At 42.9% G+C, this 576,716-nt stretch overlaps 3 protein-coding genes, 1 long non-coding RNA gene and 1 other non-coding gene across 9 annotated transcripts; 3 read left to right on the top strand and 2 right to left on the bottom strand.

Annotated features, from left to right (window-relative positions):
• Nucleotides 1–157,824: 157,824 nt before the first annotated feature.
• Nucleotides 157,825–310,430, bottom strand: COL4A1 (collagen type IV alpha 1 chain). Of its 3 annotated transcripts, none has more exons than XM_037038351.1 (53): nt 310,206–310,429; nt 250,337–250,399; nt 226,184–226,273; nt 226,046–226,090; nt 225,011–225,055; nt 224,550–224,612; nt 223,992–224,045; nt 223,806–223,832; nt 221,238–221,321; nt 221,090–221,152; nt 219,748–219,783; nt 219,107–219,148; nt 215,420–215,506; nt 214,910–214,936; nt 214,697–214,747; nt 213,948–213,992; nt 213,810–213,863; nt 209,326–209,367; nt 207,711–207,795; nt 207,316–207,351; nt 206,673–206,837; nt 203,248–203,343; nt 200,092–200,175; nt 199,445–199,515; nt 194,770–194,961; nt 193,998–194,166; nt 191,493–191,585; nt 191,300–191,404; nt 189,333–189,430; nt 187,438–187,502; nt 187,051–187,136; nt 186,706–186,819; nt 185,858–186,025; nt 185,665–185,754; nt 184,682–184,834; nt 184,430–184,528; nt 184,224–184,313; nt 182,910–183,049; nt 182,314–182,440; nt 182,136–182,216; nt 181,517–181,615; nt 180,349–180,399; nt 174,841–175,026; nt 174,052–174,185; nt 172,524–172,596; nt 171,696–171,767; nt 169,624–169,752; nt 168,520–168,618; nt 167,403–167,615; nt 166,067–166,244; nt 162,430–162,544; nt 161,062–161,234; nt 157,825–159,233 (listed from the first exon to the last, which is right to left on the bottom strand). In XM_037038351.1, the coding sequence occupies exons 1-53, from the start codon at nt 310,287–310,289 to the stop codon at nt 159,152–159,154; spliced, it is 5,013 nt and encodes a 1,670-aa protein (XP_036894246.1). In that variant the 5' UTR covers nt 310,290–310,429; the 3' UTR covers nt 157,825–159,151. The 3 variants fall into 3 exon arrangements, with proteins under 3 accessions (XP_036894246.1, XP_036894248.1, XP_036894247.1); XM_037038352.1 differs by having other exon boundaries at nt 159,095–159,233; nt 187,051–187,123; nt 187,425–187,502; nt 310,206–310,430; XM_037038353.1 differs by lacking the exon at nt 187,051–187,136 and having other exon boundaries at nt 187,352–187,502; nt 310,206–310,430.
• On the top strand, nt 210,698–210,830 carry LOC118981575 (small nucleolar RNA SNORA66). Its single transcript, XR_005065370.1, has one exon. It is a non-coding gene; the product is annotated as a small nucleolar RNA SNORA66 (small nucleolar RNA).
• Nucleotides 309,151–498,449, top strand: COL4A2 (collagen type IV alpha 2 chain). 3 transcript variants are annotated; one of them, XM_037038350.1, is made up of 48 exons: nt 309,151–309,236; nt 311,060–311,142; nt 311,263–311,317; nt 356,854–356,934; nt 421,367–421,501; nt 421,587–421,631; nt 424,605–424,721; nt 426,194–426,265; nt 426,648–426,683; nt 426,790–426,852; nt 428,771–428,806; nt 432,015–432,056; nt 433,791–433,889; nt 435,587–435,622; nt 436,235–436,285; nt 437,210–437,254; nt 440,998–441,051; nt 441,884–441,950; nt 445,525–445,635; nt 446,135–446,284; nt 450,035–450,127; nt 451,408–451,568; nt 454,289–454,361; nt 454,453–454,559; nt 457,282–457,483; nt 457,818–457,877; nt 459,334–459,390; nt 463,089–463,196; nt 466,614–466,835; nt 471,264–471,425; nt 473,152–473,322; nt 474,132–474,275; nt 476,396–476,518; nt 476,830–477,011; nt 481,220–481,283; nt 481,488–481,562; nt 484,607–484,714; nt 485,480–485,587; nt 486,562–486,633; nt 487,542–487,667; nt 490,579–490,695; nt 491,191–491,352; nt 491,466–491,564; nt 491,949–492,095; nt 492,214–492,330; nt 493,733–493,924; nt 494,991–495,277; nt 497,313–498,449. In XM_037038350.1, the coding sequence occupies exons 2-48, from the start codon at nt 311,099–311,101 to the stop codon at nt 497,568–497,570; spliced, it is 5,136 nt and encodes a 1,711-aa protein (XP_036894245.1). In that variant the 5' UTR covers nt 309,151–309,236; nt 311,060–311,098; the 3' UTR covers nt 497,571–498,449. The 3 variants fall into 3 exon arrangements, with proteins under 3 accessions (XP_036894245.1, XP_036894244.1, XP_036894243.1); XM_037038349.1 differs by lacking the exon at nt 309,151–309,236 and adding an exon at nt 310,449–310,535 and having other exon boundaries at nt 497,313–498,447; XM_037038348.1 differs by lacking the exon at nt 309,151–309,236 and adding an exon at nt 310,587–310,774 and having other exon boundaries at nt 497,313–498,447.
• LOC118981564 (uncharacterized) lies at nt 459,403–462,550 on the top strand. The gene is made up of 3 exons (XR_005065369.1): nt 459,403–459,740; nt 462,290–462,292; nt 462,535–462,550. It is a non-coding gene; the product is annotated as an uncharacterized LOC118981564 (long non-coding RNA).
• Nucleotides 498,450–504,559: 6,110 nt separating the features above from the next.
• RAB20 (RAB20, member RAS oncogene family) lies at nt 504,560–540,020 on the bottom strand. Its single transcript, XM_037038354.1, has 2 exons — nt 539,598–540,020; nt 504,560–505,338 (listed from the first exon to the last, which is right to left on the bottom strand). Exons 1-2 carry the CDS (start codon nt 539,767–539,769, stop codon nt 504,803–504,805), a joined length of 708 nt encoding a protein of 235 aa, XP_036894249.1. The 5' UTR covers nt 539,770–540,020; the 3' UTR covers nt 504,560–504,802.
• Between the last annotated feature and the right edge of the window lie 36,696 nt (nt 540,021–576,716).

Raw genomic sequence — 576,716 nt, 5'->3', positions numbered from 1 at the left:
TCCATTGAAATGTCAGGTATGAGGATGGGGTTCCATTTTAAAAGATTTCTAAGTGTATCTTTGAGACAGAAGCAGAGTTTTGTAGTATAATTAATAATGTTCTAGTTAGGTTCTTGGTGATGCCTATGAAATTTAGATCTCATAACAATGACTTGTGTGGCTTCTGTGAAATTTATCAGAAGACCCAGGCTTAGTGAATTATGGACAGAAAGAAATCTTGTTACAGCAAATATTTGGGAGCAGACTGAAAGAAGTCTAAAACACCACAGCTTAAGATCTTTGATTTTGTTTGGTTAAATCATAATATATGTGCTATTAACAAAACACTGTGGGTTCTTGTTTGATGTTCAAACAATCCCTGTGAGGCTGGTCAGACACAAAAGGCCTTATTTTGCAATATGGAAAATGAGCCTCTGATTTTCTAAGTTTTTTGATGAGTAGAAAACAGAACTCAGGTATCTTGTTCCAGATATTGCCTAGATATGGCAAATAGGCAGTTGGAAAACCAGCTCTTCAATGGTCATTGTTATTTTAAGTATAAAAAAACTCAAGGACATACTATTTTAAAGAGTTTGAATTGACAATTTTTTTGTTCTTGTACTTTTTAAAAATTTAATTGTTGTTCAAGTACAGTTTTCTGTCTTTTACTCCCATCTAGCCCACTCCTCCAGTGCTCCCCACCTCCCTCCCATTTCCACCCCCATTAGTTGTTGTCCATGTGTTCTTTATACTAGTTCCTGTAAATCCTTCCCCTTGTCCCCTGAAGTTCCCTCCCCTCTCCCCTCTGGTCACTGTCAGCCTGTTCTGTATTTCAGTGTCTTTGGTTATATTTTGCTTGCTTTTTTGTTATGTTGTTCAGGTTCCTGTTAAAGGTGAGATCATATGGTATTTGTCTTTCAACACCTGCCTTATTTCACTCAGCATAATGCTTTCCAGTTCCATCCATGTTGTTGCAAAGGGTAGGAGCTCGTTCTTTCTTTCTGCAGCATAGAATTCCATTGTGTAAATGTACCATTGTTTTTGATTCATTCATTTACTGCTGGGCACCTAGTTTGCTTCCAACTCTTGGCTATTATAAATTGTGCTGCTATGAACATTGGGGTGCATATGTTCTTTGGGATTGGTGTTTTAGGGTTCTTAGGATACAATCCCAGTAGTGGAATTGCTGGGTCAAAAGGCAGGTCCAATTTTAGTTTTCTGAGAAAATTCCATACTGTTTTCCATAGTGGTTATATCAGTCTGCAATCCCACCAACAGTGAACTAGGGTCCCCTTTTCCCAACAACCTCTCCAGCATTTGTTGTTTGTTGCTTTGTTTATGATAGCCATTCTGACTGATGTAAAGTGGTATCTCACTGTGGTTTTAATGTGCATCTCTCTGATAGCTAGCAATATTGAGCATCTTTTCATGTGTCTCTGGATCTTCTGTAAGTTCTCCTTGGAGAAGAGTCTCTTCAAGTCCTTTGCCTACTTTTTAATTGGGTTGCTTGTCTTCTTAGAGTGGAGTTGTGTGAGTTCTTTGTATATTTTGGAGATTAAACCCTTTCAGAGGTATCATTGGCAAATATGTTTTCCCGTATAGTTGGTTCTCTTTTTCTTTAATACTGTTTTCTTTAGCCATGCAAAAGCTTTTAATTTTGATGAGATCCCACTTGTTTATTCTTTTCTTTATGTCCCTTGCTCTAGGGGACATATGAGTAAAAACGTTGCTGCGTGAAATATCTGAGATTTTCCTGCCTATGTTCTCCTCTAGGACTTTAATGGTGTCACGGCTTATATTTAAGTTTTTTATCCACCTTGAATTTATTTTGGTGTATAGTGTAAGTTGGTGCTCGAGTTTCATTTTTTCTGCACATAGCTGTCCAGTTCTCCCAACTCCATTTGTTGAAGAAGCTATCTTTACCCCATTTTATGTTCCTGCCCCCTTTGTCAAATATTAATTGACCATAGAGACTTGGGTTTATTTCTGGGTTCTCTATTCTGTTCCATTGGTCTATGTGCCTGTTTTTATGCCAGTACCAGGCTGTTTTCATTACAGTGGCCTTGTAATACAGTTTGGTATCAGGTATTGTGATCCCTCCTACTTTGTTTTTCTTTCTCAAAATTGCAGCTGCTATTCAGGGTGTTTTATGGTTGCATACAGGTCTTTTACCTTCTTGGTTAGGTATTCCTAGGTATTCAATCAACCACTTTTATGACTATGTGTCACATTATCTCATCCTCACACTTGTCCCCAGATAAATGTTATTTTTGCTATTTTGCAATCATTCAGGCTACTTTTGACAATAATATTTTTTCTGTATCACAACCCCCTTTTATTGATGTTAATCCATGGAATTCCCAGTAGAGTTGACCTCAACCCCAGATCCTTAGTGTGAAGTAGCTTGTAACTCATTTCTGCCCAATGAGTCCATTGAATTCTCCTGGCTATATTGCCTGATTCATAGAAGGCCATGACCCACAGAGAGCAAATGAGGTTTTTACTGGGACCATTAAGAGAGAGGCACACTCTTTCCTCTGTGAGATTTAAATGCTGGTGGCGCTGGTGGAAATCATATGAAGTCTGAAAATGAAGCAAACATTGGGGACAACAGAGCCAAGAGATGTCAAGAAATTGTATCCCATTGACATGATTTGGGCCCTGAATCTAACCATGTATGAAGTTGACTTTACCCATAAACTTGTTTGCTATAGGAGGCAATAATTTCCCTTCCCTTTAATGCATATCATTTTGTACTTTTAGTCTCCTGCAAGCTTTGATGGAGATGTTTTGAAAGGAAGAAAAATAATAACTAAAGACATTCATGATAATTAACCAAAGATGCTCCCGGATTACAATGACAGTGTCCTGGACCACCACAATGAACACAGCCACCACCTCAGCAAATTCCCAACCCCAGTCACCTGAAACTGGTCTTCCAAGAGAGGGCCCATGCAAAGCTCCCTATAAGATTCTCAATGCCCCTGTAACATACAACTTTATTAAATCATGACTCACACAATCCTATTTCATTTTTGGTTCTGAAAGTACATATAATCATCCAAAGATTGAATTCCCAAAAATATTTATTTGCAGAAAACCAAAAGTAGAATTAAAATACAATCAAATAAAATAAAATAAAGAGAATAAAGATAACTACTAAAGATCCCTAAAGTTGTCCCCCCATAAAAAATATCAAAGTCAATCAAATTTTTGTAAAAAGCTATGAAGTTATTTTACTGGACTTATTTTTATGATTTTATCACTTGAGTTACTGTTTATTTATTTTACAGCTTAGTCCTCATTTCAAATGCATAGCAATAAAAGCAGTTGATATATATTAAATATGTGTGGATTTCTTATAAGGTAACCCCGATTGAGGCTAAAGCAGGGGTGTCAAATTCATTTTCACCAGGGGCCACATCAGCCTTGCAGTTGCCTCCAAAGGGCTGAATGTAATTTTAGAACTGTATAAATGTAACTACTTTTTAACTAGGGGCAAGGAGCTTGGCACTACTGCTGGGTAGGAATAAGGTACAGGGCTGAATGAAACAAGGCAGAGGGTTGGATTCGTCCCACAGGCCTTGTGTTTGCCACCTGTGGGCTAATCTTTAGTTATATAAACAATTACCTTTAAACATGATTGAACATGAATATTTACACAAAATGAAAGTAAGTTAAATAATTTAGATAATTATTTGCTACTGTGAACATTAGCCTCCCTGAGCTTTAAACAGCACCAGAGGTATTATGCAGTGCAGTTAAAGAGTGAGTGGGGAAATGGCAGGGTCAGGATGGAGCTCCAGCAGTGGGGGGAGGCCCATGCTTCATTACTCCTAATTAGAGGAGGCTCAGCCTGTAAGTCAGCACCCTCATAGCCATCCATCCCTCATCCACATCAACGACATCTAACATCCAACCTGCAGGCTGACCTGCCTCCGGTCCTGCAGGCTTTGACTACTTCTATTTCCAGAAAAACCTTAATTTGAGGAACTGGCACTGGTGTTCGACTCATCATGATCCACGTTTCAAAGTTTGATACCTGTTAATACAAAATCATGAAAATCTAAGAAGAATGAATTTTTTTCTGGATCTCTAATTTTTAAGTGAAACTTGCTGGAGGCCTTAGGACATAACATGACTTCCTATTCTATCTTTTATGCATTAGAGTTAAACGTTACAGTGAACTTACAAATGGAGTGTATGGGTACTATGTTTACAATGCAGATATTTTCTTCCTTGACCTCACCCAGTGAACTAGTACTAGTTTTGCATATTTCCATGACAGGTCACTCAAGCTTCGTTAGTCCCTGTTTTTCTCATTTGAATCCTGGGATTTCTGCCATTAAGTAGGTAGACACACTGTGCCTCCTTGCACAACCAAAAGAAGGACAACAACAATTTAAAAACAAAAAACAACCAGAACTGACAAAAAATTCAAACTGTATGGAATTCTGACAACCAAGGAGTTAAACAAGACACATTCACCCAGACTGGTAGGAGGGGCGGAGATGGGCAGCAGGAGGAGAGGACTCCTGGCAAGGTGGCAGCTGGCCAGCAAGGCAGTGGCTGGTAGAGCGGGTGGTCCCATATTCACTGCAGATAAAGCAAGAGGAACAACTAGGGAGTGAAACACACCCCAAAACCCAGGGTCCCAGCACAGGGAAATAAAGCTTCAAAGCCTCTTACTGAAAAAACCTGTGCAGGTTGAGGCAGCAGTGGGAGAAACTCCCAAGCTCACAGGAGGCTTTGTTGGAGAGATCCACAGGGTCCTAAAACATATGGAAGCCCACCCACCTGGGAATCAGCACCAGAAGAACCGACTTTGCTTGTGGGTAGACAGGGAAGTGACTGAAATCCAGAAGAGAGTAGAGCAAGCACCATTGTTCCCTCTCAGACCCCTTCCCAACAGACAGCATCAAAACACAGCAACCTGGGGTCCCAAGAAGGTTGGCTACTGACTTCTCAATGGAAACACTCCAAGCAAGAAGAGAATGGCAGGAAATATTCCAAGTAATGAGAAACAGAGGCCTACAACCAAGGCTACGTTAGCCAGCAAGGCTCTCAACCAAGATAGAAGGCCAAATAAAGAGCTTCCAAGACAAAAGAAGTCTAAAAGAATACGCCTCCACCAAACCAACTCTACAAGAATTACTAAAAGGGCTGCTTTAAGGAAAGGAAGGAAAAGAAAGAGACGGAGAGGAACACAGGTACACAAATGGCAATGAATAACTACCTTTCAATAATAACCTTAAATGTAAATGGATTAAATGCACCAATTAAAAGACATAGAATAGCTGAATGAATAAGAAAGCATGACCCACACATATGCTGCCTACAAGAGACCCCCACCTCAGGTCAAAAGACCACCACAGACTAAAAGTGAAAGGATGGAAACAAATTTTCCAAATAAATGGACAAGAAAGAAAAGCCGGGGTAGCAATCCTCATATCAGACAAAATAGACTTCAAAAAAAGGGCTATAAAGAGAGACCCAGAAGTTCACTTCATAATACTCAAGGGAAGAATCCACCAAGACAGTAACATCATAAATATATATCCACCCAACATAGGAGCACCCAAATAAAAAAAGAAAATCCTAGAGGACCTCAAGAAAGATATTGACAGCAACGCCATTATAGTAGGGGATTTTAACACCCCACTGTCAAAAATGGACAGATCTTCCAAACAAAATATCAACAAGGATGTAGCACATTAAATGACATTCTAGTTGAAATGGACCTAATTGATATATAGAGAGCCATCCATCTCAAAGAAGCTAAATACACATTCTTTTCAAGTGCACATGGAACATTTTCAAAGATAGACCACATGATAGGACACAAAATGAATCTCAACAAATTCAGGAAAATAGAAATCATACCAAGCATTTTCTCTGATCAAAAGGGACTGAAATTGGAAACCAACCCCACAGGAAAAAACCCAAAACACCCGAAAGCATGGAGACTGAATGGAATGCTATTAAACAAAGAATGGATCAAGATTGAAATTAGGAAAGAAATCAAAAAGTTTCTGGAAACAAGTGAAAATGAACTCACAACAACCCAAAACTTATGGGACACAGTGAAGGCAGTCCTGAGAGGGAAGTTCATAGCAATACAGGCTTACCTAAAGAAAATAGAAACATTTCAAACAAACAACCTAACCCTATGCTTACAAGAACTCGAAGAACAGCAACAAAGACAGCCCAGAGCAAGTAGAAGGAAGGAAATAACCAAGATCACAGCAGAATTAAATGACATAGAGACTAAAAGCACAATTCTAAGGATCAATGAATCCAAGAGTTGGTTTTTTGAAAAAATAAACAAAATAGACGAACCTTTAAGTAGGCTCATTAAGAAAAGAAGAGAGAGGACCCAAATAAACACAATCAGAAATGAAAGAGAAGAGATTACAACTGACACCACAGAAATAGAAGAGATTGTAAGAAATTACTATGAAGAACTGTATGCCAAGAAATTTGAAAACCTAGGTGAAATGGACACATCTCTAGAAAAATATAATCTTCCAAAACTCAATGAAAAAAGAAACAGAAAACCTGAATAGGCCAATAAGAGCAGATGAAATTGAAGCAGTAATCAAAAAACTCCTATCACACAAAAGCCCTGGACCAGACGGTTTCACAGGAGAATTCTATAAAGCTTTTAAACAAAAGCTAACCCCTATTCTTCACAGACTATTCCAAAATATCCAAAAGGAAAGAAAACTCCCCAACTCTTTTTATGAAGCCAGCATTATCCTAATTCCAAAACCAGATAGAGACACAACAAAGAAAGAAAACTTCAGGCCAATATCTCTGATGAACATAGACACTAAAATCCTCAATAAAATATTGGCAAATCACATCCAACAATACATCAAAAAGATCATACACCACGACAAAGTGCGATTCATCCCAGGGATACAAGGATGGTTCAATATTGGTAAATAAGTAAATGTAATACATCACATAAACAAAACCAAAGACAAAAACCACATGATCATATCAGTTGATGCGGAAAAAGCTTTTGATAAGGTACAACACCCGTTTATGATAAAGGTACTCAGAAAAATGGGAATAGAGAGAACATTCCTCAATATAATAAAGGCCATATACAAAAGACCTACAGCCAACATCATACTCAACAGGCAAACACTAAAAGCTTTTCCACTAAGATCAGGAACAAGACAAGGCTGCCCACTTTCACCACTTCTATTCAATATAGTATTAGAAGTTCTAGCCACAGGGATCAGAGAAGAAAAGGAAATAAAAGGCATTCAAATTGGAAAGGAGGATACAAAACTGGCATTGTTTGCAGATGACATGATAGTGTACATGGAAAAGCCTATAGCCTCTACCAAAAAACTGCTCGAACTAATAAATGAATTTGGCAAAACAGCGGGATACAAAGTCAATATCCAGAAATCAAAGGCATTTTTGTATACCAACAATGAAACAGCAGAAGCAGAAATCAGGGGAAAAATCCCATTTGATATAGCAAAAACAAAAATAAAATATCTGGGAATATACCTAATCAAGGAGGTTAAAGACCTGTATGCAGAAAACTACACAACACTGAAGAAAGAAATCAAGGAAGACACAAACAAATAGAAACATATACCTTGTTCATGGATTGGAAGAATTAACATCATCAAAATGTCCATACTGCCCAAAGCAATTTACAGATTCAGTGCAATTTCTATTAAAGTTCCAATGGCATATTTCACAGACATAGAACAAACACTTCAAAAATTGATATGGAACCATAAAAGACCCCGAAGAGCAGCTGCAATGTTGAGAAAGAAGAACAAAATAGGAGGGATCACAATACCTGATATCAAACTGTATTACAAGGCCACTGTAATCAAAACAGCCTGGTACTGGTATAAAAACAGGCACATAGACCAATGGAATAGAACAGAGAGCCCAGAAATAAACCCAACTGTCTACAGTCAATTAATATTCGACAAAGGGGACAATAACATAAAATGGAGTAAAGATAGCCTCTTCAACAAATGGTGTTGGGAGAACTGGACAGCCACATGCAAAAAAATGAAATTCGAGCACCAATTTACATCATACACCAAAATAAATTCAAGGTGGATAAAAGACTTAAATATAAGCTGTGAAACCATTAAATCCCTAGAGGAGAACATTGGCAGGAAAATCTCAGATATTCCACACAGCAATATTTTTACTGATACGTCCCCTAGAGCAAGGGACATAAAGGAAAGAATAAACAAATGGGATCTCATCAAAATGAAAAGCTTCTGCATGGCAAAGGAAAACAGTATCAACATTAAAAGGGAAGCAACTGTTTGGGAAAACATATTTGCCAATGATACTTCAGACAAAGGTTTAATCTCCAAAATACACAAAGAACTCACTCGACTCGACTCAAAGAAGATGAGCAACCCAATTAAAAAATGGGCAAAGGACTTGAACAGACATTTCTCCAAGGAGGACAGAGGATTCAGAGACACATGAAAAGATGCTCGATATCGCTAGTTATCAGAGAGATGCAAATTAAAACCATAATGAGATACCACTTTACACCAGTCAGAATGGCTATGATAAACAAAGAAACAAACAACAAGTGCTGGAGAGGTTGTGGGGAAAGGAGGACCCTAGTTCACTGTTGGTGGAATTGCAGACTTATACAACCACTATGGAAAACAGTATGGAACTTTCTAAGAAAACTAAAAATGAATGTGCCTTCTGACCCAGCAATTCCACTATTAGGAGTATATCCTAAGAACCCTGAAACACCAACCCAAAAGAACCTATGCACCCCGATGTTCATGGCAGCACAATTCACGATAGCCATGAGTTGGAAGCAACCTAGATGCCCATCGGTAAATGACTGGATCAAAAAGCTATGGTACATTTACACAGTGGAATTCTATGCTGCAGAAAGGAAGAAGGAGCTCCTACCTTTTGCAACATCATGGATGGAACTGGAGAACATTATGTTGAGTGAAATAAGCCAGGCAGTGGAAGACAAATACCTATATGATCTCACCTTTAACAGGAATCTAAACAACAAAACAAACAAGCAAGCAAACTATGACCAAAGACACTCAAATACAGAACAGGCTGACAGGGTCCAGAGAGGAGAGGGGAGAGAATCATAGGGGAAAAGGGGAGGGACTCACACGAATAAATATAAAGGACACATGGACAATAATTAAGGTGGGGGGCGGAAATGGGAGGGAGGGGGGAGCACTGGCGGGGGTCAGGGCAGGGAATATAAAACAGAAAACTGTACTTGAATAAGAATTAAATAAAAAATTAAAAAAAAAACACAGCAACCTGGATTGCCCCGCCCTGGCAAACACCTAAGGCTCTGTCCCTTACTATGTACCCCACACACCGAGACAAAAAAAGGCCTAAATGCAAGAACAGATCAAAACCCCAGAAAAACCATTAAAGAATTGCAGTTTTGTTACATGCAGGGAAATGAAGATATTAGGTTCTGGGTATTAAGGAGAATTAGGTCTATTAGAAATAAGATACAACTGAAAGCTATATTGAGTAGGGTGGGGCAAAACTGGTATGTAAAAAAAAAACAGAAAAAATATAACTAAGTGATGAAGAGATAGCCAACCTATCAGATGCACAGTTCAGAACACTGGTAATCAGGATGCTCACAGAAGTGGTTGAATTTGGTTGCAAATTGAATGAAAAAATGAAGGCTGTGCTAAGTGAAATAAAGGAAAATGTACAGGGAACCAATAGTGACGGCAAGGAAACTGGGACTCATATCAGTGGTCTAGACCAGAAAGAATAAAGCACCATTCAACCAGAAAAGAATGGAGAAACAAGAATTTTAAAAAATGAGGAGAGCCTGAGAATCCTCCAGGACATCTTTAAACATTTTAACATCCCAATTATAGGGGTGACAGAAGGCAAAGAGAAAGAGCAACAAATTAAAAACTTATTTGAACAAATAATGAAGGAGAACTTCCCCAATCTGGCAAAGGAAATGGACTTCCAGGAAGTTCAGGAAGCTCGGAGAGTCCCAAAGAAGTTGGACCCAAGAAGGAACACACCAAGGCACAGCATAATTACATGAGCCAAGATGAAAATGAAGGAGAGAATCCAAGAAGCAACAAGAGATAAGGGGACAGTCACCTACAAAGGAGTTAACATCAGACTGTCAGCTGATTTCTCAAAAGACACCTTGCAGGCAAGAAGGGGCTGGAAAGAAGTATTCCAAGTCATGAAATCCAAAGACCTACATCCAAGATTGCTCTATCCAGCAAAGCATTCATTTAGAATGGAAGGGCAGATAAAGTGCTTCTCAGATAAGGTCAAATCCAAGGAGTTCATCATCACCAAGCCCTTATTATATGAAATGTTAAAGGGACTTATCTAAGAAAAAGAAGATAAAAAATAGGAACAATGGAAGGACATCAAACTCACAGTTATTAACAACCATGCCTAAAACAAAAACAAAAACAACTAAGCAAACAACTAGAATAGGAACAAAACCACAGAAATGGAGATCACATGGAGGGTTATCAATAAAGAGTGGTTCGGGGAGAGAGGGGAAAAGGTACAAAGAATAAATAGCATAAGTGGTAGGTAAAAATAGACAGGGGGAGGATAAGAATAGTATAGGAAATGTAGAACCCAAAGAACTTACATGCATGACCCATGGACATGAATTATGGGAGGGAACATGGGTAGGAGAGGGTGTGCAAGGTGGAGGGGAATAAAGGGAGGAAAATGGGACAACTGTAATACAATAATCAATGAAATATATTTCTTAAAAAATTAAAAAGCAAATAATATAAAATAAAAATCACAGTAAACTTATATTCCATTACTTTATTTTTTAATTTATTGATTTTAGTTGTTGTTCAAGTACAGTGTTCTGTCTTTTACTCCCATTTCAGCCCACCCCCTCCCAGTGCTCCCCAACTCCCTCCCATTTCCACCCGCCTTGGTTTTTGTCCATGTGTCCTTTACACTTATTCCTGTAAACCCTTTCCCTTTTCCCCTGAAATTCCCTCCCCTCTTCCCTCTGGTCACTGTCTGCCTGTTCTCTATTCAGTGTCTTTGGTTATATTTTGCTTGCTTGTTTGTTTTGTTGTTTAGGTTCCTGTTAAAGGTGAGGTCATATGGTATTTGTCTTTCAACACCTGGCTTATTTCAATCAGCATAACGCTTTCCAGTTCCATCCATGCTGTGGTAAACCTTGTAATACAGTTTGCTATCAGGTATTGTGATCCCTCCTACTTTGTTCTTTCTCAAAATTGCAGCTGCTATTCTGTGTCTTTTATGGTTCCATATAAATTTTTGAAGTGTTTGTTGTTCAAATATGAAAGAACATATGAAATATGCCATTGGTACTTTAATAGATATTGAATTGAATCTATAAATTGCTCTAGGTAGTATGGACATTGTGGCAATGTTAATTCTTCCAATCCAGGAACAAGGTATATGTTTCCATTTGTTTGTGTCTTCCTTGGTTTCTTTTTCAGTGATGTGTAGTTTTCTGCATACAGGTCTTTTACCTCCTTAGTTAGATCTATTCCTAGGTATTTTATTTTTCTTTTTGCTAAATTGAATGGGATTTTTTTTCTTGATTTCTGCTTCTGCTGTTTCATTGTTGGTATACAAAAATGCCTTTGATTTCTGGATATTGACTTTGTATCTCACTGCTTTGCCAAATTCATTTATTAGGTTGAGAAGTTTTTGGATAGAGTCTATAGGATTTTCCATGTACACTATCATGTCATCTGCAAACAGTGACAGTTTTATTGCCTCCTTTCTGTTTTGGATGACTTTTATTTCCTCATCTTGTCTGATTGCTGTGGCTAAAACTTTCAATACTATATTGAATAGAAGTGGTGAAAGTAGACAATTTTGTCTTGTTCCTGATCTTAATGGAAAAGCTTTTAGTTTTTTCCCACTGAGTACGATGTTTACTGTAGGTCTCTCATACACGGCCTTTATTATATTGAGGAATGCTCCCTCTATTCCCACTTTGCTGAGTGTTTTTATCATAAATGGGTGTTGTACCTTATCAAAAGCTTTTTCCGCATCTACTGATATGATCATGTGGTTTTTGTCTTTGGTTTTGTTTATGTGATGTATTACATTTACGGATTTGTAAATATCATACCATCCTTGCATCCCTGGGAGGAATCCCACTTGGTCATGTTGTATGATCTTTTTAATGTATCGTTGGATGCAGTTTGCCAATATTTCGTTGAGGATTTTAGCATCTATCTTCATCAGCCATATTGGCCTGAAGTTTTCTTTCTTTGTTGTGTCTTTATCTGGTTTTGGAATTAGGATGATGCTGGCTTTGTAAAAAGAGTTCAGGAGTCTTCCATCCTTGTAGATTTTTTAGAACAGTGAAGAATAGGGGTTAGCTCTTCCTTAACTTCTCTGTAGAATTATCCAGTGAAACCATCTGGTCCAGGGCTTTTGTGTGTCCGGAATTTTTTTGATTACTGCTTCAATTTCATCTGCTGTTATTGGTCTGTTCAGGCTTTCTACTTCTTCTTCATTGAGTTGGAAGGTTATATTTTTCTAGAGATTTGTCCATTTTACCTAGGTTTTCAAATTTCTTGGCATACAGTTCTTCATAGTAATTTCTTACAATCCTTCATATTTCTGTGGTGTCAGTTGTAATCTCTTCTCTTTCATTTCTGATTGTGTTTATTTGGGTCCTCTCTCTTCTTTTCTTGATGAGCCTTCTTAATGGCTTGTCAGTTTTGTTTATCTTTTTAAAGAACCAACTCCTGGAATCCTTGATCCTTAGAATTGTGCTTTTAGTCTCTGTGTCATTTAATTCTGCTGTGTTCTTGGTTATTTCTTTTTTTCTACTTGCTCCATGCTGTCTTTGTTGTTGTTCCTCAAGTTCTTGTAGGCATAGGGTTAGGTGGTTTGTTTGAAATGTTTCTACCTTTTTTAGGTAGGCCTGTATTGCTATGAACTTCCCTCTCAGGACTGCCTTCGCTGTGTCCCATAAGTTTTGAATTATTGTGAGTTCATTTTTGGTTGTTTCCAGAAATTTTTTTATTTCTTCTCTAATTTCATTCTTGACCCATTCCTTGTTTAATAGCATGCTCTTCAATCTCCATGATTTAGAGTGTTTTGGGTCTTTTCTTTGGGGGTTGGTTTCCAGTTTCAGTTCCTTGTGCTTGGAGAACACGCTTGGTATAATTTCAATTTTCTTGAATTTGTTGAGGCTTGTTTTGTGTCCTAACATGTGATCTATCTTTGAAAGTGTTCCATGTGCATTTGAAAAGAATGTGTATTTAGCTTCATTGGGATAAAGGGCTCTATATAATCAATTAAGTCCATTTCATCTAGGGCATTTTTCAATGCCACAATATCCTTTTTGATATTTTGTTTGGAAGACTGGTCCACTTTTGACAGTGGAGTGTTAAAATACCCTACTATAATTGTGTGCTGTCTATATCTTTCTTGAAGTCCTCTAAGATCTTCTTTATATATTTGGGCACTCCTATTTGGGGTATATATATATATATATATATATATATATATACACATATATATGTGTATATATATATATATGTATATGTATATATGTATATGTATATATATGTATATATATGTATATGTATATGTATATATATGTGTATATATATATATATATAATGTTAATGTCTTCTTGGTGGATTCTTCCCTTGAGTATTATGAAGTGACCTTAAGGGTCTCTCTTTATGGCCCTTTTTTTCTGAAATCTATTTTGTCTGATATGAGTATTGCTACTTCAGCTTGTTTTTTTTTCCTATCCGTTTGCTTAGAAAATTTGTTTCCAACACTTTACTTTTAGTCTGTGTAGGTCTTTTGACCTGAGCTGGGTCTCTTGTAGGCAGCATATGTGTGGGTCATGCTTTCTTATCCATTCATCTATTCTTTGTCTTTTGATTGGAGCATTTAATCCATTTACATTTAAGGTTATTATTGATAGGTACTTATTCATTGCCATTTTTGTACCTGTATTCCTCTCTGTCTCTCTCTTTTTCTTCCTTTCCTTAAAGCAGCCCTTTTAGAAATTCCTGTAGAGCTGGTTTGGTGGAGGCATATTCTTTTAGACTTCTTTTGTCTTGGAATATCTTTATTTGGCCTTCTATCTTGATTGAGAGCCTTGCTGGATAAAGTAGCCTTGGTTGCATGCCTCCGGTTCTCATTACTTGGAATATTTCCTGCCATTCTCTTCTTGCTTGGAGCGTTTTCATTGAGAAGTCAGCAGCTAACCTTATTTGGGGCTCCCTTGTATGTTACTTCCTGTTTCTCCCTTGCTGCCTTTAAGATTCTCTCTTTGTCTTGGAATTTTGCCATTTTAATGATGATGTGTCTTGAAGTGGGCCTGTTTGGGTTCCTCTTGATTGGGACTCTCTGTGATTCCTGGATTTGTGTGGCCTTTTTTCTCATCAAATTAGGGAATTTTTTTCATCATTACTTTTTTAAATAGGTTTTCTATCCCTTGCTCCTCTTCTTCTCCTTCTGGTATCTTTACTAATCGGATATTATTATGTTTCATATTGTCTTGCATTTCATTTAATCCCTCTTCATTCTCTCGGAGCCTCTTTTCCTTTTCTTGTTCTTTCTTGGTGTTTTTTTCTGCTTTGTCCTACAACTCACTGATCCAATCTTCTGCTTCATTAATCCTGCTTTTAATTTTTTCCACTGTGTTCTTCAGTTCAGAAATTGTATTCTTCACTTCCTCTTGGCCCTTGTTGATAGTTTCTGTTGTCTTTTCCATGTTGATATAGTTTGCAGTGAGTTCATTGTAGTTTCTTTGTAATTTCTTTTAGCTCATTGTGAGCTCATTGAACTTTCTGATAATCATTGCTTTGAAGTCCATATCTGATAGTTGACTTGCCTCTATTTCATTTAGCATTCTTTCTGAGGCTTCCTCCTTTCCTTTTGTTTGGGGGTTCTTGCTTTGTCTTCCCATTGTTTGTGAGACTCATCTTTTTAGTTTCAGCTTCTTCAAGTAATCTGTTTTGGCTCCCTGGGTTTATAGTGTGAACTTCTGTGGCAGAATACCTGTGATATTTTGTGGTGTAGTCTCCCTGATCTCCCAAGCTCACTGGTCTTGGGCTGTCCTTTAAATTTGTTCTGTGTTTGTCCTTGGGTTTTTATTGTTGTTGGGTCTTTTTTTTTTGGTTGGTCCTTCCCACCAGCTGGTTAACTAGGGTCACTCTGTCTACCACCTCTTGCATTTTGTTGCGACGGTGAGGGCAGGTTGTTTTGAAGCTGGTTCTTCCATATGTGCAAGGTTTTGAGGATTCTCTTTTGTTCTTGTTCAGTTGTTTGTACTGGGTAGTTTCTCCACTATTTAGTTGTATTTCCAGATAGGTTCTGGACTAAGTTTTGTGTGGTTTCCACTTCCTTCTTCACCTCTTTCTGTTGTTATCTGTTGGTGGTTCCTTTGTTGTTGGGTTTTCTCTTCCAGTGGGTATCCTGGTGTTCACTGCTTCCAATTACTCTTTTTTGTGTGTTCAGGTGGAGGGGAAGGCAAAATGGTTTAAGAGAGAAAGAGGGTATTCTATGATGTTTACAGTAGCAGCCAGTAGAGAAGAGATAGGATATCCTTCAGCTATGTATAGTGTTAACAATGATCTTTCACCCAACTAGCCACTTTTTAGATAGGATAGAAAGAAGATAAGATTCTTGTTGAGGAGGGAAGGATTGTGTGTTGGATCTATAAAGCAGTGAGCTTTTTCATTAAGAATAATGAAAAATAATAATACAAATATGCAGTAACTTGCAGGTTCTCTGTAATAGCAAAATCAAATTTGTCTCACTGTCTCAACTGTTGGGATGTCCCCTCTTTGGGTCCAACTCTGGTCCTTTCACAGTTCCAAGTTTTTTGTCTCACTTGTGGGGGTGGGGGAGAAGGAAGGAGAAGAGAGGAAGAAGAGATAAGATTGGAAAGAAAGTAAGAAGGAATAAAACAAGGAAGAAGGGCAAAGAGGAAAAAGGTATTGAAAGATAAAATAATAGTAAAATTTTAAAAATAAAAGATTACTTTTAAAAAAAACACCTCTTGTTGGTTTTAAACTGGCCAAACCGGTTTTTCTGGTCTAGCTAGCTGCTGCAGGCTGAGGGGCCATTGGTGTGGCCTTTCTGCCTTCCCCATGTATGCTCAGCTAGTCTTGTGAGCACTCTCCCAGTAGCCAGTCTGTTGCCTCTCCCCAGCACCCCACACAGGGGATTCAGGTCTTCTTCAGAGCACTCTTTCCCCCTGGGGGTTCGCCTTGGTCTGGGGTGAGGGCACACAGGCCTACCCAGGCTGCCTGGGTCCCACGGGTTTAGGCAAGAACCCTTCCCAGTGCTGTGGGGGAACGCAGGGCCTTTCACCTGGCTGGGTGGGGAATAGGCCGAGCAGCTGTCGCAGGAGGATCCCCCAAACAGTTTTACTCTTTGAGAAATTCCTCCTATTCAAGCCTGCCACTCAATATAGCCCAATTCTCTAGCCAGCCAGGTGACTATCAGGGTCAGTGCCTAACACTGCGACTCTCAACTCTCCCAAGCTGGCGCCCACAGACTCTGTGGGTGATCATGGCCCTTGTGTGTTTGCCTCTTTGTCCTTATTCCCCTCTCTGTAACTTCAAGCAACCAGGTCTCTGCCAATGCTGCTCAGACCTTGCTGGGCCAGGGAAGGAGGGAATAGTTGACCCGGCTCTCTCCCAGAGACTCTGTGGCAGGCCCACCACTCCCAAAGAGTCTATGGTAGACCCTGCACCGGCCACTTGTGGTAGGGCCAAAGCTGCTGCCGCCCCTGTCCCTGTGCTAGTCCCTGGGACATTATTGTCCTCCAGCAGTCTCCTCACCATCTGGTTTTTCAGTGTCCGCTGCGATTTCTGGTGTCTTATTTTCATATATGCTAGGTTATGTTGGCTGGGGTACTGTTGGCTGGGGTACTCTGTTCCTCCATAGATCGGCCATATTTTTTCCCCATGTGTAGGGGCTAGTGAAATCTGCTCCATCCTACTCTGTCGCCATCTTCCCAATCCAATCCCATTATCTTTTTTTCCTTTAATTCTTGTTCAAGTACAGTTTTCTGTCTTATATTTCAAGCCCTGCCCCCCCCAGTGTTCCCCACCTCCCTCCCATTTCCGCCCCCCACCTTAGTTATTGTTCATGTGTCCTTTGTACTTGTTCATGTGAGTTCTTCCCCTTTTCCCCTGTGATTCTCTCTCTCTCCAATCCCATTATCTTATTCAAGTAGAACTCATGGTGGGTAAGTCTTAAATACCCTTTAGGTTACTATAAGACAGAGGATCTTGCCATTCTTTTTCAAACTTTATTTTTCTATTATTTCCTAAAACATAGGCAGTAAATATGATAATTTATGAATGTCATCCTATGACATACTTAATAGGCTTTCAAGCATTCATTTTTATATGAAGAATGGTAAATGTCCACCAAAATCTCCCACATAAGAAAACATCAGCAATAGTTGCCTCTGGGGGTAAAAGAGACCAGGGTGAACTTGGTAGAAGCGTGAAGAAACTTTCTGATATAAAAGGGGAAATGCTCTGTGCCTTGATAAACGTTAGGTGACAAAAATGTACTCACATATCAAAATATATTAAAATTTGTGTATTTCATTGACTGTAAATTTTCCATTATAAAAATGAGTGAACAAATATTAAACTCCAGTTAATGATAGTACATTGAAGTATGTAGGGAAAGGTATACTAAAATCTAGGTTGATTTAATAAAGAGAGATAGATAACAAAGCAAGTATAGTCTAATGTTATTGGCATAATCTACATGTTGTCTCTATAGGTATGGACTAAAACTTTTTCAATTTCTATGTGTTTCAAAATTTTATAGTAAAATGTTGGAAGTAGTTATCCCACTTTATTACACCAGGTTTGAAATTCAGTATGAGCTTCTTCTTAACACAAAGTGTCTGCCCATCATACCCAAAACAATGTATTTGTTGTCTAAGACATAATATGAAGTAAGTTTACAGAGCATAGGAATATGTTAGTCTACAGGAATCTTATGGCTGAGTGGAGACAAGATTTAAATCTGTGCTTCTCTCTTTAAAAACAAATAGTAAAGTTTGTGTTTACAATCTCCTCCTGGAGTCGAAAGTTTCCAACAATCTTTTTTGCCCTGAATGCAGAGATACCCTCAGTGGAGAAAGCATGCAAGGTTTATTTAACTTAGAGAAAAGTCCACTTGGTGGAATAACTGGCCCTGGGTTTTATCAAACACATATTATTCTCACTCTGCTTGACTCACTCCAAGATATTTGTTCAAGGCATCACCCTGAGTAATACAATTGACCACATCACACACTTCAGTAATTTTTCTGCCCTGCATCATTTTTTGTACAACAGCCTACTGAGAATTTCTTCCCAAGAAGTCACCTACAAGATCATACCCTCCCCACCTTCCTTCTACCCCATCTCATCTCATCAATGACCCTGTCACCCAGAAGATGTGTTCAATGAGTAATTCCAATACAGATGTGTATTGATGGCTTCCTTCTCCAAAATTTTAACTGCTTTGTAAAATGGATTCTCTGTTAATTTAAGATGAAATAGTTTTATCCAGCTATTTGGGAAACAGGGAGTGTATCCAAAGGTGACAGCAGGAAGGGAATGTGTTTGGCCTATGCTCTTCCTTTTCTGATATTATCTGTGGAAAATAATAAATTGCAATCTCTTCTTAAACACTAAGAAATGTAGACATTCTTGATCTGTAATAAGTAAGTACTAACTCAAGGTATTTTGGAGCAAAACTTGATAAGTGTCCTGAACTTTTTCAATGCAACTCAAATGTCACTTATATTTGTTCTCTTTCTCTCCCTCAAATATATTTTAAAAGAAATTTTGGTGTGCTCACCAAAATTTGCAATGGAAAACAGATGCAAAGTTTGCAAATATTTGAGTTCAATTATACTAATTCCTGGTGACTAGGTAAGAAGAGAATCAACACCACTTTGTGAAAGGATGTCAAAAGAGCTTAGACTAGTTGGGTGCTGTCACTTTCACAGCTTGTTACATTACTCTCCATTGTTAATCTGTGCATCTCTGTCTGCTATCTCCTGAAGGCCATGAATGAGTAAGTGGGCATGTTTGCAATAAATTGCTGTGGCATACAACACAAAGCCATGTAAACTGGCTTTGCATGCCCTGGCTTTGCAGCAATTAGCTTCAGTGTAGTTTTGATATGAAATTGATAGTCAGGGGCAAGGGTGAAGAGCTGTGATTTCCCCAAGATTTCTCCAGTGGGTGCAGAGGTTGCACAGCAGGAAGGAACATGAGCCAAAGTGTCCCATATTGTGCTGCAGGAGGTGAGCAAAAAACAGGGCAAATCAACCTGGAACATCCCAGTGACTTTGGAGAAAGTTGAGTTGAGTCATTTGACACCAGGCTGTTGGACTATCATATCATTCTGTGTCTGGAAACAGTGTGAAGCAGGGACACATGCACACATTGGCACATATCCTAAATGTTGTCCCTGAAGGAGGAAAGGAGCTGGAGGAGCTGGGTGGAAATGCCTTTTCAGAAAAGGCTATTTTAGACGAGGACTTGCAGAAGAAACGCCAAGGAGTTTTAAAAAGTCAACACGTCTCACGGCTGCCTCCAGGCACTCATTTCCAAAGAGCATGGGGCCCAGTGTTCTCTCCAGCCTGGCACCCAGTTAGCTTTTCACCTGAGATAAAGGTCAGGGTCACATCAGGCCATCTACGCAACGGCTAACAAGCCGCCACTCTGCTACATTTTAATCGTGTGTGCCCCACCAGACCTCCTGTGCTGTAGTGGGCAGTGAGTAGCAGGGGAGCATCCAGGACTCTGGAGGAGTTATGCAATAGCACCAGGACTCAATGACAGAAAATGAAGGGACACAAACTCAGAGTGAACTAGGAGTGCAGACACAGGAAACCCAATGCAGGAGGCACAGGATGAAGTAAATTAAAATCAATTTATTTTAATCAAAAAGTTCAATAGAACTTTACTTGCTTAAAACAATCATCCCAACTAAATGCCCAATTAAATGCCCTGCTGTTTTCCTCTCAAATGCATGTCCTACAGAAATGTCAGGCACTTATTTCAGTACATGCATCCTAATGCCATAGCACATGGAAGGGACAATTGTAGAATAGCTGTTTTAAACTTTGTTTCAGTATAGATACATCACATTCCTGTTGCAGGATAGCTTAGCTGAAATGTAATTATTTGACAGACAAAGGGCTGGGGTATGTGAACTGAATGACTCGTCAAGTTCACTGTCAGTGACAGCATGAAAATCACCACCTTGATCAACTGGTTTGAGTGCTTTCTGAATCAGTTCAGAACCAGAGTGCATGAAACACCTCTGAGTTACCCCATGAGACACCTCTGAGTTATCCCATCCTAAGAAGTGGAGGTATTAATACTGCAGCTCCTGACAATCAGTGGTTTAGGGCTGAACCAGGGTGAGCAGTGCCCTAGTATTTCTAACCTATTGTGGACAGAGCAAGCTCTTGAAGCCAGAAAAAGCCACATGGCAAAGAGATGCAGGTGTAAGCTGTTGGAAATTAAAACTTCATGTACTAGACTAAGAGGAGCCAAAGCAATCCAAGCAGGTATAACCCCTAACTCCAGTCTATTCCATTTTAATTAGTTAGAAATGTGTTATGGCTCAAGAAAAAAAGCCTACCTTCTTTCTTTGTTCATAGGGACTCAGAAAAGGGAAAAACATATATTCCTCCAATCTACAGTTCACCTCCCTTTTCCCCAACCTTAGCTCTGACTCCCAGGATCTCAGAAATATCTGTTTCTCCTCAAGAAAGGATATTGACTAACAGCATCCATTGAAAACACCCAAATAATTAAAGAAAGGACAACTAAGAAGGGAAAATAAAAATGACTTTGTTTTCAGTGTTGTTATAAAATATTCTATTTCCAAACTCCCCAAATATGAGCTGGCCTATGTGTGTACCATGAAATGCTATAAGAGAACACACATCGATGCCCTTTTGCAGAACATTCCATGAGAATTGAATCAGATAAGTTCCCAAGGGATCTGAGCCCTGGGTTCTGTTGTTGTTGTTGTTGGATATGGGAGAAGAAAGAGAAAATGTTCTGTGGATGCCAACGTTGTAAGGGGCCTGAGTCCTTTCCAATCAATCAGGTCCTGGAGTAAAATCTGTCAACATTTTCACACTGTCAAGTTCCACAATCCTTCATAGAAACAAAGAGGTGGCCATTGGGACCTAAATAGTATAAATTTTAAAGTGAAGAAGATGGTCCAGAATGATAGAAGATTGAGGGTTTTGTTTAGGTCTTGCAAGCAAAGGAGATTGTAAAATGAAGATTTGAGAAGCTTCCAGGAGAAGTTCTAGAAAAACTACTGAGAAGAGGGAATATGCCTGTGAACATGAAGCATAATAACTTGCAGTTGCCATTTCTGACAGAATTGTGTATGGTCTTGACCATAAACTGTGACCTCCAGGTGCTGAAAGTAAGAATGTAAGAGGGCAGACCCAGTGTCTGGGGCCAAGAGCCTATAGGAAAACAACATGCAGGTTGTTCTATACAAAAAAAAGGGGGGCCTTCACAGAGTCTCAGGTCTCATTCAGCAAAGTTGCAATCTGTTTACGTTCTCCTTTCTCTTGGCCCTGACAGACAACATTTGACTTCAGAGCTTAAGGTTTGCACTTACAGCAAGCTCTGACTCCCACATCCACATTCTTTCAAAATAGCTGCAAGGCCCACAAGGGGAAAGAGTAAGTACTTAGAAATGATAACAAGTAGGTTCAGACTATTCAGTTCCCTGCACACTCAGATCTTCCAGCCTCTGTACAACTTTTACTACCTGTTTGATATAAAAAATAATGTTTGTCCCTGCATTTCATTCCTATAAAAGTACAACAGCACCATTTCCCAAACAATTACAATTTGTACTGCATGTACAAAATGAAGTATTAAAGCATCATATTTTTGTCCCTTCCAGCATCCATAAAATCTCTGAAGCAAATCATAACCAACAAACTGTTCTCTCCTATTATCATAATTCATTATGTTACTAATAGTCTGTAAATGTGCAGCAAAATGTCCATCTCCTACATAACACAATCTTCTGAGTTTCCTTAGTCAAAGAACTGATAACAAAAAAACCCTGTCTTTTCTTTATATATCTGTCACAATGAAGTGGGGCCCCATTGTTATAACTTAAAATTTCCATTTATTTCTCATCCAGGACAAAGTTTTTCAATCAGAAACTTCAGTTCAAACATCAAAAGCATCATGTGTGTGTGTGTGCGTGTGTGAGAGAGAGAGAGAGAGAGAGATTCTATTATTGATAAGAGTCATGGAACTCATCCCCTGTCTGGAAGATATTCTACAAAGATAAGTTCATCATTTTCATGACATATAATCTCTCCCTTTGAAAAGCCCTATGGTCATCCCAAAGGAGATACTTTCTTAATTGCCATGACAACTTAAGCCTGGAAAGAGTGATTTGGGCCTAAAATAACTCATATCAGAAATGTGAGGGCACAAGGGTCCCAGGTAAAGAATTAAAGTATGTGTGACCTCCAGTTCATCTCAAAGGCCTACTGTTAATTTTACATGTCAACTTAGCTAGGCCGTGGCACCCAGATATTTGGTAAGAGATACTTGGATGTTTTTGTGAAAATAGCTTTTACATGAGATTTACACATAAAATTAAGTAGACTCTGGCTAAAGCAGATTACCTTTAAACTCATTCAATGAGTTTAAGATCTGGATAAAACAAAAAGCTGACCCTTTCCTGTCACAATATTCTCTTGGACTGTGCATTTCAGCACATCAGCCAGCTTCTAGTGAAGACAGCCTATCCACTGAGTCAAGGCAGGGCCCAGCTCCTTGCAATGACTTAAAGAGATTAGGAGAGGCCCAGGAAAAAGTCTAACTATAGATGTTCAGAGAAATATGGTCCTGAGGATGATCCTGCAGACAGGAGGTTCCTACAGCTGCCATCACAGAAATACGGTTTTTAAGAAGAAGGCAAATGACAGACATTAGAAGGTATCATAATAATTGCTGACATTGACTGAGTGCTGCCCATGGGTCAGGCACTGTTCTAAGGAATTTATAAATCATGCCTCACTGAATCCTTTTGGCAGTCTTCAAGACACATATTTATTGGGATTTCCACTTTACACACAAGAAAAGTGAAGCACAGAGCAGTTAGATAATTTCCTCAGGTCAAAGGCAATTAAATGGTGAAACCAGGAGTCCAGAGACCCCACTCTCAAGCACCAGACCAAGAGTAGGTGATATTGGGGACATAAGCATGTAGTTGAGAACAGGACAACTTGTCAAGGAGTAAGGATCAGACCCAATGAACTAACAAATGGTGTATAGGAGGACAGAACTCCAGTCCTAGGAGCGGGCATGATAATAGAGAGACAGGAAAAAGCCCTTTCCCTGAGAGCTAGCCATCAGAATCAGAAACAAGAGATGGCTGGATCTCATGCTAAATTTAAGTCCTGGGTTCCTCACTATTAGCCTTAAGATTTAGAGCAACTTTCAAAACCCCTCTGAGCTTCATCTGAATATCAAAGATAATAATAGCCACTACACGTGGCTACTGTGAAGATTAAGTATGGAAATGGGATGGTTCCAGGGAAAGTGGGTGCCAGGAATAAAATATAATCCAGGTTATGATGAATGTGACATCTAATCACAGCCAGACACACAGTGAATGTCTCTTGGCTGGGTCTCACAACCACACTGAGTTCTTAGAGCATTTGAGGTCCAGTTGGCCTTGGACTTGGAATAGGGCTGGGACTGGGTGAGGTAAGGGAGCTGCCTGGATGGGCAAGAATAAGGTCAGCACCAAAGAGTGAGCACCTCCTCAAGTCTCACCTTCTATATATGTCACTCGGCCTCTCCCTAGTCTGGGTCTTGGACAGTGTAGGCCTGGATTGAAGTTGTGTTGGATAGAGAGGGAGATGCCTATAGAAAGGAACAATATGTAGAGAAAAAAACACTGAAGGGACTGAGTCTCAGGCTTATCCAAGGATTCCAACAACTTCCCTCCAAGTTTAGCCAATATATATAGTCAAAACAATCCCACCATGCCTCAGAGTAGAATTTTTTAGTTTAGTCATTTGGGTGGTTATCTTTACTGCCCTAATAAATCAGCCAACAATTTGGATTTATGCTATAACATTAATAGGGTTACTTAACTTATGAGTTGATCTACTGATACTATAAAGCATGGTATCTTAAAGAGAACATGAAAACAGCTTTTGAGATTTGGATTTCCATATTATATGTTGGTCCATTGGGTAACTTCCTGACACAAATAAATCTTACACACTACATGCTCACACAAAACCATCTTAAAATCCACTGGTGAGTACAAAACAAACTGTAACTAGCATGCACAGTAAATATTTGTAACTACACATCAATTAAATGTCACTAAGAAATCCTGTGCTTAAGAACAAACACGTCATACCACATTCTAAATTATTTCCACTCAACTTCCATAGCATTAAATCACTTTAAAACATAAGGAAGTTTTTACTACCAGGAAAAATTTACCATGCTTTAGTTAAAAAGGAGTTGAAATGTCTGAGGTAAATTGGGTTGTATAATGGAACAACTAATAGATCCTAAAATGAGATAGCACTGCCAATCCCAGCCATAATGGTTTCTATTGTAATCGTCCTAGACATGCTCTATAACACCTAATGACTCAACAGCTCCATGTTGGCAGCACCCGAAGGAGACTTTCCTTCTGCCAGAAAGGCTGTGTATTAAGCATTATGTCTGGTCTAGCCAAGGAGATGGCATGTCTTTTCTCATTTTTAAGCAAATCCATTTCTTAGTGTCAGTGTCACACACACAGTTCAGAGGAGCACAGTGTCGGCCCTCTCCAAAGCATTGCTGTATGTGCCCTCAGCTTTTTGTCTCTAGTTTCTACCTCCTCCCACCCAGTACTCAACCCTAAGCTTATAATACAGAACTAATATCCCATTCACACCCCGGTGTCCACTCTTCTCAACTCACTGAAGACCCCCATCCACAAAGTGTCACTTAGATTCAATGGGTCCATGAGGTATATAGATTTGATGAAACTCAAATCAAAATAAGTATTTCCAACGTATTTATTCCACAGACAAATTGGTGCATGTAAGCTCCAAGGGCTCTTAAATGTCTTATTCAGGCAACAATTTTACTTTTAAGTCATGCATAACTATTATGCCTATTAAATTTAAAATTTTAACATACATGGACCAAATAATTGTAATGAAATAAAGACTGATTACACACAAACTGTATCTAGCATAACAAGATCAAATCATATGACAAATGATTTACAAAAGATTGCCACACGTGTTGGATTCACAAAACAAGAACTTTTCGAAAATTGGAGACTTACTGGGATGCCCATTGAGTAGTTTCCCCAAGTTTATATAAGTGTTTGAGAGAAGAGATGAGAAAGAGTCTAATGGGAATATGGCTCCATGATTAGATCAATGGTTAGCATTACTTTCAGAAAAACTGTTAATTCTATTTGTGCTTTTTCTAAAATTTACTCTAAATATAATGGTGATGAAATCATACCCAGTGTGGTTCTCAATGCCTTGTCGTTTCACTCAATAAATATTATTAGAGTATAGTGGTAATAAATATGGGTCCTTCAAATGAATATACCAAATAAGGTAAATATAGCCTAATCATTAGGAATTCTTTCAATGGCATTCTAAACCTCTAATAAAAACTCTAATAATTCAAAACAGATAATATCAACTCCTACCACATTAATTTAAACTATTTTATTATATTAATAATTACTTAAGAAATCATCTCAATTAGATGTGGTAAAGTAATTGAGAGTTGAATTATTCTGGTTAATCTTTAAATGTCTTTTTAGACACACTCACAAAAATAATTTAATTTCTTTTTAGTTTTATTTCTTATGAGAAGTATGGTTAGTTACAATAACTGCATTTTCCACTTTATAACTAATAAAGAATGCCACTTCATGGAATAAAAAATGAATAATGAAGGCATACTGAGAAGTCCCAGAACATCCTACTCAACAGTTAATATGCCAGCTACTATTAAGGAAAGAGTAAATGCATAATGGGTAGCACAAGACTTGAGAGTACTTTTTCCTTTTAGAAGTAGTGGGTGGAAAGTTCCAAGTGAAAAAAAATACCAGGGTTACATTATACTGTAACATTTTGTTCTTCTAAACAGTCTTTTAAAAACATATTCTTATTCCAGGGCTCATTGCTCATGGAATTTCAGACTGATTTGCTGCTCTTTATGCCTGAAATACATGTGATATTTTGAATTTTTAAAACGCAATTCATTCCTGCATTCTGAGAGAAGGCATTGTATCAGAATCTTTTGGACACTCAGTTAATGATCCATAGTAAAATCTCATTATTTTTCAGGTTTATCCATAGTCAACCTTATAAACAACTGATAGAAATCTTTGTTAGTTAAAATCTAGTACTGGGCTTAGACACTTACAATCCCTGATAAAGGAAGAAATAACCAGTCCCAGGTCTCAAATAAAAAAAAAGAAAGCTCTAGAAATCTTGAGAAGGTATGTATTCAATCTAATATAACCTGTTCATTGACATGGGCTAATTGGGAATTTCTTGATGGCCTCACAAGAATTTGTATTTCAGCCTCTTCTTAAGTGCCATAGATCAAAAAGCTACTTGCCAGTTATTTCCATTGTTAAGTTATTTTGTTTTATCTCCACTTTATTATTTTTATGCCATAGTAGACTCTGAGGACTTCTGAAATTGGAATATTGCTCAGAATGGTAGAGCTTGAGATAAAATGAAGATAGAGCTACATTTTAATTATGGGTGCCTTTGATTATCACTCATTTCCTACTACTGCCACCCGTTCAGTTCTACACCATGGCTAAAGAGTGTCCTAAAGATCAAGAGAATATGCTTTGTTTTCAATTAGAAGTCTTTACTCTTTTAATATTCTGGGACCTTATTTGAACAGATCATCATCCATGGAAAAATCAATTTAATGCAGAAAGAAAAGAGTGAATATATTTAGAAATAAGGAATGGATATAAATTCAGACGAATCTTAAACATGGTAGCACTTTACCAGTCATTTTAAAGACAGAGCTATGAAAATCAGCTTATGAATTACTGGAGAGCTGATAGGTTCTTTCATTTTAAAACCTTGAAGTTGTCCAGTCAAGATGGAGGTATAGGTAGAAAAACTTCACTCCCTCACACAACCAAAAGAAGGATAACAACCAATTTAAAAACAAAAAACAATCAGAACTGCCCCGAAATCAAGCTGCATGGAAGTCCGACAACCAAGGAGTTAAAGAAACATTCATCCAGACTGGTAGGAGGGGCATAGACAGGGACAGGCCTGACAAGGCAGGCAGCAGGCCATGCAGGGGAGACAAGGGCTGGCTGACTGGACAGGCCCACATAACACTTGGATAAGCCAGGAAGAACAATTGGGGAGCAAGATATGAAGAAACCCAGGGTTTCAGTGTGGGGAAACTAAAGACTCAAAACCTCTGGCTATAAAAATTTGTGCAGGTTGCGGCAGTAGGTGGAAGCAGAGAACATCAAGACACCTGCAGGAGACTGCACCACTGAATTTCACAGGTATTCTACCACAGAAGTTCACACATAAACCTAGGGAGTCAGAAAAGATCAATTTAAGAAGCTGAAGCTAACAAGAAGAGTCTCATAAGCAAATGGGAAGACAAAGAAACAATGCCCAAATGAAAGAAAAGGTGGAAGTCTCAGAAATAATGTCAGATGAAAGAGAGGCAAGTCAGGTATCAGATATTGAATTCAAAGCACTAGTTATCAGGAAATTCAAAGAGCTCACATTGAGCTACCAAAAACTAGAGGGGAGCTACCAGAAACTAAAGGGGAGCTACAATGAGCTCTCCCCAAACTATATCAACATGAAAAAGGAAATAGAAACTATCAGCAAAGGACAACAGGAAATGAAGAATACAATTTCAGAACTGAAGAACAGTAGAAGGAATGAAAAGCAGGATCGATGAGGCAGAAGATCAGATCAGCGAGTTGGAGGACACAGTAGAAAGAATCTCCCAGAAAGAGAAAGAAAGGGAAAAGAGGATCAAAAAGAATGAAGAGGGACTAAGAGAAATGCAAGATAATATGAAACGTAATAATATTCGAATAATAGGAATACCAGAAGGAGAAGAAGAAGAATAAGGGATAGAAAACCTATTTGAAAGACTAATGATGGAAAATTTTCCTAATTTGATGAGAGAAAAAGTTATACAAATCCAGGAATCACAGAGAGTCCCATTCAAGAAGAACCCAAAGAGGCCCACTTCAAGATACATCATCATTAAAATGCCAAAATTCCAAGACAAAGAGAGAATCTCAAAGGCAGCGAGGGGAAAAGAGGAAGTAACATACAAGGGAGCCCCAATAAGGTTAGCTCCTGACTTCTCAATGGAAAAACTCCAAGCAAGAAGAGAATGGCAAGAAATATTTCAAGTAATGAGAACCAGAGGCCTACAACCAAGGCTACTTTAGCCAGCAAGGCTCTCAATCAAGATAGAAGGCCAAATAAAGATATTCCAAGACAAAAGAAGTCTAAAAGAATATGTCTCCACCAAACCAGCTCTACAAGAAATACTAAAAGGACTTCTTTAAGGAAAGGAAGGAAAAGAAAGAGAAAGAGAGGAACTGTGGTATAAAATTGACAATGAATAAGTACCTATCAATAATAACCTTAAATGTAAATGGATTAAATGCTCCAATGAAAAGACATAGAATACCTGAATGGATAAGAAAGCATGACCCACACATATGCTGCCTACAGGAGACCCACCTCAGGACAAAAGACCATCACAGACTAAAAGTGAAAGGCTGGAAACAAATTTTCCAAGCAAATGGACAAGAAAAAAAAGCCGGGGTAGCAATTCTAATATCAGACAAAATAGACTTCAAAAAAAGGGCCATAAAGAGAGACCCAGAAGGTCACTTCATATTGCTCAAGGGAAGAATCCAGCACGAAGACATTAACATCATAAATATATATGCACCCAACATAGGAGCACCCAAATATATAAGAAAAATCCTAGAAGACTTCAAGAAAGATATTGACAGCAACACAATTATAGTAGGGGATTTTAACACCCCACTGTCAAAAATGGACAGATCTTCCAAACAAAATATCAACAAAGATATAGCAGCATTAAATGAAACTCTAGAAGAAATGGACTTGACTGATATATATAGAGCGCTTCATCCCAAAGAAGCTAAATACACATTCTTTTCAAATGCACATGGAACATTTTCAAAGATAGACCACATGATAGGACACAAAATGAGCCTCAACAAATTCAAGAAAATTGAAATCATACCAAGCATTTTCTCTGACCACAAGGGACTGAAATTAGAAACCAACCCCAAAGGAAAAAACCCAAAACACCCAAAATCATGGAGACTGAATGGTATGCTATTAAACAACGAATGGGTCAAGATTGAAATTAGGGAAGAAATCAAAAAGTTTCTGGAAACAAATGAAAATGAACTCACAACAACCCAAAACTTATGGGACACGGCCAAGGCAGTCCTGAGAGGGAAGTTCATAGCAATACAGGCTTACCTAAAGAAAATAGAAACATTTCAAACAAACAACCTAACCCGACGCCTGCAAGAACTCGAAGAACAACAACAAAGACAGCCCAGAGCAAGTACAAGGAAGGAAATAACCAAGATCAGAGCAGAATTAAATGACATAGAGACCAAAAGCACAATTATAAGGATCAATGAATCCAAGAGTTGGTTTTTTGAAAAGATAAACAAAATAGACAAGCCTTTAAGTAGGCTCATTAAGAAAAGAAGAGAGAGGACACAAATAAACACAATCAGAAATGAAAGAGGAGAGATTACAACTGATACCACAGAAATAGAAGGGATTGTAAGGAATTACTATGAAGAACTGTATGCCAAGAAATTTGAAAACCTAGGTGAAATGGACAAATTTCTAGAAAAATATAATCTTCCAAAACTCAATGAAGAAGAAGTAGAAAGCCTGAACAGACCAATAACAGCAAATGAAATTGAAGCAGTAATCAAAAAACTCCCATCACACAAAAGCCCCGGACCAGATGGTTTCACAGGAGAATTCTACAAAGCGTTTAAGGAAGAGCTAACCCCTATTCTTCACAGACTATTCCAAAAAATCCAAAATGATGGGAAACTCCCAAACTCTTTTTATGAAGCGAGCATTATCCTAATTCCAAAACCAGAGAGAGACACAACAAAGAAAGAAAATTACAGGCCAATATCACTGATGAACATAGATGCTAAAATCCTCAACAAAATATTGGCAAATCGCATCCAACAATACATCAAAAAGATCATACACCATGACCAAGTGGGATTCATCCCAGGGATGCAAGGATGGTTCAATATCCGCAAATCAGTAAATGTAATACACCACATAAACAAAAGCAAGGACAAAAACCACATGGTCATATCAATAGACGCGGAAAAAGCTTTTGATAAGGTACAACACCCATTTATGATAAAGGTACTCAGCAAAGTGGGAATAGAGGGAGCATTCCTCAATATAATAAAGGCCATATATGAAAGACCTACAGCCAACATCATACTGAATGGGCAAAAACTGAAAGCTTTTCCACTAAGATCAGGAACAAGACAAGGTTGTCCACTTTCACCACTTCTATTTAATATAGTATTGGAAGTTCTAGCCACAGCGATCAGACAAGAAAAGGAAATAAAAGGCATCCAAATCGGAAAGGAGGAAACAAAACTGTCACTGTTTGCAGATGACATGATAGTGTACATGGAAAATCCTATAGACTCTACCAAAAAATTGCTGGAACTAATAAATGAATTTGGCAAAACAGCGGGATACAAAGTCAATATCCAGAAATCAAAGGCATTTCTGTATACTAACAATGAATCAGCAGAAGCAGAAATCAAGAAAAAAATCCCATTTGATATAGCAAAAAGAAAAATAAAATATCTGGGAATAAATCTAACCAAGGAGGTTAAAGACCTGTATGCAGAAAATTACACAACACTGAAGACAGAAATCAAGGAAGACACAAACAAATGGAGACGTATACCGTGTTCATGGATTGGAAGAATTAACATCATCAAAATGTCCATACTACCCAAAGCAATTTACAGATTCAATGCAATACCTATTAAAGTACCAATGGCATATTTCACAGACATAGAACAAACACTTCAAAAATTTATCTGGAACCATAAAAGACCCCGAATAGCAGCTGCAATGTTAAGAAAGAAGAACAAAGTAGGAGGGATCACAATACCTGATATCAAACTGTATTACAAGGCCACTGTAATCAAAACAGCCTGGTACTGGCATAAAAACAGGCACATAGACCAATGGAACAGAATAGAGAGCCCAGAAATAAACCCAAATCTCTACAGTCAATTAATATTCGACAAAGGGGGCAGTATCATAAAATGGGGTAAAGATAGCCTCTTCAACAAATGGTGTTGGGAGAACTGGACAGCTACATGCAAAAAAATGAAACTCGAGCACCAACTTACATCATACACCAAAATAAATTCAAGGTGGATAAAAGACTTAAATATAAGCCATGACACCATTAAAGTCCTAGAGGAGAACATTGGCAGGAAAATCTCAGATATTTCACGCAGCAACATTTTTACTGATATGTCCCCTAGAGCAAGGACTATAAAGGAAAGAATAAACAAATGGGATCTCATCAAAATAAAAAGCTTCTGCGCAGCTAAAGAAAACAGCATTAAAATAAAAAGACAACCAACTGTATGGGAAAACATATTTGCCAATGATACCTCAGACAAAGGTTTAATCTCCAAAATATACAAAGAACTCACACGACTTCACTCTAAGAAGACAACTAACCCAATTAAAAAATGGGGAAAGGACTTGAACAGACACTTCTGCAAGGAGGACATACAGAGGATCCAGAGACACATGAAAAGATGCTCAATATCACTAGCTATCAGAGAGATGCAAATTAAAACTACAATGAGATACCACTTTACACCGGTGAGAATGGCTATCATAAACAAAGCAATAAACAACAAATGTTGGAGAGGGTGTGGGGAAAAGGGGACTCTGGTCCACTGTTGGTGGGATTGCAGACTGGTACAACCATTATGGAAAACAGTATGGAATTTTCTCAGAAAACTAAAATTGGACTTGCCTTTTGACCCAGCAATTCCACTGCTGGGATTGTATCCTAAGAACCCTAAAACACCAATCCCAAAGAACCTATGCACCCCAATGTTCATAGCAGCACAATTTACAATAGCCAAGAGTTGGAAGCAACCTAGGTGCCCATCATTAAATGAATGGATCAAAAAACTATGGTACATATACAGAATGGAATTTTATGCTGCAGAAAGAAAGAAGGAGCTCCTACCTTTTGCAACATCATGGATGGAATTGGAAAGCATTATGCTGAGTGAAATAAGCCAGGTGTTGAAGGACAAATACCATATGATCTTACCTTCAACAGGAAGCTGAACAACAAAACAAACAAGCAAGCAAAATATAACCAAAGACACTGAAATAGAGAACAGACTGACAGTGACCAGTGGGAAGAGGGGAGGGAATTTCAGGGGAAATAGGGGAGGGATTTAGAGGAGCATACATTAAGGATACATGGACAGCAATTGAGAAGGGTGAAAATAGGAGGGAGGGGGAGCATGGGGATGGGATGAGATGGGAGTAGAGAGAAATAGAGAGAAATAGAGAGAGAGAGAGAGAAAACTGTACTTGAAAAATAATTCAATTAAAAAATTGGGGGGGGAAAGCAGCAAGAGAAAAGGAAACAATTATCTACAAAGGAATTCCCATAAGGTAATTAGCTGACTTCTCAAAAGAAACCTTTCAGGTAAGATGGGGCTGAAAAGAAGTATTCAAATCATGAAAGGTAAGGACCTACATCCAAGGTTACTCTATCCAGCAAAGCTATCATTGAGAAGGGGAGAGCAGATAAAGTCCTTCCCAGATAAGGCCAAGTTAAAGGAGTTCATCATCACCAAGCCCATATTATATGAAATATTAAAGGGACTTATCTAAGAAATAGAAAAAGCTCAAAAACTATGAACAGCAAAATTACAACAAACCCACAACTATCAACAACTGAACCTAAAAACAAAAACTAAGCAAACAACTACAACAGGAACAGAATCACAGAAATGGAGATCGCATGGAGGATTATCAGTAGGAAGTGGGAGAAGGAGAACGAGGGGAAAAGTTACAGGAAATAAGAAGCATAACAGGTAGCCACAAAACAGACAGGGGGAGGTTAAGAATAGAATGGAAAACGGAAAAGCCAAAGAACTTATATGTACAACCCATGGACATAAAGTAAGAGGGGGGAGTGCTGTGAAGTGGTGGGTGCAGGGCAGAGAGGAATAAATGGTAGAAATAAAAACCGGACACCTGTAATGCATAATCAACAAAATACAGTGTAAAAATAAATAAATACAGATCTGTAGCATCATAAAAAAATAAGACCTTGAAGCTACATCATCATGTGAACTTAGAACATTTTTAAGCTATATTTGGTGGTCTTGGTGGAGCCTACCTGGTGATAGTCGCTGGTCTTCATCATGTAGCTGACAATGGGAAGCTGTTTAAGAAGTAAATTCAATGATGCTTTCAGAGTATTCAGTTCTATTCACCACCCTGTGCTACAAGGAACTTACACCCCCTTCGGTTGTGGAAATTAAAGACAAAATACATATGAGCTGTCCACAAAAACCAACACTGGCCTAGCAGAGGACATCCCATATAGAAAAGGGCTAGGTTCACTAAGGGATTTGAAAAAGTTTTCCTGATGTGATTTCTTGTATGTCCAGAGCTATTAATCTCTTGCCTTTGAAAAACAGTCATTTGTTTCCATGTTTTCCTAAATTTTTTTTACTGTTGTCCCTTAAGATTGCTGACACTGGACTCCCAGCCAAGATGCAGGCATAGGAGAAAACACTGTGCCTCCTCACACAACCAAAATTAAGGACAATGAAGATTTAGAAACAAAAACACAACCAGGACAGAAAATTGAACAGTACAGAAGTCCGACCACCAACCACTCATCCAGACTGGTAAAAAGGGTGGAGTCGGCGGCCAGCAGAGAGGGGTTGCAGCAGGAAAAGGTGGTGGCTGCCAGACCTGGGAGCACAGGCAGTTTGGGGCTGACCATGGTCACACATTCACGGGCAGATAGACTAGGCAAAAATGGGCAGCAAGAAAGACTTCGCAACCCAGGGTCCCAGCAATGGGAAATAAAGCCTAAAAAAGCACAGATTGAAAAGGTGCTGGCATGTGGGAACTGGCAGAGGGGACTGAATTCTGAGAGAGAGTATGGAACAGCGCCATTGTTCTCTCTCTGACCCCACCCCCACATACAGCATCACAACCCAGCAACTGGGGTGCCTCACCCTGGTGAACGCCTAAGGCTCTGCCACTAATATGTAACAGGCACGACCTGACCAAAAATGGCTCAATCAGAAGAACAAATCAAAGCCCCGAGCCAATACTCAAGAGACCTTACAGGCAAGAAGGAGCTGGAAAGAAGTATTCCAAGTCATGAAAGGCAAGGACCTACATCCAAGATTCCTCTATCCAGCAAAACTTTCATTTAGAGTGGAAGGGCAGATAAAACAGTTCTCAGATAAGGTCAAGTTGAAGGAGTTCATCATCACCAAGCCCTTATTATATGAAATGTTAAAGGGACCTATCTAAGAAAGAGAAGATAGAAAATATAAACAGTGAAAGGACAGCAAACTCAGTTATTAACAACCACACCTAAAACAAAAGCAAACTAAGGGGACACCTAAAACACCAAAGCCACAGAAATGGAGATCACATGGAAGGTAATGGAGATCACAAGGGAGTGAGAGGAGGAGATGTGGGGAGAAGGTACAGAGAATAAGTAGCATAAATGGCGCTATTCCGATCTGGGGAGGGCAAGAGTAGTGTGGGAAATGTAGAAGCTAAGAAACTTATGACGACATGGACATGAACTAAAGAATGTGGGTGGCAGGGGGCATGTAGGTTGGAGGGGTATGAAAGGGGAAGAATGGGACAATGGTGATGGCATAATCAATAAAATATTTTTTCAATAAAATATATTTTTTAAAAAAGAAAAAGAAACGATCAAGTCTCTATGAGACTTAACCCCACCTGACATAAACCTATATGGGGGTTTAAACAGCAACAGGAAGTGGTGTAATGACACCATTGTGGGTCTGGGAACTAGCTTTTAACCTTGATGAACTGATTATTAACTAGGTGACTTTGAGAAACTTTCTGAATGTCTGCTTTTCCTCATATTTTCCTTTGTGTTTCTCACAGATTGCTATGATAGGCCAAGGAAATAGATTATGTAAAAACATTTTGTAAAAAGTAAAATGATACACAGATGTCAAAAAGAGATTGCTGAAACTACCTTGATTTATCACATTCATCCATCAAAAGAATAATAACAACATACTTGTTCAGCTATTGCTTTGAGGCCATGGATGTCAAGTCATGAGTTCTCCTAATAAGGAGAATACCTGTTTAACAGGCATCATTTAAAAGACTTTGCCACATACAGACACCAAAGCCCTCACAGAAGCAATTTTAGCAGTCTCAGGGTAGGTTTTCTTTAAGTGAAAAAGAAATATGCTCAACTCTCACAACACACTGAAGGCACATGCCTTTAAAATCACCCAATAATTGTTTTCAACAATGGCAACAACATAACTGCTTAGTAAGACAGCAGGCAGGTGGTAAGAAGGCATTATGAAGTCAATTCATGGGGAATCCACGGAGGACAGTTCAAAAGGAGAGTTTGGTCCAACCTTTTAAGTAAAAAAAAAAGGGGGGGTACTTCCTCTCTCCTCACAATGGATGAGTATTTTACATACTTGATGCTGTTTTGCAAAGGTTTCCAAGGCTTAAATTAGTGTACTCTTCCTCCTTACCAGTACCCTTGCTTAAATGAATGGAAATGTAATTGATCTAAAATGGTTTATTCTTTTCAAAAGCTTGTATTTATTTTGAATTGCTTTGGACCAGAAAATACTGTTGAGGACAGACTGTCCCAATTTCATTCTTCGTGTTCAGGAAACAAACCATTAGAAGGAACAGTTTTTTCCCCCTAAGTAATAAAATATCAACACACTAAAGGAAGTAGTGAAACAAATGTGCTTAAAACTCCTTGACTATTACGGGTATAACTTGGAGAGTAATCTTCATGAGGTGTATTTGCTTTTTAAAATGAAATGCTCAGTTCCCAGTCAGGGAACATGCCTGGGTTGTAGGCCAGTTCCCATCAGGGGATGCATAAGAGGCAACCATACATTGATATTTCTCTCCTTCTTTCCTTTCCTTCCCCTCTAAAGATAAATAAATAAAAATCTTTTAAAAAAATGAAATGCTGGTATTTTTATGAAAATTAGTAATGAAAGGAAAACCAAATAAATATGTTACAATGCCAACTGAAAAAAAAACTATGTGCTATAGAAGTGATTTGGAGGGAGTGTACTTGCCTTCAGTAAACTCTGGAAACTCAGGAACACAATGATGCCATGACATAAAAGGTATTTATCACCAAGAAAGCCATGAAGAAGAACTAAAACATATCAAAATGTCATAGTGAAATTGTATGCAACAGGTTTATTTAGATGGCAAAGAGTCACTCCTCCAAGACTAATAGCCAATTGATTAAAACAGTGTAATCCTTGGAAATGGCTGAGATTGGAATTCTCAAGGAAATCTCAGTTTAATAGATCATCTCTTGCTCTCTCAGAATGTGGGTCCTCCAATTGACAACATTTTTCCCAGGCATATCCAAGAAGCACATTCAGAGGTTCTGACAACCTGTGCATATGACATAACTTCCCACTCCACCAGCAGTTCTCACTCTGTAGCTGGTCTATCCTGGGCCACAGAAGCAAGGAGTGATAAAGAAAAGAGAATTGTTAATCCATAATATAGGTCACTAAATGATGACAGTGTAAGAATTTTTTAAAATCCTTCCTGTGGTTGAAGTGATTGGGCAAGTCACAAACAAGTTGTCCATATGTGTTCTTTTCCTCTTCTTCCTGAGTTTGTAGTCACAACAGGAAACATTTGGTTAGCCTCTTCATTCTTAATGCAGATAATGAATTCTGATGTTTGAAGCCCATGAAACCCCCTCCCTCTAATTCATATTTTTGGTGCAAAATGATCACACCCAGTAGAATCCATGACAAATATGACCCCATAATAAGAGCTTAAGGGCACACTTATAAGAGATTAAATGTAGCTTTATTTACAATATAGGGCATTTCATCAGTGAAAAGAAGAGAGTTTTAAAGAGAAAAAAACCCAACCTCATAACAACTTTTCTTTCCCTCATCAGAACTCATTGGCTCCTTTCCCAAGTGTCTTTGGGAGTTATCCCCTTTCCCTAAGTGTCTTCTTAAGGATTTTCTTTCCCATAAATAAGTTTCTACAGGGCTCAACACTAAGAGTACTTCTCTCTCCTTTTAAAAAGGATTAAAATTAAGCTTTATCATCATTTTCATCACTGTATTCAAAAAACAGAATTGGGTTGATTGTTTTTGTTTTCTACTTTGATGTTCAGGAGAGCTGAATTGAAGATGACAATTATGTACACATGAATAGCGCCTGAGAAATAATCCATTTCTTAATTTCTGATGGAGCAACAACCAGCCTTCATCATAGCTCCCATCATTTGGTCCATTTTTGGCCTACACTTGGTAGTGCTCTCTTTTCAGGAGGTTATTGAACAACAAATTGAATATGCATTGTTTCCCATCAGGAGCATACTCCAGTGGAGAATCTGCAATGTTCTGGAAATACTACACTATCTTCATTCACTCAGTTCCATAATCTTATGGAGGATTAAAGAGGATAATAATAAGCATAGGTGGCCCCGCCAATTACCTCATTTATCTTCACAACAAACTTATGAGCTAAATCTAAAACGCCTGGAAAAAATTAAAAGGCAGTTCTTCACATCCACTATCAGGAGAATAGGCTTTGAAAACTCCAAGAGTAGTAACTGTTGAAAACTCTAACTGGTTGGGATAAGCACATGTCTGTGAAACAATAGCCTGGGAAGGGCACCTCTAATGTGTGATCATACATCTGACTGTAATGGGAACCTGCTTCATGGTCTTAGAAAATTTAACCCAACAAAATAAAATAACACTTTTAGACTACTAGATGAATGAATGTTAGAGTTTAAATTAATTTAGTAAAATAACATATGTAGAAGCACTCTGTAAACTTCTTAAATAACTAGCTGATAAATTATACTTATTTTTATAATAGCTAATTTGTGGAATATTTCAATGTACTTTTATTCTACAAATTACCAAAGACACACTGAACTGGGATCTTCCTCAGCAGGGCTGTAATAAGAACATCCACCATCTCTTCCAGTACCCTTTCTCCATGCTGATATTTTAGGGTCTCTTTTTATTATTTCCTCTGGATCTCTTTTTCCCTTGTTGCCAAAAGGACCCTACAAATTATCTCACAATCTCTTAGTCCTCCCGGCACGTTGTTCTTTTTCTCCCAGTGAACCTTCACCACACTCTTTCCTCTGCCCGAAGGGCTCCTCCTCCAAATCTTCCCATGTCTGGCCATGTACTGTTGAAACTCAGCTTCAGTGCAACTTTCTCATGAGGACTGTCTCTGCTCAATCCTGCCTAAAGTCACCACACCCCCACACTCTTCCAGAACTGCTCTTCTCTACCCCAGTGCTTTCCTCTTCTTGGTCACACTTGTTAGAACTTCAACAAGTTCATTTTTTTTCTGTTTTTTTCCCCTGTTATATCTTAGTTCCACAAGTATGGTGTTGGCTTTATTTGGTTTGTATCCCCAAATCCTAGAATTATGCTTGGTGCACTGAAAGTGCTCAATAATCATTTATTGGATGAATAAATACATCTTGAACTCCAAAATTAGTCATCTATCCCCTGCCACACCTAAAATGAGATTTTTCTGACTCTACTTTGTGGCTCTCTCAGCTAATAAAAGGCTGCCTACACACAATGGGTTGTGTCCTTTTGGGCCTCAGCTAACACTCTTGTCCCTCCATATGTCATGTGGTATTTTCTCTTTTCTCTCCCAAGAATATGATGGAAAATATATGCCATAACTGAAAAATAAATGAATATGAAAAATAGTCCAATATGGCTTGCAGGCATAGTACCGGAAAAGCTTTACCCTTGTATTTTTTTCTCCTAACCTACAAAAGAGACAAATTTCATACAGAAAAAAATAAGGCCAAGAACTGGGGTTCCCTGGGGTGAGTTTCCAACCTGCTAGCCTATTTACTGGGATAAGCTGGCCAGGCTGTAAGGACCCCTTGTTTTGGCTCACAGGGCTACTTGCTCCGTGGGAGGGCTGTGTCTGACAGTGAGTGAGCACAGACCCAGCAGCACCTGTTAGACCAGTGTGAGGGGGTCCCTTTCAAAGTGACGTCAGTAGCACTTTACACGATTTCAAGAGAAGGGTTCCAGCTGGTCATGGAGCTATAAGATGCCCTTATTAGGAGGTGAGTCATATAAATATAGACCTGTACATAGCATAAATATAGATCCCCTTACAGAACACTCAAGCTGTATTCTCTGCACAGGGATCGAGAACTCGCTCATTTTAATAGAGAAGATTTTACCCCAGGAAATGCAACTTTTTCTGCTGTTTCAATTACAGTTGGAAAGGAAAATAAAAAGTCTTTTTTAAAAAAAACCATCATTATTTCATAGGGAACAATGAAATTTAAGAGTAATGCAGGTAGCATTCTATGTTTTTAGTCCTGTATTTCTATTTATTTTGTATCATTCTCTTGTTTTTACTGTTTTAAAAGGTAAAATATTAAACTTTAAATGAAATATTAAAAACCACTAAATAAAAAACATATCAGAGCACATTAGTTTTCATCTGTTTACCTGTCCTAAAAGTGAACACAGGTGGTTGAAAATATCTGGGAGGGAGCCAAGTGATTGCTAACCACAAGTAAGTCCTAAACTTCTTGAATATAAATTATCCAAACACAGAAACCAGTTTTCTATTGCATTGGCCCAATTCCACAACACGACTCATTTCCTTGGGACTCCATCAGAACAAGTTAAACTCAGACCTTTATTTTTTTCACAGCTTTCTATTTTTAGACTACAAAAGCAGTATCTGTTTATCGCAGAAAGCTTGGAAAACTCAGAAAAAAACACAAAGATATATTTATGATTATCTGATACTCATAATTCCACTCCCCAACATTATAATTACCATTGACATTTTGGTACAGCTTTCTGGTGATTTTTCTGTGTTTATTGTACACATCAATTTTTCTCTTCCTAATGGTATCTTTCCATACACACTATGTGAAGTAAAGTTTTACTTAACAACACTTTCTCAAGTTTTGCCAAGTTTGAAATATCCTTGTCTGGCCTGATGTTTACTGATTACATACTATTCCTTTGTTTGCATTATTGTCATTTCTCCAAACTCTTAATTTTGGAATCCTTTGGTTGTTTCCCATTTCATCTATTTAACTATCTATCTATGATATATTCTATATACATTACAGTCATATTCATTGTGTTGCACTTTGCTTTATTGTGCTTTACAGATATTCCATTTTTCACAACCTAAAGGCAAAACTCTCTACCAGCAAAAAGACTGTAACTTCCTTTATCATGACACCCACTTTATTGCAGTGGCCTGGAACTAATCCTGCAATATTTCTGAGGTCTGCTTGCATAAATAATGTATACATCAAATTTATGTGCAATTGTCAAAGATACTATTGTTTACCTAAATAACATCTATTTTCTCTCCTTTCTTGCTAATATTACTTGATTTTGTTCAATGTGGAAATATCCCTGGCAAATATGACAAGGTCCGATTCGTACAGTGTAAGCAGAGAGTTCTGAATGGTACTTCTGAGACAGCCTTTTGAATGGGAGAAGATGTGGTACCCATCACTTCCATGATCTTATGCATTTGCTTTGTCCACTCCCATTTTTTTGCCTGGGAAACAGACACAGTGATTGGAGACAGACAGCCTTGAGACCATGACCTGAAAAATCACCCACTAAACAGAGTGTCAGGGAAAGCAGGAAGAAGACTGGATCTCAATGGCATCGTGGGGCCATCAACAAAGCCCTTAGCTCTTTACTCCAAATTTTATGTTATATAACAAAAATAATCTTTTACTGGATAGAAACATTGCTTTTTCCAACCTGCCATTTTTCAAAAGAGAACATAATTAGCTAATGAATTTGTTTAGTGTGAAATCTTCAAAATGGAATGGTGAAGTGTAGGGGTGTAAATGTTTTATAGACACTAGATTCTTTTCTTTTTTTAAAATATATTTTATTGATTATACCATTACAGTTGTTGTTCTATTCCCCCCTTCATTCTCCGCCACCCTGCACACCCCTCCCTCACCATTCCCTCCCTTTAGTTTATGACAACATGTCTCAAATTCATTAGATTCTATATTTCTCCTACTATTCTTGCCATCCCCCCTGTCTATTTTCTACCTACTGTCTATGCTATTTTCTGTACCTTCTCCCCCCTTCTCCTCCTCCCACTCCCCTGTTGCTAACCCTCCATGTGTTCTTCATTTCTATGGTTCCACTCCTGATCTAGCTGTCCTCTTGGTTTGCTTCTGTTTTAGGTGTGGTTGTTAATAACTGTGAGTTTGCTCTCCTTTCACTGTTCATATTTTTCATCTTCTTTTTCTTAGATAAGTCCCTTTAACATTTCATATAATAAGGGCTTGGTGATGATGAACTCCTTGAATTTGATCTTATCTGAGAAGCACTTTATCTGTCCTTTCCTTCTAAATGAAAACTTTGCTGGACAAAGCAATCTTGGATGTAGGTTTTTGGATTTCATGACTTGGACTACTTCTTTCCAGCCCCTTCTTGCCTGTAAGGTCTCTTTTGAGACCTCCGCTGACAGTCTGATGGGAACTCCTTTGTAGGTGATTATCCCCTTATCTCTTGCTGCTTCTAGGATTCTCTCCTTCCTTTTCATCTAGGCTAATGTAATTATGATGTGCCTTGGTGTGTTCCTTCTTGGGTCCAACTTCTTTGGGACTCTCTGAGCTTCCTGGATTTCCTGGAAGTCTATTTCCTTTGCCAGACTGGGGAAGTTCTCCTTTATTATTTGTTCAAATATGTTTTCCACTCGTGGCTGTTTCTTTTCCCCTTCTGGTACCCCTATAATTTGGATGTTGAAACATTTTAGAATGTCCTGGAGGTTCCTAAGCCTCTCCTCATTTTTTTGAATTCTTTATTCTTTTCTGATTGGATGTTTCGTTCTTCCTTCTGGTCCACTCCATTGATTTGAGGCCCAGTTTTCTTTCCATCACTATTGGTTTTCTGTGCATTTCCCTTCATTTCAATTAGTTTAGCCTTCATATGTTCCTCTAATTTGTGACTGTAATCAACCAGTTCTGTGAGCATCCTGATCATCAGTATTTTGAACTGTGCGTTTGAGAGGTTCGCTATTTCTTGGTCGCTTAAAGTTATCATCTCTGGGGCTTTGAGTTCTTCTTGAGCGATACTTTGGACTGTTCGTGCCTGTTATGTATGAGGAGCGGAGCCCTAGGTGTTCACCAGGGCCGGGCACCCCAGCTGCTGGGTTGTGACACTGTACGTGGGGGCGGGGTCAAAGGAAATCAATGGCGGTCCCCTCTGCCTCCTCCGGCTGCCAGGTCTGTTCGGTTCATCTCACTGCTCACACCTCTGCTGGTTTATCTGTGCACAAATGTGTGACCGTGCTCAGCCTGCCCTGCACTCTCACTGGGTCTGAGATGTTACCCCAGCTGCTTGCGCGCCTGGGTGGCCAGGGTCACCTGGGTCAGGGGATTCTTCCTGCCTGACCCTGTTCCGCTGCCGGCTCTGTCCCTCTTATCAGTCCCCGTTGAACGGTTCGTTGTAGTCAGACTTCTGTATAGTTCAGTTTTCTGTTCTTTGGCTGCGTCTTTGTTTACTAAACCTTTGTTGTATTCAAACTTGGTTGTGGGAGAAGGCACAGTGTTTCCACCTATGCCTCCATCTTGGTGAAAGTCTATAGACACTGGATTCTTAAAATCAATATGCTTCCCAGAAAGTTTTTGTCAATATTAACTCTGACCAGCTATATATGAGAGTGACCATTAGCCACAACTACCATGTATTCCATAAGAATAAATCTGTTGTTGCTTTCATTTTAATTTCTTTGCTTACTGATGAATTCAACATGTTTTGGTTCTAAGTGTTTTCTTGGCCTATCATTTCTTCCGTGAATTTGTCACTTTGTACTCTATTCACTTTCCCTTCTATTATTTTAAAATTTATGATCAATCTGCTTTGGCCAGGGAGTTCAGTTGGTTAGAGGATTGTACCAATATGCCAAGGTTGTGGTCAGGTCACATACAAGAATCAGCCAATGAATGCATTAATAGGATGCATTAACAAATCTCTCTCTCTTACTCTCTCTCCCTCACCTTCTCTCTCTCTAAGATCAATAAAATAGATAAATAAATACAATTTAAGATCAATCTATGACTCTTCTTATTTTTTTCCTTTAAATATATTCATTACCCATTTTTTAAAGATTTTATTTATTTATTTTTAGAGAAAAGAAAAGGGAGAAAGAAAGAGAAAGAGAGAAACATCAATGTGTGGTTGCTTCTCATGTGGCCCTCACTGGGAACTTGGCCTGTAGACCACGCATATGCCCTAACTGGAAATTGAACTAGCAACCCTTTGGTTCCCAGCCCATGCTCAATCCACTGAGCTACACCAGCCAGGTCTATGGTTTCTCAATTACAAGAATTATTAAAAGAAATACTTTCTGCCAAGATGGAGGCATAGGTGGATGCACTTTGCCTCCTCACACAACCAAAAGAAGGACAACAACAAATTTAAAAACAAAAAACAGCCAGAACTGCAAGAAAATAAAACTGCATGGAAGTCTGATAGCCAAGGAGGTAAAGAAGAAACATACATCCAGACTGATAGGAGGGGTCCCACATTTGCATGACATAAACCAGGAGGAACAATGGGGGAACAAGACAGATCACATAACCATTTATTTCCAGCGATGGGAAATAAAGCCTCAAAACCTCTGACTGAAAAACCTGTAGGGTTTGTGACAGTAGTAGGAATTCCCAGCCTCATGGGGGAGGGGGGGCTTCACTGGAGATACCCACAGGGTTCTAGAATGTATACAAACTTACCCACTTGAAAATCAGAACCAGAAGGGCCCAAACTGCTTAGGGGTAGCTAAGGAAGTGACTGCAAGCTGGCAGGGAGCTGAACAAGTGGCATTGTTCCCTTTCAGATTCCTCCCCCACATACAATGCCACAGCTTGTGTTACCCTGCCCTGGTGAATACTAAAGGCTCTGCCCCTTACTATGTAACAGGTGCACCAAGACAAAAAATATATAACCCAAATGAAAGAACAGATCAAAACTCCAGACAAAAATACAACTAAGCGATGAAGAGGTAGCCAACCTGAAGAGAGGCAGAGTTCAAAACACTAGTGATCAGAATGCTCACAAAATTGGTTGAGTATGGTCACAAAATTAAGGAAAAAGTGAAGGCTATGAAAAGTGAAATAAAGGAAATGCAGGGAGCCAACGGTAATGGGAAAGAAACTGGGATTCAAATCAACAGTTTGGAACAAAAGGAAGAAATAAGCATTCAACCAGAACGGAATGAAGAAACAAGAATTCAAAAAAAAATGAGGAGAGTCTTAGGAACTTCTGGGACAGCTTTAAATATTCCAACATCTGAATCATAGAGGTGCCAGAAGGAGGAGAGGAAGAGCAAGAAATTGAAAATATATTTGAAAAAGTAATTAAGGAGAACTTCCCCAATCTGGCAAAGGAAATAGACTTCCAGAAAGTCCAGGATGCTCAGAGAGTCCTAAAGAAGTTGGACCCAAAGAAGCACACACCAAAGGCACATCATAATTACATTCTCCAAGATTAAAGATAAGAAGAGAATCTTAAAAGCAGCAAGAGAAAAGGAGACAGTTACTTACAAAGGAGTTCCCATAAGACTATCATCCAATTTCTCAAAAAAAAAAACTTACAGACAAGAAAGGGCTGGAAATAAGTATTCAAAATCATGAAAGGCAAGGACCTATATCCAAGATTACTCTATCCAGTAAAGCTACCATTTAGAATGGAAAGGCAGATGAAGTGCCTCCCAGATAAGGTCAAGTTCAAGGAGTTCATCACCAGACCTTTATTATATGAAATGTTAAAGGGACTTATCTAAGAAAAAGAAGATCAAAAGTCTGAACAGTAAAATGACAACAAACTCACAACTATCAACAACCAAACCTAAAAAAAAAACCAAAAATGAACTAAGCAAACAACTACAACAGGAACAGAATAAAAGAAATGGAGATCACATTGAGTGATATCAGCACAGAGATGGAGGGGCAATGAAAGAAAAGGTACAGAGAATAATAAGCATAAATGGTAGATACAAAACAGACAGGGGGAGTTTAAGAATAATGTGGGAAATGAAGAAGCCAAAGAACTTAAATGTGTGCCCCATAGACATGAACTAAATTAGGAGAATGTTGCAGGGAGGGGAGGTGGTGCAGGGAAGAGGGGAATAAGGGGGAGAAAAATATGGGACTACTGTAATAGCATTATCAATAAAATATATTAAATAAAAATAAATTTATTTACACAGAGAAAAAGAATTATTAGAAGAAAATATGTAGACAGTCACTAAGTTTACATATAGATGCTTGCGACTGCTGGTAATCTCTGTACTGAGTGAAAGCATCCAGGCTAAAAACAAGTGGTAGGTAACTGAAGTTGGTGACTCATCCTAAGTAAATTCAGCCACCCTAACTGGATATGCTCAATGCTTGCCAGAGAGGGAAAACTCTCACAACTGCTGGTCAAGCCTATGCTGCTCATAGTCATGTGCTACTTATGATCCTGCTTTAGGTAAATGGAGATGTTTCCCCAAAGATCTAGAGACAAGAATCATCGTATTTTTTACTGTCTCATTCCTGATGTTCCAGGTCTTTTGCTCACCTCACATTCCTATTATGAAATGTTTGTATCATCTAGCACATAACTGGGACCTTTTTTTCTTCAGAAAAATTGAAATAACTGTGGCTTTCTCCCTTACCTTTTCAATGTTCAGAGCAGCTTAATTAGCCAACATTAGCAAAAGATCTCTTGTATTGAAGATTAAAGAGTGATCATTCTTCAAAGCTTTAGTTTAGTATTGTCAATGTATTTTTGTGGCAAATTATAGGGAAAGAATAACGGATCATTTGTATTATGTGGATGGAGACAAAATGCCTGCTGCATAACTCAGCTCACAGAGTCAAATTAAATTTTTTCTCTACTTTTTTCAATAGTGCCTAAGTAAGGTGATTTAGGCAAGCATTCCAAACAAAAGAGACCCAAGCACTTGGGTATTTCATCAATCATGGAGGAAATCTGGAAATACCTGGGGAACAAAGATTGCCATTACTCTGAGGGCCAGGTGTGGTGGTACCTGTGTTGATGCCACTCTGTTATTTATATGGCAATATCACACCAGCCACCAAGCACTTTCTCAGCATCAGTTATTTATTACTCTAGTGTGCAACAAAAGGGGCCGAAAGCTCTATAACTTCTTAACATCACCAGCTTCAACTGAACACTTACTCTGTGCCCACCATCAACCACACACTGACTGACTACAGTATGATCAAGTGGCTTCTGACACAGATGCAACAACCTGTGGCTCTTGGGGCTGCTTCTTTCTCCTCCTTCTCTCCCCCAGGCTCTTGCCATCTCCTATATGAATTATTGCAGCGATCCCCCATTCCCAGTCTCAGTGAAAACCAATTTCTTCTTTATTTTTTTTAGTTTTATTTCTATAGTACTGTACCATCCTCATTGGAGACAGTACCCCAGAAACAAAAAGACAAGCAAAAATGTAAGTAAATAAGTTCCTAATTCAGACATGTAAGGCCATCAGTTTTGTTTCATTTCTTTATCATTTCACCAACCAATCCTCCTCCTCTCTTCTTTCCAAATTCATCTCCAAGGAAGATCCATTTCCAAGGAACCTTTGGAAGTAAAGCTAGCCTAAAGTCTCTCACTTCAGTACTCTTTATTGGATTTCCTAAAACTGCATTGCTTTTGAATAATTACATATTGGACCTTTACAGAGGTCCTCTGCTTCTGTCACAGCTCATCTCCACCTTCTCATTCACTCAAGTTCAGTATATCCAAATCACCATTGATTCTTCCTTTACCTTTGTCCTCAACATTTACCTCTAGAATCACAAAAATATACACTTCTGGATTTGGAAGATCCATAGGTACTGCTAAGGCTGTAGTGCAGTACCCCACTGTTACAGATTACAAACCAAAGCCTGAAGAAGTTACAGGCCTTGTTCACTGTCTCACTGTTAGAGGGAGGAGAGTTGTCACTGCAAAGAAGCTCATAGATTTCATGCCTGGTGTTCTTATTGTATCCCCTAGATTCTGATTCACACTTGCTGACACCATCACTGTGCTTGTCCCCAAAATGTCTTCCATCCCAGGGGAGCCTATTGGTTAATACCAATTCTTTAAAAATATAACTTTAGTTATGTCACCTTTAATAGCTATTGAAACAGGGTAGAATTTAAATCTAAATTTAGAATTTTAGATTATATATTATCTGCTCATAATATGTATCCCAGTCCTTTGATCCAGACAAATTAGTGCACTCATCTTATGATTTCTCCCCACCTTGCTTTCTTCAAGTCTAGAATGCTTCCCCAGTTCTCTCTATAACCCCAATCTTCCAAACCTCCAAAGGGTAGCTCAAAGCTTTGCATACTTCACAAGGACCAACCTCTTCTCCATTTAATGCTCAGAGTGCATCTCACTAGATACTGGTTGCACACACTGATTGATTATAACCGAATTATAAGTTCTTGACCATCAAGGGCAACCTTTTGTTTCCTCTCACACCATCTTGTAAAGAGTAGACACACGGTGACAGTGACTATTGCTGAATGATGGCATTGGTCTTAACATAACCCTGGATACTCCATCATTTTCTTCTTTTGCATTTTTTAGAATGCTTTGTATACAGTAGACAGATAGCTTTCTCTCTGAGCACTTCATCTGGAGATTTCTCTTGAGTCATACTTTCATCTGTCATTAGAGATTTGAATGAATATAGTACTGAACTGACAAAGCAACTCAGAGTATTAACCCCATTGATGATGATGATGGTGAGAAATAATAACTACTATTTGCGAACAAGAACTGAGTGGCATAATAGCTCTAGAGCTCGTAGTCCATATGACCTAATGCTCAAGGTTTCCCAGTTCATATTATTTTCAACTTTTTCAAGACAGCTTCTTTTCTCACTGTCATTTCAATCTCCCACTAGAGTCATAGATTAAAAAATATTATTCTTTCCTGGTGACTGTATTCATTGAAGAAATAAAAACACAATTTTCCTTCAAGAAGTAATCATGGGATAAAAAAAGATGGTCTCATTATTTTTTTCTCTTCCATTTTTTAAAATATATTTTATTGATTATGCTATTACACTTGTCCAATTTTTCTCCCCTTTATTCCCCTTGTCACTGTACTCACTCACACCATCATTTCCTGATTTTAATTCATGTCCATGGGTCATAAATATAAGTTCTCTGGCTTCTCCATTGCTCATACTATTCTTAACCTCCCCCTGTCTATTTTGTGCCTACCATTTATGCTTCTGATTCCTTGTACAGTTCCCCTCACTCTCCCCACCTACTCCTTCCTACTGATAACCCTCCATGTGATCTTTATTTTTCTGAATCTGGTCCTGTTCTAGTTGTTTGCTTAGTTCATTTTTGTTTTTTTAGATTCAGTTGTTGACAGTTGTGAGTTTGTTGTCATTTTACTGTTCGTAGTTGTTGATCTTCTTCTTTTTCTTAGATAGGTCCCTTTAACATTTCATATAATAAGGGCTTGGTGATGATGAACTCCTTGAACTTGACCTTATCTGGGAAGCACTTTGTCTGCCTTTCTATTCTAAATGACAGCTTTGCTGGATAGAGTAATCTTAGATATAGGTCCTTGACTTTCATGACTTTGAATACTTCTTTCCAGCACCTTCTTACCTGCAAAATTTCTTTTGAGAAATCAGCTAATACCCTTATGGGAACTCCTTTGTAGGTAACTGTCTCCTTTTCTCTTGCCACTTTTGAGATTCTCTCCTTCTCTTTAATCTTGGAAAATGTAATTATGATGTGCCTTGGTGTGTGCTTCTTTGGGTCCAACTTCTTTAGGACTCTCTGAGCATCCTGGACTTTCTGGAAGTCTATTTCCTTTGCCAGATTGGGGAAGTTCTCCTTAATTACGTTTTCAAATATATTTTCAATGTCTTGCTCTTCTTTTCCTCCTTCTGGCACCTCTGTGATTCAGATGTTGGAATGTTTAAAGCTGTCCCAGAAGTTCCTAAGACTCTCCTCATTTTTCTGTTATCTTGTTTCTTCACTCTGTTCTGGTTGAATGCTTATTTCTTCCTTCTGCTCCAAATGTTGATTTGAGTCCCAGTTTCTTTCCCATCACTGTTGGTTCCCTGTGCATTTTCCTTTATTTCACTTTTCATAGCCTTGACTTTTTTCTCTATTTTGTGACCATATTCAACCAATTCTGTGAGCATCCTGATTACTAGTGTTTTGAACTCTGCCTCTCTTCAGGTTGGTTATCTCTTCATCCCTTAGTTGCATTTTTTCTGGAGTTTTGATCTGTTCTTTCATTTGGGCCATAATATTTTGCCTCAGTGAGCTTTTTACATAGTAAGGTGTGGACTCTTTGATATTCACCAGTGCAGGGCAACCCATGTTGCTGCATGTGGCACTGTATTTGAGAGAGGGGTCTGAGAGGGAACAGTGCCAGTTACTCACCTTTCTACTGGCATGTTGTCACTTCCTTGGCTACCCCTAGGCAAGTTGGGTCTTTCTGGTGCTGATTCCCAGGTTGATGAGTTTGTGCACATTCTAGGACCCTGTGGGTCTCTCCAACAAAGTGTCCCATGAGGCTGAGAGTTCCTCCTACTGCCACAACCCTCATAGGTTTTTACAGTCAGAGATCTTGTGGCTATATTTCCCCACACAGGAACCCTGGGTTATGGAGTCTGTCTTGCTCCGCAGTTGTTCTTCCCAGTTTATCTGCATGCAAATGTAAGACTGCCTGCACTGCCAGCTGCTGACTCACCCACCCTGGTCCTCCAACCACTGCCTTGCTGTGAGTCCTCTCCACTGTGGCTGCCCATCTTGGCCCCTCCTACTGGTCTGGATGAATGTTTCTTTTTTAACTCCTTGGTTTTCAGACTTCCATACAGTTCGATTTTTTGGCAGTTCTGGTTACTTTTTGTTTTTAAATTTGTTGTTGCCCTTTCGGTTGTTCAAGTAGGCAAAGTCCATCTACTTACCCCTCCATATTAGCCAGAAGTCCTCCTCTTCCATTTTTTAAAAAAAGTTTTGTATTGTTGTTGAAGTGCAGTTATCTCCATTTCCTCCCACTTGTCCCTCCACCCCACCCATCCCCATCCCCATCTCCCACCCTGGATCCTACCCCCTTTGGCTTATTCTTTCTATCTTTTCTTGGGATGAAAGAGATGGTCCCTTCTCTCTCATTCTTTCTGTTTGTTCAGCTCTAGGCAGAATGGCCCTGACCCTCCCCCCTCCCCAGCCCTCTTATTCAGGGAGCCACAACTCATTCAACACACAATTTATGAAGAATTTAGGTGTTTACAGACTTGTGCCAAACACCAAAGAAATAATAAATATGAATGAGCAAGTGATTTATGTCCTCAAATAATTCACACTAATAGAAACAGAGTGTATACACATTATGCAATACAGCATAGTAAATATCATGAGAAATATTAGTCCAAATTTCAGCATGTCCACAAAATAGGAAAAATAAACTTCCTCTGAGAAAGTAAGGAAATGCTTCTTGGAGGAATTGAGGCTCAACTGGGTTTTGAAGACTGAGGAAGTATTCACTTGTGGAACATAAATGAGAAATACACAAAGGAAGGGCTTTTGTAAAGACACAAAATTATAATGAGGGACTCTAAGGAGAACATCATATACAAATCAGAGTAGTGGGGACCTTTAGTGGGCCAGAGTGTCAGTGTCCAAAGAGCAGACAAAGGAATCTAGATTGATCCTGTAGACAAGGAGGAGACACTGAAATCTTTTAAGTGGAAGTAAAGGGATCATATTTGCATTATTTAAAAGCTTCCCCAACCACCTAATGAAAGATGATTTGAGGAAGTAGAACAGCAGGCTGGAAGATCATTGTGTGGTCAGAGCAAATAGAGACAGGAGGCAATGCAAACACACATAGACACACTTATAAGTGGTATAAGGCTATAGCTTAATCTGATATATTCTTCTGGGTTGATGGAAAACTCAGATGTAGTGCAAACATTTGTGACAAGGAAATCAAATGAGATACTAATTTACATTTGTTTTTCCCTGTTATGGATATATATTTAAGGTGCTTTCCCCTCCCCTTCAAGTCTGACCTTCTTGGTCTGAGGTGTATCAATAACATTGTACTTCTAAGACAATTGGGAAACATATGAAAGACCCTCACCCTTCAAGTATGCATTGCTTGAAGAAAGCTGAGAATAAAGCAGCATTTGCCCCAACTCTTGGTGATAGAAGGAGGAAGTAGTGGTAGAAGGTTCCAGAGCGCTTGAGGTCTGCATTCTGTTCCCACTCAGCAGCCTGAGAAGGAGAAGACCTTCTAATAAGGTATCATGTATAGATGTGGGTAGAAGCAGATGGAAAGATTGACAGAGCCCGAAAACTATGGCTTAGGGAACCCCAAGGAGCAATCCCCACACCCACATATGATGCTAAGAAAACAGAACCTCCTGCTTCAACTGCATCATGTGGGCATGGCTGGGAGCAACTCAATGGCAACCATAAGGAACTAAGATAGAGACCTTTCTGCTGTTACAAGGCAGCCCCTTTAAATGTGTAATCTTAGTGTTAGAGAAGGTTCCTGAGCCTAATCAATGTGCGTGTTTGTCAATCAGAGTCCTATCTTCTCTATTTCATCAATTTTTGTTTTTCTAACCCCTCAGCAGCATTCCAACCCTTGGGTGGGTTAGACGGAGACATTCTGAGAACAGAAACACCTTAGGTATATTCACAAATGACTTTTCAATCAGTGTTTCTTTCTCTATTCTGAATTCTCAGCTTTTCATACTTTTCTAAGAGATGGTGCTTTCATTTTGTTCTACATTTTGGAAACTGCTGAGAACCTTTATACTTCTCTAGAGATCTTACCACAGACTTTTTAATTCCTGGCTTTTCCCAGTGTCCCTTTGGAGAAGGTCAGACTTGAGGATGATAAATGAAAGGTGACCTTGTGTGGCAATGTCACCAATTTACATGGACTGTAAATTATCTATGTTTGAAACCTGGCTATGCCACTTACTAGTGTTTGACCTTAGATTAGTCACTTAATCTCTCTCTCAATTTCTTTATGTGTAAAATACAAGTTCTTCCTTCTTGGGGTTGTTGCCAGGACAAAGGTCACAATGCATGACAAGATCTTATCCCAACGCTTGGCCCATGATTGTAGGAAATGTGAGTAAGTAATTAACAGTAATGAGAGTGCTCTGCCCCACACTGGTGGTGGTCCATGCCCACTGTGGTCCCTGGCACATCGCTCCCCATAATGGAATACATTTCAATTCCATTCAGAGAACAGTATCCATGCAAAACCTTCTGAGAAAAAAAGAGAAAACCCCATGATATTTTTAGTTCCCAAATCCTGGGGACACACAAAGGCAGTATCTACAACTGAGACTCTGAGACTCCAAGGGATAAAACTAATCTAGGGAGCCAAGAAGGTGTGTTGCAAGATAGTTCCAGAATCGATCAGAAAGCACCCAGAACTCTCAGAGGCATCCATCACTGATGCAGGGGACTGCTTCCTAACATTACTGCATTCATTTCTCATTTTGTTTCTCAGGAAAGCTGTGTGTTTCCTTTGCAGTTTCCTTCTTCCGTGGGCCAGGAGCTTTGCCATCGATTTTCTGAGAAGCTAAGTGAATGCTCTTTCTGTCAGTTTGAAATTGTTTGGTGGGTGGGTTATTTTTCCCCTTTGCTCTTTTTTTTTTCTTTATGAAAGCTGACAAATGGGGAAGAAAATGAAAAAGAAAAGAATAAACCCAGTATCATAGGATGCTGGGAAAATAGCTTCTATTTATAGCCTGGTACATTTTCAGACATGTAAACACCTCAGTTAATAGCTGCCCCTGCAGCAAGACCCTGGGGATTATTGAACTGCCCTGGAAAGCTGGCAACCATATACGGCAGAGGAGTGAAAGGTTTGACAAGGCTAATTGTGCTCCAAGTTGTTTTCAGAAACAGTGGGAATGAGGTCGGTGTCCCGCCTGAACTCGCTGAACAGCAGAGGGCCACAGAGCCCTCAGTCCCCTCTCACAGAGAGCAGAATCTTGGCACAGAGAAAGTTTGGCAGGGTGTAACCAAGAATGGCCTGGCCAAGACACCTCTAATTGAGCAAATCTAGCTGACAATATAATAGCAGAAATTCTCACTTTGAGTGGCAGCTTCAGCACACATTAGCTGTGTAATATTGGGCAGCTCCTTTTTCAAGCTGAGGCTCAGTTTGTTCATCTGTAAGTTGGAACAATTACAGTGGCCTCAAGAGGTGAACATGAGAATTAGATTAAAAAATAACAGAAGTATAAAGCATCATCCAGGCTCCCTGCAATTATGTTACTAGCTACAATTTCTGCCATCTGATGTTAAGTTTCTAGACCTGAAAAGAAGCAGTAAAATCTCTCTTCAAATAAAGAAAACAGTACAGACAGACCCCTGAAATGACTCAGAAAGAAAGACTTTAAAGAGCTTGTATAAGGGACCCATGGACAAAGCCAAAGAGGGGTAAGATTGAGGGTGAGAGAAAGTGGGGGCAGGAAAATGGAGACAACTTGTACAACAGTAAAAAGAGAAAAAAAATAAACCTGGTATAAGGATGCTCAAATCTTTTTTTCTTAATCTAAAACTATGACATTTATTATTTGTGGAACATTTTAGAAACTACAGTCATGTTCTCTTCCCATGTGTTTCTTAAGCTGGAATTCCTTGTGATCACTGTCATTTTTATACAGTTCCCAAACTGTTCCATTGGTTGCATTTGACAACGTAGGTATTTATTTATTTTTTCTGGTTTTCTAAGTGGTCCCTTAAAAATCCATAATGACCCAACAACTTACTTCTTTGTGGGTGCCACTTTTTTATTCATTTTTAAAATTTAGTTAATTACTTTTCAAGTACAGTTTTCTGTCTATTACTCCCATCCCATCCCACCCCCCCGTGCTCCTCCCTCCCTCCCATTTCCACCCTTCTTATTTGTTGTCCATGTATCCCTTATATTCCTTCCTCTAAATCCCTCCCCTATTTCCCCTGAAATTCCCTCCCCTCTCCCCTCTGGTCGCTGTTCCCCTGTTCTCTATTTCAGTGTCTTTGGTTATATTTTGCTTGCTTGTTTGTTTTGTTGTTTAGCTTCCTGTTAAAGGTGAGATCATATGGTATTTGTCCTTCAACACCTGACTTATTTCATTCAGCATAATGCTTTCCAGTTCCATCCATGCTGTTGCAAGGGGATGCTCAAATCTTAGAGGACAATGTTACTACAGTAAGCAAACAGTTGGAAATTCTCAATAGAGAAATGGAAACTATAAAAGTGCAAATTCTAGAACTGAAAAAGGCAAACTTTTTCACTGATGAGCTACACAACAGATCAGATGCTACAAAAGAAAAGTAAACTTGAAGACAAATCAATACAAATTATTTATTCTGAAAATAAAAGGAAAACATTTTTAGAGTCTTATAGCCTATGGGACAAAATCATGCAGTTTATCATATATACAGTCTCATATACATGGAGCAGTGCTGAAGATATGAGGACAATCTTTAAACCAACAAGGGAACAGAGACCCATTGCTGACAAAGGAACAATAATATGATTGGTAGCAGAATTATCATTAGAAAAAGCCAGAAGCCAGAAGTAAATGGACAGTAACATAAAGTGTAGGAGAAAAAAATGTCAACGTGGAATTCTATGTCCAGTGAAAATAGTTTTCAAAAATAAAAGTTTTCAAAACAAGATATTTCAGACCAAAAGTAGCTGATAGAATTCACCATCAGATTGGCTCTAGAAGGAAAGAGCTCAGGCAGAAGTTAGACCCCTAGAAACAAAGATCCACAATGAGGCATGAGCCCAGAGATATCTCTATGGTTTTTTCATTTTAGGAGGTCTACTCTGATCAACATGTCCTTACTTTTCTGAAATAAGTTTTCCACAAAAAGTAAAGACAATCGAGACTCTACCCTTAAATAAATTAATTGATAATCAAACAAAAAATCTTTACTGGAATGTTCTCTAGCATGGTTATGAGATAGCCTTCCACCTCTACTTCTAAGGCAAGGCCAGTGGATTTGTCATCTTTCAACATTTTCCAGGGAGAAAGACTGACTTCATTTTTACAGTCTTCATGGTCTCCAAGTGAGAAAGAGAAAAATTCACCACTGCATCATAGGCCAAATGCATATTCTTTGGATATTGATTTCCCCTGTCCCCTCACATCATTAATCAGAAAAAGAAATAATTTGCATACCCCTACTATCCAAAAGCTAGCTGTTCGATATTACTCAGAAATAACAGAAAAATCTTTGTAGTCACTGAGGAGTCAGAAAGAATATGGCTTGAACAATGAGGAAAAATAACGAGTTGTACATTTACATTATCAGCTTAAAATTCACAATTGGAAATCTTGCTTAATCACCACAAAGACACTGCAAGCATCACTACAAATATGCCAGCTTTTACCTAGAAGAGTGGTTTTGATGCTGTTACATGGATCTTTAAAGAGTAAACATGGATCTCTTCAAAGTAGGGAGAAGTCCTGTAAAAAGGCAAGAATGATGGTGTATCCCAAAAGAACAACAGCACCTGACACACACTCTGATGAACATGTGGTGTGGAGTAAGGCAAATGGACTTCGAGTTCTTCCCATGCCATGCTTTTTGTGACCTACTCTAGAATTTGACTTTCTAGACAAAAACAAAAACAAAAAAATATTCCTCTACTAAAATACAGAGTTTTTAATATATCCATTGGAAAGAGGCAATCTTCTAATGTCCACTGCCAGGTTCCCCCAGAGACAGCAGGACATGTTCTTGGTGAAAAAGATGACAAGGAGGACACCATCAGAGAGTGAACTGTGGCCCAATAGCCCAGGAAAGTCTAGCTTATGGGCTTTGTCCCTAGCCAAGCTGAGTAGGGTTTTGCCTTGGATTCTAGTCCCTGCAGCTATATATCAACGCTGGCGAGGAAGGTGGCCTTTACACACTGATTCACTGATGAAATATTTATTTTGTCCCCTGTGTGTGCCAAGAAAACTCAGAACTCTAGGGATATGTGGTGAAGAACACACAGCCCCTGAGACAGTGAGAAGAAAGCACACAGGAAGATGGACAAGTGAACCCCGAACCAGAACAATATGTTTCCTGCAGTGGCCATCCAGACAGCCAAGTGTTGGGTGATGCCTGGGGAGGCTGTAACCTACCTTGGCAGTCAAGGGCCTGGCACTGCAAATAAAGTGACACCTTTTGCAGACTTGAAGAAATTTAGAGAAAAACCAAAGACATTGTTCTTTCCATCATTTTACTTCAAGAGTTAAATCAAAGTAGGTAGAAATGTCATCTTTTTAGGCATCATACATAACATATATCTGCTATTCCTTTCAACTGGTGAAATAAATTCATCCATTCTACTTTCTGGGTGCACCAGGGGAAAAATACGTGGGCAGTTTCCAATGCTGACACCTAAATGCAATAATAAATGAACCATAAAATTTCGTAAATCCAGAGCTAAAATCACAGTTTTCAAAATGTCCCTATTTATCTGGAAAAAACACATTTTGTTTAATTTGTTTTTAGTCAAAAAAATAGAGACATAATTTAGGCATACATAAATCTGGTTAAAACATATTATTTCTCCAGGTATTTAGTATGACAAACAGTAGCATGAATGGGTTGATATTTACAGTTTCAATGTAGAGAACTATGCTTTTGTTCTCAGGACATTATTCCTGACTTGGCTCCAACCATTCTCTTCGAAAACCACTTTAAAATGCGACAAGGCTGAATAGTTGACTCAAGGGCAGTAGGACAATCTCAAAATCCTGCTTCAGTTTCTGGCTGCTGCCTAAAGTTCACATTGTGTTTCTACCATTTATCTTAAGGATTTGACTCTATTAACATGCAACATCTCCACAAAAGAATAATGCTTTAAAATTCCACATCTTAGGGAAAATGCATTTTCAAAGAACACACTCCCAGAGTGGGAAGTGAGAGAACAGAGCATGAGAACCCCCGAGGGTTAAGATTAAGTTGGATGCAGGAATGTGAAACTGGAGGATTTAAAAGTGGCTTCTGTTCTGTTCAACATGTTCCCTCAGATTATCCTGGCTTCCAGTATGGGTTTGGATAACATTATATGTATTCCTACCCCCTAAGTCCAGTATTTTGGGCTTCAAATCATATTTCACCTTCATTGCACTGTATTTTTATCTCAATATGAAAATACAGCAGTAATAAGAATGGGAATTAAGCATTACAAAAAAAATGAATGCCCCAGAATGTCTCACATATTAAACTACTACAAAGTACTGAAGCTTTCCATTAAAAAAATAGCTTTATATTCATGACAAGTAACATTAGCATGGCATGATTTGGTTCCTGTCCCAATAAATAGACAAAGTATGTAAGCAAGTGATTCACAAAAGAGAAATTACAAATGACTAACAAACATATAAGAAAATATTTGACCTTGCTGCACATTAAAGTAATGAGATAAGTACCGACTTTTACCTAAAACATCATAAAAGTTGAGAGAGGAGAGAGATTATTCACTGCTGTGAATCTATGCAGTTGTGTATATATCATAACTGTACAATCACATTTTGAATGTTATAAAACTGTTTATAAGCATTGCTTAGAAATTTTGAAATACTTGTATGTAAATATATATTTGAACAGAGCAAAATACTGGTGGAACTATTATAAAATGTTAACCATGTTGTCTCTGAGTTGTGGAGGGTTTTTTCCCCTTCTTTGTGCCTTATTCTATTTTCCCAAATTTCTATAAATAGCATTATGTTTATAATCAGAGAAAAAATAAAATGGTCTCAGTGGCATAGTTGTAAATGTTCAAGTATCTTCACTGCTGGTCCCAGTACTTCCATGCATACCATCTTTCAGCCTAACCAGAGTGTGCTAATCAATTTTTATGCCTATCTGTGGAACAGTCTGAGAAATATTATCCATGGTTAAAATAATCAAGAGCACTATTTTCACTTTTGTGTTTTATCAGATGACAGTTTCCTCCATAGCTTGGCTAACATTTAGAGATTTGGAATGTATATTTAGGAGATAAGACTAACTTTTTTAATCAAAATTTTAATGACATAACTGCAGATACATATGCAGTTGTAAGAAATAACAAGGAGAGGGTCCAAGTAACCCTTTACCTGATTTCCCTCAATAATAACATTTTTAAGACCATAATACAATATCAGCACCTGGGTATTAACATTTATGCAATCCACCTCTTTTATCCAGATTTCCCCAGCTTTACTTGTATATATGTGTACTTAGTTCCATGCAATTTAATCCACGTGTACCTTTGTATGTCCACTGCCACAGTCAAGACACAGAGCCCTTCCATCACCACAAGAATCCCTGCTGTGGCCCTTTGGCTAACATGTTTCTAACTCTCAAATTGCAGGTTATATAACCTATTACTAGCCAACTTCTGCATTCACCTGTGTGGTTCTTGTTTTTACATTATGCACGTAAGTTTTATAGTCAAAGTTTGCCAAATGAACAAGATGTGTCCAATATCCTAAAACATTGTGCTGAATTTAAATCACTCTTAAAGGAAAAATCATTCAGAGCAGAGGAGGTGGGAAGGAGGATATATAGGGGGGGGTAGGTAGGTTCCTTCCATGGCTGCAAACTACACACAGTGGGATAGACCCTGATTTTATGAAGACATTTCTCTATATACCAGCTGGTTGGACTAAAAAATGATGCTGTAGCTTAGAACAGCCTTCCTATCAAAAAAGAAAAGAAAAAAAGAAAGAGAGAGAGAGAGAGAAAGAAAAAAGGAAGGAAGGAAGGAAGGAAGGAAGGAAGGAAGGAAGGAAGGAAGGAAGGAAGGAAGGAAGGAAGAGAGAGAGAGAGAGAGAGAGAGAGAGAGAGAGAGAGAAAGAAAGAAAGAAAGAAAGAAAGAAAGAAAGAAAGAAAGAAAGAAAGAAAGAAAGAGGAAAAAAAAGAAAAAAAAGAAACTGGAAGGATTTTTTTTAAATCCCCATTTTACCAGGCTTAGTTTTATAAAATTATCTAAGCAGAATAAATAGCTTCTGCTATGCTCTGAATGAGTTCAACTAGGTTTCCATTTGTTCACATTACAGCCTTAGTACTTCCTGATATGAAAATAATGGTCTTTAGAAAGAAAGATGAACTAAATGCTCAAGCTTTGTATAAAGTTTCTAACCACTTTGTAACAGAAGCATGCTGGCCATGGCTAGTGGTGATAAGCAGAAAAGTCAGCAACTGGACATAACTCATTACTCAGAATTTCCTGAGCTACCAATACGTGACAGGTGGGCAGTGCCAGGATGAAAAGCCCAATGGAAGATCCAAGACAAGTGCAAACCTTTCCCAGGAACTGGGCCAGACATGTCCCCTGCTATGGAATGCGTTAAGAGAGACACGTGTCACTAGAAGGCATCTTCATTATCCAAGGACAGTCAGGCCTGAAAATTCTAGAGTTTCTCACTTATCTAAAAACCTAGAAGCTACTATCTATGGATCAGAGGAGACTCACTTAATTGACTGGTGTTGACCATGAAGGTTGTAATGAACACATGCAGTTGTAGGGAAATGCAGAAAGGGGCAACTTCAAGAAACAGTTGCACAAACAAAATGTGGCAGGCTAACAGTCTTTTATATAGAGATATATAATTATTATGATAATTATAAAGTAATTAACAAAGAAAATAAAAATAATTGCTAGGAATATGAGTAGAGGATCTAAAACTCAAGAAGGGGTTATCTCCCACAGAGCAGCCCCAAACTCTTGAAAAATACCCAGTATGAGAAGCTTAGGGTATCCCTCTGTCCACATCTATGCTAGAGAGCGTAATGGTGGTCTGCTTGTGGGGGTGGTGGGGAGGAGGTATATTAATTAGTGAGGGTTGCCATAACAGGACGGCTTAAACAACAGAAATTTATTTTCTCACAGTTCCAAGGTCAGTGTGCTAGCAACACTGGTTTTTAGTGAGAACCTTCTCATTAGCTTAGAAACAGCCATTTTCTTGCTGTGCCTGCTTCCCACTTTCCCATCTGTTTCTCCTTAAGGATGCTACACAGATTTTCATCACATCATCCACCCCTGCTCCACAAAGCCCATGGTCTCTGGGAGAGGCTGACTCTATCTACCCCGTGTCAGAGGGTTACCGTGTCAGCACCTTTCCTTCCCTGACCATGGCATTACTTGACACAGCAGTTAATTGGAATTACTATCAAGAATCTTGTTTGAAGTTATGGGATAGGAAACAAGGGAACCATCTTTTAGATGAAGCACAACCTCAAAAGGCACAGCTCCACCAAAGAGTGTCTAGATGTCATCTGGCCTCTGAATCAACCAACTCTGAAATTTAGCCTACTCTGCACTTTCAGCTGCATGGAATCAACCAGTTTGATTTGGCTTATCTATTGTTTGTCAATCTAAAGAGTCCTAATTGATATGCACATATAAGAGGAAAGTCTCAAGAGATTTAAGTCATTGTGTTTCTTTTGAAAACCCAACCTCTTCTTAAGAACCGTGATGTTGAGAAACCTCAACTGGAAGCTTCTATGTCAGTGAAGAATGAAAAGGATCTGACATCTGAAGAACTTTATGGTCTGATATTGTTGTTTGGAAATTTAATCTTAGGAAATTGCTTATTCATTTTGAGCCTCAGATTCATCAGCTGCAAAACTGGAGGGATGATATATGCCAGGAGTTCTCATGCAGTGTCAGCCGGAAAATGAATGTGATTGACTTAATTAAAGTATAAGGTAAAAAGTGAATGTTAAACACTTGGGCTAGTATTCATTTAAGTAAGTGGAATAATGGAAGATAAAACCCATTTACCCCTTCACATAAAATGTTTTGCAATATTTGGCAGAGAATCAATAACTTTGCAAAACTTCCCATATAAACTACAGATGAGGTCAGTGGCACAAGTTTGCTTCTCACACCTCTGAGACTGTCATGACAACCAAGGGTGGCTGAACAACCTCAGCCTCCACTGTTCCCCCTCTGTGTTTTTTTAAATTTCAAATAAATCAAAAACTCATGTATTTTTTAATCGCAAATATAATCAAATAAATCAAGGTTACAACTGCATTATTCATTCTGACATCTAAGTAAGGTAGGAAGTTATGAAAACTTGGAATTCTCCTTTTATGGAGGTGTGTTTCCACTTGGTAAACATTTTCAGACATAGTAACCATAGAGTTCATGGAGAAGAATGTAAAACACGTGAGATGCCTCGACTGTGTGTTTTCTGCATTCCTGGCATTCAACATCTCTTATCCTGACTGTTTGATTTTATTTTGTCACTAATACCCAATGTTCAGCTCAGAAAGATAAGATTCAAGAAGACGATGAGAGCTGCTTTGTTCCCTTACACATGTTCATTTCTTTTTGTTCCGAAGGGGATCACAATATATACATTAAGGGGAAAATGCACTCCCTGGTGTCCCAAGTAAGATTATATACAACTAAATCACAAAGGCATTAAAGCAATAAGTCTTCCTTTGTGTGGAAACCAAACCATCGCACAGTAATAATCCCACGGGAAGGCAGGGTGGATAGCGGGGAAGAAAGGAGGGAAGGAGGAAAGGGCAGTTGATGGAGGGCATCAATTTTTTTTCTTACCAAAAAGCACATAAACCTGCTGTTTCTTCCATTGCTCATTCATTGCTGACCATTAAATTCTAGTGCAAAAATGTGTCCCTTGGGTGAATTTCCCTTAAAATGAAAAATTGCATGGATAAGATAATGCAAATTCATGCTTGAAAGATGAAACTTCTAAAATGAGATATGAAAAATATTGCTGGAAGTCTCCCACAAAAGTGAAAATAAAGTGAGATTAAATAATTTTACTCACTCTTCACACGGTGCTCTAACCTTTTTAAAGTCAAATGTTTGCCTTTAGGTATTGTCATAGAGAAAGGAAAAAGTCCTTCTTATACGAGAAATCTACCTACTTTATATCCTTTGCCCAGAAAGTGACAGACAATAAATAAAGGTAGAAAATTTCAATAACCTGGTGCTGAATACTAATCCCCAATGGAACCATGCCAACATTAAAATATAACATGCCACTTTAAAACTATCAGTGCTGGAATGAATGGTATCCTCTCTCCTAATGTATTTAAAACATTTTTCAACAGATACAAGCAGGAGGGAACAGGGTTATATGCCCCTGGATGCCAGCACCAGCCTACCCAGGGACCTTGCCAGACATAAGCTTCACAAAGCATGTTATCAGAGTGTCCCCAAGACAGGGATTCTACAACTCCACACGAAAGTTTAGTCAGAGGAATCGTCACCTAACATTCACCATATTCAATGTTCCAGTAAAACTGCAGACCCCTTATGCTGGCAGATAGGACTCCTCCACTATTTTCCCCATCTACAATGTATTCATGCACTGTTCATTGTTGTAAACACACTTTGATATTAAATAAAATAAAACACAAATACAAAACCACTTTATCGCTGCCCCCAAGGACATTCTAAAGCCAAAAATGTCCTCTTAAATGCTTACTCACATTCTTTACTCTTTATTTTTATTCTTGATACACAGTTAAAGATAAATTAACTTTTTAAGTACCATGTGAAGAGTTAAAAAACAAAAGGAGTGAAAGAGAAATAAACAGCTGGAGTTTGAGAACTTGCTGGTGTTCAAGATTAAAAGATGTTAGAACCTTGTTTAAAAATAGTGAGATACTCTCATTTCGTTATTTCAAGTCAAATAATTTGACATTGCCTCTTTGAGTATATTAGCATTCACAACATACCAAAATATTTGCTATGTGGTGTTCCTTGACAGCTCTTAAAGGAACAGGTTTTTTTCATATTCATATATATATACATATATATATTCACATGTAAGCTATCTGTGTATTTAAGACTACAATAAATTTAACTCAGTGCCTTGATACATGAACCAGATTTATCTAAGGTTTCTAGGAATTGAAGTTAAATCAAATAGTGCATAAAAAGTGCCAGAATTCCACTTCAATCCCTTCCCTTATCAACCTTTATTTTTACAAAGTCAAGTGAAAATAGTTATCATGTTTTATAAAGTTCAAATAATCTTGAGCAGAGATCAGATAAGCAGCTTTATTTACCTCATTCAGTTTCATTATAAAATTCTGATTCTCTTCAGGGGATATTCATATTAATCAATTAATTGTTTTTTCATTGCTTTTCATTTAAAAGATAATTTACAATGCTCCAATGACAATATACCCATACATCTCAGGTCGTGTGGTTTTCCTGGCCTCCACTGTGTTCAGCATTTTAGCACTCTCGAAAGTGTACGGATTTGTAATATAAACATACATGGTTACTCTAGAACATCCACTCAGTGAAACACAGTGAAAACAAAGAGTTGATCAGATGCAAAAGCTCAAAGAATTACCAGAGCAAGACTTGCCAAATGCCTGGAGTCTGTCCACTGAAGGAGGTATTCACGTGAGCACAAGAGAAAGAAATCACAGAAAGGCACCAGCTATAGAACAAAGACCGTGAGAGATGTAGTTTAGTTTTACACACTTAAACAACAGACAAAAGGAATTCGTGGTTCATTTCAATCTAAATAGTGCTGTGAATTGAAGTCATGCCAAACCAAGATGTTATTATCTGTAGTATTCCCACCCATTGGTCCACATAAAAGATTCCAAGACCCTCTGAGAACTTAAGGCCACCAATAGCTCTGGTCTCTGGGTCCTGATCACATCGCATCCCTGGCCTCTGTTTCCTGGATTTGGTAAGCCATAGAGGGGTTCCAGGCACACGGAGTATGTGGGTAATCAAGTAAAAATTATAATATTCTGGTCAGAGTGATCTGGAGAGTATTAGATGAGAATAGTTTTCTAAGGGGATCCAAAATGTCTACATTAAGCTTTTTTCAAGTGTAGACTCAGAATTGTTTTTCTAAATAAAATTAATGTTTGAGTATTTAAATCACATTTATCTTCATGTGCACATACATTATTTTAAAGGAGGCTAGGGTGAGTCTTACTTAAAGTGAATTTAAAATAATTGAAGGGAGAGCTTACCAAAGGGACACATGATACATGAGAACATCAAATTCTTCTCCTGAAATACATTCCCCTAGTGAAAATGACCAGTTGGCAAGAAGTATCTCCTTTGATTAGAAAGGGAAATGGAACTAACTAACCTAAATAATGGATCCAACCAGATTAACTCCTAACACATATGTGCAAGCATGTAACACCCATACACCCCTCCTAGGTATTAAGACTCCAGGCTCATTTTGGCTCAAAAGTGCATTTGCTCCTCATTAGATACAGGAATCCTTGATGACCCACAGGAAATGGAGGCTATCCATGGGCAAAAACGTTAGGTAGATTTAAATTAGAGAAATAACACCTCCATGATTGACCCACCAATATGCTCCTTCCTTGAGTCATTGGGTGAGTCATGTGCCGTGTCAGTTTTCAAGTGGAGTTAAAAATAAGCTGGTCCATCTTCTGTTAACAAACGAGCTGCAAATTTCTCCTTATAGCATAAAGCACAGGGGGCAAACACAAGGCCCATAGGCGGAATCCAGCCCTCCAGCTTTTTTTTATCCGGCCCAGCACCTTGTTTCTACTGGGTGGCAGCGCTGAGCTCCTTGCCCCTAATTAAGGAGTAGTTACATTTATACAGCCCTAAAATTACATTCGGCCCTTTGAAGGCAACTGCAAGGCTGATGTGGCCCCCAGTGAAACTGAGTTTGACACCCCTGCAGTACAGCTGGGTGAACCATGTGTCTTCTGTGGACCTACGGCTTTATTTGTAAGTTTGAAAAAAGAAAAACTAGTGAGCCCCCAGGTCCTCTTCAGTTCTAAAGTGTTTTAAGAATTTAGATTTTCTTATAATTCTAAGTCTACATAATAGGCAGCTACTTATGTATGTAAAGACAAATACATGTGTAGCTGTCATGATCTTTACCTATTTTATTAGAAAAAACTATTTAAAAGTATAAAAATCTCAATAGGATGGTATAGCGAGCAGTCCTGAGAACCAGAATGCTTACCTTTCTTATTCTTATTTATAGACTCATGGAAAGTCAGTGCTTTCTAAGATACTTGTGTCCCACTACCTCCACCTTGCTAATTAAAAATAAAAGAAGATGAGGATGCTGAGGGCCAGTGACTTGCCCAAAGTTGCACATGTGTCAATGCAAATGCAGGACTCCTATAGAGGACCTGTTATCATCACTGCATCCAGCATCTGTGAAGTGCTCATTGTGTATCAAGCACAGTGCTCAACAGTTTTACTGAAATATCTTGTTGAATCTTCATGATTAATCCAGTTAGGCATTTTATTATCCACGCTTTACATACAAGGAGAAGGAGGATGAGAATGTTTAGGGTCCTCACAGCTGCTAAGTTCCAGAAACAAAAGCTGAGCATAAACAGTTTGACTCTGTCACCCAAACTTGAGTCATTTCTCGGGTTTCTTCTGTCTGAACACCCAGAATGGTGTTCCTTTCCCTCCTTAAATGGAATAGCCCAAAGATCAAGGAGTTAACCTTTTCTGGGTGCTCTCAAGGCCAAGAGCAGAGATGCTGTGATTTTAAAGCCCCCCTCCTCACTGGAGAAATTTTTTGTTTGTCTGCCCAACTCATACTGGAAAAGAATACCTTAGCCTCTGCCTCCCAAACAGGCAAATACAGTTCCCTCCTGGGAACAAGCTACTCCTTGTGAGTCAGCTACTCCCTTGAGTCCCTCATTTAAGTAAGTACCCCTGAGGGATTGGTTGTGTCCTTCACATCTGTTCTTGTAAAGAAAGAAAGAGTGCTCCACTGAAAGAGCTTAGAGGGCTGGGCAGAAGGGAGATTTAGCATGGCTCCGCTGACTCTGCAGCTCTGGAACACCCACCCCACCCTCACTCCCTCTATGCCCTGGAGGACACACAAGCTCTCCACATGGGCAGGAGATGCAGGTCCATTCTCTACTCAGGCCGGGTGACCCAGGGCCTCTATAGTAGATCAGTCCTGTCAGGGCTGCTGGCTGGAGGACTGAATCCAGTCCCACATCCTCAGCAACATCTTCAAAAAACATTTCTCCTGAGTGTGAGCAGGCTACTTCTTAAAGAACAAGAGGTGCTTCTCATTTCCAGCCTCCTCAGCGGAGGGCGGCAACCATTGTAAACCTTCCAAACACTGTATTTGGGACTGATGGCCCCTTAAGGGCCCTGTTACCCCAATTTTAGTTAAAGCCCACCTTCTTTTCCCACTGGCTCAGCTCCTCAGAAATGTGCTCAGAATAGCCAGTTTATTTACACTTATACACATGCACAATTTGACCTTCTTAAAAGGTAAGCAAGTCACGTTAGGTAGAGGAGGAAATAAACTACTGTAAACATATTATATGAGTTGTAAATGTTTCCAAAACCCAAGGAAAAGTAAATCTGATTTTAAAACTTGACTGTCAATTTGATTTACATATTTTTTAGAAAAATCATTCTGGGTTTATCCTTGAAAAAGTCTTAGTATAGATATTTCAGGTCTCCTTAGATGATAGTTTACATCTAATACTCTCCAGGTTACTCCAACCAGAACATTAATATGTTCACTCAATTACCTGAGAGTCTGTGTGATAAGTAGTAGAAAAAAAATGTGCATTAAAAGTAAATCTTCCCTGTACCCCTTGGCCCCTCTGTGTTTGCCCCAGGCCACAGCAGAGTGGGAGCTAAAATTTAAGACTCTTCAATTGAGCAGCATTGGAAAATGGATTCCAGGAAAGGAAAAACACCTCAGGACTCTTTGAAAAAAAATAAATAAACAAATAGAGCCATCTCATTAATTCTTACCTTTTTAATAGGATTCTTTTAAAGAGATCTATCTCTAAGCATAGTGATCACACACTTTTCATTTTGTATATTTAGGAAAACTAAAAATAAAGCTCTGTGCCCTCTGTCCAAATCCCTCCTGTTGACCATTGTTGTTAGGTCTAATGGTGGTTCCTCTAGAGGTGGTTACTCTTTCATTGTACATGCAATTACAGATGTGAGAGTTATGGACTTCTTAGAAATAGATCACATATCACCCTGTGATACTTTATTTCTCACCACCTAAACAAGAAGGACCATCCAACATAGACTAGTGTAGGGTTCTGAAATCCAGGTTTTCATTCAACTAGCCCCACCTTTCCTGATCCCCCACTTTCACCCCTCCTAGTAAAAAATTTCCAACAGGATCCATTAGCATTGGGGAATTTAACTCACAAGCAAACGCCACTTTGATTAAGCATTTAACTTCCCTTAAGAACCAAATAGAACTGTTTATGTTGGATGAAATCTAAGCCAAAACAGATTCACTTAAAATTCTCTGCTAAACCTCTACTATTTGTGGGGGACTTCAGGACAAATTGGCTTCTAAAACCTATGACAGTCTCCTCCATCACTTTGCAAACTAATGGGATGTTGAAAATATGCAACATTTGAGACTTACACTAAGTTATGTATCTAGATAGCAACTGTGCACCTAATTACCCCCAGGTTACTATTTCCTCAGTCTCTTGAGCTGAGTAATAGTCATTTCCAGTCTCATTTCATTGCCTGTGATAAGCAGTAATTAAAGATGCAATATGTTCATCACTCATACCAAATCCCACACTTGTTTTTTCTGAGAGTTTGTGGGCCCTAAAGGAGAAAGTACAAACAAAAGTCTAAAATCTGACCTGCTCTGCAAGAACACTCTTTGAATATTCCTATGGGATTCTAGCCTGCTTCCCTCAACCTGAAAATATGATTGTAGGATGAAGTAATGCCCTTGGTTTTCTTAATAAGAGAATGATTTCATGATCATTAGTTTTAGGATTAGGGAGCTTTGTTAACACTTTTAGGCCATATTACTGTGCTGGCACACAGCAGGAGAACCGGTGCTCTGTAACTGCAAACACAGGCAGAGCAGAGCCAACCCAGCCTGAGAGAGCCGGCCAGTGAAAACACAGCTATCCTGTGCTGTCCTTCGGCTCATCTCCATGCACTATTCCCAAATGTATCTCCCTTTGTTCAAAATGAACCTGTCTTACTTTTGTTTTTCTCTGGTATCCTCTCATGCTTTCGTTCTGTACACTACTTTCTAGGAATCCATTTAATGGTTCTTTGGAATGCCTCTATAGTAATGCAGGATGCACTTTATTTATAGCACATTTTAAAGAGTATATTAATTTAAGCACAAGAAATTATTTAAACAAGTTTGCAGCTCTGGCAGCTGCACAGATGGGAGGAGAAACCCAGTAGACCTGTCTCCCCTTCGCCTGAGCTAACTGGCTCCTCACAGAACTGCTGAAACAAATACAAAATAATATTGAATGTAAACTGTAATTGAAAAATAAAATTTAAAAAACTGCTGAAGATGTGTAGGGAAGAAAATGAAGGTTAACCATGTCTCTGAAAAATGATCACTCAAAATTTAATGTGAACTTCATAAAAATGGATTAGAGGCCCACAAGATTGAAAACACAGGGGGAAATAGTGAAAACTGTTGGATTTTTTCTCAGGTCTTCCCATCTTCTCTTTTCTTACATCTTCTTTCACTGCCATTCTTCCCAGAGGCAACAAATCCCCTCTCAGCCCCCAAATCTGTCTGGCTGGGTGATCCACTGAACTCCAGAGGGAAAAGCTTTGATGTCTCAGTACAAAACTTACTTTTGTTTTTTCGATGGAAAAGTTCTGAGAATGTCTCTCACTCTAGGTCATTGATGACAGATAAATATCGTTGCAATTTCGCAAGATTTACCCAATGCAAAAGACATTTACTGATCATCTATTACTTTTCAGGGACAGTCTTAGGATTCAAGGATTGACTCTGAGAGTGAAATGTCGAGTATCTGTCCTGTGCAGAGGAAGTTGGAGGAGGCAGTACAGTTAAACAATGTTTAGGAAGGAGACAGCCTTCCTCCAACATTCGGGGCCCACCCACTCAGAGGCAAACTCAATGTTAGGCTCCAAAGTCATCAGTCTTCAAGGCTTAGTCTTGGTTTTTAATGGCGATATACAAACAGATCTTTATCTTTTAAATAACTATATTGATTCGAGACACCACTTGGCCAACTCCCTCCAACAACACTATATATATACATACATGTATATATATATAATGTATATAATATATAATGTATACACACACACACACACACACACACACACACACCAAGATGCAACAGAGTTTGTCAATAAGAGTGACATGGAAGAATATCTCCTATTTTATATGTGTGATTAAACAACATATAACCAGAGACACTGAAATTAAGAACAATCTAACAATAGCCAGAGGGGAGGGGGGAGGGGACAGTGGGGAGAAGGGTTTTCAGGAACTACTATAAAGGACACATGAACAAAACCAAGGGGGAGAGTAGAAGCAAGGGAGGGAGGTGTTTTTGGCTGGGGTGGGGGGGAGTGGTACAAAGAAAATGCAGACAACTGTAATTGAACAACAATAAAGTAATTTTTAAAAGCTTATCTTAGAGAAACTCACACTTTGAATAAAATGGCTCACTTAGTAAGCTGCCTCCATTTCAGCATTCTATTTTCCCCATACTGACCTATGACACAAACATGTAGCACATTGCTACTCATAATGACATTTTAGTCAAACATTCATTTCTTTCAAAATATGTGTACATATCTAGAACTATTTTTGAGTAATGTGATATATCATGGTCCCTACAATTTTTTTCAAAAAAGAATAAAATAGTTTCTACTCCCTAGGCAGGTAAACTCTGTTTTACCCCCCAAAGAAATAAATATTCAAACAGTCCTTCCAAGAATTCTTGGTCTAACTGAGACCCCTCAAAATATTGAAATGCTTTTGCACATGTAGATTGAAAGTATTTAGAGGAACACTTTCCCATCTTAATGCTGGCCTTGGAAAACTCTTGTTACAAACTGACAGCCTAGATTCTGCCTGGTATCTGTAAACTTTATTAAAGTGGCAATGCTTTCAAAAAATAACTTCTGATGAGATCCTATTTATTTATTCTTTCCTTTATGTCCCTTGCTCCATTTATCAGTAAAAATATTGCTGCATGAAATATCTGAGATTTTCCTGCCTATGTTCTCCTCTAGGACTTTAATGGTGTCGTGGCTTATATTTAAGTCTTTTATCCACCTTGAATTTATTTTGTTGTATGGTGTAAGTTGGTGCTCGAGTTTCATTTTTTTTTGCACATAGCTGTCCAGTTCTCCCAACACCATTTGTTAAAGAGGCTATCTTTCCTCCATTTTACGTTACTGCCCCCTTTGTCGAGTATTAATTGACTGTAGAGACTTGAGTTTATTTCTGGGCTGTCTGTTCTGTTCCATTGGTCTACGTGTCTGCTTTTATGCCAGTACCAGACTGTTTTGATTACAGTGGCCTTGTAACGCAGTTTGATGTCAGGTATTGTGATCCCTCCTACTTTGTTCTTCTTTCTCAAAATTGCGGCTGCTATTCGGGGACATTTGTGGTTCCATATAAATTTTTGAAATGTTTGTTCTATGTGAAATATGTCATTGGTACTTTAATAGGTATTGCATTGAATCTGTAAATTGCTTTGGGTAGTATGGACATTTTGATGATGTTAATTCTTCCAATCCATGAACATGTTTATGTTTCCATCTGTGTCTTTCTTGATTTCTTTTTTCAGTGTTGTGTAGTTTTCTGAGTACAGGTCTTTTACCTCTTTGGTTAGGTTTATTCCTAGGTATTTTATTTTTCTTTTTGCTAAATTGAATGGGGTTTTTTTTATTGATTTCTGCTTCTGCTGTTTCATTGTTGGTATACAAAAATGCCTTTGATTTCTGGATATTGACTTTGTATCCCACTGCTTTGCCAAATTCATTTATTAGTTGGAGAAGTTTTGGGGTGGAGTCTATAGGGTTTTCTATGTACACTATCATGTCATCTGCAAACAATGACAGTTTTGTCAGAAAACTAAAAATGGATTTGCCTTTTGACCCAGCAATTCCACTGCTAGGATTATATCTTAAGAACCCTGAAACGCCAATCCAAAAGAACCTATGCACCCCAATGTTCATAGCAGCACAATTTACAATAGCCAAGTGTTGGAAGCAACCTAGGTGCCCATCAGTAAATGAATGTATCAAAAACTGTGGTGCATTTACACAATGGCATTCTGTGCAGCAGAAAGAAAGAAGGAGCTCCTACCCTTTGCAACATCATGGATGGAACTGAAAAGCATGATGATGAGTGAAATAAGCTAGATGGTAAAAGACAAATACTACATGATCTCACCCTTACCGGGAACCTAAACAACAAAACAATCAAACAAGCAAAATNTGTCAGAAAACTAAAAATGGATTTGCCTTTTGACCCAGCAATTCCACTGCTAGGATTATATCTTAAGAACCCTGAAACGCCAATCCAAAAGAACCTATGCACCCCAATGTTCATAGCAGCACAATTTACAATAGCCAAGTGTTGGAAGCAACCTAGGTGCCCATCAGTAAATGAATGTATCAAAAACTGTGGTGCATTTACACAATGGCATTCTGTGCTGCAGAAAGAAAGAAGGAGCTCCTACCCTTTGCAACATCATGGATGGAACTGAAAAGCATTATGATGAGTGAAATAAGCTAGATGGTAAAAGACAAATACTACATGATCTCACCTTTACCAGGAACCTAAACAACAAAACAATCAAACAAGTAAAATATAACAAAAGACACTGAAATAAAGAACAGACTGACAGTGTCCCGAGAGGAGAGAGGAGGGAATTTCAGGAGGAAAGGGGAAGAGTTTACAGGAACAAGTGTAAAAGACACATGGAAAAAAACTAGTGGGGGAGGGTGAAAATGACAGGGATGGGGGAGGGCTGGGTGGGTGGGCTAGGATGGGATAAAAGACAGAAAACTATACTTGAACAACAACTAAAATTTAAAAAATTTAAAAATACCTTCTGAATAACTACAAGTGATAATACTCACTGATCAAATTTGACAAATCAATTATAATTATCCAAAACTCAATCCCATATGTCTCCCAAGGCACAGTCATCATCATTATAAATAATCTTGTTCATATCATAGTTATTTACAAGATAGCAAATGAACAAAATATGACTTTTCAAGCCTAGTTTCAAAAAAAAATTTGTCTTACTATCATTTCCGACTTTAGCAATGAAGGAAGACATGTAGGTGGGGTAATTAGTACACAGACCACCGTGCCCACTGTGCACACATGTCCTAGAGAGTTGTTTCTGCAGGCTCTCTGCACCCACCATGAAAAGTAGTTTAATTTAATAGATTCCTGGAGTGATTGTGATCTTGTAAGAGATTTAAAAATAATACTCACACACACAGTCAGGAAAACAAGCTTTAGAAACAACCATGTAGAGAGAAATACACAAGACCACAAGAGATTAAACATCAGGTCTTCACAAAGATCTACTGGAAACAGTTATCACTATGAATTTGTTTCCACACCTCCCCTATGCAATCTGGTCCCTTGCTCTCGACTTGAATTGAGCTGGTAGCTCTTCCCTCCTTCTTGATATCTGTGATCAGCTTCATACTAAAACCCAATCAATGGCTCCTAAGTGTCCTGACTGTAACTTCCCTTTGGTTGCTCTCCTCCACTTTCAACAAACCCATTGTGCACCAGTAACCGTGGTCTTGCCAACTGAACCATTGATTCTCTCCCTCTGTGAAGCTGTTTTATAAGAACTTACCTTAAAATGATAAAGAGGAATTCCTAAAGGACTGCCCACAAAGTGCCAACAAACTGCAGAGCTTCAATCTCATTTATTCAACATTTATTAAGCACCTTGAATGTGATATACTAGACTTGTCACTGTGAGGAAGGCATGCCCTGCATCCTCAAAGGAGTCACTGTCCAGTCAGGAGTAGACAGAAATGTGAGTGTTCCTGTGGCCCCACATCTTCACTGATATATATTGTTGGGGACATTTTTTAAAATTAACTACCTTAGTGGATTTGTAGTGGTATCTCAATGGTCTTTTTAACATATATACCTCATTACATTGAGCACTTTTTCTTCTACTTACTGGCCATTTATATTTCCTTCTCCATAAATTATGTGTTCAAGACTTTTTGTTGATTTGTGTTAGTTTGATTGTTTGTCTTTTTATTATTGAGCTGTAGATATTTTTAATTTAAAATTTATTTTTCAATTAAAGTTTAATTTAAATTATTTTGTATTAGTATCAGATGTACAGCATAGTAGTTAGACAATCATATACTTTACAAAGTGATCCTCCAATATCGTCATTACCCACTGGCACCATACACAGTTATTACAATATTATTGACTACATTCCCTATGTACTTTACAAGCCCATTGTAAATGACCATTTTGAAACTACCAATTTGTTCATCTTAATCCCTTCACCTTTTTCACCAAACCCTGCAATACCTCTCCCCACTGGCAACCATCAATCCATCCCCTATATCTCAGTTTGTCTCTATTTTGTTTACTGAAATCATATGGTATTCTCTATATATTTATTCTAGATACAAATCTTTTATCATACATATGTATTACCAATATTTGCTCCTAATAAGTCACTTGCCTATTTTCTTAATAGTGTGTTTGATAAATAGAAGTTTTTGATTTTGATGAAGTTTAATTTATCTNAATCCCTTCACCTTTTTCACCAAACCCTGCAATACCTCTCCCCACTGGCAACCATCAATCCATCCCCTATATCTCAGTTTGTCTCTATTTTGTTTACTGAAATCATATGGTATTCTCTATATATTTATTCTAGATACAAATCTTTTATCATACATATGTATTACCAATATTTGCTCCTAATAAGTCACTTGCCTATTTTCTTAATAGTGTGTTTGATAAATAGAAGTTTTTGATTTTGATGAAGTTTAATTTATTATCTTCATTTATGGTTGGTGCTTTCTCATCCTAAGAAATGCTTTGCTTACCCTCAAGATGTTCTCTTATTTTTATGGGAACTTTATAGTTTTGATTTTACATTCAGGTATGTGACATATCTCAAATTATTTATATGCATGACCCCATATTATTTCTAGGTCTTCCATAATGGATTAGGACAAGCTGGGTGGCTATAAACAATATAATCTTACTCTCTCACAGCTCTGAAGTCCAGAAGTCTGAAATCAAGGTGTTGGCAGGGCCATACTCCCTTCAAAGGTTCTGGTCCTTCCTGCTCTTCCATTCTGGTCTTGGTGTCTTTTGGTTTGTGGCTGCATCACTCCCATCGCTGCTCTGTCTTCATGTGCCTTTCTTCCCTGTATGTGTCTCTTCCTGAAGTCTTCCTTTGATTTCTCTCATATGGACACCAGTTACTAGATTGGGGGTCCACTCTAACTCCAGGATGATCTATTTTCAAGATTTTTAATTGTATGTGCGATCACCCCCTTTCCAATTAAGGTCACATTCTGAGCTACCTAGTAGATGTGCATTTTTAGAAGACACTATCCAACCCACTACAGGTATGAGGTAGAAGTTCAGGTTTACTTTTCTCCATATGGATACTTAGTTCCAATATAATTTGTGAAAATGACTTTCTTTCTCTTATAGACTTGTTTTAGAAACCATATATTGTCTGATAATGATGTTCAAATAGTCCATATTCTTACTGAATTTTTACTTTTCTGATTGTAACAATCACTGGGAGAAAAGTGTTGAAATCACTGAAATACATTTGTGGATTTGCCTACTTCTCCCTTTAAGTATGTAATTTTGCTTCATGTATTTTAAGTTTTGTCATTTAATGCATACACATCCAGAATTATTGTGTTCCTGATTAAAGCAACCTGTTATAACTATAAAATGTCTCTATCTCTGATCTTACTTTGCTTTGAAGTCTGTTCGGTCCAATGTTAATATAGTCCCTATAGCTAGCTTTTCCCAGGCTACCAGGAAGCTCACAAGTGAATCAGTAATTAAACGTAACACAATCTGCTTCTCTGCTTGTCTGTTTTCCATTACCCTAGTTTTATTTTAATTATGAAGTGTGTGGGCAATGCATATAAAAACCTGTGAATCCACAGAAGCCAATTAATAGAATCAATTCCTTTCATTTGATTACTATTGTCATAATTAAACTTCCTATCCTTGTCTTGTCTTAACTGGTCTCACTGTGACTATCAAATCCTCCTTACCTACACTCTGATTAAATCCAACTGAATGCACGCTCTCCAATATTTCCACAGAAAGCACTTCACTCATGTTTCTAACAAAATGAAAATTCCATTACACTTTCCATGTGCCTTATTTACATTGTATCTTCTGCAGGGCCAGGCACAATGTCCTCTATGTAGGCAGACAGTCAATATTTATTCAATGCACTGTTGTGACAGGGCAGACTTTAGATTAAAACCCTCACTCAGTGAGGAAACCACAGTCTCACCAAAATGGCATTTAGTAAGCTTGTTCCATTTCAACACAGCCCTTCACCTCTGCACAAGGATAGGAAACAGATAAATCAGTGACCCTCTCTCCTCTCATGAAACGCAGCCAATGGTTTGCAGCAGGGGACTGACCACAGAGTAAATTATCATTTATTTGGCAGATGTAGAGTCAAGTGGCTCATGCAAATGTCTCTCCTGCTGAAATTCTGGGCTGGAAATGGAGACCCTGGATCATCGGTATTTGGCACAGAAAAAATTTGTTAGAATTGTGAACTATTGTACTTGCCCCTCCTGTATATCCAGGCCATTTTTCTCTTCCAGTGACAGTCTTTAATTTAGATTCGGGAGTGGCTAAGATACTGGCAACCCTTTGTTCTCTGAGCTAAGTAATCATGGTAGAGTACTTCTGAACAAGGGAGTCTGCTGGTTGATAGAAAAGATAAGCGCAAGAAAAAGCAGGTATGTTTTAGCATCATCATTAAAAGATATTCCAAAACCCTCATGCCTTTGCCAGACTTGAGGTGCCATAGAGCTGTTAACCCTTGTCCATAATTGTGTCAGTCAACTTCTCAGAAAAACAGAATCAATAGATAGATAGATAGATAGATAGATAGACAGAATTTAAGGAAATTGCTCACATCATTGTGGGGGGTTGGTAAATCTGAAATTCATAGAACATATCAACAGACTGGAAACCGAGGCAGGAACTAATACTGCATTGTTGCAGGGCAAAGTTTCTTCCTCTGGAGAAACATCAGTTTTTGCTCTAAAGGCCTTCACCTGATTGGATGAGGCCCACCCATCCAACAGAGGGCAATCTTCTTTCTTAAAGCCAACTGATTGTAGATGTGAAGCATATCTACAAAAATACCTTCACAGCAACACATAGGTTAGTGTTTCATTAAATAACTTGGAGCTATAACCTAGCCTAGTTGATACATAAAATAAGCCACTGTAGTAATCTTACAACCTACAGAAGTAGCAAACAGGGGTAGCACATAATAAAGTGAATCCTAGAATCATTCTATTAAGAAATACCAATAATTGATATTCAGTTTTTATGTAGTCAGCAGCATTTACTAAAATGTGAGGCCTATAAGCTAAGAGAATTCAAAAAGAAATGTCTGTTTAAGAAGATTCTTCCTGGCCATGGGGTAGCCTCACACTTCATTTTGAACAAACCCTGAGAATCAGAGTAAAGCTATAAGACTCTTACTTTAGGCAAGCTGGAGTCTAGAATCAGCATGGTAGTTTAGAACAGAAATAAAGGCTTAGGCCCTGGCTGGTGTAGCTCAGTGGATTGAGCGCGGGCCTGTGAACCAGATGATCATGGTTCAATTCCCAGTCAGGGTACATGCCTGGGTTTCAGGCCAGTTCCCAGCAGGGGCCAGTTCCCAGCAGGGGATGCACGAGACACAACCATACATTGATGTTTCTCTTCCTCTCTCCTTCCCTTCCCCTCTAAAGATAAATAAATAAAATATTTTTTTAAGAAAGAAATAAAGGCTTAGATTTTGAGTTTATAAAAAAAGAAAAGACTTTTGTAAAGGATATTGCCTGTTCAACATAATCATTATTCTGAACAAGGGGAAACGGGTCATGTTTTCTGATAATGACTTTTTATAGCATCTATATGGACTTTGTAAGTTCATCAGTACTTCCAAGTCTGTGATTGCTTTTGTTCCTCAACAAAAGCTTGTGATAGCATAGGGTATATGTCAGGATGGCCATTATGTACATGAAGATGTTCCCAACATCACACAGACGGCGGTTAGTGCAGTAGGGACCTCGACTCTGGCCTCTGAGTCTGTGTACAGCACTTTGTCTCCTGTGCCTGCACAAGGCGCTATGTGACACCAAAGTGGTATTGAGTAAAGAATTGCCAAAGCAAGTGTCTATAAAAACAAGTTTTAAAGGGATTGGTTTTCGGTGTCACGGCAAGAAATACAAAAGGCCAAAAACATGTCTAAGAAAAAAGAGACTTAACCTTGCCAATCATTGAAGAAATGCAAATTAAAACAAGATCTCACTTTTCAAATTGATGAAATGTTGCTCTTTGGTATTTGTAGGCTTGGTTACTGCCTCAAACATCAACTTACATGGACCATTGCTTTTTCCATAACAACATTTCATTTAAAGCTTCTTAAATGTGTCTTCATATGGTATCAGGCAAGCTTATTTTTGCCTCTAAATTTATTTTAAGTAGCCAAAGAAAGAGGGAAGGATTTCAGTCATCTAAAGGAACAAGGAAGCAAATAACACGGATGCAGTTGACCCCTCTCGAGTCAGCTGGGAAACATCATCAAAAAACGGCAGTAATTGCTGTTTTGGTGCATTCTGAGGACAGGGAGACTAGGACCCCAGGATGGAAAGAATGAGATTCTTTCCTTCACCCTAATTATTTTTAAGGTTGCTACAGTATGACTATTCACCTAGAAAAAAATACATGAAAATGTTAAATTATATGTGAGCTGCAAACATAAAAGCCAGCCTGAAATTTAGGAATCTTGCTGGGTCTCTGAGTTGCATTCCTCCTCTGACCCCTAATTATGCTGCCCAGCCTCTCTGGTCTGTGATAATATTAATTTGAGGATCCCAAAAAGGTAATTACATTCTTAGCAAATGAAAAGCCCACATGAACAGCACTCCACTGCACACAACAGGACTATTGTACTTCTTAAAATTGCTCTCGGGGGATGAAGAGTAAAAAAGGAAAAATGGGCAATAAGGTTGAGAATTTTGTCTTTAGCAAATAACAAAAAATTCAATTTAGCAGGAGAAAAGGATGGAAAAGCAGAATTAAATCAGTGTTAAAAGTATATTATCTACTCTGGCTGTTGTGGCTCAGTTGGTTGGAGCATTATTCCATAACTGAAAGGTTGCAAATTCAATTCCTGGTCAGGAATTGTGGGTTCGATCCTCAGTCTGGGTGCATATGGGAAGCAATGAATTCATGTCTCTCTCTCTCAATAAAATTTCTTTCTTTTCTTCTTTCCCTCCCTCTCTCTAAAAAGCAATGAGAAAAATGTCCTCAGGTGGGGAAAAATAAATTAAATAATCTATCTCCCAGAAGTCAGGAAAGAAATAATTGTGATATATGATTACACAAAAGTAGAAAATTTTAAATTAATGCATGATATAAAAATACCACACATAATTTTTTAAATATTTTGGAAAAATATTGCAACATAGGAAGCATATCAAGGCCTAATTTCCTTCCTACCAAATGCTCCTCATGAATCAGCAAAGACAAAACTTAACCTTGTATAAAAATAGATACAATTTGAAATATAAACATAAAATATCGAGAGATATTCAACATCATAATCATTAATGGAATTTAAATAGCAATGAGATGAGCTTTTATGTACCACATTAAAAAATAAAGAGCTTGATAAACTTAACTTTCAGTCAGACTGGGAAAAATTAGGTACAGCCTCCCTGGAGGGCAATTTAATGGCAGCAATGGACCATTGGAAATGCACATTCCTTTTGTCTTAGCAATTCCACTTCCAAAAATGTATCACTGCTTGAACATGTATGCACATCTGTGTTCCACAATATTTACTTCAAGATTCTTTGAAGATGGGGAAATGACTGGAAGCAAGCCCATGAGTAGATGTCTCTTAGGTTTGTTGCAGACCATCCTCCCAGCGAATGCCATGCTAGCTTTCAAAATATCGAGACAAGGGAGGAAGAGTCTAGTACTAAGTGGAGAGAGTCTGATACCAAATGGAGGGAAAAGCAAATTGCAAAAGAGAAAGCATAGGGCAATAGTGTCTTAGTAAAAATTTCTGGAAGGAGGAACATATAAAAAGTGTTTGTAGGGATTGCCAAAAAGAGAAATTTTACTTTTTTTACTTTGTGTCATTCAGTATTACTACATTTTATCTTTTGCCCATTTGAAGCATGCATACATTACTTTTATGATAAGAAAATAACTGAAAAATTAGAAAAATTAAATTAAAACAATAACATAATCCTTGTATATTGATATATTTTACCAGATCTGAATTTAAAGAAATATCTTAGCTTCGAAAAGATATAGGGCAAAAGAGCCCCTTTAATGTGATATTTTACCAGAGTGCCTTGTTAAATGGGATAAATTAATTAGGATATAAAGCTAATCTATAATCTCAATTAAGATACAAAGCTAAAGTATGATCTTCCTCTAACATACTGAGTTACATCACATCACATCACAGTTACATCACATTATCACATCACATCACTGAGTTACATCACATCAGTGAGATTAGTTTCACAGCTCACATTAGAGCATACACTTCACTACAGAAGGATGATATCTGTTGTAGTGGTGTATTGACAATAAATCACCAAGAATTTATTTTATCACGTTACCTTAAATTGCACACTAATGAAAGGCCAAATGCAAACCTTCATTCAAAGTGGGGTTAGGAACGAAGTTCAGTTTTGTGCAAAGCACGTTGAGATGCTCTGGGCAGCTGTCCTATAGATTTCTGTGATGAGAAACTACATCACTGCTCCTGGACATGAATGTCTGCTCCTGAGCTAGCTAGTCCATGGCGTTGTGCTTAATAAATAAAAGTTTTCTGGTGCTAACTGCAGTTCTTTAAGGAATATAAGAAGAAAATCTCTTTCAGATTGTTATCTTCTCTTGTATTTCCTGCTCGCAGCCAAAGTTCAATCTGCAGTACACCCCACAAGTTCCAAATTTGGATTCATTAATTTCTTTCCTCAGTCAATCACTTTTTTATTTCTTCTACTCCAGATTCTCCAAAAAGAATTTGAAGTGAAGTAAATGGAAAATAGGAAAAACATCCCTGTGACCCAATTCACCTTTTAAAAGAAATCAATTGTAAAATGTTTTAGGCCATTATATCCGTCAGCTATGACTGGTTTGCCAAAAGTCATCCTGTTCTGAGGGAGAAGCAAATTCTCTGGAAATGGGGCTCTGAAGGGACCAATGACCTACCCACTCCTGCCTCAGGCTGAGAACTTCAGTAATAAGCAGTGGAACATAAGAGTAACATTTATTTTAAAGGTGCAGATCTCTCATAAAATACTTTTAATTATAGACTTAAAAAGGATTTTTGGACTTAACATTTTCTCCAGTGATTTGGGAATAAATGAAAATAAAAGTTTTCTTTTTTTGACAGACTTGTCCTAGAAAAGCCCATAGTATAAAATAAGGTGTAAATGCTTTAATATTTGAGACTCTTTTTGCTTAGGAAAACATAGATGAGAAAGAAAAGCTCTGACCATGCACCCTACATCAAAGCAAGCAGGTTCAGCTAATCCTAAACACACACCAGGCTGACTCAGGAAGAGTTTGTGGGGTGTTACCATGACTTTCTATTGGTCTGACGCCCGAGAGAGACAAGGTCGGACACATCCTTTCACAATTCCCCACGGCATAGAATAAGTTATTTATTGTTTATGATAATAAAAGATGACTCAACCTACATTAAATTGGTGATCTTTTCACAACATTAAAAAAATACTGATGAAGCCATGAGCACTTTTGTTGTAACTCAGTGACACTGACTGCACAGACAAGCTTATCTACTTACGTCAACAGTTTACTATTGAAGCATTAATTACACATTAATTTGTTACTCTTTTTTAATCCTTCTGGCTTTTTAAAATATTTTATTGATTACACTATTACAGTTATTCTATTCCCCCTTCATTCCCCTCCTCCCTGCACACCCCCCACCATCCCCCCTTTAGTTTATGACCATGTGTCTCAAGTTCTTTGGATTCTATATTTCCCCTACTATTCTTGCCCTTCCCCCATCTGTTTTCTACCTACCGTCTGTGCTATTTTCTGTACCTTCTCCCCCTTCTCCTCCTCCCACCCGCCCTGTTTCTAACCCCCCATGTGTTCTTCATTTCTATGGTCCCACTCCTGATCTAGCTGTCCTCTTGGTTTGCTTTTGTTTTAGGTGTGGTTGTGAATAACTGTGTGTTTGCTGTCCTTTCACTGTTCATATTTTTCATCTTCTTTTTCCTATATAAGTCCCTTTAACATTTCATATAATAAGGGCTTGGTGATGAGGAACTCCTTGAATTTGTTCTTATCTGAGAAGCACTTTATCTGTCCTTCCATTCTAAATGAAAGCTTTGCTGGATAAAGCAATCTTGGCTGTAGGTCTTTGGATTTCATGACTTGGAATACTTCTTTCCAGCCCCTTCTTGCCTGTAAGGTCTCTTTTGAGAAATCTGCTGACAATCTGATGGGAACTCCTCTGTAGGTGACTGTCCCCTTATCTCTTACTGCTTCTAGGATTCTCTCCTTCATTTTCATCTAGGCTAATGTAATTATGATGTGCCTTGGTGTGTTCCTTCTTGGGTCCAACTTCTTTGGGACTCTCTGAGCTTCCTGGATTTCCTGGAAATCTATTTTCTTTGCCAGACTGGGGAAGTTCTCCTTTATTATTTGTTCAAATATGTTTTCCACTCATGGCTATTTGTTTTCCCCTTCTGGTACCCCTATAATTTGGATGTTGGAACATTTAAAAATGTCCTAGAGGTTCCTAAGCCTCTCCTCATTTTTTTGAATTCTTGTTTCTTTATTCTTTTCTGATTGGATGTTTCGTTCTTCCTTCTGGTCCACTCCATTGATTTGAGGCCCAGTTTTCTTTCCATCACTATTGGTTTTCTGTGCATTTCCCTTCATTTCAATTAGTTTAGCCTTCATATGTTCCTCTAATTCGTGACTATAATCAACCAGTTCTGTGAGCATCCTGATAGACAGTGTCTTGAACTGTGCATCTGAGAGGCTGGCAATCTCTTGGTCACTTAGAGTTATGGGCTCTGGGGCTTTGAGTTCTTCTTGAGCCATACTTTGGACTGTTCATGCCTGTTATGTATGAGGAGCGGAGCCCTAGGTGTTCACCAGGGCCAGGCACCCCAGCTGCTGGGTTGTGACACTGTATGTGGGGGTGGGGTCAAAGGAAATCAATGGCGGTCCCCTCTGCCTCCTCCCGCTGCCAGGGCTGTTGGGTTCATTTCACTGCTCACACCTCTGCTGGTTTATCTGCGCTCGAATGTGTGACTGCCCGCAGCCTGCCCCGCACTTTCACTGGGTCTGCGGTGCTACCCCGGCTGCCTGCGTGCCTGGGTCGCCAGGGTCGCCTGGGTCCGGGGATCCTTCCTGCCTGACCCTGCTCCACTGCTGGCTCTGCCTCTCTTATCAGTCCTGGTTGAACGGTTCGTTGTCGTCGAACTTCCGTATAGTTCAATTTTCTGTTCTTTGCTTGCGTCTTTGTTTACCAAACCTTTGTTGTATTCAAACTTGGTTGTGGGAGAAGGCACAATGTTTCCACCTACGCCTCCATCTTGGCAGAAGTCCTCCTTCTGGCTTTTAATTAAGGACCATGGTAATTGCTCTCCTGGTAACTAAAATTTTTTGGAAACAATGGTGAAAGGGCAATCTACTTCTCTCCTTCTGGCAACCTCACAGGGCTCTGCCTCTCCCGTTGGCTTGTCCTCCCCCAGTCCTTCCCCAGTCCTTCCATTCTCTTCCAGAACCGCCTTTTCCCTTCCATAGTTCACAATCCCTGAGTCTATGGAAGACTTTAGTGTCCCCATTTTATACGAACCAGCCCTATATAGCCCATAGTGATGCTTCAAGGCCATTATCAATCACTTACATGTCTATGGAGCCCCTTCGAAAGCCACCCCACAACACACACACCACTTTCTGCTCTCAAGCCTATACCAACGAAGTCATGTTTCTGAGTTGTGGCCCCCACAGAACCCCAAATCTTGAGATGCTCCCCAACAACAAGTACATAGAGATCAAACATTGTATGTTACATCCACCACATTTATACATAAAAGTTCTGAGAAGTAAGTTACTTGACTTCAGGGGTCTCTCTTTCTCATCCCCTCTCTCTTTCTCCCTCACTCATAGTTGTGAGTATGGAAAATAGAGTTTATTCTTACATTATTATTTACTAGTTATTGTATTATTTTCCATCTGAACAACTATAAACCTACTTTTGCCCACCTCTGTATTACCTAGTAACATTCCCAGAACTAAAGTTTCAGAATATACACTTAGGAATAATGCTCTGTAAATTCCATCAAAGTGAAGCTATCTGCTGCTTGCTCCACTGGGCTGAACAGGAGAGCAAACAGACAGAAAACAGGAGAAGCAGACTGTGAGTATTTTAATAACTCACATGCCCTCCACATGGACAAAATGTCAAAAGACACTCTCTCCAAAACACTGCCATTGCCAGTTTAAACTCCTAAACCTGCAACAGAATCCATGGTTAAAAAAAAAAAAAAAAAAGCTATGTGAAATCAAAATGGCAGCCAAGGAATGCGGTATTACTGTAACAACTAAGCACTGACATCCCAGGACAGCAGCTCCTTAAAGCTGCTGATTCACCTTAGTGATTTGGGGATGCCTTCATTAGAGAGGTTGGGGGAAAAGGAGAAGGCTCTAGGTCAGCCGGCAACAGAACCTCACAGAAGCAGCACCAGAGGGTGTGGCCCCAACGCTATGCTGGGGCAGAAGCAATGACAACGTTTTAATATGGAGAAATACCACAGAGCCGAAAACAATAGGTAATTTTTAGTACATATTCTACACTTGGCCCTGTTTAGAAGGTTTCTCATTTATTAATTTATTCATTACTCACAATAATCTGACATGGTAAGAAAAATTACCTCCATTTAACAGGTGAAAAAAATGAGGCCTGTAGAGGTTGAGAACCTGCACATCAAGTGAGTGGTGATGTTGTGGTCCAAAGCTGGGCAGTCCCATTCCAGAATCTGTGCCCTTTGCCCACAGTCCATGCAGGCTCTTTCTTGTGGACTGTCTCTTCCCAGGAGAAACTCAGGGATAGATGCCAAGGAGCCAGCATCTTGGAAAAGATGGTAATGAAGAGCAAATGGAACCACTTGTTTTCTCCCTTCCTTTCTGCTAAGGTTATGAGCCTATAAAAACAAGTTCTCACTGTCATCCAGCCAAGTGTAGATGGGAGCATGTCCTAGAGATGGTAGAAAAGTTAGAGGTTCCCAAATCTGAATCTCGTGTGTGTTTCATACACAAGAGACCCCGGAGCTGAGAGCAGGCCCAGACTGCCCAGGAGCTGGGCTTCCCAGATCGCGCAGGCCTTGCAGAGGTGCCCAAGTGAGGGCACCCAAGGAAGTCCTCCGCTCCCCCACAGCAGTGGCTCCAATGGGAGCAGCACTGACTCCAAGAGGCTGCGACAGGGGTGCTCTGCCTCGAATAGGCATCAGAACCCCCTGGGGCCTTGTTAACACTCGGATTATCGGGCTTCCTGAGTGTCTGTTCCAGGAGGTTGGGGTGAGACCTGAGGATTTGCATTTCTTACAAGTTCCCAGGATACTGATGCTGCTAGTCTGAAGACCTTACTTTGGGTGCCACTGCTGAGTACCCACGGTGACTCACTAGAAACTCATGTCCTTCCACTTGCCGCGCTCCCTCTCCTCTAAGCCTGGAATTTACCCCGCTCCATTCTGTCCTTTTACTTGATTTGCTCTCACCACCCCTTTCTCAGGACACAGGCTCTTTTCTGGAAAGCCTTTCCTGACACCATAAGTCTGGAATAAGGGCCACTTTTCTGTGTTGCCAAAAAAAATATACTACCTCTCCTCCCAGACTTGTCACATTGGTGAGTCCACTTCCCTACTTGGTGATTAGACCACACCTAGTCCACACGCTGCAGTGCCCCTGATTTTGGCAGTGTCTGCCTGATAGGACAGATTTAATAACTATTGGTTGAATTAATGAACAGATTCCCCTATCTTGATGGTATCCCTTAGAAGAAGCTATTTGTGGCTTCCTACTGGGTGGTTTTGGCTCTCTCTAGGGTTCCTTGACTTTTCCAGTCTTGCCACTAGTGTTCCTTCCAAGCCTGACCACCCTGTGCTGCCCCTCAAGCCTCACAATTCAGCCAAATGCTGAGCAAGAATGGGACTGAACTGGACCACTTATGCATGCAAAAAGCAGTACTCTTAATAGTTCACTCAAGCTAAGAAGACATATATTTAGGCATTCCTGGGAAAGCAGCATATAGAGTCAGCCCAAGGGTAGAACAATCTTCTGGGACTGCTTGTGCTTCTTGTCCAGTCAACTGAGGACCTCTTCGACATAGCTTCCCATCCTTCATCCAGCCAGTTATTGTCAGGTTGACAGAGCCACAGAAAATAAAACACAGAAGCCCATGATTGGGTGAGTGTATTGCCAAGACTCCAGGGACCCTCAGTGTCACTGGCAGGAATCTGGCAATGCTGACCCATACAAAACATGGTAGGCTTGCAAACAAGGAGACCCAGGAATCCACACTGGCTTTCTCCAGCAAAACTCCTTAAAATGTTGGTGTCTTAGTCTGTTTGGGCTCCCACAACAAAATACCACAGACTGAGTGGCTTCTAAACAACATAAATTTATTTCTCACAGCTCTGGAGGCTAGAAGTCCAAGATCATGGTGCCAGTCTGGTTGGGTTCTGGTGAGGGCCTATTTCCACTTGCAGACGACCACCTTCTCAGGCCCTCACATGGTGGAAATAGCAAGGGAGCTCTCTGGGGTCTTATAGAAAAGGGGCACTAATCCCAGCAGGAGGGCTCTGCCTTCACAACCTAATTACCTCCCAATGGCCTCTGCTCCAAATACCATCACCTTGGGCCTTAGATTTTCAACATATGAATTTGAGGGGAACACAAGCATTCACACCATAGCAGTTGGAAGATGAGGGAGAAATTAGCAAAGATACAGTACTGAGAAACTCGTTCCAGAAGTGCCACTGATTTGAAGAGTATCATGTTAAGGTGCCACTGGAAATCAGGTGTTGGAAGACCTGGGTCCTATGTCACAATGCAGAGCTAAAAAAGGCTTGAGAGTCTGGATTTCCTGTGGGGGCAAAGCAGTGGCAGAGACCTGGCCAGAGAAAGAAAATGAAGCCCACCTATTTCAGTACGTTTTCTAGGTACCTGCAGAGAAGTAGGAAAGATAAACTCTTCCCCTATTGCTCTCTCCTACATAGAATAGCTTCTATTCCCAGATCCTAGCACTTATATTGGGACCATTCAAATACATGTTTAAAAGCAGCCTAGGAATGAAATCATCTTTTATTACCTTGTTTATCTGGGGAAATCCGTTCCAAATTCCAAACAGCAGACTTGCACGAGAACTATGGGACATAACCCATTTGTAAGGTGGAGCAGTCTGGGAAATAGAGTACCAATCTGACCCCAATGAAGAAAACAACCGAATATAGTTCTTTGCCCACAAGTGATGGGAATTGTTAGCATTTTAAATAGACAGGAACAAGATGACTACATTCAAGGCTTTGGAGGAAAAAATTGTTTTCTTTTCAAGTTAAAAAACAACCACATCTGCAGTGATAAGCAGCCCTTAGTGATCATTCAATGGGAAAAAATAAAGACTAAGAACATTAGTCCAGAGTTCCCAAGCAAAACTAATAATAAATGTTTCAAGCAGATGAACTCAAGATCAAAGCCCAGATTCCTCTGATAAGATCGTGTACTCATTAATAGAACACAGTGTCATCAACTTATTTTTAGCTCAGGAACAGGAATACTCTCAGCATCACATAATTGTGGTGTCACACAGGTGGCCTGAAATTAGGGCAGGTTTTGTTTTTCTCTTCCTGGGAGCAAAGTGCTAGGTTTTTGTTGTTGTTGTGTTGTTATTATTTTGAGAAAAATAAGGACTCCTCCTGTTTAGCAATGATTTCTTTTTTTTTCCAGCTCTAATGCTATAATTTTTACTGACGGTTGCATGTGATTAAACAGGACCCTTCTAAGCTTAAGAATAGATACAATTCTTCCACATATGTATTCACATATAAACTTTAAGATACAAATGTCACCACACTATGTTTATCTTTTAAAAAGTCACTTAGTTTTTTGTTGCTGTTGTAACAAATAACCACAAACTTGGTGATAGGCTAAACAATACAAATTTGTTATGTTATAGTTCTGGAGATCAGAAGTTCAAAGTGAACCTCCCGGGGCTCAAATCGCGGTGTTGGCAGGACTTCATTCCTTCTAAAGGCTCTAGGGGAGAATTTGCTTCCTTGCCTTTCTAGAAAGGCAAGGAAGCACCTCGTTTTCTAAAAAGTACCCCATTCCTGGGCTTGCAGGCCCCTTCCTCCATGCTGACAGTGGCTGAGCATCAGTGGGCCAAGTCCTTCTCCCTCTGCCAGCTCTCTGGTTTTCTGCCAGTGGGAAAAGGTCTCAGATCTTAACAACTCTCGGGCCCATCCAGATAATCCAGCAAGGTCTCCTCATCTTAATCTTAATCATACCTGTAAAGTCCCTTTGGTACTTAAGATAGTATACTCACAGGTTCCAAGTCTTAGCATGTGGACATCTTGGGAGGAGGGCATTATTCTGCCTACTGCAGCCACTATGAAAGTTATACTAACTTCCCCTCCCCACTCTAAAATTAGCATATATTTTCTTTCATATTACAGAAATGGTTAAGTTGTCTGTGATCTACACTGTGGGAGAAAAAAACATGCATCTAATGCCTCTATTGCTCTATTTTTATCAGGAAAGATTAGGAATAATGTTTGCTCAGAGAACCTTAGAATTGACAGGATCTGAGAAAGAATCCAATGGCCCCTAATTACAGAATTCAAAAACCTACTTTAGTTTTAGTTCCGACTGAACTACTTCACACTGGCCATCCCTGTCAGCAACAACCAAGTACATTCCCACTTCTTGAAATTTTAACTTTGTAACTTCCATGACACAATACCTTCTTCTATTCCTTCCATACTAGGCTTCTCTTCCTCTCTCTTCTGGTTCTTTAGCCAATGCCTAACCTAATGGTTACTGGAAAACAGTATTTAGTCCTACCCAGTCTTGGCCATTTATTTCCCTTAGTGATTCCATTCATTCTGATGTCAGCTACCATTGACATAGTGATGGCACTGCTAGCTTGATCTTCAACTCATGTTCTCCCTGCATCTCCACAGTGAGCCTGAAAGCATCCATTAGCCATGTGTGCACCCTGATATCCTTCAGGGATGCAGTACAAGTACGACAGTGTCGTAAAAGTGTTGCTTGCTATATGATTTACACCATCAAGCAGCTAATGACTTGGGATTTGGGGTGAATATTTTGGTTTTGGTTTTGTTTTTGTGAAAATATTTACCCATAAGGCATTTGAAACTACTCAGTGAACCTGTCTTTCTGCTCGTATATCCAACCAACATTCAGATTTTGGTCACTAAATCTTTTGCTTCAGATACTCTGAACATGACATTGTACACACAAAGCTTTAGTTCTCCCCCCTTACGTTGTACTACACCTCCATTGAAATTTCCATTTTAGCATGAACCTAGAGTCATCTTTGATCTGGAAACCTATTTTATTGACATTGACTTGAATTTGCTACAGATACATTTTTATAACTTGATGTAAATTGTCCACAGTTGCCTTCTCAACATTGAAAAACACCTAAGAATGTCTCATTAATTAAGACAGATTTTGACATTTTCTGTATGTAGTTCACAGAAGTTGACAGTTGCTCTTTCACCAAATGGTTTATCTTATTTCATTCATTTCAGCATACTGAATAATCTAAGAAAGTGTGAATTTCACTGTGAGGTCTTGCGATATTTCATTCTTTGTATCATATTAATTTCATTTTGAATTGGCACATTTTTGTAGAAAAATGGCACATATTATGGCACATATTATTGGCACATATTATTTTGAAATATCTTACAATATAACTCCCAAATTTTTCAAAAATAGGGATTATTTGCTGATGAAATCGATTCCTCCTGTCCAATACATGAAAAACTTCTGCCCTGACCAGTGTGGCTCAATTGTTTGGGCATCCTCCCACAAAGCAAAAGGTCACTGGTTCAATTCTCTCTCAGGGCAAATGGCTGGGTTGCATGTTTGGCCCCTGGTTGAGGTGTGTTCAAGGGGCAACTGACCATTGCTTCTCTCTCACATTGATATTTTCTTTTTCTCCTTCCTTTCTTCTCTCTCTAAAAATAAGTAAATAAAATTTAAATTTTTTTTCAACTATTAATTTTTTCTATTGTTTTCTATTTTTCTATTCTTTTTTCTTTTCTATTATTCTGCAGTTTATCAGCAACTCTTTTTCACAAAATATTTCAATGCTAAAGTGGTTTCAAATGCATTTTATTTTATTTTTCAGAAGTCAGAGCTTTCTTTACAATCAGAAATGCCTTGTATTTTAAAGTAAACTTTTCCACTATAAAAAATTCAAAATTTAATTCATTTTATTTAATCATAAAAATAATGTATTCATATGGTTTTTTAAAGTACCCATTTTTATCTTTCATTTCTCTTGTGTTTTCCATTAGAATCTTTTAAACAACACATTTAACTCTATTGCTTCAGGCAATGTCATTTGTATCACCCATTGGATATTAAATTAGTGTATAACAATTATATTCTACTCTGTAACACTAGGTAAGTCATACGCACTTTATCTAAAGGACTGTCTTAAAGCTAAAATACTATAAATAGCCTTTACAATGCTAATATTATAAAAGTATTGCCACTGAGAAAATGAACCATGTGATCAGACTCCTGGAGCAGGAAATGCCACCACACATCACTGAACCAATGCCACTTGCAAGAATGACCCATTCGTCAAACTTTGAGGGGAACCATCGTTTAAATTAATTTATGTTCTTGTTTATTTTTTTGGTTTCATTTATGTATTTATCTTGTTTCTTTTCAGACACTCTCAGCTACCACCATTTCTCATCTTTCAGATCATGTTGTCCCCTGGATTTCCGTTTCTCATTGCTCCGGTAGATCCCTGTGTATGTATTTACATATATATGGGAGGGTGGAAAACTTCCTAAATGTGGGCATGTGTAAAATCACATTCTTACTTTGCCGTAACACTGTACTGGCTATTGGCTCTGCATAGAATTCTAGGTTCAAAACCATTTTCCTCAGAATTCAGATAGACCAGCTCTTGCTTCAGGGCCTCCATGCTGGCTGCAATCTCTGACAGAAGTGTCCTCTTTCCAGAAGCTGCATGTGCTCCTCCTTACACCTTTGGCATATGTATTCAAGTTAACTTCTGGGGCGAGCTCTGCCTGATACCTACCTGCACTACCACCTTCTTCCCCGTCAACATTTCAGAGCTCCTTTACCTTCTTCCTATCTTCTCTCTTAAGCTTGAACACCATCTAACATTGAATATATTTTATACCCATTCATCTGTGCATTGTCAGTCACCCCCCACCTAGAGTGTAAGCTTCATGAAGGCAGGGATGTGTCTAGAGCAGTGCTTGGAACACAGAAAATGCTAAATAAATATTTTTAAATGAATGAATAAACTGCGAAGCCACAGTCCTGCTGTCTCCTAGCTCCTCTGGAAGAACGACGTCGATCCGGTGCTCATGTTATCTGTGTCTCTTTCTGAGTAACCTGCTATGTGCTTGTGCTTTCCTCACTCTGTAAGCCTTAAGGGTCATCTCCTCACCCTCGCTTTTCCAAAATTGCATGTTGTGTTTCCAAGAATAGCATTTTATTAGTAAATCCTTCTTTTTCTTTTCCATCTGGAAAATTAAGTCTTTTTCAGCTCAAGGACATTTTTTGCTATTATTTTGTTAATCTACTCTTCTTTTTTATGAACTCTGCTCTCCTCTCTGAAAGTCCTGAATCTATTTCCCATGTCTCTAAACATATCTCTTAATTTCTCTACTTTTATTTTATGACCTAAAATTTTCTCAACGTTCTTGTCCAGATCACAGTTGGCTCATCAATTGAAACCATTCTATTATTTAGCCTATCCAGAAATCTTTGATTCCAATAATCCTATTTAATAACACTTTTTTGTTCTTTTACTTCTTAAATTTCTTAAAGAAATTTATGCATGTTTTATTAAGGAATTACATTCTCATTGCTCACTAAACACTAATTAGAAATTTTTACATTCTTTTCTGTCTTATGAAGTATCTCTGCTTCCTCGAGGATTAGCTATTTTATTTGATGTTCTTAACTTTTTTGTTGTAGTTTTTTTCATGCTCTTGAACTTCTTCAAGTATCTGATCTTTGTTTTTGTTCTTCATGTTCTTCATAAGGGTTGTGGCATATAGCACAGGTAGTTTGCACGTGTTTCTCTGGTAGCTGCGGGGTTTACATTCTTCATAGTTCTTCCCCATGGCTGCTAGGCCCTTCTGTAAATCTTGGCAGGCAAGCTCCTCTGAAGGGTGGTGGGCAGGTAACTACCAGGGAATCCACAATGGCCACCTAGAACACAGGTTTAGTCTATTTCTGTCTTTGAAGAAGCTGCTTGTGTTTGTTTGTTTGTTTGTTTGTTTGTTTTTAATATCCTCTCTTCTCTGTCTTCTGCAGAGAACTGGGCTTACTGTAAGTTCTATTCTACCTCCCAGGGGCTTTATAAGGCATGGGGTCTGCTTTAGACAGCAGTTTTCAGACTCTGGTTAAAGATTTTGAAAAGAGAGCCCTGGCTGGTGTGGCTCAGTGTATTGAGTGCCAGCCTGCAAAACAAAGGGTTGCTGGTTCTATTTTCAGTCAGAATGTGTGCCTGGGTTGTGGGCCAGGTCTCCAGTAGGGGCACATGAGAGGAAACCACGCAATGATATTTCTCTCCTTCTCTTCCTCCCTCCCTTCCTCTCTGTCTAAAAATAAATAAATAAAATCTTTTTGAATTTATTTATTTTAATTGTTGTTCAAGTACAGTTTTCTGTCTTGTGCTCCCTACCTCCCTCCCATTTCCACCCACCTTAGTAAAAAAAAAAATGGGGGGAAGAGAAAACCTCAAAGACCGGATGTGCAAATTATTTTAAATTAATTCAGTTCCCACCTTGAAACTTCTCCAAGGAACTTGTGGGAGAAACTGCCATCCTCAGTCATCTTGATGTGTAGCTTTCTCTGATCTAGTTTGTCCATCCCTCTGATGCCAAATGCTTTCTTTTCTACAGAAATTCCTCAACATTTCTTGCCTTCTAAAGATCTTCTGTCTTATTTCTTAGAAAACTGTTAGGCTTTAATTCATTCTTAAGAGTAATTTTTTTCTGTCATTTGAATGGGATATTTATAAAGAAAGATGGCACCCAAATACCTCCTTAGTTAACATTTGTTTATTCAGTAACAAAACAGCCTGAGAAACAAATGTCATAGTCTTCATATTCTATCCATCAAAAACTTATAAAAACGGACTCTAAAACTTAATAATCATCCTTGAAATTACTTAAATTTTATTTTGACAAGTTTTTCAGATCTCCAGAGCCATATAGAGGATTCTAGACTATAAGCACATTATTTTTTATACATATCCTAGCCACAGATGCTCAGTGATTAATGAGAAATAACAATGAATTATTCACATTATACAGTCACAACCTACAATATTGCTTGACTTTTAAGTAAAAACTTAGTATTTTTGTTTAAAAAAGAAAACACAAAATTTATTTTAACTTTATTTTTGTTATTTATTTTACTTTTTGTTTTGACTTTATTTGTAAATAATAGTATATATCAGAAAGAAACTATAACAATTGCAACAGAAATATCAAAAGACAAAAGAAGAATGGGAATTGTGCCTCCACATGATATCAAGAACTGAGTCAACAAATAAATTGGGGGAAGGACATCAGCCAAACAGAAGGGATGCCACTGCCAAACAAGTTATATCAAGGTGCTTTTAAAAGAATGAAAATGTATGATGTGGAGTTGGCTGGGGTTGGAGGGGGGTGGGGGGTGGGGGGATGGAGTGGAAGGAGAATGGAGACAACTGTACTTGAACGACCATAAAATAACATTTAAAGAAATAAAAACACAATTTCTATTTCTCAACTTAAATATCTGATTTCATGTATTTTCTGTAAAGCATGTTTACAAGAGTTATTTTTAACATATTTCATTGATTATGCTATTACAGCTGTCCCATTTTCCCCCTTCATTCCCCTCCTCCCTGCACACCCCCTCCCACCCACATTCCACCCCCCTTTAGTTCATGTCTATGTGTCATAAGTTCTTTAGCTTCTACATTTCCCATACTATTCTTGCCTTCCCCCTGTCTATTTTCTCCCTACAATCTATGCTACTTATTCTCTGTACATTTTCTCCCTTTCATTCCCCTCTCACTCCTGTGCACTTTTTCCCTCCTTCCAATCCCCTGTTGCTAACCCTCCATATTATCTCCATTTCTGTGGTTCTGTTTTTGTTCTAGTTGTTTGCTTAATTTGCGCTTGTTTTAGGTGTGGTTGTTAATAACTGTGAGTTTGCTGTCTTTTTACTGTTTATATTATATATCTTCTTTTTCTTAGATAAGTCCCGTTAACATTTCACATAATAAGGGCTTGGTGATGATGAATTCCTTTAACTTGACCTTATCTGAGAAGGACTTCATCTGCTCTTCCATTCTAGAGAGCAGAGCAATCTTGGACAGAGCAATCTTGGATGTAGGTCCTTGCCTTTCATGACTTGAAATACTTCTTTCCAGCTCCTTCTTGCCTGTAAGGTCTCTTTTGAGAAATCATCTGACAGTCTGATGTAAACTCCTTTGTAGATGACTGTCTCCTTATCTCTTGTTGCTTCTAGAATTGTCTTCTTCATATTAATCTTAGCTAATGTAATTATGATGTGCCTTGGTGCGTTCCTCCTTGGGTCCACCTTCTTTGGGACTCTCTGAGCTTCCTAGACTTCCTGGAAGTCTATTTCCTTTGCCAGATTGGGGAATAAGTTTTCCACTTGTTGCTCTTCCTCTTCCCCTTCTGGTACCCCTATAATTTGGATGTTGGAATGTTTAAAGATGTCCTGGAGGTTCCTAAGCCTCTCCGCGGTTTTTGAATTTTTGTTTCTTCATTCTTTTCTGTTTGGTTGTTTCTTTATTCCTTCTGGTCCACTCTATTGATTTGAGTCCCAGTTTTCTTCATCACTATTGGCTCCCTGTGCATTTTTCTTCATTTCATTTAATGTAGCCTTCATTTTTTCATCTAATTTGTGACTAAAATCAAACAGTTGTGTGAGCATCCTGATCACCAGTGCTTTGAACTATGCATCTGATAGGTTGGCTATCTCTTGGTCACTTAAAAGTATTGGCTCTGGGGCTTTGATCTGTTCTTCCATTTGAGCCAATTTTTTTTTTTGCAGGGGTCGGTCTGGTTGAGCCTGTTATGTAGTGAGGGACAGAGCCTTAGGTGTTCACCAGGGCAGGGCAACCTAGTTGCTGGTTTGTGAGGCTGTATGTGGGGGTGGGGTCAGAGAGGGAGAAATGGCATTTGTTCTGCTTTCTCTCGGATTTCAGTCCCCTCTGCCACTTCCCACAAGCAAAGTGGGCCCTTCTGGTTCTGATTCCCCAGTGGGTGGGCTTGTGTATGTTCTCGGACCCTGTGGGTCTCTCCAATGAATTCCCCTGTGAGGCTGGGAGTCTCTCCTGGCACCTCAACCCCCACAAGTGTTTTCAATTGGTGCTTTTAGGCTTCATTTCCCGGTGCTAGGGCCCTGGGTTGCGTGGTCTGTCTCGCTGCCCATTTTCACCTGGTTTATCTATGCACAAATGTGCGACCACAGTCAGCTGGCCACTTTGTGTGCCTCACTGGGTCTGCTCTTTGCCACCCTGCATCTGGAATCTGCCAACTGCCACCTGCATGCCTGGGTCTGCAAGCCACCACTTTTTTCCTGTTGCAACCCCTTTCTGCCCCTCTTACTGGTCTGGATGAATGGTTGTGGAAATTCCATACAGTTCAATTTTCTGTCTGCTCTGGTTGTTTTTTGTTTCTAAATATTTGTTGTCCTTAATTTTCACTGTGCAAAGACCCATAGTGTGTCCACCTATGCCTCCATCTTGGCTGGAAGTCCTACAAGAGTTATTTCATTGCTCTAAAAAGTTGCTTTCTCTCCCCAAATCTTTCCTCAACCCCCAAATTGCTAATTACTTACTTCACTTTCTCCTATGAAGACAGCTAACAGTCTTTTTTCTATACTAATACATTTGTGTATTTTATTTGAACTAAGAAATTCTATTTTATTTTTAATAGTTCATTTCTATTGTGTTTTTATTACCATTTATATTCCTTATACCCTCTTCTACCACCACCTTTCCCCACAATCATCACACTATTGTCCCTGTCCATGAGGTTGTTTTTTTTGCTCAGTTCCTCCATTCCTCAGTCACCCCCTGCCCTGCCCAGTACTGTCAGCCTGCTCTTTATTTATGAATCTGTCTCTAATAGTTGTCCCTTAGACTAGTTTAAAAACATTCATTTGATCTACTTTGAATGTTTTTTAATTAAAGAAATATTTAGAAATGCATATGCCTCTTTTACTGCCCTAACAACATCATGAGGTGTTTATGCCTTGAGAATAAATTTTAGGAATCTCAGATGGGGATTTCCTACTTGAATCAGAGATCCATATTTTCTTTTGTGCTCATTTTAAGTTTGAGANCCCTGCCCAGTACTGTCAGCCTGCTCTTTATTTATGAATCTGTCTCTAATAGTTGTCCCTTAGACTAGTTTAAAAACATTCATTTGATCTACTTTGAATGTTTTTTAATTAAAGAAATATTTAGAAATGCATATGCCTCTTTTACTGCCCTAACAACATCATGAGGTGTTTATTCCTTGAGAATAAATTTTAGGAATCTCAGATGGGGATTTCCTACTTGAATCATAGATCCATATTTTCTTTTGTGCTCATTTTAAGTTTGAGATACAAGAGGTAAGTCACTTTCCCCTCATCTTCTAGGCAATTTCCCTCAGAAGGTTTTAATCTTAACCCAGTAAAAAATACCATGTTTCAGTCTTACCCTTCTTGCTTCTAAAAAGGTGATAAGACTCAAAGTCCATAAAATTAGTTAAAACAAAGGAAAAGAAAGACGCCAAGGAATTGTCACCAAGATCGGGAAACTGTCCAGGTTGTTGTAGAAGAGAAGAAAATCTCTAACAGACATTTTAAGTAAAATTTCTCGGTTTTACTAACCGAAAACATTTGTTTATTTTTTAGAAATTCAATAATTAAGTATCGTTTTGAAAATAAAGCAAAATTTAAAATATCTGAGGTTTCTAGTTTATTTGGGCTATAAATCTCTAATTACTTAAAAACAAGTAAAGTTCTAGGATCTTTAGATTACTCCACAAAAAAAATACTGCCTTAAAACATTATAGACTTCATAGTCTTTCATAGAAACTCAATTTTGCGAAATCTTTATTCAGAGGTGATAAAGGTACAAAGGTGGGTAGGGGTAGAATGTACCTTTGGTCCCCTGCTACCTGCTTAAAATACTACAGAAAACCTAGCACTCCCTTCATTCTGTGCCTCCTCAGGCATGCGAATCATTATGGCTCCAGCCTTTGTCTTCACCCCTGACAACTCAATTCTAAAATGCCCATTCAGACCCTGAAATTACTGTGGGGAAGAATAAACCATACAGAAACACCAAGACACATCACATCACAATCCTCTGTGCTGAAGAGCTACAAGATCAGTGTCTAATCCTTACATGAACTCAGGTAGGGTTTACATCCATCTGACAGGACAAACTTACTTTGGTAACTTTCAGCCATTTTTCATTCTGTTATTCCTAGGGTTTTTTGTGCTTTAAAAGAAATTATTATTATCTTTCAAAGACAGCAAGAGATGAATCCTAAAGGACTAGCTCTCTGTAAACCTTAGAGGTTTGAGGCAAACTTTTGGAAAGCACCAGCAGTCTTTAAGGCACTGGGCTCAAGATTCAAGCCCCAAATTCCCTGATGATAATCGGGTTGTGAAGAAAGCAGCTTCCCCAGGGTCCTCCAGATCCCCCAGGTTTTCTTGTTCAACGCTGACACTCCATAAAACACTATCCCATCACACCTTTCAAGGGCCCTTTACACCTGCCCAGTGAAGAGAGGAAGTGATGCAGGCCCACCCGACTTGTTACCAGGGGTACTCCAGCAAGCCCTGCCTCACAGATGGCAAGAGAGATCAGAACACCTTTTGAATGGGGCCAACGATTCTTAAAAAATAAAAATACCACTAATGCATTTTTTAAAACAGGACGTAGAAATTTTACATGATTTGCAGATAGAAGGTAGCCAACAAATAGGCACTATCAGTGCATGTTGTACAAGAATCTCAAATGCTGGAACAAAATAGGTTTGACTGAAAAGGTCAAGGGTTCAAAGACACTGACATGTATGGATACCAATTGGTAAGTATAGAAACATTAGAAAGAATGAAAAGATAGTGATTTTGTTTAATTAAAAAGAAAATATATAGTCTCTTTTCTTCTGATAGCTAATAAGGCTTCCATAGTAGAATTTCCATTGAAACCACCAGACAAATTAGAATCGTAACAGGCCCAGCTAAATCACCTCTAAATGAGATCATAGGACCCTTTACCAAAATTGTTTCAATTCCTTTTGTCCCTATTCACCATGATCTGTAGAGCCCCAACCCTGTGCCTTTCTCCTGACACAAAGAAAGAAACACGTGTCAAAGCAACCACAATATCTACTTCTGGGCTTGCAGAGAAATCAGCAAAGGGTAGGTCCAACTTAGTCTATGCTGAGGGAGATCAGTGTTTTCTATTTTATTCTTCTAAGGATGACCAGTGACTACATTTTTATACTTCACAGTTTAATTGTAGACATCCTAAAGAATGTTTTCTTTTTAAAATTTCTTGTATTAACAGGTGGAGATATAATTTTTAGAGATTTTGCCTTTTCTATTTTTATTTTTGTTAAAATGTTAACTTTGGTAGAAAATAATAATTAAAAACATAGAGATGAGCACAGAAAAAAAAAGGAATAAAAAATAAACTCTCATTACTAGAGAGAACCACCATTATCATTTCATGTACAGCCTTGTGTATATGTGTTTAGGGCCTGTGTGCATGTGTATAATTTATTGAATACATGCTTACACACATGTATATATATATATATACATTGTGTTAAGGATTTTACATACATTAAATTATTCACTGCTTACAAAAGTCCTGAGGATGAGAATTACCATTTATCTACACAGGTGAGGAACCTGGGTCTCAGGCAGGTAATAATGGAAAAACTTCAGGACCCTGCATGGTCTCACAAGCTCCATGGTCCCCGGACTGCTGCTCTATGACTTTGCCACACTTCTTCTATACCTCTGAGGAAGAGCCAGGACTACTTTTCTAGGATCTCCTTCCCCATTTTGTTCCAAGCTAGAGTCAACCAAAGAGAAGTTTTGAGTGAATAGACAAGAAGCCACATTCTCTAGGGGCATTGCAGGCAGACACATTTGCTATTAGCCAGCTGTTCCCAGCACTGTCTGTTTAGTGAACCCTCCTCCTTATTACCCCTTCCAAAGGGAGATGTGCCTTGATAATATTTGTAGCTGGAACACTCCACCATGCATATAAACAAGGCCTAGTAAGAAAGTGATAGGGGACAGTGGATTAAGGGAAGAAAGAAGTGTGCCAGACCAGATACCAAGTCAGGTCCTCTATTGGGGGGTGAGCAGTATGCATGAGGAAAGCTTTTTGCCAAAAACAACATAAAGGAAAGAATTGAAGCCTGCATAGAAGGCATTCTTTGGTGAGAGGTATTCCCAAAGAGCGTCTAAAGCCAGGGACCAAGTTAGATGGGCTCTGACATGGAGAACTCCAACACCAGCCAAAAAGGCCCGAAGTTTCTGCAGGTTTCCCTTAACCTGATACTCTCTGAGTTAGAAGAACTCCAATGTTTGGGACCTACAATTCAGAAGTAGCAGCATTCTAGTTCAGCACCCTGGTAGATACAACCAAGCCCGACATGCTGTTAACCTTACTGTTTCCTAAGAATGGCACCCTTAAATTTGAATGTCCATGTACCTCCACCAGTATTTTTTCTCCCTTCACTTCTAGTTCTATAATAATTTGAATCTTGCTATAAAACTAGCTTCTAAGTTACTTTTTACACTGACCAGATGCCTCACCATTTAATATTTCCTAGCTATGAAACATTTCTGCTAATTCTGCCCCCTAAGACTATATGACAACAATAGGAAATGTATGCTAATGGATTGAATCAGTCTTCCAAAAGATGGACCAGATACCAACAGGAACTTGAGCTCTCTAATTGTGAAAAGGCAATCTGACTGTAAAAGTATTGCCAGTGTCCCAGAAGACACAAAATGGAGTGACATGCCATTACGTATTATGTTGATTGGGTGTACCCCATGTATCTGGGTCAACATTAAGTATCTCTATGTCTGTTTGCTTTGAAGTTTCTTTGCCTCTGCTTGTCCCTTTGTTTGTGCTTCTGTATATTTGTTTGCCTTCGTTTCTCTTTTTTAACTCTTCTTTTCCTTTTATACTCCTAGTTAGTATATAACTACAGTATATTTTTATTAATTTTTGCTTGATCATTGTTCCCTATTCTTAATTTAAATGCATAATGACTAGGACATTTAATTTGCTTTTTAAAAAGCAAACAAAGGGAAGTAGCTTTTTATTATAAGCATTAACTGATTTTTCCTGCAGTGTGTTCAGTAGACAAGAAGCTGCCCATCCCTGATGTGTGCCTGTGATGAAGACAACCTGGTTCCAGTGTCACTTCTGTCTCTGCATTACCTGAGGGAAGGGTGCCACACCAGGGCATCAGGTCTAGCAAATAAGAGAACTATACCATCATCCACATAAGTGTAGGAACACATATGATCTATATTTCTAAAGAAAATGGAGGAAGACCCAGGTACCCGTGGCCTCTGATGTTGTGATCTTCTGAAAGAGAGTTCAGAGTTCTTTGTGCAGAAAGAGACGTTGCTTTAGGTGGTGTGAAAAATAAATAAATACAAGGCAGTTTAGTTAGATACCCTGAGACCATTTTCCACAGTGAGAGATTAAAAATCACCGGACTTCCCTATGATAATACATCTTCCAAAAATCTCATTATAAATAAACTCTTAGACAAAAATTCACAAAGCTTGAACCTGGTAACAACTGCTAAAGTATTTGGTCTTCATTAAAAGTTTATAATAATGTTTTTAGGAAATTTCTGGCCAAAATGGAGGCATAGGTAGATACACTTTTCCTCCTTGCACAACCTAAAGAAGGACAACAAATTTCATAACAAAAAATAACCAGAAATGCCAGAAAATCAACCTGTATTGAAGTCCAAGAACCAAGGAGTTAAAGAAGAAACATTCATCCAGACTGGCAGGAGGGGCAGAGATGGGCAGCCGAGGTAGAGAGGACTCACAATAAGGCAGCAGCTGGAGGACCAGGGTGAGCAAAGCAGCAGCTGGCGGATCAGGTGAAGTGATGGCGGGTGGAGTGAGCAGCCCCACATTTGTGTGCAGATAAACCGGAACAACTGGGGAGCAAGACAGACCATGCAACCTAGGGTTCCAGTGCAGAAAAATAAAGCCTCAAAACCTCTGACTGAAAAAACCTGTGGGGGGCTGAGGTAGCAGGCGAAACTCCCAGCCTCCCAGAAGAGTTTGTTGGAGAGACCCACAGGGTCCTAGAATGTACACGAACCCACCCACCTGGCAATTAGTACCAGAAGTGCCCAATTTGCTTGTGGGTAGTGGAGAAAGTGACTGAAAGCCAGCAGAGAGCTGAGCAAGTGGCATTGCTCTCTCTCAGACCCCTCCCCAACATACATCTCCACAATGCAGCATCCTGGGTTGCCCTGCCTTGGTGAATACCTAAGGCTCCACCCCTTACTATGTAACAGGTGAGCAGAGACAAAAAAAAATATGGCCCAAATGAAAGAATAGATCAAAGCTCCAGATAAACAACTGAGCAGTGAAGAAATAGCCAACCTATCAGATGCACAGTTCAAAACACTGGTAATCAGGATGTTCACAGAAATGGTTGAGTGTGGGCATAAAAACAGAGAAAAAAGTGAAGGCTATGAAAAGTGAAATAAAGGGAAAAGTACAGGAAACCAACAGTGAAGGAAAGGAAACCAGTACTCAAATCAATGGTTTGGAGCAGAAGAAAGAAATAAATATGAAGAATCAAGAATGAAGAAAAAAGAATCCAAAAAAATGAGGAGAGGCTTAGGAACCTCCAAGACAACTGTAAACATTCCAACATCCAAATAATAAGGGTGCCAGAAGAAGAAGAGGAAGAGAGAGAAATTGAAAACTTATTTGAAAACATAATGGAGGAGAACTTCCCCAATCTAGCAAAGGAAATAGACTTCCAGGAAAGCCAGGGAACTCAGAGGATCCCAAACTAGTTGGACCCAAAGAAGCACACACCAAAGTAATAAAGGTACATCATAATTACATTACCCAAGATTAAAAATAAGGAGAGAATCTTAAAAGTGGCAAGAGAAAAGTAGACAATTACTTATGAAGGATTTCCCATAAGACTATCAGCTGGTTTCTCAAAAGAAACCTTGCAGGCAAGTAAGGGCTGGAAAGAAGTATTCAAATTCATGAAAGTCAAGGATGTACATACAAGATTATTCTATCTAGCAAAGCAATCACTTAGAATAGAAGGGCATATAAAGTGCTTCCCAGATAAGATCAAGTTCAAGGAATTCATCATCACCAAGTCCTTATTATAAGAAATATTAAAGGGACTTATCTAAGAAAAGGAAGACGATCAAAATTATGAACAGTAAAATAACAACCAACTCACAATCAACAACCAAACCTAAAAAAAAAGGAACTAAGCAAACAACTAGAACAGGAATACATTCACAAAAATAGAGATCACATGGAGGGTTATCAGTGAGTAGGGGATGGGGGGAGAATAGGGGAAAAGGTACAGGGAATATGAAGCATAAATGGTAGGTACAAAATAGACAGGGGTAGGTTAAGAATATTATGGGCAATGGAGAAGCTGAAGAACTTATACGTATAGCCATGGACATGGACTAAGGTGGGGGAATGATGGTAGGAGGGAGGGTACAGAGTGGAGGGGAATAAAAGGGAGAAAAAATGGGACAACTATAATAGTATAATAAAATATATTTTTAAAACCCAATTTTTAATGATGTTTTTAAATAGGAAGCAAACTCCAAAAAGCAGTTTTTGGTGTACCCCCAAAGGAGGGAAAAAGAAAAACATTATTTCACTTCAGGTTTTAACTTCTGTCTAGCAGCACATTGCATAACCCTCAAACTGCAGTAGCTGGTAATGAGGCATATGATACTATGATACTATAAGATAAGAATAGGGCTGCTTTCCAAAACATTTTAGGAAAATTTTATTTTACTTTTGGAAAACCTAGATATATTATGCCTTAGAATATATCATTCACGTGGCAAGGTGAAGCATAAGATTTCAGATGAAGTCTGTTTATGGCAGGGTGCCCCTGGCCTCTGCCATGAGGACTGTTGGGCTCTTCTGTTTTCCTCTTTCCCTTTCTAATATAAATGCCGGTCCTCTAGACCTGTCTTTAGCTTGACATGTTTCCTTTCAGCTGCTCTTTATGTACTTTTCTCTATCTTATAACAGAATCATCGAAAGGGTCTTGGAAATAGATGACTGATGTCTTCACCAGAGGTAGAGAAATGCACGTGATTGTCTGAAGAGATAGCCAAGTCAAGGCCACACAGCTAGTTCATGCAAAGACGTGTGCCTAACAAAATTTCCTAATCTAATCCACATGCCTCTCAATTGCTTGTTCTCTGGGACTGTTTTCAGAAATGCTCAGGTCTTCCAGTCATAAAAAATCCAAGTATATGTCACCCACATATGGAGGATATATATTAAAGAAATTAGGGGTACTACTTTTTCTTTTTTAAAGAAATTTCAGGTACTACTAATACTGAATGAACAACCTGAGCCAAGTTCCCAGGGACAAACTTTTCACATGGATAGGTTGTTCCTTTCCCCTGAAGAAGCCTGGGGCAACTAACATAATAGCACATGAGAAACTGCCCATTCAAGAGCCAAGCTGGAGAGTTTGACATGTGTGATCAACTAGCTGCTTCAAAGATCAGAGACCGAAGCTTGCTTCTTTAGGTCTTCCAGAATGTACACTTTGATGCTCTACTTTACTTATTCATTTAGTTTTTTGCTAGATAAGCACATCCTGGAGGGAGATTGTTGTCTCTGTCTTTGAAAGGCCATGCACCCTCAGTTTTTATCCTTTGGATGGGATCCCAGTAGGTTGTACACTGGCAGCCTAGACCTCCACTTTCTTGCTGATAGGATTTGGGCAGTTTGATGTTCCCCATCAAGGTGTGTAGCCTGTGTCCATGGCCACCAGGAATAACATAATCAAATCTTGGCACCATTACCAGGGAGAACATGTTGATACTGGACTCTTGATTGGCTATTTATGGGTCAGACACTTTTGTGGATTTTACATAGAAACCTCATTGACTTCTTCACTCCCCGTGGTTCTAGATATTTCTCCCTTGCTCTTGGTACTCAGGAGACCTACCTGACCATGATGTAAGTGGTTACTTATGTTGTGGGATTATCAAACATTGTTTGTGCTTTCCATTAATAAAACAGGTTTACTCCTAAAATGAGACAGTGCAATTCATTAATGTGTCACTTTGTGTGTGTCTTTGTGGGATCTTTTCTTTTTTTGTTTGTTTGTTTTTAAAAAATTTTATTTATTTATCTTTAGAGGGGAAGGGAAGGAGAGAGGGAGAGAAATATCAATGTATGGTTGCCTCTGCCGAGGACACACAATGTATCATGTGTCCCCTGCCGGGAACTGGCCTGTAACCCAGGCATGTGCCCTGACTGGGAATCGAACCACAATCCTCTGGTTTGCAGGCCCGTGCTCAATCCACTGAGCTACACCAGCCAGGGCTTGGATCTTTTCTTTTATTTGTAATGCAAAAAGCACCCATTAGAAGGGAAATTTCCTTTTCCTTTTCCTTCATGATGCTGATAATTAATAGTTTATAAACACACACAAGTATATTTTTAAAAAACAATGCAATAACTATGAGAATTATGTATATAGGAAATATGATCACATAAAATCTCTAGTTTTCTTTTTAGCTATTTCAAGTTATGTGTCTTTAAAAACTTCCTAGTATATCTTAATATTTAGTAGAATTTATTTCCTTTGAACAAATACCAAGGAGTGTGATTGCAGGACTTTATGGTAAAAAAATGCTTCACTTTGTAAAAAACTGCCAATCTGTCTTCTAAAGTGACTATAAAATTTGCATTCTCATTAGCAAATGACCAAGATTTCCTGCTGCTCCACATCCTCACCAGTATTTGGCATTGTCCTCACCCCTCTCCACACTTCAGTTTCCTCATTAATGAAAGAGATAATTGAAGCAAAACATCTCTAAGGGCCTTCGATGCTAGCATCTGTGAGCCTATATTCTGTAGTGTTTCTCATGTTAGGCTGTTTCATGCACATCACCTAATACTACTTAATTCCTCTTGGTGCATGTTTGCTGAGAGTTAGCAATGGCAAGAATAGTTTGGAGACTGCTATGGGCTGAACTGTGACACCCCAACCAAGATTGACATGTTGAAGTCCTAACCCCTAGCAGCTCAGAATGTGACTGGATTAAGAAAGAGACAGGGCCTTCAAGAAGCAATAAAGGTAAAATGAGATCATATGGGTTGAACTTAATCCAATATGGCCAGTGTCCCAATAAGTGATTAGGACACAGACATACACACAGAGAAGACTACATGAGGACACAAGCAGAAGATGGCCCTCAGCAAGCCAAAGAGAGAAGCCTCAGAGGGAACCAACTCTGCCCACAACTTGACCTAGGGCATCCAGCTAAAAAGAGGATGTTGGATTTAAGGCTGATACTAGCTGACCTCTGGATCCCATGGTTAATCGGTCCTTTCTCTTAGAGGACTAGTGAATCCTCCCTTCTGCCCAAGTCTTCAGAGCTGGTTGGAATTACAGCGCTTTGTCCCTTGAGCCCTTAGCAGAGCCAGCCAGGTCTGTTCGGAATGGTAAACAAACCTTAGCACCACACAATAGTGACATTTACCTCCCTCCTGTTCATTCTCAGAATCTTCCGCCACTCTCGGAATGTATTAGTCAGAGCCCTTTGAAAACTGATGTAACTGTAACGTGGACCTGGAACTCTCAGGAACAAGGTGTGATTGTGCCAGAACTGGATTGTAGCTCCTAAGAGCTGGGAGCCAGTCATTTGCACAGTGTTTCTACAAACTTGCAGACAATGGGGCTACCATCCCTTCTCATTCCTGTACCTGTCAGCTAAGGGTCAGGATCGAACTGCACATGTGCATATATACAAGGCTGGTATGCCCAGTACTCATTTTCATTGCCCATCATCTTTGGTTTGCACCTTCTGATCCTTCCCTCTGCTGTCCCTGGGTCTGGATGCTAGGGCTTATGTTTAAAGCCAGGCTCCCTCAGGCACATTGTCACCACAATGGAGGGTGATCTCATGTAGCTTTAGGGATTTCTGGATGTTGTTTGGAATTTTGCTGGGTCCTCACAATACACCGGGCAGTCAATGAGTAAAAAGAATGAGAGAAAACAATCTGGTGCACAATTGTGTGCACGACCCTGGACGCCTTCCTGGGTTTGCCTGCAGGAATGCTTATTTTGTCCAGCCCTGTGGTGTTTGATAAATGATAGCTCAGAAGCTCCACTGTCTCTCTGAAAAACATCAGCCTCAGAATTGGCAGGGGATGGAGAGTTCTCCCACTTAGAGAGGAGGCTTTGAGAGCTGGGGTGCCCTGGGCTGGGAGCTTCATTGATATTCTGTCCCTCAGCTTTGTGCCCCACATCCTATCCCCATCTACCCTCCTAGCCTTTTTTCCACACACAGTCACAATATAGACTCTACTCACTTCCCAACGTCTTATAAAATTTTTCATACATAAGAAAAATTGAAAGATTATGCAATGTAAATTCATATACTCACCACCTGGAGTCTACAATTTATTATTTCTCATACAGCTACCCACCCATTCATATACCTACTGAGGTGTGTCAATCTATTTTATTTTTTATGCATTTTGAAGTAAGTTCTGAACATAAGCACACTTTAGCCCTAAAGTCTTTAACATGCATATCAGTAACTAGAATTCAATGTTGTTTTATGGTTGACTTTTTTCAACCCCACCACTCAAGTTTGATAATGCATGGGATGATTTTTTTCCTTGAGGAATTTTACAATAAATACTTCTAAAGGAAATGGAACTGCTCCTGTGAGGAACAAAAACAGTGCTGAAAACTCTAGTCTTTATAGGCAGGAATCTCTTTCTTTTTTTTCATTTATAGAAACTAGAGTTGGAACTGAATTAGCTATATTGGGTTCAATTCCCTATTATACGTGGAAAAATGAAAACAGAGGTTCAGTCTTGATAGTCCAGGGGATTTGCGTAGGGCAGAGAAGCTTGCCACGAAGTTGTGGGATGGGACCCAGGTATCCCAACTTCAACTTCCTCCCCTCTCTCTCCTCCCTCCCTCTACTCTCTTTCTCCCTTTCTTTTCCTCCCATTTTCTCCCCTCCCTCCCTCTCTCCCCCACTTCTTCATCTCTTCCTCCACCCATCTCTCTCTCCCTATTCCTCCCTCTCTCCCTCACTTCCTTCCTCTCTCATTCTCTCTCACCCTCCTCTCTCTTCCTCATTGCCCTTTCTTTTAGATCTGGGTCACCATTATGATTCCATTTCCCCAAATCCCTTCTGTCAAAAATAAGAGAAAAGATCCTGTGCATAGAGAAAGAGGGCAAAGTTGCCTCTTTTTAAAAGATTTTTATTTATTTATCTTTCGAGGGGAAGGGAAGGAGAAAGGGAGAGAAATATCATTGTATGGTTGCCTCTCGTGTGTCCCCTGCTTGGAACTGGCCTGCAACCCAGGCATGTGCACTGACTGGGAATCAAACCGTGATCCTTTTGTTCACAGGCCTGCTGCACTCAATCCACTGAGCTATGCCAGCCAGAACGGAAGTTGCCTCTTTTACTTCCCCTTAAGGGGAGGGCTAGTTTTTCACACTCCTTCCCCCTAGTGAAAAAACTAGTATGGTTTCATCCAGGTGTTAGGTGAAGGTTGTGCATGGTCACTGCAGCAGCCTCATGCTCTGTGGACTCATTCTATTATCTCAACAGTAATGTAAAACCAGGAGGAACAAGACAAGAGCATGGAGAGTAGAGAAGTCCCACAAACAATGATCTAGTTGTTTGAGCTTTCTTGTTATTGTAAGTCCGATTAATTGAGAAATTTCTATGCAAATTTAAAATTGGCACCAGAACAATAAAACCTAAGAAAGTGACTTCACTGGATACTAACTTTGCTTTAGGAAAACCACAACAGCAAAAGAGGTAGAAGTTGTAAAATCTTCTTTCTTCTTCACATGACCTTATTACAAAGAGCTGCATGGTAACAACCTCATGTTAAGGTGCTAATGAGACTAGGAAGAAAAGAAAAGAGAAGCACAGCCCCTTATTTTATGGGTTCACCATAATAAAGAGAGAAAAATCTCATTACTAACATGGCATGTTATCCTTGAAAAAATTACTATTGAGCTGCATAAACCCCCTCATTCTTTCCACACAGGTGGATGGTCAGCAATTCAAGAAAATTATGTCTTCCTACTTCCTCTTCCTTGTAGCTGTCTGAATATAGCCCCGCCAGTCCCTGGAAAAAATCCATGTGTTCTTGAAGTTCATGCCTTTTTTATCTCACCACCCCCACCACTGTTGTTTATCTGTCACCCATTTACTCACTTCATTCATTGAAGCATTGGACAGTTGGCCTTCACTGAGCTGGACTGGATTTGGTCTTCATCTCAGATATTGCTGGGCTTTTGAGTGACTTCAGCTCCCTCACAAACATTACATCCAACAACACAGTCATTGGAACACCTCATCTTTAATCACCTCACTCTACTAATCTTCACCTATTTATCTCATGGCCACACTTAAGACCCAGAATGTCACGCCTCTGATATCAAAAATTAAAACTTGCCTCTCTGATCATAATCTCCTATTCCTCAATGTCATAGCTTTATTGTTCCCAGTTCTTTCACTCTCTCTGAATGTGCTATCCATAGTTGCTCCCCTTCCTTTCTATAAAGTAGTCCATCTGGAGTCACTTCTCTCCTCTGGGTCCGTGACCAGACCCGTTCCCCACTCCACCAACACTGCCTCAACTCCCTGTGTCATTGTGTGTCTGCCTCAACAAAATCCTAAAAAGCTTGGTGCTCTAATTTCTCTGTATTTCCATACTGTATATTATATCAGAGCAGGCAACATCACCAAAAATTCATGGCCACCAGCCTGGACTGGAATCCCAATTGTGATGAACAGCTCAAAGAATCAAAGAACTTCTCACACAGGCTCTGGTTTGAGGAGCTGAAAGAATAGGAGGAAGAGGCCACATCACAGAAACACAAATCACTCAAGCAGGGCAGTGGAATCCCTTGTTATTAAGGGCCCTTGAGCACTTCACCTCCGTGTCCCTCCTCAGCAAAGTCTAGCTGCCCATCCTGCTCACTTCTTAGGCAGAGCAGTTAACCACCTACTGATCTGGAGTCTTTTTGTACAGCTTGCACTTGATAAGCCCTCGGGGGCTTACTTTCTTCTAAAAAAGAATATCTACTTGGCTCCTAAATCAAACAAATGTCCCCACTATCTCCACTCTTGTAAGAAACAGTCCTGAAGGCATTAAAATATTTTTTGTAGTTTAATAACAACTATGCATAGGCTTGTGGAGGGTGGAGATGGGATAAATGACTTCCATTTCTGCCTCACCTATCATTCATGTAGCACCTGCCGTAGTGCTCATGCCTAGCAGGCAGTCATAAAAAACACATTGAATAAAGGGAGAGATGGACAGGTAGATGCACAAACAAGTACGTGATGGAGTGAATGTGACATCCCACAAAGATGCAGTGGTTTCAAACTCTGTACACAAACTCTTCAATGCCCCTCTCTTCACAGGGGAGCCTAAGGGAAAGGCTCACTTCTAACAAATAAGATGAGATGGAAGCAGCAATGTGTGACTTCTAAGACTCAGACATGAAAACCTGTGACTTTCTCCTTCCTCTCTTGTTTGGATTGCTCACTGTGGGGAAGCCATGTCTGAGAACATTCAACCAGCCCTATAAAAAGGCCCATGTGGCCAGGAATGGGGTCCGCCTGCCAACAGCCGTGGGAGTGAGCCCCTTTAAGCTTTCAGACAGCTTGACGTTGCCTAAAACCTTCATGGAAACCCTGAACCAGAATCACCTGGCTAAGCCACTCCCAAATTCTGACCCACAGAAAATGTGACATAATAACTGTCGTGTCAGCTACTGATTTGGAAGTAATTTGTGTTGCCGCAACTGGTAACTAATATAGACCCAAGGAAGGATGATGCAGAGTGCAGAGGAGAAACAGGCCATCACCACAATAGCACTTTGCCTTGGTCACTAGTGGCTAGAAAAGGTTACCAACCCCCAGGGCAGTGAGGCTTGCCCCTAGATTACACACACTCAGTGGGCATGAAGCAGGTAACAAGCCATCATTACGCCATGAGGCAGTTCACCCAAAACAGTACTTTGGTACTTCACAATTCTTTCATTCTTATTTTGCCAAGTTTCAGGTTAAAGAACCCCATTCAGAAGCTTTTTAAGTTGGAACATCTGCCAAGGTCCCTGCTGCACAGTCAGAATCCAAAGGGAAACTGTCCTGGGTTTGGTTATTTTCAGGGAAACTAACTTCTATGTCCACATTTTTTCCAAACAAAATATAAAAAAATATCTTTCCAATGGGAGAATTTAAGAGAGAATGATTTAAAAATAAAATAATCAGTGATAGACTTGGAATACCTTCCACCCCATGTGCTCATTGCTGAGTGCCATCCCTTTTCTCTCTCTTGTATGCCCATAGAACTTAGATGTGCACAGAAATATGTGTCCTCACCCACATTGCCCAGCCAGAGAGAGTGGTTTCGATTGTAGTCATGAGAGTTTCTGTCTTCTCCGGGCCTTCTGGCAGGATCCAGAAAGTTGGGCAAGCGGGGCTCCTTTGTGGAGACAGCTGTCCTCCACGTGGGTTAAAGTCCCAACAAGTAGAAATTAACAGATGGTCTTCCTATCTTACCAGCACAGGTGCTCCATCACAGAGGGCAATGATCTCCAAGCCCCCATGCAAGGAATCCTGGGGCGTCCCCCTGCACACGGATGCTTTGTGTCAGAGCACTGTTTCAGCACGTGTCAGGGTCAAGGGCTGATCATTGAAATCTTTATCTTCACATCTCTTTGTCTTCGTAATTTCTCACACTCCTTCATTCATATCACATTTTAAAATTTTCTTCTCTTTATCCATCAGCTAAATATCACCCTCAGCCAATGATTACAAAGAGCAATGCCATCACAATTAGTCATTGATTCATAACTACCCTAATAAAATCAACCTATCTGGGGAAATTAATTATGCCTTCCTTCGCCTGACACCTCCAAATTGGCACATCTCTGAAGAACCTTAGCAATGACTAAGGTTTTCTGAGGAGAAATTAGACAGCAAGATTAAACTATTTAGTCTGGAAATAAATGTTATGAGGCTGCTTAATATCTTCAAGCATCATGAAACCTTATATCTCGGTTACCATGGAAGACAGACATGAGGAAATGAGCTGATGATGTGTTAGTCTGATGGGAATGATAGTAATAGCTGTTCAGAGGATGGGGGTGGTAAGAGAAAGGGCAGTACCTGAGAGACTTTGTGGGCTCTCTCTGCAAATTTTTTTGGCTTTTATCTCTTTCCATTGGGTAATTTTGAAATTATTAAATTAATTCAGCCCTGGCTGGTGTAGCTCAGTGGATTGAGCATGGGCCTGTGAACCAAAGGATTGTTATTCAATTCCCAGTGAGAGCACATGCCTGGGTTGCAGGCCAGTTCCCAGCAGGGGACACACAAGAGGCAACCATACATTGATATTTCTCTCCCTCTCACCTTCCCTTCCCCTCTAAAGATAAATAAATAAATAAATAAATAAATAAATAAATAAATAAATTTTTAAGTTAATTAATGCTCATGTTGTATATTTTCCAGACACAAATGAATCTCTTTGTATCTGAACTCCTATTACCTCCTTTTACAAATACAAATGAGATCACATTCTGTAGACTTTTGTACAACTTGTCTCTTTTCTAACAACAGATCTCAAACATCTTTACAGAGCAGCGTATATAAAGATACCTCATTATGAGGAGGCTTTCATCATATGCATGCACCATCACTGATTGCACCAATGCCCTGTTGGACAAACGTTTCCAATATTTCTGTTGTTTATAGAACTCATGCCCATAGCTCTAGGCACTTACAAGTACATATGACCACATCCACAGAATAAATTCCAAGAAATAAAAATAAATTTCTAGCAGTAGTATAGATAAGTAAAAGTCCAGTTTATTTTTAACCCTTATAGTTTTTGAATTGATATTTGTGTCTTCAGGCTGATGTTTAAATAAACCAGGGGTTCTCACACTTGAGCAGGCATCCCAACTGCCTGGAGGGCTAGTTAAATGCGAATTGCTGGCTCAGAGTTGCTAATCTGTAAAGTTTTGGCCTGTGGCCCTAGAATTTGCATCCAGAAAGTGGTTTTAATTGATGCTGTTGCTGCTGGTCCAGGAACTACACTTTGCAGACCACTGAATTAAACTATCTGCTTTTGGGAGAGGAGATGTAACATCTTATCTTTGGGAGCCAGAGTTGGTGTCTTCATTCTTACGAATGCCCTGGGGCCATAGATTTGGGGAAGCATGTTAAGCTTCCCCGCCCCATCACTGTCAAGGCGAGTGAGGAAACAGGTCCCTGGCTGGAAAGGAGCTGGCCAGCCCACTGCCCACTGCACTGCACCATGGAACTCTTGCATTTCAAGCCAACCTGTTAACTCCTGTTCCTCCTCAGAGGGTAGCCCCAATATCTTGTGGTATCTCGAGGTATTTAACATGCCTTCTATGCATTTTTCCTCCCACCTTTTTAATGGTAACCACCACCAAAAAGTCTTGCATCCCTGACATACAGTTCCCACGTTATTTTAGAAAAAATTCTTTCCGCACAATTTAGCAGGAAAAGTTCACATAGTGCTCCCTTCAACTTTGATTAAAAGCTACCTGGGGACCTGCCAAGCATACCATCACTGTGAGATTAGATGCCACGGTGCACTGGATGGCTTGTATTTCTTAGACTCTTATTTTAAACTACAGAACAGGAACCATGGAGTGGGAGGAACCTGAGGCCTGTCTCCCAGGACACAGGGCTGCTGTGGTGTTTAGGCTCTTGCATATACTCACCGAGCTAGATCAGAGGATGTTGACCCACAGTAACTCTATGCAAAAGAGGCACAACTACTCACTGTGACACTTAGTTGAGAAGAACGAGTCACTGGAACTCAATTATTTTTTAAATATATTTTATTGATTATGCTATTACAGTTGTCCCATTCCCCCCTTCATTCCCCTCCACCCTGCGCATTTCCTCCCCCCAATCCCCCCCTTTAGTTCATGTCCATGTGTCACAAGTTCTTTAGCTTCTACATTTCCCATACTATTCTTGCCCTCCCCCTGTCTATTTTCTACCTACTGTCTATGCTACTTATTCTCTGTACCTTCTCCTCCTCCTGCTCCCCTGTTGCTAACCCTCCATGTCATCTCCATTTCTATGGTCCCACTTCTGATCTAACTGTCTGCTTAGTTTGCTTTTGTTTTAGGTGTGGTTGTTAGTAACTGTGAATTTGCTGTCCTTTCACTGTTCATATTTTTTATCTTCTTTTTCTTAGATAAGTCCTTTTAACATTTTATATAAGGGCTTGGTGATGATGAACTCCTTGAATTTGACCTTATCTAAGAAGCACTTTATCTGCCCTTCCATTCTAAATGAAAGCTTTGCTGGATAGAGCAATCTTGGATGTGGGTTCTTGCCTTTCATGACTTGAAATACTTATTTCCAGCCCCTTCTTGCCTGTAAGATCTCTTTTGAGAAATCATCTGACAGTCTGATGTAAACTCCTTTGTAGGTGACTGTCCCCTTATCTCTTTCTGCTTCTAGAATTGTCTCCTTCATTTTAATCTTGGCTAATGTAATTATGATGTGCTTTGGTGTGTTCCTCCTTGGGCCCAACTTCTTTGGGACTCTCTGAGCTTCCTGGATTTCCTGGAAGTCTATTTCCTTTGCCAGACTGGGGAAGTTCTCCTTTATTATTTGTTCAAATAAGTTTTCCACTCGTGGCTGTTCCTCTTCCCCTTCTGGTACCCCTATAATTCGGATGTTGGAATGTTTAAAGATGTCCTGGAGGTTCCTAAGCCTCTCCGCGGTTTTTGAATTCTTGTTTCTTCATACTTTTCTGTTTGGTCATTTTTTCTTCCTTCTGGTCCACTCCATTGATTTGAATCCCAGTTTCCTTTCCATCATTATTGGTTCCCTGTGCATTTTGCTTTATTTCACCTAGAGCAGCCTTCATTTTTTCATCTAATCTGTGACTAAAATCAAGCAGTTGTGTGAGCATCCTGATCACCCAGTGCTTTGAACTGTGCATCTGATAGACTGTCTATCTCTTTGTCACTTAGGAGTATTGGCTCTGGGCTTTGAGCTGTTCTGCTTGAGCCATAATGTTTTGGTCTGTCTGTGCCTGTTACAAATGAGGGGCAAAAGCTTAGGTGTTCACTGGGGCAGGTCAATCCAGTGGCTGGGTTGTGACTGGGGGCGAGGTCAGAGCGGGAGAAATGGCATTTGTTCTGCTCTCTCTCGTCGGATTTCAGTCCCCTTTGCCACTTCCCACGAGCAAATTGGGCCTTTCTGGTGCTGGTTCCTGGGGGAGGGGGAGGACGGGGGGCTTGTGTGCATTCTAGGACCCTGTGGGTCTCTCCAACAAACTCTCCCTTGAGCCTGGAAGCCTCTGCCGCCACCTCAACCCCCAAAAGTTTTATTAATCGGTGCTTTTACTAATAAAATTGGTGCTTTATTAATCGGTGCTTTTATTTCCCAGCACTGGGGCCCTGGGTTGCATGGTCTGTCTCACTGTCCGTTTTTTCACCTGGTTTATCTGTGTGCAAATGTGTGACTGTGGTCAGCCAGCCGCCTTGCACCCTCACTGGGTCTGCCCATTGCCATCCCATGCCTGAGATCTGCCAATCACTGTCTGCACACCTGGGTCGGTCTGGCAGCCACCCCCTTTTCCAGCCAGCTTTGAAGAGGAAACTGCATTAATTACTGACACATTACGTTTGTGTTGGTCAATGAACTTACTGCCCTCGTTACATAGTTTAGATGTTGAGCTCTCTCCACTACAATGATAGCTGTAACAAGTATTTTGCAAGCATATCCTGGAAATTTCACCTACATTGAAGATGTCTAGGTCAAGATAAAAGCATGAAAATGCCAGATGGAGAGTGTAGAAAAGCCATTCAAGGCAAGGGATTGAAGGCTGAGGATCAAAAGGACAGCCCTTGTTTGTAGACATTGGTGAGGTTACGGTACAGCTGGGTGTTCACGTAGGAAAGGAGGAACTTTATTCCCGATGCCTCAAGTTGGGAGGGAGCTGTGATCACATGGGCTAAACTTTGCATGATGGTGAAGGTTCCATCAGTGGCACCACAAGGGTCTCCAAGAGGCTGTCTTTGCCTTAAGGGGCATAGAAAGGCTTGGCTAAATTACTGACCACACTCCTGCAGCATAAGGTGCTTGGTGCTCTGAGGCAAAGGGTCACAACCAGGTCAGAGCCCTGGGTCAGCTCCCAGATCTCTAGGCAGCGAACCCCCAGGAACGAGGCAGAGTTGCTCCACCCACACACTTCTGCAGAGTCCTTCAGTCCTCCTGCAGGAATGCTGAACCTCTGAGGATCCCTGAGAAATTGGAGCTGATCATCCCCCAAAATAGGACTGCCATGCCTGAGCAGCAGGAAACTGGGTGAGGTGCGGGGACTGCTCCAGAGAAAGCTCCCAGCTGGCTCAGGAGTATCCTTGGGAATCCAGGGCATCCCCCAAGACTGATTTTCATTTATACCATTTATTATGATACTTTTGAAAATGAGACAGTAAATTTTATAACCCTTGTTTTCCAAATGAGGACGGTAAGTCCCAAAATGTTTCACCACTCTACACTGAGGTGGCCTTGCTGGGCCTGACCCAAGTTGGCCTTTCTTCCAATGCCAACCCCTTACTCTATAATCCACCCCAGCAGTGCCCAGATTCATAAGGGATTTACATGCATCTCCTGTCTCAGGGCTCACTCATGGCCTACACTGAGGAATCACTTTCTCACAGGGCCGGCAGTCACCCAAGAAGCCCCTGTAAGGATTAGGATAGGGAGGCTCCTGTGTCATGTGCCCACAGCCACGTGTTTGGAGCATTTGCAGGTTCAAAGAGTGGTGCCAAACACCATGATTGAGTTGTTGGCATTTCTGGCATCCCTAGTCACTCTCTGTGGACACAGGGTGAGTCACCGGAGAGGGCACCCCCCTCCCCACCAAGAACGTCAAGAGCATGACTGGGGGAGGTTGGGACAGTGTGCATGAGGGACACAGCCCCTTATATAGACCTGGCATGTGGGCACAGGGCAGGCAGCTCACGTCAGCACCCCCATGTCACTCTGACAAGCTGGAGTCCTCTGGTCTGGGGATTACGCAGGGAAGCAAAATATACTCTCTTGTCATTTAATACGCTGAGGAGTCATTAAAGGGGTGTTAGCAAACAGTTAAGGCTGACCCAAGGGCAGGGCAGCCCAGAGCTGCTATTGCACTGACCTTCAGAGCTGGCAAAAGCAGGGCAGCGGAAGGGAGGTGCTGTGCGTGTGTGCACACGCTCCTGTGAGAAAGTGTGTGTTGCTGTGTGTGCCTATGAGCATATATGTATGAATGCTTGTGTATTGTGAGTGTGCACACATGTGTGTAAGTGTAAGTCGGTGAGTGCCCTAGTCTGTACAAGTGCTATAATGAGTTACCACAGACTGAGTGGCTTATAAACAACAGAAATTCATTTCTCCAGTTCAGGAGGCAGGAGGTGCAGGACCACAGTGCCAGCCTGGGCAGGGGAGGGCCTCTCTTGCTTGCACTTTCTGATTTTCATTGTTTCCTCACCTGCAGGAAGGTACCAGGGTCTCAGTCGGTCTCTGTTATAGGAATGCTAATCCGGTCTTGCGGGCCCCACCCTCATGACTAATGAGTCTAACCCTAATCGCCTCCCAGGACCCTATTTTCTAATACCCTCACTTTGGGGGTGAGGAATTCACGTGTGAATTCAGGGGCATACACAAGTATTCAGGTTACAACAGTGAGTGTGTTTGTATGCGAATGTGTGTAAGTGTGTGAGCAGGTGTGTGTGAATGCACATGTGTTTGTGCATGTTAGCTGTGTGTGTTTGTTATATATGAGTATGCGTGTATTTTGTGTATGTCAAGCCCCTCAGGGGTGGGGTGGGGCGGGCAGTGACATGGCAAGAAGACGGAGCAGCGACAGGCCCTGAGAAGAGGAGTCAGGGTAAGTGACCTGGCCTTACCTCTGCAGAGCTGTCCTCCTGGGAAAGGGCATTTCTTTGGCGAGGACTCTGCCCTGCTTCATGCGGAGTGTGCTGCCACCTAGAGGAGGGAGCTGCCGCTGCATGCCATGGAGAAGGACTTGCTTCCTTTGCGGCACTTGGGAATTCAGGCCCTGGCTGCGTCAGTTGGTGCTGGGCAGGTTGTTTTGTCCGAAGCCTCGGGCAAGGAAGGACGCATTGGGGCGACGAGAGGTTAGCTGGAGCTAAGAACCCCCGAGTCCACTCAGAAATGCTCCGGCATTATCGGCCACCCCCAAACCATCAGACCTCAGCCCACCGCTGTGAGTAAGGGGCTCGCTGGTTTAGTGCATTCGGAGGCAAAGGCCGCAGTAAGTCCCATCTCCCCTGCTCTCTGTCGCACTGGAAATTATCCTCCAGCCGTGTTACTAGAATTGAGCAAAGAATTGAGCAAATTCTCCAAAGGTAAATGAAACATCTTTTTGTTGCTTTGTCAGAAGCAGCCATGTTACACCCCCCATGCCCCACAAATCCATCTGGGAAAATACTGGAGCTTTTTTGTAGGAGTAAGAAAACCCACTAAGTGCCTTCCTCATGGTCCTCATAGATACGGGTCTCCCTCAGGGTCTTAGAACTCAGAGACAAGCTCTCCAGCCTCCAGAATCACTAATCCACACATTTCTATCTTGCTTCAATCCCAAGAGAATGTCATTGTATCACTTTTAAATCTAACTAATTCTAAAAGCACATTTCTCTCTGCCTACTTAAAGAGTGCTTACAACACAGATTGATGGCTTATTATTGTTGTTTGTTTAAAAAGAGTCTGCTCCGACTTTTTTCTTTAGGTACAACAATGCCCGTTTCAAGAAATCATTAAGAGTATGCACGCATTACCCGATCAGAAGAGCATGATATGAACACGTGGAAAGACCGTCATTGCTGAGTAGTTCTACTTTGCATAGGTGACTCCGTAACAAACAAAAAACCATCCTGTTTCTAAGCTCAGTCCTACCCGCCCAATCCTTTCTCCTGTGGAGACAAACCTCTGTTCTCAGCCTGGTCCTCCACAGAGGAGCGAATCTCAGGGGAGGTGTGAAGGCTCTTCAGTCAACCCCAAGCCTTCTCCTTCCAACCATGAGAAACCCCAGTTCCACGCTTCTCCTGCCAGGTCCTATTTTCCTAATCTCTCACCATTGACACGATCTGGCTGTTCTCCAGCTTTTAGCACTTGGGTCTTCTGATGTCACCAAGGTAAATAAACAAGGCAAAACCACAAGGAAGGAAAAGGTCACAAGGTGTTTTAGACTCTTCAAACAGGTGAAGAAACTAAGGTGAGAAAGGGGATGCTTTTCAAGTCTAGGTCCTTTTTAGGATAGCCCAAGGAAAACAAACATCGCCAAAGTACAATAGAAGAAACAGAGTGCTTTGGAGAATAACAAATGAGAGAAGTCAAACACTCTGTGAATTCTCTTTTTTTCTCCTGGTGCATTCTTTCAAAGGTATAGTCTAAGACTGCAGGGTCTAGGATGTATCACAAGATGAAATGGCCCTACTGACGAGAATCGAGGAAGGCCCAATACATTGGTCTCTGTGTCCTATGGTCATTCCCTCTGCAACCATTCTTAAATGCTGCAGTCAGTGTCTTTTTTAGTAAAAAACGAGCATGTCGTTCTCCTTAAAAACAACAGTATTTTCCTAACCTCTAAATCCTTAGGCCTTCACAGGCGGTATTAGTTTATCTATTGCTGACAACAAATTACCACAAAACTTAGCGCTTTAAATGACATTCAGTATCTCACAATTTCCGCGATTCATGAATTCAAGAAAAGTTTAGCTGGATGTGTTTTGGAGTATAGGTGTTGTTTTATTCAGGTATTCTAAAGACAACTGCTGTTGAAAAGATAGTTTGTTCCTCGAGGTTGTCAAGAGGAGGGGCACAGCAGGCAGGCCACAAGGAAGCAGGCCCTAGCCAGACGCCAAGTCTACTGACACCATAATCTTGGACTTCCCCGCCTTCAGAACTGTGAGAAATAAATTTCTGTTGTTTATAAGCCACCCAGTCTGTGGTGTTCTGTTGTAGCCGCCTGAGCTAACACATTGCTATCCCTGGGGTTTAACCTGCCCTGGAAGGGACAGCCTCTCCTGTGTCGGCAAGGCCCCAGATGTCAAAACATTAGAAAATACAGAAAATAAATGGCATGATTAATGTAGGACGTTTCTGGCTCACGGTGCGTGGGAGCTGGAAGACCTGTTTTTAACATCATTCCCACGGCTGTTGGCTGGAGGCCTCCGTATCTCACCACGTGGGTCACTCCATAGGGCTGAGTGTCTGTGACATTCATCTGGCTTCCTCCAGAGTGAGCGATCCCAGAGAGCAAGCAGAGAGGAACCGCAGGGCCCTTATACAACCTTTTCTCCAAAATCACATACCATCACATGTACCTGTTCCTCCGTCAGAAACAAGTCACTGAGCCTGGCACATCCCCGGGGGAGAGAAACGAAGCTGCACCTCTTGAAGGAAGGACTGTCAGAGAACTGTGGGCATGTGTAAAACCACCAGCTATATTTCCATCGCATCCCTCTGCCCTCCTCAGCCCCATCCCTCACTTTTCAACCAAGGCCTCACATCAGAAGAATGCAGTTTTTTCAAATCCACGTGTCCAGGACCTACCTAGTCAAAACCTTCTGAGGATGGATCCTGCATCCACCCTTCCCAGAGCCCCAGGTGTGTGGGGGAAAATGCCCCACATAACTCACACTCACCCTCTGCCTGTGAAAACTGCTCTGGAGACAGTGATGTGCCTGCCAATGCCCCAGCACACTGTGTGCTCGGCAGCTCTGTGGACACCTCAGTCACTTTTTCCATCCACCTTACCCTTCTCCCTCACCATCTGGGGAACACTGTACTCACCCTCGGCCAGTGCCAATGCCAACTACTACGTGAATCTTTCTCAGGGCCCTCAGATCACTCTAGACCTGCCTCCACTGAGGCCCAGAGCGCGTGATGATAGAGTCAGAGTGTGGCTTTCCTTCTAGCTGCACTGAGAGCCCCTCAAAGGGAGACACGGCACTATATTTATACTCACGTCCCCAGCTCCTATCCCCTGGGGAAAACCATCCAATTATGTTGGGTAAATGAATGATGAATAAGAAAAGGTGGGTCTCTAAAAGCATCTCTAAGAGATGTTTGGGGAGAGGGCAGGTTTCCTTCCTAAATATTAGCTCTATCTTCCAAACATTAACTTCCTGCAATTGTGTGCTTATATAAAGATCTTATATAAACTCTCCTTGCACTGGTTGGTTCTGATTGAAGGTGCTTATTCCCTCGTGCTCATATGTGCCAGTCTCATTTCTCTGTCTTCCAGCTCGATTCACCCCCTCCAGGCTTGTGCCAGGTCACCTCCTCTCTGCAGCCTTGACTGACCTCCTCAGGCCCACGCACAGGTCCTTGGTCTCTGAAACCCTGCCGGGCCTTCGATGATTTATCCTCCCCTAGGTGGTGTCTTCTATTGCTGCCTGGTTGTTTCATGTGCTTTCTCTGATCTCTCGACTGTGTCATAAATTCCTGAGAGCAGGACTGTGCCTTCTACCCATTCTGCCCTCTATCCGCCAGCGCTGGTTTATACTTAGCATTCAGCTATTGTGTGAACTGATAGATGTTTTTAGCAGGTTCGCCTCTGAGAGTAACCCATTCTGCCTGCTGCGTAAAGAGGTGATTTCAACTTTCTAAAGTTCTTGCCATTTTTCCAGAAAAATACAGATATAGGTGTGGTATCCAGGTGGTAGGAGATAATAGTCTCCCTCTATTCTGAACCGGCTGGACCACATTCAGGACAATGAGTTTAGTTCTCCGTGCCATTAGGAAAGGTTAAAGGACCTGGAGTAGGTAGTTTGAAGTCGTGGTTTACATTTCCCTTTAAAAAGAACAACATATTTTTAAGTCCATTACCCCCCCTTAATTGCTTCACATTAGGAGGTGGTTGTGGCAGGACTATTTCTTTGTTAACAAATAAATCAGGGCCCAGACAGGGTAAGGGGTTTGCTCCAGTCATAATTGGACTCTCCTCTTTTCTTCACGTCAAGGTGGCCTCTATTTGGCCTGGAGAAAAGCAGTCAAAAGTAAGACCTGTAATTAAGTTGCCTACAGATACTTTAGGGAAAGTGGTGAGGAGTCTGTGTTTTGTAGGGCGTAACCAGTACCAAAAAAGTACAGGAGTTGCCTGCAATCTTGAGCATTTAAGAAGACACTACCTGCAAATCATCTAAAAGCAATCTAAGAAAAGCAACTGGAACTGATCAAAATGTTCATTTTGTGCGAATGGCAAAGCACCTGGGGTTCTAGGTTTCATCACTGATAGAATACCATAAGAATTGAAATGTTCCCTTCCATTTTATGATGTGTAATTTGTACTACCATAACATATACTTACATACATTTGCTAGTGTGTACACATGCATTGCATGAACACACGTTTGTGATAAGTTGACTTTTTTCTATTATTAACGTTTGTTTTTATTTAGTTTTTTTTTTTAATTTTACAGTGTTAGTAGAAAAAAAAGAGTATCCTCAAAGATTTAAGAAGGAAAACTGGGGAAACTTTTAAATAAAAACCTTCTATCCATTTCATTTTTTCTTCACGTATTTTTGTAGCTGGAAATGCAAGCTCTTGTGGGTTGCAGCTTGGAGCTCTTGGGGTGAGCACGCTCCTAGGTCTCATTTACACTTAAATTCTATAGTCTCATGGTTTTATCAATAATTATTTGTTCCTAATTATAGAGTGGTGATTCTCAAAATACAGCCACAGCCTACCCGTGAGTAAAAAAAAATAGCGTCCTGCAAAGCTGAGAAGTAACTTTTTGTGTTGAGATGACACCTTCACCAAGGGCCATTGCTAGTAATGTTTAGGAGTCCAGAAAAATCATATTGGTGCTGCCTGCCTCCAGCCCCAGCTTAATTTATGAAGAAATTTGGCTTAAACAAAATGTGAAGAAAAACAGGCACAGAACACCCTTGGGCAGTGCATGGTGAGCGTAAGAAAGAGGAGGGTGTCCTGACTGCATCACGTTCTACGGGTGATGGGTGGTGGAGGGAGGGTGTCGGGACTTGGTAATACTTGGGATTGCTTCTTGCCTGGCTGCCTCCTTGGCCCCACCTGCCTGATCGCCAAGGGACAATGAGACCTCCCCAGAAACAGTATCTGGAAAAATCAAGAACTGGTCACACCCTGGGGCAGCCTTTCCTCCGCGGTTAGTATCACCCACACACGGGCCTACGGGCCTACGTGCAGCTGCGGGAACCACGCAGAGTCCTGCTGGGAAGTGTGTTAAAGGTCTCCAAAGTGGATCAAGTCAGTGATTAAAAAGAAAATGCAGAACTGTACGTATTATGCCAACTTTGTTCTAAAAACGCAACAAGTGAAAAACAAAAGCTTGTCTTTGTGCGTGTATTAATGAGCACTGGAAGCATATAAGTAATTAATGATTGTGTTTTCTTGGGGGGTCGGGGAGGGAGTATGAGAAGGAGGTGGGAAAGGGGGTAGGAGAGAGATTTCTCCATGTTTATTTTTATACATTTTAAAACCTAATAAACATGTTACTTATTCAAAAATGTATATAAAATATTTTTTCTGTCTTTTTTAAAATTTATTTAATTATTTTTGAAGTACAGTTTTCTGTCTATTACTCCCATCCCATCCCACCCCCTATATAAAATATTTTTATCTATTTAAAAATATTTTTAAAGAACAGTTTTAAACAAGTTTCTCTAGATCTTAGCTGGTAAGGCCCCACCCTGTACCATGCAACCTCTCTAAAGATAGGACACTTTGTAGCTAAGTGCTGGTTTGTTCCTCTTTCTTCCCTCATAATAATAAGGTAGTAAAGGGATGCTAGCCCTTGGTAGTAAGAGTGTTGATAGTAAGAGTCTATGGAGCATGTGTTACTACTGGGCACCGGGCTAAGCAGTTCCTGCTATTTGATATACTGCATGATTATAGTATGATGTCCACTTCCTAGAAGAATCTACTGAGGAATAGAAAGGTGAAGAGGATGGCCCAAGCTCACACAGCTACTTAACACAGAGCAGGTGTTCAGATTTAACTTTGTATCACTCCAAGGCCTAGGTCATCCATAGGCCATCCATAGTGCCGCTGCCCCCTGCTGCCCCCCAGGGCATGTTTCTGACCCCAGGAGTCCCCGTCCGCATTGCAGTGAGACCCTGCACTGTGGGAATTGACTGCGCTGAGAGGTCATCCCCAGGAAAGCTGGCATCAGGGGAATGCTGGGGTTTAGAGACACAGACCCAGGCATCAGCCCAGCTTCTCTGGCATGCTCCAGTTGATGGTTGAGGCTGTATTTATGAATAATAGCAGAAATCCACCCCAGGAAGGGCAGTTCTCCCAGGGGTATTGCTGCCGAACTGTGCTCCTTGAAAACTCTTCTTGTCTTCTCAAGTACTCGCAAAACACTATTCTCTGTGAGCCCCTTAGGTAAGTATTTCACAGTGTCTTCCACATTTTCCCTTTTCGCAGCCAGCTATCTATTCTGGACTCCTCTCTTTGTCTCACTTTCTTTGAGTCCATGGGGTTCTCCCTCACTCCTTTCAGCTGCCTCCCCCGCCTCACCTCTCCTTCCTCCCTCCACCCCAAACAGCTGTGGCAAGCTCCTTAGAAGCAGGAGCTGGTCATTTTCTCCTCATTATTCCCTGCAGCCTCTTGTAGAATCCACTGCAGAACCAACCGTCCATTCGGCAAATGGACAGAATAACCCAGCAACTTCACTCCTAGGTGTTCACCTAAGAGAAAGGAAATAATATTCACAGTGCCACATGAATAGAGCAGCTTTAAACATAATGGTCCCAAACTGGGAACCACCCAAATGTCCACAATGACAGGAGAATGGGTTTTAAAAAATGTATCCACAATAAAATACCACCAGCAATACAAAGCAACAAACTCTTGATACGCTTTGAGGTGTGGATGGATCTGAAACACATGCAGAACTAAAGAAGCCAGACAATAAGAGTACCTCAGCTAGGAAGTTTGGGAATCGGCAAAACAGATGTGTAGCGATAGAAATCAGACCAATGGTTGCCTGGGGAGAGGGGCTTGGAAATGACTTAGAAGGGGAACAAGGGCACCTTCTGGATGGTGGAAAAGTTCTGTATTTTGGTATGATTTGGGTTATATTGGTGTATGCACTTGTCAAAAATCGTTGTAACACATGATTTTTTTTACAGGCAATGTCTGTAAACTATGCCTCAAAGAACGTGCTGAATCATTTTGCAATTGTTTCCTTCACATACTTCACGAACTAGAGCTGTGGTAATGATGCGGACTCTGGCCCGCAGTGTCCGCAGCATTGCATATGGGACGAGACAAATTCTCACAGACCACCAAAGTCCTGTGGAGGAAAAGGGACGACACAGCCACTCTCTCAAGGGGAAAGCGCCTCAACCCTTGCCTTGACAAGCTTTTATTGGCTTTCTAATAGTACAGATCAAAGAAGGTTCTCATTCATTATGCTCAGGTTTGCTTTAAGTGTTTGCTTTTACAGATAACAAAGGAGAGGATGTTACTGATTACTTCCTACAGATTAGCAATGAAGAAATGTTGCAGATGCAAGGAAACAATAACAGTAATTAGTATGGTTACACTTCAATCCTTGGGAAAATTAGCACAGATTTCAGGAAGTTACTTTAAAGACATGCAGTGAGCATTTCTGCTTCAACTCAGGGTGAGGGAGTTTTAGCAAAAGCAAGTCTCAAAGCAGCCTAGGTATAATGCAGGTTTGGTCTCCCACAGGAGAACCGATACGTGGGTTTGACATCCTGTGTGCCACCATGTGCCTATGGGCTTTCCAATAAGGTTGGGCTCCATTTGCCACTGCCAAGTAGATCAGTTCCCTATATGGTATCTTTTGACAAACAGGAAACAAAACCAAATGGTCAGAACTAGAACGAACAGCCCAAGTACCAGCTCTGCTCAGAGACATCAGCTGTGTGGTGTCAGATAAGTGGTACGACTCCCTGTGGCCAATGCTCTCACAGTCACCTGGGGATAACAGAGTCTGCCAGGCAGGGCAAGGGTGTTCAGCAAACCCTATATTAATTGCCTGAGGCTGCTGTAACAAAAATAAAACAAAGTGAGTGGCTTAAAACAACAGAAATTTATTCTCTCATGGTTTTGGAGGCCAGAAGTCTGAAATCTAGGTGTCGGCACACCGACCTCCCTCTGAGACTCTGGGTGGAGTCCTGCCTTAGCGCCTCCAGTGGCTGCCAGTCGTGGCCATCCTCGGTGTGGGCGGCCAGCAGTCGTGACGCTCTGCTCTCTGCCTCCATCATCACGTGGCGTGCTCCGATGCATCTCTGTCTTCACACAATGGTTCTCTTTACAAGAACATCAGTCATGTTGGATGAGGGCCCACCCCACTCCAGTATGACCTCATTTTATCTAATTACATCTGCAACAACTTTGTTTCTAAATGAGGTCACATTCACAGGTAACCAGATTTTTTATGTGCCCATATCTTTTTGGGAGAGAAAATTCAACCTGGAAAAGAATATAATCTGGGGACTGAAAGTTCTGTGTCAGCTAGCTTAGATAAAAGCCCATGAGATGGAGTCATTATTCTATTACTAATCTGTAACTCTAATTTTAAAGAATACATACATTGAGAGAAGAATCTGACAAAAGCGTTCCCTAGCTCAAGGATAAAGATTCCTATTTTCCCCACAGAAGTTGAAAAGAGTAACTGAAGTGCAAGCCCAACTCAAATGGCCACTGTAAAGCAGTCATCCCAGTGACCCTCGTGCGTCACGTGGGTTCAGATGGGCCTGGGCTCACCAGCCAGCGGTGGGACAGCGGGACGAACTAGCAGAGCGTGCTTTTGTGGGGACACCATACTCTCAGGAAACCACATTTCCTTTAAAAAAAATTGAAAGCCAAGGAGCAAACAAGACTGGTCACAAAGACTCTGCACAGAGATGCCCTTGGACACCCACCCTGGGCCAGGTCCGTGGGCATGGTAGGTCTTGGGAGGAAAAAAGCTGAAATAAAAATGGCAGGAGCTCTTCCACAAAAGGACCTATAAACCTGGAGCACAATCAGCACTGTGTTGAAAGGCCTCTGAGGAACATTTGACTCTGAGAGGTGTCCGGGGCCTTGGGGTGGTGTCTGGTGGGAGGTGGGAACTGCACTTTGCAGATCACAAGTGACATCAGACAAAGGGCTGATGAGTGAAGGTCTACTGCTCTTAGCTTCACCAGTTCCCTCTCAGCAAGAAGTCTCTGGCAAAGCCCATAAATATCCAAAACCACTTCCGAGGAAGCCTTTGCCAATGGCAGTGGGAGGCACTGTTCCCAATGCCCATTAGAAGCGGTGATGTCGAACCTCTGTTCCCACCTGCAATTGCTTCCACCTGAGATGCTGAGCCCCACACTGTTCCTACAGGAGCCGTGTGCAGGAGGGGAGCCCCGAGCAACAGTGGAAACTGAAAAAATGGGGGATCATGTACCCCTGGTGTTTCCAGGGGAAATCTGTGACTCTTTTTCTGTAGACAGAAGATTTGTCAATGGTGTGTTTAGTTTCTATGATACTACTGGTTTCATAATTCTGGGACATGCCCTCCCTAGCCTGTTGTGAGTTGGCCAAGGAATGTACAAGCATTCCTGACTTGGTCTATATAGGAAAGCTTTGCTTTATGAGTTCCAAAAACCTGACATTCCAAAACAGTTTTGAAACACAACTGATCTGTAATTTTCCTCTGTGTGGTGTTTGCATATTAAATGCATGTCCTTGCAGGTTCTCCCGCATTACAACAATAAAGCTTAAAAGGATGGAAACCTATATCCTCTGGGAAGCGTCTGTTTTACTCAAAAAGGGACTGCCTCAGCATGACGGCATTGCAAGGTGGTGACACGCCACAAAAGCACACAATGGGGACCCATTTGAAACGGCAAGAAACTGTGATTGACAAAAACTAGCAAGACAGAGTCCCCAGGAAATTCAGAATTTGTAGTCTAGCCCTCATGTAGGGAAGTTCTTGAGGTTTGTAATCACAGGGGCTGCCTCCTAGGAAACTGTGAGAGCCATTCTTGCACCATGGTTTTGCACTTAATGGACTTTTCCTCCCATAATTCAGGAAAATGTCTTTTGTTGCACAGGCGGAGGCTGATTGCTGTGGAGAATGCTCCTCTGACAAAGGCCCCAGCGTTTGAGCCGTGTGGCTGCAGCCGGCTCCCAGGCCTCCCCCACTCCTGGAAGCAGCTCTAAGTACAGATTAATGACTGGATGCTAAGGAGCAGTGCCATCCACCCATCCTGTCGAGGAGCTGAGCTAATCTTCTTAAACCTTCTGACAATAGCCGGGCCAATCACCCAAATGATGCTGTCAATTTGCTTTTAAAACCCCACTTCAAAGAGGGAGACCCAAAAGGGATAATTGAAAAGACAGCAACTGGGGAGGTTACTACAATGCTGCCCAGATGATTAATATTAATAAGGCACATACCACCCAAATGACACGATGGCAATGTGTCACAGTGGCTCCTTCTGAAAGGAACTCAAGGAGGATGCAGTGTTGTTGTTGTTGTTGTTGTCACTGTTGTTGCTTCAATGCTGTTGTTATTTTCAGCAGGGTTGGGGAAGAAAATGATTAGCCAGGGTTAAAGTCTCTGCAGCCAGGTCCTGCTGTCTTAATGAGAACTGAGTCCTGAATTCCCTTCCTGCTGTTCCCGCTGAATCTCTCTATACAACAGACTCACCCAGGATGCCTCGCTATGTCTCCAAAGATCCTGTATTAGTCAGTGTGTGTTGCATAATAAAAGGAATCCTATACATTTCAGGGACTTCTCCATGTGACCTCAATGTTTCGCATTCACAGGCCCACGGGGCTCTGGAGTAGCTCTGCTCAGTGTGGGTCAGCTGGACTGGGCTCGGACTGCTCCACATGGCGTCATCCTTCCTGACCTGGTGGCTGCCTGAGACTCACTCTTCTCCTGGAAAAGGTGGGAAGAGCAAGAGGGGTGAGCAGAAGCATGCCGTGCCTGCCCCTGGAGTCCTTCATGTGAAACAGGGTCAATCCTGACACCAATGGAGGGTTCCCCTACTGAGGTAGGGGGTGCTGCAGGGTCCCCTGTTGATGAGGTTAGTCCAGGGAAGGAGTGAGGACTTGGGAACAGCAACTGACTCCTCCCCAGATCCTTTTCCCTCACAACAGAAGGACTGCGCACACAGGGACTGCTAAATAAACCAGCAGACAGGATTTATCAGAAGAGAAGGCAGTGTGCTCCTCCACAACTGCCGCGGTGCTTGCCCTTCTACAGACTCTGTCCTCACCGAGGCCACCGCCAGCCTGGGAAAGCCAAGCACCTTGAATCTGCCTTATTAAATCACGAAGGGAACCATCATTTTGGTCCTCAGAACTTCTGTCCTGGCCCATTACCTGACTTTATCATACCCTCAAACACAGGACCAACGACTCACAGAAGACCCACCATTAATTGGGTGCCCACTAGGCAAGTTTCAGGCTCTGTGCATGGGCACACGTAGCCCCTGACCCTGCCCGTAAAAATTCAGGAGTCCAGTGCTACAGTGCTCCTTTCATGAGCACACTGTGGCCTGAGCCATCAGCGCCACCATGGGGCCACAACACCTTTGACCTCTGGACACAAAAAGGAAACTCTTCTCCACTGAAAATGCGGACATGAATTACCCAACTCAGCAGAAAGCCACAGCCACACTAGAAAAATCTTGCTTTGGCTCTTCTCCCCAGTACTTTTGACAATTAAGCACAGAAACCACCAAAAAGTAGATAATGAGAGTTTGTTTTCTTTTCCTTTTCTGACAAAAGCATCTGCTTACATGTTCAAACCCACAGGCCACAAGGACAGGCAGGGATAGTCACATCTGACTGCTGAAGTGGTTAAGCCTTACACAGCTCCATGTAAAACCAGCCTAGCCTTTTAGAATTTCCCTCTTGGAGAAGTTTCTGTAACAGGGTAGTAATGAATTATCTGCCTCAGCTCTGGGCGGCCCCCAGCCCCTGGGATCAAGACCCCCTTCATATCTTCTCTTGCTTTCAACCAGTGTTGCTGAAAGAAGCCCAGGGTAGTGCAGCAGACGTGGGATATTCTCCATTTAATTAGTGCAAGTCACTAACATTTCTTGCAGAGGGAACCTGACTTTTTCTCAGGGGCCCAGCCTCCCGTCAGCCAGCTCTTTCCCTGAGCATTCGGCGCTCGTCCCCAGAGCCATGGGGACAGAAACCTTACTGAGACTCTGGTTTGCTGGACACTTCAGCTTATTCTCATGGATCTTTCAAAGGAATGCAATTATCTGATCATTCTTAGAAGTAGTTAAAATGTGGAAAGGCACACCCTGCTTCAAGTCTGTTTTTCTGAGTCACATGAGCAATCATTTAAAATATAAACAATCCCCATGTAACCACCCCGGGAAGAGCTGTGTCCTGTGCAGTTTAGAAGGAACAATACAAGACACTAAAGTTCTTCCAGATCCGTGTTGTTGCAACTGGGGTCCTCTGGAGGAGACTTTCAAAAACGCATTCCTAGTTGTAACTGCAGGGACAAGGCAGGCAACCCCACTCAGGGTTATTTCGGAGTCTTGGAAGTGGAGGGGAGCAGAGATGCTGAAACAACAGTGGGAGAGCAGCGGTAATCACGAATCCTGGTGACGGCTGCTGAGGTGATCTCTCTTTGAACTGCTTCTGAGGCCATGGAGGGCTCTCTGGTGTAGACAACCCCCTTCCTAAAGACACAAATTGCGTTGTTTGCACAGAGCAAAGTTATCCTAATACTGTAAGTTAAGTTGTCTGTCTCTCCAAGAAGCCCAAGGAATAGGGCAGATTCCTCATGAGCACAAACATGTCATGGCCTAATGCCAAAAGATGGACAGTCAAATCCTCAGCACCGCGATTGGTTAAGGGTTCTCAGGACAGTCTCTTTGCCTCTCTTTAAAGGTTAAACACAAGCTACCATCTACCTCCTCTGGTTGTTGTAATGAGACTTAAATGGGATGGTGCCTACAAAACACGTAACACCTACCTGGCACCTAACAGGTACTCAGTGGGCAGCAAACTGGTGCACAGAAGGCACTCAGTAAACGGTAGCCATCAAGTACACTACGAATCTGACAGCCTTCCTTACCAACGCTGAAGGTTGGGTTATTCATGATTATCACTCAAGACGGAGTGGAAAGAAAAATCTAGGCTACTTCTTGAAACTTTGGTGATAGGCAAAAATACAACCTGTCCTCAGTCAACAGTTCCATAAATATTATTTCAACAGACAGTTAAAGTTTTGGTTTAGGGAGTAAGAGTGGTAGCTTTGTTAATGCTGGTACCTCTTAAAGAAGAGGATGGGGAACCCTGGGCAAGCACACCTAGGTTTTCAGTTCCATCCCTAGTTGGGGTACGTGTGGAGAGCAGCCAATCAATGTTTCTCTCACATCTCTCTCTCTCTCTCTCTCTCTCTCTCTCTCTGTCTCAGCAATAAAAAAAATCCTTGAGTGATGATTTAAGAAATGAAAAATTTTTAAAAGACGAGGGTAGGGAAACAGACCTCATTCTGTGAAATGCTTCTCAAGAGAAAGCTACCTAGAAAGGCCTAGGAACCTTCCCCAGATGGCTGTCCTTCAGAGAATGGGCAATCATCACCTGTCCAACCAGATAACCAACCCTGCTGGCAGTTTTTTGGTGTGTTTTTTTGTTTGTTTTTTTTGTTTTTCCAGGCAGAGAGTTCTGATTTTCTGGACCTCACTCCAATCCTCATTAGGGAGTTAGGATAGAATCACCTTGCTCTTCTCTGAAACACTGACCATGCTTAGTACCAGTGATAAATAGAAGAAGTTTGTTTAAAACACAGGTTATCTCCCTAGGAACTAAACTACCCCATATCATAACCCCTTTTCTAAAACAATAAAAAATATAGGCAAGGTCTTCATTGAACTGTTTTTCTTCCACTAAAATAACTGAATGTTTAGCTTTGACAAGCAAGAATGGTTCTGGTATCATGTAGTCTCCACATAGAACACACACACACATATTCTTTTTCACTTTATATCTCAGGTCTGTGGATATGCAAACTTCAATTCAACCCTAGGTTAAATCAAAACATCTTGACCCTTCAATTAAAGGCAAATCAAAAGCAATTGCTAGGCTGTCGAATTGTGAATAATAAATGGAAGCATTATTGGGAATGTTTCAGATTCTGATGAGCAGAAAGATTGTTTGGGAAAATCTACAGCAGAGTAGTATAATTATAACTTAGACTTGTGTGGCATTTCATCCAAACTCATCTCCAAACCTAATGTGATTTTCTAACAATAGTGCTCCTCCAATAACAGATAGCCCACAAATAAATGCACGCTTAGATTCATTTCCTGTCCAGTTAAAAATAAACTTGCCAACGTTTGAAAGCAGCATAGAGTTCTTCCTAATAATAAAACAAACTCACCCATGCTGCTGGGCCAAAGCTTTGACATTTTAAAAAATCATTACAGTGAAAAATAAACTCAACCTGTAACATGAGCTATTGTTAGAAATCCTTTGAGAAAGATGCCTCAAATAGAGAGCCCTAAAGTCCACTTGCTAGAATGAAATCATTTTACTTGGGTATCATAATGGTTTGAATTGTGTCCTGCAGAAATATGTCAAAGTCCGAATCCCCAGAACCTCACAACAAGACCTTATTCAGAAATAGGATCATTGAAGATGGAATCCGTTAAAATGAGCACATATTGCAGTTGGATGAGCCCTAATTCCATATGGCTGGGTTTTTATAAGAGCAGGAGAATGTCATGTGACTATGAAGGCAGAGATTGTAGGGATGTGTCTACAAACTAAGGCATACCAAGAATGGACAGCTAACACAAGAAGCTGGAAGAGGTAAGGAAGGATTCCACCCAGAGTCTCAGAGGGAGAGTGGCCTTGCAGACACCTTGATTTCAGACTTCTAGCCTCCATAACTATGAGACCATAAATTTCTGCTGTTTTAACTCAGTTCATTGTGGTGCTTTGTTACAACAGCCACAGGAGACCAGTACAGGTATATGAGGGAGCCCCCCGCCCAAAAGCCCCCTGGAAGGCAGGCTTCTTGTAGTACAGGTTTCCCCTGCTCGGTGAATGTTCTGGGAACCCATGTTTATCAGTGTACCAGCTGGCACTGTTGTGAGAGGCTCCGCTCGGCTTCAGTGAATTTTTTTTTGCTGACTCTTTCAACGAGTTTGCCCATTTCATGACGGATGATTTAGGAGCACACCTGCCCACACCATGAAGGATGTTCAGGAGTTTTTTGACCAAAAACGGTATGACCCCCATGCCCCACCCTCCCTAGTCACCCAATCTTGCCTCTAAGAGACTTTTTATTTGCTTGTTTCCTGAATGAAAAGAGTCCTCAAAGGAAAAAATTTTGCCCAGGTGGAACAGGTGAAACAAAAAACGGTAGAGGTACTAAAAGGCATCAAAATTGACAAGTTCAAAAACTGATTTGAGCAGCGGAAAAAATGTCTCCATTGGTGTATTGCATCAAATGGCATGTACTTTGAAGGTGACTGAAGTTTAAACATGTAAGAATAAATACACAATTTTTTATAGATGAATGCTGTTTTCTGGGGGAAGGTACCCTCTCATATTTCATTTTCTATAATCTTAGCATCAGAGGAGGAGGGAGGGAATAATTGGTGGGAGGATTTTCAGGAACTACTATAAAGGTCACATGGATAAAACTAAGGGGGAGGGTGGAAGCAAGGGAGGGAGTTGGGTTTGCCTGGGGGGGGGGGGCAGTGGTGAGCATAAAATGCAGCCAACTGTAGTTGAACAATAAAATGATTTTTAAAAATAACAAAAATAAAAATAAATAAACATGTGGTCAATACCACAATGGTACTATCACTGATGCTTTGATAGAATGCCACATATCACAGAAAGAACCCAGATAACATTCTACATCTTCTGGATTTTCCTGGGAGACTATCTGGCTGCCTGCAGTTAGATTTCCTTGAGAACAGATCAATGAATGATTTTATCTAGTGAATCAAAAACTGTAGTGGCTGACCAACTTTGAGATATTCCTAACATTTTTACTTATAGTCTGTTGTTGAAATACTTACCATAACCTCCAAGGAGAGATGCTCTCATCATTTTCACCATTTTACAGATACAGAAATAAAGATCCAGAGCTCAAATAACTGTTCAAGCAAGTAAGTAGCAGAGTGGATAATTAAGCTCAAGTGTCCTCATTCATAAACAAAAAAGTTAACTTAGTAAAGTTTATTTCTTCACATTAAAAAAAAAAACCTTTGCATCAAAATTGTGGCCCATCTGTGCACTTGTATGAAATTGGGAGTGTCCTATCCCACGCTGCCATAACAGAGGACCACAGGCAGGTGGGCTGGAACAACAGACATGTATTTCTCACAGCTTTGGAGGCTGGAAGTCTGAGACCAGGCTGCCAACATCGGTGGGTTCCGGTGGAGCCCCCTCCAAGCTTACAGACAGCCAACCTTTTGCTGAGTCCTCACATGGCCTTTCCTTGGTGCTCATGTGCATGCAGAGATCCCCCTCATCTCCCCTTGTATGAGGGAAACCCCAAAACACAGAATTTATTTATAGAAAATTGTGTATTTATTCTTGCATGTTTAAACTTCAGTCACCTTCAAAGTACTCTTCATTTAATACAATACACCTATCAAGACATTTTTTCCATTGCTCAAAACAGTTTTGAACTCATTGATGTTGATGCCTTTTAGTGCTTCTGCTGTTTTTCGTTTCACATCCTCCAATAGGCAAAACTTTTCCCTTTAAAGAATTTTTCATACGGGGAAACAAAAAAACGTCACTTGGGGCAAGATTGGGTGAATAGGGAGGGTGGGGCATGGGGGTTATGTTGAATTGCTGAACACTCAGCAAGGTGTGGGCGGGTGCGCTCATAAGTCACCCATCATGACATGGGCAAACGTGTTGAGTCCAAAAAATTCACTGAAGCCAAATGCAGCTTTTCACAACAACACCAGCTAGTGCACTGATACAGACAGGTTCCTAGAACAGTCACCTAGCAGGGAAAGCCTGTACAACAAGGGGCCCACTCTCCAGAAGATAATTCTGGGGATTTGGGGGTCTTCTCCCACCCCATAAAGCACCAATCTCATTGATTAGGTCTACCCCATGACCTCACTTAATCCTAATTACCTCCTATAGGCTCCATCCTCAATCACAATAGCTCTGGGAGTCCAGGCTTCAACATAGGAATTTGGGAGGGGACACAATTCAGCCTACAGCAGGGGATGCCTAGCATTTTGTGCAAATCATTGTTGTGGCCTTCTAAAATTACCCTATTGTTGCTTGTTCTGATTTCATCCAGTCTTCATTTCAGTATGTGGTTTCAAATGTGCACCATTCAAGGTCCTGCAGGACCCAGAAGAGGGTTTGACCAAGGGACTATTGCCCAAGACGGAAGCAGGGTTTGGGGAACTAGCAACATTTAGTGCAGTAGCAGGTATCACCGGCATTAGTTCCATACTAGAAAGACAGGGAAAGGAGCAATGCCCACAGTCCCCAGAGGCTTTCCTATGGTGTGAGAGGACTGTGGTGACAAAGAAATTCAGCACCCACGTGTCCTGGCAGGGCCGGAAGTACACACCTGCCTGCCTTCTCCTCCTGCGCTTTTAGCTTTTATCTCTGGCCTTGCCTGTGGCTGTTTGGCCTGATCCCACAGAAGCCAGGGAGGCCCACACAGGGAGCAGAGCAGAGCAGAGCAGAGCCGAGTGCAGGCTGGAGGTGGCCTGCAGGGACAAACAAAGGAATTCCTCAGGGGAAGCATTTCTAAAACCCTCCTCCAGTTATCATGGTGATGGCTAAGTAAGTGGAGTGTGCTAAAACTCACAGTCGGGATTTTTCATTTACTTCAGGAATTTTGAGCATCTCAGGAAAAGCCTGCGTTCATTACCCCAAGTGTTATTCAGTAAACCACAAGACTCCAGGAAACCAAAGGAGAATGCATCTGCTCAAAGGGAGACATCAAAGCAAGCCGCTTACAAATGTTCCTCTGGAAGCCAGCTCACGGGGTGGGTGAGAGACAAGGAACAAGAAAAGCAGCGACCCCTTTAGGCCTCATTGGACAGAGACCCGAGAGTCATAACCCAGAGCACCATGCGTCGTCCCTCTCAACATCATGCAGGCTGTAAATACAAACAGGAGGCAGAAAGCAGTGGGGAGCAGAAGGACCCCCCACTTACACCCACAGCTCTACCAATCTCTCAGGGCCCCCCCGAAGTGTGTCTCCTCTGCACCACTCCCGTAGTGACTTCATTAACATTTCTGATTTGCCTTTTTCAAACACAACTATTTTTAACGGTTCATTCACAGTGGATTTCACCCCTTTCCTCAGTTGGTTTGTTTTACAAAAGACAATACCTGCATCTAGAAAAAAGGAACCGAGTGTGCAGTCTCATCTCTAAGGGGAGTTTGAGACCCAGTTGGACAGTGCAGAGTGGCGCTATGGGACATACGGACTTCACAGCCCCTCTGGGGGTGCAGCCTGGAAGGGACCAGGGCTCAGCACACTGCACGGTAAGCTCTTGGCTGGACAGTCAGAGCTGCCCTTGGAGCGGGAGTCTGCCATGCAGAGAAGGGGCGGCCTTTTCACAGTGGTGAGAACAGAATGCTAATGATGCCTCCTTAGATCACCCACTAAAAACACTAGAGCAAAATGAGTGTGCATCGTGGAGAACCAAAAGAAAAGCGACGTACAGAGGAGGGAAAAACCTGGGGGTGGGAGGCCCCATGTGTGGGACTACTTTTCTGCCTTGTTTTGAAATTCATGCATAGGGTCCTCTTTAAAGCACAGCCCAGTGATGCGAGATACATGCACCCTCTCGCCTGGGGGGAATACTCGGGCAATTACCACGTTTCACTCAGCTTTCAACTGGTGTCCTGACAGATGAGAAGACTGCTTTCTCCACACTCCGGAGGCTGCTTTGCTGCTTCTTTGTGTTTCTAAAAGATTGAATAACTTGTTAGTGAAGGGGGAAACTAGCCAAGAAGAAAATTTTAAATATTTGGAAAAACTCTTGGGAATTACAAAAATTTCATTTTTTGTGTCTAGAAATTTAAACAGTTATTTGAAATGTCAATAATACTATAAAAGGGTTTGGATTATATGATCCTATTTCTCTGGTAGTATTGGATGGCCAATTTTTAACATTATATTATGTATGCAAGGATATTATAGCAGATTTAAAAAATCACAAATCTTTTCTATGCCCATGTTTATGGCCCGTGGCCATGTGACATTGGAGCCCTGACTCTCTGGGGTTGACTATTTGGCCAATATAACATCAATGTCTTGGTCTGTCCAGGCTGCTATTATAAAATACCTGAGAGTGGCTTATAAACAACAGAAATTTATCTCTCGTAGTTCCGGAGGCTGGAAGTCCAAGATCAAGGAACCCACATGTTCCATGTGAGGGTGACTTTTCCTGCAAGTCCCCCGGTCCACCACAGGTGAATGTCAACAAGACATGACATGATCCGCTTGGGGAGGAGAGGCGACCAATCTCTCAAAAGGGAAGGGCTGTGAGCAGTGACCAGTTTCTCAGGGGGGAAAGGCCTCGAGCCCCTTCCTCCAAGGGCTTTTATTGGGTTGTAATACACAGGAATATGGGGCAGCAAGGATCAAACAGTTGATATCATTTCAAAGAAGTCTGAGAGCTCAGTCTGAGTCAGTGTCTGTCAGGAAGAGGGTTTTGCAGAAACTTTTAGGGTTTCCTGCTTGAACCCTTAACATATGAATGAAAGCACTCTTAGCAGAGCAGATTTCACAGGTTTTTCAGAAATTTTTTGTGATGTCAGATTTCCCCTTCTCCGCCCCCCCTCCCCCCACCACCACACACACCCTCTAGCAAGGCAAGGAGCTGCACCCTTCCCCGTCAGGTATTCAGACTTAAGGGGATTAGAGCCAGGAAGCACTTCTCCCAGAGGACCTGGGGACTTGGGCTATGTCACATTACCGGTGGGGGGGAGGGGCATGAATCCATTGCTTGCTCTTTGTTGCAGCACCCCCCTCCCCCCGAGTCCTTTCATGGTGGCCTCCCAAGTGATCATGTCTGGCTTAGGTTGCTCCCTGCTGTGAGGAGACTTACCCATCATGGACTTCCAATCATGCTATGGGGGCAGAGAGAGGAAACTGAGGCAGCATTTGCTACCAGAGACAAGCCTTGTCTCCTGTGGCTTACCTTTCGGAGGTCACTCACAGCCTTAGACATGGGAGATGGTTTACAATTCCTAAAACCAGGCAGAATGGTCCACAACAGTTCTGTGCTTGGTGAAAGCCTACTTTCCAATTTGTATATAGCCATCTTCTTGAGGTATTCTCACGTGGCAGTGGGGGACGAGGGAGCTCTCTTTCGTAAGAGCTCCATTCTCAAAACCTAATCAGTTCCCAAAGGTCCCACCTCCTCATACCATCACATTGGGGGTTGGGCTTCCATATATAGATTTCGGGGGGACATAAAACAGTTCATAATGATCAGCATATTAGCAGAGGTTTTCAAAGTGCTCACATATCAGGGCTTCTCTCTTTGCTGCTCTCAGGAACTCTGGCAGTTCACCACCATGAGGCAAGGCCAGCCTTCCAAATGCCGGGCCTCCATGCCCAGACAACACCGCTGGCCATCCTGTGCCACAGATGCATGACTGAGCCCAGCCAGAGACACAGAGAGCCATCCACGAAGCCCAACCCAAATTGCCCACCCACAGAACTGTCAGCAAATAACTAGTTTTAGGTCATGTTTGGGGTGTTTGTTATTTAGCCAGAGCTAACTGATAGCAATATTCATCCTCATGTTTTCTTTAGTGATGGACTTGAACATAAAAGTCAAATGATTGAAACAAAGTCTAAAACGAGGAGTGAAGCACCAAAAATAGAAATTAGCTCTTGATTTTTCCTTGATGGTCCAAAGTGCAGGGACACTCTGGGATATGTCAAAATTCTACTTATAATTTAGGAGATGTATAAGGATGGGTCTTACTTCAAAAGTAGGTTTCTTTTTAATATATTTTATTGATTATGCTATTACCATTGTCCCATTTTCCACCCTGTACTCCCCTCCGCTCTGCACCCCCCCTTCCACCAGCAGTCTACTCCCCCTTAGTTCATGTCCACAGGTGGTACATGTAAGTTCTTTGGCTTCTACATCTCCTATACTTTTCTTAACTTCCCCCAGTTTATTTTCTACCTACCATTTATGCTACTTATTCCCTGTACATGTTTCCCCATTTCCCCCTTCCCCTTACCTTCTGATAACCCTCCGTGTGATCTCCATTTCTATGATTCTGTTCCTGTTCTAGTTGTTTGCTTAGTTCATTTTTGTTTTTGTTATTTTTTAGGTTTGGTTGTTGACACTTGTGGGTTCGTTGTCATTTTATGGTTCATAGTTTTGATCTTCTTCTTCTTCTTCGATAAGTCCCTTTAGCATTTTATATAATAAGGGCTTCGTGATTTTGAACTCCTTGAACTTGACTTTATCTGGGAAGCACTTTATCTGCCTTTCCATTCTAAACGATAATTTTGCTGGATAGAGTAATCTTGGATATAGGTCCTTGCCTTTCATGACTTGGAATACTTCTTTCCAGTCCCTTCTTGTCTATAAGGTTTCTTTTGAGACATCAGTTGATAGTCTTATGAAACTCCTTTGTACATAACTGTCTCCTTTTCTCTTGCTGTTTTTAAGATTCTCTCCTTCTTTTTAATCTTGGCTAATGTAATTATGATGTGCCTTGGTGTGTGCTTCCTTGGGTCCACCTTCTTTAGGACTCTCTGAGCATCCTGGACTTCCAGGAAGTCTATTTCCTTTGCCAGATTTGGGTAGTTCTCCTTCATTACTTTTTCTAATATGTTTTTAGTGTCTTGCTCTTCCTGTTCTTCTTCTGGCACCCCTATGATTCAGATGTTGGAATGTTTAAGGTTGTCCTGAGGTTCCTAAGGCTCTCCTCATTTTTTTTTTTTTTTGAATTCTTGTTTCTTCATTCTGTTCTGGTTGAATGTTTCTTTCTTCTTTCTGCTCCAAACTATTGAATCGAGTCCCAGTTTCCTTCTTATCACCGTTGGTTCCCTGTACATGTCCTTTTATTTCACTTTTTATAGCCTTTACTTTTTCCTCTATTTTATGACCATACTCAACCAATTCTGTGAGCATCCTGATTACCAGTATTTTGAACTGTGCATCTGATAGGTTAGCTGTCTCTTCACCACTTAGCTATATTTTTTCTGGAGCCTTGATCTGTTCTTTCATTTGGGCCATTTTTTTTTTGTCTCAATGCTCCTGCTTTGTAGTAAGGGGCGAAGCCTCAGGTATTCACCAGGGCAGTGCAAACCACTTTGCTGGGTTGTGGTGCCATATGTGGGGGAGGGGTCCGAGAGGGAACAATACCACTTGCTCAGCTCTCTGCTAGCTTTTAGTCACTTCATTCACTACCCACAAGCAAATAGAGCCCTTCTGGTACTGATTCCCGGGTGGATAAGTTCATGTACATTCTAGGACCCTGTGGGTCTCTCCAGCGAACTCTCCTGTGAGGCTGGGGGTTTCTCCTGCCGCCTCAACCCCCACAGTTTTTTCTTTCAGAGGTTTTGAGGTTTTATTTCTCCACACTGGAACCCTGGGTTGCATGGTCTGTCTCGCTCCCCAATTGCTCTTCCCAATATATCCACACCCCAATGTGGGACCACCCACTTCACCTGCCGCCACTTCGCCCAGTCTGCCAGCCACTGCCTCGCTGCGAGTCCTCTCCACCTCGGCTGCCCATCTCCACCCCTCCTACCAGTCTGGATGAATGTTTCTTCTTTAACTCCTTGGTTGTCATACTTTCATACAATTCAATTTTCTGGCAGTTCTGGTTGTTTTTTGTTTTTCAATTTGTTGTTGTCCATCTTTTGGTTGTGCAAAGAGGCACAGTGTATCTACCTATGCCTCCATTTTGGCTTGAAGTCTAAAAATAGGTTTCAATATGATGGAAAAACAGATTATTTGAAACTGCCTAATTTTCTATTTGTTAGAAGCAATAAACCCTTTTGCCTATTCAATTGTATTATAGAACTGTCCTATTTGGAAAGGACATAGGAAAAAGCAAAAACGAGATGAGAACACCTATCAAAAAGTAAAATGAAACAAGACAAATACAAAGCAACGGTTTTGTGTTTAGCTTTTGCGATTACTATGCTCCTGCATGAACACCATAGAGAGTGGGACAGACCAACAAACGAGGGGTCTTTGCATTTTAAGAGAAACTTTTCTTAGTGTAATTCATCTAAGACAACTGGAAAAATTGAGAGGCCGTGACGGTTTATTGTCATTTTCTTTTTTTAAAATATATTTTATTTTATTTTATTTTTAGAGAGGGGGGAAGGGAAGGAGAAAAAGAGGGAGAGAAACATCAATGTGTGGTTGCCTCTCACATGGCCCCCACTGGGGACCCAGCCCACAACCCAGGCATGTGCCCTGACTGGGAATCAAACCGCAACCCTTTGGTTCACAGCCCGCACTCAATCCACTGAGCTACACCAGCCAGGGCTATTGTCATTTTCTTATAAATCTGAAATTATAAAGCAGGACATACAGGGGATTTAAAATGGGTACATGCTATGTTGATTTCTTTGAATTATATCACATAGCTCCCGGACACAACCTGATAAAGTATGAATTAATCTATGGAACTTCTTAGAGCACTGAGAGTGTCTGGTGGCCTATTTATGAAGTAATTTTGTGGTGACGAAGGTTGAGTTTCCTGGGACACCGTGTCATATGAACCATCAGGGATCACACAGTGTCAAGAGGACAGGGATTGCAATGCAGCTTCTATTTATAACCAGTCTGCAGGCGATGGCTGAATGATGAGAATGTGAAATGTGCTGGGAAGTTGTAAGGGTCCTTTTGATTCTTCCTTATACCCACAGATATGCGGCAAAGGAAGTTTGTGTGCAGCTAAGAAAGAACATGTGGAAAGACCCAGGAGGTGTCTGCTGGGTGAGACTCATTCATGTGCCCAGTAGTCTACCACACATCACAGTCTGTTCTAAGCACTTCACACAGATTGACCAACTCATCTACAACCCTGCGAGGTTCTACAGGTGAAGAAACTGAGACCAGGATGAGGAAGAAGTTGTCTAAGTTCATTCAGAATTCAAACACAGGCTGTTTAGTTTTAAAACCTGTACATTGCTGCTGAACACAATGTACCATAAAAACACACACAATGAAATAAAACTCCAATATTTCAAAGTGAGCTTAGTAGAGATTGTACATGAGGAGTTTTCAATTTCTTCCAGTTGGTCCTAACTGTGCTTGAGCGAAATCGTATGTTCTGTTTCTTAATAGTGACATGGGCACATATGGGCCTTCCAGGTTCCCTCCAATAACTAGGGGAAGTCCAATCCCTCCTCCTCATGCAGTCAGAGACCCATGAATATCACTGAACCACTAAAGGTGTTCATAGCACACAAGACAGCAAACAAACAAACCAGAAGTTCCTGACTGGGAAGACTTGAAGTAGGCAGCAAGCAAGGCCTTCCTCTCTCCTTCCTGTTCTTTCCAACCAGGTTGGAGGAAGGAAGGAGCTACAGTCTTCTGCTGAGTAAAGACTGTCCCCCATGCCTGCTCTGAGTTTCCTGAGGTCCCCAGGCTGGCTCTCAAGGGGATCGTGAGGGAGTTTCTTTAACTCCCTCTTGTTAGGTCCCTGGTCCTGTAAAGCCAGCTCTGGCTTGCTCTCTGGCTTGCTCACTCCAGCCTCAGCTCTTATAGCACAAGTAGCTCACAGTTTCTCAGGACGGCGTTCCCCTTCTCCAGAACTAACCCTTTCTGGAGGACAGCTCAAGCCAGTTTCTTTCCTCAGGCCTCCAGACAAAGCTCACAACTCCAGGTCACAAAAAGCTGTGGGTGTGCAGGGTGTATCCTGTCATTCCTGCCCCAAGTTCCACTCTGCCTCTTTCTCCAACTCTACAGGGTGCTAGGAGCATGAGCTGAATTCCTTCTGGGGCATTGGATGCCATGCTCCACCTGTCAGGTGCCAAAGGCATCCACCAAATCTAAAAAGCTCCCTTGGTCTCCAGGGCTTTGGCAAACACCCTCTCTTCTCCAAGAACAGGGAAAAGCAAGGGCTTTTTCTGCTCAGGGCTGATGGCTTACAGTCCCCTATTCTCCTTTCTTCCTCCTAGAAGCATTGCTAGGGGTACAGGGTTGTTTAGGAAACCAGGTTCTTTCACTTGGATGGCAACCTGCCCCCCAGTTGTTGGCAACTATCTTCGGCATCTGTGACATAGAATGCCTTTTCTTCACTTTGGGGTTCTAGTTCCCAAAGAGGGGACAGCAGGAAATGTCCCAGTCACTCGGTGTCTTGCTGAAGCAGCAAGAGCTAAGTAAGGCTCCTCCGGGAAGCTACCCACCATACGGTATTGTCTCTCCTCACCAAATTACCTTCTGTTTGGGTTCCAAGACTGTTTCCCCGCTCCACAGCAGGGCTAGGCTCCGTCATTCCTGTGCTCAACAGCAGTGTGGAGACGGCCCTTGGCAATGACAAGATGGAAGACACAGGCATTAGGGACAGGATTTCTTTAAGTTCAGAGGATTGCTTTTTACGAGAAAACCTTCCAACAACAGATGCCAATAGTGTAAATGATGTCTATTTGTAATTTTTTAAATGTGTTTTTTGCTGTATTTTTACCATTATGATTCATATTCACAAACTCTGGTGAAAGAGTTAATTTGGGTATTTGACATAATTCTCCATCTACTCTCCTCCCTTCTCCATTTCATTAAAAAATGCGTGGGCCTGGCCATGGATCCTAATTACTACCTAGTGATTTGCTTCAGGGTAACCTTGTTAAACATGGAATTAAAAGGGACGGGGCTGCTGCAGATTTCAGCAAACCATTCTGCTGAGGTGAACACTGCAATATAAAATAGGGGTGCCCTGTGTGGTTTGTCCTGGAAATTTCTCCTAGATTGCAAGGCTTCTGATTTGTAAACACACACTGTTTCATTGAAATGGTGAGCAAGTGCTGCTTCAAAACTAGTCTACAGAATTTTGTCATTTGCATCAGAGAAAATGCTCCTGGAGACAGAGTGCCTGGGTACCTTCTGTGTGAAACTTGCCCCAAGCAGTGAGTCAAGGACACCACGTGGGAAAGGCTTCTGCTCTTAGCAAACAAGGACCAGTTCAGGCGGAAAGGATGGTAAAATAGGCAACCGAATTTCAGAAGTCACCTGCAGCTCTGCATAAAATTGAAAGTCTATAAAAGGCATTTCCTGAGCGTGGCTGAATGATTCAGTTTCACCGTGACTCAACCATGCTCATGGTTGCTCAGACAGTGGGAGAGGGAGGCCAGATGCTGCGTGGTGAAAACGCAAATCCCTTGGAATGTGCACAGCTATTTCAGGAGATTAAATGAGGGCTTGGGAGCGCAGTCCACGTGCGAGCTCAGGAAGTACAAATAGGGCGTTAATGAGAGGAAACACTCCCCACGCAAAGGCTGTGGGGAATGATTCAGAGCTGCTAGAACCAGCCTCTCCTGGCTGGGGCGATGCCACACTTGGGAAGGAGGGAGGCGGGGGCATCCCAGCCATCCTGAAGGTGGGTGCAGGAGAAACACAAGCCCCAAGCAAACTTTAAAAGAGCTTTGTGTTTGCAGGGTAACCCAGTACTGCAGCCTGCAGGCACTAATGGTCAGCACCCCAGACACCCTATCACAGGGAGATGAGGCTTGCTCCAACATTTACCTAAAGCAAACTCATCTACAAAACTTTACTAGGAAGTTGTTTCCCTATTCCAAGACTTATTTTTCATATTTTTATTGTTGTTCAATTACAGTTGTCCCCATTTCCCCCCCCCATACTCTCCCCTGTCCTGCCCAGCCCCCCTTCCACATTCCATCCTCCCCCCTCCCCGCATTCTCCTTGTCCATGGGTCCTTTATACTTGTTCCTTGACTTGACCCGTCCCCTTCTTTTCCCATTATTCCCCCAACCCCACCCCTCTGGTCACTGTCAGTTTGTTCTTTACTTCTATGTCTCTGGTTCTATTACGCTCACTTGTTTGTTTTGTTGATTAGGTTCCACTTATATGAGATCATGTGATATTTGTCACGTGGTTTTGGTATTCTCACCTGACTTATTTCACTTACCATAATACTCTCCAGTTCCATCCATACTGTCCTGAAGGGTAGCAGTGATTCCATCATTTAAATGTACCTTGGTTTCTTGATCCATTCATTTACTGATAAGCACTTAGGCTGTTTCCAGCACTAGGCTATTATAAATAATGCTGCTATGAGCATTGGGGTGAACAGGTTCTCTTTAATTGGTGTTTCAAGATTTGCAGGGTATAATCCCAGCAGTGGAATTCCCAGGTCAAAAGGCAGTTCCATTTTTTGTTTTTCAAGTAAATTCCATACTGTTTTCCACAGTGGCTTCATCAGTCTGCATTCATACCAACAGTGCACTAGGGTTCCCTTTTCCCCACAACCTCACCAGCACTTGTTGTTTGTTGATTTATTGATGATGGCCATTCTTACCAGTGTGAAGTGGTATCTCACTGTAGTTTTAGTTTACATCTCTCTGATGGCTAGTGATCTGAGCATCCTTTTATATGTCTCTGGGCCCTCTGTATGTCCTCTTTGGAGAACTGTCTGTTCAGGTCCTTTGTCCAATACTTCATTTTTATCTTACTCAAATAATGTTACGTTTTAAACAGATAATTCATAAACAAATTCTAAATGCCCAAGTACTAGGAGAAGAGTGACCATCTGGGTGCCAGGAGTATGTGCAGGGAGCGACCTGGGTGGCCTCTCCTCTCCACCCCACCTCTGCAGGGGCAGGTGTCCACTCATGAAGGTGTAAAGACAACCCAGAGAGAGTGTTTCAGTGAGTCCCAAGAGGTTTAAAAGGTTCTGAAATGGTTTCCTTTGCTGTGAAAAAACTTTTTAGCTTGATGTAGTCACAGTTGCTTATTTATTTATTTATTTACTTACTTACTTACTTATTTACTTATTTATTTATTTTTGTTTCCCTTGCCTAAGGAGATATATATATATCAGAAAAAAATACTGCTACAAGCAACATCTGAGATCTTATTGTGTATGTTTTCTTCTAGGATTTTTATGGTTTCAGGTCTAATATTTAAGTCTTTAATCCATTTTGAACTTATTATTGTGTGTTCTTTAAGAAGTTGGTCTAGTTTCATTTTTCTGTATGTATCTGTTCAATCTTTCCAACACCATTTATTGAATAAACTACCTTTAGCCCATTGTATGTGCTTGCTTTCCCCGTTGAATATTAATTGGCTATAAAGGTGTGGGTTTATATCCGAGCTCTCTATTCTTCTCCAATGATCTTTGTGTCTGTTTTTACACCAGCACCAGGCCGTTTTGATTACTATGGCCTTGTAGTATAGTTTGATTTAGGCAGTGTGATTCTTCCAACTTTGTTCTTCTTTCTCAGGATTGCTGTTGCTGTACAGGGCCTTTTGTGGTTCCACATAAAGCTTTGAAATATTTGTTCTAGTTCTGTGAAATTTATCATTGGAATCTTGATAAGAATTGCACTGAATCTATAGATTGCTTTGATTAGCATGACATTTAATGATGTTAATTCTTCCTACCCATGAACACAGTATGTACTTCCACTTATTTGCATCTTCTTCAATTTCTTTCTTTAGTGTCTTATAATTTTCTAAGTACACAAAGGCAACCCACTGAATGGGAGAACATATTTGCTGATAAATCTGATAAGGGGTTAATATTCAAAATTTATAAAGAACTGACAAAACTCAATACCAAAAAACCAAACGAGTTAAAAAATGGGCAAAAAATTTGAATAAACATTTCTCCAAAGAGAACATACAGACGGCCAATAAACATCAATGTCATTAGTCATCACAATAATGCAAATTAAAACCACAATATCACCTTACACCAGTCAGAATGGCTATCATCAGTAAATCAACAAGTGTTGTTGAGGATGTGGACAAAGGGGAACTCTTGCACTATTGGTGGGACAGTAGATTGGTGCAATCACTGTAGAAAGCAGTATGGAGATAACTCAAAAAATTGAAAATGGATCTGCCTTTTAAGCCCAGTGATCCCACTCCTGGGAATATATCCAAAGAAAGACCATAATCACCCCTATGTTCATTGCAGCATTATTTGCAATCAACAAGATATAGAAGTAGTTTGTGTCCATCAGTAGATGAGTGGATAAAACAACTATGGGACATTTACACAATGTACTACTTGGCCATAAAAAAGAAAATTCTATCCTTTGCAATAGCATGGATGGATTTGGAGAACATTATGCTAAGTGAAATAAGCCTGTTGGAGAAAGACAAATACCATGTGATTTCACTCATGTGTAGGTTCAGTTCAGTTCAGATCAGTTCAGTTCAGATCTAATGAACTGAACTGACAAGCAAAAGAGAGATAGACTCATAGACAGCAGGCTAACAGCTATGGTCAGGGTGGTGATGGGGTTGAGGGATTGATCAAGAAGGAAGAAGTATTCATGGACATGAACAACAACATGGTGATTGCAGGGGGTAAGGGGTGTGAGGGGTTTAAGTGGTAATGAAAAATACAATAAAATTTTTAAAGGATTCTTGAACAGAATCATTTCAAAATTTCTTCTAAGAGCTGGCAGGATTGGGGGGAGTGGCAATTTAGCAATTCATGTGAAGGCTTCAAATGGCACAAGGGGCTGTTTTCCATATCATCTCAGGGAGAGGCCTTTGCCATTGAAAGAAGGAAAAATCTCTTCTAAGCAGGGTCATGAACCATGGAGCATCCACAGGAAAAGTCCTCTTCCAATAGTTACTGAACAGGCTTGTGAACTATTTTTCTCTTGATATTGTAAAGCAATCATCTCAAATCTCTGGCATGATCCATGGTCTAGGTTTGGTTTGAAAATAGGAGAGCAAAGGGCTTGAGATCTCGAAGTTCACTGCAAAATTATTATCCTTCACAGCCCTAGTTATTAACATTTTCTGCATATATTTCACCTTGCAAGTCATCTGAACCTGTTAAGGGAACTGGGTTTTACTACTTTGTTTCTCCATCTAAGGGGTCGGGAGAATGCCCAGAGAAATAAAGGCATGCTTCATAAATGTTCACTACCTCTGGTATATGTCATTTCCTCATCAAACCAACAAAGAAACAGAGTAGAAACAGAAAAACATGACTAAAATGATGAAAAGGGTAAGTTACTACTTATAACACCACTTGAAGACATCTTAAATCTGGAATACGAATGGCTGAGGAGGACATGAACCCTGAAGAGTATGGTCATAACACAATTCCAAATACTTAAAAGTGACTCTCAGGGGCACCTTTTACTATTGTGCGGTGACCATCTTAAATCTAATAAAATTAAATGCTTTTTTCACATTTTGAGAATTAAGTTTAGGGAAGGTTGTCAAATAGAAATAAGGCTGAATATAGACCTCTCCTCAAAGTGATTTAGGCAAGTGTTTGGCAGGAAGATAAGAAAGAGGGAGAAACAGGACGACTGGCCTAAACCCTCCTGAAGCAGGATTCCGCAGTGTGACATCACACCTGGCCTCGCACGGGGCCTGAATGAACAAAGAGGAGCTATCTGCTTCTCCTTGTGCTCATTTCTCATTTAATAGCATCTCTCACTTTATCCTAAGGCAACATTCTGACCAAACCGCCCTATATGGCAGCGCCGCCTCTGCAGCATCTCTGTAGACTCACCATTAACAAATGCACCACCACCATCTGGGAACTGCCTTTACCAACAAGGCTGAAAGATTACTTGGAAGAATATAAGTTCCAGGTATAAGTGTTTCTTTTTTTCTTAACATGCCTCATATAGAGTATCTCCAAATGCAGCTATGTAGAAAAGAACCACAAAACTTGAGTGATTGCTCTTGGATAACTGCATGGAGTTCTAAGAACAGCTGAAGGAACCTAACTTAGATGTGTGATGAGGTAGCGAGGTAAAGTTTCCTCAACTATTTTCACCTGAGTAACACTTCCCTTCGTGAGGCTAAGACCAGTTGATGTTTTAAGTTAAAATTTTAACTTAGGCAGTAGGCAACTCTGATTCCCATTTGTTATCCAACCCTCAATCCCACCTCCATTTTTGTAGTTTTCAGATCTATAACCGCAGTTTACATACCTAACAAGTTACAAATTTTCCCCACAGTGATTTTTAACAGAATTTTTTAAATTTACTTATTTTTTGTTTTTTTAGTATTATTTTATATGGGTTTCAGCATAATAATTAGACAATCATACACTTTATAAAGTAATTCCCCTGATATTTCTCATACCCACCTGGCACTATACAAAATTAATTAAAATATTATTGACTATATTCTATATGCTGTACTTTACATTGCTGTAACTATTCAGTAACTACCAATTGTACTTCTTAATCTCTTCACTTCTTTCACCCAGTCCCCCAACCCCTTCCCCTCTGGTAATCACCTGACCAGTCTCTGTGTCTATGAATCTGTTCCAATTTTGTTTGTTCATTTATTTTGAACAAAACATTTCTTAACGGCTTCCTAGTATTCATTTTCATTTATTGTGTATCCAACCTGGTACCTGGGAAATGATAAGCAGACAGTATATGTATGAAGAGATGGATAGATGGATGGGAAGAAAAGGTGGAAGGATGGATGAGTGCAGCAGAACAAGTTTTTCCTTTTCCTATAAATTCTTCTCAGTCTACAATTCTGGTGTAGAACTGCAAAGTAAAAATGACCTAGGTTATGCAGAACTATGAGAGGTTACATACCTTGGCCAAGATCAAGAGTTTATAAGTGGCAGGATTAGAATGTGAATTTACATCTGCCGAGTTTCATGATACAATGGAAAGCCCTTTGGGGTCAGATGCAGATTATGAGGACAGACCTAGCATCCGAGCCCGAGGATGTGGGAGATCTAATGTGAAAATGACGGTACTGGACATGAACATAAGCCAATGTATACTATTTAAAGTACAGTTGGCTGAAACAAAAACATGTTTGGGAAAAGCCAGGGTGTATTTATTAACATAGAAGAGGCTTTGCGTAATAGGAAACTAAATTGGTGACTTACAATACATCCAAGCATTAGAAACAATTGTGGAAAAATGCTAAAAATGAGCAAAGTCAACCCACTTACTTCCCTTCTATACATTATCATCATAGATACTAAAATCAAACTAGTACACTTTATGTTTCTAAAGTGCTGTCTTGGATGGTACCAGTACCAATTAAACTGAGTAGCAGAACCCAGCCTATTTCTCCCACAGTGAAGGCAGCTATCAGAGACTGAAAGCAAACAGAAGCAGACAGTAAAAGAAAACCAGATAGAGATGTGCCACCAAACGAGTATGAATTTGCCTTTATTTTTTTGACTCTTGTCCTTCTGCCATACAGCCCAGGTCTGGCTGTAGTCACAGGAAATGTGGGGAGGGTGATATAAGTAAGACCCTATTTTTGGACAAAAGATCAAAAAGAGATATACGTTGAGAAGGTGACCCTGTAAAGTTGTTTACGAAGTCTGGGACTTATCTTTTATCTTTGCAGGCAAAGTTCTAACTAACGCATAGCAATGACTTTGAGAACTGACCACACAACCCACACCCTAAAGAGGCCACAGGGTGCTGTGCTCATGCAGTGCAGATCTGAGTAGCCCTGTAAGACCTGATCTGACATTGGAACGAACACCATGGATAATGAGTTGGAACATAGAGCCTGGAACCGATCAACACCCTGTCAAAAATATAAACATTTTCTATGGGAGACAGAATAAATCTATAGGTTCAAGAACCTCAGGGAACCCAATCCACACCCAGAAGTGTCGTAATCAATCATTTGAAATTTAAAGACAATGAGAAATGTTAAAAGTAGCCAGTGAACAATACATTATCTACAGGGAAAAAATTATTTGAATGACTGAGATTTTATTATCAGAAACAATGCAGGTCAAAAGGAAAGGAAGTGAACAAGAGTTCTGAATCACTGAAAGAAAAGAACTATCAGAATTCTACCTTCAGTGAAGAAATTTCAGGAAGTAAAGACATTTTCAGATGAAGAATAACTCAGCTGTTCGCCAGCAGACCTACTCTAAAACAATTGCTGGAGGAAGTTCTTCAGACATGAAGAAAATAGGACAAGAAGAAAACGTGGAACATCAGCAATAAAGGAAGAAAAATAGAAATGGAAAACATCTGAGTAAATATAATATTCTCCTCTCTTGAGTTTTAAAAAATATGCAATATAGAAAAAACACAATAGATCATTTAAAACAAAATATTAGAAAGTGTTTAAATAACTAAAAAAGGGGCAGGAAAGAAGAAAATATAAAAAGAGGTAGCAGACAGAAAACAAATAATAAAAGCCAGATGTAAAAGCATACATGCTAATCATCATATTAAACATAAACACAATATAAACATACCAGTTAAAAGAGATTGTCAGAATGAAGTTTAAGAACATGACACAACCATAGGTTGTTTGCAAGAATCTCACTTCAAGTATAATGATATAAATGGGTAAAAAGTAAAAAAGTAGAAAAGATATGCCATGCAAATACCAATTGGAAGAAAGATGGAGTGACTATATTAATATCAGATGAAGTAGATTTCAGAACAGAAAATAATTATTATAGATAATGAAATAGATATAATGAGGCACATAGCACAAGGATAAAAGAATCAACTTACTATGAAGACATAATAATACTAAATTTTGTATACCTAATAACAAAGAACTTAAAAATAAAGCAAACACTGTCCTGAGAGAATAAATTAAAAATTCCTAACTAACATTACTTCAACACTGATCTCTCAGTGATTGATAGAAACTTAATATGGACATTAAATAAAGTAATAGCACCAAGAAAATGGATTCTAATTTATATTTACATAACAATCTAGCCAATATTAGTTAAATAATATTCTTTTCTATTGTAAATGTGACATTTGCCCCAAAAAACATACCCTAGGTCATACAAGAATTTTTAACAAATCTAAGATTCTTGATATCACACAAATTCTGCTCTATGATCATAATGAAATTAAACCAGAAAACAAAAACAGAAATAAAACAGGAAAATCTACAAACACTTGGAAATTACACAACTTATGTACAGAACCCATGAATTAAATGAAATAACTTATAATTATTTTGAACTGAATATAAACAAAACTACAGCTAAACAAAATTTGTAATATGCAGGTAAATCAGTGTTTAGAGGGAAACTTATATAGCATTTGATGCTTATATGAAAAAGGATAATAATCTCAAATAGATCATACAAATTTTCAGCTGCTGAAACCAGACAAAGAAAAAATAAATTCAAAATGAGAACATGAAAGAAAATGATATGAGTAAAACAAAATCAATGAAATCAAAGCTGGTTCTTTAAAAGATCAAGGATACTATAAAACTTCTAAAAAATTTTACAAAGAAAAAATATGTTATTAATATTGGGAAGGAAATAATGTCACTACATGCTCCATAGACACAAGGATAATACAGGAATTTTGTAAAAAAATGCTAGAAACAAATTCAATAAACTCAGAACAGACTAATCCTTAGAAGAAAAAAACTATCAAATTCATCCAAGATGAAATAGAACCTAAACAAACCTGTATCTATTAAACATTAGTTTATAGTAAAAACCTCCTGATGGAGAAATTTTCAGGTTCATATAATTTCACCGTAATTTTACTAAATATTTCTTCTTTAATATTTACTAAGTATTTATTTAAGGAAGAAATAATACCAACTATGTATAATCTCCTCCAGAAAATGGAAGAGGAGGAAATATTTCCCAGCTCATTTTTTAGAAAGATTTATTTTTTTAGAGAGGGGAAGGGAGGGAGAAAGAGAGGGAAATATCAATGCATGGTTATCTCTCCTGTGCCCCCTACTGGGGACCTGGTCTGTCTAGGCATGTGCCCTAGACTTGGAATCGAACTGGTGACCCTTTAATTTGCAGGCTAGCACTTAATCCACTGAGCTGGATCAGCCAGGGCCCACCTCATTTTCTGAGAAAGACATTAGCTGATACGAAAATCAGACAAAGACAAGACAAAAAGGAAAGACTAAAAACCAGTTTTCCTCACTAACAAAAGCACAAAAATCCTCAATAAAGTATTAGTGAATCAAATCCAGCAATATAAAAACAAAGAATAATTCACCATAACCACTGGTGCATTATCCTGGAAATGTAAGACTGGTGCAATCTTTGATTATCAATCATTGATTATCCATCATATTAACATAACCTAACAGTTGATACAATTGAATTTGACAAAATTCAACATCCATTCATGATAAAAACTCTTAAGTATGATGCCATATATAAAACCCTGGTTAACATTCTGCTCAATGGTGAAAGACTAAATGCTTTTTCCTTTGGATCAAAAACAAGGGAAGAATATCTTTGTTTACCACTCCTCTACAACACTAACCAGACATTGTAGCCAGTGCAAAAAGGCAAGAAAAAGAAAAGTTAGAAGGTGAGAACTGAATATGGAAAGGAAGCAACAGAACTGTCCTTAACACAAACGTGATTGTTTATGTAGAAAAATTTGAGGTTCCTGCCAAGATGAAGATGTAGGTAGATACGCTTTGCTTCCTCACATAACCAAAAGAAGAATAACAACCAATTTAAAAACAAAAAACAACCAGAACTGCCAGAAAATCAAAGTGTATGCAAGTCCAACCACCAAGGAGTTAAAGAAGAAACATTCATCCACACTGATAAGAGGGCTGGACAGGACACATTGCAAGGTGGCGGCTAGTGGACTGGGCAGTCCCACATTCTCAAGTGGATAAGCTGGGAGGAACAGTGGAGCAGTGAGACAGACCATGCAAAACAGGGTTCTAGCACGGAAAACTAAAGCCTGAAAACCTCTGACTGAAAAAAACCTTTAGGGGTTGAGGCAGTGGGAGAAACTCCTAGCCTCACGGGAGTCCACTAGAGAGACCCATATGATCCTAGAATACACACAAACCCATGCACACAGGAATGAGCACCTGTAAGGGCACAATCTGCTTGTGGGAAGTTAGAGAAGTGACAGAAAGTGGGGTGAGAGCCGAGACAGTGACATTGTTCCCTCTCTAACCCCTCCCCCATATACAGTGCCACAACGCAGTGAACTGGGTTTCCCCACCCTGGCCAATACCTAAGGTGCCACTCCTTACAATGTAACAGCTGCGTTCAAATGAAAGAACAGATCAAAACTCCAGAAAAAGAACTAAGTGATGAGGAGATAGCCAACCTATCAGATGTGGAATTCAAAACAGTGGTAAATCAGGATGCTCACAGAAATAATTGAGTATGGCCACAAAATAAAGGAAGAAGTGAAGGCTATGCAAAACGAAATAAAGCAAAATATACAGGGAGCCAACAGTGAAGGGAAGGAAACCAGGACTCAAATCAACAATTTGAAACAGAAGGAAGAAATAAACATACAAATAGAACAAGATGAAGAGTGAATTCCCCCAAATGAGAAGAGGCTGAGGAACTTCTGGGACTTTAAATATGCCAGCATCTGAATCATAGGGATACCAGAAGTAGAAGAGGAAGAGCAAGAAACCAAAAACTTATTTGAACAAATAATGAAGGAAAATTTCCCCAATCTGGCAAAGGAACTAGACATGCAAGTCCAGGATGCTTAGAGTCCCGAAGAAGTTGGATTTAAGAAGAAACACTCCAAGGCACATCATAATTACATTACTCAAGATTAAAGCTAAGGACAGAATCTTAAAAGCAAGAGAAAAGCAGACAGTTACACACAAAGGAGTGCCCGTAAAACTACCAACTAATTTCTCAAAAGAAACCTCGCAGGCAAGAAGAGGCTGGAAAGATGTATTCAAAGTCATGAAAGGCAATCTACATCCAAGATTACTCTATCCAGCAAAGTTCATTTAGAAAGGAAGGGCAGGGATAAGGTCAAGTTCAAGGAGATAACCATCACTAAGCCCTTATTATATGAAATGTTAAAGGGACTTATCTAAGAAAAAGATCAAAACTATGGACAGTAAAATGACAACAAACACAACTATCAACAACTGAACCTAAAAAACAATAACAAAAATTAGGTGAGGGGAGAATAGGAGAAAAAGGTACAGGGAGTAAGAAGCATAATTGCTATGGACAAAATAGGGGGAGAGGTTAAGAATAGTATAGGAAGTGGAGAAGCCAAAGACTTATATGTACAACCCATGAATATGACCTAAGGTGGGGTTGAAGGTAAATACTGGAGGGAGGGCTGGGTGCAGGGCATAGTGGGATAAAGATTAAAAAAATGGGACAACTATAATAGCATAATCAATAAAATATACTTTTAAAAATTAGGTCATAAAAAAATAAAATCTTAACAAAGCAACAAAAACTTCCCCTAAAGCTACAAAAGAGAATTTAGGGAAGTCACAGAATCCAAGGTCAATACACAAAAATATTCAATCATAGTGCTATAGATTAGGTGCATATAATTAAAATCAATTCTTTAATTTTTAAAATTTTTGATAATTTAAAATTTATAATGGCTCTACAAATTAAACTTAGATATAAACTGAACATGCACAAAATATTTGTTGAAAGTTATTAAATGATAATAAAAAAACATAGACATAAAAAAGGAAAGACACATTAAGTGTATAGAATATAAGATTTAATGTAGTAAAGATGACAATTCTTCCCAAACTGATCAATGAATTTAATGTAATTCCAACCAAAATCCTAGAATGTTCTGTAGCTCAATCTCAAAATTATTTAGAAAAACAAAGAAACTAGAATAGCTAAAACAATTTTGTAAAGGAAGAACCAAGTAGGAGGGAGGAAATACACTAACTGATTTTAATACTTAATTTAAAGCTCAATTAATGAAGAGAGAACAGTGTTGGTTAAGGTGGTCACATAGATCAATGAAACACAACAGAGTTCAAAAACAGACCCAGATGAAGTATGGTCAATTAACTTTAACAAAAATGCAAAATCCATTCAATAAAAGGATAGCCAAGTAAATTTTGACAAGAATGGCAAGATCATCCAATGGGGAAAACATAGCCTCTTTAAATAAATGGTACTGCAACAACTGGATAGCTACATGTGGACGAATGAAGTTGGTCTTCTCTCTCATGTTGTATACAAAAAATAACTCAGAATGAATCTATGACCTAAATATAAGAGCTAAAGTTATAAAACTCTTGGAAAAAATCATAGGAGTCAATGTGTATGACCCTGGATTTGGCAATGGCTTTTTTTTGACATGACATCAAAATCATAAGCAACAAAAGAAAAACATTAACTGTACTTAATCAAATTTGAAAAATTTTGTGCAGCAAAGGACATTAAAAAAGTAAAAAAACAACACAGATGATGAAAGAATATATTTGCAAACCATATTTCTGATAAGGGTCTAGTATCCTGAATATATAGAACCCTTACAACTAAACAACAAAAAGATAAATAGCCTAATTTAAAATGGGCAAAGGACTTGAACAGACATTTCTTCAAAGGAGATACACAAATAGCCAATTAGCCCATAAAAAGATGTTCAACATCATTGCTAATCAGGGAAATGCAAATCAAAATCACGAAAGACCACGTCACACCCAGTAGGATGATTATTATAAAAAATGGAAAGTAAGAAGTGTTGGTATGGATGTGGAGAAATTGGAACCATCATTGTGTTGTTGGTGGGAACAGAAAATGGCTCAGTCTTTTTTGGTAAAAAATATTGATAAATTGGATGTCATCAAAATGAAAAACCTTAGCTCTTTGAAAGATACTGTTGAGAGGATGAATTTGCAAATCACAGATCCAACAAGTAACTTGTAACCAGTATATTCAAGGAGCTTTCAAAACTCAACAAAGTGAAAAGAAACAATTTTTTAAAATGAGCAGAGACAATAGATACTCCAAAAAAGAGGATATACCGATAGCCAAATGATGCATGAAAAGATGTTCAACATCACTAACCATTACAGAAGTACAACTAAAAACCATGGTTAAATGACACCACATACTAAGTAGAAGGACTAAAGAAAAATGTTGATGATGCCAAACCCTGTGGATCAAGTGGAGCTTTCATACATTGTTGGTGGAAACATGAAATGGTGCAGCCACTCTGGAAACCAGTTTGGCAGTTTCTCTTTTGCATTAAACATATACTTACCATATGATCCAGCCATTCTAGTACTGTGTATTTACTCTAAAGAAAAAAATAACTTACATTCACACAAAAACCTGCACAGGAATGTTTCTTCTCTAATCACCCCAAACTGAAGACGACCCAAATGTCTTTCAACAGGTGAACAGATAAATGAAGTGAGGTACATCTACAAAATGTAATCCCGCCCAGCAATAAAAAGGAATAAATTGTTGATATAGACAGCAACTCAGATGAATGTCAATGCATCATGCTGAGTGAAAGAAGATAGTCTCAAAAGGTTACACACTCTATCATTCCATTTTTGAAGAGACAAATCTGTGGTGATGGGGAAAAGTTCAGTGGTTGATTGCCAAGGTTGGGGTAGGTGTATGTGTTACTACACAGCAAGAACTTGAGGAGTGTGCTGGTGTAGTGTATCTCTTCTGAGTGCTGGCTTTGATTATAGTTATATGAACCCATACATATGTTAAAATTCATAGAATTGTACATCAAGTCAATTTTACTGTAGAATAATTTAAAATAAAACACATATATTTCTTTCAGAATAACATAAAATGCACAGGGTCTGAATGTTGAGATTTAAGGTATAATATGATTGTCTTTGTACTGTCCTATATAAACAAAACTGTGTACAATAAATAATAATTTATGATAAATCAGCTTTACATTAAGAAACAAAATACTCTAAAATGGCTACAACATGGAGGTATTTAACATTTCTCTGTAACTTCAGTACATACTAAGCCTAATAATTTTAGTCTTCTTCTCTTTTAGTACTCTATACTCAGGAAAGCAAATGACCCCTTTTCATCAGCTTTATCAAAGATGGGAGGTGATCAAAACTAGACCTTGACTGATACCTCCTGATCAAGCACTGTGGTGTCATGCTTGCAGCTTATCCCATTTCATCCTCACTGTAACTCTGCTGGGTCTGAAAACCAAGAACATAACAACACTCATAGCTTTTTCTTGAGTATGCAGCATTGCATTACATGGATCATATTTTAATCAAATTGAAACTGAAGCTTAGATCACCAGGGAAAAAGAAATATGCTATCTTATTTTTTTCCTCCTTTAAGACTTGGAATCCAACCCCCTGCCAGACATTTATCCATTGCATAGCTATAATCTCAGTTCTAACCCCTAATGAATTCGCTTTTAATGGCTGAATGTGTGTATGTTATTAATCTGTTTATCTTGCAACTATCCAGTTCTTGAAAAGTGGGAAATCCTCGGTATGCATACAATGATCGGAGAGATGGATGGATGGAAGGATATTGGCTGTCTGGATGGATAGATGAAAGGGAGGGGGAAAACAGGGAGGGGAGGAAGAAGACAGGGTGGGAGGAAGAGATCATTCTTTTTTCTTTGTAATAATTCCAGCAAATCACACCCAGTCTATGACTCTTGTTTGGAAGAACTGCAAACTAAACGTGACCTACTAATGCAAAGCTTACAAATTTATTAGTGGCTTGTGCAGTAATTTTTCTTTTAATGTTTCTGTGGCAACTAGTGACAAATTAATAAAAGCTTAATTTTTATACAAATAGTTTTATTACAAATTTGAATTTTTAAGAAATACACATTTAAAGAAATTACATAAAAGGCCTTAGTAGTCTTAAAAACGTTTTGGAGACTTTCAGTGAAATGTCACTTCAGGCATAGTGGTCCGATTCTGCTCTCCTGCAATCCATCCGTTCCCCTGCTGAAGTCTGAACACAGCTCGTGAAAAACCAAGAAAGCCACCTGAATGTGCTTACACGTAAAAATACTGATATTTTGATTCAACAGAGCTGTTTTTCACACCAGGCTGCAGAATGAGGAATACTAATAAAATGAAGGCCTTTTAAGGTTGTTGCTTTTGAAGTCAAGTCATTCAGTTTGTGATTAGTGTTTAAAACCCTGAATATATTTAAAACAGAATAAAAACAATAAGCTCAAAGTACATGTTTCAGTATAATAGACACCATATTCATGAACCTGGATTTGGTTTTGGCAATACACAATTTTTGGTTTGGAGGTGAACAATGAAAACTGGTGTTTCACATTCAATACCCTGGTGTTTAAAATTCCATGTTAAAGGAGAACACAGTCTTTCAAAGGAAGAAACTATAAGCTTTATTTTAACAGTGGAACTGAAACTAAAAACTTGACCTGCCTAACTGCTGACATCTATATAAATTACTAAAATATATATATATATTTAATTTCTGCCTATTTTGGACCATTTTTATTCCACAGGATATTTGTGATTTCTGCAAAAGCAGCTGCATAGTACCACACATAGCAGAAAGACCTTAATTTATATTTGGGGATTGAAGATATGGCCACTGCACCTGTAATTCCATTTGGAGGTTCAAAACACTGTTTCACATGACTATTATTTGTACAGACCAAGGGACCTGAATTTTGAAAACAGCTAGACAGTGACATAAACAAACATTTCATCTGGGGGTGGAAAATGAATCTATTATCATACAAGAATGAAAACGGGCGTTCAAACAGTATGGAAGGCCCCGCACACCTCCTAGCACCCTTTGGTTTTCTGATGGAGTTCTCATTTTACACATCAGTGCACTGCATTGTAGAACAGACTTATATTTTTATTTCATCAAAAGTGCCATTTTGTAGGTCACTACTGACAGCTTATCGATGTCTCTGTTTCTCCTTCAGCAAGTAGAGGCCAATGAAGCAGGGTGTGTTAGTTAACGCAGATTCCTATAAGGCACTTTACGGTTTTCATACTGAAAGTGAGGTACACAGGATATATTTCTAGGGTTCGTTGCTGTTAAAAAAAGAGGAAGGGGAAGAGGAGGGAGTAGCACCATGTTGTGACGTTGGCTGAGAGCTGAGCTTCATTATGTTCTTCTCATACAGACTTGACAGCGACTGACATGCGTGCTCAGCTCCCCAGCCTTCAAGGTGGACGGTGTGGGCTTCCTGAAATGCAGCAAAGAAAACAACCAGCCATCACTTCATGGCTTGTCAAACAGGCAAGCAAGTTCCTCAGCCCTCCCACCTGCTTGGAGATCTCTAAGGGATCAGACAGGGATGGGCTCCAGCCCCATGACAAACAGCCCCCGTTATTCAGCCTGACTCTAAGAGGGCACTGTGCTGGGGGCATTACGTGGCCTTTATAACGCATGGAACAATACAAGTTCTCGCCTGCATTCTCCATCCCCAGCTCTGAGGTCAGTGATGTTCCCAGGAGCACACAGACAGTGAAGGCACAGGTCACATCACCCCACGTCTGTTTAGCACCAAAGTCTCAATCACTCCCCATCGCAACCCCTTGCCTCCTTGAACTATAGTTAAACTTTTTCTTCTCAATCCAATTATAAACTCTTCCAGGGGAAGAAGATTGCTCTTGTCTGTAATACTTCACACATACTAATATTTATGGAATGATGTAATGAGCAACAAATCTGGAAAAATTAACTAGATCTCAAAAAATTCTATCAATTTTGAAGGATTTATATGCAGGTGGTCTGATTGAAAACCAAAGAGAAGGGAAGACACCTAATGCTCCAAATACTTTCTTGATCCTACAAAGTTACTTTATTTGGACTACTGGAAAAGTAAAGACTGAAATAAAATAGACAATCAAATTCTATTATAATCAAAAGAGTCATGTAAAAAGTACTTTGCCCTAAAATGAAGGCTAATTTTTATCAACTTCTGCTGAAAATCACAGTGCTCCTAAATTAATTATTTAAGTTAATGGGCATTATCTAATTTTGTTAAGAAAGCATTTTAGTTCATTTTTTAACCAGGATACTGGTTCAAAACATCCCCATTTTTACCTACTTACCCTATAACACAAAGCTCTAGGAGCTGATATGTACATTAAGTGGCATTTCAGTAGCTAATGGTTAAATTCTATTGGTAAAGTTGATGTCAAGTTTCCAGTTGCCTAAAAAGTACTTACTAGGCACCTGGTAATTTTTTGATGCTGTAAAGAATTGAGTGGCAAATGTGTTGCTTCACCTTTTATGATCTAAGCTACAAAGAGATGGGGTCATAGCAAAGTTCCACAAAATGCTCTCCCAAAAGGTAGAGATAAGAAAGGTGTAACTCAAGGGATGAGAAGCTTGTTTGGGGAATGGACAGTAAGCAATGGTCCAGGCTCCACCAGCCTCCTACACCGGCTGCAGCAGGGGCTGCACCCACATGTTCCTGTCCATCAGGGACCAAGCCAGGCTCCAGCTGAACTGCAATAAGGTCAGCAGCCTCTTGGAACAGTCATTTGAAAGGTAAAACTTTGGAAATGGGAAAGAAAGGTCTTCCCTTTTCATTTCAGATGCATTTGTACTGAAATTTATTCGCACATGTCTAAAAACCAAAGTTGTGTTAAGTCACTCAGATTCCACACAAGGCAATGAAAAGGAATGCTGCTCACTTTTCTTTCTCTCTAAGTGTTAAAGATATATATTTTAAATGCTCTTTGAAGATTTTAATTGCTTGAATTACATTATAGTGGATTCACCTAGAAAAATGAAAAATGACCTTTGTTCTTTCACGGTGTTTCAGTCAATGAAAGAATTAAGCCTGTCACCTAAGCTCTGCCTTTGAAAATTGTCTCGGTTATCTGCCCATGTAGAACAGAATCAAATGTTCATTACTACATGTGGAAGAGGCATTCCTGATTATTACTCTGTAACCATCTTTGAGACTTTGCATTGGGAGGTATATGGATCATGGATGAATAAAAAAAATAAAGGCCACAAAGTGGGTGAGGGTTCTACAACAGAGGATCATTCCAACTTACTTGAACATCTCACTTCTCTCTATAGTGGCAAGCCAAAAGCTGTAAGCATTTGCATAGTAATTACAAGTCCCACGGCCGTGGCACTCGATGAATGGAGCACTTCTAAACTCCTCCAGACAGGAGCCAGGGGATGCAAGGGCTTGGCCGGAACCTTCCGCCCCAGCGCTGGTGTGCTGCGGAACAAAGGGACCATGTGTCAGCAATTCTCACCCACAGACAAGAGAGGGCGGTACTATTCCCAGGGAGGAGCCAGAATGCTCTTTCCACAAAGCCAGCCCTCTGCCTCATGCAGTCGCCATGGAGCACGCTCATGTCCACACTGCTCATAGCCTGCAAGCTGGTCCCTGCTCCACCCACTGCACAGGGTAGCATTCCACGCAGTGCCAAAATCAACCACGCCTCCCCAAATAGGAGGTGACCAGTCCAGCTTCATTAAATTTTAACAAAATGCTGTTCTTGCTATGTCTTCTTTTTGAAACACTGAAACCTCTTCCAGCTTGGAACATGAGACAACAGCCAAAATGTACAAATGATGCTATAACCAACTGATTTGAAATAAGGCTTTCTAAAGGAAAGTATACAGAATAATCAAAATCCTGTATTTGCTACATTAGATGCTACATGTCCTTTTATACGGTAAAGAAAATCATCCATTCTTTTTAAAAGAGGAAATTTGACAAAAGAACAAGAAAAAAGAATAAGTACTATTGTAACTCTTAAATTGCAATTTGGTCTAATGGCTTAAAAAGGTGATGTGGAAAGTATCTGGGATTTATTCTAGTATAACCTGACCTTACAAATTCAGAGCTTTCATAGCAATACTGTAAATGGAGGCAATAAAATAAGGAAATACAATGGGACCTCCAACAGGTACCATATTTCCTGTTCCAATTGGTTTTTCAAGGGAAGGGAACATTCGGGGCAGCTGGGTGATGGGAGGGCAGTCTCGGCCCACACGAAGGGTGTGGATACTCACAGGAGTGGAAGAGGCAGCATGCTGTTAGCCAACATTCCACTGCTCTCTTCCTGACCCAAGCTTCTGCTCTCAGGCTTGCATGTATTTTAGTAAATGTGTACCTCTCACATGCACATCCTTCTCCTCTTCTACCTGACTCTAGAAAATGTCATCATGTCCTCCCAGCTACCTAATTCCAGAGCAGTCACTCCCATGGGAATAGGAGGACTCTGTCTGGGCACTGGAACCAGTGTGTGTCCAGCGAGCGGAACAGGCCAGGTTCCTCCCCAGGAGGAAGACAGGCCTAAGCAGCATGAGCACAGAACTAAGAGGGTGGTAGCACTGGAGAGAGGAGGTAGGGGTGATAGTGGGTGGCTCCTCTAGGAAAACACAAAGTTGCCCGAAACACCTACCATCACAAAGGAATAGCCAATCCAGAGCGAGGACCACCCATTGGGGCACGGTGGGATCTGAATCGTCTGGCTGTGCACTGCCATCACCATGGCTGGAGCCTCACACACTGCACACCTGGAAGGTACCAAAGCAAAGACACTTAGCAGCTCAAGGGATGGCCCAGGATGAAGCCAGAGTAATACATAAGTAATCTTATGCATTTTTCCCCCATTACTTGCAGTCAATTTTTCCCCTCAATTTTTCTGATTCAATTATATGTTTATCAAATGGATAATGTGACCACTTCTTGGACTCCAAGGCTCAGAGACTTCTGGTTGGTCTTATAAGCCTGTCTCCATATTAAAATATTAAATTCAAAACTACATCCAACACAAGTGATTTAATTATCTGCTTTGTTAAAGGAAGAAAATGGAAACCTGAGCTGAACAGTGGCCTTCTCCCAGAGGAGCTGGGGCCGTAGGTGACTTTGTTTCCTTTTTAATGTTTTCCAATTTTTCAACAATGAGCATGTATTTCAACAAACACAATTAGTGCTTAATGAAATCCAAGTGCTACCACTTCCAGAATGCAGGCATTTGTTTTAAACAAGGAATCATCTAAGACATACGACTTAGAGTAGCCAAAACAAATAATGCACCTGAGGCTGGATTTCCATGTGAGCCTCCTTCAGAAGACTTGTTCCAGACCTGGAGCCAAAAGACCAATAATGGGCCCCTTCCCCGGGCCAAGGCTGTCCTAGGGACCACTGAGGCTGTAGTAAGTCCCAAAGAACCCTCCCCAGGACAGTCACTTCCCAAGCAGGCTGCCTCACATGCAGCCACCCAGGAATAAATTAAAACAACCCACAATGTTCTGACTCAGACCCTCTCAACTAAGGGAACTCTTTGATGGTGAGATAATGTTTTCTAAAAAAAAAAAAAATTTAAACACTAGCAGGAAAATAATTATATTCAAGTCACAAAATGAACAGTTTTAACAACGCTGATAAATGACTATAAATGGTATTAATAATTACACCTAGTTATGCTGGAACATTTGCATGAAAATGGATGAGGAGTGGGAAGAGGACCTAAATTAGTCATTCGATTTTCCATGGACTTGGGTAGGGGGGTGTGGTGTGTGCAATTTTCTTTTTTTTTTCTTTCCCCACACAGATGCAGATGAATTAAAAGGCTCGGTTAAACGACAGTTACTGAAATTGGCCTTATACACCATCTGCCTGCCAGACGCAGGCACCAGAAATAAAGCAAGAAGGAAAGGCTCTCTCTGGGCTAGGGAGACTCAAGTGGCTTTAGAGAAGGTGGCGCTCACCCCGTCAGATGGCTGAGCAGGAAACAGAACCACAGAGTCCACTTTACAGTCCCTTAAAATTCACAGTCCAATTCCCCATATAATGGATGAAGAAACTGAGGTCACAGTGTCAAAGCCAGAACTAGAACTCAGTTCTTCTTTCTACCACAACAATTCAACAGTTAGTAGTTTTATGATGATTCTTGCCCTTAGGAAGCCAGAAAGTACTTAGCAGCCCTCAGAAGAACCACGTAAGTCCTGAGAAGTCACTGAAAACCTGTCACCAGGAAAACCTGCTTCTGAAGAGGTCAGGAGAAATGGGCTTCCTGCCTTATTACCAAAAGGAAATGTGAGAAATATATAGCTTAAGGAGTAGCAGGCTTAAAGGATGTGACTTGTAAGGTCCCCTCATGCTGAGGTACTATGTGTCAGTTAACAGAAAGACGTAAAAAGCCTGAGGTGTACAGTACGGGGACATTTGAACAACTCATGCTTACAGAACCAGGGGTTCTTACTGAAGTCAATGGGCCCAGAGAGAAAAGTGAATCTAAGATACAAGGCTTCTGAACACCTGTTTTTGGAATATTCCAAATGTATGCCAGAGCCTTCAGGTTCTCCACCAAGTCAAGGTCAAATGTCAATTTTATCAAGAAGGTAAATAAAAAAATGAAACATTGTTTTCTACCTGTTGTCCAAGGGAAGCTAAATAAAAACACAAAGGTGGTTAGTTTTCTTTCTCACACATGCAGCATAGTTCTAAACAAGGGAAGTCTCAAAACAGAGCAATCAACAGGCCCTCAGTGACATTTTCGAGCACTGTCTGTGGTTTGAAAAGTGCCACTCTGGAAGGGTAATGAATGCCTGACTTTTCCCACTGAAGACTCCTAAGTTTTCCTATAGCTGAAAAAATCAGAAAGTTGTCTGGAGATATTTCAATGCAAGGCAATCTGTGATTTTCCTATTTATTAGGCATCCAGCCTTTCTGTTCCGGGTCCTAAGTGGCACAGTTCTCTTCATCAGACTGTGATGGGCCAGGCCCAGCCTCTCTGCCTGCTGGAGCCACAGGCACCACCACTGGGCGGCCTGCCCCAAACAGGCAGTGATCAGTGACTGCTCGGTGGCCACACACCGCTGGACCCACACAGGGGATCCGGGGCCAGCTCCGAGCACTTGCTTCCTGTTCCCGTCCCTTCGGCCTGCAGGCCACTTCTTAGCCAACACGCTCCTTCTTTCTTCATATCCAACAGCTGCTGATTGATTGCTCTAAAGGGACTGAAGCTCAAGTGTTTTCTGATTCTCCCTGTCCTAGGGCAAACTTATCCTGTCTTGTTATTCTTTTCATCTTTTATTATCTCAGTTTGTAAAAGTAAAATTATAAAATAGCTTAGTAGTCAAATAAATTTATTCATTTGCCACTTTTCTATTACTACTGAGTAAAGCCAAGGAATCAACTTTTAATTCAAAGGTAAGAGGCAAAGATGAAACAATCATGTATTTTTCAATTATAATAATTTCAATTTCCCATTTTACTTCCTCCCAGGCAGACTCTTAGGGACCTAAAAACACACTCTATATATTAATTAGTGTGGAAAGCACTTAATTTGGGAAGTAGCTCAGTCAAATGCATGCATTTGCAGCTGGGTACAATATCACCCAAGACAGTAAAAGTTGGTAGAGGTGGGGAACATGAGAAAAATTTGAATATGTATATGTCTTGACATACACAATAAATCTGTATAATCTTTTTATGTAGAAAGGACAGATACACAGTTTGTGGTATTATCATTTCTTGGGGACCACCTCACACCTATATTTAAGTTCCTGCATTAAGTGCCACTGAACTGTCCACTTAAAAATAGTTACCATAAATTTCATGTTATGGTATTTTACTACAATTAAAAATAATTAGATATTTTTTCAAATTTCATGGGAGGGGGAAGTTCAGGGGGAAAAAAAAGCCTTGAAAGCCTCCTTAAGAGGATTATTTAAGGGAAACAAAGTTGAAAATCCTATTCTGACTCTTGCTGAGCCCTCCGATGACGCTACTTTGCTTATAGGGGAAAGACAACCACTGCAGTGCGTCACTTGAGATACGAATTCTGTTCCAAACCTGGGCATCATCTCACAATGGTTCTGCACTGTAATTCCCAAGGAGGATAACTGACGTTTATATAAAATCACTTTTATGGTTGATTTCCATGACAAAACTCAAATAGCATAATTAATAAACTGAATGGCAATGGATTGACTATTTTGGGGGAAATGAACAACGGAAAATCTCTGTCTAGACTACAAGCAATTTTTCGCCTTCAATTATACACCTGTTCCTACAAATACTCCACTCACCTGCTAATAAACGGTCTAATATTTTCCCCAGAGATGGGTGCCATAGACATTGGCATGGGTGCTGGAGTGGACAACCAATAGGAATAATCATTCCGGGAGGCGAAGTTGCAGACGTTGTTGATGTTGCAGAACAGGAAGGGCATCGTACTGAACTTGCGCAGGCAGCTTCCAGCTGTGCCTGGAGGCGCAGGGAGAGACGACAAAGTGAAGCATTTGCTTCCTAATTCACTGTCTGCCTCTGTGTAAAATGGATTTAAGCTGGCTAATAATGAAAGCCATATAGGCAACCCAGCCATTAAAATGGAAATACATCTTTTAAATTATAAACAAAAGGAAGTAAATATACTAAACAGACAAGCACAACTGTAAATAAGCATTAAATTAAATTTAAAGTAATCAAGCCAAAAGGGAAACTTGAAGAATTATGTAGGACATTTGGACTGAATTCTAGAAGGTATTTAGCATGGGGTTCCTTATACAATGGATAGGAACACAGTGGACAGTGTAACACCAGTTTCGCCAAAAAATGTAGAGATGCTCTTTATATAGCCACTTGTGGTTTGCAAACGCAGTACAAATTAGTGGTATCTAACATTAAAACATAATCTGGATATCTGGTGGAGGATGGATAGCTGAGGGGTAGGAAGAAAATGACAATAGACATCAGCCTTCTGCTGATGTAAACCAATAGAATGGATGTAGCTTAGAACATACAGAAAAAAAATTGGACAGAGTAACATGGGACTTTTTTTTAAAGATTTTATTTATTTTTAGAGAGAGGGGGAGGGAGAGAGAAAGGGAGAGAAACATCAATGTGTGGTTGCCTCTCACGCACTCCCTACTGGGGGCCTGGCTAGCAACCCAGGCATATGCCCTGACTGGGAATCAAACCAGCGATTCTTTGGTTTGTAGGCCGGCACTCAATCCACTGAGCTAAACCGGCCAGGGCTGGGACTTCTTTTTAAAAAGCCACAGTAAAGCTGCTCTATATTAAAAATATCAATGCAAACTTTCATGTGTGTATTTCAGAAATCTTGATTCTACTTGCTAATTTGAAGAAGAGATCAAAAGCTTTATTAACTTAAAAATTTTCAAAGATTCAGCATGTACATTTTCTTGGCTTCACATTAGCAATGCAGTGGCTATTCAATTGATGGCTCATTTGGCAAGGATGTAAGGAAATCAGGGCTGAGCCCTCTTTTCCTTAACTAGGTCCTCGGGGCACTCTGAAATTCAGGACCAGAGCTGAAAACAACACGACACCACTGAGGCACTGGACATATCTAATACAGAATTTGTGCATTGGTAACATTGAATCCATTTGTAAGCGTCTCACCTAAGTCCTGTCCGTGGGCCCGTTCATTGCCTTGCACATACAGCAAAGAGTACCCGTGGTAAAGAATTTTGGTCCCAGGAGGACACTGTGGATCTTCTGTTGTTTGACTGTGTCTAGTCACAAGGAAACCATGATCAACAGATGGGGTGCCTGGGGGACCCATGGATCCTGGCAAACCATCAGGGCCTGGTGGTCCCGGGAACCCTCTTGGACCTGGGAAACAGAAGAGATATTGGGTTCACCAGTCACGGCAAAGTTGCTCTGGACGGCTTCAAGCAAGACCCATCAAATACAACAATCTACCTTTTCTTGCTATCTTAGCTTTTCCTTTCTACATAACACCTTGAGGTATTTTACATACAACGCAGATGCTCAAAAAATTTAGCCCAATGAATAAATGAAATCAGAGAAAAGGAATATACAAATAAACGACATGATTCTGTACATGTAATGCATGTAGCATTTGGGGGCTCCTCTAAAAAACAATTATTATAGAATTATTAAAACAACCTCCTTTTAAAGTGGCCTCCCTTTTGTGTCTGCCCAAAGCCTGTGCACGGAAACAGGGCAGTAAGAAAGCCCCCATACAATGGATCCCTTAGTGCCCCAAGGTAACTATGCTGCCTGTGAAACTTTTGCCGTGCCCTTTGCTCAGTTATTCAATGCCCTGAGCCTTTGGCATCTCAGTCATTATGGGATATTTGAGTTCCTACTTCCTAGGGAAGTAAACCAACTTTATCCCATGGCAGACAGTAGCCTTGGGCCAACACTGGCATTATCATCTACTTTCCCTTGTCCATTGCTGAAACAGAATTCCTGTAGCTGCAGCCTGCTTCCCTCACAGGAAAACAGACAGGACCATCACTCTTGGCCAGCTTTCAACAACATCTGGAAAATACTGTGCTTTGATCAACGTCTATCTCCCTATACAGAAAAAGTGATGACAACTATTTAGCTCTTCTGTAGGATCTGATTTCTTCTAAGAAACAGACTTCTTTGGAAATCTTTCAAATAACATTTTTCAAGTCTATTTTGCAGGCTCCCACATGCCTAGGCCTAGTGCTTCTAACTGAAAGACACAGGTAGAGGTAAGGTTGGGAAGCTGCAGTAAACCTACCAGGAGGTCCAAAGGGTCCTGGCTCTCCTTTCTGGCCAGGGGCACCATCAAACCCGGGAATACCTGGTGGTCCAGGTAGGCCCACTGATCCTGTCACACCTGAAAGAAGAGGAAAAGAATTTGCGATCTGGTCCTAGAGAACAGTAGGCTGTATCCTTTTCTTCCCTTCTGAAATGTCCTCTTTCCCCTTCTGGAAAATACACATAAGGCCTTTGACTGCCGATGAAAGTTTTCCCAGAGAAGCATGATTGCTTCCTGCAAAGCCCTGTATACGTGTCTCCGAGGCAACTGCCAAACTGACATTACAATGGGTGTGCATTTCATCATTACATTCACAGTTCTCCCTGGTTTCCTGACGTTATTGCTGTTATTATTTGGCAGATTGTTTTGGAAAAGGCAGGCTATGTGTGCTGGAGACAGATATTTGACACATTTTCATTTTCTCACGCATGTCCCCCTTGGCCATATTCCAGCATCTAAGTAATTTTTAGGCAACAGATATATTGACAATGAATAACTTTTTCTTCATGTGTACTGTTTAATTTTAGGTAGTTTAAATTTAAATATTCCTGTGTTCTACCTTCTAATTCTAAATGTTGTCATTCTTCTTTGTTTTTCACCCATTCCTTACCAATAGCTCTTGAAATAGGAAGTGTTTGGCCCAAATAAGCAGAAAGATTCTAGGTTAGGATGCCTGGGAACAACAGAAATGAGCACAAGCCTTTGCCAGTTGGGTAGAGCTTCTGGACCAATCGCTAAGAGCACCAATTCTTACTGTTTAGATGACTGCTTCTTACCACCCGTCCTCTTAGCTGGGAAAGATGATGTGGTTCCTTTCACTTATGTTTTTCTAAGTGAACATAAATGTGTTAGGTTGTATGTTCCTGTAGCTATTCTTGTATGTCCGTCAGGCTTTTTTAGGTACGCTAAAAAACTGTATTCAGTTTTGATATAAAGAAAGGTAAAAAAAAAAATCACAGTCAAACAGGTGCTCATGTCCATTACCCAGAGACTTTGATTTTTAGACACATGGGTGAAGAGGAAATACCTTCCCATTTCCTCCTAACCCCCTACTCCTTCCCTGTACAGCATGGTTATTCTTACCTTGCTGTCCTTTGGGGCCTGGAGGTCCCTGAGTCCCTTTCATACCAGCAGGACCCTCAGGACCAGGGAATCCTGGCTCTCCTTTGACAACATGATAAGGACCTGGTGGTCCGGGGGGACCTGGAAGACCTGTGGGAACCAAAGAGACCACTGATCAATTTCACATCAACACACAGGGCCGGAAATAGCTTGAGAAGAGTCCAATGTGAAACCCAATCCAAACAGAATATTTCTTAGATGGAAAATCATTATCAAAAAACACAAGTAATCAGATCCTCCTAAGTCATAGATGTAACTGCATCTTTGACTACACCTTTATTATCTTACCTAAAATCCTCAGTCCTCAAGACTGGGACAGACATTGGGTCATCAACGCAAACTGTCCACTGAATTAGGGAATCCCTGACAACCACCATTAGCCCTCACCTCCACACTGCCCAGAGGGGAAGCCCATTCTCTCCCAGGCATCTCTCTCTCATGACTTGGAGAGCTCCCACATCTGCAATTACAAAGTTTTTCTCATACTTACCCAAATTGTGCCCCACTGTGAATATAACCTCTGGTCTTAATTTTTAATGATGAATAAATATTATTCTTCTGCACGACAGGTCTTGAAATTTGGGCAATAATATAGAGTTTGCAAAGGATCGTGAAGTTTGCCTCCACCTCCCTTCTTCAGCCGAACACCCCTAACTGTCTCACTCCTTTCGCACACATTTCCCCATTTCTTTTCCCCTAACGTGCCATTTCCCACTGTACTCCCACTGTATTCCCCAGTTGCTCATTCTCTTCCTTGAAACCTGGTTTAAAAAATTGAACACAGCTCTACAAATAAAGTCTGACCAGCAGAGACTCCAATGGGATGCATGGTGTAAACTACTTCCAAAATTATCCTGAGTATTTTTTGAGAAAGATTTTAAAAACTATTTAAACTTTTAATTACAGTTGATATATTGTATTAATTTCAGGTATACAACGTAGATATTTATCTATACCTAGCAAAGTGAGTACCCCAATAAATTTAGCACCCATCTGACACCATAGGATTATTATTAATTCTTCTTTAAATGTTTAGTAGTGCTCCAGTGAAGCCATCTAATTTGGGCTTCCTAGTTGGGAGGCTTTCTTTTTTTTAAGCTTTATTAAGGGATAATTGACAAATAAAATTGTAAGATATTTAAAGTACATACATAATATGATGATCTGACATATGTATAACTGTGAAAGGATTCCTCTTTCGTGTTAATTAACACATCCATCACTTCACTCATTAACTCCTTTTCTTTGTGTGAGAATTTTTTAATCACTTTTTATCGTTATTGTATTACAGTTGTCCCTCTCTTTGCCCTCCTCCACCCATCCCACTCCCCTGCTCCCATAGTCAATTCCCACCCTGGTGTCCATGTTCACGGGTCATTCGCCCGTGTTCTTTGACTAGTCCCTTCCTCCTCTTTCCACCATTATCCCCCCACCCCTCACCCTTTGGTCACTGTCAGTCTGTTCCATGTTTCCATGCCTGTGGTTCTGTTTAGTTCATTAGTTTATTTTGTTCATTCGATTCCTCTTACAGGTGAAATCATATGGCATTTGTCTTTCACCAACTGGCTCATCATCCCGTGTTTCTGGAGCCACTGTACACCGTGGACTCCTAGTGGTGGGAAGCCAAGGAAAACCCTTTCCTATGAAGAACTCCTTGCTGTCCAACCAGAATTTATTCACTTTATTCATGCAAGATTGACATTACTCCTATTACAACTTCAAGTCGCTGATTTCTAGTATACCTTCAGAGGTTGCGGTATTTCGTGAATCTTGAGTCTATAATACCCTCTCTACTTCACTGACCTCAGCATAGATTTTACAAACTTTACTTTCTAGGTAAGTCACTGGGAAAAACATCTACAAGATGACCCAGTCCTGATAAGCTACCAAATAATTTGATTGATTAACCATTTTCTAATGATATCTGAGTCTTTTCACATAGGTATAGCCAAACACCCTAATTCTGTGAGTTCAATGGCTTTCATATTTCCTTAGATCTGTATGACACCTTCCAATACAGTATATTCTCTTACCTTTAGTTCCAGGGAAACCTTGGTCTCCTGGGTCTCCTTTAACTCCCTGAATGCCAGGGAGACCTTTCAGACCTAGGAGAAAGCAGAATATTGTCTTTGCACAGAATTCCAAAGATATACAAGGGCGTGTGTATGCATGTGCACGCACATTACACACATGCACATTTGTATATATGCATATACATGCACGTGCATGCATATACATACACACACTCATGGTGAAAATTTTCCAGTTTAGGCTTGTAGAAGACAAGAGCATAATTTCTGGCCAACTATGTAAAACTTTAATGAAACTCTTCTTTCTAGAACCCAAAAGTTATATCTCTAAACATACGACAAACTGTAAGTGGCCACAGCCACTGGAGGGGCACATGATACCATTTTTTCTCACAATCTGGTTCACACATGTCCCCAAATAGACCACAAAACACCTGCAGGCTGAGAATTTGTTTTATTCACCTTTCATTCATATATATCCAATTCAGCACTAAACCTCACAAGCTTGAAAGCTTGCAGGTACCCTCTATATCTTTGCTTAATACATTAACAAATTAATGAATGGCCCAAATCCATGACTTTTTATTGATATGCAAATAATTGAGATGTAAATGATCCACTGATTCTGTGTAGGAAAATCAAAATGTCTTTATACAGCCATTCATAGTATCATACAAATTGGGCTGTCACAGAAATAGCATTTTTAATTCATAGAGAACCAGACCTTGTTCTATAACTATCCTGATTCTATCAGTATTGAAATGCCAGTGGTTAGGAAGCTCTGATAATAGGTAAATGTGTCTGTAAGCAGCATCACCTTTACTGTCTTACCTTGAAAACCTGGAACTCCTGGAGGTCCCATATCACCCTTAGCACCTGTGATTCCTGGAGAGCCACCAATCCCCTGGACATACATAGAGAACATCAGTTGGGAATCATTCAGGAGATGGACAATAAAACTCTGAAGTAACCAATCATTGGAAAGCTGCCAAGTATCTTTGTGGATAAATGGCATTTTGTAGTTTTCTAAATGATGCAGAAATACTGAAAAAACCTCTATGTGTATCTAAACAAGGTAATTGAATCAACTTGCTTCATTCAGTGCGTCCCCTCTCCTTGTCCATCAGTGTGGTAAGTTCCCAGACCACATGCCAGTCTTCACTCTGCTGCCCCTGCCCCACATCACAATGCCATGAACAGCAGAACCCCCCATACATTTATCGAAGCAACATGTCAATCTACCAACACCAAACTGCCTTTCTGGAAAACTGTCCTCGAAACACTCAAGCATAGTGATTTTTCTTTAGAATCAGCTTCAGGTCTTATCTGAAAAGTGACTTTAAATATGGAAAGATAAAAATCCTCAAGGAGAATTCTTTTTATTAATCATGTAGCAATATTCACGTATTTTAAAAATATTATCTCGTGTCTAGCCAACTAAGTACAGATTTTACTTTCTGTACTTTCTAGTTCCTTTCTCAATACATAAAAAATTTTATTATTTCTTACATACATCTGTTTCTTCCCTTTACCTTAAAGGTGCCACAACCAAAATAACACACAAACACACAGAGCTGACCCTTGGACAATGCAGGGGTTAGGGGACCAACCCCCAGCACAGGAGAAAATTCGTGTATAACTTTTGACTCCCCCAAAACTTAACTACAGTATCCATGGGGAATTACTTCCAGGACCCCCTGCAGATACCAAAACCCAAGTATGCTCAAGCCCCTTATAAAATGGCATAGTAGAATAAAGCATAGTGTCGGCTCTCTGCACCTGTGAATTTCTAACTACAGATTGAAAATACTGTTTTCAATCTGTAGTTGGTTGAATCTGAGGACGTAAAAGGGACACAGAGGACTACCCATATATTTACTGAAAAAAGAAAGTACATGTAAGTGGACCTGAGTCTCTCAAACCTATGTTGTTGAAGAGTCAACTATATGTAAGCATATCTGTGTGTATATATATACATATGTGTGTGTACACACATGTACACACACACACACACACACATATTTATATGGAAGATACAGAGAGACAGCCACTAGGAATTGGGAGTATATTTCCATGCTACTGAGGCTTGCTTTTTGAATCAGGCCTGTCAGTAGATTTTTAAGCCCATGCATTGAGCTATGTTTTAGAGTCGCATAACATTTTCCTTTAATGGTTATTGTAAAACTAGATTGTAAAAAATGTTTGATAGTTGTCTACTGTGGAGCCAATAAAGATGGCTGATGACTGGCAAGAGAAGCAACTGAGGATTTGGGATTGTAACACGTGTTGTAATACACAGACACATGCATATTACTTTGTGATTCTTTTCAAAAACAAAACCTACGAATGGACAACTTACAGGCATGCCTTGGAATCCAGGGTCTCCCTTAGGTCCTGGAACACCAGGGGTCCCTGGCCAGCCTGGGCTTCCTTTGTCACCTTTCAATCCATCAAGCCCAGGGAGCCCTGGAGGCCCCATTGGTCCCGGAGGTCCTAACAACACAAAAAAGTCAGACATTTAAAGTTAGAGTGTGATTTTATGGATGAGTCATTGGTCCATGGTTGTCATCACTGCCACCCAACTGACCCCAGCAGTACATACAAAAACACCGTATCTATTATCACTCAACTGTCCCCAACACCATATCAAGATGCATGAGCCCTGAAGAAATCAAGGCAGGTCCTGGGAGGAAGAATGTGATCTTCTCAATGCAGAGAAAATGTTGACACAAACACTGTCATCTCGGTGTCCAAACGCCCTATATTGCTGTGCTCAAAGGTAGCTGTGCTGTAGTACAGTCACCGTGGCTACGAGGCAGAGGTATGCCAGAATGTCACCTGGCTTAAAACCACCACCACAGGTGGCATTCGTGCCCCAGTCCTTTTCAACAATGTCCTTTCTCCCCTCTCCCCGATCACTTGTCATACACACTAAGTTCCCTGACAGATAAGACACAAGAAAAGCACTGACCCAGCATAAGCCAAAGTACAAATGCCCAATGGTTTAAAAAGTTTCAAGCTGTAATAAATGCTACAAACTTCTTAAATAAAAAGTCAATTGAGAATACGTATTTAAATTTCTTTTACACTTGTGCATATTTGTGCCTACTCTTTCAGTCCCAGCTCTGACCCAGGAAGACACGCTTACCTGGCAAGCCAGGTTGTCCCTGTGGACCCCGGTCTCCTTTGGGCCCCTCCATAGGGCGGCCTGGAGCACCAGGCAATCCTGGCTGTCCTTGTGGCCCCGGAGGACCCATGAATCCTTGCTCTCCTTTGGATCCAGGAATTCCTGGGCTCCCAGCTAATCCTGGGAAACCCACCTCACCCTTTGAACCTAAACAATAAAAAGAGATTGAGATCGTAACAAATGAAGGGAAGAAGAGAAACAGCAGTATAATGACTAGGAAAGGGGCTTCTAGAAGCACAAGGAGAGAAACTGGAGCTAAGTGCCCTTTTCTCTCTTTTATTAAACAACACCCCTACCACAGCCAGCCTAAAGAAGAGCAAGCTTAGGATACAAACGCCTGGCTATCAATCTTTGTTTTTTCATTGCTATTCAATTACAGCTGTCCCCATTTCCCCCCCTTACTCTACCCTGCCTTACCCACCCCCCACCTACCACATTCAATCCTTCCCTACCTCATTGTCTTTGTCCATGGGTCCTTTATGCATATTTCTTGACTTGGTTCTTCCCTTTCTTTCCCCATTATACCCCTCTCGCCTCCCCTCTGGTCACTGTCACTTCTTTATTTCCATGTCTCTTTGTTTCTTTTGCTCACTTGTTTGTTTTGTTGATTAGGTTCCACTTATACGTGAGATCATATATCTGTCTTTCACTGGCTGGCTTACTTCTCTCAGCATAATACTCTCCAGTTCCATCCACACTGTCCCGAAGGATAGCACTTCCTTCTTTCTTTCTGTGCATGGTATTCCATTGTGTAAATGTACCACCGTTTTTTTGCTCTACTCATCGATTGATGGGCACTTAGTCTGTTTCCAGCACTTGGCTACTATAAATAACACTGTTATGAACAGTCGGGTGCATAGATTCCTTTGAATTGGTGTTTTCAGGGTATTGGTGAATTTGCAGGGTATAATGCCAGCAGTGGAATTTCCAGGTCAAAAAGCAGTTCCATTTTTTGCTTTTTGAGGAAATTCCACAGTTTTCTACAGTGGCTGTACCAGTCTGCAATCCCACCAACAGTGCACTAGGGCTCCCTTTTCTCCACAACTTCACCAGCACTTATTGTTTGTTGACTTAGTTATAATGGCCATTCTGACTGGTATGAAGTGATATCTCATTGTGGTTTTAATTTGCATCTCTCTGATGGCTAGCAATGTTGAGCACCCTTTCATATGTCTCTGGCCCCTCTGTATGTCCTCCTTGCAGAAGTGTCTGTTCGGGTCCTTTGCCCAATTTTTAATTGGATTGTTTGTCTTCCTGGTGTGTAGTTGTATGAGTTCTTTGTATATTTTGGGGATCAAATCCTCATCCAAGGTATCATTGACAAATATATTTTTCTACACTGTTGGTTCCCTTTTCATTTTGCTGATGTTTTCTTTAGCCGGGCAGAAGCTTTTTACTTTGATGGAGTCCCATTTGTTTATTCTCTCCTTTACATCACCTGCTCTAGGGGACATATCAGTGAAAATACTGCTACATGGAACATATGAAATTTGCCTGCCTATATTTTCCTCTAGCACTTTTATGATGTCATGACTTATATTTAAGTCTTTTATCCATCTTGGATTTATTTTTGTGTATGGTGTAAGTTGGGGATCAAATTTCCTTTTTTTTGCATGTAGCTGTCCAGATCTCCCAACACCATTTGTTGAAGAGGCTATTTTTACTCCATTTTACACTTCTGCCCCTTTTGTAAAATGCAGATTGACCATAGAGAAATGAGTTTATTTCTGGGTTCTCTATTCTGTTCTATGGGTCTATGTGTCTGTTCATGTGCCAGCACCAGACTATTTTGAATACTGTGGCCTTGTTATATAGCTTGATATCATGTATTGTTATCCCTTCTATTTTGTTCTTCTTTCTTAAAATTGCTGAGGCTATTCAGGGTCATTTATAGTTCCATATAAACTTTTGAAATGTTTCTTCTGTATCTGTGAAATATACCATCAATATTTTAATAGGGATTGCACTGAATCTATAAATCATTTTGGATAATATGGACATTTTAATGATGTTAATTCTTCCAATCCATGAGCATGGTACGTGCTTCCATTTGTTTGTGTCTTCCTTTAATTTCTCTCTTCAGTATTGTGTAGTTTTTTGACTACAGATCTTTTATCTCCTTGGTTAGGTTTATTCCTAGGTACTATTTTTCTTGTTGCTACAGCAAATGGGATTTTTTCCTAATTTCTGTTTCTGATATTTCATTATTGGTGTACAAAAATGCCTTAGATTTCTAAACTCTGACTTTGTATCCCACTGTTTTGCGAAAGTCCCTTATTAGGTCAAGTAGGTTTTTTGGGGTAGAGTCTATAGGGTTTTCTATGTACATTATCATGTCATCTGCAAACAATGATAGTTTTGCTTCCTCCTTTCCGATTTAGATGCCTTTTATTTTATTGTCTGATTGCTATGGCTAGACTTCCAATACTACATTGAATAGAAGTGGTGAAAGTGGATAGCCTTGTCTTGTTCCTAATCTTAGTGGGAAAGCTTTTAGTTTGTGACTGTTGAGTATAATGTTGGCTGTAGGTTTCTCATATATGGCCTTTATTAAGTTGAGGTATGCTCCCTCTACTCCCACTTTGCTGAATGTTTTCATCATAAATCGATACTGTACCTTACAAAATGTTTTTTCCTCACATATTGATATGATCATGTGATTTCTGTCTTTCCTTTTGTTTATGTGATGTTTATTGACTTGAGAATAGTGTACCATCCTTGCATCCCTGGAATGAATCCCACTTGATCATGGTGTATTATCTTTTTCATGTGTTGGTGGATGTGGTTTTTGCCAATATTTTGTTGAGGATCTTAAGAGTCTATGTGTATCAGCAATATTGCCTGTAGTTTTCTTTCTTTGTTGTGTCTTTATCTAGTTTTGGGATTAGGATAATGCTCACCTCATGAAAGGAGGTTAGTAGTCTTACCTCTTCTTGGATTTTTTGAAATAGTTTGAAAAGGATAGAGGTTAGTTCTTAAATGTTTTGTAAAACTCTCCTGTGAAACCATCCAGTCCAGGGCTTTTGTGCACTGGGAGTTTTTTGATTACTGCTTCAATTTCACTAGCTGTTATTGACCTGTTCAGGCTTTCTGCTTCTTCTTGATCAATTTTGGAAGACTGTATGTTTTTCGAAATTTTTCCATTTTACTCAGATTTTCAAATTTCTTGTTATATAGTTGTTTGTAGTAATTTCTTATAAACTTTTGTACTTCTGTGGTGTCTGTTGTAATTTATCTTCTTTTGTTCCTGATTTTATTTATTTGGGTCCTCTCTCTTTTTTCTGAAGGAGTCTGCTTAAAGGCTTGTTGAGTTTTTATCTTTTCAAGGAACAAGCTCCTGGATTTATTGATCCTTAGAATTGTGCTTTTAGTCCCCATGTTGTTTAATTCTGCTCTGATCTTGATTATTTCCTTCCTTCTACTTGCTCTGGGCTTTGTTTGCTGTTATTCCTCCAGGTCTTATAGATGTAGGGTTTGGCTGCTTATTTGAAATGTTTCTATCTTTTTTAGGTAGGCTTGTATTTCTATGAACTTCCCTCCCAGGACTGCCTTCACTGTGTCCCATGGGTTTTGGACTGTTGCAAGTTCATTTCCTTTTGTTTCCAGAAACTTTCTGTTTTCTTCCTTGATCTCATTCTTAAACCATTCATTGTTTAATAGCATGCTATTCAGTCTCCATGAGTTTCAATGTTTTTGAGTTTTTTCCTTGAGGGTGGTTTCTAGTTTTAAGCCCTTGTGGTCTGAGAGAAAGCTTGATATGATTTCAATTTTCTTGAATTTGTTGAGACTTGTTTTGTGCCCTATCATGTGGGCTATCTTTGAAAAATGTTCCATGTGCATTTGAAAAGAATGTGTTTTTTGCTCCTTTGGGATGAAAGGTTCCATGTATAACAATGAAGTTCATTTGATCTAGTATATTACTCAGATCCACAATATCCTTGTTGATATTTTGTTTGGAAGATCTATCCATTGTTGACAGTGGAGTGTTAAAATCCCTTAATATAAGTGTGTTGCTGTCTATATCTCTCTTGAGGTCCTCCAAGATTTTCCTTATACATTTGGGTGCTCCTATGTTGGGTGCATATATGTTTATAATATTTATGTCATCTTGATGGATTCTTCCCTAGCGTATTATGAAATGCCATCTGTGTCTTTTTATGGCCTTTGTTTGGAAGTCTATTGTGTCTGATATAAAAATCGCTACTCCACCTTTTTTTTCCTATTTGTTTGGAATATTTTTTTCCAGCCCTTCACCTTCAGTCTGTGTGGGTCTTTTGTTCTGAGGTGGGTCTCTTGTAGGCAGCATATGTGCAGGTCATGTTTCCTTATCCATTCAGCTACCATATGTTTTTTATTGGGGTATTTAATCCATTTACATTTAAGGTTATTATTGTTAGGTACTTATTCATTGCCATTTTCCCTTTGTACGTGGGTTCCTCTCTCTCTCTCTCTTCATCTTCTTACAGCAATCCCTTTAGCATATCTTGCAATGCTGTTTTGGTAGAGGTTTATTCTTTTAGCCTTCTTTTGTCAATCTTGACTATAGTTCTTTATACTTGTTAAATGAAGTGTTCTATGGCATAGGCATTTGATTATATGCTTAGGCAAGCCTGCAAGCCAAAGGTACTGCTAAAATTAAAGGCTTCTTCCACCAACAGGGGAATGGATGCACAAACCACATTGTATCCTCACCATAGAACACCAATCAGCAAGAAAAAAATAGAACTATTGACATAAGCAACAACACAAGCAGGATTCATCAGCAAGATGAATCACAAACTAATTATTCTGTGTGAAGAAAATCAGACAAAAAGTAAAATACTATAGGATGCCATTTATGTAAAATTCTAGAAAATGCAAGCTATAGTGCCAAAAAGCAGATGGATAGTTGTCTCGGGGCAGGAAGAACAGGAGCGGGGATGACAAAGCAGCACAGGGAACTTTTAGAGTGAAGGTTATGTTCACGATATTGAATGTGGTGATATTTTCATGAGTGTATACATATACCAAGACATCAAATCACACACTTTATATACGTGCACTTTACTGTATATCAATGGTAATAAAACTGTCTTAAAAGGTGTTTTGTTTTTTTTAAGTAAGAGCTTTGAGGGAAAAAAACTACATGTTTAGTTTTAAATATATTACCCAGAACTTGCCAATAAAATACAAAAATTCTAGGATTATTTCAAGGTGATTAGAAAAAAAGGGCATAGGGTCATCACCTAAAGTTACCAGAGAGCCCCTCCCTATGACTTTCTCCCTGCCGTTTCACAAGGCAATGAATCCAAACCTTGCACTGTATGGTGGTTTCTCACGGGCCAGTACAACACGGCAGTTAGATTGTCTCAAACCCAGCATCTATTGTCCATGTCCAACTGCTTCGTTGAAAGTGTTCACCCTGTTCTGCAAGTACCACGTGTATCACTGGTGAGTTGAAAAGAAAAGAACACATTTAGCAAATGTTACCTTTCTCTCCTTTGGACCCTGGAAACCCTGGGAATCCTCTTGCAGGTACGCCTGTAAGATGAGGGTGAGAAGCAGTGTTAGTCTTTTCTAAAACAGTTGACGTGTAGGTACAGTACAAGGCAGTACTAACTCTTCGTACCAACACCCTATGCCATTTGCAAAACACAAAAATTAATTAATTGCACACCTTGGCAGTAAAATTATATTCCTATAGTTGTCCTAAGATACCTTTGACTAGATACATATAATTTAGTACTTTTTTCCTAAGTACCTTTTAACTCAGAACCATTACGGCATTTAGCAAAAATAATCTGTACAAATAAGACCTATTTCCTACTACTGTCTGGCGACTCACAAATTGGCTTTTCTAAGATGACTGTCCAACTAATAGCTATTCTCGAGGGAGGCAGGGAGAGCCAGAGACATTTGGGGAAGCAGATGCCAGGGAGCCCACCAATGTGAATGAAGCCCACAGGCTTTAGGGAAGATTATAATGCAGGCAAGGAGCTGTGGAGGCATTTTTAAATAATTTTTTTAAATAATTTTTAAAATAATTTTGTATAGGAAAATAAATGCACATAATATAAACATACAGTGTACAGAGTGAAAAAATAAACTTAAAAAAGAGGCCAACACTACCAGTAATAAATGCCCCAACAGCCTCCCCCATGATGTCTCCCTCCTCCCACCCCCCTAACCTGGGCTAACTTCTAGCTACATACAAGTATGTACGCAACTGTTATCCTCCGAACTTGCAGCTAGCACTTTTGCCCAACCCCTCCGCCCTGCCATCAGTGACAGAAGCTGATTCAGGAAACAGCGAATATTCCCGGGACCATGTCTCTAAAAAGGGAAACACCAGGCAGAGAAGGCAGTGGTCTGGGCTTTTTGTGTGTGTCTCCTTCTCTCACCACGGAGAGCTCAAGCAGTTTCAAGGATAGATTTCCGTAAGTGTTTGGGAAATAAATAAATAACCGCCTTCCGACTTTCTCCTTTTCTCATCCAAGCCTGCTCCACTGTCTACACTGGTGTTTAAGCAGCTACAAGAACGAAGCATGGGTGTCCCTTTATACCCAGCTCTGGGCACTTGGCACTCTGTCAAGTCTCTGGGGGACTGTTTACCCCAGAAAACAGTCCCATTCTGAAAGGGAATGGCAGCTGGACATACCTGGTTCACCCTTCTCTCCTGCCGACCCTGGAATTCCATCACTGCCGGGTTCCCCTTTCTGGCCGGCGGGGCCCGTTGGGCCAGCCTGCCCAGGAAGACCTCAAAGAGAAAGGTCATGTCAGTTAGGCACGGAACCTCTCACAACTCCCTGGTCTGCAAGAAAAATGCTACATTCCCAAGCACACTGGGTATCCCCAGGTTTATGCCTGACATCCTTTCCACACTGCTAACAATATTACTGCTTTCCAATCCCAAAATGCTGGAGAGAGTGGATAGAAAGTACATCAAGCTCTCCTGCCAACCCATGTAAAATTACTTCTAGAACCAACTGGAATTAGCTATAAAACCAGTTCACAGACTTCGGTTCTAGTTTCTCACTGGTGGCCAGACCTTGAAAAGGCCCTGTAAGACCCCGCAGGCTCAGTTTATTCATCTTAAAAGTGAAGGGGTGAGCCCAGCTGACCTCTGGTCATCTAGAGGTCACCCAGCAATATGCTGGGCCCACTACTCACTATTTGTGAGGGTAGCTCCCTGGAAGTTTTGATGTCCCACATCCTTAGCCATCACCTTGGCTGATTTTCCATAAGCCCCAGTCTGTATTCTAAAAAGCAGTTTCTACCTGGTTCTCCTTTGGCGCCAGGAATGCCATCCAACCCCGGGGGGCCTCTGTCACCTTTTTCTCCAGGCAACCCAGGGCTTCCTAAAGAAAAAAACAAAATAGCAGAATGCCCATGACTTTGAGTTTTTCTTTGTCATCTCTGAACCCCATGCTCAGGGGGAGGCTCCAGCCCACCTACCTGGATAGCCAACACTTCCTGGTGATCCTTTGGGGCCTGGAGACCCAGGCATGCCTGGGAGCCCACTGCTTCCTTTTTCTCCCTTCTCTCCAGGACTTCCTGGAAAACCTGCTATCCCTTGATCTCCCTGCAAGTAAAAATCAGGCCCATTAATTTTATATCTCTCCTTGAACATGTGCCTGTAGATGCTTTCAGAATAATCCTATACATTTTGGTGCAATAAATATCGCATTGCAGGGTTCATTTCCACTTTTCTAATCAAAGAATCAAAGTCCATCTCTGAAAAGAGGTAAAACTGGAAACCCAGAGCAAAAGAGCCAATTGTCTGTATCTACTTGTATGTTCCTCTTCAACCTCCCCTCTCTTTTTTTCTCTAGGGACAACTTGGTGCCCTAGCCCCTCAACAAGTTTCCAGATTTTTCCTTGGGATGGTGTTGTGAATAAAAGTGGAGAGGAAAGGCAACTCATAATAAATTGAGGGAAGTTGTTCCATGTTACGATTCATTTAATGTGCTGAGATACTTCCTAAAACTTTCTCATGAAGGATTTCCTCTTAGATGGATGGGAGGGGTGGTTTCCATGCAGGGTGCCGTTACCTTTGCCCCAGGCAGTCCAGGAATTCCAATGCCAGGTAGGCCTGCCTGCCCTTTCTCCCCTTTTGTTCCTTTCTCACCAGGTGAGCCAGGGAGCCCCTGAGAGCCAGGGATTCCAGGAACACCTTTTTCTCCAGGTAGTCCTAAAAACGCAAACAGGTGAAACTTAAATGTGTGACAAGCAGGTGTTAATATTAAAAGTAAAAAAGGACCTCCCCTGACTGGTGTGACTCAGTTGGGTGTCATCCCACAGACCAAAAGGTTGCCAGTTCAATTCCTAGTCAGGGCACATGCCTGGCTTGTGGGTTTGATGTTTCTCTCCCTTTCTTTTTCTCTTCCCCTCCCTTCCCCTCTCTCTAAAAATAAATAAATAAAATCTAAACAATAAAAAAGTACTCTGACAACCAGCGAAGAATAAGGTAAAAGAGCACATATCCTTCATTCACTCATTTTTAAGTCATCCTGGCAGAGGACCATCACCCAAATCTCATTGAAGCCACATGAAAAACCTATCTTTTAAAGACAATCATTCCATAAAAAGAGAAAATACATTAACTGCTTAGCACACTTACTTTCACAACCACAGAAGACGTGAATTCTATGTTCCATATCCTACAATCAGGTCTCATTATCCAAATGAAGCAGAGGGGTGTGAGGCAGGCCATAAAGAGTACATGTGTACTTGGTTTTGTAATGTATGTGAGGAGCAAAACCTATTTACAATAAGTGTGACCAGCAACCTGGACACCTCTTGTCTGGACTTCCTCTTCCCGCCCCTAGGCTAGTTCTGAGAAGTCTTAGCACCCATACCAAGCCAGAGCCCAGAGCTCTCTGCCTTCTCTCATGGGCCTCCTGTCTGGTTGGTGTGACTGGAGCAAGTGCTGAGGGCAAAGTGTCAAGGCCAGTTCAGGAGCCTGTGGCAGAGGGGCCTGAAGAATTCTGCCGAGCTAGTAATACCAAAGGACTTTAGGTATATTAGCTTCTTATGCTGACAAAACTGAATAAAAACTATAAACATCTCCTGAGGAGATAATAGCCAGCTGGATAATTACTTGGAGATAACTGAAAGTTGATGGTGGACAGTCCATGTTTTGTTATTCAAGTATGATTTTTGTTTTTTAGCAATGGTCATAGTGTCAGCCAAATGCCATGCATCCCTAAGCAAGAGCTCATAAAAACTGAAGATATATATTTGTGTAAAAGACACAACTGCCTGGATTATGTCCTCAGTGCACTGGATCTCTTCCTGCAGACCCGTCCCACAGCAATGCACGCACATGTGCCAGAGAGAAGACTCCTTTTCTAAATCTAACGTACCTGGCATGCCCATTCCACCAACCGACCCTTTTGGTCCAGGAAGTCCTGGAGCACCTGGGGTGCCGCTTATGCCTGGATCACCTTTAGGTCCTAGAATAATAAAGTGAAAAACCACACAGGTTGATACCTATGAAATGTGCTGGTTAACATTTTCTCAGCATGAGCTCCTGCCATGAGGGTGAACTTGATTCACCTCAACTTCATACCTGGCTGGCCAGGTTGCCCTGCTTGGCCGTCTTTTCCAGGCACTCCTGGAGTTCCAGGGTCTCCCCGAGCTCCTTTATCACCACTTGGTCCGACTTGTCCTACATACAAACACAAAAATAACGATGACCCATGACTACTTAAAATAGGACAGTGTAGCAGAAACAGGTTGGTTTCATATTTTGTGTAGAGAGCCAAACAACTGATTAGGCAAGTCGTTCCATCTCTGGTGTTAAAACCTTCCTCCAGGTTACCTTTATCTCCTTGCTCCCCCTTCTGACCCTTCATGCTGCCCATGTACGCGTCATCCATGGACCCAGGCTTGCCAGGGAGACCGATATCTCCTTTCTCCCCCTTGAAGCCGGGGTCTCCCCTGGGTCCTGAAGAGCCTGGGAAGCCGTGGTCCCCTGCAGAGGAAAGAGAAGGTACACAGTGTGACGTGGCTAAATGTCCCAGAGGCAGTGACAAAGTGTGGCATTCTTCCTGACGAACAGAAACAACTGATAAAGAAAGTATAAAAAATAGACTGTCCAAAAACTGCATTAAATGGTAAATGTCTGTTACCTAGCACCGGGTTACCTAGAAGAATCTGACTCCAGGTAAATGAACAATAAAGCCATTTTTTAGAATTATTTGCTAGCAATTGTAACATATGTGAATTTGCTTATTAGTTTAAAATTAGATTTTTCTCTCCTTAAATACCTTTATCACCCCTGTTCATGGTGCCTCTCAATTCTATGCAAAATAATAAAATGAGAATTTTACTGTTCTACAAATGAATAAATCACCATTTTCATGTCTCACACTCAAAGTCAATTTCTTTTTTTAAAGAAAATTATTTTGGACTTGTTTTAAATGATGAGAAATAAAGATTAAGACTTATAAATTTGTCCAATTTGTTAATTTAATTCTAAGGATTCTCTTCCTGCAACCTTGCATGACTGAAGATTACACCATTTCTCAAGGGAAAAAGAAAAGGAATTTCAACTGTGACGATAAGGACAACGTGAAACCTGTCTTCTCTCTGATTGGTTGGCAGAACATGGCCTTCAACTGCACACACACTCTGCACCACGAATTCCTCCTGGAAGAGATATCTTCCAGATTCTTGCTTGATCTTAATTTCTTTCCTTCGCCTCTTGAAATGAAATGTGATCTACAAACATTTAAAATTTTTCCAGGAGGCACTGAGACACAGACATAAGACAGGCTTTTCTGGAGTTAACCAGATCCCTACCTTTATCACCCGGCAATCCTGGCAGGCCCGCTGGTCCTGGAGAGCCAGGCTGCCCGGGGGTCCCCATGACGCCCATCTCTCCCTTGAGACCTGTGGCCAGAGGGAAGGACTGTGAACACTGATGGCAGGTGCTAAGGGTCATGAACAAGATAAGGTAAGGTGTCGCCTCAGCAGGAGTTCACAAATCATTTACCTTGAAACCCAGGAAGTCCTGGTGCCCCCTGCTGTCCCGGAAAACCTGGAGGTCCTAACTGTCCCTTCAGGCCGGGGAGCCCTTGACTCCCTTTATCTCCTTTGGGGCCAGGCATGTCCAGGCCTGGGAATCCGGGGAAGCCTTTCTCTCCTTTCACTCCAGGAGGGCCTGAAAGTGGGTGAAGAGCAAAATAACCATCAGCAGAATTTAGAGTGGTCTGCAGTGCCTTTTACTGGCTTTAAGTGTTGCTTTCTGCAGAAAGTGTGTGAACCTGCCCACATGGCCAGGTCGAGACGGCTGTCACCTTCCCAGATAGTGGAGTTTGGGGCCACTGAGGCAGTCCATGCATAAACAATGTCCCAAGACAAAGTCCCTCCTTTCTGCCAGCAGTAGTCAGTCACTACCATCCCTCCGCCCAGCCTCTTCACAGTATGTAGAGCTAAGACTAGCTGCTCCTCAACTGCTTTCACTGTCTTGCGATATACCACCATCACTGTCTTAGTTCTAGAATGATTATTAAAGGCAAATGAAGCTTCTCGGTTTAAGTCTTCCACAACTCATTCACCCTTCTGTGGAAAGATAAGACATACACCATTTTGAATTTGAAAACATTATTGACTATACAGGGGACTGGCATGTAAACCAAGACCAGTGGGAGGATAAGGAAGACACCTGCAACTACATTTAAGCAAACAATCAAACTTATTGCCACAAAACAGAATTTACTTTTTTCCATTTTTCGTCACCGATTCTGCTAATTTCCCCTTCATGGAGACTCCAACATTGGTTCCTATCCCATTATGAATATGATTTAGAGAAGGAATAATTCTGCAAGAACGTCACATCACCTGATGACCCTGGCGGTCCCTGTCTTCCAGGGGGGCCCATCACTCCAGGGGGACCTATTCCAGGAGCTCCCGGTGCTCCTTTGGGACCTTGCAATCCAGGAGGTCCTGGGTCACCTGGGTGGGGAAGAAATTGTGAATAAACTACATGGGGGCCCCAGCTTGCCTCACAGCATATGCTACCTACTTACACAACACGCTGCAACAACGGAAAACCACATGCTCTAGGCCTTCCAGGATTTTCATCATTCACCAAATACTTAACTGAGAACCTACCAGGTACTCTGGGGACACAAAATAAATAGACCCTGTCTTTGCCACAGTCTAGATTTATCTGTGAGAAGTTACCTCTGATTCCCTGAAGGCCAGGGGGCCCGATTGCTCCATGCTCTCCAGGAACGCCTGGTCCCCCGATGCTTCCCTTCTCCCCAGGCNTGTGAATAAACTACATGGGGGCCCCAGCATGCCTCACAGCATATGCTACCTACTTACACAACACGCTGCAACAACGGAAAACCACATGCTCTAGGCCTTCCAGGATTTTCATCATTCACCAAATACTTAACTGAGAACCTAACAGGTACTCTGGGGACACAAAATAAATAGACCCTGTCTTTGCCACAGTCTAGATTTATCTGTGAGAAGTTACCTCTGATTCCCTGGAGGCCAGGGGGCCCGATTGCTCCATGCTCTCCAGGAACGCCTGGTCCCCCGATGCTTCCCTTCTCCCCAGGCGTGCCAGGAATGCCTGGAAGACCTGGCAATCCTTTGGGTCCCGGCAGACCAATTCCAGGCTCTCCCTGGAAGTCCCCAAAGCACAGAGAAGCAAGTTGATCAGCGAAGCCCATCATTTTATCAAGCCAAGAGAAGACGTTAAGTGCAGACTGTTAACTGATATTGCGATACATTTACTAACATCTGTCCAATCCTCTTCAGTGTGCAAAGCTCTCTCACGCCTACTTTTCCCTTTCAATCTCACTACAAGCTGAAAAGGTGGGCAATTTTTATTATTTTCATTTTACAAAGGAGGAGAGTCCAGGCTCCCCACAGCTGAATGACTTGTCCAAGGTCACAAAGGCAGGATGTCCACCCAGGTCTCCTGGACCCCAGACTCTGCTGCCATGTGTCTATGAAGAGCTGACTCTAAATAATGGACAAAGTGACAAATGTGATGGGTGGCCAGCTAGTTGATATTTTCTTACAAAGTGGAAAACTTCCAGAACTCAAACAGGACCCCATTTATGTAGTATTTGCTTCACTGAGGGCTTTCACATCCAATTAAACATTTAAAACTATTTCAGGAGTCAGAGGGCTTCGACAAATACAGATAACTAAAAATAAAGTATCTTGAGGGTCTGCAAGTGCTTTCAAAACAGCCCCAATATAGGCGCTGACATCCGCCCCGTGTGAAGCAGTGGGAAGACATTACATCGGTCACAGTGCCCCTCTGGTGTTCACTGTAGGTGACAACTTCCAGATGAGTACTCTTTGGACAGAAGGGGGCATTGGTGACTTCTCTACACATCCCAGCAGGATATTTGCAAAATAGCAGAAACTCAATGCAAGGGATTTCTAAGAAAGCACAATATTTTAAGTTATGAACCAATTCTTTAATTCCAAGTCCGTTTGGTGTTTACTAATGCACAAGTCTCACAGGTTTAAGGTGATCCACCCACCACCACTGCTGACTAATTTTACAAACCAAATCTAGGTTACAGGTGTTGTATAAAGACAGATTTCCGAAGGCTTCTATTATGTCTTAGCCACACGGAGCAGGGACACCATGAAGTTAGGTGTTTCCCAGGAAGGAGTTTCCCCAGGGTCACTGAGGCACAGCTGCCTCTGCTATACCTGCCAGACCCCCACAGCTTTACCCGCCCTCCCCAACAGAAAGGAAACAGGCCAACCTAGTTCTAGGCCAGCAAGGGATTGCCCTTGGCCCCCTCTCCCTTTTAGGACTGATGCCTTTTGGCAATTTCATTTTCTTCTTTATAATCAGAATAGGAAAGGCTCTGACCAACAGTCACCTACACACTTCCTGAGCAGAATTTCAACTATATCAGCAAGTGGTCAGAAGGAAGTTTGAGGGCAAGGAGAGTCCTGAAGTCACACAAGCCCAGGGACTTCCAACCAGGGCTGTTTTGCCCCCACTGATGACATTTGGTAGTGTCTGAAAATATTTTTGGTGGTAACAACTGGGGGTAGGTGTGGTGTGCTCCTTCAGTACCTGGGATTAGAGGTCACAGAGGAGCTTGCTAAAGACCCCAAGTGTTCAAGGCAGCCCCCACCACAAAGAATCACTGGACCAGGCAGTCAATAGCGCAGAGGCTGAGAAACCCTATGCTAGCCCCTCCTGGGGCCCTATAACATCCTATAGGACAGTGGCTTTTAAACAGCTTTCTTCTGCCACTCACAATAAGACAGATACTGTACTTTGAGATATAGACACAAGCAAGAACATATTCATAAAGCTGAAACAAATGATTCTTCCCCAAACATTTCCTACCATGTGCTATGTATTTTAGTATTTTCTATCCTATTTCATTAAAAAACAGAACATGCTGATCCCACATATCCTGTGAGATTACTAACCCACATTTTATGCGTCCAATTAAACACTAAGCACCCACCTTCTGGCCGGGCAAACCTGGGTTGCCAGGTAAGCCATTAGATCCCGGGCGACCTGGATTCCCAGGAAGTCCCACATCTCCAGGTATGCCATCAACACCTATTACAAAGAAACAAAATAATAACATAATAACGCTATTTCCCACTTTCTTCACCTCTTTCACACTTGCTCAAAAGTGACTGAATTGATTTGAGATGGCCAACAACAAGGAGACCCTATTGAGCTGGTTCTAGGAGGAAGATGAGACCACCCTGGTCACGGGGGCATCACCAGTGCCACCTGGAGCAGCTCCTGGGCCATGGATTACTCTCAGGGCCTACAGCCTCCTCCTTTCCGTCTCTCACACCAATCCCCACCCTGTCATCTTCTACTCACTTTTGAAATTCTCTTTCCTGTTCTACTTCCCACCAAAAACCAAACTCCCAGGCACTGGTAAACTAAGAATGGCTCTTTAGACTCACTCTTACTACTCCAAGTAAGTGTGGCCATGGGTCAGGAACATCACTGCCACCCTGCTATAAATCCAGCCCAGATCTACAGAAACTGACCCCACTTTCACAAAACCCCTCACGACTCATGGATGCACTGAAGTTTAAGAAGTGCAGCCTTAGACTGTTGGTTCTCAAGCAAAGCTGCACCACACTGGAGGCACGTGGTGACTTTTACACACTGGGTCCCGACCTGAAGGTTCTGACAGGCTTTCCTATAGCTGTGAAGTGAAATCTAAGAGACTCTGGTTTACACCCTCCCCGTGGGATGTGAAGGTCCATGACATGCAGTTATTTATAAGTTTGCAGAAGCACAAACCTGAATCAGACCTGCTGCAGGGCTGCTGTGCCGAGAGACCCTGACAGAGAGTGGACCTAACCATCCACCAGCATCTGCATCTCTGACCAGCTTCATGAGATGTGGGCAAAGGGCCTCTCATTAATGAGACATTTATCGGCTAAACGCTACCTGTCACGATGGCAATGGTATGGCTCTCCTATGGAATACAGTGGGGATCATGAACATGTAGAAGGCCTACGCACTGTCCCACAGGAACCTGAAGAGTCACCAGGGGCCTTCTGCTCTGACAGAAGTGGCCATGTGCATGGGCAGGTAGTACATGGCTCCTGGAGGAAACATGTACTGGAGGCTGCTGTCTCCTGTGCTCCAAGCATGAAGGCCTACAACCTTGACAGTGGATGTGACGCATGCCTCTAGATAAGAAGCCAGGAGAGAGGAGAAGTCTCTAAACTGAACAAGTGGCCAATAAAATTGGGGACAAGATGCCTCCCAAATGAGAGACACCCTATTACCACTCAGAGTGAGTTCGCAGTCCTAAACGTTTGTAATGGCAAGTCTGTATATCAGGGTCTACCTGAAGGACTAGTCGAGTAAGAAAGGAACACAAATGGGTGAAACTGTCCTCTTTACCTCCTTACAATTTTTAGAAAGAAGTACTGGTTCTAAAATGTCAGTGCCTTGTGGAAATGCTGAGCCCATAGTATAGAGGCCTTGCCCCCCAAGAATGAAGCCCTCTCATCATTCTTGTACACCCTTGTCCTTGACCTTCCCTCTGACTTCCAAACCTAGTCTGGTGTAGACCCCGGCTGGCTGTGTATTTCTTTCACCGATGACAGGGATCTCCCTCAGGGTGGGTTTAAACAGATGTAACATCTGCCAGCTTCCAGTTCCCTAATGCTCCAACTCTTTGCCAACCGAACCACTCTGCTGGCAGGCACCATTTCACCTGCAGCCTTGGTGACTGAAATCACCATCCTCTACACCATGCAGCTCACTGGCAAACCTTCCCTTAATTCCACGGTCACTAACTTGCATAGTATGTTCAGGTTTATTGCCTCTTGTTCTCATAAAATTCAAGTAAAGATCAATGGAGAGACCACAGCCTTTGCTGCTGATCAGCCAGGAGATGAAGACCACCGGGGGGGCCCACTCATCAGTGGGCTCATCCTGCCAGTTTACCTTTGGGGCCTGGAGGTCCTGGGAATCCAATCCCCGGCTGGCCGACAGCACCCCTCTCTCCTGGGAGGCCAGGCCTTCCCGGGGTTCCAGGGAAACCTCGATCACCTATTGTGGGCAAGACCAATGGTCAGTGTGAGAAAAACCTGAGAATGTTCCAATTCTATCTCCGGGTGAAGGAGAACTCTAAACATACCTTGGGGTCCTTGGAAACCTGGGGAACCTGGAAGTCCGTCTGCTCCAGGAGGACCAGGTAAAGGCATGACTCTTCCTGCTTCACCTCTGAGACCTGGGGAAAAAAAGATCAAGGACATATGTGGGGCACAGCCTCACATCCTCTGAGCATACTTTGTGTACCCGGATAAACACCTCTGTCTCCTCCCTCTACTTTTCTAGACTCCTCCACAGTGTTTCCCGTCACCATAAAAATTATGTCCACTGTGATCTAGATTGGTTTGATGGAAGAATTCCTTAATATTCCAAAATAAGACTCATGAAAAGCTGAAAAATCTACCATGACAAGGTGAGGTGGCCCTGGGTAATCTCTTAATTAGTCTTATCTCAAAAAGTCAAAACATTTTTTACTATTGTCTCTCAATTTCTCAGCCAGTAGTAATTCTGAGTTGCTCTGAGACCAACCCACATTATGTTCATCTGGAGCCAAATTGTCTTCACAACAAGCTAACCGGGCAATTGTGCATTAGTGGTAACCGTGCAGCTGGACAGTCACGTGCTGTCTCGATCAGCACAAGCTAGGAGGTGCCAGCTCAGCCCCTGGGACCTTCGTGCCTAGGAGATCCACTGGGTGGCAGGACTTAGCTGTTAAGAAAGGACCAAAGGGCTCATCTCCAGGAATGTGCGAATTGACTCTTCACAAACCATGTAAGAATTCAAGATAATGTAGGGTCTTCCAATAACAGCCAACATGTTCTTCAGCTACAGATGGTGGGAAATGCCTATCAACTAATCTCACTATGTATTTGCTATCAGTTCTACCCCTGAGAATGAGGCTTTTATGATCACCAGAGTAAACAGAGTTCTGGCAGATCAAAGAAGGCTGGGTTTCTAATCCAAAAGCCAACTGGGTCTGGGTGGAAGGAAACGCTACAGAATGTGGACAAAGTTCAACAGCACTGTCAACGCCTCCTTCGGGAATCTTCTTCCCTTCCCCATCCTGCCAGGATGCATCTGTATGTGCCCCAGCTGGTCTTTCTGATGGTAGTTTCTGGCCAAGAAGAAGGTCTGACTCCTTTGTATAGCTCTGCAAGCTTTCAGATCCCACAAGCACAAAGAACACTTAGTATGCTGATTGTGGAATCAGGAGTTGAAGAGATGTGATCAGAGGTCTCTCTTCCAAGACTGGGGTCTTTCTGAGTCAAACCCAGTATTTCCCTGCTCCCAAAGGAGTCAAAAAATAGACATTTCTTGCTAAACATAGAATAATTATCAGTAGAGTCATAACTTGGTACTAAATAGTCAAAATCCTCACAAACAATGAGAGTTATTATATTTTATATATTAGAATGCTAAACTTAGACTTCCATCAAAGACTGGCTAATATTTCCTGGCTTCAGAGTGCTTATGAACTTTACACTATGTCTTAATAAGGAAATAATAGTTCCCAATGGGCATAGAAATTGATAAAACTTGGCCTAGATACACAACTGGTGACAGAATTAGCAAATCTGTGAGCAAGAAGGCCCTAATGTAATTGCTCCTATAGTGTTTTGGTTGGATATTTGATTATCCAGCTACTTAGTTAATATGTTTTTCAACATATACTAGTGACACAGTTTTAATTACCCAAACTCCTTTCGTTCATTCTTTACAGCTTTTAAAACATGTCTTAGGAAGGCACACTTCCTTTTCTCCTCAATACCCAAGCCATTCCTGGCCTCTACTCCTCTCACTGTAGGATTTTCTAGATAAAGATATGAGTGCTCCATTTATACCCCAAATCTCCTATTCAACTAATGACTTATTGGGAGCCTAGTGTGTGCCAGGCCTCAGGCTTCCCCTGGTGTATGTTTGTCGCTGGTAATAAGGCTGTAATAGCAAATGCCTGTGGGACACCCTCACACAACCCTTTCCCCACATTCTCTGCCAAAGCCTGGACAGTGGGCTCAGGAGGGCAGGGCCAAGTGTGTCTTGCTTATCACTCTCTGATCACCACTTAGCATTGTGCTGGGCACATACCATCACAGGGAAAAAAAAGAAACAGTCAGCAAATGACTGAAACCAACATACAATTAAGTATCATTTACCAATAGTGAAGTTGACACTACAGTGGAGTTAGTCAACAGGCAGGGGCCTATCAAGGGAAATGTGGAGAGTACACTGCATGGGATATCCAGAAGCCAAAATGAACAATGCATGAGGAAAACACAGAAAATAGATGAGAAAATAATGGGCTTATGACGGAATCACTTCCATAGAAAAGGATGAGTTTAGCCAGTATATGCTATAGATTTATTATTTAAATGCTATAGATTTATTATTTAAAAAATCATCTATCTATTTAAATTCTTCTCAGCCAGATCCCACATATTACCTGGCCCATTTTATATACAAACGAGGATACAAAAAGGCCAAATAAGGGCTTTCCCATGGCACCCCTAGGAGAACTGAAACCAAACCCTCGTCCCCGCATCTCACAACCCTTATGCATCTTTGTGCTCCACCTGAGGTCCTCAGGCCTCACCTGGCTGGCCTGGGGGTCCAGGATTTCCGGGAAGGCCTGCTTGTCCTTTGTCACCAACAGGGCCTATTGGTCCATACCCTGGAGGCCCAGGAGGGCCGATGTCACCACGACTGCCGGGAAATCCAACCCCTCCTGGGGGGCCACGGTCTCCTTTTAATCCTATTAAACCCTGATGTGAAAAGAGGAAAAGAAACGCTATCAGCAGACATACCAATAATCCTGTCCACGTCACGTGTTTCCACACTCTGGAGTAAATAAGTACCAGGGTTTAACAGGTTTACGCTATTTATTTACTATAACCCTCCTACAAAGGTCAGCTTGGAGTTACTAAATGAAATCAGCAGTTTCGTCTCTAAGCTGAGCAATCATCCTCCCTCCCTTATCCTACATAAGAAGACACTTCCAAAAGTGAGTTATTTATTTCTGGTATCTTCTTTTAAAGGATGATTTGACCCCCAATACCCTGAAATCCCATCACCCTTCTGACATAAGGAAGTCTCTTCAGGTCCCCCCGATGCATCAGAAGACAATGATCCATGATCATCTAACGGCCAAATCAGCACGTTTAGCACCATCAGCATAAACTTGAGCGGTGAGTTTGTTCACCCCGAAACTCATAAACATGAATTTGCTCATGAACCATGAAACAAGTTCATTTACAATAACTACCATTTAAGTGAAAAACAACAATTCCCATTTCAGAGGCAATTATTCATTAATTTTCTACATGCCTGTTTTGAAGTGCATGTTCAAAGTCTGAAAATACACATACCGGAGAGCCTTTGGGGCCGGGCAGACCTGGATGGCCATCTCTTCCAGGAGTCCCTGCTCTGCCTGGCATACCAGGTTGTCCTGGAAAACCAGGGTCTCCTTTGTCGCCTTTGAGTTGAGCGTCAAAGTAAATCTCGCCAGGCTCTCCCTTGGCTCCTGGCTGGCCCACCAGCCCTGGTGAACCTTGAGGGCCCTACAAGGACAAAACTTCATGACACCACTGAAGATGTTCATCTGTAGAGAAAACCAGCATGACTGATCACACAGTCAGCGACGAGGTTGATAACACACAACCTTGAAAAATGAGAATGTATTTAGCTCTCCTCATTCATTTTCTAGGAGCCATGTGATAAGGCCTGGTCTGACCTTACTTTTTGTAAAAACACGTTAAAAACATTGTTTTTTTAGTTATTCTAAACAGAGATTGGACTCGAACGGGGGGAACAATGGCATGGCACTGGGTCCCTAGCTTGTAGAATGATTCTACATAACTCTGACATCACTAAATGATTCTTACATAACTCTCTGGTCCCTTACAACTGTTAAACATCCACAAGAACATTTCAGCAACTGTTGGAAGGCACTGAATGTATATAACTTCCTGGGCCCAGAAACCAGGCAAATGGCTCCAAGGCGCAGATGGTGACGTCAGTGAGGGCTAGGAAGAGCCTTGTTCGCTCTAAGTTTAGTCGTGATTGAAATTGTACAGGCTTCCTTTCGTGCTTACACTCCAAATTCCGGAAGAGATAAGGATTTCCAGGGCAGCAGAGAGACAGGAAACTCAGGGAGGTGAGCACTGGGCCAACTCTAAAATTACTGTGAGCAGTCGGCAGAACAGAATTGACTTTCTCAAGATACAAATACTAGAACATTCTTCAGTGCCTGGGAAGTTAAATCCTCAAGGAATGCCCACACCCATAGATGGTTGCGCCTTCAGCCACTCTGAGAATTGGGGTTCACAAGGAAAATGGCCAAGGCTTCAAATAACTGTCTCCCTTACTTGTTCTCTGAGGCCTGACAAAGAAATCTCTTCAGCCTCCCTGCTGACTTGGCAGAATTTACACTCTTGCATAACTTATTTAATTTGAAATCTTTTTTGTAAACTCCCTCTCCAACAGTTCTTGGATATATGGGAATCACACACATACACACACCTTACTGTGGGTGTGTAATACGTACTTCTCAAAGGAAGGAGCTGGAAGACAAAAGATACACCAAAATGCATACAATCCTTAGATTTAAGAATCGGCTATTACTTATTATGTGCCTACTACATGTCCTAATCATTCATATATCATTTCTTGATTCTTATTCTAACTCTGAAGGGAAAATATTAAAAGCACCATTTAGAGATAAGGGAGCAAATACTTTAAGACGTTCAGTAATATCCAAGATTACATAGTCAGAAACTGTTCATTTCTGGTTGCAAAGCCTGTACTTTAGCCCCACAACACATGAGCACTGAAGAATTAGCTGTAATCTCATAAAGCTGCCTAATACACAAATATTGAGGGGAGGCTTGCAGAGGTCCCGAGGCCCACTCAAGCCAAACAAGCAGTCAGTTTGGGGACTCACCTAAACGGGGCTGACTTATTTTCCTGCCCATATTGCTGCCTAAGGGCTGAAACTGCCAGCTAAGGAATGGAAGCTCTCTCTACACAAACACGGCACACGTACACTGTCTCAGATGCACAACCAGCACCATCTAGCACCCATCCAGGAGCCTGGAGAGTCAGCAACATGTCTGCACTGCCCAGTACTCTTTAAAAATTTACATTAAATAACACTAAAACTTCAGCTACTTAGTCACGCTAGCCACACTTCATTGACTCAGTAGCCTCTCAGTGACCAGTGGTTACCAAGTTGGACAGTCCAGACAGAGAACACTTGGATCATGGCAGAAAGTTGTCCTGGACAGATGCAGCTGGCCCCTCACAACAGAGGACTTCACTTAGATCCACTGGGGAAAGGTAGGAAACGCCCAGCCTATTTGCTCTTGTCCCAAGAATGGCAACATGTTATCTCTACCAGCCACCTGCCAGAAAGTGTAGCAAAAGGAAAAGCAAAATTCACTATTTAATTGAAAGGTATTGTGGTATTCTGTAGCTTTTTCCTTTGGGTTAATATTAGCTCTGATGCATCTTTAAATCTCGGCTAAAATTAGACTCCTCAGTGAAGCCTTTCCTGATAGGTACTGGCTGCTCTCTCCCATATTTCCATGGTGCAGCATCTAATTCTCATTATAAAAATGGCTTTGTTTATCAGGAACTTCTGCTTGCACATCTGACTTTGTACTAGCCTTTCAGGGCTTTGAGGACAGGACCAAGGCTTTCTACCTTTGTGTCCTTAATGTCTGCAACTAGGAAGATACTGGGGGAAGCCTATGTTGAACTGGCAATATTCACCAACAAAAAATAAATACCAATGCAAGAAATTATTACCAATGTATATTTATCTCAACCAGGAGGCATCATTATGTTATTTTATGGTGATTATTCACAGACTGGAAATACAAAGTTTTCTAATACTGTGAGCATAGGGTGAGAAAATATAGTTTTTAATTTTAATAACAATGACCTTGTCGGGTGTCACTCAAAGGAGAAATCTAGATTTATTTTTTGAAAAGGGGCACTTATGACCTTATGATATCTCATGGAGTTACTCTGCCACAGAACTTCTTAATCCTAAACAATTCAAAGGTCTTTTGATCCACGTCCCCGAAGATAAATACGGAGGAATCAAACACTGCCTTGAAAATTTAGCACCGACTACACAAATCAGAGGTGATCCAACAAGTATGTGGCCTTTTAGAAGCCTCTTTAGAATCAGAGGCTTCTAAAAGGGCTGCCACTGTGGGAAAAGCTGGGAGGAGCTCATTTCAATTATCTCCTCTCAACAACCGCAGAACCTGCCCAGGCACCTTGGGCTTCAACGTCCGGCAGGAACCAGACTCTTGTGATCTGTCCTTCTTTCCAAAAATCACACACTCAGCTTTCAAAGGAACATGCCACAGAACTGCTACCTCAATCAAATGAAAAATCAGAGCACTTCGCTTTTTCATTTTAAACTACTTTCCACTATGCACCACCACAGGTTCCTGGATACCTCTTTACCCTCCAGCGAAATTCGAAATAAGAGAACCACACTTCTGAGCTAGTCAAACCACGTAGCTATGATAGAGCTTCAAATAAACGGAAAATTACTATCTTCTGAATTAAGTTATTCACCTATAAAACAATTTTAGACATTTTTCCATCTAGAGAAAGCAGCTCTTGATGGAAATGAAAATTTTTGTCGTATGTTTTTCTTTACTGTCTTCTTGATTGTGACTTCTATTCCACCATCATTCTCTCTCATCTCCTTCCTCTTTGACCGTTTTTATTAGATTTGAAGCTGGGGAAATGGGTGCCTGCACTGGGTTTCAGGCACAGCGGCAGCAGGAAGAGTTCCAGAAAGGCCACGTAGATAAAGGCTCTGTCCAGAGGTTAAAAGCATCCTTTCTTGCCTCCTTCAAAGCTCTTGTCTTTGATCATGGCCACATTCAGGGCTTCCCAGCTATGTGAACTTCTAATCCATTTAGAAATATTTTAAACAATTGCAACTTCTCACTTATCTCCCCAGGCCCAGGGAAGTTCTGGAAAGAGGGATTTCAGGATGTAACTTCAAAAGGAGAAAATCAGTGCTGAGTTCCAGCTGTTTCATTCCCATTTCAGCTTGTTTTTGCCCTGACCCACCTTTATAGATGCATCCAGTAATACTTTTAAAACACATAAATGTTAAAGAGCTACAACAAAAAAGAATAATGCTGAAGATCTGAGGTTCCATTTATGACAGAAGAAGAAAAGGACAGAGGGATAAAAAGTAATTGTAGAACCCAGCTAATGCTTACAGAACTTTCAAGAACCAAGAAAATAGGACAACAATGTCCTAAAATCTAAAAGCTTGAGACATTGAGCTAATTATTTGGAATAAAATAATGTCCTTCAATATTTAAGGTTATTACTATTCTTTTCAGTGGTTTCTTTCAAAATGAAGTAGGAAAGTTAGCTTCTTAGCTGGCATTTTGATTAACTGAAGGGTTTCATGTCCCTGAGATGGAGGTATTTCATTTACAGATATGAAAAAGCATCTGTACAATAAAGGTTGGTGATAGGTAGGCAGAGAAGAAATAAAATATTTCAAATTCCTAAAAAGAAACAGGTCAGTATTCCCCCTTCTCTTCCTGGGAACAGCTGGTGCTAAACTGATCCATGAACACAAGCCTTTAGATCACCTGGTATAACAAGCAATGACCGTGCAGAAGGACAAGTCAACTCAACAGCGTAGCTGCTAAGAAGTGACTCTTGGTGACACCACTTGTTCCAAGACATCCCAGAGACCCAGTGGGGAGGTGACACACCAGCATTTGGCTGCTCCTGAACACAAGTTAAGTGGCAACTGAATTCTGACCAGGTGAGAAGACAGGCAGTTAAGATGCAGGTTCTGGATTCCTGCTCATTCTGAGGTGAACGAGTGAGGGGGACACTGGGGGTCATGCTAGACTGCTGGGCAAAGAGATACTTTTACCAGCTCCCAAATAAGATGGAAGCTGTATTGCAAATGCAAAACCATACACCTTAGTAAGTTTGCTTGGTGGCAGCCTCTAATAAGGAATGAACTCAGATAGGTTTACTTACGGGCAATCCTTCTAGACCGTCCCTGCCAGGTAACCCTTTTTCACCCTTGGCCCCTGGCTGTCCTGGGAAACCTTTCAGAAGAGACAGAGAAAAAAAGTATAGCATGTTATTGATGAGACACTTCCTAATAATTCAAAAGCTTTTTAATTTTTTCAAGGCTCAAAAGTACAAAAATAAAGGTTCAAAGCACAAAATGAACGATGTTTGAAGAACCTCAAGAAAGTAATCATGAAAATATCCCAGATGGGCTCAGAAAGGACCAAGTGACCCCAAATGCATGCAAATCACACTGAGGTGGGATGGTTACGCATCCCCCACACCTCCCCAGACCACTTCAAGTAAAAACACCCAGTTAACTTTGAGATAATGAAATTTGCAGAGGTGAGTGAACCATGCGTTGCTGTCCTTTTTAAGGATATCTATTTTTAGGACATTTTAATGACACTGAATACTGAATTTATAGGCCATCGTGATAACTTTAAACCAAGTGGACAAATCCTGAAAGTATGGCATAACATTCTCATTATTATGCTTTAGTTTTGAATGCAGAAAATTAGGTCTCTCAAAGAATAAGATACTTTCATAGTGAAGGTCCAAACCTGTTGAAGCAAATTCAGACATGGTCCCTTTCACAGTTAGGGTCTTACCTGTTTCTCCTGGGGGTCCCTGGGGCCCAGGAGGTCCACGAAGTCCTTCTGTGTCACAGAGGAGGCAACTGTCTCCTTTTTGACCTAAAAAAGGGAAACACAGGTATTTACATAACACATGAACAGAAGTCTCTGCAGTATAGTGACAGACCAGAAAAGGGCAAAGGAGATGTCATTTTCATAGTGATGAATTCAAATATGTATTCTTTTATTTTATTTTATTTTTAAAGGAGGGGGAAGAGAAGGAGAAAGAGAGGGATAGAAACATTAATGTGAAAGAGAAACACTAATGTGAGAGCAAAACATCGATCAGATTCCTCCTGTGCTTGCTCCAACCAGGGACCGCGCCCGCAACCCAGGCATGTGCCCTGACCGGAATCACACTGGCAGTCTTCCGCTTTGCAGGATGATGCTCAAACCAACTGAGCCATAGCAGTGAGGGCCAAATGTGTGTTTTCTCAGTCACCTAACCGCTGCCCCAGACACCTCTAGCTGTTAATCTGCAGTGTGTCTCTGTCACAGGGCACACTTTCTGGGTCATCACTGATGCACTCTTAACGAGTTACGAAAATGTGATCCAGAACTCAATTTTGCCTATCAGCCTGAAAAGTTTTGATGGCTACAATTTTGTCTCACTCTAAAACTTCCCATCATTCTTTTTTTTGTTAGCAAACTCTACATGCTTATCATTCCTGGACTTAAACCCACGTAACAAGTTGAGAATAAGAAGCCACAAAAGCAAGAACTAGTACCTGACCTGACATTGAAATGGAAAAGTAGAGGGACTACAGCACAGAAAAATGGAAGGAAATGCCTTCTTTGGAAATTTTAATATCTTGTATCTTAACTTTCAAATTAAGCTAAAAGGCCTTAGGGTGTCTTAGATATATATCTGTGTCCTAAACCTTAAAATGTCTGGTATCAAGGCACAAATTGGGTTTAACGTAGAGCAGAATGCACTACGTTCTAACATGGAGAAGCCCATGCTTAAAAGTCATAGAGGCTGGTCTGCATCACCATTGTGCTCTGACCCTGACCCCAACGGACGCTCCCAGCCCCAGGCACTGCTGTCTCACACTCTTCTCCAGCAGGCCAGTTGTCAGGAGCAGAGAAAGGACCAATGCAGGCAGCCTCACGTCCCTGAACTCTGGGCGAGGTACCCTGCTCCATTTTGTGTTCTTCACAGGGCAGAGCAGCAGCCCATCAGTGGGACAGACACAGGAGTGCGAGTCTGCTAACAGTCCAGCTAAGTTCTGAGTGCCCTGTAATTCTGTGCCTTTCTCCCTGTGGGTCCAGAAGTGGGCAGGGAGAGGTACTGACACCACAGTCTGGGCAGGCTGATGTTTCTCCAGCAGAAGTATGAAGACACAGGAAGAAAGAGACTTCTCTTAAGATTCGGGAGATGGATAAACAAAATCTCAGTACAAAAAAACCTTATGACCATTGGCTCCGTCATAAAATGTCACACTCCATCTCAGAAAGTACTAAATATCTGGTAACTAGAAAGATTCATTCATCGAAATGACACTTATTGGTGGCACCCTCTCCTTGCCCCGATGACTTCTAAGATTACTCCCATCAAAGGTTCTGTAACTCGTGTGGCTATCAGAATTCTAAGACTTAGCTGAAACCCTTCTCCATGAAGCATTTGTATGTTAGACTTTTGAACAGCAAAAATTCTTGGCAATCTGAAAACAGAAATGGTATACCGTTGGGTAGATTTGGGAGGCAGCCTCCTATTTGTTCCACCCTCTGGGTACTAAGACAAAAGACTAGACTATCCCCTGGTTTACTATAGTCTAAGATAGGACTGTTAGTGTTGCAGACCGCTCTGCCTGGTTTTAGGAATTGTATCTCTACCCCTTGTGGCTAAGGGCAAGGGACGACCTCTGGAATGCAAGCCACAGGAGACAAAGCTTGTCTCTGGTAGCAAACGCTGCCTCAGTTTCCTCTCCCTGCCCCCAAAGCTTGGTCGGAAGTCAATGACGGGTAAGACCCCCCTCACAGCAGGGGGGCAACCTAAGTCAGACTTGATCACTTGGGAGGCCATCATGGAGGGACTTGGGGGGGCTGCAACAAAGATGGAGCAATAGACTCTTGCCCCTTGGCTTTGGCAAAGCCCGAGTCCCCATGTTCTGTGGGAGAAGTGCCTCCTGGCTTTAATCCCCTTAAGCCTGGATACCCGATGGAGAAGGGTGCAGCTCCTTGCCTTGCTAGAGCGTGTCCTGGGGAAAAATCTGGCATCACAAAGACTTCCTGATAAACCTGTGAAATCTGCTCTGCTAAGAGTGCTTTCATTCATATGTTAAGGGTTCGAGCAGGAAACCCTAAAACTCTGTTCCTGACAGACTCTGACTCATACTTAGCCTTCTGATTTCTTTGAAATGTTATCTACTGTTTGATCCTTGTGCCCTGTATTCCTGTGTATTACAACCCAATAAAAGCCCCTGGAGGAGGGAGTTCAATGACTATTTCCCCTGAGAAATTGGCCATTGCTCACGGCCTTTTTCCTCTGGGAAAATGGCCACCTCTCCTCCCCAAGCAGATCACATCACGTCTTGGTCATGTTTACTTTCACCCGGGGCGCCTGGGGGGACTTCTGAGGGAAGTTGCCCCCACATGTTAGTGCAGTGACTGTCTACTGTTTCCAAGATTCTGAAGGGTTTGAGGTGTCCTGTGTTGACGTTGTAGCAGCCACTTGAAAAGAATAAAGATAAAATTAAGAGCCCTGGGTGGAGTCAGCTGATCTAATCTGCAGGTTTGCTCACACTGATTAGGGGTGGTGAGCATTCTATGCACTTGTGCTTTGGCTTGAATGAAAGATGTGCCTTCTTTGAAAAAGGAACTCTCAAACTTTGAACTGAAAAATCAAGGTAAGGCACAATCTGAAAATTTATCCTGCTAGCCATGGAGAGGGTAAAGGGCAGTAACTGATATCAGGGCTGTATTTTATTGCCTCCCAGGTGACAGCTGTCTCTCAAAATCCCAACAACAGGACAATACCAGCAGAGTTGTACAGAGACACACCCTAGAATGGACTTAGAGGGAAGTCCCAAATAAAGGGAGAATACACTCTGTCCACCCAAAGACAGTAAGTACATAGACATATATTACATGCCCAAGCACATCATCATTTAAAAAAATTTAATCTCTTACCTTTCTCTCCAACTTCGCCTGCCAATCCTGGATGCCCTGGAATTCCGGGAGGACCCCGATCACCTACGGGTCCAGGCTGGCATTCCACAATTCCATCTGAAATGGATTTTGAAAGTTATTGGATCATTTCCATCAAATGGAAGCGAGGCATTTCCACCCTCTCTAATTCAATCTCTGTTATAAAACCAAAGTGTTTTTAGGTCATTTGGTATTAGAAATCCGGTTTTAGTTTGCTTATAAACATGACCAGCACACACAGCATTCATCCCTCTACTCACCACCACAAGCCATCACTAAATAGCCATCTATTTCACAATTCTAAAACCTACTTCATTAGCCCTGTTCTGTACTTTATTTCATTCTTGTCTTGCAAAGCACATACACATCCTTATTTTACAGATCACGAAACTGAGGCTCAAAAAAAGTGGTTTCTCCATCGTCATATATCTGTGGATTCAAAACAAAGACTTGAACCAGTTTACTTCTTACTTTTTCTAAGCAAATTTATAGCAAAGTAATTATTACTGTAGAGATGCAGCTTGTCTATGGGGAAATGCCTCTAAGCAGTTGTTCCTAGTCAAATCTGAGCATCATTTCTGTGAAGCAGCAAGAAAATGAAGTGCAGTGAGGCTAACTCAATCTGTTGTGGGTTCAGAGGCACACTGTGTCTTTGAAGACAAATGACGGAGTAACTTAACCCACAGCTTAGGCCAGGATGCAGGGTTACTACATCCTGACTGTAGTGCAAACACTCCTGAGCTCGAGTTCCTGCCTCCTCCACCCTACTCCCCTCCATACCGACTTCTCATCAGAACAGAAAAAGGACCAAGAGAGAATCTCAGCAGTCACCCACTTTCTGTGGTGACTCTCCCAAACAAAAAGATCTAAAAAAAGGCCCAAATCTCCCTATTTTATGACTTTGTTTAAAGCTCAGAGGAAAAAGTTAGCTTCAAATATCTAAGAATGAAAGTCCAGAAAGAAAGCAATCTGGGGCTTTTATGATTTTTTAAAATTCTCATCCAAGCATAGGTTTATTGATTTGAGAGAGAGAGAGCAAATCAGACATTGATGTGAGAGAGAAACACTGACTGACTGCCTCTCGTACCCACACGGACTTGGTAGTGAACTCACAACCTAGGTATGCACCCTGACTGGGAATGGGGAACCCTCAACCTTTTGGTGTATGGGATGGCGTTCCAACCAACTAAGCCACTGGCCAGGGCTAGGGCTTTGTTTGTTGTTTGGTTGTTTCCATTTTCCTGGGAGCTTCTTTAGGTAAAACTTAGGTATAAGGAGGCGGAGAGGACAATACCTCTGTCCTCAGGTGCCCTGGCTCCTGCTGGCTCCTTTCCCACCTGGCGCATTGACCCCATCAGTCTTGACCAAAGTGGAGTCCATTTTTATGCGTCCAGGAGCAGTCCCTAAATGCCTTGACTACTGAGAACTAGCATCCCCGACTAGGGTATATGAACTCCCTGGTTCTGGATACTAGCCTCATGAATGTTGACTGACATAAAATCATTACTGTTTTTTCCAGAACATACCTCCTAACAGCCTCATCTCAAGCAGAATCCCTTAACATCCTTGCTAAGAAAGCAACTTTCTACCCTCAGCAAAACCAATTTAAAACAATTTTAAGTCAAAGCAAGAATGTAGTGTTATTTCTGAGGAGTCAGAAAAGTTCAGATTGGACATCTACACGGCCTGCTCAGTAAGGATACATGCAGGCATGGTGACTGAGGGCTGGCTGCCACCACATGGAACGAAAACACAGGGACAGAATTAAAGAGTAGAAAGCTCTACATTGCATGGCTAATGAGCAATTGACAGGTCCCAAGGTGACAATTAGTTTTAAAATGTAGCCTCTTTAACATACATTGCAAATCTGAATAAAAATCTCATTTATAAATTATCTATGAATGTTCTATGACCGTGAATCATTTAATTTACATAGACAAAAAAAGGTCAACCTAACAAATTGGCAGGCTAGATATTATAATGTGTTCAGCCAGCACATGACCCTCAATTAACAGTAGAAAAAAATTCATTCCTTTATATGAAATTTGTGTATATTTCAGCGCTGGCACAATTACAAAAAAAAAGAAGAAAGAAAAAAGGTCCCAGATTTCTCCATGGCTCCCTCACCTTCTTCACGTCCTTCACCCATCACTGTTTAAAATGACAACTTTATGACCCACCAACCCGCCCACCCCTAGAACTCTGTATGGTCTTTCTCTGCTTGTTTTAGGCTGCATGTACCATCTCCTACACGCCACAACATTTACTTATTTGGTTTACATCCCCCCATAGAATGCAGGCACCAAGAGGGCAGAGTGGTTTTGAGGGATTTGTCACTGGTCCTGCCTGGCCTTTCCTGGTCCCTCCAGTGCTCGTTGAGTGAATTAAGCGAGCCAAAGGCCCTTCTGATGCTCAAAACTTTCTCTCAGACACACAGAGCGAAAGTGACTCTGGATCAAGTGCCTGCAGGACTTCAGTCTTTCATCTTCCTTCTCCACGTTTCACTAGCCCATGAGAGAAGGGGAGGAAGTCTCCCTAAGTTACAGATGATCCATCCTCTCCTCCTATTAGCAACTTGTCAAAGGAAATTCATGCTGAGCATCTGTAGTGAGGCTTCAAACCTGGAACCAACTGTTCCATCTGGTCCATATCTGCCTGTGCATGGAGCCTCATCTATGAGAACGCCCCTTGACAAAGACACATTTGAACTCCAGCAAATAAACCACCTTGAACTTAAGGCGAACGAGCCTATCTTCCACCAACCGCCCCACAGGGAATTAGCAGGACCTGCTCTGAAAACATGAAATCAATCCCATTGACACTGTTAACTTAAATCCTCTGACATTTTCTTATATTTTGTGTTGATATTACTTTGGGATCATAAGACCCCCCTGAACTGAATCAAGAGTTCGATGTTCTGTGCTTAGCTTTCATGAAGGACTGTTGTAAGAAAAATCCATGCAAAGTACGTTGCAAATTTGAAGTCCTTCATTATGTTACCACATAGACTGTGCAGCCGGTAGCCACACAACCCCTTAGTGTGCATGTGCATGTGTGTGTCTCATTATGAGTTTGTGACTCTAGATAAGCTAGAATACATTCCATTTTCAGTAAGAACTGTACAACTCAACTGGTTTGCTTTTCAGCTTTAGATACCAGGAGATTCTGAGCTAGTTAATGTATTTCTTACTCCTTTAAACCAGTTTTATGATTTTTTTTGCTATTCCTTTCTGTAGCACAGCTAATTTTGCAAAGATACCTAAATGAGATTAAATAATTCATCAATCACTGGACACAGCAGCCTTTGTATGGAGAACTCTGGAGCCCCTCAAAGATCTGGGCTAGCTCTGCCTTGGCATCCTATCTTTGATGGGACAGCACGTGAAATGGCCCCAGACGGAACTTACTCGTGTGGCCTGGCTGTCCAGGAGGTCCAGGGGGCCCAGGAGGGCCCGGGAGTCCATCTCTTCCACTTGGTCCTGGCAGAGACACCCCTGGAAGTCCTTGGTCACCTTTTTCTCCTCTTTCACCAGGGTAGCCAGGAACACCAGGCTGCCCAGGTATTGAAATGCCTGAAACCAGAACAAAGTTTCATCTAAATAATCACAAGTTTAATGTCAACAGCGCAAACTAACTTTCTTAGGTCTGTTCAAAGTGAAATGACTAATGACCATCACCAAAAGGGGACTGCTTCGACAAGTTAACAAATCAAGTAGGTGGGCTTCTTACCATATAAATGCTAACAAATGCTTCTACACATTAACTTTAAGGAAAAGATCAGAGCCAGAGGGAGTAAATGTGACTTGATGAGAGACAGGAAAAATCCCACTGATTAAGTCCGTGTTTATAACCACACGCTAACCTGTACCTTACAAAATAAACACTTTTCCTATGAACACATATTCCTTTCATAACTATTGCAGAAAAATATGCAAAAAACCCATTAGCCCTTTTAATGCAAATATCTGATGTACTTGACAAATATGTTCAGAATATAAGCTGCAGAGAAGTTTTACAAGTATTCTTTAAAAATCAGTTAATGATACTCACCCGGGGGGCCTGGCAGGCCTTGTAATCCTGGGTAACCTGAAAAGGGAAAAAGAGTTGGACAAACTGAGACTGGTCCACTTTTGATTTATGGTTTATATTTCTGTGCTCGTGAGTATCCACTGTCAAGGGGAACAGCGAAGACTGAACACATGGAAATGCAATGCCCCCGAAGCTACAGAGATGCCAGGGGCAAGGGCCCTGGGTAGACAGTGTGACAATGAAACACAAGCTGAATGACACTCGGTCACCACACGGTCCTGCAAGGCATGCAGATGTTTCCAAGATGCGAATGAGTACGTATCACAATGGAAGAAAAAGAAAAAAAGAAGGAGAGTAAGCAGGGGGAGGGAAGGAGGAAAGAGAAAGGGAGGAAAAGAAAAAGGAAAGGAACTTGCCTTTGGGGCCTGGATCTCCTCTCAACCCTGGGGGCCCTGGGTAGCCCCGTTCGCCTTTTTCTCCCAAGAGTTCTGGGCCAACGACCTGCAACACAGAACACAACATCATCGCCGGGTGTGGGAGCGGCTGGTGCTGTACAGTACAGCAGAAGACATAAAGAAACTAACACTTGTTTATTATTTCATGAAATGTGAAAGAAAAGAATTAGTGGTGAGGGAGGGAGAGTCAAAAACATACAACACAACTATTACAAATGCCCCCCTTGCAGAGAACTTCCCCAGGAACCTCTGCTTTCTTTTGTGACAATTTGCCTGGCAAAAACTTTACCAGTGAGGTAAAGCTAGAAAAATATGAATACTGCGGTTTAGGTTCAGAATTGCTAAATGCCCATATAAGCCATAAAATGACTATTCTACTTTGAAGAGTGCTATCAGAACAAACCTTTACATTTCCTCAAGCAATATGTAACCGGACACTCAAAATTTTTACTGGAAGAGGTTTTCTGCTTTCTTTTTTTTTTTTTTTAAATTAAATGGTTCAAAATGGGGATTTCCTAGGGATAGGGGCAAAAATAATGCACTTTGGCCTCATTAAAAAAGAGGGAACTTGTTCACTCAATTCTAAATTAGTCAAACTAAGGAGGATGACCAAGTCAAATATTGCATTCTCATTCTTAAAATTCCTTTGTTGCAATTAAATTATTGGACATTATTAAAATCTGTTGATGAGGTTAAGGTACAGACAGGTTATTCGAACACTGTTGCTAGAGCAGAAATACGGAAAATAGAATCCTAAGCATATATGGACATATTAAATGCATTAATCAGAAGGTTTGATAAATTGATCCAATAACCCTATTTCTGAAAATATAGCCTAAGGAAAATAACACCACCCCCACACACTCACACACACTCTCAAACTCACAAAGTCTCACACATTCTGACACTCACACACTCTCACAGACTCTCTCACACACTCACACTCTCTCATACACAATGGCATGCACAACCATTCATCACCACATGCAAGAATAGCAGCAGACAAGAGAATGGTAACATTTTCATTGCTTTAGAAAAGCTTTGGGGCAAAATGGTTAAAATAATCATAGCACAACACTGACGAGATACTAAAAATAATTCCTCAAAGATAACTTGATAACATAGAAAATGTTCTTCTTAAAAAAAAGTTACATACATTAATTACACATATGTGAAACTATGCATAAGACAAGGAACAAAATGTCATTTGCAAAAATAAAAATTGTTTTGCTTAGAACAAATTATGAATGACTTGTCCTTTTATTAACATAGTCCTTAACAGACCATTTAAACCAAAAATGTTTCAGAGTGTGTTGTTACTACTTTTATCCACATATAAATTTTTCATTTTCAGTGGTCAAGGACATGCAGAAATTATCAAAATTCAATAAAAAGTAAGAGCCAAACCAGCACATAAAAAAATATAAAATTATTATTTCAGGTTATATGCAGCCCGTTTACATGAAAATGTAATTCTGGGCACGCTGTGGAGCTCGAGGCACGCACAACCATCCAGTCCTCTCTCTTCCCCCCTCACTCAGACGCTCTCTCACAAGCACACATCACCCCTACTCACAGTGCCAGGGGGGCCCGGGGGGCCTGCTTCGCCTTTGTCTCCCTACAAAAAAAATAAGAACTTTAGCATTTTCTGACTATACTGAAGTCTTTAACTGTAAAGAGCATCTTGCAGAAAGCAGTTAAACTTTATTTTTCTGAAAACATAGACTGTGCCCACTGTCCTAAAATTATTTTCCTCTCCTTAGTATTTTTCATTATAGTTAACTGAAAGCGCTCTGTAACAATTATAACAAAAGCAAATATATTTTATTTTGCTTTGCATAAGTGTGACATATGAGAATAAAGATTTCTACAAAACATAAATGGGAGGCTAATTAGTCCCATTATCAATGAGTGAGCTCGCAGTCTTTGTTCTGTTTACCGCACAGTCCCTCAGGGAGCTTGAACAGACTCATCTGTGAACTGAATTAGTACAAAGTGGTTTTCAATAAAATGAAAATGATATGAAAGCTTATGGTTTCCTAGTATATTTTCTTTAAAAATAATTTTATTTGAAGCTTTTGGGTGTAAGAATGTCTGAATCTACACTGGAAGTCATAATAAAGGTTACTTATGACTTTTCTTTTCCACTTAAAATCTAACATTACTTGAAAATATTGGATAAATTCTGATCACTTTGAGGCTTAATTTAACCCATGTTAGATGAAAAACCCAAAGAAATTCCTTTTACATGTTGTTCTTATGTAAGTATTATAATACTTTTAAAAGTCTTAAGAGACATCATTATTACAGAAATATACATTTTTCTCTTTTAAACTAATGCATTAAACCAGAAATGGATGTTTTGGTTTTTCATAAATACGAGGAGAAATTTAGAAATATCTGTGAAATTTTAAAAGTAGTTATATATTCTAAACATACTTACCTTGTAAATTCTAAAAGATTTTACTTTCTCAAAACATGACAGTCTTAGTAAAAGATTTGAATGTCCCTGGCTTTGATAAACAAACCTTGAGGTCCTCTCTCTAGTTTAGCACTCACTGTTAGAGATAAATATTTCAAAATGACAGCCACCCCTTGGTCACTGCAGGGGTTAGGAGCACCAACCCCACACAGTCAAAATTCCATGTATAACTCTGACTCCCCAAAAACTTACCTACTCCTAGCCTACAGTTGAACAGAAGCCTTACCAATAACATAAATAGTTGATTAACACACATTTTGTATATGATATGTATTAAATACTATATTGTTATAATATAATCTAGAGAAAAGGAAATGTAAGAAATTCATAAAAAACAAAATACTTTTATGGTTCTGTATGTATTTTAAACAAAAGAAATTCCACATGTAAGTCCAACCATGCATTTCAAACCCAAGCTGTTCAAAGGTCAACTGTATTTCTTATTTTAGCAGAAGTGTACAATACTGTGCAAACTCGATCACTAACTCTACATGATGCTGCAGAAGAGAAGGGAACCAGGTTTGCTAAAGTGATTGTGGTGACAGAAATGTACTGGCTTCAGAAGCTACTGAGGATGTCCATTTTATCCTAGGACAGTGTACAAAAAAAAAGAAAAGAAAAAAGAAATGTGCAATATCTAAGTTCATGATGAAAAGAAAACAATACAATTGAGTTTTTTCTGTCTATCAAGGTGACAAGTATTGTTTAAAGTTGCAGAACCAGCAGCTGCCAAACGACAGGGCCCTGAGCTGACAGAAGTGCTTTTCTGGGAGCAATCTGGGGCACATGGCAAAAGCTCCCAAAAAAGAGTCTAAAAGTTGACCCCCAACATTATATTTTTAGGAACTTATAACAGGGAAATGATCAGATAAGTGAACAAAAATACCAGAAATCATAAAAATGTGGAAGTGGCCTAAATACCATGCAGTAAAAGTCATGGACATTAAAGTGTTCAAGTATAAGTACACTTATGGACATGGAAATACATCCACATTATATCATTAAGCAAAAGGTCAGGATGCATGATGCAATGCCATTTTTTCCAAAGCACATGTACATGTATGCACATAGGAAAACTGTTAACTCTAGGTAAGAGAAAAATCAGATAAGCTCTTTTCTTCATAATATCCTCCTGCATTTTCTGGTGGTTAATAATCAGAAAAAATTTATCTACAACCAAAAACAGACTTAAAATTTAAATGAAACATTTCATTTTTAAAAATTTATGCACACAAAGGACTTCCGGCCAAGATGGAGGTGTAGGTAGATGCACTGTGCCTCCTCACACAACCAAAAGATGGACAAGAACAAATTTAAAAACAAAAATCAACCAAACTGTATGGAAGTCCGACAATCAAGGAGTTAAAGAATAAACATTCATCCAGACTGGCAGGAGGGGTGGAGATGGGCAGCTGGGGCAGACGGAGAGGGGCAGCCAGGGTGGAGCAAGGTAGCGCCTGGTGGACCAAGCAGTCTCACATTTGCATGCAGATAAACTAGGAGGAACAACTGAGGAGCAAGACAGACCACACAACCTGGAGTTCCAGCACGGAGAAATAAAGCCTTAAAAGCTCTCATTTTAAAAATCTGCAGGACCCTGGCTGGTGTAGCTCAATGGATTAAGCACGGGCCTGCAAACCACACAATCGAGGTTCGATTCCCAGTCAGGGCACATGCCTGGGTTGCATGCCAGTTCCCAGCAGGGGACTCACAAGAGGCAACCATACATTGAAGTTTCTATTCTTTTCTCCTTCCTTTCCTCTCTAAAGATAAATAAATAAAATCTTAAAAAAAAAGAAAAACCAAAAAAAAATAATAAAAATAAAAAATCTGCAGGGGTTGCAGCGGCAGCAGGAGAAACTCCCAGCCTCAGAAGAGAGTTCGTTGGAGAGATCCACAGGGTCCTATAAAGGTACAAAAACCCACTTGCCTAGGAATCAGCACCAGAAGGGTACTAATTGCTTGTGGGTACTAGGGGAAGTGGCTAAAAGCTGGTGGAGAGCCCAACAAGGAGAGCCCAACAAGCAGCATTACTCCCTCTCAAACCCTTCCCCACATACAGCATCATAACACAGCAGCAATGTGGGTTGCCCCACCCTGGCTCTACCCTTCACTACGTAACAGGGAAAATAGAGAACAAAAACCAAAAACAAACAAACAACAACAAAAAAAACATGGCCCAAATGAAACAACAGATCAAATCTCCAGAAAAAATACAACTAAGCAATGAAGACATAGCCAACCTATCAGATGCACAGTTCAAAAGACAGGTAATCAGGATGCTCACAGAAATGGCTGAGTATGGTTGCAAAATACAAAAAAGAGTGAAGGCCATGAAAAGTGAACTAAAGAAAATTGTACAGGGAACCAACAGTGATGGGAAGGAAACTGAGACTCAAATCAATGGTTTGGAGCATAAGGAAGAAGGAAACATTCAACCAGAATAGGATGAAGAAACAAGAATTCAAAAATATGAGGAGAGACTTACGGACCTCTGGGACAACTTTAAATATTCCAACATCTGAATCATAGGGTGCCAGAAGGAGAAGATGAAGAGCAAGACATTAAAAACTTACTTGAACAAATAATGAAGGAAAAATTCCCCAATCTGGTGAAGGAAATAGACTTCTAGAAAGTCCAGAGAGTCCCAAAGAAGTTGGATTCAAGGACACACACACACCAAGACACATCATAATTACATTACCCAAGATGAAAGATAAGGAAAGAATCTTAAAAGCAACAAGAGAAAATGAGACAGTTACTTTCAAAGGAGTTCCCATAAGACTATCAGCTGATTTCTCAAAAGAAACCTTATAGACAAGAAGGGGCTGGAAGAAAGTATTCCAAGTCATGAAAGGCAAGGACCTACATCCAAGATTACTCTATCCAGCAAAGTTATCATTTAGAATGGAAGGGCAGATAGAGTGCTTCCCAGATAAGGTCAAGTTAAAGGAGTTCATCATCATCAAGCCCTTATGATACAAAATGTTAAAGGAAAAGAAGGTTGCTAAGGAAAAGAAGATAAAAAACTCTGAATAGTAAAATGACAACAAACTCACATTAACAATCAACCCCCCCAAAAAACAAAAAACTAAGCAAACAACTACAATAGGAACAGATTCACAGAAATGGAGATCACATGGAGGATTATCAGCAGGTGGGGGAAGGGGGGAGAATGAGAAAAAGGTACAGGGAATAAGAAGCATAATAGTGAGTACAAAATACACCAGGGGAGGTTAAGAATAGTATAGCAAATGGAGAAGCTAAAGAACTTATATGTATGACCCATGAACATGAACTAAGGGGGGAGAATGAGGGTGACAGGGGTTGTGCAGGGCAGAAGGGAATAAAGGGGGGGGAACAGGACATCTGTAATAGCATAATCAATAAAATACATTTTTTAAATAAAAAATAAAAAATTATGCACACAAATAAAACCACTAAGTTCAGTTGTGTTTTTGCTCATGTAGAATATAAATACTTGTTATTTCTGGGAGTCTTTAGTCCTTTATTCTAGTAAAACTTTCTGAGCTGGCCTACAAAAGAAAGGAAAAACTCACAGTAGCACCACCATTTACCTTTAAACCCTCTCGGCCCGGGAGTCCTGGCAACCCCACGTCACCGGGAAACCCCTAGAAGGAAGCAGAAGCAACAACAACCGTAAGCTAGTGAAGGCAATGGTTTGCTTTTTTAAAAAATCACAGAAAAATACTTACTAGACTCCCTTTTTCTCCTTTTTCACCATCTTTTCCAGGTTTTCCCTATACAATAAAAATTTAACCATTAGTATTTCATAATTAATCATATTTTAATACCAAGACTCTAGTGCAACCAAGTTCATATGTCATCTTTCACAGGAAACCTCTGTGTAAATAGAAGAGGACTTTTCAATTTAAAAAAAATGGAGCCTGATTAATTCCAAACCTTCTATGCTGTAAACACCAGATAACTGATTTTACTGGAGGTTTTCCTGTGTTATTTCAGGGGAGAAAGTGAAAATGCTCAGGCTGTGGAAGCTGGGTGGGTCTCCTTTCACCGGATTCAGGGGTGACAAGTGTCTGAGCATCTCTGCTCCAGGATGCGCATCTGTAATCTGGGCGGAGGTTCAAGCTGGCCTAGGAAGGAGGCGGCAAAGGGCACCAAGGGTTCTGAGCAAGCGGACAGTGGTGGTCAGTGAGAAACCAGCAGGTGGGCAGCTCTTCAAAGAGCACCCCACCCTGGCCGGGCTATCCTGGAGTTTGTGAATAATAAAGGCCCTCATCTCCTGGGAATTTTTTCAAACGGTGACAGCTCCCCTCATTTCTACTCCTAGGGGCTTCAAAAAAGCCCTTCAGGAGAGGAAAAAGAGAAACCAAAAAACCCCTACCAGTCTCTTCCATTCTTCTGTGTCCCTGAACCTGTGATTCTAGACATGAAAGGAAAACAATTTTACATAAAGAATAAAAGGACTCTTAACAGCACTTACTCGAGGTCCTGGTTTTCCAGGTTCACCTTTCTCTCCAACCCCTGGCACTCCCTTAAAAAAATGAGAGAAAGAGTTAGATTCTTTCATATACTTAAGTAAGATATTAAATTAAGTAAATATTACACTCAAGGGAAAATAAACTTGTAACTTAAATCCAATACACTATGGTCTTTCACACAAAATAATGATGATAAACAAGAATATAGTACTTACCTGATATCCAGGTTCACCTTTTTGACCCTAAAAAATTTTTAGAGAAAGAGAGGGAGACTATCAGTACTAACAGCCATATCACTGAACATGTGAAAGGAAAAAAGAACACTTTTCTGATATATTAACAAAGAAATTCACATTGGCCTCCAGCATTCAAGTCCTAGCATTGACTGGGTTACGAATCCAAGGGCGATGATCATAGCAACTGTAGCGTAACTTCTACCCTCAGTGGTTCTCCCTTCTGCTGACCCAGCCCATCCTCACCCGGGGCGCATTTCAGAAGTCCTCACTTAGGTGAGTCAGCCTCAAATCAGTTTTGCTCCTACCCAGTACCAGCTGCCTCTGCTGTCAGATGCTCATACTTTATAGGATGGATAGAGCATAAATCTGTTTTCCACGTTGGGGGTGAATGCAGTTGGACAAACTGAATTTTAATGTGGTTTCTCTTTATCCCTTGGAATTTGTCCAAAATTAGCAAGACAGCATTCAGTGGACAAAGTTGTTTTGTACCTTCTCTCCTTTAGTGGCATAGTCTCCTTTTTCTTGAACTTGAGCTTGTCCTGGCACTCCGGGAGGTCCACTGACCCCTTGATCACCCTGTTGATGCAAAAATTAGGAAGTAGTTAGGCAGAAAATAATTATTGAGATAAGAAAATGCAGAGGGGGGCCTAAAATAAAACATCTATTTTGAAAGTGGTGTTCTTTTCTCATCTACCCTTGCCTCGGCAGAACAGTTTCACTAGGAAGACGGCACGATTAATATATAAAGCCAGAAAGAGACTTTCCTTTCTCAGGAATCAGGAAAGCCACTGTCTCAAGTAATAACAATGGAACCTGATCATCTATAGCACACGTCTGTGAATGCATGTATCTACAGACCACGCGTACACATCCAAACTGTATGTGTGAACATACTAAGGCACATATATACAAGCACGTGCATATATACCGTCCAGTTGCATTTTGACAACCTGGAAGAGACACACGCTGCCTAACAGAGACTATCTTTGGGTAGACCAACAGCACAAGAACCATCCAGAACTGTCTTCCTCGGGCATCCTAACTGCTGGGTACAGCTGGAAGTACAATGAGTCTCAGTTACAGCACAAACAATAAGGTCCAAAAAATTCAACTGCATGAATTGCAGGGTTAGTTTTGTGAGGTTTATGAAAAGACAGGGCCAAAATTTAGCGTGGAAAGAAAGCAGAGGCCAACTGTTCAGTCCACACCTGCCCAGGCCCTGGTTGCCTTGGAGCTTTCTGGTGGCCACTGTCCTCAATGGCATCACCCCCCCTCCCCAAAGGACCTTGGCCTTGGGGCAAGTGCTGCTGTAATTCAAAGAATCCCTGCTGGGCTTGGGCCCGTTTCACCAGTGTGAGAGTCACGGGAATGCTGGAAAGACCAGCAGATGGTCCGGGACCCACTGCTGCTCTCCCTCCTTCCCAAGAGGAGGTCGCCTGCTCTGGTCTGTCCTCCCTGTCTGTGGCTCATTTCCTCCCAGTTTTGACATGATGACCTCTGCCTTGGCAGTCACGTTCTAAATTGGATTCTTTTATAATAAAGTCTAGGTCTGGTTTTCTCACTGCCTGAGAACATTTTGACTGAACTGTATATACAGAAAAATGGAACTAATGGCTTGTTTCTCTGCTGGTCAGATCACACACAGAACACTCCAGTCAAATTTAGCTTTGCGTTAAAAAAAAAAAAACACTAACAAACTCAAGAATGTACAGAGAAGATTAACTATGGTTTAAAGGCCTTGCATAGGTCCAGGGGCAGAAACTATCATGTTTAGAACCGTGATTTTATCTTATTTAAAAGAATATGTATATTCTTTTAAATACATAATAAAAGAATATATTCTTATTTAAAAGCACACACACACACATATACACATGTGTGTACATGTATATGTATATATATCATCTTTATATATATCTTTATATACATATAAATACTTTATTTATTTATTTTTATAGAGGGGAAGGAAGGGAGGGAGAGAAACATCAATATGTGGTTGCCTCTCGCATGCCCCCAAATGGGGACCTGGCCCGCAACCCAGGCATGTTGCTCTACCTAGTGTGAAATCAAACCAGTGATCCTTTGGTTTGCAGGCTAGAACTCAATCTACTGAGCCACACCAACAGGGCAATTTTTCTAAGTATATTTTATTGATTATGCTATTACACTTCTCCCACATTTTTTCCCCTTTACTCCCCTCTGCCATGCACCCCCCACCCTCTCTCCAGCATTCCCCCAACCCACCCCGGCTTAGTTCATGTTCATATATGGACAAATATGGATCCATATTGTGGATCCATATGTGGATTCATGTCCACATATGTATGATCCATGTCCATATATGGACATATATGTTCTTTGGCTTCTCCATTTTCTATACTATTCTTAATCTCCCCCTGTCTATTTTGTGCCTACCAATTATGCTTCCTATTTTCTGTGCCTTTTACCCCTCTCTCCCCCAACCCCCTCCCTAATGATAACCCTTCATGTGATCTCCATTTTGGTGATTCTGTTCCTGTTCTACTTACTTGCTCAGTTTGTTTTCATTTTTGTTTTTTTTTTTAGGTTCAGTTCTCTATAATTGAGTTTGTTGTCATTTTACTGTTCATAGTTTTGATTTTCTGCTTCTTCTTAAATAAGCCCCTTTAACACTTCATATCCTATGGGGTTGGTGATGACAAACTCCTTTAATTTGACCTTAATCTGGGAAGCACTTATCTGCCCTTCCATTCAAAATAATAGCTTTGCTGGATAGAGTAATCTAGGTTGTAGGTCCTTGCCTTTCATGACTTTGAATACGTCTTTCTGGCTCCTTGTTCGGCTGATAGTCTTATGGGAAATCCTTTGTATGTAACTGTCTCCTTTTCCCTTGCTGCTTTTAGATTCTTTCTTTATCTTTCATCTTGGGTAATATAGGTATGATGTGCCCTGGTGTGTGTGTCCTTGGGTCCAACTTCTTTGGGACTCTCTGAGCTTCCTGGGCTTCCTGGAAGTCTATTTCCTTCACCAAATTGGGGAAGTTTTCCTTCATAATTTGTTCAAGTAAGCTTTCGATTTCTTGCTTTTACTCTTCTCCTTCTGGCACCCATATGATTCAGATGTTGTAATGTTTAAAGTTGTCCCAGAGGTTCCTAAGCCTCTCCTATTTTTTTTGTATTCTTGTTTCTTCATCCTGTTTTGGTTGAATGTTTATTTCTTCCTTCTGCTCCAAACCGTTGATTTGAGTCCCGGTTTTTTTCACATCACTGTTGGTTCCCTATATATTTTTCTTTATTTCACTTCGCACAACCTTCACTTCTTCCTCTGTTTTGTGACCAAACTCATTATTTCTGTGCACATCCTGGTTACCAGAGTTTTGAGTTGTGCATCTGACAGGTTGGCTATCTTTTTTTCTTGGTTCTTCTCCTGGTGCTTTGATCTATTCTTTCCTTTGGGCCATCTTTCTTTGCCTTGGCACACCTGTTATGTCGTAAGGAGCGAAGCCTTAGATATTCATCAGGCGGGGCAACCTATGTTGCTGTGTGGTGGTACTGTATGTAGGGGAGTCAGAGAGGGAATAGTGCCACTTGCTTGGCTCGCACCTCACTTTTGGTAACTTCCCACACTTCCTTCAAGTGGACTGTGTCTTTTCAGGTGCTGATTCCCAGATGGGTGGGCTTGTGTACATTCTAGGATCCTGTGGGCCCCTCCAATAGACTCTCTTGTAAGACTGGGAGTTTCTCCTGCCACTGCAACCCCCACAGGTTTTCTCAGTCAGAGGTTTTGAAGCTTTAGTTTGCCATGCTGGGACCTTGGGTTGCATGGTCTGTCCCACTCCCCAGCTGTTCCTCCCGGCTCATCTGCACATGAATGTGGGACATCCCAGTCCAACAGCCACCACCTCACCTGCCCCAGTCCAACAGCCACAGCCTTGTTGCACATCCTCACCTCCCCAGCTTCCCGTATCGCCCCTCCTACCAGTCTAGATGAATGTTTCTTCTTTAACTCCTTGGTTATCAGACTTCCATACACTTTGATTTTCTAGCAATTCTGGATGTTTTTAGTTTTTAAATTGGTTGTTATCCTTCTTTTGGTTGTGCAAGGAGGCAAAGTGTATCTACCTATGTCTCCATCTTGGCTGGAATCCCAGAACTATGATTTTAAACATGAAAACATATCAAAGCACTGTGTACTCACCTTGTCACCTTTTGGTCCTTGAAAACTTAAGCCCATTTGCCCCTGTTGATTGAAAATTAGGCTTCCATTATTAGAGTTGTCTACTTTGCTCAAAATCATCTAACAAATATCACAGAAAATGCAGTAACATAGTAGATTTAAGGCACCCCACTTCATCCCACAACTACCTTAAGATTTTCAAGCAAGTTATGATCATGTATTTAGCATATATAAAAAGGTTTTTTAAAGTACTATTGAAAAAGAAGTCTACAAAAACCTTTTATTGATGTAAGGTTTTTAAACTCCTGCTTTAAAAACACTGAGGGAAAAGTAATGACTAAGGGGTTGGGAGGTAGAAAAAAGATCAATGAATGGACAGATCAACTGACTGGCCAGTTGAGAAGTTAGATAGATAGATGAACAGATGAATAGGTGGGCAGACAGATTTTAAATGTAGAAATAAAGAAGTTACAGCTTTCCAAAAGGTTGTTTTCATTTTTTATTTTAATTTTTATTTCTCAATTACCATTTATCCCCACTATACCCCGCCTTCTGCCACCAGTGATTCAAAAGTTTTTAACAGAGCATTAAAGAATGAGGTACAGCAATGTCATGATAGTCTTATACTAATGCCAAAGAAAAATAAATGAAAAAATCTTTACCTTTTCACCTGGAGGGCCAGGAGGGCCTGGGGGACCCTAAGAAAGAAAGCATTTTAAAATACAAGTCACAACACTGGTAAGCTTAATTACTTCTTTGTACAGAAACTGTATTGAGATACTATGGTTAACATGATAATTTATTTGTTAAACATTTATTTTTTTCCCTGTATTCTAGAACTGTAAAACTTTTAGGAAATCAGAAACTAGTCCTGTATGATAATTAACGGAGAGGTAAACACTTCAAAAACCTTTGGCATCGCCCTGTGGAGTCCCCTAATCTGAGATCGTGCTAGACTAACAGACAGTGGATGAAGTCACCAGCCAAACTCTTCATGAGGCTAGAGCTTCCAGTTTGGACATAATGTTTGTCCAGCTTGAATATAATTTTTATCTTAAAAAGCTGAATGATTTCTTCAAGCAAGGAGATTGTGGTGAAGTCAAAAAACTTGTGTTCGCAACAAAATTTCAGAATGCTTTCTATAATCGTTTAAAAATTAAAAAAGAATCATTCTTTATATAGCCATCTGTTACTACTCATTCTTTACTCATAAAAATGAGTTCATTTATATACAAGAAACATATTGTAAAAGAGGTTACATTTGCAGGAATGGATATGAGGAGTTGCTGAATTTTACCCACCCTCAAAAAGAGTCAGCTTAAAAGATAAGCCTGCAAATTGCAAGACTCTCAGGCAGGCTAGTATAAGAATAACAAAGTCAAGTGCATTATTCATTCCTGGTAAACATGGCATTCCACAATTAAGTCTTGTTAATATTAACTCTCTTGTGATCGCAAAAATATGTGTGTGTGCAAATAATGTCCTTTTTCTCCTGAGAGTTATCAGCTGTGAAGGAGGCCAGTAACGGTGCAGAGCCTCCTGAGATGTCACTCTGGGTGCTCAGTTTGCAGAGTCTTTACGGGGCAGTGCGGCTTCTAGGGCACCACCTGGTCCGGGTCCACAGCCCGCAACAGCACAGACTCTCTGGTATGATGATATTTCTACAAGTCCACCTCCAGAGCTCAGCCTGCCTTGTTCATCTTGAACTTGGCCTCTTCAGGCCATAGATCACTGGCATCCACCCAGCCCCTCAAAATTAAGGTGTTGCCTGTTTTGAGGGGATGTCTTGGCATGCAGTACTACTATTATCCTGTTTACACAGCTCTGGGACTATGTGGACCCTAAGTGCCAGGCAAGTATTTTCATAAGAAAGAAATTCATTCTCCCAATCCGAATTAAGGGAGATATAAAGTTTTTATTAAATTTTATTTATTTTCACACCTTAATATAGTTAAGAATTCTTCTTTGAATGACTACCTCAGAGAAAATAGCCCCCCAACTTACTGGTGGTCCAGTAAATCCTGGAGGGCCAATGGGACCCTGTAGCCCAGGCGATCCTGGTATACCCTAGAATACATTGAGAAAGGAAAGAATTAAAATGCAAACCAGGAGGAGACTCAGCACATGATTGCTGTTGTTTAGAAATACTTACTGGTGATCCCGGGTATCCAGGAAATCCTCTTTCACCTTTCAACAGCATCCCAGGCACATGGCCGATTATTTCGCCAGGATCCCCCTATGGGATGAAAAGTAAGACAAAGTCACAAACACTGATATTTATGTAAGGAAACTTAAAACCTATCAAATATTAGGCATGAATTACTGGTATGGAACTAGCCCAAGTCTGGGGTTTGGATACTCTCTAAGCTTGAAATATGCAACTCGGCCATCTCGCCCATTCATGCTCTATCTTCATGACTGGCATTCAGTGCAGCACAGTCAGTCAACTCAGCTGCAACCAGGACCGAATGTCTAGACAGCTACGTGAAAGGCTCTACGACACTTCCACGTGACTGTCCCACACAGACAGTGAGAAATGAGAGACCAGGACCAGCCTCTGGTTGAAAGGCTGTGTGTTCACAGACTGTGCTCACAAAACAAGAACTGTATTTCAAAGGAAGCATTTCAAGATGAGCATTTTTTATTTTTTATTTTTTATTTTTTTAAATATGTTTTTAATTTATCTTTAGAGGGGAAGGGAAGGAGAGAAGGAGAGAAACATTAATGTATGGTTGCCTCTCGTGAGTCTCCTGCTGGGAACTGGCCTGCAACCCAGGCATGTGCCCTGACTGGGAATTGAACCGTGATGGTGTGGTTTGCAGGCCCACGCTCAATCCACTGAGCTACACCAGCCAGGGCCAAGATGAGCATTTTTTAAAAAGCAGGGTATGATGGTAAATTTCATGTGTTAACTTGGTTGGGCCACAGTACCCAGACTTGTGCTTGAATACTAGCGTGGGTGTCTCTATGTAGCTATTTCTACTATGACATTAACATTTAAATCAGAAGACTTTGGGTGAAGCACATTAGCCTCCATAAAGGGGGTGGGCCTCATCCAATCGGTTGAAAGCCTTAGGAGAAAAAAGGATGAACTCCCAAGAAAAAGAGAGAAGTCTGCCTACAACAGCCTTCAAACTGGAACTGCAACATCAGCTCTTTTCCGGGCCTCTAGCGGGCTGCCCTGCCCTGCAAATTATGAACTTTCTCATTTTATTTATTTACCTGTCATTATATGCATGTGTGTGTACATCTATGCACACATATACATACACATGCACATACACACATGTATTCTATTGGCTGTGTGTCCCTGCAGGACCCTGACTAAAGCACAGGCTCTCCTGAGGACACTGTTTCTTAGGTGTCCTCAAACACAGGGACACAGGAACGCTCGACCTCCTGCAGACACGTGGTTTTCCTGAGGAGAGCTGTTGAAACACTGGAAGCATCCCTTTCCCAGGGCTGTTCTAAATGCCCAGACACCCCAGCTGCTGAACTCTTAGCATAGGGATCACCCACTTCAAGGTCAGGTCAGTAAGAGCCACTAAGACCTGCTTGGGAAAGACTTTAAAGAGTTAATTTCTATAAAATTGGAGGAGTTCCTCCGGGGCTGAGTTCTCCCCTCTGCTCCCCAGTTCACAGTGATGAATGCTGGGGCAGCTGGCATGGGGCCGAGTTCAAGGATGGCCTCGCTGCCACTTTTATTCTCTGAGCAAACACAGATGAAGAATCTGCGACTGCTGTGAATGCCTCCTGGGTTCCTGGCTGGATGCCTAGGTGGTATCCTTGCCCTAATTAGCTAAGTACACAGAGACGAGGTTAGGAGGGTAGCGGCAAGGTCTGCTTTGGAAGTTGGCCAGTGGTGCCTATGGCACACCAGGCTGGGTGTGGGTGAGCAAGAATAACTGAGCCAAGAGAGGAGGAGAGAACCCAGGCCATGTGCCTGGGTGCAGAGTGCCTGTGGGACTCCCTGCTCCATGTGCAAGGAGGCAACAGCCAGGTGATCAGCAAGAATATATCCTCCAGGCCTTTTTCTAGGCACCAGTAAGGATAGACGTAGAAAGTCTCCTTGAATGACAGCAGGACAGAATTGGGTGCCGTGGCAGGGAGGGACTCGGGGCTTCTTTCCTCTCCATGCACAGAGGGTCCTAGGCCCCACCCTGACATACTGGGAAAATGAAGCTGAGAAGGGCCATAAACTGGCTTTGAATGAAGAGGCCACAACACCAAGGACCTAACCTAAGGCAACTGGGGATTTTCCTGGCATAATTATGGAATTTTTAAGAGTGACTGCAGATTATAGGCAACATGAGAAAAGGGCTATACTTAAGGTAAACCATATAGATTAGGTATGACGCCAATCTGCATCCTTTTCGGTGGCACTGTATGTGCGTCCGTCTGACAGCTCTGAGAAAGCGGTGTCCCAGTGACATCGATGCAGGTGACTAATCTGAACTAGACGTGCATCTGTTAGACTCACCATCACATCGTGCCTCCTACTGCTGTCTGTTTCCTATTAAGAGACTTTACCCAGTGTCCAAACTTTAGATTCTAATATTTAAGATGTGGCTATGACTTATATGCCCTTTTAATGTAACAGAGTTTAGACAAATGTGTTAATAGGTAATCAGCCCACCAAAGTGATTTAAAGTAAATTTCTCTTTATGGTGTGTTTTGAACAGACTTCTGTAATGAATCCAGTAAAATAAAAATAACGTACCTTCATTCCCGGGATCCCAGGTGGTCCCTGAAAAAGAAAAGGTTGTTATTAATTTTGTTTCTCTCAAAACATTATTAGGATTACAAGTGCCAAAAAAAAAGGAAAAAGAAAAAGAAAAGGGAATGAGAAGAGAAAAATTATAGCCAAAGAAACAAATTCTGAGTTAAAAAACAACCCCATACTCACAGGATTTCCAGTGAATCCAGGCAGACCAGGAGGTCCCAGAGGGCCTCTTTCACCCTGAGGGGAGAGCAGACAGTCATTCACAGGTGCCAGGCAAGACAATGGGACATCGCTCCAGACACCCCATCAGTTACTATGTCCTACCCATCGGGGATACCTCATTTGTGGGTTAACCTCATTTCCTAAAAATTTGTTTGTTACAATGTATGTTGCTGAGTGCTACTTCACAATAGAAGAAGTGTATTTGAGAGTATAATTAATAGGGACAAGATTAATAATAGCATTTTCTTGTTTGATTTAATAAGATATCATAGGTAAGAAATACAATGCGTAAAGCAATTTTAGGGTAAAGCTGTACAAAAAAGAAAGGCACAGTTATGTCATTCTTGAACATCCAACACAGGAAAACTGTATTTCCTAATCAAACCAAGAAGGCTCCAGGATAAGCAACTTCGCACTGGCAGCACAGAAACAGTTCACAGAACAACTCTGCCCGACTCCTCAACACGCAGAAGCAGGTGAACATGCACAAAGGGCGACGGGCCTCACTTCTGAACTTACCTTTGTCCCGTTGCATCCTGGGATACCTGGGGGACCGGGCGGGCCATCTTGTCCAGGAATACCCTGCAATTAATACAGCAAAAAAGTAGACAAAATAAAAAATCACTTGATGGTATCATCACTCCAGTCAAATGGCTTATAAAAAGAAGCAGGTGCATTTTTTAAATGTATTTATTTATCTATCTACCTATCTATCTATTTATCTATTTACTTATTCATATCAATCCTCACCCACGGACATGTCTATTGATTTTAGAGAGAGGGGAAATGACAGAGAGAGAGAAACACTGATCTGAGAAACATCAATTGGTTGTCTCCCATATGCACCTGGATTGGGGAATCAAAGCTTCAATGCAGCTACATGCCCTGACTGAATTGAACTTGCAACCTTTTGGTGTGCAGGATGACATTTCAACCAACTAAGCCACCCAGCCAGGGCCAGGTGAATTTTATATACATACCGGAAGTCCTGGGTTTCCAGGGTAGCCCGATACTCCTGGCGGTCCCTGTAAGGATGGGAATGAAAATGTTTCCATGAGCACTGGGAACCTCTTTTCCTCCCCCTGTGTCCATTAAGGGTGTCTGCCCTGATTGCTGGCATTCAGAACCTCACACTAAGCAGACTGCATTGTGCCGGGGAGGCCGCTGAGGGTCCAGCCCAGGATTTCAGAAGCAATTCTCCATCTAAAGCTGACTATTAATTCCTTCTAAAATCAAGGTAGCCAATGCACAATATATAACTATGTACTCATTTCATTATTTGTAGGTTCTAGGTGAATATAAATAAAATTTACATTAAAATTTCAAACAGTGGGGAAGAAGAATGCATGGGATTAATTAGCTTAGTGGGGGGGGGCAGTGAATCATATTATTTAAATTATTTCTAGTTGAAATCCAGGTCTTCTGCATCCCAGAGAGCTATAAGATTATTTCCCCTCTCTTCTGCCCCAAGCACACATGTACACGGAGGTGCTGCTGCAGTCCCCATACAACCTTTTCATTTCAGTTTTCTACTTTCGAGACTGCTGTCAAAGGTCTTCATTTTTGCATTTCCCAGGAATGGGAGCAGCAAAGAAAGTAAAGAGTGTGAAGAAGGAAGAGCAAGTTTCACTCTGGAAAAACTATCACTTTTCACATTGAAATGAAGACACGTTTCCGTCATGCCCCCTCCCCTACATCCTAGCACACCTACAGGAATCCTTGCGGAAGCACAAATGGGAGGGTGCAGGACACAGCTCGCCGATGCACAGCACCAGCTGCAGGCATTGGAGGTCACGAACGGTGAGCTGTGGCTCATTTTAAGTCCCTAGGCCCACCACATGCACTGTCTTATCCCTGAGGAGGACAGACAGGGAAAGGGACAAAGAGAAAGGAGAGGAAGGGAAGGAAGGCCCCTCAGGATTGCTTGAAGGGTATAAAGAGCCCTCACTTGAGAAGCACTGCTCTATCATATCCCACACACAGTTATTAACAACTTAAGTGACAATTATACTCACCCTTGTCCCTTTTGTTCCTGGCAGTCCTGGTTCTCCAGTGTCACCCTAGAACCAAAGAGAAAAGCCATCGGGACCACTGTTAGAACAAGACTATAGGTCATCTCCAATCTACACCCTCATAGCCCCCATCAAGCTTACCTTTTGTCCAGGTGGTCCCTGTGGCCCCTCAGGGCCTTGCATTCCCGGAAATCCAATGACACCTTGTAACCCTGGGAGGCCTCTTTCACCCTGTAGAGGAGCAAGGAGCACGTCAGACAAAAGGCAGGTTGAAAGAAATCAAGGACACAAATCAGCAACCAACTCTGTAAGCATCGCCCAATACTGCACGAGATGGGATTGCAGTGAGCGTCCGAAAACAGGTGCTGAGCGAACTCCTAGTTCACGTGGCTTTTCTCTGCTCGACTTTCAAAACTGCTTGAGGATGGAAATGTAGCGGGTGGCACGATGCTTTCTCTGTACTATATTCTAAATGCTAACTAATCTGTTAGGTAAATAATGGATAATTGGGGGTTTCCTTTCACCAAGTTGATCAAAATCTTATTCAGTCAGTAAAATCTTCTTGGTATCAGCAGGCCCAGCACTGAGATTTTGTGAGCAGACCATAAGTCACTTTTTTCCTTTAGAAACCTTTAGGAGCTGTGTATGCAGAGCTCGTAGTGTGAGCTTCCATCTGAGACTTTTCGGCGTAATCAACAGCCTGATGGTGGGCTTTTCGTAAGTGTCTTTAAAAACTGGGATTTTTTTTTTTTTTGCAAAGGTCGGATCAAACTTGAATTACGGTCTCTGCTCTTGTGGAGCAAAAAGAAATAAGGAACTTTTTTAAAAAATAATTATTATTAACAACTTGCACTTAAAATAATTATTATTAACAATTATTATACACACACCTGACTAAAATATATTCCAAAGGGAAAAAGAATGATCCGAAAGACTTCATGAGGTTCTGAGCCTTAATTTGGCCCTTCAAGAAGGAATGCAAAATAACGATGTGAAGAGGAGGGAGAAGGAAATGCAGGCTGGATGTCAGCCAACAGTGATGAGGATGGACATCTCGGCCATGTGAGCACAAGACACCACAGAGAAGAAATAAAACTGGGACAAGAACCTGGAAGCACCTGGAGTTAACGTCTGGTCCTGGAAATACAGCTTCTTCTCCCGACATCAGCACTACTTGAGGAAGATTCACACCCAGATTGGTTGCCAATATAAATCATCCCTAATCATGATGAGAAATCGAGACACCCCATTTCCTTTACAGTGGGAGAACTTGACCGCAATCTCACAATACAGAGTGGACAGATTAAGTGACCACTGCTGGGTAGCTAATGTTTCAAAGCAGAGGGCCCTCTGGGGCATCCAGGCACGACTTCTCAGCACCCAGTACATGTCTTACTGCTGTATTAGTTCAAAGTAAAAAATAAATTGACACACTATACATTACATAACATAAACTTTTATCCCCAAACAGCACATTACCAGCAGTTCCTTCAAAGTTTTTCATGGTTGGGAATATGAAAGGAGACAGAGCAAGAACTTTCAAAGTCGTCCTGGTTCTGAACTCCAACCACTGGGCCAAGGTGTGTAGGTTTAATGAGAAGGGTAAGTCAGGAGCCCAGAAACAGCGTGTGAAAAAACATGGAAGAGATTATTTCAAGCTCTACAGGATATGATAAAATAGCAAAAGAATTAAAGAAAATTAAGCCCTACAGTTTGGTACACCCCTTTGGACCATCAGCATCCAGACCATCTACCAGAAAGAAGGGATGCTATCAACGCCAGAGCCCTCAGCAGAGGTTTGACACAACGCTGGCTCCTTCCCCGAGGCCTTGATAGCTGGCAACGAAAAACCGTCTCAGACCAAGACTTGATCAAATGTAACGCTGCTTTAAATATACTCATTATTCACCTAAAAGAATAACAATGAGCTACAACTGCAGAAAATACTGACGACAGCAATATATGGCACCTCTTATCATATCAACCTCTTCCCTTGTATTCAAATGTGAGAAAACTCCACCCAGAATAGAACTGAATTGAACTGCAAACAGCTGCCTAAAAAAATAAAAAAATAAAAAAAAATCAACGATCATTGAATTGTGAATCTCCAAATAACCTAACAGGAGATAGGAAGGAAATGGGAAAGGCAACATAGGAGCTTTCTAATGCATTTGGTGGAGTATTTTTAGGACTTGGTTAATATTATCATTAGGAGATCCAGAGCAGATAAGATTTTATAATTCTCATTTTAATCATGGAATGCATGGAGGCCAAGAGCCAGATGAGCTGATTTCTACCAGTTTCTCATTGAGTCAGCTCTAAAGCCACAAATAGAAATGAGGTCAGCCTGAACTGGAGTCCATTTTTTTTCTAGGTCACTAGAGCAAGCTGGTTCCCAGCAAAATATTAAACAATTCGACAGTGTGAAGTTAGTCCCTTTTACGTCCATTTCACAGATAGGGCAATCGGATTCTGATGCTTTAGCTGGCTTGTCACATGTCACCGGGTGACTCTCGCATGCTCCTGGGAACAGAATGCAGCAATTTAAATTTCCAGTCTTTGCTTTCACCACAAGAACACATTCTTTTCCAAATGTCACCGGAATGCTTAAGCAATCTGTGTATCCCAAGAGTTTTGAAATTAATAGCTGAAAAGGAAATGACGCCTTTATCGACATGGTTCTTGCCGTCTCCCACATATTTTTTTAACTTTTTTAATCTTTTGTTCAGACATAAGTGCACATGAATAATCTAATGTCCTGTACCCTGTTGAGGTTACTGTGGGCACTGGAGCAGAGCACACAGACAGGATAAGCATTCGGACAGCTATTCAATTAGCTGCCAAATAGCATGTACTCTATGTGGGCCAAATTATTCCTCTGAGCTTTTAGCAAATCTCCACTGGGGTTATAGGAAGAGCAAAAAACTAGACAAGTGTGCAAAGGTGAATGGTGCCAGTAGTTTCTAAGCCAGACTTTGCAGCTGTGATAAGCAATACAACAACTGTGAACACCCCTATACTGGGGTTCGAGGCAGAATGTGCACAGTTAAAATAACTGGGTTACAGACCCCTTAGTCATCCATTCCCCATGATATCTGCTAAAGGCAAGGTCCAAAGGACATGGTGGCCGCATACTTCATGCCCACAACCAGTATTATCACAACAATGAAAATTTAAAATGGATGGAAGGAAAAGAGAAGCTTGTAAAATATTATTACACAGTTTTGATGCAACAGCATGTCATAGTTTTATTCTTGAACATCAGTGCAATGTAGTGCACTAGTCAAAAAAATGTCATGTACCAACAACAGAAGAGATCGCCACCGTATCCTCAAACACTGAAATTCAGAATCTGAGGAGGAAGGACAACATGCCATCATCTATAAAAATAAAAGAATACAGCCATGGAAAATAATCTTGGCATCAAAACTAGCTGCTCCAAATTAGGCATGAAATAGAGTTTCATGCATGGAGAAACTTAAAAACTTTGCCTAGTATTTTATCTAAACCAAGGACATACTTTCAAAAAATCCATAAAATATGGGGAAACACAGGTTCTATTATAATCAATTATTTCCCTTGCTCTTAAAATGCTTATGGAAACCAGTTCCTGATGGAAATCAAATGAAAGACTATAATCTTCTTCTGAGTCAGAAATTCAAGTACAAATAAGCTCCAAGAATGGCTGAAGTTGAAATACTGTGAAGCCCCTGACTTTGGAGGATGATCTATATACCAGCAACAAAAACCGAGGGTAACACAAAGTATATCTAGAATGAGCAGTCAACACAAACCTTACAATCTAAAGTCATTTCATACCTGTTTCAGGGGTCAGCATGGGATCACCAGGGTGTTTCATTTTTCACATTTAAAACACTACGGCCACCGATCTTTAAAACGACCGATGCAGAAGCCAATGTGCTGCCCGAGCGCTGCCAGCCTCGGTCACGAGACTGAGAGCAGGTGGAGACTGCGTGGGTAGAGCTGTGCAGGTGTACTGGGGTTCCTTCGCTAGAAAGCAGAACAAACCCAACAGGTGATGCCAATCCCACAGACTTTGCTGGTGGGCTTCCACCTCTCAGAAGCAGCTGCTTCAAAGGCAGGGCAATGTTTTGTTCATTCACAGCATGGGGCACACACTTTGAGGTCAACAGAAGTTGGTGGATGGACGATGAACCAACCAGTAGCATAATGTGATGTTTACCACAAAGCAGGATTCTACCTGTAATAAAATATGGCTGTGGGGCAGGGTGGGATCCCCGAGCTCCCCTCCCTGGTCTAACGCTCCTTGGGCACCATTGGAGCCCGGTACTGCAGGCACCGCCGGCCAAAGCAGCAGCAGCAGCAGCAGGGCAGGAAGCCACGGTCAGGACGTGACACTGGATCAGCTGTTTCTTTCTGTCATCTGGGGCCCTGGGATTTTTATTTCCCAACAAGGCCGCAAATAATTGAGGGGATGAAAATATTCACATTTGGAGCCAGAGCTCACCACCCATTCAGTGATGAGGAAACAATTTCAAATGACAGGTCACAGTCAATGGGTGACGGCGGAACTCCGCCAAAAATTCCACAAGTCCAATTCCTTAAGCCCAGCAACAATCAGACATCTGCACGACCATTTCCTGAATACCAATACTGCTGGGAAAGTGGTGGGAAGGCTATGGTCAGTGTCACAGGGTCATGGAAAAACTCGATGATGAGGCCCCACTGGGAGCTCCACCCACGCCACAGAGCTGGACGTTGGGGCAGAAGCATTGCCACTGATGCAGAGGAGAGGAGGGGAGAGGAAATACACAACTAGAACCCCAAAAGGTCCAGTTCCCCACATGGGAAAACATGAATTCTGAATCTCCTTCGCACTATGAAATGTACAACTGGGTTCTTAGAAGAATGTGTGTATGTTCATTTAAGGTACACTGCATTTCTTTAATGAATTAGATATAATGTTGAGGACTGTTTCATGTAGATGCTCTATAATTACTATTGTCTTTTGCATTTAACCTTTTAATATTAAAGCAGGAAAGAGTAACATAATCATGAACAAAAAAAGCACGGCTACAAATCTTTATCTTCTTCCCCAAAGTCTCATTTTCTTTCTCAGGCCCTGGTGACATTTACACAGAGACAGTCAGTATTAGGAACCTTGACCCAGTGGCTCTCCATTATCAATGTGGGTAGGAGCTTTAGCAGTTATATATGGGGGAGAGCATTTAAGAGATAGTTCCTAAAAATAAGGACATTGCCCATCTTTACAGATTTAAAAGATGAAAGAATAAGAAAGTGTTAAAAGGGCAAAGAGAAAGAGGTTCCCCAACCTTCACAGACAATTAGGTCCATTCTCTTTCTAGGACCCTCCTGCACCCATCCTGCCTCTTCTACACTGTGGCCCGGGTTTGGGCAAGCAAACCGCACCTCGCCTCTTACCACCTACACCTCATATGTCCTCCCTTTGGCCATCATCAGGGTGGCTGTGACTTGCTCCTGACACTTCTGAAGCTGCAGATGACCAGGTTTGAATGAAGAATGGGACAGACAAAAGTGCTGAGGTTTTGGAAGGGGAGCTGAGCTGGAAGTAAAGCGATAAGCCTTTCAGTGGCCAAGCCGACTGCAGTGTGTGCCCTGGACTTTCGGTCACGGTGCTGAGTGGAAAATCTCAACCCCTGTGGATGACATCCATCTTGTGGACAAGGCCCACCTATGCCCAGGCGATCGTTCATCAGCTTCGGACTGCCCACCATTCTGTATCTCCAAATGCTCAAATTCAAGGACAGATTTCTATTGGATAAATCTTGATAGCAAAACATTATTTAAGCCCATGATGAATTCTGACACAATTCTAGGAATGTCAACATTGCTATGAAGTTGCTTGGTGAACCTAAACGCTCAAATCATACATCATACAAAACTAGCAGAGTGATGGTTACAGAGGAAACATACAATAAATATTCTTTGATGAAAACACTTGCAAAGAAATAAAATTCTAGATACTCTGTTCTCTACAAAAATTCAACTTTGCACATCAGCTTGTAAGAAAAAAAATGAATTATAAAGAGTTCTTCACAAAAATACTTTCTAAAGAACTATCATTCAATGCAAGAATAACTCAAAAGGGCCCCAAGTGCTGTCTTCATATAAACAGTTTAAAACTCTTCCCCTACAGTCATTTAAAGCAAACAAACTGTCCAACTTCATTAGTCCAGTAAAAAAAAATTTAAATGATAAGCAAACAAGCGCTGACAAGTTGTTGGCAGCAATAAAATTACATTTTTTTCCAAAAGTCCTTAGGACTTACAGAAGTCTCAGACGCTCTCCCCAGTTACGGAAGAGCATCACTGACGGAGGTCGCAGCAGCCCGAGCAGCAGCAAGGACCACTAGTAGCCAGTGTTTGCTCAATAATGTCTCCCAGTGCTATTCCAGAAAAAGAGCCTAAAATGTTTTCATTCTTACTCCAAAGCAGTAATCTGTTTAAAATATTTTCAATATAAATATTTTCAGTCACTCCCCTGAAGTAGTCAACTTCCCAAATTAGAAAGAAAAATATTATGATAATATTTTTCCAAAGTCTTGTGGGTGTATTCAATCAAATCCTGTGTGTACGTTTCCTGATACAGCTAACCTTTAATCGATAGCTTATGTCCATTTTCCCAACAAACTGCAACCAAATGCAGCGTGCTCTCTGGGAAACATTTGTATTCTTTGGCCTCACTCTCTATTAAAACATTCGAATATCAGCTCCTGTAGACATCACCTCCCCCTACCTTTCATCCACATTCATTTTCTGCTCTGCTTCAGCCTAAGTGTTGGCTTTCAACCATTTCCACAGCCCAAACAGTGTCTCCACCCTCCAGCACCCACTGACTTAGAGATGTTTGCTTCTACCTGATACATTGGTATTCATACCCCACCCCTACCATCTCTCAGCACCATGAGCACATCCATAGAAACTATCACATAAACATGCCTTCCCTGCGGAAGTACTAGATACAAAATGATTTGAATAAAATAATTACACCTAATTGATCCTGTTCAATTAAAAGGCAATAAAAGTTGAATGGGCTTTCAGAATGGCTTGCCTAAGGAAAAGTCCCTATGGCATATGGCTTCCTGCCACGAGAGGGCGCTATGGGACTGCACTTTTTTTTCAAATTAAAACTCCCACTGAAACATGGAGCATTCAGCATTTTTCCTTAAATATTCATTATGTTAATATTAAATATCCAGTGCCATTGAAGATACTGGCATGGGCAGAGTTGAGAGAAATCAATTTGATAATGCTTAAAAGATAAAACGCAAAGGGAGAGGAAAAAATTTAATTAGAAATTAAAATGTTCTTAAAACTAAACATAAAATTAGTAACCTGAATGTTGGGGCTATTAAGTGACAGGTAAATGTTGTGACCCTAGAAATAATGCGAATTGTGGATATTTTCAGACTGCTTTTCCATCCATTTTATAAACTGAGAGTATTTAAACCCAACAGTGTACGTGGAGGGCATAAATAAATTCAGGTTTCTAAATGACTGCTCTTTCCGCATGGAAAGAGCATGTGCTGAAGAATTCAATCCTTCAAAACATGCCTAAAACAGGTGCAAGTATGCAGCAGGAAGTCTCCAAGAAACTATTACTAAACATCCCATTGTCAGTAAATTTGATTTAAAGGCTTTTTTTGGTCCCTTCCACTACAAATTTATAAGAAATGTACACTTAGAGTAATTTAATCCATTTTCCTGATCTTTTCATTGTAAAAGGGCAAAAGTCTGTTCAGTTTTTAGTGGCTTCCATAAAAACGTGATAACATAATCTCTCTTGCTAAAAATTTAATTTATTGACACGGGTGCTCCTAAAAATCAAAATCATGAATGTTTCTGCCTAAACTTACTACCTTACATTCCGCTTCTCATATAGACTTAAAATTGCCTTGTAAACCAGAAAAACAGCATAGATAGAAAAGGTGCTACACTGTAGTTTGGGACCTGACGATGGCTCGGGAGCTGGTGCATGCTGGACACAGCAGCAGGTAGTGGGTAACCCAGCTGCAGCCACACACTGGCCCAGCAGGAGGCGCCTTGTCTAATATGCACAAAGCTAAACTAGTGGTAGTGAAGGCTTACAAAGTTGTACCCGGGGCACAGAAAGGGAATGATAATGCCTAACAGTTGCTGAGAACCTGCATATAAAATTGCACCTTTACTCACCAGCACAAATAACTTTTCTGTCTAAAAAGATGCCATGAGAATTATCAAAATTCTACATCAGTACCTAAAGATTTGGGGAACAGTGAGAAATTGCAGTTGAGTAAATAACTGCCAACCAAATAACTAGAGGTTAGCTGCTTTTTGAGTGTAAACAAGGAAAAATGCATCTTTTTCTTAAAAACACCCTTTGCAATTATTGTCGCTATCTCCACACCAACAACCCTGAGATTTAAAGAGATGCATTCCACCTTACCAGCAAATTGAGAAATGCCAATTGGTGTGCAACACCTAAATAGCCCCTGGAGGGTTTTCCTGTTACCATAGTGGAGGATGTGATCAACTTGAACTTGCAAATGTATGTGGGTGTGTGACAGCGTTCTGGAAGTGCGTGCATCCTGAACAAATTAGGACACACAGTCAGGAAGTGTCACAATCTGGGTCATGAATTTTTTTTGGTCTCTGCTAACAGTACATATAAAAAATGCAGGAAAAAATATCCTGACAATAATAATTACAATCCATAATACGAAACAGCGTGCAAAAAAGGTTTCATGTTTAAACTTAAGAGAAACTGGCAACTGGTAATTAAAACATTTTCTTTAAAAAATGTGTTAAATGCAATTATCTACCAAAATTGGGTTTCATGGGTGCCCTGCTATGGGGCTTCCCTGGTCCCTAGCACAGATGTCACAAGGTAGGCCCTCATGAAATATTCTCATGAGTTAATAAGAAACACGAAACAGGAAAGATTCCAAAGACATAAAATCAATCTCCCAAGAGGGTTTAGGAATCCTATTTTCAAATTTGACTGCAACAATACGCACCTCTGCTCTGGGTTAGAGAACACAGCCCCTGGGAATCTTACCTTCTACGTTCTCATTTCAGTGCCTGCAGTGATAATGCCGCGTGTTGGGGCAAGAACTTTGACCTAGAAACCAAAAGATTGTGGTCCAAGCTCCAGCACCAATCACTGAGATCCTCTGGAAACCAGGCTGGGACCTGTGAGACGGGGCTCTGCCTGACTTGCTCCTGAGGGTCAGGTTCGGTCCAGTGCTCAATTGCTCTGCATTGCGTGAAACCGAACAAATGTGAGGGGCTGAACTGTTCTGATTTTGGTTAAATTAAACACATACTTTGCATTTATTATCAACTTTCTATGCCCATCACATCAACTGCATTTCCTATAAAGCCACAGAATACTTTAAAAGAAAATGGGGGGGGGGGCTGGCAGGTAGGTAGGGTGGGGAGAGTAGTGGGGGGAAAATGTAGACAACGTAACTGAACAACTAAAAAATAGGCTCTAAAGGAGAAAAAAAAAGAGAATGAAGATGTAGTGTCTTATTTTTTGCCCTTTCCGGCCAGTCATGTGGCTAAATTCGACATACGAAAGTAAGAATTTCTCAGGTATATAAAAAACCTGAGTGTTCTAGAAAACTCTTTTTCGTATGCATGAGGTTTTTGTGCTTTTCCTTAATGAGCACTACTGATGCTCTTCAAGGGCAGAATATGCCATGTACCCTCCCAGGCTGGCCCGAGTTTCTGTGGGTCCACCACATCACCGCTGGGCCACGTGCACGAGGCTGCAGGACCCTTCTCTTCTTTTTAGCACGTAAGCATCTGAAAATACACACATGTTCTGATATCCCCAAATTACTTCCTTTCCCTTCAACCAAGCTACTCAGCTATCTCACATCTCTAATAACATTTCCCCCATATGTGGCAATAATTTCAAGACTTCATTAATCATGCTCAGAATCTGAAAGATAAGAACAGGTCCAAGGAGGCTAAAACGGGACAGATATCAATTTTGCCCTTAGGATCGAATACAGTGCTGGTACAGCTTGAGGCTCTCCAAAACCCACTGTTAGCTTAACCTTGCTGATTTGGAAAGGTTGTAGTCGGACTGGTCTGAATTAATAACGGAATTTTAACCTATATTCCGTAAACACCATTGATTCTTTTAAAACATATACAGACCCTCAAGAAAAGAAATTCAGAAAAATGTTGAAGGATATTTTTTTTTTGGTCAAAATTTTTATTTTCAAACTGAATAGGTAAGAAAGGCACATAATTACACAATCAATACAAAATAATGGTGGGTAACTAATACAATAAATGGCTATTTCTCAAATATGAAAAAGTAGCCTTAGCAGATAGGTTCCCTGCACCTCAATGCTATTAACAAAATCCACCAGCCTGGCTTCAAAAGACAATGTGGAGACTACCTCCTGGTTAGACTGCAGAGTTTTGAAATGTGTGACATTTCCCCATGTATTCTGTATTTAAGTTGTTTTAAAAGGTCAGAGGAGAGATGACCCAATGTGTAAGGGCTGTTAGACAGAGAGCGGGAGGGACAATACTTAGGAGGAGGAAAGTCTGGCCACACCTGCGGTCAAGGCCCCGCCCCTCCCCACTCAGGGGTCTGCAGCATCAGACACAAGGACCACAAAGACCCACCACGATGACCCAGGCGATTTCTCCTTGGCCAGAACAGGCTGATCAGTCGAGTGGCCTAAAAAGGGCCCTTCCCTGTCTCTCCCCCAGAGACACGAGTGCTAATTTGGTGAACTTCCTGAGCTCCCACAAGAATTCCAAACCAGTGGGTGCCCACCAGGCATCCTTGAAAGAATAAGTTCCCAAACTCTGTGCTTCTCCACAGGGAGAGTCAGCACCTTCTTGTGAAGAAATGGATGAAAAGCAATCCAGTAAGAGCTGTCGATCCTTGTAAAAACACGGTAGGTGATGATTTGGGTCCAGAATTTCAGAATGACGAATACAGTAAGAAACGGAAGCCAGCCTCACGGAGTCCCGCTGGTGGACGGTTCAAGCCAGCGCTCACCCCGCCCTTTCCCAACTCCCTGAATACACTCCAAGGGCAGAGCGTGGCCACCCAGGACTTCTGGGACACAAACATCTAAAATCACCCACTGTGTCAGGCAGGGTAGAGGATGCCAGGAAAACATGACGTGCCATAAATAAGGAAGCAGACACCGCTCCTTATAGCTCTGAACAACCACCATGTGATAACTGCTGGGTAAATAGCCAACGACTGGCTTCCGAAATCAGATTACCTACACCCCTCTAGACCTCGCACTCACCCGTGCGCTGGAGCACAGGTAACGCCTCGGGAGAGAAGTGCCCGTGTCAGGAACCAAATACCGGACAGCACAAAAGAGGGCAGGTGGTACTCTCCCGGGTCACTGGCTGAAGCAAACGGCTTTTTGTAAAAACGGAATTTTACACTGCACTTCAGATCACTTTGCTGGAAGCGTCCCTTGTCATGCAGAACCCATTTCTGAATTCATCCCACAAAGACACCCATTTTACTACTGGCTACACTTGGTGTCCTTCCCCGGGCCAGGGAGCTTGGAAGGGCACGGGCCCCAGAGTACAAACAGCCCCTCCAGGGAGGGAACGCCATTTTTAAATGCTGGAAAGGTAGACACTTTGGGATAAGAATGTAACTTCATAGAGGCAAGTAAGTGAGATGTCAAAGTAAGTGAATCATTGTTCCCACGGACATTTAGATAATCGCAATCTATTTATCCCTCCCATTCAGCTCTGGGTGCTCACCCAGGAGTAAGACCAAAGAAATAACACCTGACCCACTGCTGAGAGGCTGGGAATAACCATCACAGCAATTGTTTCAGAAAGTCACACTCGGAAAATCTCAGAAATAAAATACGAGGAACTGAACAGATCCGTAAATGGGGAAAAAAAAAGACACTGAACAAGAAATCACAGAAGGCCTCAGCCATAATTGCTTCACCTCAGGGGAAAAGGACCAAATGGCAATCGGGACTCAAGAAACTTCAATTTTCCCATCAGCAGGCTTGAAAAACTAGTGATGAAGGCGTCCTGGGTGAGCGCTGCTGAGTCACAGTTCCTCTTTTTCTCAGCATACATCATTGGAAAAGTATTCAGCACTGAGGAAATGTCTACTTGTAAAGTAATAACCCATTATGGGCCTGACCTTCCTCCGCTCCAGATTAATGGAGCTCTCTGACATTTATTGCATACCAAAGTTCCTCTTGGTAAAATAACATTCTACTCTAGAAAGGTCAGGGAAGCACAGCACTGAAGTTCCTTCTTGCATTCACAGGCATACCTGAAATCACGGGGTAGGCAGAATTAAGTTCAGAAGGCCAAGTCTCCCCTGGTGGAGATTTTCAATCTGAAATCAGAATGTCTCGATCTTTCCGGATAGAGAAATAGTCACCCATCCAGAGGGACACAGATGAACCCAGCTGCCACGCATCTTCATCCACAGAAGGCAAGTCTGAGGGAAGTGTCCAAGAGGCACTACAAAATAAATCTCAGCCTCACGTAAACTCTCAGGCTCCCTGTCCCCTCTGGGATGTCCACCCTGCTCTAGATGTCCCGTGACCCAGACGGCTGCCTCTGTAAAACTCGCCAGTGCTTCTCACCTTCAAGTGGCTGCTAGCTCTGACTTCACATCGTCTACCCTGTGTCCTCCCATTCTCCTGGCCCACATCCCACAGCCCCGCAGCTGTGATGGGGCCCACAGCAGCTACCTCCCAAACTGCTGATCCTGAAAAAAGGTTTTTAAAACCCAGGCTTGAAGCCAGTGGGCAGGGAGTGATCCCATCAGACAGTGGGTAAAGAGCATGGAGGGTCTAGGCAAAAGTGTGTGTGTGCACATGTGTGCATGTGTCTGCAGGCACACATGTGAGATACAAAGAATGTGCATCACAAGAAGTGTGCCGTGAGGCACTGGAAAGTGAAATAGGTTTACCTGTGCAGGTGAGCAGGGAAGAAGAAAAGCCAGACAACTAATGAGAAAAGATTGGGAATTCACAGTGGGAGAATGATAAAGAGCCAAATCGTATCAGGGAAAGAGGTAAGGGATACAGTGTGGGCCACACAGCCAGCAGTGTGATGTCCCCTGACTCTGGGTCAACACTTGGGGACACATCCTGCCTTCAGAATCCCCTGTGGAAGCCAGACTCCCCTTTGAGGCAGCAGTGGCATGCCACCCAAAATCAAGGTTTCCGCTCCTGTCCTCATGGCCTTGGACCCACAAGGGTCTGAAAGACTGAGTTCCTCAGCAGAGACCAGCAATCTAATGTCCATAAAAACCCTGCTCTACTTCATGACTCCCAATCATACTTTAAAATGTTATTATCAGCTTTTGCTGGGAGTTCTTCCTCCAGCCGTAGATTACTCCTGCCTTGGCAGGCAAGGCATTCAATGAGCTGTCAGGTCACCATCTCCTGCAAACTGCATGTTTCACATCCCAGTGGGATGCAGCCCCCAGGGGGCCAGGATGCCCCCACTGGGCCCTTCTGAGGCAGTGGGGTCACTGCCTCCGCCGGGGCTCCCAGGACACAGCCTGTGTGGTCTAGATCCCGTGAGGTGGTGCCTGCTCCTTTTACCAAGGGCCTTTGTTTGAGTTGAGACACCAGCCCTGGTCCTCCAGCTCCGTAAGGGGAGAAGCAGAACCCAACACTCACCACCCACATCAGCCATGGCGGGAGGGCTTCTACAGCAGTGTTTACTAAATGCCATGAGCCAGTGAAGAGATGCTCTGACCTGATGTAGAAAACATACCATTGTCTGGCCTCTGGGGTTAGGAGACAGGCAGCCTGGAGCAAGACTCTTCCGGGTACCTCCCACTTCACCCATGAAACACAGATCAGATCGGAGGAAAGAGGCCCAGCTTAAGAAAACAGTAACTCCCAGGGGCTTAGAAAGAGGGAAAGACACACCTTATGCTTTTTGCCAAACAACTTCACTTTCACGAAAATATGCACTTTATTGACTTGGGACTGTTTATGTATAGAAGATCGGTTTGGAGCAAGGGGCACAATTGTCTGTGGCAGTTTCCTGTGTCCAATTTTCTACTCCCAATCAGGGTGAAGACGATGAAAATTAGGGAAACAAAATTGGGGGGCCTAATGCACTATGTACGCTGCCTGCATTTTAGGTCCCTGACCTGTGACCACAGATCAACTCCAGTCCTTATGGGGCTCACTCTCAGGGCACTGGCTTCTTTCTATCCCCCTGAGTCTGGAGCAAAGTTTGCTTGGAGCAAAGTGGAGCAAGCTCGGGGGGTTTACTGATGCTGTTCCTTGTTTACTGTTTTCCCCTGCCATGAGGTAAAATCCCAAGGACAGGTGTCATGCCTGTCTTGCTAGAACCACACCTAAATCCACAGGCACACTTCCGCCAGGGCGCAGAGCTCAAGAAGACCCATGGAGCGAAGGGGGAATAGGATGGGGTGGGATGGTGGACACGGCAGTTCACTGGATCTACTACGAACAGACTTAATTCCTTTACCAATCTTCTAGGGAAAACCACTTCAACATCAAGGCATTTAGCCAGCTTTAGAGGCCTCAGAACTCACATCAACTTAGAGCCTTGGATTTTTTACGCAGAATCAGTGAAGCAACATACGGCTACCACATGTTACCATGAGACATCCATCACAAGTTCTTTAGGAAAAGCCTCAGGATATGACGAGACAGGTCTAAGAGATTCGTATCTATCATTCATTACCAAAGGCATCTTTCATCTCTTTGTAGGTTGGTCTACACGCATGTGGGTGGGCATAGCCTCACACTGATGAGGGAGAACTCTACTGAAGGACTTTACACCGGGAATGATTTCATGGCAGCAGTTTAGAGATTAGCCAAGAACTGTTATTAGCTCTTCACGTTGGCTTTTCATGCGGAGAAATCTAGAGTCAATAGAATCTGTGGCCAGGTAAGGATTACACTTTCACGACACTACGCAGTTAACCAGCGGAGGCAGGCTAAGCCACTTGCCTACGGTGTTGGGTATACCTTTAACACTTCTAACGGGTTTGCCAAAGGGGAAAGAAGACAAAGGGGCACGACTTCCCCACAGTCATCTGGTTTGTTTCTTACCTCTGACTAATTCTTCCTTTGTTTAATTGCACATTGTGTTGAACCACTTCACAAGCATGAGGGTTCTGTTAATACCATTTCTGTGGGTGCAGTTCCCCACGCCTACACTGCATCATTGGCTTGCACCATTATGTGCTGTGGGGAAGCGCTGCACCCACAAACAGGAGGGAAAGCCGACTCCCCACTTTCCATTTGTCAGGGTGGGTTTTAAACCTTCAATCTTGAATTACAGCGTGCAGGCTCATTTCGCTCTTTCTAAAAGAAAGCTCTATTCCTGCCAGTCAATGTTTTGTCGGGATCATATTTAGAAAAAATAATTTTTTCCATTAATAGCCAAGATGAGGACTGTCGGGGCCCAGCATATGGATGACAGCGCACACTCACAGGAGGTGTTCTGGGCTTCCAAAGTCACAGGACACAAAATTCCATTCAAGACCTTTAACTTTTTACTACTCCTTGTAAACGTGGAAAAAAAATCAACTCACTATTTTTGAAGCTGCTCTTGAGGAGATACATTCCAAATATAGTTGCAAATTAAAAAAACATAGATTTTTATCATTATAATCTATCACAGTTTTAATGGGTCTCAGAAGCACAGGGCAAAGGAGCAGATTTTAGGTAGTGGAGAGAAATGAGAAGACGAGATGGAAGAGGGGGAAGTGTGGCCCCCTGTCCCTCCTGCAGGATGGGACGCTTATGTTTCAGCCATGCTCTATGGCGGGCTTTGTGTGCATAATAAGATAAGCCACTTTGCATAAATCCATTTTTAGTGGTTTCCCTACGGTATATGGTTGATGTTTCATCCTTGGATTCAGGCATTTTCATAAATTCTTTATTTTCAAAGAACTATCAAAAAGACAAGAGTAGGTAAATGTGGAAACCGATACTGATTCTCACGATGACTCTGCCAGAGGATGATTCATGTGCAATATGTGGAAATAGGAAATAGGAGACATCTGGAAGCAATCCTGGTATTACAAGACACCAGAAAAAAAAAACACGTATTGACCCAAATAACCAGCTAACATGCCATCGGCTCCTGCGGTGAACACCAGTGGGTTCCCAAGTGATTAAAATAGACACTCTGGAGGGCTGAAACCCATGATAAGGCAAAAAGTAAGTGACATGCCTCTAAGGTTCCCTTTTAAATGATATCTAGAACAAGAAAAATTGGCCAGGGGTGGACAGGAGTTTATACATGTTGTACATCAGGAAAAACAGTTAACAAAACGCTGGGGAAGAGAAAAAAGGGAGAGCTGGTCTCCCTTAGACTGCAAAGGATAACGATTCTGGAAATGGAAGATAAAGCCACAACCCTGACTAGAAATTGGATGATGTTTCCAGACAGACCTCCCAAGTGAGTACATTTCATTTTTCCTCTACCAAAAGCTTCCAAAAGCTACAAACACGCTTCCTAACAAATAGTGCTACGACTTTAAAAACATCCCAGTATCTCTTTAATTTGGGTTCCAGGAGAGCTTCTGCCACAGGTGGCACAAGTCCATTTGTGCACGTACAATCTGTGCCTGGACGCTTATGACTAGGAACCTGCCCAGGACAGGACAAGCATGCCAACTCTTTCCTCATTTTATCAAAATTTTAAAATTGAACTACTGCTAAAATGACAGGTACACATAGATAACATTTTAAATTTCCTGAGTTCTTTTACGCACAACACCTTTCACTTGATCCTTTTAGTGACACTGGAAAACTTGAGGATCAAAGTTCATTTCCCTTTTTTAATACATTAACTTGATCAAAATAACTTGACGAAACACACCTGGCAAAGAGATAGTGGAATTCACACTAGAATCATGGCCTTTATTCAGTAAAACATTCTTTCCTACAGGCTGTTCCTGAGGTGAGAAATAAATGATATCCATGATCAAATAGGTTTGGGAAACTATATATGATGTGCCATTCCTTAAAAGGTTCAGAAGCTTTTTAAAGGTTGCAAGGTACCCAAAAGTGGAAAACACAAGCATCCACTTAATCACAACTCGGAGTTCCCCAAACTTATCTGTCTTTGGAACATCCTTCTACATTCTGTCCCAAAGGAAGTATTTATTAACATCCTCACAGTGGCCTGAGGATCACATTTTGGGAAAGGCTGAAATAGACACTATTGGCTTTTGTGACTGCTCAAAACACATGAAAATAAAGATGTCCAATCAGTCTCAAAAATAGCAGAATAATTTCAAATACACTCAATGCACTAACTAAACAAATCTTAATTTTAATTAAATAAGCCTTCTAACATTTTATACTAAGTAGCAGTTTTTACCACATTTTGACTCTATATATTACACATTTTGGAAGAAAATGAAATTTCTTTTGAAATAGACTAGATTTTGAAATTTTCACTAATTCAAATGTGCTACAGAACTTCTCAGAGTAAGTGCTTAATAAATAAATTGTTGTTACTATTAATAATTCAGTCAGTCCAAATAAGTCAATTAATCAAAAGTTGCAAAGAGCCTACATGAAAATATTTATTTTCATTTACTTGAGAAAAATTAAATAGAAAGAAATACGATACCTTTAATCATTCAGAACAATGGTTAATATGATTTAATTTACGGGTAAAATTTTCAATATTCTGATAAAAATGAAAGATAATCTTGTTAGCTAATAATCCTTAAGGACCCAAATCTATTCTCCACATGTACTAAGAATAATTGGGAATGAAAAGAGAGTAACTAGCCAATAAATGAAGTATAACGTACACAATGCTCTACTCCTGCTGGTGACTATAGCTTTTGACTATGTCCAGAATGGATAAACAGTATGGCCACATTCACCTCCTGGGAAATCAAAGAGACATGCCCATTAAGTAACAAAGGTTACTCCCTTTTAACCAGAGTGAGGAATTTCCTACAGGTCAGAGTATATGCCAGGATTTCCTGGAGGAAGGGAGTGGAGGGGCCCAATCCTCACTATGTACATGCATCTCTTTGACACAGGCCTAAGAAACCCTCAATTCAGTCTGCCCTGAATGCTGTAAAAAAATAAACATGGCCTGAATGACATGGAATGAATGCTGCATTCTGGGCCGGGCTTCCCCTAACCTCTCTCATACAGGGGCAGGGCTCAGACTTGGGCCGATGACCTCTGACCTGCTCCATGTCACTGACAAGGTGGTCCCCTGTGGTTATTTGTTTAATCAGATGGAAGCCTTAGTGCAGGGATGTCAAACTCATTTTCACCAGGGGCCACATCAGCCTTGAGGTTGCCTTCAAAGGGCCAAAATAATTTTAGGACTGTATAAATGTAACTACTCCTTAATTGTTAAGGAGTTGAAATTACATTCAGCCCTTTGAAGGCAACCACCAGACTGATGTGGACCCTGGTGAATATGAGTTTGACATCCTTGCACTAAGGAATGTTCCTCTAGAACTTGAATTGGGAGGTCTGCCCAGTGGCCTGAAGGAATAGGCTCTTTTCTTTGTGGTCCTCCAGTAACCCCTCCAGCATTACCCATTCAGAGAAAGGCTTCAGAAGGTGAGCTTTCCTTGACAGGTGGCCAGGGGAACAGCACCATGGATCCAGATTTGGAGCAAAGGGAGCTTGCGCAAGATTCTAGGATACTCTGAACCATAAGTTCACTGTGTTGGGTTCTCTCGCCTCGGGATCTTCTTATCTTGAAAAGTGGAAACTGATTAATGCTATGTAGCACTTGAATCCTGTTACTGGCCTCTTACTCACTACAAGAGATTAGGCTAGTTCAGTGGCTCTTGGTCCAGGCTGATCTTGCTCCCTGCTCTCCCCAGCCCCCAGGAGACACTGGCCACATCTGGAGATATTTGGGTTGTCACAACTGGGGTGGGAGGGCGCCCCTGGCACCTGGTGGGTGGAGACCAGGGATGCCGCTCAACATCCTACAGCTCACAGGACACCCCCACCATAAAAACATTTTTCTACCCAAGTGTAATAGTGCCAAAGCGGAGAAATCTTGGATTAGTTGGGGTTTTTTTTAGCTGTAAAAAGGGTATAATAATAATACGCATAAAAAGCATTCAGTGCCATGTCTGACCCAAGGTAGAAGTTCAATATACATCAACCTCTTTCTCTTTCTTGTGCTAATACTCCAAAGCCAAGATTTTCCCCTCCTAGCCAAACTCTGTTGTTTATGAGCACAGTGCATAATTTAATGCTAACATTCAGACAGGTTTATATGTAGGTCTGACGTGGAATATCTATTGACTGTCTCAGTACGTATAGGAGCTAAATGGCCGGTAAATCTACCATCGTTTACCACAATAAAAGAAGAGTATCCTGCACAAACTTGGTGCTAAAGCAACATTAACATCTTCCTAGATTCCAGGGCCAGAAACAGAATTATTTCCAGATTGGCCAGATTTCTCCAACTCTTTCAAATCAGAGAAGGTACACATTTTAGGCAAGAAGACATAAATTCCATCTTCAAAGTTCTCTGCCTTGAATGCAGCCTGGGACTATACTAATCAATGACCGCATCGCTGACCCAGAACGGGGAGAGGGGCTGTGATTTGTAAACCATCTCGTTGGTAATAACACAATCACGGGCTTCTTGCCTGCATTGTTGGCAAGGATCTAGGTATCAGTAGGTTAAAGTATTCTGAGAAGACATGAGCTACCCATGCAGTTTCCACTAATCATTAGAATGACTTTCAGTTATTTAGAATCATTAGAATTATAATGATTAGAATTATAATTTCAGTTATTTAAGACTCTCTGTGCTTCCAAGATTATGACTTGGGGATGTCCCTTTTAAGTGTCATTATATTACGAATTATCAAACCTTTTCTATGATAGCATTTATCAACTGTCCAGAGGTGCTTTCTCTGATTAATGTGCCGTAGCTAAATTCGGCATGTGTCTTTATGCGCATGTGTGACAGACAACCTCATTCTATACCCAGGTTAGTCTGGTGAATTAGTGAACACATGATTTGCCTAGATCTTATTCATCTAAGTTGCCCCTTTCATTTTATGACTGTAGGTCACAGGGATTACTTCCTTCTCAGAACTATAGCATTTGTTTTCTATACCATTTCTCCCAGAACCTGATAACACTTAACCTACTGATTTCACGTGCCTGTGTCTTACCTCTAGTTTAACATGAAGTTCATTTTTTCAGACACAGCAGTCATAGAATATAATGACAGCATTACATAAATGCAGACTCCCATGATTAAACTATTTGAAAAACTTCTTAAGCAAGCTCTAGTTTAGCAAAATGTAAATGGTTAACTTCTAAGTCTATAGCAGTAACTTCTGGGAATGTGTGGCCTTTCCTATCATCTCAAACAGTTGAGAAAATCAGGTTATCAAGCAAAAGAGGAGCTTAACTTTTGGCTAGTTCTGAGTAGGCACCCATTCCAAACCCTAATCAGTTTAAGTAGATAACATTCCCACACTGCTGAGGCCTCAGGACACAAAGAACACAAGGCCATTGTTTACAAACCCAAATTAATTACCTAAGAGAAAACATCTGAAGACATGAGTGGCCAGCCAGGGAAGCAGGAAAATAAACAACTCAGCAAAGACGCTAAAATCCAATGAATTTAACTGTTGAACTCAGAATAAGATACCTGGTTCTATATTGGTAACTATGGGATTATAAAATGACTAAGAATCTGCTACATCAACATTTACTTAACTATCTGGAGAATATAAGGCATTCTGTCAATTAATCACATCTTCATGGAAAGCAGGACTTAGCCAAAAGAGATTTGGCAATTTATACTGGAGATATTCCAATTTCCACTGGTGACTTCTAAACAGCCAGTATGTCAAAGTGTTTTTTCAAGAAGATGTGGAAAAGCCATGTCTCAGAAACAATGATTTCCAAATTTCTGAGGCAGTGACACTCTGTCCCAGTTAGGTAATTTTAATTCTTTCTGGGTTATGTGGCTGCTATTATCCCATTTTTTAATAAAAGTCAAAACTTATTTAATTTGTAGACATTTGAGAATAGCAAACACCTCCTATGACAATTGTAGACATTCATTAGTAGCTCAAAAAGTAGGCCTTCACTTTGAACCACAGATTTAAACTGTGACTCTAAACCCTTCCTTCATTTTGCATTTATACCAGATTAGCCTGTCTAGGACTTGCTTTGAGAATGGGTGGGAGTCACTGGCAGTTGCAGAAGACGACTTCTCTCACTGACCTGTATTTCTTTGTTATCTGACCTTGGGAAGAGAGAAATGGAATCAGATCTGAAATCCCAGCTCAGTCAAGCTCTAGGTGTATCACATCATTAAAGTAATTATTTTAACAACACTTCCAAGACAATACGTGGAAGTTTAAAATTTCCTCTTTCCATGGGAGGAAGAGCCACTTCCTTGCTCATACTATGTGAACCATGGGGCCTGAAATCTTTATGCTCAAAAGGATAAAAGACAGATCTTTGATTTCTGTTAAAAAGACATAATTCTAAATCATTCAGCCATTCCCCTGAATTTCAAGAGGCCTTTGAATCCATTCAATAATTAGACTTTGAATGGTTTAATTTATAGCCACCCAGTTATTATTTTAGATAGTCTTTATTTACTAATAACACAAAAAGTTGGAAATGGACAATGGAGGAGACTGCGAGGGAACAAGGTCAAGACCAGAAAGATCATGGAGGTCCCAGGCCCTGCGCCTCGGATTTACTTGCTAGCAAGTGCAGAATTGTACACCCTCTACCCCAGTCCCAACAGGAGCTCTGGGGTTTCCCAATTTCAAGGCTTGGATTGGTCACAGTAGCAGGCTGACCTGAGCCCTCATCACAAGAAAGTGTCACAATCCAAGGGCACATCTTATTCTTTAACACTCTCCTGCCCTTGACCTTTCCAAGACAAAGTGGCAGCAGAGCCTCCTGAATGTCACACTGATCACCAACTGGGGCCAGATGAGCGTATATGGGCCACGGCAAGGGTTTCATCAAGGCTCAATTCTGACAAGAAATGTTTAAAGACCCTTTCCTTGCTGGGTTGGGTGCTAGATGCTGTCTGTGACTCGGATGTGACCCTGCCTCATCTAAGTATGTTTGAGCAACTCTGAACTGAAGTGGGTCAAATCCCTCACTAGCTGTCATCAAGTTATGAAGAAGTCAGCTGAAAATATGTGGAAAGGTATAGATGGATTGGTCTACTTTGTTACATATTAATGGGTGGATTTGGGTAATGATTAAAACAAATTGGGCTAGAAAAATGCATGCACAGAACAGAGGTCTAAAAAGCACCAGAGCCATGTGTGAGTGCCCTGGGGTCTGGGGCTACTTGGGAGAGGAAATCAAAGAAAGTTCGTGGGCTGGCCCTGCCTTCGGAAGAGTGAGAAATAGCAGTTCTGCCTGCCCCTCTCCAGGTGCTTTATGTTACAAGAAAAACAGTAGTGCTGTTTTGTTGGCATCTGAATGTTTTACTTTTTATAGTTGTAAGAATTTTTTTCTTTAATGCAGAGAACTTATACGTAATTCAAGTTAGGTCATTTTTTTTTTTAAAAAGGATCTTTGTGGTATGAACATACTTGCTCTAACTTTAAAGTAAGTCTTGAGAATGCACGCTTGACCTAGCTAGAAAAACTCCCCAAGTGAGAGAATGAACAGCCCATGAAGATGAACTATATCGGATTAGCCAAAAAGTTCATCTGGTTTTTTCCCATAAGATGGCTCTAGTAGCTCTTAGTTATCTTTCACTTCATTTCAAACAGTTTTGCTAGACTGTATTATGACAGCTATATGTAAGTGTGCATCTAAAAAAACTTACGAAGATTGGTAATTTTATGTAGAGCATTTTAATATTGAAAATAGAAGAAACTAAGCAGCATTATTGGTATATTATGCTTTATTATTTTGACTAAGTAAAAAATGCAACTGAAACGCAAAAAAGATTTATGCTGTTTGTGTATGGAGAAGGTGCTGTGACTGACCAAGTGTGTCAAGAGTGGTTCGTAGAGTTTCATGCTAGAGATTTCTCACTGGACAACACTCCATGCTTGGGAGGCCCAGTTGAAGGTGATAGCAATCAAATCTAATCACTAATTGAGAATGTTATACCATGTGTGAGATAGCAACATACTTAAAATACCCAAATCAATAAAAGTTTTAGTGAAAGTGAAAAATGTGTCTTTTATTTTAGGGAAAAAACTAAACAGACTTTTTGGCCTACCCAACAGTTGATAAAGTTGATATGAAATGTAAAAATGTTTTCACATCTTTCACTTATCTGAAAACTATCCAGGCAATACCAGTGCCACCAACCATCAGCGTGTTTTTCTTTAAGAATAACACTGGTATTTTAGCAAGAAGTTAAAAAAGAAATGACAGTTTTCTATAAAACGGAATTCGCTGAATTTCAAAACTGTGAATCTGGGACCCCATAAACCTTCAGGCAGGCTGTGAGTGAGAGAAAAACTCTCGCGATGGCCCGGCTAACACCTTCAGCTCCCGGAGAGCAGGCAGTGGTCCACGGCAGCTCATTGCAGTCCACACCACCTCAACCCACCATGTGCTTCCACAGGGGAGGCTGGCTGGTTTACTGGCCACGTTTTCTCACTGCCATGCCTTGTGTCCATGGTGACTCCTGGAGAGTTTAAAGGTACACACTGTCCCTAGGTAAAAACCACCCAGGTATCCTCTCTCATATCTGAAATGCACAAATATGAGTTGCATTCCAAAGAAAATGAGCTGTGATTCTTAATGAGAGGGAAGAAGAGTGCTTGATTGGAGAAAAGCATTTTAACTTTCCATTTGGGACCCAATAAATATTTACTATTGTTGTAAATAAATCTAGATAAGTATGTGATTTATCAGTTAAATACTGTTTTACATAGTAACTTCCATGGAGATCCCACAAGTTCAACAGAAATTCCTTATTTTTTTCAGAAAAAAAAAGCTAAGTTTTTTTCTTATACATTAATTCCAAAGAAAAATATGGACTTAACAGATTTTCTTCCAACACACTTGTTCCTTCTTGAGTCAAAAGAGAAAAATGAATGAAATCCCTTTTCGTACATTAATTGCCACTAATTAGTACAATCTTTGAGGAGTAATTGTTAAGATTTTTTAGCAATGTTAAACCTGGTTTTGCTTCATTTATATTACTCTGGGGAAAATGGTAAAGTAGTAATAAGGCTTTAACACAAACTGCTGATTACTTGATTGGTTTAAATGTACTTTCTAATAAATTCCACATTGATGGCAACTCAAAAGGAATTGTCATTGAAGTTTCAGCTACTTACCTTTTGTCCCTTCACTCCGTGGCAGTCACATTTCCCACAGCCAGAGCCAGCACAACCACCACCCTGGAAATAAAAGAAAAAAGTCTGTAAGTGGAAGAACTTTTGTAAATCGATGTCCACATCTGAACCAAAATGATTGTGGCATCTTCACCTAATAATGGGAAAAGTGTTACCCTGTCATTACAAACACGGTCCTAACATGTGGAATCTGCATCTGTGCTAATGGCGCTGTCCCCTCCACGTCCTATGGTCCATCTGTGTTGCCCTAACAGACGAAACAGCAGTCCTGGAGTAGCACATATCAGAGCATTGGTTACTCCAAAAAGCGAAGATTGTCACGTATACTTTTTGAAATGGACTCTCCAAGAGATGTGAACAGGACACAACGTATTTGTAAGGCGACGAAAGCGTCACACTTCTGCTTTAGGAATTGAAGACCTGAGACTATGAGAGATAACTTAGCTGGGCAGAGTCCATGCTTTGGCCCTCTCAATCCCAGGGAAATGCAGGCATGCAAAAAAAAAAAAAATTAAACAGACACTTGTGCAACAAGTAAATAAATGAAGGGGCTTACTTTTAAGCCCAAACCCTAAAGAACTGATTTTTAACTCAATTAAAGCTTGAATGTTCAATTAAAGAACAATCAACAACTAAACGTTCCTTGTAGTTCATTTCTACCATATAAATTAATGTCAGAACTGCATGGGCCCTGGCTGGTGTAGCTCAGTGGATTGAGCGTGGGCCTGCGAACCACACCATCACGGTTCAATTCCCAGTCAGGGCACATGCCTGGGTTGCAGGCCAGTTCCCAGCAGGAGACTCACGAGAGGCAACCATACATTAATGTTTCTCTCCTTCTCTCCTTCCCTTCCCCTCTAAAGATAAATAAATAAATAAATTTAAAGAAAAGAACGGCATGGAAAAGAATTCAAGCATGTAATAAAAGCTGGAGAAGAAGGGAGCTGACATGTTTAAATGCCCATCGGGCGCTAAACACAATCAGCTATAATCCCCATTTTAGAGACTGAAAACTGAATTGGGAGGCGAAATAGAACACGCAAGGGTGTTGAAATTAGCGCCCAACTTCAACTTCCAGTACATAAAACTTGCAACACACTAAAAGTCAAACATATGACAGTACCTACACACATTTGCAATTTTCTTAGAAGAATCCAAATTTTAAACCAAAATAGAGGTATTTTGGACAGACTGTAAGAGGGTATGATAGAAATAATTTTAATAAGCTGTTAAATCCGAGATAAAAATGTGTAGCTAAATTCTGCTTCAACTGATATGTTTCTTGAAAATAAAACCATACTGTTAATAGCATTGTGATCATGTGAAATCTATTTTTAAACAATATACTTCTCTTTGCTCCATTGCCATGGAGATCTTCTGCATAAAACAACTGTATCTAAACCCTGGCAGGTGTGGCTCAGTGGATTAAGCATCAGCCTGTGAACCCAAGGTCCCTGGTTTGATTCCCAGTCAGGGCACTGTTCCCAGCTGGGGGCAAGCAAGAGGCAACTGATGGATGTTTCTCTCCCTCTCTCCCTTCCTTATAAAAATAAATAAAATCTTTTAAAAACCACATCTGAAAATAGGTATTTTGTAAGTGAAATCTGAAAGGTCCCTCCAAGACAGTAAACTGTTCTTAATTTTATATTTTGGAAGTGGGACAATTGAGAACAATCCAGACTCCTGAAATTATGGTTTTGTTTCTTTCTCTGGCTCACATTTTAGGCAATTTTCAGCATGCGCTCTCATTACCTCCTAACATTTTAAATCAATCCATGCTCACAGTTTACTTCACATTCTGGGTTTTGGTGACCAAAGACTTAAACCTGTGCTCCAGAAGGTCCTTTCAAAATGCACAAATACATGTACTAAGAGGCTCAAGAAGTGTACCTCACTCAGCATCACCATCACTGGTCCAATCCCAGGTGAGCACTGACTGCTCTCCACCTAGGATTTCATAAAATGTTGACCACATGGCCCTGGTCAGTGTAGTTCAGTTAGTTGGAGTGTTGTCCCATAAACTGAAAGGTCACGGGTTCAAGTCCTAGTCAGGGCACATGCCTGGGTTGCAGTTCAGCCTCTGGTCAGTGAGCATTCAAGAGACATCTGGTCAATGTTTTCTCACACTGATGTTTCTCTCTCTCTCTGTCTCTCTCTTCCCCCACCCCACCCCCTCTTCCCTTTCCCCTATCTGTGGAATCAATAAATATATACATCCTCAGGTGAGGATTAAAAACAATGTTTGACTACATGCCTCTATGCGACATTTATTGTGTTTCCTTATACTCCTTTACATGTATGTCTCCCCACTACCTCGTGAGCACTTCAGGGGCAGGACCAGACCCTCTCAATGAACCTGATACAGACTGGATTTCACTGAGCCCACATCGGCTGTAAAACTGACAATGAGGAACAGCACTGACTGCATGTTGATGCATCATCAACTGTTAAATCTACCCCAATTTCAGAGCTGTTTAAATACTAATAAATAGGCATATCTCAGAATCGATGAAATAGAGTAGCCGGTACCCAATTACTACTGTTTTGTTGGTGGTGGTGGTTTCCATTTAATCATCCTTACACTAACCACCATAGATAACGGCCCGTCAACTCACAATGTATCGCTGCACCGCGGCCCTGCAGGGGAAAAACTCCAAAAAGGGAACTCGGCAATGATTGTGAGACCACTCCAGACCACCACACCAGACAGAGAAGAATGGAGGTTCTCGGGGGTGCAGGGGTGCCCAGAGCTGCCCAGAGCTGCTAGGTTAGCCCTCGGGCCTGGAGAGCCCAAAGGTGAGGCAGCTCTCAGTCGCTGAGCCTCCAGGTTGGCCTCCCCTCTGTCACTACCCCACTTCCCACAACTTTCCTGCTTCTGACCCAGGTTCAAAAAGCCGTCTCTACTCTTTAAACTCTGCTAAACTCCATTTCACTCCTACAGGTACCAGAAGGAAAATCCAACCAGGCGAAGACTCATTCATTTGTACAGTATTTATTTGTCTACCTACCACGAGAGCTTAGCTGGCAGAAACCCAACAAGGGCCTTTTCTACTTAGAGTTTCTCTAAACTTCTAATTAAACAGAAATCCAATGACTGAAGCTGAACATGGTTATATGGTGATTCTGGAGTTTTCTCTCATGAAATGTTGATAAAATCTCAGAGGCTTATCTTTATTCAATTGGAGGGAAGTTATAAAAACGAATTTCCTGGAACTGTTCCCTTAAGCTATCAGTAAATGCCTTAATGGCAGGGGACAACAGATAAGAGGTTACAGGGGCACAATTGTGGATCTTGGGGTCAAGTTGCTTGCGAGTCTCTGCCATAGAAATACACCCATCGTGTGCGTAACAGATGATCAGTTTTGCCCCGGGCAGCACTTGGCCATGACAACCACTGAGGGAAATCTGAAACAAAAAATAAAGGCCCAGAGCCTTTCTGCAGATTCTATTATGGAAGTAAAGGCCCCCTCAACCTGTCCCCACCAGCTCAAATCAAGTAAAACTTGTTTTCAATTCTCAGACCAAAGACATTCATGTTTCCTCATCTGTTTTATTCATTTGGGAGATTCTAGTACCAATTCTGGCCCTGGAAGACAATTCCAAAGAATTGATAATTCTAAGAACAACTAAATTATGGTCACCTTTTCAGAACAAAAAGCACTATTAGACCATGATGTTTGTTAAACATTCTAGGCAGCCTAGCATTTTATGTAAATGGCTCTGTTTTTAAGGGGGAAAATCTAATTTTTAGAATAACAAGCAGAAATCACAAGCTGCACATTTACTTTGCTAAAAATCAATTTTGAAATATCACTATTCAGGTCCTTCACAACTGCTGTCACATAGTGACCTGTGCTGGCTGTCACCCTACCATACAGAGAGGTATTTCCGTTGTGATTCAAGGATGCACGGCTAAAAAGAATACCAACAGTACTCTGAGCATCCCTTTTTAATCACGTGTAGTAATACATGATTTAGAAATAGCTAATTAAATGAAAAGCCTTGAGTAATACAAATCTCAATCTTCCATTTTGACTGAAAGGGCAAATAAACCATGAGTTACCCAGATTTATAATTTCTTTGGTGACCTACATATTAAATGCTACGTCATGAATTTCATGACTTCCCGAGGAATTACATTTTGCATCTGGACCTCTCAGCAGTATCAGAAGATATACATAGTCTCACAGACTCAAACAGCTCCCTACTGGCTGCACATCTGAAGGAATTTGCAAGGCTGCTCATTTTTTCCCAACATCTGAAATATATTGGGCTTCATTCAACTAGTTCCCATCCCATCTGTTTCAGATTCTAGAAAGGGAAGAACTTGTACATTTTGTGAAGTACTCACACTCTTTCTCTCCGCCTTTCCCCTCATTGGAGTGCTCACGTCAAGAAAATTAGCTCCAAGTCCCTACAGCAATGTCTGTGCTTTCTTCCCGTAAGGCAATTGCTTAAGCCAAATTGTCATGGCAGACAAGTCGGTCATGGGGAATGTGGCTGAAGATCCCAAAGGTCAAAGAGTTGTGACTCTTGGTCTCCCTTATAAAAGAAACCATTGAAGGCCAAAAACTGGATGAGTCACCAGGGCCATTGGGGAAAGGAGAACCCAGAAAGCTCTCAGGGGGAAAACATTGTCATTTATACCCTTAAATCTGTAGAAAATAATGAAAACCAAGTCAATGTTGACAGTCCTTTTAGCCTCTTTCCAGTAGACCATCGAGCCAATAATTTACCGTGAGAGTAGAATAAGTGACCTTCAGGCAGAAGGTGAACAGAATGAATTGTATTTGAAACAGAAAAAACACATCAGTTCTAAGAGAACTCTGTCAGATACACATAGGCACATACCACATCAGCAGCAGAGATCAACTTCAAACACAAACAAGTAATACAATTTGAAAGGAAGGCAAAAGAGACAACAAAATAATCTCTAAAGCAAGTCACTTTTATCTTCTATACAAGTCTCTGTACTATATTTTTCAGGGTACGATAAAGTAATTAATATTATTCCAATTTTTCTGCCACGCCCCAATTAAAAGATTTTCAGAGTCAAATCATCAGCATTAATCCTATAAAGTATGTTATGTTCTACTAATTCCCAAAGATTTACGATACAGAGCACTATTGCCAAAGAAGGAAGGGAAATAATGGAGGTCAATGACTCTAATTTGCCTATTAAATAAAGCCTATTTAAAGCTTAAATAAAACCCATTTCCGGTCTTTCTCTGTTCTGTCGAACAACGGGGGTTCTTCTCAACATTCAAGTGAGTTCCACGTGGGGATGCAGGAAGGGGAGGGCTGACTAATTCTGTTGAGACGGTGCCTTTCACTTAACCCAAGGACAAGCACTGCTGTGAGTCTGAGACACGGAGGCGAGCAAGGGCGAGCACTGTGGTGCCAATTTGTTATCTGTAACATAACTACTGTACAAAAGTATATTTGGAATGATTTAAGCAAAGTGAAATCCTCCATTTTTATTTTCTTCTTGCTTCTGGTGGGAGACAGATCTTTAACATCACAGCTTCAACAATTTTTATGTGTTTCACATCCCACCAAATAGGGACATGTGGAGATCTGCCAAGTCTAAACAGCTTATCTTTCAAATTCTTTTTCACATTCCCTATGTTGTGCAAAATGTCAAAATAGTTTTGTGGTGATATTACTACCACAATTTTCTCTGGGATGGTAGCACTTCTCCAGAGAATCTTTTGAATAAGTATATATCCAACTAGAGAAATATATGAAGACAAAAAATATTTATTAGGGCCACTTGGGCAGAAATACAAGTGTGCAGAAACCGAAAGTGAGCTTTCAGACCCGCCTGGTGAGATTCTCCAGGGGGATGACCACTTTGGAAACCTGTCTGGTGGCATCTCCAGCAGCCAAGCGTTCACACACCTCTTCCCCAGCAATACGCTTCTGTGGATACCTCACAGTGCTGCCTGCCACACAGTGCCGTGTGCGTCAGAGCCAGGTTCATACATTTTTATTACTGTATCCATTTTAATGAAACATTATTCACCTTCATCATGTGCTACTACAGTTTGAACTTTTTAATTCTCTTGTTTTTAATTCTACTTCATTACCAAAAAATGCAGGTGTGGAAATAAAAGATGACTACCAAAAAAATAAATAAATAACAGGCAACAAACACATTCTTTCTTGGATTAAAAAAAATTAAAAAATATGGAGTATATGTGGAGGATTTTAACATTTATTTCTTAACTTTCACCCTCCTGTTTGTGATTTTTAACTAGCATATGCTATTTTTGGTAACTCTTGTTTTAAAATTTTGCTTATTACCATGAGTTTCTGGAAAACAACTCTCTACAGTTCCATGCACTCCCCACCCTGAGAGGATTGCCTTGAATCTTAAACTTCAACAGAAGAGCACACCAGATGGTCCCACTGCAGGCAGTTCAAGGACAGTGAAATTATCTTTGGTGAAAGAAGTCAGAATAGTGGTGACTTTCAGTGGGGCTGATTAACAGGGGTACAAAGGAAGTTTCCAGAAACACTCTCTGCTTCATCAGTCTGTTCACATTACATGGGTGGGTGGTTGCATGTAAAACTTCATTGAGCTGTGAACTCAAATGTTTTAATTTTGTTGTACTTAAAAAAAATTTTAAGGGCCTACTCAAGAATGCTCACAGCAGCACTGTCCATGGCAGCCTCCAAATGGAACAGCAGAATGTGGAAAACACACAATCTTATGCATTCACAGACTGAAGCTGCACACTGTGCATACACTGGCGTTGACTTGGATGACTCTCACGGGCAGAATACTGGGCAAACGGAAGCGGGGCACAAAAGAACACACTGAGTGAGTCCATTTACGTTGATGTAAAGTTTAAAATGAAACAAAATGAAGTTAGCAATGGCTACTCTCGGGCGTTACTAGTGATGGGGAGAAGACCCAAGGGATGTCTTGGCTTCTGAAAACATTCTGGCTCATGATCTGGCTTCTATTTCATGGGTATGGTCACTCTGTGCAAGATGCCCTGAGCTGTGCACGTCTTTCATAAAATTTATCCTCCAAAAAGTGTGTATAGAATTTTAAAATTACTACCAAAATAGAAAGCAAAATATTGGCCAAGTGTTGCAGTACAAATAAAAACTTCTTAAAAGCTTACATTTGCACAATGTTGTTGAACTTCCAAAAATATGCTTGGTATTGTAGATTTAAGACTGATTAATCTCCAAGGAGCTAACAATCCCTGTGCTTTCAGCCGCATTTGTTTTCTCATTACATTATCATCATTTTGTTGTGATCAGTGTAAGACAGATACAATTCAAAAGATGAAAATAATTCTTCATCAAAAAAATAATTAAACAGAAAGGAGAACTTAATTAAATAAAATAGACTTCCTGTTCCATCCAATCAGGGAAAACATGAAAACAGAACATCCTTACTACTTTTCAGACTTACAAAATATTTCTGCTCTAATTTGAAAACAACTACAAGTGTTGATACATTCTTGGCAAAAAAACAAATTTGCATGAAACATTTGAGAAACAAACTGAACTTCTGATTCGCAGCGACTCTCTGCCTTGCAGTGTGGCTAAGGACTGCGCATGTGAGATGCATGCTGTCCTCTGGTTCTCATTAGAGACTGGTTTTGCAGAGCCTGCACAGGGTTCCCAGCAAGCAACATGCACGGGCGAAAAGAGGGCTCCTCTCACCATCAACATGGGATCGCAGTTCTGGTCTCATTTTCCCATCAGACCACTTTTGTTGACTTGCTTTCATTTCTCTTCTTTCTTTCCCTCCATTCAGTGGGGGTGGATATTCAATGTCCCTGCACGGGGAATAGGTTGGACTAGAGGAAATGACAATGAAGGCCAGCATTTCAACTCCAGGTCTAGTCCAGCTGCAAACAGATGTGACTATACTTAGTTGCCATGTGACAGTGGTTCAGCTGGCTGTGTGTGAAAGGAGTTGGTGGTTGAGTGTGTCCGCTGGGACCCATGGGTAGAAACACTGCCCAGAGGTTTGAACTGGGGGTGTCACAGGGGCTCTCCTGGTGGTTGCTGACTCACTGACCTGATGGACAAATGCAGAGGAGTTGATTTCAGCAAGCTTCCATCCCAGGGGCCCTCCTACGCTTGCTAGAATATTCTCTCAGAGCAAGTAACTGTCCAGGGTAAAGGTGTAGACATAGAAATCTTTCTGGCTCTAGGGGAACCTCAAATTTCCTAATTTCAGAAAGCAAATCTTCCAACAATGTATTCCTCACCCTTAGCTATCCTCTCTAGGTTCCCTGAATGGTGTTCTCTCCAGCTTCCCCCTCCTTCCCCCCTAGAGTCCTCACCTTTGCTTCTTCCCTCCAGTCTCCCCACCTTCTACACAGGCTCACCTCATCAAAGACTCTTTCATGAGAGCCACAAACATGTATTTTCCAGCCACTCCTTGAAGAATAGCAAATTTTACCCAGCCAAGCATTAAAAAAAAAAATGTTGGACTATTTCCTCCAACTCTGGAAAAATGTACAATCCTCTTTTGGGTTGGAGTACATGGAGCTCTTCTGGCTATTTTTGTTTTCCATCTTCCTCTGTCTATGGCTTCAAAATACAAGCCAGTTTTTGCCCCACCCCACCCCAGTTTTAGCCATTGCCACTCAGATATCCACCTTTATTTCTTACTTCTGAATCCCAAGTCCAGCCCTCACAGGGGTAGGTGGGCAGGAATACAAGCTGTCCCAGGTGAGCCTGGGCCATCCATTCACTCACACTTAGTCTTGGTGCCCAGTTTTGCCTAATGAATGATAAGATTTTAGCATCTACTTTCACCTGGTATAGGTCAGGCATCCCCTGATGCAAAGAATACAGAGTTGAACATGTTAGTGAGTGTGATGAGGAAGTAAGCAATTATAACACAATGCACCCTACAAGAAGGGTAAGCAGAGTCCCAAGCACAGAAGAGGGAGCCCTGAGCCCTGTCCAAAGGACACAGGGAACTCCAGAGCAGGTCCGACTGGAGTGCTGTGAGAAGGCAATGCTGTAAGAAAGAGGCAAAGGCAAGCTAAAGCACAGCCCAAGAGCACACAACCTCTGGCATGTGGAATGGGGCGGGGAAAGGGGGAAGGAGGGAGAAGGCACAAAACAGACACCACCAGTAGTCAGAATGGAGCCAAAAAAATTTTTTTAAAAGGAAGTGACAGGGGGATATACTCTCCTGGGAAGAAAACAGTATGAGGGAAAGATGGCACAGGGTCCTGGTTGGGAGGTAGGCACAGGTGCCAGGTGAGAAGGTAACAGGTAAGACCACCAATTCCTGAGGCAGAGAGGGAGTCAAATTTGAGGTCTTTGCCAAATAGCTTGAGCATAAAGGCCTCACACCAGCAGAGCCCATTGTTCCTAACTTCTTTGTTTTCCTTTGTATGCCAATAACTTTGATATTAAAATGAATCTATAATTGCTATCTTAAAGTGATAGCAAGTTTTCTGGAAATTCCAACACCTGGGTAGAAAGAACACCTTCTTTATTAATTTTTAGTCATAAGTAAATTATAGCTCAACCTGTTGCCTACAGAACCTTCAAGTGTAACATGTAATTCAAAAGCATGTTTTTAAACAGAAGTACAGTGTGCTTTCTTCACACTGGTCAATATTACAAAATCCACCTGGAGCAGAAGTGCAGTGCAGTGTATGGTTACCAACGTACAGGGTTGGAGAAGAAATAAGAGAGAAGGAAGGAAGGAATGAGTGGACGGGGCAAAAAAGGGGAGGAAAAGAGGACAGGGTAAAAAAGGAAGGAAGGGGGAGAGAGAGGAGGGAAGGCAGGATGGAGAATGTAATGGAAAAGAGACCTCATTCTAATATCCAAGGAGGTGCCCAAGGCTGTGTCCTGCTTGCCTTCTTGGTGTGGAAGAACTTCATGTGGACTCCTTTGACCATCTTTGCTGCATGTCTCTTGTCCTCACCCCCGTATGTGAATCTCATCTTCACATTGTTTCTTTTAATATCCTTTTATCATAATCTTGGCAACGTAATATCAACATGTTATCTTTAAAATATTGTTGCAAAAGTGCCACACTTCTGCAGAAAAGTGGATTTGAGAAAGAGGTTAGAATTGATGCCCGGCCTTAAAGAACTCCTGCTCGGTCCACCTTCTGATCCCACCCCACAACCTTCTCTGCTTTCTGCCTTCAGAGAAATTCCTAACAGGGTCTAAATTTCCAATCAACGGATTACTTAATAAATACTAAATGATGCTTTTCCTTTAGTGATCCAGAAAATACACTGTATACTACTACTTTAAATGAAGATTTCCAACCCAGCACTCTACTCCAATACCACACTACATGTATTTACTGGCCACTTGTTCTAGGGAAGTGACAGATAACCAGCACACCAGCCTAAAGACTCATATGAGAAAAAGTGACGGCACCCAACAGACAGCTAACAGAGCACCACCAGGTTAGAGCACCACCACCCTGTTCCTACATAGCTGATCCTCCATGGAGGGAGGAGGCTGGTGGTTAGTGAACAGAACCAGTCCTTGCAGCTGACTTGCCTGGGTAAATCCCTCTCATTGACCTGCCAACAGCAACCAAGACTCAACTACAACAGAAGGGTATACTCAGCCCACACAAAGGGTGCACCTTGAGAACCGAGATTGGGTGACGGGTGGCTATGCCACTGGACCCTACAGGACACCTACTACATTAGGCCACACTACGAAGACAAGGAGTCATAGTAGCTCTACCTAATACATATAAAGCAAATACAGGGAGGCTTCCAAAATGAGGAGACAAAGAAACATGGCCAAAATGAAAGAACAGATCAAAACTCCAGAAAAAGAATTAAACAAAATGGAGGTAAGTAATCTATCAGATACAGAGTTGAAAACACTGGTTATAAGGATGCTCAAGGACCTTAGTGAGAAAGAACCTCAACAGCATAAAAAAGGTCCAGTCAGATATGAAGGATACACTAATTGAAATAAAGAACAATTTACAGGGAAACCATAATAGAGTGGGTGAAGCCAAGAATCAAATAAATGATTTGGAACATAAGGAAATGCGAAACAATCAATCAGAACAACAGGATGATAAAAGAATCCAAAAAAATGAGGACAGTGTAAGCAGCCTCTGGAACAACTTCAAGAGGTCCAACATTTGCATCATAGGGGTGCCAAGAGGAGAAGTGCAAGAGCAAGGCTGGAAATTTATTTGAAAAATGTTGAGAAAAAAAACTTCCCTAATTTGTGAAGGAAATAAACACACAAGTCCAGGAAACACAGAGTCCCAAACAAGATGGATGCAAAGAGGCCCACTCCAAGACACATCAGACTTAAAATGCCAAAGGTTAAAGATAAAAAGAAAATCTTAAAAGCAGCAAGAGAAAAGCAGTTAGTTATCTACAGGGGAGTTCCCATAGACTGTTAGCTGATTTTTCTAAAGACACTTTGCAGGCTAGAAGGGAGTGGAAAGAAATATTCGAAGTCATGAAAAGCAGAGACCTACAGCCAAGACTGCTCTATGAAGCAAAGCCATCACTTAGAACCAAAGGGCAGATAAAGAGTTTCCCAGATAAGAAAAAACTAAAGGAGGTCAGAATCACCAAACCATTATTACAGGAAATGTTAGAACTTATTTAAGAAAAAGAAGATCGAAACTATGAACAATGAAATGGCAAAAAATACAAATCTATCAACAATTGAATCTAAAAAACAAACTAAGCAATCAAGAAGAAAAGGGACAGAATAATGGATATGGAGAGCATTTTGGTGATCGTCAGATGGGAGAGGAGTGTAGGGGAATGGGTGAAGGGGCCAGGGGATTAAGAAGTACAAATAGGTAGTTACAGAACAGCATGGGGGTGTAAAGTACAGTACAGGAAATGGAGTAACCAAAGAACTTATACACATGACCCATGGTCATGAATAATGGTGTGGGGTTGCCTGAGGGAGTGGGGGGGTGCTGCGTGGGGGGGGTGCATAAAGGGGGAAAATTGGGACGACTGTAATAGCATAAGCAATCAAATATAATTTTTAAAAGGCATAAAACACAGAAAAAAAGTCTTGAACTGAAGGAAATAAATCCTTTCTCTGCATTTCAGCAACATTCCTCTGAGAGTGTTACGTGAAGTAGACTAGAGTGACCAGGAAATAGCAACTGAGGAGATCCACAGAAAGTTCTGACATGAGGAAATGGGAACTGAACCCAAACAAGGAGGAGAATTTAAGTGATTGGGAAGACAGAGCAGCTATGATGTAGTGTTAAGCACAGAAGAAGAAGGGGTTTCCAGTGAGTGTTACTGGAAGGATGATGAGTTCATCAGTAATAATGGGAAAAAGTAGGAAGGAAGGAAAGGGAAGGGGCAGGGAAAGGGGAAGGAAAAGATAGAGGGAAGAAGAGGGAAGAAGGAAGAAGAGAATATTTCTTATTTTATGATAGAAGACAACCAATTTTCATTTTCTCAGTTGGCAATTCTGTCAACTAGACAAATTTCATATGAAGATTTTTATTCCAGTTCACTCTGCATATCTTATTCTTCTTAATCAAACTTTATTTAAGTCATGATTATATTCACAGATGCAAGAAATAATGTAAGTCCTTATGCAAGAAGTATTGATCCAGTAGAAAATCCCCCAATTTTTTTTCAGCCAATCATTTAACATCCTTCCCCATGAAATGTCTAACTGGAGCTATTGACCTGAATATTGACTTGCTTGATGTTCATGTACTGTCATAGGTGATGGGAGAGACCATGAATAAAATGTGGTTTCTTCCTGCAGGTACATTTTAGCCTAGAAGGAGAAAAATGCCTATAAAACTAAATAATTTGGAAGCATAATTGTGACTGCTGCTATAAAAATATAACATGCTAAAGAAGAAAAAATTATTTGGGACTGTGATGATACACCGAGAGAAAGGGATAAAGATGGAAGAGGATGAGTATTTGTTTAGTCACCACCCCAGGCCAGGGACTGGCCAGACACTGCATACACTTCACAGAAGTAGTAGGTCAACGGATGAGAGGCCAGGGCCTGCAGTGGCACACATGGACATTCCAAAGGGAGGAAGCAGTGTGAACCAACATGGAGATGAGAAACACACGGAAGCGAAGGAACACTGAGAGATCTACAGAGAATCGAACCACAGGAACATATACTGGTACAGTGGAAAACCACAGATCTGGGCCACATGGTGAGGGGTTTTCACGCCACTCTAACACAAGTGGGCAGCTGCCACATGACGAGGAGGATGCAGAATATTTTCAGTACCAAGGATAGTAAAATGGATATTCTTCCTTGTTAGATATTCTTCCCTGTTGGATAGGCTCTAACCATGCACTACGCATCCAACCAATGTATGGCAGCGTTGGTTAATTTACTGCTGCTTCCACGGCACAGAGACTACACAGTGTCCTTCGATGACAGCAATCACAGCTGCTCACCTTTCCTGTCAGATATGGGACATGTTTCAGGAAAATATGCACGTTTCGACCAATCCCAGCCAGTCAGAATGAAGCTAAAGTGCAATATTCATACCTGCACTAAGTCTCAAATGCCAGACCCATTTGTAAAGCACTTTTCAAAAATAAATGGAAGGATCTGCATTCTTTATAAATGACAGATTCTAAAATGCTGCTGTATAGTTCCTCAAACTCAGAGGAATCACTCTTGGGAAACACAACCTGCCCCTCAAGGGTAATACTAGTTGATTTAATATTTAAAACCAAGTTTGAAAACTCAATCAAAATGTAAACAAATTTCATGGGATGAAATTTCACATAATAAACTCTGTGGAATAACAAATATCCAAAGACATAGTGTAGCGATCTCTCTCTGTATGTGAGAGAAGGTCAAAGATCCATCTGGAAGATTTCTATGTGACATACTTCCAGGCCACATGCAAATTTGGGTAGGGCCACAACTAACACCTTCAACAAGTTCCACTGTGCTCTTATGGAAGATAATGGATGGTAGACCCAAAATGCTCCTTTACAAGTCATAAGTGGTGCTTTCAAAGGACCTATCCAAAAACACAAGTATAACACTTATGGTTAAAGAAGAAAAAAATGGGGTAAGCCACAGGAGGAAGTTGAATTTTTGCTGGCCAAAGCTGTGGTTTCTGAATGACAGGTTGTGGTATTCACACTGTGGCCATGGGATGATGCTACTGGATCCCTCTGAGGTTCTTATGAAAGCCATCATTTTCAAACCACATTTCTCTACTATATTCCTGAGCAGAGTCCTACTCCTAAGACTTAAAAAAAAAATCAAGCCCTGGCTGGTGTAGCTCAGTGGACTAAGTGCGGGCCTTGGAACCAGAGGATCCTGGTTCGATTCTCAGTCAGGGCACATGCCTGGATTGCAGGCCAGTTCCCAGCAGGGGACACACGAGAGGCAACCATACATTGATATTTCTCTCCCTCTCTCCTTCCCTCCCCCTCTAAAGATAAATAAATAAAATCTTTTTAAAAAATCAAGCCTCAAGTTTACCAACACCTACTGAAACCAACGGTGTAATTCAGCCATTTTCGACCAGTGTGCCACAAGAATTTTTAAAACATGCAATACCTGACTATTTAGTTAGGAGTACTGACCTCTTTTCCCTGAGATTGTCAATGAAAAAATGAAAACAGCCAACACAACAGTCATCTGGTGTGGATGAATCAAAATTACACCTATTATTTGTCAGGTCAGTGAAAAACATAATATAGTTTTTGGTGTGCTGCAGAATTTTTGTAATTAGTTTATGTGCGCTATGAAATGAAAAAGGTTGAAGATTGCTGGTCTAACCCATTGACAAATGTAATACTATATATCTACCAACAGGTCTCACAACTTGAGAAACACTTTTCCAACATAACTAAGAAAATATTTACCAAACTTAAACTACTCATATTTTATTATGAAAATAAATATAAAGTAAATAAAATATGGAAAATATAACTCATTCCATTTTATCTGTCCCTCTATTTGAATGATACACAAATAGTCCTAGTTTCTTTATTTTGTCATTTACATTCATTAAATACTTATCTCTACATTACCTACTGTGTATACAACACAACAGTTTTAGAAAATTTATGGAAATAAAAATACAGTTTTCAATGGCAAAGCACTTATACTAAGCATGTTGACATCTAGAAAATTCTAGAAAGACTTTTGCTACTACTTACTGTGAATGTTTAATTAAACAAAGAGAATCCATGTTGAATCAGGGAGAATGGGACAATGAACACAGTTCAAAACAAGTACTTTCTCGTGCAGTTTATCTCGTTGGAAACAGAAACCATGTTTGTGTTGTGTGCGAAAAAAGAAACTGTATTTTTACATTTTGATGATCATCTTTATATGCTGACAGGCAGCTACTTCTTTTTGAAAACTTTTCATGTCTTTGCTATAAATCGCAGATTCTAAGGTTCAAATTTCTACGTGAATTTCTATGTAAAGGTTCATTTTTAGAACGGTCCATTAGTGTTACTGCATTTGAGGGAACAAGGCATTATTCAAAGGAGGAAACTGACAAAAACAAAAGCGGATGAACTAAAAGAGGGGGAATGATTAGCACAGCACCCAGGGAAGATACCCTAAATGTAAGCAGTGGAGCCAGCTCTTAAAAGAAATTAAATATGAATGAGCCAAAAGCTAATATAATATTGAAAAGGAGGACCTGGCCATACCACACATGAAAAATGAAATCCTTAGGAGATTAAACTAATAATGATGCAATCAGCCAAAATCATACTGATCAGCTAATTTTTTCTCTGTAGATAGTATACCTGACAATTAAGAGCATCAACATGGATTTTTCTTTGAGTTAAAATATCTGCTTTGACAATATGGGAAAAATGACCTCCACTTCCAATGCATCTTATGACTTACAGATATGATATCAGGTGATAATTGTTTTCAGTTGCTTTTCTTGACTTGTTTCTAGCTGTTGGGTTCCAACACTAATCTCTCATATGTGGCACAGTCACTGTTCTCTGGAATTATCAAAGGGATTTGAGGGTGTAAATTAATCCCACATTAAGAATCAACAGCAACCATTCCTAAAACTTTTATAATGTTATTAACCAATGTCACCTCAATAAATTTATTTTTGAAAAATCAATAGCATCCTAATTAACATATAAATTGCAATGCCTCTAGGCCCACAATGTATTTTTATTGTACCACTGTTTGTAACATAAATTTTGTGCTTGCTATTGGTCCTACTTTCACAAAGAAATTGATGTCTGTGGCATTATATAATACACAGGCATTATATGTATTTGTACAAAAAAATTACAATAATACACTATGGTTTAATATGTATATTTAATCATTTTAACCCATAATCATCAAATAACTTTCAGAAATGCAGAGATTAAGTTATGTTCATCCAGTACAGCTTTAGTGGTAGATGCATTCCATTGCGTTAAAAAGGAAAAATGCACATAAGGTGTATGCAGCCCTGGTCCATCAACCCAAACCCTGGTTCACATTTACTGGCAACACCGAGCAACACCGGGCACTTCACCACGTCAAAACCCTCAGTGTGACATCTGGAAGCCAGGGCCTACTGCAGGTTCTTCTCATTTCCTCTCTGGCCCTGGAGGGATTTCTGATGGGTGCACTTAGTAAACTTTCAGAAACACACAAAACTGGTTTTTTCCATCGTGCTAATTTGTATATTCTACCTTTTTAAGGCAATACTCTACAGCCTTTGTTCTTCTTCCGCCAAACCATCGTTTCCTCCTCCCCCATCCACCCAGACACCCAGTCCTAATTTTTTTATATTGTTTTTAGCTGACTGGCTGGTATGTAGGTGGTTCTATCAGTGACCAACACCTGACTCACTCTCTAGTCTGACATGACGTGTTTATTCTAAACTTGTACAAATCCAAAACAAATTGCTTGAAAGCTCTTCATCAACAATAATGCTTTTTTAAACGGTTTGTCTACAAAATCTAGGTGGAGCAGAACATGAAATGAAAAGTCTAAGAAGCTGAAGGAATCAATGGTCCATCTTTCCTCTTTCATTTTACTCTGTTGTCTGGACAAGAAACTGACATAACAGAAAACTGCATCCTCTTTAAAGCAGAGCAAATCTTTACTGCAACAATTCATTGCACCAAGAAGAAGAAAAACTCACTGTCCAGTCATCTGTGAACAGTTTTCAAATGTTTTGGTTCAAACAAAAAAAAGTAGAAGCAACAGTTTATTATTAAGAAAGTGTTGAAAATGTGAGAGAATGTAGTAATCTTAAATCAAAATAAGCCAATCAATCTTCTTGAATTCTGTTAACTAAATGAACACAGAAATTGGAGGTCATCTCCTGCCAACTAGCATGCGTTGCACAGGTAGGGCCACCGACCAAAACATTGTGTTCACAGGTACAGTTCCGTGAATGAGATGTACAGAGTGAGGGTGAGCACTGAGGGTGTTCACTCTCAGTGTTGCTGTCCTTGAGAGTTGTCACCACGCGACCAAATCTTAAATCTCTATCCCGGTCTCTGAAGCCAGGAGCCACCCTTCTATTCCATGACACCTCCCCGTTGCACTACTACTTACAAGTAACCTCTCCACAGAGGATGGGCCCAGAACTTACCGAGCTCCTACATCCCGAGTATTAATATTTCACAAAGACCAAGTATCACCACAGAGACTACAAGACAATCTCCTCTTTCCTGAGTTTCCTAGAAGTAAATGTAGAGTTCGTGTGTCTCATACTGACTGACACAGAGTGTTAGCATTTTTCTGTTTAGTGAATACAGAGTTTAGGCAGAGAAAATGACAAAAGTCCTGGAGACTGATGTGGTGGCGGCTGCACAATAGTGGGGATGTATTTAATGCTACATTTAAAAATGGTTGAAATGGTAAGGTATGTATTATATGTATTTACCACAATAAGAAAAAATGTAAAAAATAATATTTTCACAAATTCTGCTAACTCTTCTTAAAGTCCAATGCTCTCCCCACAGCATTCTGGCTGGAGAATGATGCCACTTGTAAGAGACAACCTGCCATCCTTGGAGGGATCCACAAATGTCTCTGGCTCACAGAAACTCCCCTCACATTCCTGTAGAATGGGGTACCTCCTCTAGAAATTGGCAACCCAGTTCTTTCTGTTCAGCTCCAATGCTGGATTCTCTGAAAAATAATTTGGTGTTTGCTCCCTTTCCACCTTCCAGATTTGGGGGCCTCCTTGCTTACTTTTGACTAGATTCTCCTGAAATACTACAATTTCTCTGTGTGTGTATGTATTTGTGTTTGTGCTTGTGTGTGTGTGAGAGAGAGAGAGACTGATTGAGGTATAATTAACATTCATCGTTGCATTAAATTTAAGGTGTGCAGCATCATTTCTCACATTTATAAAAAGAAAGCTTCAGTACTTCTTTGACTCTCCTACAGCCCATGAACTTCCTAGCCTTTGAATCAAGTGTCTCCTCAAATTCCTCAAAATGTATTTAAGGCTCAACTTTCACAAACCAAGAAGGAAGATACAAAATGTAGAAAGATTGCTCTATTTAAATCCCTCCTAGAAAGCCTCCTGATATTCCACTGTTCCCAAGGGACTTTACCCAAGGGGAATACTTAAGGAATGCAGACACACATCAGGGATTTGCAATACTGGGAAGTGACCCTGGCATCTGGCTTGAATGCCATCACTGTAAAAAGACTTTGTTTGAAAACTATGTTACCACTTCCTATGAGATTCGCCACACAAAGACGGTGTGAGGGAAATCAGCACAGCGGCATTTGGGCACTTGGCCAGACATTGTCTCCTAACAATACACACAGTTCTTCCTATTTTCATCCCTGGTGCCCTGTCCAGTGCCTGTCACGTAGCAGGAACTTCAGCACGCTTCTAAACATAAACAAGATGTCTGAGCCTTCTGTGGAGGCCAGAGCACGCATGGACATACTGACTGCCTCAAGATGCCAGTGAAATGACTCATTCAAGACCACCACACAGTTGGTTTGAAGAACAGAATGGGCTCCCCATTCCAGCTGTGAACAAATGAGAAGCCAGAACACAAAGAATTCTGTTAAAGTCATTTAAAAAACTCTCAAGAAGCTCATGGCTCCCCCCATGGCATCGTTCCTCTATTCTTCTTGCACACAGTTCTACACAGATCTCAATCAAATACAATGTTGTCTCTGAACCCACACGGGAAAGGAACCAATGTGTTTTGAGCACCTAATATGCATGCTGGGAGCCTTAGAAAGAGATTCTCAAATTCTCATTTAATCACCACCAAACCATGAAAGGTGCTCATGTTTCACAGATCCGGAGAACCCAGCATTGCCAGCCCAGAGTGGACAAGCAGAGAACTGCATGGCGGTCTGCACGCTCCCAAAGCTCTAGCTCCTTCCATAATAAGCTGCCTCTGCAAAAGCACTTGAACCATAGACCATTCCAATGGCTGTCAGTAAGAGGACAACTTCAAAATATGCTTGCCCTCACCCCAGGTTAGTGGTAAATAAACTATCTGATCAGCAAGTTGATATATATATTTATAGTAAATCAAAAAATAGGAGTCATTTTTAGAAGTTCAATATGTGTGCATAACTTAGGTGTGGGAATTTACTTATTCCTCTCCTCCTCGCTCTAAATTTTACTCTTTATTTGGACAAAATTACACAGAGATTAACAAGCCCTAAGATGCTTTTCATCCCTTAGTCATGCTACTGTACTAAGAGGAATATAATGCACTTGACCCCAAGCAGTTCTGCAGTTCATACAATGGGAAGGAAAGGATAAACAATAATATATTTTCAGGGGAAACACATGTCTCCTGACCCAGCTGCACTAATTAATATGACCTACCTGGAATTTCCAGGTTAGGGGTTTATATTTCCAGCTGTCCTAATCTACTGCCCTTCTAAATTTTCCACTCAATCCAAATGCTCTCCCCACCCACCCACCATGAGACTGACTCTTTCATGATGCCTTCCCCGTCAAAAACTAGGTCATAAAGTCAATATGTCACTCTGAGTATTGCAAACAGTCAATCATCACCCCTGCTCTGCGGACCTCAGGAGCATAAGGGACCTTCTCAGAGGGCAGAGTGGAGAGTGGCGGGCCAGAGTGCTGCACCAGAAATTATGAATCTAAACTCCAGACAAATGACTCAAACTTCTCCCCACTGGGTAGCTTGTGCTGGGTTCTTGCTCTTCAAACCTTCCTGGAAAATATTCATTAAATGGAAAGCATTCAAGGACAATGGAGTCAAAGAATATGTGGTATGTCATTCTCTACTCCAAGCCAGAGAGAAAGCCACCTAGACCACTTTATGAAACGACATCATACCTAGTCCACAACATCAAACTCAGGAACTTATGTTCAGATGAGAAACTAGAAAGTACTGCAAAATCAGTGAGTACTGGGAGACCACCCAGTCATTTCCACCAAGAGAAACTGAACCACATCACACCCTCACAAACACACTCTGAAAACCTGCATTCAAATGAGCAAGCTTTGTATTATTTTTATCATCAAAATGGAATTGATGTTATTTTTAAATGAATAAAATACTCATTTTACCTCTCGTGTGGGATAATAAAATTTTCATCAATCAAATAACTGATGAAAAGATAAATAGTCTAAGTGTTGTATTATTTTGAAGATCATTTCTTACAAACGCTTATTAGGGTTATGTTACAAACTTTAAAGAAATATAAGCCAGACTATGTTAAAACCAAGTCAAAATAAATCTCTAACTATCAATCTAAGAAAATCCCGAATTAAATTTAAATGTTTACTATTCTTTAAAAACAGAAGTAGGCCAGAATTTTTTTTCAGAGCAAAAACATCTGTACAACTTGTGTCCCAAGACCAAGTTCAGAACATGCTCATCCCAAGAGCCGTTTGGCAGTGAAGTCAGGGCAGCAGCTGCGCTCCCAGCATTCGCTCTACGTGAGAGACTCCCCAACCGAATGCTCCAGAACGTGGTCCCCACCCTCTCCCAAATCAGGAATTCTGCATGAGTGCCGAGTTGGCATTCAATCCACGCTTCTCACGAGTCTGGGTTAATTAGTTTCTGAGGTCGAAGACCCACAGACTGTGGTCTTTATTCATGGGAGGAACATAGACTAAACTTTTAAGGAGCTGTAAACTATAAATGTTCTCAGCTCTCAGCAACATGTTTGCTGTTCCCGGGAGATTCATTAAGTCTGTCCTCTGGAGTTAACTCGTCAACTGCCCAGACTGCATAGGCCTCCTCCACCAAAAACTGAAAACTTAGCAACCATCCCTCCTCACCACCTTGCAGCCCATGTCCAAGTGGAGGTTGCTGATAACTCCTAAGAGCAACATAGGGAAGCCACAAGCAGAAAAGGGAGGGAGGAGAAAGAAGTAAAAGACTGAAATAATGCATTCTGATGGATGCACTATCATGCCTCACTTTTCTGAATAAATCAAGGAATGACAATTCTAGTCCCATAAATTACTTATTTAAATCCAAAAGGTATGCATTTTTAAAAAAGGAAACTGTTTTTACACACCACTTTGGTCCACTGACTTAAATGTATCATATAATTCTCTCCCCTTCTTCCCCCTTTTCCCCCTTTCTCCCTCCCCCATCACACAGGCATTGGTGGGGGGGGGGGGAGGCGGGGGGTATAGTGACAATGTCCTCTAGAGCTATGAGGTAACAGGGACACTGGCCCCAGACCAGATGAGCTCAGGGAGCAAGGTCTCTTGAGTTCTGGGATATCCTCTTGACACTTTTCCTATTGTCTCCTACTGTGTTTTATTTTTCTTCACCTCCTAATCTGGTACTAAAAGCCAATCTGCATTAGAATGCTAACACCACTAAGCAGAGCTAGGCACCCTGCAAGAGGCACTGGCCTTTGCAGCATGATTTCACAACACTTGAGAGTTCAGAGGACTTTGCATGTTCTTCTCAGGTCTCAGCTATGCTCCAAATGCCTCAAATTCAAATGTAAGTAATCTGGGAGCAAGTGAAGCATGACCTCATTTCCTTTCAGTGAGATGAAGGACAGGATAAAGAAGAAAAGGTAGAAAGGTGGAAAATCACAAAAAGATGAAAGAGTGGAGAGTCAACTGCAATCAAAATTTGATTTATTTCCTACATGCAGATTGCATAATTCTCCTACACAGGCAATTTGAGCACATCGACAAAGCCAGAAAGGCCTGAACTATGTTCTAAAGAACTAAGAATATCAAAGAAGCCCAAAACAAAAGGATCAAGGAGGTAAGCCACAGTCCCATTGTGAGAGAGTGCCATTTCCTTGACTAACACTGTATACAGTTACAGCTCATACTGTTAACTCACAAATGACCCACATCTATACCTGCACAAAAGATCACAGTAACAAACACGTGAGCACCACGCACAATCAGATTGGAGAGAGTCTGACACTGAAAATCGGTGAAGTCTATTTTGATAACAAAGGCACAGCTCAGCCAAATGTCCTAACAAAGCTGATCACGGGGCTATAAAGGTAACATGGTACCATCTCTAAGCTTTCAGGAAAGTGGAATCAGCTAGAGACTCCCTGCGTAGTCTCTACCTTCTTGCACATTCTATGAGGAAATACAGTGCACAAATAGTTTAATTTCTGAATGCTTATTACCATTAGCATTCCTACAGTACTTTATCCTTTAGTCAGTCTTGGGTTCTGGGAGCTGCCCAAAAAACACACTTGAACCAGTCACTTCAATTTCAGCCAGGGCGATTCTTCATCATCAGAAAAAGAGATTGAGACTGAACACCAGGTTCAGCAGTCTTCACAGGAATTCCTGATTATCATCCCAGAAACGGACATGCCCATTGGGGTTACCCTTGGGGTGCAGGAAGAGCTCTGTGCACACCCATCTGTCGGTTTTGTCCCTGAGATAGTCACAGAAGCCCACTGCATGGAAGAATTGCCCATGGTGACAGTTCCCAACAGTTACACAGCAAGCGCAGGACTGGGCTGGCAGCCAGAGCAGAAATGGCTGATATGCTAAAGAATGAAGTCATGCACTGGCCTGCACTGGGGAAATCCTACACAGCAAAAGATCGCCACCAAGATAAAGAGCTGAAAGCTATTCCCCAATTCAGCTCTATCAGCAGCAGAGTCTGGCAATAAGCTGACAGACTGCAACATCCACACAGCGTCAAGCTCCGGGCAATGCTCAAGCTCTTAGAGATGTCAGGTTGACTTGCTCTAGGCTGTGAAATGGACATGTCACAACCAGCTTCCTGAGCAGGTCCATCACTGTTACCCTGAATATATTTCACAAAAAGCAAGACAAGGCCTCCAACCCCAGAATTCTCCAGCCCAGCCTTAGAGTCTTGCTAATGGAGATGTAGCCCCTGAGCTGCACCCAGACACAAAAACATTAAAGAGCGTCCAGCAGAAAAATGACGATGAAATGCATGTATCACCCTGGCCTGGACGCTGGCACTGGGAAATATGCTACGAAGGCTTTTGGCTAACTGACAATTTGAAAATGAAGGGCATATTGGATATAGAATCATAACAATGTTAAATTTCCTAAATGTAATAAATATATTGCACTTAGTAAAGGATATCCTTATTTTGGGATATCAGGGTGATATGTTGAGGGGCTAAGGGGGATGACTTCTATAACTTACACTCAAATGGCTTAAAAAAAGTAATAATAATTTGGAAGATAGAAAACACAAATCGGGCAAAATGTAAGCAAGTGATGAGTCTGGTTGGAAAGTATTCCGTTTATTTTTACAATTCTTGCAATTTTTCGCTAAGTTAAAATTTGTCATACCAACTTTTTAAAGCAGGATATAAAAATATTAGAAGATCGGAAAGGAAACCAAAATGTGTGACCGGGAATAAAACAGCAGGGCTGCACCCCTGGGGGACAGCAGTCCAGGGCCAAACGTACAGCCAGCTGAGCAGCCAGGGATTAGCCACAAAGGACACCTCACAGCCAGAGTAGTGGCTGCTGACAAGGGCACAAATGACACAATGCACCCACAGGAGAAAGGATTTCTGGTCACCCAGCGGGTATGGTGGCTTCCCTGCCATCCACACTGGCAATGTCAAGGGCAGACAATGTGCAGGCTTCTTCTGGCTCATCAAGATTGGAGGTGCATGCGGGGTGCGAGGAAGGAGGCAGCCCACCTCATGGCGTTTGCTGTGACAGGGCAGATGCAGCACCTCGAAGGAAACCCAAGAAAGGACTGTGGAAAGAGGGTCGCTGAGGGCATTAAGGATTCCCAATATAAAGGGATTATCCTGCCTCTGAGTTCTTACAACACCCAGGACAGAAAGACAGATTTGTTTTTCTTAAGTGCAACTGAATCACACAGCCATAATCCGGGGGCTTCCAAGTGCAGAGATGCCATGTGCAGGATCAAGCGAACAGGAGCTTGAGGAATCTTCCAAAGCATCTCCGTGTTCACACAGCCTGACACCGCACCCAGCTTTCTCTCCAGGGGTCCTCATCAGTCCCTAGTTCTCCCACATACCAGGGAGAAAAAGAAAAAGCGGGATCCTTGCTCTCCAGGTGTTCAGGGACACACACTTAAAAACCTCTTAGGCAAAAAAAAAAAAAAAAAACAATCTATGACTGCAGTGTTGGAAGTAAAGAACTTTAATTAAGCAAAGTGTGACACAGATAATGACCATGATGAAGTTTGCAATATTTCTGCATTTTCAGATTTCAGTGGTTCCCCAAATCAAAGCACTGGAATTGGTTCAGAATAAAAAACCTAATAGCTGCTTGATGGAAAAACAAATAGTCTTATAAAACATTGAGGATGATACATATTAAGTCAGAGTTCTAAGCTACTTAAAGGTCTTTCACAGAACAATGTATCCATGAGTTAGACTTCACACATGAGTAAGCCTCACCAGGCTTACTCAGACGGCCCTGAGTCATTTAGAAAAGGTTCCATTACATAGATAATGTGCTCTCTTAGAAAAGATTGTGCATAACCTATTTTACTAAACACACTGATGGCTAAAATTTTATAAATGATTGTAGCACCTTAAGATAGCGACAAGACATTAGCTAAAAACTCATTTTCTAGTGGTAGAAAATATAAGACTTTTCTACCCTCCAGTGCTCAAAGCATATGCTTTAAAAAAACATATTTGGATAATTTATGAATACAGGAAACTAGACTAACTAAACTAAAAAACTTTATAAAATCAGGAGAACATATACACACATATTATATAGTATTTATACACACACATAAACTGTCATAAAAGTACTTAGATAAATGCTGACAGGTTGAGCCTATAGTTCACAGGCATTAAATGAATACAGAATCTAGAAAATGAAGGGCATTCATAATTTTGATAGTATCAGTGAGTTACCTTATCTGACATTTAGTTTATCTATTTATAACAACCAGTGTCAGGAACAGTTAAGAATCCATAAAAGTAAAGCCGGCTCACTCGACATTCAGCTATGTCTGCGTGAACCGACCTCACTAGGGCTTGCCAAAACCGCCACGCCCAAGTCATCACATTTTGACATCTGACGGGGTGGGCATACAAATGATGGCCCTGAGCCCTGAAGTGTGTCATCACTGACTGAAAGTCCCAGTTGGCTTAGCCAGGTGACACCAACCTCAAGAGGCCTTTGTGGGAGTTTCTGAAGTGAGTGATTACACCATGAACATCCTATTTCAGGGTCCAAAACAAACAAACAGAAAGAACCACCATAGGTTGCTCTGCTGGGTGAAAGGGTTCTTCCACCTCACACTCAGGTAAAACACGGACAATGGCAGTGGGGAGCTGCCATCGTGAAGCCAGAAACACACAAATGCTCTGACAGCTGGAATGGTTGTGACCTAATTCGGGGAGATGCCAAAATGAAACCAGACCCGCTGAAGGACAATCACATTCCTCTTTCAGACACTCCCCACACAGCTGCTTGTTGGTTTTTTAGGTGTGAAGTATCTGATTGGATCAGTCCGTTGTGACTGCAGTTCACCTGGAGGACGACAGAGCTGAGAGTCCGAAGCCACAACAAAAGCAGACAGAGCAGCGCGGGGCCTCAAAACGGTTGGTCCCTCCTCCTTACACAGACAGAGGAGCAACAGAAGATGAACCTGCTAGAAACTCATCTGCGATCATCCAGCCATTCTCACTAAACATGCATTAAGCATTTCCTCTTTGAAATTGTTTTTAATTAACAGTAGTGCAATTTTCCTCCAATTCCCTAACCAGAATAACTGGCAAAACAATGGCAGAAGTACCAACTTTGCCCAGGCTAGCAGGGCCAATGGGTGGTGAAAGGAGAGTGGTATAATCCCAGCTGGCTTTTACTACAACCGTGGTCGGGTCATTTAAAGGCTCCACTCTACACAGGAAAACACTGGGGGGTAAGACGTGAGTCCAGGTTTCTCGAACATCCACATCCCTTTGTTTCCATCCCTCCACACAGCCTCTCTTGGAGCCACATGACAAGGCAGGTGACAATGGCTGAAGTTCTGCCATTTTTGCAGATGTCCAGGTCACTAACAGAAACCACTCACCACACTATCGGGACGTCTAGAAGCAATGACAGTAGTAACATGCACACAGCTCCCATAACTTGGTCTCTACACACTGTCCTTCCATGAAAGGAGCAGGAGCACTTAGGAGGGAGGCTGATCAGGGCTGGGGCAGGGAAAGACCAGCCCGAGCCTGGAACAGATATCCTGTGTGAAACACGTGAGAAAAGCAAAATGCTAACTCTGCCTTTTTCTGAAAAGGCGTCTCACAAAGCATATTGGACTTTAAATTTTTGCAACAAAAACACTCTCCAGACTCAGAATGTTGATCACATGCTTCCTTCTAAAAAATGCTTTGACTTACAGAGCAATCCCCAGACACGCTGAGCACGTGTGGGGTTGCTCAGATCAGCTGTGGATGTGGCAGGTGCCGCACCTCTGTCTCCCTGGGTTCTCCTCTCCTCCGACCTCCCCCGCATGCTCCCTCTCAAACACGTCAACAGCTCTCAGCATCGTGCACACAGATGTTCCACCACGGTGAAAATGCACTACAAATGAAGGAGGGTGAAACCATGGAAGGCTGGGAACTGGCCCTAATGAGCACTTACCTAAGACCCCTTTCTTGTCAACACAATTGTGACCATCAACATTGGGACACGGTGGAAGTTGATTTTCTCTACACCCTGAATGGTTTCAAGGGAAATCACATTATAACATAGCCTCTGCTATGCAGATACGATATAAATGATGTCAGAATCGATTACCCCATGCCCCCCACCATCGACAGGACAGCCCACGGGGACTGATGGGGAGTGCTGCACTACACACACTACTTACTTCTCTGTACCACAGTGCATACGGGGAAATCTAAAGCAAAGTGAAACTTCTTTTACTTTTCTCCTTCTTGCGGAAAAAAAAAAAGTGCAAGTGCAAGATTTTAAGCAAGCAGAGTTAAAGCTTTCAAAATCTTAAATAAGTCTATGATAAAGCTATTGAATGGCTGCCTGAACTCGTCCCAGAGAACAAGCGTTTTGAGATCCAGACTATTTTTCAGGTCTCTTTGGCATTACTGGTTTGGTTAATCACTCACTTATGAACACAGCTAACGTCCACTTAACCCCTATTATTCTCAGCCACTATGCTAAGTCCTAGAATGAAGAAGTGAAGTTGACAAGGTCCCAGCTATCTGGAAATGAATAATTAGAAAACCTAAAGGTCTATTATGGGTTTCACTTAACAATCAATGAAACATTTCTACAATATAAATGTTTTATTAACTGCCGAGAACCATTTACAGCGTCATCCACCACACTCTGCAGATAACAAACTTTTCCACCCACCTGAAATCCCTGATGGGTGCTCAATAAAATGCTGTTGAATAATTAATACAATCAGCAAGAAAAATATATTTTACGCCCACCTTCCTTCCCTTAACTCAAGGTCTCAGTTTAAACACTACATCTTAAACTCTGAAAGTTTCGAAGAATACTATTCTTTAAGGTAAAGCCTATAAATTGAACTCAGATTCCAGAGTTAACTACTTTATTGGGGGTGGGGAGAATGGTTTAAATTGTCTAATGCAACTGAGTAATAAAGAAAAGCTAAAGAACTATAATTCCTTTCCCTCTTTCTTTTTTTTTCCAAAAATAACAGATACCAGGGATTGAGAGTGGACGTAAAGTCTGTCAAACCATACCTTCTGGTTTCAAGGGAAGAATGACCCCCTTCAAACTGACCCCAATGTCCATCAGCAGAACCCAGACCTGGCCCTCTTTTCCATGAGGATACAGTGTTACAGAAACTTATCAGCCAAGACAGTATTAAAATCTGGATATGCCAAAAACTTACATTACAGTTTAATGCATTAAATGATGACATTTCCCTTAATTTTCCAATAAGCTTAAAAGTATTACATTGGAAGGCAGAGTGATCAATAAGATTTGAGTCAGTTCAAAGTAAAAATTAATTTTGATTTAAAAAAATATTGTTATAATTATGTTTTAATTATGTGTTTGCTTATTTGTTCAAAAAATACTGAGGAAAATATTGTAGTAAGTGCCGGAGATGAGCGGTAAAATACTAAGGCTCTGTTCTCAGTGAACATAACACTTAGTGGGAGAACAATAGTGGTAATAAAAACTTACAATATCATCAGCTAACTGTACGTAATTGGGAGACCTCTCTTCTCTAATACATGTAACCCACATTTAAAGCACTGAAAGTTGCAGGGTAGCTCGGGAGACATGAACCAGGTTGTACGGAGCAGCTCCCCCTTAAAAAGCCTTTCCTTTTTCCCGTGAGTTATGAGACATTCTGTTCTGAAGAAGACCTAACCCAGTGAGAGGGCAGGGTGATCAGAGGAAAGCAGGAGGCCTTCGGAGGAGGAAGACCTAGATCTGGCTGCATTCCTCACCTGCTGAGTGGCTTTCAGCCAGTCACTGAAGCCCCCCAACTCTCAGTTTCCTCCCTGCGGAATGGGGATACTATCATCTAACCTGATGAATTGAAATAATATATTCATGGGAGAGAATGGGGCAGACACCCTACATGGCAAAGCTGCCTCCAGCATCATGGCTGTTAACTTAAAATACAGTGACAGGAACCAAGAGCCATCTGGCTGTGACACTGATAACCACGGCCTCTGCTCCTTAAACCCTGATATTTTAGAGTTGGACAAAGCCACTGGGATCCACTGGTTCACTGCCCTATTACTGACATCCAAAACGTGACTGTGCCCAGGTCATGAGCAGTGAAGAGGTAGGGACAGGACAGTAAGTCATGGCAACAAGTGGAGTGGCATGCAGTGGCCTTCCCATCTCAATGTCACCAACACGTCTACAGCAAGTATTGGAGGCATCAACATTCTGCTCCAGAAATTCCTGCTCATCACCTCCCATTCTCCAAGAAAGACAACCAAGTATTTCAGAGCCAATCCAGATGTCCACAAACCACTGTCCTGAGAAAGACTTTCCGCCAACAGGACCAACTCTTCAGGGTCATGAATGCCAGGTGGAACCCCGCCTTTTCTATTCTCTTTAGAAGGCAACTGCGAGTTGGCCCCTGTGAGGAGTGGTCAAGGACAGAGCAAGCCAGGGATGTGCCTTCATCAGTGTGAAAGTGTCATTTTGCCGAGGATTTGTTGTCTACTCCATGTTTGTGGGAAGACAGTTGCATTTGCTGTAATATAGAGAGGGGTAGGCGTGGACTTATCACTATGCTCCAGTCATGAATCAACTCTGTTGTGATCTAATTTTCCATGCATTTGGTAACTTTTCACATCGTAGATAAAAACACTCTGATGGGTAATGTTATGGGTCATTTTACTGGGCAAAGGGGATTTTAAGTTTCTTACTGGGTCTGTCCTTCAAAATTTTTTATTTTTATACCAGAGCTACACAAAGACATGGCGACATATGCACAATCCCAAATTACATTAGGAGACAGAGCTTAGTAAAACATCTGCGTGATAGCTTTAATTTTGACCCAAATATTTTGTCTTTTTTTTGCAAAGCCCTAGTCAATAAATTATGACAGATGTGTGAGGAGCCTCCTGCTGGGCCCCTGAGGAACACCTCCTGGCCTCAGGACTCACCCTCATTGTACAGCCAGAGGCCTCCTCTCTGCCAAAGCACCGCCACACCCTGAGTGCTTTACCCAGGTTGCTGGGGAGGCTTTGCAATTTTTGTACGATAAGAATACAACAAATCAAGAGAGAAGCAACAAACTATGGACACAGAAAAAAAGCACAGAGGTGACCAGGGGTTAAGTGGGGAGGGAAGAATGACGAGGTGGAGCACAGGGGATTTTCAGGGTAGTGAAACTCCTCTGTGTGATACTGTTGATATAACAGTAGATGGCTGTCATTATACACTTGTCCAAATCCATGTACAACACCAAGAGTGAACCCTAGGACTTTGGATGATGATTATGTGTCAGCGTTGGTTCATCAATGAGAACAAATTGTGCCGCTCTGTGAGAGGCTGCTGGTTATGGGGGAGGCTGTGCACACGTGTGGATGTGGGGTATTATCGTAACTCTATACTTTCTCCTCACTATTGGTGTGAACCTTAAACTGCTCTAAAATTAAAGGCTATTTTTTTTAAAAAGAAACTTTTGTATGATGTTTAGTACAGGATAATGTTAAATATCATAAGCAGTAGTTAATTGATATATTAAGTATAACTATATGTCAAGAAAAATATCCCAGCTTTAATTAGTATGCACCATATTAGATGTGTAAATGTATTAATTATATACAAAAGAATATTGAAAAATATCAGACTACTGCTATGGTATTCCCAATCAATCAATCAATCAATCAGAACTGACATTGTCCCTAAGGATCCTCTTCTGCACTGTACCAGCTCTAATGTAATCAATACAACACAGCACAAAACCCTACCATAAGAGGGTCCCTAGCGCTTTCCATTTAGAACAGAATGGCTGGACTCTGCTTGCAGGTATCTTTTGGCTTGAACCAAATTTTAAAACTGTTTGAATAAATATTTTTAAATTGAGACTCTGGGATTCTAACTCTTCTCTAGACTATTAAAAGCAGAACCACACTGGGCTCCTCCTCACTGGGAAGCTGGCTCTGTCACAGAGATTGTTTGTTACTTACTGACCTCCAGCTTAGATCATGAATTTACTGTGTACCAATTGAACTTAAAGGATCAAAACTTGCATTGCAATAAATCTGAACACTTTTCTACAGCGATGTCCCTCTGGAGCCCATTCCAGCACAGAACAATGCATTCTGAGGTATCTACATTCTGATCTCCCTATAATATCAATGCTGACATGTTTCATTTTGATAAATTAGCCATTTCTCTCTGAAATATCACATGGCAAACATATTTAAAAACTAGCCAACATAAAAATTTGCTAATCTATGCCAGTGGTGGCAAGCTCATTTTCACCAGGGGCCATGTCAGCCTCACAGTCGCCTTCAAAGGGCCGAATGTAATTTTAGGACTGTGTAAATATAACTACTCCTTAACTAGGGGCAAGGAGCTCGGCACTGCTGAGGGGAAGAAACAAGGCACCAGGCCAGATAAAACAAGGTGGAGGGCCGGATTCGGCCAAAGGGCCTTGTGTTTGCCACCTGTGATCTACACCATTCCTTACTTTCTCTAATTTGCCTCTCCTTGAAAGCTGTGACACAATGACATCTTTTTTGAGCATCTCTTTATCAGGGACTTCAAAGTAATTTATATAATAACCCTTCCGTAGAGTTACCATGGTAACTTAGTGGCCAGGGTACCTGCAACATGTGCACAGTCATCTTCCTTTCTCAGCTATGCAGGGACCACAGCTGCTTCCTAGGGTCTGCGGACTATTCTCATTCAGTTTCAATCCTGGAACGGGAGCCTTCCGGCTCCTCTTTAGCTCCGCACGCTGATTCATTCCATCCTCTGCATAGTCGACCCTTGCACAGATTTTATCCTTTCCTGCCTCTTATCTTCCTTGACCTAAGTCTTACATGTTGAGTAAGCTAAAGTTCACCAGGATTTTTTTCTTGAGATTTCCACAAATATTCATTTGACTTCATTTCCCCTTAATTCCCTTATCATCTTTTAAAATTATTAGGCCTTTCTCTCTCTCTCTGATAAACTTTTCTTCATACTTCAAACAGCACTACCTTTTTTTCTTTATCAATATGGTAACCCATCCTAACATTTTTGCATTTGACAGAAAAATTTTTAAATTCTTTCATTCTTACCTACGCCTATTTTTTTAAGCTATCACAAATGGAATCCTAGCTTTCTCATTGCCAGCTCCCTTCACTGAGGAGTATGTATCTCAACAAATTTTAAATAATATTTTTCTCCTAATAATTCAGAAGATATCAAAAGTGAGTTTCAAGAGTCACAAATGTGGTGCAATGAAAAACAGGTATTATATATTTTTTAGAAAAGGTAAGGTACTTCCAATAAGACAGTGCTTACATTGTCAGGATTTATGTTCTCCTCACCTCTGCCAACCCTATTTTCCACTTAGTTTTTTTCAAGAATTTATTCACAGAGTATTTATGAATCCATCTAAAATTTTCATTCCTTTTACAGTCTCTTATTGCCTCTCCCTTCTCTTCCTTATCATTTTATTTTTAAGATCTGAATTCTGAAAAAATTTATTCATTTGATCACAATTTGAAAACACTATACTTCCTACCAAACCCTGGATTCACAGAAAGAGTCTTATGTAACCACTCTGAAGACTTTTCCTCTGTGTACGCTCTCTTTTCATTCATTCTCTTACCCATCCAATATGTAGCTACAAAGTACTCCATCTTGACTTCAAAGTCCTTTATTTTAAGTTTTCTTCCTGAAGGTTGTTTTCTGCATGTCATAAATGTTTAACAAATATGCTTCTGATTGGTATCATAACTGACCTCTTTATGGCCATGTCCTCTTCTTTATTTTCCATACACTTTCTGCATTCTTCAGAACTTAAGCGGACCAGACTAGGGTTGCAGCCAGGGGACCTCTTCTCAGACACAACTCTGGGCGCTATCACTTTCTCAATCTGCCTATCTACTCTTGGAATGCTGGCCACACAGTTGCTGCGTCATGTTCCAGCTGCTCAAAGGCATCCCACCCTTTGTTTCATTGTTTTTAACTAAAAAGCATGTCTTGTCTTGTGAAATGCCTTCCTTTAATCCAGGGCTATGCTGAAACACACGTGCCCTCGCCCCACTCCCCTTCTGCTCGTGAATCCTGTCTCACAGCCTCCGACTCGCTTTCCAAGCCAAACACTTCCAGCTCACATATTCTTCTACTACTTTTTGTAATCATATTCTCACAAATATCTATTATCTGGCTTCAGTGATGGTAATATTCCAATGAAATTTGTTTCCAAGTCTTAAAACCATAAGTTATTTAATAAAATTGGTATAGGCTGAATGTTTGTGTCCCACCAAAATTCCTATGTTGTAATCCTAACCCCCAGTGTGATGCTATTAGGAGGTGGGGCCTTTGGAAGGTGATGAGGTCATGAGGGTGGGACCCTCATGAATGGGATTTGTTCCATAATGAGAGAGACCCCAGAGAGCTTCCTCCCCTGTTCTGCCACGTGAGGACACAGCAAAAAGACAGTCATCTATGAGCTACAAGACAGGTATCACCAGGCATGAGGCATATTGGTACTTTGATATTGGACTTCCCCACTTGTAGGACCATGATAAATACATTTCTGTTGTTTATAAGTCACCCTATCTATGGTATTTCTGTCACAGCAGCCCAACCTGAGACAAAGATCCACTACCCAATGCTGTCTGTACCAAGAAAGGAAAGTTTTCCTTCACTTAAGATTTATGTTAATGATGTCCATTCCTCATCGGAGGAGAGGTCTTCTAGAGTTTAAGTCTACTCCCCACTTCTCAAGTTTAGTTCAAGAGTTTTCATTCCAATTCTGCAGTTTAATTCCACAGTTTCGCCCTCTGCTGTGATGCCTTCCAGTGTCACTCCTCCCCACAAGAGGGACTCATTCTCTGAACTCACAAATGCTCAGGTTGGCATTTTGTGATGTAATCTAAAATTTAGTTTTCCAGGTAGCTCCTTGAGTGCACAAGCCACTTAACATATTATTTAATTCAGTTCCTCATCTCCTGAACTTGTGCTACACACATGCAGTCTATTCTTTTTTTAAAGGTTTTATTATTTATTTATCTTTCGAGAGTAAGGGAAGGAAAGAGGAGAGAAATACCAATGTATGGTTGCCTCTCGTGAGTCCCTTGCTGGGAACTAGCCTGCAACCCAGGCATGTACCCTGGCTGGGAATCGAACCTCGATTGTGTGGTTTCCAGGCCCGAGCTCAATCCACTGAGCTACACCAGCCAGGGGTCAGTCTATTCTTTATGTAGGTTCTGAGGACTGCACACATACCTATAGGTTAAAAGAAAAAACCAAAATATGCCAGACTCATACTATATACATCTTTTCTTGCAGGGAGAACCTCCCTAGCATCAAAATCCTGACTCTTGGAAGTATTTAACCAGATTTCTTTCAGATAGTGTTTTTCCCCCATGACTTTCATGTGTTTAATTTTGCTATTGTTGTTCAAGTTTTTAGCCAGTGCCCATCTCATACTACTCTTTCATCCTCAACCACTAACTATCTTTGCATTAGTATTTAATGAATCTTCTTTTTGCACCTCTTGCCTGTCCTCCCTGGGCTGTCCTCAGGAAGGTTGTGTGACCTCCTCACTGGTTGTGCCCACTGCCTTTGCCTGCTGTCATCTGCCAGGTACCCCAAGAGAGCTTCCACCCGACACTTGCTTCTAGCAAATGCTAATATCTGCATATTACTTAATTCTCTTTGCCCTTCCCTTTCTGAGACCCCTTCCCTGACTTTCTCTTCCATATTAACATTTTGTTTCTCCTGGCAATTTCTTTTTCAGTTTGGAGCTCATTTTTATTTATAAATCCATGCACAAATGATTAAGTGTGCTAGTTATAAATAACTCAGATTTTAAAAGAACGAAAACACTGCATGTTAATTTGTTCAATGGACAGGAGACAAGTGACTGTTCTTAGTCCGCTATGTTGTTTATCCCATGCCATGCTGAACAGTACACCCAAATTTTCAAACAAAACAAAAATGCACACTTGGAGCTCCTTACCCAGCAGTGGTCAAACACAAATTTTATATAAAGGTCAAAAATGAAATGCCTTTAGGAGTTCCGTCAAAAATCTTAAAATAAAAGTCACATTCCAAACTTCATAATTCTCATGAATGCATCACAAAGTCACCATTATGCTATTGAAAGTGAAAACAATTACATGCTTGTATTACAAGGGAAAAAATTCTAAAAATGAATTATATAGTAAAAGCAAGAATCTTCAAGTTCTTGCTCACAAACCATTAGTTTGCTTTGGCTTAATTATTTTACATGGCATGGTCTCTACACATCACACCTCTGCAGACAGAGACCTATCCCACCCCTGTGTCTACAGAACCAAATTGGGCGTGTTGGCTTAAAAGAAAGTTGCCTCTAAAAATGTCATTTCCAATTATCTTAGTAAGTCTCTCTCAACCCTTGTCCTAGTCTGAAAACTTGCAAGTGGTCAAAAAATCTGTAGGTGAATCTCCTTTTTTAAAAAATACTTAAAGCCTTTCTCATAGTCTTTGTTTCAATAAATACACTTTATAAAAATATCCAAAATATCTGGCTGATGGTTTCTCTTTCTTATTCTCTCTCCTTCGCTCCTGCCCTTCTTCTCGCTCCATCTCCCAGCCCGTTTGTGCTCAATAGAGTTAATTATTTGGATGGCCATATTAAACTTTATTTGCTTTAGGAGTGACCCAGTTCTTCTAGATCAGTAAAAAGGGGTCTTTTTCTCACACCCCAACCATGTGCCTCATTTTTTTTAGCTACTTGGACATAAAAATAAAACCACAGCACTAAACGTTCTCAGTAAACAGAACATCCTTTGGCCAGGGACCTCACCATCTTTGACACCACCATTTGGTTTGTGCGGTTACCAAACATGTAGGATGCTCTCTCCAATTTTCTCCTCTTGGGATAACAGCTGTAAGAAGCAACACTGTCATGTGATGACAACACTCTGCAAAGGGTTATCCCCGTCGCCTACAGCTGGAATTACTATTTTTCAAAACAAAACGTGAGAAACAGAAATACTGAACGTTTTCAACATTCCAAAAGGACTCTGTGGTCCTTAAAGCATATTTTATAGCATTATTTTTAAAAATTTTATTAACATTAGTTAATCCTCTAGCCCCTTGAGAATGACCAAAGGAAAAGCCAGATTTGCAGTAGGCTGAAACAACCAGATTGTTCAGAAATTATGAAGAAGGACAGAGAAAAATATGTGCTTACTGATGCCATAGTGAGAAAGCAATGTCAAAGCACACAAAAAAATCAGAGAGCCTAGATTTCTAACATATGGGCTTATACAGAATTTATATTTTATCAAGTCTATAAATTAGGTAGTGAAGAAGTCTAAGGAGTCAAGAACCAAATTATAGCATTCACCACCAGAACATGAAGTGTTACCTACAAAATCTCTACTCCATGGAATAGTTAGTTACTTTTAGGCCAGAGAAAATTTACAAAATAAGGGACTTTTCTCATTCTCTCATTTTAAGACAGTTTACCAGTCTGTCAAGAATGTCATTTCCTGCCTCCGCTGCTAGTAAACATCTTCAATCCATCCATTTCCTCCACCCATCACACAGTCAGCAATGATGTTCTGTTGATGCTGCCTTCACTCTCGGAGTGCCACCACTTTCGAACTCACCATGCAGCCTAAGCCGTTCGCCTGTGTCTCCTTCACGCATCTTCAGTCTTGCTTTGGGGAATTCCCTATAGTGGTGGCCCAAGTGCACCTCACCCTGTCTTCTTTCCTAAGGTATATCTGTTAGGTTAGTGATGCCAAGTAGGTTTCCTCTCAAGTGTCAATTGCTACACACAGGTGGGTGCTGGGAACCCTGAACTGGGAAGATGTGAGGGCCTTGCCCAAGATCACCAGGAAGGAATGCTGTGCCGTAACTGCAAGTCCCACCTACGGGGCAAGGCTCACCACTCAATCCAGACTACCCGTAGGGCACGCACCATGACATCATGAGTCATGTATGGTATGCCTGACAAAACCAAGACCCGCTATGTCTAGAGACTGACAGGCATCTCTCTCTGCTGGCTTCCAGGAACCATGAGTTCTTTGTCTAAGGACTCACAGACTTTCCGCTGAAAAATTCATCTGGGAATGTGGTCTTCTGTGTGAAGCCCACTGGTCTGCGAGTTCTGGAATTCAATATTGTTCTCTTTTTTGAAAATCCAGACATTGTTCACAACCAGTCCTCTGGCTCCTCTGTACGTTTCATATAGCAAAAATGAGAGAAAGGGATTCTGATCACTCCTGAGAGCCCTCTGCGATCTTGGGCCATAACTCACCTCCAAGCACAAAGATGTGAATCTTCTTAGTGAGTCATAGCTCTTGTTGCCATGTTTAATCTGTAATTTTCAATTTGAAAGATATTTTTCTTCATAAGAAAGACATAATCTGAGAGTAGTTGCATGATTCTCTGTATCAGGTAATAGAATATGTTCAGAGAAGATGAGTCATCAAATCAGAGATTTCAAGGAAAGAGAGATTGGAGAAAATAAAGAATGACATACACTAGCAAATTTTATGTCAGCAGCTAGTTTTTAAACCATACTTTTATCTTTGTTATTTAATAAAAGCAACTAATTTGTTTTATGTTATTTCAACATTTTAGGGGCAATCATCCTAACTAGTGCCTTAACCTCTGGTTTTAAAAATAACTCATACCAGAGAGTTGATTTGTTTGCTCTCACATGTTAAACACGAAAAGGTCCAGAAGTGCTCTTCCAGATAGCTGTTCCCCAACAGGGGGCCATCCTCAACCATGCAGTGAACACACTGTTGTTTATGTTGATAACATAAAGAGAAGAGAATGTGCATGGTGCCCAAGACCTGATACAAAAGCACTCAGAACCAACAGGGAAAATGCAAAGGAAGAGGGCAGGTATCTGGGCCCTCCATGAGTGCGCACACACATACACAAGTACACACACAAATACATGCGACATACACAGAAGCTCCCCTCAAAGATCCCCTACCATCTGGAAGTGTACTGGGTGACAACATGCACCTGTCCCAGGATGAGACGCTGAGCAGTGAGCCACGATGGACTAGAAGAGCAGCCTTGGACAGCAGCACGGGGCCCCAAAGAACAGCACTCTAGAGGCAGTGATGGCTACCGTAGCAGCCTTCCTCAAAGAAACTGAGAGCTAGGAGCAGGGGAATGACCACTACAGAGCAGGGCCCACCTCCTGTGGGCAGGCCCCATAGAATGGGGCCCACCCTGGGAGCCAAGGGTGGAGGGGCCTGCAATCCACCTGTGGGGCTACACTTACCCCGGAAGTGGGGAGGCAAATTTCCTCACTCTTACAAAGTACCTTTTTAAGGATATGGTTGCTCTGCCAGGGCAGAAAGGAGAGTTCTGGAAACTCCTTCCAGACCATCCAATTCCACCCCCACATGAACATGAACCATTCCTCTCACAGAGGCCAGAACAAGGTGTGACCCAAGCTTGTCACTGTGCCTGAGTGCAGGAAGGACACAGCTTCAGACTTAACTCAGCACAGTGCGTTCACTGCCTGGTAGAGGGTGGCCACCCGTTGGGGCTCACCTATCAGGACGAGCACTTCTGAGGGGTGTTTGGACCTTCTTGGGTTTAACATATAAGAGCAAACAGGTCAACTCTGACATGAGTTATTTTTAAAATTAAAGACTAAGGGCCCTGGCTGGTGTAGCTCAGTGGATTGAGCACGGGCCTGTGAACTACACAATCGCGGTTCGATTCCCAGTCAGGGCACATGCCTGGGTTGCAGGCCAGTTCCCAGCAGGGGACTCATGAGAGGCAACCATATATTGATATTTCTGTCCTTCTCTCTTTCCTTTCCCCTCTAAAGATAAACAAATAAAATCTTTAAAATTATAAAAAAAATAAAGATTAAGGCACTCATCAGAATTATTTTTCCTAAACTGTTAAAGCCAATAAGCAGATTTTGAAAAGAAAATGTGTATTCTGAAAACATGAATGTACAATTGAGAAGGAATAGGATGAGCTCTCCCGTGTGCCCACAGAATCTTACACACGTGTCTTATCATGCAGGGAGTTACATTCACCGTGACTGTCAACTGGAAGGTGGAGCTTGGGCCATACTGCCCTCCCATCCCCCTTAATACCTGCAATGCACAGAGGTACTCACTGAGTGCTGTCAGCTGATCTTGAGTAAAGATGGGCTGCCTCTGAAGCACACCCCTTCTATGAAAATCCTGACACTACTGCTGCTGCCCCCCCTGTTATGACTACTACTACATCCACTAAATACCGCTGCTGTGTAATATACCGCGGCTCACAGTACTTCTGCTAATGTATCTGTTAATGCTACTGCTGGTACTGTTACTACGACATCCGCTAATACGACTGTTGTTACTGTACTACTAGTGATACATAATGCTACTACTAGTAGTAATATATCTGCTACCGCCGAGACTACTGTTAATACTAGTGCTAATACTACTGCCACACTATTGCTAATACATGAGCACTTGAACAAAGCAACCGTTTAAGAGTCATGTCCTCTGCTCCGGGTCTTGTACTAGACCCCCTGTGAGTGAGACCCTAGACTCTCACAGCATAGAAGGCAATGGTGCCGATATCAACCCCAGTATGTGTTAGACGTGGGTCTAGAGAGGCTTTGAAAGACATGGACAAAGGAATGGCCCGAGGAGAAATACCCATAGCGCAGGACGATTGACAAAGCAAGAGTGACGTTGACTCAAAGGCCCTGTCTGCACACTCAGAGTAAGGTGACCTAATGCTACCAGAGGGACTGGGGCTTGGGCCAAGATCTGGCAGATAACTTTGATTTATTCACTGGAGTTTGTTTAATATCCAACAGCCCCTGGGGTGGGGTAGGGAGTCTGGGAGTCTTGGGAAGGCAAAGAAGAAATGACTGCACCTGAAGGACTGACCATCCACGGTCAGGCCCAGACAAGGATCATGAAAAGTTCAGTGCCTCGCCAGCAGGGGGCCTACCCTAGGGATAAGGATAGTGAGACAGGAAGTTCAGGGCTGAGGCGTCNTGGAGTTTGTTTAATATCCAACAGCCCCTGGGGTGGGGTAGGGAGTCTGTAAGGCAGACTGGGGGTCTTGGGAAGGCAAAGAAGAAATGACTGCACCTGAAGGACTGACCATCCACGGTCAGGCCCAGACAAGGATCATGAAAAGTTCAGTGCCTCGCCAGCAGGGGGCCTGCCCTGGGGATAAGGATAGTGAGACAGGAAGTTCAGGGCTGAGGCGTCAGGATGGAGAGGTCATTCCAGGACATCCATCCAGAGATGGGGAGGGAGAGGCAGTCCCCAGAAAAATGGGCTGTGGCAGTAAGACAAAGAAGTGGGTCAGAGCCAGCTAGCGGGGATACATAGCAAATGCCTACAGACACAAGAATGTCTTAGGTACCCAGAAGGCCAGATTAGCGGCCTGGTGACACGTCATGAGGACATGAGGCTGGCTGAAGCTCTCCTCCCAAACCCCAAAGATGAATGGGCCACAACTACAGCTCTTTGGACCTGCCGACCTCCCTGTGGTGCACGGCAAGAACAGAGCAAGCCACAGAAAACCAAATCTTGCATGGCCACAGCTGGAGTCCGGCCTGGACTGAGGCCAGACCAAGAACAGTATCTCAAATGTTCAACAGTATCTCAAATGTAAAGAGGGTGTACTTCCTGTTGCATCTCCAGCCACTGGGCACCGGACCGCACTCCATCATGGAAGAGTTCAGTGGAGTTTGTTTCTGGGAAGAATTCCACTTCGCATTCTACATTAGTTCAAAGCTCCCCTTGGAAACAAATTTGGAAACAACACAAAACTCCAGAAAATTCAGGAGTGGCATTTGGAAAAATTAAGGGTGAGGGTGGGGAAAGGCGTGCTGAAGTGCTGTTTATCTGGCATTTCCCTTCGCTCCAGAGGCCACCCACCTAGAGAGAGCCAAGCGGGGCATCTGGCACCGCCCAGTGTAAACGTATGGGTTGTGAGGCAATGGAGCAACGAACACGAAGAGGTGTTCTTTTTCCTACTAATGTCTAAGAGAAAAGAACACCCTCACTTGTTTTTATTCTAACAACAGTAACAGCATTCCTTTAGGCTTCTGCAACATCTCAGTGGCAAGCAAGACAACGTGTGGTCCCTGCCCCAGAGCCCAAGGCCAGTCATGTTGGCTATCTAGTTTAAATTGTTACCTGCGGCTGCAAATCTGAATATTCCACAACTCCCATCTACAAAAGATCCAGTCCCATTAACACCTTCTCTGTGGGAAGTTCCCAGCTTTTTGTCCCAAGAGTAAATGCCACTGCAGCCAGGGCTCAGTTTTTTCATGTGAACATGGGGCAAATGGAGTGAAGGTACGTTTGGGTTCTTATTTACTTGAACTTTTCTCCAGAGGCCAGAGGGCTGCAAACCCTGAGCTGTCACTTGTGCAGAGAGCTCATCCTGCTCCGATATCCACAACGAAGTCAGCGTGTCCTTGGCTGCCACACACCAAGAGGGCCTTGCAAGGGAGAGGCTGGCTGGAGCTCAAGGATGCGATGTTTAAAATCAAACACGCTCTGGACCAAGGGGCTTCCGCACTGTCTTCCGGTAGGAAGCACATATAGAACTCCTCGCAGCTGCTCCCCAGAGAAAAATTTCCTTTAGGGGACAAAATTGCTGCTTGTAGCCTCGAATCCTCACAAGACTTGTCATTCCTGTTTGACTGTGCTGGTGAAATAAGAAAATGTGTCTAAGGGAGAGGCCTGTTACCACTTTCAAAAAGAATGCATGGTTTAAGAGATAAACAAAATTTTATCTTTTGCAACAAAATTCTGGGGGGGGGGGGTTGTTTTTTAATTNTAAGAAAATGTGTCTAAGGGAGAGGCCTGTTACCACTTTCAAAAAGAATGCATGGTTTAAGAGATAAACAAAATTTTATCTTTTGCAACAAAATTCTGGGGGGGGGGGGTTTGTTTTTTAATTTATTGATTTGAGAGAGAGAGAGGAAGGGGAGAGAGAAAGAGACATCAACTTGTTGTTCCACTTATTCATGCAACTCATTGGTTGATTCTTGTATGTGCCCTGACCGTGGATCAAACCCTCAATGTGGGCATAACAGAACAACGCTCTAACCACTGCGCTCCCCAGCCAGGGCCCAAAATCTGTTTAAGGATTATCTGAGCACAAGGTGAAACAACTGACAGAACTGTTCCCACTTTGCATGTCCACTTGCACTAGGTAGTGTGTATATATTTTTGCACAAAAAATAAAAATCACAAATTGGGAGTTAGCTGAATGTAGCTTGGTACATTATGGTATACCTGAATCCATAATTGCATGGAGAACATGCAAAGTCACCCTTCAGGGGATAAACACCAACATTTCAGGCCCCTTCTATGTGGAAAACTGAAGAAATAAAGGAGCATGAGATGCAAATGCCACAGGGTGTTTCCTCTGACTCATCACGGGCAAACTCTTCTCTCCGAATCTTCCAATGGACAATTTGTTCTGCAGCTATCAGAGGAGTGACTACTGATGCTCCACTTTTACATCCTCGTGAAAGATGAGCAGGTTGGTTGTCAGACCTCTGGGAAGGAACAAGGGAGGATCTAATATTGAATAAAGATGTGTAAATGAGAAGAGGTTGGCTTGACAGAAGCCGCTGCGGGATACACACGGGCAGCAGTCTGGCTCCTTCCAAAGGTGATCTGGTGTACTTCTAAATGGAACAGTCCATTTCACATTCACAATGTTTAAACGCTGCTCTGCAGGTTCTGCAATTTTTTCCTCTTAATTAAAGCCTATTTAAAGGTTATTTTTTAGCCATGCAGTATATGCAAATACGCTTCTCTACTAGCGCACATGTGAGCACACTGCAAGCTGAAACGTACAACTCCAACAGCTCTGGGATTCTGCTGCCCTGGTTCCCCAGAGGAAACCCAATCTGTATAGCTTTAGTTTTATCATGAAAATGTCATTGCACTGTGTAAATTTGATGTCCAAAACATAATTTCTTTTATAATTTACTCCCTTAATCAGTCCACCAAATGACCTACAACATGTTTATATTACACTAGAGTTTTCCTTAAAAGGCAACATAACCCCTAACATTCCTTTCACGGCTCCTCGGGCTCCCTAGCTCCTTTCTTCTCTTTGGACTCTAGCTTCACTCCCTAACTGCTCTCCCCAGCGACTCCGTGATCACTGTCCTGATAGCCTCTGAAGCTGCTGGCCCTGCGTGTGGTTTCCCTTCTGGAGTGTTTATGCCTTCCCATGGTGCCCTCCCCTGGAGTCGCCTCCAGCTCACTAATCCCACCCACCTCTCCAAACCCTTATCTCCCCGGCTGCATTCCACCCATTCTCCCCTCTCCACCGCACTTGTTTTGGGCATCACTTCAACTTCATTTGGCCCATGACCTTGGGCACTTTGCTAGTCTCCATCAGGGCTGATTAGTGAGCAAAGGAGTGGGGGCGGGGTAGAGGCGGGGAGCACGATGCAGTGGCAGAAGCTAATGGTTAATAGCTTTCCAGAGTCCGGTTCTTTGTGCTGTTGGACAAGCACAGAGGTGGGTAAGGTGGCCTGAGAAAGTGCACAGAGAAGTAAACGGCCCTGCTTGTCCTTCTCCCAGGGCAATGGCCAACCCCAGCATGGCCAACAATAGTAGTGGCATCCCCCTCCTATGTATCTAAACCCACACCCTCTTGCCCTTCCCCTCCGAAAAACTTCAGAGACTTCAAGGAGCTCCAGCAATTAAAATCCATGTGTATCTCTGACCATCTTTACATTTTACATCAAATTCTTCCAAACTTTTGATCTTATCTTTCAATACCTTCAGCATCTCTCAGCACCAAAGAACTTGCTTTATTCTTCAAGACTAATTGCTAGAAAGCTTTAACCATGTAATCTCATAATCGGGCAGCCCACATGACTTATCTTCCAGATCAGGACATTGCTGGAAATGAATGGGAGCACTATAAATAATTAACGATTACACCAAGGCCACAGGCATGGACGGGGCTGGCCCAGGCAAACCAAACTCCAGGTCTGGCCTTTCTCTGCCTTATGTGGCTGAGGTGAGGGACTAGACTTTGTAAATCTCTGTACCCCCAACCCCAAAGCAGGTGCTTAGAGTATAATGGCCCTCAATAAGTGTGCACACTGCCTCACGGTGTCATAAAGCCCACTGCACTGCTTCACACAAACACTGCCCTGTGGACTAGGCAGCTCCTTCGGTGGTCCTTTCTCTTTTCTCCCACTCTCAAGCTCCAAACTAGATTCCTAAATTTACCACAAGCTTCTGCTATGTGCAGATGAAGGAATTCTAGATCCCGTCCAAAATTCACTTTCTCTAGCATCATCTTGGGAACCAGTTAACCAGTCAACAGACACTGGCCAAACAGCTGTACTATATAATGATGCTCATGTACCGTGCTAACACACTGAAGGAGCACAGAGAAACTGAAAGGAACCTGAGAAGAAAGTGTTTGCATGCAGTTCCAGGACATTAAGAGATAAACACCAAACATCTGATGCAGACAATAAGATTAATGCTTGCCAAAACTGTCTTCCTTGTCCAACTTCCCAATCATACTTAGAAGTGCCTGCATCCTGCCTGCTTCTAAGAGCCAGTTCTTCAGTCTAGCCCATTAGCTCCAGTCTAGTCCATTGCCAAATTCAAGGGTTTTTTCCTTGATAAACCTTTTTCAACAAACCTTAATATAAAAATCAACTACCAAATCTCTCTAAAGCAAGAGTCTTTTTCATATATCTCTTTGAGAGTCCAATCAAGCTCCAGGCCCTGCTTCCTTCAAAATGCACCATGCACAGACTCATTAACTATACATACAAATGGGGTCCCCCCCAAAAAACAGAATTTATTTATAAGAAATTGTGTATTTATTTCTACATGTTTAAATGCCCATCACCTTCAAAGTACTCTCCATTTGATGCAATACACCTACTGAGATGTTTTTTCCACTGCTCAAAACAGTTTTTGAACTCATTGATTTTGATGCCCTTTAGTGCTTCTGCCATTTTTTGTTGCACCTCTTCCACATCAGCAAAAACATCTTCCTTTGAGGACTTTTTCATCTGGTGGGGGGAAAAGCCACTCAAGGTGAAACCAGGTGAATAGGGAGGGGGGGGCAAAAGGGGGTGATGCCATTGTGGGTCAAAAACTGCTGAAGACTCAGCATGGGGTGGGCAGGTGTGCTCATAAATCACCCATCACAAAATGGGCAAATGCACTGAAAGACTCTTCAAAATATTTCGCTGAAGCCAAATGCAGCCTCTCACAACAACACCAGCTGGTACACTGATACAGATGGATTCCTAGAACACTCACCTAGCAGGGGAAGCCTGTATAAGGGGATAATGACCTCCAGAAGATAATTCTGGTTTTTTGGAGTCCCCCTTCATATGATTTCAAGGGGTTTATGAAACTCTCCCAGCTAAAGAGGCCATGCTATGGTCTACACTAGAGTACATTTTTGGTAAGTAAATTTTTTAAATTTTTATTACATTTTTCCAGCTTTACTGAAATTAACTGATACACAACATTGTAGAAGGTTAAGGTGCACAGTGTGTTTATTTAATACACATATATAATACAAAGTGATTGCTAGACTATTATTTTTTAATCTAATCTTTTCTATCACTCTAATTTGGGGGTGGGTACCCCAAAACACATTTTATCCTTAACTTATTTTAACCGAAAGAAAGTCAGAGACCAAATGTCAGAAGATTTCACCTGAAGATCTCCATGCAGCTTTCTCACCTAGGGCTCCAAGGCCCCTGGAATAGCCGCCCCATCTGTATGTCCCCAGGTAGGGGAAAGGGATGGAAACTCATGGTAATTTATGGCACGTGGGCAGGCAGAACAAGCAGGCCATCAAAGACAGTTGTCTCCGTGGGGAGGTTAGGGGAAACACCACAGTCCAGGGCTATTACCAGCACACAGAGGTAACAGCTGGGTAACTCGCTTAGTAGCTGATGACATACCTCATACTCACAAGGAGACTCTGCAATTGAGAGGGGAAAAAATGATCGATTCCCATTAAAAAAAGTCTCAATTCCCACCTATACCTCTTCTTCAGAGCTTTTCCTAAAAATATCTGCAGTTGCTCTCCTTCCACTGGAGATAAATGCTGGACCCCACCAGAGGCTGCCTTGCACGGATGGTCCATCCAGCAGAAGACACGCAGAAGAGGGCCGACCAAACAGATGGGTACAGAGCCCAAGCCCTGTGCCTTCCTATTGCACCCACTGCCCATACCACAGTGGGGGCGTGGCCCACCCAGGAAAATCAGCAAACCTTAAGCAAAAACCAGAGGTGTGCAAAACCACTGCATATAAAGAAGTGTCTGCTTTGCACACCTTCGGTCCACCAAAGCCAATGGCTATCACACATGTCATGACTTTGACTCTGGGAAGAATGGATAAAACACTATACTAGCTAGTGGTTGTCACTTCAACCTGCAAGGCTAGGCTATAAATAATGAGAAATTCAACCTAATTATTTTGCTTTGCCACACACAGCTTTCAAGTTAATACTACGTTCTCTTAAATCACACAGTTGCGTACCACCCAGGAATAGAGTAAGTTGCATTAAAATATAGAGTTGTCTCCTAATACTTGTTGTCTATCTCCCATCATTCCCACTGGGGGTCAGAAGCAACTCCACTCGGATATAGGACATACCGGCTCAGGTGCAGCAACCCAAGCTCAGGGCTGCATTTTTAATATGATGTTTAGACATAATGGAAACATCAGCGAATCTTACTTCCTCTTGACCCTGCGACACTATTTAAGAAATAGAATTGGCAATTAAAGAATTCGTTTATTAAGTAAGGATCACTTCTGTAATTATTTCCCTCCAAAAAGGCTCTGTAACATCATACATTTTATTAGAGATTTTTACACTACCTCTTCTCCTTTTTGTTGCTTTTCACAGTTGCAAGATAATTGGGATAAGTATGGTCCATCGTCTAGGGCAGTTGGTCAACACATTTTGCCATGAACTTTGACCTATGTTTTTTTTTCTAAATCACTCAGTAGTTTCATAGAAACGGTCTTCATGTTTCTGATTCATTTATCTCTACTCACAAATTTAATTAGTTTGTCCAGGATAAACTGTGGTCCTTGGAATAAAACTCTAATTATTGCAGGGCGTGGTTGTGTGCGCCTGTAGTCCCAGCTACTCAGGAGGCTGAGGCAGGAGGATTGCTTGAGCCCAGGAGTTCTGGGCTGCAGTGCGCTATGCCAATAGGGCGTCCGCTCTAATTACTGCCAAACAGCATTACTCACAGAAAGGGGGTCAAGTACCAGAATTTCTCCAGGTTCGAGTGAGTGTTGAGCCAGTGAACAGCAGCTCTTCGTTTCTCAGTGCTGTTACACACTGCCACAGTCTGTCCCACAGGATTTGCACTACACCGTGGGGGTGGCCTGACCACTCGTGTCCTTCAGAACTAGAGGTCCTCAGGGTGTCCTTGCTGATTACAAAAGCCTCCCCCCTTCAGACGTGTTTGCCTGAAGCCTCTTCACACAGGGCATTGCTGACTTGACTCTACAGCAATGCAATTTCAAGGCAAAGGACAGCATTCTTGCATCACAATTCTTGTGACATATGCTATTCTGGTCAAAATGCCTGAAAGTCATGGTCACTGTAGAAACACATTTGCCCATTCTTCCATCTGGTATTTCCACACTGATGCTGTTTTCTACCCTATATCCAAGTTGTTTTCCCATAATTAGCTTTGCATCATTCACAGGGCAGAGAGGAAAACCAAGCTAACTCGTTTCCTAGAGATATTTCAAAATGTCTAATTTCTAAATAAATGGAACGACCCTGAATGTCTGCTAGTCTCATGAATTTACTTTAGCGATAACAAAGCAAATAACATTTCCTATACAGAAATTCAGTTCTCTTATTTATAACTCTTTTGACAGAGTTGAATTTCTAAGGCTAAGCCACTCCTAAAACAGCACAGAGGGACATCTTTTAAAATAATTTCTGGCTCAGCATGAAGGAAAACTAAATTGTTTATATTAATTTCATAAACTATCTTTGAGGGCAACAAGTCTTTTCTGTTTTTTTTTCTACAGACTATACAAGTACCTGGCACATAATGGGTGTAAAATAAATATTTATTATACAAATGAATATATGAATGAATGGATCCATTAGTTATATATATATGTAATATATTCATGGTGTGCGTATATCTAATATGTGTATATACGTACAAGTGTATATACACATATGTTAACTGAAGGCCCTATACAATAGCCCTAACATTCCATAAATGATCATTTTAATGTAAAAATGTACACATAAGACTCATTTCCCTAACACATGCAGAGACCTCTGCAGAAAGACTCTTTGTCAAGATATTTGGAGCTATCCATTTTAAGGCTTTTTAATGGATAAACATCCTCAATCTGTCAGCGTATTTAGACGGTCCTCGCCCACTCTCCCACGCCATGGTTTTCTGGCCCCCACCAAAGTTGAAGTCTAGAGTGCCTCTGGCAGCAAATGTTTATATTGCCCCTGTTGCCACCCCAAGAACGTCTCCTAACGTGAAAAATGGCCCCAGGCACACAGAGGGGCACCCCTCCAAGTAGGATCCAACTGGGCAACCGGTGAGATTCCTAGTGCTGGAGTCTGCCACCACTTGGATCCGTCTCCACACTGGCCCCCTACCCAAAGCAGCTCACTGATCTCCGTGGCTGACTGACTTAAGAGGGATTTATTAGGAGTGGTAAATCAATCACTAAAGATGGGGGTGTCATCACCAGTCAAACCCATCAATTCCGGTGAGAAGTCAGCAATCAGACCAGACTCCCGGAAACCACGGGCATTTGGGAAGCTGAGGGCACACCCCTGGGGGACCCTCCTTCTCGTGATAAGGAAGAGATAACTTTTCCCATTTTACCAGACCTCTGCAACATGATTCACTTTTGCACAAAGCCCTATTAAATTACTATGTTCTTTTTACATTAGTTACTCTCAGAAATTGGTGGAAGACCTCTTCCAAGTGGCTATAAAATACCAGCTGTCAGTGGATCTCAGTATCTCGCAAGAATCTGAAACTGTGGCAACACTGACACTTTCTATACAAATCACTACAGTGTATTCATTTCAATTTGCTTCTGTTTGTTTTATTTTTGTCATGCTTCTAAGCCCAGTTTTCCATCTTGGAATACTTTAGAGATAGAATTATGCACATACAGATTTGCAATAAAAACATTATTTGCTTAATTTTAGTGTGTAAATCTCATTATAATTCAAATATTTATAAATTTTCCAAGAAGTTCATCTCATCTTAAGGATTAAATAGAGGTAAATGAAAGATACGTTTTAGTCAATGTAGTTTTAGTGACAGATGAATATAAATAATGTAATAATAAAATAAAAAATAAGAGTTAACATTTCTTGAGCTCATGGCAATCACTCACATATGTGCTTTACACGCACTATCATGTGTACCATTTTCACAACAATCTTATAAAGCAATAGTATCACTACTTCTATCTACAGATGAGAAGACTGGGGCACACAGGGGATGACTAGGTTGGCCAAGGTCAAATAGCTAGTCACTGGTAAGTCAAAAATTCAAACACAGGTGGTCTGGCTCCAGAGTCTGTGATTGTATGATTTTTCTTTCTAAAAAGTCAGAACCTTTAAGTGAAAACTTTTGGGACAAAAAAAAAGAACAATGAAGGTTTTAATTTTTGGTATAATAACTACCGTACCATTATCAGAATTATTCTTCTTTTACCTTGGGCATACACCACAATAAAAAGTATAAAAACAATTCCAATCACTTCCATATTTTCTGACCCTGAGTCAACGCTCAACACACATTCACTGAACAGATTTTGAATGCCAGAATCAAGAAACTGAGTTACCAACCTATTAATTTGTGCTACATGCTTAAGTGAATTCTTAGCCTTACTAGGTTAATTTTCACTACATAAAAAACAATGGGACTTTGGTTACAAATTGGCTTCTAGCCTAAAACAACACTCAAAGCTATATATGTTTTAAATGAATTACTAGTCAAGAGAAAAAAAACCATATCTATTAACATACTAATGGGCAATTACTCCATGAAGGAAGGGAAAATAACTAAGGTCAACAAGAAATAATAAAAAATGATTAATTATAGATTTTTTTTAAAAGTTTTAAAAGACTAAATTCCAGAAAAAAGAAATATAATCTTATTATTTTGAAGTATTTGGGAAAACAAAGTCTAATTATTACTAAGGCGCCCATAGTTATTTGTTCAGAGTTGCTTTAACAAACTGATAAAAAGCATTTGTTGTTAGCATGTTTATGCAAAAATAGCCTGTTAAATATAGGGTAAGAATGAGGGATGAACCCAGGAGGTGGCCTGCTGCACATGCTATGTAACAAAGAGTGTCCCTCCCCAGTTTATCAGTGAATAGCACTGATTCCGGACCAAGTTCACATACTTATCCAAAGTGCATCTGACCCAGAGGTTGAACTACTCACATTGGGGTACATTTTTTCCCATCACTGACCCATTTTTCTGTTTTGGCAAGTTAATCTTAATTTTATAGGCCATTTCCTGACCTAAATTTAGTGGTTATTTTAAACCACTAACCCCAAATGCTCTTTAATCTCCAGGAAATGGATTTGGCCACAATACGATACAGAATAGAAATTCCTCACAGGAGGCCAAGTGGTCAAGACACAGAGGAGGTGAGTGAGGGCGGACACTGCAGGAACCTGAAGTCACAGAACAGGAGTCCAGCCTCACACGCTCTGATTGGATTCTGCAGCTGGCCAACCTCTAAGCACACAGCCCAAGCCCATTCTCAGCAGGTGTGTGGGAATGAACAGAGTCACTAAAGATGGCAAAACTCTGACAAAGTACATGACAAAATCACGATTATTGACATGACAAAATCATGTCAATAATAATGACAAACTTCATGTCCCATGTTCTGAGAAGGAAAAGAGGACCATGGTGGATAAGAATCTTCTCTAAGCACCAGCTGCCTCCATCAGCCAAGCCTTCTCCAAAGTAATTCTTGAGCATCCTGACACTACACTCACGCTTCTAGACCCCCTTCTCACTCCTAACCCTCCAACAACACTGCAGAGCTGAAACTGACCTGGCTGGCAGTATCAACAACCAACAAGAAAAAAAAAGACAATGATCACTGAAAAAGTCACTTTAAATGCAATGGTTCATCTTCTACTGGAGTGTAAACTAATGTCCCGGAATAGCCTGTTTATAGCTCACATCCATCCAATCACTTCTCCTGTAAAAAGAAGAGAATGGATGAGAACTATGGCCTCCAGACCCCCAGCATCAACATCACCTGTTAGAAATGTAATCCTCAGATGAACCCCATACCCCCTGAATCAGAAACCCTGGGAGTGGGGCCTGGCAACCGTATTTTATCAAGCCCTCCAGATCACTGTGCTGGGACCCGAGTTCGAGAACTACTGGCATAGGTGCCCCTTCTATGACCTTCTCCAGCCCCAAGATACCTTGATGGTATAATTACTTTGCTATTTGTTGCTCAGTTTAATTGAACAAACAGAATAACACCTGGCGCAAAGCCAGCACTGTACAAATGCTTTACAAATATTAACTCGTTTCATCCTCATACATGTTCTCTAAGCAGGGCATTATTTTTGTCCCAATTTTACAGATGAGGAAATACGGGCAGAAAGAAGCAGGTAACTTGTATGCAGTCACACAGTTATAAGAGACACAGCTGGGAATCAAATCAGCACCCATGGGCTGAATTGCTAACCTACGGCTGGACGATCTTCCTCTCCAGATGTATTTGAAATGTTGCAACCATCTTTCCAAGAAGTTGTGTGCACATCTCCCTTAGATGCAAGCTTCTTAGAGAAACAGACATTTATTTTGCCTGCCTAATTTTAGAGTCCTTGAAATCAGACTGAACCCCCGCTAGTACATGGTTTCTATTTAATAGGTAAGTTAGATTAAGCATTTTCCAAAGGGTCATTACAAAAAAAAAAAAAAATAGAGCAAAGTGGTGCTGTGGCCTTTTTCCCAAATAAAATTTTGTATGTCATAGGTAATAACAAAAATAATAATAATATCACCTCAACTCAAGCTCTGACACAGAAATAAGCCTGGACCTAGCAAATAAGTTTCATGAGACTCAATAATAACTGTGTGACATTAAAATGTTACTGTATTCTTTTAAAAATTCTAAAATGCAACTCAAAAACTAAATCTAACTAAGAACAGGAGTTGCTTGTATTTAGATGACTTTTTAAAGTTGATGCTCTCAGAGACATGGAAATAAACGCTCCTGTGTGCAAAATAAGTCACTAGCTGCATAAAAGGATAATTGTGGATTTTATAATAATTTTAATCATTTTTCATATTACAAAATATTCTTAATTTATAAAAATAAAGTATTGTTAGAGTTGTAGAAGCCTAATCTTCCTCTTATTAAAATATACGCTAATATTATATCTTTAAAAGACATGAAGGAAAAATAACAAAATAGTTAGCATTGGGTCATTGGGTTTTTGTAACATTCTGAAGCAGAAAACCCATACTAACTATCCTCAGAAACGCCCCATGTGCTAAAAGATCAGTGTTCGGTAAGATGCATCTTCGTGAAATGCAGACACACCCTGCCATGCTAGAACTTGGTGCAAAGTTTTGGAAATGTAGAGTTACAACTAGAAAACACTGGGTTTTGTTCTTCATAAACTGGTATGTTTATTTTCTAAAGGAGAAAGTCAATAAAAATTTTAAAACAATTTTAATTAAATGTCAAATATAGGAACACTCTCTAAATGTTCCACTGAGTTGGACAGAATTTATTTAATCAACTAAACTCTGAGTGAACATACAAATGGCTTCTCCAATTGCTGGTATATTTGGTGACATGAGACTAGACAACTGACATCAAATGGCTTTTTCCAGGTCACAGACAGTATCTCTTGCTGTTACCTGAATAAGAAATGCCCCCAGTACACTAAGACATTTATTCAGTAGTAAAAAATGGTGATTCCAAAATTCTGAACAAGGTACTAATTCCAAGAGCAATAAAAAATGAGGAGATTGGAGAATTCTCCTTTATCAGCAAGAGACACAACCAAGAGACACACAGAAGCCCGAGTGGCGTGTAGTGTATTGCTTTAACGTCTGATTCAGACACTTCACATGTCTTTTACTTTAACACAAATCAAGCAGGCTTTAAAACTCCTATGACATAAAATGTTCTTACAGTGTTCAGATTGAAAACCAAATGCAGCAAAGCTAGGAATATTACTAAACCATGGAATAAACTATTTACATAAAGAGTTCAGCATTGTATACATTTCCAAGTTGTGTTTAGTCTACGGTGGAATATCTACTCTAAATTTCAAATTGAGAGGAAACACCTTCACTTGGCATTACTTTTCTTGTGTTTTTTAAAACTACCACTGGGGTCAGCAACGCAACAGAATCTACTTGAGTCAGCACACAGCTCCACTGAGACTCTCCTAAGGGGCCGTGGGCAAATGGTAGCCAGACATATTGGAATCAATCACAAGTAATTAATGATTTCCCTCCATGTGTTAAGCACTTGCCCAGGCAGTGCGAACATTTTAACAAAGAAGCTCTGTCCTCCAGTACCTCATAATTTCAGAGGTGTCAAACCAAAGACAGAAGAGGACGTGGTCTCAGCCACACAGCAGCGACAATACCCAACATTTCTTGAATGCTTACTTGCTTCATCGCACTGAGCAATAGTAGGGTATCCGAAGACCCTGCAATTACCCTCATCTAATACATTAGGGACCAAGGCCCAAGGGGACGTCAGTGTATTCTCCTGGAATACAGAGATTCGCTCCTCATGACAATTACCCAAGCTGCATGTTAGAATGAAGTGAAGAATAAGGGCAGATAAATTCCACGGATCTATAGTGTGAGAGATATGCAAAACCAAGCCAAATTGAAATGAGATACCACCACACACCTATTAGAATGGCCAAAATCCAACACACTGACAACGCTAAATGCTGGGGAGTATGTGCAACAACAGGCACTCTTACTCATTGCTGATGGGAATGCAAAATGGTACAGCGACTTTGGAAGACAGTTGGCGGTTTCTTATAACACTAAACATACTCTGACCTTACAACCCAGCCATTAAGTGCTTCAGTATTTACTCAAATAAGTTGAAAACATATCCACACAAAAGCCTACACAGGGATGTTTATAGCAGCTTTATTTAAAATTGCCTAAACTTGTAAGCAACCAAGGTGCCCTTCAGTAGGTGAAGAGATAGGTAAAATGTGGTACATCAGATAACAGTTATTATTCAAGGCCGAAAAGAAATGAGCTACCAAGCCATGAAAAGAACTTGAATGCATATTACTAAGTGAAAGAAGCTGATATGATTGATAAGGCTACATTCTCTACGATTCCAACTATACAACATTCTGGAAAAGGCAAATCTATGGAGACAGTAAAAAGATCAGTGGTTGTGAAAAGTCTGGGGTGGAGAAGGATGAACAGGCAGAGCACAGAGTTTTAGAGCAGTGAACATACTCTGTGTGATACCGTAATGGTGGATACATGTCACTACGCATTTGTCCAAGCCCCTAGATGCACAACACCAAGAGTGAACCCTAATGTAAACTATGATGATGTGTCAATATAGGTTCACCAATTGTGACAAAGGTACCACTCTGGTGGGGCACATTGATAATGGGAGAGGATATGCTTGTGCGGACATAGGAGTTATGTGGGAAATCTCTGTACCTTTCTCTCAATCTTGCTTTGAACCCAAAACCGCTCTAAAAAATAAAGACTTGACTTTTAAGTGAGCAAAAACTACCCAGCCAAAGGAATGGAAACCTTTGGTCAGAGAGTGGGCCGCCACTATCAGATCCTGAGCGGTGGGATCGTGTGGTCATAAGCGGGATCTCTGAAGGGATCAGGAGGCTGAAAGAAGGGGTGGGAGTCAGCAGGGTTTGTGGCAATGCTGGCACCAGGGCAAGAGACCTCCAGGGAGGCCACAACCATGGAAAGAGAAAGCAGGGGGACTCTAAGAAGCATGTAGAAAGAAGGGTTGACCTGGTGGCTGAGTGACATGGAGGATAAAAGAGAGGGAAGAGAGAGGCCTCTCCAGAGGTAGTCATGGTCCCACGGCCAAGCATCGAGAATATCAGGGGTGCCAATGACCAAAATGAGAGAGCTGGGACGTGCAGTCGATCTGAGTGTAAGATAGTAAGCTCAGTTCTGGACATACTTGCTAATAAGTCTGTAATCAAAGCTGGGCAGCCCAGGTAAGATGTTCCATAGGAATGTGAAGATACTAAACTGAAGCTCAAAACAGGTGGCTTGGAGTCACCCTCCTGGACGGTAACGAACCATGGCAGGAGATCTCCCCAGGTAATAAGGGTGGAGAAAAAAGAGAGGCGAGCTGAGGCCTACCCATGCGGTATACCCACTGTGGGCTTTAGAAGAGGGAGAAGAAAAAAGAAGCAGAGAACTAGAAAGAAGACTAGAGTAGACTCATGTTACAGGAGTAAGACCAGGAGAACAATGGGGCAGAGGGTGGTGGGGAGACATAGGATTGAACCAGCTCACCATGTACCAGACTATAAAAATATTAACCCCAAAGTAATTCTTACAGTGTTAAACTCCTCAAAAGAAACTGACAATTGAACTATGTTCTGGTTTATTTTGCATCCCCTTTTATTGTATGAGTAAGAATGGTAGGAATATGTCTTTTGTATTGTTCTATAGTCAACATTTTTTTACTGGTTGTTTAATAATAGCAGGAAAAACAATGCTCTAGTGATATTATTTTAGGCATTCTATTGTTGCTTTTGCTTACTCTAGCCCACAAACTCAAAATACCAAATCTGCTTGAGAGACATTTTAATGAAGTTAATCCTTTTTCAATTTCTGGAACAATTGTTATATCAAACATTGTATACCTCAGCAAAACAAGAATTGTCACTTACTCACTTCTTACTGCCCTCCTGATTTCTAAAAGGATTTGTTTTAGAAACTCACTTGTGGGTTCAATTAGTCTGGAAAGTCTTTACCAGCTCTTGACTAGATAGCTGAACTTGTTATGTGACGTCCTTCCTTACCAGTCCCAAGACATTTGCCAACAGTCTTGTTAATGAATAATGTAAGGCTTCGTGAGTTCCCTCTTGTCCTTGCCCTAGTGAGGGGAGGTTTTCTGGGTCAGTTCCTAAAGGTGCTCCTGCCTGGCATCAGTCACCCGTGCTCCCCTCTCCAAACGTCCCAGTGTCCCTGCAGCCTCAGAAGCCCCACCACCAATCTCAGGGCGCCAACTCAGACCTACGTGCTTCTCATCCCTCTGTGCGCTCCCAGATCTGGCCCTCATTGTCTCTCTGCCCCTCCGAGACAAAAGTTCAGCTATCGGGACTGCTGATAACAGACACAATGATATCTTGGTATCTCAAAGGAGGAAACTTTGGGATCACCTTCAAATGCAAAGACCCTTAGACTTGCAAAAGAACCAGCAGAATCACCACACCCGTGTATGATACACCACAAGAGTGCATATATTAAAAAAAAAAACATGCTGGGTTTATAGCTTCTATTTCTTCCTCAGATTTAGAGGTGAGATGTACTCCCAGAATTTTCTGAGTTCCCCAAAGCTGGGTTAGGTGCTTCCACGGCCCTTGGATTATCTTGATTGTAGCAATTACCAGCATGAGTTCTAACTGTCTCTTTTTTTCTCAGTATTTCTGTCTAGGCAGAGACCTCTCTGGAGGCAGAGAGTGGGCCTCAGTCAGTGTTGCATGGCCAGCACCTGGCAGAGTGCACGGCACGAAGACGTGGTCAGGGAGCTCGTACAGAATGAAGGAAGGAAGGGATAAATCCCTGGGAACAGGCCCAGATCCGCCAGGGAAACCGAGGTACTGGGGAGTCCTCCAGAATCATCCACTTCATCAAAGCAGACACAAAAGTTAGGATCCTCTTGTCCCTAAACCACTGTCTTCTGTGTGATATGACTAATATATACCACAAGTAATTCTGTAAGAGTACATTCTTTCACACACATAATTCATGTACATTATTCCCCCTGGAAGCATGAGAGAGACTTCCCTCCCCCTTGGTCCTATTCTACACACCAAGAACATGATGATTTGGATTCTATCTTCACCAATCTCACTCCCAAAATGTTGGGTTCATGTTGTTGTCATTGGGACTACATCAGATACCAGTCTTCTCATTTAAAGTACATTTCCAGTAGAACGCAGTCCCCACCCACATGGAAATTAAATCTCAATGACTTGAGTCCTAAGTCATTTGGTCACAGGAGTGGTGACTCATGGTCTGGAGATGCCAGTATTGATAGGCAGGCATCAGGACACTTGGGCAAAGTTCACATTTCTGACCCCAAGCAGTAATTTGTTAAGAAGCATCACCACACTTCAAGTAAAGTTCATATTTCCGATCTCGAGAAATAATTTGTTCAGCAGCATCACACAGACCCATTGGAGGGGGAAGTTTGGAGGCTGCAGAAGGAACAATTCATTCAGTCCAAGAGAACTGTATGACTGAGAACACAAGGCACTCACCATCATAACACTATGTGCACATTTTTGTCTCAGGCCTGCACCCTGCTCCTCCTTTCTTGCCTAAGAAAGAAGAATTGGGGGTAGGTGTGGCCAAAACCACTGACTTAGTAAATGAACCCACTAGTAAATGAACAGTATAACCACAGAAGATGTGGACAAATGCAAAATCAAACAGACTTTTATATATAAAATAAATAAATGCCATTTGTGCCCAGCACATAGTAGGTGACATTTGGATATACAAATGCAGGTCACATGTGATTCCATTAATCCAAAGGAGAAGGTAATCAAAGAATCATTCATGTTAGCTGTGAGAGTAGGATTTGATTGATTTGTAACACCTTATCATTCAAAATGTATCTTTAAATTATATTTTGCTTGGATCAATATTGGAATTATTTCAACTTTTTGGTATACCGAACAGCTGACTTTGGAAGAAGTTAGGCAAAAAATGTTATTGATGACATGAAAAGTGAGACAATTTTTAAATTTAGCCAGGCATTATTTTTAAATGGATTTTCTTATATGTCCATAGTCATATGCATCTCTTGGTAATTAAGCCAGGAAAAATATAGTGTAACGAAAAATCTGGTAAGTCACTTGGCAATCGAGGGGCATCTACACGCCAGATTTCTTAAAACACTGTGATAACTTGACAGATGGAGCAAAGCTAGTGGACAGGAATGTACCTGGGCTTTACAGAGTAAAGGGAAGTAAAAAATCCCCACCTCGACAGTAATGAGTTTTATTCCCCAGGTTAGAGTTTCCATCAGCAACTGGCTGATTCCTTAAAGTCCTGGCTGTTTGAAAAGCTGGCTCTTATAATTAGCTTTGCTTTATTAATATTATCAATCAAAACATCTAAGTTCAAACAGAGGTTCGTATTTCCAAATACAGAACTTCCTCTCATTGACTTGGCATCAGGTTTAGCAATCTCTCCTTGGTAGTGTTTTATCTCTGGGTCGATATTTCTACACCCAAAGAAAGTGTTCTGGGGCCTCCTCTTTTGAAAGTAGTTTGTCATTGTCACTGGAGACTGTTTAAATAACTGACTTCAGTGTAAGGCTAGACAGTGGGCTAAGAGCAACAACCTGAGGTTAGCTGCTAGTATAACCTCACTACTCCTTCCCATAGCCAGTGAAGAAGTCAAACTCTCGATGGTTGGACATGTGTGGTAGTACCAGTTTATTCTGGCATGTAACATTTAATTTATATACAGTGAAGTGGAGTCAGTGAATATCATTCTTCCAGAAGAGAAGAAACAAACTAACTGAAAACCCAAGAGCAAGATTAGCATTTGAAACAGGAAGAGTCCATGAGAAATGTGGTAAGTAGCAATATCATTTTTAAACATGGGGGGGGGGGGCAAAATGTGTTTAGGAGCCACACCTTCCCGCAATTTCGCCTACAAGGCTTTGACACTAGGGAATAGCTGCGGTCTTTATTATGTCAGAAGGGAAGGGAAGAGGGAAGAGCGTTACATCGAGGACAGTCCAGAGCTGGAAGCCTTTACTCCTGCGAACTGAAATCCCAGCTCCATTCCGGACAAGCACATAGCTGGAGGAAATGAAAACTAGGAAAACAATTTGTACAAAGAACAATGAGATGGAGTTTCATTTTGGTTTCACACTCAAATATAAATGTGGTTATAATTTTTTAATATATTAATAAAAGACAACGAATCGAGTATGGTAACTTTTTAAAGCTGCAATGCAGGAGAGTCCCACTTCTGCTCTCGAGCGTGCTTTAGCAACAGCAAGTCGTGGGAAAGCAAAGACACAGCTGTTTCCAGGCAAACAGCCCAGACTGTTCAGCATCAACCACCAGTCTCCAAAAAACGAGAGAAACACGCCCAAAGAGACTCCTGGGCACATGTGTGGGGCTCCGATCAGCGTGGGGAGCGCGTATCTACCCCTCCCGCCCCCAACTCAGCCCGGGCACCCAGGGCAGGTGAAGGAGGCCAGTCGCAGATCGCCCCGCGGTACGAGTTCAAATCCCGCTGACTCCCGGGCACCCTCACCCACACAGTGCGCACCAAGTTCTGCCTCGCTTGACCCCCCGGCCCTGGGGAGTCCTCTAACTCGCCCTTACCCAAGCCACAACAAAGGAAGCTTCCTAATGCATGTGCGATCGCAGCCCACAGGAATTACCAGGGGAGATCGGGAAGAGTGCACCTGGCCGTGGTACAAGCGACCCCGAGGGGCGGGCGGGAGGCTCTGGCCAGGGACAAAGGGGTAGCGCGGAGCGCCCAGAGCGCAGGGCGGGGCGCCGAGGAGCCCAGCCGGCCGGGACTCACCTTCGCAGCGGCCCGGCTGCGGTCCTCGTGGAGCAGAAGGGCTGCGGGCAGCAGCAGCAGCCAGACGCCGAGCCCGGGCCCCATGGTGGCGCGCCCAAGGCGGCGGCAACCGGCGGCTGGCGGTGGGGGACCGCGGTCGGGTTCTTGGGGGCCGCGGAGGGCGGATCGCTCTCGAAGGGCCGGCGCGTGAGCGCGGAGCGCTGTCCGGGACGCGGCGGCTTGCAGCGGAGACCTGAGTGAGGCCAGGCGAGCTCCTCAATTTGTTGGCGCTGCCCCCTCCCCTCGGCGGCGCGCGGGCGGCGTCTCAAAGGGGAGGACCCTACGACGCGGGTAAGAGGCGGCGGGAGCGCGCGTCCCGGAGATTGTGGCTGCCGCGCACCAGGGCGCCAGGGCTCTGCTCCGCAGCCAGCGGGTTCCGCGGCGCGACCCTGCGTCCCCTCGCTCGCAGACTGCCCGGACAGAGGGCGGACGCGCGGGCCCGGAGGCCGGCGCCCGAGGAGCCGGAGAGGGCGGGCGCGGCGCTGGTGCACCGCCAGCGGACGCTAGTAGGGGCGGAAGCCGGGCCCGAGGTGAGAGCAGCCCAGGGACGCCGAGATCCAGGCGGAGGGGACGGACTTGGGGCGCCCTGAGCAGTCTGTTAGGAATGGGAGGGGAAGATGGGGGTCGAGGGGCCGCGCCTAAGCAGCACCAACCAGGGCCTAGGTAGGAAGGCTCCCCTCTCTTCTATCTCGTAGTGCAAAGAGGTGGGGGAGCGCACCCGGCTCCCACATCTCACCGACAGAAGCGGTGGCGTTTAAGACGCTTAACTCCTGAGCCACTGCTTAGCCCGCTTTCTCTCTCGCCTTCCACGCTAGGAGGGACCGACCTGAGCCCAGACTGGCTGAATTGGGATCATGGGCAGAGACCAGTGCACGCCGTTGGGCCCTGCTCTGCAGCGGTAAGCGACTTTCTGCTCTGTCCCCCTGGCTCTCGCAAACGGGGCCCTTCCATGTAACTTTAAGGAATTGCCAAGCTAGGGCCGCACGCTCATGGCGCTTTTCCGCCCTCTCCCATCCAGGTGGCTGCTGCCGGTGGCCCTGACAGTGGGACTCCTGGCCCACAACAGCCTGGCGGTAAGTCCTGGCTCCCGTTCACGGGCTTCTCTTCGCGCGCCAGAGAGTGGTTGGGACACTGCGTGCCCTTGCCAGAATGCAGCTCGTGCCTGCTCACCTCGGCGTGTCTGTGTGTGCTAGTGTGCCCTCCTACAGCCCCTGCCCTGCCCAGGTTCTGAGAAAACTCGCTGGTCCCAAGGAATTTCTCGGGTTTGCCTTCCCTTAGGTTCCCCACCGTCAATCTGTGCGTTGCAGGCATCAGCCCTTCCACGGGAGCCAATAATTTAAAATGTAGCCTGCGGCATCCTTTTTCTAAGTTTAGGCAAGGCTCCAGCCTTAGAAGCCAGGGAAGGCTGTCGTACGTACTCAAGGCAACAAGGCGCCAAAGTTCAGGGGAGAAACGTTTATGTGGAACTCGGAAGCTGGTGCTAGGTACTGTACTGTCCTTGGCAGTTTTCTTGTGCTTTTAAATAAAAGGCTTGGTGGGGAGAGGAGGGGCGTAGAGGTCTACCAGCGACGTAGTTCATCGTAACCTGAGGGAGGGAGGAAACAATGGCTGAACCCTCGGTTTTATGCCAGCACTTGGTTTGGCCCTGGAAGAGCCGCACTGGGAGCTGCTAGAGCTCCCACCTGTGCCCCGTTACTGTGTGCCCCTCACCCCAGGAGCCCCGCCATCCCAGTGAGCTCTGTCAATATTGTCATTGTACTGGTGATTGCACTATGAGATTTTAACATCGTGCTTAAATAATAGGAGCCACTTTTACTGAGGTTTCTGTAGTGTGGCTGAACTGCCACAGGTTTGTTGGGTCTCTTCAGGTGAGGACACAAATGTTTAAACTGGGGCTCAAAATTGAAGGGACTTCCTAGGTGTCCTGGACCCCATCCTCTCTGTACTGTGTTGGAATATAATTTCTGTTACACCTGATTTCCCAGAGGACTCCTGTTGGGAATTCCCTCTCTTCTCAAGGGTTCCCACTCTAGGTCAAGTGCACACGCAGGGTGATTGGGAAGCTGTATTTGCGCTTTCATTTAAATTCTGTTATATTCACATAGTTCTATCATCATGTAAAACAAAGATCTTTAAAGGCTGTGAGCAAGGAAGAACTATCCTAGCTTGGAAAAGAACCTTTACCCTTATTTTTCTGCTGCCTTGTGCCCCAGTTCAGAGATTGGGAAGTTAAAGACTTTGACCAAAATATTCCAGGTCAAAGTTTTCTTAAAACTGAGGTCTGTTTCTGCCTTTGTACATGTTCTGATGTAAGAAGATCAGAACCTGGATATTTGACTCTTGTGGGTCGTTATGCACATATGACATTAGAAGACTTTCCTCAGTTATGAGCCAGAGCAATAGGTACACATTCAGACAAATGAGGTTTCTAGAAAGGAAAGCACTGAATCCTGCTTTGCCCATTCTGTTTCCCACACCCCTTTGTCCCTGAGGATCGTTTTTGTCACATCAGTGTTTTCTTTCCTAAGGATGGTAAGAGTCCGGGAAATCTTACCTAGGACTGATCCTAAAATTGCTGGAAAGGGCTTCATGTCAAAATATCTGAGTCCTCAATGCAGCCCTACCCAGTCTCCTAAATCCTGGTTTCTATACTTTGAACAGGAAGAGAATATTCCCCAGCTTCTTACAAAGGCCATTTCTATGTCAAAGGTGATACACCCCTCTGCCTTCCTCTAAAATCTGTCAGAGGCTGCAAACTCACCTCCATCCCTTTGCTCTCTAATCCTTGGGTGGGACCTAGGGCATTTATTGTCTAGCTTCTCAGAGTACAATCCTTGGACACCTACACTTACCTGGAAAGTCCACTAAAAATAATCAGACTTCTGCTCTGCGGACCTTCTCATCAGATTTGCTGGGGTGAGGCCTCGGAGTCCGCATTCCCACTTGATGCCAGAGATTGGAACCACTGAGCCAAAGTATTCTATTGAGAGACAGTGGGAATAACTTGTCAATTTATTTAATGTCCCCAGGCTTTAGATTCTAAGTCAACAACTAAAAACAGATCAATATGTATGAGTTATTTTATTAGAGACATATTAATAGTATTATTCAACAGACATGCAATTTGATGCTCAACAGTGGGTCTTTTACTTATTAACTTATTACCACTAGGCAGAAGTGACAGCCTTTAGTGGCTGTTCCTCATAAAATAATTTCTTGGTCTTTAACTGTATTCATTAAAATAGTTCTCTTGATTGTGACAGGTTCAGCCCCTCCCCTATTTGTGTGCTGTGCTCAAGAATCCTGCCTCATTGCCTATTTGCACCAAGGACTCTTTCCAGGGATAGGTCAGTTCAGTAAAAGGGGCTGTTCATTGTTGCTTGAAAAGATTGTAGAAGAAACAGCTACAAATAGTTAGCAAAAAGAATAATTATTGAATGAGTACTTCCTATGTGCCAATTTGTGTTTCTTAATTATTCTGAGCCTCATCGCAAAACATATCTATGATGTAAGTAATTATTACCCCCCCCATCTTACAGATGGGAATACAGAGGCACAAAGAGTTTAAACGACATGCCCAAGGTCACTCTTTATAAGTGGCACACATGGGATTTGAACCCAGACACTTGCTCACTGCATCAAGTTTCCCAGCGTCAGACTATATGTCGATAGTACGAGTGCTCCTGAGATTCAGTGTTTGAGTCTACTACTTGTGCTTTCTCCTTGCTCTTGACTGTGACTAACAAAGTGTTGTGTTGAGAGCCTGGTTCTCCCCTACCCTTCTGATGAGCCCAGAGCAGGGGCGGAGCAATGTAATCAGGTGTCCAAAGGAGAAAAGGAAGCAGAAATCACACTGGGCAGCCTGGGTGCAGGACCCGAGGTGAAACACGTGGGCTTTGCATGTGCACCTGTGGGCAGCACTCCCTGTTGTTGTTCAGGTTGCCGTCTTCAGTGCAATGCCAAGGTGCCAAGTGATTTGCAGAGGGCCCTTCCTAAAAGGCAGTGCAGCGTAATGGCTACCACCCCACACTCTGAAGGCAGACTACCTGGGGGCCATTCCCAGCTCTGCAGCTGGGGAGCTGCTGCCTACCCCTGGCACTCATCAACCCCCTCCGTCCTGCCGTGGGGATGTTACCAGTGGTGTCTACCTCTAGGGTTAGGGGCCATCAGATGAGTGGACACGTGTGAAGTGCCCTGGAGAATGGCACAGAGCAAGTGCTCAAGGTGTCTGCTGGGCCTACGTCAGGGGAGGTTCTGGCAGCAGCATGTTCTGTCCTTCCAGGCGACTTAAAAGCAAAAGCACTCACTGCAGCCTATGCTGAGCATTGTTAGTTATCTTAAGAGATGGGGCAGCAGCCTTGAAGATCTAAGAAACCAGTCCTGTGTGATTCTGGGAGGAAGAGAATTCCAGAGAACAAAGACCTTCTTTCCCTTCGATTAAATATGCGGAGGGGCTGGGCTGACCTCATGACCTCAGCTGGGGATACAGGCCACAGACTTCAGAGTCTCATAGGTATCAGGGTGTATGTAACCCTGTGTGCGCCCCAGAAAATGCTGGGCTCCGGACTGCCTCCAGCGCTAGCTTTAGTTCCCAGGGTGCCTTCTAGGAATCCATGCCCTGAAAAATACACTTGAAAAATGATGCTCCTATGCATGGCCATACCTTTCCCCCACCTCCCCAACAAAAAAAGAAAGAGAGAGAGAAAGAGCAGCAGTAGTACTAATATGTTCTAAAGATTTCCTCTTCTCCTCTCAATCACTTTATTTAAATTATGAAAAATGTATAGTGCTAAGATGCTCTCGATGCTGTATTTAAGAATCACAGAGAACAGCTCTCCTCCAGAATTCCCTAGAGCTTTAGTCCTATTGTTCAAAATCTGGATCCCCTAAGAAGAGAAGGAAAATATCACAGGGCTCCTTCTTGATGGAAAAACAAGCGTATCTCAGAGACAGTGAAAGCAGTTCTCCCCGGTGGCTTGTCTGACTTGGCTGCGGTACAGAACACCAGGGACCCATCAGAGCATCCCAGAGCTAGAGGAAGACATGCAGGGAGGATGGCGGGACGCCACTCTAGCACTGTCCGTGGGTATATCTGGAACCAGAGAGAGAGAGAAGTTGACATTCAAGTACAAATTCTAGAACAGAAAATAAAACTTTGGTAACATAATAAAAATCAAAGGCTTGTCTAAGTATCTTCCTGGAGAGAGGGTAAAAAAATGGGTGACACACTCCGATTAAGTCATAGAGAAAATCTGAGGGAAAATGCAAGTGGTAAACATGCAGCTTTTCAACATAATGTCCGGTAGTGATGATGATACATGAAAGATGGTCTTGAAATGCCTTGTTCTTTTAATCTGAAAAAGACTGTTTATCTTTGAGTAGAGGACTTCAGAGAAAGCTCTGAAATTGGCCCCTCGCTGTATTGCTGGCATCAGTTGGTAGGTGAAACTTGGAAGCCCAGGCTTGGCTGAGTCAGCTTGTGAACCAGGCAGTGTGTGCCTAGCTGGTAGCTGCTGGGCCAAGGACCCACAGTATTCTTGGGGGATGACAAAACCTCATGGCCGCCTGGCTACTAACTGACTGTTTGACCCAGGACAAGTCACTTGATGCTTTGGTTCTGGGGCATGAGGGAAGGCTGAAGAAGAGCTGCTGTGCGGTGTCCGTGCTAGGGTGCTCCAGGTGAGCCGGAGAGTCGGGACTGAGAATGCAAGGCGTCCACGCCTGCTGCAGGCCTCTCCTGAGCAGAGAGAAGTGGGCTCTCATCCTCCCGGCTGTGTCATTGGGGATAGGAATCCTTTTCCCGGAAAGCATTTGAGCTGTTCCAGTATATGACTTAAAAGTAAAGATACTACATCAGGCTATTTATCTTTAGGGTGTGAGAAGCTTCCGGAATTCAGTGAATGGAACTTTGATGAGACGAGAGGATGAGCAGGTCACTTGGTGGCTACCTATCTCCACTCCTCTTGTATCTCTCCTTCACTGAATGGGACTCTCCTGGGACAGAGGAAGACCCGAATGACTCACTAACCTGCATTTTCATGGGCTTCCCTGTGATGTGGTTTTTTCTTTTGATTATTCACGAAAGGAAAAGGGGATATCTAATTTCTCAGGGAGATTCATGGCAGGTAGTCCAATCCCGGCCTTGTGGCCAGGGAGTGAATTTCAGAGGAAGTGCGAGTCTCTGGCAGCTCCCCCTGTAAGTTTTGCCTGTTAGACATCAAGCCCCTGTGGTCCTGCATCTAGTCTCCTTGAATTGGTACCTCCCCGTCTCCCTCCCGCTGCTCCTGGCAGACGGCTGATGTGTCCTGAGTGTTCTGGTAGCTTGTGTTCTGCTGCCTTGACTGGGGCTGGTTTTTGGAGCAACAAATTCTTTTGAAGAAAAAGAAATGCTCTTCTAAGTACAGTGCAGTATCCGGAAGGAGAGAAATAACATTAGCGGAAAACCTACCAAAATTCTGATGAGTCTATGGTTTCGCTACTGTACTCATGTCAATAACTAACTAATTTTGACAAAATATGCCAAAGTAATGTAAGATGTTGACTCGGCATCATGGTGTCTGAGCAAAGGGTGTAGGAGACACTTTGAATTATCTTTGCAACTTTTCTGCAAATCAAAATTATTTCCAAATAAAAATCTGCTCTTGGAAGCCAAGGACCAGTCACATTTGGCACGCGTAAACCACAGAGACAAGTGCAAAGAAAAAGCTAAGCAGCAGCAAGTCGGAGGCAAGTTATCAGCAGGTGTGGCAGGCAGGAGGAAAACACGGTTCCCATTCTTTTCTCGACTAGACTAAGTAAACAGAAGGCGCTCCTGTGTATTTGGAAATATAGCAGAAGTGGCCCCCGTTGGTGGATAGGCTTTGGTCCCTGTAACTTGGGTGGAGTCCTGTGTGATGAGAGGGGAGGGAAAGAATCCTAAAGGTGTTTCCACAGCCCAGAATCTCATAGGGGGCCTTCGGTGAGCTGCAATAGCCTCCCTCCTCTTGATCGACTGACGGGGCAGAGAAAACGGTCGCATGGTTGTTTTCCTGAGCTTGCATTGGCATGGCAGGATTGCACAATGGTGTCACTTCCAGGGAGACATTAAACCTTGCATGCCTAGAAAACTCGGTCAGTGGCAAGAAGGCGGCTCTGCTGGAATGTCTGGTGTCCCTGAGCCCCACCTCCGCACACCCGCCCTACAAGCCACTGGTGGAATTTAGAGTTAGTAATCTCCATGTGTCCGTAACTTCTGTTTCAATTAGGGGCTGGGAAAAAGGGCCAAGAACAAGGGTGGCCAGTGGCCAATGGCTGTTGCCTCACACCTTTGCCACTGTCACCACCTTGCAGGAACAGAGCAGCCTCTGTCCCCCAGCCCTTTCCAGTTCTGTTTCCTAGCTTTCTACATACACACCCTATCTCCTCTCAGGAGCCCGCAGCCCCTGTGACATGAAGGACACCCTGCCCTGTGAGAGTGCCCATGCAGCAGATACCAGAATGCCTGTGCCTGGCTGGAATCTCTGTTCCTTAAAATTGATACCTGTTCAAGAACCTAATTAGAATGCCCTCTCAAACCGGTAGAACTTTTGTCACTAGAGATCAATGATTTTAAATCATCTTTCATAACTCTTATAGACATTAAACGTTTGTCCCACTCATCCTCACCATAATTACTGCTACCACAATCCAAAGGTTAGGGCAAGTTATCTTTTATTTGTTCAGTACGTTGTGTGCACCAGAGCCTGAAACACAGTAAACCTGCAGTAAAGTGTCTGTTCCAGAAATGAGTGGAGATGTCAGTTAAAAATGAGTTAGTTGAAAGTACTCAAACAAATCTTTTGAGTGAGGAATACAGTCATAGAACAACTAATGAAAGAGGAGATAAAAATACAGTTTTACTAACTGTGGTTTTTTTCCCAAATGAAATGCTTCACCCCACTGGATAAGGCTAGCTGTATGTGGTGATAAAGGGAGCATTGATCCGGCTGTGAAAGATGTGCTTTTTCCCTAGGCATTGTTTCAACCCCACCCGTAACATTCCCATGTTGCTGCTTTTGCCCAGGTCAGTGATCTCCGTGTGGGGACTACAGAAGAGTTTGTGTTATCGAATTACAAGAACTGATTTTCTGGTACCTGGTAGAAATTACATAACTATGTCACTCTTCATGTGGAGCCCTCTGGGCCGTGTGACCGTCTGTGTGGAGTGACGTGGGCTCGTGAGAACAGAGGAAAGGGCTTCTGCTGGCGGACACGATCAAAGATGTGTGCTCCCTGGGAGGCCTCCAAGACTCTGGTTTGTCCATTAGAGAAAAGAGACGCTGATTAGCAAGGACTATACAGTAATTGCACACTGGTGTCAGGAAGGAGGGACACAGGAAACAGACCAGCCCCGTGGGACCTGCTAGTGCACCCTCCCCCACCCTACCCTTACCTCACTGGTGCTGGCTCCAGGTTGGAGAAAAGGAAGGGGAGGGTCTTGGTGGGGCCCCCTGGAAACAACATAAGAGAGAGGAATCCTTGAAGATACTTCCAGTGATCCAGGACAGCCAAAATGATCCACAGGAAAAACACGGCAGCTCCCGTTTGTTGAGCGCATTGGTGCCAGAAACTAATCTAAGCCACCGACACATATTGCCTGCTCAACGCCCACAGCTCTGGGATTATCGCACTTTGTGATATGCAGACTGAGACACACAGGTCAGGGTACTTGTTTAGGTCCATAAGGAATAAAGTTGGGGATGAAGCCCAGGACTCGCTGATTCCAAAGCTCCTGCTCTTAATCATTGTGTTAGGGTGACAAATCCCTAGCTTAGAATATGTATATGTACACATTTTTTTTCAAAATCCACAAGATGTTGGGTACCTAAAATAGATATAGTATCTAATTATATCTAAATATATGTCTATTATATGTAAGTATATGTATATATTATTTATCTACATGGAATATATAGAGATAGAAAATAGATGTATGTGATAGTGATAGATGATTGATAGGGGTAGGTAATAGAGATAGACGATAGACAGATGAGAGGAATAGAGAACATAGGGTGCGCACACACACCCATGGGTGCTCATAGCCCTAGGGTGCTCCTGGCTCCTTTTTCTACAAGGACTGCCCAGGCAGAGGACAGGAGAATGACGGTCTCTAGGGAGCATCAGGCAGACCTGTTCTTCTTCGGGTCCCTTTAGGGTCTGCAGAGAGGCTGACCTGTGCTTGTAGGTGACTGAACAGCTCGTGAACTCTAAGAAACAAGAGACTAAAGAGGCTGCACTCAGGACAGGCCCAGAAAGGACGACCAAGGAAGGCAGGACAGTGGGCACAGGGTAACCCCAGAGGCAGAACAGGGCCCCTGTGGAAGTCTCCTTCTCCAGGTCCTCTTCAAAACTCCAGGCCATGAAGGTGGATTTCCTGCAGCCGCCTGAAGGGGAGAGGGACATGTAAGCACCCTGTCACTGTCTCAGAGCAGATGGAGACGCTGTTGGACAGTTGTCAGTCCTAACTTGGGGAAAGAATTACTGAAACGCCCTGGAGAGTAAGGGACCCTCCTCAACTTATCTTCGCTCTGCAGGAGACCCCCCATGGTCAGCAGTGGAATGATGACAGGATCCCTCTTTTCCTGGAATAAAGCCAACTTCCGTATGTTGGGGTTGTTGTGCTGCTGCACAGTTTGTTCTAATGGTTTTCATCGGCATTTCCCACGTGCCAACAGGTAGACAGGTGTGATCTATTAAAAAGTGTGGGAGCATCTAGGTTTGAATCCAAAGACTGGGAAAAGTCACTTTTCCTCTCTGGGCCTCCTTTTCTTCATATGTAAAACAAGAATGCTAATAACCATGTCAGAAGTTCACGGCAGGATATACAGCCAAATGAACATGTCCAATCCTACTGGGAATAATACGCACTTACAAGTGATATACACGGATCCTCTCATGGGCTCAGGTCTGGGTCCAAGTGAGGCCAGGCCAGGAGCAGTGGGGGGTAGGGGAGGTGACTGAATTTTTTAAGTTATATTTATCATCTGGGATTATCCATGTGTAGAGAGCAACCTTCAGAAGCTCAGTATTTGAGACCTAGTTTCTCTCTCCTTTGACTGTGTTAATCTTCCAGTATGTCGGATTTTACATGCAATTGTACTTTTCACCAAACACCTGCAGAAGCTGCAGAAGCCCCCTGAGACTTAGAACCATGCTGTTCAGAGGGGAATATACTAAAGAGCAGGACAGTGGCAGGGGGTTTACAGTGAATAAGGCTCACTTGGGTCTTGGGTTGGAAACCTGCTTTTGCTGCTTTGGCTGTGTGAGTTTGGACAGATTACTTTTAAGTTTTCCTTACATTTCTAAAACTGGAATAAAAATTGTTCTAACTCATAAGTGTGCTCTGGGGATAAAAAGAAATTGCATGTAAAGGCCTTAGCAATCTTAGCGTTGTAGTGCTTGCTAAATGTCAGCTAATGGCTACTTGGCTACTTGGTTTTAGGTTTTGGTTGGTCTTGTTTTGTTTGGTTTTTCATTAAGTATGGGTCTTCATGCTCAAAACATTTTTTTAAAAACCCACAATGCTTGAAGACACAGAGAGAAGAGTTCAACTGTTACTAGAGTTTAGAAAAAAATTATTGTAGGCCCCTCTGCCATGACAGGGCGTTCTCTCTGTGTGTGGCCTTCAGGGCGGAGGAGAGGAGAGTGCCCAGCAGGGCACAGGGGAGGGAGGACGTGGGCGTGGTGCGCTAGGCCAGCAGGACTGGGGAGGGTGGAAGGGAAGTGGGGTGAGAGCCTGCCATCTTCCATGCCCGCGGTGCCTGGAGGCCAAGCTGTAGACAAGCTCACCAGTGAGCAAACAGTTCACACAGCTGGGTGGGCGCAGGGGCATCTTCCCACTGCCTTGGGACAGGCGTTTTCTTTTTCTGAGTTTGAGAAATGCCAGCACAAAAAGTTAATTTTAATTAAAGGAAAGTCAAGGTATAACTAAATTATTTCCAGAACAAGTGGAAAGACTTAAAAAACAAAGAACATCTTGTTCAAATAATTCTGCGACCCAAGTGTAATTTAACAAAGAGAGAAGACGCAAGAGGTTTTTTGGTCTGGCAGCGTGGCTTACAAAACACCCAGCAGAATCTTAGGAGAGAACTTTTCTTGAAGTAGCAGGGGACACCCTCTGCACCCGCCCTGTCCATTTCCTAGCAAGGCATTACCAACACTCCCTGTCTGCTGTGGCCGCACCAGTCGGGATGAACAGGACACACAGACAAATCCGTTTCCTCCTGAGCACCCAGGTGAGCAAGGCCAGTGGGTGGATTCAAACAGGAAGATCCAGCTGGAAATCCCAAGGAGGAAAACCACCCGCTTCCCTTTCTTTCCTACTTAACCATTGTCCTAATTGTAACCACTGTCCAAGTACAATCAAGGGCCCAACGGGGGCCTGAGATAGTCTCTTTTCCTATCTGAAAACCACCTTTCTTTTGTACCAGCTCCCGCCCGGGTTCCGGCCCCACCCCCACCCCCCATCCAAGACAGTCTTAGCTCAGACAGGATTTCCTTCATCTTAGTCATCAGCCTTCATGGTCCACCCTCCCCTTCCACTGCAAAACAAGGAACATTAACAGAAAATAGTCTGAAATGACTTGTGACTTTTATGCCAGTACATGTAGACATCGGTGTTTGTGTGTGCTTACCAGCATCAAGATGCCAGAGGTTGGAAAAATAAATGTGTGTCTCATCAGGTCACCTGACACCATGTCTTTAGCTGTCTGCTTTGGCTTCTGTAAAATTGCAAAAGAGCAAAACACAGTCATTTTTAGCGCATATCTCAAAAGCTACAAAGTTAAAACAAAAATGACAATTTTGGCAAAAGTCATTCATGTTTTAGATGAAGTCTAGTAGAATGATGGGTCAGATGACTAACATTCCCTGCTAGTACTGGGTCTGGTTCCCACACTCACACAAGAATTGACCTTTGGGACATGACATAAAACATTCTTTCGAAGCCGTAACAGATTTCCTGGGGTCTGGAAGGATCCAATGCAGATACTTGTCAGTTCTGCTCTTGATTAAAATGGAAACTCAAGTCACTTAACTCTGGCTGCCTGTGCAGGAAAGAAAGTGTGCACAGAACAAGTTGAGGAGCAAAATTCAGTCCTTCAGTACCCCTCCATCTAGCTGTATGTGCGCGTGCCTTCTGTCTCTCTCTCTCTCTCTCCTCCATCCCACCCCCCACCCCTGCCTCTCCTTCTCTCCTAGTAATGTAGCAATACTAGTAATAGGAGTAGCAGCACACCACTGTACCTTTCCAATTGAATTATTCTTGCCAGGAGATAAAAGACCAAGATTGCTCTCTCCTAATTCTTGTCCACTGGAGTCCTGTGAAGGAAGTTGGGTGGGGGGAGTAAAATATCTCTTCACAGATTCTAATTTCCTTTTTTTAATCTCTGTTCCAAAATTTCTTCACCGAGCCCCTGTGTTCTTCTAGATATAAACCTTTGCTCAAAAAAAAAAAAAAAAGAATCTGAAATCAGTTATTTACACGCAGAATTTCCCTCTGTTTTTCTGTACACTAGTGGACCTTGGACTGGCAGGACTTTGGGATCCCCTGGGGAACTTCGTGCATTGTAATGCGTGGACCCTGCTCTTCAGATATTCTGAGTGAGCTGCTCTGGGGTGGGACAGGCATCTAAAGCTTCCATCTCTGGGTTAAGCAGGGATTGTCAACCTGGGCTCCACAAGGCAAATCACCTGGGGAATGCTCGTGCTGGGCCCACCCCCTGGAGCTACTGGGATTTTGTACACAACCCTCAGATGACTGTAAAAGAATTTTAAGGTCATATAGAGATGAACTTCACCCTCTATGACCAGGGGGACTGTGCTCACCGGGAGGTTCTGTTTCCCTGGTCTTGGGCTCTCCACCCACCAAACACAACCTGTGTCCTAGGAGTACCCTACCCCATCCGCAAAGTAGTTAGGCACAGCTGGCAGTATACAGCCCAGGGTCCTCTCAGGCCACTGGTGGAAACCCAGTCACTGGACACCTCGCACCCTGCCCGACCCCACTGCTGGGGTGTGATCCTTGCTCCTGTGAACTCCGGTGCTGTGATTTGTGGGTGATATATCTGTCTTCCAGCAGGAGCAGTCTGTTACCTGCTTCTTGCCTGATTGGAATTTAATGCTCTAGAAATAAATGACTTATAACTTAACTTTACCTCAGAGAGGGGGAAAGTGAGATTAGTCATGCTCACTCTTCATTGTTTTTTTTTTTTAAATCTAAAAATTTCTTAAGAAGAGAAAGCAGGTAAGACTAGAAGGAAGAATGGCTGGATAACACTAATGCTTCAACTAACCGAAAAGGTTGGTTCCCCTAGAACAAAACCTAACACAGGGACCATCTGCTTCTGTTTGGTATGAGAACACAAGTGCAAAGCCAGACCAAGGTCTCAGAAGAAAATAAATGTATTTAAAGGGAGATATACATATATTCCATCAAGTTTTGTAGTTGCCTTTTTGTTTTTTCTACCATACCATTTACAGAATTTTTATCTTTCTACTTCTTGAGTTAAGGACAAAAGAATAAGGTTGTTTATTCAGTTGACATTTTTGCTTTCATTTCGGCTTTTCTTCTTTGGCCTTAATTAACTACAGTCTGTGAGAATAAACAGGAAAAAAGACAGACATCGCGAGGTTTTTCGTAGTTCCTCTCATTTAAAAAACCATTTCAGGTCTTTATTCTCTCTAAGCATTTCATGGGTTAAAAATTAGGTAGATTTCTAAAATAAAAAATAAAATCTTGACTCACAATTCGTGCACCACATATACAACAAACTGTAAACTAATCGCTGGGAAGCGATCTTATTAATGTCATCTCAGGTCTCTTGCATATGTAGTGAAACCCACATGGATTCTTTTATACTTCTGTTTTCTTTAACGCTGGTACAATACACATAACATAAAATTTACCGCCCTGTCATTTTTGAGTGTACAATTCACAGCGTTAAGGACATGTTCATTGTTGTGCAGCCAGCCCCACCATGTTTCTATGAACTTGCCTGTTCAGTGGAACACTGACCTCTGTCAGTGGGATCGCGAGGTATTTGTCCTTTTTCAACTGGCTTATTTTGCTGGGCAGAGTGTCTTCAAGGTTCACTTGTGTTGTAGCATGTCTGAGAATTTCTTTCCTTTTTGAGGCTGAATAATATCCCTGTACTTTTTTAAGTTATTGTTTTAAAGCTCAGTTTGGTTTTCTTGGTTGGTAGGTTTTAATGGTTAATCTCAGGTTTAGAAGAAGGGACTCAGAGCTCAGAACAAAGGGACACATGGGCCAGTCGCCATGGTCTCTCTACCCTTCTGTCCCTCGGGCTCAGTCACCTTACTTCTGCCTGGCTCCCTGCAGCCCCTCTCCTCTTGATGTGCGTCTTGCTTTTTTTTGGGAAAATGTTGACCACTTCCTGATAGAGAGGGTTCTGGGTTTCCTCTGGGTCAAGCATGGACATGCAGGTGTGAATGAAGTTCAGGAGTAAGGCCTGGGTTGGAGATACAGAGGAGGTTGTCACAGATCTGGTGCCACCCCTGAGGCCCTGGAGCTGCACAGTGTTTCTCAGGAAGCAGAGAATAGAAGTCTCAAGAGGGAGGGAGCCAGGAGGAAGCTTAGCAGAAGCTGCCACTCAGAAGCCTGGGGAGGAGGCTATCTTCAGGAGGGGGTGATCAGGCCATCAGTTACCACCCAGGCTAAAGTTTTGCCCCCATGGGTTTGCCACATTTGAAGTCCCTAGGCCCCTCTGTTCCCATAGTTCTGGGGTCACAAATACAGTGGAATGGGGAGACTCCAGGACATGGAGAATTAGAGACAGGGAGTCTAAACTATTCTGGTCAGTGTCTGCCTCTAGCCACTGCTCTTTTCCTTTCTGCTGGATGCCAGGCCCCCGAGGGGCTCGGAACTTGTCTTGTGCATCATCGTGTCCTCCCACCACCATGACCTGCTAAAAGGGGCTTAAAGAATTTTGTTAAATAAATGTGTTATATAACGATTCCATGGGAAGTCTTAAGATATTTCAGGTTTCTGGGTAAATGAGACTGAGCCCATGCTTAGAAGGCTACCAGGGCCACCTGGGCAAGATCAGTTGGCTCGGGAGGGAGGACACCCAGGGTCAGGCTCTTTGAGTCTCCTTTTCAGCGTTTCAGTTTGACACAGTGATCTCATGCTCTCATTTTGCACCAATTCCCCCAGCTCCCATACTTACTCTCTCTAAGTCTTAGAGAAGCAAATGGACAAAGGCATTGATCTACAAAAACCTGGAATTCTATGGCGGGCGAGGAGGCGGCATTTCTCAAAGAGGTTGAGGGCCTATAGCTGCATCACTAGTTTAGATCCCAGAGACAGGATGGATTGAGACTCCCTGGCTATTTTGTTATTTCTCTTCTGTGCACTGTTAGAGGGACCATCAGCAGGCTCTGATCCAAGGTGCAGGAGAAGAGCATCCGTGTGAGAGGCAGCCACCTGCCTGGAGTTGTTGGGATGATGTGTGGGAGCCTGGCACCAGTCTGCTGTTTGCTTTTTCTTTTTCAAGTTAGTTGTGTTCAATATGTCTCTTTAGTGAAGCAATCCTCGTTTCCCTGCAGCTGTGCCGTTGTGAGACCCAGGGTTTAAATGAGTGTCAAAGAAGCTCTAGGGCCAGTTGGAGGGTCTCTGTCCCAGCCAGAGAAACCTGGGGAAGATGGCTCAGGGGCGTCTCCTCTTCCAGCCTCCAACTGTGCTCATGATGGGAGGGCACAGGGGTGCAGTAAGAAACTGCCAAAGGAAAAAGGGCCTCCCCTTCCCCCCAAACCTGACCATGGGCCCCAGGAGCCCTGTGAGAACAGGGACCAGGTCATGGGCACGCTGACTCTCCAGTACCCAGTGCAAGGTTGAGCTGGGATCTGACTCACAGGACAGACACCAGCAGGAGGGAAGAAAGCAGGCAAGTCAGGAGTCTTGATCAGAACCAACACTAAGTATTTGGGGGCCTCTTTGTTCAGAATCAGTGCCATCCCTCAGAAGTATGCACCTGAGGTCAACCAATGAGGAGTTCCTCTTTCATTGTCTTCACTCAAATTGAATTGCTGGATAAGAAACTACTGAGGTAGACAGTCATTGGCTTATCTGTAAAGTCAAACTAATGCAAAATTATGCTTCCACTGCAAGACAGAGTACCAAACTATTTCATAGCATGCATTTTTTTTCTCTTCAGCTTCAGCCCCAAAGGGAAGTCAGGCACTTGGCCAAGCACAGTCCATGGACTGAGCTGAACTTTTTCTTCAGGGCAGAAGAGGGTAGCCAGTGGCCTCCTTTGTGCTTCCAGAAGCTCAGCTTTGCAGTGTGCCCAGAGCGAGAATATGACAAGTGAACCAATGACCGAAACCACACAGTCTGTGGAAAAGGGTGGGAACCAGCAATCAAAGCCCCCCATTTATCAATCAAAGTGTTGATGGAACTTGCTCTTTCAGTAGTCCCTCCCTCCTGGGCCCATGATAGTGATGTTACTTATGGGAAGGGGACGGCTGGCCTGAGAACTCACTTTCTCCTGTAAACTCTGATCTCTGACAAGGAATGAGACTTACAAGTAGGAGACTCCTCTCCACCCAGATGTATGAGAAAGTAAATCAGACAAAGCTCCTCAGTCCTGGCTGGATCTGAGAGCCAGGCCAGGGCAGTGCTGTACAGCCAGCCCCCAAATTTGATTGAGCAGATTCAGATTCAGAGGATCTGGGCAGGACCTGAGACTCTGCATCTCTAACCCACTCCCAGGGGATGGTGTGCTGCTAGTCCAGGGACCACGGTTTGGGTTAGCAAGTTCTAGATGATGCTTCTAGAGCCTTGTGATTCTGTTTTCCCTTTGAAAAGTCTCTTCCTAGAAACTGATAGGATATATAACCAGGGGCTTGCTTGCCCCCAGAGCATCCTGCCAATCTTCTAAAATGTTACAAGAATTACCCCACACTCACTGGTGCAGACACGTTTTGGAAAGCTGTGGTAGATAGATCAGTTCCATCTGCTGGTCTCTAGAAGGGTTAGGAATTGCTCTACTTGCAAAGCATTTTTTATCTTTTGACATTTGGGGCTGAGTCTTCTGGGGTCATGTCCTGCCTGAGAGCAAGTTTGACCCTGTGCATTGCCCTGTTAGAAGAGCCAGGAGAATGAATGGGAGGAGGGTATCATGGCCTATTTCATGAAAATACATTTACCCCCATAAAAATGAGTTTTCTTCACACTGTCAGTCTTAGCTCATCATCTGATCAAAGATTGGCCAAAGGTATGCATAGTGATCAGAAATCAATACATTTCGGAATAACTGTTAGAACCAATTACTGGGAACAAAAAACAACACTCCTGTTTCCTGGAGAGTTTGCTTGAAACCTGTTTCCCTTTGAAAGAGGTTGAAAGCTTCACCCTGCCCCCAGTTATCTTTCTGAGTTGCTGGAAGTGACTCTGTTTCTCATAGAGTGATACTTGGTTTTCCCTGGCGATAGTCAGTCATGCGTTTGACTGTCTCTAGTTAAAGCATCTACCACACAGAGCCCTTTGGAAAATTCCAAGCCAGGCAACCACATAGCAAAGATTAAGAAGGCAGACATACCATCTAAATGTCTACACGGCAAATCATTTTGGAAGATTAGTGAATCAAGATAGAGAATTCTTGGTTTGAACAATGACTAAGGCAGTGAAGTAATGGGAAGGTTCCTCCTCGCCTTTAATCCCTTATCCCTTTGTGTGTCTTTATTTACTCTTCTTCAAAGTCCTTATTCCGGTAAATTCTCCTCTCCTTCAAGATACAGACTTTGTACTTTGTATGTGGTAAAGAAGGAAGACCAGGTGTCTCCCACATTGTGAATGTGTTGTGCCCCAGAACTTCATTTTAAGTCCTTTGCTTCAAACTCAGGTTGTACCTGCCCATTGCCAAAAGTAAGGAGCTGTGACTTCAGAGACCAGCTCACAGGGCTTCAAGTTGGGCTCCATCAGTCATGACCAGTAACCTTGGATAACATCTTCTATTTTTTGTGGTCTTTGTTTTTCTCCTCTGTGAGGTGAGTGTGTAATCCTCCCTCAGCTAGCTGTAAAATGAATACATTTCATAATGCATATAAAACACAGTGCCTGTTACGAAATAAGCAACCCTAGAAGGTGCCTTGATTACTGTTTTTTCCTCTGAATTCAATGAGCGCTTGAACTTGAGCATGACCTCTCCTTGCCACTCACTCACCCAACGGACAGCCCACTCTCCCAGCCTGCTCTGCATCCCTCAGTCATAAAATCTTGGCAGGTAATTCCAAGTTTTTCAACATAGAGATTGCTCCTTCTGCATCTTTTCCCATTGGCATATTGCAGACCACAGAAGTGTCTTAAATAGGCTGTTTGTGGACATCAATTACCTGAGTTTTCACTGACCCCAATTTGCATGGACTCCTTTTCAGGAGACTCCTGCAGCCTTAACAACATAGATTGCACAGAGAGCAGCTGCACGCCGGACTTGGGCTCTTCCTCGGTCCCCACAGCACGTCCAGCTGCCTCCTCAGTGATTCTTACTCTGCTGGGTCATGCCCACTGGGATCCATCTACTTCCAGCATCTTGATTCCTAATTTGTTCTATCAGCCTGTTAATCTGCATGGCAACATGAGAATGACGTGCTAACTTGATTATTGAGTTATTGCTCTAAACCAATGAAACTTAGTCTCAGATGGCAGCTTATAAGCCAACTGAAAAATGAGCAATTATGACCAAAAAGTCTTAACCATGGATAGATAATAAGTTTAGATTCAAGGTAAAACTTGATTCGGCGTCTACCCGCCTTACCCCTGCAGAAGTTAGAAGCGTCATTCACTTAGTCACATGTAATCTCAGCTTCAGACACCTCCGCCCTGTTCAGCATGCGCATAGCTGCTGGCCTTCCAACCTCAGTTACCCTGATCCCAGCCATCCCACCCACCTCGTGTTGGCTACCTCTGTGTCTTATGATCAGGAGGGCTCCTTACCATCCACATCTTGGCTTCATCAGCTACTCTACTTAGGTTCGTTCACTTCTCTCCACTGTCTGGCTTCCTTCCGTTTGCCCCGGGCCTCACCCACTGCAGGGCCCAGAACATACAGTCACCCACTCTAGATACTAAAGACAAACTTATCCCCGTATTACCGACAGCAGTGGATTCCATCCAGAAAACAAGTCTGTTCCTTCACCACTGCCACCCGCCCACCCTTCCTGGCTCGTCCATCTCGGAGTCAGAATGCCAGTAGAAGGCAAGAAATTGAGACTACTTTAGAATGACCCTCGTAAATAGTCCCAGATGATTTTGCAGTGCGTGTCTTTTTATAGTGAAGAGTTGGACACCAGGAATTGGAAGGACAAATGAAGAAATTCTGCTTGAAGTAGTTGCCTCATGTTATTTCAAGAGAGGAATTCACTCTGTGGGTGTCACTGAAGCGTTAAAATCCCCCCACCAGTCCCAGAGAAATAGCTCTCCTGCTGTGACCCACACCCAGCTAATTGTGTTTTCATAATTCATTAAGGCACTTGTTCCAAGTGAAGTTTTAGCATAGAGCCAACACTTTTTTTAAATCACCCTTTAAAACAAAATTGTGAACATAGGCAGCTTTTCTTGGTCTCAAACACAAAATGATTAATTTCCCATAGACTCAGTAAAGTTGAAATAGATTTTTATAATGTTTCCCTGAATTGTTATTATGAAACACAGTCAGTATTTTAAATAATCATTAGGTAATGGTAGATCTGTAAATCGTGTATCATAAACCTCATTCATCTAAACTAATTATTTCTTTGTCTTCAGTAAACTATATGTGGGAAGGAGTCCTCAGTTAATGAATAACTGAAAAAGTTAATCAGGAAGGTACTTCATATGATTAATAAACCTCCCTAAACACTTGTGAAGTGCTCATTTACATGCACAAAAATACTCTGTCCTCAAAAAGTGTACGGTCGCTGACATTTAAAAATTAGCAAAACTTTGTCCTTCTTTTTCGAATTCCCCAATTCAGATATTTTTCCTGTTCCATCTAATTCTTTCACAAGTAAATAAGATTAGTCACATTCTTCACTCTAGTTTGATATTTAAGAAGAGCCAAATTAGGCCCATCAAGTTCACTGAAGGAAATGCAATATAAGTGGAGATTTGCCTGTTAAGCATTTTTACTGTCTTCCTCTCTCGGATGAAATATGAAATTAAAATACTGGACTTTCAGTAGGAAGTGCAGACATGTTTAGTTTAATGTGCTAACAGCATGTCTAAGTCAATGATTATATTATATGAAGGATGATGTATAAGGACATTTGTCTGTAAAGGGTTTATCATAGATGTGAGAGCTCAAAAGGCAGACAGGACTCTAGGGATAAACTATCCAGACTTCTAACATACGGAGCCGCGGGCCCAGAGAGGTACAGAGACCCTCCTGTGACCACACAGCTAGTTCCTGCTAGAATTGAGACACCCAAGCCCTAGTTCAGGGCCAGCCTTGATAAACTAATGTTGTCATCTAATTTCACTAATTAAGTCATTTTATAAATTAGATCATTTTGGTAGTAAATTACATGATTCACTGTTTTTAAAGGCTCGTTTTAGAAATGGTGAACAGAACGTTCTACCAAGCCAAAACCCATTGATCCTCTCAGAACTACGTCATGGGACAAAGCTCATACTTCCCTGAGGACTCATATTGTGGCAAAAATAAATTCTTCGATTTTAGCACAATATATTTCAAGTTCATAACCAGGTAAGGAGATAGGACCACATGCCGATCTGAACAAAAGGCAGAAATAAATTAAATGGGGAAGTTTAGACCTTTAAACATGTTACTTACTACTTCAGTCCCTGGGTTATCAGATTTTTTTAAATGCAAGTGTCTTAAAAGATAGACTAAATTTAAAACAGTGTAAGACACACCACATTTATTCTGTCATTGTTCTGTACACATCTAAGGACAATCTCTCCCCTGCCTCAGGGATATCACCTTAAGTCAACCTGAGTTTTTATTTTTTTGAAGTTGAAAGCCTGAATTCATGAATACCTAACTTAGAGAATCCAGGGAGCTTAGCTGTGATTCATGACATACCAAAGGCTTTCTTAAAAGTCTTAGACAATAGTGAGGCAGGGACCAGGTTGGGGACGGGGTGGTTCTTAAGAGAAGATGCAGAGAAGATAGAGTCAGCCAGACAAGAGATAGAAAGTGTGGCATTTGGAGTGTGAAGCTATCTAAATGTCCCTGGATGAGACAGAAAATCCCCGCCCTCTCCTCCTTGTTACTGATACTTTGTATTCGTCCCAGTTCTTTGTGCTTTTCAAAGAAAAGTTGCAGCCATTATCTCATGTAATCCTCGTAGCAGCCTTGTAAATGGATGGGACAGGTGCAGCCTGGAGAAAAGAAAAGCCAGAGGAATGCAATGCTAATGTCAGTAGGCTGGGATGGAGCTGGTGCTGGAACCCTTCTGTTTCTTGAAATTACTCTGCATTATCATAGCTCCACAGACATCACTGTTTGATAGTCTCGGTCACACTGCGGAAGTGTTGTAACTGCCATGACATTGGTAGGAAAAGAGAGAAATGTTCAGGGATTTCCCCAAGTAGACCCAGCAAAGTGGATGTAGTTCCATGGTGAGTGGAAGAGTAGTCCCTGAAGTACAGCAACACGCAGTACGATGAAGTCAGCTTTCACTTCTGTGAATGGCAAAACCAAATGTGACAGATTCGGCTAGTGTACTCCTCAATCTGCCAAACCAGCACTGTGTGCATTTTGTTTTTCTATAAGTATAAATTACTCCTTTAAAATTTCTGGAGCACTGTAACAATGTTTCTAATGAAAGGTGATGGATACGAAGCTTTAGCATCAAAGATTTCAAGACTCTCCACGGCCCCTTTAACTGAGACTGGAACTCGATTTTGTTTTGCAAGTCACTCTTAGAGCTGCATGACTTCATCTCAAGCAAGCTAAATAAAGGCATTTTCAGTATTATAACGGTCACTAAGCAGACAACTGACATGTCAGCATTTAGAAGGGGGTAAGTTTCCAGGGCAAGCGTGGAAAGATACTGCTCTAACATGATGTTTTACTTGGGTGCTTCATTGTGTAGGTGGGTGGCGAGTTGGAATGAAGCTGGGAGGTCGTGGGCAGAATGTCAGCTCGATTGGGGCAAATCTCTTGAAATCTATTGAGACTCCCCATCTGCTTGTTCACAGTTCATCTAAGCGACTCTAAAAATTGGCTAACACCTCCTAAGCCAGTGTTTCTGGGATTCTCTTATGGTTTAAAGCAAAGTCCATATCTTTGTTTTTCCAGATTTCCAGTATTGGCCACCCACCTCCCTCTTGAAATGCTTCTCTGAGCTACATGGTAGATATAGATTTAAATAGATATAGATATAGATAGATATAGATAGATATCTCAATGTGACTCCAACCCTGCTCCTTTGAATCAAAGACCTCTTGTTACATACTTTTCCTGAGAGCAGTTAGTTTCCAAAACAGCAGTTTAGAAGCATTTTCCACCACCAACTGTCAGCAGGGTTGCCTGTCTTGACCTATTTTGGCTGACTGAGTCCTCTCTACATAGTTTGGTAAGCAGGTTATTCAGCTGTTTTTTTGAGTCGTGTTGCCCATGTTTCTCTATAGTGGGTCTTACGTCTTAAATTCTAAGTAAAACAGCCACTCCTCAAATGCTATTTAAGTAGCCACTGGGTGTCTAAATTCTTTTGGAGTCAGTAAGGTTGTTAACTTTCCACATGGCTTTTTACAAAAGGAAATGTGCTGATGCCATTTTCTTTGCAAAAGATCCCAAAGCTCTTAACTACGGTATCTCCTGAAGATCAGCTTGAACATTTTATGCTGGACTTAAAATATACCAGTAAAATCATGTGATAATGTCAGACCACAACAAAGGACAAGCTGCTGGCCCAGGGCAATCGGTACTATACAGCACCCAGTTCCCTGAGACCAATCCTTAGAGGTGACAGGAACGGAATTACTTGAGAGAGAGAAAATCCCAAATCTCCATAATATTTTTTCTGCAGCAATTTTTCCATTTTCTTCTTCTCAGAGATTCCCATGCTGTTGAAAAGAGGAGGAAGTCATAATTTTCTCTGCTTGTCACTAGCGGCCAAGTCCACCACAGAACTGGGGCCATTAGGCAATCCTCCTGGGCTCAGCTGCCTTGACCCATGAAAACTCGTGCCTGACCCTCATTCCTCGGACCCTGGCTGCTGTGGTAATGAGAGAGTGGGCAAGGAAATGGCCAGCACACTGCAACTGCTTTCAGATTCGAATCGCTTACAACCACCCGGCCAAGTTTCTAAGACCAAGGGGGCAGTAGGAGGGATGAGGCAATATTCCAAAAACTAATTCGAAACAACCAACAGAAGAATTTGGTGTCTTATATTTACTTTCACAGTATTTGTATTTCCCTGATTACTAATGAGGTCCAGCACCTCTGTATGTATTTATTGGCCATTGGATTTTCTCTCCTATGGTATGCCGGTTTGAGTCTTGTGCCCACTTTTCTATAGGTATCTCTGTTTGTACTGACTTGGAAGCTCTTTATTCTAAGTGCAAGCCCTTGTTTGGTTCCATTCTCTGGCTTTCTTTTTCTTTCTCTTAATGATGTCCTTTGATTTTAAGGTAGTCCAGGGTATCAATCTTTTTTATGATTGGTGCTTTCTCAAACTCACTCATTAATTTTAAAAGTTTACTTCAGATTTTTTTTGCATTTTCTATGTATGCAACTATATTATCTGTAAATGAGGGCTTTAAATCTTCCTTTTTGGTCCTTACAGCTTTTTTTCTTGCTTTACATTAGCAATATTAAACCAGAAAATGCTTATTAACCCGTACATATGATGCACCCTTCACCAGTGGGCTTTGAAGTGGATGTTAGAACCTATGCAAGCTATTTTCAGAACCCAAGCTAACTTGTCAACTTGGATGATCCCCAGCGTAGCTTTCTGGACCGTCTTCCCATAGAAAGTGCCATAGGAAACAATTTTCTGAGCCCTCATTTTTATTTAGGTTTAGGTCAGAGAGTGAAATACAGACAGAAATAAACTAGGGGTAAAATGACAGCGACATCAACACAACCTAGTGTTTTTACTGTTGTAGAAAAATAAAGGTGACAACTCCCATTACACAGCTCTTTTCTCACGCAGCACATTCGCCCCCTCTTACCTCCTCCAGTCCTCCTGCATTTGGAGGCTGACTGTGGAATGTAGAGTGTGGAATGCTGATGTTTCTAAGGAGGCAAGGGAGACAGAAGGTGAGACAGGGAACTTTCCAGATGATCTCTTTTAAGAGAAGGTGCAGTTTCTGAGTTTATACTGTATTTTGCCATCCCTGAAAGTTGTGTTTTTTTTAAATATTTATTTATTTTTAGAGAGAGGGGACAGGAAGGAGAAAGAGAGGGAGAGAAACATCAATGTATGGTTGCCTCTCCTGTGTCCCCCACTGGGGACCTGGCCTGCAACCCAGGCATGTGCCCCGACTGGGAATCGAACCAGTAACCCTTTGCTTCACAGGCCCGTGCTCAATCCACTGAGCTACACCAGCCAGGGCGAAAGTTGTGTTTTGAATGGTAAGCAATGACTCCATGCATCCTTACCTAGTTTTCTGCATAATTGGCCTGTAACGTATTTGTAACATTGGCAGTATTCTCAGATGTATATGGTGAAGTCTGTTGCTGAGCTCAGTTGAAGTTCTTCACAACCTAAACACACAGTGCTATTTCCAGAAGCCCAAATTCCAATGTTAGCTACGTATGTCTTATCTCTGAGCCAGCAAGAAACTGGATGTGAGAGGTGTTACAACTTGCCAGGGTCCTCGCAGGGGCTAACAAGGCTTGCTTCTGGAAGGGATGTGTTCTGCCAGCTAAAAGAGGTAGAGGATGGGGAGAGATTGTAACTATCCCTATGGTCTAAGAAGGATTCTTGAGAGTCAAAAAAACACCTGCTTTAGACCAGCTGTGCCCCATGTTCCGCCTCTCATTCATGATCACTCCAGGGATGTGGATGCCATTGGATGGTTCCTGGTGCTGTAATTTGGAAAGATGTCTCTATGCCAACTTTCAATGTCATTCTGCCTTAGCCTCTTCTCTAGGCAGAAAAATGTATTCCGTGTCATCGAAGAAAGATAACTGCTTAACTTTTTGTTAATAAAATTCTCTTTATACTTGGAAAACATTACGTTTCTTCACTCCCCCTCATAAGCCTGATGACCCAGCACCTAATGTTCATCCCACGTCCAGGCTGATTGACTGAGCCCAGGTCCTCCCGATCTGCTTGCTTCGAGACTGGGAGCAGCTAAGCCTCTTTGTTTCCTCTGATAGTGTGTGCATTCTTGTACCTGCACACTTGTTCTGTGTGCTCTCTCCTCACCCATCTCTTCTCTCATCATAGGGAGCAGTGTTTGGAAATACTTATTCTTCTCCAAACACTTTCTAACTTCTCTAGAGTGGGTTATGTCCAAGGTATCCCAGACAGAACATGCCCCTGATCTTACAGCAAGGTTCACTGGGTGGAGGGGCAGCTGGCCCGCATCCTGTTTCACATTCCAGCAGCATGCTACCTTTTCCCTGGAAAACCTTGTCATCTGCTCCCAAGTGACCATCAACACATCACTTTTCCTCAAAGGGGAAACTCTCATCATCATATTTCTGAAGCTCAACAAATGGAATGAGCTTATAGTTCTCAACCTGTCCCAGCCCCGGGGCACCCCTGCTACCTGGTAGTCTTGCACACTCCAGCAAACTCTCATGAGCTTCTCCTTAGTCCTTTGTTGCTTTCCCAGCTCCTGTCAACTGTTGCTGACCCCTTCTGTATTTGAATGTTGCCTGCCCCACAGCTTATCCCTGCCCATAGGATTCCAGCCTGCCATTGAAGCCTCACTCGGGATGGCATGGCACCCACCTCTGATGCTTTGCTGAGTTCTCCCATTGGGATGCTGCCTCAGTTTTCTCTACTTTTGTTAGGGCCCTTCAACAGTCACATCTGTTTTGCTATATACTTACAGTTACAAACAGTTAATAACAGATAATATCAGCGACTTCCTATCAGAGCTAGACCCTGAGCTAAGTACTTTACACACATTACCTCAAGTTACCTCCACTAATATTATCGTCATTTTACAAATGAGGAAACTGAGGTCTAGAGGGTTAAGTGAACTGCAAGGTCAGACACAGCCTGAGCAGCCTGACACCCATACTGACCCCAGCTCACGGCTCTCTTGTGTCTGAACTTGAAGTTACAGGGTTAGCTTTCAGAGTGTGGGAATGTGGCTTATTAAGTGTATATCCCCAATGTGCCTAGTCTACTGCCCAAACAAGAGAAGGTTAATAAGTGCTTCTAACAGAAATGCCCAGTTACTGTCTCCTTTTGAAGCTGAGCAGCATATGCAATTAGGTTGGGCTGTAAAGTAAACCTTACGAGTCAATCAGGAATTGATCAGAAGCCATACTCCTGACTTTGACGTTCAGAAAGAATGACCTAGCTTCTGAAGCAGGTCTTTGTCAGGAACACCAGACATGACATATATTTAACCCTTTCTGAGTATTATTCCCATGTGCATGTCTGAATGTGCTTGCATTATGTCCAGATGATTCTGTTTCAGAGTCTTTCTTTAGACCACAAAATAACCATCTGCTTAAGTAAGTAGGTTCATGATTACATTCTGTGGAGTGTGTTCATCATACACAATTTCCGTTTGAGTGAAATCCAGGTTTCACACTTCAGAGCAAGCTTCCATTCCCAAGTTAAGGAGTATTTTATTTATGGTCATGGCACACTTATTTGAGCTGTTCATTAGCTAAACACATTTGTTCCTTGCAGTGTAGATTTATAATCTGGGAAATTTGGAAAAAACTTCCATGCAGAAGATTATGACAGTAGTTAAGATTACAGTGTACCTCTTAAGAATAAATATTGTCTGGTCAACATTGTTACATACATTGTGTTTATGAGGAGGTTTTAGAAGTATGGGGAGATGTTTACTGTAAAGAAAAATGAGGATGCAAAATTTTATATAAGGTGTAATCTCAATTATGTAGAAAAAAATTATAAGAAAGGAGACCAGAGGAAAGATGCAAAAAATGTCCTCTGCCTAGAACTGGGCCTCTTCACCCTCCTGGGCAGATTCAACACTATTCAGTTCCGAAGACCAGTCCTCCAGTGGGGGGGGGGGAACTAATGAGCCTGGGATCAAAGGACTTGGACTGTCCGTCTGTCACTTCCCTTGTGCCCACTTATATTGTACTTTGTAAAAATTAAGAATATTTTTTACATCTGTTAGCAGTGCATTTCATCCCAGTCTGAATTTACAGTGTCACTCAGTTACATCTGAATTACCTTTCCACCTAGAGCTCATATATGTGAAAATAAAAATTTGAAAAATTTGTATCTAGTGTATATTCCCAAAGTTTAAAAATAAAAACAAAACATAAAAACTTTTTTTCTTTTTTTGACCTCCAGCTATTCCAGGTTATTTTCTCCACTGCTCTGGCACATTGATATGGAGAATTAAAAGTTGACCATTTCCTTTTTTCCTGGAAAATATTCTAATGACTCTCTTTGATAATATGTCTGATTGTATGTCTCAAGCATAGCCAATCTTTTATGAACATGCAGGGATTATAATGGCACTGCACTTGTAAAATTGAATATAATGGTACTATTCATGAAAAGAGATGAATTCAGAAAAAAAGGGAATGAATATCAAAATGGAACTGAACAGTAGGTTTTTATAGGACCCTTAAAATGCATGTAGGAGGACTGCAGAGGGAGCTGGGCAAACTGTGGCTATGCCCGGGCTTCACGGCTGAGCCCTACAACTAGCTGGCCAAATGCACCGCATTTTGTCTACAAAAACTGTGGTGGAGAAAAGGGTTAAACATACAGTTGGTTCTTTTACTGAGAAAAACGGGTCCCTTTTATCTGTATCAGGCTTTGCTGGAGGAGGCAGGGCCTGCATGTCACTGGGCAGCTTCACATCTGCAAGCAGCTTGTCCGGGAGCTTCCTTCCCGAGGATGTTTGAACATTTTATATACACAGCCTCGACCCCAAGCACTGTCTTCCTGAAACTTCTGAGTGTCTCAGCACTCACAGCTGTTCGGAAGCCTCACTTGAGGGCGATTTATCTCCCACTCCCTCTAAGCAGTTACGGGACAAGTGGCTGCTGCACCCGGCCATGGGCTGGCATTATCTCAGAAGTGTTCACTCCCCGGGTGGCACAGTTTGTGTCCCTGTTCACTCCCTCATGTGTGTTCATGAGACACTCACACTGGTTCCCCTGTGGGTTAGAAGGCAGGTTCCCAGGTGCTGCCCTGAGGACTGGCAGTGATCAGCAGTTGAGTTTCAATGAGCAGAGGAAGAAAATGAGAAAACAGACCGTATTTGTTTACCTAGGACATATATATAATACATGCCCTCTACACATACATACTTAGTTTTGTAAGGCGATGATAATGCAGCCCTGGACTTCTGATTCCATAGTTCTGGGGTGAGGCATACATGTTGGTATTTTTAGAAGTACCCAAGATAATGCTAATAATCAGAAACCAGTGGTCTGCTATTTGAAATCACAAATGTTGAGATTTAAAGCAGGTTGTCCCAGAGAGAATGAGCCAGCGAGGGCCTACAGCTGGTGGGCAGTAAGCCCAGTGTACCAGACAGGCCCACATCATGGTCCAGCTGCGTCTGCCCAGGGCCAGGAGCCAGTTACCAGCCCCCAGCCAGGAGGACAGGGGGTAGAAGTGCCAGGACAAGAAGCAGAGCGGAATTGGATCAGAGGTCAGAAGGGAAACCCGTGCACAGCAGGTCAGAGAGGGTTGCCTTAGGATTCTCTTTGTGTAGTCCAGAATCAAATTCCTGTGCTTTTGAAGGCTTGGGTGTTCACATCCCCCATTTAGCTTCACCCTAGTGGTCTTAAAGTTCCCACTTCGTGTGGCTGACCACAGTAACCCTCCAAAACTGGTGTTTGTGAGAATTTGAAATGCTCATGTTCCAGAAAGGTTTTTTTTGTTGGGTGCTTCGTTGTATGTGCCTATGACCCCAAGACATTTTTCAGGACAGCTTAGGATAAAACAGCAGGTTAACTGTTGAAGATACCGCATTGCTCCTTGTGAAGATTAAACTCCAAGCCTACTCCATGAAAATGCTTTGAATGTAAAGAGCACAATACCAAGTTAACATTCTTGCTTGTTGCTTTACCATTTAATGAGGCTACAAGCATGATTTTATAGTGCTCTCAAACATTTCCAAGCAGCCCCTCTACCAATCTAGGGGCTGTTTATTACTAAATTATATCCTAAGATGGCTTTTAAGCTAGACTTTTTGTGAAATGCTTACTGAGTCAACTTGATATGCATTTATAGTCTATGAACATTTCATTAGTTGATTTTAGTAATTAGAAAAAGAATCTCCCATACTATAAGGGAGGAAAGAATATTCAGGCCATGAAGGCAAGAAGGTGGTAGTCAACAGGAAGAGCTCAAGCGGAGAATCTCAGGAAAGCAGCAGTGGGGACCTGTTGCCATGAGCTGGCAAAAGGGGCCAAAATGAAATGAAAAACAAATGTAAGTAGGCGGGGAGGGAGGATGAGGGAGGAAATGAATTACTAAGGGTACCATTACTGAGACATGAGACTGCTACTCTTTTTTAAAAAATCCTCACACAAGGATATGTTTGTTGATCTTAAAGAGAGAGGAAGAGAAAGAGAGATGAGATCAAACCTGCAACGTAGGTATGTGTCCTGACCAAGGATTGGACCCACAAACCTGTGGTGTATGCAGACAATGCTCCAACCATCTGAGCCACCCGGCCAGGGCAAGACTGATGTTCTTGAACTAGGGGGATAGATGAGGAAGGGGAAGACACTGCGTGAGTTGGTGAAACACTTCCCGTGAAGAGGGCCCAGTGAGTCCTGCTGGAGCAGGGAAGGAACTGCCCAGCCCCTCAATCCAGGGAAATAACAGGCCTCTGCTGAGTAGCTAAAACGAGGGCCCAGAGGGTAGCTTATCTGAAAGATGAAGGGGAAAAGGAGAGAATAGTCAAGGAGAACCAGGCACTTTTACAGTTTGCAAGGGAGTGATTTGCTTTCCTGAATTGCTAGCCTGACTGTCGCAGGAGAAAGAAAGTCTTGTGTTTGCTGTCCCCTGAAGACAACAGCTAACAAACGTCTGGAGGCCCTTCCCAGCCTTCCCCAGGTTTGGCCCAGCCAGCAGAGAGCTCCTGGCTGCCGTGCTGTAGCTGGGAGGTCATGTCATGTGTTTAATAAGAAGCTAAGTATTTTTGTTCAGGGCTTTGTCCTTTTTGTTTTTGTTTTGTTCTTAATGACTTCAGGACAATTTTTGGAAGAGTGTATGCCCCATAAAAGGGAGAAAATGGTGCTTTTGGATTCTCATCAGTGACTTGGCGTTGGCAGTTACGACTCTGCCTGCAGTGCTGCAGGCTGGGGGCCGTAACACTCCTTCCCCAGCATCACCTGTGGAGACTCTGGGGCCGCTTATTCCAGACCCTTTTTCATGTTACCATCTTGTAAGAGCATAGATGGAGCTCAAAGAAAGTTCAGCTACTTATTTTGAAGTGGGTCAGAGTTGGGATTTTTTTTTTCCTACTGTTATGGAGAAAAACCATTGTTTATAAAAACCAGGACCAAATTCAATTCCTGAAAGAGGGTTTGGGAGAGGCAGCATGTTATTATGACAGCATACAGGATAAATTTCTGGACAGACGAGGGAATCAGAATGCATTCAAGTACTCTGAGATTTTGCATATTGCTGTTTAATCTTGGGGGAGTTGTCTAGACTCTCTATTGTACCCAGTGTTCTCATGAGAAATGGGGTTAGAGCTGGGGTTTTCATGCATCTGAAGCCTGTCTGAGTCCATCTTAAACATGGTAACGACTTTCAGGCCTTGCTTGAGGGGATGTTTGTCAACCCTCAGCCTTCACCCACACCACATCCTCTTCATGTATGAGTCTAAGACTTCAAAAAGTCAAAAATAGGTCTTCATTAAAAGTCAGGAGCCCCTAGAATTAATCATATTGTCCATCTTGTGCAAAAATCACGTTTAAACTTGGCATTTGCAGTGTACTGGCACCATAAGAGATAACAGACCTGATGCAAGGAAAAATTCACTTAAGTAAACAGTGGACCCCAACTTTAGCTTTCTCAGACTTGGTTAGCTGGCCTACCCCAAGTAGTGATAATCTGTAGCATTTCAAAAGCATCCCAAATAGTAAACATGATGAAGCTATGTAAGACACATCAGATCTCTTTGCTTTTCTGAATCGGTGTAGAACACTCTTGCTATTTATGCTGATCGGAAGAAGGTCCTTTGCTATTTATGGTGACATACGCATGGCCTGAGGCCTTGAGAACAGCTGAATAAAAGGAGCAGATAATAAATGGGCCCTGTGGTCTAAGGTCTGAGAACCTCTGGGCCAGTGGTAACCCAGTGTCATGGGCAGCCTGGCCTAAGGATGTAATTCTGTACAGCCACAAACCAGTCAACGGTCCTGATATAAATTGACTTCTGAATCTGACAAATCAACCCTTTCCAAAGACTTTTTATTCTAAAGTCGTGAAAGAGAGAATAAAGGGGAGGAGACAAGAAGACTTGGAGATAGTAGGAATGCAAAAAGAAAATAGTCAATTCTGTGGCTCAATTAGTGAAAGTTCACGTTTGGCTCCTCCCACTGTTTGTAATTTTGTCTTAATGTTAGGGTTCCGTGGGCAGCGTCTTCTGAAGGGTGGTCCCCCTAGCCCAGGAGCCAGAAAGTCCACTCTTACAAGCCAATTCCAGGAGAAAACAGAGCATTCCTGTAATTCATGAAGACATTTGTACATCGAATTGTAAATGGACAGAGAATATTAAAAAGCTCCTCAAGCCTTGACTATTAAGTGGTCTCAAAGCCAATCCAGCTTCTGCATTGCTGCAGTCTGGCAGGCGTATGCACAGCCCCTCATTGTCCTCAGGCTTCCTTACTGTTGTTTTCTGCTGAGTGACCTTAGGGGCACCACTGGCTAGGAATACAAAGGACTACATCCCTTCGTGACTCTATTAGGGCATTTATGGGTTGCTACCAAGGAGAGGAGTATTGTCTATTAAGGGCAAAGACTTCAGTGAACTAGAGGAAGGGACGCTGGCCTCTGCATCAGTGCATGACTGTTTATGGTATAGCTGTAGCTCCCGGCAGGAGTTTCCTCCCAAGGGTGGTGCTGTAGGAAGCTCTGAATCATGACGAATTCGGGAAAGAAGTATGACTGCTCTACTTTACACATGTCGGTCAAGAGGGAAACAATGGCAGGCATTGCCTTAGAATCAGACTCCTATTTAACAATATGTCCAAACCACCAAATTATGGAGGGGGTCATGCTCACATGCTGTTCAACCTTAGAATGTCAAACCAACACCTCTCCACGCCCCTGCTTTCTCTGCACTCGCTTCCAAATCTCTGTAGTTGCTGTTTCTTCCCACTTCTCCATCTGTAGTCAAGAAGCCTTTCTGCTCAAGAATGCATGTGAACATGAGACTACCTCCAAAGAGCATCAGATTAGATGGATGGTTCATAGTGGCACATAGAAAGGACTGGAAGCATGCTTTAAATCAGTAAGGCAAGTTCTTTGCAAATAAGCAATCAAAATTCAAGTTAGAACATAGTAATTCAGGTAAGAATTACTCTCCAATCTGTGCCCACATACTCCTTTGCCCATGGTCTTATGTACTGTGCTGTTAAATATTTATTGCAGGACTGATGAACTTGTAACCAGGGGCAAGGGGCCTACCTATGTGCCTGTAGACCTTGGTGCTTAGCACTCGTGACCAGTGGTATGCTCTCAAAGAGCTCTTCTAGGAAACGTCTTGCAGGGAGTCTCTGTCCATGAAAACAACGGAATTTACTTGTCAAGTGGCAAAGTGAGGGCTTTAGGTTTGTGTGATGGAATGCAGTTTTAACTGCACCAGACTAGATTGCTGTGTCAGTACTGATTTCTTCCTTCTCCATCTGGAGAGATTTGTGCGTTATCAGTCTTTCCTCGTTTCCAGGTCCGTCTTATTGCCATAGCACCGACATTTCCTGGCTTTTGTTGTACTGTGGCACACACTCTGTTTTGAAAGGACAGGAGCATAATAAAAACGGATATGAAAGAAGGGCCAGATGACATCACTGAAAATATTTAAGGAAGTCCAGTCTTTTGCATGTTTATAATCTCAGCATGTTAGTTGTTTGTAATATGATAAGAGAACTTTTGATACATAGGGATAATTACAAGCCTTGTTGCTCAGACAGTATTCATGAATTTTTATCTTAGGCTCATAGTAACGGAAAGAGAATAGGAGGTCTTGGTTTGTGACTCAGGTGACCTTAACTTATTTGTTGACCTTGGGTATAACATTAAGTGTAGTCAAACTGCTTAAATTGTACCTAGGCCAGCTATTCACTGAATTAAAAAGAGAAAAAATAATTCCATCATTAAAGATGAATTAGCATACTAAATTTTCCCTCTCAAAATCTTAACTCAGAGAAATATATGGAACTTAAAGTATCACCTTGCCAAAGTCCATTTCATCAGCTTCATACAGATTCAGCATTATATGACTGTCCTTAAATAAAAATCTTAAAATAATCAAACGTCTCTGTAAACAACAGTCTTGCTAAAGAGTGAAAATATTGATGCTTGCTGTGTCATTGAATTGGAACTTTGAGTGGGAAATAGGTAGGCATCTTCCCCTCAGTGAGTGAAACAATGCAAAAGTCGAGAACATGAATAGCAAACCCTTTCTTCCATGGGCCAGGCTGTACTAAGCTGATTCCATGGGTGTGTCTAATTTCCTACTACCAACAACCCCACAAGGTAGGAATGATAGATTCTACCCATTTCACAGATGAGGAGACGGAAGGACACACAGGATGAAGATGATTTACAAAGCCATAGCACTGTGCTACCAGGCCTGGAGCCCAAGCACCTCTCTCCAAACATGGCACCATGGAGAGCGAACCAGGCACATCACAGTGGTGATGTGCTCACCGGACTAAAGCCCAGAAAACCGGATCACAACACTCTAGAGTCCCGGGAAGACCCTATCTTCTTGCAAACTCCCCAGATTCAACATGGAATCACTGAATGCCATAGTATATGAGAGAATGCTAATTCTGAATTATCCTTATTGATGGAGGTCAGCTCCAAAACTTGATAGGAACCTTGTCCAGAAAAAAAATTTAGTGTTTGGTAGGTCAATAATTGCAGTTACTGATGCATGTGGTGCCTGAGTATGCAGCACAAAGAATTGAAAACCAATAGCCTGCTGGGGGGCAAAGAGAAGCATGGGATTAAAAACTCACTTTCGGAATATCCCGGGGATTACCCACGAACAACTGAGTGCTGTCTGCGCTGACCCGGCCCCTGAGGTGGAACCACTGGCCCCAGGAATGTGCTTCTACTGTGACCTAGAGTGGGTTATGCGCAGACCTGTCTTCCAGTGCAGAGGTCAAATTGCTAATGCTAAGCTCACAGCAGAGAAATCCTCAATCACTGCTAATATGCAAAGGCATACAGAGACACCTTCTAAAAGGTGCTAGGTGTGATTAACTTGGCTAGGTATATGTTGGAGAAAGAGCAGGGCAGGAATTCAAAAATTCTACCCCAGAAGCCAAGCCAGCAGGTCTGTAATGTGGTTGTGGTTTTAGTATGGACTTCCACTGGCCTCAGAGTCCCCATGACTTTGACTAAGATTACTCTCAAGTTTATAGAGATGAAGCTACTTGGATGTAAACCCAAGCCTGCCCAGGCAGACTGCTGGTATTCCTTGCATGCCAACAAAACAACACCTGTCTTGCCTGGACCAGTCCCTACCAACCAGAACAGAAACCTTATTGTATTATGAAAAAGTATTGCTAAGTCTCTCCATTCTTTTGGGATTTTCCCCCCAAGTTTAGTATGGGGGGTAGGGTGGGGGCTTGGGACAAAGCTCTCAGACTAGACATACATCTCTGCAATAAATAGCTTCAAGGAGTATATCTACTTCATTTCTTAAGAATAATGTTAAATATTCACTCAGCCTCATCTGCCAAGAACATACACATTTTTATTCATTGCCAGAGAATACCAAGAACTGACATGCTGCATAAATTAAAAAAATTAGTGTAGGTAATGTGTGAAGTAATGCCTATACTAACTGATGTCTTGGTCGGCTCTCTCTCTCACTAGCTGAACAGGGCATAAACAGAATGGCTCACATGTTTGAGGGCACTTACTCTAAATATAACTATGAAACTCTTTACTGTCTGTGCACTGTAAGACAAAATATCGTAATTATATGGAAGGTCTCTTGAACAAGAGTTGAAGTTGAGTTGAGTTTTTTTAACACCAAGACAGAACAACATCCCTAAGGCTATAAAAATGACTGAATGACAATAACTTTCTCCAAAAATAGTCTTTAATATGCCCCATTTTCTTAGTTTTATTTGGTAAGAATATTGACACTTGACTATATAGCAAATAAAACAATTGAAGTAGAGTCTATTTTGCTATGGTGCATTTTCTCTAACTCAAATCTGCTAATAAATTATTCCTGATCAACAAGGAATGATGTCAGTATAAAATAGAAGTCACGTTCATTCACGCATGATGGTTTTTCCAACGTGTTGTTTGCAGACCAAGTAACAGGGAGGCTGAAAGCAAACAGACTAATTCATTAGCACAGTGAACACAGCATGCTGTTGAAGAATTTAGCGCTGCCCCAGATGCCCAAATCCTTAACCTCCTTTCTCCTGGCTCAGAGAGGCTGCACGTCTCCCCAGTAGTGCTGACTGCATGGTTCTTCCCAAGATTTGGCCATGTGGCCCTTGCTCTCTGCAGCTTAACAATGTTAACATTTCTTTACATCTATTAAATCACTGCCTTCACTCACGCTTCTTTAAGATAAAACATTATGTTTACTGTAGTGTGTTTTTACTCACTGGAAATTTTACATATCAATTCAACTGTGGCATTATTTCCACTGGGATTATGACTAATTTTATTAGTACCCTGGTTACCATGTTGCTAGGTATTGAGTAGTCTGCCTACAATATTATTTTCTCCACACACCTTTTTGGTTCAGTGTGTGATTTTGAAGAATGTGAGGGGTTTTTTTTGAGGATAGTCATATATTGTGGTTTAGCAGGAACACCCATACTTAAAGGGAATGAGTAGAGACAAGATGTGAAATCAACACAAGTTTGACTTTCTTGTTCCCCTGGGTGAGTGGCGGGTGTGTTTGAGTGGGTCTCAGCTCTACAGACAGGCAAGGAGATGGTGGGAGGGAGAACATTCCAGGCTGAAGGCACAGCTTATACAAAGGCACCGGCTTTAGGGAAGATGGGGTCCATGAGGTGTCTGTCCATGATCAATGCATTTAAAACCCATAACATTCCAACATTGTGTGAAAACATTTTATTAAAGACTCAACTGCCACATGATCGCAGTTCGATTCCCAGTCAGGGCACAAGTCTGGGTTGCAGGCCAGTTCCCGGCAGGGGACACACCAGAGGCAACCATACATTGATATCTCTCTCTCTCTCTCTCTCTCTCTCTCCTTCCTTTCCCCTCTAAAGACAAATAAATAAAATCTTTTTTTTAAAAAAGACTCAATTGCAGTTGAAAGAACAGTAGATCAAAAGGGACAGAACTCAGTTGGCTGCTATCGGGTGAAGGTAGGCATCCTAGTCCAGGGGGCCCGTCGGGGTAAAGGGATTAGAGGATGTGAAAGCACAAAATATATTGTCTCTGGAGAACAGAGCGTGACATGGGGTTTAAAGTAAAAGGCTAACTCCAGCAGGACATATGTTTCCATCTAGCTGGTTGCTATGGACTAAATGTTTGTGTCGCCTCAAAATTCATGTTGAAATCCTCACTCCCAGTGTGGTGACATTTGGAGGTGGGGCCTTTGGGAATGTGATTATAGCCTGAAGGTAGAGCCACCATGGTTAAGATGAATGCCCTTATAAAAGAGACCTCACAGAGTTCTCTTGCCGTCTCTCCTCCATGTGGGACACTCTGGGAAAGTGCTGTCTGTGAACCAGGAGGCAGGCTCTCACATGTACCAGTGAGAGCTCCCAGGCTGGGAGCTCCCGAACTCCCAGCCTCCAGAACTGCAAGAAATAAATTTGTGCTATAAGGCACCCAGTCTATACCATTTTGATACAGCAGCCTAAACAGACTAAGATGCCAGGCATCAGTGATTATTAAAAACATGAACGACAGCAGTCTATATTTAGAATGGAAAAGGGTGACTTCCAGAAACTGGTCTGTGGACAGACCCGCCAGAGAAGTCCAGGATTATATTAAAAGGAGTTCAAAGAGAAGCATCAAGTATCTGACATCATTCCGTGTGTGTGTGTGTGTGTGTGTGTGTGTGTGTGTGAATGCACATGCACACTCTGTTGCACTGAATCCTAGAAGGTACTGACGTGCATAGTGACTTCAGATTTGCACACTCTGTGGCAACTTCATCATGACATCAAGAGGAGAGGCTTTAGCAATGAGTGGTCAGACTGTCTTACCTGGGAGATCCCGGACACATCAGGACACACCCTGGCCAGGATCTTGCACCCTGGCCAACATGCGCCATAGTAACAGTGGCCAAAGAGCCATTACAGGAAAGTGAGAGTCGGATTGGTGATGAGGGGCCTTTGTGGAGACCTGAACAAGCTGTTTCAGAATGCTTGAACGGAAGAAGAATTTGTTCCCACGGAGACTTTGGTGACTGTTTCATTTGTAATTCAACACTTTGGAAATCCCAAGTTTGTCATCAACCTTTGGAATAGAGTGTAAAATACCCAATGCAAAATAAAATTCAGCCACAGATGCATAAACATATCTAAATTGCAAAGAAAGTCTTCAGATGTCTTAGGAGCTGACACTTGTGGCCGCTACAGATATTATGAGAGGCAGTGGATCTGGCGGGTGTGATGAGTAGGTTCCTGGAGGTAAACAGGAATTAGAAATAGAAGGGTACCAGAACTCAAATGAGTTAGACATTAGATGATGGGGAAGAAACACCTTAAAATGGAGGCAATTCTTTCTTCAGACAGGACATTTTTTCGTGCTTCAAGACGAAAATTACCTGCACTTCCTGATGTCCTCACTTGGCTCTGTGCCTACCCTTGAGGCCACCTGTCCCATTACTGTCCAGCGGACCCCAGCCTATACGGTCACTGGTTGTGCCTTGCCTAACTCCTGACCACAGCCACATGCCCCCATGTACCTGGATCTTCACTGTCTAGGTTCTAAGTTTCTAGACTAGATGACTCAAGATGAAGCAATTTTAAGTCCCCACCCAGCACCTAATAAAAGAACCTAGCAGTGTGACGTCAGCCTATCTCCAGTGTAAGTCAGATCACTGCACTGAATGAGCACTGTGAAAGGAGGGAGGGATGCCTGTGTTACCTGTACTCAGGCTTGTTATCAAGTGTCAGCACCTGCACCAACCCCTACTCCTCCTACCTATGCCTGAGTGCCCACGAGGCGTCACCACCTTCCTTGCTGGTGAGGAGACACATTCATATTCTGCCTTTGGTCTCAAGAGGAGGAGAGTGACCTGGGAAGAAGTGGTCAGGGCAGAGATGTGACAGGAAATGCTACGCCCCCTTTTCCTAACCAGATGGCCCACTTGTCTTCACCTGCAGGCCCAGGCCCACCCACACTCTGAAATCATTCCTCTCCCTTGGCAAGGTATTTCTCAGGAAGCATTGGCTCATACAGCCTTGGCTGGGTTTCAGCTCTCGTTGCTGTGTTGGGGGATCCAGGCCCAGACCTAGGCCCGTGCCTAATACTAATGACCCTCAGATTTGAATGGTGCAGAAGGCTTCGTGAAGTACATCACTGAATCATCCCCACAGACCTAGGAGAGGGCTACTATCCTCACTTTGCACAAAGGGCACTGTAATTTGGAAAAGTGAGGTCATTTCTCTGCTAAGATTGCCCTTTGTCGTATCATGGCTGTCCTGGTCTACCTCATTCCTACCCTCCGACCTCACACACTAACTCATGCCTGCTACGGGCCTTCCTCATCCTTGAGCTTAGCAGCTGGAATGCAGTCTGTCATTTAGCCTACTTTAAATGTCATAAGTATAAGTGACGTAATTTGAGAAAACATTTTAGCCTTGGCCTTTACCGTACCACGTTCTCTGTGCCTGCCAGCAGCCTTCCCAATCTGGTGAAATTCCTGAGTTGTTGGGGGGGGGTTTGAGCCAGTCCTACCCAGCATTGAGGGATGGCTGTCATGGGTAGTCTTGTCAATAGGAAAATCCATTTGGAAAACACTCCCCCTAGACTTTGAGCTGCCTGAGAGGAAAGAGGTGAAGTTCGATAGTCATTGCTCATAAAAACTTGCAAGTATGCAAGTATAATAATCATGTGTCTTGTTGCTGAGACTCAGGTGAGGGCACCCCACGCAATGCCTTCTGGTTATGTCTGCTTCGAAGGGGAGCCTGGAGGAAGAGTGATGTTATCACTCAGGTATTCACCTGGGAAAGAGCAAATGAATGCCTGGAGGACATGAAGACTGTCATCCTAGAAAAACCTGCAGTTCATCATCTCTCCTGTGAACTGCTGTCATGCTTTCTGACACAACCTCCTACCCTCCCCGTTCCTTCCCCCAAACTCCCAGCCTCATGAGAGCGGGCAGCCACTCGGCTGTAACTGCACTGGAACTAGTTGGCACTCAGCACAAGTCCGTTGGAGTCGTTCATTTTAAATGGGTGAGCGTGTCTGTCCATCCATTATTTCACTGCCTCTAAATGTGGCGATTTCAGGACCATCTATTCTAGAGTGAACACATTTTCTTTGTATGCCCTTGAAATGCTGTTAAACAAAGGAAACTTAATTGGCTGAATTTCCCACCATGTGTTGGGAAGAAGGGTTTTGTTCTGTGTGGAGTGGCTGTGATCTGCATTTCCTTTGCCATATACTTTGTCTTGCTAATACTATGTTGGAATTATTTCCTTAATTTCTAAAGCTGCATGTGCGGAAATGGCTTATATTTCCTGTTTTGATAAACTAATACAATTTTACTGGGAACCTTGTTCTCAAGCTGGCTTTCTTCTTCCTCGCCCCCCTTTTGGATTAAAGGGGTAATTCTAAAAACGTGTTTGATTGGACTTATGACAAAGACTTGTATAGATTTTTTTACCTTAAATATGAAAGGAGATTTTTTTTTTTTTGCACTAAGAAATGTTTGGCTTTTATGTCAGTTAGAATGGGTCATTCAATATCCTTCTGTACAGGAAGTTTGAGTTAGATGCTAGGGGCAATCCAATGGTAAAATGTCTGTAAATTCCCTACAGAGACTTGCTCTTTGGCTGGAGGTATATTGGCTTTAAAAGACTTTCTTGGACAAGAAGTTTCTTGGAACATGTGGAAGACAAAATATTCTTTGTTTTAGGACAAATGAGTTTTGTTCTTGCATGTTCATATAAATTTGATTAATACTCATTTCTTATGTGCAAGCTGAGAACAGTGGCAAGCATTTTTTCATTTATATATTGCATCAACTTTAAATGATATTTACATTTGCAGAAATCTGGGTACATATCCATGGATTTGTTCTTTTAATATACATGGGCAATTCACACTGGTAGTTAAAGAATTAGCTACTTCTAGAGAGTATAAATCTTTTATGTGTTTTATTTTCTGGCATTCAGCTTGCTATTAAACCTATTTTTAAATGTCCTAAATATGAGGACAAATCTGCCATCAGGAGTAGTGACAATGAGCAGTTTTCTCGGTGTTTTTAAACGGAACCTACAAAGGGGTACCCCTTTTCACCCTGCAGTGGAGGAAACGGTCCCTAAGGAAAGCAGCATGATACTCACTTCTCCTGGTGCCAATAGATTGCACAAATAGGAGGCAGAGCCAGCAACATGTGGGACCGGATGTTCCCTTAATCTTGCAGCTGCTACTACTGATCTCTGCTCTGACTCTTTACAGAATTCCATTTATAGATGGCAGAGCAGAGTCTCTAGGCTGGCAGCCAGAGAGCCAGTGGCTCAAGGCAAGAAATTCTGTACATGACCCTGATAGATTCCTTGTTCGGGAAGCCAGATAGAACTCCCACTTTCCTTAAACGATTTCATCACTCTGCCAGAGACAAAAGACTGACCACGAAGCTAGACTGTGCATCTGGGATGATTTGGACATGTCTAGGATGAACTAACTGAATGCCCATGCTAATAGATCTCCTTTTAAATCTTTTTAAATGTGATGATGCCAAGGTTCATAAGGCTCCAAAGCGCAGAATTTCCATATAAAAAACTAACCGAGAAACCTCTTGTTCAGGGCTCTCCACATTACCCCTGGAAACCATGTCAGTTGCATTCCATTTGAGTAGAAAATGATCCAAGGTTTCTAGAAAATGTATCTAATGCCTTAACAGTGCCAAATGGCTCTTAAGAGATCCAAGTCATTTCCAATTCCTAGACTTTCTAACAGCACAGCAGTGCTGGCTACCAACTCAGGGCAGGAAGAGTCTTGAAAAGGATATTTTGAATAAGGAATTTTCAAGGAATTTTGAGGACTCAGAATTTTTTGGTGTTTTGTTTGATTAGAAGCTCAGCAACTGTACTCAGAGCTTCTCTAAACATGCCACCGGTGGCTGGGCTCAAAGGCAGCTTGAGGGTCGACCTTCATCTAGAACAGACATGCCTGAGTCCATTTTAGGCATGGAACACATTGAATCTGTAGGAAATACTGCTTCCTATTCCACTAAAGGACATTGCTCAGGGGTTTGCAGCTTTCCCATGGTCTCTGAACAAAATCTCTTCACAATGCCAGGCCATTGATCTAGTGCAGTGCTCCACAGACTTCAATGTGCTTACCTGGAAATCTGGTTAGAAAGTGGGAGCCGATCCAGTAAATTTGAGGTAGGGTCTACAATCCTAACTATTGCCAAGGTGAAGCCCATGTTGCACCCACAGTGCCACACTGGGAGTAGAAATGGTCTAGATCATAGTGCAAACACAAGGCCCGAGGGCTGAATCCGGCCCTCCACTTTCTTTTATCCAGCCTAGCACCTTGTTTCTACCCAGTGGCAGGGCTGAGCTCTTGCTTAACTGTTAAGGAGTACTTAACATTTATACAGTCCTAAAATTGCATTTGGCCCTTTGAAGGCAACCATGAGGCTGATGTGGCCCGCTCTGAAAGTGAGTTTGACACGCCTGTTGTAGATGAAGAACTGCAGCATTTCAAGCATGGATTTCTTGATTACCTCGTAATGTTATGTCTGAGCCTCTGCCTCTAATCAATCAACCTTCCTTCTCTCGCTCCTCCTCCTGAGACACTACTTTCAGGCAAATATTCCTCAAACTCTTCGATCACCAAACACTCTTTCTCATTTCTTTAGTGTCCATGGCTCCCTCCACTCCACTCTTTCCCTTGCAAATATTAACTGTTTCAAGGATTACCCATTCTTCATCTCTTCCAGATGTGGCTCAGAGACATTCCCAGTCTATCTACGCTTCTCATGTTTAAGCTGCTTTCTTTCTATCCTTTTTTCCAAAACTTATAATTACATTTATTGTTCAAAATCTCTATCAGTTCCACAACACTTTTTGAGATGTCAAAAGCTTACAATCACATCAAAATTAATAACCCTTCCTGAGTCTGCAATAGCTCTCCCCAACTTTCTTAATTCATCAGCTTTTTCTGGAAGGAGCAGATGAATCCAGTGGGGCCTAGTCTGTAGGTTGATGGGTGACCACATAGCTACCAAGATGCGAGCACTTGCAGGTCTTCAGTGAATGTTCATTTATTTGCAGAAGAAATTAATGATCCATCCCCATAGTCAAACTCCTTCCAAACTTTGGAATTTAGATCCACAGTTTTAATTGGTCAAGTATCTTGGTAGCAACTGAGATGGCTTCAGCTGGGCAAGGAGGACTGAGGATGTCCCACACTTGCAGACTGTCTTTGTCCGGGATTATAAAGTGGCAATGGATTGAAATTGAGTCCTTAGACAGGAGTCGGGGAATCCAGCTATGAAGGGGCATCCTGAGGGTTATGAGGAGAACGGATTCAAATTCACTCCAATTTAAGATGCTCCTGATTTCCTGATGATAGTAATCCAGAGGTCTTGCTTTCCTAAGCATGGAGGTGAGTGGTTCTCTGTCCCCTTGGAAATAGCAGCAAGGGTCTCAGGTCAGACAGCTGGGAGGTTATTCTTCGTGAGGTAGGTCTGTAAGGAGAAGGGAAGGGAACACAGTGGAGCCCAAGGGAAAGAGCCCTGGCTAAGGTAGTCTGTTACCTGGTATGATTTTAATGGCACTCACCATAATTGAAATTACGTAGGTTTCATTGTATGTTTACTTAATTTTCTTGTCAACTTGTTTACATGCTCTATTCCCTACATTTTATCCACTGCCCAGCACAGTGCATCACCCAGAGTAAACATTCAGTGAAGAATGAATGAATGAATGTTCAGTGTAGAAGGGTGGATGAGTTAGCCCCAATACCCCATTCAGCTGTCACATTAGTTTGGAGTTGGGGAAGTTAGGTGATCTCTCACTGGTGCAGCTGAAGGAAAGTGTGCCCCTGAACACTCAAAGCTGGGAAGCACATGGCCCAGGCTCCTTTGTGGTTCCAGAGGCTGGATGGGAGAGTTTCTGGGTGAATATGAGGCCACAGGATTTGTGCATGTTAGAGTCAGGCATTCTCCAGGGGGTGGGAGACCTTACCAGTTTTCGTTGATCTTCAGTATAATTGGTCTCATTAGGCCATGAGTCCTTTCTGCCCAAAGATGAAGGACCTCAAAACAAAGTGGAGAGTTTGGCCAGCTCAGGTTAATAACTGGGTATGATCCATGACAGTGGATACTCTTTACACCTTGAGCAGGGTCCATGGGATCCTCCTGGCCCAGTGATCTACAGGGGGCCTTGGAAGAGCAGGGATTTGGAATATTGCTCTACACAGTGCTACCAATGGGAATTCATACTTGAAGTGAAAAACTGTTGGAGGCTTTAATTGATGTTTATGAGAGAGCCTGAACCGCACAGGTGAGAGCATACCTTCCTGGGTACTCTGAAGTTGAAGATCCCAACAGAGCCACCTTTGAGGGTAGTGGGCAGACTCTTAGGGTGGTTGTAGGGTAGGAGGGAACCAGTCATCTTCATCAAGGATCTGACAGTAAGAAGGATCATGCTTTGTTTTGTGAGTTGTGTTGAGGAATGAAAGCAAGGGTAGACTCAAGAGCTTGGAGCATTGGCAGTGGTTGGTGTGAGCTTTTAATATTCTTCTGTCTGGGAGTGGGGTGGGAGTTGGGACACAGACGTGGGAGTTGGGACACCCATGCCTCATCCAAAGTCCTCAGAAGGTCATTCATGGTCTGAGACTTGTTCAGTCTTTAAGAGATTTCTAGAACACATGCCCTTCACTAATAAAGTAAATACTTCTGTTCATCCCAGAGATCTGACATTCCAGTGTGTGGTACTTAGGGCTCTTGTCAATGTTGGAATTCATAAGAGTCCCTCTGTAGTATATGTAAGATGCTGATGGGAAAATGCATACACGCCCCACATTACACATACACATACACATACACACAGAAGCAATACACATGTGTGAGGCTGGAATTTCCTGACAGAATCATCTGTAGTTCATAAGGTAGAGGCTCTACCTGTCAATGATGTATTTGTCACCTCCTGAGACGGGGTATCTGAGCCACTGACAAATAACAAATAGTTGAAAAAGTATTGAGACCAGGAGTTATCGGTCCTTCGAGTCTTACCTGCCAGTGTACCTGTTCATGTCACAGTCAGATGTAAAGCAAAGCATAAATATGGCAGCCTTTCTAGACTTCTCTCTTCAGTGCTAAGAGCAATCCACAAAACCAAGGGCTTAGCATGGAGCTGAATTTATAAAAATCAAATATTCAAAATAATGGAATTTAATAATGATCCCCACTGTAGATCCCCACTGAAGCCATAAAAAATGGCAAACACCTAGAGTTATATTTTGAGGGCATGAAAGGATTCTATACATGTTTTACACTGTGAGACTCGAGCTGTTTCATTACCTCACTCAGGCCAAAAAGATAACCAAAAGGAGATTTAAAAGGCTTTCCAAGTATTGGTTTCTTTACAGGATTTAAGATTTCCATATTTTTTTTAAATTCTCTACAGTAGTGACTGATAGTAGATTAGGTAGAGAATTATAATGAAAAACAAACAAAAAGTGAAACTTTGAAATGAGACCTCTCTACAAAGAGAACAGTGAGTAGTTGCTGAGGTCTAAGGAAAACTCTGGCCAGGTGGTTTCAAATCCAAGTTCACCTGTGTGCCATCCAAGGTTGCATGTTCAGGAAGGCCATGCTAGTGAATGACAGAGGCGGCCAGGTAGAACATCTGCATTTCCGTGTGAACCTCCAGTGCCGCGCCAGGGACGATGAGGATGCTAGCATGGAGAGCAGACAGGAAAACCTGCAGAGGGAGTTCCCACCTTACCATCCTGTTTAGTCATTAAGACTTAGCTTAGAAGAGAATGGAAGGGCTCCGCTGATGAGAGGAGAGAGAAGAGGACTGACCCGATCTCCTGCTCAAAACGTTTAGTACTGTGAACCCCGTCTGAAAGGAAGAGCCCAGACAGAGTCCAATCTCCAAGTCCATATTTTACCTGAAAAACCTAGATGGAGGACAAGAAACACCTTTTCCCCCTAATCCTGATTGGAATTGTCCAGCCAGAGAACTCCCTCAGGTGCCTCATTAAGCTCATTAAAGAGTTATATCTCAGTGTATGATAAAAAAAGTTCTGTTTTGCCACCCCAACCTGACTAAATAAATACTCTCCCTGTGCCCTCCTCCTATTGTACATGAGCGCTGCTCACAGAGTGAAGGGAAGGAAGTGGGCTTTGCTCTGCAGGGGATCACCATGGGTGTCATGGTACCGATGGAGGTGAGGGCTTTTCATCCTATCAGGTGTATTTGCAAGTTCTGCCTTCTCATTAGAATCCCCCCTCCCTTTAACCCCCCAGGATCTGTGTTGTGGGATGGGGGCCCAGATTTGCGTACCCTATTTAACTTAACCTTGAACAGCTAGCTCCTCCTCGAGAATGCATCACCTACATTTCCAGGCAGAATGAAGGGCACTTTCCATGTGCATGGAGGTTCTTTTTTCATAGTAAACCTCTTAACACAGTGTTAGTATGGGTTTACTTCACACGGAATCCCTGTGACTCAGGGAATGTTCTCCTTGATTTCCACGCCCAGGTCTACCTTGGCATTTGGTACTTAGTAGGCACTGAAAAGAGGCTTATTGGCCATGGAATGGAGAACACCAAGGGTGACTCTAATATAAACTATGAGTCTGGATGATAATAATGACATGCCATTGTAGGTTCATAGATTTTTAGCAAATGTCCCACTCTGTTGGAGGAATGTTGATAATGGGGAAAGCTGTGCATGGGGGGGCAAGGCTTGTATGGGAAATCTCTGTGCCTTTGCTGTGGGCCTTAAACTGCTCTAAAAATTGAAGTCTGTTTGTTTTGAATGAACAGATAGTTGTTATAAGTTGGAAGTACTCTCAACAGATAGCATTATGATATGTATTGTAGTTGACAGTGTTTTATATAACTTTTTCTTTGCTTTGTGTTTTCTTTTTGCAGGGTGTGAAGAAGTTTGATGTACCTTGTGGAGGGCGAGACTGCAGTGGCGGCTGCCAGTGCTACCCTGAGAAAGGAGGGCGGGTAAGTCATCACACTGCAATAAACATCGTTCACCTTATACCCCCATTGTAAATGGAAGTGCCTATAATTGCCTGATCAAGTTAACTGCACACTTTCCTAAGAAATGTAATGCAGGCATGTTCTTCTCTACTGGAACAAACAATAATATAATACAAAATTGAATCAGTTTATACTACTTTCTTAATAAATTAAGGATAATGCTAACTATCTTAAGCATCTTTTCTCTCATTCGTTGTTAGGAATGTATGCCTGTATATGTATATATAATGCAGCCATGTTTTATACTGATACATAAATGTAGGTTTTATAAAAGTATTGCATAGAGAAAATATAGTTGCATTTATACTGCAATATAGATGTTCAAACTAGAAGGCACCAGCCTCATACCACTGAGAATCATTCTAATTTTTTAAATTATTCTTCTCATTTCCTGAATGTCCTTTATGTAACCCATTTCATAGATAAAAGAGGAAAGATCACCCAAATTATTATAACAGCTGGTAGAATTTGAACTGATACGGGGTTTAATATGTTCAATCAGAGTGACCTCTCATTTTGTTTCCATCAAAGCTGATGTTTGAGTCTTAGCATTAGTGATCTTAAAAAAAGATACTGTTTATACAGAGTCCAGCACAAATAATGCCCCTTTTTTATTACAAAATCATAAGCATATAATTCTGTAACAGAACAACATCATACTCAAGCATACCATGTGACACTTTAGGGGAAACATTCAAATTAAAACTATATTATTCCACCCGTATTATTCCTCTACCAACCACACTCAAGCAGGCCTTACTTCTTCCGGACCCTGTATATATGTTTAAGCCCATGTTGGTGTGTGGCAGTGTGACCCGCAGTATTTTGCTTTATGACAGGGTCTTTTGACTCTTTATGCTTTGGAATCATGCATTTTCCTCTAGGACGCATGCTTTTCCAATGCCAGGATGTTAGAGGCAATTGCAAATTCTTGCCCGCATTGCCCTGTCTTTGGGCAGTAACAGTAATAGAAATTACTGCAGTCCTCAGGTATTCCGGTGAGTTTCACCAGCATGAATCCTGAAATCAGCTTCTAAAGTAGCCATTCCCCATTTCCACCACCCCCCCCCCAGGAGGAAGGACCATCTTGTTGGATCTTGGGCTCTGTAGTAGGATATTACTGCATTCATCCTTCCTGAGCCCCCTCCAAAAATCAAATAAGTCAGCAGTCCCCAACCTTCTTGGCACCAGGGACCAGTTTCGTGGAAGACAGTTTTTCCATGAACCAGTGGTTGGTTGCGGGGTAGGGGGGCAGGTGCTGGGCAGGTGCTGGACGGAGCTCAGGCAGTAATGCAAGTGAAGCTTCCCTCTTTCGCCTGCCACTCTCCACCTGCTGGGCATATCCCGGTTTCTAACAGACCATGGACCAGCATCAGTCCATGGTGCGGGACTTAGGGACCCCTGAATTAAGTAATCTTATAATAGGGAACCCCTTTATAAATGTGGTAGTTGTATTTAATAACGTGCGCCTGATCATTTTTTAATAGTAAAGGTCACAGGAAAAAGCTTCTTGCCACTAGATCAAAGCTTCCATCTCCATGTGCTGTGTTCCTCATGAGTTGTAATCCTCAAAACAGTTTGTTGTTGTCATCATCTTACTAATGGGCTCTCCTCTCTTTGGGAGTGGGGGCTTTATATTTTAGGACTTTCTAGCTGAAGTTCCTTTATTAGCATTTAACAAGGATATGTATTTTTTAAATATATGAAAGCTATTCCGTGAGATTTAAAATGCCCCTGGGGTCCTTTGTTATGGATTTCCCCAGTGATGCTTCTGGCACAGTGATGGAAGTGTCTGACTGCGGAGCTCTCCCCACCCTAAGCACTTGCTGGCCTTATATGGGCTCAGGGAAGATAAATCCGTGGTGCGCAAACATCTGCGAGACTCGCCTGTGTGGGAGGGAGTTCGGGTCTAGAGGGACTCTGCATTCTTCTCCGTGTGATCAGCCAGACAGGCCCCGAACTGAGGAGAAGGTTACCAGGTCCACACTTTTCACTTTGTACAATTATTTACTTAATCTAGAACCAATATATTAACATTTCCCATGGTGCTTTTACAAGAATTTTGTTCCTCAATAAAGCTTGCTCACTCATTCTGATTATTTTGGTAAATAACACCACCTACATAGCAACATACTCTTATAAAAATGCCAAAGGTCTTTTCAGAGAGGTTTTTAAAAGGAAGGTTTATAAGGGTCTCTAGGTCTCTCTAATTAATTGTAAGTTTACAGTACAGGCATCGAAACCTTTTCATGTCCCAGTGTCCCTAATTAAGAAAATACCTTAAGCCTGTTCCTGTACATTAACAAGTGAAGTCAAAGCACAACACCTTCTGGTTGACGTCATGAATGTGAGCGCTCTGAACCGGTGTGGCCTTGGCTTGCCTATATTCAGACAGGCTATGAGTACTGATCAAATTAAGCTGAGATTTGGCAATTGTCTGAGTAGTTTGGTTAAGAGATAGAGCCAAATGATAGAGCCAGGCCCCTGTGGGGCCTGGCCTGCAGGACCCACTGTCCACAGTGTTCAGACGGCTGTTCTCTTCACGCTGCACCATGGTCCACACGGCCATCAGTGCCGGACCAGGACTCACACTGCCGTTGGCCCACACAGATCCAGGTTGGTTGGTTTTTACCCATTGTACCCAATTGATTCAAGTGTGCTGCTGAAAATTAATAAGATGACAGAAATGACTCTTGGGAAAAGTTAAGGGAAAAACCTACTGAGGAGAGATAACTGATGCCTTTTATCATTTTCTGTGGGGTAAACCTAATATATTACTGAAGATATGTATTGTTAGGACAACTGTATATACTTCATTAAACCATTTATTAAGATGTAGTGTTAGTTTCAATTCTACAAACCTGGCATATATATGTTAAAAATTTGGTGATTAACAAATTTATCTAAATGTGTTCCTGTAGAAAGCAGGGCTATTTCTGCCCTACTTGTGACTTGATAGTATATTTTTTGAGTAATGTAATGCATAAAAATAGCAGTTGGATGGATTTTGCTGTTCAGGGAGCTGTGTGCAGAGTTTGTTCTTTCCCACAGCTTCCCCTGGGGTCCCTGGCTATATATTTTCCCCATGGTGCTACTGTAGCGGTGATGACAATGCCTGGCTGCAGGACCCTCCCTTCCCCAAGCAGTCAGCTAGCTCAGCCTTATATGGGCATGGGGTAGAGTTCATTCGTTCCTTGCCATGGTGACAGCCAACATCAGAAACTGTATGTTACTGGATAACTTTTGGACTGGAAGCAAAAATTACAAATATACTATGGATTCCAATTCCAAATGAATTCTCATGTTACTGAATGAATGAGCTCTGTGTAAAATGTGTGGTGCCTGATTCTCCACCCCTGAGGAAGTTGGCAGTGGACTGTCCCAGAGAGAGAATAGTTTCTCACAGGCAGAACTACACACAGCCCCATGGATAATGCCGGTAAGCCAGTAGCTGGAGCACAGAGAGTAGCTGGAGCACAGAGAGTAGCTGGAGCACAGAGAGGCAGGACGGGTGGCCCAGCTGTCTGTGCACTCCCTGTCAGAGCTGGGTGATCTAGCCTAAGTCCTCTTGTTCCCACAGGAGGGTAGAAGGAGATTGACATCAGGGGTGAATGGCTTATTTCAGTCTGGGTCCAGAACAGAACTCAAGCTTTCAGACTTTTTGATGAGTTACTTTTCCAATACATTACTCTTTTGTCTCTATACTCGTCTTGCCAGATGTTGACCTATACAAATGAGATTCTCCAGAGTGGTGGGGAGGGAAACAGATAGAGATGAAAAGAGCTCTCTAAGCTGAGATGTAGTCTTGCTGATAATAGTATCTCCTATCATGTACAGCAAATCATAAACCTTATCCTTAAATGTGTATAACCAAGATTTCAAAGTAAAACTAAATTTTATCTGAAATAGTTCAATATAAATCTGAGAACTGGTAAACCGTTGCAATGCTATGGAGAGATACTCAGTTCAGAATGTACACCGTATACTGTATATAATGGATAATTCTTGTAGGTTTCCACAAGCAATGTGGCCATCTGTCTTAGTTATTTGAAGGTACTTGCATGTGTTGAATAAAAATCCCAGTGCTGCTATGGCTCTTTTCAAACCCGCTCTTTTTTCCAGACAGACCCTTTTTTTAAATATTTTTTTTTATTTATCTTTAGAGGGGAAGGGAAGGAGGGAAATATCAATGTATGGTTGCCTCTCGTGAGTCCCCTGCTGGGAACTGGCCTGCAACCCAGGCATGTGCCCTGACTGGGAATCGAACCGCGATTGTGTGGTTCGCAGGCCCATGCTCAATCCACTGAGCTACACCAGCCAGGGCCAGACAGACCCTTTGTAATGGTATGTTCAGCATACTTAACAGAAGTCATCTCCAATATGTAATGCACTATCACAGCCCAGAAGAGGTAAAGAATTATTCAGAAACAGCAGAAACACTGCCTGGCTTCCAGGTTTTCATAACCTTTGTCTACACATAGCTCTCAACCACTTTCGAAATCGTGTGGTTATTTTTAGTGTGCCTGGGCAACAACAGTGGTTTTGGCATATCTAATGCCACGGTATTTGAAGCAACTCGGTCACTTAGATATTTTGTTCGGGGAACATAGTATGTCAGCAGATTTAGACATGCCCACCTAACGTGTACATCATGTATAGTGATGCATTTTTAAAAAGTGGTATTTCCTTTTATGTCTGCCATAACAGGAAGAACCCAGCCCCCTTTTGGCAATGGAGTTTTGTATTTCTTCACTCAAGTATTTATTTTTTTATCGTCTATGTGCAAGGCACTTGTCTAAGTGAACAGTGAGATGGATGCCCTGAACAGCAAAGGCCCTGAGATAAAGGTGTGCCTGGTGTGTTTAAGGGACAGTGAGGAAGCCAGGGTGGCGCTAGCCAGGCAAGGAAAGAGAGACTCATGGAAGGTGAGGTGAAGAAAGAAGGTCAGCACAGTGAGAATATTCTGTAAGAGTCTTGGAGACCATCTGACTAAGTGAGGTGAAAAGCTATTCAGGAGACTTCTTTAGAAAAGTTACGTGATTTACAACTTACTCAAGTTGCAGAGATCTCCATGCAGGGAAGGTGTGAGGTTCATATTTTGATGATTCATTCACTTAGGGTCTAGTTCTAGTCAAAGAAAATGCCATGAGACTTGGCCCCTAGCAAAGACTAAGTAATTGGCTACTAAAATTTAAAAATAAATTTATTCATTCAACAGATATTTATTGCACATCTTATGGTGTAGGCTCTGTCTAGGCACAAGGAATATAGAAGTAAGCCAAGCAGTCAGTACCCCTAACCTTTTGGAGCTGATACTCTAGTGCTGTGCTCACCAAAAGAATTCTCTGGGAAGATAGGAATATTCTTTACAAGGGAAGACCCAAAAAACATAATTTATTTTTAATTGTGTATTTATTCTTACATGTTTAAACTTCAGTCACCTTCAAAGTACTCTCCATCTGATGTAATACATCTATTGAGATTTTTTGCAACTGCTCAAAACAGTTTTTGAACTCATTGATTTTAATGCCTTTTAGTGCTTTTGCCATTTTTTTGTTGCACCTCTTCTACATCAGCAAAACATTTCCCTTTAAGGACTTTTTCCATCTGAAGAAACGAAAAATGTCACTGGGACAAGATTGGGTGAATAGGGAGGGTGAGGCATAGGGGTCATGCCATTTTTTGGCCCAAAACTGCTGAATACTCAGCACAGTGTGGACAGGTGTGTGGACAGGTGTGCTTGTAAATCACCCATCATGAAATGGGCAAATACGCTGAAAGAGTGAGTCTTCCAGAAAATTCACTGAAGCTGAACACAGCCTCTCACAACAACGCCAAATAGTGCACTGGTTTAGATGGGTTCCTAGAACACTCACCTAGCAGGGGAAGCCGTATGTGAGGGGCCTGCCCTCCAGAAAACAATTCTGTTTGGGGGGGTCTTCCCCTCGTGTATTCTTTACCATGGCTGTTTGGGCATTTGAAGTATGGCTAATAAAATGGACCAACTGAATTTTAAATTTTATTTACTTTTAGTTCATTCAAATTGAATATCCCATGTGGGAAGTGATTACCATATTGAAGATCACAGTTCTAGTGGGTATGGAAGTAAGGAGTGGAAAAAAGAGCCAAAACCTTACAGTGAAGCTGTTAGACTATTCTGGATATTATATCCTAGACAAAAATAAAACAATAAAAAGTCAGAGTTTCATGAAAGTAAGACCAAGATTTGTAACCTGCTGGGCTTATGCCTTTACAAACAAGATGTTATTGCAAAAGTATAGAGACCCACAAGTACAGCACCTTAGAAATGGTATAGGTACAGAATGTGTCAATGAGCTAGTTAGGAGGATTTTCTGAACTGACTCGTCACCACACCCTCCATCTCACTGCATGGCCTCTTAGAGAAATTATATTTTGTGTATTTCCAACTTGAGCTCTGATCAAGGCGCTTCCATCCTGAAAACGCCTTCTTGTCTGGCTTCTTGTCTGGTTTCTTCCATGCAGGAGACTTTTGGTAATCCAATCCCCAGCTTCAAAATGTAACATCACTCTTGCTTTCTTTCCTACAAGATTAAGTAAACATTTTGTTAAAGTAGAAATTTTAATAAACTGTGGTAGAAATGACTTAATTACGCAGCTGAAGAAGACAGTGATAACCCTATACAATTTTTTAAAAGATTGTATTTATTTTTAGAGAGAAGGGAAGGAGAAAGAAAGGGAAAGAAACATCAATGTGCAAGATACATTGATTGGTCGCCTCTCATGTGCCCCCAGTTGGGGGCCTAGCCCACAATTCAGGAGTGTGCCCTGGAAATCAAATGGCAACCCTTTGGTTCACAGGCCAGCACTCAATCCACTGAGCCACACCAGCCAGGGAAAAATACTTAATTTCAAAAGGACCATTATAACATTCACCAGACTTGATGGAAAATGGACCAGTTCAAAGCCCACATAAAAGGATGAAATTTTACCACTACCTCAGTAAATTCACTCAAAGGGCATCATTAGAGACACAATCAGTGCTTAGGGAAAAAAATTGATTCCCATGATCATTGAAATTATCGTTTCCTTTATCTGGAGCATGACAGACTGTACCCTGGTTTCTGTTGTTTCCCACCAGCAAAATAGATTGTTAGCGAACAGGAATCGTGAAAAATCATTGGTGAGAATTAATCACAGTGGCTGTGATTAACGGAAATTGCCCATGACACAGCAGTGAAGCAAGTATTTGATAGGTAATGTAGTTAGCAGAGAACACATTTACACTAGGTACAGTTCAGTGATTAATAATGAAGCGTTGGCACATCAATGTCTTTGTACCTGGGTGGAGAGGAAGGATTTTCAATGTTCTCATATTTTGTTTACTTATCTCTTCTGATGGACACTGAACATATATACAGACCAAAAATTGCTTGGCAGCCTACGTCATTTTCCTTCATAATGAAAAAAGTCATGCTGCACTCTTGATTTCAGGTGTTGCTAATGGAAGAGAATTGCCTCAGTGTCTTAAACACCACAAATCTTTAGTGAGGTGTCTATTACCTGGAAATGCAGGGGAAGCCCACTGTCTGTTTCTGGGAAAACCACACACCCATATCCATACATTCCCTTCTGAATGTACATCCAAACAAACCACAGAGTAAAAATTTTCAGAGCTCAGGCAAAAAGGAACAAACAAGAGAGAAATTTAGCCCATTTTTAAACCTAGGAAGGTCCCTGTTCCACCAGACATAAGCTGTGGTCAGATGTTTTGTTTTGTTTTGTTTTGTTTTTTAAAGACTGAGAGGAAAACAGGAACGTTAGTGGTGGTGTGGCTTTGGCAGAAACACAAAAACGACCCCATGAGGCAGCCGGACTGGTCGGGGCAGATGGAGGAGGAGAAGCGCCCATGAGCTTCTCATAGATTTTGTGTGGCGACCTCAGCAGGTAAAACCTCAGAGGGACAGGCTGTCCACACCGGCCACTGTCACTAAGCATGGTGAATTGTTAACTGGGTTTTGGTCCGAAGTTGACAGTTCTGGGAAAATGACCTTTCATGGCTTCAAGGAAAACATAACCAGGATAATGATGATAATAACTATTCAGTGCCTTGATTGAAAACCCCACAGACTCCAACAGAATGTTGATAAACTCAGCTAAGAGAAATGAGTATTTCTACTGTTCTTCAAAACCAAACTCAAGCTCTTCTTTTAGAAATCCTTCATTTTTCCTACCTCTTGATAGAATGTTGTGACAAGTAGAGCATTAATGCATTTCCCCCTTTCTGTTAGACAAGGAACACCAATTCTTCAAAGACCTTTGTTGTGTTTTATTCCTTTCCAATTCATTCTTAGTAAACAATTGCAGGATTTCTAAAAAGACCAGTGCAAAAATCTTACCAAACATGATATACTTTCTAAAAGCTACTCTGAAAATAGAAGTTTTTTTGAATTTGTCTTCCCCCTCCCGGGAGGAGAAGAGTGTCTAAGGTTGTTGAGTCTTCATATGGAAAAATGTAAGACCTTCCTTGTCCAATTATTGTCCACTGTCCTTTAGAGTCAGATGTCTGTACAAGAGGCTCAATGATCTTCAGTCTAAGAACTCCCACGTCAGATTGTTCCTGCAGTAAAGAGAAAACTAACAGATTGTTTTGCAGAGTTTTGAAATTACTTTTTGTTTTCTTCCAGAAATAGTAAAATAATAACCAGAAGAAAATGGCAAGAAATGATCAAATCAAGTAACACATGCACATTTTCTTTACTGATGGGCCTTTTGAATTTGCTACCTAAATGTACACATACTGAGGGTAACCTCAAGAAGCAGTAATCTGGGGTCATCTCATTTCTGTCTTATTTTCACTTTCTTTAATCAGAGGGAGCTACCTGTGTCCTTAATAGGGAAAGTCAAAGATGCTACAGACATCACTGGTGATAGGGTAAACATTAGTTTATTTTTAACTGCTTTAGGCATTTCCAGTCTTTCTTAAGAAATTGCACAACCTGAGACAGCCTACCATTCTGAGCCCTCCGGCATCCCCCCAAACTATTCTGTTGTGTAGACAACTGAATCATTCAAGTTGTCAGATGTCTGACTCATATGGGAAATACAAAGAGGCCTTCAAAAGGGCCTATGTTTCTCCACTAATTAGAGCGATCAAAATATTTCTGTCCCTTCTCTCTTTATGTCCAGCATAGAAGTTTCAATTCTAGAAGAACTGAATTGGGAATAGACTCCAGTAACCCAATAGAAGCCCTACATTGGTAGTAAATAGCTTTCTCCTAAGCCACCATGAGGACCTTAAAAATCCTACTATAGGAACAAAAGTTTTTGCATCCAAAACACTGTTAAAGTAGATAATTCTTAAAGATTTCAAACCAGAAAGTGGTGGGGAGGGAAGCCAAACAAAAGGAAACGGAAATAATTAATGCTGGGTAAATAATATCTTTGGCCTAATAAGTTTTTGGCTGCATTGTCTGCATTAGTGTTTTTTATTAAATTGTTGTCTTTATAAGGCACTTTAACTGTTCTTCAAGCTTGAAGTCTGTTTTAAATAAAGAAATAGAGGGATGAATGGACTCTATGGTGAGGTTGGACTCTGTAATAAAACTAAAGGGCTGGCATGTTTAGCTCTTCACAGTAGCAGTTATTTTTTTTAAGAAAATACACTAAATGGTGAGGATGGCATTTTTAAAGCCTTATGAAGATGGGAGATATGTTTCAAGAAAGTCCTAATGTCAAGATCAGATTTGTGTACTGCACACGTATTTAACGTCTGCCAAAACTAGCCTTTCTTAGATTTGGTAAAAGACACACTGCCTTGGCCTTGGAGGACTAATGAATTTGCAACAAAATTCATTTGTTCTAGATTTGAATCTAGAACAAAATTAACAGACTCTCCAGGAAGCTCCAGTTCTCTCTGGGTCCTGTTGATTTTAACATCCACCCTACTCTTTTCAACCCAGGTTAAGGAGGTGGCAAGTCTTATAACTAAGCAACAAGGATACACTGAGGACAGAACTCACGAATCTTTCACAAGATTTCCCTGTGTGTGCCCACAGCCCTGAGCAATAGTTCTGCAACCTAAAAGAGAAGACTGAATAAGTAACCCGAATAATGCAAGCACAACTCTGAAACAGGAAGGCGAGCTTCCTCATGTGACGGCCTTAGGGTGAATTTATTTAACACCTGATATTTTACAGATATTTGCATTTCTCTTTATGGAATGGTAGGATTATTTGTCTAGTACACTGACGAATCTTCTCCCCAACATCATACCCAGGAAGGGTGGAAGAATACGTCAGAAAGATGAATCGTCTTCTGTTCTTTGCGGACTATATGGAAGGAAGTTGGACAGATTTTCTTGGTAATTTAACAGGAAAAAAAATAAGCCTTAGCAGAGATTTATATATATCTAGAGTAAAATTTATTTTTAAAGCACCTCAAAGAATGTAAATTATATTATTGCAAAAAGAAATAACCTAACGCCTAAAAGTTGAACTAAAATGTTCAACTCTTCTTCAAAAACACAATCAGAATTTGCCTTTGAGGTTTTCATATAACATTGAGTCCCGCTTAAAATTTCAGTATGATAAGATTCACCATATAACTGCACTTAAAAGGATGCCAGTGGTAGACATGCCATTGACAACAAATAAAGTAACCATATTTGAGGCCCTTGAATATTTCTTTATATTCCTTATCAGCTTTAAATTTTTCTCAGAAATGAATTCTGCTCCAGCCAGTGGTTCTTTTTTTCTGTGTGTGTGAACTTGTTTTTCCTTTAAAGAGTAAATTATGAAATCAAGGGTGCCAGGGGAATGACATTAGCCTGCTTCTTCTCAAGAGTTGGGTAAGAGATGACTAAAGATTATCCTGAAAACCTAGAACTACCCTCTCCGAGTCAGAGATTATAATAAAGTTATATTAGTGCCATAATTGTATTATATTTAAACAGTCATTTTTTTTACCGTGAGATTGCTTTGTTAAAGCTGGGCATGGTAAAACAAGGAAGGGCTTACTCTCAGTCAACTAGAGACAAAGAAACAGGGATTGAACTAAATAATAGCATTAGGATGCTTAATTTGAAATACAAGAAGGCTGAAATAATGCATTTAGTGGCAATAGAGCTATTGGAATACTTTCAGATGACACTACCAGGGTGACCATGGTCACCTGCAGGAGGTAGTCCCCACCGTGGCATGTCCTAGGGCCACTCTTGCCAAAGCTCTTGAGAAAGCTGCGGCGCAGGACAAGTTTACCTTTGACTCACACCTGTTTCCTCGTCAGGAAACCCCCCCCCCCCGCCCCCTACTCCTATTGCACACCACAAACACACACAGGCTTAGGTGCCGGGCCTCCAGCATTTCACTCCAATGGCAAAGCTCCTCAAACTCCATCAAGCGAGCTTTCTCTCCTGACATTTCTTTACCAACTCCCAGTCAAAGCCTCATTTCCTCCAAACATACTGACTCGGCAGAATTTAGGGAAGAACATGAGCTCCTGACCGTTTTCATATTAAAGTACTGCCTGTCGTTTTCACTGCATCTCTGACTCCTTGACCAGTTGTTCATATGAAAACGTCCACCTCCTTCTAATCATCATTGAGTTTCTCACTTCCCTTCTTTTGTCTGGCCTTCAGGTTTGAGCCCAGCCTTCTATGAGCTAGTTGCCTGCCCAGTGAGAAGTAAAGTGAAACTATCTTCTCCCTGGATCTGGATGCTACCCTTCTATGACCCTGTCTTAAAATCCTGTCAGCCTCTCATACCTAACGTCACTGGATTGCTTCATAAGCATTGTGTTTCTATCAAAAAATTTTTTTAGTTTTTTGTTGTGTTCCTCATTGCTTCTGCTTCCTGACCTTTGGCCTTCCGTTTGTATGATTAATTTTTGAAACTTGATCCAGGATTTGACTGTGATTCCTGTGAAATTATTGGAAGTTGCAGCTAAAGTTTCTGATTTGGAGATGGGGGAAATGAGGCCTTGATGTTTTATCTCTCTGCTTTACTGGTCTAAGACTGATCTAATTCAAACACAGACTTTCCATGAGGATGGCTACTAACCAAAAAAGAGATTTCTAAATGTTAATTGCCACTGGTATTTTTAGGATTTTATTTTTGAGGATAGCATTGATGAAAAGGGACATGTAGCCATCTGCATACCCTCGAGTGGAATAATCAGACTAAGGAAGTAAACAAAAAGAACTTTGTGGATGAAAATGAACTCCTTAATTCCAGAAGATTAAATAGACTTCTTTAGTGGAAGGAAATAAAATTTAACAAAAAAGGATACCCTTCAAAAATGTCAGTTATCTTGGAAGGAAAGATGAGTAATGGAAATCCCATGTTGATCAGAAAGATGCATAGATTAGTCCTTTGAAACTGGCATTTGTGGAGGATGAGGGACTCTCTGCACCGTCTCCTGCCTCTTTTCCTAACAGTCACTGAAGAAGCAAAAGAAAGTTCCTAGAGTCAGATAATTCTCCTTGGATTAAAATATGTCCAATATAATAAATAGGCTTGGGCCCAGGCTGGTGTAGCTCAGTGGATTGAGCACGGGCCTGCAAACCACACGATCGCGGTTCGATTCCCAGTCAGGGCACATACCTGGGTTGCAGGCCAGTTCCCAGCAGGGGACCCACAAGAGGCAACCATACATTGATATTTCTCTCCTTCTTTCCTGCCCTTCCCCTCTAAAGATAAATAAATAAAATATTTGATAAATAAATAAATAAATAAGCTTGGGATTTTGAAATGTAAGTGGGCTGTTTTCCTAATCTCTCTCTCTCTCTCTCTCTGATAGTTTATTACTGGTGTATAAAAATGCAACCAATTTCTGAATATTTATTTTGTATCCTTCTACTTTACTGAATCCATTTATTAGTCCTAGTAGTTTTTTTTTTTAGGGTTCTCTATATATAGTATCATGTCATCTGCAAATAATGACAGGCTTACTTCTTCTTTTCCAATATGGCTGCCTTTTATTTCTTTTTTCTGTCTGATTTCTGTGGCTAGGACTTCCAATACTGTGTTGAACAAAAATGGTGAGAGTTGACAGCCTTATATTATTCTGACTTTCAGGAAATCTCTTTCAGCTTTTCTGTATTAAGTATAATGTTAGCTGTTGGTTTGTCATATGTGTCCTTTATTATGTTGAGGTATGGTCCCTATATTACCACTTTGCTGAGAGTTTTTATCACAAATTGGTGCTGGATTTTGTCAGATGCTTTTTCTGCATCTGTTGGTAGAATCATATGGTTTTTATCCTTCATTTTGTTTCTGTGGTGTATCATTCATTGATTTGTGGATATTGAACCAACCTTGCATCCCAGGAATAAATCTCACTTAATTTACTGGTTTATGATTTATTGTGTATTGCTGAGTTTTGTTTGCTAATATTTTGTTGAGGATTTTTGCATCTATGTCCATCAGGCATATTGGCCTATAATTTTTTTAAGGTCTTTGTCTGGTTTTGAAATAGAGTAGTGCTGGCCTCATAAAATTAGCTTGGGAGCCTTTTCTCCTCGTGAATTTTTTGAATCATTTGCAAAAAGGTGCACAATCAGTTTCTCTTGCATCAGGAGAGAGCTCAAGACAGAGATAGCAGTGGCCATCCCTGCAGCCCTTGCCCCGAAGCCACACAACTCAGTTTCTCCCTGTTTTTCTCAGGCACCCCCCAAGCCTCTGTACCTCCACCGGAGTCACTGTGAGCTCCTGCAAGCAACAGTTTGCACATGGGCCCTTTCAGAGGGTGCCTGGGTTTCCACAAGTCTTTTGTCTCAGTCAGACAGCCTGTCATGTGGCTCTTCCTCCTGGCACTGGTATTCCAGGCTGGGGAGCCCAGCAGAGGGCTGAGAACACTCGCTCCTCAGGGGGACCTTGCAGCTCACATATCCCTCCAGATTTTCAACTGCTACACATGGGTGTGAGCCAGCTCATTTCGGGTCTCTATCAGTCTTTATGTGGCTTCTTTATATTCTTAGTTATAAGACTTCCATTTAGTTCATCTTCATATGATTGTCCAAGTAGCTTGGTGTATAATTTAGTTATGATTTTGGTGTGGTCTTGGGAGGAGGTAAGCACAGTGTCTACCTACTCTGCCATCTCCAGTGTATATTTCTAATTCTCTGAAACTTTCTAGAGTACACTATTGTCTTCTTACATTTATCAAGTTTTCACATCAAACCTGGTCTAGATGTTCCTAAACACTGTGAACAAGTATTGATAAATATTTTCAAAAGCACCAGTGTTCTTGATGTACTTCTACTTTTGGCATTAATATTCTGCATTCTTTGGGAAGTATTTTGGGAGGTGGCATTATCCTATAAGATTATTCTAGAATTAAACTTTTCTGCCTGTGGTCTGACATTGGCTATTCCAGGAATTCGCTGTCATTCCCAACTCCAGCAGTTATTGCCCCATTAATCTCTATATTCTGTTGGCTTTGCATCAACAGGAACTCTCAGAATAAACTAAGAGAGAGCTGGCTCAAGATGGGAAAGGAGGCAGGAGGCTGTGGGCATGACCAGAATCACATTCCCACCCTAAGTAGCTAGGGGAATTCCCTTGCTTTTTGCTTTTTGAAAATAAGGAGGCTGTATCTCACCCTGAGAGTTTCCATGTGTTCTTACTATTTTTCACAGAAACTTTTAACATGAGAGAAGCATTTGCAATTGGGAATTTCAAGAAGCAGTTGACAACAGTGCCACTGATTTCCCGAGCCAGGCATGCTAGGGCCCCCTAAACCACCATTGAGGGGGATCCTTTGACAGACCCTGCACAAGGGTGGGGTCAAGCACAAAGAGAACCACTTTTCCAAAACCTTTCAACAGACTTTTTGTTTAAATAAATAAATAATGTTTCTGACTCTGAAGGTCAAAGCAGATTGACCCATTTTTTTTCCCTTGGTGCAATTTGTGAGCTATGTCAGAATCTCATGAGTCTCCTTTTGACAGGTCAGGGATGTAGAAATGAGCAGTGTCGTCCTGTGTTGTTTTTTCTGCAAATATTTAGTGTTGTGCTATTGTTTCAAATTTAGAGACACTTAAAATTTGATACGTTTATAATCGTGGCACTTTTTAACATATTATTTCTGGAAGAGCAATAAGCGTTTTGTTGTTGTTTATAAAATTTTCTCCTGTTGTCTCTAGACAGAATCTGAAAAAACAGAAAATTCGCCACTTAAACTATAGATGCTACATTGTTTTGTACAGTGCCTTAAATCTTGTTGTGTGGTCACTGCAGTAAAGCATATATTATTTTCAAACCATCATATGAAATAGTCATTAGTATCTTTTTCCATTAAAAAAAAAAGAAGCAGATGTTTCCTATGCCTTTTTGGCAGCTTTTGTTGTTTGTCTTTTGTTTGCGTGTCTAAGTTTCCCATTGTCTGGAGCGTGCACAGTGCCCGTTGTGAAGGTCATTGTCCTGGCTCACAAGGTTTTATTTCCAAAATTCGGTATGGATTCTGGTGTATGTTAGCCACTATGGAACAATCTACCCCATTTTTAATACCATGTGGTTTAATGACTAAACCGTTTATTTTTGTACACATACTGTTTCTAAAAGTTGGGATGTCCGCTACCTGTTTTTGCAATTAATAAAGAATCATAATGATTTTATTGTGAGTTTCTCCCACCAATGCTTCTTTCATGCGGGGTATCTGTTTCACTTTCATAGCGCACTTGGGCCACACAATACCCATATTAGTGTAAAATCCCAAACTTCAGGACTTGCTGCCCAACCAGTACCAGTTATGGTGCAAAAATATTCTGTAGGTAGAAAGATGTTCTAAAAATGTTTGCCTTCTTCACCTCCACAGTGTTGGTGTTTCACTGGACTTTTAGTAGTAGCTAAAACATTTTCAAGAATATTTTTTTCTTACCTTCATAGAGAGTCCACTGTGAAAGGATTTTAATAGTGAAGTACTTGACATCTCTGCTTTGAAAAGTAAAAATCAGAGTATCTCACAGAAGAGTCTTCACAGTGGGATCAATTAATAACAAATTTGAATCAGCCATTATGCTCAAAACACTATACTAGGAAATTCAGCAACACTTAGGAGTTAAAAAATGGCCCTCTCTCCTGCCGTTATGTGCCGTGTCGTTCCATCACAGAGGGCACTTCCTGTGTTGAGTGACATGGCCTCTAGGGTTGGACACCGCTGGCAGGTATTTACTGTGCACACGCGATGGAAATAATGAAGCCGCAGAGCTTGAGAACTGGGATCCCAGGTGCCTCTGAAACTCTGTCTGTCCTGTCTTTCCAGCACTGCCAGACTTTGAGAACTGTCACGTCTTCATACCTCCATCTTCCAACATCTGTTAAATTGACTACTCTCCGTGTTTTCCTTACCCCCTTTAACGGTAGGTTAGTGGACCATGTGCCAAGGTGAAGCATCAGTTTTATTTTTACACTTTCTTTTGATTCCGTGACTCTGCAAGGAGACACCACGGTCCTCTGTAGCCACGGTCAGATTGGGCGTGTCTGGAGCACAGACTAAACCCTGGAGTAACTCCACAAATTGTCCATCTCAAGAATTTTTGACTGAACTGGACTTTTGTTAATAAAACAATGGTAACTGTATCCTGTTCAATTTTAGCACTCGATATGGGTTTATAGAAAAGTAAAAACAGAAAGTGATGTCCAGTTGGGGCACTATGAGTTATAATGGTCCTTGGTGTACTTATTGATGGTTTAACATGGGTGAGGTACTGGGTAAGGGCCTTGTATTCTTGAACTCTCAACCCTATTAAGAGTCCTGTGATGTGGTCCCTGTTTTATGTTTGAAGAAATAGAGAATAACAAAGTGAGTTGTTCAGGGTCATTAGAGAATATAAGAAACAAAATCTGAACCCAGACCTGGAGCCCATACTCTTGACTTTTCTTGAAGGGCACCCTTCAAAATCTGGTCATGATATTGCATGTTTGAAACTCAATTGTTTCTAATTAACTTGTTCTTTCTTAGCTTATCATTTCTACATTGACTATTTCTTTTCCTAAGCAAAACCACTAAGCCAGAAAAGAAATGAAAGCACACAAAGCCACAATTTTGTAAATTAAAAATCCATCCTTCATCCCATCCACTTGTCTTCATTCCTCTAGGTCCTCCTCTGCAGGCAGTTTTGTTCCAAGGATTGGCACATCAGCTGGCCTCTTCTAGGCTTCCCCCGTTGCTCTCAACACGCACTCGTCTCCTCCCACTCTGCACCAGCTTCCCACTCAGCTCTGTACCCTCTGCCCCACCCTGTAACCTTATCCTGAGGGTAACACCAGTTTCATTAAGTAAGTGGTTTTCTGCCCTCTTCAGAAGCTTTCCTGGAGTTAAAGAACGTCCTGCACGGGCTAGAAGTTGTTCAGGTCTTCTCCTCAGCATGTCCAGTGATGGTAGCTCTGCCCGTTAATCTCAGTAGTGGGGCATTCAATTCTAAAATTAACTTGGATAGACTCTGGTTTTAAGCCCCCCTTTCTAGAGCCCTGTCACTTTAGGACTTAGCTGTTTAAATGGGGCATATGGAAGACATCTTCCAATACAAAGAAATGTGGTGGAGATGGGTTCCAAATTGGACTCTTAAGATGCAACATGGACTTGGTGTTCAGACATGAGAACAGCAGGTACAAGTCTCAACTTTGGAGTCAAATTCCAGCTCTGCCACTTGTGTCTCTAGATGTGAGTGACTCCCTTTGCCTTCAGTTTCTTCCTCTTTGAAGTGGAATAGCAGTGCAATGCCTATTGGACATGGAAGCAGTAGCCTTCCCTAGTTAGTTCGTTGTCTGGTGTGCTCTAAATGCTCAACGAAAAGCAGATGTGGTTGTGGGTGTTTTGCCTTTCCCTGGAATTTCCACAGCTAACATCCTCCCAGTCACACACAGTATAAGTCAAGTGGACATTTTAGAGGGTTGTTGTGTTTACAGGTGAGCATCCCTAATATTAAGGTTGTATTCAAAAGTGCGTGAGAATATTTTGAACTTGGAGGTCGTTTTTAAAAGTTTAACAGAAAAACATGATTATGGTATACCTGTATATATAGATGGCTTTTACAATTTTTACTAATTAAAATTTTTAGTTTTTCTCTGCAGTAGAATATCTTTATCCTCCAAATGCCTTGCATAAAGTAAGACTTTGTCAGCTTACATTCTAATTTTACTAAGTTGTGTATCATTATTCTGAACAAGTACCATTAGTATCACATTATTCATTTTGATTAAACAATTTTTTCTGAAGAAAAGTATTTTACATTTACTGGCTTAGGAATTCTGCAGTGTAGAAGGGAGCTCACCCTCCAGAGTGACTCCTGCTTGTACGTGACAGTAAGAGGTGTGCTGCTCAGCTTCCTGTCTGCCTGCCACCTCTGTCCATCTGAGAACTAGGTAGAGTGTAACTGAGGACATAGTTTCTACCTTTACACTGAGGCTGGCAGGTCTGAGACTGGCACACATGTGTCAGAGGATTAGAGCCTTCTTTTCATTGCTGTGCCTCTTTAAATGGCTGTGACTTTCTAATTGCTACTTGATACTATATTAGTCTCCATCCTCCCTAAGTAAATTTTAATCCAACTGACTTGATTCACATGTTTGGTACATGGATTCCAGTCCATTGCCAAGCTGAGGCTTGGGGCAAAGTCTTTGTTCCCTATCTGCAAGAGATGCTCATGCCACACATCCCGTGGCAGTTCTGGTTATGTCACCAAAGTAGAACAGAAGTGACCTGCCTCACATCTCATGGGCAGGTCACTTCTGTTCTCCACGACACGAATACCAACTGCGTCCTTGTTTAATGTCACACTGCGTTTGTCCAGACAGAGCATTTGCTCTTGGCTCCTCCCCTGCAGAAGCTCCAGTCTCCCCAAAGTATATGAAGTAGCCCCAATTTTGCTTCTGCTTGGGCGTTGTCGCTAATTGACTCTCCATCCCCTCCAGCGTGTTTATGCACCCTGGAGGTGAGCTGGTCAAGGGCACATTTTAATAGGAGCAAAAATCACCTAGAGTTGATCATCATCCCAGGACTGAGGAAGGTTCCTCCAGGTCTTCCTGGGCGTGCTCCCCCTCATGGGAGACCCTGGACCGGCTGTGCACTCAGGAGGTGTAGGAATGGCCATGCCACTGAAATTGCGTGACCATTAGGAAAAGCTTTCCAAAATAACCCCAAGAGCCAACTCTTCAAAAGATCACTTCCCTCCCCGAACTACTTTTTTTTTTTTTCTTCACTTTGTGGAGAAATTCATGGAGTTGAGCTAAACCTGGTGAAATATTACTGAAAATCGAGGTAGGAGAAAAACATGTTAAAGAACATGTTCCCTGGCTGGTGTGACTCAGTGGATTGAGCACCACTCTGAGAACCAAAGGTCACTGGTTTGATTCCCAGTTAGACCACAAGCCTAGGTTTTAGGCCTGTCCCCAGTTGGGGACGTGAAAGAGGAAACCGATCAATGTTTCTCTCCCTGTCTTTCTTCCTCCCTTCCCCTCTCTCTAAAAATAAATAAATAAAATCTTAAAAAAAAAAAAAGAAGGTTAAGTGTCATTTGTCAGCAGTCAAAACCCAGTTTGGAAAAGAGTGATTTATTTGCTCTAAAAAAAAGAACAAATGGGGCTTGTGGAAACTCAACAGAGGTATAAGCACATTTTAGAAAAATGTTAAAAACCACAGTCACATTTTACATGACTTTGGCAGAGGATATAACCCAGGTGTCTTGAATCAAACTATAATGTGAAGTAAAGAATTTCAACAAGCTTCATCAGGCCTTTATTCTTTTTAAGTAGTGTTTTCTGTTTCCTCTGCTAAAAATGTGATATATGCATCTTTAACTTTTATCTTTGTTTATACAGTATCTTTACTTTTATAAGGCTAACTATTAAGGATTTGCTGATCACGTGGTTTGTAAGTAAAACACAGATACGGGGGGGAAGTTCTGTTCAAAAAAGTATGTGGAACAAATTCAGAGAATTTTAAACCTAGGAAGGACCTAATACCACCAATAAATCTTATTTTGCAAATGAGGCCTAACATAATCTAAGGGTGTGCCCACAGCCACATGTGAGAGATGAGCCAACAAGACACGAAATCACAACAAATTAGCTATCCTCTTAAAGTGGATTTAAAGAGCTAAGTGAAAATAATAATAACTGAAGTAAATTGATTCCAAGGAACAAAAGATAATCAGTAAAATCTGTTTTACAAGGAAATAATTGAAGCAAATTCCTTCTGTGTCAAAACTCACATTAAAATTGGTCCCACCGGGCACTTCCTGAGTGCAGCATTTGAGTGATGTATAGGAGGTAAAAACTCTTTGAAAGGCTTAAAAAAATATTTCCAATCTGATCTAGACTGTCCATAGCAAGTACTTGAATTCCTCAGTGCACTTCCTTATCCACGGCCTCATAGTAAGACTGCCTGTCTCACAGGATCGTAGGAGAAAGTCACGCGTTAGTATCAGTCAACAGAATCATGAATGAAAGCTACTCCTTAGGAGACAGAACCATCGATGTGCCAGTCAGGACCTACCTCACTCACTCTCCAGAGCTGGTGAATGGACGATGAGGGAATTGGCAGCATTTGAGCCCCAGTGATGCACCACAACATACCTATTCCATAGGTACAGCCCAGCTTTGTTTTCTGGTCTTGTGTGGCTACAGCAGTGCTTCTCAACACGGGCAGCTTTGCCTCCCAGGGACATTGGACGTGTCTGGAGACATTTTTATTTGTCATACCTGGGGGTAGGGTATTCCTGGCATCTGGGTGATAGAGGCTGTGGATGCTGCTAAACACCCTGCAATGCACAGGTCCACCGCCACCCCAACAACAGAGGATGACATGGCCCCGACTGTAACCGCAGTGCTGAAGCTGAAAAACCCTGCGCATATGATGCGCTGAAAGGGTTGCTGTCATTTTCATGATATAGCAGAATTCCACAGGGTGAGCTTCCTCCTTCTTGCTACCCAGCCTTTCATTTATTCAGCAAGTATCTTGAGTTCCTACTATGTGCCAGTCCCCGGGCCATGAGTTGAGAAACCAGGGATAAGGGACAGAAGTTGAGCTCACAAACGTCCTGCCATGGTGGCAGCTGCATGGCTCCTCCTTCCTGATGCACCCCCAAATCCAGATTTGGAGGTGTCATGATGGTTGATCACACAGACTCTGGACCAGGGTGCATGAGTTCAAATGCTGTCTCTTCCCATTCATACATACGTGACATTGGGCACGTTTTTTCTTCCCTTTGCATGACAGGGTGCTACCACTGATGTGATAAGGATGCTGTTCCTAAAAAACAGCTAATACGTGTGGCATTGTGAGTGTGGTGTCTGTCATGCTGTGAGCTTGTATCAGTGTCCTAGTTATTCTGGAGGTGTGGCAGAGCTCAGCATTTGCTGGAAGGAAGGAGATGCACAGTAACCTCATCCTGCCTGCGGGAGCCTCAAGTCCACCTGTGCCTCTCTCCTCCACTCCTTTGCTCGACCACAGCTTTCCTTTGTGCCATCAACTAACCTTTAGCATGCCAGCTTCCCTGGTCAGCGCCTGTTCCAGTCCTGGCAGTCTTCCCAGCCAGTCCAGCTCCAAATGGCCTGGCTCTACTTCACACCTTCTGTGTTTATGCAAAGTGTCTGTGGATTACCAATGAAGCGAAATCTTCCTAAACAACAAATGATTCGTGGCCTTAACCCTGCTGGGAGAGATTTTAATAAGAAAGGGTTTATCAACCTAAATGGGCTTCTTTAAAAAGATGGATTTAGAAAGAAGTCTTTGGGGGGGGCTTTTGTTTTGAGGGTTGGTTCTTTTGTTTTTTCAACATCCTGGGTATCATATATTGGTATTGTTTCTTATTTTATAGAGGAGATCTCTTTTAAAGGGATGTTTTCCTGTGCCTTTGCCTAATCCACAGTAATGATATCCATTTTCCTATACAGTTGAAATATTTTTAATTAAAATTTTACGTATAATTTACCTGGCTGCTGTGGTTCAGGGGACTGAGTGCCAGCCTATAAATGAAAGGGTAACAGGGTCTATTCCCAGCCTAGGTTGCAGGTCAGGTTCCCAGTAGGGGGCGCTAGAGAGGCAACCACACATTGATGCTTCCCTCTCTTTCTCCCTCCCTACCCCATCTCTAAAAATAAATAAATAAAATCTTTTTAAAATAAATAGAAATTTACATATAGTATTTTAAGTATGTTCATACTTGTACATGTGGTAACTCACTGGATTCTCATGTTATCTCTTAGATAGCATAGTTACCTACACACACCTGTGTGTGTTTTTAATTAAAGGAATTTTTACACCAATACTCAGTAAGAAAAGAGAGGCTACAAGAGTTGCTAAAAAAAACCCCAAAGCTTCATTGTTTTATCTCAAACCCACCCCTTCTGGCATCTCCTTTTCCTTGAACCATGGGCCAACCCCAGTTTACTGGTACAAACATCTGAACAACCATAGATTCTTTTTAAAATTTGAGTACTTTCTAAAATTAAAATATTGTGATTCCTGTAGGGAAAGAAACAATTGTTAGGCCAATTCCTCGAGAGCCAAACGCTATCAGTTTGTGCTGCCAAGCAAGTCCTTGGCATTACAGGTTCTCACGCAAAGTTGAACACAGGGTCTCAGTGAGCACGTGATAGACTCAGCTTCAAGGATGGCCCAGAAAATGAGACTCAGATAATCAGTGTCTTAATCTGCTTTCGATTTGTGTCCAGGAATCCTGTTCATCCAAAGGTCAGTCCCTGTGCCTAGCCTGGGCTGGAATCTGCCTCACCCCTCACCCCTCACCAGCTGTGGGAGGTAGGCAAGGGTGGGTTTCTCAGGGCCTCAGGTGCCCATTTGTAAAACAGATAAGAATGAACACCTTGAAGAGGTGTGGGGGATATATGAGATGTATGTAATTCACGTAGCCAAGGGCTTCTCGCATCATCATCATCTTATTACTATTATTATTCCTGTACTTAGATTTTATAATAGGGCTTCTTCTACTGAATCGTTGTTTCCTGTAGGAGCTTCATGCTGCTTACTTATTAGTCACTTCAGCGGCACCAATTTGCACTAGAACCGCAGCGCTTATTATTCCTAAATTTGTCATGGCCACTTTGCATGACACCAGCCTCATTTGTGTCCTGCTGTTGGACAACTACACTATCAAACTCAGAGCATAGGAACAGTGTGTCTTGTCTAAAAGGATTTGCATACATCAAAGCACCTGTGGGGTGCGGGGAACCTTTCTGTCCATCACTAAATCTTTTCCCCATTCCGTATGTCTTCAAACAAAGCAATTATGGTGTTATTTGAGGACCTTTGTTTGAAAAAAACAGCTGCATAGTTCTATAGCATCCTTGCTGATTAGCCAAATGGATTAGCTTCTTTTTACAGCACATTTTAAAAAACTTAAGGGGGAATAAAAATGAGACTTGGAGTTTTCATGGAACAATGCGCACCAGCCCATCTTCCGCCTACTTCCCCTGAGAGAAGTATGTGAATCACAGCACTGCATGAATCAGTATCAAAACAGGTGCTGTAAACTAAAGAGTGTGAATCATCTTTTTCCTTAGATACTTCACAAATAAAGCAGCATTTATTTGTGGTATCTCTGTACATAAACTCTGTTTACAATGATGTACAAAGTATAAATTTGATATACAAAATCAGTAAAACTGAAGCATCTATTAAATATCACTTTACCGAGTTAATACTATAACATTAAACTTTAACAATTTAACATTTAAAAAGAACTTTTAAAAATAAATTATTTTCTTAAATTGATCCGATTATAAGAGAAGTCATATTAATAGGAAAAATCAAGAACCAAACATCCCCCTCTGTTTCTACCTTCAGGAATCCCAGTTGCCTATTTTAATGGGTGAATATTTTATTATATTTCCCAAGCAATTTTTTTCAGGGTCAAAAAGAATTGCACATTTTTTCTATTTAAAATGTACACTTTGGATAAGAGAAAAATAATCTGCAGATAATTTTTTAAAGATCCATATTCAGTGCAGTGGTAATACATTTCTGTTTATATTTACCTCTAAAAAACAGGGTTCAGAATGAGGGTTGAGTAGCTGTCTCATTGTGAGTTATGAATAGTCTTGTTTAAAATATGTACCGACAGTTCTACCAATAATTTAATCTAATTTTGACCTTTAGATTCTGGGAGCGAATCAACTCAACAAAGGTCTCATAAACTTGTAAACATCACTTTTGATGCCTCACATTAAAAAAGGAAAGGCCCTTGTTTATTTTTGAAAAATACTCGCTCAAACTTGGGGGAATAATGCTGTGTTCCCAGCACCCATGCTGGCGTGCTGGCCTTTTCCAGCTATGGAAGATAGTGTCAGAACAAGATCCAGGAAAAACAAATACGAAACTCGTTATTTTCTTGTTGCTTGATTTTATTAGACATACATACTATTTACAATACTCCTGGGGATTAACAGGAAGAGAGTGGGAAAAGAACGGTTGTATCTGAATCCTGGAAGCAAATATTTTCTAGTTTACCCTTTAAGAGTGTGTAGGTTCAGAAATTAATTATATTTCTGAATTCATCATATATACTGGTGAATGCTAGTGTGTTTTGGTACAATTGCAGCTTTTGAAGACTATATTTGTAAGTTTATGTCAGGTCAAGAATAGGTGAGTTGGTGGGGGTGCTTTTTAGACTGCAAGGTTTTATAAATATAATAAACCAAGGAGTTAAGGGGGTGAAGTGATCTGTGATTATCTTACTTTAGCACTTTGAAAACTACACCACCATTTAAACAGATGCATGCAGTCACCGAAAAAGGTGAGCCTATTTAATATGAAGGGGCAAGGACTGCTGGGCANTTTTCTTGTTGCTTGATTTTATTAGACATACATACTATTTACAATACTCCTGGGGATTAACAGGAAGAGAGTGGGAAAAGAACGGTTGTATCTGAATCCTGGAAGCAAATATTTTCTAGTTTACCCTTTAAGAGTGTGTAGGTTCAGAAATTAATTATATTTCTGAATTCATCATATATACTGGTGAATGCTAGTGTGTTTTGGTACAATTGCAGCTTTTGAAGACTATATTTGTAAGTTTATGTCAGGTCAAGAATAGGTGAGTTGGTGGGGGTGCTTTTTAGACTGCAAGGTTTTATAAACATAATAAACCAAGGAGTTAAGGGGGTGAAGTGATCTGTGATTATCTTACTTTAGCACTTTGAAAACTATGCCACCATTTAAACAGATGCATGCAGTCACTGAGAAAGGTGAGCCTATTTAATATGAAGGGGCAAGGACTGCTGGGCAGTCCATGAGTCACATCTGCTCCAGACTCTGACAGCCAAGAATTCCTCTCTTATCGCTGTACTCAGTAAGTCTGATCACAAGACAATGGTCTGTTTGCTCTTGTGGCCCACTCTATGTAAGAAGGAAAAGAAAAGCACGAAGCTACGTACAAAGGGGCCAAGGTACCCTGCAAGCATACAAATTAGGCAATAGTTTTATATTCATTATAGAGGAGTATGTAGAAGACAGACCAGGGGAAGGATTCTGGGGATAGCTACACTTTGATGGCTCATCTGTTCTTAATTAGTTCAGGGAATTTTTTGGCACCGTATTAAAACAAAGGCCAACGTGAACTCTAAAAGACATCCTCAGGAATGCTACTCCCAACCATCTCTGCCCGGCTGGAGTGGGTTCTCACCGCTGTACCCCTAGCAGCCTTTGCAGTCAGCAACTAACTTCCCATCCTTCACTGGACCCAAGCTCCTGGAGGAAGCTCTTCCCCGCTGCACAGCAGATGTTTAGCAATAGTCCATGAGGAAGGCAAGAAGCCAGAATGGCTAAGGCAGGCTAAGTTGTCCATTTTTACCAGCAAAACAGAGATCAGAAAGAATTAAGAAAAAAAGAGGAGGTAAAGAGTACTGTTGGAGGGAAGGAAGAAGTGATGGTTACAACTTGATAGCAAAAAAACAAGAAAGATAAATATTTTAAAAAACAAAGAACTGAAAGGGCTTGGAAATCTGGGGCTGTTTCCTAAGGGAACTCTCATGCTAGAGACCTCAGTATTTGCCGAGTAAAGCACAACAATGCTAGTCACTGATGGTCATGACATTGTAAGTGGAGCATTGAGAAAATGCTGAGCTACACTCAGCCTTACAAGAGTTCCCAAAGTAAGGTACCCAGTCTGGACCATCAGCATCTTCTGGAAACTACTGAATTTGAAACTCTGGGCCAAAGCCCTGCAATCTATGGAGAACAACCTCTCTAAGGGGTTCAAATGTATATGTGAGAAAATGACTTCAGCATTTACTTAAAAAAAAAAAAAAGATGTGTTTTCTTGTATCCAGCATAGTACATTAGAAATAGGTCTAGACACAAACCACACTCAGACCTCAGCTCAGTCATTTCTGTGTAATTAAGGCGGGTTTCTTAGTGTCTTTGAGCTCTCTTCTTCAACTGTAAAAATGGAAATTAAAATACTTAACCTCTTAGCTTAGGGCCCTGGCTGGTGTAGCTCAGTGGATTGAACGCGGGCCTGCAAGCCAGAGTATCGCGGTTCGATTCCCAGTCAGGGCACATGCCGGGGTTGCAGGCCAGTTCCCTGCGGGGGACCCACAAGAGGCAACCGTACATAGATATTCTCTCCCTCTCTCCTCTCTCTTTCCCTTTCCCACTAAAGATAAATAAAATCTTTAAAAAAATACTTAACCTCTAAGCTTAGAAATGAAGTTTATTCAGCAACTCCCATACTGTATGGGATGGCTAAGTGTTATTATAGTATTATTCCACTTCTTCATACAGCTCACAAACCTAAACTGAGCACCTTCTGTGTAAAAAGTACTCCAGTAAAAAAAAAAGATGAGTAAGATTCTTACTCTCAAGATCACAGTCTGGAGCAGAGATGGAGGAGAGAGCAGGGAACAAACATGCCTAAATAATCACAAAAGAATGTGATGAACACCATGTGCATGGCCTTCTGAATCAAGGGCTTTCAGAAAGGTGTCCATTGAAAGCAGCACGAGGTTGTAAATAGACCATACCAGTATTTTTAAACATCAGAAATCAGCCTCCTTGATGGCCAAATATTGAACTCCTTTTGGTCTTGAGAACTGCATCCTAGTCTATCTGAAAAGAGAAATTCACTCATTGACAATTTCTTGTGTGCTTTCAGTACATGTGTTCCTCGATATCAGGAGAGCTTCTGAAATGTGTGTGGGAAGCCAATTTATTGGCCAAACCTGCCACCTGTCCACAGCACTCCCACACTGGGCTCAGAGGGACTCGCCTGGCTGGTGGTGGCACAGAGCTGGGAAGGAACTTGGGCCAACTGCAGCGCAGACAGAGTCCTGTGCCTGTTTCTAAGTATAGATGGCTTCCGGGATTTCAGTTTTGTTTTTTCTAAGCACTTGTCAGCCCATGAGATTGAGAAGCAAGTAGTGAAGCCAAATAAGTGGCTTTGTGAAAGCCGTGGTTCTGAGGTATCCCCCCTCTCAGGCCCCTTTGAAAGGGAGACACTTGGGTGCCAGTGTGTGGGGTGCACACTGAGCCACTACACTGCTCTCTCTGCGATCCGTGAACCAGTTCCTTGCTTTGCTCTGGACTCAATTCAGAATAGTCTGATGTTTATTTAAGAAGCCGTGCTTAATAGCAGTGATTTGCAATGGGTGTGCTGCAAGAATTTTCAAAAAATGCAGTACCTCTTTACTCAGGGACACTGACCTCTTTTCCCTTAAGATTGTCAAATAAAAAAATGATAACAGCCAATACAACAATAGCCATCTAGTGTGAATGAATCAAAATTATATCTATTTGTTTTCTTTTTTATTGAAGTTATTATTGGTTAATAAAATTATATAGGTTTCAGTGTACAATTCTTTTTTTTTAAGATTTTTATTTATTTATCTTCAGATGGGAAGGGAAGGAGAGAGGAAAAGAAATATCAATGTATGGTTGCCTCTCATACATCCCCTGCTGGGACCTGGCCTGCAACCCAGGCATGTGCCCTGACTGGGAATCGAACCGCAATCCTCTGGTTCACAGGCCCATGCTCAGTCCACTGAGCCACACCAGCCAGGGCTTCAGTGTACAATTCTATAATACATCATCTGTATATTGTATTGTGTGTTCACCACTCCAAGTCAAGTCTCCTTCCATCACCATTTATCCCCCCCATATTTACCTATTTTTTTGACAGCAAAAAAAAATAATTTTGGGGTGTGCTGCAGAATTTTAGTAATTAGTTTATGTGCGCCATAAGAAGAAAAAGGTTGAAAATCACTACTTTATGGTGTTGAGACTGTATTTTCCTTTTCCTAGCTTTTACCTGCAATTATATTGTGTTTGCCTTGAGGATGTTTTTAAGGCTTCCATGCTGGTTGCATAACCAAAAAATTAGACTTTTTGGTATCCCTAAATAATTATTCTGTGAACAGAACCTGAGAGTACAACCCTTGGAGTGAAATGCCAAAAATGGTCAAGGAGAAAACTGAGGGGCTGGGCCTGTTGACACTTGATTCGAATAGAGTTTCTCAGGCCGTGCCCTGGTAGGCCACACTGAAGCGAAGGGAAGATTTATGGGCAACGTGAAACCTCAGGACAGGACTTAATAATAGACGGGTCACCAAACCCACCCTCCGTGGAAGCCAGCCCACCTACCCGTGCCCCTGTGCCTCCTGTGGAAGCCCTGCCTGTGGCCTGCGCTCCTCTGGGAGGAGGCAGGAGTGACGTGACGCTGTTGAACTTTTCCCGGCATCTTGAGTGCCGGGCGTGTCTCGGTGCTCCAGACACTACTTGAAAAGGGAAGGTTTCTGGAACTCCTGGCACCATGGCCTTGCCTCTGCCCAAAATTCAGAGTTTATTTTTACTCGTTGAATGAGAAAGAGAAGGAGCCCTGTGCTCTGTCATGCTTCACGCCACTGCCACATTTTTAGACCACGGAGCAAGATGAATGCTGTTGGAAGGAATGTGTTTATAGAGGAGGCAGTTTTTACCATCAGAAAGCAGTGCTTTTTGACTTTAAACATGGCATAAAGCTTCTATGCCGTGAGTCAGCAAAAAAAAAAATTGTTGTCCATCACATAAATGAGGATTTGATTGGCTCATTTATTATAATGTTACTAGTCTGAGGCACAGACTCTACTCCAACATCAGAATTTGTGCATGATAAACTATGTTGCTCCAACTTCAAAGGTCTGGTCTCCATGGCATCCAGAACCTCCCCTGTGGGTTCCCTGTGGATCCATCAGGCCAGCTGCTCGAAGCTTCCCTCCTCCTTGGTCCCTCTGTCCTGTTTGCTCTCTCAGCCTCACATTTAGTGCTCCCCTCCCCCCTCCCGGTGGATGAGGCCGTAGCCCTCTAACCAGGAAGCTCTCTCGCAGTCCCCTGTTCCAGCCATAACCTGTCTTTGAGCAGTGGAATCCCGGGTCCACCTTCACTGGGTCTGACATCTCCAGCTGAGTTTATGCAGGCAAGACACCTCCCCGCTCAGTCATGACATCCCTGTGGACCAGCTTCCGGGAGGCCTGGGCCAGTCTGTGAGAGATGCCAGTGTCCAGTGTGAGAGGCAGAGTTGACACCTGGATGCTGAAGGGATTAGGGCAGCTGACCACCATCACCTGTTAACATTCAAGTTAGAACATTATATCACTCTGTTTTCTATAAAGCAGTGCATCATTTTGGGGACATTTAATATGTTTAAAACACTACCAATCTTTAGCAGGCATTGTGCCAGCTCATTTGCACATACATGCAAGCACACTCATCCAGATTACCACATACACAGCAATGAACAGTGCCAGCAAAGAGGACATCAGAGCCACATAACACGCCACTGATGTGGTCAGCGTCACCTCCTGCAAAGAGACCCAACTCAGGGAGTCCTTCTGGTCACATTTGTCTTCACTGTTGTCCCCTGCCCTTCCTGTTCAAGGAAGGTGATAGAAACAGTAGGGCCTAGAGACTCTTTCTTCTTTATGTGTGTTCTCACGGGATTGACATCCCACAGAGCATAATAAGTGGCGCTCTGAGATTTGAGTGTCAGGAGTAAAGTCTGACCAAGAAAACGGGCTCCTGCTTTGGGATTCTCCTTTGTGGTCCCGTATTTTCATTCCAGCGTATAGAAATAAGGATTAGCCACATTGGGTTTATGCAGCCATCCTTATTGGGATAGGTGCTATTTGCCCTATAAACATTTCAAAAAAAATTAACCTCACTTCCTACTGACCCAATCCCCTCTCAAAAATAAAAATAATATTTAATAAATACATGGTAGTCAGCTATATCATGTACTTGACCAAACCAATTCATTTTTATTAAATGCCTGTTTTACTTAATTTGAAAATAAGTTTGGGAGACTTCATCAGTGTTACAATGTCCTTCATGTATCCACAAAGCACACATTGAGCATGTCTTGGTGCGAGGTTGTACTGGGGGCAAGGATGCCGGTGTTCATTAGACACACTGCCCAACTTGAGATTTGTACACTCTACCTGAACTTTGTGGAAATCCCTAGAAGACTTTCATAGAAGGTGGGTGGGAGCCCTGTCTCCACAGTTTCCCCAGTGACCTGGGGCAGGAACCCCCAAATCTTTGGCCTTGGAGCCAGAAGGAACCCAGGTACTTTCTAACCCTACACTAAGATTCCATGGGTGAGAACCATAGAGATGACATGCTGCCGCAACTTCGTGCCACAGGTGAAAGACAGAGCTTGGTCCGAACTCAGATCCGCAAATCGATACCCCATTAAAGCACACTTGAAACCTTCTGGCGTAGGATTTCCAGTTTCGTACTTTTTAAGCGGTAGTTATTGGTAGTTATTCCATAGGGCAGTTGAGAACCATTCTTTGGGGATTGGGAAGTCCATTCTCATGCCCTTTGACTTCACTGATGTTGATTCCAAATGACACATTCTCAGGATGCTTGCACCAGAGGAATCCTATAGGGCAGGGCTATGTGCGGCATGGGCCTGAGAAACGACAGGGTAGCCTGCTATTAAACTTGAGTGACTAATCCCCGTTGCTGAAGGACTGTGGTTGAAGATCCCTCCTTCCCACGTTATCCGAGAGATTTGAAATTATTACCAAATTCTTCTAATTCAACTCTCACCTTTTTATATTGAAATTTCTTTTCTAAACAGATATCCATTAAGTGGAAGCTACTTCATTTGTATCTGACAGTATCTTTTCAAACTGTTCACTCGGTTGTTTGGGTCTCAAGTAACTTATGAATTCACCTATTTAAGTAAAAAACTGTGGTATCAAGGCTTTATGCTACTACCTCAGCCTCAAAAAAAGGTATTTTTTTATTAGTGCCATGGGGGTGTTTTGGTATTTTTGTTTAGTTTAGCTTTCATTTTGAAGAGTCTTGTGGGCGACTATGCTTTCAGAATGCTGGCTCAGCAGCCCTGAGCTCTATAACCCACTGCACATATTAAACTCATACATTAAGAAAATAGTTGTGCCCTGGCTGGTGTAGTTCTGTGGATTGAGCACGGGCCTGAGAACCAAAGGGTTGTCTGTTCGATTCCCAGTCAGGGCACATGCCTGGGTTGCGGGCCAGGTCCCCAGTGCGGGACACAGGAGAGGCAACCACACATTCATGTTTCTCTCCTTCTCTTTCTCCTTCCCTTCCTGTCTCTCTAGAAATAAATAAAATCTTCAATTTTAAAAAAATAGCTGTAATATGTACAGGGCCCCTGAACAGGGGTGTGACTTTGGGTAGCAAAAGAAGTGGTAGCATCTATTTCTAAATTAGCAAGATAAAGACAATCAGAAAACCTCACTGGGCAGGAGTCACCAGAAGTGCCCACAGCTGGCATCTGTTGCTGCCTTGCTGTTACCAGTGCAAAACGCTCCATAATGCTAGTGTGCTAATGACCCACTAAGTTCAAAGAATTTCCAGAGAACTGACAATGTATCCCTTGTCTGGGCCACTCAGAATGCTTATAAAGGAGAAATTGGATCTACTATTTATTAGCTCCATGGCCTTGAGGAAATTCCTCGCCTCTGTAAGCCTTAGGTATTAGTTCTCCAAATGGAATGGTGGTATTGCCACAGGAGTTCAAAGCAGATGCAGTAATCTCCAGTATCTAGTAAGTAATAGTTGTGATTAGGCTCTGGCAGGTATTTGAAAAAAGTTGGCTTCGACCACCCTGAGGGGACCATTTCACTCTCAGTAGACTGTGTTTGGTGGTTCTCTTCAGCTTGCTATGGAAGTCTCTTTTGGCTGTTCTTCAATACTTACCTTGAATTTCTTTATTCTCCCCATGCTTCCTTATGCCATGAGCATCTTTGTACACATTTCTTCTACAATCTTCCCTCTCATTGCCCTCACACATAGCACAGGAACAAACATCTAAGTTTTCAGTAATACACGGCAAGGAGATGAAGAACTTCAGATACGAGATTCTATACTGAATCCAGCCTTCTACCTTGTTTTATCCAGCCCGGCACCTTGTTTCTACCTGGTGGCAGTGCCGAGCTCCTTGTTAAGGAGTAGGTACATTTATACAGTCTTAAAATGACATTCAGCCCTTTGAAGGCAACTGCGAGATTGATGTGGCCCCCAGTGAAAATGAGTTTGACGCCCCTATTCTAGACAAAAGAAGAAGTTGAAATTAATAGCGAAAGTTGGGGGTTGAACATTGTGAGAATTGAAGAGTAAAATTTTTTTAAAAATCAGCAAGAAAACAAATCACTCGACAACTCATCAAAGAAAGAGCATCAAGAGAAACCAATTTGAAGAGTCCAAAGAATTACTTATTCTTTCACCCGTATTTCCAAGAAATTTTGAGTCAACTCAAAGAATGACACTGTAGGTGAAAGATAAATGTGTCCAGGCTGGTTATTTATCTCTCAGGTGTGTGGGAAAGGTTAGCTCAGAGAGGAGTGAATTAGGGCAAATGACTCAGATGCTAAAGGAACAAGAAGGAAGTAGGATTAAGACGAGCAGATGGAAGAGGAGGTCACAGGGAAAGTCATGGGTCCGCAGGGCTCTTTGAGACCTTCTGCACATGCATGCGCCTAGTATGCGAAAAATGCTTGTGAATTTTCCACCAAACATGTATTGTGCAGCAGATGGCCCCTGCCCCGTGCAATAAAAACACCATATTAGCACAACGCCGTCTCATTCCTGTTTCCTCATGGGATGCCTGAGAATCCCCTACTAGAGTTTCTCCTCTCCTTTCTCCCTCTTATCTAATTGTGGTCAAGAATAATAACTGGATATTTCCTGCCCTGGAAACCATCTGGTCTTCTGTGGTATCCTCCACACTTCCTCTTTCTTTAACTATAAATGAAGACCTAGAATAAAAAGGAGAGGAATTTTAAAAAAAAAGAAAGAAAAAGAAAAAGGGGAAGAACTGAGACAATTTAGTAACCAAGAAAGTAAAGCTAAGGAACAGTTGTGTAAGTTGGCAAGTAAAGAAAGGGCTCATACACAAGGAATTCATAGGTGATTTCCATCCCTGCCTTGTAGAGAATGTCGAGGAGAGACTTAGAGTGAAGGCCCTGAGGCTTTCGTTCAGCCGGGAGAAAGAACTCGTGATCATGAGTAACTGAGAGATGTTGGTGATCCCAGCCCTGGTGGTACCCATCTGGGGAGATGCATCCATGGCAGTGGTACAGACAGTTCCAAAATCCCTGCTAGCGGTGCAAGTTCATGGAAAATGGTGAATCAAGTTAATTTCATGTAATTCTCTTTTGTAATTTAAAATTGAGCCTTTTTATTTCTCTAAGGAGCTCATTTTAAAGACTATTCAAGGGAAAAGTAAAATTAAAATATCAAACTAAATCTCTCACTGGCTTAGTTTTTTAATGCTAAATGACTCTCCCACCTAAGAATAATTTCAAAAGCATAGGGTTTTTAAATGGCAATACTTGAATGTTGAAATTATATTAGGATTCCTATTTTATGACTGTAATACAGTATGATGTGAGAGCCCTGTATAAAAATGAAATATATTTCCATCGACAGAAATATGTTTCAGTTCTCTAGGTAATAAGGTTTCTAATATTGGGTTTTAATTACTCAGTTTTCAGTTATAGTTTGTGCTGTAATTCTAGACAATTTCAAGAGAATCTCACTAAAAATAATTATAAAAAACTTCTGTTGCATGACTCAGATTCAATGAGATTCAAAATATCTTTTTCCAAAACATGACTATAGGACCCCTGGCTGGGGAAACCTTCATGCGGAATGAAGTGTTAGTGCCACCACACTCACCATGTCAAGGGCTTCCTCCACATCTTCATGCAGAAGAATTAAATTAGACAACAAACACAGAAATCAGAAATAATATTAGAATTACCTGTGGTCATTTATGTATTGGTCTTTTTGGCTTGGGTTTCTCATAGGCCTCTGGGTTAGGGATCTTATTGCCTCCTTGACATCTTGACAAATGAATAATATTTTATAATCACTATTAAACAATAGCAAATACTTATGTAGTGCTTACTTTGTGCAAGGCAGTCTTCTACACTTTACATGTATGAACTCTTTTATTACAATAAGTCGGTGAGGCAGGTCGCTGTTTTCCCCTGAAGGTGAGAAAGCTGAGGCACAGGGGTTAGTAGTTTGTCCAGTGTCCACTGGTTCCAGCCCAGCCATTCCAGCTTCAGGGTCTGTGCTCTGAACCACTGCCTTCTGCCTGCACTAACTGAATTTAATATGAAGTATTTACCCACTATTTTCTCACCAGCCCACCCTTAGAAGTCTTAGGTACCACAGAGAAATGCAAATGTAGGTAGGAAATGTGGTTCCTGCTCTTCAAAAAACTAAACATAGAATTTCCACATGACCAACAATTCCACCCCAAGGAATTGAAAACAACAACTTAAAAAGATATTTATAAAATTATGTTCCTAACAGCATTTTTCACAATCCCCAAAATGTGGAAGCAACCCAAGTGTCCGTCGACAAATGAGTAAATAAGCAAAATAAAGTACATCCACCCACACAATGGAATATTATTCGACCTTAAAAAGGAACAGAGTGGGAGGCCGGGCTGGGTGGAGGTGAGCAAACGGGTGGGGGAAATGGGGACATCGCGATAGTGTCGATGATGAAAACAAAGAAAAAAAGAAGACAAGGGAACGAGGTGCTGATACGTGCTACGATGGGGGTCAACCTTGAACACGTTATACTAAGTGAAATAAACATATGAAATATCTAAAACAGTCAAAATCTAGAGACACGAAGTAAATTAGAGGTTACAGGAGCTGTAAGAGGGAGAGACTGGGAATTATTGCTTAATGGACAGTTTCAGTGTAGGATGATGAGAATGTTTGGAAATAGTTATGGTGATGGTTGTACAACATTGGGATTGTACTTGATGCCAGGAAATTATACATTTAAAAATGGTTAAAAATGTAAATTTTATATTACTTATGTTTTTCTATATTAAAAATAAAGGTTGATTTTACTCATGTGGAATCTAATGAACAAACTGAATTAAGAAACCAAAGAGTCAGACTCATAGATGGAGAATAGATGACAGGTAGTCGGGGAGGGAGGTTAGGGCGTGGAGGGATGGAGCAAAAAGGAAAAAGGACTCATGAACATGGACAACACTGTGGTGGGGGTGGTATAAGGGGACTAAGTGGTGGTGGGAAAATATATAGTAAAGATTAAATTTAAAATAAAACTTAAAAAGTAAGGAAATATGATTCTGCCCTAAGGAGCTTACAGAGATAAATTGAGAGGCATACATTTTGCACATAAAAAATGAGCTAGAACACAGTTAACTGTGACCAGAAGAACATTTGACTTTTTTAAGCAAACACTGGGGCATGAGGCCCTGAATGACACCAAAGTACATTCCAGGTGGGTGAATCATGAGCAAAGGAACAGTGGCAAGGATGAGATGAGCTGACTTTGTATAGAGGGGCTTTAAATGCTTAAGAGTGGGCTCCATGCAGGGCACAGTTAGGAGCCACTACAGGTTCTTGAGCATGTACCTGACACGGTAGAAACAGTGTTTTGAGGAGGCTGGTGTAGTGATGGCTAGTTTGGAGTTCATTAAAGGTTGAGCTAGGTGAGTTCAACCTAGCTAGCATGGTGAGCTAGGGCCTGGACAAGATAGGACCATTGGGTGAGGAGAAAAATGGAGGCAGGAGAAATGCTTAAGAAGGAATCAGGAAAGAACTGGAAAGAACTGGCTGGGAGCCTGCAGAAATTGGGGTAGGAGCATAAGAGAAATGAGAAGAATGTTCTGTCCGTTGAAGAGATAGAAAAAATTATCTGAAGGAGGAAGTTGGTAGCTGATGACCCAGTTAGGAACAAGTGGTTTTGAACTCTGGGACAAGGAGAGGGTCAAGAACATCCCGCTGCAGCCTTGAGGATGGATGCCCAAGAGTGGGTGTGGGAGAGGCCAGCCTCAGTCTCAGCTGGATGCAGCCCTCTGTCTTCACTAATGGATGTTTACTGAGACTTGCAGTGTGCTGGGCAGGCAAACAGACATGGGCTGTGGCCACTGGGTGCGTATGTTCCACTGGGGAGCTAGGAACTAGGTGAATGCATTGTAAATTGCAAAGACTGCAGTTGTGCTGAGACTCTGCAGGAGTGATTAGCGGTGCTGGGTTTGAGAGATTTGCCTGGGGCAGGAGGACAGAACTGAAGATGGAAGGGGTGTCTCCCAAAGTAAGTGGAAGAAAGAACTTTCCAGATAGCATGCACCTCTAAGGAGTAGAAGGCAGACTGGCAGAGCTGGAGATCAGAGTCTGGGCGTGAGGGGCTGAGGTGGATCATGTCAGCGTCCAAGGCTTAGTCTTTCCCTGAGGAGTGAAGGGAAGCCAGCCATTAAGTACTTTGGATACAAAGGTTAGATGAACAGACTTTTTAAAAGGATCTCTTTGACAGTCCATGGGTTTGAATGGACTGGTCAGTGCTTTGATAGATTGTCACATGAACATGCACACAAAAAGAGAAACACATTTGGCTTCCAGGTCAGGAGTCTTTACCTGATCCTGCCTTTGTATCCTGAACTGTGCATGTTTCCTGATATCACATACTAAGTGACCCACATCCCAGTCACGCTGACATATATCCTCTTCTCAACACATTCAATGACACAAGAACATTCTTTGATGCATAACTCAGTTCTCTGGCCAACATTCAATTCCTTGTCTTCTACTTGCTACTTGCCACATATTAGCCTTTTTCTAAAACTGCTGATGAAAAGGCATGCTCTTTCTTAGACCAGATGATGAATTACTTGTCGTAGCCTTTGCTAGCATCAGTGCAGCTCGTCACCCAATAGAGACGTCCATCGCAACAGCTCTGGCCCATCTGCTGCTCATTACACAGCCCAGCTGGCAACCCCTAACCTCTCCACTACCACAACTTACTGACATCGCTTTGGTTTTCAATTCATGACTAATTCCAAGTAAGAGAGATCTCATGGAAATGGTGGACACATGTTGAATGATCCACAGCTTATTGCCGGAAACAGGCTGCTGGTTCTCTGCAGGTTTGGTTCTGTTCCTGAGGAAGGAAACAGAGGAGACATGTCTCTTCAGAGAGGAAGGGTCTCAAGTCAGTGAGTAAGATGGCAGTTAGGTATAGTCAACATTCCCTCTGGAAAGTAGCTCCCCTCCCCCTGGGAGAAGAAAGAGAAATTTTAAAGAGGATAGCTTCATTTATTGTGTAGAGATGCTCACTGTATGAAAGGCACCTGGGATAGTTGCGTCTTGGGCAGAATGGCGGAAGGTACCCCCACAATTTCAATAGGTGAGCTCTCTCTATCTCTCCCGCCCCCATCCTCTTCCTCCACCCTCCTTCCCTGCCTCCCTTCTCCTCCTCCTCCCCTCACTTTACAAAATTAAATAACACTATGACCCATGTTTTTCTGTAATGTCTACTTCATCTTTTAGATGTTATTATATCAACTAAACATAACATTTGTCTTAATTTTCACGATTTCCCCCAACAGAAGTGTCACTATAGACGCTTTTCATCCAAATCTTTAATTCCACATGAGGGACGGAGAATAAAATAGATAATAAGGAACCAAAGGAAGTTAACGGTCCTAATGGAAATGAGGCTAAAATAAATGGAATGTACTCTTACTTCCTTTCTATTATTTTTAATAGACTTTATATTTTAGATGCCCAGTTTCTCCCATTGTTAATATCTTACATTAGAGTGCTACATTTGTTACAACTAATGAACCAATATCAATCTTCCTTTTAAAAAATGATTTTATTTTCAGACAGAGGGGAAGAAATGGAGAAACATCAATGTGTGGTTGCCTCTCACACCTCCCCTACTTGGGACCTGGCCCACAACCCAGGCATTTTCCCTGACTGGGAATCAAACTTATGACCCTTTGGTTTGCAGGCTAGGGCTCAATCCTCTGAGCCACACCAGCCAGGGCCCTTTTTTTTTTAATAGAAATCTATCTTTGGAGATTTGTATGATCGAATAATGCAGATTAAATGGGATTTTTGGCAACCAGTTTAGAGCTGGTTAAAACAATGGACGTTTCTCTCTGTGGCTACAGGGTTGTGGTGGCTCCCACACAAGCATATTTGCTCCCATATTTACTCTCAATGTGGAGTTACCCAGGACTTCAGTGCGGCATCCTGTGTGTACTTAGACAAGATCCAAGTCCAGTGGAATTGGCCAGCAAGAAGTTCTGCAGCCCAGGCCACTATAGGTCAGTTGGTTGGAGCATCATCCCATAACTGAAGAGGTGTGGGTTCGATTCTCAGTCAGGGCACATGCCTGGCTTGTGGGCTCTTTCCCCAGTGCAGGTTCATACAATCCCCAGTCTGGGTGTGTACGAAAGGTGACCAATCGATGCTTCTCTCTCACATCCATGTTTCTCTCTATACCTTCCCCTCTCTCTCTTTGAAAGCACTGAAAAAAGGGCCTTGGGTGAGTGGGGAAGGTTCTATGGAATAGAATTGTTGTATTTTCTTTTTTTTCATATTTTATTTATTTATTTTTAGATAGAGGGGAAGGGAAGGAGAGAGAGTGGGAGAGAAACATCAGTGTGTGGTTGCCTCTCAAGTGTCCCCTACTGGGGACCTGGCCTGCAACCCAGGCATGTGCCCTGACTGGGAATCGAATCAGCGACCCTTTGCTTCACAGGCCCATGCTCAATCCACTGAGCTACACCAGCCAGGGCAGAATTGTTGTATTTTTTGGAGGACGTGCTTTCATGACTCTTTGGTTCACATTAGCAAAACAGCAGACATACTTGCCCACCCTTTTTCTTTTTAGGTTACTAATGATCTCCAAAAGATAAGGATGGAACATCGTGTCACTATATACCATGATTAGCTAAAATTAAAGCATTTAAAGTTTTAACAGAAATGACTAAGCTGACCCTTTTATCCTAGGAGGAAAGATGGTTTCCACTCCCTAGTGGTTTCAATTCCTAATGATAAAATCAATGGCAATGTTTAAACAGTTGTTGCTTCTTTATTATAAAGAGCAAGCAAGTATTTGTCTTCTACCATATTTTTAAATTGTTGAACATGTCACATTGTGTGCACAGTGAGATTTTAGAAAAAGGTCTAGTAACTCTGCAAGTGTTCTGAGACTTTGTTTCAAGCCAGAGCATTGAATTCCGCAAGTCCCAAGTCCGTGATCCCTTCCGAGAGCCTGGACATGACTAATACAGGGTTCTGCTCAGCCTTACCATCCTTGGTCATAATGCTGCTCAGGGCTGGAGCAAGGCTGCCAACACAACAACATAGCCCTGTTAATATTACATGACAGTCAGAGATGTTTTTGGAAAACCTCCTCTGGCCCACTGTTTTTACGCCCCCATTGATGCTTGTCTGAAGATAATTTTACAGTCAATTTACTTACAAATGCGTCAGAAGAGTCTTGGGCTTCTTCTTGCAGGGTTTCTGCCAAATATAACTTTCACAGGGAATTGGCTTGTGCCAACCCGGAACTAAAGGACCCCTCATGGTGTCATAAGCCACCACTTTAATCTCCCTGCTTTCGTGTCCATGTCATGTAAATAAATGGAGTGTCAGATCATTAATATTTATGGTCCTGATTGGGCGGGCATAAAGGAAAACTTTAGAAAATGAATTTCTGATTTCTCATTTTTCACTGAGTGATGGATGGATGTTTTTATATTAGAGGAGCTTTTTTTCCCCACTTTTTAAGAATATTCTGGTGGCATATTTCACAACCATGGAAAAGCAAGCATTTGGGGAGTAAATTATAACGAAGCAAAAAGTATTGGCTCAGAATGGAACTGTCACTTGCAAAGTAATATTGCNCCATGTCATGTAAATAAATGGAGTGTCAGATCATTAATATTTATGGTCCTGATTGGGCGGGCATAAAGGAAAACTTTAGAAAATGAATTTCTGATTTCTCATTTTTCACTGAGTGATGGATGGATGTTTTTATATTAGAGGAGCTTTTTTCCCCCACTTTTGAAGAATATTCTGGTGGCATATTTCACAACCATGGAAAAGCAAGCATTTGGGGAGTAAATTATAACGAAGCCAAAAGTATTGGCTCAGAATGGAACTGTCACTTGCAAAGTAATATTGCCGAAGAAATGGTGGATCACATGAACTCTGGCAGAAGATGATCTGAAATAGTTAGACCAACTCCAAGTGGATGAATAGTCCTTTGTAGGCATAAAGGAGAGTGGGTGGGCATGGGGCAAGAGGAAGAACCAGCTGCAAGAGGACACTTAGAATAAGGCTTTCATACCATATCTTTTTTTTATCCTTACCCAAGGATATGTTTATTGATTTCAGAAAGAGAGAGAGAGACATCAATCAGTTACCTCCCACACAGACCCCTGCTGGGGATTGAACTCACAACCTAGGTAATGTGTCCTGATCAGGGATTGAACCTACAACCTTTTTGGTGCACAGGACAATGCTCCAAGAAACTGAGTCATCTGTCCAAGGCCACACCATGTTTTATATTCTCTAATTTATTTGTTGCTTTGGATCCCATAAAAAGACTTTTTGATGTTAAATTTTAACAGCCCTTTAATTTGAGAAGATGGGCCAATTTTGCTGGAAGCATCTGTGTCAGACCTAAGGAAGAAGCTGTCCACCCTGGGAAAAGACATAAACTACAGCCTTCAGTGAAAGATAACCTCACCATTAACTATTTTAAGGGCTTTGATGTTATTTTTAGAAAAGCACAAAAATCTGAATTAAAAATCAGATTTCTTTTTTTGCTCCTGCTTCCTTTTCCTTTCCTTCTTGGTTGTTTCCATTGCTATTTTTATATCCCTCTTGGGGGTGGGGAGTGCACACAGTGTGAGATTTATTTATGTAAGTACAACTCAAAATAATTAAAATGTATACCTGCTTTGAGGAAAACTCACCCAGCCTATTGAAATAACAGCAGTAAATATAAATTAGCAAAAGATCAGACATAGAAGTTTAGAGTCACACTGGCTTTAGAAATGGAAACAAAAGTTACAGTCAACTTGATATGTACCAGCTACATGCAGCCCAGGGGCAGGTGAGAATAGTGAATCATCTAGTGACTTCTTGTGGGACCACTCACTAAATTAATTTAGGTTGATTTTTTTAACTCCATGTTAAAATAATTTTCCCCCTTAATTGTCTAATTGTATCTAGATGGGCTTGCTTGGGCCATTTTATTAAAAGGGATGAAGCACGAATTCCTGCCTGTTTTTCGCTGTAGGAACTTTCTCCCTTGGCAGTAAGATAGAACGCACACCTTGTCAAGCCACTGCTCTGTAATGCCCCGGGCTCCAGCAGTGTTCTAAAGAGCATTTAAGGAAGAATCAAAAGAAGAAAAGGGCAGGGGAGAGAAAGGCATAAATACTTACTGCACACTCTGTGCTGGACACTCAATTAGGAATCCTCACAGGAATAGTTACTTTATAGAGAGTGAGCCTGGAGTTAAATCACTTGCCAAAGTCACACAGGGAGGAAATAGCAGAGAGAGATAAAACATGTCCTTCCATACACCCTCAGACCTGTGAGACTGAAAACCCGGCTGAAAAGGTTATGCTCACAGAACAACTGGAGAAAGGTGCCAACATTAAATATTAATGACAGGTTAATGCTGGTGTTTGGGGCAAAATGGAACTATCTCATCTTGACTTGGTGTGAATGAAGGAAAAGTCCAGCTTTGCCCATAGTGGGTGTTAAAGTGACTCTTTGAGTTTGGTTTGCCCCAGACCACAGTCTTGCTTATCTGACCCATTGTAGCTATGTTCTTCCCTGCAAATTGACAAGTAAGTAGTGTGTGGGTTTCAGCCTCGGTCTTGTGGAACCTTTCATTCTCCAGAGGTATGTCATTTCCCAGGCGATGCAGTTCACTTGTGTGAAACGTGAAAATACTAGAACCTTTCAAAAATGGTTTAAGTTCGAAGGGATTTGCCATGAAAATGTTTTAAAACTTAAATTCCCACACAACTATTCTAATTTATTTTAATTTGATTGTACCGGGTCCGGCACAAATAATGCCCCTTTTTTTATTACAAAACCTTTTATTATGAAATCATAAACATGTAATTCTATACCATAACAATATCACATGCAAGCACACCATAGGACACCTTAGGTGAAATGTTCAAATTGCCGTCTGTCTCACGGAGACACTCGCATACCCTACCAACCACACTCCAGCAGGCATTACTTCTGCCAGACGCTGGATTTGCAATCTGTTGCCCTTCCTGGCAGGAGTATGAAAGACTAGCTGCCTCTTCCTGAGGGAAAAACTCTGTTTCAAAGCAAAGAGAAGGTGGGATTTGAGTGAGGTTTGCTTTGGTCATGGCTTCGATAGCTCAGTGATTGCACAAGTTCCCTCTGAAAGATGCTTGATTAAAATTCTTCGTGACTTTAGTAATCACCGCAAGGCTAAGAGAATCTAATGTTCTTGAATTTGTTCCATACTCATAATACATTCCGTAACCCTGTGGAGTAATCAGACAAATTCTCTGAAACATGCCGCCAGCTGTGTTTCCAGACTTTAATAAGGTTTGTACGCTAGCTCTTCCTGCAACCTCACTAACCAGCCAGCCAGGAAAGTAACCGCCATTTTAATCCATTCAAAATAGTGCATTTGTTATGTAAACCTAATTTTTCTAAATCTTTTGGAGACCCATTTGTCTAGGTGATAGAAGTAGAAACGTTCCTAAAGAAATGAGAAATTTAAATAAGATTTTTTATATTTATTCAACATTAATTCACTTTATGGCTTTTGAAACTTTCGTCCCCCTCCCCTCCCCCCGTACAAAATGGAACTAGGGGCAGAATTGCAGCTCAGCCTTCATAACTCGAAAACCGATTAACAAAACAGCTATGGTAAGAAAAGTACCATTCTATAGGTATTTCAACATAATAAATTTTTAAAAATCGGAGCAGAAAATCCTAATATTTTAAGTATTATTCACTAACTTGATCTCTGGGTTCCTGAATGGGATCCTTATTCATCAATGTTTGTGTCACACACCAAAAACAAGAAAAACAGCGTACTTATCATTATGACTGTGCCGTCATTTTCCAAAGGAGGACCATATAATTTACTGAAACCTGCATTAGACCATTTATAACCAGTTAAATTGAAGAAAAAGTCCTAGTTCTGCTCCAGAAATAAGAAAGAAGGAAGAGTTACACGGAAAATGACTGGCCCAGACTCCTGCTCCCCATAGGGTTTTCCTGTTCACGTGCACCGTTCTGAGTCACTCTCTGCTGCCTCAGGAGTTCAAGACTTCAGCCAGCATTTCAGTTTGTGAGCTTTAGCAGAGAGCTATTTAAGAGGGAAAAATTGTCTCACAAATAAACTTATATTAAAAAAAAAAAACAGATGTAGCTCTTGGGGCTTCCAACGCCTCTTAACAGAAAACATCTGCTGGACTTCCTGAATTTTTCTAAGACCTTGAGAACACACCCACACATTTCCAGTCTTTTTCCTAACTCTGGTAACTGCTCGCTTTTGTAACTGACTGTTGTTCCATCCAAACAGTTCAGTTTTGTCTTTTATTAAAAACCCATTTTTCCTTTGTTTATTCCATAGATACATATTGATAACCTACTGTTAGTTGGGGAGCAAAGAAGAAGACAAGAACATGTTTATGGGTAGAAGCATTGTCAACACTAAAACCTAGTTTGTGCATGGGGTGCTTTTGGTGTGTTTTGGTGTTAGCTTTGACTTTGCTCAAGAAAATCAAGCCAACTCACTTCAGTGTGCACCAAGACTTTTGAAAGGAGTGATACAGTAATCACAGTAACAGGAGGCACAGCACATGCCATCAAATTCCATGAAAGTGTCTGTCATATAAACTCAAGAGAACCTAGTTTATGTGTTTTGAAGAGACCATAGGGTTTTGTTTTTATGTTTGCCTGCACTGGAAGCTAAGACAAACAAAACTTATTTTTAAAAAGCTTCTTCAAAGTTTGCATTTTGTTTTAGGAAAATGTTCAGCTCTGTTACCTTCTAAGGAGCATATTTTGCTGTGCATAATGTGCACCCACACTTTTGGCCCAAAGTTTCAGGAAAAGTCTTTTGTTTTAATTTCTTCGTTCATTTATTTATTTATATTTACATATTTGTTTCTTGTATTATAAAGGAATTTTAGCATTTATTTTTTAACATTGCAGTACAAGAAATTTTATATAACAAATAATTACAAGACATAAGAAGAGATACAAGGTACAAGAAATTTTACGTCCGTTAGCAAATTTACAATGTTTACATACGAAGTTACTACTACCCGTGAATAGTGTGCATCCTAATTTTTCCCGCAGAAATTTGGGCAAATAAGTGTGCAGTATACATGGCAAAATATGGTGGCTCGTTTCCTTGTAAAGTGAACTCTTTTGTGCTCATCTCAGCCCACTCAAGTTAGTTTACTCAGTCCCTATTAGTTATATTTTGAACTGTTTCCAAAAGATCTTACACTGTATCTCTGTAAATGAATCAGTTACTGTCCAAAGCCAAAAGTATCATGTAGCAAAACATATAATGATGTATTATGATTTCTCTTATTTAAGCTAATTCTTTTTATTATATTTTAATTATAATTGGCATACAATAATATATTAGTTTCAGGCATATAACATGATTTGACATTTATACATCTTACAAAATGACCACCATGATACCTGGTAACCACCTATCACTGTACCAAGTTACGCTCTTATTAGCTCTAAGCTAATTGCTTCTTTAAGGTAAGCTTTCTGAGTCAATGGAGCTCTTTAAATAGAAACACATATTTGAAGGTTCTGCCTTTCCTGTAAAATGCAATACTTGTGAAAATAGGTACCTATTAGTTTTTCATTTATTCAGCAAACATGCTGCCACTCACTTTGTGCAGGACTGTGGTGTGCGTTAGAGACGCACACCTGAGTGAGGCATGACAGCCACCCTCTCAGCCAGCACCACCTATCGGAGGACAGAACAGGAACCTCTCCCAGCAAAGACGTAAGATGTGGCATGGGCTGGGCTGGGTGTGAGTGTCCTGACTGTGGTGATGCCAGGAGGAGCAGCTGTGCCTCAGGGGAGGGTCTTGGACGGGCTCACCATTGGAGAGTGTGTGCTATGGGAAGAGCAGGGGCCTAAAGGGAGCAGCACCTTTAAGGAGCCAGGAAAGAAACCCCCCAAAAAGAACCTGGAGAACAAGCAATAGAGGGGCTGGGAGGTAGCAAAGGTGGTTATCCCCACGAAGGAAGGGTCTGCAGCCTCAGATGCCTCAGGGAGATGGGGATAGAGGCAAGGCCATTTTAAATAAGGGGTTGGTAAAAGGGAAGAGGATGGGAGCTAGGGGAGATGTGGGCTGCCCGAATTATAAAGTTCCTGTAAAATTCAAACAGCGGATTTGGTCAGAGCTCAAAGAGGTGAATCGTGGTTATTCAGAGGACTAGCATGGACTAAACAAACAACGGAAGATGCCCTAGAGATGCTGGGGAAGGACGGGACTTGTGATGTGGAATCTCTGCAGGACCAGATTTGGGCTTTCATGTATGTGTCCCGGAAATGCCCACTAGATGGCACCAGGTGGGAATCCTGGCAGGGAGCGTTAGGTTAGGGCTGCCACCTTAACCACCCCTTTCTGCTGCTTGAATTGGTGAGGGACCAGTCTCTCTAACTGCCCAGTATTTCCCTAGAAGAGCATAGAATTCTGCCAGAGAGGACCGTCCACTTGGGCAAGGGGAGTGGCTAGAGGACTAGATGAACCCTTAAAGCCTCATGCATAAGCCAGCCCAGGACCCCTTCCCGCAGCCCAGGCTCATACACCTGCTTCTCTGCTCTCTGCAGGTGAATGAGGGACACACTTTTGTTCAGAGAGATGGCCCCTGGGGCTATGGAAATGAGCAAGTCCTAGTTGAATAATTTATACACCATTTGAAATCACCCTTGGTTTTCCCCCTTGGTTTCTGGAGTTCTTTAAAAGGGGAGAGAAACGGCGGTCTCTGCCCACCGGTGAGCAGCGTTTGGCCTTCCCACCAATCACTATGTTCCCAGTGTCAGCTCAGTACCTTTTTGTGGTCTCTGCACATAAACTTGGGAGAGAGAGCTGAAAAGCAGCGAAAGAAATTAAAGTCCATTTATAGTTGGAAATCATTTTCTGATGAATCACTCTAAGAGGGAAAAACCCTGCTAGCCTTTTCGTGGTCAAGTCTTTGCCTGCTGAATTGATTCCTGGCGCGTCAAATCCTGGCTTCCAAAAATGTGCTACTGTTTTACATGACAAAGAGGAATATTTGGCTCAAAGAAGTCACTGCCAAACTGAGCAGCTAATAAATCTATGACAGCATTAACCATAAATCCCAGAGGTAAATCAGATAGCAAATTGTCATTCAAAACCAGCGGTGTGCCTGAAGTCAGAAAAATATGTAAAAGGCCTGCAGAAGCCGTTATCACCACTACAGACATTTATGGCTTCCTCAGTATATGCAGAAGTAGGGAGAAAGAAAGTATTCACCAGGCGTTCATTGGATACAGGACACCACACAGTTTGAGAGATATACGTCTAAGATTTGCTTGCTGTCGGATCTTAACGAGGTTACAGTGTAACCAGCTACATACCAGTACATTAGCAGAGATATAACTGCATACAATGCCATTTGCAAATGGACACCACACTGTTGCGTAACCTCCTCTAATGTGAGTAAAACCGAATTTGTCTTGGGGCATCCAGATAGGGCTAAATTACTGGCCATGAGCATGTGGGGTCATTATAATCTAGTTCAACATTTAGAAATGAGTGCTTGGTTGTTCTAATTTCTAAGTAAGCCAAGATGCTTCTCCTACTACTTTGCTAGATGTTAATGTTACTAATAGAATCCTCAATTTTTGTTCTTTCTCATATATTTTTTCTTCCTTCTGTATTCTTCACACCTCCTAAGTGTATGAAAATATATATATATAGCCCTGGCTGGTGTGGCTCTGTGGATTGGCTGCCGGCCTATGAACCAAGGGGTCACTGGTTCAATTCCCAGTCAGGGCACATTCCTAGGTTGCAGGCCTGATCCCCAGTGGGGGGCACGTGGGAGGCAACCATGCATTGATGTTTCTCTCTTTCTCTTTCTCTCTCCCTTCTCCTCTCTCTAAAAATACGTAAAATCTTTAATATATATCTATTTTTTCCTACTCAGTAGTACTAAGTTTACTGATCCATTTATGATCAGTAAACACTTGAGGATCAGTGAACTGCTTACCTAGATCATGCTTGCTGAAAGATGAAGAAGGACTAACGTTTTCAGTTGCTTCTGTTAATCAGGAGGAGCTCACAGAGGTTTCTGGTGCTGGCACTTGTTAGAGGCGGCTAATCCCGCAAGGCTACTGCCATCCAAACAGGCATCCAAACAGCTTCCTTCTTACCCAATCAGGTGATGTTGGGAAGAAGTCAGTGTCATCACGAGACAGTGCTTCTCTGTGACACAGGGACTCTCTGACATATGACCCAGATGGAGATAGCTAGGGGCAAGATTAATTTCAAATGATTAGAATCTAGTTTCATGTGGCATTAAATGAGCCTTCCGGGAACACCCTCTCTGTTCGAGGTGTAGCGCTGAGCTTGGCGGGTAGGTTAGACCTGCACGGAAGGGACAACACGCTAGAGAAGAGCTGGGAGAGGGTCCCTGCCTCGGAGACTGGAGACAAGACCAGAGAGGAGCAGCATTTAGCTTCACTTCACCGGGGGCAGGAGCAAGGGCCACTGCAGGGAGAAGGAGAGCATTCACAGGTTGTGGAGATGTGAACAAACACAGTGAGGACTGAGGGAGAAACCAGTTCTGAGACCGGGATGGAGGGGAGGGGAGGGGAGGAGAATGGAGGGCAGCCCCACCACCCCATTAGCTGTGGGTGTGGTGTGAGCCAACAGTGTCCTCCCCATCGGAGTCTAGGTCGATGTGTTACATGAACTTAGTGAGGGGCTAAGAAGGGCTGGTCGCTGCTCTTTGGCTTTTGCTGGGACCAAAGCTGGAGAAAATGAGGGAACAAGTTCACCGTTAGGCATGCCGAGTCTAAAGTGTATAGGCGGCATCTAGGTAGAGAAACCCAGCAATGAAAGATGAGTCACCTGCCTCAGAGTGTTCCCGGATGCAATTTAGAGAGAACAAGAGAGCACACCTAAAGCACGCCTAGGGGAAGAAGAGCTACCGGCCAAACCCTCAGGGAAAACCTTTTTCAGAACGGCAATCAAGGGAAGAGGCCAAACAAGATTCAGTCAGAGGTGTACAAAGGAACTCCGGAGTGAACCAACGTCTAAGAGAGAAGCCTATTTGAAGAAGTATGGCAGCAGAAAATTGTAACGGGGGATGCTGACCCCCCCCACACAGTTCTTTTGACATTGTTTCTGTAAATGCTGGCTTTAACATGTAGGTCGTAAATAAACAGCGTGTTCATATAAGAATCCTGGGAACTAGCTTCAAAAACTATTGACTCCAACCTTCAGGCATCCCAGCTCTGGGAGATACGCTGACCTTCCACCTTGGAGCCAGGGTGACGTAAAACCAGGATGACGGCATGAAGTGAGGGTGACTAGACCAGGAGGGCGCACACTACGCCATCACTCGCCTTATCAGAATGGACTGTGCTCATCCGCACCTAGAGAACTTTGCAACACCCTTCTCTTGATCTCTTTGTTCTGGTCCCCTCTCCCTCGTCATACCCTGAGAGGTGGTGATGGGCTCTGAGACACGAGTCCCCCATCTCCCAGGTGGCCAGCACCTGTTTCTCAGGTGTTGGCATCCGTAGTGGCAGCAGCAGGCAGCCGCACCTGACTGCGGTGACAGAAAGAAGGAGAGACCACCGTGCTGGGTGCTGCTAAGGATCCTGAAGGCTGAGAAAGGCCCTCACAGTGCCTTTGTGAGGGGGTTGCATCATGGCTGACGATCGAGGGGAGAGTTTATCCAAGTGCCCAGGCAGAAACCACTCACTCTGGTTCGAGATGTGAATGGGAGAATGTGTTTCTGCTCTATCAGAATACAGAAAAAATGCTACCAGTTGAGGTCCTTGCCCAAAACCACATTCTGAGAGGTGATGTCGCAGCGACCAGGGAGCTTCCCTGCGATGCCCCCCGCCCCCGAGTTCTGCCACTTCTCCCTCCCCTGTCTAGGCCACAGTCAGCACCGCTGGTTCGCAAAGTGCCAGCCCTGAAAGCAGCTTGTTTGGGCTGCCGTCAATCAGGGGTCTTTCGGAGTCAGGAAGAAGGTTTTAGTGTGAGAGGTCTCCCATGTGGCCAGGCCAGGTTCAGAAACCCTAAAAGTCCTCCCTCAGTGCGTTACTCCTGCCGGGCCACACACCGCATTCAGAGTAGGACAGACCCAGAAGACCACGGTGATGGTGACGGACAGAAGACACAGGCGAACGCAAAGGGGAACGTCATCTGGCCAAGGCATCCTGGGTGAGGCTTTCTGCGGGTAATCCCATTAAGAAGCTGAAATCCTGAGAATCTCCCATGTTAATCACAGCCCGTTTGAGGCCCACACTGTAACTTTCTCCATCACCACGCCCTGCGTATGAAATAAACCATATGCATCTTCGCTTGTCATATGTGATATTGTGAGACCTTTGTGGAACCTCAAACGCACAAGAAGCATATCAGGAATAAGTATTTGCCTTGAAAACGCAGCTGAAGACAGTTGTTGCCTTTTGTTGTACGGTCAAAAGTGGCTATTTATCTTTCTGACAACAGTTGAGAAGAACGAATGTTCTGAAGGTTGTTTTCACCCCATGTCATGAGAACAGTGCCGCAGCTGAGTCACTTGTCTGGAATGGATGTTAATGTTATTTGGTTTCCTCTCGCCCAAGACCTTGGGTTTCATGTCTGGACAAATGAGCCGTCCATTATCTTTCCACCAGACTGAAAAAAGATCAGTTTCTCTTGGTTTGTTGTTCTTTTTTTTAATTGCGGATGTGTGTTCAGTGTCCGTCCAAATAATCACTCTAAACTGGGGGGTCTTAGGAGGGAAGTCCCGGATGTCCAGATAGCATCTGCCCCGTCAAACAGGGCCGTGAGCACCAGCCCTTTGTTTACTGCATTTAACCCTGACACTGGGCTGCATACCTTCAGCTCACATCCACTGCGGCCCACGGAGACTGCCCCCACGTGGCTCCAATTGGTCACTAGCTCCAGAACTTTCCGCAACACACTAGGTACAATATTATTATTGATAATATCTCCGCAAAATACTTCAAGGACCAATTTCCAAAATATTAAATACTTCCAAAGATGTAAATAAGGGAGACTAAATTTTCACCTGGTGTTACTGTCGTTTCACCTTTCCCACTATTAAACATCCAGGGCAGTATGGAGTGTGGAAAAATTAGTGAACTTAGCATGCCAGGCTGCTTGTCACTAACCTGCTGAGCTGCCTGTCCAGGCCATGTAGGGCCCGTTGTCGTCATATGCAAAGCCCGACTAGATCTTTCTCCAGGCTTTGCCCCCAAGCTTATAATTTCATGCATCCATACCAAATTCACGTACCTTAAGAAGGTGCTCACTTCCTGAGGGCATCTCTTAACTCTCTACAAATGTAATTCCGGTGCTTTGCAGACCTTCAGAATCTACACTTGTGGACAGCCCGTGAGGAAGTAACGTGGAAGTCCCTGCCGCCTCAGGTGCTAACAGTCATCTCTCTAAAACCCTTGCAGCCGTGAGCTCCCACCGACCATCTCATCCATGTCCTTCAGCATCTCTTTCAAGGACTCCTTTCCTCTCACACTTACTCTAGGAACAGCTACCATCCCATGTCATAATGTCTCTCCCAACTTCAAATTCGAAGTCACTTTTATAGCTTTGCAACGTGTTCACAACCAAATAGCTCCCCATTCGGACGTTTTCTCCTCTCCAGAGGAGTTCCGCCCCCATCAAAAAACCACCGAGGCTGTGCATCGCCTTCTCCTTAACTTCTCAGGGCCCATCTGAGGCTAGTGTCCCATGGTTTACCTGCCCAGCCTGATTAGCCAGGATGGCCTTCTGCCCGAGTGAACGTGTTCTCCCAGGAGGTGTAAGCTCGACTCCCCAAAAACTTCGCTGTACCCAGAAACATATTCTCTCAAAAATCCTGCTAAACCCCTCATTCAGGAACTGTGTAACAATTCAATCTTTTTACCATAAAAACTAAAGCGTACAGCTCTTCAGAAATCTTTCTAACATAATCTCTCTTCAACAGTAAATCTGTTTATGGAAGCTAGAGAAAACATAGATGACGAGAGGTATCTAACTATTCCCCCAGTGTTTTGAAAGTTGAGTATTTTAGCCTACAGCCCCACTCCCTGCACCCCAGGCCTTCCTCGCATACCTTTTGACCAGAGTTGCTAAAAAGTAACAGAAGTGACTTGGTTGAGTTTCATTCACCTTCTCTCTCTGCCTTAGGTCACTTTCTAGCAGAAGGAGGATTAATAAACCATGAAATGGCCACCGTGGAGCAGGGGTTGACTTAACGCAGGGCAGCAGGTTCTTAGCTAATCACTGCGGGGCAGCTAGCTCTGTTCTGGATGGGTTTCCATGGACCCCAAGCATACATCGGCTTATTTTTGTCAGGTTGTCCATCTGGTTCTGGCTTGATTATAGCTTCATGAAGATCCGTCAAAGAGATATATTAAAGAGTCCAAAGTCACATCCATTTACTCAAGGGACATTCATGTGGACAGTGACGGCTCCCTCTGGAACTGTTCTGAAAAGCCGGGTGTGAGCCCCCCTCTCTCTGAGCCAGCTGAGTGACTCACTCCTCTTTGTACCTCAGTTTCTTCTCCCATAAAATGAATATAAGAACAGCACGTACTCTGTAGAGGTATTGCAGGGATTAAATAGTTTACTTTGGAAAGTGCTCCAAATAGTAAATGCTCTAGTTGAGAAATGTTAGTTGCTCCTATATAACCTAGTCTCACACAGGGACCTAATCCAGTGAGTTGGTCGCCATCTCTTGGAACTCTGCACTGGGCCTGGGTCTAACAGGGTCTCATACATATGTATACTTAGAACATATGAGCCATTTCTTTGAGCAATTCAAAAGGGAATGGAGTTATAAAATAATTATTGAATGAGTTCAGCCACCCTTTAAAAAGAAAAATGGACTTTGATATGCTCTTTCGACACCATTGGGATTCTGCAGTCAAAATTTTCATCAGATTTTCCCCATGGGAGGTTAGTGCCCCATGTCAGCTGAGGGATCTGCCTTCTGTTCCATAGAGGAGTGTCATCATAACCAAAACAAACGCTAAATCCTTGAACTTGCCAAGTCTGAAGTTGAGTGGGGTGGGCTCTTTGTTCCCAAAGCATGCATCAGACTGTCACCTAGTGATGACCACGAGAACTGCAAGGTATTTCTTCTGGTCTCTGCTTTCCTGGGAGGGCGCAAGGATGGGAGAATATAAAAAGGTATTAAGAAGGTGTCTGTTGTTGATAGAATTATAAAATTTTATTTTAAAACAGAGCCATTCAGAAAACATTGAAAATCTCCCTTTTATAGCTTTTTCAAAGATCTGTGTTGGCCAATTCCCACATTTTCTCCAGGACCTTTCACCCCCCTGAGTCACAGTAGTTTCAATAAATGGCTTAAGCAGGCTTGGCGTATCACTGACGGTTGTCCTTGAACATCTTGGTTCAAATATTACCAGAACTGAATTTCCTGGAGGAGGGAGTCCTGGCATTCCAAAACTCTTGCCTCATTTCTTAACTCTTGGTTTCAGCAGATCATGCCCTGTTAATCTCTCACATCCTAAGCACGGTTGTGATAGGGCCTAAGTACCCTCCTTTCCCCAAGTCTGGGTGGTCCTTTTTTATGATTCCATTTCAGAGGTCTGGAAAGCGTTCTCTCTGACAAGGCAGACAGATAAAACCAGATCATTGGGCACACCCAACCGTCAGAAATCCCCCAGATCAGCACAGAGATTGGAGAAGAGCAGAGGTGGTTGGTGATGTGTTTTGACATTTTGAGATGACTTCAGGAATTGAGCAGGGAGGTGGGGGGACAGAATAAGAGGGTGGCAGCCCTCCACAGTGCTATCCAGTGAGGCAGGGTCCGGAAGTGCTTCAGAACTCATGAGCACATTATAATGGTCATTTAAAAAGGGCCTACAAATAAAAGACTCTGGCTTTTTACTTCTAGCAGCACATAATTCATTTACTTTACTTGACACAACAGTGGGTCATGTTCTTATTTGTCAAATGCTGTAAGGCAGGCATGTTCAACCTTCGGCCCAGGAGGGCTATTTGACCCAACACAAAAGCATAAATTTACTTAAAACCTCTCTTTTGCTCATCAGTTTTCATTAGTGTTTGTGTACTTCATGTGTGGCCCAAGACAACTCTTCTTCTTTCAGTGGGGCCCAGAGATGCCAAGAGGTTGGACACCCCTGCCAGGGATGCTGGAGGCAGAAGCTCAAATGAGGCCTTTCCCACACACAGCACAGTGAGTGCTGTGGCCAAAACAAGCTAAGGCATCACCTAAGCTAGTTCCCAGGTCAGGAAAATATCCTCTGCTGCCCCTGGGGGTCATCAGGCAATGAGGCATGTGCAAAGGCCCTGAGGTACAAGAGAAGCTGGTCCAATTGTCAGAAGTTCAGTTAGCCTGGAGCAGAGCTTGTGAATGTGGAAGCCACAAGGGGGCAAGTCATGCTCAAACCCAAAATGGAAGCCCCTGCTTCATAGACTCAAGCGATAAATCAGAGGGAGCCACTGCCTCTCAGGGCTTACTTGGTCCTGCAGGAAAGGACAGTGGACACTGTGGCACTTTCTGCAACCACAGGGACCTCCGTCGGAGTGTAAGACTGAGCACTGTGTGCTGAGCTCACTTCCCCAGGAATGGGTCTCCTGTCCTGTCGGCCCCCTCCCTGCTACGTGCTGGGCTGTCTCCTCCCGTTGACCTGAACTTAAATGCAAACCTGCATCTGTTGTTTTGAACTCATCACGGATTCTATTTGATTGTTAGTGTTAGAAAGCCACTTCTAGCTTTTCCTCACAAAAGACGGAACAAAACATAGTTCTTTCTCTAAAACTTGGAGTGACTTACGTTTAGACAGTCATGGGATTTGGGTGGATTAGTTAGGTTTCCTCTTAGGGAGAATGTCTCATGTTTTCTTAAAGAGAATGAAACGATTTTTTTCAGAAAATAAAATGCTACAGGGCATAAAAAGAACTGCCAAAAGCTGTGTTATGCTCTATGCAACTGTCTGCTCCAGAGATCTCTCAGCCCCAGCCCCCTTTGAAATGAACAGGTAGGGCTTTCGGGTCCAGGAAGGGGACCAGGGGTCACCAAGGACTGGGTGGAGGAGCATCGCCAGATCCAAAGCCTGCCTGAGTGGGCTAGGTGGCCCCTGCTTCAGGGCACGTAGACCCCCATGTGTTTTTAAAATCACCAAAATATATCCACCGACCTTTAGGGGGTTTCTTCTTTAAACCTTTGGAAGGGAAAATATAAATGATGAAAATACAGGAAAATTTTGTTCTAAGGCATTTTGCTAGGCTCTGGTTTTTATCCACTAGAGTGAAATTTGTGTGATCCCCTGTGCATGGGGGAAGTGGATTTTAAAGCCTGCGGGGACCCTAGAAGCCTCTCCATTCATTTCACAAACCTCCGAGGTTCAGCATGGAGAGCGGGCCTGACTCTCTCACAGGGAACGCCTGGGGTGGGGTCAGGAGGCCTGTGAACGGCCCCTGGGGTCAGAGCCACAGAGCTGTGGGGGAGGTGCTTCAGCCCCTGGGCTATTTCCTCACCTGTCCTTTTTGAGAATTGTTTTCTGGCTCCCAAACCTGATTCTGCATCCAGATTGCTTGGGGAGCTTGTTAAAAATAGTTCTCCAGGCTCCTCTCCTCCCTGCAAACTGGGGCCAAAATTCTTGAGGTCCTAAACTCCCCATAATGAATGCTTTGACAGCCGGCCTAGACCAGTCCTGGGACAGGAGCCACTTCTGGAGAGACTTTCTCCACCTCTGAGGCACACACAGATCACCTGGGGTCTTGGTAAGATACACAGCCGATTCCATGGGTCTGGGGGTTGTCTGAGGACCCTCAGTGCTGATGAATGTGGAGTGAGGCTAATGTTGATGATCCAAGGACCCTGGAGATGCTCTCTGAAGTCCCTTCCAAGTCTTATATGTTATGAAGCCTTTGGGAAAGGATTGGGTTATCAGTGGAGAAGAGCAGAGATGTAAATTTGAAAAGTGGTATTATGTTAGTCTAATTTTAAATGGCTGTTATTCTTCCCTGTAACAATCTTGCTAGAGAACAAAGGTGGTGTTCCTATACCAGAAAGACATGTATTTTGGACAACAATGTATGACAAAGGAATAATTTGTTACCCAAAAGAAAATTAAATATGTACAGTAGATAAGAAATTAGGATTGAATTTCTCTTTAGTTTATGTATAGTAGAGTTTTTTTTAATTATCTCCCCTACCCCCACATCTATGGAAGTTCAAGGTAATGTGCTGATCCCATCAAAGATCATTTTTGCAAGTCCCTGCCTTTGAGGCACGTGGCTCTGAGATCACTTTTCAGGCCTGCTGTCCAGTTTGTGCACCCCGCTGAGGCCCTCGTGCCCTGGGAACAAGACTCACACGTCTGTGAAGAAGCTGACTATGGGTTGTGTGACAGAAGCAGAGGGACCAAACTCTGGTCACAGTCCCACTGACGCTGAGCAAACCACTGTGGCCGTGGCCCACAGTGTGACAGTTGCCGGCAGGGGCTGTGCCGCTATGTTCTCATTGGAAAAGGGTGTTGCAGCCACAGTAACAGTGATGTTATCAATGGAAACTGGACTCTGGACTGGATCTCAGACTAGCAGACATATAGAAACCATCCTAATCAAAAGGAATGAGGTTAGTAAAAAAAAGAAAAGAAAAAAAGAAAGAAATGAGCACTGCAGACCTAGAGAATGGCTAAGAGAACAAAACCGATGACAACAAGTGCTGACAAGCACCTGGACTCCTGCGTTTCTTGTAGGAATGCAAATGGAATAACCAGCCTAGAAAACAGTTCTGCAACTTTTTAAAATAGAGTTAAGCATACCCTTACCATATGACCCAGTAGTCCTATTCTTGGGTATTTATAAAAACATAGGCGCACACACACACACACACACACACACAAACGTGCATGAATGTTTATGACAGCCCAGATCACATTCTCCAAAAACTGGAAACAATTCAGATGTTCTTCAACAAGTGAATGGGTAAACAAATTGCACTAATGGGATATAACAGAACACTCCTCTGTGATGCAAAGGAGCAAACTGCTGATACACACAACAGGGCAGAGACAGGGCTGGTGAATTTCAAATGCATTACACTGAGTGAAAGAAGCCAGACTCCACAGATGACATTGGATGATTCCACTTTCCTGACAGTATGGAAGAGGCAAAACCCTAAGGCTGCAGAGAGACCAGAGATTAACCAGGGTTGACGGCAGAGGAGCAGCTCGGGGAATTAGGGTTGGATGACTCCGAGCTCTTTTTAAAACTCACCAAACTATCCACAAAAAAGCTAGTTTTATTGTATGTGAATTTAAAAGTAAGTAAAAAAATCATTGAAAAGAAATAAAAATATGAAATAACTTTAATGAGTATAAAATGACATCTAAGGAAGTGAAAGCCAAGGGAGAGAAGGGAGAAGAGAGCGGTAGGTAGTCACACCTTTTCTAATGACAGAAAAACTGGAGCTCTATTTGAAACTTGGCCTATGCAGAAACATTTCAAACAGAGATCAACAGGAAAAAAATCAGTGTACCACAGCCAAGTCGAAACCCTCTCTCGTTCTTAACCTTTTCTTCTTTGTTGGCCAATTTTTTTTTTCGTAACAGACCAACTGCATATACTGCCAACCTTAAGAATATTTTTTTCCTGTGACTATGTTTAGTCTAGATGCAAAATAGATATAACTGTTGGTTCTGTTCCTGGTCTGTGCCACAGATGTAAAAATGTCACTCACAAAGACTGCCAGCCTGGTTGACAATGACAATGGGGAAGCTAATACTTGGAAGGCCGTGCTCACAGTTCTTCCTCTCGCTCCTCCCGTCTGTAGGCAGCACTCCCCAGTATGCTGGGTGATCGCTATGTACAGAGCGCCCCACTGGGCAAGGGCAGAAACACAGACCAGTTAGAACACACAGTCTCTACTGTGAGTCACATCACACTGGAATGTAATCTAAGCACAGGACCTAAGAGTACTAGTAAAATATTGGCACGTGCAGTTGACTGGTGAAAATTAATAGTCTGTAACTGAGACCGTAGATATGGACAGCTATTTTAATTACCTGTGGCTTTATGATTCGGGTAACTCAAAGAGTTGCTGTCTGTTATAGTTGTTTCTTTCGAATCGTGTAAGTACAGCCCAAAGCCACCCTGTGCTATTATCTCCTGTAACAGAAAGGTTATTTGGGGATGATCATTGATATTGTGGATCGTTGGTCATCGATATTGTATTCCGTGTTGATGGCTCCTAAGTTAGAGCATTTTATACTTAATGGGAGGCCTGACAACCAGAGTTCTCTGTGTGCTTCCTGTGGCCCCAGAATCAGCTTTTTCCAGCCCATGCTTCCCCTGCAGCCTGTGCTCCCAGAGGCCTGGTTCATCCACACTCAAGTCCCTGTCTTGTTGGGGGATAGAAGGCTTAAGGAATGAAGTCAGCCTGTTAGGCAACAGTTCACCTTCAAGCAAAAGAAATGTATTCATTGCTGCAAGCACAGAGGCAATTAAAGGCTTTCCCAGAAAATCAACTTTTCCAGCAGAGGCCAAGCAAATTCACATCCAAACTACAAAAAGCTTGGCCTCGCATTCGTCTGAAAGCCACTGAGTGGGATTGCCCATGTGCTGCCTGTTTGCAGAATAAGGAGCAAAGGTTTTCAGACCTACCGGTCCTATGGGCGGAGAACATGAGATGACATACTTCTCTCTGCTTTAAAGTGTGAATCTACCCGAGTCAGATCATTTCAGGTAAATCTGTACACAACGTCTAAGAATTATAGATGACACCTGCTGGTTGTCGTTTTTCGTGAAAATCAAGCGTAATGGGAATGAGTGGCGTCTTAGGCTTCTTTTTCACTCGTGCATCTAATTTGGTCCCGGCTCACTTGCCGCTGCGCTGCTCTGTGGGCTGTGCGCTGGGCCGGCCAAGCTCCTCCCAGCACCACACTCAGACAAGATTCCACAGAGGACAGCTAGGGCTTGTCTTCAGGTTTGTTCATTTTTCTGGCAGATATTTTTTTAAATATTTGGCTAAAATTGTTTTTTTTTTTAATTTTTAAAGCATCCCTCTGGTTTCTTTTCCAAATATTATCTGTCTCATACATCCACGGATAAGAATGTAGGATCTGGGCATAGCCGATATGCCTGTGAACTTCAGGGATTCTCTTAATTGTTGCCTTCACCAGACTCCTTTGGTGGTTGTCTGTTCTTAAGTCAAGTTTATTGAGCCGTAATTTACTTTCAACTCAATGACTATTGACAAATGTCTGCAGCTGTTAACCACCACCCAAATCTCGGTGTGAAACCGGTCCGTGCCCCCCAGCAATTTCCCCACGCCCCCGCATTCAGTCGTTCACCTCCCTCTGACCCACACCAGGCAGCCACCAACCTGTTTTCTGTTCCTAGTTAACCCTTCTCGAGAATGTCATTTAAGTAGGGTGATAGCATAGTAGCATATGAATAGGACAGGAGCCTTTGTGTCTGGCTGCACAGTGAGTGACACCTTTGAGATTCTCCCTCGTTGCACACAACAGACAGGTCCTTCCTTTTTACTGCTGGCTAGTATGTCACTTTATGGAAGTGCCAGTTGGTGTATTCCTCATCCGCCGATGGACATTCGGGTTGTTCCCAGTGTTTCACTGAAATAAATCAAACCACTGCGACCACTTACCTGCATGTCTCCTAGCAGGCAAATGTTTCACTGTATGAGAAACTGCGAACTTTCACAGTAGACGCCCCCCTTTGCATCCCACAGCAGGGAGCCCACCCCACCCCCCCTATCCTGCAGTACGCGGTGCTGTTTTCTGCGTGGGAGCCATTCCAGGAGGTCGCAGAGGTATCTGACTGTGGGTCTGGTTTACGTTCCTTGACAACTGCTGCTGTTCAGCATCTTTTCATAGGCTTACTTTCCATGTGTACATCTTCTTTGGTGAAGGGTCAGTTGGAGGGTCAGTTTCAATCTTTTGCCCATTTTTTTTTCAGTTGGGTTGTTCATTTCCTTATTGATCATTTATCAGGTGTGTGTTTTTGTAAATATTTCTCCCAGTCTGTAATCTGCCCTTTATGTTTAACAATATATTTTGAATATTAGACTTTTGTGGTTTGTGATTTTTGTGTCTTTGCCAACCCAGAGTCATAAAGACTCTTCCCTATATTTTCCTTTAGAAGTATTATAGTGGTAGCTCTTACATGTAGGTCTGTGATCCACTGTGACTAAATGTTTGTAGTGGAGAGAGGCAGGGTCAAGAGTTATTTCTGAACATCTGGACGTTATTTCCTTTATAGAGACACTAGTCCTACAATCTGTGTATGGTAATTTTAAAAAGCAAGGATTCTGAGAGCCCGTATAATTTTGCCTCATAAAAGTGGATTCCTTAATTTGGAATAGCACCCAGGACAGGGCTGGTGTTTTGTTACGTATTAGATAAGAAGCTGTAGAGAGCATGTGGCAGATTTAACATCAGCTCTGTCTGATTTGCACAGAACAGGCAGTTACCCATTATTTACTGATATTTATTACATGTGTAATATTCTGTTCAAATACGACCTTTAGATATTAGCTTGAAGTATGATATTAATTTATCCTACCGGGGCATCAAAAAGTTGCTCACGAATGCTAATGATCATCCCTAGGAACCATGACTAGTTCTAAATTTCAGATGAAGGAGTTGTCTTCCTGAATCCTAAGAAAGTAGCCCTTCCTGCCTTCGGGGCCCTTTTCCATATTTTCGAATGTATGTGAACAGCTCTCGGGATAAGCTGGGAATTGGGCTGGAATTCCCTGGGAGTCACCAGGAACTGCAGCATCAGAAGGCCAGGAAGGCCTGGGACATGTCGTCAACAGCCGAGGAAGGGAGGGGCCCCCCGGGAGATTACAGAGGATATGGGGTGTCTGGGGGGGCGCCCAGTGCCCACAAAAGCCTCTCAAGACAGGAAGAGTAAACTCAGGAAGGAGAAGGGATTTCCTAGTATTCACATGTTGGCCAGTAACTCATGAAAAGCTTATTCTTATTCTACCAGGAAAATACTGTACTGTAGATTAAAAATCCTGATATGCAATGAAGTATTTTATCCTTGGAAACATCTCTCTTTATCCTTCCTGGTTCATGAAGCTCTTCTTACTTCCTCACCCAAGGCAAGTTTTAAGGTTTCTAAACTATGAATGGAAATAGGTACCACCTTGGAGTTGCACAGATGTGAAATTGCTTGGGCTTTGAGTAATCGCTGACCTTCTACCTTCTAACTCTGATGTTGCAGAGTTATTCCACCCGTGTTCACATCCTATCTGCCCATTTTACGAAAGTGGAAGCTCCAAATTCATGAAAGCTTAGTAAGTGTCACAGGACTTTAAGTGCATTCTCTCTACAGTCGTGGTATTTAAGCAATGCGTCGTCAAGTCATTCTATCCACTTTTTCAGACTTCAGCTTCCAAAACTGACCCCAGACATCCCACAGATACTGCAGAAGTGATTTCAAAAGGGAAGAGGCGTTGTGCAACCATCCACTCTAACAGTGACCAAAGGGGGTTCTGTCTTGCTGCAAATACCACTGGAGCATAAGACCCAGGAAAATTTAATTAGAAATAGCATTTAACACACATAAATATTAGATTTTCTTCTGAGGCTCTGCATTACTCACACGCTCACAGACCTCACCTGAGCAGGAAGTTAAATGGAGCATGGAAGGCTTCAGAGTCAGCCCCACTCCCCAGGCCTAATTGCAGTAACAGTCCGTTCTTCCCTCCAGACCTTCGCAAGCCCCCATTGTCCCCCGTCACAAATGGGAGAGGTGCCTGCGTTATGCATTTGTCATGGTTATAAAATTAAGAAAATAAGATACACGATTTCTTGAGACATGTAGCAGTGCTTCATCGCAGAGGATACACAATTAAGTGCTGCTTTGCATTATCCCGTTTCCTGAGAAGTAATACATGAATGTAAACCAAAGTCTCTGGTGCAGACAGGGCAGAGTACATGGTCTGTTGGCTTTTAAGAAATATTTTGTAGAAATTCTTTTATTAAGTATATTGCAGGAATTTTAGCAGCTTTAGTAATCTAGCAGCTTTTGAGATTTATGTAAAACCATTTAAACTAGAGTCCTATTTTTCTGGGGTAATTTCTGTTTTTAACATCACTTATTACAAAAGGAAAGGAAGAGATGGGAATAACTTTTCCAAATGGGACTTTTCAACTGAGGATGGAAGTTGATGATGATGGTGGTAATTAATTAGCACAGAGGGAAACCCTTTTCATTTACCGGATTGTCCCAGCTGCTCCTTACAAACAGAGACCCGAGATGCCAGCACGGGGCAGGACATCCGAGGGGAGAGTCTCAGGTCCTGACGACTGGAACACGCATATGAGGGTCGTTGCTCTGGGACAACAACGTTCATTTCGTCTCAGCCACATGGGGTCTGAACTGCAGGCAGGAGTCCTTCACAGTTCAGCCCCAGAGGACCGGACTCTGATTCGGGTTCTCTCCAGGCTCTTCCTGGCCCTTCCTTCCCCAGGACGGAAGCTGGGTGGAATTTGGGGAAATGTTCCATCTGTCAGAAGCTCAAGATGACTCTTTGGAGTGACACCAACTTCACACCCACCAGAACGGCTGTAATTTTTTAATGGAAAATAACAATTGTGGGCAGGAATGTAGAAAAATTTGGCACCCTCACACACTGTTGGTGGGAATGCAAAATGATGAAAACCAGTATGGCATTCTCTCAAAAAAAATGAACATGGAATTACCATAGGATTCGGCGATTCCACTTCTAGGGATGAACCCCAAAGAAATGCAAACAGAGACTTCAGCAGGGATGCGCACGTGCACCTTCACAGACAGACAGACAGACAGACCACGGTCTCGCCATCCGCTGGGGTGTCCCTTAGCCCTGACAGTGGATGAGGTGCTGAGACTTGATCACACAATACGTGGATGGACTTCAAAATAAACTCTCAAGTGAAAGAAGCCAGACAGAAAAGGGTGACATATCAAACATAAATTTCATTGATACGAAACACCAAGAAGGGAGAAGTCCCCAAGCAGACTGGCGCTTAGCAGACTGGGGGTCGGGAGGAAGGGAAAGTGACTGCTCAGTGGGGATGAGGTTTCCTCTGGGGATGATGAGATGTGTTGGAACTAGGGAGAGGACATTGTCAGTGTACTGGAAGCCACTTTAAAAATGGCTAGTTTTATGTGGTGGGAATTTCATCTCAATTAAAAGAAAAAAGTAACAACTTGCTCCAGGAAAGACTGGAGTTATATTCCCAAAGTCAGACTTTCCAGCTGAGACTTTATGCTTAAAAAGAACGTCCCTGACAATGGGAGGAAAGGGAGTCCATGATGGCGTCAGTCACGTTCCCCATGAAAGAGTCGAAGAAAGGTTCATGGGTCCAAGACAAGAATGTGGCTTCGTCGTCATTCAGACACACAGATTTCGTTTTGATGAGTAGTGGATGTTCCCCTTAGTTGGCTCCATTCACTAATCCCCTAGAGAGAGAGATTTAGTTTATGGGCAGAAAAAATGACAGTACTAACAAGGAACATCTTATCCCCCAAAGGATGCTCCCTGTGCGTACTGACAGGCCTCGTCATGATTAGGGAACGCAGGGCTTAGGGGCACAGTGCATAATCACAAGACGGCTGTATTCTCAGACACAAACAGAACAAAAATGAGCACAACTGGGAAAGTAATAAAAATCAGAATCAAAGCATGTTTTGTCCCCAAATTTGTAACAAATGTAGCATGCTGAGACTCCTGACTAGAATTGAACCAGAATGAGCCTGGGGTATGGAGAGTCCAAGGGCAGGGCTGTCTGCCTTTGACCACAGTCCCCCTCCCCTTCCTGTCTCTGAGTGTGGCCTCTCCAGGAACCTCATGGAGGAGGAATCACACAGTGCTTGTCCTTTTCTCACTGGCTTATCTCACTTCATGTAATGTCCTCAAGTTTCATTCATGTTGTGACATGTGTCAGAATTTCCTTTTTACGGTGAATAATGTTTCATCGCATGGATGGCCCAAATTTTGTTTTTTCATTTATCCATCAATGGACACTTTGCTCCCACCTTTTAACTATTGTAAAAATGCTGCTGTGAACATGGATACAGAAATAATCTGTTTAAGTCTCTTCTTTTAATTCTTTTGAGTATCATCTGATAACTATTATATGCATTATGTTAAGGTATAGTTTTAAAAATCTTAGAAATTTGTTTGAAACTTTTTTTATTTAATAAAAGGACATTTTAAAAAACAAGTAGATAAAGTGCTACTCAAATAAGGTCAAGTTAAAGGAGTTCATCATCACCAAGCCCTTATTATATCAAATGTTAAAGGGATTTATCTAAGAAAAAGAAGGTAAAAAAACATGTACAGTAAAATGACAGCAAACTCACAATTATTAACAACCACACCTAAAACAAAAACAAACTAAGCAAACAACCAGAACAGGAACAGAACCACAGAAATGGAGATCACATGGAAGGTTAGCAACAGGGGAGTGGGAAGAGGAGAAGGGGGGAGAAGGTACAGAGAATAAGTAGCATAGACAGTAGGTAGAAAATAGACGGGGGGAGGGCAGGAATACTAATGGGAAATACAGAATCTAAGGAACTTTTGACACATGGACATGAACGAAAGGGGAGGAATGGGGGTGGGAGAGGGTGTGCAGGGCGGAGGGGAGTGAAGCAGGGAGTAACTTCTCCACAAAGTGACCAACCACAAAGTCACTTAGTGGTTGTGGTTCAGAAGGTGGTAGTTACATATAATGTTCTCTGAAGATTATAGCTCTTTGAGAATGAAAGTGTGGTTTCCAAAGCAACATGACTGAAGGTGCTCATTCACCGATATTAATTGTAGAAATTGAATGTGTGTTGTTTCTGCAGGGTCAGCCAGGGCCAGTGGGCCCCCAGGGCTACACCGGGCCCCCAGGGCTGCAAGGATTCCCAGGACTGCAGGGCCGCAAAGGTGACAAGGGTGAAAGAGGCGCCCCCGGGATCACAGGGCCGAAAGGCGACGTGGTATGGAAAACACGATATTTCCTCTCATTTTATAGAGGGCAGAGGGCGTATTGACCTTCATTAAGTTTGTTTGCCTTTTTTATAGGGAGCAAGAGGCGTTTCTGGATTCCCTGGTGCTGACGGAATTCCTGTAAGTTTTTGTAAGATTAGAATTTTAAAACACTGTACGCATGAGAACCAATACATTTATGACTCTACAGAAACATCTTGAGCTAAACCTCCTTTTTTGTTTATAACATAAAACTTGTGGGACTATTTGCATCTCTTTCCCCTGGAATCCAGTCAAATGTTGGACGAATTGTTTTCCTAGACTTGGCTTCAGAATTGAGGATACTTTGCTAGAAGTGGACAATTGTTTTGTAATGAAAAGCTAGTGCCTTGCGAAGGTATGCTCAATAATAAAGAGCCAGTCTTGAAATTTTGTTTGAACCATCGAACAACCTGAATATAAAGTAGCACAGCCAAGAACGTGGATGGAATGAAGCCCTGCTGAACATTTGTGTAGCTTCTCAAATTCTTTGTAGTAACCACACATAAATGAAAAGAGGCATGGGTTATCCATGAGAAAATCTCAAAATGCAATAAAATGTGTTTTTCTAACCTAGTTTAGTTTACTTCTTGTGGCATAAAAAAATAAACAAAGCAGCCTGAGTCATAGCCTTCTTTGCAGGAATCCCCAGACGATTTCCCAGGGCCAGCTTCCTGCAGATTCCCCTCTCCGGGGCAAATGTGTCCATCACCCACTCAGACCCACCCCGTCTGTCTGCTGCTGAAGTTTAGGGGCGTCTGCTCTGGGACCCTCACACACAACACAGTGTGGGCGCCCACGCCCTACAGATCCGTGTTCTCTATCACCATGTGCACACTCACCTAGGCATCGGCATACATGCACACACACACATGCACACATCCCGCCAGCCCCACTAGCAGGGCTGCCCCCTTGCAGAAGAACAGAGGGAGAGCATGAGTGCAGAGTCATCACAGAGAGCTGCTTTTTCTTCTGATTTGCAGCTCTGCATTCGTTCAAGAATGCTTTGGCTACAGTAGAAGGAAGCAGTCAGTGCTAAAAAAAAGGAAGGCACGGTGACTGCGACAGGAGACCTGCGTGACCACTGATCCTAAATGCCGCCTGGATGGGGCCTCAGACAGACAACCTCAGCTCTGAATAGATAAGGAAATAGCATTCACATGAGTCAGAATCTGGAGATTTCAAGAATCAGACAAATAGTGAAAGTTTTTCTACCAACTGCCTCAAACTAAATCACCCATTTTTTGAACTACTTTCTTGAACTCTGAAGTGTTCATCAGTTTTTGTCTTCTGGAAGTTGAAATCTGACTCTAACTGGCATGACATTATGGAAGACTATTGTAACTAATCTGTACCATATTTTAATTCATTTCTCCACCTCATAATCATTTAATATCAAATATTTTGCAAATAAGGAAGAAAGTAATTATACGGGGGGGTGATCATGATGAGCAAGCAGATAGCTGATCATTTTTTATAGAATCTTGGTTAAATATAGTCACTTTAACCACAGAACTCTGATACTGTATATCAACTTAAATGTCACCTGACATATCTAAGCTGTTAACGAGTGTAGCACTTGAAGGACCTGGGTAATTTTAGCTGTTTAGAAGTCATATATAAAAAATGAGATGCAGTAAAATCTTAAGAGTTGTATCGTACATAAATGTATCTAATCAAATGAACAAAAAAAGAGATGGACATTTAGCTCAATATAACTGAAATATTTCTTTGAAGCACAATTTCAAAAGAATTGATATGCAAATTCAAAGTGACTTAAATCAATTCTGAGGAAATCAGAAAGGCCAACAGCAGACAGATAATTCAGCAGAAGAGTAAGGAGCTCAGTGGTACCTTTTAAGTAACGACATCCTAGAATACCACACTGGTATTGGACAGAATATGTTCTGCCTTGGACAGAACATCTTCCGAGCTTGTTTCCTCAGGCTGGATTTGAAGGATTAGCTTTCAGAAACCCTCCCAAAAGAGACCTTCGCTGTGAAGACCACCAGACAGCTGGCTCTGGGACAGTGGCTGGGCAACCCCAGAAGCCATCAGGGTTTCACCGACCCCCAGAGGGCTGACTGAAAGGTCTGCCGGGCCTCTCATCTGGCGGCACCCGTTACAGCAATGGCTTTGAACATCTCAGGCACAATGATGTACAAACAGAAGAAAAATTCTACTTTTCTTATTATATTTTTAGTAGTGTTTAGAGTACAGGCACTCTATGTAGAATGTGTTCCTTTGTCTTGAAATTTCAGACTTCTCAAAGTAAATCTAAAAGATACCCTTGTGGCCTCAAAAATCAGTCTGAGGTACATGTTTGGCCTATTATCAAGGAAATGAAAAATTTAAAGAATTACATAATACGAAAGCATCTTTTGTGTAAACAATAACAAAACAGGCTGTGGTCTCATAATGCATAAATTATAGACTGTTTACCCCGCCCTCAGAACATCTCCTGGACCCAGATGAATGGAACCGCGATGCCCCCAGACCTCACCTGGCCCTCTCTAGTATTCAAAATTCACTCGATCATGTTGCCTCCCCTCTCTCACCACACATCTTAGAACACCTGACTTGCTTTCTGTTCGTGTTTAAAATCTAAGGAGGAGTGTTCCCACAGAATATAAACAGAGGAAATTAGTTCTTCCAGCTGTGGCTAAGCCATTGACTCTCTGACTTGTTTAGGGTGTGGGTCTGTCCGACTACCCACAGCCAGTTGGCCACTACTACGGATAAAGGCATCTTTGTTGTCCCGCCTCCCCGGCCCCGGCCAAAACAGGCCTCCCGGTTGCCCAGTGAAGCAAGGTAGTAAAAATGCTGAGAGTTTACTGCCCACCAAAACGCTTGAGAAACAGAACTTTGTCTCGAAGGCCTTTCCCTGCTTGGGATGCCACCTCTGTGCCTTGGCTACTTAATCTTTCACTCATTCATCCATTTTGAGCTGGCTCTCCCCTTGGATTCATGCCTGGGGCATCTCTGGTGAGAAGATTGGATACTGTTTTATCACATAGTTATATGAAAACTAAACACCTATGGGCTGGATGACTTACTGCCATTTCTCGTTCCCAGGGACACCCTGGGCAAGGTGGACCCAGAGGACCACCTGGCTACGATGGCTGCAACGGGACCAGGGGAGACGTGGGCCAGCAGGGGCACCCTGGCTCCGAGGGCTTCCCTGGACCTGCTGTGAGTATCTTCAGCACAGCACAGGCAGCCCACGAGGTTGGCTGTGAACCTGGGTGGCTGCACTTGTTGGTGAAAATGTATGCAAGAGGCCATATCCTGGGCTCTCTTTCATGGTCCTGGAAGGCCCAGCACAGGACCCTGAACACATTGTCTTAGAGAAACTTTCTAAGGATGGTGTGTTGCCTTCATTTCACTCACCTGTAGGGACTGTGGGCACGTGCTACGCCTGCCTTTTATACTGAGGGAAAATTGCTCTCATTTTGTTGGTCAGGATGAAGTACACGTCCCTGCTGAGATTTTCTTGCAGACATCTAGGCATGATTTTCCTGAGTTCAAATAACTTTATTTTCTGTATTCACTTTTAAACGTTACTTAGAAAATCATTGGTTGGTTTATATTGTTCGCTCCTACCTTCTTCCAAGTGTCATTTTGTTTTCCTGCTCTGATTCAAGTAACCATGAATCAGAGGGTAAGAATAAAATTATAATTTTAAAAAGCTTAAAGCTTGACAAAATTAGTAGCCACCATCTTTATTAGATTCTGAAATCCACTGTGACATGAAAGAAGGGTGATATGCTTCGGCATATACAATACAGGACTTTTTCCTTTTTTAAGTGAGAACTTTCATATATTGATCTATTCCGTGGCCTCATTTAGTTTTCAGTGTCTTTGCAAAGAGTATGGAAATATTGTGAGGTAGCATATTGCTACCTTCTGACTACCAAAACACTGCAAATTCAGGATGATACTAACATTTTATTTGGCAAAACTTGTTTAAGGCTGAGACTGACAGTCGTGAACTCACCTCACCTGTTCCCCTGAAGCTGCTCAGTTTCTGATCACACCTGTAGCTCTTCCAATTCCTGTTTCTCCGACTCTTTTTTACATGGTTCAGCTTTTAATAAGCTGCATCATTTTCTAGCCTATTCTAATAAAATAACTTTTGTCAACAACATGTATATTCGTTACTTTAAAATGTTGATTTTAAATGTAGATAGTAAGACATGTACATATGTAGTATGCACATATCATGTACATTTGACGCAATCTTGGTTTTAAAGAATGTCTCAGTATCTCTCCCACAAATGGTGCCTCAGAGGACACATTAATATTTTCAATACACTAATGCAAAAAAAAAACACAAAATAATACTACACAGAAGAATAACTTGTTGGCATAGTAAAGGATTCTTCTACTAAACATTTGTTTGGGGTTTTGAAAGTAATTTAAATCCTATAAAGTATTTCCATTGTAACTTTAAAGAAAGATACTATTGGATAAACATGAAAGTAAAAGTCTTACCTTTGTGATTGAATAAATGTAGTGCTTGGGTCTTTAGAATAAACTAAATAAGCCTTAGGAGTAATTAGATATTGCCCATGAAAGTCAATATCTAATCATCCAAATGACTGTAGCTGCTCTAAATGTTAATGGACATTTTTCCTCTTTCTCCCACATATGTATTACTTTAGGGGCCCCAAGGACCCAAAGGGCAGAAAGGTGAACCTTATGCACTATCTAAAGAGGACCGTGACAAATACAGGGTAAGTTTGCCAGAGATGGGAGACCTGACTAAGCGATCCAGTGTAGATTATTGACTAATAAAATTGATTTCCAAGTAAACTCTGAGTTGTAAGAATGAATGGAGTAGAGGCGTGCACAGATAGAATAATGGGATAATCCAAAATCATGCCTAATTAAAAAATCACTTTAATTCTTTTCAGGATGTTTTTCTATCCTATATTAAATTGTGGGTACAACCTCTTCCATATGCAAAGTACCTTAGATATTAGGTTAATTCACATTACCAAATCCTATTAGGGCCGGTATAACTCATATACTTGTTTACAGTGTTGTAATAAAATGTAACTAAGTCTGAAGATCAGCTTAAAAACTAGAACTCTTAAAATTATTTCTTCTCAATAGGGTGAACCTGGAGGGCCTGGATTGATTGGCTTCCCGGTAAGTTTTATTTTTATCAGAGAATGTTCCTGGAAAACTTATTAATTCAGGATTCCAAATACCAGTCAGCCTCTCTTAATGGCCTTCTTTGGTTGCCTGTCCTTAGGGGCCTCCCGGCCGCCCTGGACCTATGGGACCAATGGGTCCAGTTGGAGTTCCAGGAAGACCAGTAAGTACCACACGTATGTGCTCACTCTTGGACCATTGCCAAGGCATCCTCTAGCGATGCAGCTCCTTCAACTGTTGATACAGGTGGAAGTTCCACGGTACAACTATAATGTTTGTGGTCACTACAAAAACAAAATAAAACAAAACAAGTCACCCCTTGCCTACATTTTGCTGCTATTAAGTTTGAAGAATGAGGACCCAAATTTGTGGTCACCAGACCACTGCCAACTATGTCAGATTTAAACTTGCTGCTGGCTGGGTGCTATTCCAGTCATGGGTGCCCAAGGTCTCTCTGCCCCACACCCAGCCAGCTGACCAGGGGGCTGTCATCCCTGGGCAAAGCAAACCAAAGTCCAACCGGGTGATAAGAAGGAAGTGGGCTCTGCCTAGACTTGGCCACCATAGCTGGTGTGTCATACCTGGGCATTATTACTATGGCAGGTGTATCACACCTGGGCAGGGCCATCACAGCAGGTGTATCACATCTGGGCATAGCCATTATAGCAAAATTATACTACACCTGGGTATGTCCATCACTTTAGGTGCATTGATGTTGGGCATGGCCATTATAACAAGTGAAATATCGGACATTGATAAATAAAATGGCCCTAGTGCCCCACCTGAATGGGAGTCTACAGGTGTTTATTCCCCCTGCAATTCAGATGGTAAGAGGAAGGTGCAACAAGACAAATATTTGGATGAAGGAGGGCTCGATGCTAGCAGAGAAGAGGAGGAGAAAGGAAAGCAGCCCTCGGGCCTCTCCCACCCCTGTATAAGGGACGCAGGAGATAAACTGTGAGTTCAGGAAGGTTTTTGACTCTCATTCCACACATTTTTTAGTAGTAAGACAAATAAACCTTAAATTTAAGAAGAAGAGATTTTGGCTACCGGTGAGAGAGACCTTCTCACAAAAAACCGTTGCTCAAAACCGAGGGCATGCTCAAGGGAGGTTGTGGTATCAGGTTCTTGGCAGATATTGAGAAACAGTGGAGACTCATGTGCTTGGAAAGAGTATTCATAATTTTCTTCAGACTATAGATAATAATAATAATTGATTTAATTGATTTTGGTTTTACAAATCAAGTTTCCCTAGTGTTTGTTGTAAACGTCATTTTTGCAAGTAGCCCACCGCTGTGAAAGATTTGGCCAAATGGGATGAGACAGGGATTATATGATAAGAGGTTCTCTTCTCTCCTGTTGTATATGGTTGTTGACTCAAAGCAAACATGTCGCATGGTTGGGAGTAGGGGGTTATACTTTCAAAGCACAGTTCAGGGAAATAGGAAACACCAGATTGTACCCGCTGGGTCCTTGGCTGATTTGAAAACTTTAAGTTCTTTGTATGGTCATTAAAATCACCCACAGTCCCCTGCCTGTCCATTTCTGTGTACTTAGACACAAATTATTCTTTTCATGCACTTTTAAAACTTCATCATAAGTGGGGTGTTGACACTGAATTCTTTGCAGATAGACACATGGTGATGTTTGTGGGTGGACTTTCCAGGATGGGCCTGTAGATGAATTCTGCCTGTGAACATTAGCTGACCACCCGAAAGTGCTAGACAGTGGCCAGCAAGCAACTCCCAAGGGAATCCGGAGGAGCGGTCTCGGCAGTGGCAGAGCCTGGGGCTTTGGAGAGGGAGCAGAGCTAAGACACGGGGGAAGTCAAAAGTCCAAGCTCAGGAAAGCTAACCCGAAACAGCTGTGTGTGGACAGCCGGCCAGTTCTGGGAACTGGGCCTGACCCCAGCCCTCTCCCCCCAGCCGTTCCTGCCTGCTGAGACAAATGTATCAGAAACCTCCATACATACAACACAAGGTTCTAAATAAACAGTGCATGGCTTTCCCAGACCTTCCAGCAGATGTTATCTGGGTCCTGTGATAAATAAAGAGTTTACAAATTTCTTTGTATTTGTGCAGGGACCACCCGGACCCCCTGGACCAAAAGGACAGCAAGTAAGTTGATTGTTGGGGTGAGGAAGAGGGAAAGGGGGACTTATGTGTATATCTCTCTAGACCATACAACTACTGAATGGCCAACAACAGATTCCTTATTTCATGATGAGAACCATTTTGTAGGTTTGTAAGACTTAATGTTATAAACTCCAAAGATAAATCCAGCTGTACCTCTGGAGTAGCTGGCACATTAAATCAGTGCATGTGTTGAATGATTTGTTTGCAAATCATGTAACAGTCCCGTTGTATGAGAAGCAAACTGGTAACTGTTTGATTAGGAATCAAGATTTAGGGACAGCTCCTTTTAATCTGTATGTGCAAATTTATGAGAATGGGCAAAACGTAGCCATGTGTGTCGGGGGGAACCAGGGGCTTTCCTACCTGGATGTAATTGGGGTCTACAAAACTGTCGTGTCAGCCTCTAGGAATATATATAGTCAATGGTTTTCAACTTCGGCTAGAGCCCAAAGCTGTACTGCTTGTACCAGAGAACAATTATTAAGTTCGTTGGAACGCAACAAAGTAGGTGGCTTTTTAGAACTTGAGAGAGAGCTAGAGTTCAGTCTGTGAAAGTTAGGTGAGTGTCCAAGACAAACAGTAGGAGGTTAGTGAAGGAAATATTGGATCAAAACTTGACATGAGACTATGCTGTACACCTAATACAAAACAATATTGAATTTTACTGTAATTTTAAATTTTTTTTTTTAAATTGGCATGAGTTCAACTACTGGGCCACCATTACCAGCATTTAAGGACCATACCATGGCCTGCCTGTGGCTAAGGCCATCTCCCAGCTTGCACATTCCCATGCCTGCGCCACAGAAATCTCTTCTCTGTGACCTCCTGGAGACCTCAGCTGCCGCCACCCCCAAGCCCGAAGGTCCCATCACCTCTCACAGGGCTTCCGGCTAGGGCTTCCGGCTAGGGCTTCCGGCTGGGGCTGGAGCTCGTTAAAGCTGCTGCTTCCACCACTGGGCTCCCTACTGTCTGGCAGCCCGGAGCAGGGTGGGAACGGCCCGCAGCCAAGAGAAGCAGCCAAGAGAAGCAGATGAAGGATGGGGTGGCTGGTCCCAAGGTCGCCTCAGATCCCCACTTGGCTGCAACACAAAAGGCCCTCACCCCCCCACCAAGTCGCTTCCTGGTGACTTGGACAACCAGCTCATGAGGCTAAGGGACCATGGGGGCCCAAGAAGATCTCATTCTGATCTAGCCTGGCTGCATTTCTGCACTTTGATTTCAGCTCCCAGCCAGGTGGGAAAGAAGCAAAAATGTAGAAATTAATTAAATGCTTTGTTTTTATTTTCAGCGGCATTGAGGGGGCGGGAGGTACACTGCAGAGAGAGATTGGATAAGGTCCTACATGATTTTTCATCGAGATGGGAATGTAGGTACCCCAAGAAAGAAGCAGTTGTTTGGAGGTCAAAAAAAAAGTATTACTTCTATAATGTAGTACAGGCATAACTGGTTTTATTGCACTTCGCTTTATTGCGCTTCAGAGATACTGTGGTTTTTTCACAAATCAAAGGTTTGTGGAAACCTTGAGTGAAGCAAGTCTGTTGGCACCATTTTTCCAGCAGGCTCAGGGGATAGTTAGCATTTATTTAGCTATAAAGTATGTTTTAATTATGATACATACATAGTTATTGTAGACAATGTTGCACACCTAATGGACTACAGTGGAGTATAAACATAACTTTTCCATGCACGGTGAAACCCAAAAAAATTATGTGATTCTCTTTATTGCAATGCTTTATTGTGGTGGTCTGGAACTGAACTTGCAATATCTGCCAGGTCTACCTGTGTAGTTTTTTATCTGTGCCTCTTTTAGACACCAAAGTCCAATCAGTTCTCCCATACATGGCAACTCTACTCGTGAAACTATGAAATACTTGCTAAGGCACTTGGCCTAGCTCCGCTTCTTGGGCAAAAAGGTAGATGAAGACTCTGGAAGAAACCCCAAGAATCACCATCCCCTAAAATCATTATAGGATAGGAAGTGTTTATGTGAAATTAGGATTATCTTACCGAGAAATAGCTGAGGCAGAAGAGCGAATGAATCACGATCTGCAAATGGGGGACCCACCTTGGTGGGGTGGGTTGGCTACTTTCTAAATCTGAAGGGTCCATCAAGCGCTCCAAGTCACTAACCTATAGAGATGCTACAGGAACGATTAAGAGTCAAAAAGACCTGGGATCAAACCGAGTGCTGCCACTCATTAGCTATGAGGCCTTGGTCGAAGAAAATGACTGTTTGACCAGCCATGACACCCAGATCACGCTGTGGTGCAGAGAACTAAAGGAGAGTGGAGCATTTAGCATGTGAACCCTGGACCGTTCTAGTCCAGACAGGGTCGATGGTATAGGCGGTTTGCTAACCATCAGGATGTTTGTAGAGTAGAATACATTTCAAAAGGCAAATAGTAAACTATTCCCAAAAGCAACAAAATAGCTGCTCTTAGTCCACTATTTCTGAGGTTTTGCTTAGAGTATAAAATAAAAAATATCTTAAAAGCCTCTCTATATTAAATGAATAGCGTATCATTTTTATGAACCCCAGAGTTCCATCACTTAGGTTTCGTCTTAGTGAATGCTCAGAATACACTGTGAAGTACCACCTTCTGCAGCTGATACATCATCTCAGTTTGCTCCTGTTCGTATTGTGTGATATCTTGGCTCTGACTTTTGCTACACATTTACATATGGAAATAGCCAAACAAAAGATGGTATCTTTCTTTTTTTTCAATTACAGTTTACATGCAGTACTATTTTGTATTAGTTTCAGGTGTACGGCATAGTGGGTAGACATTTATGAAGTGATTCCCCCCCAATAAATCTAGTACCTTCTAACACTCTACGCAGTTCTGACAGTATTACACACTGTATTCCTCATGCTCCAGTTTACATTCCTGTGACTGTTTGTAACTGCCAATTTGTCCTTCTCAATCCCTTCATTTTTTTCGCCCATCTCCCCAACTACCCTCCTCTCCGGCAACCATCTGTTTCATCTCTGCATCTATGAATCTGTTTCTATCTGTTTGAGTAACTTTCTTTTTGTGATTAGTTCTGGGAGGCAAAGACAGAATGTTAATGCAAGGAGAGTTGTCCAGTTATGTTGCAAATAAATTTTAGGTGTCTTTTTAAAAATAAAAACCTATATTACTATGATTATTGACTTTTAAAAACTGACAGAAACTTATTTATCTTTCAGGGCAACAGAGGACTTGGTTTTTATGGAGAAAAGGGCGAAAAGGTAAAGGAATGTAATAGATTAGAGCAGATGCATGCAGTGTTTAGTAGTTAGGAAAAAATTGTAATGACTGCTTTATATTGTCCTCAGATGATCTGCAAATAGACCATTTGCATAGGAAATAATTATTATAATAAAGTGCCAAGTCATCAAACACAATTCAATCGTAGTTATGAAGCAAGAAGAGAGTAAAAGTGCACCCTCCAGGGTGGCCCCAGACCTCTGCCCTAGACATAACTTCAGCCATTTTCTGACTTGGGCAATCTGGGAGTGACTGAGGAGACAGAAGCCAGAGCCTCAGACTAATGTGGAGCCAGCCAGGGGGCCAGGTGACGTGGCCAGCTCTGGTTGGGCTCAAAAGCAGGAAGGAGGATCCCGTGGACTCTTATAATTGCCCACAGTGCCAGGATTCAAAGACCACATAGCCTTTGAACAGATTGCTCGAGATCGTGTACATGAAAAACTCCATAGGGCACCCGCGCCCAGTGAGCTAAACTCAGCAACACGCAATCCCATCGCATTCGCCCCAAAACCTGTAAATCCCAGTAGCTCATTCGGTGGCATCTGAGTGTTTTCGTTTTGTTTTACTTTTTGATTGAGTAACACATTAGGCTTTCTCTACTCAAGTGTTGAAAGGACTTTGTTCTTTGTGTTAATAATACCATACCAAAAAACTATAAAAGAAAAGTATTGGAAGATCTAAATACATAAACGTTTAAATTCTTGTACAATGAAATAGAACAAAATAGTAAAATACCATAAAAAGAGGATAAGCCTAGGAAGAAATAATTGGGTGAAGAGAATAGTCATATTATATAAAATGGGTATGAAGTTAATGTCTGTAATCTACAAAAAGTTTATCTAAATTGTTAATTTAAAAAACCACAGGTAAAGAGGAGATGAATAAACATTTGGGTATTTTTTAGGCATGGTATTAGCAGGCACTCAGGATACACTGCGGAGTACTAACACATCGTCTCAGTTTCCTCCCGTTCACATTATGTGAGGCCTGGGCCCAGACTGATATTATATAATTTACAAATGGAAAGAGCTGAAGAAACCACCGTAACTTTCTTTTAATGTCACAGAGTTCCCAGGAGGTCAGGCCAGCATATTATGTTGGGATAGTTGTTCAGCGAAGTTGCAGATCTGTTGGTTTCACCTCTGTGTACTGCATAGAAGAGTAATTCTTGCTAATTGTAAAAACACAAACCGAGACAATCTTTAGATGTTATACTGATTAAAGATGCTACTTTTTATTATGTTACAATACCCTTAAGGGTGAAGTAGTGGTGAAACTGGAGTGATCATTCATTCCTTGGACATTTCTCGTATTTCGGTACCAATCCTAGAAATCAATAGAGTGATACCTGTTAAGAATTATAAATACACTTAGCCCTCAGACCTAATAATTTCCTTGTTTAGAAATGTGTCATAAAGAAGTAATTCCACAGAAGCAAATACAGCCCCAAATTATGAACAACCTAACCAGCTTTTACACAAACACAATTATTAACGCAAGTGGAATACAAATAATTTTATAAATTATGATTATTTCATTTTGAATTATGGTTTTTGTTGTACGTTATAAATATAACACTACAAAATTGACATGCATGGGGTAAGCAATATGCAAAGAGCAAAAATGAAGTTTGCGGTGGGATCATGCTGTAATTAAATGTTGGTAGTGTCTTCTCAATGTGCAAAGACTACACTGCTTTGCTGAACTATTCACAGGGTGACATGGGACAGCCAGGACCCAATGGGATCCCATCAGACACCAACCATGAGATGATAGGACCCACGAAGGAAGTGTTCCATCCAGATCTGTACAAGGTAAAGGGGCTTCACCAAAACAGACTGTGTTCCCAGTTGAACTTAAAAAAAGAGAGGGACACGGGGAAAAAAGATACATTTTTTTCATTTTATTCAAACAGTCGCACTCAAAGAGGAAAAGGCCTCATCATCCAATTGTTCACGAAAGCACAACTGTTCTTTCAGTCAAATAACTGCATCAGCCCATCATCTTAAACAATTGTGGTGAATTTGAAACAACACGAGGATCCATTGTTTTAAATCTCAAATCTAGCCTTAAGCGTGTGAGTCTCTGGTACAGACACAGGTTATGTTCAGAGCACAATTCAAACCCAGTATATGGAACTATCTGACAAAACACTGTAGTCTGCAAAATAAGCCTGCTTTTACTCTTTGCTGACATAAAGAATAATTGTGGGGGGTGGGGTTCATCCAAATTGATTTTGTGGCCCTTATAATGTCTATTAAGGTTTCAGTTGATTAAAAACATACTTCTGGAGTCAATAGAAATATCCTGCTCTACCACTGACTCATTCAGCTGGGCCACTTCGCCTCCCTAAGCTTGGTGTTCCCTTGTACCAACTGGAGACTGTAAGACTGACCTGGTGGAGCTGTGGAGTGGGTGACAGGGAGCCACAGGTGAAACACCCAGGATGCAGTCGGGCCCAGTCAACCAAAATAAAAACCCCAAACACAGAATATAATTTCCAACACTCAAGTATCTGTCAAGTTGGGTGCTTGGCCATGATGGGAGAGGTAGACATGACCACTGCCTTAGTGAGGAACTGAATCCGGGCAGCTGGGCTGAGTGATAGGTGACTGACCATTGACAAAAGTGGCCTGGAGGGTGGCTGGTGCAAGGCAGAAGTGCCAGAAGAAATTGTCAGAAGCAGGTGGTTGTCTGCAGCTGACAAAGTGAGATGGATGTCCCTGGACAGCCGGGCAGGAACAGGGGCTCCACTGAGTTGTCAGGATGGATTCCGAGTCAGCTTCTGGCTCCTAGAGGTGACCTGGCCATCAGCCAGGTAGGGCCTCTGTCCAGAGTTGAGGATGGAGCAAGACCAGAGCAGGTTCGATCCACTCTGAGATGCTCAAGCTTCCAGAACACATTTCCTTAATTTTCTGCCATCCAGAGAGGTGGTCCACGCCTGGGGCCTAGCCAGCCTGCAGGGGGCAGTGTTGGTCTGCAGGGATCTGGGCGCTATCTTAGCAGTGATTGAGAGGAAGGATGGGCCAGTCACTATATTTCTTTCCCCATTTTAGACCAAGAGAAATGAAAAACTGGATCATACAGAGTTGGCATTTCTTTCCAAAGCCACTCTTGCTTGGGGTCTTAATATATTCCAAATGTGCCTTTTCCTCAGAAAATCCTTCTAATATTTTATTTACATGAATATTATAATTCAGGGCTCTTCTCTGGGCATGTTCTCCCAGCACAGCACAGCATACATGCTTGCAGCTCTGCGGTCATCAAGGCAACCACGCAGAGGCAGCCATGAAGTCACATCAAAATAATGCACTTAAAGTTACGTTATGAATATCCAGAAGAAATAATACACATTTTTCCTCGAATTGTGGAACTGCAAAATACAGCTTTCTTCCATTTATAATGATTGTTTAAAGTTTTGTTAAATACTTTTCATTTCATATCATAACCCTGATTAATCTTAAATATTGCTATTCTCAAATTAATTTCCTATTTTTCATTTTCTTCGCAGGGTGAGAAAGGAAGCACAGGGGAACAAGGAAGAGTGGTAAGTCAAGCAGCAAAGATGTTTCTGCTCACTGGTGGTTCCCAGATCCTCGGTGACCCCGTTGCCCTGAGGGAATGCGCAGGGGTCCTCAGGGCTCATGGACTGGTGGTTTCCAGCCCATTTGTCTACGGCAAGAAAGTATTATCATTGATTTTTATGAGGTTTTATTTCCAGAAAATAGTTTGAGAATGTCTTCCTTATTGCATAATTCACACCAGATAATTAGCATTTTGTGAAGTTCATAAAATGAACCGAAATATTTTAAAAGAGCAGATGTATGGGTGGAGGGGCTGGGCAGGCCCTGCCTCTGTTCTGGGGGCTTAAACTGGTTGGTGATGGCTTTGCCCTCTCTTTCATCTCCGTCATGCCTGCCCCCGTATTTACTCCCTGTCCTCCCGAATCGTCACTCACTGTGTGGCGATGGCAGGTGACACCTGGGTGTGTGGTGACCCAGACGGACTCATAGATCCGTGTGAACCTGCCATCTCACTGAGCTGGACTAGGAACCCCAGAGGCAGGCTGGCCCCAGTCAGGCTGCAGAGAAACAGAACTCCTCAGCAGGTGCCGGGGGGAGTGCCAGCCTCTCCCTCAGGTCTCCGTGTTCTCTCCTAGGGCATTTCGTTGAAGGGAGAAGAAGGAATCATGGGCTTCCCAGGACTCCGGGTAAAATCTCTGTTCCATAATTGTGGCTTCTTTTGTTTTGATTTGATTTTTCAATCAGTGTTAGTTTTTTTGGAGCAGGTTTTGGTTCACAGCAAAGTTAAGCCAAAAGTGCAGAATTATTTGCCTCATACTCCCATTCCCCCCCACACACCCCAAACCAGAGTAGGCCACTGGCTACAGTAGATGAGATTGACATGTCGTTATCCAATAACTGTGGTTTTTTAAACCTTGGACGTGCTTTCGGAGAAAGGTAGGAACAGAACACAAACACATTTCTGCTGATATTAGTTAGGCTAAATTAATCTGTGGTAACAAAAATGTAGGCTGATTGCAGCACACAGGAAGTTGATTTCTTGCTACCCTAAGAATCCAACAAAAATATCCCCGGTGGGTGGGGCATGGCACAGGACTGTCTCTTCCCAAGGAAATTCGGCCACCTGTGTCTCCCATGCCCCAGGGCAGACCTCCTCAGATGGTGGCCTGAAATGGTACCTGCCACTTTGGCCCTCTCTCCACCAGTCAGAACTCAGTCACCTGGCTAAACCCAGCCACAGCAAGCTGGGAAATGTGGCCAAAACTGAGAGAAAGTTGCCTTGTGGCAGCCACTACCACAAAAAGAACTGTTACAAGCTCCAAAATAAGAACAGAGGCTCACGAGAACTTTGGGGCGCAGGCCTTTTGTTATCTTTACCATTCATACCATCTTTACGAATTTCTCCATAGTTCTTTAAGTGGTAGATATGATATATTATATGAAAGTGTCACTGATATCAGCCATCCCCCTTAGAAAAGAAAAGGAGTTTCGGATGGTTTCAGTACTTTCATGGTAAAGTGTTGTTTCAGGCCATGTCAGCTGCCATGGTGATGCCCTCGGGGAAACGTTGCTGGGTGTCCTAAGCTGTTCCTGCTCTGTGTTCTCTGCAGGGTTACGCTGGTGTAGATGGTGAACAAGGTGCACAAGGACAGAAAGTAAGTGTGATGCACAAATGCCATCAGCTCCAGGCCTGAAACCTCTTGTAAAGGTCAAACTTAAAGACTATGGAATTCCAGGAACAAAAAAATTGGCCCCAGGAAAAAAATTAATTTTTCCTTCATTTACCACAGCATAAGTAATGCTTGGTCCCAAAGCATTTGAAATGCTTGAGTCAGATTTCTCTCATGTTCGCAAACCAGCCCTTCGACTCTCTCCCTCCCCCTCCCCCAGCCCTACCAACCTCGGCCTCCATGCCTTCCAGTCTCACACTCGTCCTCTGTGTCATTTTTGTGTCTCGCTTAGGAAGGTTGTCAACGTGGTGATGATGGGTTGGCCTACATGTTCTACATATTGACCTCGCACATTTTCACACTTTGTTTAAATCTGTAATGATGACCCAATTAGTTATTTTTTCCATGTGTCCTGTAGGCAGATTTTTGGCAATGTTTTGAGAAGAAAACATTATATCAGAAATGTATTGTGAAAACGGATCAGGCTTAGAATTGTCTGAGTGCTAGGTCATATGAGAGAGTATACAGAGAAATAGGTATTTTGATTAATTATTTACTATCTTCACTATGCGTTATTTTCACTAATTCGATCATAGAATAGGTAGTACCTCTTCTCCCTGTCACAGGCCCCCAGCATTCTGCCCAGAGGCAGCTACTGCTCAGAGCTCTGTGGGTACCGTTTCCGATAAGTACTGGTATACCAAGGACATGCCTTTTTACATGCATATAACTTAACCACAGAAAATAAAAATATCTGTATCGTTCTGCCACTTGTTTTTCATCTCGTGTGCCTTGGATATTGTCCCACGTGAGTGCGTCCACACATACATAGTTCTGCTAATAAGCTATAGAAGCGCAGTAAATGGATGGACCGTGTTTGCTTAATGAGCCCCTCACCGTGGTTTCCAGCTGCCTGCTCTGTTCAGCGGCCATGCAGTCAGCGTTATGGCACCCACGTCCTGGGGCCCCTGGGCTAGTACTTGCATAACTCAGTGCTCATAGGTACATAGAAATAGGTGTTTTTTACAGAATTAATTCAGCCCTGGCCAGGATGCTCACGTGGTTAGAGCATCATCCCGATATACCACAGCTGCAGACTCAATCCCCAGTCAGGGCACATGCAAGAATCCGCCAATGAATGCATAAATAAATGGAACAACAAATTGATCTCTCTTTCTCTCTCTCTCTCTCTCTCTCTCTCTCTCCCTCTCCCCCTCACCCTACCCCACCCACTTTAAAAACAATGAATAAATAAATAATTGGTTCAGCCTCCAGACCAGACTGCTGCTCATGGCTCCACTGAGTGACTGGAGAGCCATAAGGACCCTGGTAGTGAGCAACGGGTCTTGTCAGCGCCCCTGCAACTCCAGAGGGGACTTGACCTCCCAGATTTGGTTTCTGACCTCCGTCAGCCCTAGACTCAGGCATCCTGCTTCTATATTCTGGTTTTGGCCACAATTAATTCCAACCTTGATTCCTTCCTGCAACCCCAATCAATCATATCTTTCCTATTCCTGTCCTTTTATCTTAAACTCCACCAGGGTTGGCCCCTGGTTACACCCATCCTCTCAGAACATTAGTAACTGATAGGAGTACCCCCAAAGGTTGTGTGCCTGGAGCCAGCTGCTGTCCTTGCAGTACTCCCAACTAAAGGCCAAAAGGCCAATTTCTGGTTTAGGGATTATAGTATGCAAGTGCTGTAAAGTCACAGAGGAGTAAAGCAAACGTTACAATTTAAAAGTAATTTGTTTCAACCCACTCCAAGTAATTAAAGTACAACTGTTAATACTTTGATTGCCTGCCATGTGCTAGTGCAATCATAATTATGCTTTGTTTTTCTACACCCAACATTAAGGAATTATAGTGTTTTTCAAATGCCGTTCAACATAGCCACCCCCTAGAACTCAAAAGTTAATGAAGGACAGGATGTTCACCAGGCACTGACCCCCTAGGGCGTCTGACTGCTGTTGCCCAGATGTTGGGATCCAGGGCTCACGTTTTCCAGCTTGCTTTCTGCACTTGCAACAACTGGGGAGGTGCAGATGCTTCCAATTAAGTGGGGCAGCTCAGAGGCTGTGAGGAAATCGTTTCCTCGACTCTAAACATAGGAAATGCCCAGGATACACACATGGCCAAGTTGTCCTGCCTGTTACTGCCACACTGCATCATAGACATGTCTACCATGTGTTATCTTAACTTGCCAAGTTGCCATGGCTCCCTAGCTAACGTCTCAGTTGTACTTACAGACTTTAGTTTTAGGCTGTAGAATGGAACCAGTAATCAAAGGCAGCTCCAAGGAGCAACTGTGAACACCAACATACACAATGTATCGAAATAGGATAAACCAAAAAAGAGAAGATTCTGGGAAAGATTTTTCTTTCTGTACTGGAGCAAAGAATCAGCTACTCCTCCCTCATTTCTCCAGGGATTGATAGAACTTTAACTAGTTCTGGGGATGCTTGTTACTGCTTGTTAATGACGTCAGCATGGCTGAGCAGTGTAGGGTGTCCTGGAATGGTGAGTAGATGTGACAAAGTCCAGCGTATTTTTGAGCTGGATGGTTGTGTCAGCCCTGGACACAGCCTCGACTGGATGCCTATTTGCCAACTACCCCGTCATTGGCAAGCTCTTTAGTGATCCCTCACATATCTCATGAGGTGGCCTCTAAAGAGGAAATCATCTTTCCTATCGGAAAATGGTACCTTCACTTTTGAATCTCCAGCTTTACTTAGTGTAAAAGAAAGTCAGTCTAAATTATGGACCCACCATGAAAAACACCAATCTGAGTTCATTCTGAACAACATGACTTTCAGCCTAAATGCCCCTAGATTTCAAAATATCTTGTAATATAATTATGTAATGTCCTTTTTTTTTTTTACCCCTTGCAGCTGGCATTCAAATTTGGGGGGTCAACTGTATGTATTCTTTAGCAAGATGGAATAAGTTTCTAGATTATTTTTAAAACTTTACATGTGTACCCAAATACAATAGGGGTTTTTCTGATGCGTAGCTGAGGGAATTAGAAAGCAACAGTTAGCACTAGAGAGTTTCTTCAACAAAGAAGAAAAAGTCTAAACAGAGAGGCTTTAATGCTCCTATTTGGTGTTAACGGAAATTTCTCAAAACCTGTCTGGGAGGAAGGTTTTAGTAGATGCACCAGGTTGTCGGCACTCGACCCCGCTGATCGAGTATAAACCCTCAGAGACTCCGCCTCTGGGCCTCCTGAAGGGGCGCAGTAGAAAGGAAGGACAAAGCAGCCTCCGCCAACACTTCTCGCTCAGAAGGTGACCCTGAGCCTTAAGAAGCCTCTGGATCTAACAGTAATTTAGAGGAAATAGAAGGGAAAGAGCAGCACGTTACACACACCGTGAGGGCGAGGTGGGTCCAGTCCCCCACGTTGGCTATTTGCAGTGTCGATGACGGGGTTTCTTCAAAAACAACAACAAAAAGTTACCAAAAAAGTAGGAAGGAAGAAGAAACTATTATGAATTATGAGAAGATTAAGAGACACATCAGCCAATTGTCATGTTTTGACTTTGGGTCCTGACTCAAACAAAGCCACTTTAAGAAAACATTTTTGAAACCAAAATCAGAAAAAAATTAAACAGAGACTGGGTAGGAGGTGATTTTAATGAATTATTGTTAATTTTCTGAAACATAATAAAGGTCTTTTGGTCAGTCCTTGAAATTTCAGAGATAAGAATAAGCACCAAACATCTTTCCTGCAGGGAAGCAGAGGACTGGATGGCTACCCAGGCCCTGATGGGCCCCGAGGACCCAAGGTGAGCTTGGTTTCCAGTTCCTCTCTTTGGGTGGTGTTCTAATGGCCTCCTGCTGCCCATGTTGGACAGGGAGGTGGTGTCTGTCCTATCTAAGAATAGGTACCCGGACACACAATACCCAGCAGTGGGGAGATGAGATGGACGTTCATTCGTTAGTCGTGTATATCCCAGCCTTATGATGCTACAGGCCATGCGGGCAGAGGCCGCGCCTGGGGCAGAGTGAACCAGCAGGGCTGTGGGAGAGACTTTGCAGTAACAAGAGGGTGGGGCACCCCTGGTTCCCAAGGGAGGGTGTGACTGACGTGTTTAGATCTTGCATGGGCTGGCAGGGCAGTAAAACCCAGTCGGCTGAGTACCAGGTGGGCTCCAGCTACACCAGCTGATGGGGACACTAGCCAAAGAAAGCGCCTTTCCTGCTCCATGGGGCCATGTCTGGAGAGGACGGGGACTCGCAGGCCTGTGGGGCCCAGTGAGGCTCAGAGTCATTAGCTCTTATAACCCAGACGGCGTTGTATCAGGATGCTGCCGAGTCACCCCCAGCTCACCCCGCAGGCTGACTCGGATACCATTCTCCACCATGAAGCAGCTCACCCTGCAGAAAGCAGCCTCCTGACTGGGTCTGGTATCTGACAAGGATTTCAAAGTGACATTGGCACAGCCCACGTGGTTGTCTCTCAGTGTGTCAGGGATGCCTGGACTCAGTGCCTCAGCATAATGGAGATGCAGCCCCAGCAGAGTCTGTGGTTCGATTACTCAGAAGAGTTTGCTAGGTCCAAAACTCCAAAAGGTTGGTCTCACGTTCTTCTGTTTTCCTCTTTTTTTTTTCCTCCAGGGAGAAGTGGGTGACCGAGGCCTCCCAGGCCTACCTGCCCCCTTCCCCCATCCTTCCCTGGCTAAAGGTTTGTATGCAACTTCTCTTTCATGAGAGTGTCCATTCTCTTCTGTTAGGGACACAGGGTCATGAACTTTCAAGAAAGATTTATCTAAGTAAAACAAAAGATGCTCAGACCACGGCTTTGTAGAATCTGTTTTGTGTGCACCTTCCCTCATGGCTTCAATGTGCTATCCCAGGAAAGCCTCACTTTGCCTGAGGTCTGAGAGAGCACCCCCCCCACTTTCCTGGTGATACCCCTCTGTTGGGAAATTTTTCCAGTGCTGCACACCTCGTGCAGGCTCTGGCTTCGCCACCCATGGTCTCACTGAAGAAATCCAGTCCTTCTGCACCTCAGGGCTCCATGGCGGCTGGCCCAACCACCTTCCCCAGTCTCCAGAGCTACCAAGGCACACAGGAGCTACCCTCTGCTCGACGGTCTGGAACCAGTGCTGATCACGTGCTCTAACCTTGGAGACAGTCTCATCCTTTTAGACTTCAAGGAGCTAACTCCCCAGATATGTGCACATGAACAACTACCTAGGCAGACGCTCCGCTGTCCCAGTTGACCTGTGTGTGTAAATGAAGGATTTTGTGTGTGTTGTGGCTCATGCTCATCTTGTTATCTTAGCTCAGCCTCCAAGTTGGTAAGATTGTCCTGAAATATAATTCAAATTCTGTGGTAAGAGCAACAGTTTTGAATGTACATCCTTCTAAATAATGTTTTTGGTCTTCTTCCGACCAAGATGGGGCATAGGTGGAAACACTGTGCCTCCTCGCACAACCAAGTTTAAAGAAACAAAGTGTTAGTAACAAAAACGCAACCAAAATACAGAAAATTGAACTATACGGAAGTCCTACAACAATGAACTATTCAGCCTGACTGGTAAGAGGGGTGGAGCCAGTGGCTGGCGGAGCAGGAAAACAGCCAGACCAACCTAGGCGCGCAGGTGGCAGTTGGCAGATCCCAGGCATGGGGTGACAACAGGTGGACCCAGTGAGGGCTCAAGGCAGCAGGCTAACCATGGTCACACATTCGTGTGCAGATAAAGCAGCAAAGGATAGAGCGGTGAGACAGACCACACTCAGGCCCCAGCAGTGGGAAGCAGCAGAGGGCACCGCCATTGCCCCTCTCTGACCCCACCCCCATATACAGCATTACAACCCAGCAACTGGGTCGACCCGCCCTGGTGAACACCTAGGGCTCCACCCCTCATACACAATAGGCATGAACAGACCAAAACATTATGGCTCAAGAAGAACTCAAAGTCTCAGAGCCAATAACTCTAAGCAACCAAGAAATAGCCACCCTGTCAGATGCACAGTTCAAAACACTGGTGATCAGGATGCTCACAGAACTGGTTCATTTTAGTCACAAATTAGAGGAACAAATGAAGGCTAAACTAATTGAAATGAAGGGAAATGCACAGAAAAACAATAGTGATGGAAAGGAAACTGGGACTCAAGGGGGTGGACCAGAAAGAAGAAAAAAATGACCGAACAGAAAAACATGAAGTAACAAGAATTCAAAAAAATAAGGAGAGGCTTAGGAACCTCCAGGACATCTTTAAACATTCAAACATCCGAATTATAGGGGTACCAGAAGGGGAAGAGGAACAGCCATGAGTGGAAAAGTTATTTGAACAAATAATAAAGGAGAACTTCCCCAGTCTGGCAAAGGAAATAGACTTCCAGGAAATCCAGGAAGCTCAGAGAGTCCCAAAGAAGTTGAACCCAAGAAGGAACACACCAAGGCACATCATAATTACATTAGCCAACATTAAAGAGGAGAGAATACTAGAAGCAGCAAGAGATAGGGGGACAGTCACCTACAAAGGAGTTCCTATCAGACTGTCAGCTTATTTCTCAAAAGACACCTCACAGGCAAGAAGGTGCTGGAAAGAAGTATTCCAAGTCATGAAATCCAAAGACCTACAGCCAAGATTGCTTTATCCAGCAAAGCTTTCATTTAGAATGGAAGGACAGATAAAGTGCTTCTCAGATAAGATCAAATTCAAGGAGTTCATCATCACCAAGCCCTTATTATATGAAATGTTAAAGGGACTTATCTAAGAAAAAGAAGATAAAAAATAGGAACAGTGAAAGGACAGCAAACTCACAGCTATTAACAACCACACCTAAAACAAAAGCAAATCAAGAGGACAGCTAGATCAGGAGCAGAACCATAGAAATGGAGATCACATGGAGGGTTAGCAACAGGGGAGTGGGAGGAGGAGAAGCGGGGAGAAGGTACAGAGGATAAGTAGCATAGATGGTAGGTAGAAAATAGACAGGGGGAGGGCAAGAACAGTATGGGAAATATAGAATCTAAAGAACTTGAGACACGTGGACATAAACTAAAGGGGGAGAATGGTGGGGGAGGGGGGAATAGGACAACTAATGGCATAATCGATAAAATATATATTTTTAAAAAATCAATAAAAATTTAAAAAGAAAAGAAAAATAATGTTTTTGAAAAATGTTTTGAGCATTCCTCCAAATAATCGTACATATATTTATGGATGGATTACTTGCCCATGTTATATGAGTTTTCATGGATGCAGAGATTAGCCCGTGTGGTTCACTACTGTATCCCCAGTTTCTAGAACAGACTCAGGCAAGTAGTAGGTGCTCAGTAAATACTTATCTGAATGAGTGACATGCATGCTAAAATTTACACATCAGATACAGATTTTAAAGGATGGGATTTTTAAATAAAAATGCTGTGATGCTTCTTTCCTTCACCCAGTAGATCATCTGACTCACCCCTATCATATCGAATACGCCCAGGGGTCAGGGACTCACTGTCCTGCTTAGGTGTGGCCCATGTGTCAGTTTAATGACTACTTCGGTGTGTCTTTATCCAACATGCCAAGTTCAGAACTTAGTGATGCCACTTTATGTTTATTTATGGATAAGGCTTGTAAAAGCATTCATATATTATTCATCCAGCAAAGAGTTACAAAAAGCCAATCCAGGCAGGAGCTGGGGCACAGGGGAAGAGAAGCACATTGCCTCGTGCATGGGAGGATTCTTAATCACGGCAGTTCTTTTACCAATCTCACATTAGACTCGGCTCATCCAACCTGACGTTCCACCAGCTCTGTACTTTCAGCCTGGACTTGTTCCCGGTCTCCTCACACTTTACCCCTGCCCAGAACACAACTGTCAGGTGACCTGCTCTAGGAAACGTGAATGCCACATGGTTTTATGGAAATCAAATGTATGTGAAGCATTTCGTGCTGAGCCTAGTGCACACAGCAGTAGCTCAAAAATCTACTTCTATTGTTTTTATTCTCCATGGTCCCTCAATATCAGATTTTCCCCCCAAATAATCTTTCCCTCCTTTGAACCACTCTGTACCTTTTCGGCATTATGTGCCTCTCTGTGTTATGATATTTGTAGGAACCTTGTCTCCACCTCTCTGATTGGGAATGAGTTCCTTGAAAACAGGGGCCATCATGTATTAAACACTTGGACCCCCGTTGTGCCTCACGCAGTGTGCAGGGTATTGGCCCACATGCATTCAGTGAAAAGGTGAACATCTGTCCTTAGTCCCAGACAACAGCCTTATTCTTACTGTGGGGCCTGTCTCGTTCCAGGTGGCAGAGGTGACCCAGGATCTCCAGGGGCCCATGGGGATCCAGGAACACGGGGTCTGCCAGGGGACCCTGGCCCAGTAGGCTTCCCTGGCACATCCAGCATAAGTGAAGGTAATGTGGTTCCATGGCAACAAAACTGTGACCGAAACTGTGTCCCCTTGGGACCCTCACCAGCTGCACAGCTTTGTCGGTGCTGGTTCTCTTCCCTGTAGGCTGGGTTCAGCAGCTGTAATGGGTCTCACAGCCACATTTGGTTGTGGTCAGAGCAATTGGCCCTGTGACAGTAACTCTCCCACTAGGTTACACTGTGCTGCTGATGAGTAACTAGCAGGGTTCTGTCAACAGGCTGCGGGGAGCGGCGCAGGCAATCAACAAACGTTGCCTCCATGTGTTGGTAGCAACCCTGGGGCCACTGTTTGGAGGCAAGAAGAGGGGCTTTTCTGAGGTTGAAAGATGGAAATGGAATATAGCACTGGCATCCACCCCTAAAGTTACTGAATGGACTGTAAATTTCCTAGCCCTGCTGGAGGGCTCCCGTGGGCGGGAATGCCAGCTCGGCTGTTAAATGGCACACGTTTCACACTGCTGCTGATTGCTGTTGGATTTTCAGGTGGGCGGAGAGGCGCCCCAGGCGAAATGGGACCCAAAGGCTTCATAGGAGAACCGGGCATCCCTGCGCTCTACCCCGGTTCGCCAGGAGTTGAAGGGAAGGCAGGACTTCCAGGAATCCAAGGGCCTGCTGGACCACGGGGACCAGATGGTAAGTGGACAGAAACTCAAAGGAGGCTGCATGGCCACAGCCGTATTTTCACCTGGGCTTTCTGCTAAATGATGTCGTGAACCCATGCAGTAGGCAGCTGATGAGGGCACAGCAGGTGCTCTGTGTTGTGAATAGAAAAAGCCGCTGATGGAAGAAGGGCAAAAGCTTCTCAACCTGTTGAGTAGCAACAGTCCCATGGATATTACACAGTAAGGGTTGCCTGATGGTGGCCCCAGCGCAATCCATCCTTCAGTGGAACCCTGGAGAGGGGCAGTCTGGAAGCAGATGAGGGCAGAAAGCCATGGGGCGACAAGTTCCAGACACCACCTTCCAGGGTGGAGGCCTCACTTCTTGACTTGCAGCCTTTCTCTGCTGTTTAATCAACAATTTTCAGCAGACTTGATAATCTTGTCTTCCCAGCCCATGCAGAACAAAAGCTACAACTGAATAGGTAGCAGCAGTTGGCGACAAGAAGGATGACACCCCCCACTTCACACACTGCCTTCTCTGGCCTTCCACGATGCTGCCCCACTGTCTTCCCTACCGTTATCCCAGTGACCTTTTTTTTTTTTGGAGAATAAATTGCTGGCTCTTTCTTTTGTTTCCCCCTCTACCTATCCGTCCAGGAGATGATGGAGTTCCTTGAAGTTCATTCTTGGACCCCTTTTTCTCTCTGTACTTTCTACCTAAGTGAATTACCCTTTCACATGCACTGAAGTACAAGTTCAATGCCCCCACTCCTTCATCGTGTCTCCACCCCAGTTTCATGTTCTGAGCTCCAAATTCATACAAACTGTTAACTCATCACATAGTCACCAATGTGTGTATCACAGACACCTCCAACTTCGTGTGCCCAGAACAGAACTCTGGGTCTCCTGCTCCCCATCTCCCCCACCCACACGTCCCTGTCCTGGGCCTCGCCCATCTCTGCAGGCCCAGGAGCTCAGGCCAGAGGGCTGGGGGGTCACTGTAGTATCTCACTCACCCACACTACAAGTCCATCACCAAGTCCTAGTGATTCTGCCTCTCAGATCTTGAATCAGCCCATCACTTCACTACCTCCATCATCAAAGCCACCGCAGTATCATGCTTAGTTGGCCAGAATAACCAACCCACTTGTGACCAGTGTCCATTCCTCCTCTTTCTGGTAACTGACTACACAGCCAGTGTGTCCCTTTCACACGTAAATTAGGTTGTGTAACTTTTCCTCTTGAAAACCCTTTAACGACTTCCTGTTGCTCTTGGGATAAATTCCAAACCCCATTTCTCAGCCCCCTAGGCTGCATGATCTTCACCTCCCTTTCTATAATTCTGCTCCTCACTCATCACCCTCCAGTAACTGTTTGCCTCCCACCTCGGGGGCTTTTAGGTGAGCTTATGTTCTCCTGGGAACATTCCCTCCCACACTCTTGGCTGGCTGGCTTTTATTCTATAGGTCTTTTTTTTAATGTTTTATTTATTTATCTTTTTAGAGGGGAAGGAAAGAAACATCAATGTATGGTTGCTTCTCGTGCATCCCCTGCAGGGAACTGGCCCCTGCCAGGAACTGGCCTGCAACCCAAGCATGTACCCTGACTGGGAATCAAACCGCAATCGTCTGGTTTGCAGGCCCGCACTCAATCCACTGAGCTACACCAGCCAGGGCTTATTCTATAGGTCTTGAGTGTCAAGTTCTTGGGAGTGACTTTCCTATTGCCTATTACTTTCTCTGAGCTTCACACAGCACTGGCCATAATTTGAAGTTCTGTGTTGTTCTACTAAGGTGTGTCTGGTGTATACCTCCACATCCAAACAGGAAGTTCCATGAGATCCTGTCAGTTTTGTTCCAACTGTATACACAGCTTCTACACACTGCTGGGCACCGTGTAGGCACCGGAGAAATGTTTAACGGATGAATGGATAGATAGATGGATGAGAGAGATTATATTAAATGTGTATCAAGGTCAGATTACATGGAACAATAGTCATTGCCTCCTTTCCATAAACATTTAGTTACCTTGGAGCTTTCTGATAGTGAAATTATGGTATCATTTTTCCAAACAGCGGAAGTTTTTTAAATTGGTGTTTTCCTTTCCTTTCTGCTTCCATAATTGCCTCATTCTCTCCTCTCAGTTACCAAAAGGTAGGTATGGCAGCATGTATTTTAATTTGTTGGAGGAGTTTTATTGGACCTTTGGAGCTATGAGCACTGCAGGGTTTAGCAATGGAGAGAACAGCAGGAGTCAGAGAGACTCCGATTCCATACTCAGCAGTTTCCTGGGCATGTGCAGCCCCAGTCCCACCACACGATGGCGCTCCTCTCAAATGTGACCTGGGGAATTTTATTGGCTTTTAGTTTGTATTTCTTAACACATTTGCCCAAATATCCCTGCTTGGAATTATTGGAGCTCTGCAGATGGCGGGTCGGAAGTACCCTGATCCCAGTTGCCACACCAAATCCAGATGGTTCACAAGTTATCTATATTAATTACACAAACTCCATGTGTACATGTGTGTACTTGTGTGCACCCAAGATAGTAAAAGAGGAAGGAGTGTGTGTGGTGTGTGTATGGGGAGAGAAGTATGTTCAGGTGAGAACCCATTTCCAGGAAAGGACAGAATAGGGAACTGAATTGCTATTTTTAAAATAAATGCTTAATTTTTTATGTTTTTATTTACTTTCTAAAGATGTTATATATTTATTTTTAGAGAGAGGGGGAGAGAAACATCAATCGGCTGCCTCTTGTATGCCCCCAACCCAGGCATGTGTCCTGACAGGGAACTGAACCAGAGACCCTTCAGTTCTCAGGCTGGTGCTCAATGCACTGAGCCACACCAGCCAGGGCACCAAATTAATTTTGATATTTATTGTCTTTTGGAAAACCAGAAGTCTTTTGGTAGTCTTGGAATTGCAAAATATTGGGTTGGCCAAAAGCTGCATATTTTTCTTTCATAAAATAAAAGATAGACTTTTCATTTTCACCAATAACCTTATTGATTTGGGTATTTTGAGTATGGTGGCTATCTCCTGCATGGTATAACTTTGATTGTTCTCAGTTAATGTCTCAATTTGATGGCTATCAACTTCAACTGGTCCACCTGACCATGGAGTATCGTCCAGCGAGAGATTTCCAGCACAAAACTTCACAAACCACGTTTGATACATTCAGTGAGTCACAGCATTTTCATACACTGCACAAATCTTTTTTTGCATTGCAGTTGTTTTTACCTTTCTCAGTATAATAAGGCATAATGCGCTGAAAATTCACTTATTTTCTTCCATCTTCGGTATTAAAATGGCTACACAAAAATTCACCAATTTTTATGGGTTTTTTTAATGCATGCTTATATGACAGCTGTCACAATACAATCTAACAAAATTGTTTTAAATGAAGTTAAAAACAACTAAGCACTACTGGAGACATCTTACGGAAAAAAACAAACCAAACAAACTTTTTGGCCAACCCAATACATAGTTGAAAAATTAAAACCTTGCTTTGGACTCATTTCTCAAAACAAATGTTTTTTATCTTTAGGCTTTAAAAGAAAAAAATTCATAGGCCCTCACATTTCTATCCATCCCTGAAAACAGTGACCACAGAACAGTATTCATTTCTTTCTGATGGGGAGTCTGGGAGTGGAGTTAGAGTGTGTGGGACTTCGTTAGTCTCTGTTGGGAGACCTGGTGGAAAACCTTCTGGTCCGGGGTTCAGCAACATGTGGGGTTCCCCGGGCTCTGCTAATGTGCCGCCCTGTGCGTTTTCTCCTTAGGTTTCCTTTTTGGCCTTAAAGGAAGACCAGGACAGGAGGGCCTTCCTGGGGCTCCAGGTTTCCCTGGGGCTCGGGGACAGAAAGGATGGAAAGGTAAGGGGCATCTGGGAACAATAGAGAAGGGGCGGGGAGATGACTTGGCCCATCTGAGTACACGTCACCCTTCCCACTGGTTCTGAAATGAACACAATCCCCTAGTTTCCCACTGGGCGTCCTTTCTTTCATGGAAACTTCACCGCAATGAAGGTGATGTCTGCCACGTTTTGGGCACACCCAGCAATCATTTATTCACCCTTCTCTGTTCTATATTTGCCAGCGTCATCTCTGAATTTTCAGGGAGTGCAGAGCCCAGCAATGGGCAAAAAAGATGAGCATTGATTTCTTAGGCTGACTTCAGTGCTTGGCTCCAGGGCAATGGAACAAGTGTTTGCAAAGCACCTGCCCACTGCAGGATACTTGTAGAGAAATCATCTAGTTGGATCCAAAGGGTGATGCCCTGAGTTAGGGATTGGCTAATGGGTGAGGAGTCCAAGGCTCAGAGGAGTGACAAGACCTGCCCAGCATCTCAGGGACACTGCCCCTAGCTCAGTACCCTGTCTACGAAAGGGCTGGCCCAGGTGGCCCCTTCCCTGTGAGGCTGTCAGGGACCGTGGTGATGCTTGCTCAGCTCTCCCATTCCTGGGCGTAGGTCGCATGTTCGCACTTTAACTACATCTGGACCTTTGTGGTATGTGTGGGGTGTACAGGTGCATGCCCCCCGTGGATAGGGCTGCCTGCAGGGATCTGACATCTGTGGACGAGCTGTGTGACTCAGCCCCACTGAGCCCCCTCCGTCATCATTTCCCCACTGGCCCCCTCTCCCCTGAGAAGCCTGTCCTACCACCAGCACCAGCCTCCCTGAATCTAGTCATGGCAAGACAGCAGTGGAGAGGAGGCACATTTTTTCCCTGTTTACCCATGACCTTGGCTTCTAAGCCCATGGCTCTTGTCATGGCTTTCCCTTCACCTGGACCCTGGAACACTGTCTCTTCCCCTCACCCCTGAGGCCTCATCATTCATTCTTCTACTCCGCACACACCTCTGTAAATGTTCCCATTGGTTAAGTATCCTTAGTAAACATTGCATTGGAACTCTGCATCTAGAGGAGACCACGACTGCACACTTAAGTAACTCACTCTCCTCATCTAGGAAATGGGGGTAAGCGTTCCCACTGCACGCATGAGTGTGGAGAGCAGAGTGGTTGGCATCTCTGCTACCTCGGTCCTCCCCTCACCCCAGGCCCCACCCCCACCACGCTTATGTTCCTGCCCCTGCAAAACCAAGACCACACTTCGTGAGTAAATAACTAGTCCTTCCTCTCCCTCACTTTGCAGGTGATTATGGGGACTGTAAATGTGCCGATGATCAGTTCATCAGGGGTCTTCCAGGACCACCTGGACCCAGGGGCTTCCCGGGCATCCATGGGGAGCCAGGAAGAAAAGGGTTCCAAGGAGACCCTGGTCACCACGGCACGCCTGGGTTCCCAGGGCTCAAGGTGAGAGACAAATTGTATCACAGAGTAGATGAGACATCCTTAATACCTACCTCTGTTCCCCAGGCTTTTATTTATTGAATTACACAGCTTTAGACCAACAACACTTCAGGCACCCAATGGTTCAGCCACTGTGCAAAATTCCTCAAGAAGTCAGTCATAGAATTACCCTAGGACCCAGAAATTTCACTCCCAGATATAGACCCAAGAGACTGAAACACATGTCCACGTAAACACTTGTTGTGCAAGGAAGCGAGGAGTTTCTACCTGCGCCTCTGTCTTGGCCAGAACCCCCACATAAACACTTGTATATAAGTGTTCATAGCAGTATTAATAATAATAGCCAAAAGTGGGAGCAACTCCAATGTCCATCAGCCAATGAGTGGATAAACAAGACAGAGTATAACCATACAATGGGATAGTCCTCAGCCACCCAAAGGAGTGAAGTGTTGACACGTGTTACAGTGTGGACAAGCCCCGAAAACATTATGCTTAGTGAAATAAAATAGACACAAAGAACAGATATTGTGCTTCTATCCGTGTGAGGTATTCAGAACAAGCAAATCTGAAAATAACAAGGTCAGTCATTGCCAAGGAGGACAGGGGTGTAGAGCAGAGAGTGGGACTGACTGTGTAAGGCACACGGGGATTCTTTGGGGGGTCATGACAATATTCTGAAATTAGATAATAACGATGGTTGCACAACCTTGTGAAAATTTTATGGTATAAGTATTATAGCCCCCAAAGGAAAGTTGCTAGCATTTTGAATGTAAAGCATCTTACTTATTAAGCAGTTACTTCTTCACATGCGGTATAGCGCCGGTTTAGCCTTTCGTGAAGGCTCCCATAACCCAGTGAAACCGAGACCTGCAGTTGAACCATGGACAGGCCACTTCAGAGTGTGGGAAGTGTCCTGCCCGCAGACTCCCTGTGTACACCGGCTAGGTGGGCTGTATTTCCCACCTGATGAAAGCGGTCGTCTGGAGCAGCTCGCTCTTCTGTGGCAGGTTTTCACTAACAGTTTCAAACCAAATTTTAGATGAAGGCAAAGAAATGCCACTTTCTGTACTTAAAAAGAGAACGGGAGGAGATTTATAAAGTGAAAAGTCCATCATGTTCTATACTTAGCAATAGAGGAAAGCTTGCTGAGGCCCGTCGACCACGGACGATGAGCGTGGTCTGGCTGCACACTGCGGTGCGAGGCCTGCAGCCCCTCAGAGCTGCCGTGGCAGGAGGTCGTCGCTGCTGTTTCAAGGGGCTGAGACCCACGGCACCTCTCTGCTCCAGGCCCCGGGGCTTCTCAGAAAACAAAGTTACATCCAAATACAATGAACAGATTCCGTGCTTTGTCCTGACTTAAAAATAATGCTGTCCCCAAACCATGGCTATCTATGCCTTTAAAAAAGGTTGTGTTGTGAGAATTGCAAACTTAGTAGCAAACCCAATAGAATCTTGGGTTGTTTCTAAAGTGATGGAATGTCCTAGAAGCCCCATGGGTCCCTCTGTGTGCATCTGCAATGGCCGAGCTCTTCCCAGGGCAGGCTTTGCCCAAATGTGTTGCATCCGTGCCCACAGTGCTTGTGTCCAAACCCCTCTGGGGATGTGTTTGCTGTCTTGCATTTGATTGTATGTTTAGATGTCTGCCAACCCCACAGCAGCAGGAAGGACTAAGGTGGTTTCTCATTACTAAATATTTGCACTGATAGAGCCTGGCAGAGTGTTGGAAGTATGGGAACAATTGGTCAACAAATGAGTTCACCCTTCCAGGCATGTGCCCGACACCTACCTCGTGAGCCGTGTCTGCGTGTGAGACACCGTCTGGGCCCTTACAGCACAGCACCCTTTTCTGCACAGAATTCAATCAATCAACCAAATGTCGGTGGCATTTTTTTTAGGAAAAAAGAACTTGTTAATCACTTATAACATTCCACTTAATTAAACTAACACTAAAACTCCCATAATCTTGCAAATAAGATCAGCCAAGATTTGCCAAAAACTAGCATATCCCACATATTAAACTGTACCCTGAACCATAAAGCAGCTCACTGGGAAATCCAGGTTTTACCGCCTTAAACATGAGTGGTCCTGCAATAAACCATCTCTAAAGTATGTTTTCTCCCAACATTAATTTCCATTTCCAATATGCTTTGTTGTTCTCCATATGAATGATCACACACTTCCATCCTTTGTACTGGGAGGCGTATTATCTGCTCGAATTCTACATCGTTGTGGTTAAGAGTGAGCCCCCTGTGTTGTGGATCATCGCTTCGCACCAGCTCACAACTGCGTGCATCCTTGGGACTTTGTTGAAATGCAGCTCCTGCTTCAGTTGCCCCCGTGGGTCTGAGGTCCTGCATTCCTACCAAGCTCCCAGGGGAGGCTCCTGCTGCTGGTCCGTGGCCACATGCTGAGTAGCAGGGTCCTGAGTTCCACTGTCCACTGCGTGTGGCTGCTGCCATTGATTGGCAATTATTGAAACTTAAACATTCAGTTCTTCAGTCCCACTGGCCACTTTCAAGGGTTCCGTAGCCATTTGTGATTGGAGGCCACAGTACTGGACAGCTAGGTATAGAGCACATCTAACATGGCAGGAGGTTCTCTTGGACAGCGCTGGGCTTGGTGACAGGTAATGGCCCTCAAGCTGTCAGAACAGAGAACCATCCTCTTCACAGACCTGCTTAAACAGTGTGAAGGAGGAAGACATTTTGTGTCTGTTTCCACAGGGAGCCCCTGGTGACTTCGGACCTCCTGGACCCAAAGGAATAAAGGGAGATTCTAGAACAATTACCACCAAAGGTCAGTCTTCTGTGGCCAAGCTTTGCTTGCGCTATTTATCCTTCCGTGGCAGCCCTGTATGAGTTAAGTCACACTGCAAATTCTTTCCCAGGTGAGAAGGGACATCCAGGTATCCCAGGTGTGCCTGGGATCAAAGGTGGCGACGGCATCCCCGGGCGTGACGGACTCGATGGATTCCCAGGCTTTCCAGGCCCCCCTGTGAGTAGCCACGAGGGTGGGACCAATTCAGCCCTCACCCCATCAGTCACGTTCTTCAACACCTTGAGGTGAATGGTGTTGGCACCCCCCCTAATTCCACCCCATGCAATTTATTCTATTTTAGTGAGCAGAAATTGTGTTTTTTAGGACGTAGTGAGTTAGGTGGGAAGCCAAGCCCAGAGCGAATATTTAAAAGTCAAAGAGAGAACAAATATTCTTCCTGGTGTAACATAGAATGAAACGCCACCCTCCCCAAATCAAACGTTCTTAAATAGGTGGTGGAACGCTATTTTTCTAGAATAAGTTATAAAATGTACAATTTGCTTTGGCAACAAACACACGAGCATTGAAAGAGAGTGTGTCTCACAAAGTGCAGCATCCCAGACGCCTTTCTTGGGGGTGGGGGGGGCAGGCTGGAGACGGAGATGGAGCCGGGTGGAGCCGGGTGGAGACGAACCCGGAGAGAGGACCCCGCCTCTGCTCGCCACCCTCCCCTCCCCACCGAAGCCCTGCTGTCTTGCCCTGCCCATGGACAGTTCTGGAGTTTTCTCCTGATTCTGCAATGTGATTTCTCAGTTCTTTTTTCCTAGATTCCAGTCTCTTTCCTACGGCTATCAAGCCTACACCCCCCACTCCTAACATCCGTGAATTCACCTCCTGGGGCTGCCACAGCAAAGCACCACAGACTGGGCAGCTTATGTGACAAAAGCACCTGCAAGGGATACAATTCAACCTGCAACTCTCCTTCTCCTCAGAGCTTTATACCTGCATTCGCTTTGCTGGCTCACTTGCCTCATTCCAAAACCAAGGCCCTCTCCTTCCTAACATGGGTCATTTCTTTTGTAATACTGGTGATGTTTTCAGTGCAGTTTCCTTGGGCTCTTTGAAAACACCTGGATTATTAACGATCTAGTATTGTTGTTTTAGTTATCATTCAAAAATTGTTTTCCAAAGAGAATTTGTGTAGCCCAGTTGCACTGCCACGTGACTCTCTGAGACGAAGCATAGAAGCCACTCAGCGAGTGAGGAAATGACGAGAAGTGACGTGACTTGTCAAGCACTGAGTAGGAGTAGGAGTCCGGGATCACAGGACTTCAGCTGTGTTGGTGGCCTTGGGGAGGGTTGGGGAAGTGGCTCTGCTCTGAGTGGAATGCTTCCAAAACCACAGATAATGCTATGACCATGTATCTCAATAAGCCTTATCTGAGAGTCAAGAGGGGAAAACAGAGAGGCCAGAGCTATGATCAGTGAAGAGGACAGTGGGTCATGTTGGTGGTTTGAACGGTGTTCATGTGTTGCCTGTTCAGATATGATTATGGAGTGGTCTTTGTGTGTGTGGCATGTGTGTGCATGTGTATATGGTCTCCCTGTGTGTGGTGTGCACATGTATGGAGGAGCATGTGTCTTGATTCACCACAGGGGCTGACCTGATGTGGTGTGTGAATTACTGGTGTTCAGCAGCACACTCGCCATGGCTGTGAGCGCAGCCAGCTCCAGCAACACCTAGGGCTGGCCAAGGGCCCCTGGCCCAGCTCCTGGCTGTCCAGGCCTGCTGTTTTCTTTCTGCTATCAAACCCACCACGTCTGGTTTTCAGTCTGGTGGCTTTTGTCAGTCCTTGATTGCCGGCATTTCTAAGCTAAGAACATAAACATCTGCCTTGAGAACCTCTGTGAGCACACCCCAGTGGTCGTCATCATTATCCACTAAGTTCGGTCAATCTACCATTTGAGCCTTGGGAAATGGAAAGTCCTCTCTTCATTATTAAGCACGTCTTAAAGGAGCCAAAACACAAGAGGCTGTGTGGTTTAATCAGGACCCTGCAAATAGAGAGGGCTTGACCCTTGATCAGTGATTGTCCCACTACTCCTCTTGCCTTTGTGAATGAAGGAGAAAGGTAACCTCAATGGACAGCAGCGTTTCATTTCCTGGAAGCTGAAGCCTCCTTGCTGTCTGAATGTCCCTGTCTGAATGTTCACAGCTCAGGCTGATGGGTGGGACTTATTTGAACAGCTGTTGTACCAGCTCCTTCAGACACACTGAGCATGGACCTGGGCTCATGGTTTGCCTGTGACCCTGCAGACATCATTCCTTCTAACTCCCCAGTTCTCGCAGCCCCCACCCCTTTGATCACTCCACTGTGTACCCTAGTTCTCCATACCTGCTTAGGAGTTTCATTAGTAGGGCCTGGCGTGATCGAATACCTCCCCACTTCCTGCTCTCCTGATCACTGATAGCTTCCTGCTATCACCTCCTCACGAGAACACTTCTCTTTCTTTCTTGTCCAAGTTAAAGACTTCCTTTCCTTTAACAACACATTAGCCCTTGTGAAGAGTAAATATGCCACACATGCTAAAAATAATTACTACTCTCATTTATCCAAACCTATGCCTAACTGTTCTTATGCAGAATTCTTCCTGTGAATGAAGGTCCCAATCAATGCATAGGTGCTAATGGTTTGGAAAAAGAAAAATTAATATTCAGATAGACTTGTTTGCCTCCCAGATCTATCTTCTATTGCATTGCCCATGATTATTATGAAATCTGCCCTTTATTTTTGTGACTTGGTTAGATCACAACTGTAGGTTCTTATTATTAATCTCCACTGACTTTCTGCTCTCCACCTGAAGCATTGGACTCAGAGAAACACAGAAAAAGAACTGGGGATATGACTGTCTTTGAGGTTTACATATCTTTTAAGAAATAAACTCAATATTCTCCCAGGGTGATGGCATCAAAGGACCCCCAGGGGATGCAGGCTACCCAGGAGCACCTGGCACTAAGGGCATTCCAGGAGAAAGGGGTCCCCCAGGACTGGGCCTCCCGGGTCCCAAAGGCCAGCGTGGTTTCCCTGGAGATGCTGGATTCCCTGGAGTGCCAGGCCTCCCCGGACCTCCGGGCCCCCCAGGCCTCCCAGGACAAATAGGTATGGGGGATCCTTTCTTCTCTTTCCAAGTCATGAGGACTGTGTAGTGCTTCAACACATACTCACTATTCTTTTTTGGCAATGTATAAATTTCCCAGTGGTGTCCTATAAGAATGCTGAATTGCATCACCAGGGTTTTTCAGACCCACCAACAGTCTCTTCTCACCAGCTGGAAACACAGGGCCTCTCCCTCTCGTGCTGAAGCTGTGGGCCTTCAGAGTCCCTGCATGTCCCCCAGCCTTCCCACCACCACCAACACACACAGTCATAGATAAGTTAGTCACTGTCAGTTGTTCCAAAAGTGCCTCACTCTGTCATCATGTCTTGCTCCCAGATTGTGACACAGGTGTGAAAAGACCCATCGGAGGTGATGGACAGGATGTCATCCAGCCAGGTACTGTCATGAAGATATCAGCTGGCTTCAGAGCCCATTAAAACTTTGGGTTTATAAAACGTGTGGCTCATCAGCAACTCCTGTGAGCTCCTGCAGTGAGCATGGAGCTGCAGCAAGAAATATAAATGCGTGCAAAACTTGGAGCTGGCACCCTGTCTGATTCAGATTAGAATCAAAGGATAGACAGGTATGATAGCATGTAGTGTTACCACATCTTCCCACCAATATGAAGCATCCGTTTACAGCATTGGTAAGAATTCTACAGATGTGTTTTTACACCTAAATTCCATGCATATATGTATTCAGCTTTCTGTCTACACATGTGTAAATGGCAACTGTGAATCATTTGCTTGTTGTATAGGGTGAAGAGTCCATCCAGGTGAGCACAATTAGACTGGTGCTAAATGAATGCTAGAAGAAGAAGGGCGGACAGAGAGGGACAGGATATAGAAATGACTCTGAGGCAGAGCTTAGTGGTGGGAGAGAAGAGAAGGAGACTGTCCAGAGGTTGACCTGGCCAGCGTTGGAGAGCAAAGCCTCTGTGAATGTCAGGGTTGGAGAATTAGCATCAGAATTCATGGATCTCCTGTATGAGGTTGAGGCTGAGGTCAGGCTGAGGTGTGGGAATGGATCCGACACTCAAAGCAAAAGTGCACAGCAGGAATGGCAGACCCCAAAGCTTTCAGAGAACTGGCCAATGATTCAGATGTGGGAAGACCCCTGAGTGTGAGGTTCTGCAGGCTGGAGGCTGGGCCCTCCAAAGACAGAGGGCCCCTTTTTCTGACCTGGGCCGGCCAGGTTGTACATCCTTGGCCCCCAGTGTAGCAGAGGAGGCTGAAGCCTCTGTCAAGTTAGGAGCCTGGCCAAATCCCAGGCACACAGATGAAGGACACTTCGAAGACAAAGGGCAGACAACAAAATACCCCTGCATCGTGTCACTGCCCTGGCCACACACGCCAGAAGTGGCTGCCACTCAGTTTTCATTTTACATGACTCAAAGCAGTTATTGCTGTGGCTAAATCTGAAACCATTCAGAGTCACAAAGGCGGAATCAAAGAATTGCTTTTGAAATCACAAGTGGCCTTCACCCACTGGTGGACATTTCCAGACAAAAAAGGCATTGGCACTGATTCACTGGGGAGGAGTGAGATTAACTCAGCAGTGCTGAGGTGTTGCCCTTAAGGGAGGGGGTGGGTGGTTGCCAGCAGAGCGCCAATTTTTATTTGGCTGGCCTTACATTATTTGCATTTTATATTAATATTCTAATTTCATTATGTGATCAAATTAAACCTTTATTTACACCAGATCAATATTAATTAACTCATTCACTTACTCGGATTATTAAAATGGTAGCCAGTTTTCAGGCCTGTCGCTCTTGATCTTAGCAGTATTGCAAAGCCATGAGACTTGGCATAAAAGATGCTTCCCCTCACCTTTTTTTTCTCTCTCTTCCCAGGTTGTATTGGAGGACCCAAGGGATTGCCAGGCCAGCCAGGCCCCCCAGGCCCCGCAGGTAACATGCTCCAGTAAACTAGAGGGCACTTTCGGCCTTCCTATTTGACTGTATTTTTCTTGCCTCTCTTTGTACATCTTTCTTCTGCCCTCACATTCCTTTCTGCCCTTGGATGTTACCATGTTCTGCCCTCCTGGAACTCTTCTACAAACTGGTAGCTTCTAAAGGAAGCAGACTTTTATTTGTCAGTATAAGAAATGTGTGTGGTAATTGACACCTAGTGGAACCCCAGTCTAAAGGAGAAGATTCTGCTACACAGGACTCAGCCTCAGCTATAGCACAGACCTTGATGAGACTGAAGTGCCTCTTTAAGCCTGGAAGGAAATTTTATTTCTGGATTGTTGTTGTTTGTTTGCTTTTTGGGGGGGCGATGTCCCTTTGTGTCTCAGGATATATGGGAAGAACCTATGGGAGGGAACAGTTTCTTTGGGGCTTTAACTGAAATGAAAGCAGAAATAAACAGGGCTGGGAATTTGTCTCTACAGTCTAGGAGGAACTGGGCTTTTGTCTGCTGACACAGAGCAATCACCCTATTTAAAGAGCCCACGTGAAATAAATCAGGGTTCTCCATGACAGAGCCCAGTGTCCACAGCCATCCACGTGCCCACGGATGGCATGGCAGTGCAGGAATGACAGGTGGGGCCTGGGCAACCACCACAGCTGCTTGGAGATGCCCAGGTGCCTGGGTCAGTCAACCTAGGACAGGCGAGTCTTGTGTGAGAGGGAACATCGTTTGGCTCTGACTAGTACTGACTGCTCCTTCCTCATCCCCCCCGCAGTCGAGAATAAGGGTCTGTTGCCCTGGCCAGTGCTCGGTTGGTTTGAGCATCTTCCCGCACACCAGAAGGTTACGGGTTTGCTCTCCGGTCAGGATGTGTACAGGAGGCAGCTGACTGATGTTTCGCTCTCACATTCATGTTCCTCTCTCTCTCTCTCTCTCTCTCTCTCTCTCTCAGAATTACACTGGGATATAGTAGTATACGAGGATCATGCTATCAATGGGAAATTTTGGATAATCTATGCATTTATTCGGGGTGTGAGTAGGAGTTAAGCCTTGGTTGCTATACCATGTGTTTTGCCAAGGCCAACCTTGCTGACGTGACCCTCAGGGACTAGGGTTCCACGGTGGGGACGTGTGGGTGCCATACACAGTGCTCCTTCTCCTCAGCCCAAGGGACATGCTTCCACGAGTCTCTCTCGGCCCCCTTCTGCCCTCATAGAAAAAGATTGAAAATGCCAGGATGCTGGATTGTCCCCTTCTACATAACGGCAGAGCAGCAGTCCAACCTGATGGCCTCAGGGGCATTTCTAAAGGGACAGTAGCATGGAGAGGCTGGAATTCCTGCTGTACCTATACGCCTCTCCACCACCTGCTCACAACCCTTCCCACCAACCTCGAGTGCCGCAGAGAGGAGGCGCTGTTCTCAGTACTACAGAGAAATGTGATGTGTCCCCAGCACCTGGCTGCCAGTGCTGGCTGTGGCATCTGAGAGCTCGAGATGAGGGAATTCTTGAGCCTGAGACCAGGCGGGCACAGAGACACCTGGAAAAATGCCTCAAGTTTGCTTCCCATATGAAAAGGTTCAGATCAAAGATGTCCAGTAGATTAGGAGTTAACTTCATTCAGCTGGTAGAAAGTTTTACTTTCTTTTTAGTCTAAGTCATTCATTATAAGTAATATCAGTCAACATATTTCAAATCTGGTGTATTGGCTGTGGGCCAAGGATGTGGAAAACTTTAAAGTTTCCCATATTTGTTAAAAATGTTTAAGGTATTGTAAATGTTTGCAGAGTACAGTGGAAAAAGTTGAGAGAATTGCAATAAGGTGTAGGCCATTATAAGTGGAGGAAACTCAGGCAACCTTCACGCACCTTGCTACTCAAAATGTGGCCCCCAGAAAAGTGCCAGTGTAATCCACCTCCCAGACTTCAGTGTTTGCTCCAGAGTTCCAGGGCAGTCTAGAGTGGAGAGGGTCCGAGGGGCCATAGGCAAGAGGCGGAGAGCCACTCTGTCACTCCGGAAGCTGACCAAACCTCAGAGCCTAGGAGCAGGCCTGTGCTCACTGCGTGGGGGGTGACCAGATGGCTCCTCCCAGCTCACCAGGGAGGAGGGTGGTGCCCTGCAGATGCAGGTCTGTCTGGCCCCTTCTTGTGCCCCTGTAGTCCAGGTTTCAGTGAATGTGGGGGTGTCAGGTTTCTGTAGTTCTGGGTTCTTCTCTTCATTTCCCGACTATCAGGGAGAGACCTTCCCAGGCCTGGGAGTCATGATACAGCATCTGCTCAGCTCAAGTAAGTCTGTGGAGCTTTTGATCTTGTATCTTGATGCTGACACCAGACCTGATAGATGGAGACAAATAAGACAAATTTTTCACAAGAACCCCCCTGTGTTTAGGAACATGTGATTAGTGTCAGTTTGAGAACCTTGCTTTATGCAAGAACCTCTTAAACAGTTGAAGTCTCTGTGGTCAGAGAGGACCACGGTGACATTGATGTGCCAGACCAGAGACATAATCTGCGGCCTGGTCCCAGCAAAGGGCTCAGAAGTCAGAGCCTGGGTGTCTGAGGCCTCGGGCCATTGTCCTGCTGTGGCTGTTAGTTTTGCTTCCTGACCAGGGCTCCCACGGCCAACAGCCCCTGACTTGCTTCCAGTCTCACTCTTCTCACTCACTTCTGCTGTCACATACCCACTCCTGAGGAGGGAGGTGCGGGTGGGTGTCACACAGCATCCACTTTCCAAGGAAAAGCCATGAACATGGGTGGAAAGCAGGTCCAGCTCTGTGACATTGGTGAGGAACTCCAGCTTTCTTTTCATGAGAACATTTGTGGAGCTCACCCCTGTGCAAGCACTGCTCAGACACTTGGCAGGAGTCATCTCATTGTCCTCGCGATGCCCCATGAAGTGGGTGTTATTTTCCCGTCTTGCAGATGGAGAAACTGAGGTCCAGGGATGTTTAGAAACATGTCCTAAACCACACACGTAGAAGAGCCAGGATTCGCACCCAGGCATTCTAAGCCCTGTGGGACCTTAATATTGAACATTATTCTTACAGTTTGAGTCCTTAAGCATGAATTTGAGGCACTGGAAATCATTCTGCAAGCCCAGAGATGCTATTTTAGTTCAATCATTTATAATCTTCAGCTGCAGGGTTTGTTTGTTTGTTTTCTTATGGCTCTGTTTATTCGTAAAACTTTTCAGGATATGTGTGTATTATTTCCCTGGTTTTGTTTACTGTCCATGTGTGTTCTCATATGACCTGAGCTTCTCTAGGACAATTCATTTGAATACTTTGTCAGGTACTTTCTGATCGCCAATTCTCTAGAGCTGGTCACTTGAGTTTTGCTAGTTTTCTTCATTGGTGTCATGGTTCCCTGATGTTGGTGACCCTTGTGTCCTTGTGTTGATGTGAGGTCATTTGAAGAAGCAGTCCACTCTTCCCATCTTTACCGGCTTCAACAAGGAGAGCCCTTCACCAGTCAGCCCAGCCAGGCAGGCCTGCTGGTGACATTCACTGATGGATAGGGCCCGCTGCCAGGGTCTATGAGGCCCCCAGTTGGGTGTGGCTGGCTGTCAGGGGTGCTGTCCCAGCCTCACCATCTCCACAGTAACTCAAATGCCAAACTCGATCACTTCCTGTTCACCTACTGCTGTGTTTCTTCACAGGGCGCTGATATGTGTTGTGATTTCTTTGGGTTGTTTAGGTGCCAAAGGCCTCAGAGGGATACCAGGATTCCCAGGAGCAGATGGACCACCAGGACCCAAGGGTCTCGCAGGAGATCCAGGGCGTGAAGGGTTCCCAGGACCCCCAGGTAAGTCAGGTCGGACCCCCTCAGGCCCTTAGATTAGGACATGCTGTGAGTGGATGATCAGGGCGCCCCAGCTCTGCCGTCCATAACATGTAGATGGTCGACACATGCTTGATGACTCTTGTTCTTGCCCTTAGGAGGTTAACATTCTTTTTTTTATTTTAACATTTTATTTATTTATCTTTAGAGGGGAAGGGAAGGAGAGAGGAAGAGAAACATCAATGTACAGTTGCTAATTGTGCATCCCCTGCTGGGAACTGGCCCCTGCTGGGAACTGGCCTGCAACCCAGGCATGTGCCCTGACTGGGAATCGAACCCTGACCGTCTGGTTTGCAGGCCCGCGCTCAATTCACTGAGCTACACCAGCCAGGGCTAACATTCTTGAATTTTTTATCATGAATGTTGTACTGGAGTGTTGCAGAGGATAATACAAATTTTGCACACACAAAAAAAGAGAGAGAGACAGCATACATAAAGATTTCTCTCTGGTTAATAGTAAACAATCTGAGGGCACATAGTGTTACCTTCTTCTGCGATTATCGTTAAAGGCACACACAGTCCTCTCACCATTGATTCCCAATCCGCTGATCACTCACCGGCTAAAAAATGTGTATGTTTTTGCTTTTCACAGCATTATCTGCTCAGTCTTCAACCTATAGCTTGTCTGAGTAACCAATTTGAACCATTCCATCTACACATGACACAGCAAGGAATCGTTTAAGTAATTAAGTGGAGAAAGGCGCTGAAGGCACTTACTTATCTGTGTGTGGAGGGAGGTGAATATGTCTCCGGTAATGAATGAGTGGTGGTGAGAAGTAGGAGTGCCTGCTTGGTGTCAGCATCCTCTTTAATACCATTTAGTGTCCCCACACCCAGAGGCTCTGTGTGGTTATGGCTGGAAGGGTGTGAGTATGACTATGTTACTTGGTATGCAGAGGCCCATGCATTTTTGAATTGTATTATTTAAATAAATAAAACTGTAGAAGTCACTAAGGCTTACCCAAGGCTAAACATCCTCCCTCAAGATTCTAGTCAGGTGTTCTTCTAGCCTCTTGTCACCCAGCCCCTATGAAACGTCAAAACTCTTTTATTGCTAGAAAGTTCTTCCCCAGTTGAAATGAATTCTGCCTCCAGTAGGTTCTCTGTTGGTGTTTCCTTGACCCAGTGTTTCTAGTGCATAAGCACCCCTCACACACTGGGGGACATCAGTCATCTCTCTCCACGTCATCTCAAGGACGGACACCCTGACCTGGGATTGCAGATTTTCTTTCTTTTTTTTTCAAGAGTTTATTTTTTTATTTTTAGAGAGGGGAAGGGAGGGAGAAAAAGAGGACAAGAAACATCGATGTGTGGTTGCCTCTCACACCCCACCCCACTGGGGACCTGGCCTGCAACCCAGGCCTCTGCTCTGACCAGGAATCAAACCAGCGACCCTTTGGTTCTCAGGCCAGCACTCAATCCACTGAGCCACACCAGCCAGGGCCGGACATTCTGTTCATGACATAATGTTCATGCCCTCAGAATTCCAAACTTACTTCCATCACTGCCCTCCTCAACATTCACTTCAAACTGGGATCCAGAAACTGAATAAATGTTCCACGTGTCTGGAATACCACACAGAGCAGTGGGTCTGTGTGTCCTTAGATTTAGGCCCTTAGTAAATATTTTCAGCAAAGATTAATTAAATTTTGCCTCTTCCCTGGTCTACACTCAGACAAGTGGTTTAATCCTAAATGTAGAACTTCATCTATCAGTCTCTGATACATTTCCTTCCTGGACCCCATAAAGATGGTTGCAAACCTTTACCCTGTTGCCTTTCATATTACACATCTCACTGTGTTTTGAAAACTGGGATGCATATTCCATGTGTCTTTTGTCGAGGCATTGGTAAAAACCTGCCTTGGAGAGAAACAAAGAAAGTTTTCTGGCACCACACCAGAGAATCAAACAGTATGGTTTTGTTGCCCTGCTGGGAGCTCCTAAATGTTCGGCAGTTACAGCTTTGCCCCTTAGTCAGTCCCACATACACAAAAATGAAGTGAATTGCTGAGAGAAGGAAAAGAATTCATTAATGCCTTGAATATGAAGGGCACCTGGTAGTCATAATTTATGTGCCAGACAAGTTCAAGTTCAAGGGCATGTAGCATTCTCCTGGCATGGAGAACAAGTGGGGCACACCTGTTATCAGGGTATTTGGGAAGCTGACAGGAGATGGAGAGCCTGTTCTATGTTGAAATATAAGCCCTTAAGTGACCAAGGCCTGGGTAGACCAAAGAGAAAGGGTAAAGGAGGAACCGATCTATTGAATTTTGGAAAGCATGTCACTGTGGTAATGGAATATACTATGCTTCTGAAACCACATACTGAAGAAAATGCCCCACTTCAAAGACTGCAGAACACACTGAGAGTCCGTCCCAGAAATAAGATCCACATCCGCACTCACACCCACAAATTTAAGTGCGCAGGCCCATGTAAAGTTCGTTAACATTTCCATGAAAGCCAAAGCTCTTCTTTACAGGTAAATCACAGCATTAAAACTCTGAAACAGGGTCCAGCTAGTTAGTTCTCAGGTCATGTCCAGATCCTTTGTTCTGGGCCCCAAACACAGCCACACCGTTCAGCCCATCTCCCAGCTCTAGGCACGCTGAGCGTTCCCATTGTAAGAAAGGCCTGGCGCCCTGTGCAAGGGGACTTTTTGTCAGGTGTACCGCACAGAAGGGGCAGACACCCTCCCTCCCATGCCCTGCACACTGAAGCCGAGGCAAGAACAACCTCAAAAAGCTGTCCTTCTGAACGAGCACGTGACTTCCTATTCCCACAGTTCAATCTGAGGTCACGTCAGGGGTGAGGACCCGACAGGGGAAGTAGCACTGAGACCACTTGACCCAGTGTCTTTAGGAAATGCACAATTGCCCAAGCACATGACAGCCACCCTTCCTCCATCAAGATAGGGGAGGTTGGTACTCACAATGACAAAGGACTATCGATTCCCCTTCAGAGCATTCCCAAACTGACTCATGACAAAGGAGAGTTCCAGGGCCACAGTTGGGCTCTGAGGGGTTTTCCGTCGCACTGCTCTGTCCCTCACTTGCAAACACATCCTGGAAGGTCCCACAAAAGCTTCTCTTGGGGAATATTTGCACAACATAAGATGCCGTGAATCATGATGATTTATTTCCAGGGAGGTTGTTTCTGAAGGCCTCGTCCACTGTAGCTAAATTGTAGGGCTACAGGCCAGACAGCGGAGGGAGGCAGGGCGGCCTGGTGAGTGCTGTGGCTCCGAAGTGGGCGACAGGGCTCGGGCTCAAGGTGGGGACCTTGACTGCAAACCCCTGGGGTCTCCAGCCTATCTCTGAGGTCTCTCTTAGAACATCACAATGCTAACCTTCAGTTTTGGGGATGACCCATGTTTCCTTTTAGGGTTCGTGGGGCCCCGAGGATCCAAAGGTTCAATGGGCCTCCCTGGCCCTGATGGACTCCCAGGTCCCAGTGGCCTACCGGGACCAGTCGGACCCCCAGGGGACAGGGGCCTTCCTGGTGAAGTCCTGGGAGCCCAGCCTGGATCCCGGGGAGATGCTGGACTGCCAGGACACCCTGGGCTGAAAGGCCTTCCTGGAGAAAGAGGCGCACCTGGATTCAGGGGTAAGTCAGTCTGGGTCCCAGGGTAGCTCCGAAATCCCTCCTGGGGGGGATTTGGTTAGGAGCAACAGAACTTAATGGCACAAGTCTTGCTCTTTCTCTTCCCCACTTAGTTCCAGTGTTCTTCTAGAATGTTTTAGGGCAGTAATCATCATCCTGTATTTACCTTCTGTGGCCAGGAAAGACGGTCATTTCAGACCTTTTACAAGTACAGATTAACCGATGGGCTCTGTTTTCACGTTGGGTGTGAATCAGCATGAGGGCGCACTAGTGCGTTCCACAGAGTGTGCGCAGTAGGTGTGAAAAGAGGAGCCAGGCCCTGCTTAGTGAGAGGTTGAAGCAGAAGAGAGAAATTACCTGGAATGCAATTTCATGGGCTGGCGTAAAATCAATCACTTTAAAATTCATTAATATTGTTTATAATATTGTCTATGTATGTTTAGTAAAGTAGAAAGACCGCCCGCTGTTTGATTAATAAACAAGGCATTAGATGCTTTACATATCCAATTTATGCAAAACTGGCATTGGGAACCCCGGACACCTCACTTTAATGAAAGTTTATGTCACCAAAAAGCAAGTATTTACATTCAGTGCACCGCATGCTGGAGACTGCCAGACCATTGAAATCTGATATTGGGTGTTCCCAGTCAACTATGAAGATGCAGGATGCATTCATTGTAACTTTACACGTCAACTGTTTGTATGTGGTCGGCTTGTCATCGGTCCTGCCCTGTGCCCAGGCACAAGGAGGCTTCTTCCTATGTTGTTCAGGAAGCAAACGCCGTCAGACCTGCAGGGCATCCATTACATGAAGACACAAAGGGTATGAGGCCTGGTTCTTGAAGGGCCACTAAACTTACCACGTTCAGGAGTGTGGATTGGTTTGCAGATGAGCCTGTCAGTTCCCAGCAGGCCTGAGAGATGGGACAGAAGGCAGATGGGTTTCCATGGTGATGTTGATCAGTGCCTCTACTGTCCACTGACTAGGAGAGTCCCCTCATGGAGCCTGGGTTTGCTGAGAGACTCACTGGGGTGAGACCCAAGAACAGAAGGAAAAGTATGGGTGGCTGACACACACTCACACTCATTTATGCACATGTGCTCTCACATGCTCTTACGCCCACACATTCTCACATATGCTTATATACACAGGCTCATGTGCACACCCCACACATACTTATACATGCATGCCACCACATTTATGCACACATGCCCATGCCTGCTCACGTATATAACCATACCTGTACATGCACAGCTCTACACATAGGTGCCCACATTCACACCGTTACAGTGCTCACATGTACACTCTTACACAAACATACCCACACAGTTGCACTCACCCTTTTATATTTACACTCTTCATACACTTGCACACACATCTCCACACACCCCTGAACCACACCACTTTGTCTAAGGCCCGGCAGCTATGTGGGCCATTGGCTGCCACCACCACGCAGTGGGGACCCCATGCCAGGATGTCGGGGGTCTCCCTTGCCTACTGCACTACCTCTCAGTCAGTGAGGGAGGGTAAGGTATAACTCAGCACCTCTCTGTGGAGACTGAGGAGTTGGCAGCACTGGAGAGCAGCACCCCACGCGTGGTTATTTAAAAACCCTTTGAGCACTCACGCTCATGAGTGTCAGCATGTGCCCGCCATTCTGTTCCACAATCCTATAACAACTATGCCCTGAGCTCCTTTACAGAAGGGTACTCCCGGTAGATTTCTTAAAATGTAACTGTTTCCTACAGGCTTCAAAATGTTTGAGCTTAACGACAGCAACTAGAAAAAATGGCATCACGTTCCCTCTCACGCCTCTGACCTTTTCCCACATTCATTGTCACCTGGATGACCAGCTGGTTTAGGCAGAATATTTCATTGGATCAAAATTTTAACTTCTAAAGCATCAGAGTTTTGAGAAAGTGCTTCCATGTCACTTCCGTCCTCCCCTGTGACAGGAGCAGCGGGCAGATGACACCACATCTGGCTTGCTTGGCTGTGGTGGGCAGTTACGAAGGCACCCAATGCAGCCCAGGTGCCTGAGCAGAACGTCGAGTAACTAGTCCCACAAGTTTTATTTAGCTGAGGGCAGCTGGCTTTTATGTGGTTGTTACTTTTTTTCAAGAGATGTTCTATAAATAGAAATTGACTTAAAATATTGAGCTCCATCAACAACTGAAAGAGCAAAACACCTCAACCTGATATTTTCAGGGCAACCACCTAACTAGCAGAGGTCATCACAACCATTTATTTGTGGCCTGGCCTGTCCACTTCCATGAGGGAGGCACCCCAGAAACGTGCACTCAGGCTAGCCTAGACCCTGCTGGCCATGGCGTCCATGGCATCCATGGCCTCACTTGCTCAGTGCACTCAGTTCGTGCAGCTTTAAGGGCTCTTGGTGATGAACTTAGCTTGTCTGCCCTTGTGGAAGAACAGTACTATGGCAGGAGCCTGGCTTCTCTGTAATTTTTTTTAAAGATTTTATTTATTTTTTAGAGAAAGGAAGGGAAGGAGAAAGAGAGGGAGACAAACATCAGTGCACACCCCCACTGGGGACTTGGCCCACAACCTAGGCATGTGCCCTGACTGGGAATCAAACCAGTGACCCCTTGGTTCACAGGCCAGCACTCAGTCCACTGAGCCACACCAGCTAGGGCTTTTCTCTGTTCATCCCCACCACCTGTAACACCGCCTGCCTATTCTCGTGGGACCACCAGCAGCCCCCAGCAATCACACATTCCCTGGAGCTGTGAATTCTAAAATAGAACCCCAAAATAAGTGTCCTCATTTCCCACAGAAAAACAGGAGTATGTGAGAACACTATATGCAACCTGCTTACTGTGCATCTTTCTCCCCAGTATGGTTTAAAAAATCAGATAACTGGACCACAGGTCTGAGAGTCTGGGTTGGTCCAAGACTAACTCCATCCCTTTGTTAATGACCCCCACCCTGTCCACCCCACTCGTCTACCTCCTCTTCTCAGGCCTGCACACTTGGTAGGGTGGTCAGAGATAAAAGAACAAGTACCCTAAGAGTCATTGGAGAGACATGCAAAAGGCAGACTTTGACCCTTCTACCAGTATTGGGTGAATGTAACAAAGCTTAAGTTCCCAGAAGAAAAGAGAAAATGACTAAATGTAAGGAGGTCCAGGGAGTTAGTGTTTTAAAAAAAAAGTAGAAGAAAATACATGCTCACAGTTGTCTGACCCCTGGGTATGGCAGGGTATTCTAGACATAAAATCAAGGAAAGATCTCACACACACACACACACACACACACACACACAAGTTTATACAAATCTTAATATTCGACATGTCAGAAACAAAATGAAAATTTGGGTACTAGCTGAACTTTAAAATAGATAAGAAGAAATACAAGTTAATGTACATGAGGGATTCTAAAATCTATAAGAAAAAAACTAGAGTCCCCAAAGGAAAATATCAGTGAAGAACAAAATTTTCACCAAAAAGTAAAAACTAGGAGAAAGAAACGTGATTCATCATCAAAAACATGCCAAGTAATGCAGCCGACGCTCCCTCCCCTTCCCCTATACCTGCCCACCAGGTTTCTGGCTGCACTTCAATGCCAGTTCTCAATGCTGGGGAAACAGTGGGAGGAAAACACACTGGGGCTGGTGTCTGAGATAAGTGCACTCAAAACTGTGAAGTTCACGTCTGCTTTGACCCACTAAGTCGGTTTCCAGGACACTTTCCCAACAAAATGACTGACAACATGAGCATGTGTGATATATGTGTATATTCTCTCACAGTCCTCAACCTGGAAGTCCAACATCAAGGTGTCAGCAGGGCTGGTGCTTCCTGGGGCCTCTCCCATTGGCTGCCCTCCCCCTGCAGAGAGGCTGGCAGTCGGCCAAGGCAGTACTGAAGGAAGTCAAGGGCCTGTATGTTGATCGGGCACTATCCACGGTCGACCCCAGTTTTCTCATTTGCTATATATATATGCACACACGCACACACACACCTGTTCCTCATAACACTGTTTATAAGAGCAAAAAAATGGGGAGGGAACTAAATCTGTCCTTGTGATGGGATATTATGCATATAGCCATTTCACAGTCTTGCAAAGAATATTTTAAATGTGGCAAAATGCTCAAAATATAATGTCAGGTGAAAAAAACAGATTAAAATTTTACTTATACTGTGATGTCAGTTCTGTAGAATATCTATTTCTAGGTGTATTTATGTGAATAGAAAAAAGCTAGAAGGAAATATACCAAGATGTTAGTGATTATCTCAGGATGATGGCGTGCGTTACTTTGATCTTACCTTTTGTACTTCTTTGCGTTTTCCAGAGGTCCCACAATTCATAAAAAAATTAAATCCTGTTTTTATAGAACAATTCTGAGGATGTAGCCACTGCTTGCAGTGAACCATAGGGGTTTGGCCTCAAGGCTCTTGTCTCGATTGTTCCAGGAAGCCAAGGGATGCCAGGAATGCCAGGCCTGAAGGGTATCCCAGGCTTCCCAGGACCTCTCGGCCAACCAGGACTGCCCGGGCCGCCAGGGCTGCATGGCTTCCCTGGAGCTCCCGGCCAAGAGGGGCCCTTGGGGCTGCCAGGAACCATAGGCCACGAAGGTAAGAGTCCCACCCCCCATCAAGGGGTCAGAGCCTCCCTTATATTGACAACAAGCACCACCTCCCCCCGGGAAGTTCTTAAACTGTGCTCCGAGGATCACCCCCTACCCAGAGCTGCAGAGGTTCCAAAAGTACCCTACACTGCATGACTTAACCAACAGAAATTTATTCTCTCACAGTCCTGAACCTGGAAGTCCAACATCAAGTTGTCAGCAGGGCTGGTGCTTCCTGGGGCCTCTCCCATTGGCTGCCCTCCCCCTGCAGAGAGGCTGGGAGGCAGCCAAGGTGGTACTGAAGGAAGTCAAGGGCCTGTATGTTGATTGGGCACCATCCACAGTCGACCGTAGTTTTCCCATTTGGCCATAGTCAGGTGACAACTTTGTCCAAAACCATAACTGGTCAACACCAGGGAACCACTGCGCCACACAAAGACCCCATGTAAGCCAGACACTCCTCTACACACAGGCCCAGGGCTTCCCCCATGTCTAGCCCCAAGTGTGTCCAAAAACTGGGGCTCCACTCAGGTGGGACAGATGCCCCAGACACCGTGCTAGCCACTGGTGTTACGGTACCTGAAATCCTGGGCAGGAGGCTTGGGGCCTCTGTGTCAGTGTTCACAGGCCTTGCCAGTTCTCAAACATGGAACACCAGCTAAATGGAGCCGCATGGCTTATAAAAATCTATGCAAAAGCCCTGCCCTAAGGAGCCTACAGTTTAGCTGGGGAGAGAATTACAAACATAAAAGGCTTGTGTTGGGCCAGAGCCAGCCAAAGGAATGACCAGACCCTGAGGCTCTTGGTCTCCCAGGGGGCAGGGGAGCTGGGCGGGGGAACTAGACAGACTGGAGCAGCCTTGGGAGGGGGAGATGAGACAAGTCAGGCTTGGAAGGTGGGACAGGACTGGAACAGGGTCCTTCCCAGGAGGCATAGGGGAGGCAGAGGCAGGAATGCCCAGGAAAAGCATTGGCCCTGTGGTCCCCCAAACTGGCCAGTAGGGAGAGCTTAATCTGAGGAGGGGACTGGTGGTCTGGAGGGGTAGATTGGGCCAACGATTAGAAGGCATTGAATGCTGAGCAAAGGAGTTAGATCCCCTAGGTGAGGGAGCTGTTGGGGGGTTTTAACAAAGGGTTGCATTAAGAAAGCTGGCAACTGCGTGGTGGGAGACTGAGGGAAGGTGGTGAGCTGGGCAGCAGGGGAAGCCCTAAGGACATAATGAGGTGGGACCAAGGGAAGAGAAGGGCGAGAACAGCCAGTGGGCAGGTGCAGGTCCTCCCCCGGAACCAAATCCCCAGGCTGCAACCAGCGATGGCCAAGAGAGGCAGGCAGCCCAGGGCTACCCCCTGGAATCACATCCGGGCTTAGAGTTGGCAGAGACCCCTTTGTCCACCTGATCATTCCACCACTGTAACTGCATTCCTTCGGCAAGAGGGCTTGAGCGGAGAAGGTCAGATTTTTCTGCAAGGCACATTTAGCTTGATTCCCGTAGGTTAGCCTCCAGCTTTCAAAAAAAGACCTCTTTCGAAAGGCTGTCCTGGTGACTTTTCTGCATACTGTGGTCACACCTTTAAAATTCACCTTTGTAGTTACAGTTTCGTATTTTCCTCCTAAAAAGTTTTTTTTATCGAAAAGGTTTTTGTAATTAATACCTTAAAAGTATTGTAAGAGGCATTTTCTCTGTGTGTGGTATGTTCATTCTGTTTTATTTTTCTGACCCCTCTCTTGGACAGGTCTGCCTGGAGAAAGAGGGGACCCAGGTGACACAGGTGTCCCTGGCCCCTTGGGCATGAAAGGTGTCCCCGGTGATAGAGGCGATCTTGGTTTCTTGGGTGAGAGAGGCCCGCCGGGACAGCCTGGCCTTGTAGGAATGGCCGGAATGCCTGGTACCCCTGGACTGAAAGGTAACTGTGTAACATGAGAAGGAATTACCTCACAGGGTGTTGGGCATTTTAAACTTGGGCTTGGGACAGTTCTGCCAGGAGAGCATCGCCCCGCACGCCTGCAGGCCAAAGCCCAGGGACTCCTTTCCCAGGCATCAGGCCCTGGGAAAAGAGGCTAATGCTGCTTAGGCGGGGTGGGAATGATGCACCCAAAAAGCTGATTTCTTAGTTTACCAAGAGAGCAACTACCTGAGGAATAGAACTTATCATCCAAGAGGAAGTTTGTGGGCAAGTCCCCCCAGGGGATGGGATTCACATCCAGAGGCTGACTGGTGAACAGGAACCAAAAAGGAAAATGCTTGGTCACACAAATGGAGGCCAGTCCATCTGGAAGTGGAGCCCTCTGGCCTTCAACTGTTGCAGGAGACATAACAATCTGATTTACCAGTGGTTCTTTGCCAGGTCTCCATGCTGGGTGTGCTGTTAGCACATGTTAACTTCTGGTGCCCCTTCTCACCTCTTCTCGGTGGGCCCACTGACCTAGGTGACCTCCCAGTTTTTCTCGTGTCTTTCTGCCTGACCACTGTGCATTTGCCTGATGTCTTCTCCCCAGTGGTCAGATGGCTGGTGGGCTGATTCTATACCCTTCTCTGTACCTAGGTCAGCAGGCAAGTCCCTGTTTTAAGTTAAGAATCTTGGCAAGCAAACAAACAAAAAGAATCCCAGTGTCTTCTCATGTGACTCACTTTTGGAAATGCCAGACAAGTGAGACTGAAATATCCACGGGTATATCCATAACTAACCCAGGATTTTTCTTGCTCCCTCTGCAGGGGAGAGAGGTTCTCCAGGGATGGATGGTTTCCAAGGCATGCTTGGGCCCCCAGGAAGACCCGGGCTTCCAGGGAACAAAGGAGAACCCGGACTGTTCGGAGTTCCAGGAGTAAAGGGGCTGGCTGGCCAGCCAGGCGTGAAAGGTGTGCCTGCTTCTCTTAAGGTCTTTTGCACAAAGTTGAGACTCACTTTCATGGGTCTTCTAGGAACTCAAAAAGCCAGACACTTTTTAAAGACACAAACAAACTAATAAAGACCAGTAGTCCTTATCCCTGCCTCCACACACTGACAGTGTAATAAGGGAATAATTCCAATCAAAGGGAACTTTTGAGAACTAAGTGACAGCAACACTAAAAACCAACTAGAAACATATCCTGCTACATTTCTTCCATGTAAGCCATGTGAGGCCAGGTGAAAACAGAAGGAATAAATTCTAAACGAGGGGAATGCCGTTGGCAAAAGAGGGACACAGTGTTGCGAGGGAGGGATGCAGCGCTGTGCCAAAGAGGTTGTGACCCACAGAAATGCGGCTGGTTCAAGGCCCGCTGTGGGCCGGGCCCTGCAAACCCCAAGTGCAAGGCTTCTCAGTGAGGATGTGTTACCAGCAAGCCACATTTTTATGACTTTTGTTCAAACACCTTTGTTCTGAAAATATCACGATTGTTTCTAAAAACTTAATTCCTAATAACAAGTGTGGAAAGGCTGTGGAGAAATGGGAACCCTCTTACGTGGCTTGCAGGAATAGAAAGTGGTAGAGCGAGTGTAGGAGACCGTCTGGCAGTTTCCTAAGCAGCTAAACATAGAGTCACCCAGCAAATCTACTCCTCGGTATGCACCCAGGAGAACCAAAAACGTGTCCACACAAAAGGTTGTACGTGATTGTTCACAGCAGCATTATCTGCAATAACCAAGAGTAGAAACATCCATCACGGATAAAGAAAATGTGGCATGCCCATATAACAGATATTATTCGGCAATAAAAAGTGAGTGAAGTACTGATGCATACTACAACATAGATAAAACTTGAAAACTTTATGCCATGCATTGTCTGATTTCATGTATGTGAAATGTCCAGATAATAGTCGGGGAACCACTGTCCATGGGCATCAGCCTCCTTCTTGGAGTGATGTAAAGGTCCCAGCGTTAGATTGTGCAGACAGTTGCCCAACTGAGTACTGACAACCGCTGAATTGTTCTCCTTAAATGAGTAAATTGCATGGTTTGTAGATTACATCTCAATCAAGCTGCATTTTTTTGGAAATTTAATTGCTCTTCGAAGAGTTACAACTTTTACAAATTCTTAGAAAAACAGAAGTGACAGTCTAAGGCACTGTTTTTTTCCAAGCTGTCTACTCAGGCTTACATTTTCAAATAATCTTTATGTTAATTTAGAGTTTATAGGCCACTGAGCAAAAACTGGTATTTTAAAATTAAATTTAAAATGAAGTTACACTTGGATTCTACCCCGGTTTTTTTCCGACTCCATCACACATTCTCCTCCAGCCTCATTGCAATGAAGTAAATAAACCATGGGCCGCCATGTCTTTGCTGGGCAGCAGGTTCTCCCCAGACAGGAACAACCGATACCTTTGTCTGCTCCATATCTAGCCCAGCACTAGGTGCTCAATAAATATTCAGTGTATGAAACTAAATTCTTTCATTCAGCTGAGTCTGAATCTCACCAGCTGCCCTCTCATGCAGTGAACCCAGATCCTGGAACATTCTCAGCCTGAACCTTATGGCACAATTCTCTGGCTTGTCTACTGCCTCCCAGGCCCCCAACCAGTTCATTACCTCCTTACAAGTTCCCTTGCAATACCCGACCCACTTTTACTGTGGGCGCCCAGCTCTGCCTGACCTGTTCTGAGTTCTGAGTGAGGCTCAGCCAACGCCTACAGGAAGGGGATTAAGCTGGCCTTCTTCCTCATTTGAGCTTTCCAGCTTGGGATCAAGTTTGATTGCTGTCTCTTCAGAGTGCAAATAGAAAGGCCACCTCACGTTCTGTGTTACCCCGTCACACTCACCCCTGCATTGCACGGGCAGCACTGCTGTGGGGAGCAGCTCCTTCCACCCCGATGTGCTCTGTGCCCACACCTCCATAGAGAAAGTGTGGAGGAGGGTGAGGCGATAAGGCACTGTGTGTCTCAGAGCCTCTCGGGGCTTGGGTTTTGAAGGACAGCAGCAGCTGAGAGGCCTTCTCCACCTGTGTTTTTACACCTGGTCTAGAGGTCAAGTGAAATGACTGCATTCTGTTTCCTTCCAGGAAACCGAGGGGAGCCAGGCCCCCCGGGACCACCTCCCGACATCCAGCCAGGAATGGTACACATTAAAGGGGAGAAAGGAGATGAAGGACCTATGGGTTTGAAAGGCTACCTGGGTCTAAAAGGTGAGGTATTGCCAAAAGGCCCAGTCTGACCTCTGAGCTGTCAGACCTGTCAGGGGTCCCATCCCTCCCTGCCCAGCCTCATGGCCACCCCTGCCTCTGAGTCTGAAGGAGCAGTAGCTTCTGCACCAGAGACGTCCCTGTGCCTGACACCCTGACATCTCAGCACATGGGCTTGCGGGTGGTTCTTTGAGGCCTGATTAGCCTTGCCTTCCCACTGTAAGATTTGCAGCACTCAGGACAGCAAAGTCAAAAGCTGGGGAGGGCAGGGGCCATGTCCTCACCAGGGCATTACACTTGGTGTCTTTCTGCAGGCCTTCCAGGAATGCCAGGGATCCCCGGGCTGTCAGGCATCCCTGGGCTGCCTGGGCAGCCCGGCTACGTCAAAGGAGTCAAAGGAGACATTGGAGCTCCCGGCATACCTGGTTTGCCAGGGTTTCCCGGTGTGCCTGGTTCCCCCGGAATTCTAGGGTTTCCAGGCGTCACAGGAAGTAGGGTAAGTGGGTGCCTTTCACCCCACATCTTGTCGACTCCTCTCCCCTTGCTTGTTGGCCACAGTGCCGTGGCCCAGCATTCACAGTGTGTGTGGTCAAGGAAAAGGTTCAGAGCTGGAGCCCCAGGCAGGTGGGGTCCCTGGGTCAGCGTAAGGAAACACTGTGCTCCTGCCAACACTGGTGGTGACTGGAGTGCCACCCCCTCCACTGCCGCCCTTTTGTGGGCTTCTGTTGGATGAAGCATGGTGTCTGTTTGTTCATGGGAACCTAGAGAATAAAACTTGAATTTCTAGAGATTTGAGCTCTCAACTCTAGCACATACATGACATCAGTACTGAAAACCCAGTACTGAATCATAGCACAGGAAGACAGCTGGCCTGCCGTTTTCTTGTTTCTTTACTCAGTTCACGTCTTTTGAGCACTCTCTGTGTTCCAGGTACCATGTGTTCATGGTAACAGTGGTGGACCCTGACCCGAGAAGGGCTCTCACCTCTGCACCCCTGTGTCCTCATCTATAAAACGCAGGTAGTAGCTTCCTTGCCGTTTTATGGAGTGCAGTATATGGAGTGCCATGTAACATGGCACGGACTGGCTCTCCACAGGTTATATTTCGTGGAATTCTCTTGTTATTCCCTTTCTAGCTACCCTGTAGTGAACCTTTAGCAGCAAGCTGTGGCTTGGCCTTCTGCCCGGCCTAGCCTGGTGTACATGAAGTCCTCAGAGTTCTTGAGGCGTCTTCCTTCCATTACCCCCAAATCTATAGCTGCGAGGACCTTATACCACCTTGTGTGCAGTTAGTCACACAACTTCAGTATGTTTACTGAGGAACCTGAGTGCCGATGTTCCCAGCAGCTTTATCCATGACAGTCAAACACTGGGAAACATCAGCAGGATGAAGAATAAATAAATGTGGTATGTTCAGACAGTGGATTAGTGCATAAGAGTGAAATGAGAATTCTTTTTTTAAAAATATATTTTATTGATTATGCCATTACAGTTGTCCCATTCCCCCCTTCACTCCCCTCCACCCTGCACATCCCTCCCCCACCATTCCCCGCCTTTCGTTCATATCCATGTGTCATGTGTCATGGATATCCATGTGTCATGGATATCCATGTGTCATGGATATGACATATCCAAGTTCTTTAGATTCTGTATTTCCCATAGTATTCCTGCCCTCCCCCCTATTTTCTACCTACCATCTATGCTACTTATTCTCTGTACCTTCTCCCCCCTTCTCTTCCCACTCCCCTGTTGCTAACCCTCCATGTGATCTCCATTTCTATGGTTCCGCTCCCGATCTAGCTGTCCTCTTAGTTTGCTTTTGTTTTAGGCGTGGTTGTTAATAACTGTGAGTTTACTGTCCTTCCACTGTTCCTATTTTTTATCTTCTTTTTCTTAGATAAGTCCCTTTAACATTTCATATAATAAGGGCTTGGTGATGATGAACTCCTTGAACTTGACCTTATCTGTGCAGCACTTTACCTGCCCTTCCATTCTAAATGAAAGCTTTGCTGGATAGATCAATCTTGGCTGTAGGTCTTTGGATTTCATGACTTGGAATACTTCCTTCCAGCTCCTTCTTACCTATAAGATCTCTTTTGAGAAATCTGCTGACAGTCTGATGGGCACTCCTTTGTAGGTGACTGTCCCCTTATCTCTTGGTGCTTCTAGAATTCTCTCCTTCATTTTAATCTTGGCTAACGTAATTATGATGTGCCTTGGTGTGTTCCTTCTTGGGTCCAACTTCTTTGGGACTCTCTGAGCTTCCTGGATTTCCTGGAAGTCTATTTCCTTTGCCAGACTGGGGAAGTTCTCCTTTATCATTTGTTCAAATAAGTTTTCCACTCGTGGCTGTTCCTCTTCCCCTTCTGGTACCCCTATAATTCAGATATTGGAATGTTTAAAGATGTCCTGGAGGTTCCTAAGCCTCTCATTTTTTTGAAATCTTGTTTCTTCTTTTCTGTTTAGTTGTTTCTTTCTTCCTTCTGGTCCACTCCCTTGATTTGAGTCCCAGTTTCCTTTCCATCACTACTGTTTTCCTGTGCATTTCCCTTCATTTCATAGGTTGACTATCTCTTGATGTCTTAGAAGTATTGGCTCTTGGGCTTTGAGCTGTTCTTGAGTCATAATGTTTGGTCTTTTGGCACCTGTTATGTATGAGGGGTGGAGCCTTAGGTGTTCACCAGGGCAGGGCAACCCAGTTGCTAGGTTGTGATGCTGTATGTGGGGGCAGGGTCAGAGATGGGGGAAAAATGGTGCTTTGCTCTGCTCCACTCTCTCTCAGATTTCTGTCCCCTCTGCAGCTTCCCATAAGCAAATTGGGCCCCTCTGATGCTGGTTCCCTGGTGTGTTGGCCCGTGTACTCTCCAGGACCCTGTGGGTCTCTCCTACGAACTCTCTGTGGGCCTGGGAGCATCTCCCAGCCCCTCAACCCCAAGAAAGTCTTTCCAGTTGGAGCTTTCAAGCTCTAATTCCCATCACTGGGGCCCTAGTCTGAGCAGTCTGTCTCACTGTTCGCTCCTTCGCTTGGTTTATCTGCACTTGAATGTGTGACCGCAGTCAGCCAGCCACCCTGCGCCCTCACTGGGTCCACCCGTCGCCACCCCACCCTTGGGATCCACCAACCGCCTCCACCTCCGCACCTGGGTCGGTCGGACCCAACGGTCTTTCCAGCCTGACCCCGCTCCGCTGCTGACTCTGCCCCTCTTACCGGTCTGGCTGAGCAGATCGTTGTTCAGTTTTCACTGTTATGGCTGGATTTTTGTTTCTAAAACTTTGCTGTCTTTAAATTTAGTTGTGGGGGGTGGGGCACAGTGTTTCCACCTACACCTCGATCTTAGCTGGAAGTCGAGAATTATTGATAAATGCAAAAACACTGGGTGCAAAAACACAAGTGAATCTCACAGACTATGTCAAACAAAATAAACCAGAAAGAGGAAGTACATTTGATAAGATTCCATCTTTATGACAAGACTATTTGATAGAGGCAAGTCAGAAGGGAGGCAGGATTATTGAGTAGGAGAGGGCCCAGAGGAACTTTCCAGAGTGCTGAATGCTCTATGTCTGTCTGGGTGTCACATGAGTGAAAACCTATTGAACATCTAAGATCAGTGCACTGCACTGTAAGTTATGCTTTAATAAAGCAGGCTTTAAGAAAGAAAAATAGAGAGTTAAGCAAGGGTACCTCCTGTGGCACATCCTCCCCGCTCCTCCTACAAAAAATAGGGCTTCGTTAACTATTTAGACACACGGGCCACACTAGGAAAGGACAGTTCTGAAGTCCCAGGTTGATGCTAAAGTGGAGATCAGAGGGAGCAAGGTAGACCAGAAATCTCACCCTCCCCGTGAGGCAGGGGCACTTCAGAAGTGCCCCTGAAGTGGTTTCTTTGGAGTCACAGAGTGACCCAAACACCCTCCCAATCTCATTATCAACAATGAACATTGTTTAGAAGGCACTCTATCCACAGATGGAAGTGCACAGCCATGCGATATGGAGCAAGTTGGGGAGTCTGACAGCCCAAATCAGTATCCCAGTTCTGTGGCTTAATTAGCTTAGTGCCTCAATTTCCTCACCTGTCAAATGCAAAATAATAGCACCTACTTCATAAGGTTGTTGTAACACGTAAAAATCTCTTGAGATGGGACCCAACATGTTCACCCGTGGGAAGCTTGGCAGAGGGTGAGGAAGCAGTCAGCCATGGTTATTGTCACTGCCATCATGGCCGTGGTCTGCATCAGTAATGTCACTCATTTCAATACAGCCGCCAACTTTATTTCATTTTTATTACTTTGCAATTTAATAAGAAGGTGTAAGCAAACCACCTACTATATTTATTGCATTGAAAAATCTTAAGAGGTTTTCTACAAAATTAGGACATCACAAATCTTGGGGTTTGTTTTGCTTTTCATTATTATTTTTTTTAGACAGAAAGGGAAGGAGAGAGAGAAAGTGAAACATCAGCGTGAAAGAGAAACATCATTTGGTTGCCTCTCACACGCACCCCAGCTGGAGACCAAAGTTGCAACCTAGTCGTGTGTCCTGCCTGGGAATCCAACCCATGACCTTTTGGTTTCAGGGACCATGAGTCATGCCAGCCAGGATTTGGGTGTTGTTTTTAGCATATCAAATAGTTGTATACACTAACCTTCAAAATTACAAACTTATTTTGTGAATAGCCTTTTAAGATGGTTTTATATTTGACTCTAGGGTGACAAGGGTTCTCCAGGGAGAACAGGCCTTTATGGCGAGGCTGGCCCCACAGGTGACATTGGTAAGTTTTGCTTGACAAGAAAAATATAACCCCCACAATTCCCAAGCATTCTGGGAATTTGTGCTAATGTCCGATTTGCAGATGCTATTAGTTATTTTGAAGCAAATTATTTGTATTAAGAATATAGCACAACAAACGTTGTGAAACTAACCACATCCCAATAGGAAGACCTGTTCTCAACCATCTTTTTTTTGCACCCAACAGGTGATATTGGAGACACTATAAATTTACCAGGAAGCCCAGGCCTGAAGGGGGAACGAGGTATCACTGGAGCACCAGGTACGCAAGTCATTTTCCAACTCTTCCTCTCAGCACAGCCCTAACCCCTTCTCCGTGTCATCACTTGTGAACTGGCTTGCCAAATCTATCACTGTTCGGTAAACACTGTGGATCACATTATAGGGAATAGTTTGAGGTCTTTAAGCCCAGTATGCAAGGGAGGCTCTGACGTTTTTAATTAAATTAGAATTGAAGACAAAGTCAGGAAACGTCTCTCTGGCTCTCCCTGAAAGAGAAAATAGCCGGAATCAATGTTCACAAAAATCAACATGTTATGTGGCCTATAAAATGAGACTCGTGGGAAAAGGCAGAGCCTAGACTCCTGGGACACATTATAGGGCACAAGGCAGATGGTGTGGCGACTGGAGCTCCTAGTAAACAGCAAAGGGTTAGAAGAAAGGTCAGTGGGAGTCTGGCCCATCTCTTGAGTAAGACAAGAAGGGGAAGCTCCCTGGTTCTTTGTGCAGTCAGGGGCCTCGTGTGGCACAGGAGCTCATTCCTCCTCTTTGAGCATCCCTGAAGTTCTAGGTCAAAATTCTTGCCTATAGTCATACCTCAAGGGACTTGAAATATCCTCTCACCAAGTGATAGGATGATGCCTTCTTCTGGGCATCTTTTTATCGGGGGGGCCCACACTGCTTAAGTTGCCTAGAGCCTCAAGGTTTTCTAGGGATAGCTCTGTTGGGGGTAGGGAGAGTCTCTTCACCCAATGGGGAAGATGCTATCCTGGTTGTTTATCTAGAAAGAGCTCCAGAATGGAAAGGGATATTCAGGCTAGCATGGGATCAGAGGACTACCACTCAGGAATAGGCAGCCTCATCTACTCGCCTCTCTGGACTTATGTGGATCTAGAATTTGGTTTCCCAGTGGCTCTCCTCACAGTCACAGGGTAGCCCGGGCTGCCTGAGCTGCTGAGCCTTCCGGCTCTTGGCTGGCTGGATCCCCTAGCCCAAATAATTACTGTATTTTTTCAGACTATAACATGTACTTTTCTCCCCTCCAAATTTGGGGGGAATAATGATTGCTAATGCTACTGTTGAGTTCTGTTTACATTTACATTGGTGAAATATTATGTTACATTTTACCACATTTTTTGCTTCAAAATTTTTTTTCTGTTTTCCTCCTCTAAAACCTGGGTGCATCTTATGGTCCGAAAAAGTACGGTGTTTTGGCAGTTTGGTTTATAATAGCAGAAATGTGAAGCCATCTTTCCATGTGTCATTTGTGCAACTGAAAATGTCAGAAAGAGAAGTTACTTTCCCCCAAGAATTGTGGTTGTTACCCCTGGATGTTTAGATTGTAGTTCAACTATGGGCCCAGGAAACAGAACCTCCCACTCTGTCCACCGCCAGGGGACTGTATCTCAGGGGCAGACGGGCAGTGGCAGTTTATCAACCATCCCTGGAGGTGTCCCATTCACCCTAAGAAAAGTGAGTGTGCAGAGTGAAGTCAGCCACAGAGCCTGTGCAGCAGAGGGAATGGGTGTGGGGTCCTGGGTCAGATTAGCTCCCGGATGTGAAGGGTCTGGGGAGCCGGTGATTAGGCCGGCTCTCTCAGGACAATGTGACAAGCCACTTTGGACTCAGTTCGAGTGGGGATGATAGCAGTGGTTATGAAAGAAGATGCACTGGAGAAATAGAGGTTTGAGCAGATTTTCAAAATAGTCAAAGAGTCCATAGAAAATAAGCAGAACTTCTTAGGTAGTTTTTCTTCAAGTCCAGAAAAATGTTAACAGTATTTTGTCTATGCAACAGCCTCATGGATTTAAAAAGACACAGGGCAAAAGTGACTGTGTGGAATTCAGGTTGGTCTGAAGTTTTAAAACCTTCCAACATGCCAGAAATCACCAAAACAGTTGACAGGATATTGTCTCTAACATGAAAGCACCACTTCTTTGTGTCTGCCCAATGACCACCTCAGGTGCTTGTTAAAAATGCAGATTCCAGGCCTTACCCTAGACCTGTTACGTCACCTCTGGGAGAAGCTCAAACAGCTGCATGTTTAACAAATCCCCCAGAATTCCATGGCACATAACACATTAAAAACTGCTCTGGCCCTGGTCAGGTGGCTCAGTTAGAGTGTCATCCCATACACCAAAAGGCTGCAGGTTTTATTCACAGTCGGGCCACATTCCTAGGTTGCAAGTCTGATCCCCAGTCGGGGTGCATACAGGAGGCAACAGATGCGTGTCTCTCACATCAGTGTTTCTCTCTGTCTCTCTTTCCTTCCCTGCTCTCTCCCTGCCTCTCTCTCTCTCTGAAATCAATATACATATCCTTAGGTGAGGGTTTTGTTTTTGATTTTGGTTTTGGTTTGTTTTGTTTTGTTTTTTCCAAAAAAACCCCACTCTGATCAGGGCTTTGATTAGTTATCTATTGATGCTTGATAAAGTACCAAAGTGCAGTGGCTTAGAATATCAACAACTACTACACATTTTCTGAGGGTAGAAATTCGGGAGCAGCTGGTTCTCACTGGTTCCTTCATGAGATCTCAGCTCTGAGGTCGGCAGGGCTGCATCGCCTGAAGGCTGGGCTGGGGCTGGAGCATCCACTCCAGATGGCACTCTCACCCGGCTGTAGGTGGGAGGCCTTAGTTCCTCGACACTGGGGCCTCTCTCAAGGCTGCTTGGGTGCCCTCACAACGTGGCAGGGGCTTCCTCCAGAGCAAGCGATCCAAGCAAGATGACCAAGGGAAAGCAGGGATAAATTTCCTGTCCTGGGCTTGAAGTGGCACAACATGACTTCCTCAGTGTCCTGGTGGTGACACGGTTCGGCCCTGTTCAGTGTGGGAGGGGATGCAGGAGGGTGTGAATACCAGAACATGGCAGCTTGGAGGCTGCTGATCACAGGCTCAGAGGGAGGAATTAAGTAAAAAAATCTGTTGGTGAAGGAACAGGTTTAGGCCCTGAGCCACATTCACACAGAAACACCACGTGCAGCGTGGAGGCATCCTTTCCCTTTCATCCCCTTGAACCCTGTGAGCACTGAGCCGCAGTTTGATGCAATGTCTGGGGTTTGTACTGAGCAGTAAGTCTGTGGTTACAGGTCTGAAGGGATTCTTTGGACAGAAAGGAGCAGAAGGTGACATCGGCTTCCCTGGGATAACAGGCATAGCAGGAGCCCAGGGCCCTCCCGGACTTACAGGGCAAACAGGTAAAATCTCCTGCAGTCACACAATCCTCCCCGAGCGCCTGCACTCCCCGGGGCATGGCTTAACGGTGCAGCAGCCAGTGGGGCAGAGCACGGCGGAGCCTCCAAATCCCCAATGCCCCAGCACGAAAGCAGCCAGTTTCCCCAAGGACTCGTCTGCTGCGATCACACCTCACACCAGGAAGCTTGCTCTTGCACGTTGCCCGTTTCCCTCCCTGTGCCTTGGGACCAAATACACAGAAACAGCCAACCTGGCCGTGGGGGAGCGTCTGTGTGGCCCAGTGTCCGTCTCTGCCTAAACACAGGCTGAGTTCTTGTTGCAGATCCTCTTTCACAAATTTGGAAAAGTAGAAATTCCTTTGGGGATCCCAAGTTAACGACAGAAAGCAAACAGTGAACTAGTTCCATGCTTTTTTTGGTTTATTGCTGCTTTTGCTTTATTTACTTTTCACCCAGGACCTGTGATTCTGACAGACTAATCCTGAGGGGCTTGTTGCATGGGTTCTCTTCAAACTTCTACTTGGATGATAGGATAAGACTAAGAAAACACAGCTGCTCTCTCTTTGGCAAGGCTGAGCTAACCCCACTAAACTTGAATGTGGAGTCCAAAGCCACATGCATTCTCTGCTTGAAGGAAAGGTGGTCCTCTCCCAAAAAGTACCCCATCCTGTCCCATCCAGGCAGGACCTGGAGGCCGGGCAAGTAGGCCTCGCCCAAGGGCTTCAGGGTTTCTGTGTTCGATTTATGGATGTGTCCTTCTTCCCCCAGGCTTTCCAGGACAGGCGGGCCTGAGAGGGCAGCAGGGAGACCCTGGCCGGGTTGGAGTGCCTGGCCAGAAAGGAGATTATGGCTGGCCAGGTATTCCAGGCTTACCAGGTACGACTATTCTCTCTTCACAGGTACAAGTGCAAAGTGTTTTAGATATAGATTTGCCAGTTGAGGAGAGGCACCATTAGCCAGGTTGCCCTCTCTCCACACTGCTTTCTGTAAGACTGTATGAGCTCAAAGGCAGGGGTGCACGTGGTTTACTGTCCGCACAAGACACACCCAGAACCGGGTTTGTAGTTGCCCAGGCCCACTGGGAAAAGACAGACCTGTCAGTCTGAGGGGTGCGTCCCTCTCCAGAACAATGAGTAAAAACTGCCCAGGAAGCTGTAGGGCCAATCCTTGGTCAACACTTGGGCAGTGAAAAGGGGGGACCAGAAGGACAGACATGAACTTGTTCCACCACAGGCTTCCTGGCTTCCCACTGATAGTGGTCTGCTGGAGCCCACAGTGGGATCTGGAGAGTTATGCACCTGACCTGGACGAGCCACTGCTCAGGGGACAGGTCCTGGGTGCCCTGACAGGCCCCTAATCAAGGCTGGCCAGGCCTGTGGCCATGGGCAAGTCTTCAGCTGCCCTGTTGCTCCACGTCACAAAACAAATTGCTGCCTGCGTCCTTTGTCCTACTTTAGAACTGTTTAGAAATGTTTGTCTTCAAGAATCCAGAGGGAATGGACCTAATGCCAGGCTACTGGTTCCAGGCAATTTTTAGAAACCAAATATGTCCAGTGACTCAAGCTCCAAGAAAAGAAACAGAATATACCACTTTCCAGGTCCCTCCTGGCTCCAATGAGTCGGTAAAGATTTTAGGAAATTGATCTTTAGGTTAACTGGTTCTCTCAGGTGACATAGAAGTGATTCATTGACACGTCAGACCAGCTGCTGAACTGCTTCCTATTTGTGGGGGTTTGAATAAATTGGACGGGTGACCGTATCATAGCAAATGAAAACATGTCTGACTTATTGTATGGGTTGCTGCCTTTGCTCTCCCGTGCATGAAATAACTGTGAATGAAACCCACACAGGTTTACCGGGCATCCAAGGTATCGGTGGATTACACGGCTTGCCAGGCACCAAAGGCTCTCCAGGATCCCCAGGTACCCATGGCAGCTGCAGGCACAGGCCACACAGCCACACAGCCATGCCCAGCAGGTGTGGGTGGGAGGGAGACCAGGAAGGCCACTAGGATGCAGGATGTGGTGGGGGCTGTTCAGAGAGCAGGACTGCCCCATGAGGACTGTTTGATCACCCCTGAGGCCATGTGGACTCGGGTCCCTGTGGCTCTACAGACCACAGATGTGATCCCTCAGAATCTGTCCCCCTAAGTCAGAAGTTGTGTTGAACAGGCCCATCTGGCTTTTGGAGAGAAAAAGAAACAATTCTTTATGTTTTCAGCAGCATCTGTAATCTTGCATTTCATTGGCAAAGGGAAGGCAGTGGGTGCCCAGCCTGTCCTGGGGCTGTGCTTATACTCTGAAACAGATAATACTGTCTTAGCATGGACTGCTGTGACACAGACTGGGGGCTTACACAGCAGTCATTCATTCCTCACCATTCTGCAGACTGGAGGTTCGAGATCTAGGCATTGATATGGTCTGGTTCTGGTGAGGGCCTCTCCCTGGCTTGAAGTCAGCCACCTTCTCTCTGTGTCCCTACATGGTGGAGAGAGAGAACAAGCTCTCCGGGGTCTCTTATATGAACACTAATCCCATCATGGGGCCCATCCTCATGTCCTCATCTAAACCCAGTCACCTCCCAAACACTCCACCTCCAAAAGCCATCACATGGGAAATTAAGCCTTCAGCATATGAATTTGGGGGATACAATTCAGTTCGAAGCAATGGTGTACCAGTGTCAGGCTGTGGGACACTGAGGCCACACAGCAAGCTGAAATCCCCACAGCTGCCTTCTGGTCTTCTACTTTTGCACCCCATTGGAGAGCATTCCTGTTCTTTCACTGGGTGGTCAAAGACGGTGATGTTGCCCCTGTTTAACCCTGCCACAGGTGAAGACATCCATGGAGACCCAGGTTTTCCAGGTACTGCTGGGGACAGGGGTGAGCCAGGAGAGCCCAACATCCTTCCAGGCCCTGCCGGAGTCCCAGGACAAAAAGGGGAGCGAGGAGCGCCAGGTGAGGCCAAACACTTCCAGCATTACCTTCTGCATAAGCAGAACCCAGGATGTTGTTGGGTGCCGCAGTGGGAGAGGGGAGGAGTCATGCTTGTCAGTTCACCTGTCTGCCCTGACGGGGCTTTGAGGTTGGAGATGAGACCCACCATGGTCGGAACAGAGGGAAGAGAGAGACCTCAAATTCCACTCGGTGCGTGCAGTCCTGGCCCATAGGCCGCGCTCACAACATCGTGATCGATGTCACACTACATGTATTCATATCCGAATCACACAGCGTGCTGTTCAGACTCTGCAGCTGACGACATACAGTCCCCACAAGAGCAGGAACTCGCTCTCTTTCATTCCTTTGTGTGTATGCCGGCTAAATGCCTGGCATAGTGTGAGTGCTCGATATTTGTTCAAGGTTAATACTATGAAACTGTAGGGTAACTCTCTTTGACCTCCATTGAAAAAGCCATGCGAGCTCCAAGATATCCCTAAATTACCTGAAGTGGCCCTATTACACGTTCACCCGTGCAGCACGAGTTTCTCAGAACTCTTTGAACATACCGTGTAGCTCTCCGCTCTCCATCATGGGGACATGGGACGTCTCTCGGGCTCCCAAACAGTCCTGAAACAAAGTGTCTCTTTGTTAAAGTTCTTACCCCTTATGAGGCCCTCGTCCTGTGTGAAAGTCACAATAGCCCAGTGACCTGGTGGCTTCTGAGTGGTCCTGGAGACCAGAAGACACTCTTCATGGTGCCCACCAGGCCACTGGGGTTAAGGAAAGGTGACTTTCACTACTGACATTTGCAGGTGGCTGGTCAGAACTTGTACTCGTATCCAAGCCTAGGGACGTCATGTCAGTCTGTTGTCGTCCCTTGCACAAGTTTCAGAAGCTCGAATTTGCAGCCTCGAGTGTTTCCGTTCAGGCTTTGGAGCATGATTTGCCTCTGCGTTTTGCAAGATGGCCTTGCATCAGACTTCCAGTAGACGAGGGTTGTTACCTCAGCACTTAGGAAGATTCATGGGGCCACCAGGGAAACGGAGCTATTTTGACCCTCATTGCAGAAACTGACTCCTGCACGTTCCATGTCCTCAACAACAGAGGCCTGCTCACTGCTGTTAATTAAGTTCGTTATGTTTTTGTGGGAATCTGGCCAGTCAGGATCTTCTAACACGAGAGTTTTGGGCATTAGTCACAGCCACTCACCATCTGTTTTAGTTACTTTGTGACAATAGTTAGAAGCAGCTCACTTGGTACCATTTTCTGTAAAGCCACAGATAGCAGCTGGTTAACCCCCCAGGCTAGTAAACCCACTTGCTTTTGCCAGCAGCCAGTGAGCCCGGGATGACACCTTCCGAAATGCTTCTCCCAGTATCTGCGTTTTTGTACCCCTCAGAAGTTGCACCAACAGAATCCTGTCCCCCCATGCTGGGAACCACAGCCTCCCAATGGGGAAGTCTCTCTGTGCGGTAGATAGATAGCGATTACTCAGGAAGCCACATGGGGGACACAGAGACCACTGTCTCACAGATTTTCCCTGTGTTATCCCAAATCTCTCTTCCCTCTGCAGGAGACCGGATGGTCCCTGGATACTGTGACATTGGTTTTTTGCAGTGTTCCAGTACGAATCTCTGAGTCCCCAGACCTTAAGGAAAAACAACACTAGTATGGTACTTAAGGGAAAAGATGAGTCTCCCTCCCTGCTGGCCATTTCTCCTGCCACTGCCTGGGCAGCACCGCCGCCCCCCTGTGCCAGGCGGGGGCCCATAAACGTTGTGTCGGCTACAGCACAGGGAAGAATGGGATTCCCGCAGATTTCCTTCTGTGAGGCTTGCCCTTCGGGGTCTGTCCTCTATGCGTGCCAAAGGGCTCCAGCCTTTGACTCAAGTGCAGTCGATTCTTGTCACCTGCAACAGTTACATGCTGCAAACGTTGGATCAAGGAATTCTAGTGGAAATGCAGGGTTTGGTTCCCACAAGCCCCAGGTCAAATATTCATCAACTGATCTATACGCACTCTTGTTTTATGTATGTTTCTGTTTAAAGACACCTGATTCAGTATAAATTGTTGATTCATTAACATTGAGCTTATGCCTGAATGAAGCTCACCTAAACACATGTTTTCTCCACAAGGCAACCCATGGCCTTTGCGAGCTTAGGAACACCAGACCACACTTCAGCATACTGCTTGGGGGCCAGCTCAAACAGTGAAACCGGCAATGAGAGACCCAAAAGTGCAAAAACCTGGCATTAAATAGGCACATAAAGCAGCGTTGTTTGCACTCTGAGTTGAACTAGGGACCCCAGCTGGGACTCAAGTGTTCTGTCTCTCCTGCGTGTCCTGGAGTGCCACCAGTATTGATCTGGAGTCACCCACCAACCTTAGTGAGTAGGCCAAATGGCAAATACAGACTCTGTGAGCGGTGAGAATGGACTCCCCATAGCTGGGGTCACTGACCAATAGCCACAGGGACAGTTAAAAATATTGGTATAGTTCGGAAGCCTCATCTTGCCAATCCTGGAAGCCCCTGTCCCGTCACAAGTGCCAGTGGAGCCAACAGACCTAACCTCTCGGGTGATGCCATCAGGGTGGGCCCGAGGTGTCACACACAAGTAACCTCACTGGTGGGGCACAGTGAGGCAGTCTCTGAGCAACATGCCTCCCCGTGAGGACGAGGTCCCAGCAGAGGTGGGTCCCTCGGACCCTTTTGACAGCAGATGAGGCTGGCGGGAGTGGGGGCCACAAGGCCACTGCCTCCCTGTACCCATCCCAAGAGCTGTGTTTGACACTCCGTGGCCTCAGGGCACCTTCCATCATTGCCTGTCCTTGGTGGCTGTGGTCCTAGACAGGTGATAGCGTGTAGGGGAAACAACAGATTAAAAAGTCAGATGCTGATACCAAAAACAACTTCTGTTTCCCTCCTAAGGGCAACGAGGCCCAGCTGGGAGTCCAGGACCTCAGGGGTTTCCAGGCGTCACGCCCCCTTCCAACATTTCTGGGTTGCCTGGTGACCAGGGGCCGGCAGGGATATTTGGCCTGAAAGGTAAGCAGGGCTCACATTTCTGTGCGTTGGAGACTCTTGGGGCACACGCAAAAGGGCACGCACTGCACGCTTCCAGCCATGCTAGGTCCTGGGAAGGGTCCTGTTCACAGAGATGGCACAGTGAGTGGGTATTGCCAGGGCTAGGGGAGGTGTTGGGGAGTCAGTGGGTAATGGGGACAGGGTTTCAGTTTGGGATGCTGCGGAGGTCCAAGATGGATGGTGGTGGTAATTGCACAACAATGTGAGTGTACTTAAAGCCACTGAAGTGGGCACTAAAAATGGTTAAAGTGATAAATTGGTGGTACTTATATTTTACTGCAATAAAAAGGAAGATGTCTCCCAGTGTTACAAACTTGCCAAAGACCATCCCCTAATCAGATGGCTTTCTAACTGGCCTCCTGAGAGCTTCCCGGGAGCCACAAGTCCCACTGCTCATGGCCACGGCTGCACCTTCCTCCTGGCTAACCCCTTCGTGTTTGCGACTCCTGTCAATAGGTTACCCGGGCCTCCCAGGGGCCCCCGGGCCTGCTGCCCTACCTGGAAGCAAAGGAGACGAAGGGAACCCAGGAGCTCCAGGAAACCCAGGGACCAAAGGATGGGTTGGGGACCCCGGGCCCCAGGGCCGGCCTGGCGTGCATGGTCTTCCAGGAGAAAGAGGTAACTGTGCCTACACAAACAGGTCATGTCCTCTGGGAGGCTGGCAGCAGTGAGCAGAGATGACTGGACTCCTCACCCAGGCAAGTGTCCTCAATGTCCTCCTTGTCTCAAAGGACCTAGGGGTGAGCAAGGATTCATGGGAAACACAGGAATCACGGGAACTGTGGGCGACCGAGGCCCGAAGGGACCCAAAGGAGACCGAGGACTCCCAGGTAAGTGGCCATCAGCACACCTTGCCGAGCTGTCAAAATAGATCACCTGCCACCAGGAGTGGACTTCAGAACTATTCCTGCCCCGCCAGGCATGGGGACACCTCTAAAGTCAGTCTTGGTTATGTAGCCCAAACCCTAAGGTACAAAGAGGAAAGCAGGTAGGGTCTGCGGGCACTGGCACCGGTGAACGAAAGAAATTCTTGGAACAGCAGGCACTGAGCCACTGCTCAGATGGGTTAGTATTGCCCATCTCACCCCTGAAAGCAAGATTGTTCTAGAAAGCTCCAAGGTTGGTTTGAACAGGTCAAAGAAAAAAAATCATAGAAATCACAGAAAGAAAGCAATTGGTCCTCTCTGTCAACTGCCTTCCTTTCCCCTTTCCAGGTGCCCCTGGTCCTTTGGGATCCCCGGGGATTGCAGGCATCCCCCAGAAGATCACTGTCCAGCCCGGGCCAATGGGTCCACAGGGACAAAGAGGGCCCCCAGGCGCACAGGGGGAGATGGGACCCCAAGGTCCCCCAGGAGACCCAGGTAGGAAAAGGCTTCTTATTTGCTTTGTTTTCACTTTTGTTTTCTTGCTGAAAAGCATTTGTTAAGCACCAGTGTCACTCTTTCCGTGGCTCTCACACCTGTTCTGGTGCCTGTACAGGTTTACGCGGGCAACCAGGGAAGGCCGGGCCCCAGGGAAGAGGCGGTGTGTCTGCCACGCCAGGATTCCGAGGAGAGCTGGGACCCGGCGGGCACCAGGGGCCAGTCGGCCAGGAGGGTAAGTGATGGGCGATGAAAGGCGACAGAGGTCAGGCTGTTCTTCCAGGCCCCGCTGTGGTGTTCCAGACGGACTGTGGTATGCATGCAGCAAATAGACATGTGCTGAAATGAGCAGACGAGAAGCTGCACCCCTTTGGCTCCAAAACCCCAGCTCAGCTCCTAGGACCCTCACTGCAGCGTTGCTCCTGGACGCGCTCCAATGACACCTGCACCTAGCAGAGCCCCTGAGCAGAACACCTGGCTTCCTTCCCTCCTCTGAGACACATGCAGGTGCCTCAGAGAAGGAAGCAGTTGACATGCTTGAGAGAAGATTCATACAGATCTGAAGGCCTGAGACAGTGAGCTGAAAGAAACCAATTTTATTAACAGGAGTCATTGTAAAGTCTTGTATCATTGATTTCTTTTTTTTTTAAATATTTTATTTACCTTTAGAGGGAAAGGGAAGGAGAGAAATATCAATGTATGGTTGCTTCTTGTGAGTCCCCTGCTGGGAACTGGCCTGCAACCCAGACATGTGCCCTGACTGGGAATCGAACTTCGATCGTGTGGTTCGCAGGCCCGCACTCAATCCACTGAGCTACACCAGCCAGGGCTGTATCATTGATTTCTTAAAATTATGTGTACATGTACAAGAATTAATAGACCAGAAATGATAGCAAGTCATGCAGAAAAAAGTGGAGATTTGTCATCCACCTGTGCTCAGTATGGGATGAGGCTGCATTGTCAGCTCCCAGGTCTCAGGAAATAGCAGTCTACTACCTCCAGAAGGACTCGCCTGTGGCCAGATTGTGTAACACAGGGGATACACATCTGAAGACACTTATGGACAGATAGGAACCATCCAGGCTAGGAGACCGAGACAGCATAGGGTGGAGGATGTCCTATGAGAAAGCGATGAGGCAGGAAAATGTCCTTGCAGGGGAAGGGGAATAGGAAGGCATGATCAACCAGCACAGCCAATTTCAGACACTTGAAAGATTGTCCTGTTGAAGGCAGGTAGTCATTCTTCCATGCTCGGAGAGAGAACCCAGCCCCCCGAGTGGATATTTCTAACCCCAAGGGTGGCCCAAGTATGCTGGACTTCAGTACATTCGGGGAACCTTCCTGGTGTTTTAGTTCTTGCTTAGCATCAGTGCACCCCAAGGGGAGAGCTCAGGAGGCTGACTGAGTCTGTACCCTTGCTCAGCACCCTCCTTGTCATCACCCTGTGCTTACTGAGCGTATAATGTGGGTCAGGTCCTCCCAGGAGGCCCTGGGTCTATAGGACAGAGCCACTAGCGTCCCAGCCTTAGAAGAAAGCCAAGTAACAGCTATAAATGTCACCATGTGATGCCAGCCAAGGGCTGTAGGCTGAGATCTCTGCGACAGCTAAAAGGGGGCTGCTTTCTTTCGGACCCTAGGGGAGCCGGGCCGCCCAGGGACCCCCGGCCTGCCCGGCATGCCAGGCCGCAGTGTCAGCATTGGCTACCTCCTGGTGAAGCACAGCCAGACAGACCAGGAGCCCATGTGCCCCGTGGGCATGAACAAGCTCTGGAGTGGATACAGCCTGCTGTACTTTGAAGGCCAGGAGAAAGCCCACAACCAGGACCTGGGTAGGTACCACTTGCCAGGCCCCCAAGGCGAGCTCCGCTGGAGATTGTCAAGATTGAGTGGCCACATGGAAAAAACCATGGGGGAGCGTGGAAGCAAGAGAGGGAGGTGGGTTTGGCTGGGGTCAGGGGGAGTGGTGGGAGAAGGATGCAGACAGCTGTAATTGAACAACAATAAAATAATTTTTTAAAGAAAAGATCAAATGGCCACAGCGAGGTTCAGGAATCCTCTAAGGCAGATACGTTTCTCCTGATCAGAGGCACTGGGCCTGTTCACACCCCTGGGTTTCAGAAAAGATTAAATTGGCCTTTGATGCCCTCAGGTCAGGACCACAGAGACCTGCCTTCAACTGGCAGGCACCTTCCACAGGCTCCCGCCTGAAGGCCACCAGCTGCTTCGCCTCCTTCTTGCTTTTTGCTCCAATTTCCGTAAGCAGCCGAGGGCCTTGAGGGCCCGGGCGTCACATGGAACCCCCAGGAAAAAGGGATATGTGGGTAGATGTGCTCCATCTACAGTGCTTGGGGAAACCTGTCACGCTGAACCCTGACGATTTGTTCACATTCCTGTCTATCTGTTCTACTTCCATAATAAGTTTTCTTTAAAATGGGGCAGAACAAAGAAGGGAAGAAGCCTAAGAAAGCTGGGACCAGAGCCAAGAAGGCAGCCACAGCACTTGAAGGTGGAGCACACCTTTGGCTGTAAACTCGTGAGCAGTCAGTGAGAAAAGCTAACCCTGCTCAACTCATGTACTCTGGCCATAAGAAAACGTTTATTTTTGTACCTAGAAGCACTAGAGTCATTTGCAGGTGGAAGTGGGCAGAGCTCCGTGTGGGAGGGCGCCGTGGGGTGTGATGAACTAGGTCCTCATCACGGATGCCATCAGGGGTTCCTTGGGGCTGGTGCTTTAAGACCCCCCAACATGGGCCTTCTAGAAGGGCAAGGCTGAAATGCCAGTGTGGTCTATACCCCCAAATGATAACTGGCTTGGGCCCCAGTGCTCAGCTGAGCCCCTCCGTGGGCCGCTGGGGCAGCTTCCCAGCCACACTCAGCCATCACCTCCTTCTACAGGGCTGGCGGGCTCCTGCCTGGCTCGGTTCAGCACCATGCCCTTTCTGTACTGCAACCCTGGGGACATCTGCTACTACGCCAGCCGGAATGACAAGTCCTACTGGCTCTCCACCACTGCCCCGCTGCCCATGATGCCTGTTGCCGAGGACGAGATCAAGCCCTACATCAGCCGCTGCTCCGTGTGTGAGGCCCCAGCCGTCGCCATAGCAGTCCATAGTCAAGATGTCTCCATCCCCCACTGCCCGGCTGGATGGCGGAGCCTGTGGATCGGATATTCCTTCCTCATGGTGAGTGGTGCTGGCCAGCACTCTCGGAACAGAGAACCGGGCAGAAATCTAGCTCCTCTCCCCAACCACAGCCTGGCCGGAGAAGCAGCAAGAACAGCTGCCTTCGGGAGAATCAACAGACAGGACAGGTGTTCAGGTTGTGCGGGGCTTGAGGGCACCTGGCCCCGGGGGCAAGTGGCAACTGGAATGCAGCCTACACTTTTGCCCGCACTTTGTTAACTGGGCGACGGCCTAGGCCTGGGGCTGCCCCACCCAGAGGGGACCCATCCACTTGCCTTCGAGCCTTCATAATTAGGATGTATTTGGTTTGGTATCCATCTTCCTAAGCAGAACAGCAAGGGTGAAACTCTTCTGGTTTATCCCAAAGCTAAACATAGGTAAGAATTTTGTCTAGAATCCTAAGTAACTTATGTAAAATCTGTCTAGAACCTAGAATGCCCTCAAGAAATATCCATTAGCTGGTTGGTTTAAGACAGATATATGTATACTGATGAGGAAAATCCTGAAATACCAGAGTCAGGCTGACTTTGGGTATAAAGTAGAGGACGCTCAGTTTTGGCCAGTTTGCATTTAGTTTAACATTTAGGGAAGTGACTGCACCGCGGAAGCATCCCTTACAATCTTCCTGCTTCCTCCACTGTCGGAGGGAGAAAGGAAAGTCCAGTGCGGGTAGTGGGTCTTCCGTCTCATCTATATTGATATGACTGTCGTAACTCCAGCGAATAGTGCATGCCCAAAGTGTTAAATACTTCACAAGTTACACTAATAACATAACATAGAAATGGATTCACAGAAACGCAGAGCCCTTACTCAGCCTGGCTGCTCCCGGGGCTGGGGCGTCCAGCCTGGTGCTTCCTTCTGACCCTGTCCCAGCAGCCCCAGGGGGCCCCTTTGGAGAGTCCTCCCCAGGCCTGCCTGGGCAGCTCCCAGGATGGCCTTGGTTCTCACAGACCAAAGTGGGGCCTGAGGTCCTCGTGAAAATATGTCTGCTTCTCCCAGCCCATTTACAGTAAACAGGAACACAGTAGCTCTGGGTTAGAAAGGCTTCTGCATTTTGTGAGCAGAAGACTTGCCAAAGGTTTTTGGTTTTTCCCATTACCTGCCCAAATACATCTAAGAACAGCCTGTTGTTCTCTGCAAACTGCAGGTGAAGTATTCCTGTTATAAATTAACAGGTTCTGACAACCCACTCACCACTCAAAGCTTGCTCAACCAAGCCAAACATTTTTTTAATAGATTAACTTTGAGGTCCAGGGGCCTACCATGCACCTTCATGGAGCTAAAAAATGTTCGTGAAACAAACAAAAAAGTAGAAGTGGAAAGTTGCAAAGAAAATTCCCCCTGACCCTTGTCTGCGTCTCCCAGCCCATAGCTGCTGGATCGTTTCAAGGGACTAATGGCTTAATTAACAACCTCTGAAAAAATACAAATTACACAAGTGGTACATGTTCACTGTGGAAAAATCAGCAAGTAGAGATTCTCTGAAAACTAACGAAAGGCACTCGTACATACTTCCTTCCTCTTCGTAGTCTAGCAGAGGAGTGGAGGGCAGGGGTCACTCTTGGAGGGATTGCTTACTTTAACTTACCCTCAGATGCTAACGCACATCTTCATTGTATCTTTCCTTTAAAACAAAAGTTAACGTTTTGGTATCCCTCCTGCCAGGCAAATGCTGCGCTGTTTAAGTGGATGATTGGGAAGACAATATTTTTGCCCTCAAACGTGGTCAACTGTATTAATGAGTATAACCTGCTTTTGCTTTCATTCTAGTTGTCACTTAATAACAAATGAGGACTACCCATTTATATCCATGAACCCTCCCCTCCAGCAGCCTGGCACCCGCTCCGCCTTCTGCCTCTCTGCCCTGATTTATTTAGCCAAGCCCCTAGCAGTAAAGAGTACGCTGCAAGTGGTGGTCTGTGTTGACATAAATGATCGAGGTTGTTTTCAGTTAGGGGAAAAGCGCATCAATTACAGTCTGCCCTGGCCGTCCCCAGCTAGCGTGCTCACAGCCATGCCCCTCTCTCCTCCGCAGCACACTGCCGCAGGCGATGAAGGTGGTGGCCAGTCGCTGATGTCACCAGGCAGCTGTCTGGAGGACTTCCGTGCCACGCCATTCATCGAGTGCAATGGAGGGCGGGGGACCTGCCACTACTTCGCCAACAAGTACAGCTTTTGGCTCACCACCATCCCTGAGCAGAGCTTCCAGAGCTCGCCCTCCCCCGACACACTCAAAGCGGGGCTCATCCGGACGCACATCAGCCGCTGCCAGGTGTGCATGAAGAACCTGTGATGCGCGGTCCTGCGGCTGCCTCACCCGGTGTGCTTCTCTGCAGGTTTGCCTCCGGCCTGGGGGGCCCCTTTGGTGCTTAACTTATTACCTCAGGTGCTGACCCAAACAATGACTTCATGTTTTTTCTTTAAAAACAAATAAAAAGTCCACCAAAGGATTCAGCACCAGCTCTCATACCAAATAGCCACTTGTCATCCATCCACAGGTGCTCGCCACTGTCCTTACTCTGCAGAATGAAGCCCTCCCTATGAACCCCTGACCCTCCGAAGGGGAAAACAGTTAACAGCCCCAGCACTCCCTGTCAGGCCATACTAGACTTTTACGCGCTAGGTGCAACTAACGTCTTCACATGAACCTGCACTTCATATAGTCACTGCACTTTCAAACCCCACAGACAACCCGCTTACTTAACTCACTTAATGGGGTGGTGTCGACAAATGAAGCCATACGGCCCGAGGGCTCCTGAACTCATTCCCACTGTTCCCCCATAAGGTCTCCTAGGGATTGGCCCCCGTCCTGTCCCCAAGCCAGCGTGATGACAGCATGCTCTTCTCCCAAATTCTCTTGATGTGAATTATCCCAACCCCTCGAGGCCAGAAAGACACTGGCAGTCACATACCAGCTGTCATTCTTTCCACCACACCCATACAGACCATTGGGTTTGACAAAACTTTGGTAGCAACAAAGACCAACTAACTGTCTATTGTCGGCCAAGCTACTTGACAGCTAACTTACACAGTCAGAAGTAATGTTTCCACTGGCCCCAGGCTGTCCTGAGATTTACCCTCCTTTTTTTGTTGTAAATTGTATTCCCTTGACTAAATATTAATGTCCTGTATAATGACTGTGGAATAAACATTGATTTTGGACATCTTTATACCCCCAGTTGTTGACTGCCTAAGTTTTCCCAAGTCTGTAGAGCACAGAATTTGTGGTGACCCTAAGGCACTGCATCTGGCCCTGGAGCTGGTTTCTTGAGTGTCGGTAGGTAGACTCAAACCCAAGTCTGTGGTATTCTCATTCCACTCTCAGGGGATTGTCTTGGTGTTTATAATGCATTCATGTTTACAGAAAGCACCCCAACCATCACTCATGGGAATTAGGGGGATCGGTCCTTCACAAAGGAACTTCCAAAGTCATGCAGTTCATTCCAATGTAACGTCCCAAGTCAAATCTCAGTATTTCCAAGAAATGGTCTCCAAGACACATTTCNTCCTGTATAATGACTGTGGAATAAACATTGATTTTGGACATCTTTATACCCCCAGTTGTTGACTGCCTAAGTTTTCCCAAGTCTGTAGAGCACAGAATTTGTGGTGACCCTAAGGCACTGCATCTGGCCCTGGAGCTGGTTTCTTGAGTGTCGGTAGGTAGACTCAAACCCAAGTCTGTGGTATTCTCATTCCACTCTCAGGGGACTGTCTTGGTGTTTATAATGCATTCGTGTTTACAGAAAGCACCCCAACCATCACTCATGGGAATTAGGGGGATCGGTCCTTCACAAACGAACTTCCAAAGTCATGCAGTTCATTCCAATGTAACGTCCCAAGTCAAATCTCAGTATTTCCAAGAAATGGTCTCCAAGACACATTTCCGGCTTTTTTTTTTTTTTTTCTGGAACCTGGCTGACACTTGGGAACCCAACTCACAAAATTTCTTTTTACCCTTTATAATCCAATCTCATATTATACTTTTTCTATTAATAATTTCCACCCAACAAAATAAGTATTCCACTTGATAATGTTATTTGAAATAGATCGGCAGCCGTCTTGGCCTGCATTCCCCCAGAAGCTGACTGAGACAAAGACTGTGCACAAGAGGGTTATTCTGGGCACAATTCCAGTGAATGGAGTGGGACCTGGACAGAGTGAACCCAGGAAGGAGGATACCTTGCTGAGGAGGCTACTGACCTTGGCAATTTCGGGCTTTACCCTGCTAGGGACCCACTAAGGATGGCCACAGAGGGAGCCTCAGATTGTCCCACCCAGGCATGGGAAAGGGACATTTTCAATATCCAGTTCTGGGCCCCCATGGTCAGGGGTTGCCTAAGACTGTCAGCACTTAATGGCTGAATGGGCTCCTGCAGTATCCCAAGGAGAAGCAGAGAACCAGATGAGGCTGATGCAAGGTGGCTACACCTGTTCACAGCTGGTTTCTGTAGCAACAGCTGCAGCAACAAGTTGGGCACAGCGCTTCTCCACAAAGCTTACAGAGGTAGCTATTTATTCTAGACTCCAANCCTCAGATTGTCCCACCCAGGCATGGGAAAGGGACATTTTCAATATCCAGTTCTGGGCCCCCATGGTCAGGGGTTGCCTAAGACTGTCAGCACTTAATGGCTGAATGGGCTCCTGCAGTATCCCAAGGAGAAGCAGAGAACCAGATGAGGCTGATGCAAGGTGGCTACACCTGTTCACAGCTGGTTTCTGTAGCAACAGCTGCAGCAACAAGTTGGGCACAGTGCTTCTCCACAAAGCTTACAGAGGTAGCTATTTATTCTAGACTCCAATCGCCACAATCCAGGGAGGAGACACTGTTCTGAAGATTCCTGCTCCACTTGGTTCTGTGCGGTTTACACCTCTGAGTCAGGTGCTGAGCCAGAGGACAGGGCACCAGCGAGACATACACCTTGGTAGCTCCTGATATCCTCCCCACCTGCAGATGGACTCTTGGCAACTTGCAGAACTCAGGGCTACCTCCCTTCCATGGCCAAGGTCAAGAACAAAGCACAAGGAGGGTGGGTGGAGGCAGGCTTGGAAGCTGTGGGCCATGCAATGCCATGAATTGGCTGTAAAACCACAGGCGTTTCATCACATGGGATCAGGGTCCAGCTTCTCTGCAACATAAGGGCGTGAAAGGTAAAAGAGGCCAAGAACAGTGGGAGGTGTCCCTGGAGACACACACACTGTGCATCCTGCAAGCAGCCCTCCCCAGGCCAGCATGCCCCGACTCATCTTGGGCAGTGGGTGTCTGCTGGGCAGAGGCCTGAACAACCAAACCAAACTTGGCAAAACAAACATAGCAGCAAATGGAATGACACATGTGAAGCCCAGAGTCGGGTTCCCTGGAGCCCTAACCGGGAAGGACCTGGACTTGGAAGAAACTTGGATGTGTGACCCTTTCCAGCCACTGATGAACTCTGGCCTTAGACACACCTTTCCTTGCTCTGGGCTTTGGTCCTCACACCCTCAAACCAGCTGCCTTCCAGACCCTCCTTCTAGCAGATGGGCCAGTGAGTTCAAGGCCAAGCCAAGGGAGGGGAGGACAGGGAGCAACACAAGCACTTGTAGGCTGAGCAGTTGCTTGCTGCAAGGGTCCTGCAAAGGGTCATCCTCAGCCCAGCAGCTTTCAGAACAGGCACACAGGCCAGCTGTACGTGCGTGTTCAGGGTCTACACTGCAGGCATCGTAGCTCCACCCAGTTCGGACCGTGCAGGTCCAAAGGGCCCAGCTGTGACAAGTGGGAAGGATGGGAGAGCTCTTCAGGGCACGGAGAGAGTGCGCAGGAACAGGGTGAAATAGCATGATGAGGACAGGTAGGCGCACGCCATGGAGGCACGAGGTCCATTGGGCCAAGTGACGTGAAGTACAATCTGGGACCTCCCCGGCCACAGATGGAGCAGAGTTTGCCTCCAAAACAGCCAGATACCTGGACAGACCACACGTTGGCTCCCAGACATGCGGTCCTGGGTTCCAGGACCTTGCCTTCCTCAAAGTCCTTAGAGTTGATCCACGAACAACACAGGTTTGAACCCATGTCCACTTACACATGGGTTCTTTCCAATAAATATGTACGGTACTGGAGACATATTTTCTCTTCCTGAATAACTCTTTTTTCTAACTTACTCTATTGAAAGAATAGAGTATATAATATATGTAACATTCAAAATATGTGTTAACTGTTATTGGTAAGGCTTCTGGTCAGCAGAAGGCCATTAGTAGTTAAATTGGGGAGTCCAAAGTTACATGCAGATTTTTGACTGTGTGGGGCCCGGTGTCCCTAACCCCTGTGCTGTTCAAGGGTCAGCCTCTAGTTGTCATCCACAGTAGGCACTCTACACAGTCAGGGTCACCCCGAAGCATGGAGGCGGAGACAGAAGTCACTTCCATTTCCCTTTCTCTCTGGAGGAAAAGCACCAGGAAAAGTCTCTGATTCGTGTCACTGGCTTTAAGCACCGGGCTCACCCCTTTCATGGGGAAACTACTGTATCTTGCCACATAAAATATACTCCTGTGTATAATGCGCACCCACGTTCTTGGTCCAAACTTTCAGGGAAAAAATCTTGTTTTAAATTTTTTATTCAATTTTTTATTTTTTTTATTTTTTGAAATAAAACTGATTATCGTGTTGCAAGGTGTTATTTTGCATTGGACATCATTATTGCTTTCTAGGTTACTTTCAACACATAAACTTAAATAAAATAATTAGACATTTATATAGATACGGAATTAGTACTGCCCATGTATAATATGCATCCTTATTTTTCCCTCAAAAATTTGAGTAAAAAAGTGCACATTACACATGGCAAAACACAGTACATGCTGGAGGTGCTGTGCCTGCCAGACACTGGGGTGAGAGGGCCTTCCTGGCTCAGCAGGCAGCCTGCTCTACCCAGGCTGGCAGGTTCAGAAAGGACAAAGTTGTACAATACTTCTAAGAAACCCGCCTAGTGGCCTGGGAGAAGGGGAAACCATGGCTTGCAGCACCCAGATGACAACATACCCAACCCCAGCCTTCCCAGATGCCTCTGCCAAGCACCGTGCCCCAAGGGCACAGGAAATATCCAGCTAGGAGATGTTGAGAAAGTTTTTATCTGTATGAGGACACTTCGGGGCCCCTGGTGAAAATCTGTAGCAATGGCTCCAAGTCCAGGCCCAGCAAGTCAACCCAGGGCTGTCTGTGGCCTGCCAAGGCAGCTGTGATTATACAAAGGCATCAGCGGAGGGAATGTTCGAGGGCACCAGCTCAAATCCACATCCAGCAGAAAAATCCCCTTCACCTCCACCGGTTGGGTCACACAGCTGAACAACTCAAAGCTCCCCCAGAACTGACCTGGTTCCCGGGTTGGGAATGAGACCCACATGAGGTCACGGCCAGACACCCATGAGGACCAGGCCCCATAACAAGGGGGAGCCCAGGCTGGCTCTTGAAAGTCCACTTGGGACAGAGTCAGGAGTGCAGCCTATTTTTAGAGCAACAGTAAAGAGTGAAATGCTTAAGTGTCTTCAACGGAGAATGTTCCATTCCTGGGCAGTCCCCTTCTCAGGGCCACCAGCTGCAGGTGCTCAGAGCAGGTGGGCAAGAGAATCGAAGAATATCCAGGAGACAGAGGCCTTCAGGCATGCACTCAGGCATGCACTCAACCAGCCCTGCCTTCAGGCATGAAGTCACTTCCTGGGACGCTCTTTCCCTCAGTGTGTTCAGAGACAAGCTCCTGGGTCTCCCTGAGGAGCACATTTCCTCGTGTCACTAAAAAAAGCATTTGACAAAGAATGAATACAACTTCTGCCCATACAATGGCAAATTAAACTGAACCAGTGAAAAGTAATCAAACTAATCCATGTTCACTTTTCAATGTGCTCGTTGTGAAACTGAAATTGGAGAGCAGCCCTGGCTGGTCTGGCTCAGTGGATTGAGCGCTGGCCTGCGAACCGACAGGTCAGTTCAAGTCCCAGTCAGGGGACATGCCTGGGTTGCGGACCAGGTCCCCAGTTGGGGCAAGCAAGAGACAACCCATCCATGTAGCTCTCACACATTGATGTTTCTCTCTCTCCTTTCCCCTCTCTCTAAAAGTAAATAAATAAAATCGTTTTTAAAAATTGGAGAACTTGAGATCGTCTGCAGCCACAGGGCACCTCCATGGAGGAGCCCCAGTGACACACGCAGCTCCATACCGCGCAGAGCAGGAGGCAGCCCTGGTGGGGCCTGGGACACAGCTCACGGACACTCAGAAACATTACTGAACACCCCCTGCAAAAAAGCCTTACTCACAAAACGTTGTTTCTCACTAGCCTTCTGCCACATTTTGCTTTCTATTACAGGCTGAAAGCTTGTGTCCCCCTAAAATCCATGTGCGGAAGCCCTGCCCTCCAGTATAATGGTGTTTGGAGGCAGGGCCTTTGGGACAGGATGAGGGGAGGACCGATGATCAGAAGAGAATAAGATCGGAGCTCTCTCTCCCCCCACCATGTGAGGGCATGTCGACAAGGAGGTCATGTGCAAGTCAGAAACTGAATCGGCTGGCACCCTGATGTTGGACTTCCAGCCTCCAGAACTGTGAGACGTAAACGTCTGCTGCTTACACTGCCTAGTTTGTGTTTTGTTACAACGCCCTGAGCTGGCTGAGACATCCCTTTCCCAATCAGAGAGCCCCAAGTCTGGCCTACATGCTCTCAATTAAATTTCTAAGAAAACGAAACCCTCTGTCCCACAGCTTTCCTGCCTTAGCTTTTTCTAACAACAAAGTGAGGCACCCACCAACCAGCAGAACAGGTTTCTGCTCAGTAACAGCCCAGATGACCCAAGCAGAACTTAGCAGAAACAGAGCTTTTACTGTTGCTTCTGTTATTGGAATTCATGTCATCAAGACAACTACTCAGATGGGCTGATCCAAATATTCTGGAATTTGTAAGGATTTGGTGTGACTTCTAAAGATAGAAGCACCTTAAGCTCACAGCCCACTCCCCCAGCCCACAACGCAGTGTCCACACCCAAGTTCTACTCATGATTCCTTTTAATAATATGAGAAGTTCATGCTACTACAACCGATATAAAAAGGTGACTCCTGATTTTGTATAAATTAACGTGTCGAGAATCATTATGATGCATCGAGATACAAGTTCCAAATGATAGGAGCAAAGATAAATCACAGTGAAGCAAAATGTCTGAGGAGGACAAACACGAAAGCCATACAGTTGCTCAGACTGGTCCACACCCATCCAGGCAACTTTCTGTCAGAGGCCTGGTTGTCAGGAAAGGACCAGCAAGGGGACAACAGTCTCCAGGGACTCTGACCCTGCAGCTCCGCACCTCCCAACACAGCGACGTAGACAGAGGCGACAATTCACATGGGCCTTTTCTCCTAGTTAGCTATCACATCCTCTCGGGTCTTCTCCTCCACGTGCAGTTCTACAGAGGAACTCCTCGACTTTCTGTGCCCCTGACCACAGCTCGCTTGGTCACACTCCTCACCCACTGTGTAAACGGGGGTCGGGGGTCGGGGTCTCTGAGAGTCAGGCACAGCACCCAGATTTGGTTCGTCTGGGTGGCTTATAACAGGAGACGTCCACAGTCTGCGGCGGCCCCTGGGCTCTCTGCCGCAAGATCATGGGCACCACCATGTCAAACAAGCTTTCAAACAACAGGTCCACGTTGTGCCCAGTTTTGGCACTGGTCTCGAAGCACATCTGCTCAGCGGCCGGCACGTCCTTCTCATCCAGCATCTTGTACTTCAGGATCTTTTTGTAAAGGGCCATCGCTTCCTCTGGCTTCACCTGCTTGGGCACCTTGGGCGGCACACAGCCATCATCACCCACTGACCCGGAGCTGTGCCCTTCCTTCTCCCAGCTCTCCGAGGCCCCCTCCTCACTGAGATCCACCTTGTTCCCCACGATGGCGAAGAGGCAGTCAGTGTTGGCTGTGTCTGTCAGGCCCAGGAATCTGTCCTCCAGCTCCACCAGGCTCTGCGGGTGGTTCACATCATAGGTGAGGATGACAGCGGCTGCCCCTCGGCAGTACATGGAGCCAAGGCCGTGGAACTGCTCCCGCCCTGGTGGAGGAAAGGGGAAGAAAGATGTGGGTTATCTCTTTTCTCAGGAGCATCCAGGGAAGGGGGGAACCAAGGGATTGTCACCCCACATGTAGGTGCGGCTGGAGCTGGACTGGGCTGAGACACAGGCGGCAGAAAGAACTGACCAGCCCAGGCCCTGCAGGATCTAAGCGCAGTGCCCTGCTGCTCTGGGGACCGCAGGCCGTTCCTGCACAGCCTGGCCACACGCCGTAGTGCACATACAAGCCCAGGAAGACTCCCCTGTGCCCTGCTTTTCTTCTAATTAAAAATTGTATGGCTTGTTCCCAGTTTTGCATTTAAAAGAAAATATTGAATGAACGCTCACGCCACGGGCTCCGACGCTCGATGGCAGTCTGTGCCACATCTCAGTCATTCTGACATAGCACCACGCACGTCACACGTCTGCCTTCGCACAGGCGCACACCGCTCCCCGGTGCCCAAAGCCCAGCACTGCAGCTCCAGGACTGCCCGGCTCCCGTCCAGCTGCCTGGGTGCAGACCCACTNCCACATGTAGGTGCGGCTGGAGCTGGACTGGGCTGAGACACAGGCGGCAGAAAGAACTGACCAGCCCAGGCCCTGCAGGATCTAAGCGCAGTGCCCTGCTGCTCTGGGGACCGCAGGCCGTTCCTGCACAGCCTGGCCACACGCCGTAGTGCACATACAAGCCCAGGAAGACTCCCCTGTGCCCTGCTTTTCTTCTAATTAAAAATTGTATGGCTTGTTCCCAGTTTTGCATTTAAAAGAAAATATTGAATGAACGCTCGCGCCACGGGCTCTGACACTCGATGGCACAGTCTGTGCCACATCTCAGTCATTCTGACACAGCACCACGCACGTCACACGTCTGCCTTCACACAGGGGCACACCGCTCCCCGGTGCCCAAAGCCCAGCACTGCAGCTCCAGGACTGCCCGTCTCCCGTCCAGCTGCCTGGGTGCAGACCCACTGGTCTATCCACTTAACCACTTGTCACTTCCCAAAAGGTCCCCGACCCCCTTCCAGACTATTCGTTGAGTCTTTTGTCAGTCCCATCGCAGCCCCCACCTCCTGCCCCTCACACTCCCTCTGGCTCATACACCAGGCACAATCGCAAGTCCAGGCCTCTGCTACGCAGTTAATATAGGTCTGCCTACCAGTAGGGAGGGCTGGACTGTGTGCCTTTACTTGCCCCTGCGTATGTGGTGCCCTATGTAATGTGTTGAGTAAGTGAAGCCATAAATTATCCCCTTCATTTAAAAAAATCACGCACACAATTTTCTCTCTTGCATAAAATTTCTTTATTTTATTAACAGCTTGGTGCAATTTACAAACCAGCAGAAGCCGCATTCAAGTCAGAAGCTTCATTTAGACCCCACACCCAGCAATGCAACATCCCAAATCCCCACCTTCACTCTGAACTGCAGACTGAGGGGGAGGGGGAGGCTGAGGGGGAGGGAGCAGTCACCTTGATGTGTTAAACCCACCAAGAACTGAAATGTCATCATACCAGAATACTTTTATTCCCCCATGTTCAGTCATTAGAAAAGCTACAGCTAAACTACCAGGCAGCCATCACTCAGAGCCATCTGAAATCTAGCTCACCGTAAGCCCTATAGCTAGGGATTTAAAGGAGAAGCCACGTGAGACTGGTGGTTCCCTGGGAACAACCAGTGCAGGGACAGAATAGAGGTTGAGGGCACGCCTGCAGCCTGGAGCCGGACAGCTGGGCCTGTGAACCTGCACAAGGTACTTAACCACTCATGCCTGAGTCTCCTCTCCTGAGAACGAGAACAGATAACAATATTATGCCACAGGGTTGCAAAGATTAAGTGTGTTAATGCAGTAAAAGAAAAAATAGTCCCAGGGAAGCAGCAAGCCCAGTGGGCTCTCATTCATTGGCTGGTCTCCAGAGGCCAAGTGGGACCATTGTTTGTGTCCTTAAGTTTTCACACCCGGTCCCTTCATTTCCCCTTCTGCCCACTGTGTGGGGATTTAGTTCACTGGCTCCACGAGGACAGTTCATAAATGCAAACGGGGACCTCCTCACAAAGCCATCCCAGCCCGCAGGTTAATCAGCCCTCCTCCTGCCATCGGATTCCACAGCCCTTGATGGCAGGAGGGAGAACCACCCATGCTCACAGGAGGAGCTCAAGGAGGGCCTTCTCCATTCCCACTCCTCCTGGCTGCCCGGCTGACGCTCACATGGTCCCTTGGAGAGTTAACTATATTTCTAAAAAATCTTTGACAGCTTCTCCCCCTAACTGGCATAGGAATCTGTTTCTGATGAAATTCTGTGAGTCTGTCTGCAGTTTTTCAGTTTGGGCTACAGAGCCCAGCTGTTGACTACAGTGGGGACAGAACCCAGAGGTTCATGGCCTCGAAAGGGGAAACAATGTAATCTTTATTCTCAACATCCTCTAACTGAAATTTAGCATTTCCTTCTCTTACACATATTGACAACAAACCAGGAATGATGTTAAGGAGCGATACCTGTGGCTTTGTCACCTATGGAAACAACAGAGGCTTTCGGTTCCACGTGACAGTTGTCCACCACAACATCAAGTGTTTAATTCATCACCACTTAAAAACCACAACGGCTGTTAGACCTGCCCTTTGCAAGGAAGCCTGGTTTCCCTACGAAACTTTGTATTTTAGTGCACACACTCAAATTTAGTATTCAGAGAAAGATTATAAACTCACAGAACCTGGGTACAAAGGGATCCTTCACACAAGAGAAATGAAGGCCCCTGGGTCTCTGGACCTTTGGAGCAAGGATTAGAGGCATCTCTCACTCACACACACACACACACACACACACACACACAAAAGGTCCGGCACAAGTAACGCCCCTTTTTATTACATTAAAAATCTTTTATTACAAAGTCATAGGTATGTGATTCTGTAACATAAATAACAGTAGCACGCTCAAGCATAGCATATGACCTTTTAGGTGAAACGTTCAAATGCTGTCCATTTCATGCAAGACAGTCAGGTAGCCTTCCAACCACATTCAATGACATTACTTCTACCAGGCCCTGTATTTGCATAAAACATGGTGTCCTTTGCTTTATAAACTATTATTTTGGCCAAATGGCCAAGAAACACAAACAAGTCCCACTCCAATCATTCTGAAACAGTCACATTTTGAGGCAGGCCAGGCGGCACTGTGTCATTAGGGGGCAAGCGGTGGCCCCCCTGGCCAGCCCTGGTGAGAGTCACCTACTGAGAACAACACCCACGTGCTGGGGGAAGGACTCAGCATGAACCTACACCTGACAGCTGTCCTCTCCCTCACCTGGAGCCAGATTCCCTGCCTCTAAAAAAAACAGCCCCATGTGCTTGCTTCCTCAAACCACCTGTCACTGAGGATGAGATGGAATCAGGCAGGAATTGGAGAGATGCGTCCTGCCCGGATCTTGAAGGTGAAAGTGAAGTGGGCCGTTTACAACGACCAGGCTCCCTGCCCCCCACCCCCACCCCCAGGTGCTAGGAAGGGCCAGCCTGCAGACAAGCAGCACATACTCTGGAATTCACCACCCGCAAAACAAAATTCTTCTCCTTTAGCACAGCCACAGCAGCTCAGCCCCTAAGCCTGATCATCTCATTATAAGTTTCATGTCGAATTACACTGTATGCCAACAGACAGAAATTAAACAGTCTTCTCCCATCTCTTCGTGGCCCCCCATGGGACAAGATGATGAAGACATCTCCACAACTGGTGATAACAAGTGTTAGTTAAAAAAAAGAAATGCTTCTCCGTCGTTACCATGGAGCCAGGACTTTTCTCTCAGACACTAATCACAAATGTAGCAAACCAGGCATCTTGAGGTTTCCCAACAGCTAAAAATGTTATCAGCTCCCCTACCCTCCACCCCCCACCCTCCACCCCCCACCCCTCACCCCCCACTAGATTTCACAGGGGAAAGTGAATCGGCATTCCAGTTGTCCCGGGAGTTGTTTTTCCAAGTCTGTTACATAGTTCATTGAGGACAAAAAGGCAACTGTTGATCATGCCTATGCCTAAAATAGTTTTCCTTTCCAGATAAAAATGTCTGATCTGCCTTCAAAAAACTATAGAAGTAGGTAAGAACAAAACCAAAAGAGAAATCATAATAACTAAAGAAGGGAGGAGCTGAAGAATCCCAAGTGCTAACCTGAGAGGAGAATAAGTAAAAGTTGCGGTTTAAATCATATAACCTGTTATCCACCCATTACCAGGAGAAACTGAGGCACAGGAAGTGGCCCACAGAAGCAGGCTGGGGAAACCCAGAGCCAGGACACTGTCCCCTGGTACCAGGTAGTCTGTGGTCTAACAATCCATAAAGAGCTTGACCTGGAGAGGGACCCCTGCATTCAACCCCCACAGTGTAACCTTGGGCAGGTCACTGAACTCTCTGTGCCTCAGTTTCTCACCACTAAAATACAGGCAGTACCCACCAAAGTATGGCTGTACAACCAGAACTAATTTATACAGGTAAACTGCCTGAACTGTGCCTGGCAGGTGTTACGTCCTGTATACGTTTGTTAAATCAGTCATAAACTAGATTCTGTCCAAATCTGAGGTCAAACCACCCCACAGCCTCTGCACCATGTGGCCTTCATCAGCACATTTACAGACTGCTTCCTAGGGCCTGTGAGTCCCTCTGACAGCTGACCAACATCCTACAACTTCTCTTATTTTTATGAGGTTTACTCTCGGAGGATAACTCTCTCCCCATTTCTGGGGACACTGTACTGTGTAGCCACCATATGCTGTGTCAGGAGAACTGAGATGTGGCCCAGCGGCAGGCACAGGAAGCCAGAAGTCAGCAGAACCCCAGTCTGCTGGACAGAAGAAGACAGTGGCCACTTGCCTTCTCTTTCATTCTCTGACCATCCTCAAGACAAATGACAACCAGCCTTCCACCCCCAGCATTGTAACACTTTTGTTGAAATGATTAAAATAACTGAATGGGTGGTGCAGCCCTCAGATATCATGTTACAAGGCTGGCTGCACTCTGTAAACATGGGCGGGTGGGCGGGGGGGCTGCTTTTTAAAAGCACCAGTGCTCGGCCCCCTTACCCCAGAGCACGTGAATCAGGAGCTGACAACAGCGTGGGCACCAGAATTATTTTCAAAACTCCTCTGGTGAGTATAACATGCAGCCTGAGGTGAAGATCACCAACTTGCTGAGTGAAAGTAGGAGATAAAAAGGCAGCTTTACAGTGGGAGAAATCAGACTGCTTCCTATTTCAATTCAGTTGAAAAGTAATGTCTACCAGGAAATGGAATTGCAAACGCTGAAGGAAAGAGGAACCTTTAAAACACCCTGGGAGATCCAGAACGCCCACTGGATGGGAGCCCACAAAAGTGTCATGTCACAACGAGAGCAAAGAAACAACTCAGATTCACAGAACTAGGGACTGTAACAAATAGAAACTCCAGGGCACACACAGAAACAGGAGCTCCGTCCAGAACAAGACACAACATAATTTCCTGCAGAGATTTTTAAAAAATAAAATGAAATCTCTTTTCCAATGCTTTCAAGTCCCATACACAGTGTTATAAATACTACCATAAAAATTACTTTAGTTCTATTTTGTACAGTTTGACGAGTTTTAACTAAAGTCTACAGTCGCAGGCAAAGTCTAGAACATTCCATCTGCTTGTATGTGATTCCAAACATAGTGAACCTGGATAGATAATGGCCCATGGAAACAACTACCCTCCAGAAATGTTTACAAAGAACAGCTATTTAAAGCTCTTGTAGTGTGATAAGAAGAAAGCACCGTGAGTCTCCCCAGGATGATGAAAGGAGCTGCCTGTGAGGGGCCAGCACTGGGTGTGTGCAGACTGCACCAGCACATGGACACTGAAGAGGCAACGGACGAGGACGCCTCACCTGAGAACCTACCGTTCACAGAGGTGCCAGGAAGTGAGTGGATGCGCCTGCCACCACCCTGGTACTTGTGTGTGATGATTAATTTTTTAACCTTTAGGTTTTTTTCAGAATTTTCAAAAATCCTCACCCTAGGATATGTTTATTGATTTTCGAGAGAGAGGAAGGAAGAGAGAGAGAAGCATTAATTGGTTGCCTCCTGAACACATCCTAATCAGGCTCGAACTCACAATCTAGGATGCGCCCTGACCAGGAATCATGCCAGCAGCCCTTCGGTGTCTGGGATGGTGTTTAATGAACTGAGCCACCTGGCCAAGGTCCTTTTTTATTTTAATTTGTTTATTTGAGAGAGAGAAACATCAATTTGTTGTTCCACTTATTTACACATTCATTGGTTGATTATTGTATGTACCCTGACCCAGGATCGAACCCCCAACCTTGGTGTATCAGGACGATGTTCTAACCAACTAAGCTACCAGGGCCTAAATGGTTAACTTTATGTGTTAACTCGGCCAGGCTGTGGTGCCCAATTGTGTGGTCCAACTAATCTAGATGTTGCCATGAAGGTACTTCTTAGACGTGATTGATATCTACATCAATTGATTTTAACTAAAGCCAATTATCCTCAATAATGTGGCTAGGCCTCATCCAATCAGATGAACACTTTAAGAGGAGCCTGAGAGTTCCTGGAGAAAAAAGAATTCTGGCTCAGACTACAACCTGAGTTATAAAAAATCACGCCAGAGTCTCCAGCCTGCTGCCCTGTGGAGTTTGGACTCACGACTGCAACATCGTGGGTCTGCAGGCTGCCAGCCCGCCTACAGATTTCAGACTTGCCAGCACCCACAATCACATGAGCCAATTCCTCTCTCTCTCCCTCAGCCAACCTCTCCCTCCCTCTCTCCTTCTTTACATATACATCTGCGTCCTGTTGGTTCTGTGCCTCTGGGGAAGCATGACCAGCCCACTTGGAGCTTCTCACTTGTTTCTCTGGGAAGTGTCCCTCTGGGAACCTGGCTGCAGCGCCAGACCCTCCAGAGAATGGGACTCTCTCAGCAGCCCTTCCCCGCTATTCTTTTTTTTTTTACTTTGTAGATTATTTATTTATTTATTTATTTATTTTTAGAAAGGGGGCAAGAGAGGAAGAGAAACATTGGTGTGTGAGAGAGAAACAGTTGCCCCTCACACACCCCCAACCAGGGACCTGACCCACAACCCAGTCATGTGCCCTGACCAGGAATAGAACCGGTGATCTCTCAGCTTGCGCGCCAGTGCTCAATCCACTAAGCCACACCAGCCAGGGCCCTTCTCCCCTCTTGCTTCTCCATCTCCAGATGTCTCCATGGAGGTACTGATTCCCTTCATAAAGAGAGAATGCCCTGTCAGCCCCTTCCCAAAGCAACCCGGGACACGGCAGCCCACCACACATCCTACGCACATTCCTCAGTGCCTCACAGCCGGGTCACACTCCCAGGCACCAGCTCTACCCCACTGCACCACAGGAATTTCGAGGCCACACCTCTCAGCCCAACTGGCCACCAGCTCCACAGGAAAGCGGGGAAGTGGGCTGAAAGGGGCTTTTCAGCAACTGCAAGTATCATTTTTTTTTAAGATTTTATTTATTTTTAGAGAGAGGGGAAGGGAGGGAGAAAAACTTGCTTCTCACAGACCCCCCCAACTGGAGACCTGGCCCACAATCCAGGCATGTGCTATGACTTAGAATCGAACCTGTGATCCTCTGGTTCACAGGCTGGCACTCCATCCACTCAGCCACACCAGCCAGGGCAATAGCAAGCATCACTTTGACCCCAAACGATTACTTCTTCACAATGGATTCCTTATCTGTCCTCCTCACTAGCCTGACCAGTTAGTTCTCTTTCTAAGTAAAGATCCAACAATGAAAATCTCCTGCCACACAATTGTTGACACCTCCTAGCTGGCTTCAAAATAAAGCATGACCTCCACAAAAGTACACAAGTCCTTTCCTGCCAGGCTTTCAACAGCTAAACAGTAACTATAGGCATGATATGATTTTCAAAACAGATATCTAGGGACATCTTTTATTGGGGTGGGGTGGGCACAGCACGGGGAGATGGGGGATGGGATGAAGAATGCATTTAGACGTTTTTTTCTTGGATTTGACGTTATCTCCTTTTTCTCCATCTTTCAGTCTTGCTTTTAGTCCTATAAAAATAAATTTAACTGAAAAGGGAAAAGCCCTGACTGCTGTAGCTCAGTGGATTGGACATCGCCCTGCAAATGGAAAGGTCCCCGGTTTGATTCCCAGTCAGAGCACATGCCTGGGTTGCAGGCCAGGTCCCCATCTGGGCCCGGGTAAGAGGAAACCAAGCGATGTTTCTCTTGCAAATCAATGTTTCTTTCCCTCTCTTTCTCCTTCCCTTTCCCTCTGTCTAAAAATAAATAAATAAAGCCTTCTTTAAAAAAAGGGAAAAAGTCTTTCATTACAGATTAAAATTTTTTTACAGATAGAAAAAAAGAAAAAAGGGGGGAGGGGCTGTTTCTAAAGCCTCCTACCATCTTCAGTGGGCTGAGTAGGGGCCCCAAAGAGACACCTGGGGCCCTCACCCTCAGAAACTGTGGACAGAACCTTATTCGGACACAGGGTTGTTGCAGGTATGATCAAGTTGAGTTGAAGTCTTCAGAGTACAGCCTAATCCAACATAACTGGTGTCTGTACACTAAGACAGATGTCAAACTCACTTTCACGGGGGGCCACATCAGCCTTGCAGCTGCCTTCAAAGGGCCGAATGTAATTTTAGGACTGGATAAATGCAACTACTCCTCAACAGTTAAGCGAGAGCTCGGCACTGCTGCTGGGTAGGAATAAAGTGCCCGGCCGGATAAAACAAGGTGGAGGGCCAGATTCAGCCCACGGCCTTGTGTTTGTCACCTGTGCAATAAGAGGAGGGACACAGAGGAACACATCCACACACAGGGACAGCAACCACCAAAAGCTCAGAAAAGGGCATGGGGCAGATTTCCTACAAGAGCCTTAGAGAGAACCTGGCCCTCCCGACACCTTGACTTCAGAATTCTTCCTTCAGAACTGCAGGAGAATCAACTGCTATTGTTTAAGTGCCCAGTGTGTGGAACTTGGTTATGACAACCCCAGGAAACACATACTCCACGAAGGTATGAACTGGGCTGCAAGCCAGTGGCCTGCTCATTCACATATACTGAAAGTCATGAATCAAACCAGAACAATGTCCATGTAAGGGGCTCAGACTGCCAGGAAAAACTTCTGCTTCCTTCCCCTCGCCACCTTCTTTCCCCTCCACCAGCAGAAGAAAAAGCTGGATACTTATGAATGTCAATGAGCAACACTGGAGAAGCTGATAAAGATGGTTCGGATAACAGTGACCTCAAATATCCACTATCAATAAAGATGAAGAGTCATGTGCCATCTCCTGAGCCAAAGTCAGCAAATCTGCTTACTCCCCAAAAGCAAGCCATAAATTGCAAAGGTAAGTTCACATGGAAATGTCTAAACCTGCTTCACTGGTTCTATTCCAATCTGGTGCCTATAGGAATGACCTTCACCCTCTAATCTGATTCACAAGTAGAAGCCAGTAGTGCAAGTCCAGCTCACCATCCTTGTTGGGAAACACCAGCAGGAAGAGGTGGTAACCACTGAAAGGAATAATCAGAGAAACTGCTGAATTACCCACTCAAAGCAGCAGTAGTTTGGCTGCAACTTGAAGGGGGCAGGTCTGCCACAAGAGCTCTTGTGAGAAGTACAGGTGTCCCACAACAGACAGGTAACTTCGGGGTGACCAGTCAGTTACCTCGATGTAAGGAGTTCCATCCTTGTCAAGCACACCGTACAGGTGCTGATTTGGGATATATTCCATTCTGGCTCTTAAAGTGAGTACACTGGGAATTAATAACTTTTCCAATAGCAAAATCTGTTACAGCACTTACTACTTCCGACACTGCACCAAGCCCTTTGCATAATTAGGCATTTAATTCCCATGGATGCTGGGGGGGACTGCTGCGGCATTTTCATCCCAGGCTCGATGGAAACGCTGACAGAGAAAGGCTGGGTAGCCACGGACACACAGGCAGCGAGGGCCGCAGCAGGACTTGAACCCCAGAGATCTGGGTCCAGAGTCCCCACTCCTAAGCGCAATGCTACGTTCAGTCTCAAGTCCTACTTGTAAGATGGGCCAGGAGGGGAGACAGTTCAGTTACAAAAAAAGAATGCCAGCACTTCAAAATCTAGAAGGAAAAACAACGGAATGATTCTGTTATACCTCTGCTCTCAGAAACTGAACAAACCAAAATAGTAAACAAAAGTCGAAAAGCATGTATTTTCCAAGTAGAATGAACTCTCACAGGGACAGCTGTTTCCTCCCAGCAAGGCGGCAGTGTGGACAGAGCTGGATGAATTGTTCATTATCCTCACATGATGGTAACACTGTATACAGCTGGAGTCTACTAAGCACTTTTCACCTACACAGTCTCATGTTGGCCTCATCAGCCCAGGGACACGAATCACCCATCTCCTGACTGAAGACCCTGAGACCAGCCACCCCACCCTGCACTCACTGGCTGTGAGAGCCCCGCAATGGTTACCTGTCACCACCGTATAGGAAAAAACTCCCAAAAACTTGGTGCAAGGAAAAACTCTAGGCCAACAGCCATCAGCTGGATATTAAAGTGTAGGAGTTTAAAAAGACAAAAATCCTAGCCCACAATATGAATGGGTGTTTTTTTTTCTTGCCAGAAGGACGACTTGAACAGACTGATAATGAATTACTGCCACAAAGGAGGTGATCAGATAACATTTTAAAGATAAGCGAATAATTAAAATCCAATAACCCAACCAAGTTGCTTCTATTTACAGTTCCTTTAATTTTGTTCTTAATAGTCTGTGACCAATAAAACACATTCAAAAACACAGCCAAGTTTCCTGACAAGGAGATGGATTGCTCTTTGTCTGGGAAGCCCACAGCCACAAGAGGAATAAAATGAAAACAGCCTTGAAGGACCTAACTACCAGATCAGCAGGCAACTGGTTAAGCGCAGTCACCCAAAGCCAAGCTTGTTAAAATGAGAGTTTTTTCATTTTATAAATAAAGGAACCCAAACCCAAAATGGTTTTCACCTAATAGAATAGCAACATCTACAGGACAGCACAGTGTTTCGGAAATATCAGTTTATCTTCACACTGAAGTACTTATACACTGAATTTTTACCTAAATCTGCATGCGTTTCCCTTTTGTTGTTTCTGTTCGATAATTTGAATATTAAGCTAAAACCAAAGAATGAGTCACATGAACCACTCAAATAATTAACTGCTCATAAATTAATCACCTGTGACTCACTGATTGCGCTTTCTGAAATAACTACTAAGGGTCTATAATGATAACTAGAGTTTAATTCTCAAATTACTTTACTCTTCTCAGACACAAATTTACTAAAAATAATTGAATAACAAGACCAAGTAACAAAGAGATGTTAACACTCTTATTATTAAGAAAAAGAGGCAAATCCAAAGAAAGTACACTTATATAATAGATTTAGCTTTAAAAAACAAAAACTCTCACATACCAGGATATTTAATCCAAGCCCCTTTACCTTCAACAGACACTCTGTTGTCCTACGGTGATTAATTTTCAGAATGAGATTATCAAAGAAAAATGCAATTAAATGCTGAATTCTCTACTTATTAAAATAGGAAACTAAAACCATTTCAGATGGTTCAAAGCAAGTTTGAACTTGTTTTAAAATCAAGACTGAACTTCAAATGCCATATTAATAAAACTCTTCAAGTCTCTTAAGGGTTTCTCGAAATGCTGAGCTATCTTGAGCAGCCTCTTTTCTGAAGTGCTCCGCTCGGTAAACACGCCAGTTATCTCTAACAGCTCTGCTCCACAGGAGAGCCTTTTCTCTTCTCCACAGAAGGCATAACCCAGAGCACAAGCCCACGAGACTCACTGTTATGGTGCTGCCTGAATACCATCCCCATTTACTGCAAAGGTTAAATGTCAACTACCCTACACTCACCAGCGTACAGAGTATGTATCCCTCCATTTGCTTTACCCAGTCCTACAGATTTCCCAGCTTTGCCTTGTCCCACCTCCTTAATCTACCACCATAAATTTCATGCAACCATCCCTACATTTCTCCTTGGATTGTAAATGCATAAAAAGAACTGCAAAACTGCCATTCTCCAAAGCATTTTCTTTCTTTCTTTTTTGAGGTTTTAATATTGGAAACATACCAAAAAAGTACTTTGCCTACATAATCTTAAATGTAAGTTATCATGGTAACATGGCAATGCTACTAATACAATTTATTTATCTTTTTATTTTCTTCATTATGCTATTACAGTCGTCCCATTTTTCCCCTCTTTATTACCCTCCCCCCTGCACTCCCCTCCCACCAGCATCCCCTGCCCTTAGTTCATATCCACGGGTTGTACACATAGGTTCCTTGGCGTCTCCATTTCCTACACTATTCTTAACCTTCCCCTGTCTATTTTGTATCTACCATTTATGCTTCTTACTCCCTGTACCTTTTCCCCCATTCTCCCCCTCCCCAATGATAACCCTCCATGTGATCTCCATTTCTGTGATTCTGTTCCTGTTCTACTGTTTGCTTAGTTTGTTTTGGTTTTGTTTTAGGTCCAGTTGTTGATAGTTGTTAAATTTGTCATTTTATTGTTCATATTTTTTATCTTCTTTTTCTTAGGTAAGTCCCTTTAACATTTCATATAATAAGAGCTTGGTGATGATGAGCTCCTTGAACTTGACTTTATCTGGGAAGCATTTTATCTGCCCTTCCATTCTAAATGATAGCTTTGCTGGATAGAGTAATCTTGAATGTAGGTCCTTGCTTTTCAAGGCTTTGAAGAGTTCTTTCCAGTTCCTTCTTGCCTGTAAGTTTTCTTTTGAGAATCAGCTGACAGTCTTATGGGAACTCCTTTGTAAGTAACTGTCTCCTTATCTCTTGCTGCTTCTAGGATTCTCTCATCTTTAATCTTGGCCAATGAAATTATGATGTGCCTTGGTGTGTTCCTCCTTGGGTCCAACTTCTTTGGGACTCTGAGCATCCTGGATTTCCTGGAAGTCTATTTCCTTTGCCAGACTGGGGAAGTTCTCCTTAATTATTTGTTCAAATAAGTCTTCAATTTCTTGTTCTTCCTTTTCTCCCTCTGGCACCTCTATAATTCAGATGTTGGAACGTTTAAAGTTCTCCTGGAGGTTCCTAAGCCTCTCCTCATTTTTAAAAAACTCTTGTTTCTTCATTCTGGCCTGGTTGAATGTTTATTTCTTCCTTCTGGTCCAAATCATTGATTTGAGTCCCAGCTTCTGTCCCATCACCGTTAGTTCCTTGTACATTTTCCTTTATTTCACTTTGCATAGCTTTCACATTTTCCTCTATTTTGTGGCCATACTCAACCATTTCTGTGAGCATCCTGATTACCAGTGTTGTGAACTGTGCATCTGATAGGTTGGCTATCTCTTCATCTCTTAGTTGTATTTTTTCTGGAGCTTTGATCAGTTCTTCCATTTGGGCTATATGTTTTTGTCTCAATGCACCTGTAGTAAGAGGCAGAGCCTTAGGTATTCCTCAGACTGGGGCAACCCACTTGATTTTGCTGTGGTACTGTATGTGGGGGAGAGATCGAAGGGGGAACAATGCGGCTTGCTTGGCTCTCTGCTGGCTTTCAGTCACTTCTCCCACTACCCACAAGCAAATTGTACTTTTCTGGTGCTGATTCCCAGGTGGGTGGTTTTGTGTATGTTCTAGGACCCTGTGGGCCTCTCCAATGAACTCTCCTGTGAGGCTGGGAATCTCTCCTGCCACCACAACCCCCACAGGTTTTTACAATCAGAGGTTTTGAGGCTTTATTTCCCCGTACTGGAACCATGGGTTGCATGGTCTGTCTCACTCCCCCGTGGTTCCTTCCAATTTTTCCACACGCAAATGTAGGACCGCCCTGTCTGCCAGGCACCGCCTCGCCCACCCTGGTTCTCTAGCCAAGGCCTTACTGCAAGTCCTCTCTGACCTGGCTGCCCATCTCCACNATTCCCAGGTGGGTGGTTTTGTGTATGTTCTAGGACCCTGTGGGCCTCTCCAATGAACTCTCCTGTGAGGCTGGGAATCTCTCCTGCCACCACAACCCCCACAGGTTTTTACAATCAGAGGTTTTGAGGCTTTATTTCCCCGCACTGGAACCATGGGTTGCATGGTCTGTCTCACTCCCCAGTGGTTCCTTCCAATTTTTCCACACGCAAATGTAGGACCGCCCTGTCTGCCAGGCATCGCCTCGCCCACCCTGGTTCTCTAGCCAAGGCCTTACTGCAAGTCCTCTCTGACCTGGCTGCCCATCTCCACCCTTCTACCGGTCTGGATGAATGCTGCTTCTTTAACTCTGGTTGTCAGACCTCCGTACAGTTCAATTTTCTGTCAGTTCTGGTTATTTTTTGTGTTTAAATTTGCTGTTGTCCTTCTTTTGGTTGTACGAGGAGGCACAGTGTATCCACCTACACCTCCTCCATCTTGGCCTGAACCACAGCATTTTGTTAATCCATGGAGATCACGTCCTCAGATTTGGCTCAAATAAACCTTTATAAAATTTTTCTTTAGGTTTAGACTTTCTTTCATCAACATTGGTAGTACCTAGATATAATTTTCTAAATTAACAGTGAGAAAATCTTTTTAAATCAATCATGTTGAAATACTTTGTTAGAACTTACTTTATCATATTTAAATACAATATGCTGTACATAAAAGTAAAAAATTAAATAATTACCTAGAATTGTCAAATTCAGACAGAAAGCAGAATGGCACTTACCAGGGGCTGAAGGAAGGCGGGAGTTAGTGTTTAATGGCTGCTGAACTCAGTTGGGAAGAAGAGAAAGTTTTGCAGACGACTGTGGTGGTGGCTATACAACATGTGAGTGTAATTCATGCCACCAAGCTGCACACTTAAAAATGAATAAAATCATAAATTTTATGTTATGTGCATTTTAAAATTCTGTATGGTTAAAGGTTAGATAGATGACAGCTAGATAGATAGATAGATAGACAGAAAGAAAGAAAGAATTACATGTGAAAATAGCACCTACTAAGAACAGCAGGAAACTCAGGCCTGATCCCTGCCCTCCTCCTCTGCCCTGGGGCTGTGACAAGCCTGAAGCTGCTTTTCCTCTACCTACGTGGTGGATCACCTGGTGAGCTGGTCGAAATGCAGATTCTGATTCAGAGGTCTGGGTGGGGCTTGGACGCTGTTGCTGCTGGCCGTGGAACTTCACCCTGAGGACCAATGCAGAAAAGCCCCGACCGCACAGTCCAGGAGCCACTCTCATCAATCAAAGGTAAATACAATGTTAACACAGCTGACTCTGCAACTCATACATGAGTCTGCCTTTGCACTTCACCCTCTGCTGCCTCCTTCCTAATACTTTGTGCCTGGTAACAGTTATGAAGTACCGTAGCTGTCAGTTGCTCAACCCAGGAAAGCTGAAAGGCGTGGCCAGGCTTTACAAACTTCACTCTTGAGCTGCTGGGACCTGTGGCTACACAGTAACTAACCAGAGTTAATCAGATTGGAAATTAATTGGGTTTGGAATGTGCTTTGGCAACTGCTGGAGAAAAGATGTGCAGTTAAGGAAACAGTCCAACACTTTGAACAGTAGGAACAAAGTCTGCAAACAGCCCAGAAATTGTTTATTAAAAGCCCAGGCACAACACAAAGGCAGCACTGCTACTTTGCAAGCACTGTGATAGGGGACTCATACGCCATTCTTATCTACTCATAATGCAAGATCCTCCCAGAAGCATTCCAGTTATGACACAGACTTAGAAAAGATTAAAAACCCCTTGCACTCATCTGACTTTTCAGTTCTTAGGACAAGCTGCCTGTTAGAAAGGAAAAACTGCTTCCTCTGTTCTTGGTTATTGATGTGGGTGCCCCTGAGCTGGAGCCTCCCTCAGCCTCCACACACTCCGCAGTTTCACTGAGTGGACGAAACCTGATTCCTGAAACCAAGCCTGCCACAGCCCCCTGTAGGCACTGCCAACATTCTGCTGGGCAGAATGGCAGGCTATTATACATGTGCACACACATGCCATGCATGCACACCTGCACAGGCACACACACAGACTCACAAACATACGTGCACACACACGGTGTCATTTCATTCTCCCCACAGTTAGTGTGCACATTTCACAGACCTTTCAAGAGGCCCGGCATGCTCGTGCAGCTCCTCAAGGCACGCCGCCCCGCAGAGACTAAGCGGCTCACGACACCACCAACAGGGGCGTGAGCAGTCGGGGTAAGGAACTGCCGGACACCAAGGGTTTAACGGCAGTGGAGGACTCTCAATTCTACTAGACCAAGAATGAGATTTGGTCTCATTCAAGCAGTTTTTAAAGCAATTCCACCCTGACACATGTTAAAAGACAACGTTCAAAAAAGGGCAAAGAGATAAGAAGAAAAATACATGATAGCCCTGGTTGGGTAGTTCAGTGGGTTAGAGCATCCCGATATTCCGAGGTTGCAGGCTCAATCCCCAGTCAGGACACAGACGAAAATCAACCAATGAGTGCAAAAATAAGTGGAACAACAAATCGATGTTTCTCTCTCTCCTCCTCCTCCCCCTTACTATCTCTCTCTAAAAGAAATTTTAAAAAATAATGTTAAAGACCTTGTTCAGCTCATTTAATGTGGGAGCCAGTGTGTTGCACCCAGTCAAGGCCGGGCAGTTCCACTCACTCCTGGGAGATGGAATAAAATCCTCAGAGCCACGGGGACACTTGACATTCATTCCCTTATTCACAGGTAGGCGAACCGCGCACGTCACAAGCTGTGTGCCTCTCTAGTGGGAAGCCCCTACCTACTTAAGTACCAGAGGGGAACAAAGCCAGAAAACTACCAAAACCTTACATCACACAACATAGTTCTGCGCATGCAAGCGCACTTCATATTATGGGAACAGTTGATGGGACCCAGTCTCCGGACTGTGTGAACACTGGTTGTCAGGCCCCAGGCCCCTCCAAGGCTATGGGAACACTGCTTCCCTCTGCTACCCAGACAAGCCAGACTGCCTCCACTTACCCTACAGCGAGACATATGTCATAAGCATCTCAAAGAGGTCAGGAAGGCACAGAGGTAGAAGGGACATACACACAGGAATGCCAGGAAATGTGGAGGATAACAGGAACACATGGAGAAAAACACAAAGGAATGAAGAAGTGACATGCAAATGGAGGAAAACTGTTTTCCAGAAGGAAAAATGACCTACTTTGCACCACTAATTCTGAATTAGGTTGCCAATTAGCGCCTGTCCTGTCACCTTTTCTTCAAAGCACTTGACATGGGTGGTGTTAGAGTACGTACTCTTTGTCTGATGGCAATCTTTCCACCGGACTTAAGCTCCAGGACGAGAGGCTGCCTACTTTGTTACCGCTGTTCCTCGAACTCAACCCAGTGTCTAGTTCATGAGAAGTGCTCAAAAAAAGTCTTGACTGCTGAACAAATGGATTCACTCTCACCAAGTGCTCGCTGGGTGCACATTAGGATACTAAATCTAGAAGGCACCTTGGAGGTATTTTGTTGAGACCGCAACTGAGGTGGCCACACAAGGCCCCTTAAAACCTGGACACGGACAAGAAGATGAAAGCGAGTGCAAAGTAGGGAAGACAGCAAACTCTCCACCTCCCCCCAGAAAGAATCACAAAGCAATACATCAAAAGGGCACAATAAGAGACTATAAATTTTGCCCTTTCATATTAGGCAGAAGGCCTGTTCATATGCTTCATTGTTAAGCAGTTAATGGTTATAACACCTTGACTTTGGAAAAAATGTTACCATTTTACTTCTGAGTTCTATATTCCTATTGGATGATCTGATGCCATGGAAACACAGTGGGTCACTTGGTCTTCAACTGGAAGCTGGGAATAAGCATACTGTTGTCAACTGACGGCCCTCGGTGCCAATTCAGCACCAAGAGAAATCCCCAATTTGGGGTGTGATGAAGAAGGAAACTTTATTCAGCGCAAAACAGCTCAACTGTGATACAGCACAGCTGTGAAAACAGCAAGGGCGTGAGGCAGCCGGGGGGCCAGGTGGCTCTGGTACCAGGCCTCTCTCTCACTAGACAGCCCTGCTCCTTCCTAGTCTGCTCTGTGCCACACTGTCTACTGCACTGTACTCTGGTCTGCCCTGTGCTATGCCCGTCTGCTCTGGTCTGTGCTGGTCTGCTGGGCTCTGCTCCTGCAAGACATGGGTGTTTCAGCACAGCCAGGAAAACACAGCCTTCACTCTTCCGTGGAAAGAGAAATGCACTTCCCGAGTCAGTGGGGAGCTGGCTTCTAAACAGAAATCCCTGCCCCTGGTTCCAGATTGGTCTGTTCTCATGCAAATGAGGGCTCCAAATCCTCACAGTTGGATTGGTCCAAAAGGCACTGGCTTATTGGCCAAAATAAGCCACTTTTGTTGGTCAGAACTGTGCAGCTCTGACTGATGGGGAAAGCCTTGGTCCTATTGGATGAAATAGGATTCTAGGAACTCCTTTGCACAGGCTGGCTCAGATGGGAGAAACACAGTGCAGACGTGTTCAGACATAAAGACAAATGTATAAAGTGCATATAATTCCCCATGGGGAAAGCACTGATTGAACAGGTATTTTAATACATTAATCTTGTCAGTTATGAGGCAGCCCAAAGATTGGGGCCATTGTTAACTGACCACTTTTGGGCACAGCAATGTCTTTTCAGTTCACAGGCACACCAGCCACTAAACAGAACGAATGTGTTTGTCCCATCCTGCTCACACACAAAGATTGTGTCACATACACTCAGCATTATGTCCTAGCTCACTCTCACTTTAGAGCAGATGTCACTTCGGTGAAGGATGCAGCATGACTTGGTGACTAAGTGCACAAACACTGGGGCAGTTTGCCAGCTCAAACCCCAGCTCAGCCCATTCCGGGCGCATGTTAACTTGCACAGGATCTACCCTTGTTACCTCCTCGAGTCCTGGAGAGGACTAACGAGTGACAATGCAGAGGTTACAAGGGCCCGGCACACAGTGAGTGCGATGTTGGCAGCATCTGTTACCTGGCCAGAGTCTGCAACTGGGAGCTTCATCCTGGGGAGGCTTTGGCGAGGATTTGTGGGGGATTCCTCAAGGACCTGGTAAGGCCACAGGCTGTGTGAGAGCTAATCACCCCCCACAAAAAGCATTACAAGCACACTGTTCGACTTGTCTTTATATCTGAACATTTACTTTCAGGTACAGGTAAGCATTCCAGGTATAACCAGAACAAAAAAGCTTCTTCTATGAGGGGTGAATGCTTATCCACCACAAGGTCAGCTCTAGGTACCTGTGAAGGGTGTCAATGAAAAAATTAAGTACTTTAAAAAATAAACAGCTCAACAGTCCAGCAGAATACACAAATAAACATGAGTACCTTAGCTAAGCACCTTCACTTAGGACACTATGCATCGTGTTCTTTTGATGCAACAAATTTTCTTTTATTTTAAATAATTCAAGGCAGAATAATAGATTGGATAATACCGTAATTTTAACCTTTGAGTATTATCTGATGTACTAGCACTAGGATCACACAGAACAACCTTAAGAGCCATATTGCATTACTTATTTAATTTCACTTATGCCATGAGTCCTTCAAGAAAATGCCTGATTAGGAAATTTTTCATGGCTTAAGAATTTTTACTAAAATTATAACACTGAGTATTTGGCTAAAATGTATAATAACCGTACCTCTCATATGACCTCTAATATTCAGAAATTTAAAAAAAGAAAAGAAAAACGTAAACTGACAGCAACTCCACATGATTTTCATGGTTCCCAGTAGCATATACTTTTTGTTTGTTTTTTTGAGAAGAGGAAGTCTTTTGTCTTTAGTCTCATAACAGAGACTAAAATATGACAAAAAGCAGACCTCAAGTCCAGGCTCCTCAGCACCCTGTGCAAATTCTGTGGCCTCTCTGGGTTTTGGCTTCCTGTTCTGAAAGGACGGTGATACTAATGCCAACCACACAAAGTAGTTGTAAGAAATAAGAGACTAAGCCCCAAAGGCACTAGACATGCTATTTGGCACCCTGGAAGCCAACAGAAATCCCCGCCTCTTGCACAAGCAGGGGCCTCCAGGAAAGTAAGGGCTGTACATTAGCAACCTGGAAACCCTTCAGGAAACGCTCCCCGAGCCAGTTTTCCATAGGAACGCTGCCCTGGTTCCTTAGCAGACTGCACTAGGGGAGACTTTTACAGCACGATGCTCCCAGAATTAAAGTACACGTGATAGCAATAGCAGGAAAAGCAGCATGGAACGGTGACTGAGTCACAAGACCTCAGCTCTGGCCCCTGTTCTGCCACACCAACTAGCATTTGGAAGTAGGACAAGCAACTTCTTGAGCCTGTCCCTTCATCTGAAAAAAAAAAAAAAAAGAACCTGAGAAAATTGTCCTTTTAATCCTGTTCTAATTTTACAAGATTATGCCAGACTCTACAATTTTAAACTGCTCTGTTGCATGGCTACCTGCAATGGATATTCCAAATTCAGTGATTCCCACTGTGCTGGGAAATTAAGAATCTTCAAAAGCGCTGAAGCTGAAAAATGGCTTCTATGATAGTCAGATTGGTCTCATCTTTGCTGAAAAAAAAACTCAGAGAGTATTTTTTTGTCCTCAGAGAGGTCGAAGCTGAACTCCACTTTGCCCACAGGTCCACCCATCTGATCCACATCCCCCCAGAACAGGAAACTTAGCAGTAAGTAGCTGTGTTATTTCGGAAGCCTGAGACCAGCACAGAGAGAGAGGCCAGGCTGAAGGGAGGGAGGCCTTCGGTTCACATGAGTATCTTTTAGTTTGGTTTGCAGGCCCACGTTCAATCCACTGAACTATACCAGCCAGGGGACACATGAGTATCTTTTAGTTCCACAGAATAATTCAACAAATATTTAGGAAGTGCTTTGTAGGAGATGCATGCTCAACTTGGCTTATGTTGGATTATAAATACTAATCCAACTGTGAGTAACTGTGAACTTGGGTTGGCTTGGGCTGTGCAGGAAGGTGGATCTCAAAGAACTCAATTTTGAATGCTGGGTGGAAATGACTTATCGGTGGAAACAAGGAGATAAGTGATCGACGCATCTGTCACCAAGCTCCACAACTTCTAAGACCCTGTGCTGAGAGGCAATAAATGATTAAATTTGTCTGGTTAATAGCCAAGAAAATAATCAACACTAACACCTTACAATTCCCAGGTCTCCTACTTGTAGTGCTGCTCTCCCAGTGCCCTGCCTCCCCGGCTGCACTCCTACTACACGGCAGAGAAACAAAGGAACTGCCCGTCGTGGAACCGTTCGCATGTGCTTGCAGAAAGTCAGCCGAGAAATACAAGGAGCGTGTATTTCTTGTATTTCCTTCATGAAGGTGTCTAAAAGTTAACTACCTACCTAATATAACCTCCATTTGTACAGGAAGACATAAGTATTGTGTCTCAAACATTATTGACCAGAAAGCTAATAATGTTAACAAATAGTGTTGGGGCCACTGGATGTTAAACATACACGTACCATTAAGCCCGAGTAGCCTAGTCCTTGGTCATTTACCTGAGAGATAGAAATGTATGTTCACACAAAACCTCTATGTCAATGTTTACAGTGCCTTTATTCATAATTACCAAAAACTGAACACAGTCCAGATATCCTTCAAATGGCGATGCGCAACCATAAGTGGTACATCCATACAGGGGAACACCACTCGGCAATGAACAGGAATGAACCCATACAACAACACAGACACATTTCAAATGCATCAAGCAAGCGAGGCCAGTCTCAAAATGCTCCATACTGTATGAATGTAGAAAAGACATTCACACAAAAACAGAGAACAGAGCAATGCTGTAATGTAAACACCAGACAGTGGAAAGATCTGAATTGAGATGGAGGCGCGTAAAACAGAAGCATATCCTTCCAGAGTCACTTTGGAAGGGGACTGAAGATGAACAAAAATCACACACCAAAATTTTCCATCTTTGCTTTCAGCACTTGAAATATATTGTGCTGGTCAAGATGGCGGCATAGGTAAACACAGCTCGCCACCTGACACAACCATATCAAAATAACGACAAAAATATAGAACCATCACTCACAACTGTCAGAAATCAAAATGAATGAAGTCTGACAACTATGGAATTAAAAAAGAAACCACATCCATCCAGACTGGTAGGAGGGGTGCAGACAAGGAACGGGCTGGTCCCACACCCATGTGTGGTGGATAAAAGTTCGGGAGGCATATCTCAGGAGAAAGGAGTCCCGTCCCCAGCCCAGGGTTCCAGTGCCAGGAAGATACGTCCACATCACTTCTGGCTGTGAAAACCTACAGGAACTCAGTCAGAAGAAAGTTCTGGAGTCCCAAGCAGGTCCTCTTAAAGAACCCATGAACTTATTCAGACTCACTCCCTCTGAGCTCCAGCAACAAGGTAGCAGCTTAAAAGTCACCAGTGGCACACAGGGAGGAAATGAAGTGTCTGGCATCAAGGTGAAAGCTGGAGGACAGCTTTCTCCCAGACAGAAAGGCAGGCGGAAGCCATTGTCCCTTTCTGAACCCTCCCCCCACAGAACCACAGAGCCAGCAGGCAGGTGCCATATCTGAGACTCCATCAACCTGGCTAACACTCTTGGCCTCACCCTGGAGATTCTCTGAAACTCCCTCCCACCCAACTTACCAGCCCACATAGCTGTTAATGTGATTTTTGCATATTAACAACTGGTTTTGGCTCCTGCTTCACAATGTCCTAAATCCTCTCAAACAAGCAACAGCCAGCCTTCGTGAACCCCTAGCCCCTATACCTATTGCTAAGTAGCCCCAGGCCCAGCACTAGCAACAGTGAGCCTAAATTATAGCTTGGCTCCATCTGAGAATCTCCAAGCTCAGCACAAGTAGCAGCCATTTCAGATTGCTTTATAGCTCAAACAAGGTAGCTCCAGGTAGAACATAGATGGGGGCTGACCTTGGCCTGTACCACTCCGGACCCCAGAGCCTGCACACCCAGTGGGCAGCTACCGACTATGTCAGAGCGCCACCATCCTTCCCTCATAGAGCTGATCCTCCACAGGGGCAGAGATCACAGTCAGTCCTTGCAGCCGACTGGCCTGGGTAAATCCCTTCCATTGACCTGCCAACAGCAATCAAGGATCAACTACAAGAGGAGAGTGCACTCAGTCCACGTGGAGGGGGCACCTCAAGTACCCAGCTTGAGTGACGGGGAAGGCTGTACCCCTGGACCCTCCAGGACACCTACTACATTAGGCCACACTGCCAAGACAGGAAGTCATCCCAGTTCTACCCAATACATAAAAACAAACACAGGAAAACTGACAAAATGAGGAGACAAAGAAACACAGCCCAAATGAAAGAACAGGTCAAAACTCCAGAAAAAGAACTAAACAAAATGGAGGTAGGCAATCAATCTATCAGATGCAGAGTTCAAAACACTGGTTATAAGGATTCTCAAGGAACTTAGTGAGAACCTCAACAGCCTAAAAGATATCCAGTCAGAAATGAAGGATACACTAATGGAAATAAAGAACAATTTACAGGGAAATAAAAATAGAGTGAAAGAAGCTGAGAATCAAGTCAATGATTTGTAACATAAGAAAGCAAAACACAATCAATCAGAACACCAAGAAGGAAAAAGAACCCAAAACAATGAGCACAGTGTAAGCATCCGCTGGGGCAACTTCAAGTATTCCAACATTCTCAGCATAGGGCTGCCAGAAGGAGAAAAGAAAGAGCAAGAAACTGGAAATCTATTTGAAAAAATAATTAAAGAAAACTTACCTAATTTTGGTGAAGGAAATAGAAATGCAAGGCTAAGAAGCACAGAGTCCCATACAAGATGGATGCAAAGAGGCCCACTCCAAGACATATTATCATTAAAATGCCAAAGGTTAGAATAGAAAATCTTAGAAGCAGCAAGAGAGAAGCAGTTAGTTACCTACAAGGGAGTTCCCATAAGACTATGAGCTGATTTCTCAAAAGAAACTTTGCAGGCTGCAAGGAACTGGCAAGTAATATTGAAAAACAGGGACCTACAGCCAAGATTACTCTACCCAGCAAAGCTATCACGTAGAATCGAAGGGCAGATGAAGAGCTTCCCAGACAAGAAGAACTAAAGGAGCTCATCATCACCAAACCAGTATTATAGGAAATGTTAAAGGACTTATTTAAGGAAAAGGCCACCAGACGGAAAGGGCGTGTAGGGGAAAGGGTGAAAAGGTGAAGGATTGAGAAGTACAAACAGGTGGTTAGACACAACTGTGCCCTTCCTTCTCGCCTCCGTGGTTTCTGATGAGACAGCTGTTGTCATTCTGACATTTTTCTGGCTGCTTTCAAGATTTTTAATTTGTCCCTTAGCTTTTAGAATTTAATTATGATGGGTCTTGGCACAAGTTTCTTTACATTTATCCTGTTTATGGTTCTCTCCGCTTCTAGAATCTGCAGGTTTATGACCATTGCCAAATTTGCAGTTTCCAACAATTATTTCTGCTCATATTTTGTCAGCCTCACCCTTCTCTTCTTCCAGGACTCCAATGACACAGCGTTAGATCTTTTGTCCCACAGGTCGCTGTGGCTCAGTTCATTTTCATTCAGTCTGTTTTCTCTCTGTATTTCAGACTGGGTGATATTTTTTGTTTTATCTTCCTGTCCATGGATGCCTTCTTCTCTCCCTTGCATCTGTCTGTTTTTTCTATCCCCTATCCTTTTATTTTGGCTAATGACTTTTTTAAGTTCAGAAATGTCCAGACCTGGCTGGTGTAGCACAGTGGATTGAGCGTGGGCCTGCGAACCACACGATCACAGTTCCATTCCCAGTCAGAGCACATGCCTGGGTTGTGGGCCAGTTCCCGGCAGGGGACTCATTAGAGGCAACCATACACTGATATTTCTCTCCTTCTCTCCTTCCCTTTCCCTCTAAAGATAAATAAATAAATATTTTTTAAAAAAGAAATGTCCATTTGGTTCTTCTTGAAATGTGTTTTGTCTGAGGCTTTCCATTTCTTTTTAAGGGTGCTTACAATTTCTCATCCGCACATTCTTATACTGGCTACTTCAAAATCTTTGTCAGATAACTCTAACATCTCTGTCATCTTGGTGTCGCACTGATAGACCGTCTTTTTTTTATTCAGTTTGAAATCTTCCTGGTTCTTGCATAATAAGTGATTTTTTCATTGAAACCTAGACTTTTTCATACTGTGTTATGAGACTCTGGATCTTACATGGCCTTACCTTTTAGCTGGCTCCCTCTGACACAGTACCTCAGGAGCTGAGGGGCTATGGCAGGTACTGCCTCTTTCCTGACAGGCAGAGGCCCAAGTCCATGTTCCCCCCATAGCCTCCACCAGCACCACCAAGTAGGAGGGCTCATCATCACCCAGGGGGATGAGAGCCTGGCTCACTCCTCGGCCTTCTTGGACACCCCCCTGAATGTCCGACTTCTTCAGCTCCAAGTTTAGTTAAATGAGCTGAAAAGAAAGCCCACAGAACTCACCTCACTGACTCATTCTTTGGATCTCAAGGTCCCTGGCCATTTTGCCTCTTCACTCCACCTCTGAGAGCCTTTTTATGTTTGTTTTGTACTTAACGTTCAAAGGTTTTAGCTGTAATTAGTGGGAAGACTCGGGAAAAGTACACCTGCTCTATCTTCCCAGAGGCAAAAGTCCTGAGGTGTTCTTCTTCATCTCTAGACTTTTAATGATGTCAAAGTAAAAAGAGATGAATTAGTACGGAGTTGCCTAAAGTCACACATAATTAATGCACAGACCAGTATTTCCTTACCATGTACACAATGGCCCAATTTTAGCTGCATTCCAGAGTACATGACAATATCCTCACACTGATTTTATCATTCAGAGTCAATATTCAGAGTTAAGAAAATAAAACCACTTATTTCCGCCTTCCCCATTTTTTCCCCATTGCTTTCAACAATTTCATTCAGCAAAAACTTAACTTAAAAAATACTGTTGAGTAATATGCTAAATTCTATGGAAAACATAAAAGTGAATAAAACCCCAATCTTCTCTCCAGGAGTTTGTAAATCACAGGAAAGACAAACAGGTACCAAGGACAGATAAAAGGTAGGTCACAATAAGGAACACCAGGTCATGCTGCAGCACAGTGTGAAGGGGAATTCTTCCTCTGCTCCAACGAGCAAGGGCTGTTTCACAAAATAAGTGACAATAAAAGATGGGATAAAACTCAAACTGGGCATCGCCAGGAAAGGGGACACTCTCAGAGAAAGAGACCACAAGTGAAAGTGAGATCCGAGGGAAGACACGCATAGGTGATGAATTACAAGTACAGGTACACCTTGGCGGTTCGAGGGTTTGGTTCCAGACCACAGCAATAAAGCGAATATTGCAATAAACTGAGTGCAGGGTTTTGCCTCGACGTTAATGAAAACATAATATCTATGAAGCACAGTAAAGTGAAGTGGAATGAAACGAGGAATACCCCGAGTGCTCAAAGGCACCTGTCTGGCTAAAAGAAGAGGGGGAAAGGTAATCCAGGAAGGCTGGGAGGGGCTTGAGCAGGGACGTTCACTGGGTCCAGAAGCCCAACAGAGACACCCCACTCAACACTGTACAGAAGAGACAAGAGTCTGGGTCAGCCGGGGTAAAAAGAACCCTGTCACCTGCCTAGGCCAACAGGCACGGGATGGTGGGACCGTGAAACTGTCACCACAGTGATGAAGCCGTTACTCTAAGAACAAACAGTGGTATAAACACATGTGTGTGAGTGTGTATAGAATTTCTTTTTCACAGAAGAGAAGTTATGTGAAATCTCAAAGAAACAAGATGGGCGAGTTCATTTTGGAATTGGATAGTTTCCATTTCTCATGCAAACTTAAAGATAACAAAGCCTGACATTATCTTCCAGAGACATTATATGTGAATTGGGTGTTAGTTAATGAATATGATTGACCTTAATTAGTTAAATTCTCCTGAATGAACGAATACCACACTAGTGAGCCTTAAATACCTCTTCCCACCCCCAGAACTCTCGGCGCCCCCTCCAGGAGGACTCTGGGCTGACCTCCCAGCACGTGCAGTGGCTCACAAGCATCCCTTGTCCTCGGGAATCTCGCAGGATAATGGCACTCTGTCTGCCTTGCTGAACCCAACAGCCGATTGTCTTCCACCTGTCTTACTATCCACATTCATATTCAGGACACTGGTCATTAATGCAGAATAATTCTGTAAAGGTGGACTTGCACCCAAAGACACCCATTCAAAGTCACCAGTAACAATAAAAATATGGACCCATCTACAAAGACATGGACTCACCTACAAAGACGTGGACCTACCTACAAAGACTTGGGCCCACCTACAACACAGGCTTTTCGAGTTTAGCTTCCAGATCCCAAACCTCAACTAAGATTTATTTCCAAGACTTTTTTTCAGAAGCTCATGCTAATCTTAAACCTAGGCCACTGCCCTCACCATAGTCTAGCTAAGAGCAGACACACATAGGAGAAACTTGAGTGCTGCTTGCTGAGTTTAACTGAATTATGGGTCCCTCAATCACTAAATGCTAAATACTTGAGAGTTTCTATAACTACAGAAAAGACTTTTATAAAAATGTTTTCCCTTTGGTATGACCTAAGTCAGAGGTCAGCAAACTGCTTCTGCAAAGGGCCAGAGTAAATGTTTTCTCTTTCTGTGCTACACAGTCTCTGTTGCAACAACTCAGCTCTGCTTCCACAATGTGAAAGCAGCCACGGACAGCATGCAAATGTTGGGCGCAGCTGTGTGCCAATAAAACTTTATTAACAATAACCGGTGATGGCAGTCAGCCCCTGATCTGAAAAGGGGGATGTAATACACCAAATCTCCTATCACACAAATACTGATTTATTCAGGCTGAGAATCACCATATTAGGACCTCAAAAACCACTCCACAGCCACACTAATAGAGTAAGAGAGCCGGCTACAATCCACGCCCTCCACCCCGGCTCCACGTTTGCTCAGGCTGTCTACCCACTTCCGCACCAACCTCTCCAGTCCTCACAGGCCAGTCCAAAAGGTCAGCGGTCAGGAACTCTGTGATCCCTGACAAGGAGAGCTGCTCTGCAGGCTCATCCACAACACTGCCACCTTTCTAACCTGAAGTAACATCACCTTGGACACAGCATCTCTGCCATTCCCTGGAGCTAAAAGCAGCTGCCTATATGTGGGGCTTGGGGCTTCTGTGCCGAGTGGATGAAGAATGACGAGGGGCTTGAGGTTCTCACACGGACAGTCCGTCCCACCTGGCATCTTCACTTGTGCACCGTCCCTTCCTTCACAGATAGGCCCCCTCTTAGCTAACTTCACAGGTGTGAGCAGTTATATTCTCTTTTCCAGGCACCATGATTTCATAACCGGAATGCCAGTATCTTCTCCCAGGTTGCACTAAAGTTGTTCAAAAAAAAGTTCTTCAACCAACTACTCTGAATTTTCACTCTCTTTGATCTCTCCATTTATTCTAGAATTATTTATTGGGGACCCACCCACGCTTCTCTTTTCCCTCTGGGACATGCTAGCTGGTGGCACTCATTGTCCTAATCTCCCAGGGCCAGGAAACGATTGTTTACTTAGCAAACACTAACACAAAACTTCCGCATTCCCTTGAGCACTTTGTCAATAATAACTCATAGATTCCTAACAACACTGGAGGTGGGTGCTGCAGTTGTTCCCTTTTCATAGATAAGGGAAGTCAGGAGGAGAGGTGGCAGCCACAGAATCACACCTGCGCTCAGAACAACCCCAGAGACAGTCCTAATCCCTGGGGCCTGGGAATGTACTATGTTTCAGGGCAAGGGGGAAACAGGATTTCAGACAGATTACAGTTAACCAGCTGACCTAAACAAGGTTATCTACATTACCAGGGTGATCCCCGCGAGGCTTTTAAATGTGGGAGAGGAAGGGTTTGGGTAAAACTGGCTGAACATTTAGCTTCAATACTCGAGACTGAGAAGGATAAAGCTGAATGTTTACTGCTCTCTTCATTTTAAGGATCAGCGCCTGCCCCGATACTGGTGCTCTCAGCTTCACCGTAAATCGACTTTCAGCCAGACCATGGCGCTGCTCAGCCTGTACTGGAACCCACAGAATGCCGCCTAAGCCACGAACAGATCTCACTGTCATGCGAGTGACAAGGAGGTGCAAGAGCACAGTAACTGCCTTGAGGAGCTGCTCACAGAACTGCAGAGGTACGGGGCGACTGAAGAGATGAACGTGTGCAACAACTTGGGGGACCACCTCGTGGGCGATGTCTATGTCAAGTTTTGGCGCGACAAGGATGCCGCGCAGGCAGCGACTGAACTCAGTAACCTCTGCTTCAGTGGGCAGGCTGTGTGTGCCAAGCTGTCTCCTATCACCGACTTCCAGGAGAAATGCCATTGGCTGTACAAGATGGAAGAATGTACTATTGTGGCTTCTGCAACGTCATTCACCTGCAATTTCTCTCCCAAACCACAGCAGCAACTCTATGAGTGATGATATCCAATGTCCATCTGGTCCCCAAGGCAAAAACCAGTAACAGTCCCCAAACCACTGACATGGTGGCTTCTGAGATCCTGGCCCTTTGGCCCTCTGCCTCTGACAGGCACAGATGTTCCTGGCCATCTGTACCCCTCTTCAAGGCTCCCTTAACTCTTCAGGGCCACCTTTCCTATCCTCTGGGGCCTACAACCCCTCCTCTAATAAAATTCCATATTAAAGGTTTAACAAATAAATAAATGTTGGAGAGGGAGGCCTGGCAGTCAGGGTCCAAGTGACCTGATGATGGAAAAACTCAACCGGCCATTGCTGGCTTCGATGTTGGGAGATGAGGAAACCACGGGACTCAACCCTGACCGGGTGGCTCAGCTGCTTGGAGGGTTGTCCTGTGCACCAAGAGCTGGCGGATTCGATCCTAGATCAGGGCACATTCCTAGGTTGTTGGTTCAGTCCTTGGATGGGGCACATGCAGGAGGCAGCTAATCAATGTTTCTCTCCCTCTCTCCCTTCCTCTCTCTCTCAGATCAACTTTTAAAAACCCTATCTTTGGGTGAGGATTTTTAAAGATTAAAAAAAGAAAGAAAAAGGAACCACGGGATGTGGGCGGGCTCCAGAGGCTGGAACAGTCCAGGAGCCGGGTTCCTCCCGAGAGCCTCCAGGAAAGAGCAGTCCTGCGAACTCCCTGACGCTTGCCAGGGAGACCCACTGGGACATCTAACCCAGGTGTGGTTTTTTTTTGTTTTTTACTTATCTTTAGAGGGGAAGAAGAGAGGGAGAGAAACATCAATGTATAGTTGCCTTACGTGCGTCCCCTGCTGGGAGTTGGCCTGCAACCCAGGCATGTGCCCTGACTGGGAATCGAACCGCAATCCTCTGGTTCGCAGGCCTGTGCTCAATCCACTGAGCTACACCAGCCAGGGCTTAACCCAGGTTTTTAAAAGCCAATACACTTGTGATCATTTGTTATAGCAGCAGCAGGAAACTAAAACAGATTTTCATACTGGGAGTGGGGTGCTGCTGCAGCAAATGTGGACATGCCATTGGAACTGGGCTTGGTCGGAGGCTGGAAGAATTTGAGAAGCATGGCAAGGAAAGTGTAGATTGCCTTGAACAGGCTGTTAGGAGAAGCATGGATGTTAAGAACTCTGCTAGTGAGGGCTCCGTGGGGAACATGGAAGAGAAAAGCAGTACCATCTTAGAGAATCCCTCAGTGGGCATGAACAGACTACAGGCAGAAATATGGACGAGGAGGGCGCTGCCAGTGAGGAGGGCTCATATGGAAATGAGGAACAGGTTACTGAAACTGAAGGAAAGGAGATATATTGTCAGAAAAATGGTCTTCGTGAGACAGATACTGACGATGCAACTGTAACTCCTATCACCCTACTATCAGGGACTGCAGCCTTGAGAAGTGAGGGGTGAATAAGCAGGGGTGTCAAGCCTCCCAGGGCCCCAGTGAGGGGATCTATTGAGGCACACTGTCGCTTTCTCACTACCCTGTTGTGTTTTCTTCAAAACAATGATCAGGTGTGAAATCATACTACTTCTTTCCTTGTGGCCCTCTGCCCCTTCTCTAGAGCTTCCAGCTCGTGGAACAGAGACCCCAGCTAGCTTGTCATTGCTGTAGAAGAGCGATTTTCAACCGGCAGGCCCCGAGAAACCACGCAATACCTGACGATTTAGCCAGGGGCACTACCTCTTTGCCTTTAGACTGTCAAATTAAAAAAGAAAGGACAACAGCCAACACAGTAATAGCTATCCAGTGTGAACGAATCAAAATTATACCCATCTCTTTGTCAGATCTGCAAAAAAACTTATTTTTTGGTGTGCTGCAAAATTTTAGTATTAGTTTATGTGTGCCATGAGATGATGAAGGTTGAAAATCTCTGTTACAGAATGGAGCCTGGGGCAGTGTTCAGTTTACATTTGCTGAACAATGGGCAGCATCTTTTTTAGACTCTGCTCAGCAAACTGAAGGACTGACAGAGCAGGGGGAATGGTAAGTTCAGTTGGGGCTCTTTCTTCCTTTTTAAAGATTCCTGTATTTATTTTTAGAAAGAGGAGAAGGGAGGGAGAAAAAGAGGGAGAGAAATATTGATGTGTGTTGTGTGAGAGAAACATTGATCGGTTGCCTCTTGCAGGCTCCCCAGATGGGGACCTGGCCCGAAACCCAGGCACGTGCTCTGACAGGGAATCGAACCATGAACCTTTCGGTTTGCTGGAAACCCACCAAGCCACACCAGTCAAGGCAGGGCTCCTGCTTGTCTCAGGGCAACCTCCTTTTTCTTCTGGCACTTACCAAACCATCTGTGGTGACTGCCCCACATCTGTCGGCCCAACTAGGCAAGGGGCGGAGCAATGAAGGAGATTCCCTGCACCTGAGGGAACACGTCAACTTCTACGGGTTCTGTCTCCCCATCTCTAAAGAGCAAACCGTCAGACCTCCCTCTGAAGGAATCTTGTGGATCAAGTAAAATCCTACTTATCAGCCTAGCAAATCTCCTCCCCTTTCTAGCTCACCTGCCCTGCAGGCTTCAAGCAGCCAGAAACTGTTTTTTGAAAGGACAAACCACAAGTTAAAGAGAAACTCTGACCCCTTACTATCACTTTCACTATTAAAAAACCTAACACCTTCCACACCTCCACACACCCACTTCACCCACTCCATGCAACCAAGGGCAGCAATGAAAAACAACTCATTCTCTACGTGGTTCTCATCCTTCTGCCTCAGTTATGAACATTTAAAGGAACACAACTTCAAAAACAATGTCTTTAGAGTAGAAAGAAAGTTAGAGCAAGACAAAAAGAGGGAAAAAGTAGGGTCCCTTGAAAGTTAAACTTCTGAATTTCCAACAGGGATTACTGAAAAGGTATCTATTCATAGCTCTCCTTTCCCTCCAGGTCACCCAGAACCCCCCAGTCACTGGGAGCAGGCACAGAGGCAGCCTATGTGACTGCTGACTCAGAGCCTCTGTTACCCTAAGCATGTATACACAGGAGGCCGGCAGTGCGGAGAAGGGGCCTGGCTGCCCCCATGGCCCCAGGAGCCTGTCTGAGCTCCCACTCCAGGGTTCCAGGAACAAGAAGGCAGCTAAGAAGCTAGGCAGCTGCCTAAGCAGACAGGAAATGAATCGCAGCCCCAGAGAGCCCAACAAAGCAACCAGGATATCTCATTAGCTGTATTACAAAATCCTCTGATGATCAAGATTCTGGCTGCATCATGTCCTTGTCACTGAAGAAAGGGGCCAAGCAAAATTACACTGCTACTTCATACCATAGATGCTGAAGATGTCAACTAAGGTCAGCTCCCATTCTAGAAACTCCACACCTCATGGGAAAGGGCAGGTTCTCATGGTGGCCACAACAGGGCTCTTGGTTTGGGTCCCCAATGCCACTCCTGCATTATCCTCCTATAAACCAGGGACAGCAGTGAAGTCCAGCCAGTCAACAAAAGGAGCAAAAGGGCCAGCCTTGTCCAAAACAAGCAGACAAGTTGTGTTAATTTGATTTGATTTGACTTCTAGAGACTGTGTTCCATGGCTACCAAATGCCTGGTGCTGGACTGGCAGCTTAAGCAGCCAAGGATCTTACAGAAACCTCACTGTGCAGCCTGGAGCTGGAGCACAGAGCAGGGAAGAGAACCGGGAAGATGCTGTTTCTACAGCATGATTTTAATAAATTAGTCAAGACATTAACTGCCATCATAACAAAAAAGACAGCAATAAAAAAAAGAGGTAAGAGAAGTAGATGTACTTTGGTGGATGTCATTAATTCCGTTTTGAATAGAGTCTTAGTTAAAATCTTGTTTATTTAGCAGACTGGCACATCCAAGTTGGCAGTTTTAAAATCCTACACAGGATCTTTGGGTATTTACATCATTTATAAAGTGCTGACATTAAAAAAGTCAGATCTTAAAGTTTCAGGATCTACAAAGAATATTCACTGAAAACATGCCATAGTATTTACTTTTTTATTTACTTACAAGATCTTTTTCTTTTTCATGGGGAAGGAAATATATTCTATTGTAACACTACAATTGCCATTGTAATTCTGCAGTTAAACTGAAAGCTTGAATTAAGATCTTCTAAATCGTACTTTTGAAAAATCACAACTACCTCACACACTAAAAATAATTCATTACCTATCATAAAAATGCTACTACAGAAAATCATTTGAAGCTCCAAAATATGTATGAGCCAAGATCAAGCACATGATAAAGACACTAGAAAATGCAGATATGCCCAGGACTAAGTGAGGAGACTTCAGTTCTCTTTCCTGCTTTCCTGACTAAACCTTGCAAAAGAAGGCTCCGTGCCTCAGTTTCCTGTTTTGTAAAAAGGGGGTAATTATACTAGCTTTGCTCACCCCTCAGGGTGGTTGTGGATATCAAACAAGACGTGTCTGTGATTGAGTCTGGTTATCACTAGCAGGCTCCGGGCAGGCCCATGACGCTCTGGAGTCAGACACTGCCACAGGAGCCATAGGGTTCACGAGTAACACGGGTCCTCTGTTTGGAGCCAGGGGTACTTTTAAAGCATCTACTGGATAGTCGTTAAATGCACCAAGTAGCTGAACAAAAAGAGTTACTCAACCGGCAAAAGAGAACAGGCGGGAAAAGAGAAGAGTGAAGGGTGACCCTGCACTGTGACTGGGGGCCTGATCCCTGAGATGGGCTCACCTGCCGTGGAAGGGAGGGACCCTGTGCATACCCCGGAAGGCCTGCCCTGTAGGACCTCGGCCCTAGGGGCGCTACTCTGGGGCAGGAAGCCCCTCGCCCCCCCTCCCTGCGGAGCTCCAAGGCAGTGTGCGTCCAGGCAGCGCCAGTCCTCACCTGCGGTGTCCCAAATGGAGATGTTGTAGGAGCGCCACTGCTTCAGGTAGAAGGCGCCGCCCACCGTGCTGACCGTGTCCGCAAAGCGCCGCTCCATGTACCTCTGCAGCAGCGACGTCTTTCCCACGTTCATGTCCCCCAAAAGCACGATCTTCCCGTCGGGCTTCCTCATCTTCCTGCAGAAACCCCCCCTCCTCACCCCCACGCCCGTCAGGCCCCGTGTGCTCGGGGCTCAGCTCGAGCGACTGGACACCGGCAGCGAGACGGCTCGGACCCGAGGCTGCTTGGACTCGGGACTACCGGGGATCCGGATTCGCGGGGACCCCGAATTTGCGGACTTTCATGTCTCGAAGCCCGGCACCGGGTATGAAGAAGCGCGAGTCCCCGCCAAGGCAACACCGAAGGACCCATACGGGGCTTTCGTCCAGGGCGCCCGTCCTGGGCGCCCCCGGCCCCGCCCTGGGCCCTGCCCCGCCCCCTCCTGGCTCTGCCTCCCGGCCCCTCCCCCCACTTCCCTCTCGCCATCCCCACCTCCCACAGCCGTCCCGACACTCCACCCGGGCACCGCCCCAAGCCCTACCCCTCCCCTCCTCCCGGCCGTCCCCGGCCCCTTCCTGCCCCACCTCCCAGCTAGCCCCGCCCTGCCCACTCCCACGCCCCCGGCCCAGCCCTGACTCCTCGCCGACCTCCCACCCTCCCCAACTCCCCTACCGGCCCGCCCCGGCACCAGTCTTTCACTTCCCGCGCCCCGCTCACACCCTTTCCTACCTGTTCAGACCCCAGGGACGCACTCCTGAGCCACCCCCAAGGTCCCCGGGCACTGGTGACCCCAAATCCCGGAGGTCCCCTTGCCAACCCAGTCCACCCAGGGCTTTCCCAGCTGTGTGATTCCTTATCTAAGTGTATGCAAATGTAGTCGCTAGTCAAGGTCATTGTAAAAGTTTGCCTTAAATGAGCATTTGTGAAACCCCATCCTAACTCTTGACTGTTAGTGGTTAGAAGGCTGGGGAAGAGGGGAGACTGCAGGAGGATTGGTTCCTAGTGTCGTTTTTGCTGTTTGTTTTAATTTTCACCAAAAAGTTTATGCTATATTATATCTGAAAAATGGACAGCCTTTGCCATTTAAAACTTCGGAGTGAAAATTTGACTTGGGCAGTTGCAATGACTATCAGCAAAATCTTTCCTCTCAATAGAGCAAACCTTGAAATGCTCCTAAAATATTCAGTGTGTGGGATTTGGTATTTATTTTAGAGAATGCTGATGTAGAAGTCGGAGCTCTAGTTTGAACAACGGCAGGCAATGTGTGCTGCGGCCACTGTGCGTCCTCAGGGTTTTCTGTGGAAAGGGAATGGGATCCGTGGCCCACTTACGGGAGCACTGTGATACTCGGACAGGGCAGAGGTGTGAAGGCATCTCACCCACTGCGCATCTCATGCGTGGAAGGTTACTGTTAGACTACCTTTCCAAACGACGGCTTTTTCTGCTCAGAGACCTGCCACTCTCCCTGTTTCCTAACCCAGCAGTTGGAACTCTGCCCACCGCTATCTGCTCCCCTCCCACGCACACTTGCCACCCTTTTACAAGCCTTTCCAGCCCCCTTCCCCTTTATGGCCCTATCCTGCTTTATTTTCTTGCCTCTAACTTAAAGTGCATTGTTTATTCACATGTTTAACTGTGCAGTCTTCCTCTCCAGAAGGGACTTTTTCTGTTTTGCTCACCATCATGCCTGGAGAAGAGTATCTAGCACATCACAGTTGCTCAAGGAAGCTTTGAGTCAGGAAAGAACTGATGAATTCACCATCCTGGTGAGGCCAGAAGCACTGTCTTGCAAACACATCTCAACCAGCCACGCTCCACACCCTCACTCACTGAGCTGGCCTTACTGGAGAAGTCTCCCAGTTCCAGTCTGCATCCTGGTGGGTGGGCCTTGTAATTCCATCTGTGAGCCCAGGTGCCCTTCCTCCAAGCCCTACCCCTCTGCTGAGCCCCTTCCTGTTCCTTTCTCTCCATTTCCACTACCTTCTCCAGCCTCTTCCCTGCAGTTTTGCCTGTGAGAATTTCTTACTGGCTCGTTTTATTCAACACTATCTTACTGTTATCTCCTGTAGTAATTTAACAACTCCCTGGGGACAGGGAGCGTGATTTAAGCTAATTCTGTGACCCATCCAGCTCACTACACTTTTCTCAACACACTCCATCATTCAATAAATATGGGAATGTAAGCCCATGGGTCTTTGTGTTTTGTTCCCTGGTGTCTCCCAGGTGTCCAGGGCTGGAACATAATCAACACGTAGTCGAATATATTTGTTGATTAACTGAATGTTGTCTCCACTTGAAAAACTGCTGCTGCATTCAGAGCAGGGTTTGGGGAAGGGAGGGACTGTCCAGCACCAAGCCCAGTGCCTAGCATGTAGAATTCACTCAGCAAGTTTGTTTAAACTTTTTAAAAATTGGACAACACTTGAAAAAACTGAACTTAACCAGGAGAATGTCTCCAAATCAATTTTCCACTTCTCCTCAAAAAAGTTTCTTAAAGACTGTCAATGGCCTCATTCATACTCAGGAAGAAATACTGAAGAAGGAGGTAGGCTTAGGCTTAAGAGTCTGTTTAAACTAGCTACTTAATGCCAAGTTTGATGTTTATTTTGCCTGGATTTAAACCACTGGCCTAACAGGGTAATCTTTTTTCCAATTGCTAGATGAAATGTACCTCAGGCCAAGAAAATTATGTAGTTTATTTTTTAAAAAGATGCAAAATGAGCAATTCAGGGTCTGTCTACAGTTAAAATAAAAGAAATAAGAAAATAGGGTAACTTCTCAAGAATTTTGCAAAGTAACCTGGGAGCATTTCTAGGTACTTTGTTGTAGAACAATTCTACCTTTTAAATTACTTTCCTTAAAAATGAACAAACAAACCTGCCTATCTAGGAACTGAAGCATTTAGGCCTAATATAGGGACAGAGCAGTACGAGAAACAGCCAATAAAACAAACAAGCAAAATACAGAGTGTTCTAAATGATTAAGTGTAAGATGGACAAAAATGGGGCAGGGAGATGGATAAAGAATGAGGCCTGAGAATGAATGCAGGGGTTCAACTTTAAATATATATATTTAAACTTTCCATGGAGTTTCCATGGAGCAACAGACCCAAGCGAGGAGTTAAACATGCGGTTGTTGGGGGAAGAAGCCCGCCTGAGGGGCTGTGTGAGCCACAGGAAGTCCTGGGATAGAGCAGGAGAGGGAGGGTGGAAGGGTCATTAGGACCTGTGGGTTGTGGTTAGGTCTGTGGCTTGTCCCCTGAATGTGCCCGAAGGATCTTGAGCAGATGAAAGACAGGACTTGTCCTAAACAACATCACCTACGCATGGTAACAGTGGTCAGAGTTGTTGACATTCTGGTTATATTTTTAGGGTGGAACCTACAGAATTTGGTGTGGATTGGATGTGGAATAATAAGAGTGAGGGGACGGGAGAGGGAAAAGAAGGAGAAGAGAGAGAGCAGGATGGGAAGAAGGGGGAGTCAAGGAGCAGCATCTGGAAAGACGGGGGTTACCATATACACCTTCATCCACTCCGCGTAACAGCAGTCCACCTCCAGAGCAGGGCTTCCCAACCTCAGCGCAACTGACCTTTTGACCAAGTAACTGTTGGTCCTGGGGGCTGTCCTGTGGATGTTTAGAAGCACCCAGGCCTCTACCTACAAATAGCAGGGGCAATATCACCACCCCATCAGGACAATGAGTAAATGTCTCCAGATATCACCAAGTGTCCCCGGGGGGGGGGGGTGTCAAAATCACCTTCAGTTGAGAAACATTGCTCCAGAAGTATACCCAGGCAATTTAAAATTTATCATTAAACTTCTTAAAAGTGAGCATTGCTCAGTAGTTATTTTGAAACGGACCTTATGAGATGGGGATCACGTGTGAATCATGTAAACAAATTTCAAACATAAATACAAAACATGTAAATTATAAACCGTATAAATAGATTCTTATGCTATTTGACATATAAAAACTTATATGTATATATTTGTTCATATGTCAACCTTGTTTATGGTGATTTATTTTTGACCGCACAAATATTTTTTATTTGTATCTAACCAAATCTACTAACTTTTCCTGTGTAGTTTCTGGCCATTTCAATGTCCATCCTGATCCCCTCCCTTGGTTTCTTGCTAAAGCCTGGCATCAGCTGAATGAAAGGAAAGAGCATGAGGAGCTCTGGATTTCCAATCCGGATTGGCCACTTTTTCACCAAGCCACCCTGGGCAAATGTTCCCAACTGTCCGGCACTTCAGTTTCCTCATCTATTAAATGTACACAATGATACTGCCCTGCACGCTATTGCTGTGGGTGTGTAACCCTTTACACAGGGATCGCGCAGTACTCGTCAGTTCCCTCGTTCCCTCCGCTGTGTGGAGCTTCCCACTCTTCCCCCTCCCCCTCCGGTGCTCATTCCAGGAACATCCCCTCCACCAGCAGCCCCGCCCCTACCCCCACCCGCGCACTCAATTAGATGAATCAGGCCCTTGGGAACAAGAAACTTAGTCCAGCTTGAGCGGGAAATAGTGGGTACTTCCAGTGGGTATCTTTCACTTTTCAGTTTCAGACACCCCACGCCCTGCCCGAAGTTTCTGTTCTTCTTTCCCTTAGAATTCCCTTCATCCTCTTCCTTTCCACGGTGGAGGTAGTGAACTGAGGTCTGGGTTCCCTGCCCAAAGACGTGCACTGCAACATTCCAGGACTGGAAAACCCGTGCCTCTGGGCCCTTTCCCGGACGAGTGAACCGAACTTACAGAGACTGTTAGGCATACACACCTCACTCATAGATTGGGGGTTGGGAGGAGGACCGAGCTGAGAACGTTTGAAAACTTTCCCTGCTTCAAAAAGGCAAAACAAAATATCCAAAGCTGTAATGACATGACAACTGCAGAGTTGAGGCAGGATAGCAAGAAACTAGGAAAAGTTTTTGGCAAGTGGAATAGGGAAAATGAGGCAGATAGCTGAACACAATGGCCAAGCAATTTACAGCCAGGTGAGGTCACCAGGGTGGAAGTCCTGGGGGGCCTAGCAGGGGGCAAAACAGGAAAAACAAGGACCCCACCCCCAGGGTAACCTCTTCTCCCCTGGCCTTCCCTCCCTGGAGATAACATCTAGGCCTCCGTGGTATTTCAGCAAAACCAGGTGGGTGACCCCAGAACCAACTGCAGGGACTAAAGACCCCTCCTCCCTCCACGCCGCCCCCTCCCCGACCCCGGTCTCTGACTGACCAATCAGTGGAGACCAGGACCCTAGTAGGGCACACCTGAAAAACGGATGAATAATGTGCTGAAACCCTGCTTGTGGGTGTGGGTGTGAGTGTGGGTGCTCCTGAGCTCAGCAGCCACCCTGGCCTCCCACCAGTCTTTGGACTTTAACCCGCTGCTGGAGAAGTCCCCTTTCTTTCCAAACCCATGGTTTACTTGGGTGCTCCTAAACATAGGACCCCTCTTCTGCTTTCTTTTCAGACTTGGGGTCCTTGGCTTCTGGTCATTCCCTGCAGTTCTTTTATTTCTTAGAACCTAGGTACAGGGGTGGTTTTCCTCAGGAGAGGCCAGCTGTTCTGAAGGGACCAGGAACCTTTTCACAGCTCTGCTTCCTATTGCAAAACAATGTGAACTTCCCCATACAGATGGAACAAGGAACTCGAATTGCTTTCAATATTTTAGTAATTGAGCAGATTTTGAATATTTTGAAAGCATTGTTCTTGGACGTATTTCCTCAATTGTGCTAATCTCCCATCTCACCGATTGTCAGCACTGCATCCGCTGGGTAGAGAATCTAATCAGATCTGACCTAGTAAAGGAGCAGAGGGCTTCCTTAATAATTACAAAAAAGAAAAGATTAATTTTACTGATTTTTTGTGGATGTGCACACTTTAAAATATTCTACTTCTCATCTTGTAAATTTCTTTTTTAGTATATTTTGTTGATTATGCCATTCCAGTTGTCCCATTTCCCCCTCCTTCATTCCCCTCCACCCTGCACACCCCCTCCCCCCACATTGCCCCCCTTTAGTTCATGTCCATGTGCCACAAGTTCTTTAGCTTCTACATATCCCATACTATTCTTGCCCTCCCCCTGTCTATTTTTTACTTACCGTCTATACTATTTATTCTCTGTACCTTCTCCCCCTTCTCCTCCCACTCCCCTGTTGTTAATCCCCCATGTGATCTTGTAAATTTCTTGTTTTCATATTCCTCATTGATTCTTAGCTAAAAGTTTCAGGGATGACGTGTAGGGTTAGGAACAGAGGGAGCTTTCCTCCTCTGGGTGACTGTGGTTTCTCCATCATTCTCTCCAGGAGGCTCATTCACACTTGCTGTGCCACTTCCTCTAGGGAGCCTGCGCCCCGACCCCCCACATCCTGAAACGGCTCTCCGTGACCTAAGTCATTTCAGTTTTTCAACTCATCTGTGGCCTTTGACCCTGTTTCCCACTTCCTTCTTGAAAATCTGTAACCGTGGCCTTTCCCACTCCTGACCACACATCCTTCTGCTTCCCAGGAATCTACCCTTGGGTTTGCTTTATTTTGTATTTTTTTTTTTTTAGAGCGAGGAGAAAGGAAGGAGAAAGAGGAGAGAAACATCAACGCGTGGTTGCTTCTCACAGGCCCCCCACTGGAGGCCTGGCACCCCAGGCATGTGTCCTGACTGGGAATCGAACAGGCAACCCTTTGGTTCGCAGCCTGTGCTCAATCTACTGAGCCACACCAGTGCGGGGGGGGGGGGGGGGGGGNAACCAAGGTCACTGGAGGCCCCAGGGGCGGATCTGGGACGCAGGGCGGGGGGCAGGTTGCTTTTTAAATAAACTCGCCATACATGTGTAGAGTATCCTAAAAATCTTTACTTGTGCGTCGAGACTTCTGTTACTTATCACTTTGTCTAGATTTCCTTGGAATACAACATTGGTCATACTGGAATCAAACTTAAATCCTGCCAAGAGCGGACTTGTAAAAACAGTCCTTTTGCAAGACAATAGAGTTCCTGAAAAACACATAAAAAACAATGAATGTAGCACTGCTACAAAAAGGGTGAAGCTCATCTCAGGATTTTAAACCAGTGTTGTAACTCAAGAGCTTAAGCAACCATTTAGTCTAATCTCAAGATTTCACAGTTCCAGTAAATTTGTCCCAATTGCATCATCATGAGCTCTGGGGACCTTAAAGGGAAGAAACAATCAGAACATCCCACATGTGGGCAAAGACAGGGCAGCAGACAGCCAGTTTCCGGGTACATCTGTTGCCAGCCCCGGAATGGACCCCTCCTCACTCGAAATTTGCACTGTTGCGGGGACAAACTTTCTCTACTAACTCAGATTCAGTGGTTGGGGGCTTGAAAGTTAACAATAGATTAACAGGAGAAAAGAAAATGAGTTTTTTAAAAATACATTTTATTGATTATGCCATTACAGTTGTTCCATTCCCCCCCTTCATTCCCCTCCATCCTGCACACCCCCTCCCCCACCATTCCCCCCTTTAGTTTATGACTACGTGTCTCAAGTTCTTTAGATTCTATATTTCCCCCACTATCCTTGCCCTCCCCCCTATCTATTTTCTACCTACTGTTTATGCTGCTTATTTTCTGTACCTTCTCCCCCCTTCTCCTCCTCCCACTCCCCTGTTGCTAACCCTCCATGTGTTCTTCATTTCTATGGTTCCACTCCTGATCTAGCTGTCCTCTTAATTTGTTCTGTTTTAGGTGTGATTGTTAATAACTGTGAGTTTGCTGTCCTTTAACTGTTCATATTTTTTTATCTTCTTTTTCTTAGATAAGTCCCTTTAACATTTCATATAATAAGGGCTTGGTGATGATAAACTCCTTGAATTTGATCTTATCTGAGAAGCACTTTATCTGTCCTTCCATTCTAAATGAAAGCTTTGCTGGATAGAGCAATCTTGGGTGTAGGTCTTTGGATTTCATGACTTGGAATACTTCTTTCCAGCCCCCTCTAGCCTGTAAGGTCTCTTTTGAGAAATCCCTGATGGGTACTCCTTTGTAGGTGACTGTCCCCTTATCTCTTGCTGCTTCGAGGATTCTCTCCTCTTTAATGTTGGTTAATGTAATTATGATGTGCCTTGGTGTGTTCCTTCTTGGGTCCAACTTCTTTGGGACTCTCTGAGCTTCCTGGATTTCCTGGAAGTCTATTTCCTTTGCCAGACTGGGGAACTTCTTTATTATTTGTTCAAATAACTTTTCTACTCGTGGCTGTTTCTTTTCCCCTTCTGGTACCCCTATAATTCGGATGTTTGAACGTTTAAAGATGTCCTGGAGGTTCCTAAGCCTCTCAGTTTTTTGAATTCTTGTTACTTCATATTTTTCTGTTTGGTCATTTTTTTCTTCCTTCTGGTCTACTCCCTTGATTTGAGTCCCAGTTTCCTTTCCATCACTATTGATTTCCTGTGTATTTCCCTTCATTTTAATTAGTTTAGCCTTCATTTGTTCCTCTAATTTGTGACTAAAATCAGCCAGGTCTGTGAGCATCCTGATCACCAATATTTTGAACTGTGCATCTGAGAGGGTGGCTATTTCTTGGTCACTTAGAGTTATTGGCTCTGGGGCTTTGAGTTCTTCTTAAGCCATATTTTGGTCCGTTCGTGCCTGTTACGTATGAGGAGTGGAGCCCTAGGTGTTCACCAGGACGGGGCAACTCAGTCCCTGGGTTGTGCTGCTGCATGTGGGGGTGGGGTCAAAGAGGGGCAATAGCAATCCCCTCTGCTGCTTCCCGCTGCTGGGGCCTGAGCGTGGTCTGTCTCACTGCTCGCTACTTCGCTGGTTTATCTGTGCACGAATGTGTGACCATGGTTAGCCTGCTGCCTTGAGCCCTCACTGGGTCCACCCGTTGCTACCCCGGCTGCCTGGGCGCCTGCGGTCGGGGGATCTTTCCTGCCCGTCCCTGCTCCGCTGCTGGCTCTGCCCCTCTTACCAGTCTGGCTGAACCGTTCGTTGTTGTCGGACTTCCGTACAGTTTGATTTTCTGTGTTTTGGCTGCGCTTTTGTTTACTAAAACTTTTTTTTAAGATTTTTATTTATTTATCTTTAGAGGGGAATGGAAGGAGAGAAGGAGAGAAGTATCAATGTATGGTTGCCTCTCATGAGTCCCCTGCTGGGAACTGGCCTGCAACCCAGGCATGTGCCCTGACTGGGAATCCAACTGCGATATTTTGGTTCGCAGGCCCGCGCTCAATCCACTGAGCTACACCAGCCAGGGCTGTTTGCTAAAACTTTGTTGTCTTTAAACTTGGTTGTAGGAGAAGGCACAGTGTTTCCACCTATGCCTCCATCTTGGTGGAAGTCCAAAAGGTGGTCAGAAAATGAGTTTTATTCACACAGGTGTGAGTGTACTTGAGTGAGATGCACCCCCTCGACAGCTGGATATGGGAGTTTGTATACCAACTTAGTGGGGATGGGGGTCAGAAAGGGCTACTGTGGGGAGACAAAAGAGCTTTTAGGGCAACAAATGGGAGGCGTGACAGTTTTTAAAATGTTTGTTTATGGAATTTCTTGCCCTGTGTGAGTGGGAGAGGGGATTTATGGCTGCTTCGCTCTTGGAAGGCTGTGCTTTCAGTCAGATACACAGAAGCTCCTTTTTGCACCAGCTGTTTCTCAAATGTCTTCAGTCCATGAGTCTGCGCAGGTCCCTGTGGGACCAATAGAGACCTTGTTTAGCGTTCAACCAGAGGATCATTCTTCAAGGGCCGAATGGCACACGTCACTAAGCTCACTGTGGGCATTTGCTCAGGCTCATGGAATTGTGCCGAGGCCAGGCTCTCAGGGCTTCCCTAGCAGGAAACAGGCAAAGATTCCTGCACTTCGTTGTATAATCTAGTTTTCATCTCTCAGAGGCAAAGGTACATACTTGTTAATTGTCTGAATGTTTGTGTCCCCCCTAAGTTCATAATGTTGACATCCTAACCCCCCAGATGATTAGAAAGCAGGACATTTAAGAGGAAATTGGACCGTAGAGGTGCAGAGCTCTTAAATGGGAAATGAGACCCAGGGGGAGCGGTGGGGGAAAATATAGACAACTGTGCTTGAACAACAATTTTTTAAAAAAGAAAGAAAGAAAGACATGAGACCCCCCCTCCAGGAGATCCCTTGCCCCTTTCTTCATGTGAGGACAGTGAGAGGATGGCCATCTATGAACTAGGAAGTAGGCTCTCAACAGACACTGATGACTCTGCCAGCACCTTGATCTTGGACTTCTAGCCTCCACAACTGCGAGAATAAATTTCTGATGTTTATAAGCCACCCAGTCTGTGGTGTTCCGTTAGAGCCTCCTGAGCAAACTAAGATGAGACTTTTTTTAGACTACTCAAGAGGAGTAAATATATTTTATTTCCCAGATGCCTCCTATAGTTTCTAACCTTAATGTGAACAGATGGGAATCTTGAGACACTACTATACTCCCTGTGTAGGAGCCAGGAAGAGGCTCCAAGGCACCTCCCTGCTCAGCTATCACCCAGGATTGGCTCCTCCTTAGAGAGAGGCATCGTGCCAGTAAATCTCCATTTTGAAATTTTCTGCATTTATGCTAATTATTCATCCACAGTGTGGCTCTGAAATATTTTCAGAAATTAGTTTATCAGATTTTTGGTCCATCCCTAGGCTGCCCTATTTACCGACTTTGTTATCTTTATTATTTTACGCAATTCTCCATTTTCTTAGCTCTAACTGACTACTGTTAACTGTATATTAGAGAAACTGTGTATTAGAAGAGAACCAGAATACCCCTTTCTAGGCACTAATTATTTACAACCCTTCTGAAAACTAGCCAGTGAGTAGAGATGCTCAAATCTGCATTCAAATTGGTATGTGTGTATGTATGTATTTTTAGAGAGAGGAGGGGGTGAGAGAGAGAGAGAGAGAGAGAGAGACATCAGTTTGTCGTTCCACTTCTTTTTGCACTCATTGGTTCCTTGTTGCAGGTGCCCTGACCAGAGATCAAACCCACAGCCTTGGCTTAAAGGGATGACACTCTAACCAACGGAGCTACTGTCCAGGGCTTGCTTTTTATTCTTTAGATGAGCCAGCTAGTTTTATTATATCATTGGATTAATACTTCATACAAGATCCTTTTCTGATAATTAAGGAACTAACTCATACTTTAACCTGCTTGAATAAATATTAACAAGGGACTCAAGTAATTTAGAGGAACCACAGAGGTTTATAACCTGAAGTTTATTTTCAAAAATGGCTAACCACCAAGCAAAGTCCTGGGTTTTCAGAGGTGGCCAAGCTATGTAGTGGGGTTATGCTTAATTTTTGGTCTTACTTGTGGTGTTTTTCTGTATTTTTCACCTTTTCTACAGTGAATACACATTCCTTTTTAAGAGAGAAAAAGCAGATCTAAACCTGAGTTTAAACGTAGAAAAATGGGATGAAAGTTTATGAAAAGGACCAAATGAAAGGCTTAAAAAATTGTGTGTATTTTTAATTTAAATTATATTTTCTTGGCCGTTCAGAGTATTTACTGGCCGGTGGGGGGCAGGGGAGCAGGTGAGATGGGGGAGGAGTATGGTTGGTAAAATAGGTTTAAATTGCCATATTCTAGTTCTAATATTCTGAAATAACAGAGTTAGTGGGACTTGGTCCAGCACTTACATGACAATTCCTACTTACTGTGTACTAAGGGTGAAAATATTAAAAATATGGGTTTAACCTATGGAATTGCTGGCAGTTGAGCTTTTATGACCCAAAAGGTGGTGATTTCATGTGGTTTCTCCTACACCTTAGTAAACTCAACTATTTTTCTAGGTCAGTATCCTTTGGTTGGTTGAAATACATTATTTTCCCTCAACTACAAAAAATTAACAGCCATTGGTTAGCTTAAGTCTCTCATAATCAAAAATCTTACCAGAAATTACAAGGCCCAGTGATCATACCTGGCCACATTTTAGGGGCAGACTCTTAAGAATACACTCCTGCTGTTCTACCCAGACCAACGAAGCCAGAATCTCTGGGGACTGGAGCTCAGGTAGCATTAAAAACACACACACGCACTTCCGCCAAGATGGAGGCATAGGTGGAAACACTGTGCCTTCTCCCACAACCAAGTTTGAACACAACAAAGGTTTGGAGAACGAGGACACACCCAGAGACCAGAAAACGGAATTATACGGAAGTCCGACAGCTACGNGGAGGGGGTGAGAGAGAGAGAGAGAGAGAGAGACATCAGTTTGTCGTTCCACTTCTTTTTGCACTCATTGGTTCCTTGTTGCAGGTGCCCTGACCAGAGATCAAACCCACAGCCTTGGCTTAGAGGGATGACACTCTAACCAACGGAGCTACTGTCCAGGGCTTGCTTTTTATTCTTTAGATGAGCCAGCTAGTTTTATTATATCATTGGATTAATACTTCATACAAGATCCTTTTCTGATAATTAAGGAACTAACTCATACTTTAACCTGCTTGAATAAATATTAACAAGGGACTCAAGTAATTTAGAGGAACCACAGAGGTTTATAACCTGAAGTTTATTTTCAAAAATGGCTAACCACCAAGCAAAGTCCTGGGTTTTCAGAGGTGGCCAAGCTATGTAGTGGGGTTATGCTTAATTTTCGGTCTTACTTGTGGTGTTTTTCTGTATTTTTCACCTTTTCTACAGTGAATACACATTCCTTTTTAAGAGAGAAAAAGCAGATCTAAATCTGACTTTAAACGTAGAAAAATGGGATGAAAGTTTATGAAAAGGACCAAATGAAAGGCTTAAAAAATTGTGTGTAGTTTTAATTTAAATTATATTTTCTTGTGCCGTTCAGAGTATTTACTGGCCGGTGGGGGGCAGGGGAGCAGGTGAGATGGGGGAGGAGTATGGTTGGTAAAATAGGTTTAAATTGCCATATTCTAGTTCTAATATTCTGAAATAACAGAGTTAGTGGGACTTGGTCCAGCACTTGCATGACAATTCCTACTTACTGTGTACTAAGGGTGAAACTATTAAAAATATGGGTTTAACCTATGGAATTGCTGGCAGTTGAGCTTTTATGACCCAAAAGGTGGTGATTTCATGTGGTTTCTCCTGCACCTTAGTAAACTCAACTATTTTTCTAGGTCGGTATCCTTTGGTTGGTTGAAATACATTATTTTCCCTCAACTACAAAAAATTAACAGCCATTGGTTAGCTTAAGTCTCTCATAATAAAAAATCTTACCAGAAATTACAAGGCCCAATGATCGTACCTGGCTGCATTTTAGGGGCAGACTCTTAAGAATACACTCCTGCTGTTCTACCCAGACCAATGAAGCCAGAATCTCTGGGGACTGGAGCTCAGGTAGCATTAAAAACACACACACGCAACTTTGTTGGGTATAATATACGTATACTTTTAAAGTGACTAACTGAAGAAGTTTGACAAATGTGTTTACTCCTTGGGACCATCACTACAATCAAGAGAATGACTATGACTATCTTCCCAAAAGTCCTCTTGTGCCCCTTTGTCATCTGTCCCCTCTGCTCCTTCCCCCCTCCCTGTATCCAAGGAATGACTGAACTTTTTAAAAAATATTTTTATTGATTATGCTATCACAGTTGTACCGTTTTGTTCTCCCCTTTATTCTTCTCTGCCCTGCAGCCCCCCTCCCACCTGCACTCCCCCACCTTAGTTCATGTTCGTGGGTCATACATGTAACTTCTTTGGTTTCTCCAATTTTCTACACTATTCTTAACCTCCCCCCGTCTATTTTGTACCTACCATTTATGCTTCTTTTTTTTTTAATTAATTAATTTATTTATTTTTAGAGGGGAAGGAGAGAGGGAGAGAGACATCAATATATGGTTGCCTTTCGTGCGTCCCCTGCTGGTAGTTAGCCTGCAAGGAACCGGCCTGCAACCCAGGCATGTGCCCTGACTGGGAATCAAACCTCGATCCTCTGGTTCGCAGGCCCGCGCTCAATCCACTGAGCTACGCCAGCCAGGGCCCACTTATGCTTCTTATTCCCTGTACCTTTCCCCCATTCTCCCTCCTCTCCCTCCCCACTAAAAACTTTCCATGTGATCTTCATTTCTGTGATTCTATTCCTGTTCTAGTTGTTTGCTTAGTTTGATTTTGTTTTTGTTTTAGGTTCAGTTGTTGATAGTCGTAAGTTTGTTGTCATTTTATTGTTCATATTTTTTGTCTTCTTCTTTTTCTTTGGTAAGTCCCTTTAACATTTCATATAATAAGAGCTTGGTGATGATGAACTTCTTGAACTTGACCTTATCTGGGCAGCACTTTATCTGCCCTTCCATTCTAAATGAAAACTTTGCTGGATAGAGCAATCTTGGATGTAGGTCCTTGCTTTTCAAGGCTTTGAAGAGTTCTTTCCAGTTCCTTCTTGCCTGTAAGTTTTCTTTTTGAGAATCAGCTGACAGTCTTGTGGGAACTCCTTTGTAGGTAACTGTCTCCTTATCTCTTGCTGCTTCTAGAATTCTCTCCTTCATTTTAATCTTGGGTAATGAAATTATGATGTGCCTTGGTGTGTTCCTCCTTGGGTCCAACTTCTTTGGGACTCTCTGAGCTTCCTGGACTCCCTGGAAGTCAATTTTCTTTGCCAGATTGGGGGAAGTCTCCTTTATTATTTGTTCAAGTAAGTCTTCAATTTCTTGTTCTTCCTCTTCTCCTTCTAGCACCCCTATGATTCAGATGTTGGAACGTTTAAAGTTGTCTCGGAGGTTCCTAAGCCTGTCCTCATTTCTCTGAATTCTTGTTTCTTCATTCTGTTATGGTTGAATGTTTATTTCTTCCTTCTGGTCCAAATCTTTAATTTGAGTCCCAGTTTCTTTCCCTTCAGTGTTGGTTCCCTGTACATTTTTCTTTATTTCACTTTGCATAGCCTTCACTTCTTCCTCTGTTTTGCAACCATACTCAGCCATTTCTGTGAGCATTCTGATTACCAGTGTTTTGAACACCTGATAGGTTGGCTGTAGCTCTTCATCACTTAAGGAGCTTCGATCTGTCCTTTCATTTGGGCCATACTTTTTTTTTTTTATCTCAGCAAGCCTGTTACACAGTAAGTGGCAGAGCCTTATGTATTCAGCAGGCTAGGGCAACCCATTTCACTACGTTGTGCCACTGTATATGAGACAGGGATTATTGGGGGAACAATGCTGCCTGCTCATCTCTCATCTGGTTCTCAGTCACTTCCCCCACTGCTCACAGCAAATTGGGCCCTTCTGGTGCTGACTCCCAGGTGGGTGGGTTTGTGTACATTCTAGGACCCTGTGGGTCTCTCCAGTGAACTCTCCTGTGAGACTGAAAGTTTCTCCCGCCACCTCAACCCCCACAGGTATTTTAGTAAGAAGTTTTGATGCTTTATTTCCCCACACTGGAACCCTGCTTTGCGTGGTTTATCTTGCTCCCCAGGTGTTCCTCCTGGTTTATCCTCACGCAGATGTGGAACCACCCAGTCCACCAGCTGCCACCTTGCCAACCCTGGTCCTCCAGCTGCCGCCTTGCCACTAGTCCTCTCTGACCTGGCTGCCCATCTCCGCCCCTCCTACCAGTCTGGATGAATGTTTCTTCTTTAACTCCTTGGTTGTCAGACTTCCATATAGCTAAATTTTCTGTCAGTTCTGGTTATTTTTTGTTTTTAAATTTGTTGTTGCCCTTCTTTTTGGTTGTGCGAGGAGGCCAAGTGTATCTATCTATGCCTCCATTTTGATCGGAAGTCCTGAACTTCTATCACTATATATTAGGACTGCATTTTCCAAAATTTTATATATGCGGAATAATACATTTTTGTCTGGCTTCTTTGGGTAAATACCTAGAAATAGAATGGCTGGATCATAGGGTAGGAATATGTTAAACTTTTTAATAAACTGTCAAAAAACAAAAATAAAAAAGAAACAGTCAAGTTCCTTTCCAAAGTGCATGTTCCTTGTCTAACCACTATGCTGTATACCTGAAACCAATACAAAACAGTATTGAGAGTAAAAAATAAATCTAGAGCTGTAAAGAACCTTAGAAAGATTGCTCAGTGGGATTTCCTTCTTAATAATATAGTAATAAAACTAAAAACAAACAAACAAACAAAGTGCTTTTTCCATTTGCTGTTCCCACCAGCCATGTGTNTTTGTTGTCATTTTATTGTTCATATTTTTTGTCTTCTTCTTTTTCTTTGGTAAGTCCCTTTAACATTTCATATAATAAGAGCTTGGTGATGATGAACTTCTTGAACTTGACCTTATCTGGGCAGCACTTTATCTGCCCTTCCATTCTAAATGAAAGCTTTGCTGGATAGAGTAATCTTGGATGTAGGTCCTTGCTTTTCAAGGCTTTGAAGAGTTCTTTCCAGTTCCTTCTTGCCTGTAAGTTTTCTTTTTGAGAATCAGCTGACAGTCTTGTGGGAACTCCTTTCTAGGTAACTGTCTCCTTATCTCTTGCTGCTTCTAGGATTCTCTCCTTATCTTTAATCTTGGCCAATGAAATTATGATGTGCCTTGGTGTGTTCCTCCTTGGGTCCAACTTCTTTGGGACTCTCTGAGCATCCTGGACTTCCTGGAAGTCTATTTTCTTTGCCAGATCGGGGGAGTTCTCCTTTATTATTTGTTCAAGTAAGTCTTCATTTTCTTGTTCTTCCTCTTCTTCTAGCACCCCTATGATTCAGATGTTGGAACGTTTAAAGTTGTCTCGGAGGTTCCTAAGCCTCTCCTCATTTTTGTTTCTTCATTCTCTTCTGGTTGAATGTTTATTTCTTCCTTCTGGTCCAAATCTTTAATTTGAATCCCAGTTTCCTTCCCTTCAGTGTTGGTTCCCTGTACATTTTTCTTTATTTCACTTTGCATAGCCTTCACTTCTTCCTCTGTTTTGCAACCATACTCAGCCATTTCTGTGAGCATTCTGATTACCAGTGTTTTGAACACCTGATAGGTTGGCTGTAGCTCTTCATCACTTAAGGAGCTTCGATCTGTCCTTTCATTTGGGCCATACTTTTTTTTTTTTATCTCAGCAAGCCTGTTACACAGTAAGTGGCAGAGCCTTATGTATTCAGCAGGCTAGGGCAACCCATTTCACTACGTTGTGCCACTGTATATGAGACAGGGATTATTGGGGGAACAATGCTGCCTGCTCATCTCTCATCTGGTTCTCAGTCACTTCCCCCACTGCTCACAGCAAATTGGGCCCTTCTGGTGCTGACTCCCAGGTGGGTGGGTTTGTGTACATTCTAGGACCCTGTGGGTCTCTCCAGTGAACTCTCCTGTGAGACTGAAAGTTCCTCCCGCCACCTAACCCCCACAGTTTTTTTCAGTAAGAAGTTTTGAGGCTTTATTTCCCCACACTGGAATCCTGCTTTGTGTGGTTTATGTTGCTCCCCAGGTGTTCCTCCTGGTTTATCCTCACGCAAATGTGGAACCACGCAGTCCACCAGCTGCCACCTTGCTAACCCTGGTCCTCGAGCTGCCACCTTGCCACTAGTCCTCTCTAACCTGGCTGCCCATCTCCGCCCCTCCTACCAGTCTGGATGAATGTTTCTTCTTTAACTCCTTGGTTGTCAGACTTCCATATAGTTAAATTTTCTGTCAGTTCTGGTTATTTTTTGTTTTTAAATTTGTTGTTGCCCTTCTTTTTGGTTGTGCAAGGAGGCCAAGTGTATCTATCTATGCCTCCATTTTGATCGGAAGTCCTGAACTTCTATCACTATAAACTAGTACTGCATTTTCCAAAATTTTATATATGCGGAATAATACATTTTTGTCTGGCCTCTTTGGGTAAATACCTAGAAATAGAATGGCTGGATCATAGGGTAGGAATATGTTAAACTTTTTAAGAAACTGTCAAAAATAAAAATAAAAAAGAAACAGTCAAGTTGCCTTTCCAAAGTGCATATTCCTTGTCTAACCACTATGCTGTATACCTGAAACCAATAAAAACCAGTATTGAGAGTAAAAAAATAAATCTAGAGCTGTAAAGAACCTTAGAAAGATTGCTCAGTGGGATTTCCTTCTTAATAACATAGTAATAAAACTAAAAACAAACAAAGTGCTTGTTCCATTTTCTGTTTCCACCAGCCATGTATAAGAATTCTGCTTTTTCCACATCCTTGCTAACATTTGGTATGTCAGTCTTTTTAATTTTAGTCATTCTAGTAGGTGTACAGTGGTATCTCACTCTGGTTTTTATTTTCATTTCGTTAAAGACTCATGATGTCGGACATCTTTTCATGTGCTCATTTGCTATCTGTAGATCTTTTTTGAATAAATGACTTCATATCTTTGCACAGGTATGTAGTATTTTTAAGCAGCCCTCCCCACACCTCTACCCTCATCATTTGTAATAAGCAGACACAGATAGTTGGGAGCCATAGGACTAGCCAAAATTCCAGGAAAGCTATGCCTTTCGTGACAGCTTCTTGCGCCCCCTACTGGTAGGAGGTAGTACCCCTACTGGTAGGAAGTAGTACCACCCCACCCAGATGTATGGAAGGGGTGATTTGAAACTTCATTCCAGAGTCCTGAGGGCCCTTCAGTGGCTAACCTCAATCTTTTGAGGGATTTAAATGCAGCGAAGAAATGACCATCTCTTCTCCTTCACTCAAGCCCTCCTGTAACAATGATGAACTCCTTCGTCAGTTAGCTATTCCCTGGGAATCAGTAGAGATTCTGAAGTTCACTGAGGTGATTCCACCAAGTTTCTTTTAGGTAACTCTGGGGTGAGGATCCCAGCTCTACAACTCCTTTCCCCAGATGGGCATTAGAGGGGTGTTTGCCCAGGGTCACCTCTGGCCTTGAATTCCTTATGGCCAGAGCCTGCTGGCACAGACTTGACATGGTAATACACACTGATGTTTGGAGCACATTGAAGGAGGACCATTGGTGGTAGGAAGGAAAGGGACTGTCAGCTCCTTGTCTCTGTCTCCCTGGAAACAAGGAACTGGATATGCAGCTAGGCTGCTTGTTATGAGTTGAACTATTCCCCCCCAAATATATTGAAGTCCTAACCCCCAGCACCTCAGAGTGTGACCTTATTTGGAAATAAGACCTTTGCAGAAATAATTATTCAAGATGAGGTCTTCCTGGAATAAGGTGGGCCCCTGATCCAACATGACTGGTGTCCTTACAAAAGGGGGAAATTTGGATATCAAGACAAAAACCGAAAGGAGAAGGTCATGTGATCGCCGAGGCAGAGGTTGGAGTGACACAATCACAAGCCAAAGAATGCCGAGGAGTGCTGGCAACACCAGAAGCCGGAAGAGGTAAAGAGTGAGTCTCCCTCACAGGTTTTGTGGGCACAGAGCCTCGTCAACACCTTGATTTCAGACTCCCAGACTCTAGAGCTGTGAGAGAATAGACTTCTGCTGTTTCAAGTCACTAGTTCATGGCACTTTGGTACAGCAGCCTGAAGAAACCAGCTAGCTGCCCAAGGCCACGTGGCTGTCATCTCCGATGAGTCGTCCTGAGGACTGGTCTCCTCCACTCTTGGATGCAGGTTTCTAGTTAGCTAGACTCCGAAGTTCACACAGGTGATCCTTAGGCCCAAGAGAGTTCGGAGCAAAATGACTCCTTTCAGGCACCATCCCCTTCATTTCTCTTCTCTTTATAACAGCCTCATTGTTCTGTTTTGTCTTTTAATTCTCTCATTGAGAGTTTTTTAAAATCCTTATCTGAGGACATTTTTTTCATGGCTTTTAGAGAGAGAGGAAGGGAGAGAGGGAGAGAGAGAGATGTGAGAAGTATCGATCAGTTGTGCTTTCATACACACTCCGACAGAGGATTGAGACTGCAGCCTAGGCATGTGCCCTGACTGGGAGTCACACCTCCAGTCTTTCGGTCCACGGGAAGATGCTCCAGCCAATGGAGCCACACTGGCCAGGGCACCTCTTCGTTTTCAAAACTGGTTTGCATACATGGTTATGGTCACTTTGGACAGCTAATTTTGAATAAAACCTGATTGAAGAGGCAAAAATACATACATACATCCATGCATACGTATATGGTTATAGTTTAAAACATCAACTATTTTTAATACACTACAAAGCAAAACACCAATGGGTGTGACTCTGCATTTGGTTAAATGACAAGTGCTGCCTTCTTACTAAAAAATAAATAGATTGTTGCTTCTAAATATTATTAAAAGTAAGGTTTAGAGAAAGGAAAGTTCGAAAAAATAACATTTTTCGAAAGAGTTAGAAGTGAGCCCGTGGTTAATGGAGCTCCTAACTGCAGGGAGACACGTCACAAACTGCAGAAAACAATGTTTTGTAGAAAATCCAGAGAGAAGTAGGCTGGGACAGGAAAGACTCCTCAGACCACAGTAATAAGACGAGGAGCCAACAACACATTTCTGGGCCGGAATGAAGTCTTCTCAGAGATTTAGGCAATAATGGAAAGACCAGCAAAAGAAAACTCCAGTATGTATTCAATTACATCTTGGAAGCCTAGAGAGGAACGCTGAGCCACAATTAGAAGAGTGTGTGCTGACCCAGGAGCCTGACGTCTGGGAAGGAAGTATCAGATCAAAGCTGTCTTTTTATGGACATATCAGATCTGTTCCTCCCTTCACTCCATAGGAACAGAAGCCCCTCTTTGCAAATATCTGAGATCCGGTTGTGTTTTCTCACTTACATGGGTGTTTGTAATAGGGCAGTATTCGCTTTAAGACCAGCCACCCTTGTGACTGAATGCAGCATTCTACACCCGGTCTCCGTCTGACTAACGGATTCCCAGGCCTATTCTCAGAATCCCTTGAACACAGCAGAAAGCAGATGCTTAGAGAGTAGATGGAATACTTCGCCTAGTGAATCCCACAGACAAACTCTTTGAAAGCAGCCACAGAGCAAGTTTGGACACTGTACAAAAGTGAAGTCAAAGTCAGGTTACCAGAGGGAAAGTGGGGTGAGGAGGGAGTAAAAGAGGGTAAAGGGGATCAAATATAGGAGCAGAAGGAGATTTGACTTGGGGTGGCGAATACACAATGCGACATACAGATGATGTGTTATTGAATTGGGCACTTGAACTCATCTCACCCCAATAAAGTATTAACTAATCTCACACCAATAAATTCAACAATTTTTTTGAAAAAGAAATGTAAAGCGTGGGCCCGCGAACCAGAGGATCACGGTTCGATTCCAAGTCAGGGCACATGCCTGGGTTGCAGGCCAACTCCCAGCAGGGGATGCACGAAAGGCAACCATACATTGATGAGTCTCTCCCTCTCCTTCCCCTCTAAAGATAAATTTAAAAAAAAAGGAATGTAAATTTCACTTACTACACTTCCCCTCTCTTTGTCTTTCTCTGGAGTCACTGGTGGGGTGGTATTAGGGAACGACCTATTTTCTCACAACACACATATGTGGATGTCTTAACCCCAGAGTTTCAGAATGCGGCCTTCCTTGGAAATAGGGTGGTTATAGACATGATTAGTTAAGACAAAGTCACAGCAGAGTAGGCTGGGCCCCTATCTCAATATGACAACTGTTCTTATAAGAAGGGGAAATCTGGACATACACGCACACACAGGCAACACCATATGAAGATGAGGACAGAGATTGGGGTGATCCTACAAGCTAAGAAGTGCCAGAGATTGCCAACAACTGCCAGAAACAAGGGGAGAGGATGGAGCAGATCCTCCCTCACAGGCTGCAGAAGGGACCAGCCCTGCTGACACCCCTACCTCAGACTTCTGGTCTTCAGACTGTGAAACGGTAAATTTCTGTTATTTAAGCAAACAAACAAACAAAAGGTGGAGTCAACCAAAGACAAATCAACCTGCAATGCTGATGCATTGGCATAGCTTGTAAGACCTCATTTTCTTTATGGATTAAGGTACTATTATCTGTCCGTGGTAGGTAAGCCCCAGAGAGGTTAGGGGTTGTGAATTAACCAGAGTGAGGTAAAGTCAATCCCACTCAGATCCCAGCTATGCCTCTCTTTATTGTCTGGGTCTGGTTTTCTTGATCAGTAACATGGTGTTATGTTCTCCTTTGATCTCCTCGCCCCCTCAAAAACAGGTATATTAAAGACCTAACTCTTACTACCTCAGATATGAGCTCATTTGAAAACAGGGTCATTGCGATGTAATTAGTGAAGTTAAAATGAGACCATACTGGAGTAGGATGGGCTCCTAACCCAATATGACTGTTGTCCTTATAAGAACAGGCCATCTGAAGGCACAGACACACAGGGAGAATGCCACGTGACAGTGAAGGCAGAAATTAGTGATGCAGCTGCAAGCTGAGGAATGGCAAGGATTGTCAGCAACCATGAGAAGCTAGGGAGATGCGAGGAAGTGTATCTCTACAGGTTCCAGAGAGAGACGAGACCTGCTGACACTGTGATTTCAGACTTCCAGCCTCCAAATGTAAGAGCTGTGAGACAACAATTTCTGTTGTTTTCAGCTGCTGAGTTTGTGGTCATGAGTTACAGCAGCCTTGGGAAACTAACATACACGGCAATACTAGCTACCTCAGAAAGTAACTGTGGCAGAAGGTGGAGAGGTAGGTACCATTAAGTACAACTAAAACTCTTAGGTGTTATATATAGAACAACATAAGACTCTGAAAGGTAAGAGAAGGCAAATTGGCTAATACAGCCACTTTGGAAAACAGTTTGGCAGTTTCACAAAAACTAACAAATAAGAAACCCACCTAAAATGAAACTATTATACAACCCAGCAACTGTACTCTTGGTCATCTATCCCAGAGAAGTGAAAACTGATGTTCACGTGCTAAATTGCACATGAATGCTCATATCAGCTGTAATCCTAATAGCCAAAAATTAGAAATGGTCCAGATGTCCTTCAGTGAGTAAATGGTTAAACAAATTCTGGTACATCCGTACCACAGAACACTACTCAGCAACAAGAAGAAGCAACTGGGACGAATCTCCAGAGATGTATACTGAGTGAAAAAAAGCCAATTCCAAAAGTTACATATGGTGGATTCTATTTATATAACACTCTTAAATGACAAAATCATAGCAATAGAGAACAGATCAGAGGTTGCCAAGGGTTAAGAAGGAGGTGTGGATAAGAGGGAAGTAGGTGTGTCGATAAAAGAGCAACACGGGGATCCATGCTGTGAAGGAATGGTCTATGTTTGACTCTTCCAATGTCAATATAGAGGGTGTGATATTGTACTATAGTCTTGCAGGATGTTGGGAAAAAACTGCATAAATCATATATGGAATCTCTGTATTATTTTTTACAACTACATGTGAGTCTACAATTATTTCAAAATAAAAAGTTAAAGAAGAAAATCATCTCTAGGAGAAAAGAAAATAATATATGTAAAATCCTCTGCATAATATCTCATGTATAGTAGGGAATTTTAGTGCTATAACTGGAAAAATCCTGAGCAAACAGGACAGCTGGTCACCTCACAAGGCAGTCCAGTGTTGGCTAACTCAGAATCACCGAAGACTCAGATGTTTTCAGTTTCCCAAGACAGTTTCCCCCAGCCTAGGTACCATATACAGACTGACTGTGTCCACTCATGTCTCTCTCAGAGCTGAGAACCCACTCCTAAAATCCTCCCTCACAGTGTAATGACCAGAATTGCATCAGTCATGCATAAAAATCATCAAGAGAAATGGGACCAAAGTGCTTAGGTTAGCTTGGATAAATCTCCAGACCTGAGGAGAGAGCCAACCTTCCTGAGTCCAGTGTCTGATCATGTATATGTCACCCAGAAATGGGGAAGAGATCGTTCTTGGGAAGTTTGCCAACACCATCTCTTCCCCCTCCTTTCCCAGCACTCACACAGCTTACTACGCACAGCACTGGGCACCCTGCATTGTTTCATGGGCCCACAAGATCTACCATAGTCAAGGCCAACAACCTTGCCAGTGCCTAATGCATATAAATAATTAATACACATTCACTTACATGAATTAAGTATCCTCCGACATATTTGTTCTGCCAACAAAATATCTAATTAATTCTACACCCATAACCATATCATAATGGCCCATGTGAGAAACTTAATTAGGCACCAAGTCTATGACCTAGACTGTCTCAATTTCCAGAGATGCAAAAGCTGCAGATACTTCTTGCTCTACTGAACACTCCTACATTCTTTTGGCCTTTTGAGCTGAAGGCAGACCGTGTTTCTGAAGCATTCATTCCTGATCTAAGCCCACAAGCTGCACCCTTATTATTCATGTTTTCTAAGTGTTCTTCTCTGTGTTTCCTTGAGGGAGGGTAACAAACCTGTGATGCTCCAATTTTTCGTTAGTGATTCATGTTGCCTACCCAGTAAGCAAATGATTTTCCTCCACAAATTTTGAGTGCACCATTTTTTTCTCTGCAAGTTTTTAAACTATGCCTGTTTTGAATTTAATAGTATTATATCCCTTAAACAAAATCCAGCCTGGATTCATTCTCTCTATCTCTTTAAAGATTTTATTTATTTTTTTTAGAGAGGGGAAGGGAGGCAGAAAGAGAGGAAAACATCCATGTGTGGTTGCCTCTCAAGTGCCCCCTACTTGAAACCTGGCCTGCACCCCAGGCATGTGCCCTGACTGGGCATTGAACTGGTGACCCTTTGGTTCACAGACCAGCACTCAGTCCACTGAACCTCACCAACACCTCTCTCTCTCTTTTAGTTACCCCTTACTTAATAATAAGAAATAACTCAGACCCATAAAACTGTTATGTTCACAAACCAAACAAATGTTCTAATCCTCTCCTTAAGATTCTTTGTTAGGTTTCCACACTTCCTGGGTTGGACTTAAATTCCTTGTTCTCATTTCCAAAGCTACCATTGGAAATGGTAGCCCACAGAGCAAGTTTGGACACTGTACAAAAGTGAAGTCAAAGTCATTCCTTGGCCATTTTGCCCACATCTGCCATAGATGTATACAAATCTAGTCCTGGTTTTCCTGGCTGTTTTCACTGTAATACGGAATATAAATATGAATGTTAGACACCAGCTCTTGGCAATGCCTGAAGATATTATTACCTCTGTGAGGAAGAAAAGATTTAGCCAAAACCATAGTGAATCAATAATCCAGAAAGGTTTCTGTTCTTCTCGTTACCAAGAGACAATTCTATAATTGACTTCTAGGTTAATTTCTAATTTACTTTCAGTAGAAGTTCCGTTTAAATAAAATTGTAAGGATCAGCCCTAACTACAGAACCACCTGATAATAATGGTTAATTCCAGGATAAGAAGCAGGGCTTATACAACCAAATGTCCTCTAAAGTTGCTGATGTCGAGGATGTTTCAAAACACAGTCTTCCTGGAGTCAGTAGAGGGCACCCCAGGGAAATATTAAAGTAAAAAGCAACGTCCCAGAATGAAAGATGGCCTAGAGTGTTGGGTACGGTACATGACACAGCACACTGTGAAATTTCTCTTGCTCAAAGCTAACCTAATATTTTCTGCGTAGGTTCCTAATAGTCTGGAGCACTACTGTCTAGTATGATAGACACTAGCAACATGTGCTATTTAAATTTAAGTTAAATAGAGTTATTTATTTATTTTTAATAGTTATTTAAACAAAATGATCTATTTATATTTTATTAATTCTGCTATTACAGTTGTCCAAATTTTCTCTCGTTGCCCCCCTCCACCCAGCACTCCACAATCTCTCAGGCAATCCCCACCATTGACTATGTCCATGGGTCATGTCTAAGTTCTTTGGCCATTCCATTTCCTATACTGTAGTTTACATCCCCATGGCTATTCTGTAACCACCTATTTGTACTTCTCAATCCCCTCACCTCTTCACCCCTTCCCCCACACCCGCCTCTCGTCTGGCAACCATCAGAATATTCTCCGTACCCATGATTCTGGCTCTGTTCTTCTTGTTTGCTTAGTTTTAGAATCAATTCTTGATAGATATGTATTTATTGACATTTTGTTGTTCATAGTTTTCATCTTCTTCTTTTTCTTAAATAAGTCCCGTTAACATTTCATATAATACTAGTTTAGTGATGATGAACTCCTTTAGTTTTTCTTGTGTGGGAAGCTGCCCTTCAATTATAAATGATAGCTTTGTTGGGTAGAGCAATCTTGGGTGTGCATCCCTGCTTTTCATGACTTTGAATATTTCTAGCCAATCCCTCCACGTCTGCAAAGTTTCTTTTGAGAAATTAGCTGACAGTCTTATGGGAATTCCCCTGTAGGTAACTAACTGTTTTTCTCTTGCTGCTTTAAAGATTCTTTATCTTTAAAATATTTTATTTATTTACTTTTAGAGAGAGGAGAGGGGAGAGAGAAAGAGAGGGAGAAAAACGTCAGTGTGCAAGATTTACATGGATTGGTTGCCTCTCATGTGTCCCCTACTGGGAACCTGGCCCACAACCCAGGCATATGCCCTGAGTACAAATCAAACCAGCAACATTTTGGTTTGTAGGCCACAGCTCAGACCATTGAACCATACCAGCCAGGTCCCTTTATCTTTAACCTTTGGCATTTTAATTATGATGTGTCTGGAAGTAGGCCTCTTTGCATCCATCTTGTTTGGGACCCTCTGTGCTTCCTGGACTTGCCTGTCTCTTTCCTTCACCAAATTAGGTAAGTTTTCTTTCAGTATTTTTTCAGATAGATTTCCAAGTTCTTGCTCTTTCTAAACTCCTTCTGGCATCCCTATGAGGCAAATATTGAAATGTTTGAGATTGTCCCAGAGGTTCCTTACACTATCCTCATTTCGGGGATCCTTTTTTCTTCTTCTTGTTCTGCATGGTTGTTTTTTGCTTCTTTATGTTACAAATCATTGATTTCTCACCTTCAACCACTCTACTGTTGTTTTTGTATAAATTGCTCTTTATTTCAATTAGTGTATCCTTAATTTCTGACTGGATTTTTGTGTTTTTTTTAAATATATTTTATTGATTATACCATTACAGTTGTTCTATTCCCCCCCTTCATTCCCCTCCACCCGCACACTCCCTCCCCCACTGTTCTCCCCCCCTTAGTTTATAACCACGTGTCTCAAGTTCTTTAGATTCTATATTTCCCCCACTATTCCCTTTTGCCCTCCCCCTGTCTATTTTCCACCTACTGTCTATGCTATTTTCTGTACCTTATACCCCCTTCTCCTCCTCCCTCTCCCCTGTTGCTAACCCTCCATGTGTTCTTCATTTCTATGGTTCCACTCCTGATCTAGCTGTCCTCTTGGTTTGCTTTTGTTTTAGGTGTGGTTGTTAATAACTGTGTGTTTGCTGTCCTTTCACTGTTCATATTTTTCATCATCTCTTTCTTATATAAGTCCCTTTAGCATTTCATATAATAAGGGCTTGGTGATGATGAACTCCTTGAACTTGACCTTATCTGAGAAGCACTTTATCTGTCCTTCCATTCTAAATGAAAGTTTTGCTGGATAAAGCAATCTTGGCTGTAGGTCTTTGGATTTCATGACTTGGAATACTTCTTTCCAGCCCCTTCTTGCCTGTAAGGTCTCTTTTGAGAAATCCGCTGACAGTCTGATGGGTACTCCTTTGTAGGTGACTGTCCCCTTATCCCTTGCTGCTTCTAGGATTCTCTCCTTCATTTTAGTCTTGGCTAATGTAATTATGATGTGCCTTGGTGTGTTCCTTCTTGGGTCCAACTTCTTTGGCACTCTCTGAGCTTCCTGGATTTCCTGGAAGTCTATTTCCTTTGCCAGACTGGGGAAGTTCTCCTTTATTATTTGTTCAAATACGTTTTCCACTCGTGGCTGTTTCTTTCCCCCTTCTGGTACCCCTATAATTCGGATGTTGGAACGTTTAAAGATGTCCTGGAGGTTCCTAAGCCTCTCCTCATTTTTTTGAATTCTCATTTCTTCATTCCTTTCTGGTGGGATGTTTTGTTCTTCCTTCTGGTTCATTCCACTGACTTGAGTCCCAGTTTCCTTTCCATCACTATTGGTTTCCTGGACATCTCCCTTCATTTCAATTAGTTTAGCCTTCATATGTTCCTCTAATTTGTGACTGTACTCTACCAATTCTGTGAGCATCCTGATAAATAGTGTTTTAAATTGGGCTTCTGAGAGGCTGGCAATCTGTTGGTCGCTTAGAGTTATTGGCTCTGGGACTTTGAGTTCTTCTTGCACAATCTTTTGGGCTGTTCTTGCCTGTTAAGTAGCAGGATTGGAGCCCTAGGTTTTCACCAGAGCAGGGCAACTCAGTCGCTGGGTTGTGACGTCGTATGTGGGGGCGGGGTCAAAGAGGTACAATGGCTTCCCTCTGCCGCCTGCTGCCCAACCCCCACCAGCACCGCAGCCACCACCGTCACCAGGCCCACGCGCCTCGCTCCACGGCACGCGAGTGTGCCACCGCTGTCAGCCCTCCACCACTGGGTTTGCCCCCTGGGGCCTGTGTGGTCCGTCTCACTGCGGGCGAATGTGCGACCTTGGCCAGTCTGCCCCGCACCCCGACTAGTTCTGGGCTGCCTGTGCTCCTAGGTCTGTCCTGCCTGACCCAGCTCCGCTGCTGGCTCCACCTCTCCTACCGTCCTCGTTGAACAGTTTGTAGCTGTCGGACTTCCGTATAATTCCGTTTTCTGGTCTCTGGGTGTGTCTTAGTTTTCCAAAACTTGTGTTGTATCCAAACTTGGTTGTGGGAGAAGGCACAGTGTTTCCACCTATGCCTCCATCTTGGCGGAAGTCCTTTTTGGTTTTTGTTTTTTTTTTTTGCTGTTGAGGTTTTCACTAAGTTCCTTGAGCATCCTTTTTCCAGTGTTTTGAATGCTGCATCTAATAGATTGCTTATCTCCATTTTGCTTAGCTCTATCTTGAAGCTTTGACCTGTTCTTTCATTTGGGCTATGTTTCTTTGTCTCCTCTTTTTAGCAGCCTCCCCGTGTTTGTTTCTATGTATTAGGAAAAGCTGCTGTGACTCTCTGTCTTTATAGTGTGGCCTAATATAGTAGGTGTCGTGTAGTGTTTAGTGGCACAGCCTCTGCTATCAGCCAAGCTGGGTACTCGAGTTATGCTCTTCATGTGGGCTGAGTACACCCTCCTCTTATAGTTGAGCCTTGGTTGCTATTCGCAGACCAGTGGGAGGGATTTACCCAGGCCAGTCAGGTACAAGGACTGGCTGTGACCACTGACCACCAACCTGTGCCTTCTGTGGGGGATTAGCTATGCAGGGGCAGGGTACTGGTGCTCTGACATTGTCTGTAGCTGTCCACTGGGTGTGCTGGCCCCGGGTGGTATGGGTCAGTTCATCCCCCACTTGTGTTATAGATCAGCCAAGCCATCCTGCCTGATCTATAAAGCAATCTGAGATGGCTGCTACTTGTGCTGAGCTTGGAAATTCCCAGACAAAGTCAATCTGTGAATATAAGCTGGTTGCTGCTGGTGCTGGGCCTGGCACTCACTGAAGCCAGCTGTGGCTTATTTGAGACAATTTAGGAAGTTGTGCAGCATGAGCCAAGACCGGCCATTCACATGAAAAAGCAGCTTGGGTGAGCTTGTAAGTTCGGTGGGTCTCTGGGGATCTCCAAGGTAGGTTAAACAGTACTATCCAGGTTGATGGAGTCTGAGATATGGCACTGGTTTGCTGGCTCTGTGGGTGAGGATTTAGAAAAGGGACAATGGCCTCTGCCAGCCTTGATGCCAGACTGATGTGGACACCGGCCCACAGTGTGTGTGGCGTTATGGATGAGACGAGATACATTCACACAAACTACTGAGTCCTGTGGAGGAAGAGGGATGGCACGGTTACTCTCTCAAGAGAAGAGTACCCTGACCCTTGCCTTGATAGGCTTTTATTTGCTTTCAATTTGCATAGGAATACAAGTAAAACTCATTAATCATTGTCAGGAAGTAAGGATCAAATAATAAATAGCAGACAAAGAACTATGAAGGCTTATTCTGAGTCAGGGTCTGCTGGCTAAAGGGCTACAAAACTTTGGGAAACAAAGTCATTTCCTGCTTGGACTCCTATTATTTATTTGAGAGCATTCTTAGCAAAGCAGTTTTCACAGGATTTTATATATTCTTTCTTAGGCCTGATCACCCAGGTAACCTGCCCTTTCCAGCACAGTGCTGCACCACCCTCTGTCATTGTTTCAGGCTTAAGTCAGGCAGGAGAAGTAAGGGAGCCAAGAGATTAGGAGACTCGTTGCAGACTGAATGAGAACTCAGGCTATGCCAAAGGTGAGGGACAAGGGTCCATCACCCCCTTTTGCTATAGCCCCCCAAGTCCTTCCCTGGGGGCTCCCCATGATTGTGCCTGTCTTAGGTTGTTCCTCCCTTGAGGAATCTTACCAGTCATTGGCTAACTGATCAAGCATTGGGAGCTAGTCAGGGTGAAGTAAAAGAAGCAGAGGAGGTGTCCCTGCCAAGGAGATAAACTTTGTCTCCTTAGTGGCTTATGGTCCAAAGGTCATTCACTCAGCCTTAGCCATGGGGGGCTTATAGCTTCTAAAACCAGGCAGGGCAGTTCCCAACACCAGACTTCTGTTTCTCCTGGTATACCACTGGTGCCTTTTAAGCTACTGTCCTGATGCTAGAGTTTGGAGGGAATGAGTCTGAGTAGGTGAGTCTGTGTGTGGGTTCTTTAAGAGGAACTGTTTAGCCACATAAACGTCACAACCCAGCGACTGAGTTGCCCTGCTCTAGTGAACACCTTAGGGCTCTGATCCTGCTATGGAACAGGCATGAACAGCCCAAAAGATGGCGCAAGAAGAACTCAAAGTCCCAGAGCCAATAACTCTCAGCAACCGAGAAATTGCCAGCCTCTCAGAAGCCCAATTTAAGACACTATTTATCAGGATGCTCACAGAATTGGTAGAGTACAGTCACAAATTAGAGGAACATATGAAGGCTAAACTAATTGAAATGAAGGGAGATGTCCAGGAAACCAATAGCGATGGAAAGGAAACTGGGACTCAAGTCAGTGGAATGGACCAGAAGGAAGAACAAAACATCCAACCAGAAAGGAATGAAGAAATGAGAATTCAAAACAATGAGGAGAGGCTTAGGAACCTCTAGGACATCTTTAAACGTTCCAACATCCGGATTATAGGGGTACCAGAAGGGGGAAAGAAACAGCCACGAGTGGAAAACTTATTTGAACAAATAATAAAGGAGAACTTCCCCAGTCTGGCAAAGGAAATAGACTTCCAGGAAATCCAGGAAGCTCAGAGAGTCCCAAAGAAGTTGGACCCAAGAAGGGACACACCAAGGCACATCATCATTACATTAGCCAAGACTAAAATGAAGGAGAGAATCCTAGAAGCATCAAGGGATAAGGGGACAGTCACCTACAAAGGAGTACCCATCAGACTGTCAGCTGATTTCTCAAAAGAGACCTTCCAGGCAAGAAGGGACTGGAAAGAAGTATTCCAAGTCATGAAATCCAAAGACCTACAGCCAAGATTGCTTTATCCAGCAAAACTTTCATTTAGAATGGAAGGACAGATAAAGTTCTTCTCAGATAAGGTCAAGTTCAAGGAGTTCATCATCACCAAGCCCTATGCTAAAGGGACTTATCTAAGAAAAGGAAGATGAAAAATATGAACAGTGAAAGGACAGCAAACTCACAGTTATTAACAACCACACCTAAAACAAAAGCAAACCAAGAGGACAGCTAGATCAGGAATGGAACCATAGAAATGAAGATCACATGGAGGGTTAGCAACAGGGGAGAGGGAGGAGGAGAAGGGGGGAGAAGGCACAGAAAATAGCATAGATGGTAGGTAGAAAATAGATAGGGGGGAGGGCAAGAATAGTGGGGGAAATATAGAATCTAAAGAACTTGAGACGTGGTTATAAACTAAGGGGGGGGGGAATGGTGGGGGAGGGAGTGTGCAGGTGGAGGGTAATGAAGGGGGGAGAATAGAACAACTGTAATGGTATAATCAATAAAATATATTTTTAAAAGAAGAGGAACTGTTTGGGGCTCTACCAGTTTCTCCCACCAACTCAATCCCCACTGGTTTTTGCAGCCAGAAGTTGTGGGGACTTATCTTCCTGGCACTAGAACCCTGGGCTAGGGAGTCTGGTATCAGGCTGACACTTCTCGCTCCCAAGATATCCCTCCCAAATTTTTATCCACCTCACAAGGATGTGGAGCCAACCCATTCCATGTCCATGCCCCTCCTACCAGTCTGGATGGATGTGGTTTCTTTAATTCTGTAGTCGTTAGACTTTCATTCAACTTAATTTCTGATGTTTCTGGGTGATGGTTGTTATTTTTAAAATATTTTATATATTTTTAGAGAGAAGGAAAAGAAGGGAGAAACAGAGGGTGAGAAACATTTATGCATGAGAGACACACCGATTGGTTTTCTTTTGCATGCCCCCAACTGGGGACCTGGCCTGCAACCCAGGCACGTGCCACAACCAGGGATTAAACTGGTGACCTTTGGGTTCACAGATCAACATTCAGTCCACTGAGCCACACTATAGTTAGGGCAGTTGTTTTATATTTTAGGTGTAATTTTGATATGGTTGTGTGAAGAGGCAAGCCATGTATGCCTATGCCATCATCTTGACTGGAAGTCTATTTTTAGAGAGAGGGGAAAGTGAGGGAAATAAACATGAATGTGTGAAAGAAATATCAATTGGTTGCCTCTCACATGCCCCCACCTGAGAGACTGGTTCACAACTCAGGCATGTGCCCTGACTTGGAATTGAACCAGCAACATTTTGGTCCATAGTCTGGCGCTCAATCCACTGAGCCACACCAGCCAGGGCTAAGTTAAATAAAATTTAAAATTCATCCCCTCAGTTGCACTAGTCACATTTCATGTACTCAGTAGACACATGTGACTGAGGGCTACAATATTAGGCAGCACAGATGGAGAACATTTCCATTATCAAAGAAGTACTAATAGATAGCAATAGTGAAGTCTCAGTTTTCATATATATTACATAATTGAAGAGGATTAGAATACATCATCCCCAAAATATGTGACTTTGCCATAAAGATGATTTTGTGCTAAAGGCAATTAAGAAATAGCAGGCACAGGAATAGCTCTCTGGCCTTCCTTTCTAGAAGCAGGAAATAAGTTTCCTTTATGAAGGTGTCCCCTGCGCATAACAGGAAGGGAAGGACAGTCTTTATCACCGGAGATGGAAATGGTGTCAAGACACACTGCAGGACTTCCGGCCAAGATGGAAGAGTAGGTAGACACACTGTGCCTCCTCACACAAACAAAATAAGGACAACAAAAATTTAGAAGCAAAATAACTATCAGAACTAACAGAAAATTGAACTGCATGGAAGTCGGACAGCCAAGGAGCTGAAATAGACACATTCATCCAGACTGGTAGGCAGGGCAGAGTCGAGTGGCCAAGCAGAGAGGGGTCATGGCACCCAAAGCAGGTGACACCAGGCACACAAGGCACTCCAGGCGTACAAGACGGCAGTGGGCAGACCCTGGGCATCCAGGCAGCAGTTGGAAGACCCTGGGCACAGGGTGGCAATGGGCAGACCCAGTGAGGGGGCAAGTGTGAAGTGAGATACTGCACATAAGGCAGCTGGGATGACAGGGTGGTCCCACATTCACATGCATATAACTGGGGAGCAAGACAGACTGCACAACCCAGGGTCCCAGCGGGAAATAAAGCCTCAAAACACCAATTGAAAACACCTGAGGGGGTTGACCTGCAGGGAGAGACTCCCAGCCTCACAGAAGAGTTCATTGGAGAGACCCACAGGGTCCTAGAACATACACAAGCCCACACACCCAGGAACCAGCACCAGACAGGCCCAGTTTGCTTGGGGGAAGCTGTGAAAGGGACTGAGGTTCAACAGAGAGCAGAGTAAGTGCCTTTGTTCCCTCTTGGACCCTGCCCCCACATTCAGCATCACAATCCAGAGACTGGGTTGCCCCACTCTGGTGAACACCTAAGGCTCCGCCCTTCAGTATGTAACAGGCATGACAAGGTAAAAAAATGGCCAAAAACAGAAGAACAGATCAAAGCTCCAAAAATAATACAACTAAGTGACCAAGAGATAGCCAACTTATCAGATGCACAGTTCAAAATACTGGTGATCAGGATGCTAACAGAATTAGTTGAATTTGGTAGCAAATTACATGAAAAAATGAAGACTACGCTAAGTGAAGTAAAGGAAAATGTACAGGAAATCAATAGTGATGGGAAGGAAACAGGGACTCAAATCAACAGTGTGGACCAGGAGAAAGAAAGCAACATCCAATCAGAAAAGAATGAAGAAACAAGAATTCAAAAACATGAGGAGAGGCTTAGGAACCTTCAAGACATCTTTAAACGTTCCAACATCCAAATTATAGGGGTACCAGAAGGAGAAGAAGAAGAGCAACAAGTGGGAAACTTATTTGAACAAATAATGAAGAACTTCCCCAATCTGGCAAAGGAAACAGACTTCCAGGAAGTCCAAAAAGCTCAGAGAGTCCCAAAGAAGTTGGACCCAAGAAGGAACACACCAAGGCACATCATAATTACGTTACGTTACCCAAGATTAAAAATAAGGAGAGAATCTTAAAAGCAGCAAGACAAAAGAAGACAGTTACCTATAAAGGAGTTTCCATCAGACTGTCAGCCGATTTCTCCAAAGAAACCTCGCAGGCAAGAAGAGAGGCTGGAAGAAAGTATTCCAAGTCATGAAAGGCAAGGACCTACATCCAAAATGACTCTATCCAACAAAGCTTTCATTTAGAATGGAAGGGCAGATAAAGTGCTTCCCAGATAAGGTCAAGTTCAAGGAGTCATCATCACCAAGCTCTTATTATATGAAATGTTAAAGGGACTTATCTAAGAAAAAGAATATAAAAAACATGTATAGTAAAATGGCAGCAAACTCACAATTATTAACAACCACACGTAAAACAAAAACAAACTAAGTAAACAACTAGAACAGGAACAGAACCACAGAAATGGAGATCACCTGGAGAGTTAGCAACAGGGGAGTGAGAGGAGGAGAGAGGAGGAAAAGGTACAGAGAATAAGTAGCATAGATGGTAGGTAGAAAATAGGGTGAGGGCAAGAATAGCATGGGAAATGTAAATGCTAAAGAACTTAAGACACATGGACATGAACTACAGGGGGGAACTAAAGTGGGTGGGAGAGGGTGTTCAGGGTGGAGGGGAATGAAGGGGGAAATGAGACAATTGTAATAGCATAATCAATAAAATATATTTAAAAAGACACATCTGCATAAATTAAACCTTACTGAGTAACCCTTAATCTCCATTAGTTTCCCCATACACTTACCCATAATTTACCATCCCTAGAATCCAAAACCTCATTACCTTTGTCTTCTCACTTATCCACAATTTATTTCATTTTGTTAAAAGGGTATATGAGCCCCCAACACCTCAACTGAACTGTTTCTTTGGGTCTTCATTAATTTTCTATGAAGTCCTCCATTTATGGGGGGGAAATGAACATATTAACAAATACAATTCATATACCTTTTCTCCAGTTAGCCTGTCTTTTGCGAGTCTAATTCCCAGGCCCCTACCCTAAGTGCAGAGGGAAGATCTTTTTCCTCTCTTACACAATCCGAAAGAATGGCTGGGAAGTAGGGGCTAGTCTAGCCAAGAGGCTGAACTCCTGAAGTTGATGCAGCCAGTGTGCTGTAGATAGAGGATGTTCATGGAATGAAGTCACCAAGGCTTCCAGTCAGGTAACATCATGTAGCCACTTGCCATGGGGGTTCTTTAATTTTATTTTGGAGAAAAACTTTTTTTGGAACATTTTTATTTTTTAAATAAAGATTGTATTTATTTATTTCTAGAGAGAGGAGAAAGGAGGGAGAGAAACATCAATGTGCAGTTGCCTCTCACAAGCTCCCAACTGGGGACCTGGCCCACAACCCAGGCATATGTCCTGACTAGGAATTAAACCCATGACCCTTTGGTTCACAGGCTGGCACTCAATCCACTGAGCCACACCAGTCAGGGCTGTCTTACATCGATCTATTTGGGAATGTTGTACCGTCCTTTCATCCCTGCAATAAATCCTACTCGATCATGGTGTATGGTAAAATATATAGGAGAGGTGTTTGTCTTAATATCATTTGGAACCTGCTGTACATAAATCCTAGATTCTTGACAGCCTTGAGCATATTATCGGTTCTTTCAGAGAACTTAAAATAAGATATGAATCACAAACTAAATAAAAGTTAAAATATAAGCAACTATATTCTCTAAATTCTAATTCACATTTCTGGAGCTGACAGAACCAAGAAATTTTATCTAATTCAAATTTTTGGTGATGAAAAATCTACAATTAAAACTGTTTAGGTTGCTCTTCCAAATTCTCAAAGCTACTGCTGGAGAATTCAACTTCTCATATCTAGAGTCATGTAAGAGATTTTATTCCTTCTATGAGATGTTTATGGAGTCCTGGCTGGTGTGGCTCAGTGGATTGAGTGCCAGCCTGTGAACCAAAGGGCCCCTGGTTCGATTCCTGGTCAGGGTGTATGCCTGGGTTATGGGGCAGGTTCTGGGTGTAGGGTGAGTGAGAGGCAACTACACATAGATGTTTCTCTCCCTCTCTTACTCTCTGTCTTCCCCTCTCTCTGAAAATAAATAAAATCTTAAAAAAATTTTTTATTGAAAGTGTGGGCCTTCTAAAATTGTTGAGATTACAGCTATAAAGAAGAACCTATCATTTCATTTTTTGGTGGTTGATACCTAGTATAGAAGTGCATGCAAATACACATGCAGTCACACACACACCCAGCCACATCTTTTATTTCCTCTCAGACTAACTTCCTAAACAGGAATCAACAGGTAAATTCCATGATGTTAGATTCAGTTCTGTGTGACTTCTTTTGGCAAATGCAGGGAAAAAGGATGGAGAAATATGTTCCTGAGTTTTACATAGGAGAAAGTAAATAAGAATACTCAACATAGCACCATCTGCAAATGTGACAAATATGAGAAATGCTTTAATCATTTGAGATCTTGATAAAGATTTTGTTTCCTGGCCCCATGAAACCAACATATGAGAAAAGCTTGTGGTGAAATTATAGGTGAAGGTTAACTTTCATCAGTGGCCGACCCCAGATCCACCACCGCAGGCCTCCGGCTGATGCTACAACCGCTGAGGAAAAGACAAGTGTTCTACTCATAGCCAAGCAGATCAGTAGCAGTATCAACATTTTAACTGATTATTTTATCTGTGTTTTTAAGAAACATGCTGAGTCATAGTAATCTCAAAATAAGTGAATTTTATATATAACAATAGGTATCTTTGTGCTTCTGAATTTCAAATAAGCTCCCAGAGAAACTAAATCAACCCGA

Source organism: Sturnira hondurensis, unplaced genomic scaffold (assembly GCF_014824575.4).
Source record: "Sturnira hondurensis isolate 20B ecotype Veracruz unplaced genomic scaffold, ASM1482457v3 Scaffold0024333, whole genome shotgun sequence".
In the NCBI taxonomy this organism is placed as follows: domain Eukaryota; kingdom Metazoa; phylum Chordata; class Mammalia; order Chiroptera; family Phyllostomidae; genus Sturnira; species Sturnira hondurensis.
This window is presented reverse-complemented; position numbering and strand designations above follow the sequence as displayed.

What these genes read in the sequence shown, in the direction of transcription:
- COL4A2 (XM_037038350.1), top strand. Translation starts at nt 311,099, where the DNA reads ATGGGCAGAGACCAGTGCACGCCGTTGGGCCCTGCTCTGCAGCG. An exon ending in AGGTATTCCAGGCTTACCAG is followed by an intron (nt 485,588 to 486,561) that starts GTACGACTATTC and finishes AAACCCACACAG; the next exon opens with GTTTACCGGGCATCCAAGGT. An exon ending in GGGGCCAGTCGGCCAGGAGG is followed by an intron (nt 492,331 to 493,732) that starts GTAAGTGATGGG and finishes TTCGGACCCTAG; the next exon opens with GGGAGCCGGGCCGCCCAGGG.
- COL4A1 (XM_037038353.1), bottom strand. Translation starts at nt 310,289, where the DNA reads ATGGGGCCCGGGCTCGGCGTCTGGCTGCTGCTGCTGCCCGCAGCCCTT. An exon ending in AAGGTGAACCTGGATATCAG is followed by an intron (nt 214,748 to 214,909) that starts GTAAGTACTATA and finishes CATTTTTTTAAG; the next exon opens with GGAGTGCCAGGGGTTGGAGA. An exon ending in AGGTTTCCCTGGAACTAAAG is followed by an intron (nt 169,753 to 171,695) that starts GTAAGAGAATAT and finishes TGGTTCCCACAG; the next exon opens with GTCTTCCAGGTCCCCCCGGA.
- RAB20 (XM_037038354.1), bottom strand. Translation starts at nt 539,769, where the DNA reads ATGAGGAAGCCCGACGGGAAGATCGTGCTTTTGGGGGACATGAACGTG. An exon ending in CTCCATTTGGGACACCGCAG is followed by an intron (nt 505,339 to 539,597) that starts GTGAGGACTGGC and finishes TTCCTCCACCAG; the next exon opens with GGCGGGAGCAGTTCCACGGC.